The sequence below is a fragment of the Neolamprologus multifasciatus genome, chromosome 18, assembly GCF_963576455.1.
Source record: "Neolamprologus multifasciatus chromosome 18, fNeoMul1.2, whole genome shotgun sequence".
Lineage (NCBI taxonomy): Eukaryota > Metazoa > Chordata > Actinopteri > Cichliformes > Cichlidae > Neolamprologus > Neolamprologus multifasciatus.
In genome coordinates, this window is record NC_140456.1 from 35,388,582 (window position 1) to 35,820,048 (window position 431,467).

General features: G+C 43.1%; 22 protein-coding genes, 4 long non-coding RNA genes and 3 pseudogenes across 91 annotated transcripts; 8 read left to right on the forward strand and 21 right to left on the reverse strand.

Moving 5' to 3' along the window:
* Positions 1-4,058: 4,058 nt before the first annotated feature.
* On the reverse strand, positions 4,059-16,737 carry LOC146498528 (dual specificity protein phosphatase CDC14AB-like; annotated as a pseudogene). Its single transcript, XR_014870551.1, has 12 exons — positions 16,308-16,737; positions 15,149-15,239; positions 11,645-11,720; positions 10,897-10,989; positions 10,729-10,808; positions 8,784-8,952; positions 7,912-8,142; positions 7,682-7,820; positions 6,447-6,663; positions 6,228-6,319; positions 5,016-5,147; positions 4,059-4,932 (listed from the first exon to the last, which is right to left on the reverse strand). The product of XR_014870551.1 is annotated as a dual specificity protein phosphatase CDC14AB-like (transcript).
* A 4,083-nt stretch (positions 16,738-20,820) lies between these two features.
* On the reverse strand, positions 20,821-45,666 carry LOC146498529 (protein NLRC3-like). Of its 5 annotated transcripts, XM_085139995.1 has the most exons (12): positions 43,488-43,761; positions 43,283-43,412; positions 42,971-43,072; positions 42,188-42,266; positions 40,152-40,353; positions 38,194-39,997; positions 36,592-36,765; positions 36,109-36,282; positions 35,702-35,875; positions 28,858-29,031; positions 24,656-24,702; positions 20,821-24,507 (listed from the first exon to the last, which is right to left on the reverse strand). In XM_085139995.1, exons 2-12 carry the CDS (start codon positions 43,399-43,401, stop codon positions 23,957-23,959), a joined length of 3,600 nt encoding a protein of 1,199 aa, XP_084996121.1. In that variant the 5' UTR covers positions 43,402-43,412; positions 43,488-43,761; the 3' UTR covers positions 20,821-23,956. The 5 variants fall into 5 exon arrangements, with proteins under 5 accessions (XP_084996121.1, XP_084996117.1, XP_084996119.1 ...); XM_085139991.1 differs by lacking the exons at positions 20,821-24,507; positions 24,656-24,702; positions 43,488-43,761 and adding an exon at positions 45,454-45,666 and having other exon boundaries at positions 28,643-29,031; XM_085139992.1 differs by lacking the exons at positions 20,821-24,507; positions 24,656-24,702 and having other exon boundaries at positions 28,945-29,532; positions 43,488-43,760.
* Positions 26,115-27,894, forward strand: LOC146498530 (uncharacterized). Its single transcript, XM_085140083.1, has 4 exons — positions 26,115-26,270; positions 26,412-26,662; positions 27,236-27,325; positions 27,496-27,894. Exons 2-4 carry the CDS (start codon positions 26,536-26,538, stop codon positions 27,873-27,875), a joined length of 597 nt encoding a protein of 198 aa, XP_084996209.1. The 5' UTR covers positions 26,115-26,270; positions 26,412-26,535; the 3' UTR covers positions 27,876-27,894.
* Positions 45,667-49,076: 3,410 nt separating the features above from the next.
* On the reverse strand, positions 49,077-53,137 carry LOC146498531 (dual specificity protein phosphatase CDC14AB-like). Its single transcript, XM_085140538.1, has 6 exons — positions 53,128-53,137; positions 52,767-52,905; positions 51,502-51,712; positions 51,282-51,373; positions 50,070-50,201; positions 49,077-49,986 (listed from the first exon to the last, which is right to left on the reverse strand). The coding sequence occupies exons 1-6, from the start codon at positions 53,135-53,137 to the stop codon at positions 49,938-49,940; spliced, it is 633 nt and encodes a 210-aa protein (XP_084996664.1). The 3' UTR covers positions 49,077-49,937.
* LOC146498532 (dual specificity protein phosphatase CDC14AB-like) lies at positions 53,055-63,922 on the reverse strand. Its single transcript, XM_085140093.1, has 4 exons — positions 63,435-63,922; positions 62,286-62,376; positions 56,888-56,954; positions 53,055-53,227 (listed from the first exon to the last, which is right to left on the reverse strand). Exons 1-4 carry the CDS (start codon positions 63,478-63,480, stop codon positions 53,171-53,173), a joined length of 261 nt encoding a protein of 86 aa, XP_084996219.1. The 5' UTR covers positions 63,481-63,922; the 3' UTR covers positions 53,055-53,170.
* A 1,416-nt stretch (positions 63,923-65,338) lies between these two features.
* On the reverse strand, positions 65,339-78,215 carry LOC146498533 (protein FAM151A-like). The gene is made up of 13 exons (XM_085140039.1): positions 78,075-78,215; positions 77,760-77,917; positions 75,766-75,906; positions 75,509-75,658; positions 75,279-75,441; positions 74,917-74,974; positions 73,413-73,502; positions 73,178-73,254; positions 68,241-68,377; positions 67,838-67,984; positions 66,968-67,074; positions 66,715-66,894; positions 65,339-66,267 (listed from the first exon to the last, which is right to left on the reverse strand). Exons 1-13 carry the CDS (start codon positions 78,137-78,139, stop codon positions 65,971-65,973), a joined length of 1,770 nt encoding a protein of 589 aa, XP_084996165.1. The 5' UTR covers positions 78,140-78,215; the 3' UTR covers positions 65,339-65,970.
* An 11-nt stretch (positions 78,216-78,226) lies between these two features.
* On the reverse strand, positions 78,227-143,177 carry LOC146498534 (protein NLRC3-like). Of its 10 annotated transcripts, none has more exons than XM_085139949.1 (11): positions 143,093-143,177; positions 103,788-103,917; positions 103,430-103,531; positions 102,647-102,725; positions 100,609-100,810; positions 98,657-100,454; positions 97,058-97,231; positions 96,651-96,824; positions 89,953-90,126; positions 86,772-86,818; positions 85,749-86,623 (listed from the first exon to the last, which is right to left on the reverse strand). In XM_085139949.1, exons 2-11 carry the CDS (start codon positions 103,904-103,906, stop codon positions 86,058-86,060), a joined length of 3,435 nt encoding a protein of 1,144 aa, XP_084996075.1. In that variant the 5' UTR covers positions 103,907-103,917; positions 143,093-143,177; the 3' UTR covers positions 85,749-86,057. The 10 variants fall into 10 exon arrangements, with proteins under 10 accessions (XP_084996079.1, XP_084996080.1, XP_084996075.1 ...); XM_085139947.1 differs by lacking the exon at positions 143,093-143,177 and adding an exon at positions 110,300-110,391; XM_085139944.1 differs by lacking the exon at positions 143,093-143,177 and adding an exon at positions 105,344-106,890.
* LOC146498535 (dual specificity protein phosphatase CDC14AB-like) lies at positions 108,094-122,116 on the reverse strand. 2 transcript variants are annotated; one of them, XM_085140051.1, is made up of 14 exons: positions 121,709-122,116; positions 120,546-120,636; positions 116,603-116,678; positions 115,912-116,004; positions 115,744-115,823; positions 115,067-115,133; positions 113,364-113,426; positions 112,847-112,934; positions 111,974-112,204; positions 111,744-111,882; positions 110,519-110,735; positions 110,300-110,391; positions 109,088-109,219; positions 108,094-109,004 (listed from the first exon to the last, which is right to left on the reverse strand). In XM_085140051.1, exons 1-14 carry the CDS (start codon positions 121,752-121,754, stop codon positions 108,956-108,958), a joined length of 1,464 nt encoding a protein of 487 aa, XP_084996177.1. In that variant the 5' UTR covers positions 121,755-122,116; the 3' UTR covers positions 108,094-108,955. The 2 variants fall into 2 exon arrangements, with proteins under 2 accessions (XP_084996177.1, XP_084996178.1); XM_085140052.1 differs by having other exon boundaries at positions 112,862-112,934; positions 121,709-122,114.
* LOC146498536 (uncharacterized) lies at positions 123,507-126,858 on the forward strand. Its single transcript, XR_014870562.1, has 2 exons — positions 123,507-125,491; positions 125,542-126,858. It is a non-coding gene; the product is annotated as an uncharacterized LOC146498536 (long non-coding RNA).
* Positions 130,595-210,934, reverse strand: LOC146498537 (protein NLRC3-like). 9 transcript variants are annotated; one of them, XM_085139924.1, is made up of 20 exons: positions 210,464-210,934; positions 210,106-210,207; positions 209,323-209,401; positions 207,285-207,486; positions 205,333-207,130; positions 202,916-203,089; positions 202,508-202,681; positions 192,780-192,953; positions 176,852-177,009; positions 174,860-175,000; positions 174,603-174,752; positions 174,373-174,535; positions 174,011-174,068; positions 172,506-172,595; positions 172,270-172,346; positions 171,975-172,156; positions 171,614-171,760; positions 170,744-170,850; positions 170,491-170,670; positions 168,646-170,043 (listed from the first exon to the last, which is right to left on the reverse strand). In XM_085139924.1, exons 1-20 carry the CDS (start codon positions 210,580-210,582, stop codon positions 169,747-169,749), a joined length of 4,572 nt encoding a protein of 1,523 aa, XP_084996050.1. In that variant the 5' UTR covers positions 210,583-210,934; the 3' UTR covers positions 168,646-169,746. The 9 variants fall into 9 exon arrangements, with proteins under 9 accessions (XP_084996041.1, XP_084996045.1, XP_084996042.1 ...); XM_085139915.1 differs by lacking the exons at positions 168,646-170,043; positions 170,491-170,670; positions 170,744-170,850; ... (8 more) ...; positions 176,852-177,009; positions 192,780-192,953 and adding exons at positions 130,595-131,430; positions 131,579-131,625; positions 136,280-136,453; positions 143,093-143,266 and having other exon boundaries at positions 210,464-210,891; XM_085139919.1 differs by lacking the exons at positions 168,646-170,043; positions 170,491-170,670; positions 170,744-170,850; ... (15 more) ...; positions 210,106-210,207; positions 210,464-210,934 and adding exons at positions 130,595-131,430; positions 131,579-131,625; positions 136,280-136,453; ... (6 more) ...; positions 150,233-150,362; positions 156,894-157,004.
* LOC146498538 (acyl-coenzyme A thioesterase 11-like) lies at positions 163,719-169,276 on the forward strand. The gene is made up of 10 exons (XM_085140058.1): positions 163,719-163,771; positions 163,977-164,096; positions 164,168-164,306; positions 165,053-165,108; positions 165,217-165,283; positions 166,279-166,362; positions 166,437-166,570; positions 168,354-168,521; positions 168,595-168,721; positions 168,793-169,276. The coding sequence occupies exons 1-10, from the start codon at positions 163,734-163,736 to the stop codon at positions 168,919-168,921; spliced, it is 1,062 nt and encodes a 353-aa protein (XP_084996184.1). The 5' UTR covers positions 163,719-163,733; the 3' UTR covers positions 168,922-169,276.
* Positions 210,935-225,328: 14,394 nt separating the features above from the next.
* Positions 225,329-229,167, reverse strand: LOC146498539 (uncharacterized). The gene has a single exon (XM_085140074.1). The coding sequence runs from the start codon at positions 226,608-226,610 to the stop codon at positions 225,915-225,917; it is 696 nt and encodes a 231-aa protein (XP_084996200.1). The 5' UTR covers positions 226,611-229,167; the 3' UTR covers positions 225,329-225,914.
* Positions 229,168-231,376: 2,209 nt separating this feature from the next.
* LOC146498540 (uncharacterized) lies at positions 231,377-233,006 on the reverse strand. Of its 2 annotated transcripts, XR_014870553.1 has the most exons (3): positions 232,530-233,006; positions 232,188-232,319; positions 231,377-232,104 (listed from the first exon to the last, which is right to left on the reverse strand). It is a non-coding gene; the product is annotated as an uncharacterized LOC146498540 (long non-coding RNA). The 2 variants fall into 2 exon arrangements; XR_014870552.1 differs by having other exon boundaries at positions 232,188-233,006.
* A 268-nt stretch (positions 233,007-233,274) lies between these two features.
* On the reverse strand, positions 233,275-243,966 carry LOC146498541 (dual specificity protein phosphatase CDC14AB-like). 8 transcript variants are annotated; one of them, XR_014870547.1, is made up of 9 exons: positions 243,569-243,966; positions 242,420-242,510; positions 238,465-238,540; positions 237,775-237,867; positions 237,607-237,686; positions 236,369-236,435; positions 233,830-233,892; positions 233,527-233,727; positions 233,311-233,400 (listed from the first exon to the last, which is right to left on the reverse strand). XR_014870547.1 is itself a non-coding variant. In XM_085140077.1 (8 exons), exons 1-8 carry the CDS (start codon positions 243,612-243,614, stop codon positions 233,290-233,292), a joined length of 627 nt encoding a protein of 208 aa, XP_084996203.1. In that variant the 5' UTR covers positions 243,615-243,965; the 3' UTR covers positions 233,275-233,289. The 8 variants fall into 8 exon arrangements, 6 of the variants coding, with proteins under 6 accessions (XP_084996203.1, XP_084996207.1, XP_084996201.1 ...); XM_085140077.1 differs by lacking the exon at positions 233,527-233,727 and having other exon boundaries at positions 233,275-233,400; positions 243,569-243,965; XM_085140075.1 differs by having other exon boundaries at positions 233,297-233,727.
* A 2,949-nt stretch (positions 243,967-246,915) lies between these two features.
* LOC146498542 (protein NLRC3-like) lies at positions 246,916-307,258 on the reverse strand. 6 transcript variants are annotated; one of them, XM_085139958.1, is made up of 11 exons: positions 307,104-307,258; positions 305,145-305,274; positions 264,442-264,543; positions 263,371-263,449; positions 263,021-263,207; positions 261,092-262,892; positions 259,490-259,663; positions 259,080-259,253; positions 252,396-252,569; positions 247,929-247,975; positions 246,916-247,781 (listed from the first exon to the last, which is right to left on the reverse strand). In XM_085139958.1, exons 2-11 carry the CDS (start codon positions 305,261-305,263, stop codon positions 247,225-247,227), a joined length of 3,414 nt encoding a protein of 1,137 aa, XP_084996084.1. In that variant the 5' UTR covers positions 305,264-305,274; positions 307,104-307,258; the 3' UTR covers positions 246,916-247,224. The 6 variants fall into 6 exon arrangements, 5 of the variants coding, with proteins under 5 accessions (XP_084996084.1, XP_084996082.1, XP_084996083.1 ...); XM_085139956.1 differs by lacking the exons at positions 305,145-305,274; positions 307,104-307,258 and adding exons at positions 264,800-264,929; positions 266,444-267,215; XM_085139957.1 differs by lacking the exons at positions 305,145-305,274; positions 307,104-307,258 and adding exons at positions 264,800-264,929; positions 265,005-265,263.
* Positions 248,964-338,550, forward strand: LOC146498543 (uncharacterized). The gene is made up of 2 exons (XR_014870563.1): positions 248,964-249,151; positions 337,632-338,550. It is a non-coding gene; the product is annotated as an uncharacterized LOC146498543 (long non-coding RNA).
* Positions 249,950-251,718, forward strand: LOC146498544 (transcription factor Adf-1-like). The gene is made up of 2 exons (XM_085140092.1): positions 249,950-250,094; positions 250,236-251,718. The coding sequence occupies exons 1-2, from the start codon at positions 249,965-249,967 to the stop codon at positions 250,478-250,480; spliced, it is 375 nt and encodes a 124-aa protein (XP_084996218.1). The 5' UTR covers positions 249,950-249,964; the 3' UTR covers positions 250,481-251,718.
* On the reverse strand, positions 272,744-281,437 carry LOC146498545 (dual specificity protein phosphatase CDC14AB-like). Of its 5 annotated transcripts, none has more exons than XR_014870550.1 (7): positions 281,028-281,435; positions 279,851-279,941; positions 275,903-275,978; positions 275,326-275,418; positions 275,158-275,237; positions 273,646-273,784; positions 272,744-273,292 (listed from the first exon to the last, which is right to left on the reverse strand). XR_014870550.1 is itself a non-coding variant. In XM_085140085.1 (7 exons), the coding sequence occupies exons 1-7, from the start codon at positions 281,071-281,073 to the stop codon at positions 273,271-273,273; spliced, it is 471 nt and encodes a 156-aa protein (XP_084996211.1). In that variant the 5' UTR covers positions 281,074-281,437; the 3' UTR covers positions 272,744-273,270. The 5 variants fall into 5 exon arrangements, 3 of the variants coding, with proteins under 3 accessions (XP_084996211.1, XP_084996212.1, XP_084996213.1); XM_085140085.1 differs by having other exon boundaries at positions 273,722-273,784; positions 281,028-281,437; XR_014870549.1 differs by having other exon boundaries at positions 273,195-273,292; positions 273,419-273,784; positions 281,028-281,434.
* Positions 275,976-281,009, forward strand: LOC146498546 (uncharacterized). The gene is made up of 2 exons (XR_014870565.1): positions 275,976-276,666; positions 279,578-281,009. It is a non-coding gene; the product is annotated as an uncharacterized LOC146498546 (long non-coding RNA).
* On the reverse strand, positions 283,914-300,479 carry LOC146498547 (neoverrucotoxin subunit alpha-like). Its single transcript, XM_085140304.1, has 5 exons — positions 300,441-300,479; positions 293,241-293,254; positions 291,311-291,484; positions 288,072-288,118; positions 283,914-287,923 (listed from the first exon to the last, which is right to left on the reverse strand). Exons 1-5 carry the CDS (start codon positions 300,477-300,479, stop codon positions 287,391-287,393), a joined length of 807 nt encoding a protein of 268 aa, XP_084996430.1. The 3' UTR covers positions 283,914-287,390.
* On the reverse strand, positions 300,493-302,996 carry LOC146498548 (protein NLRC3-like). Its single transcript, XM_085140305.1, has 4 exons — positions 302,979-302,996; positions 302,708-302,876; positions 302,599-302,617; positions 300,493-302,506 (listed from the first exon to the last, which is right to left on the reverse strand). The coding sequence occupies exons 1-4, from the start codon at positions 302,994-302,996 to the stop codon at positions 300,748-300,750; spliced, it is 1,965 nt and encodes a 654-aa protein (XP_084996431.1). The 3' UTR covers positions 300,493-300,747.
* Positions 308,797-313,498, reverse strand: LOC146498549 (dual specificity protein phosphatase CDC14AB-like). Its single transcript, XM_085140306.1, has 7 exons — positions 313,494-313,498; positions 313,316-313,449; positions 313,086-313,224; positions 311,827-312,043; positions 311,607-311,698; positions 310,395-310,526; positions 308,797-310,311 (listed from the first exon to the last, which is right to left on the reverse strand). Exons 1-7 carry the CDS (start codon positions 313,496-313,498, stop codon positions 310,263-310,265), a joined length of 768 nt encoding a protein of 255 aa, XP_084996432.1. The 3' UTR covers positions 308,797-310,262.
* LOC146498550 (acyl-coenzyme A thioesterase 11-like) lies at positions 321,963-331,212 on the forward strand. Its single transcript, XM_085140096.1, has 16 exons — positions 321,963-322,293; positions 322,374-322,443; positions 322,519-322,579; positions 322,705-322,809; positions 323,711-323,846; positions 324,541-324,632; positions 325,938-325,999; positions 326,205-326,324; positions 326,396-326,534; positions 327,281-327,336; positions 327,445-327,511; positions 328,507-328,590; positions 328,665-328,798; positions 330,290-330,457; positions 330,531-330,657; positions 330,729-331,212. The coding sequence occupies exons 1-16, from the start codon at positions 322,032-322,034 to the stop codon at positions 330,855-330,857; spliced, it is 1,812 nt and encodes a 603-aa protein (XP_084996222.1). The 5' UTR covers positions 321,963-322,031; the 3' UTR covers positions 330,858-331,212.
* On the reverse strand, positions 330,582-336,564 carry LOC146498551 (protein FAM151A-like; annotated as a pseudogene). The gene is made up of 10 exons (XR_014870579.1): positions 336,530-336,564; positions 336,316-336,442; positions 335,954-336,011; positions 334,450-334,539; positions 334,214-334,290; positions 333,962-334,098; positions 333,548-333,694; positions 332,679-332,785; positions 332,426-332,605; positions 330,582-331,979 (listed from the first exon to the last, which is right to left on the reverse strand). The product of XR_014870579.1 is annotated as a protein FAM151A-like (transcript).
* On the reverse strand, positions 338,302-414,971 carry LOC146498552 (NLR family CARD domain-containing protein 3-like). Of its 11 annotated transcripts, XM_085139971.1 has the most exons (12): positions 371,155-371,669; positions 368,627-368,697; positions 368,422-368,551; positions 368,064-368,165; positions 367,281-367,359; positions 365,264-365,465; positions 363,309-365,109; positions 361,711-361,884; positions 361,303-361,476; positions 353,451-353,624; positions 348,748-348,794; positions 339,526-348,599 (listed from the first exon to the last, which is right to left on the reverse strand). In XM_085139971.1, exons 3-12 carry the CDS (start codon positions 368,538-368,540, stop codon positions 348,064-348,066), a joined length of 3,408 nt encoding a protein of 1,135 aa, XP_084996097.1. In that variant the 5' UTR covers positions 368,541-368,551; positions 368,627-368,697; positions 371,155-371,669; the 3' UTR covers positions 339,526-348,063. The 11 variants fall into 11 exon arrangements, with proteins under 11 accessions (XP_084996104.1, XP_084996097.1, XP_084996100.1 ...); XM_085139974.1 differs by lacking the exons at positions 368,627-368,697; positions 371,155-371,669 and adding an exon at positions 414,349-414,971; XM_085139976.1 differs by lacking the exons at positions 368,627-368,697; positions 371,155-371,669 and adding an exon at positions 405,705-405,809.
* On the reverse strand, positions 375,090-380,335 carry LOC146498553 (dual specificity protein phosphatase CDC14AB-like; annotated as a pseudogene). Its single transcript, XR_014870612.1, has 7 exons — positions 380,204-380,335; positions 379,687-379,774; positions 378,709-379,044; positions 377,475-377,691; positions 377,255-377,346; positions 376,043-376,174; positions 375,090-375,959 (listed from the first exon to the last, which is right to left on the reverse strand). The product of XR_014870612.1 is annotated as a dual specificity protein phosphatase CDC14AB-like (transcript).
* Positions 393,350-412,933, reverse strand: LOC146498554 (protein NLRC3-like). Of its 7 annotated transcripts, XM_085139960.1 has the most exons (10): positions 412,800-412,933; positions 412,488-412,589; positions 411,703-411,781; positions 409,665-409,866; positions 407,713-409,510; positions 406,113-406,286; positions 405,705-405,878; positions 399,142-399,315; positions 394,351-394,397; positions 393,350-394,202 (listed from the first exon to the last, which is right to left on the reverse strand). In XM_085139960.1, the coding sequence occupies exons 1-10, from the start codon at positions 412,916-412,918 to the stop codon at positions 393,661-393,663; spliced, it is 3,411 nt and encodes a 1,136-aa protein (XP_084996086.1). In that variant the 5' UTR covers positions 412,919-412,933; the 3' UTR covers positions 393,350-393,660. The 7 variants fall into 7 exon arrangements, with proteins under 7 accessions (XP_084996086.1, XP_084996089.1, XP_084996088.1 ...); XM_085139963.1 differs by lacking the exon at positions 406,113-406,286; XM_085139962.1 differs by lacking the exon at positions 399,142-399,315.
* On the forward strand, positions 396,123-398,209 carry LOC146498555 (uncharacterized). Its single transcript, XM_085140084.1, has 3 exons — positions 396,123-396,556; positions 396,698-396,949; positions 397,521-398,209. The coding sequence occupies exons 1-3, from the start codon at positions 396,427-396,429 to the stop codon at positions 397,613-397,615; spliced, it is 477 nt and encodes a 158-aa protein (XP_084996210.1). The 5' UTR covers positions 396,123-396,426; the 3' UTR covers positions 397,616-398,209.
* Positions 414,972-415,881: 910 nt separating the features above from the next.
* Positions 415,882-421,444, reverse strand: LOC146498556 (dual specificity protein phosphatase CDC14AB-like). 8 transcript variants are annotated; one of them, XM_085140064.1, is made up of 8 exons: positions 421,121-421,444; positions 420,669-420,756; positions 419,796-420,026; positions 419,566-419,704; positions 418,308-418,524; positions 418,088-418,179; positions 416,876-417,007; positions 415,882-416,792 (listed from the first exon to the last, which is right to left on the reverse strand). In XM_085140064.1, exons 2-8 carry the CDS (start codon positions 420,736-420,738, stop codon positions 416,744-416,746), a joined length of 930 nt encoding a protein of 309 aa, XP_084996190.1. In that variant the 5' UTR covers positions 420,739-420,756; positions 421,121-421,444; the 3' UTR covers positions 415,882-416,743. The 8 variants fall into 8 exon arrangements, with proteins under 8 accessions (XP_084996190.1, XP_084996187.1, XP_084996189.1 ...); XM_085140061.1 differs by having other exon boundaries at positions 420,883-421,444; XM_085140063.1 differs by having other exon boundaries at positions 421,186-421,443.
* Between the last annotated feature and the right edge of the window lie 10,023 nt (positions 421,445-431,467).

Sequence of the window (431,467 nt, forward strand, 5' to 3'; positions counted from 1 at the left end):
ACAGAGCTTCAGCTTTTGTGTGACTGATTTAAATTCAGTGCCACACAGACATTACTTATCCACACAGGGAAAAGCAGGTGGTCACATCTGCACAGGATTATGTTGTAATCACTTCAAATTCATCCACAGAAATTTGTATTTTAAAGCATGAATTCTGGGAACTTTGTCTGAAATACAGCCGGCTGTGTGCTTCAACACAAAGTCGATTTTATCAGTGTTACTGTGTGTTATGTTAGGGCACACCGGTGGTTTTCATCAAAATCCCTTCTCAAAGTATAACACATGCACATTTCTCTGCAGTCAACCTCACCTGATACTTATCACAGCCATATTGTGTTAATCAGTTCTCTTCTTTAATGTGTCATTATCACCTTTGTCCACCATGTTTCTGCAGAGTTAGTCGGTTTCTCCTCCAAGACTCTGACAAAAATGACACATACCGTCAGTAAGCAGTGTTCTTTGGATGAACTTTGTGTTTTAAAACATTTATTCTGCAAAAAGTAAAACAAAAATCTTCATGTTGTGTTGAGCGTCTCAGAAACACACAGACATCCCACTGTCAGGCCAATAAAACAGGTCTAACAGCATCACTTGTTGTTGACGATGTTCACACAGGAGAGATTGTGTCATGTGACGGCTGTGTGCAGGCAGGAAAAGGAACCAAATGCAGACTCAACTGAGGCGGGAGCGAAAGTCAAAAAGCAGCTTTATTGCTGAACAGACAAACCACACAAAACCTAAACTGGGCAAAATCTAACAAAACACACAGGACCAGACACACAGCATGAGGGCATCCCAACACTGACACAGAGAAACACAGGGCTAAAACACACTGGGGAATAACGAGGGGACGCAGCTGGGAGAAATCAGACACGACAAGTCCAAGAGGAGCAAAACTCAGTACACAGACCTTCAAAGTAAAACAGGAAATGTAACACTGAGACATGGACTTGACCAGGGAGACAGCTGACCGGGGAGACAGAGCAAATAAGAAACACAGAGACCAAACATGAGGGAGGCAGAGAGAACACTAAACACTGACCAGGACCGATTTAAAGAAAAGGATTTTTCCACAACAACACCGACAGTAGCAGGTGAGAGTCCCCACACAGCAGTGATGTGTGTGATGGCAGAGAGTCAGCACTAAATACTCATTAGAAGAAACCACACACAAACACACACAGTCATGTTTTTATATATTAGTGAGGACATAATGCTTTTCCGAGCCACTTCCCTTAACCATAACCATCAAACATGAATGCCTACCTCTAACCCTGAGCCCAAACCTGACCATAACCTCACCGTAACCCTGACACCAAAACCAAAACGCCTTCAAACTCCATTTTTATCCCCATGGGGGCTCTTGTTCCCCACAGAGATACGTAAACATGTACACACACAACCCCGTTCAGCTATCTTAGTGAGGACCCTCATTGACATAATGGTTTCCCTAGCCACTTACCCTGACCATTAAAAATGAATGCCTAATCCTGACCTTTACCCTACACCTAACCATAACCTAATTATAACCCTGACACTAAAACCACATTTGAGCCTCAAAAATGTGAAGGGTTGTGTGTCCTCACAAGTGACTGCTGGTTCTCACAAGTATAGCAGAATGTTGATTTCGTTCCTCACAAAGATAGCTAGACAGGAACACACACACACACACACACACACACACACACACACACACACACACACACAGATGAGTAAGAGAACAGCTGTTACAAAGACAAAAGATGCAAAGGGGAGAAACTGAGAGCGAGACAGTAACATGTTGCTAACAGAGCTTCATTATGTTGTCTTGTAACCTTCCAGTCAGATTTCTCCTGTTTTGGCTTCCTGTTAAATCCAGAATTGAATTCAAAATCCTGCTCCTCACATACAAGGTCTTAAATAATCAGGCCCCATCTTATCTTAATGACCTTGTAGTACCATATCACCCTATTAGAGCACTTCGCTCCCGCTCAGCAGGCCTACTTGTTGTTCCTAGAGTATTTAAAAGTAGAATGGGAGGCAGAGCCTTCATCAGACAGTGATGGTCATGTGACTGTCTACCAGCTGAAGAATCTCAGTGTAGGAGAGCAGAGCCAGGTAACATTAAGCTGGTAGAAAGGACGGGCTGATTGTAGTAGTGGGAGTAAGGGAGACGTCTCATTTCAAGTGCTGTCTGCCTGGTGTGTGTTCGATAGCAGAGACAATGACGTGGTTTTAAATTTTGTTCTGGATGTTTTCTTACAGGTGGATGTTCTGGAAGACCTCATCTGCTCTGCAGCATCTAGATCACTTTATGGAACAAACACATGTATGTCCAATCAGCCTGAGGTTGGTGACAGAGTCGTCTGTAGAAATCTACATATGACACAAAGATAGCCAGAGTCCTGTTTGGCTGCTGCTTCATGAGCAGCTGTAGAGGTAGACTAGCTTACAGATACAAACACGTTCGTATGGCTGTTTATAGGTGAGACACCTGACCAGTGTTGGTCAAGTTACTTGAAAAAAGTCATCAGTAACTAATTACTGATTACTTATTTTCAAAAGTAATTAGTTACTTAGTTACTTAGTTACTTCTTAAAAAAAGATTTACAACCTGAATAGGTGATAAAGTGATAGATCTTTCAGCCCAATTCTACTTTTTCTACATAATCATCATACAAAATGTGATCAAATGGAAAAGTCTCTTTTTAAAACTTGTTTTATTAGTTTTAATCTTTTAACTTTATGCATCAAGCAAACATTTAATTATCTGCAACATTCTCTGACTGGAAGAAATTAGTTTAACATTTAAACCTATTTTCTGCACATTCCAGCACATAAAATAAAATATTTTGTGTGTTTACACTCAGTCTTTCAAATAGATGCAAGTAAAACACAGCAGAAAATAAATAAAGTCAAAGACTAGCGGTCCTGTTGCTCTATTTTCACCTGTAAAGCAGGAGTGGGGTAGGCGGAGGGTTACCCTGGTGCAGGTGTGCAGCGGTCAGTGGAAGAATCCGCGAGTTTCTCTGTGAGTTTCCCATTACGTCGTAGCTACTCGCTGCTTGTTTGGAAGTTTAGGGTTTTTTTCGCTGTAAAAAGAAGTTTTCTTCCCACGCACAACGGACACTAATGTTTTTGTCACTTTTTATGGAATCAAACTCAAAGTAAGGTCAGTACTTCCACGCTTTAAACGCTGCACGCTCATACTCTCTCTGCACTCGATATATGATCCATTGTTGATCTGCACACAGCTGTTGTCACGAACGTCGCACTCGCTTACGTCACTGTCATGAGACATTCTCGCAAAAAAATCACGGTTTTAGTAACGCAGTAACGCAGCGTTCCTACGGGAAAGTAACGGTAATCTAATTACCATTTTTGCAATAGTAATCCCTTACTTTACTCGTTACTTGAAAAAAGTAATCAGATTAAAAGTAATCCCATCTCTGCACCTGACAGTACAATAAGTGTCCCAACCAGACAATGATTTGGAGACTATAGAGGACCTATTTAACTTAACTACAGTAAGGATACAGCCAGGATTTTAGTTTAAGAGGCCCTATTATACATATATAGTACAGTACTGTTTCATATACGCAGGTCAGTGTATGTGCAGGTAATCCATGTAACTCAGTTCCTTATACTTTTGACTCAGTACAGTGTCAACAGAGGGGATTCCCTTATAGAGTCGCCTCAGTTATTTCTGATGTTTTGGTCATTAAATTCCCCAAATCATACCAAGCACATGGAATCCACAGTCTCAGCATCCCACAGCATCCCACAGCAGTTTGTGTCAGGTGACTTTCAGTGAAGGTCATGAAACAATGACAGTGTGATGATAACAAAGAGAAGCATGAGTCATTATCTCGTCATTACTTGGACTTTATTGTTGATTTTAGCACTTCACACTACCAGTAGCTGGTTTTCCTCGTTTGGAGTAAACTACCAATCAGACAGCACATCTGAGCTGCTGTCACACAGTCTGAAACACAGTCAGAGGTTTTCAAAGTCCATTATAAGCACGTTGTGGCTTTGTGTACCTCGCTCTGCATCAATAGAACATTAAACAACAAATATAAGTTTGTCATACTTTATCGATGAAATCTTGGAAAATATAAATAACATCTATAGCAGAAGCAGTGTATCACTCTTGGTCTTGCAAGACAATTTTGCGTCCAGTTGTTAATTCTTGAACAATGTGCACCGATCTCTTACAAAAGATGTGGTTTGCTATGGTTCTCTAACCCAACCAGGTTACTAAAGAACTGAAAATGAGGAGACAACATTACAACAACGTACCAAATAAGCTAGGGCCATCATGTGCAGCCAAGAAACCTGTGATCTGCCAAAGTTGGCGTGGATTTTGGTACGACTTCTAAAGGTCTGTGTTTCCGCAACCAAGACGTTGCTTCAGGCCGTCTACATCCTGTGGTTCTGAACTTTGGATGGACAAATGGCAGCAGCCGTTTATCAGAAGCACCCAGACTGCTCTTGGCGATGGTCTGACTCAGTCCTCGGGCCACGACCTTTTATCCCCTGTTAGCGTTGTTTGGTCTTTGCACCTGCACGTGTCTTTTGCTTCCAGCAAAATGATTGTGACAACGGGACATTCAGCATCTAGCAGATGTTATATCTGCAATATGCAGCAGCAGTTTTTTACAGTTACCTGCCTGCTATACCCAAGAGACGTGATGATTTATGGTGTCGGCCCTGTTATCACAGAATGGGCCACGTGACCAGTTAAAGTGGTGACAAACTGTTGGCTCTGTCAAAACCAAAAGTAGTTATTGGGGCTAAAAAAGGATTTACAGCCTATTAAAGGTGCAAGAGAGCTGATCCAGTTTCCAGCGAGTCCATCATCAGCTGGGCTGATTCATGACCAGAACGTCCCAAGTGTGAAGTCAGTGAATCAGTGCTGGCCTGGTGCTGAACACAGTGAGGCTGAAGGGACTGTGGAGACATCAGCACATCACATTTTATATTGGTTTTATTATAATGTGCTTCTAGTAAGGAACAAAAGCACAGACACCAACCTCCTGATCTGCGGAGCAGTGGTGGTAGAGGAACTTCGTCTCAGCTTTTTAGTAGAAGAGGGGGTGAGGTGGACTTTGGAGGGCTTCGGGGGAGGGAGGATGGAGCAGTGTGAAGTCTTGGACAGGTTTAACCTGACACAGAAAACAAGAACACCTCATATTTGTGTGTGTGTGTGATCCAAGAGCAAATACTAAACTTGATCCTTCACAAAAACAAGCACAACGAACAACTTCTCCAAAAATCCTTCTGATGATTTCTACGCTCACTGCAGGAATCAACATCTGCACACACACTCTGTACAAGAGACAAGAGACAAATACGCTTCGACGTGTGGGAGGTACCTCGAGTTAACCTCCGTGGAAGCCCAGTTCCTGGTTGTGTCAGGTTAGCAGTTTAGTGATGTTAGTTTACAGGAGAAGCACGTTGTGAGTTTGGTTCGTGGTCGTCCTTTGGTTTCTTTTTGCCGCAGCTCCCATATCCCCGATTTGTAACTATTTACTTTTTATGAAATGTTTCTTGAACTATGGCAGCATCTTATATATCTGCTATATTTGGGCCGTGGATTCAGGGACCAAAACAAAAACTGTAGTGAGCAGAGGTATTATCTACTGATTGTGTGTCTGGCGGCAGCCACGGGTGGAGAGCAGAGGCAGCGGGCAGGCCAATCGAAACGCAGCTCAGGCTGCGGCTGCAGCAAAAACTTGGGCGTAGGAGGAGCGATTCTGGCAAACCGTCAGGAGGGGGAAGTGGTGCTCTACCAACACGGTGTCCAGTAAAGATGGAGGCCTGCTGACTCCAACTGAGGACACTGTCAGGCAGTAGAAGGAATACTCTGACAACCTCCACAACCTTAATCTCACTCATGATTAACTAAAGTATCCAAAGACAACAACTTCTCTTGTTGCATTTAGGTTTCAGTTTAACCGAAGAACAAAAAAGGATGCATGAGCTCGAGCAGGTTATACACAACATTTACGCTGCACAGATGAGAACACAGCAGGATTTCATGCAGTCCAGTCTGTCTGTTAGACAGCGTGCAAACAAAGCATTCCACAACAGTCACTTATGTACTTTCTGACATCCACAAAAACATGTTGGTGTCTATTATATCTCCTTGTTAATAGAAACTTTGTTTTGAGCTAATTCTCAACGTGTCTCTTGCACTGACCACAATAACCATTTATCATTAATTAAATTACAGATATTGGTACCTTGAGCAGGATGACGCTGATCTCGGTGGGCGTTTTCCCTTCAGTGCTCTCAGTTCGTCTCCCTGTGTCAGACTGACTTCTTTGCAGTTATTCTGCACAGACACAGAAAGAAAGACACAATTAGCAGCATGAAAACACAACATTGTGATCAGAACTCAGTAGCCTGTTTGAATTCTGCAGTAACCATTAAAAAAGGTGCTATGAAGTCACACCGCTGACCTCATCCAAGCTATATGACTTGCAGAGCACGGTGTTGATTGACAGGTCATCCATGCTGGAAAGCAGCGAGGACACTGCCTCCTGTTTGCCTCCCTGCACAGAGTCAGAGCGGTGAAGCTGCTGTTGCTGCAGCTGCTGCTGCCGACTCCGTCTCTGTTGGACCAGCTTCTGTTTAGACCGATGCACGTCACCCTGAACCCACAAACTGTGCTGCTTCCTGCACACAAACATCAAACACACGCCACAAACTAACTGTGATGTCATGTTTAGGAGGTATAACATTCAACATCCTGGTTTAGCGTGTAAGTAGACACACAAAGCTAGTAGCCATTAGCAACAGAGCACTACTGTGGCGTAAGGAGGAAGTGTGCGTCCAGAGCTGAGGAGAGAAACCAGCTGACTGCAGTCTGCAGCAGTAACACAGTTTCAGGCTTTTTTTAATTCGATTTGATTCATCATCCACCAGTTTCCCACTGCTGCAGTCACCACCAGCTGCACATGGGCACCCTGGGGAATGCCCCACCCTGACCTCCACCTTTTGCTTCTCTTCTAACTTTTACTACATTTCCAGCATGCTCCAACCATGACCTCAGCATGGAGAAACATCTTGTGTGGTAACAGCAATAGATGCCACAGCCTAAGCACAGACGGGCCTTGTTTGTCCAGCACATCTCACAGATGCTCGATGAGATTGAGATCTGCCGACGTTGAAGGCCAAGGTGACACCTCAAACCCTTCCTGATCTAGTTCCTGATCTACTTCCTGATCTACTTGTGCTTCGTGTGAAGACTCCAGCGACACTCGAAGTATCAGAGAACAGCTGTACTCAGTGACCAACGCCTTTTGGGTCATTGCAAAATGTCAAACAGCTTGTGTTTAAATAAAAAAGACTGGAAACAGAAAAAGTGGACCAATCACACCTTCACAGATAAACGCAATGACCCTGATGAAGGCCACTAACACGTTATGGTTCCCTAATACTCTGTGACTGGAGTCTTCACCTCGTCAGATCTTTCTCCGTGCACCTTGGAGGTGAAGTTGCCGTCTGCTTGTGTTTGGTGACATTATCCCAATGAAGTGTTGCAGACGTGTCTGTGTGCACATCATCTGGAAAGCATTACTCCTGTACTTTCATGAACGGCACTAAAGCTTAATGATTGTCTCCGACTGATACCTTTGGAGTCACGGAAATTGGAGCGTTTGGTTTGAGCGTCACAGCTGAGGCACAAACTCACTCTTCTAAGAAGTTTTGCTGTGGACCGATGATAGATCCAGGTCTGCAGACTCTGATCCAAGCAATCGCCTCGGCTGCAGTAAACCGGAAGTGCTTCATCAGGTAGCAGCCAATCAGAGTGCCCGTGCGGCCTAATCCAGCTGTAAATGGATGGAGTGTTTAAAGAGACAAAGTTAAGATAAAAGAAATAAATGACATCAATTAAACATACATAAACACTTGCAGTCCTACCTTTACAGTGCACTGCCACTGCCCCGTCTGTGCTTTCACACACATGCAGAAAGCGTCTGACGATGAGGTCAGAGGGCGTGGTCCCATCAAGGAAGAAGAGGTCGTGGTGCTCAAATCCTGCATCCTCAAACCGCCTGCCATCATACAACTTCCTGTTCAGACGAACCACGGTCGTTACGTCATTTTGGCAAAAGTATGAGAAGTATGCCTCGGGTGTGTGGAGGGGATAACCTGGAGACAGAATCAACAACAACTGAGTTACGTCGTACGTTTCAATCAGCGAGGGTCTGTTTTTAATGCAAGTCCTGTCTCTTAATGCAAACGTAAAATAAGATTCAATGACGTAGTGTCAACTGATTTATATTGTAAGGTAAAGACGTTAAATACAGAGAAAACTCAACGATCGAACGGCCCCAAGCACCTGCTGACAGCGGGAAAGAAAAACTCCCTTTAACAAGAACCAGGCTGAGGGAGGGGGAGCAATCTGCCACATGTGGTCGGGGTGAGGGGAGGACAACGGGACAAGAGACGGACTGGAGAGCCAGAGGGGAATAATAACTACGTGCAAAGTGGTGTAAATACACAGGAAGTAAAAAGAGCTGAGTGATGAAGAAGCATGAGTGCATCATGGGAAACCCCGAGCCACTGCAGGGCTCAGGCTCGTCTAATCCAGCCGTAACAACATGACAGCACTAAGCAGGAAACAATACACGCCATCAGAAGACAGCAGGGTAAGGTTAGCTCTTCTCAGCTGTTTCAGGACGTGGAGGCACTGAGGGGCTGCACAGGCCTTCTGTCAGGCCAAGCAACGTGAGCACTGATGTTGGTTTGGAGGCATGCTTTTAGCTTTTAGCTTAGAGATTCTGACTCACCATCTTCTGTCTTACCACGAGAATGAGGGCTACTGAACGCCAGAACCTTTCCCGGAACGATCCAGTTCATATCTCCATTTTCAACTCGCTAAAAGCACAAAAAGAAAGGAAAGAAAGACTGTGATAAGGTGAGATGAGGTTAAAAGAGCACTCTCCAACTGCTGCGTCTCTGTGGCAGACACACACATACACACACACACACACACACACACACACACACAGTGAGAGGAATACAGTAATAGTAGTTATTAGTGATGGGTCCAGCAACACTAACGCACCGACGCATCTATCAAGCTCACAGAGCGAAGCCTGTATCGGTGCGTCGCTTTAAGAAAAAGTCACGTGATCGATACAGCTGCTGTATCGCTCATTGCCAACGCGCCAAACTGTGTTTAAAAGGTACCGCATCTGCCAACGGAACGAGTCGCCACCAAAAAAAAAAAAAAAAACCCCCCCACAAAATTACTCATGCAAAGATAAAAAAAAAAATACATATCTCTCTACAACAAATAATAATACACATCTCTCCATAACAAAATGGAGCCCAAAAGAAAGAGAAATGCTTCTGCTGTGTGGGATCATTTTGATCTTTTAACTGCAAATAAGGGAATAGTTTGTCTGTCTTTGTTTCAGTGTAATCTATCAGAATAGGAAAAACAGCAATGTGACTTGCAGTGTAAATTATTTATTTCATTTTATGCAGGTTGAATGTCGCATCTGTTCTGCGGAGCTTTCTTACACAAACAAAAGCACCTCAGTGTTTAGGCATTACAGAGCCAAACATGAAAATGAGGAGACAAACACACTGAGAATGAACACAGGTTGGCCTATATTGACACTGAACAACTTTATCATCATTTTTTTTAATTAATATGTGTTTTATTATTTTGAAATCAAGCATCTGGGAAGACTGTTCTGGACCAGGCTGTTGTGAATTTTATTATAAAGGAGTGCAAAGCCCTTAGTATTGTGGAGAGTGTCGGAGAGAAACATTCCAAGATCAGAGGATCCTTTAACAAATATATCCTTTTCTGAATAGAAATTTATAATAAACTCTGGGTCAATTACATTTAAATGGGTAATATTACTTTCACAATACTTTCATTTTAATTTTCACTTAATGTCATTCACAATATATATATATTATATATATATTAAAGATGTCTAAAATATTTGCAATGTAAAATATATAAAATTATTCCATGGAAAGTACAATACCTTACAGTGTATACAAGTATGACTAGGTCATTGAATCAGTGTCTGTTGTGAGTCTCAAGTAAGTTGCCTGCAATGATATTTAAGATCCAGCAGGTGTCAGTATGGAGTAAAACAGCAACACTGTGTCGACGCAGTATCGATACAGTTTGGAGAATGAAACGCTTCACGAGGCCTCATCTACCCATCACTAGTAGTTATCAGGGTTCAGATCATATCTGATCACATGTGGTCTCAGGCTTGTTTGCTCTGTAAATAAACACAAAGCATCACTAAGAGTGTAAAAACTAAGCAGCAGCTGTTCAGCTGAGCTCAGGACTGGGACTGGGGGGGACGTTAGCTCAGTCTAGATGAATGAAATCAACCCACTGGCACCGCTAAAGCTCACTAAGAGCTCATAAACTGTTAACAATTCATTCAAATCTCTGAATTCAGTTTTATTTATATAGTGCCAAATCACAACAGCAGTAAAAACCCTACAATAATACGGGAAAATGTTCCCATCCCAAACTTAAAAGTGTGGGTTTGATGAGGTTTCCTGACCTCCTGGAACCTTCATGGTCGCCAAATAATTTCCAGCTAGGTGGAGTTTCTTCTTGTTACCCTGCTTGCAGTCTTTATGCTAAGCTAAGCTAAGCTGGATGTAACAGACAGAAGAATAGTGTCTCAGTAAATGTAATGACAACAGCCCAGCATGCAGTGCTGTCTCATAGAAAGCAGCAGCCTGTACCTAAACGGCATGTAGCCTGTGTTGTTTCCTGCTATCAGAGTCCTGTAGGCATCTTCTGGGCTTCTCTTCAAATACATCACCTACAGGGCAGAGTTAAACTACATCACTAATAATGGACAGACAGACGGGCAATCAGATGATGTGATGGACAAATGAAAGGATATTTACAGCATAGGCACCAATGAGAACAGCAGCATTGGCTCTCTTCTTCTGGTCGTAGCTGGTGTAGTGAACCAGTCTCTTTCTAGACATTGTGAAAGACTATAAACCAATAATGATAATCAATAATCAGTGAAACAGCACATGTGCATTAATACATTTAAAATAAGCGTCTACTGTCAGAGGAGTGCACACACACCATCAGAGCAAAGACCTTTCAAAATAAGAGTCTACTGTCAGAGGAGTGCACACACACCATCAGAGCAAAGACCTTTCAAAATAAGAGTCTACTGTCAGAGGAGTGCACACACACCATCAGAGCAAAGACCTTTCAAAATAAGAGTCTACTGTCAGAGGAGTGCACACACACCATCAGAGCAAAGACCTTTCAAAATAAGAGTCTACTGTCAGAGGAGTGCACACACACCATCAGAGCAAAGACCTTTCAAATTAAGAGTCTACTGTCAGAGGAGTGCACACACACCATCACAGCAAAGACCTTTCAAAATAAGAGTCTACTGTCAGAGGAGTGCACACACACCATCAGAGCAAAGACCTTTCAAAATAAGAGTCTACTGTCAGAGGAGTGCACACACACCATCAGAGCAAAGACCTTTCAAATTAAGAGTCTACTGTCAGAGGAGTGCACACACACCATCAGAGCAAAGACCTTTCAGAATAAGAGCGTAACGCGTTTTCTAAATGATGTCTATACAGCAAACAAAGCCCTGAGTCTGAAGACCTTCATCTGCATTACCTTCAGCTTCGTGTTGAGTTTCCAGCAGTATCTGTACAGCATGGCCAGGTTGAGGGGCCCAAAGTCTGCATAAAAACTGCAACACACAGCGAGAGATGGAGGAGCTTTCAACAATTACAACAACAACACAAATCAGCCACAAAACTAAACCCACTGACAGGTGAAGTCGGTGACATTGTTCATCTGGTTATAATAAAATGCTCCGTTAGAAAACCCACACAATGCAGACATGGAGTCAGAGGAAGCTCACAGCTTTGTTTCACTCAATGAAACCAAACTCAGATCCCGTTTGTCTGCTGCAGAAAAGAAAACTGTTATCAAGGCTGGAACATGACAGACGAGCAGGGGTGCAAGTCAGCACTGTTACAGCAGAACATCAGGTTCTATAAAGTCCTTTCCCTAACACCACAGCATTGGATACCAGGTTACTCATCATCACTGCTATTCAGTAAGTCGGCCAACAGCACGAATGACAGCAAGAGGATCTCAAAGATCGTCAAACAAGCACTGAAAGCTGTCACGTTGGGGTCGACCCAGCATTTTGAGTTCTCTTGCTTTGGTTTATTTTTGAAGGATCGTTTTTGTTCTCTGGTGCTTTGTTGATTATTATTATTATTTATCTGTTGTTTCTGTGATTCTGGTTTTTGCTCTCAGGTTCTGTGTTCCCATGTTTGCTGTGGGTCTTGATCTGTGTCCAGTCTGCGTCTTTGTGATTTCTTGTGTTCCCTCCCTTGTCTCGTCTCGTTAATTACTTCCACCTGTGTGTGATCTCCCTGTGTTTCTCTGAGTGTATTTAAGTCGTGTCTTCTGTCGTTGCCGGTCCGTCTGTGTATCTGCCATGTTTCACCCGTGTGTTCTGCCCACCCTCCTTCATGCTCGTGTTCTGCTTTGTGTTTACTAGTTTAGTTATTCCCAGTATAGTTTAGTTTAATCTTCGTTTGCCATTTTTTCAGACAGACGCCAATTATCAGCGCTGGAGAAGACATCGTGAACGCTTCCTGTCCATCCAGTGAAACTGTTGGGACGACAACGTTGGAGAAACGTGAACATTTTATTTGTACTGTATAATCTACAGATTCTGACAGACATCTGCAACTATCCTTTGAAGCAGCGCTCCTCTAAAACAGCAATAAGGATCATTATTAGGTTATTTACATTATTATGTAAATAACAAAATAACTTAAAGCAAAACTTGGGAAACGTGAAGTCTGAAGTCTTTATATTAACGACCATCAGTCAAACAATATTGTTGGTCTGGGTCTAAACAGAGCGCGTTGTGTGTGACGTCTTCTTTTGCGCATGCGCCGCTTTGAGCGTTCACACTAGAGCGCGTTTGCTGTCACATTTTATTTGTAGTGTGAACGAGCAGACAAAAAAATCAGATTTGATCCAAAAATCTGAATTGAGCATCAAGACCTGCAGAGTGAACGTAGCCTTAGAGTTCCTAAAAAGTCCTGAGAGGTCAGGAAATGCTGGAAACCAGTTTCCACCCAGCCCTGTGTACTGTGGTGGCCTGCAGCTCCACAGCAGAACATCCACAGTATGAAGCTGCAATTTGCAGGGCACATATAAACGCATAGATGGAGCATTTTTCCAAGGCTGCTTCACCTCTGATCTGTCTCTCATCGGTGTATAAAGGGTGTATAATTAAAACTATTTTATATCCTAAAATAAATGCAGATCATTTAAGGAACCATAACTCGTGCGTGCTCAGTCAGGGGTTATGACCACAGAGTAGGCCAGGACCAGATGATTGGTTGATGACATCAGTCACACTGGTGATACATCAACAGACATTTTCATGGGAGAAACAGTGCAAATGTATCAACATGACAACACAGGGTTGGATGAAATTCTCCACAAGTATGTGGACTTCATGTCTTCACTGACGTATGAGCTGTTCCTGTTGGAGGGTTGACGGCGTGTGTCTCATGTCACACTCCTCCACAGTGAGGATGGACTTATTGATACGTGCCTCTGGTGACTGCACTTCAAAACAAGGAGTGATTCAACTGCTCTGCTAGTGAAGCATCAGCTCTGTGACTGCTCCTGTACTCGGTGATGTGCTGCCCTCCTGACACACCTGCCTGCTGTTGTTGCTGTCCAGGTGATCTTCCACCTGTACTGTGATTTGGCCTTTCAGATGCCTCGTTGCACCGTCACTCGCTCTGAAGGCAGCCGGTGGACGTCCCCGGTCATCCAGGGCTTGTGGTTGGGATAGACCAGGTGACACAGTACACCTCCAGGTCTGGATGTTCAGGAATGTCCTGGTGGTGTGGAGACAGTCCTGCAGCTGCTGTAAGGCTTCATCAGGCCAGGTTCTGATAGTCTTCGTGGTGGCCAGAGCAGCTGTCCTGACAGGAAGCAGCTTCCTGCTCACATCCAGGCGGCATGGCGGCACTGTAAGGAAGTTCTTTCAGGGTCTCCCCACCTATTAGAAGTTTTACCGTCCCACTGTTCCCGGCCCTGCTCGTTGGGAATCGTCCAATTAGAGTTTTCTCTCTAAAATTGTAGGTTGTTTACCTACAAAGGGCCTGGATGTAACTGATGTTATACAAATAAAACTGGACTAAACTAAATCACCAGTTAAGCTAACGTGAATGAACATGCATGTCTTTGGACTGTGAACCAGGGAAAACGTGTGAACTCCAACTAGAAAGACCACAGTTTGAACCAGGACACCATCCCTCCGGGTGGAGCAGTGGACTTCCTCTAACAGTATAATGGTAATCAGAGAGCAGTGATGAGAAGTCAAGGAAGGACAGGACCATGACTGTCAAAAGGCGTGTCTCTCTGAAATGAACAGGTGGGATATTAATGAGGTCAAAGGAATTTCTAAAGGACACGAAACAACAAAAACGGAGGCAAACAAAGTTCATCTGTTACAAAAGAGGCATCAGAAAGAAATGATTTGTAGGAGCGTGTGCTGGCAGTGAGCAGGAGCAGACTGTTACCATGGAGACTTTCAGTGGCAATGACATCGCAGCGTTTCTCACTTTTCAGCCATTCGTGTGTTTGTTGAGTGAATCTGCAGGATTCACTGAACCTTCAGCTCCACGTGTCTCTCAGACCAGCTCGGCTGACATAATCAGCTACAGCTGGTTAGCAGAATCATGAGGAAGCTTCACACACTACACGTTTTACTGCACAACAGTACGAGACACCCCGAAGCACTGAAGAAGCTGGAGATCTCCTTCAGGCACTTGTAGCCGTCTCAGCCACAGAGACCAGATCTCTGCAGATCTCTGCAGATCTACTGGACAGATGACATGAAGCGATCAGAGTTTGAGTCACTTTGAATGTTTTATGCTTGTTGCTGTTATAGAAAGTCATGAGTTTACTTTTACATGGTACAGAAAGTATTTTGTTAAATGAACATTCAGCTAAACCAAGAACAACACCAACTATAATATCAGCATGTGAATGATAACATCTGGACTCACTTTAAATGGATGTCAGACGGCGGTACGTCAGAATTGGGGATCAGACTAGATCACAGCTTACCTTTCATATATGAGCTCCTCATCCGTGCTGAAGAAGTGTGTGTTGGCTGTATTCTTAGGTTTGACCCGCAGAGTGGCAAAGTACAGGCGGTCTGTGGTGCACACACACACACACACACACACACACACACACACACACACACACACACAGGTTACATTCAGCCTCACAGACAGTCCTGGCTTCAGATACAGGGCGATAACGCTCTCTTGTCCCGATCACACCGAGCTGCTGACTGTATCCAGGTATTTTTGGTGTCTCGGTTACAGCACAGGATCAGTTCCCCTCATTAACTGCTGCTGAAACCAAGGCAGGACCCAAATCTCCATCCTTACATGACACACTGTTGCTGGTTACTTAACCTGATTTAGCCAAACTTAATCCTCGCACTACTGAAATGCTTCTTTTTACCAGATTAGAGAACGATGGGTCGTGGCTTCATAAACGTAATAAACTTTGTAATTCTTTGCTTTAACTAAACTGTATTATTTGACTCTATGAGTGAATGAGTTGTGGGACACTGGGCGACAACCTGCCAACTGTTAGCCTGTAAGTTTGAAGCTTTCAGCTACATGTAGTTTTACATGTACTCATGAGTGAAGCAGCTTCAGTAAAACTGGAAAGTTCTGCAGTGATAGCTGAAAAGAGAAAAACTTATTCCTGGAAACGAGCTGCTGTGTAAAGGCTGTGAAGCTGACCTGCACCTGCATGGACTCACTTTACCAGGATTCTTTTTACCGTCTTAATGCACAGCTGTTACACTTTATATCATGTTAATTATAGCAGACACAGCTGAAAACGATCCAGCATCCTCCAGGCCAAAGGCCGACCAGCTGCCCCCACAGTCCTGTCAAGAGTTATTGTTCTCCACAACAATGCACAGTGCTGATGAAGAAGCTACAAAATAATCAGAAATGTCCTCGTCTCTTATTTGGTTAGTGTCCCCATGATGGAGACCATCGTGGTCAGTGTAGCTCACACTGAATCATACTGGTTTAGCTTTGTTTGAAAGAACAAATGAGCCAAAATGAACGAGCAGGTCAGTGCTGTGTATTTATGTCCACGCGCGCTCTCAGTCACACACATGGAAATATTGCAGGCTGTAGTTTCTAATAGAAAACCATTATGCAGTATTACATCCCAGCACTGATGTTAAACTTACCCTTAATAAATTCTGATGAGCTGGCCTGCTCATATCCATCTGCCATTTGTTACAGTGGGAATGGTCACAGTGTCCCGGAGTGAGTTTGTCCTCTTCTTATCTGTTGTGAGACCACTCGAGATGTTCCAGAAATATCAAGAGTTCACTACAGAATAGCATTTCACCTGCGTCACTACTGTAAATGAAAAGGGTCCAACTTTAAAGTCTCCCCGCCCGCCGCTGATGAGGAGCATGCGTAAAGTCTCCAAAGTCGCTCCGCTCCACGGACGGCGCCTGAACCGAGAGGTTTCCGCTCCTCCATGCCTGAACTACAACGAATATCCCAGCAAGTAGAAGATTTACAGGACAGCCCAGAGTCGTGGCAGCGATGATCTCTCTGCTGCCTCGCACATGCTCAGTCAATGGTCACATAAACGCGCGCACGCACACATCACCGGCCGTGCTGCCAAAGCCTGCTGGAGCTGGATTTAAACAGAAATCCCCTTTCCCAGTAATATAAACTGTATATATATTTATTTATATTTATATTTATTTATATTCATATATATTTCTATATATTTATATTTATTTTTATATATATTTATATTTATATATTTCAAGGCTGCTACAAAATGCACCGTTTGCTTATTTGTATTTGTGTGAACATTACAAAAGTAACACCACAAAGTCATCTATGCTGATGGCATTTCTCTCCTGTCTGAGTGGCCTCCCTCTTCCACACGTTGTGCTATGATGAGAGCTGGGTTAGGTTGGATGGAGGACTGCACTGTGGTTTGTTCCCATCACCCAAAGCTGTAAAGCCAAAGTCCTGAGTGCCAAATGTCTGAGCTGCCTGACTGAACTGTGACTTTCACAGGCCGCTAGCTAAGTCTGCACTTGCATCACTTAGTTTTCTAATCAAGTGTTTGCTTGTTAAACAGAAATATTTAGAAGGACTACAGATACGGGGGTCGCCTTACAGTTTACATGCATTGATCTCTAAAGGGCTCCATATGCTACACGGTGCTGTCACACTGTGCTGTCAGAGCTGGGCCTGTCACCACTGACTGGAAGATCTCCACACCATTAGACTGCATCACTGTTGGACTAGCCTCACACAAACTCATGTAATGAGATGTCACTTTTCCCACGTGTCTCTGTTTCTGTGCTGGGACAAGGTGAGACTGGGAGAGCAAAGCTTTGAAGACTCTCACATATAAAACATGTTTTCAGACTTTTTTGTTTAACTCCACATTGTGATGTCTTCTACGATGTAAATATGAAAAACCATCAAATGAGAAGGTGTATCCAAACTTTCTGTTCTTTTCTTAAATGTATTTTTGTCTTTATTAGACAGATGCAGTGAAAACTGACAGGAAAGTGAGAGAGGGACACAGGGACTGCTGCTCATCCAGCTGCGCTAAACCGGCGCCGCAGGTGTGTCCAAACTGGTACGAACAAGGTCTTCAAGTCCGTCCCGCACCTTTGCCCAAAAGAAACAAGCATGGGTGTCAATAACAAAAGTGTCCTAATGAAGACACTGAGGACGGGACGTTTCTTTGTTGGACGCGCTTGTTTGCCAGACATCAGGAACAGATTTGTTTCTCCACGTGACTCATTTCATCTCCACAGAAATATTTCCACCACAGTGTTACTTTTTCCAAGAACTTGTAACGTTGGAGTTTAGCTATGGAGCCGGCTGAGGCGCGCCCTTTCACACGCGCCCCTGAACAGAATTAATAACGTGAGGAAGAGGAGAGGAGGGCGTTTCCTTCTTGATGGCTTTATGTTTGTAATGCTACACTGAGCTTACTGTCTAACAGAAAGCCACATGCAGATGTGTGTGTGTGTGTGTGTGTGTGTGTGTGTGTGTGTGTGTGTGTGTGTGTGTGTGTGTGCAGTCCTATTCCTGGTCTTAGCTTAATCTGCTCCAGTCAGCCAATTAGACATCAGATCACCTGGAGGAAGGTTGGAGGGACAGGTGAACGGTAGCCGAGGACGCCTCCATCAAGGTGAAGCACTGACGATAATGCTACTGATGTGGAGACAATAAGCTATGTATGGGATTATTATTATGTGAAAAGACAGATTTTTATCAGCCCTTGGTGATCATAGGTTGGTCTCCAGTGAAAGACTGCCACCTGCTGTCTGTTTACATGCTCTGTCTGCTCGTCATGTTGGCCCTGGGTGAGAAGCGACAGCCTCTGCTGTAGTTACTGATGCACCAACATGGATACGAGCAAACTAACAGCTTCATGTAGATTTGTTTTAAAGGCTGAACGCTGCATTACCAACCAGCCAGGCAACAATGAAGATCATTAAACTGAGAAGGGACTCTGTAGCCGCTAAGACTGGTGGACCTAAATCTGCACCTCCAAGTCCGTTCACATACAAGAGGAAGGGGAGTGAGCGGGTCAGCGCTCAGGGCACAGAAACTAAGCTGGCTTTGAACACACACCATTTATTTCCATAAAACACACAGCCAGAATCACAAATACAAGTTAAAATCCCCCGTATACAATAAAAAGAGTCTCAATGCGCTAAAAACCCTGCCGGCAGAAATAACTATAGACTATTAAAACAAAGCTAAAAAAATGTTTTCCATATGCTAAAATTACCCTCCCACAGTCCCATAATCCCACAGTCCCATAATCCCACAGTACAGCCACACGCGGGAGAATGGTCCTTATCTGAAACAGGAAAGGAATTTCTCTTCCGGGATGGAAACCACGCAGGTGTTGCAGATCTACTGGCGTTTAGATCAACTGGCGTTGGTCGAACAGATGTGTGGCAGTCTTGCGTTTCAGGAGCTGCTACCGACAAACCAGCAAAAACACGCCAAATGTGTCACCTGTGACACTTGTGAGGTTATCTCAAACACACTCCGTCAGTCTTGATCCTGTTGAACAACAAAATGTTTAAAAAAGTTTACCTGGTGATATCCTCATGCGCGACGCGATCGTGAAAACAGCAAACAATTAACACCACGCCGATGTTGTTCACAGGACAGCAAGAGTAAACGATCGGGAGACTCTTGTCGTCGTTATCGTTCCCCTCGCACGTTTTATTTCTCCGGTTTCAGCGTTTTTGCTTCACAACTACAGCGAGCAGTTTACTTTGTGCACTAACATGGACTCGAGTCAACCAGCGCCACCTCTGGCCAAGTGCCACAGCCTACAGCCAGATCAACTTGTGACACACATCTGCAGCACGTTTGAATTCGTTTCATGCACATTTGTACCTTTCAATTGTGTCTGTTTGTGCGTCATGCAAATAAACCTTTGACATGAATGAAATGATATCATGTATGTACCATCAGCCTACATTTGTTCAAAATGCCAAATTATACACACAAAGTCATAATAATCACCACCCTTGTTCACCATGCACCTAAAGGACGCATGGAGACATCAAGTGATACACAGATAAGACTGTTGCACAGAAATATGCAGTATCTGCACACTGTAACATGTTTAGTTGCTTTACTCAAGAGCCTGACTTCAGATGAATGACTCTGACAATCTCATTTTTCTTGCAGATTGAATGCACCTTCTGTGGAAAGTGGTACCACACAGTGTGTGTGGACTTCCCCTGTGCAGAAGGCGACTACAAATGTTGTGGTTGCTAAATAAACAGAGAAAATTGATCCCTGTTGTCTTTGCTTACTGATTGTTTTTAGTGTTGACAATCCACATTGCTGGGATTGCATCTTTCAACATGTTGGTGGATAGATGTGGATGTACCAGGGGTAAGTGCAGCCACTCAGCCTCTACTCAATGTGATCATAGCAGCAGGTGCAGATGTGTCACAAGTTAATCTAGTAGTAGGCTGTGGTATTTGGCCACAGGTGGCAGCAGTGGACTGACCTGCACTGGAGACTGCTCCAGCTGCTGTGTGATAGTGGATCTGCTACAAGTTGAAGATCATATGCAAGTTTTGGAAATTAACCCTTGTATTATGTTGAAAAACAAAAAAGTGACATTGATTTTGTTGCGGGTCATTTTGACCCGTACTGTGTAAATCCACTCAGGATTGTCAAGAAACTGCAATAAAAGAACTTTATTTAACCACACTTATACAGACTGTATATAACTACCAACTCTCCATGTTGATGGATCGCCTATATTGGTTGGAAATATTCATTTCCAGAGAAAAGACACAGACAGACTCTGCTTACAGGATGTGATGTGACAACACTGATGAAATATTGATGTGTCATATTTGTCCAAGACGTATTTCATTGTTATGGAAAAAGAGAATATTAAAACCATAATGAACAGGGGTGGTGATTTCTATGACTTTGTGTATATAATTTGGCATTTTGAACAAATGTGGGTCAATAAGAAATATATGATATCATTTCTTTCTTTTCAAAGGTTTATTTGCATCACGCACAAACAGACACAATTGAAAGGTACAAATGTGCATGAAACGAAAGTGTGTGGATATCAAAGCTAAGTTTCCACCATGTTTGTAGTCTGTACTGGGACTCATGGAGCATCTCTCTATCAGCACTCAGTGCTTTAAACAGTGAGTCCCAGTTTAACCAGCAGCCTTCACACCACACATCACACAGACATGGAAACTTCAAACCCTCAGACTGAAGACACCATCAGAAATAAATAGATTGTGATGAAGATGAAGAACTGGAACAGTTTGCTGTGGTTTCTTCTGTTCCTGTCAGAAATAAGAGTCTGGCAGCACTTTGCTCTCCTTCCACATGTTTAAGGAGGAAGTGAAGAAGAGCGAGTGAGTCGTCTTCCTCTGTGGGCCCAACATCAGGCAGCAGCCACGTATTTTTAAAAACCCAGCACACTGCTTCAGAAACACTGAGTCCAGGTGACCAGAGTCATGTGATCAGTGAGGTCTTCACTCAGGACGTCACAGCTTCAGGACCTGATTCAGAGGTTTATAAGGACGTGGATCATTGGTGCTGATGTTGTGTGAGAGCTGGTGAACCATGGGGAACATAAATAACAACCAGGCCATCAGCAATTCTACCCCCAGCTCTAAAACCTACATAATACACTATACATATAGTTATATAGGTTATAGTATGTTATATATAAACGTAGCTGAAGCAGTTTAATTTGTAGCTTCACGCTGCACTTCATATGTTTGTCCACCAGATGGCAGCACAGAGGCCTGTGTTGGAAAGCTTTGAGTAATGAAGCGTTTTCAATCCAAGCTTCAGAAAGCTTCATGTGGTCATCAAGGAAGCAACCAGGAAATATCTGCTGTGTGTAAAAACAGCAACACAAGAATCCAGAATGAAGACAAGAAACTCAAAGCTCACACACAAAACAGGTGGAGCTAATTTTGTGACGTGTTTCTGTAAAAACACCACAGAAGTGAATCATCAAAGTTTCCATGTGAGCTGATGATGCTGCTGCAGAGTTTCTGTGAACCTCCTGTGACCCCGCCTCCTCATACAGAGACATCTTATTGCTCTTCAAACTGCATCACGTGGACACATGTGATTGTGTATTGTAGTATTGATCCCAATGCTGGTATTAGTACTGGATCAATAACACTGGATGGATGCGTTCAGCATGGAGCCCCTGAGCTGTGTTACAGACAAACATGGAAACTGACAGGTCTGTGTCATTCACAGTCTGTAACACTTCTAAACAACAGAGGCTGACCCAAGTGCCTCAGAGCCAGGCACGCTCACATCACAGCTCTCTAAATAAGCCAGTTTCAAAATAAGAGCTGAAAGCTGTGTTTGGTTGTGTTAGCTTATTATTGTGGAGACTAACATTCAGTGATCATGTGTTCAGACTCATAATGATTACTCTCAGAAATCCTGATCTTTGTATTTACTGTGTGTTGGATCAATAAGTGAGATTCATCGTATCACACAGCTGTGCTGCTGCTGCTGGTGATGTCAGCACATCTGGAACAATACGAGGTATCTGCTACCAGACTGAGCAGGACGTGAGACCTGTGGACTGTTTAAAGCTGTCCCTCCACAGGTCACTCAGACCTGATCCACACCTCAGTGATATTCTCTGACTTCCTCAGTAGAGACAGAAACCATTCAGATCTGGGACGATCAGCTGACTGATGATGTCACACAGACTGTGTTTTTCAGGAACAGTGATTCTGATGTGAGCCTGCTAGCTGCCAGCAGACCTGATGAAACCACATGTTCACATCTGTGAGGACAGACTGGACTCTTTGACTGCACCTTGGTTCTCCTCAGAGGTCTGTACAGGAGCATGTCCACCCCCACTGAAGATCTCAGTCACTGTGAAACATAGAAAGCTGCTTGTGTAGCCTCTGCCTCACATGTAGATACAGCTACAGGTTTCTCTGTCAGTCAGACTGAAACAGTGTCCTGATGCTGCATCATTCAGCTCTGTGCCCCAGTCAGCATCACTGTGAGCTACCAGTGTCAGTGTTTCTGCCCTTTTCCTGTAACACTACACTCAGCACAGGCTCAGCTGCTATCCAGTGTTGGACTTTGGCTTCAGCTGCTGTGATCGATCCTCTAACATAGATCAGCTCTGCTACATGTTGTAAGATAAGTGCAGCTGCCTGTCATGTCCTGATGTTTCTCTGGCTCAGCAGCTTCTCCATCAGAGGTTCACATGGAGCTGATCCAGTATCTCCAGTAACTGTGTTCTGTGCCTCACTGGTTCATCCTTCTGTCTGTGTGACGTCAGTCAGATGTTGAAGTTAAACTCTGTAATCTTCACTGTGTCACAGAGTTCAGTGAGTCCCGTTATTCACAGTATCAATCAGATCATCAGAGAACAGCTGATCAGCAATCCGTGGTGCCAACAGCACCTCCTGTGGTGAGAGGATGCAATAATGCAATGTAGCATTTTTACACTCAACACTTCCAGTCATGGAAACTGTCTGTTGGATCTGTTTGACGTTGCTTTCTTGTGTTGCTTTCTTGGTTAGAGTTCCTCACAAACGTCCAGATTATTCTTCTAATGAGGCGTCGACCATGTTTTCAGTTCTTTGGAAGAAAACATCGCCCTTTGCCATCCTTACTTTTCTTTGACTTCTTCAAATGCAGCTGAACTCCAGCTGGTATTTTATTGGACTTTGCAGCTGTTTCTGGTCATCAGTTCATTCCTGCAAACCTCTGAACCTGAACAACAATGATGCTGCATTGCTGGCTGATCCCAAAAGGTTGATTCTGTTCATCTGGACGTTTTCAGAAACGTTTGCTCACTGATCAGGTGACTTCTTCAGTCTCAGCTGACTGCAGCTTTACAACCTTACAAACAGCACATTTGCACAATGACTGAAACCAGCAGCAGCAGCACCTGATATATATGATACTAATATAATACATATACATATATAATCCATACTAATGATGAAGGAACTGAGCTCACAGTCCATTGTTCATTCAGTGAACTACTCAGTTTATTTTGGGCCTCAGAAATGCTCACTCTGTTTGTACATCACTGTCAGCAATAGACTCATTCTGCTGTGTGGACAGGAACACATGTGACATCACTTCCTGTTTGTTTGTGACTGAAGAGGAAGAAGTTTACAAGGAATCATTTAGAAGAGTTTCAAACATCAACCGATTGAATCCATGAATCTGAAAACGTGTTTGTGAGTGAAAGAGACAGACATGTACAGACTGAACTATCTGTTCAACAGTCAGAGTGTTTCTGTAACAGGAGACACTCTTTACACCCCACTCAGCACAGGGACACTGAGGCACCAGACCACAACCAAAACCCAGGATAAAGAGTTTGAGTGAATGTGGTGTTGAAGGTGTGGAGGTGGATCAGAGTGTCAGAGGAGACTCTGTAGAAGGACAGAGTGCCAGCAGGACAGTCCACATACACTGCTGCTCTGTTAGAGACAGAGGAGGAGGAGGAGGAGGAGGAGGAAGAGGAGGAGGAGATGGATGTTTGTCTCTTATTGTGCCTGACAGAACGAGGACCATCATCATAGCAGAACAGACTCCAGGACTGATCATTTCCTCCAAACAAACAGTCTTCACTGCCTCCTTTCCTTCTGATGCTTCTGTAACTCACTGATATATAAACTCTTCCTCTCCACTCGACCTCCCAGTAACAGCGACCAGTCAGACCATTTCTACACAGCAGCTGATGATAAACATCAAATCTGTCTGGATGATCAGGATATGACTGAACCTCCTCCACACGTGTCACCTTCCTGTTGTTGTCAGACAGTTGGAGCTTTGTGTTCACTGTGTTTGTGTCGATTGTGAGTTGACAGGAATCTGATGGAGAGAACAAACACAATCCAGCTGCAGTTATTGATCCATCATCTGTTCATTGATTGACACTTTGATGATGACTCCTGACATGATGAAGATGGTTGAATGTGTGCTGCTTTGTTTTCATGAATCCCATTAAAAACACACTTACACTTCCTCAGACCTGGTCTCAACCATCGGACTCCAGCAGGCTCCACCCTGAAAGGAGGAGGGGGGTCAGAGCAGCACAGTCAGCATGCACACATGGACATTACATGGCTCTCATACACACACTGTTACACACTGAGCTCAAAGCTCGGCTCCACTGTTTTATTCAAAGAAATCTACATTTATTTATCAGCACATTTAAAAACAGGTTGAGCCAAAGTGCTGCACAGAGTAGAGAGAAAATAGGAAACATACACAGTAATTACTATAAAGACTCGTCAGAATTGAAAGCTACAGAGTACAAATGTGTTTCCAACCGGGTTTTAAAAATGTCGAGTGTTGGTGACGACCTGATGTGAAGGGCGACTGTTCCAGAGTTTGGCTGCAGCGAGCGATAAAGCTCACCTCTGTTTTTACGTCTGGTTCTGGTCAGAAGCTACTTATCTGCAGACCTGAGGGCTCGACTTGGATTATTTTGTTAAAGAGAGATAAGATGGAGCCAATCACTCAGAGATTTAAAGACAAACAACAAGATCTGGAAGTGGATTCTACCACGTACTGGTAACCAGTGGAAAAAGCTGGAAAAAGCTGGTGATGGGTCGTCTAGCACAGACCCACCGCTGGAACCAGACAATTGATGAGGGAGAGAACTGTGACAGCGCCGTTCCTTCACTTGACCTCAGTCGCTCTCGTCTGCTCCCTCGTAACACTGCTCTTTATTGAGGTTACATGAATATGCATAAGTTCATTAACATGTGACGTCTTACACAGGTATGAACAAAGAGTACCAGTCTGTGCATAGTGTAGGTGTGTGTGTGTGTGTGTGTGTGTTCCAGATGTGACCCTGTGAAGACTTACTTTACTCTTTACGGTATTTTTGAAAACGGAGATTTTCTGTTTCAGTTTTCTGCGTTTTTCTCGTCCACACGTAAATGCAAAAACTGAGTTTTCAAAAATATCCACCCTGGCCGGAGTTTTTAAAATACTCCGTTTTCAGTGACCAAAAACGCCGTTTACGTGTGGACGAAAGGTGCAAACGCATAGAAAAATCTGCGTTTTCAAAAATACCCGGGTACGTGTGGACGTAGCCTTACGGTGTGTTCACACCGAACGCGATGGACGCGAATAGAGCGTCAGGTTTACATGTAAAGTCAATGGGGGTGACACACGCGATGACACGCGATTGCAGGTCCCGCGTGAATTCGGAAGCAGATTTGCGTCGCTAAAACGCCAAAACGCGTGAAATGCATGTCAGTGTAGTGCGTCAGTGTAGTGCGTCTGGCGCGTTTGACTAACGAAAAAAACCACGCGCGTGAGTTTTTGTGTTGCATTTTGTGCATACGCGCGTTTCGCGTCTACCGCTCGAGTTGGAAAAATCTGAACTCCAGCGTCAAATCACGCCGCGACAACCAATCAGGAGCCTGGTGACGTGGCTCTGACCTTGGTCAAACGGGCAGATCCAGCCAAAGCCCTTGATTCTTCATTCAGTATGGAGGAAAAGCTCATCAGTGCCGTGGCTAATCACCCAGAGCTATATGATGCTAGCTGCTACTTCTACCGAGACAGGAATAAAAAGGACCTAGCTTGGAGACACATAAGTGAGGAGATCGGGCAACCTGGTAAGTTCATTCCTTCTTCTTTTTAATTTTCAGACTGACCCGATGAACCCGCGCAAAAGCTAGCAAGCCCGCCTACTGTCCAGCTATTTTGCCACTGATGTACAAATACCTTTCCGCTAACAAGATAATGTGTTTATTCAGAGGACATCTGCAGGAGAAAGTGGAAGAGCCTCAGGGACATTATAATAAGGAGAAGAAGACAGAGAAGGAGAAGAGGAGTGGGTCTGCAGCAGGATCGGGGAGAAGATGGAAGTTCTTCGCGGTCATGGGGTTTCTGGACCCCTTCCTCACCCCGCGGGAGACAAGCGGCAATATGGTGCTGACCGTGGAGAACTTCTCCCCCGAGGACCAGGGACAGCCCGGAGAGGCAGCAGGGGAGTGTCAGTCAGAAGGTATGTTTACAATGAGTTAATGTAGGCAGTTCATTTATGCGTGTTGTCATACAGGAATATATTTTGTTTATTAATAAACAGTATACAGTAGTCCCGCTGTTCATCCGTCACTGCTTTGCCTTTTCGCTGATTTTTTTTATTGCACCGTACAGCTTTCAACGATGCGCATTGCATTCTGCAGCCCAAATGACAAATCTCCTCCGTGTCGTGTCTCCTGCGCTTGCCAAACTTATCATGTTTGGTTTTGATAACCATCACGTCCAATAGAAAAAAACAGCACAAAAACACTCATAACTATGACCCTCATTCGGAAATACACACCTGCACCGGGAGCAAAAAGGCGCAAAAAAAGTGGTGCCGCAGACGGAGAAAAAGCGCGGCATAATACTTTTACGTTTTAAAATCGACAAAGGTTTGCACTTTGAGAATCAACTTGTGAGAACTGTGACTACTGTTCATGTGCTGCAATAAATGAGAGACCACTGTATATAATAAGTATATAAGTATATAATAATATAATATTCTCTATGACTATTGTCTTCAACCTGTTAACATTTAATATTGTCTTGATAGAGTCAAGTAATCATGCAGCAGAGTCCTCCCCTGTCTCTTCTCCTGGCTCCCCAGTCCCTGGTCCCTCAGCTCCTGCTGCTGCACCCACAGGTATGAACATCAAGCACTGATAGCTTTTTACTTGCTTGAATTCCCTTGTGATCACCTTTACTAAATATCTACAACCAATCTGTTTATATCCTGTTTTTTTCAATTTTGAAAATGAAAATCTAGTAGCAGCCTTCTCATTACTTTGTGTTGTTTTGTGCTGTGTTTTACAGGCCCACAGAGGAGGACAGCTCGAAGGCGGGCGAGGGACGGGTCCCAGGACGGTCCATCGGCGGTGGAGCTGGCCATCCTGGAGTCCCTAAAGAGGCCACGCCCGTCTCCAACAGAACATTTCCTCCTCGGCCTTGTTCCTGTTCTGGAGAGCATGCTGCCTCAGACACGAGAATTCGTGAAATTTCAAATTTATAAATTAGCTTTTGAAAACAGCACAGCTGTGTTAAATTTGGAAACATTGGACCCTAATGATCAGCAGTTTTCTGATGAGGCAGCAGCTCTCCAGGGCAGAAACAATGTTCTTATTTTTCTCCTCCTTCTCCCTGAGGCTCTTCCACTCCAAGCTGGGTCCTTTTTATTCCTGTCTCTCTGTAAATAGTTACATTTCATATATTTATGTTTAATGTTTTTGTTACTGAATTTATATATTTTTTTCAAATAAACATTTATAATGACAAATGTCTCTGTTCTACTACACAGCAAATATTGGCACCGACTTGACACAAGTAGAATTTATTTCATATTATACTAATGACAAAACATACTAATACAGTGGGATGAAAAGTTTGGGCAACATTGTGAAAAGTCATTATTTTCCTGTACAAATCGTTGGTTGTCACAATAAAAATTGTCAGTTAAATATATCATATAGGAGACACACACAGTGATATTTGAGAAGTGAAATGCAGTTCACTGGATTTACAGAAAGTGTGCAATAACTGTTTAAACAAAATTAAGCAGGTGCATAAATTGGCAACACAAAAAAAGAGAGATTAAATAAATATTTAGTGTATATCAATGTGTGTGTCTCCTATATGATATATGTAAGTGACATTTTTCATTGTAACAGCGATTCATACAGGAAAATGATGGTGATGTTAGCTGCTCCTGTCTGCCTCTTTATCACACACAAAGACTGAAATGATTCACAGCCTTGTTTCATCCTTCTGTCAGTGTCACTGACTGTCACTGTGACTGTGGACATACAGCATGGGAAACATACACATGGCTGACACTTTATTAGGTACACAGTGACCACTATCTCAGGTAAACCGGTGACCTAATAAAGTGTATTTAAAGTTACAAAATGTTGTCTCTGTCCAAATATTTATAGACCTAACTGTAGGTCTACTTTTAATGAAACTCTCAACATGACTTATCAGTTATCATTAATGTTCCTGCAAACAGACTCCTTGGAGACCCCCTACGTACTATCCAGCTAGACTAGTGTGTCTGTCCCTGAAAATATTCCTGCATGTGTGATTGTTCATGTCTCATCTGCAGGAAACAAACAGGAAGTGAGTGAAGGACACAGGAAATGTTTCCAGCTCGTCCTCCTCTATCAGACATTCTCTCCATACCTGAGAGTGTCCAGTCTCCAGCCTGGATCCTTCAGTCCAGAAGACAGGAGCTTCATTCCTGAGTCACCTGGATGATTGTAGCTCAGGTCCAGCTCTCTCAGATGGGAGGGGTTGGAGCTCAGAGCTGAGGCCAGAGAAGTACAGCCTTCCTCTGTGATCAGACAGCCTGACAGACTGCAGACACACAAAACAACAATCAATCTTTTAAAGATCATTTTCTGTTTGTCACAATAACATCTATCCATTTACATCCATTCAATGTAACTTTATTTAAAAGTGACAATTCCCAACAGACAACAACAGTCGTCTGAAGCTGTTTAACAGTGTAAGGTAACAGCCTCCAATATTAGAGAGAAAGCCCCAAAAACCAGACAATCCACTGTGAGCAGCACTTGGTGATGGTGGGAAGGAAGAACTCCCTTTGACACAAAGATTCTCCCAGTGAAAACAGGCTCCCAGAGGAGAATCTATCAATCAATCAATCTTTATTTATAAAGCACTTTTCATACAAAGATGTAGCACAAAGTGCTTTACAGCATCCAGGCTGGGCACACAGCAGGAGGGAGGCAAAGAAGCCCCCCAGCCAGGTTGAGAAGACCCACAGAGCCCCAGCAGCCACGGTCGATCACAACCCCGGTGCAGAGAGCCCCTCCGAGGAAACACTGGAGATATGACCTTTCTGTATATACAGTAAAAAATAAATAAAATAAATAAGAATGGGATACAGTATAAATATAAATAGAGTAAGAAGATAAAAAATGAATAAGAATAAAATCAATGAATATTAGGTAAAACCTAAATTAATAATGCAAATAGAATAACAGGATAGAATAAATAAGCATAAAATAAATAAACATTAAGTAAAAGCTAAATTAAAAAGGTGGTCTTGAGCCTGTTCTTAAAAACATGTACGTTCTCTGCAGCCCTGAGCTCCTCCGGCAGGCTGTTCCACAGACGAGGACCATACCACTGAAACGCTGCCTCTCCGTGAGCATGTGTCCTGACTTTAGGGACAATCAAAAGGCCAGTACCAGAGGACCTCAGGGTCCGCGAGGGTTCATATGGTAAAAGCAGATCTGAGAGATAAGAAGGCCCAAGACCATTAAGACATTTAAAAACCAATAAAAGAACTTTAAAATCGATCCTGAAACACACGGGGAGCCAGTGCAGCGATTCTTAAACCGGTGTAATGTGGGCCCGCCCTCTGGTCTTTGTCAGCACACGAGCTGCAGAGTTTTGTAAAAGTTGTAAAGGTGAAATATTCTTTTTGGGGAGACCAGAGAGCAGGGCAGTAATCAATGTGACTGGTAATAAAAGCAGCATCTGCGTGTTGGCCCGAGAGAGAATAGGGCGGACTCTGGCTATATTCTTTAGATGATAAAATCCAATTTTGGTTACATGTTTAATACGTGGGATAAAACCAAGCTCAGAGTCAAAAATAACACCCAGGTTTTTCACTTGTAGTGAAGGACATAGTGAAAATGCCTGTAATTTAGACAAGAGTTTCTCTCTCTGAGCCTCAGGACCGACGATTAAAACTTCAGTTTTGTCCTGGTTAAGCTGTAAAACGTTTTCTGCCATCCAAGATCTTATATCTAAAATACAGTTAAAAAGGGCATCCATTGGTCTGGTGTCATCAGGAGACACGGAAATGTACAGCTGAGTGTCGTCAGCGTAACTGTGGAAGTTCACTCCATGCCTCCTGATGACACCGCCGAGAGGGAGCATATACAAATTAAAAAGTACAGGGCCTCAAACCGACCCCTGAGGCACACCACATGTCATTCTATGGATCTTAGAGGAGCATGTATCCATACTCACCATAAAAGTTCTGTCTGAGAGACAGGAAGTGAACCAGTTGTGTACAGCACCAGAGAGGCCCACCATGTGTTTCAGTCTGTTTAAAAGAATAGCGTGGTCTACTGTATCAAAGGCTGCGCTTAGATCCAGCAGCACCAGGACTGAGAGCTTTTGGGAGTCCCAGTTACATCTAAGATCATTTAAAACCTTTAGCAGAGCAGTCTCTGTGCTGTGGTTCACCCTAAATCCAGACTGGAATATCTCCAGGATCTGTCTATCATTCAGAAAGTCATTAATCTGAGTAAAAACAAGTTTTTCTAAAATTTTACTTAAAAATGGTGAGTTGGATACAGGTCTGTATTGAAATCATTACAATCCAAATTGCTCTTCTTCAGAAGGGGCCTCACCACCGCCGTTTTAAAGGCAGCAGGGAAGACACCCAACTGAAGAGAGCAATTCATCATGTATGAAAGCTCAGCTTCAAAAAAATCTACCATGACTGGTTACAGGGTGAGGGGAAAGAGAAGAGATGAGCTCAGAGAGACACAAAAGTTAACGACAGTCGTGACATATAAAAGCATCAGGAGTGAAAAGAGGGGAGTGGAGAAGAAAGCAGAGCATCATCAACAGCCTGAGCCTATAGCAGCATCACTAAGGGATGGTTCAGGGTCACCTGATCCAGCTCTAACTATAAGCTTTATCAAAAAGGAAAGTTTGAAGCTGATCTTCAAAGTAGAGAGTGTGTGTCTCCTGAACTCAAACTGGGAGCTGCTTCCACACCAAGTCCAACATAGCCAGGCTGAGTCGTTAGATTAGTCCAAAGTAAAGTCAGAAAGACATTATTTGTGTCACATTTTAGTGGAAATGTACAACAACTGTCCAAAAGTTATTTCTAAATCGGATATTAAACAGTTTAAATGGTGAAAAAAGCTGTAAAGAAAACAGAGTCAATAAAAGCCTCTTTAGAGGGTCACCAGTTTAAAACTCAGACATTTAAACTGGTGATTCTCCTTCTCTGCTCCATTTCCTCTCTAGACTTCCTGTTCCTAGGAGGGATTTGATTGGCTGAACGTCCTTTTAGCCTTTCTTTAGTTCTTTGGGTGCTAATCAAAGAGGTAAACACACGAGTCATGTGACGTGACATAAGTAGCACTCTGATTGGTTGGGATTGACAAACTATGGTGCTGTTTGCAAGCTTAGCTTTGCAGAGGCAAGAAAATCTCTTAGATAGGGATGAGACGCTCCACAGTGACGTTTCCACACTTTGGAGCTTCTGAAGTGCAGATGTGTGGAAATGCTGCTCCAACACGTGGTTCAAACACTCAGATCACGTGACCTCAGCTGCCACAGGTGGCATACCTGCTGCTTCCATGTTAGCATGTTAGCTTCAACAGGTGGTCAGTGTGAGAGCAGAAGATGATATCAGTGACATCCAAACAAGGAAGGAAGAGACTGTTGAAGGCAGCGAGCTGTGACTGCTGTGAACAGTGTTCTCACACTATTTTCTCCCTGTGTCAACATACATGAGGCTGTTTCAGCTGCAACACACCACAAACACCTTTATACAACTAAATATACTGAGAGCACACTGCTGTGGTTGCTGTGGTAACCATTCATATATCCAGCTGTTTGTGGCCGAGTCTGCTTCCTCATCCTTGGGAAAAACCCTCAAAGTTTGATGCGTTTTTGACTTGAAGCTTTTTGTGATTTGGTTTTATTTGTTGTTCTACACACTGTGAAACAAAGCTAGAAGCCCCTGTGGTACAGTGGGGGACTCAAACCCAGGCCCCAACCTGCTCCAACAACAGTCAGAAGGATTTTATTAAGTCTCATTTTCTGTTCATTAGAAAAACATCAATAATGAAGAGCACATGTTTATAGAGGCACATTCAGACCAATGACAACAGTCCATTCACACTGACCTCCACCTTTTTAAATGTGAGTAAACACATCATGGTTCTGGTGCTGATGTGGTATCTGGGACAGGTGATGATTTTGAACTCAGTCTGAGGTTTGATTACATTGAACCTGCACTGCTTTCTCCTGTTTATGACACATTTATACCCAAAGTCTCAGCTGGATAACAAAGAACGAGGAAAAACACATTTGTTGAGAGAATTGTTAACAAATGTGGTGAGAGTGTTGTAATAGTTACAGACAGAACTATGATTTATTTATTTAAATGCATTCCAGGACGTTTTTTTACTCACATTATGTCGCTTCCACGATGTTATTTTTCTCTCCTACAATGTACGTTACAATTACATTAGCATGACCATTTATCCAAATTAGGTGATGACGTCATTTAGCAACTTCCAGCAACTTTTAGGACAGCCAATAGCAATTTTCCTTTCTGAGGAGGTGGCAACACTGCTAGGAGCAGTGGGTGGATGGCAGCATCATCATGAAGGATCAGTGTGAGAATAAATCATTATCCAAAAAGAAAACCAGTCTGAGTGTCTGACGCTCTTGTTAGAAAGACGCAGTCGCAGCTTGTGGGTGCAGTTAGCCGGTTTGCTAGTTAGCTGGTTTGCTAGTTAGCCGCTCTGCTAGTTAGCTGGGAGCTAACTCACTCGAACATTTGATGCTAAACTGTCTAAACTGTGTGAGCAGCATTCATTGCTGCTCTGTGTTACTCTCCAGCCTCTCTTTAACTTAGTCCTCTCAGTTTTTTTCCTCCTTACAAACTAGAAAACCTTTTTCAGCTTCTCCTCCACACCCGAGCTGTGGCTAAGGTGCTAACAGCACGCAGGCTCGGTGTGTCCAAATTCATGGGCTGCATCCTCCTGAGGACACATTTGTAGACCGATAACGTCACAGCGATGCACCACAGGCTGTCCAAATTCGTGGACTCCTCCGAATGCAGCCGACAAACGCGTCCTCCTTTTCCCCAAATTTGAAGGATGTGTCGGGTGTGTCCTTCGTGGCCCACCATATCCCAGAATTCATATTGCGGCCCAGCCAAACTCCAGTTTCTGGTAATGGCGGCCGCTACTAAGATTTAAAATTACTCTTACTAATCTTCCTGGGTCACAAAACTTTTAACATATTTTCAGGCGAGAATGTGAGTGTGTAAACTTCAAATATCTGCTCGGTTTATCAAGATATTGCATATTTGCAAAAGTGCTTCAACGTTTTCGGAGACGTCTGTTACCCACCAGCTCGATAGCTGGCCGAGAGCTTCAGGGTTACTGAAAGCGCCGAGAACGGCACAACTCCCTGCACATCATTTTCAGATCACCGCGGAGTTTCACTAATCAGGTTAAAAGTAATATATAAGTCATTTAGACAACCTAAACATGTTATTGTTTGGCTTTTTTCAGTGTTTTATTTGTTCGTGAGTAAATCGGTTTGGCTGAGATTAAAGTTATTAGATTAGATAAGATAAAATAAAACTTTATTTATTCCCCGGGTGAGTTCCCCCTTTGTTTTTACACAACTGAATAAACGTCAAACAAAAAACTGATTAAACAGAAGTGTGAGATGGTCAACAATTTACGCCAGAGTCCTGTTATATTTTAGATAGCAAGGAGCAGACGGCAGAGTTTATTAAACTCCACCGAGACAGCGGTGACACCAATCAGAAGGCTAGATCGTCCAATTCCATGGCCGTTTACTTCCGGCCTACCCGACCTTCTGAGGACCCGGCCCACGTAGACCGCGAAGGCCAGGTCCTCAGGAGGATGCAGCCCATGAATTTGGACACGACCACAGTCTTTCTCACTCAACAGTTACACTCGTCACCCAGACTAAAACCACTCCACATGTTCACAACTAGGAGGCGCTAAAAGACCACATACAGTGAGATTATCAGTAAATGTCTGCTGTGTCTGACAGTGACTTGAGGTTTTACTAACTGGCTACATGAGCAGGATTAGCTGCAGTTCCATCTTTGTAAAAGAGACTCAGCATTAGAAACAAACAGAAACATTTCTACTTTTTCTGCAGCACCAGCTGAATGCATGGAGCCTAAACTCCAGTGACAATGAGATACATACAGTGTGACTGCTGTGACTTTACAGCTGGGCCTCTTTCACTGACATTAGTCAGATATGACTGAATCTATATCACACTTAAAGCTTTCTGTAAATGAAAGAATCAGTGAAAACGAGGCACTTCAGTTGATTTTAAACAAAAACTCTGAACATAACCTGATCCAGACCAGGTTATAGGTTCAGCATGAGTAACCATGGTGATGTAGCCAGGTAAACACAGAGCTAGACAGAGACAGACAATTTATGCTCACAATCACAAATTTCCAGTTAACCTTGCATGCATGTTCTTGGACTGTGGGAGGAAGAGTACCTGAAGACAACCCACATAGACCACACTATCACCCCTATTTACAAAATTATAATCTAATTAGATGATAAAGTAATAAATTATTTGGTATTTTAATGAAAATACATTTTAGAAATAGTTTATAAGTCAAAAATTATAGTTTAAAAAAAAAAGTGACAAATCAAACAGTCAATAAAATCTTCTACAGCTGAAACTAATGTAGACAATGTCGGGGGAGGAAGTAAAAGTAAAAACCAGAGCCGATAACTACCAAAATAAAACAGGAAGTGAATAACACTCAAGCTCACTTTAAGCTCAACAGTCAAATTCTGTTTTGTATTAATCTATTGTTTTGAATTTTTGTTTACATTTTATGTTTAAGTGAGGCAATAAGTCATATCACTATAACCAAATATATATATTTCATCTTTTCAGTCAGAAATAATCAATTGATCATATTTTTATTACTAAATTTTTCTGATCAAATTCTTATATGTGAACAAACAGCTCTGTAAAAACCTTAAGACTACAGGAATCAAACCAGAAGGTTTGGTGGATGAAGCACTGCTAAAATAAAGAATTTGGACTCAGAGGAGCAGATGGGACATTTCATTGCAAATGAAAGACAGAAAGTGAACAAATATCACTAAAAACCACAGACGCTAATTTCTACATTCAGACTTTTTTAAAATCAATTGACTGTTTATGCAGTAATAGAAATAAGGTTTAACATGATCATCAGTGGAACATTTTAAATCCTGACCTGAGAGTTTCCATTTTACAGCGTGGACTCTTCACTCCAGCAGACAGAAGCTTCACTCCTGAATCCTGCAGGTCAGAGTTACTCAGGTCCAGCTGTCTCAGACTAGAGGACTGGGAGCTGAGAGCTGAGGACAGAGCTTCATAGCCTCTCTCTGAGAGTTTACAGTGACTCAGTCTGAAAAATGACAGATAAACATTAAACAAACACTGTTATTAAATTGCAATGAGGGTGCACAAAAGAGTTTTTAGATTTTGCAATAAATCCTGTTTTTTTACTAAGAGTCAACACTAGGAGATGACACTAACATAAAATTATTACAGAAGTTTAACTGACGTTTTTCCCATTTAGTGGCTTCTTATTGGTTAATTTTGTCAATTGATGAAAAGCACAACATAACTTGATCTCACCTCAGAGTATTCAGTTTACAGTGTGGACTTCTCAGTCCTGCAGAAAGAAACTCCACTGCTGGATCCTCTAGGATGTTGTTACTTAAGTCCAGCTCTCTCAGTGTAGAAGACTGGGAGCTGAGAACTGAGGACAGAGCTTCATAGCCTCTTTCAGAGAGATCAGGGACACTCAGCCTAAAAAACAAAAACAAAATAAAAACATAATTTGAAAAAAATAATTGTAACAAACTGTTATCAAATGACAAGTTAAATGAACTCTCCGACAAGTTACAGAGACTCAGTCTGGGGGAACAGAAATTTTTTAAAAGTCCACGTGGTAAAGAGATTAGAAATGTGGCAGATGATTATAACTTTAGACTAAAAAGGTCTCTCTCGCTCATATATTTAGTAAAAAAAGAATAAACGCTTATCTTGATTTGCTTAGAATTTTAATTGACTTCTTATGCTAATTCATAAAGAAGTCAGAATATGACTTCATCTGACCTGAACTTTTCCAGGGTACACTGTGGACTCTCCACTGTAGCAGACAGAAGCTTCACTGCTGAATCCTGCAGTTTGTTGATACTGAGGTGCAGCTCTCTCAGAATAGAGGACTGGGAGCTGAGAGCAGAGGACAGAGCTTCACAGCCTCTGTCTGAGAGGACAGGGACACTCAGCCTAAAAAAACAAAAACAAAATAAAGACATAATCTTAAAAATTGTTATTTGATAACAAACTGTTTGTGATTAATTTAAATCACTTCTTGTGTTGAACCTTTGAAAGAAAGACAAATGCCAGTGTGCATTACTATTTATGGCTAAAAAAAGTTTTAGTTTAAAAATGTTCCCTGTGTAAATATAAAGACCTGGAACTTGCTCATTAAATGCAAAACAAAAACAAGTGATGACTCATTCTGTGAACAGGTGATAGGCAAGACTGTAAGCATGTAGCAATGAGAGGGAAGGCTGGCTCATATCCTGGTGAGTGAGGGTTAGTTACTCTAGGAAAAGGTCAAGATATGATTGAGAGATTCTGGGAGACTGAACCAGGGAAATTTTCACGGAAATTATTTCAATTAAAGCAGATATAGTGATTAGTCCTTCCATCAGTCGTCCACAAAGCAGTGAGATAAAGTCTCAAGTCTCATTCTGCACAGTGTAAATGTCAGTGTCCTCCGGGTCCTCACTGATCATTGCATTCTGTCACAAATTGTCATGATTCACAGACTGTGTACAGTCGGAAATCAAAGTGCACGACATAGGAGAGATTGAAAAACAATCAAGCATGCAGATCTAACAACAGGAAACCAGAAGAAACACGAGGAATATAATTGATTCAGCAGCTGCAGATCCTTGGAACTGTACTGGTGAGGCAGATTGTAACATATAGAAGTGAACTCATCTTCAGCTGAGCAGTGCACTGATGCAGAGCAATAAGACCAGAGGAGGAATGAGGGAGTTGATCACCTATGGGTCCACCACAGTCTTTGAACGTCTTCAGTCAGTACAGAATCATGCTGCGAGGCTTTTAACCAGCACATGAAATAGACTGGACATTACTCCAGTTTAATCTCTCACACTGGTAACCAGTTCATTTTAGGCGTTATTTAAAGATTTAGTCCTTACTTTTAGTCCCAGTCTATATTTCTGACTTTCTACAATCCTACAGCTCTTCTCACATCTGAGATCTTCCAGTCAAAGGCTTTTACTGGTCCCACTAACTCATTTATTCAGGCTCTAGTATTCAGAGTGGCCTTTAACTAGTTTTAGGCTGTATGATGTTCAGTGTTTGCTGTTTAATGTTTTTATCTTCTGTGTTTTGTATTGCCTGTTTCTATTGTAAAGCACTTTGTGGTTTTTGACCTGTGAAAGCTGCTGTATAAATAAATTTTACTTACAGGATGATTCTGGACATGACTTTGATAAAAGCTGACACCCAGATATGTTTAAGACACTCTGACATTTACTGCTGCGAGCAAACATTAACTATAATATACTGTATTTAGTGCTGATGATCATGTAAAAAAATATGTTTAAGTTTTTAAGGGTCCATCACACATTACACTGTTTATGTTATAAATAAAAGCCTGATCACATGTTTACTCACAGAGCTTTGTTGGAGGCTTTGACCACTGGCAGCAGCCTCAGAAGAGCCTTCTCTGAAGCAGAGTATTTCTGCAGGTCAAACACATCCAGATCTTTTTCTGATGACAGTAAGATGAAGACCAGAGCTGACCACTGAGCAGGAGACAGATTATCTGTGGAGAGACTTCCTGATCTCAGGGACTGTTGGATCTCCTCCACTAGAGAACGATCATTCAGTTCATTCAGACAGTGGAACAGATTGATGCTTTTCTCTGCAGACAGATTCTCACTGAGCTTACTCCTGATGTACTGAACTGTTTCCTGATTGGTCTGTGAGCTACTTCCTGTCTGTGTCAGCAGACCTCGTAGGAGAGTCTGATTGGTCTGCAGTGAAAGACCCAGGAGGAAGCGGAGGAACAAGTCCAGGTGTCCATTTGAACTCTGTAAGGCCTTGTTCACAGCAGTCTGGTGGAGAGATTTTAAACTCTTTTTCTTTTTAAATAATTTAGATTTCTTGGAGGTTGTTTGTCGTTCTTCCAGCAGATTGAGTCCAGAGTTGATGAAGGTCAGATGGACATGAAGAGCAGCCAGAAACTCCTGAACACTCAGATGGATGAAGCAGAACACCTTGTCCTGGTACAGTCCGCTCTCCTCTTTAAAGATCTGTGTGAACACTCCTGAGTACACTGAGGCTGCTCTGATATCGATGCCACACTCTGTCAGGTCTGATTCATAGAAGATCAGGTTTCCTTTCTGCAGCTGATCAAAAGCCAGTTTTCCCAGAGACTCAATCATCTTCCTGCTCTCTGGACTCCAGTGTGGATCTGTCTCAGCTCCTCCATCATACTTGACCTTCTTCACTTTGGCCTGAACCACCAGGAAGTGGATGTACATCTCAGTCAGGGTCTTGGGCAGCTGCCCTCCCTCTCTGGTTTCCAGCACATCCTCCAGAACTGTAGCAGTGATCCAGCAGAAGACTGGGATGTGGCACATGATGTGGAGGCTTCGTGATGTCTTGATGTGGGAGATGATCCTGCTGGCCTGCTTCTTATCTTTGAATCTCTTCATGAAGTACTCCTCCTTCTGTGGGTCAGTGAACCCTCTGACCTCTGTCACCATGCCAAAACAGTCAGGAGGGATCTGATTGGCTGCTGCAGGTCGTGTGGTTATCCAGAGGCGAGCAGAGGGAAGCAGTTCCCCCCTGATAAGGTTTGTCAGCAGCACATCCACTGAGGTGGACTTTCTGGGGTCAGTTAGGATTGTAGTTTTGTGGAAGTCCAGAGGAAGTCGACACTCATCCAGACCATCAAAGATGAACACAACCTGGAAGTCTTCAAAGCTGCAGATTCCTGCTTCTTTGGTTTCAGTAAAGAAGTGATGAACAAGTCCCACCAAGCTGAACTTTTCCTCTTTCAGCACATTCAGCTCTCTGAAAGTGAATGGAAACATGAACTGGATGTCCTGGTTGGCTTTTTCTTCAGCCCAGTCCAGGGTGTATTTCTGTGTTAAGACTGTTTTCCCAATGCCAGCCACTCCCTTTGTCAGCACTGTTCTGATTGGTTCATCTCTTCCAGGTGGGAGTTTAAAGAGGTCTTCTTGTCTGATGGTTGTTTCTGGTCTGTCTGGTTTCCTGGATGCTGTTTCAATCTGTCTGACCTCATGTTCATCATTGACCTCTGCAGTCCCTCCCTCTGTGATGTAGAGCTCTGTGTAGATCTGATTCAGAAGGGTTGGGTTTCCTGCTTTAGCGATGCCCTCAAACACACACTGGAACTTCTTCTTCAGAGCAGATTTAAGGTTACGATGACAAACTGCAGCTGAAAGTTCTGGATAATAATAATAAAAATACAACTTCAACAAATATATTTTACAAAACGCTGATGACATTTTCTGACCCACTGAGAAATGACTTAACACACTGGTGTCATGAGTGTCTCATTTATCTAACAGCTTAAAACCTTAAGTAAGAAATCCTCTTACGTCTCTGCAGACGGTCAGCCAGCTCCTCCTGCTTCATTCTCCTCAGGAAGTCCACTGCGATCTTCACAAATGCCTCTCTGCTGCTCCTCTGCTCATCATCCTTCCTCTGAAACTCCAAGCACTGGGGCTTATTTGGATTCAGAGCCTTCTGGATCTTCTTCAGCTCGTTCTTCACAAAAGTGATGATGTTGTCCTCCAGCAGCTGGAACAGAATACTTTATGAATGAACCACCACTCTGAACTTCAGTCTACACAACATCCACTTCTTTACGATCAAGGGGCATATCATCCACGATCTCTTCACCAATTATAAGTTTGACTTTATCTGATTAACTGAGACATTCTCCACAACTCCACGGTCCCAAAACGTTGATTCTGTTCATATGAATGCAGCGATTTCAGTGGGAGAAACATTTCACTGGTGTTCAGAGCTGAACTATCAACAGGTTGATGATCGAAGCCAGAAACTTGAAGATGTTATAGGTGACAGAGTTGATCATACAGACAACTGGTCTTAAAGGTTCACTCTGTTTACGCATACAGATCAGTATTTAAGGTTTGACTCTCATCATCCACTGGAGCACAAACTGGGCGTCATCAGGACGCTACAACACAGAACAAACGCCATCCCCACAGACACAGCAGCCAGGGAAGCAGAAGAACATCACATCAAGAAGGTCCTGAGGAAATGTGAACCAGCTGACCAAACACATCCTGCTGCAGGATGTTAACATAGCAACATACTGATGATCCCACTCACTGTGAACAACACATTTGGACCTGATTTGTTGCTCTGGTTTACACGTGAACTTTGACTGCTGTCACCAACTTGAGAGGCTCTACAGAAAAACTGGGACTTGTCCACAAACAGATGTATAAAAATCATAAAGTACATTACAAGGACAGCATTGCCCAATCAACTCTAATTACTATGGCCATGTTATCTCTTCTAATTAAGGTACAGACACTCAAACTAGCTGCTTTCAGTGAGAAGTCAAATGTCTGAATATGAGCTGGAAGCTGCTGAGAGTCCTCCCTCCTTCCCATGGGGTTTACTTTTTCTACTACTTTCACTATAAACACGCCCCTTTCATGCACCTGCAGAGGGCCACCAGCAGATGGAGCTGTCTTCAACAAATCCACTTGGATAGTTAGCTGTAGATGATTTTCTCAGTATGATTGTAGGATTTTGAGTTACTCTTTAGATTTATTTAAACTCTTATATTGTGCACAAGTGTTGAATGACCCATAATTTCTCTGTACTTTTCATAAGAGCAGCCAGACTTTCAGCTAGTTTTTCTTTAGCTCTGCAGGCTTTATGAAGGTGTGTCAAAGTTGTTCTTTGGACATTGGCTGCTTTTTAAATCATTTTCAGTCCTCGTACAGGAACATTCTTCAAGCTAAATCCAAGTATATTAGACCACATTAAACTTGATATATATGCGTGTGTGTTTAACTCTTAGAGCTGTTTGGCTGCTTTTTATGGGGGCTGGGTCTTTGGAAAGTGAGCAAACAACAGTTTTAGTAACACACCCTGAACTGCACACTTTAACAAACAACATGAGATTTTAACTGTAATGTAAAAATCCTGTGATTCACTGTTATTAAGCACAAACACATCTATGGCCCGTTTCTATTAGTAGCTGCTCAGATCGACTGGAGCCATTGGTTTCCATTACAGTTGAGGACCACCTAATGTGGTCGTCTCAATACAGCAGAGTGTCGACTCACATCATTAGTAAGTGCTAATGCTCCTAATTTCCATCATATTGGTCATTTATTTCTCAAAGTTATTGAAGAAACAGTTATTCAGCTTCATTCCCACTGATCTCGACTACAAACTGTTTCTCTTTGGTTTTTGTTTAAAGCCTCGATGTTTAAAACGTTTCCCTGTGATCACATTTGCACCGTCTGATTTCAAAGTTTGTTTCTTTTTGTCATTATTCCACAGAATCCTTGGTGTTCTGAAAGGGACCTATAAATAAATGTATTATTATTAATATTAATAATAAAGTAGTTGTTGTACATGTACAGACCATAAACATGGAGTCCAGCTGTGTTTGATGCTGCTGGGCAGACTGACCACTGGGAACCTCTGAGCTCTGCTGGTCCACTCTGTGGAGGAACCATGGACACACACACACACACATGAAGCCACTTTCATTATTAAAATGTGAATTTAGCCTCTAAAAGCTGTGTTCAGCCAGTGTTGCTGCTTCCTGTGTCTAACCTCACATATGTGCTTCTGAAAGAACCGTTAAAAATTCCCGTAAACACTTTTAAACCTGTGAAAAAACCTTTTTAGAACAGTTTAAGCTGTTATATGTTGAACTCTTGGCTGACATCATATTGAATGCTGTGGACTCAGAATATGATGTCACTCAAGTTTACATGTGTGTGAAGGCAGACGAGTCAGTACTTTGGTAATACAGTGTAAAGTTGAATTTATTGATTGATTTCCATGAACACCACTGTGGCTCAGTGTTGTCCTGATGGAGTCTCATTAACAGCAGCCAGTATGATCCAGGCTTTAGCTGCTGGGTCTCTGTGTGACCTCTCAGACTGTTTAACAGATCAGACACAAAGAGAATCAGAGCAGCTCTGTTCTTTAAAGACAAACATGAACCCACTCAGGTCACACTTTCCCCACAGATATGAGCATCACTGTCCTCAAACAGCAAATGACCAAGTCTAACATTTGGATCTTTTCTCTTTCATTGTTTTCTTTTTAATGAATCTTTGTAACAATCTGAGGATGTTTCAGGTCATATTTATCCAGGAAACACAAACATGTAAAGGAGTCATCACAGCTCTCTGACCTCGTTGGTCCAGGTTCAGCACTGAAGTATGGATTTCCACCTTTGGACCAGTCACTCCTCACATACGGACAGCTGGACCCTGCAGACTCTGACCTCTGACCTCTGCAGACACAAACATGATTGAAGCAGCTGTGATCACACAGACTGCAGATAATGCAGCTGTTTCCTGTCAGTAACAGTCCTCTTAGATTAGAGTTCAGCTTTTTACAGGAAAACTGGACAAAACTGGACAAAACTGATTTTTGTTACAAATTCATTTTCATTTCCTCTCAGCTCAAAAACATCATCATCAAGTCATCACAGCTCTCTGACCTCGTGGGTCCAGGTTCAGCACTGAAGAATGGATGGTCATCTTTGGACCGGTCACTTCTCACAGACGGACAGCTGGACCCTGCAGACTCTGCTCTGTCCTCCTCTTCCTCCATCATCATCTTCAGTCAGTCTGAGAGGTAAACCACAAACACTCAGTGAGTTCACATTAACAGGAGTAGCTGAGTTACAGTCGCTGACCTCTGACCTGTCATGTAACCTAGAAACCAGGTCAATATGTCTGTAGGTTCAGTCATCCAGGTCATGTGATCTAAGGAGCTTAGAAAGAAAATAGAGACTTCTTTAAGTTTCTGGAAGACGTTTCATCCGAGAAGCTTCTTCAGTTTTAAAACCAAACGGTGGAGAGTCCCAGATATTTAAACCTGAGACGGAAAGAAAGCATGTCGCTGACCCACCATTGATCATGTGATGAGACACATGATCAATGGTGGGTCAACAATATAACAACAATATAAACACTTATTTCAAGGATGAAACTGCGAGTATGATCACCAGGAGCACAAACATCTGGAGCACAAACATCTGGAGCACAGACATGTGGAGCACAAACATCTGGAGCAAAGACATCTGGAGCACAGACATGTGGAGCACAGACATGTGGAGCACAAACATCTGGAGCACAAACATGTGGAGCAAAGACATCTGGAGCACAAACATCTGGAGCACAAACATGTGGAGCACAGATATGTGGAGCACAAACATCTGGAGCACAAACATGTGGAGCAAAGACATCTGGAGCACAAACATCTGGAGCACAAACATGTGGAGCACAGACATGTGGAGCACAGACATTTGGAGCACAAACATGAGGAGCACAGACATGTGGAGCACAGACATGTGGAGCACAAACATCTGGAGCACAAACATGTGGAGCAAAGACATCTGGAGCACAAACATCTGGAGCACAAACATGTGGAGCACAGACATGTGGAGCACAGACGTCTGGAGCACAGACATGTGGAGCACAGACTTATGGATAACAAACATCTGGAGCACAAACATGTGGAGCACAGACATCTGGAGCACAAACATGTGGAGCACAAACATGTGGAGCACAAACATGTGGAGCACAGACATGTGGAGCACAGACATGTGGAGCACAAACATCTGGAGCACAAACATGTGGAGCAAAGACATGTGGAGCACAAACATCTGGAGCACAAACATGTGGAGCAAAGACAGCTGGAGCACAAACATCTGGAGCACAAACATGTGGAGCACAGACATGTGGAGCACAAACATCTGGAGCAAAGACATCTGGAGCACAAACATCTGGAGCACAAACATCTGAAGCACAAACATCTGGAGCACAAACATCTGGAGCACAAACGTCTGGAGCACAGACATGTGGAGCACAGACATCTGGAGCACAAACATCTGGAGCACAGACATCTGGAGCACAGACATGTGGAGCACAAACATCTGGAGCACAAACATCTGGAGCACAGACATGTGGAGCACAGACATCTGGAGCACAGATGTCTGGAGCACAAACATGTGGAGCACAGACATGTGGAGCACAGACATCTGGAGCACAAACATCTGGAGCACAGACATGTGGAGCACAGACATGTGGAGCACAAACATCTGGAGCACAAACATCTGGAGCACAAACATCTGGAGCACAAACATCTGGAGCACAGACATGTGTGCACAGACATCTGGAGCACAGACATCTGGAGCACAAACATCTGGAGCAAAGACATCTGGAGCAGCATGTTGATGCTGTTGGTTGAGATCCTGAAGACTGAAGTCCAGGCAGCTCCAGCAATGATCCACTGATGTGTTTTTATTCCACGTATGAATGTTGTTATTGACAGAGATGAAGTTACTCAAAAAAGTCATTATTACACATATTACACAGAACACTTTGATTAAAAGTAATGGAGTATGTTACTTCATTACTCCTCATAACAGTACTTTCATGTTACTGTGTAAAATGAGCTGAAACACTGTCTCATAATCACCATAATCTAAAGCTGAGGTACAGCCCCACACACCAACACAGATCCTGATGAGGTCACGTGATCTTTCTCTGAGTGTTTATGAACACAAATCAAAGATGAAACAGCACAAAGACACTTCAAAGTGATTCTACTGTAGAAACATGAACAGGTAGAAACCTGCAGCCTGACTGCTCATCACTTTGTTACCTGTTCAGGTTCAGCAGCAGCAGCTCACTTTATCACGGTGCTGGTCTGGGGTCAGTGTTTACTCAGCTTTAACGTCACTCTGGCTTCTTGGCTAGCTTAGCGTTAGCTTAGCTTTAGCTTAGCGTTAACATGCTGTCAGGTGTCTCGTGTGGTGTGTAAATATTAATCACAGTGACAGTAAAGGAGGTAAAGGGCTGTGACGTCATCACGTACGTTGCGTTCTCTGTGGACTCTGAGTGAACTCACAAAGTACACAAACACGAACGTAGCTCAGAGTGGCGGACACACTCGGCCTCGTTGGTCCAGCTGTGAGTCCGTTACCGTGAACTATGGAGCGGCAGATTTGTGCTGGAACTAAGCTGCACACAGCTGATGTTAGCCAGGAAAACATTACACACTGACTTTAATGGAGAGACCGGAAATACAAACACACACAGTTTGTTGTGTGAAGAAATCGAACATGAGCTGAACAAACAGTAAAGTTCCTAAAGACAAACTGTTAAAGGAGGAAACAAAGCAAACTTACACTTTCTTCACAAACCAACAACAAGCTCCACTCCACACCTGGACACTAAACACGGACACACAGGTGAGCTGCTTCCTGGAAGGAGGCGGGACTCCACCTGAAACTCAGCACAGGTGGGAGGGGCTCAGCTCTGTGTGTGCTGATGTGTTAACTTTAAAAATATGCGGTCTGGCTGCTCAGACTGAGTCAGAGTAAAGTTCACATGCTGACGTGTGGAGACGTGAAACCTTGTTGTAGCTGCAGGTGTGAACACACTGATCCCAGATCAGCTCTGCTGTATTTGTAACATGAACATTTCTGCTGCAAAGCTTCAGATGTTCAGCATGTTTCTCTGTTTCCAGTCTATAGATCCAGTCACACTTTCTACCTTCACCTGTGCAGGAAAGACTGAGAGCAGAGCTGAAATCAACCGTCCAATCAGTGAGCAGCATCAACACCTGAGCTTCATTCAGACTCTGTTATTGAAGATGTTGTTGGTACAAAGTTCATCTGCTGCTCACATGAATCCATGAAAGATTTATTTCACTGAATGTTTCTTCAAAGCTCATTTCAACCTGTTGAAGTCATGAATGAAAGTGCAGACTGAGAGTGGGTCTCATGATGTTTAAGGTGTGTCATGTGACATGTTCAGTATTGTCACACATGTCTAGATTGTCCCTGATATCATAGCTGCTCAAACACTGATGATTATATTTGAAGAATTATTACTGATGGCAGCAAAGTTTGAATGGAGCTCTCTGTCTGTGCTGATTTGTCGCCCTCTGGAGGTCAAAGCACAAACTGCATGATGTCAGTGTAACCACCACAGAGACAGGAAGTGTTTTTATGACTGAAACACTGAAATGATGCTAACTGCTGTCGTTAAGCTCACTGATAGCAGTGCTCACACTGGCATTGGGAATTCCACAGTGTTTCCTTTAATACACCTTCTCTTCGTCAACCATATAAGCCCGGTTGAACGGCTGCAGCTTAACAAACATAGTGTTTACAAACATAGCACAGTGTTCGTACAACCCATAACGTTGCAAAAGGTTATGAAAAAAAAAAGAAAGGTGTCTGGAGAGGTAAAACATAAAATCCGTCCCTCCTCATGCACTAGCGTGCAAGCACATTAGTGATGTGTCGTTCGCGAACGAAATGGCTCTTAGAGCCGGGTCTTTGACGTGAACGACGGGAGCCGGCTCCTTATTGCGAGCCGTGTTTTTTTTTTTTTTTCCTCTCACCCTCTCTCTTGCACTTTTTTCCCGCTTCACTCAGCACGTGAGCCTTGTGCTTTAAGCTGGGAAGAGGGGGGAGGGGCGGTAGTTACAGTCAGTAGCACAGGAACAGAGCGGGAGGGAGAGAGAGAGAAAGCGAGCCAGGGACAACAACGTCACATTAGAAAGGTATAGTAATCATCCACAACTATTTTCAGTTGCAGATGATAAAGGATTCAGAAAGTTTATTCATGCAGGTCCATATAACAGAGAATATGCATCTTCTTTTTGTTTTCATATTTTAATTTATATTTAATTGTGTTGTGGTTTGCAGTGTTTTGTGTTGTTTCACTTTAAATTTGTAAAAGGAAAAAGCTGCAAATTTAAATCGTTAAAAGTTGAAATGTGAATAGTTGATTTTTGTATTATTTGATTTATTTATTACATTTTATGTGGAGTGAATAAATAAAAGTATATTTACGGTGGCCCCTACAGACAAAGCATGTACAAACTCCAAAACACGTAAAAACTCCAAAACACGTAAAAACTCCAAAACACATACAAACACGTAAAAACACGTAAAAACTCCAAAACACGTAAAAACTCCAAAACCCGTAAAAACTCCATCACACCTACAAACACGTAAAAACATGTAAAAACTCAAAAACACGTAAAAACACGTACAAACTCCAAAACACGTAAAAACACGTGCAAACTCCGAAGCACGTACGAAACACAACAGAAGTGCTCCAGGATGCTAGGGGGACGTGTTGAACTTTTGTTACCTAGTGGCTACACAAGCCAGCAAGTGCCAACGACCGGATTTGGTGTGTGGTAATAACAGATAAATGAACATTTATTTATTTCTTTATTATTTGACTATATATGAATTCTTGTGTATAAATACACAAACAATACACACATGCTTTCATGCTTTCAATTGTGTAATTTAAGTGATCTAGTAGCTCTGTTTTGAAGTTCAGTTCATGCTAGAAATGTGTTTTGGAGTTTGTACGTGTTTTGTCTCTAGGGGCCACCGCATATATTTATATATAAACATATATAAATAAAACCACTTTTTTTTTTTACATTAGTAATTCCTTTTGTGCATAATTTTATATTATTGTTAATAATAAATTAATTAAAGCAACAAAACAACCTGAAGAGCCGATTCGGAGCCGAAAGAGCCGGTTCTCTAAAAAGAGCCGGAAATCCCATCACTAAAGCACATGTCCACACATTGGCTGTGTCCCGATTCAGGGTCTGCACGCTTGAAGTACGCATTTTAAGTGCGGTTACGTCACCGCCACGCGACGACGGCTGTCCCAATTCGAAGTGTACTTCAAATGCATAATCCAAATGCACCGTCGATTTCCCCAAATATCCAGCGTGGTCCGGTGCACGCTTCGTGGTCCCATATATCCCACAATTCATAGCGCAGCGGTGGGTGCGGATAATTTTGCCGCAAAATATGGCAGAAGGGAGCGGCCGAAGAGTGAACTGTCAAAAGTAAGTACTGAATATGACGTCATTTATTTATGTGCGAATGTTTAATAACAAAGAACATTAAAACATTGCTGTTGGCCACATGGCGGCAAAGTTTTGTAACATTAGTGATGTTTGTACTTTCAGCGATAACTTGGTTGTAAAGCCTCGTGTGTGTATGTATAGTATAGTTGACCTTAATCTTACAGAGATGTGATGATTTTATGGATAATTAAAGTCAGTCATTTATCCACAAACACAACAAGCTGAAAGTCAGTGATGCTGCTCGGTTTGCAGTCCTGAATATCACGGCACAAGCAGGATTCACTGCACTGTTAATATTAGCTATGTTATATTGCTGCCTCTGTTCTGTGTCTTTCATTGCTAGCATGTGTGCTCAGAGGTTTTCAAAGTGCATTATAAGCATGTCGAACATTAAAAGACCAACAAATATAAGTTTGTCATACTTTATCGATGAAATCTTGGAAAATATAAATAACATCTATAGCAGAAGCAGTGTATCACTCTTGGTCTTGCAAGACAATTTTGCATCCAGTTGTTAATTCTTGAACAATGTGCACCGATCTCTTACAAAAGATGTGGTTTGCTATGGTTCTCTAACCCAACCAGGTTACTAAAGTACTGAAAATGAGGAGACAACATTACAACAATGTGCCAAATAAGCTAGGTCCATCATGTGCAGCCAAGAAACCTGTGATCTGCCAAAGTGGGCGTGGATTTTGGTACGACTTCTAAAGGTCTGTGTTTCCGCAACCAAGACGTTGCTTCAGGCCGTCTACATCCTGTGGTTCTGAACTTTGGATGGACAAATGGCAGCAGCCGTTTATCAGAAGCACCCAGACTGTTCTTGGCGATGGTCTGACTCAGTCCTCGGGCCACGACCTTTTATCCCCTGTTAGCGTTGTTTGGTGTTTGCACCTGCACGTGTCCTTTGCTTCCAGCAAAATGATTGTGACAACGGACATTCAGCATCTAGCAGATGTTATATCTGCAATATGCAGCAGCAGTTTTTTACAGTTACCTGCCTGCTATACCCAAGAGACGTGATGATTTATGGTGTCGGCCCTGTTATCACAGAATGGGCCACGTGACCAGTTAAAGTGGTGACAAACTGTTGGCTCTGTCAAAACCAAAAGTAGTTATTGGGGCTAAAAAAGGATTTACAGCCTATTAAAGGTGCAAGAGAGCTGATCCAGTTTCCAGCGAGTCCATCATCAGCTGGGCTGATTCATGACCAGAACGTCCCAAGTGTGAAGTCAGTGAATCAGTGCTGGCCTGGTGCTGAACACAGTGAGGCTGAAGGGACTGTGGAGACATCAGCACATCACATTTTATATTGGTTTTATTATAATGTGCTTCTAGTAAGGAACAAAAGCACAGACACCAACCTCCTGATCTGCGGAGCAGTGGTGGTAGAGGAACTTCGTCTCAGCTTTTTAGTAGAAGAGGGGGTGAGGTGGACTTTGGAGGGCTTCAGGGGAGGGAGGATGGAGCAGTGTGAAGTCTTGGACAGGTTTAACCTGACACAGAAAACAAGAACACCTCATATTTGTGTGTGTGTGTGATCCAAGAGCAAATACTAAACTTGATCCTTCACAAAAACAAGCACAACGAACAACTTCTCCAAAAATCCTTCTGATGATTTCTACGCTCACTGCAGGAATCAACATCTGCACACACACTCTGTACAAGAGACAAGAGACAAATACGCTTCGACGTGTGGGAGGTACCTCGAGTTAACCTCCGTGGAAGCCCAGTTCTTGGTTGTGTCAGGTTAGCAGTTTAGTGATGTTAGTTTACAGGAGAAGCACGTTGTGAGTTTGGTTCGTGGTCGTCCTTTGGTTTCTTTTTGCCGCAGCTCCCATATCCCCGATTTGTAACTATTTACTTTTTATGAAATGTTTCTTGAACTATGGCAGCATCTTATATATCTGCTATATTTGGGCCGTGGATTCAGGGACCAAAACAAAAACTGTAGTGAGCAGAGGTATTATCTACTGATTGTGTGTCTGGCGGCAGCCACGGGTGGAGAGCAGAGGCAGCGGGCAGGCCAATCGAAACGCAGCTCAGGCCGCGGCTGCAGCAAAAACTTGGGCGTAGGAGGAGCGATTCTGGCAAACCGTCAGGAGGGGGAAGTGGTGCTCTACCAACACGGTGTCCAGTAAAGATGGAGGCCTGCTGACTCCAACTGAGGACACTGTCAGGCAGTAGAAGGAATACTCTGACAACCTCCACAACCTTAATCTCACTCATGATTAACTAAAGTATCCAAAGACAACAACTTCTCTTGTTGCATTTAGGTTTCAGTTTAACCGAAGAACAAAAAAGGATGCATGAGCTCGAGCAGGTTATACACAACATTTACGCTGCACAGATGAGAACACAGCAGGATTTCATGCAGTCCAGTCTGTCTGTTAGACAGCGTGCAAACAAAGCATTCGACAACAGTCACTTATGTACTTTCTGACATCCACAAAAACATGTTGGTGTCTATTATATCTCCTTGTTAATAGAAACTTTGTTTTGAGCTAATTCTCAACGTGTCTCTTGCACTGACCACAATAACCATTTATCATTAATTAAATTACAGATATTGGTACCTTGAGCAGGATGACGCTGATCTCGGTGGGCGTTTTCCCTTCAGTGCTCTCAGTTCGTCTCCCTGTGTCAGACTGACTTCTTTGCAGTTATTCTGCACAGACACAGAAAGAAAGACACAATTAGCAGCATGAAAACACAACATTGTGATCAGAACTCAGTAGCCTGTTTGAATTCTGCAGTAACCATTAAAAAAAGGTGCTATGAAGTCACACCGCTGACCTCATCCAAGCTATATGACTTGCAGAGCACGGTGTTGATTGACAGGTCATCCATGCTGGAAAGCAGCGAGGACACTGCCTCCTGTTTGCCTCCCTGCACAGAGTCAGAGCGGTGAAGCTGCTGCAGCTGCTGCTGCCGACTCCGTCTCTGTTGGACCAGCTTCTGTTTAGACCGATGCACGTCACCCTGAACCCACAAACTGCGCTGCTTCCTGCACACAAACATCAAACACACGCCACAAACTAACTGTGATATCATGTTTAGCAGGTATAACATTCAACATCCTGGTTTAGCGTGTAAGTAGACACACAAAGCTAGTAGCCATTAGCAACAGAGCACTACTGTGGCGTAAGGAGGAAGTGTGCGTCCAGAGCTGAGGAGAGAAACCAGCTGACTGCAGTCTGCAGCAGTAACACAGTTTCAGGCTTTTTTTAATTCGATTTGATTTATCATCCGCCAGTTTCCCACTGCTGCAGTCACCACCAGCTGCACATGGGCACCCTGGGGAATGCCCCACCCTGACCTCCACCTTTTGCTTCTCTTCTAACTTTTACTACATTTCCAGCATGCTCCAACCATGACCTCAGCATGGAGAAACATCTTGTGTGGTAACAGCAATAGATGCCACAGCCTAAGGACAGACGGGCCTTGTTTGTCCAGCACATCTCACAGATGCTCGATGAGATTGAGATCTGCCGACGTTGAAGGCCAAGGTGACACCTCAAACCCTTCCTGATCTACTTCCTGATCTACTTCCTGATCTACTTCCTGATCTACTTCCTGATCTACTTCCTGATCTACTTGTGCTTCGTGTGAAGACTCCAGCGACACTCGAAGTATTAGAGAATAGCTGTACTCAGTGACCAACGCCTTTTGGGTCATTGCAAAATGTCAAACAGCTTGTGTTTAAATAAAAAAGACTGGAAACAGAAAAAGTGGACCAATCACACCTTCACAGATAAACGCAATGACCCTGATGAAGGCCACTAACACGTTATGGTTCCCTAATACTCTGTGACTGGAGTCTTCACCTCGTCAGATCTTTCTCCGTGCACCTTGGAGGTGAAGTTGCCGTCTGCTTGTGTTTTGTGACATTATCCCAATGAAGTGTTGCAGACGTGTCTGTGTGCACATCATCTGGAAAGCATTACTCCTGTACTTTCATGAACGGCACTAAAGCTTAATGATTGTCTCCGACTGATACCTTTGGAGTCACGCAAATTGGAGCGTTTGGTTTGAGCGTCACAGCTGAGGCACAAACTCACTCTTCTAAGAAGTTTTGCTGTGGACCGATGATAGATCCAGGTCTGCAGACTCTGATCCAAGCAATCGCCTCGGCTGCAGTAAACCGGAAGTGCTTCATCAGGTAGCAGCCAATCAGAGTGCCCGTGCGACCTAATCCAGCTGTAAATGGATGGAGTGTTTAAAGAGACAAAGTTAAGATAAAAGAAATAAATGACATCAATTAAACATACATAAACACTTGCAGTCCTACCTTTACAGTGCACTGCCACTGCCCCGTCTGTGCTTTCACACACATGCAGAAAGCGTCTGACGATGAGCTCAGAGGGCGTTTTCCCATCAAGGAAGAAGAGGTCGTGGTGCTCAAATCCTGCATCCTCAAACCGCCTGCCATCATACAACTTCCTGTTCAGACGAACCACGGTCGTTACGTCATTTTGGCAAAAGTATGAGAAGTATGCCTCGGGTGTGTGGAGGGGATAACCTGGAGACAGAATCAACAACAACTGAGTTACGTCGTACGTTTCAATCAGCGAGGGTCTGTTTTTAATGCAAGTCCTGTCTCTTAATGCAAACGTAAAATAAGATTCAATGACGTAGTGTCAACTGATTTATATTGTAAGGTAAACACGTTAAATACAGAGAAAACTCAACGATCGAACGGCCCCAAGCACCTGCTGACAGCGGGAAAGAAAAACTCCCTTTTAACAAGAACCAGGCTGAGGGAGGGGGAGCAATCTGCCACATGTGGTCGGGGTGAGGGGAGGACAACAGGACAAGAGACGGACTGGAGAGCCAGAGGGGAATAATAACTACGTGCAAAGTGGTGTAAATACACAGGAAGTAAAAAGAGCTGAGTGATGAAGAAGCATGAGTGCATCATGGGAAACCCCGAGCCACTGCAGGGCTCAGGCTCGTCTAATCCAGCCGTAACAACATGACAGCACTAAGCAGGAAACAATACACGCCATCAGAAGACAGCAGGGTAAGGTTAGCTCTTCTCAGCTCAGGACGTGCAGGCACTGAGGGGCTGCACAGGCCTTCTGTCAGGCCAAGCAACGTGAGCACTGATGTTGGTTTGGAGGCATGCTTTTAGCTTTTAGCTTAGAGATTCTGACTCACCATCTTCTATCTTACCACGAGAATGAGGGCTACTGAACGCCAGAACCTTTCCCGGAACGATCCAGTTCATTTCTCCATTTTCAACTCGCTAAAAGCACAAAAAGAAAGGAAAGAAAGACTGTGATAGAGGTTAGCGACATATCAGTTAAAAACATGGATCCAGAACACCTTAATTATACCACCACTGCAGTAATGAACACATACGGTCTTTTACCTTTCATTGGAAATCAGTTTTGTTGCAGTGGACACAGGTGAGCTGACCTTTACTTCACTGACTGTCTATCACTTGGACGGGTGAGTTATGGATCAATCTAACTGAGAAACTGAGGAAGTACAGCGTGCACCAAGGCAGGCCTGGACATCGTACGAGCCCTTGGTTGGCCCTGACTGTGTTACTAACAGCACTGCAAATAAACTGGATGAAAACAAAAGTACGTTACTTATTTCTTACTGTATCCTGTTCCTGTTTTCATTGATATCGACCTGTAGCACAGTCAGCACTCTGCAGTCTGTTACCTCATAATGTTCATGTTCTTCTGCACTGAACCTTTCAAAATCCAGGAAATCATGTTGTAATGCCTGCAGAGGAAAAGAGCAGGAACAGATTTTCACAACAAAAGCACAACTCCCCCCAAAGGGCTGAAATGTTTAGTGTTATAGTGATCTGCAGTGGTTTCACAGATTCAGTTCAGTTTTTTTTAGCACCAAATCACAACAAAGGTCACTTCAGGCAGTTAATATTGTACGGTAAAGACCCTACAGTTATACAGAGGAAACACAATCAGACCACCCCTACCAGCAGGCACACTGGTGACAGTGGGGAGGAAAAACTCGTTTTTAACAGAAACACATGTTCACTAGAACCAGGCTCAGGGAGGGGCGGCAATCTGACTGCTGAGGGGCTGAGGGGACGGAGACAGGACCAAAGACACACTGTGAGGACAGCCAGAGATTAATAACAAGGATGATTCAGTGCAGAGAGGTCTGTTAACACATAGTGAGTGAAGAAGAAACACCCAGTGCATCATGGGAATCCCCCGGCAGCCTACGTCTATTGCAGCATAACTAAGGGAGGATTCAGGGTCACCTGGTCCAGCCCTAACTATATGCTTTAGCAAAAAGGAAAGTTTGAAGCCTAATTTTAAAAGTAGAGATAGTGTCTGTCTCCCGAATCCAAACTGAAAGCTGGTTCCACAGAAGAGGGGCCTGAAAACTGAAGGCTCTCCCTCCCATTCTACTTTTAAATACTCTAGGAACAACAAGTAGGCCTGCAGAGCGAGAGCGAAGTGCTCTAATAGGGTGATATGGTGCTACAAGGTCATTAAGATAAGATGGGGCCTGATTATTTAAGACCTTGTATGTGAGGAGCAGGATTTTGAATTCTGGATTTAACAGGAAGCCAAAACAGGAGAAATCTGCTCTCTCTTTCTAGTCCCTGTCAGGACTCTTGCTGCAGCATTTTGGATTAGCTGAAGACTTTTCAGGGAGTTTTTAGGACTTCCTGATAATAATGAATTACAGTCGTCCAGCCTGGAAGTAATAAATGCATGAACTAGTTTTTCAGCGTCACTCTGAGACAGGATATTTCTAACTTTAGAGATGTTGCACAAATGGAAGAACGCAGTCTTACATATTTGTTTAATATGTGTGTTGAAGGACATGTCCTGGTCAAAAATGACTCCAAGGTTCCTCACAGTGTTACTGGAGGCCAAGGTAATGCCATCCAGAGTAAGAATCTGGTTAGACACCATATTTCTAAGCTTTTCAGGGCCGAATACAATAACCTCAGTTTTATCTGAATTAAGAAGCAGAAAGTTAGCGGCCATCCAAGTCTTTATGTCTTTAAGAAATTCCTGCAGTTTAACTCATTGGTGTGTGTTATGTGGCTTCATGGACAGATAGAGCTGGGTGTCATCTGCATAGCAGTGTAAATGTATGCTATGTCTTCTAATGATGCTGTCTAGGGGAAGCATGTATAATGTAAACAGAATTGGTCCTAGCACTGAACCCTGTGGAACTCCAGAGGACTCTCCATTTACATGCACAAATTGGAGTCTATTAGATAGATATGATACAAACCACTGCAGTGCAATACCTGTAATACCTACAGCATGTTCTAATCGCTCTAATAGGATATTATGGTCAACAGTATCGAATGCTGCACTAAGGTCAAGAAGAACAAGCACAGAGATGAGTCCACTGTCAGAGGCCATAAGAAGATCATTTGTAACCTTCACTAAAGCTGTTTCTGTGCTGTGATGAGCTCTGAAACCTGACTGAAACTCTTCAAATAAACCATTCCTCTGCAGATGATCTGTTAGCTGTTTGACAACTACTCTTTCAAGGATGTTTGATATAAAGGAAGGTTGGAGATTGGCCTATAATTAGCTAAGACTGCTGGGTCTAGAGATGCTTTTTGAGTAAAGGTTTAACTACAGCCAGCTTGAAGGCCTGTGGTACATAGCTGATTATTAGAGATAGGTTGATCATATTTAAGATCGAAGAATTCATTAATGGCAGGACTTCTTTGAGCAGTTTTGTAGGAATGGGCTCTAAAAGACACGTTGATGGTCGTTTGTTTTCAATTCCTGTGTGTTTGTACATCACTGAAGTATTTAATCATTAGTAATTATTAAACTCCTTTGTAGTTCTCTCTGCTCTCTTCTCTCACCCCTCACCTGTCACAGTGAATTGCTGCCTCCTTAAACCTGGTTCTGTTGGAGGTTTCGTCCTGTTGGAAGGGAGTTTTTCCTTCCCACTGTTGCCAAGTGTATACTTCTAGTGCAGAGCTGTAGGGTCTTTACCTTATAAGTTAAAGTACCTTGAAGTCACTGTTGCTTAGAATTAGTGCTATGAATAAAACTGAATTCAATTACTGTTGTTACAGAATAAGAGGAGAACAATGTCAAATGTGGCTCAAACTGGGATTTTTAAGTTAAAATGAGGTTAAAAGGACCAAAATGAAGTTAATAAGTGTCATTTTAATTTTACTAAAATCATCTGTGTTAGACGTTGTTGCTACCTTGTGGATTCCTTGTAAGCAGTTTAGGACGGTGAGGTTAAAAGAGCACTCTCCAACTGCTGCGTCTCTGTGGCAGACACACACACACACAAACACACACAGTGTAGTTCTCAGGGTTCAGATCATATCTGTTCTCAGGCTCGTTTGCACTGTAAATAAACAGAAAGCATCACTAAGAGTGTAAAAACTAAGCAGCAGCTGTTTAGCTGAGCTCAGGACTGGGGGGGGGGGGGGGGGGGGGGCGGGAACGTTAGCTCAGTCTAGATGAATGAAATCAACCCACTGGCACCGCTAAAGCTCACTAAGAGCTCATAAACTGTTAACAATTCATTCAAATTTCTGAATTCAGTTTTATAAATATAGTGCCAAATCACAGCAGCAGTAAAAACCCTACAATAATACGGGAAAATGTTCCCATCCCAAACTTAAAAGTGTGGGTTTGATGAGGTTTCCTGACCTCCTGGAACCTTCATGGTCGCCAAATAATTTCCAGCTAGGTGGAGTTTCTTCTTGTTACCCTGCTTGCAGTCTTTATGCTAAGCTAAGCAAAGCTGGATGTAACAGACAGAAGAATAGTGTCTCAGTAAATGTAATGACAACAGCCCAGCATGCAGTGCTGTCTCGTAGAAAGCAGCAGCCTGTACCTAAACGGCATATAGCCTGTGTTGTTTCCTGCTATCAGAGTCCTGTAGGCATCTTCTGGGCTTCTCTTCAAATACATCACCTACAGGGCAGAGTTAAACTACATCACTAATAATGGACAGACAGACGGGCAATCAGATGATGTGATGGACAAATGAAAGGATATTTACAGCATAGGCACCAATGAGAACAGAAGCATTGGCTCTCTTCTTCTGGTCGTAGCTGGTGTAGTGAACCAGTCTCTTTCTAGACATTGTGAAAGACTATAAACCAATAATGATAATCAATAATCAGTGAAACACCACATGTGCATTAATACATTTAAGATAAACGTCTACTGTCAGAGGAGTGCACACACACCATCAGAGCAAAGACCTTTCAAAATAAGAGTCTACTGTCAGAGGAGTGCACACACACCATCAGAGCAAAGACCTTTCAAATAAGAGTCTACTGTCAGAGGAGTGCACACACACCATCAGAGCAAAGACCTTTCAAAATAAGAGTCTACTGTCAGAGGAGTGCACACACACCATCGGAGCAAAGACCTTTCAAAATAAGAGTCTACTGTCAGAGGAGTGCACACACACCATCGGAGCAAAGACCTTTCAAATTAAGAGTCTACTGTCAGAGGAGTGCACACATACCATCAGAGCAAATACCTTTCAAAATAAGAGTCTACTGTCAGAGGAGTGCACACACACCATCACAGCAAAGACCTTTCAAAATAAGAGCGTAACACGTTTTCTAAATGATGTCTATACAGCAAACAAAGCCCTGAGTCTGAAGACCTTCATCTGCATTACCTTCAGCTTCCTCTTGAGTTTCCAGCAGTATCTGTACAGCATGGCCAGGTTGAGGGGCCCAAAGTCTGCATAAAAACTGCAACACACAGCGAGAGATGGAGGAGCTTTCAACAATTACAACAACAACACAAATCAGCCACAAAACTAACCCCACTGACAGGTGAAGTCGGTGACATTGTTCATCTGGTTATAATAAAATGCTCCGTTAGAAAACCCACACAATGCAGACATGGAGTCAGAGGAAGCTCACAGCTTTGTTTCACTCAATGAAACCAAACTCAGATCCCGTTTGTCTGCTGCAGAAAAGAAAACTGTTATCAAGGCTGGAACATGACAGACGAGCAGGGGTGCAAGTCAGCACTGTTACAGCAGAACATCAGGTTCTATAAAGTCCTTTCCCTAACACCACAGCATTGGATACCAGATTACTCATCATCACTGCTGTTCAGTAAGTCGGCCAACAGCACGAATGACAGCAAGAGGATCTCAAAGATCGTCAAACAAGCACTGAAAGCTGTCACGTTGGGGTCGACCCAGCATTTTGAGTTCTCTTGCTTTGGTTTATTTTTGAAGGATCGTTTTTGTTCTCTGGTGCTTTGTTGATTATTATTATTATTTATCTATTGTTTCTGTGATTCTGGTTTTTGCTCTCAGGTTCTGTGTTCCCATGTTTGCTGTGGGTCTTGATCTGTGTCCAGTCTGCGTCTTTGTGATTTCTTGTGTTCCCTCCCTTGTCTCGTCTCGTTAATTACTTCCACCTGTGTGTGATCTCCCTGTGTTTCTCTGAGTGTATTTAAGTCGTGTCTTCTGTCGTTGCCGGTCCGTCTGTGTATCTGCCATGTTTCACCCGTGTGTTCTGCCACCCTCCTTCATGCTCGTGTTCTGCTTTGTGTTTACTAGTTTAGTTATTCCCAGTATAGTTTAGTTTAATCTTCGTTTGCCCTTTTTTCCCTGTGCTCTGTCTTCAATAAACCACCTTCACGACTGCCTGCAATTGGATCCTCCTTTATTTCCTCCACACGGCTCACTCCACTGTGACAAAAGCCATCTCAGGTTTACTCATAGACCACCTCCCCGGTTAATCACAGCTCAAACACCCGCTCTGTGACAGACACACTGAAACTGTGATATATCCCATGATACTGATGCTCAGAGTTGAGCATCAGGAACTCAGGCTACGTTCACACTGCAGGCGAAAGCACATCAAATCTGATTTTTTGACCCTCTGCGACCATCTATCTGATCATGGTGTGACAGTGTGAACGGCACAAATCCGATATTTTCAAATCCGATCTGGGTCACTTTCGTATGTGGTGCTGAATCCGATACATATCTGATGTTTTAGAAAGCTGCTGTTTGATGGTCACGTCGCATTAAATCCGTCTTTTACGTCACTGACACAAGACAGACGCCAATTATCAGCGCCGGAGAAGACATCGCGAACACTTCCTGTCCATCCAGTGAAACTGTTGGGAAGACAACGTTGGAGAAACGTGAACATTTTATTTGTACTGTATAATCTGCAGATTCTGACAGAAATCTGCAACTATCCTTTGAAGCAGCGCTCCTCTAAAACAGCAATAAGGATCATTATTAGGTTATTTACATTATTATGTAAATAACAAAATAACTTAAAGCAAAAAAACGAAACGTGAAGTCTGAAGTCTTTATATTAAGACCATCAGTCAAACAATACTGTTGCTCTGGGTCTAAACAGAGCGAGTTGTGTGTGACGTCTTCTTTTGTGCATGCGGCCGCTTTGAGCGTTCACACTAGAGCGCGTTTGCTGTCACATTTTATTTGTAGTGTGAACAAGCAGAGAGAAAAATCAGATTTGATCCAAAAATCTGAATTGAGCATCAAGACCTGCAGAGTGAACGTAGCCTTAGAGTTCCTAAAAAGTCCTGAGAGGTCAGGAAATGCTGGAAACCAGTTTCCACCCAGCCCTGTGTACTGTGGTGGCCTGCAGCTCCACAGCAGAACATCCACAGTATGAAGCTGCAATTTGCAGGGCACATATAAACGCATAGATGGAGCATTTTTCCAAGGCTGATTCACCTCTGATCTGTCTCTCATCGGTGTATAAAGGGTGTATAATTAAAACTATTTTATATCCTAAAATAAATGCAGATCATTTAAGGAACCATAACTCGTGCGTGCTCAGTCAGGGGTTATGACCACAGAGTAGGCCAGGGCCAGATGATTGGTTTATGACATCAGTCACACTGGTGATACATCAACAGACATTTTCATGGAGAAACAGTGCAAATGTATCAACATGACAACACAGGGTTGGATGAAATTCTCCACAAGTATGTGGACTTCATGTCTTCACTGACGTATGAGCTGTTCCTGTTGGAGGGTTGACGGCGTGTGTCTCATGTCACACTCCTCCACAGTGAGGATGGACTTATTGATACGTGCCTCTGGTGACTGCACTTCAAAACAAGGAGTGATTCAACTGCTCTGCTAGTGAAGCATCAGCTCTGTGACTGCTCCTGTACTCGGTGATGTGCTGCCCTCCTGACACACCTGCCTGCTGTTGTTGCTGTCCAGGTGATCTTCCACCTGTACTGTGATTTGGCCTTTCAGATGCCTCGTTGCACCGTCACTCACTCTGAAGGCAGCCGGTGGACGTCCCCGGTCATCCAGGGCTTGTGGTTGGGATAGACCAGGTGACACAGTACACCTCCAGGTCTGGATGTTCAGGAATGTCCTGGTGGTGTGGAGACAGTCCTGCAGCTGCTGTAAGGCTTCATCAGGCCAGGTTCTGATAGTCTTCGTGGTGGCCAGAGCAGCTGTCCTGACAGGAAGCAGCTTCCTGCTCACATCCAGGCGGCATGGCGGCACTGTAAGGAAGTTCTTTCAGGGTCTCCCCACCTATTAGAAGTTTTACCGTCCCACTGCTCCCGGCCCTGCTCGTTGGGAATCGTCCAATTAGAGTTTTCTCTCTAATATTGTAGGTTGTTTACCTACAAAGGGCCTGGATGTAACTGATGTTATACAAATAAAACTGGACTAAACTAAATCACCAGTTAAGCTAACGTGAATGAACATGCATGTCTTTGGACTGTGAACCAGGGAAAACGTGTGAACTCCAACTAGAAAGACCACAGTTTGAACCAGGACACCATCCCTCCGGGTGGAGCAGTGGACTTCCTCTAACAGTATAATGGTAATCAGAGACCAGTGATGAGAAGTCAAGGAAGGACAGGACCATGACTGTCAAAAGGCGTGTCTCTCTGAAATGAACAGGTGGGATATTGATGAGGTCAAAGGAATTTCTAAAGGACACGAAACAACAAAAACGGAGGCAAACAAAGTTCATCTGTTACAAAAGAGGCATCAGAAAGAAATGATTTGTAGGAGCGTGTGCTGGCAGTGAGCAGGAGCAGACTGTTACCATGGAGACTTTCAGTGGCAATGACATCGCAGCGTTTCTCACTTTTCAGCCATTCGTGTGTTTGTTGAGTGAATCTGCAGGATTCACTGAACCTTCAGCTCCACGTGTCTCTCAGACCAGCTCGGCTGACATAATCAGCTACAGCTGGTTAGCAGAATCATGAGGAAGCTTCACACACTACACGTTTTACTGCACAACAGTACGAGACACCCCGAAGCACTGAAGAAGCTGGAGATCTCCTTCAGGCACTTGTAGCCGTCTCAGCCACAGAGACCAGATCTCTGCAGATCTCTGCAGATCTACTGGACAGATGACATGAAGCCATCAGAGTTTGAGTCACTTTGAATGTTTTATGCTTGTTGCTGTTATAGAAAGTCATGAGTTTACTTTTACATGGTACAGAAAGTATTTTGTTAAATGAACATTCAGCTAAACCAAGAACAACACCAACTATAATATCAGCATGTGAATGATAACATCCGGACTCACTTTAAATGGATGTCAGACGGCGGTACGTCAGAATTGGGGATCAGACTAGATCACAGCTTACCTTTCATATATGACCTCCTCATCCGTGCTGAAGAAGTGTGTGTTGGCTGTATTCTTAGGTTTGACCCGCAGAGTGGCAAAGTACAGGCGGTCTGTGGTGCACACACACACACACACACACACACACACACACACACACACACAGGTTACATTCAGCCTCACAGACAGTCCTGGCTTCAGATACAGGGCGATAACGCTCTCTTGTCCCGATCACACCGAGCTGCTGACTGTATCCAGGTATTTTTGGTGTCTCGGTTACAGCACAGGATCAGTTCCCCTCATTAACTGCTGCTGAAACCAAGGCAGGACCCAAATCTCCGTCCTTACATGACACACTGGTGCTGGTTACTTAACCTGATTTAGCCAAACTTAATCCTCGCACTACTGAAATGCTTCTTTTTACCAGATTAGAGAACGATGGGTCGTGGCTTCATAAACGTAATAAACTTTGTAATTCTTTGCTTTAACTAAACTGTATTATTTGACTCTATGAGTGAATGAGTTGTGGGACACTGGGCTACAACCTGCCAACTGTTAGCCTGTAAGTTTGAACCTTTCAGCTACATGTAGTTTTACATGTACTCATGAGTGAAGCAGCTTCAGTAAAACTGGAAAGTTCTGCAGTGATAGCTGAAAAGAGAAAAACTTATTCCTGGAAACGAGCTGCTGTGTAAAGGCTGTGAAGCTGACCTGCACCTGCATGGACTCACTTTACCAGGATTCTTTTTACCGTCTTAATGCACAGCTGTTACACTTTATATCATGTTAATTATAGCAGACACAGCTGAAAACGATCCAGCATCCTCCAGGCCAAAGGCCGACCAGCTGCCCCCACAGTCCTGTCAAGAGTTATTGTTCTCCACAACAATGCACAGTGCTGATGAAGAAGCTACAAAATAATCAGAAATGTCCTCGTCTCTTATTTGGTTAGTGTCCCCATGATGGAGACCATCGTGGTCAGTGTAGCTCACACTGAATCATACTGGTTTAGCTTTGTTTGAAAGAACAAATGAGCCAAAATGAACGAGCAGGTCAGTGCTGTGTATTTATGTCCACGCTCTCAGTCACACACATGGAAATATTGCAGGCTGTAGTTTCTTATAGAAAACCATTATGCAGTATTACATCCCAGCACTGATGTTAAACTTACCCTTAATAAATTCTGATGAGCTGGCCTGCTCATATCCATCTGCCATTTGTTACAGTGGGAATGGTCACAGTGTCCCGGAGTGAGTTTGTCCTCTTCTTATCTGTTGTGAGACCACTCGAGATGTTCCAGAAATATCAAGAGTTCACTACAGAATAGCATTTCACCTGCGTCACTACTGTAAATGAAAAGGGTCCAACTTTAAAGTCTCCCCGCCCGCCGCTGATGAGGAGCATGCGTAAAGTCTCCAAAGTCGCTCCGCTCCACGGACTGCGCCTGAACCGAGAGGTTTCCGCTCCTCCATGCCTGAACTACAACGAATATCCCAGCAAGTAGAAGATTTACAGGACAGCCCAGAGTCGTGGCAGCGATGATCTCTCTGCTGCCTCGCACATGCTCAGTCAATGGTCACATAAACGCGCGCACGCACACATCACCGGCCGTGCTGCCAAAGCCTGCTGGAGCTGGATTTAAACAGAAATCCCCTTTCCCAGTAATATAAACTGGATTTATATTTATATATATTTATATTTATATATATTTATATTTATATTTTTATATATATATATATTTATATATATTTATATTTATATATATTTATATTTATATTTATTTATATATTTCAAGGCTGCTACAAAATGCACCGTTTGCTTATTTGTATTTGTGTGAACATTACAAAAGTAACAGCACAAAGTCATCTATGCTGATGGCATTTCTCTCCTGTCTGAGTGGCCTCCCTCTTCCACACGTTGTGCTATGATGAGAGCTGGGTTAGGTTGGATGGAGGACTGCACTGTGGTTTGTTCCCATCACCCAAAGCTGTAAAGCCAAAGTCCTGAGTGCCAAATGTCTGAGCTGCCTGACTGAACTGTGACTTTCACAGGCCGCTAGCTAAGTCTGCACTTGCATCACTTAGTTTTCTAATCAAGTGTTTGCTTGTTAAACAGAAATATTTAGAATGACTACAGATACGGGGGTCGCCTTACAGTTTACATGCATTGATCTCTAAAGGGCTCCATATGCTACACGGTGCTGTCACACTGTGCTGTCAGAGCTGGGCCTGTCACCACTGACTGGAAGATCTCCACACCATTAGACTGCATCACTGTTGGACTAGCCTCACACAAACTCATGTAATGAGATGTCACTTTTCCCACGTGTCTCTGTTTCTGTGCTGGGACAAGGTGAGACTGGGAGAGCAAAGCTTTGAAGAATCTCACATATAAAACATGTTTTCAGACTTTTTTGTTTAACTCCACATTGTGATGTCTTCTACGATGTAAATATGAAAAACCATAAAATGAGAAGGTGTATCCAAACTTTCTGTTCTTTTCTTAAATGTATTTTTGTCTTTATTAGACAGATGCAGTGAAAACTGACAGGAAAGTGAGAGAGGGACACAGGGACTGCTGCTCATCCAGCTGCGCTAAACCGGCGCCGCAGGTGTGTCCAAACTGGTACGAACAAGGTCTTCAAGTCCGTCCCGCACCTTTGCCCAAAAGAAACAAGCATGGGTGTCAATAACAAAAGTGTCCTAATGAAGACACTGAGGACGGACGTTTCTTTGTTGGACGCGCTTGTTTGCCAGACATCAGGAACAGATTTGTTTCTCCACGTGACTCATTTCATCTCCACAGATATTGCCGGCCTGTCCTCCTCTTTCTACCACACCTTCTGCTCCTGCAGCCAGTACTTGACCAGGAACAGACTGTGACAGCGGCAGCAGCCTGTCCGAGGCTCTGCTCAGCACCAGACGCTCACTGTAGGGACAGCCTGCTTGGTTTATGTGGTGGGAAGACTTTATGATCATTTCATGGATTGATACAAAGGTCAGCAGTAAAAATCTACTTGTTAAGTGAGTAAAATCAGCCGCTGTCTCAGTTACTGAGTTGTTAAGCTGCTGTTCATGTTTGAGGTCCATGACTGTAACAGCTGTACAGGTGTGGGCTTGTACTTAATGCAGGTTCATTTTAACACTATAACTGTTTGCTGCAGTTCAACATGACGAGCTGGTTTAAAACATGAATATTCACTTTTTCCACTGAACTACAATAAAGTGTTGTGTTGTATTTTTTTCTTGTTTTAATCGAGTGATGGATGATTTTCTTTGTTGTAAAGGTTCAAAAATCAGCATTAAAAGTACCGAGTGAGACTGAGAGCACTGATGTCACCTGTGACACTTTAAAGATTTATGGATGCAAATAAATGCAGTGCTGCAGTCAGTAAGAGAGGCGGGCTGCATGTGAAGTGTTAGCTACAGCAGGAGAGCGTTTCATATGTGTGCGCTGTGGTCAGCTGCTGCTGTAGCCAATCACAAACCTCGGACTGGCTCACACAGGCTCAGAGGCTAATTCTGGTTTTGGACTTGGTTCCTTTAATAGAATTTATTATGAATGTTATAATAATCATTGAATCATATATATACAGTATGATGATGTTAACTTCAGCAACCCAAAGCAGCAGCATTTATCTACACACTGAGACAAACTGAGACTCTGTGGTGACTTTGAATATAAAAGCACATTGAAACCTGCTGTGATCACTGAGGTAGAATATACAGGCTTCTGCTTGCTCTCCCTGCACGCTGTGCACTGAGCTCCTTCACCACAGCGGCAGCTTCACCACCTTTCTTTGTGTCCACCTCAATGATAAAGTCGTATTTGTCCATCATTCCCAGTAAAGCATAAAGCTGCTCCTGCCCCGTGGGCAGCGATGCTGCATTCAGGTGTAGAGCCACCCTCTGCGACACCGCCGCTGGGATCCGAGGAGGCCATTTGTGCTCAGCCAGGACTACAGTGACGTATGGAAACAGGCGCTCGACTGTGGACACAAAGACCTGGAGCAAAGAGGAGGAAGACTATGAAACAGCAAGAACGCTCCAACGCCTAAAAATGACACTTTTCCATCGTCTAACTGGATCGGCACTGGACATTGTTGGATTGGTAGTGAACTTGAGTTTTGCTGACCAAGCCTGAGCAGCTAAAAAGCCTTCATGAAGAACAGAGGATTGCATTTGCTTGGGGACCGTCTGACAAACATGGCAGCTTATACAACTCAAGCTTGCTACAATTCCAACATTAATCTCAAATAACTCTTTCTGTGGGGGTGTGATGAGTTTCCCAGCCAGGGTGGACCCTCAAAAGGAGGCTCCAACATCTACACCTGCTCGATTCTAGTTTGATGGATTTCCAGCCAGGTGTGTTAAACGTTACATGCGTCTGCTCTGTTATTTATTAACGTACTGTCTGCAGACTCTGCTTCAGGTGGGATCAGATGTGCTTACTGCTGTGCTGTCGCTGCTCTGTAAGCCCTCCATGCTGATCCACACGGGCCTGTGGAGCTCGTCGGCCCTGTAGGCTGACTGCAGCAGGTGAAGAGAAGCCTCCAGAAGCTGCTGACTATGGACCCTCAGGTAAATTCCCCAGGAGGCATCAGCAGTCTGCCCGAGGGTCTGAATAACATCCTGAGAACACACACATGATTGGCCTTAATAAAAATGTAACCAAGCTGGTGGTTGGCTGGTGATCTACAGATACCTGCAGTGTGAGGGGCTCTGAGCTCCTTCCAGAACCTTCTACCAGAAGGACTCCAGGTCGACTGCTGTCAGAGGTCACACGAACGACCAGCATCCCGCTGCCCCCACCTGTTAGTGAAACAGACTCAGTGTGACTTTAAGGTGGTGCGACAGCAGCATGTGCAGGTTTACAGTTTGACATCATCAGGATGAACAGCTGATCTGTGACATGCTGCATTATCATGAGGTGATAGGAGATCGTAGCTATGAAGGGACGGACAGGCTGTGACCACGACTGATACTCAAAGGGACAAATGTTTGCCGCACCTCTGCAGCAGTCACTTCCCCGTTGTCCAACACGCCGCCTCTGTCCACTGCGGCTTCAAACACTGATTTCTGATCAAGCAGCTGTGCTCTGTACTCTCTGCTCAGCACAGCTGTGAACACTTCTGTCGCTTTCATTTCTACCAAAACAACAGAAAGTTTTCGTTTTTTCACAATTGTTACTGTAACGGTCAAAATCCCAGGACATCAGCAGGTTCAGAAATGTTCAAACCAGCTTTTCTGCCACCAAGAGTCACTAAGAACATCATCCTGATGACCGATGTGAACACAAAGGTTCAGCTGCCACATGACGTCATACATCAAGTTCACTTTAAAATTACCTTGAGAAAAACCTCATGAGGGATCTCTGAATGCTTCGTGGCACAAATGAGGCAGTTTCTTGGTGTTTCTCGCCACAGTGCCACACTGTCATTCATAATGTTACCACCAGATGTCGCTAGCATATGTAAAGTACAACTTTGAGAGCGTGCTTTGCCCGGGCGTTTCAGTCTGGCACGTTAAAATCAGGTTATAAACCCTGAGGTGTAAAACGTTTGTGTCAACCTGCCTGAAAGCCGATGGAGCAGGGAGGCCCGGCCGGTGACGGGAAGCAAAGCCACAGCCAGGCGGTTCATGAGGTCTGAGCTGTAACCTGGGTGGAGAAACTCCATCAGATCTCCTCCAGGATAGAACCTCATCACGCTGTCCTTCTTACCTGTGAACACACACAATGAACGCATGAAGAACTAAACAGAAGCAAACTCTTCTTCATCTCAGAAGCTTAAACAAATACACACAATGAGCAAAAGGTTTAGTTTTCAATGATTTTTCTAATAATGTTTTTCTTCTTCAACAACAGTCAGAAAGAACTCACTGAAAACAAATCTGTTGATCTGAATAAATCACAAACACAATTATTATTTTACCCAAACATAATCTGTGTAAATCTGCTCCACATAAACGCTCCTCACCTACAGCCTGCTTAAATTCTGACAGCGTGGGTTCATATATGTCATAGTAGACTTGCCACGGGTGGGTGTTGTCACGGACAAACAGCAGGTCGCTAACGCTGGGGTTAACAGAGCCCTGCCACAAAGTCAGGCTGAACCTAGACACAAAACATACCAGTCAGTCTGTGGCGCTCATGGACAGACAGCAGCCCCCAGTTACTGGTTTGATTAGCAGATTTTCAGTCATTGCCATAGTAAACTTGGAAGTTATTCAATTCAATTCAATTCAATTTTATTTATATAGCGCCAAATCACAACAAAAGTCGCCTCAAGGCGCTTCATAGATACAGAGAAAAACCCAACAATCATATGACCCCCTATGAGCAAGCACTTTGGCGACAGTGGGAAGGAAAAACTCCCTTTTAACAGGAAGAAACCTCCGACAGAACCAGGCTCAGGGAGGGGCGGCCATCTGCTGCGACCGGTTGGGGTGAGAGAAGGAAGACAGGATGAAAGACATGCTGTGGAGAGAGACAGAGATTAATAACAGATACGATTCAATACAGAGAGGTCTGTTAACACATAGTGAGTGAGAAAGGTGACTGGAAAGGAAAAACTCAATGCATCATGGGAATCCCCCGGCAGCCTACATCTATTGCAGCATAACTAAGGGAGGATTCAGGGTCACCTGGTCCAGCCCTAACTATATGCCTTAGCAAAAAGGAAAGTTTTAAGCCTAATCTTAAAAGTAGAGATAGTGTCTGTCTCCTGAATCCAAACTGGAAGCTGGTTCCACAGAAGAGGGGCCTGAAAACTGAAGGCTCTCCCTCCCATTCTACTTTTAAATACTCTAGGAACAACAAGTAGGCCTGCAGAGCGAGAGCGAAGTGCTCTAATAGGGTGATATGGTACTACAAGGTCATTAAGATAAGATGGGGCCTGATTATTTAAGACCTTGTATGTGAGGAGCAGGATTTTGAATTCAATTCTGGATTTAACAGGAAGCCAATGAAGGGAAGCCAAAACAGGAGAAATATGCTCTCTCTTTCTAGTCCCTGTCAGTACTCTTGCTGCAGCATTTTGGATTAACTGAAGGCTTTTCAGGGAGTTTTTTGGACATCCTGATAATAATGAATTGCAGTAGTCCAGCCTGGAAGTAATAAATGCATGAACTAGTTTTTCAGCGTCACTCTGAGACAGGATATTTCTAATTTTAGAGATGTTGCGCAAATGGAAGAACGCAGTCTTACATATTTGTTTAATATGTGCGTTGAAGGACATATCCTGGTCAAAAATGACTCCAAGGTTCCTCACAGTGTTACTGGAGGCCAAGGTAATGCCATCCAGAGTAAGAATCTGGTTAGATACCATATTTCTAAGCTTTTCAGCGCCGAGTACAATGACCTCAGTTTTATCTGAGTTAAGAAGCAGAAAGTTAGTGGCCATCCAAGTCTTTATGTCTTTAAGACATTCCTGCAGTTTAACTAATTGGTGTGTGTTATCTGGCTTTATGGACAGATAGAGCTGGGTGTCATCTGCATAGCAGTGAAAATGTATGCTATGTCTTCTAATGATGCTGCCTAGGGGAAGCATGTATAATGTAAACAGAATTGGTCCTAGCACTGAACCCTGTGGAACTCCATAATTAACCTCAGTGTGTGAAGAGGACTCTCCATTTACATGCACAAATTGGAGTCTATTAGATAGATATGATACAAACCACTGCAGCACAGTACCTGTGATACCTACAGCATGTTCTAATCGCTCTAATAGGATATTATGGTCAACAGTATCGAATGCTGCACTAAGGTCAAGAAGGACAAGCACAGAGATGAGTCCACTGTCAGAGGCCATAAGAAGATCATTTGTAACCTTCACTAAAGCTGTTTCTGTGCTGTGATGAACTCTGAAACCTGACTGAAACTCTTCAAATAAACCATTCCTCTGCAGATGATCTGTTAGCTGTTTGACAACTACTCTTTCAAGGATTTTTGATATGAAAGGAAGGTTGGAGATTGGCCTATAATTAGCTAAGACTGCTGGGTCTAGAGATGGCTTTTTGAGTAAAGGTTTAACTGCAGCCACCTTGAAGGCCTGTGGTACATAGCCGATTATTAGAGATAGGTTGATCATATATAAGATCGAAGAATTAATCAATGGCAGGACTTCTTTGAGCAGTTTTGTAGGAATTGGGTCTAAAAGACACGTTGATGGTTTGGAGGAAGTAATTATTGAAGTTAACTCAGAAAGATCGATTGGAAAAAAAGAGTCTAACTTAACATCAATGGAACTAAGAGTAGCTGTAGATAATATTACATCTGTGGGATGATTATTGGTAATTTTTTCTCTAATGATAAAAATTTTATTTGTGAAGAAGTTCATGAAGTCATCACTAGTTAACGTTAAAGGGATGGTTGGCTCAAAAGAGCTCTGACTTTTTGTCAGCCTGGCTACAGTGCTGAAGAGAAACCTGGGGTTGTTCTTATTTTCTTCAATTAGTGATGAGTAGTAAGCTGTTCTGGCTTTGCGGAGGGCTTTCTTATAAAGCAACAAACTATTTCTCCAGGCTAAATGATGATCCTCTAAATTTGTGACACGCCATTTTCTCTCCAGATTACGAGTCATCTGCTTTAGGGTACGTGTTTGAGAATTATACCACGGGGTCAGGTACTTCTGATTAGAGACCTTAGTTTTCACCGGAGCTACAGTATCCAGAGTCGTACGTAGTGAGGAGGTGAAATTATTAACAAGATAATTGACCTCTGTTGGGGTAGCGTTCAGATAGCTGCTCTGCTCTGTGTTGGTACAGGGCATTGACGATGATAACAGAGGCTGGATTATATTCTTAAACTTAGTTACAGCGCTTTCAGAAAGACATCTACTTTGATAAAGTCCACTCTCCACTGCTGCGTAATCAATTATTGTAAATGTAAATGTTATCAAGAAATGATCAGACAGGAGAGGGTTTTCAGGAAACACTGTTAAATGTTCAGTTTCTATGCCATATGTTAAAACCAGATCTAGAGTGTGATTAAAGTGGTGGGTGGGTTCTTTTACATTTTGAGAGAAACCAATTGAGTCTAACAACAGATTAAATGCCATGTTGAGGCTGTCATTTTTAGCATCAACATGGATGTTAAAATCACCCACAATAATTATTTTATCTGAGCTCAGAACTAAATTAGATATAAAGTCTGAGAAATCAGACAGAAACTCTGTGTAAGGCCCAGGTGGACGATAGATGATAACAAGTAAGACTGGTTTCTGAGTTTCACAGCTGGGGTGGACAATGCTAAGCATCAGGCTTTCAAATGAATTAAAAGTCTGTCTTGGTCTTTCATTAATTAATAGACTGGTGTGAAAAATTGCAGCCACACCGCCCCCTCGACCTGTGCTTCGAGATTTCTGGTAGTTAGAATGACTCGGGGGTGTTGATTCATTTAAACTAACATAATCATCCTGCTGCAACCAGGTTTCTGTAAGGCAGAGTAAATCAATTTGTTGATCAATTATTAAGTCATGTACTAACAGAGACTTGGAGGAGAGAGACCTAATATTTAATAATCCACATTTCACTGTTTTACTCTTTGGTTCAGATGTGGATACTGTATTGTTCTTTCTTTGTAAATGTTTAAGTTGTTTGTTGCTGGTTTTTAGTTTGTTTTTTGTCTTTTTGGAAGCAGACACAGTCTCTATGGAGATGGGTTTTTGGGGGGGTAGCAGGAGGAGAGAAGCTGCAGAGAGGCGTGTAAGACTGCAACTCTGCTTCCTGGTCCCAACTCTGGATAGTCATGTTTTGAGGGGTTTAATAAATTTGTCCATATTTCTAGAAATGAGAGCTGCTCCATCCAAAGTGGGATGGATGCCGTCTCTCCTAACAAGACCAGGTTTCCTCCAGAAGGTTTGCCAATTATCTAAGAAGCCCACATCGTTTCTGGGACACCACTCAGACAGCCAGCAATTTAAGGAGAACATGCGGCTAAACATGTCACTCCTGGTCTGATTGGGGAGGGGACCAGAGAAAACTACAGAGTCCGACATTGTTTTGGCAAAGTTACACACCGATTCAATATTGATTTTAGTGACCTCCGATTGGCGTAACCGGGTGTCATTACTGCCGACGTGAATTATGATTTTATTGAATTTACGTTTACCCTTAGCCAGCAGTTTTAAATTTCCTTCAATGTCGCCTGCTCTGGCCCCTGGAAGACAATTGACTATGGTTGCCGGTGTCTCTAGCTTCACATGTCTGAGAACAGAATCACCAATTACCAGAGTTTGACCCCCAGCGGGTGTGTCACCGAGTGGGGAAAAACGGTTAGACACATGAACGGGTTGGTGGTGTACCTGGGGCTTCTGTTTAGGACTACGCTTCCTCCTCACCGTTACCCAGCCGCCCTCTTTCCCCAGCTGCTTGGGATTTGCCGGGGAACAGCTAGCGGGGCCTACGCTATCTTCGGCTGCACCAGCTACAGGGGCCTGGCTAGCTAAGGGTGAGAGCAGGGTGCAAAGCCGAGTCTCCAGATCAGTAATCCTGGCCTCCAGAGCTGCAAATATGCTACATTTGTTACAGATATCATTACTGCTAAAGGAGGCCGAGGAGTAACTAAACATCTGACACAATGAGCAAGAAAGTGCAGAAGGGACAGGTGAAGTAGCCATGGTGCTAACGGGTCGGCTACGAGCTAAGCTAGCAAAACAGTACAGAGACAGTGAGTGAATACTTGAATACTTGAATACTATAAATTAGGTAGTGAGTACACAGAAAGTGTGCTTCGGATGAAGCACGTGAAGATTATTATACTGTGAAAAAAGAATGTATTTAAAAGTTGTTAATTAAACTGCTAAGCAAATAAGCTACTCAGAAACACCACTGTGTTTGAGCAGGAACAGGAAGCGATACTATACCACAGAGAGAGCGAACACCAAGTGACCATGGTAACAGAGTTATCTGTTACCATGGTGACTGGTTGAGGAGCCAGCTCAGGTGCTGCCAGCCGCTGCGAACCAGCATGGCGTGGACTGGGAACGTCACCTAAGAGATGAAACGTTGAACAGTCAGCTCTGCCTTTCTCCGACACCTCAGAGCGTTCTCATCCCAGCACGTAACACACCGACGATTGTCCCAGGCGTGTTGGGATGGGAGCGTGTCGAACACCTACTGGGACCACTGAAACCTGGATTCACACTCACCCTTTGAGGTACGTCTTTGATCATGTTATACATTTCTTCCACCATGGCTCTGGAGTAGGTTTCGTTTGTGAGCTGGTGAATGTAGAGTACCTAAAGAAATAAAGCAGGTACAGCTGTTGTTCAGTCAAAAATATAAACCATGTGTTTACCATCTCCACTGGGTTCAGGCCAGGTGACTGTGGAGGCCAGGCCTCCATCACTCTCCTTCTTGGTCAAACAGCCCTCACACAGCCTGCAGGTGTGTTTGGGGTCATTGTCCTGTTGAACAATACATGATGGGATGTTGCTGCAGGATGCTGTGGTAGCCATGCTGGGTCAGTGTGCCTTCAGTTTAAATAAATCTCCAACAGTGTCACCAGTAAAGCCCCCACACCAGCAAACCATCAACTCCATGCTTCACAGTGGGAACCATGCATGTAGAGACCATCCATACACAAAGTGGAACCAAAGGTCTCAGATTTGGACTCATCAGACCAAAGCACAGATGGTCTAATGTCCACTCCTCGTGTTTCTTGGCCCAAACAAATCTCTGCTTGTTGATTTTCCTTAGTCGCAGTTTCTTAGCAGCTATTTGACCATAAAGGCCTGATTCACACAGTCTGCTCTGAACATGTAGAGATGTGTCTGCTACTGGAGCTCTGTGTGACATTTATCTGGGCTCTAATCTGAGCTGCTGTTAACTTGTGATTTCTGAGGCTGGTGACTCGGATGAATGTATCCTCAGCAGCAGAGGGACTCCTGGTCTTCCTTTCCTGGGGCGTCCTCATGTCAGACAGTTTCATCGTAGTCTTGATGGTTTTTCTGACTGCACTTGGGGACACATTCAAAGTTTCCGACTGACTGACCTTCAGTTCTTACAGTAATGATGGGCTGTTGTTTCTCTTTACTTAGCTCATTGGTTGTTGCCATAATATGAATTTCAACAGTTGTCAAATAGGTTGGTACACAGCTAACAGCCCTGACTTCTGCACAACACGACTGATGGTCCCAACACCACCAATGAACCCTGACAGGCTCACCTGTGAGGTGAAACCATCTCAGGTGACGACATCATGAAGCTGAGAGAAGGCCGCAGCTCTGTCAACAAAACAAAGGGCGCCTACTTACAGGAATCTAAATACATTTAGAGTTATCATTTTTTCCTTTGCTACATAATTCCATATATCTTGCTTTGATGTCTTCAGTATCTGCAGTGTAGAAAGTAGTAGAAATAAAGAAAACCATTAAATGAGAAGGTGTCCAAACTCTTGATGGGTAATGTATGTCAACATTAATCCAACTGTCTTTAATTTTAGGGATCACAAGAACATAAAAGCTGTTTTGTCTACTTTAGCTCAAAGGATTGTTTTGAAGCTCAAAGTTAAAATTCTTCTTTGAATTCTCTCATAAATGTCAGATCAGGATTCCTTGAGTCTCTTCCTGTTTCTGACAGGAACATTCCCAGAGCCTCGTCACATGCCTGCTACAGTGGTTCAATGGGATTCTTACTGTGAGCATGCTATACCTTCCATCCAGGAGACAAAGTCACGTCTGGAAACTTGTCCTGAACGAGCTCCAAAAACCTGAAAAAAGAGGAAGACATGGACTGATTCTTACATAGCGCTTTCCTGCTCTCCCAAGTTCTCCACACCACACTCACCCAATCACTTTCTTCTAAGCTTTTTAGTGCTTCCTAACTACATTCATGCTGAGATCGGAGAGCAACCTGGGGCTAGCATCATGCCCAGGGACACTTGGCATGCAGACTGGAGGAGCCAGGGATCGAACCACCAGCCTTCCGATCAGTCTTTAGATGTTAGACATTTTCCCTTCCTAACTCTGAACTCTGTCCGAGGGTCTGTGTCCGGTCTAGCTAGGATCTCATACCCGCTTCCATTGACTGGAGCTACAAAGCTTGGGACGTTGGGGCCTCTGAGGATGTCTGCATTCAGCCACACAGGTCTGTTTATTCCCTTGTTGCTTTCCTTTTGTTTAAGCAGGTCCAGTGACAAACCCACTGATTCCAGAGCCTTAAAGTCCAACTTGATGCCTGCAAACAAACACGCCTTTAAAAACTGATCTGATGGATGTTCTGTGGAGACAGCTCTGATCTGTACCTTTTCCAGAAGCCAGTACAGCATCTAACCATTCGTCGAGAGTGTTGTCACTATATATGTCGGGAGGGTGTGCCATGATCGGCACTGGCTTTTCATCAGGGGTCCCATAACCCATGAGAGTGACGTCAGCTTCCAAGATCATGGTGTCACCTGAAAAGATGACAGGAGGCGGTGTTTTGTCTGTACCTGACTGTAGGTTCAGGCACCAACACCATCAAATAATGCAGTGTTGTCTGTGTGAGTTTGGGTGTTTTTACCCATGAGCGCTTTGTACATGTCCTCCTTGCTGTTGGCTCGGTGAAACCACGTAGCCAAAAGGCCGTCCGCTTCACTGATGTTCCCCGTCTGCACCAAGTACTCCAGCATGTCTCCACCAGAGAACGAGGCAGAAGAAGGAGCTGAGGGACACGATTGGACAGCAAGACAGTGACAGAGTCATAGGTACGTAGTCCCTGTCACAGCAGAACTGGGAGCTTTCAACTCAAACAGCCGACGGTGTGTTTTTGGGGAGGCTGCTCTTTGTTGGGAGAGCAGTTTGTTTAAAGTTCATTCATTTCTTCAGCTTAAATTTTCTGTTTAAACCCATCCCTGTCATAGTCACACAGTCAACTCCAGGTCTCTGCATATAATTATATCGTTTCTTTTTTGTTTGTTGCCCAATAAAGACGTCGAAATGCTGCTTTGTGGCAAAACTGGTGCCAGACTTGAATTTTGATGGTTTGTGTATGAACTCTTTGTTTGAATGACATCAACCCCAGGCTCAGAAAAAGTGTAAGTGGTCTCAGTGTTTTTGACAGTAACAGCCCTGTGACATCATTTAGCCATCAGCAGGTTATCAGGTTCATATGGATGTAGGTCCAAGTTCAAAACACCCCATGTTTTATTATTTTTACATCAATATATTAATTCTACAAGATAACAGCTACAGTAGCCACCTCTTATTTCTTTATGTTTTCCTAGGAAAATACTAAATGGGAGCAATGTATGAAACATGCAGCCTGTACAGGTCTAACGAGCTTCAAAGATTTGGTCCAAACAGCCTAACCTGTCTCACACGAGCTCTCGTCTCTTTGGGAATATTTAACCTGAAGCTCCAGGTCCAGTGTGGCCAGTCCACAACAATGACCCACTGTGTGTTTTTCTATCATGATATGCTTTTACTGCACTGGCAGTGTGTTTGGGATTGTCAGCATGAAGCCATTGTGAGACAGATGGGATTTGAAAGTCTGCACTGGCTTAACGCTGCAGATACTCATGAATGCTTTTTTCTTAGTGTCTTTTTTAAAGAAGCTACTGTCACATATTACTCAAAGAGACCAAGGTCTAATAGCACAAAACACATTGTGTAACATTATCTTTGTTACATTTCATGTCAATTGATTCAAAAGTCACACAGTTCAAAGCAGCCGTGTACTTTTTGTCCACATGACTATGGTCCTGTCATAAGACCAGAAGCCAAATGATGAGCACTCATGCATCATGGCATTGCAATGAGCTGCAGTATGATATCAAATGAACTTTGATCACTGTAACCACTGATTTTAGCAGCAGCAATATAAAGTTGTGATGCTGACACAGCGAGTATTTAAGTGTCACGTTTGGAGAAGGCCCACTGCTGGAGGCTGCAGCACCCTGTGAAACCCTGCAACACTGTGGGCTGTTTCACCTGTGCAAAGACATCTTACTGTCACTGTACACTCAGGTGAACTCTACATGCAGTAGGTATGTATGTCACAACACTGCCAGTCGTGAACTTTGACCTTCCATTCGACTTTCAGAACCACGGCTAAGCCTACAGTCTGTGTTTGGCCTTATTAGACAGACACGGTGAAGAGGAAGGAGGGGGACACACGCAGCAAAGGGCCGCAGGTCGGACTCAAACCAATGTGGTCGCCTGCTCATCCAACTAAAGCAGGTCTTTGAGATACAGGTAAAAGGTTAGGTAAAAGCAGTAATGTCACAGTTTACTGATGGTATACATGACAGCAGTTAAAAAATCCTGAACTGAAATATTTGGAAGAACTATGGTGCAAATAGAAAACAAGAAACAAAGCTTTGGCACGTCTGCTCAGATTTGACTGTTGTTCAGATCCAATGCAGAGAAAATGCTTTGAAGAAAGGCCACAGGTGGGTAAAGGCTGCTGCATGGTGATGAGTAATAAATACATTTACTCAGGTACTTTTCATCATCTGGATCATAAAGTTGCATCATTGTTTTATCATTTATATCGTACATATTGTAAAAATGTACCTGACGTCTTAGTGAGCAGCACAACAGGCACAACGATGACAGTCAGCAGCACGATGAGCACAACAGCCACAGACGACATTATCAGCAGTCGTTTGGGCAGCACGCCACGCTTCTTTTGACCTCGCTCCACTCGCTGATCGTCAGCCTCGGGCTCCATCCTGTGGGAATACACGATTAATGCTCGTCTGTCTATTCTGTGTTAGAAGCAGCATTTCAGCATGTTGTAGAGGTTTACCTGAGCTTACACGTGCATGTCTCACAAGTGTACATGCTGCTTCATCTATTTTATTAAAGAGCAACTGATTTGTCTCCAACCTGTTTTGCTTTCCTTCTGATCCTCCAGCAGTTCGTTCATCTCTCCTTTTAGCCTCTCCTGCCATTCTCACACGTCTTTCTCCTCCTGTCCAGGTTCAAATGTCTAAGAAGTAGGAGACCTCAGGGAGCGCTCACTCTTCTTTTATACGATCCTTTATCTCAGGTGCAGAGAACAGTTTTCCTTCTGATAAGGCACACACACTCTTCAGTGTCCACTTGCTGCCTGACGAGCTGTGAAGCTCTTCTGTTATGTAATCTTCACTGTTCTGTTGGAAGAATTGTGCATTACTCCACAGTGCCCCACGGAAACATGGGAGGGATTATGGCATGAACATTTTCACATTTCTACAAACATGTTACTTCCCACAGGTTCGTGTGTCAGCCATCTGTCTCATAGTTACAGCACTGGTTCCAAACTTTTTCTGCTGCGCCCTCCTTTGTTTTACAAGAAAAATGTAAGTAATCTGCAATAAATTACAGGTAGTAATAAAATAAACTACTAACTCTTTTACGCTACGTCCACACCTACACGGGTGTTTTTGAACACGCAGCTGTTTCGTCCACGTAAACGGCGTTTCCAATCACAGAAAACTGAGATTTTTTAAACTCCTGTTTGTGTTTACGTGTGGACGAGGAATACAGAGTTCGTCACGCCACGTCAAAGGTATGTGCCTTTATTCACGTCACACTGTGGCCACGTTATTGTTTACATGAGATGAATTGCAGAATGATAGAGACAAATACTGTTAATCTGACTGTCTGCAGGTTTTACACACAGTTACTGTCCCTCCATTTACAAAGGCAGAGGCGTCACGCTGTGATTATTTTACATGTAGTTGTTTTTTCCTGTGTAATAATATTCAACATTGCTGTCAATACATTTTTAAAAAATGCCTCTCTGTGCAAAATGGGTTTAAAAACATAAACAGCTGTGGGATCCTGTTTGTCTGTGATTTAAACAGCCCAGCGCTGCTCCTGATGAAGGGAAACCAATCCTGCAGGGAGACCTACCTCAGCACTTGTGCAGGTGAAGCCAAAGGGAAGATTTGCTTCACCATATTTTCTAGTCTTTGGCTTAAAATGAAGTTGGTTTGGAAACATATTCAGCGATGCTTCATCTCCTGCTTTGCGTTTCTGTGGGCGCCGTGCTAGCAGTGTCCAAGCGTTTTGTTTTTTCCCTTTTCATACCGCCCCCCTGCAATTGCTTTTTGAAAACGGAGATTTTCTGTTTTCGTTTTAAAAAATAATCCTGTCCACATGTAAAGGTAGAAATGAAGGAAAACGCTGCTAGGAACATGCCAAAGCAACAGGTGGCGATATATTCCTAACCGTGCAGAAATGTTGGCCAATCAGAAGTCTAGAAGCCTCGGTGGGAAATAGTAAACAAAGCTGGGGCATAGAAGCAGAACCGAGTCGTATCTGTGGAGGGACAGTAACTGTGTGTGTATATGTAAGCATTTAAACACTGCAGAGACAATTAACAGTAACAGTATTGTAGAAATTCATTTCACCGAAACAATAACGTGGCGCACAGTGTGACGTCAAAAAATGCGCACACCTTTGACGCTGCGTTTTCTGCGTTTTTCTCGTCCACACGTAAACGGAGTTTTCAAAAATATCCACCCTGGCTGGAGTTTTTAAAAATCTCAGTTTTCAGTGACCAAAAACGCCGTTTACGTGTGGACAAAAGTGGCTGTGCACAGACTTCGGTGCTGGCTCCCCACGGCGTCAGGAATCAGTGCTGGATCCTGGAACAGAGTCACAGATAACAGTTCTGATGTTTTCTGATCCGGCTACGAAGGACCAAATAATGTCAAGAGATGTATTCTAAAACACTTCTTCAACTGAGAATCAGAGAAACACACATTTTTCTTGCTAGCAAGGGCAGTCACCAGAGCGCACGCACAAGAGTGAGGCTCAGAGACTCGCGCTGAGAGACTGCCCTGGTCTTTATTTATACATCAGTGGGTGCTTGTTCCTTACATTGGAATGTGGAGGTGTATATGTATGTGTGTGTGTCAGAGTGTGACCCCATAAACGACTTCCCTTAACCTGCTGGTCTGGAAAATCCAACAGTTCATCTATATGTAAAAAAGGCACTTAGACTAAAACTGACATAGCTACGTTAATCCTACCGTAAAACAATAAGACAAGGTACGACCTTTCCCCTGCTCCTAGGATGTGGGGGTGAACGCCAGAGCACTCTGGAATGCACACAAAGCTTTTGCAGACAATTAAGGATCGCACATCCTATCACTACCATATGCAAACTTATATTATTAAAAGATTATACTGACTACTAAGTACAATTTTCCATTGACACCTAGTAAGCTATCGTACTTTTTCCTTTGGGAAGGTACCATCTGTGCAGTCTGCAGTTCTGTTGAAGAAAGATGTTGAATCTATTTAATATTTCTTGAAAAATAATTTATTTATGTGCATTTTTCCCCACACTGCATCAAATTAAGGTTGATTACATCGATTAAGCATCATGAGGTGGGGGGTGGTTCCCTATTTTTTTTTTTTTTTTGTTACTGGGAGTTGGACCCTGTTAGTCAGTTTGCTTAATATTTACGCCAAGTACTCTTTAAAATACCAGAATAGGGAGGATGGAGCAGGTTTAAGTTTATTAGATTGATCAGTGTTGCTGAACTATGAAATATTTTTTTGCATACAGGTCTAACAGAATAGCTTTAGTGTTTTTTTTTAAACTTGAGTATAAACTTAGGCAAAATGCAGCAAGATATTAAAAAAACAGTTTTATTGATTAAAAACACTATATCGGATTCATATCGGTATCGGCAGATATCCAGATTTATGATATCGGTATCGGACATAAAAAAGTGGTATCGTGCCATCGCTAGTTACTATGGCGACTCCAATAGGGTTACCTGTCAACTGTGGTGTATGTATGGTGAAAGTCCCTCTTTTTGCTCCTCCCCTCACCTGTGGATGGATGGTGCTGTTACCGTGGTGACAGCTTGGATGTGTTTCAGTCCTGCCTGGTTATCACTGCAGGAATCTTTACTTTCACATTTATTACAGGTAATAACTCTGATTTTTCTGTGTATTATGAACTAAATGTATCCTGATACACACAGAGATGGATGAGCAGAGGTCACATGATGAAAGACAAAACATGGAGTCTTTGATTTATTTAGATATTTATTGATGAATGCAAACAAACCCTGACACTGAACCATCGTCGAGCTTTCACAGAACAAACCTGATCACATGACCTGCTGACCCAAACAGTGAAAAGCTCCATGGCAACAACAACAAACAGCCTCACATATGTTAACAGAGGCTGTTAGAAGCACAGAGTCTTTACAGTCTTTCTCCTGTTTGTACACAGATCTCTGCACATCTTCATCACAGTTACTCACAGACGTGCAGAGTGTGTGGATATCAAAGCTAAGTTTCCACCATGTTTGTAGTCTGTACTGGGACTCATGGAGCATCTCTCTATGAGCACTCAGTGCTTTAAACAGTGAGTCCCAGTTTAACCAGCAGCCTTCACACCACACATCACACAGACATGGAAACTTCAAACCCTCAGACTGAAGTCACTGGCAGTCTCTGGCACCAGCGACTGCGCTAACAAACACAGCAAACAGTGAAGGTTTGGTAGAGAAAGCCGGTTGGGTAATACCAAGTACGCGGCGGAGGAGGCGCGGTTACATTACTAGATGATTAAACATGAAACTATTTTGCTGATAATAATTGAAGTGATTAAAGAAACTCATGATAATTCATAATTTTATAAACTGGAATGATGAAATTATATTGGCTGGATCTGATTATTGGGGGGTCATGACCCCCGTAACCCCCCTGGAAATTACACACCTGGTCCTGAGGTCAAATCCACCATCTTTGTTTCAGTGCTGAGCTTCATGTTCTCCCGTGTTTGTGTGCGTCCTCTCCGGTACTCCGGCTTCCTCCCACAGTCCCAACACATGCAGTTAGTGGGGTCAGGTTAACTGTGAGTGGTTGTGTCTCTGTGTTATTCCACCTTAATAAATGACTTCCTGTTAGCATTAAGTGCTTCTGTAGGACTTGTGGAGATCAGAGAAATATTTCACTGCTATTGTTCATGGTCATCATTGCTGGGTCTAAAGTCAGACCCCGCTGATCCCAGAACTTATTCCCGTGAAAGAAAAACAAGGCAACAGCGATCGATCTTTTCACTTGCAAGGGAGGCCTTGTCGGTATCTCAGCTCATCACAAATGACCTCCCCGACCGCCCCCTCTTGCCTCCTTTTATTGACAATGTTTACACAATAAACTTCCCCACGTAACCCCCCTTGGTTACAAAGACAAGGCACTGTGTGTGTGTGTGTGTGTGTGTGTGTGTGTGTGTGTGTGTGTGTGTGTGTGTGTGTGTGTGTGTGTGTGTGTGTGTGTGTGTGTTGTGTGTGTGTGTATACTGCTGATCAAAGGGTCATATAACATAAAAGCACAGGAACATCCTTGGTCATAAAGAGGGTAGTCTCCCCCACACCCTAGATAACACAGTGAAGCCATACAAAGGGGAGCAAGTTTACCAACATCAAACAGACCTTCACAAGGATGTTCCTGTGATTAAAAACACTACTGCCCCCCTCCCAGAATCTTAAGGATCTGGGGAGGGGAGGACAGAAAGAATTCCTTAAAACAATGTACAAATGGTAACATAAAAATGACAAACATTTAACAATTCACCTTAACAATCATCATTACCATTGCATTAATACCATTAATAACATAATCTACAGCATTGATATTGTATTCAGATGTTTAAACATATTGGCACCCAATTAACTTTTATTACAGGTGCAGTTATAACCACTTTAAACTGTTGAGTTAAATCTATAATCTTAAATGTTTATGTGCAGATTACATTGCATTATAAAAGAAAGGCTTAACTCTGAGTACACTCTGTGCCAAAGTAGACAGGAAGCGCAGGCTTTTGCAGAGCGTGCTTGTGAAAGTGAAACTAAAGCAGAGTCTAAGTGTGAGTTACTTTGAGGAGCTGTTGGGAGGATGCTATTTGAATAACCAGGTTATTCATTGTTATCTTTTATTCATTTATATCCTTTTTATTAAGCTTTGAGTAGTGGCATTCATTTACAGCATTTACTCAATATATTACATATATATAGTTTTAGTAAACTGCTACACATCTGAGGGTGGCCTCTGTCTGGTTGTGAGTGTTAGTGGGTGAGAGGTGACACAGAGTGAGGTCAGGATACACACACACACACACACACACTGTAGGTAGGCTTATGTTCTAGGTGAGAGTTCAGATATATTTTGTTTGTAACTGCATTTTTGTGCGTGCAGAATTGCTAGTTTGTTGCAGAGCATGGCCCGAGGTTTTGGAGAAGAGAGAGCGAGATGAGCTACCAGAAGCACCTGTCACGGAGGCGAAGAAGATGCTCTTTTAAACTTTGTTAAAGTCGTTAACGGAACATTTGTGGTTTTGAAGCTTATGCATATATTGTATCTGTTTGACGTATGAGGGGGCGTCATGAAAATAAACCTGATGGTATAAAACATCTGCTTGTGTGTTGCTAGGCAGAGATCGATGCTGATTGTGTAACAGTGTTCATCTCTCACCGCGTGTGTGCATTAAAATCGTCGTTTGACCTAACCCTCCTGGATCAGTGTTGTTTGTGTCCCTTCTCAGTATCTGAACAACAGACTGATGTCATTTTCATGGTTGGATCATTTAAATGAAGCTGGACTCAGATGCAGTAAATAAGTTGATTGATCATTAATGAATAAAGCTGGTCAAACACATCACGTGGACACATGTGATTGTGTATTGTAGTATTGATCCCAATGCTGGTATCAGTACTGGATCAATAACACTGGATGGATGCGTTCAGCATGGAGCCCCTGAGCTGTGTTACAGACAAACATGGAAACTGACAGGTCTGTGTCATTCACAGTCTGTAACACTTCTAAACAACAGAGGCTGACCCAAGTGCCTCAGAGCCAGGCACGCTCACATCACAGCTCTCTAAATAAGCCAGTTTCAAAATAAGAGCTGAAAGCTGTGTTTGGTTGTGTTAGCTTATTATTGTGGAGACTAACATTCAGTGATCATGTGTTCAGACTCATAATGATTCCTCTCAGAAATCCTGATCTTTGTATTTACTGTGTGTTGGATCAATAACTGAGATTCATCGTATCACACAGCTGTGCTGCTGCTGTTGGTGATGTCAGCACATCTGGAACAATACGAGGTATCTGCTACCAGACTGAGCAGGACGTGAGACCTGTGGACTGTTTAAAGCTGTCCCTCCACAGCTCACTCAGACCTGATCCACACCTCAGTGATATTCTCTGACTTCCTCAGTAGAGACAGAAACCATTCAGATCTGGGACGATCAGCTGACTGATGATGTCACACAGACTGTGTTTTTCAGGAACAGTGATTCTGATGTGAGCCTGCTAGCTGACAGCAGACCTGATGAAACCACATGTTCACATCTGTGAGGACAGACTGGACTCTTTGACTGCACCTTGGTTCTCCTCAGAGGTCTGTACAGGAGCATGTCCACCCCCACTGAAGATCTCAGTCACTGTGAAACATAGAAAGCTGCTTGTGTAGCCTCTGCCTCACATGTAGATACAGCTACAGGTTTCTCTGTCAGTCAGACTGAAACAGTGTCCTGATGCTGCATCATTCAGCTCTGTGCCCCAGTCAGCATCACTGTGAGCTACCAGTGTCAGTGTTTCTGCCCTTTTCCTGTAACACTACACTCAGCACAGGCTCAGCTGCTATCCAGTGTTGGACTTTGGCTTCAGCTGCTGTGATAGATCCTCTAACATAGATCAGCTCTGCTACATGTTGTTAGATAAGTGCAGCTGCCTGTCATGTCCTGATGTTTCTCTGGCTCAGCAGCTTCTCCATCAGAGGTTCACATGGAGCTGATCCAGTATCTCCAGTAACTGTGTTCTGTGCCTCACTGGTTCATCCTTCTGTCTGTGTGACGTCAGTCAGATGTTGAAGTTAAACTCTGTAATCTTCACTGTGTCACAGAGTTCAGTGAGTCCCGTTATTCACAGTATCAATCAGATCATCAGAGAACAGCTGATCAGCAATCAGTGGTGCCAACAGCACCTCCTGTGGTGAGAGGATGCAATAATGCAATGTAGCATTTTTACACTCAACACTTCCAGTCATGGAAACTGTCTGTTGGATCTGTTTGACGTTGCTTTCTTGTGTTGCTTTCTTGGTTAGAGTTCCTCACAAATGTCCAGATTATTCTTCTAATGAGGCGTCGACCATGTTTTCAGTTCTTTGGAAGAAAACATCGCCCTTTGCCATCCTTACTTTTCTTTGACTTCTTCAAATGCAGCTGAACTCCAGCTGGTATTTTATTGGACTTTGCAGCTGTTTCTGGTCATCAGTTCATTCCTGCAAACCTCTGAACCTGAACAACAATGATGCTGCATTGCTGGCTGATCCCAAAAGGTTGATTCTGTTCATCTGGACGTTTTCAGAAACGTTTGCTCACTGATCAGGTGACTTCTTCAGTCTCAGCTGACTGCAGCTTTACAACCTTACAAACAGCACATTTGCACAATGACTGAAACCAGCAGCACCTGATATATATGATACTAATATAATACATATACATATATAATCCATACTAATGATGAAGGAACTGAGCTCACAGTCCATTGTTCATTCAGTGAACTACTCAGTTTATTTTGGGCCTCAGAAATGCTCACTCTGTTTGTACATCACTGTCAGCAATAGACTCATTCTGCTGTGTGGACAGGAACACATGTGACATCACTTCCTGTTTGTTTGTGACTGAAGAGGAAGAAGTTTACAAGGAATCATTTAGAAGAGTTTCAAACATCAACTGATTGAATCCATGAATCTGAAAACGTGTTTGTGAGTGAAAGAGACAGACATGTACAGACTGAACTATCTGTTCAACAGTCAGAGTGTTTCTGTAACAGGAGACACTCTTTACACCCCACTCAGCACAGGGACACTGAGGCACCAGACCAGACATTAAACCCAGGATAAAGAGTTTGAGTGAATGTGGTGTTGAAGGTGTGGAGGTGGATCAGAGTGTCAGAGGAGACTCTGTAGAAGGACAGAGTGCCAGCAGGACAGTCCACATACACTGCTGCTCTGTTAGAGACAGAGGAGGAGGAGGAGGAGGAGGAGGAGGAGGAGGAGGAGGAGGAAGAGGAGGAGATGGGTGCTTGTCTCTTATTGTGCCAGACAGAACGAGGACCATCATCAGAGCAGTACAGACTCCAGGACTGATCATTGAATCCAAACAAACAGTCAACACTGTTTCCTTTCCTTCTGATGCTTCTGTAACTCACTGATATATAAACGTTTCCTCTCCACTCGACCTCCCAGTAACAGCGACCAGTCAGACCATTTCTACACAGCAGCTGAGGACGAACATCAAATCTGTCTGGATGATCAGGATATGACTGAACCTCCTCCACATGTGTCACCTTCCTGTTGTTGTCAGACAGTTGGAGCTTTGTGTTCACTGTGTTTGTGTCGATTGTGAGTTGACAGGAATCTGATGGAGAGAACAAACACAATCCAGCTGCAGTTATTGATCCATCATCTGTTCATTGATTGACACTTTGATGATGACTCCTGACATGATGAAGATGGTTGAATGTGTGCTGCTTTGTTTTCATGAATCCCATTAAAAACACACTTACACTTCCTCAGACCTGGTCTCAACCATCGGACTCCAGCAGGCTCCACCCTGAAAGGAGGAGGGGGGTCAGAGCAGCACAGTCAGCATGCACACATGGACATTACATGGCTCTCATACACACACTGTTACACACTGAGCTCAAAGCTCGGCTCCACTGTTTTATTCAAAGAAATCTACATTTATTTATCAGCACATTTAAAAACAGCTTGAGCCAAAGTGCTGCACAGAGTAGAGAGAAAATAGGAAACATACACAGTAATTACTATAAAGACTCGTCAGAACTGAAAGCTACAGAGTACAAATGTGTTTCCAACCGGGTTTTAAAAATGTCGAGTGTTGGTGACGACCTGATGTGAAGGGCGACTGTTCCAGAGTTTGGCTGCAGCGATCGATAAAGCTCACCTCTGTTTTTACGTCTAGTTCTGGTCAGAAGCTACTTATCTGCAGACCTGAGGGCTCGACTTGGATTATTTTGTTACAAAGAGATAAGATGGAGCCAATCACTCAGAGATTTAAAGACAAACAACCAGATCTGGAAGTGGATTCTACCACGTACTGGTAACCAGTGTAAAAAGCTGGAAAAAGTATGGAGGAAAAGCTCATCAGTGCCGTGGCTAATCACCCAGAGCTATATGATGCTAGCTACTACTTCTACCGAGACAGGAATAAAAAGGACCTAGCTTGGAGACACATAAGTGAGGAGATCGGGCAACCTGGTAAGTTCATTCCTCCTTCTTTTTAATTTTCAGACTGACCCGATGAACCCGCGCAAAAGCTAGCGAGCCCGCCTACTGTCCCGCTATTTTCCCACTGATGTACAAATACCTTTCCGCTAACAAGATAATGCGTTTATTATGAGGACATCTGCAGGAGAAAGTGGAAGAGCCTCAGGGACACTTATAATAAGGAGAAGAAGACAGAGAAGGAGAAGAGGAGTGGGTCTGCAGCAGGATCGGGGAGAAGATGGAAGTTCTTCACGGTCATGGGGTTTCTGGACCCCTTCCTCACCCCGCGGGAGACAAGAAGCAATATGGTGCTGACCGTGGAGAACTTCTCCCCCGAGGACCAGGGACAGCCCGGAGAGGCAGCAGGGGAGTGTCAGTCAGAAGGTATGTTTACAATGAATTAATGTAGGCAGTTAATTTATGCGTGTTGTCATACAGGAATATATTTTGTTTATTAATAAACAGTATACAGTAGTCCCGCTGTTCATCCGTCACTGCCTCGCCTTTTCACTGATTTTTTTTATTACACCGTACAGCTTTAAACGATGCGCATTGCATTCTGCAGCCCAAATGACAAATCTCCTCCGTGTCGTGTCTCCTGCGCTCGCCAAACTTATCATGTTTGGTTTTGATGACCATCACGTCCAATAGAAAAAAACAGCACAAAAACACTCATAACTATGACCCTCATTCGGAAATAGACACCTGCACGGGGAGCAAAAAAGGCGCACGAAAGTGGCGCCGCAGACGGAGAAAAAGCGCGGCATAATACTTTTACGTTTTAAAATCGACAAAGGTTTTCACTTTGAGAATCAACTTGTGAGAACTGTGACTACTGTTCATGTGCTGCAATAAATGAGAGACCACTGTATATAATAAGTATATAAGTATATAATAATATAATATTCTCTATGACTATTGTCTTCAACCTGTTAACATTTAATATTGTCTTGATAGAGTCAAGTAATCATGCAGCAGAGTCCACCCCTGTCTCTTCTCCTGGCTCCCCAGTCCCTGGTCCCTCAGCTCCTGCTGCTGCACCCACAGGTATGAACATCAAGCACTGACAGCTTTTTACTTGCTTGGATTCCTTGTGATCACCTTTACTAAATATCTACAACCAATCTGTTTATATCCTGTTTTTTTCAGTTTTGAAAATGAAAATCTAGTAGCAGCCTTCTCATTACTTTGTGTTGTTTTGTGCTGTGTTTTACAGGCCCACAGAGGAGGACAGCTCGAAGGCGGGCGAAGGACGGGTCCCAGGACGGTCCATCGGCGGTGGAGCTGGCCATCCTGGAGTCCCTAAAGAGGCCACGCCCGTCTCCAACAGAACATTTCCTCCTTGGCCTTGTTCCTGCTCTGGAGAGCATGCCGCCTCAGACACGAGAACTCGTGAAATTTCAAATTTATAAATTAGCTTTTGAAAACAGCACAGCTGTGTTAAATTTGGAAACATTGGACCCTAATGATCAGTCGTTTTCTGATGAGGCAGCAGCTCTCCAGGGCAGAAACAATGTTCTTATTTTTCTCCTCCTTCTCCCTGAGGCTCTTCCACTCCAAGCTGGGTCCTTTTTATTCCTGTCTCTCTGTAAATAGTTACATTTCATATATTTATGTTTAATGTTTTTGTTACTGAATTTATATATTTTTTTCAAATAAACATTGATAATGACAAATGTCTCTGTTCTACTACACAGCAAATATTGGCACCCGACTTGACACAAGTAGAATTTATTTCATATTATACTAATGACAAAACATACTAATACAGTGGGATGAAAAGTTTGGGCAACATTGTGAAAAGTAATTATTTTCCTGTACAAATCGTTGGTTGTCACAATAAAAATTGGCAACACAAAAAAAGAGAAATGAAATAAATATTTAGTGTATATCAATGTGTGTGTCTCCTATATGATATATGTAAGTGACATTTTTCATTGTAACAGCGATTCATTCAGGAAAATGATGGTGATGTTAGCTGCTCCTGTCTGCCTCTTTATCACACACAAAGACTGAAATGATTCACAGCCTTGTTTCATCCTTCTGTCAGTGTCACTGACTGTCACTGTGACTGTGGACATACAGCATGGGAAACATACACATGGCTGACACTTTATTAGGTACACAGTGACCACTATCTCAGGTAAACCGGTGACCTAATAAAGTGTATTTAAAGTTACAAAATGTTGTCTCTGTCCAAATATTTATGGACCTAACTGTAGGTCTACTTTTAATGAAACTCTCAACATGACTCATCAGTTATCATTAATGTTGCTGCAAACAGACTCCTTGGAGACCCCCTACGTACTATCCAGCTAGACTAGTGTGTCTGTCCCTGAAAATATTTCTGCATGTGTGATTGTTCATGTCTCATCTGCAGGAAACAAACAGGAAGTGAGTGAAGGACACAGGAAATGTTTCCAGCTCCTCCTCCTCTATCAGACATTCTCTCCATACCTGAGAGTGTCCAGTCTCCAGCCTGGATCCTTCAGTCCAGACGACAGGAGCTTAATTCCTGAAGGACCTGGATGATTGTAGCTCAGGTCCAGCTCTCTCAGATGGGAGGGGTTGGAGCTCAGAGCTGAGGACAGAGAAGTACAGCCTTCCTCTGTGATCAGACAGCCTGACAGACTGCAGAGACACAAAACAACAAACAATCTTTTAAAGATCATTTTCTGTTTGTCACAATAACATCTATCCATTTACATCCATTCAATGTAACTTTATTTAAAAGTGACAATTCCCAACAGACAACAACAGTCGTCTGAAGCTGTTTAACAGTGTAAGGTAACAGCCTCCAATATTAGAGAGAAAGCCCCAAAAACCAGACAATCCACTGTGAGCAGCACTTGGTGATGGTGGGAAGGAAGAACTCCCTTTGACACAAAGATCCTCCCAGTGAAAACAGGCTCCCGGAGGAGAATCTATCAATCATACAAAGATGTAGCACAAAGTGCTTTACAGCCTCCAGGCTGGGCACACAGCAGGAGGGAGGCAAAGAAGCCCCCCAGCCAGGTTGAGAAGACCCACAGAGACCCAGCAGCCACGGTCGATCACAACCCCGGTGCAGAGAGCCCCCTCCGAGAAAACACTGGAGAAATGACCTAATAAGAGTATATACAGAATAAAATAAATAAAATAAATAAGAATGGGATACAGTATAAATATAAATAGAGTAAGAAGATAGGTTTAGGTAAAACGTAAATTAATAATATAAATAGAATAACAGGATAGAATAAATAAGCATAAAATAAATAAACGTTAAGTAAAAGCTAAATTAAAAGGTGGTCTTGAGCCTGTTCTTAAAAACATGTACGTTCTCTGCGGCCCTGAGCTCCTCCGGCAGGCTGTTCCACAGACGAGGACCATACCACTGAAAAGCTGCCTCTCCATGAGTATGTGTCCTGACTTTAGTGACAATCAAAGGGCCAGTACAAGAGGACCTCAGGGTCCACGAGGGTTCATATGGTAAAAGCAGATCTGAGAGATAAGAAGGCCCAAGACCATTAAGACATTTAAAAACCAATAAAAGAACTTTAAACTCGATCCTGAAACACACGGGGAGCCAGTGCAGCGATTCTAAAACCGGTGTAATGTGGGCCCGCCCTCTGGTCTTCGTCAGCACACGAGCTGTAGAGTTTTGTAAAAGTTGTAAAGGTGAAATATTCTTTTTGGGGAGACCAGAGAGCAGGGCAGTAATCAATGCGACTGGTAATAAAAGCAGCATCTCCGTGTTGGCCCGAGAGAGAATAGGGCGGACTCTGGCTATATTCTTTAGATGATAAAATCCAATTTTGGTTACATGTTTAATATGTGGGATAAAACCAAGCTCAGAGTCAAAAACAACACCCAGGTTTTTCACTTGTAGTGAAGGACATAGTGAAAATGCCTGTAATTTAGACAAGAGTTTCTCTCTCTGAGCCTCAGGACCGACGATTAAAACTTCAGTTTTGTCCTGGTTAAGCTGTAAAACGTTTTCTGCCATCCAAGATCTTATATCTAAAATACAGTTAAAAAGGGCATCCATTGGTCTGGTGTCATCAGGAGACACGGAGATGTACAGCTGAGTGTCATCAGCGTAACTGTGGAAGTTCACTCCATGCCTCCTGATGACACCGCCGAGAGGGAGCATATACAAATTAAAAAGTACAGGGCCTAAAACCGACCCCTGAGGCACACCACATGTCATTCTATGGATCTTAGAGGAGCATGTATCCATACTCACCATAAAAGTTCTGTCTGAGAGACAGGAAGTGAACCAGTTGTGTACAGCACCAGAGAGGCCCACCATGTGTTTCAGTCTGTTTAAAAGAATAGCGTGGTCTACTGTATCAAAGGCTGCGCTTAGATCCAGCAGCACCAGGACTGAGAGCTTTTGGGAGTCCCAGTTACATCTAAGATCATTTAAAACCTTTAGGAGAGCAGTCTCTGTGCTGTGGTTCACCCTAAATCCAGACTGGAATATCTCCAGGATCTGTCTATCATTCAAAAATCATTAATCTGAGTAAAAACAAGTTTTTCTAAAATTTTACTTAAAAATGGTGAGTTGGATACAGGTCTGTAGTTATTAAAATCATTACAATCCAAATTGCTCTTCTTCAGAAGGGGCCTCACCACCGCCGTTTTAAAGGCAGCAGGGAAGACACCCAACTGAAGAGAGCAATTCATCATGTATGAAAGCTCAGCTTCAAAAAAATCTACCATGACTGGTTGCAGGGTGAGGGGAAAGAGAAGAGATGAGCTCAGAGAGACACAAAAGTTAAGGACAGTCGTGACATATAAAAGCATCAGGAGTGAAAAGAGGGGAGAAGAAAGCAGAGCATCATCAACAGCCTGAGCCTATAGCAGCATCACTAAGGGATGGTTCAGGGTCACCTGATCCAGCTCGAACTATAAGCTTTATCAAAAAGGAAAGTTTGAAGCTGATCTTCAAAGTAGAGAGTGTGTGTCTCCTGAACTCAAACTGGGAGCTGCTTCCACACCAAGTCCAACATAGCCAGGCTGAGTCGTTAGATTAGTCCAAAGTAAAGTCAGAAAGTCATTATTTGTGTCACAATTTAGTGGAAATGTACAACAACTGTCCAAAAGTTATTTCTAAATCTGATATTAAACAGTTTAAATGGTGAAAAACAAAACAGAGTCAATAAAAGCCTCTTTAGAGGGTCACCAGTTTAAAACTCAGACATTTAAACTGGTGATTCTCCTTCTCTGCTCCATTTCCTCTCGAGACTTCCTGTTCCTAGGAGGGATTTGATTGGCTGAACGTCCTTTTAGCCTTTCTTTAGTTCTTTGGGTGCTAATCAAAGAGGTAAACACACGAGTCATGTGACGTGACATAAGTAGCGCTCTGATTGGTTGGGATTGACAAACTATGGTGCTGTTTGCAAGCTTAGCTTTGCAGAGGCAAGAAAATCTCTTAGATAGGGATGAGACGCTCCACAGTGACGTTTCCACACTTTGGAGCTTCTGAAGTGCAGATGTTTGGAAATGCTGCTTCAACACGTGGTTCAAACACTCAGATCACGTGACCTCAGCTGCCACAGGTGGCATACCTGCGGCTTCCATGTTAGCATGTTAGCTTCAACAGGTGGTCAGTGTGAGAGCAGAAGATGATATCAGTGACATCCAAACAAGGAAGGAAGAGACTGTTGAAGGCAGCGAGCTGTGACTGCTGTGAACAGTGTTCTCACACTATTTTCTCCCTGTGTCAACATACATGAGGCTGTTTCAGCTGCAACACACCACAAACACCTTTATACAACTAAATATACTGAGCGCACACTGCTGTGGTTGCTGTGGAAACCATCCATATATCCAGCTGTTTGGGGCCGAGTCTGCTTCCTCATCCTTGGGAAAAACCCTCAAAGTTTGATGCGTTTTTGACTTGAAGCTTTTTGTGATTTGGTTTTATTTGTTGTTCTACACACTGTGAAACAAAGCTAGAAGCCCCTGTGGTGCAGTGGGGGACTCAAACCCAGGACCCAACCTGCTCCAACAACAGTCAGAAGGATTTTATTAAGTCTCATTTTCTGTTCATTAGGAAAACATCACTAATGAAGAGCACATGTTTATAGAGGCACATTCAGACCAATGACAACAGTCCATTCACACTGACCTCCACCTTTTTAAATGTGAGTAAACACATCATGGTTCTGGTGCTGATGTGATATCTGGGACAGGTGATGATTTTGAACTCAGTCTGAGGTTTGATTACATTGAACCTGCACTGCTTTCTCCTGTTTATGACACATTTATACCCAAAGTCTCAGCTGGATAACAAAGAACGAGGAAAAACACATTTGTTGAGAGAATTGTTAACAAATGTGGTGAGAGTGTTGTAATAGTTACAGACAGAACTATGATTTATTTATTTAAATGCATTCCAGGACGTTTTTTACTCACGTTATGTCACTTCCACGATGTTATTTTTCTCTCCTACAATGTACGTTACAATTACATTAGCATGACCATTTATCCAAATTAGGCGATGACGTCATTTCACAACTTCCAGCAACTTTTAGGACAGCCAATAGCAATTTTCCTTACTGAGGAGTTGGCAACACTGCTAGGAGCAGTGGGTGGATGGCAGCATCATCATGAAGGATCAGTGTGAGAATAAATCATCATCCACAAAGAAAACCAGTCTGAGTGTCTGACGCTCTTGTTAGAAAGACGCAGTCGCAGCTTGTGGGTGCAGTTAGCTGGTTTGCTAGTTAGCTGGTTTGCTAGGTAGCTGCTCTGCTAGTTAGCTGGGAGCTAACTCACGCGAACATTTGATGCTAAACTGTCTAAACTGTGTGAGCAGCATTCATTGCTGCTCTGTGTTACTCTCCAGCCTCTCTTTAACTTAGTCCTCTCAGTTTTTTTCCTCCTTACAAACTAGAAAACCTTCTTTTTCAGCTTCTCCTCCACACCCGAGCTGTGGCTAAGGTGCTACCAGCACGCAGGCTCGGTGTGTCCAAATTTATGGTCTGCATCCTCCTGAGGACACATTTGTAGACCGATAACGTCACAGCGATGCACCAAAGGACAAATGCGTCCTCCTTTTCCCCGAATTTGAAGGATGGGTCGGGTGTGTCCTTCATGGACCACCATATCCCAGGATTCATATTGCGGCCCAGCCAAACTCCAGTTTCTGGTAATGGCGGCCGCTACTAAGATTTAAAATTACTCTTATTAATCTTCCTGGGTCACAAAACTTTTAACATATTTCCAGGCGAGAATGTGAGTGTGTAAACTTCAAATATCTGCTCGGTTTATCATGATATTGCATATTTGCAAAAGTGCTTCGACGTTTTCGGAGACGTCTGTTACCCACCAGCTCGATAGCTAGCCGAGAGCTCCAGGGTTACTGGAGCCGCCGAGAACGGCACAACTCCCTGCACGTTATTTTCAGATCACCGTGGAGTTTCGCTAATCAGGTTAAAAGTAATATATAAGTCACTTAGACAACCTAAAAATGCTATTGTTTGGCTTTTTCAGTGTTTTATTTGTTCGCGAGTAAATCGGTTTGGCTGAGATTAAAGTTATTAGATTAGATAAGATAAAATAAAACTTTATGAATCCCCCGGGTGGGTTCCTCCTTGGTTTTTACACAACTGAATAAACGTCAAACAAAAAACTGATTAAACAGAAGTGTGAGATGGTCAACAATTTACGCCAGAGTCCTGTTATATTTTAGATAGCAAGGAGCAGACAGCAGAGTTTATTAAACTCCACCGAGACAGCGGTGACACCAATCAGAAGGCTAGACCGTCCAATTCCATGGCCGTTTACTTCCGGCCTACCTGACCTTCTGAGGACCCGGCCCACGTAGATCGCGAAGGCCGGGTCCTCAGGAGGATGCAGCCCATGAATTTGGACACGACCACAGTCTTTCTCACTCAACAGTTTCACTCGTCACCCAGACTAACAACACTCCACATGTTCACAACTAGGAGGTGCTAAAAGACCACATACAGTGAGATTATCAGTAAATGTCTGCTGTGTCTGACAGTGACTTGAGTTTTTACTAACTGGCTACATGAGCAGGATTAGCTGCAGTTCCATCTTTGTAAAAGAGACTCAGCATTAGAACCAAACAGAAACATTTCTACTTTTTCTGCAGCACCAGCTGAATGCATGGAGCCTAAACTCCAGTGACAATGAGACACATACAGTGTGACTGCTGTGACTTTACAGCTGGGCCTCATTCACTGACATTAGTCAGATATGACTGAATCTATATCACACTTAAAGCTTTCTGTAAATGAAAGAATCAGTGAAAACGAGGCACTTTAGTTGATTTTAAACAAAAACTCTGAACATAACCTGATCCAGACCAGGTTATTGGTTCAGCATCAGTAACCATGGTGATGTAGCCAGGTAAACACAGAGTTAACCTTGCATGCATGTTCTTGGACTGTGGGAGGAAGAGTACCTGAAGACAACCCACATAGACCACACTATCACCCCTATTTACAGAATTATAATCTAATTAGATGATAAAGTAATAAATTATTTGGTATTTTAATGAAAATACATTTTAGCAATGGTTTATAAGTCAACAATTATAGTTTAAAACAAAGTGACAAATCAAACAGTCAATAAAATCTTCTACAGCTGAAACTAATGTAGACAATGTCGGGGGAGGAAGTAAAAGTAAAAACCAGAGACGATAACTACCAAAATAAAACAGGAAGTGAATAACATTCAAGCTCACTTTAAGCTCAACAGTCAAATTCTGTTTTGTATTAATCTATTGTTTTGAATTTTTATTTACATTTTATGTTTAAGTGAGGCAATGAGTCATATCACTATGACCAAATATATATTTCATCTTTTCATTCAGAAAAAATCAATTGATCATATTTTTATTACTAAATTTTTCTGAAAATCAAATTCTGATATCTGAACAAACAGCTCTGTAAAAACCTTCAGAATACAGGAATCGAACGAAGGTTTGGTGGATGAAGCACTGCTAAAATAAAGAATTTGGAGTCAGAGGAGCAGATGGGACATTTCATTGCAAATGAAAGACAGAAAGTGAACAAATATCACTAAAAACCCCAGACGCTAATTTCTACATTCAGACTTTTTTAAAATCAATTTCCTGTATCTGCAATAATAGAAATAAGGTTTAACATGATCATCAGTGGAACATTTTAAATCCTGACCTGAGAGTTTCCATTTTACAGCGTGGACTCTTCACTCCAGCAGACAGAAGCTTCAGTCCTGAATCCTGCAGGTCAGAGTTACTCAGGTCCAGCTGTCTCAGACTAGAGGACTGGGAGCTGAGAGCTGAGGACAGCGCTTCAAAGCCTCTCTCTGAGAGCTTACAGTGACTCAGTCTGAAAAATGACAGATAAATATTAAATAAACACTGTTATTAAATTGCAATGAGGGTGCACAAAAGAGTTTTTAGATTTTGCAATAAATCCTGTTTTTTTACTAAGAGTCAACACTAAGAGATGACACTAACATAAAACTATTACAGAAGTTTAAATGACTTTTTTCCCATTTAGTGGCTTCTTATTGGTTAATTCTGTCAACTGATGAAAAGCACAACATAACTTGATCTCACCTCAGAGTATTCAGTTTACAGTGTGGACTTCTCAGTCCTGCAGAAAGAAACTCCAATGCTGGATCTTGCATGTTGTTGTTAGTTAAGTCCAGCTCTCTCAGTGTAGAAGACTGGGAGCTGAGAACTGAGGACAGAGCTTCATACCCTCTTTCAGAGAGATCAGGGACACTCAGCCTAAAAAACAAAAACAAAATAAAAACATAATCTGAAAAATTGTCATTTGATAACAAACTGTTTGTGATTAATTTAAATCACTTCTTGTGTTGAACCTTTGAAAGAAAGACAAATGCCAGTGTGCATTACTATTTATGGCTAAAAAACGTTTTAGTTTAAAAATGTTCCCTGTGTAAATATAAAGACCTGGAACTTGCTCATTAAATGCTAAACAAAAACAAGTGATGACTCATTCTGTGAACAGGTGATAGGCAAGACTGTAAGCATGTAGCAATGAGAGGGAAGGCTGGCTCATATCCTGGTGAGTGAGGGTTAGTTACTCTAGGAAAAGGTCAAGATATGATTGAGAGATTCTGGGAGACTGAACCAGTGAAATTTTCATGGAAATTATTTCAATTAAAGCAGATATAGTGATTAGTCCTTCCATCAGTCGTCCACAAAGCAGTGAGATAAAGTCTCAAGTCTCATTCTGCACAGTGTAAATGTCAGTGTCCTCCGGGTCCTCACTGATCATTGCATTCTGTCACAAATTGTCATGGTTCACAGACTGTGTACAGTCGGAAATCAAAGTGCACGACATAGGAGAGATTGAAAAACAATCAAGCATGCAGATCTAACAACAGGAAACCAGAAGAAACACGAGGAATATAATTGATTCAGCAGCTGCAGATCCTTGGAACTGTACTGGTGAGGCAGATTGTAACATATAGAAGTGAACTCATCTTCAGCTGAGCAGTGCACTGATGCAGAGCAATAAGACCAGAGGAGGAATGAGGGAGTTGATCAGCTATGGGTCCATCACAGTCTTTGAACGTCTTCAGTCAGTACAGAATCATGCTGCGAGGCTTTTAACCAGCACATGAAATAGACTGGACATTACTCCAGTTTAATCTCTCACACTGGTAACCAGTTCATTTTAGGCTTTATTTAAAGATTTAGTCCTTACTTTTAGTCCCAGTCTATATTTCTGACTTTCTACAATCCTACAGCTCTTCTCACATCTGAGATCTTCCAGTCAAAGGCTTTTACTGGTCCCACTAACTCATTTATTCAGACTCTAGTATTCAGAGTGGCCTTTAACTGGTTTAGGCTGTATGATGTTCAGTGTTTGCTGTTTAATGTTTTTATCTTCTGTGTTTTTTATTGCCTGTTTCTACTGTAAAGCACTTTGTGGTTTTTGACCTGTGAAAGCTGCTGTATAAATAAATTTTACTTACAGGATGATTCTGGACATGACTTTGATAAAAGCTGACACCCAGATATGTTTAAGACACTCTGACATTTACTGCTGCTATCAAACATTAACTATAATATACTGTATTTAGTGCTGATGATCATGTAAAAAATATGTTTAAGTTTTTAAGGGTCCATCACACATTACACTGTTTATGTTATAAATAAAAGCCTGATCACATGTTTACTCACAGAGCTTTGTTGGAGGCTTTGACCACTGGCAGCAGCCTCAGAAGAGCCTCCTCTGAAGCAGAGTATTTCTGCAGGTCAAACACATCCAGATCTTTTTCTGATGACAGTAAGATGAAGACCAGAGCTGACCACTGAGCAGGAGACAGTTCAGTGTAGGAGAGACGTCCTGATCTCAGGGACTGTTGGATCTGCTCCACTAGAGAACGATCATTCAGTTCATTCAGACAGTGGAACAGATTGATGCTTTTCTCTGCAGACAGATTGTCACTGAGCTTCTCCTTGATGTACTGAACTGTTTCCTGATTGGTCTGTGAGCTACTTCCTGTCTGTGTCAGCAGACCTCGTAGGAGAGTCTGATTGGTCTGCAGTGAAAGACCCAGGAGGAAGCGGAGGAACAAGTCCAGGTGTCCATTTGGACTCTGTAAGGCCTTGATCACAGCAGTCTGGTAGAAGTGTTTCTCTGCAGATTCTCTTGTTTCAGACTTCTTGGAGGTTGTTTGTCGTTCTTCCAGCAGATTGAGTCCAGAGTTGATGAAGGTCAGATGGACATGAAGAGCAGCCAGAAACTCCTGAACACTCAGATGGATGAAGCAGAACACCTTGTCCTGGTACAGTCCTCTCTCCTCTTTAAAGATCTGTGTGAACACTCCTGAGTACACTGAGGCTGCTCTGATATCGATGCCACACTCTGTCAGGTCTGATTCATAGAAGATCAGGTTTCCTTTCTGCAGCTGATCAAAAGCCAGTTTTCCCAGAGACTTAATCATGTTCCTGCTCTCTGGACTCCAGTGTGGATCTGTCTCAGCTCCTCCATCATACTTGACCTTCTTCACTTTGGCCTGAACCACCAGGAAGTGGATGTACATCTCAGTCAGGGTCTTGGGCAGCTGTCCTCCCTCTCTGGTTTCCAGCACATCCTCCAGAACTGTAGCAGTGATCCAGCAGAAGACTGGGATGTGGCACATGATGTGGAGGCTTCGTGATGTCTTGATGTGGGAGATGATCCTGCTGGCCTGCTTCTCATCTCTGAATCTCTTCCTGAAGTACTCCTCCTTCTGTGGGTCAGTGAACCCTCTGACCTCTGTCACCATGCCAACACAGTCAGGAGGGATCTGATTGGCTGCTGCAGGTCGTGTGGTTATCCAGAGGCGAGCAGAGGGAAGCAGTTTCCCCCTGATGAGGTTTATCAGCAGCACATCCACTGAGGTGGACTTTCTAGGGTCAGTTAGGATTGTAGTTTTGTGGAAGTCCAGAGGAAGTCGACACTCATCCAGACCATCAAAGATGAACACAACCTGGAAGTCTTCAAAGCTGCAGATTCCTGCTTCTTTGGTTTCAGTAAAGAAGTGATGAACAAGTCCCACCAAGCTGAACTTTTCCTCTTTCAGCACATTCAGCTCTCTGAAAGTGAATGGAAACATGAACTGGATGTCCTGGTTGGCTTTGTCTTCAGCCCAGTCCAGGGTGTATTTCTGTGTTAAGACTGTTTTCCCAATGCCAGCCACTCCCTTTGTCAGCACTGTTCTGATTGGTTCATCTCTTCCAGGTGGGAGTTTAAAGAGGTCTTCTTGTCTGATTGTTGTTTCTGGTCTGTCTGGTTTCCTGGATGCTGTTTCAATCTGTCTGACCTCATGTTCATCATTGACCTCTGCAGTCCCTCCCTCTGTGATGTAGAGCTCTGTGTAGATCTGATTCAGAAGGGTTGGGTTTCCTGCTTTAGCGATGCCCTCAAACACACACTGGAACTTCTTCTTCAGAGCAGATTTAAGGTTACGATGACAAACTGCAGCTTGAACTTCTGAATAATAATAATAAAAATACAACTTCAACAAATATATTTTACAAAACGCTGATGACATTTTCTGACCCACTGAGAAATGACTTAACACACTGGTGTCATGAGTGTCTCGTTTATCTAACAGCTTAAAACCTTAAGTAAGAAATCCTCTTACGTCTCTGCAGACGGTCAGCCAGCTCCTCCTGCTTCATTCTCCTCAGGAAGTCCACTGCGATCTTCACAAATGCCTCTCTGCTGCTCCTCTGCTCATCATCCTCCCTCTGAAACTCCAAGCACTGGGGCTTATTTGGATTCAGAGCCTTCTGGATCTTCTTCAGCTCGTTCTTCACAAAAGTGATGATGTTGTCCTCCAGCAGCTGGAACAGAATACTTTATGAATGAACCACCACTCTGAACTTCAGTCTACACAACATCCACTTCTTTACGATCAAGGGGCATATCATCCACGAGCTCTTCACCAATTATAAGTTTGACTTTATCTGATTAACTGAGACATTCTCCACAACTCCACGGTCCCAAAACGTTGATTCTGTTCATATGAATGCAGCGATTTCAGTGGGAGAAACATTTCACTGGTGTTCAGAGCTGAACTATCAACAGGTTGATGATCGAAGCCAGAAACCTGAAGATGTTATAGGTGACAGAGTTGATCATACAGACAACTGGTCTTAAAGGTTCACTCTGTTTACGCATACAGATCAGTATTTAAGGTTTGACTCTCATCATCCACTGGAGCACAAACTGGGCGTCATCAGGAAGCTACAACACAGAACAAACGCCATCCCCACAGACACAGCAGCCAGGGAAGCAGAAGAACATCACATCAAGAAGGTCCTGAGGAAATGTGAACCAGCTGACCAAACACATCCTGCTGCAGGATGTTAACATAGCAACATACTGATGATCCCACTCACTGTGAACAACACATTTGGACCTGATTTGTTGCTCTGGTTTACACGTGAACTTTGACTGCTGTCACCAACTTGAGAGGCTCTACAGAAAAACTGGGACTTGTCCACAAACAGATGTATAAAAATCATAAAGTACATTACAAGGACAGCATTGCCCAATCAACTCTAATTACTATGGCCATGTTATCTCTTCTAATTAAGGTACAGACACTCAAACTAGCTGCTTTCAGTGAGAAGTCAAATGTCTGAATATGAGCTGGAAGCTGCTGAGAGTCCTCCCTCCTTCCCATGGGGTTTACTTTCTCTACTACTTTCACTATAAACACGCCCCTTTCATGCACCTGCAGAGGGCCACCAGCAGATGGAGCTGTCTTAAACAAATCCACTTGGATAGTTAGCTGTAGATGATTTTCTCAGTATGATTGTAGGATTTTGAGTTACTCTTTAGATTTATTTAAACTCTTATATTGTGCGCAAGTGTTGAACGACCCATAATTTCTCTGTACTTTTCATAAGAGCAGCCAGACTTTCAGCTAGTTTTTCTTTTGCTCTGCAGGCTTTATGAAGGTGTGTCAAAGTTGTTCTTTGGACATTGGCTGCTTTTTAAATCATTTTCAGTCCTCGTACAGGAACATTCTTCAAGCTAAATCCAAGTATATTAGACCAGAGTAAACTTGATAGATATGCGTGTGTGTGTAACTCTTAGAGCTGTTTGGCTGCTTTTTATGGGGGCTGGGTCTTTGGAAAGTGAGCAAACAACAGTTTTAGTAACACACCCTGAACTGCACACTTTAACAAACAACATGAGATTTTAACTGTAATGTAAAAATCCTGTGATTCACTGTTATTAAGCACAAACACATCTATGGCCCCGTTTCTATTAGTAGCTGCTCAGATCGACTGGAGCCATTGGTTTCCATTACAGTTGAGGACCACCTAATGTGGTCGTCTCAATACAGCAGAGTGTCGACTCACATCATTAGTAAGTGCTAATGCTCCTAATTTCCATCATATTGGTCATTTATTTCTCAAAGTTATTGAAGAAACAGTTATTCAGCTTCATTCCCACTGATCTCGACTACAAACTGTTTCACTTTGGTTTTTGTTTAAAGCCTCGATGTTTAAAACGTTTCCCTGTGATCACATTTGCACCGTCTGATTTCAAAGTTTGTTTCTTTTGGTCATTTAGTCCACAGAGTCCTTGGTGTTCTGAAAGGGACCTATAAATAAATGTATTATTATTAATATTAATAATAAAGTAGTTGTTGTACATGTACAGACCATAAACATGGAGTCCAGCTGTGTTTGATGCTGCTGGGCAGACTGACCACTGGGAACCTCTGAGCTCTGCTGGTCCACTCTGTGGAGGAACCATGGACACACACACACACACATGAAGCCACTTTCATTATTAAAATGTGAATTTAGCCTCTAAAAGCTGTGTTCAGTCAGTGTTGCTGCTTCCTGTGTCTAACCTCACGTATGTGCTTCTGAAAGAACCGTTAAAAATTCCCGTAAACACTTTTAAACCTGTGAAAAAACCTTTTTAGAACAGTTTAAGCTGTTATATGTTGAACTCTTGGCTGACATCATATTGAATGCTGTGGACTCAGAATATGATGTCACTCAAGTTTACATGTGTGTGAAGGCAGACGAGTCAGTACTTTGGTAATACAGTGTAAAGTTGAATTTATTGATTGATTTCCATGAACACCACTGTGGCTCAGTGTTGTCCTGATGGAGTCTCATTAACAGCAGCCAGTATGATCCAGGCTTTAGCTGCTGGGTCTCTGTGTGACCTCTCAGACTGTTTAACAGATCAGACACAAAGAGAATCAGAGCAGCTCTGTTCTTTAAAGACAAACATGAACCCACTCAGGTCACACTTTCCCCACAGATATGAGCATCACTGTCCTCAAACAGCAAATGACCAAGTCTAACATTTGGATCTTTTCTCTTTCATTGTTTTCTTTTTAATGAATCTTTGTAACAATCTGAGGATGTTTCAGGTCATATTTATCCAGGAAACACAAACATGTAAAGGAGTCATCACAGCTCTCTGACCTCGTTGGTCCAGGTTCAGCACTGAAGAATGGATTTTCATCTTTGGACACGTCACTCCTCACAGACGGACAGCTGGACCCTGCAGACTGTGACCTCTGACCTCTGCAGACACAAACATGATTGAAGCAGCTGTGATCACACAGACTGCAGATAATGCAGCTGTTTCCTGTCAGTAACAGTCCTCTTAGATTAGAGTTCAGCTTTTTACAGGAAAACTGGACAAAACTGATTTTTGTTACAAATTCATTTTCATTTCCTCTCAGCTCACAAACACAGTCAGACAATCAACCAGAATCAACACTGATTATAATGTCAGTGTAGAATTATTTCTGTAACTCAGTGTGTTCAGCTCTCTGACCTCGTTGGTCCAGGTTCAGCACTGAAGTCTGGATTTTGTTCTTTGGACCGGTCACTCCTCACAGACGGACAGCTGGACCCTGCAGACTCTGCTCTGTCCTCCTCTTCCTCCATCATCATCTTCAGTCAGTCTGAGAGGTAAACCACAAACACTCAGTGAGTTCACATTAACAGGAGTAACTGAGTTACAGTCGCTGACCTCTGACCTGTCATGTAACCTAGAAACCAGGTCAATATGTCTGTAGGTTCAGTCATCCAGGTCATGTGATCTAAGGAGCTTAGAAAGAAAATAGAGACTTCTTTAAGTTTCTGGAAGACGTTTCATCCGAGAAGCTTCTTCAGTTTTAAAACCAAACGGTGGAGAGTCCCAGATATTTAAACCTGAGACGGAAAGAAAGCATGTCGCTGACCCACCATTGATCATGTGATGAGACACATGATCAATGGTGGGTCAACAATATAACAACAATATAAACACTTATTTCAAGAATGAAACTGCGAGTCTGATCAGCAGGAGCACAAACATGTGGAGCACAAACATCTGGAGCACAAACATCTGGAGCACAAACATCTGGAGCAGCATGTTGATCCTGTTGGTTGAGATCCTGAAGACTGAAGTCCAGGCAGCTCCAGCAATGATCCACTGATGTGTTTTTATTCCACGTATGAATGTTGTTATTGACAGAGATGAAGTTACTCAAAAAAGTCATTATTACACATATTACACAGAACACTTTAATTAAAAGTAATGGAGTATGTTACTTCATTACTCCTCATAACAGTACTTTCATGTTACTGTGTAAAATGAGCTGAAACACTGTCTCATAATCACCATAATCTAAAGCTGAGGTACAGCCCCACACACCAACACAGATCCTGATGAGGTCACGTGATCTTTCTCTGAGTGTTTATGAACACAAATCAAAGATGAAACAGCACAAAGACACTTCAAAGTGATTCTACTGTAGAAACATGAACAGGTAGAAACCTGCAGCCTGACTGCTCATCACTTTGTTACCTGTTCAGGTTCAGCAGCAGCAGCTCACTTTATCACGGTGCTGGTCTGGGGTCAGTGTTTACTCAGCTTTAACGTCACTCTGGGATCTTGGCTAACTTAGCGTTAGCTTAGCTTTAGCTTAGCGTTAACATGCTGTCAGGTGTCTCGTGTGGTGTGTAAATATTAATCACAGTGACAGTAAAGGAGGTAAAGGGCTGTGACGTCATCACGTACGCTGCGTCCTCTGTGGGCTCTGAGTGAACTCACAAAGTACAAACTACAAGTACACAAACACGAACGTAGCTCAGAGTGGCGGACACACTCGGCCTCGTTGGTCCAGCTGTGAGTCCGTTACCGTGAACTATGGAGCGGCAGATTTGTGCTGGAACTAAGCTGCACACAGCTGATGTTAGCCAGGAAAACATTACACACTGACTTTAATGGAGAGACCGGAAATACAAACACACACAGTTTGTTGTGTGAAGAAATCGAACATGAGCTGAACAAACAGTAAAGTTCCTAAAGACAAACTGTTAAAGGAGGAAACAAAGCAAACTTACAGTTTCTTCACACACCAACAACAAGCTCCACTCCACACCTAAACACGGACACACAGGTGAGCTGCTTCCTGGAAGGAGGCGGGGCTCCACCTGAAACTCAGCACAGGTGGGAGGGGCTCAGCTCTGTGTGTGCTGATGTGTTAACTTTAAAAATATGCCGTCTGACTGCTCAGACTGAGTCAGAGTAAAGTTCACATGCTGACGTGTGGAGACATGAAACCTTGTTGTAGCTGCAGGTGTGAACACACTGATCCCAGATCAGCTCTGCTGTATTTGTAACATGAACATTTCTGCTGCAAAGCTTCAAATGTTCAGCATGTTTCTCTGTTTCCAGTCTATAGATCCAGTCACACTTTCTACCTTCACCTGTGCAGGAAAGACTGAGAGCAGAGCTGAAACCAACTGTCCAATCAGTGAGCAGCATCAACACCTGAGCTTCATTCAGACTCTGTTATTGAAGATGTTGTTGGTACAAAGTTCATCTGCTGCTCACATGAATCCATGAAAGATTTATTTCACTGAATGTTTCTTCAAAGCTCATTTCAACCTGTTGAAGTCATGAATGAAAGTGCAGACTGAGAGTGGATCACATGATGTTTAAGGTGTGTCATGTGACATGTTCAGTATTGTCACACATGTCTAGATTGTCCCTGATATCATAGCTGCTCAAACACTGATGATTATATTTGAAGAATTATTACTGATGGCAGCAAAGTTTGAATGGAGCTCTCTGTCTGTGCTGATTTGTCGCCCTCTGGAGGTCAAAGCACAAACTGCATGATGTCAGTGTAACCACCACAGAGACAGGAAGTGTTTTTATGACTGAAACACTGAAATGATGCTAACGGCTGTCGTTAAGCTCACTGATAGCAGTGCTCACACTGGCATTGGGAATTCCACAGTGTTTCCTTTAATACACCTTCTCTTCGTCAACCATATAAGCCCGGTTGAACGGCTGCAGCTTAACAAACATAGTGTTTACAAACATAGCACAGTGTTCGTACAACCCATAAAGTTGCAAAAGAAAGGTGTCTGGAGAGGTAAAACATAAAATCCGTCCCTCCTCATGCACTAGCGTGCAAGCACATTAGTGATGTGTCGGTCGCGAACGAAATGGCTCTTAGAGCCGGGTCTTTGACGTGAACGACGGGAGCCGGCTCCTTATTGCGAGCCGTGTTTTTTTTTTTCTCTCACCCTCTCTCTCGCACTTTTTTCCCGCTTCACTCAGCACGTGAGCCTTGTGCTTGAAGCTGGGCAGAGGGGGGAGGGGCGGTAGTTACACTCAGTAGCACAGGAACAGAGCGGGAGGGAGAGAGAGAGAAAGAGAGCCAGGGACAACAACGTCACATTAGAAAGGTATAGTAATCATCCACAACTATTTTCAGTTGCAGATGATAAAGGATTCAGAAAGTTTATTCATGCAGGTCCATATGACAGAGAATATGCATCTTCTTTTTGTTTTCATATTTTAATTTATATTTAATTGTGTTGTGGTTTGCAGTGTTTTGTGTTGTTTCACTTTAAATTTGTAAAAGGAAAAAGCTGAAAATTTAAATAGTTAAAAGTTGAAATGTGAATAGTTGATTTTTGTATTATTTGATTTATTTATTACATTTTATGTGGAGTGAATAAATAAAAGTATATTTACGGTGGCCCCTAGAGACAAAGCACGTACAAACTCCAAAACACGTACAAAAGACAACAGAAGTTCTCCAGGATGCTAGGGGGAAGTGTTGAACTTTTGTTACCTAGTGGCTACACAAGCCAGCAAGTACCAACGACCGGATTTGGTGTGTGGCAATAACAGGTAAATGAACATTTTTTTTTTTTTTTATTATTTGACTATATATGAATGTTTGTGTATGAATACACAAACAATACACATATGCTTTCATGCTTTCAATTGTGTAATTTAAGTGATCTAGGTAGCTGTTTTGAAGTTCAGTTCATGCTAGAAATGTGTTTTGGAGTTTGTACGTGTTTTGTCTCTAGGGGCCACCACATATATTTATATATAAACATATATAAATAAAATCACTTTTTACATTAGTAATTCCTTTTGTGCATAATTTTATATTATTGTTAATAATAAATTGATTAAAGCAACAAAACAACCTGAAGAGCCGGTTCGGAGCCGAAAGAGCCGGTTCTCTAAAAAGAGCCGGAAATCCCATCACTAAAGCACATGTCCACACATTGGCTGTGTCCCAATTCAGGGTCTGCACGATTGAAGTACGCATTTTAAGTGCGATTACGTCACCGCCACGTGACAACGGCTGTCCCAATTCAAAGTGTACTTCAAATGCGCCGTCGATTTCCCCAAATATCAAGCGTGGTCCGGTGCATGCTTCGTGGTCCCCTATATCCCACAATTCATAGCGCGGCGGTGGGTGTGGATAATTTTGCCGCAAAATACGGCAGGAGGGAGCGGCCAAGAGTGACCTGTCACTAATGTTTTGTGACATTAGTGATGTTTGTATATATATATATATATATATATATATATATATATATATATATACAGTTGACCTTAATCTTACAGAGAACGTGATGATTTTATGGATAATTAAAGTCAGTCATATATCCACAAACACAACAAGCTGAAAGTCAGTGATGCTGCTCGGTTTGCAGTCCTGAATATCACGGCACAAGTAGGATTCACTGCACTGTTAATGTTAGCTATGTTATATTGCTGCCTCTGTTCTGTGTCTTTCATTGCCAGCATGTGTGCTCAGAGGTTTTCAAAGTGCATTATAAGCATGTTGAACATTAAAAGACCAACAAATATAAGTTTGTCATACTTTATCGATGAAATCTTGGAAAATATAAATAACATCTATAGCAGAAGCAGTGTATTACTCTTGGTCATGCAAGACAATTTTGCGTCCAGTTGTTAATTCTTGAACAATGTGCACCGAACTCTTACAAAAGATGTGGTTTGCTATGGTTCTCTAACCCAACCAGGTTACTAAAGTACTGAAAATGAGGAGACAACATTGCAACAACGTGCCAAATAAGCTAGGTCCATCATGTGCAGCCAAGAAACCTGTGATCTGCCAAAGTTGGCGTGGATTTTGGTACGACTTCTAAAGGTCTGTGTTTCCACAACCAAGACGTTGCTTCAGGCCGTCTACATCCTGTGGTTCTGAACTTTGGATGGACAAATGGCAGCAGCCGTTTATCAGAAGCACCCAGACTGCTCTTGGCGATGGTCTGACTCAGTCCTCGGGCCACGACCTTTTATCCCCTGTTAGCGTTGTTTGGTCTTTGCACCTGCACGTGTCCTTTGCTTCCAGCAAAATGATTGTGACAACGGGACATTCAGCATCTAGCAGATGTTATATCTGCAATATGCAGCAGCAGTTTTTTACAGTTACCTGCCTGCTATACCCAAGAGACGTGATGATTTATGGTGTCGGCCCTGTTATCACAGAATGGGCCACGTGACCAGTTAAAGTGGTGACAAACTGTTGGCTCTGTCAAAACCAAAAGTAGTTATTGGGGCTAAAAAAGGATTTACAGCCTATTAAAGGTGCAAGAGAGCTGATCCAGTTTCCAGCGAGTCCATCATCAGCTGGGCTGATTCATGACCAGAACGTCCCAAGTGTGAAGTCAGTGAATCAGTGCTGGCCTGGTGCTGAACACAGTGAGGCTGAAGGGACTGTGGAGACATCAGCACATCACATTTTATATTGGTTTTATTATAATGTGCTTCTAGTAAGGAACAAAAGCACAGACACCAACCTCCTGATCTGCGGAGCAGTGGTGGTAGAGGAACTTCGTCTCAGCTTTTTAGTAGAAGAGGGGGTGAGGTGGACTTTGGAGGGCTTCGGGGGAGGGAGGATGGAGCAGTGTGAAGTCTTGGACAGGTTTAACCTGACACAGAAAACAAGAACACCTCATATTTGTGTGTGTGTGTGATCCAAGAGCAAATACTAAACTTGATCCTTCACAAAAACAAGCACAACGAACAACTTCTCCAAAAATCCTTCTGATGATTTCTACGCTCACTGCAGGAATCAACATCTGCACACACACTCTGTACAAGAGACAAGAGACAAATACGCTTCGACGTGTGGGAGGTACCTCGAGTTAACCTCCGTGGAAGCCCAGTTCTTGGTTGTGTCAGGTTAGCAGTTTAGTGATGTTAGTTTACAGGAGAAGCACGTTGTGAGTTTGGTTCGTGGTCGTCCTTTGGTTTCTTCTTGCCGCAGCTCCCATATCCCCGATTTGTAACTATTTACTTTTTATGAAATGTTTCTTGAACTATGGCAGCATCTTATATATCTGCTATATTTGGGCCGTGGATTCAGGGACCAAAACAAAAACTGTAGTGAGCAGAGGTATTATCTACTGATTGTGTGTCTGGCGGCAGCCACGGGTGGAGAGCAGAGGCAGCGGGCAGGCCAATCGAAACGCAGCTCAGGCCGCGGCTGCAGCAAAAACTTGGGCGTAGGAGGAGCGATTCTGGCAAACCGTCAGGAGGGGGAAGTGGTGCTCTACCAACACGGTGTCCAGTAAAGATGGAGGCCTGCTGACTCCAACTGAGGACACTGTCAGGCAGTAGAAGGAATACTCTGACAACCTCCACAACCTTAATCTCACTCATGATTAACTAAAGTATCCAAAGACAACAACTTCTCTTGTTGCATTTAGGTTTCAGTTTAACCGAAGAACAAAAAAGGATGCATGAGCTCGAGCAGGTTATACACAACATTTACGCTGCACAGATGAGAACACAGCAGGATTTCATGCAGTCCAGTCTGTCTGTTAGACAGCGTGCAAACAAAGCATTCGACAACAGTCACTTATGTACTTTCTGACATCCACAAAAACATGTTGGTGTCTATTATATCTCCTTGTTAATAGAAACTTTGTTTTGAGCTAATTCTCAACGTGTCTCTTGCACTGACCACAATAACCATTTATCATTAATTAAATTACAGATATTGGTACCTTGAGCAGGATGACGCTGATCTCGGTGGGCGTTTTCCCTTCAGTGCTCTCAGTTCGTCTCCCTGTGTCAGACTGACTTCTTTGCAGTTATTCTGCACAGACACAGAAAGAAAGACACAATTAGCAGCATGAAAACACAACATTGTGATCAGAACTCAGTAGCCTGTTTGAATTCTGCAGTAACCATTAAAAAAGGTGCTATGAAGTCACACCGCTGACCTCATCCAAGCTATATGACTTGCAGAGCACGGTGTTGATTGACAGGTCATCCATGCTGGAAAGCAGCGAGGACACTGCCTCCTGTTTGCCTCCCTGCACAGAGTCAGAGCGGTGAAGCTGCTGTTGCTGCAGCTGCTGCTGCCGACTCCGTCTCTGTTGGACCAGCTTCTGTTTAGACCGATGCACGTCACCCTGAACCCACAAACTGTGCTGCTTCCTGCACACAAACATCAAACACACGCCACAAACTAACTGTGATATCATGTTTAGCAGGTATAACATTCAACATCCTGGTTTAGCGTGTAAGTAGACACACAAAGCTAGTAGCCATTAGCAACAGAGCACTACTGTGGCGTAAGGAGGAAGTGTGCGTCCAGAGCTGAGGAGAGAAACCAGCTGACTGCAGTCTGCAGCAGTAACACAGTTTCAGGCTTTTTTTTAATTCAATTTGATTCATCATCCACCAGTTTCCCACTGCTGCAGTCACCACCAGCTGCACATGGGCACCCTGGGGAATGCCCCACCCTGACCTCCACCTTTTGCTTCTCTTCTAACTTTTACTACATTTCCAGCATGCTCCAACCATGACCTCAGCATGGAGAAACATCTTGTGTGGTAACAGCAATAGATGCCACAGCCTAAGGACAGACGGGCCTTGTTTGTCCAGCACATCTCACAGATGCTCGATGAGATTGAGATCTGCCGACGTTGAAGGCCAAGGTGACACCTCAAACCCTTCCTGATCTACTTCCTGATCTACTTGTGCTTCGTGTGAAGACTCCAGCAACACTCGAAGTATTAGAGACCAGCTGTACTCAGTGACCAACGCCTTTTGGGTCATTGCAAAATGTCAAACAGCTTGTGTTTAAATAAAAAAGACTGGAAACAGAAAAAGTGGACCAATCACACCTTCACAGATAAACGCAATGACCCTGATGAAGGCCACTAACACGTTATGGTTCCCTAATACTCTGTGACTGGAGTCTTCACCTCGTCAGATCTTTCTCCGTGCACCTTGGAGGTGAAGTTGCCGTCTGCTTGTGTTTTGTGACATTATCCTAATGAAGTGTTGCAGACGTGTCTGTGTGCACATCATCTGGAAAGCATTACTCCTGTACTTTCATGAACGGCACTAAAGCTTAATGATTGTCTCCGACTGATACCTTTGGAGTCACGGAAATTGGAGCGTTTGGTTTGAGCGGTCACAGCTGAGGCACAAACTCACTCTTCTAAGAAGTTTTGCTGTGGACCGATGATAGATCCAGGTCTGCAGACTCTGATCCAAGCAATCGCCTCGGCTGCAGTAAACCGGAAGTGCTTCATCAGGTAGCAGCCAATCAGAGTGCCCGTGCGGCCTAATCCAGCTGTAAATGGATGGAGTGTTTAAAGAGACAAAGTTAAGATAAAAGAAATAAATGACATCAATTAAACATACATAAACACTTGCAGTCCTACCTTTACAGTGCACTGCCACTGCCCCGTCTGTGCTTTCACACACATGCAGAAAGCGTCTGACGATGAGGTCAGAGGGCGTGGTCCCATCAAGGAAGAAGAGGTCGTGGTGCTCAAATCCTGCATCCTCAAACCGCCTGCCATCATACAACTTCCTGTTCAGACGAACCACGGTCGTTACGTCATTTTGGCAAAAGTATGAGAAGTATGCCTCGGGTGTGTGGAGGGGATAACCTGGAGACAGAATCAACAACAACTGAGTTACGTCGTACGTTTCAATCAGCGAGGGTCTGTTTTTAATGCAAGTCCTGTCTCTTAATGCAAACGTAAAATAAGATTCAATGACGTAGTGTCAACTGATTTATATTGTAAGGTAAAGACGTTAAATACAGAGAAAACTCAACGATCGAACGGCCCCAAGCACCTGCTGACAGCGGGAAAGAAAAACTCCCTTTTAACAAGAACCAGGCTGAGGGAGGGGGAGCAATCTGCCACATGTGGTCGGGGTGAGGGGAGGACAACGGGACAAGAGACGGACTGGAGAGCCAGAGGGGAATAATAACTACGTGCAAAGTGGTGTAAATACACAGGAAGTAAAAAGAGCTGAGTGATGAAGAAGCATGAGTGCATCATGGGAAACCCCGAGCCACTGCAGGGCTCAGGCTCGTCTAATCCAGCCGTAACAACATGACAGCACTAAGCAGGAAACAATACATGCCATCAGAAGACAGCAGGGTAAGGTTAGCTCTTCTCAGCTGTTTCAGGACGTGCAGCCACTGAGGGGCTGCACAGGCCTTCTGTCAGGCCAAGCAACGTGAGCACTGATGTTGGTTTGGAGGCATGCTTTTAGCTTTTAGCTTAGAGATTCTGACTCACCATCTTCTATCTTACCACGAGAATGAGGGCTACTGAACGCCAGAACCTTTCCCGGAACGATCCAGTTCATATCTCCATTTTCAACTCGCTAAAAGCACAAAAAGAAAGGAAAGAAAGACTGTGATAGAGGTTAGCGACATATCAGTTAAAAACATGGATCCAGAACACCTTAATTATACCACCACTGCAGTAATGAACACATACGGTCTTTTACCTTTCATTGGAAATCAGTTTTGTTGCAGTGGACACAGGTGAGCTGACCTTTACTTCACTGACTGTCTATCACTTGGACGGGTGAGTTATGGATCAATCTAACTGAGAAACTGAGGAAGTACAGCGTGCACCAAGGCAGGCCTGGACATCGTACGAGCCCTTGGTTGGCCCTGACTGTGTTACTAACAGCACTGCAAATAAACTGGATGAATAACAAGCGTACGTTACTTATTTCTTACTGTATCCTGGTCCTGTTTTCATTGATATCGACCTGTAGCACAGTCAGCACTCTGCAGTCTGTTACCTCATAATGTTCATATTCTTCTGCACTGAACCTTTCAAAGTCCAGGAAACCATGTTGTAATGCCTGCAGAGGAAAAGAGCAGGAACAGATTTTCACAACAAAAGCACAACTCCCCCCAAAGGGCTGAAATGTTTAGTGTTATAGTGATCTGCAGTGGTTTCACAGATTCAGTTCAGTCTTTTTAGCACCAAATCACAACAAAGGTCACCTCAGGCAGTTAATATTGTTTGGTAAAGACCCTACAGTTATACAGAGGAAACACAATCAGACCACCCCTACGAGCAGGCACACTGGTGACAGTGGGGAGGAAAAACTGGTTTTTAACAGAAACACATGTTCACCAGAACCAGGCTCAGGGAGGGGCGGCAATCTGACTGCTGAGGGGCTGAGGGGACGGAGACAGGACCAAAGACACACTGTGAGGACAGCCAGAGATTAATAACAAGGATGACTCAGTGCAGAGAGGTCTGTTAGATGGGGCCTGATTATTTAAGACCTTGTATGTGAGGAGCAGGATTTTGATCTGGCTTCATGGACAGATAGAGCTGGGTGTCATCTGCATAGCAGTGTAAATGTATGCTATGTCTTCTAATGATGCTGCCTAAGGGAAGCATGTATAATGTAAACAGAATTGGTCCTAGCACTGAACCTTGTGGAACTCCATAATTAACCTCAGTGTGTGAAGAGGACTCTCCATTTACATGCACAAATTGGAGTCTATTAGATAGATATGATACAAACCACTGCAGTGCAATACCTGTAATACCTACAGCATGTTCTAATCGCTCTAATAGGATATTATGGTCGACAGTATCGAATGCTGCACTAAGGTCAAGAAGGACAAGCACAGAGATGAGTCCACTGTCAGAGGCCATAAGAAGATCATTTGTAACCTTCACTAAAGCTGTTTCTGTGCTGTGATGAGCTCTGAAACCTGATTGAAACTCTTCAAATAAACCATTCCTCTGCAGATGATCTGTTAGCTGTTTGACAACTACTCTTTCAAGGATGTTTGATATAAAGGAAGGTTGGAGATTGGCCTATAATTAGCTAAGACTGCTGGGTCTAGAGATGCTCTTTGAGTAAAGGTTTAACTACAGCCACCTTGAAGGCCTGTGGTACATAGCTGATTATTAGAGATAGGTTGATCATATTTAAGATCGAAGAATTAATTAATGGCAGGACTTCTTTGAGCAGTTTTGTAGGAATGGGCTCTAAAAGACACGTTGATGCATGACTATTTCTTCTTTAGTCGTTTGTTTTCAATTCCTGCGTGTTTGTACATCACTGAAGTATTTAATCATTAGTAATTATTAAACTCCTTTGTAGTTCTCTCTGCTCTCTTCTCTCACCCCTCACCTGTCACAGTGAATTGCTGCCTCCTTAAACCTGGTTCTGTTGGAGGTTTCGTCCTGTTGGAAGGGAGTTTTTCCTTCCCACAGTTGCCAAGTGTATACTTCTAGTGCAGTGCTGTAGGGTCTTTACCTTATAAGTTAAAGTACCTTGAAGTGACTGTTGTTTAGAATTAGTGCTATGAATAAAACTGAATTCAATTACTGTTGTTACAGAATAAGAGGAGAACAATGTCAAATGTGGCTCAAACTGGGATTTTTAAGTTAAAATGAGGTTAAAATGACCAAAATGAAGTTAATAAGTGTCATTTTAATTTTACTAAAATCATCTGTGTTAGACGTTGTTGCTACCTTGTGGATTCCTTGTAAGCAGTTTAGGACGGTGAGGTTAAAAGAGCACTCTCCAACTGCTGCGTCTCTGTGGCACACACACACACACACACACACACACACACACACACACACACACACACACACACACAGACACACACAGTGTAGTTATCAGGGTTCAGATCATATCTGTTCACATGTGGTCTCAGGCTTGTTTGCACTGCAAATAAACACAAAGCATCACTAAGAGTGTAAAAACTAAGCAGCAGCTGTTCAGCTGAGCTCAGGGCTGGGGGGGGACACGTTAGCTCAGTCTAGATGAATGAAATCAGCCCACTGGCACCACTAAAGCTCACTAAGAGCTCATAAACTGTTAACAATTCATTCAAATTTCTGAATTCAGTTTTATTTATATAGTGCCAAATCACAACAGCAGTAAAAACCCTACAATAATACAGGAAAATGTTCCCATCCCAAACTTAAAAGTGTGGGTTTGATGAGGTTTCCTGACCTCTTAGAACCTTCATGGTCGCCAAATAATTTCCAGCTAGGTGGAGTTTCTTCTTGTTACCCTGCTTGCAGTCTTTATGCTAAGCTAAGCTAAGCTGGATGTAACAGACAGAAGAATAGTGTCTCAGTAAATGTAATGACAACAGCCCAGCATGCAGTGCTGTCTCGTAGAAAGCAGCAGCCTGTACCTAAACGGCATGTAGCCTGTGTTGTTTCCTGCTATCAGAGTCCTGTAGGCATCTTCTGGGCTTCTCTTCAAATACATCACCTACAGGGCAGAGTTAAACTACATCACTAATAATGGACAGACAGACGGGCAATCAGATGATGTGATGGACAAATGAAAGGATATTTACAGCATAGGCACCAATGAGAACAGCAGCATTGGCTCTCTTCTTCTGGTCGTAGCTGGTGTAGTGAACCAGTCTCTTTCTAGACATTGTGAAAGACTATAAACCAATAATGATAATCAATAATCAGTGAAACAGCACATGTGCATTAATACATTTAAAATAAGCGTCTAATGTCAGAGGAGTGCACACACACCATCAGAGCAAAGACCTTTCAAAATAAGAGTCTACTGTCAGAGGAGTGCACACACACCATCAGAGCAAAGACCTTTCAAAATAAGAGTCTACTGTCAGAGGAGTGCACACACACCATCAGAGCAAAGACCTTTCAAAATAAGAGTCTACTGTCAGAGGAGTGAACACAAACCATCAGAGCAAAGACCTTTCAAAATAAGAGTCTACTGTCAGAGGAGTGCACACACACCATCAGAGCAAAGACCTTTCAAAATAAGAGTCTACTGTCAGACGAGTGCACACACACCATCAGAGCAAAGACCTTTCAAAATAAGAGTCTACTGTCAGAGGAGTGAACACAAACCATCAGAGCAAAGACCTTTCAAAATAAGAGTCTACTGTCAGACGAGTGCACACACACCATCAGAGCAAAGACCTTTCAAAATAAGAGCGTAACACGTTTTCTAAATGATGTCTATACAGCAAACAAAGCCCTGAGTCTGAAGACCTTCATCTGCATTACCTTCAGCTTCCTGTTGAGTTTCCAGCAGTATCTGTACAGCATGGCCAGGTTGAGGGGCCCAAAGTCTGCATAAAAACTGCAACACACAGCGAGAGATGGAGGAGCTTTCAACAATTACAACAACAACACAAATCAGCCACAAAACTAACCCCACTGACAGGTGAAGTCGGTGACATTGTTCATCTGGTTATAATAAAATGCTCCGTTAGAAAACCCACACAATGCAGACATGGAGTCAGAGGAAGCTCACAGCTTTGTTTCACTCAATGAAACCAAACTCAGATCCCGTTTGTCTGCTGCAGAAAAGAAAACTGTTATCAAGGCTGGAACATGACAGACGAGCAGGGGTGCAAGTCAGCACTGTTACAGCAGAACATCAGGTTCTATAAAGTCCTTTCCCTAACACCACAGCATTGGATACCAGATTACTCATCATCACTGCTATTCAGTAAGTCGGCCAACAGCACGAATGACAGCAAGAGGATCTCAAAGATGGTCAAACAAGCACTGAAAGCTGTCACGTTGGGGTCGACCCAGCATTTTGAGTTCTCTTGCTTTGGTTTATTTTGAAGGATCGTTTTTGTTCTCTGGTGCTTTGTTGATTATTATTATTATTTATCTATTGTTTCTGTGATTCTGGTTTTTGCTCTCAGGTTCTGTGTTCCCATGTTTGCTGTGGGTCTTGATCTGTGTCCAGTCTGCGTCTTTGTGATTTCTTGTGTTCCCTCCCTTGTCTCGTCTCGTTAATTACTTCCACCTGTGTGTGATCTCCCTGTGTTTCTCTGAGTGTATTTAAGTCGTGTCTTCTGTCGTTGCCGGTCCGTCTGTGTGTCTGCCATGTTTCACCCGTGTGTTCTGCCCACCCTCCTTCATGCTCGTGTTCTGCTTTGTGTTTACTAGTTTAGTTATTCCCAGTATAGTTTAGTTTAATCTTCGTTTGCCATTTTTTCCCTGTGCTCTGTGTTCAATAAACCACCTTCACGACTGCCTGCAATTGGATCCTCCTTTATTTCCTCCACACGGCTCACTCCACTGTGACAAAAGCCATCTCAGGTTTACTCATAGACCACCTCCCCGGTTAATCACAGCTCAAACACCCGCTCTGTGACAGACACACTGAAACTGTGATATATCCCATGATACTGATGCTCAGAGTTGAGCATCAGGAACTCAGGCTACGTTCACACTGCAGGCGAAAGCGCATCAAATCTGATTTTTTGACCCTCTGCGACCATCTATCCGATCATGGTGTGACAGTGTGAACGGCACAAATCCGATATCTTCAAATCCGATCTGGGTCACTTTCGTATGTGGTGCTGAATCTGATACATATCTGATGTTTCAGAAAGCTGCTGTTTGATGGTCATGTCGCATTAAATCCGTCTTTTACGTCACCGACACAAGACAGACGCCAATTATCAGCGCCGGAGAAGACATCGTGAACGCTTCCATCCAGTGAAACTGTTGGGAAGACAACGTTGGAGAAACGTGAACATTTTATTTGTACTGTATAATCTGCAGATTCTGACAGAAATCTGCAACTATCCTTTGAAGCAGCGCTCCTCTAAAACAGCAATAAGGATCATTATTAGGTTATTTACATTATTATGTCAATAACAAAATAACTTAAAGCAAAAATTGGGAAACGTGAAGTCTGAAGTCTTTATATTAAGACCAGCAGTCAAACAATACTGTTGCTCTGGGTCTAAACAGAGCGCATTGTGTGTGACGTCTTCTTTTGCGCATGCGGCCGCTTTGAGCGTTCACACTAGAGCGCGTTTGCTGTCACATTTTATTTGTAGTGTGAACGAGCAGACAAAAAAATCAGATTTGATCCAAAAATCTGAATTGAGCATCAAGACCTGCAGAGTGAACGTAGCCTTAGAGTTCCTAAAAAGTCCTGAGAGGTCAGGAAATGCTGGAAACCAGTTTCCACCCAGCCCTGTGTACTGTGGTGGCCTGCAGCTCCACAGCAGAACATCCACAGTATGAAGGTGCAATTTGCAGGGCACATATAAACGCATAGATGGAGCATTTTTCCAAGGCTGCTTCACCTCTGATCTGTCTCTCATCGGTGTATAAAGGGTGTATAATTAAAACTATTTTATATCCTAAAATAAATGCAGATCATTAAGGAACCGTAACTCGTGCGTGCTCAGTCAGGGGTTATGACCACAGAGTAGGCCGGGACCAGATGATTGGTTTATGACATCAGTCACACTGGTGATACATCAACAGACATTTTCATGGGAGAAACAGTGCAAATGTATCAACATGACAACACAGGGTTGGATGAAATTCTCCACAAGTATGTGGACTTCATGTCTTCACTGACGTATGAGCTGTTCCTGTTGGAGGGTTGACGGCGTGTGTCTCATGTCACACTCCTCCACAGTGAGGATGGACTTATTGATACGTGCCTCTGGTGACTGCACTTCAAAACAAGGAGTGATTCAACTGCTCTGCTAGTGAAGCATCAGCTCTGTGACTGCTCCTGTACTCGGTGATGTGCTGCCCTCCTGACACACCTGCCTGCTGTTGTTGCTGTCCAGGTGATCTTCCACCTGTACTGTGATTTGGCCTTTCAGATGCCTCGTTGCACCGTCACTCACTCTGAAGGCAGCCGGTGGACGTCCCCGGTCATCCAGGGCTTGTGGTTGGGATAGACCAGGTGACACAGTACACCTCCAGGTCTGGATGTTCAGGAATGTCCTGGTGGTGTGGAGACAGTCCTGCAGCTGCTGTAAGGCTTCATCAGGCCAGGTTCTGATAGTCTTCGTGGTGGCCAGAGCAGCTGTCCTGACAGGAAGCAGCTTCCTGCTCACATCCAGGCGGCATGGCGGCACTGTAAGGAAGTTCTTTCAGGGTCTCCCCACCTATTAGAAGTTTTACCGTCCCACTGCTCCCGGCCCTGCTCGTTGGGAATCGTCCAATTAGAGTTTTCTCTCTAATATTGTAGGTTGTTTACCTACAAAGGGCCTGGATGTAACTGATGTTATACAAATAAAACTGGACTAAACTAAATCACCAGTTAAGCTAACGTGAATGAACGTGCATGTCTTTGGACTGTGAACCAGGGAAAACGTGTGAACTCCAACTAGAAAGACCACAGTTTGAACCAGGACACCATCCCTCCGGGTGGAGCAGTGGACTTCCTCTAACAGTATAATGGTAATCAGAGACCAGTGATGAGAAGTCAAGGAAGGACAGGACCATGACTGTCAAAAGGCGTGTCTCTCTGAAATGAACAGGTGGGATATTAATGAGGTCAAAGGAATTTCTAAAGGACACGAAACAACAAAAACAAACAAAGTTCATCTGTTACAAAAGAGGCATCAGAAAGAAATGATTTGTAGGAGCGTGTGCTGGCAGTGAGCAGGAGCAGACTGTTACCATGGAGACTTTCAGTGGCAATGACATCGCAGCGTTTCTCACTTTTCAGCCATTCGTGTGTTTGTTGAGTGAATCTGCAGGATTCACTGAACCTTCAGCTCCACGTGTCTCTCAGACCAGCTCGGCTGACATAATCAGCTACAGCTGGTTAGCAGAATCATGAGGAAGCTTCACACACTACACGTTTTACTGCACAACAGTACGAGACACCCCGAAGCACTGAAGAAGCTGGAGATCTCCTTCAGGCACTTGTAGCCGTCTCAGCCACAGAGACCAGATCTCTGCAGATCTCTGCAGATCTACTGGACAGATGACATGAAGCCATCAGAGTTTGAGTCACTTTGAATGTTTTATGCTTGTTGCTGTTATAGAAAGTCATGAGTTTACTTTTACATGGTACAGAAAGTATTTTGTTAAATGAACATTCAGCTAAACCAAGAACAACACCAACTATAATATTAGCATGTGAATGATAACATCCGGACTCACTTTAAATGGATGTCAGACGGCGGTACGTCAGAATTGGGGATCAGACTAGATCACAGCTTACCTTTCATATATGAGCTCCTCATCCGTGCTGAAGAAGTGTGTGTTGGCTGTATTCTTAGGTTTGACCCGCAGAGTGGCAAAGTACAGGCGGTCTGTGGTGCACACACACACACACACACACACACACACACACACACACACACACACACACACACACAGGTTACATTCAGCCTCACAGACAGTCCTGGCTTCAGATACAGGGCGATAACGCTCTCTTGTCCCGATCACACCGAGCTGCTGACTGTATCCAGGTATTTTTGGTGTCTCGGTTACAGCACAGGATCAGTTCCCCTCATTAACTGCTGCTGAAACCAAGGCAGGACCCAAATCTCCGTCCTTACATGACACACTGGTGCTGGTTACTTAACCTGATTTAGCCAAACTTAATCCTCGCACTACTGAAATGCTTCTTTTTACCAGATTAGAGAACGATGGGTCGTGGCTTCATAAACGTAATAAACTTTGTAATTCTTTGCTTTAACTAAACTGTATTATTTGACTCTATGAGTGAATGAGTTGTGGGACACTGGGCTACAACCTGCCAACTGTTAGCCTGTAAGTTTGAACCTTTCAGCTACATGTAGTTTTACATGTACTCATGAGTGAAGCAGCTTCAGTAAAACTGGAAAGTTCTGCAGTGATAGCTGAAAAGAGAAAAACTTATTCCTGGAAACGAGCTGCTGTGTAAGGGCTGTGAAGCTGACCTGCACCTGCATGGACTCACTTTACCAGGATTCTTTTTACCGTCTTAATGCACAGCTGTTACAGTTTATATCATGTTAATTATAGCAGACACAGCTGAAAACGATCCAGCATCCTCCAGGCCAAAGGCCGACCAGCTGCCCCCACAGTCCTGTCAAGAGTTATTGTTCTCCACAACAATGTACAGTGCTGATGAAGAAGCTACAAAATAATCAGAAATGTCCTCGTCTCTTATTTGGTTAGTGTCCCCATGATGGAGACCATCGTGGTCAGTGTAGCTCACACTGAATCATACTGGTTTAGCTTTGTTTGAAAGAACAAATGAGCCAAAATGAACGAGCAGGTCAGTGCTGTGTATTTATGTCCACGCTCTCAGTCACACACATGGAAATATTGCAGGCTGTAGTTTCTTATAGAAAACCATTATGCAGTATTACATCCCAGCACTGATGTTAAACTTACCCTTAATAAATTCTGATGAGCTGGCCTGCTCATATCCATCTGCCATTTGTTACAGTGGGAATGGTCACAGTGTCCCGGAGTGAGTTTGTCCTCTTCTTATCTGTTGTGAGACCACTCGAGATGTTCCAAAAATATCAAGAGTTCACTACAGAATAGCATTTCACCTGCGTCACTACTGTAAATGAAAAGGGTCCAACTTTAAAGTCTCCCCGCCCGCCGTTGATGAGGAGCATGCGTAAAGTCTCCAAAGTCGCTCCGCTCCACGGACTGCGCCTGAACCCAGAGGTTTCCGCTCCTCCATGCCTGAACTACAACGAATATCCCAGCAAGTAGAAGATTTACAGGACAGCCCAGAGTCGTGGCAGCGATGATCTCTCTGCTGCCTCGCACATGCTCAGTCAATGGTCACATAAACGCGCGCACGCACACATCACCGGCCGTGCTGCCAAAGCCTGCTGTAGCTGGATTTAAACAGAAATCCCCTTTCCCAGTAATATAAACTGTATTTATATTTATATTTATATTTATATTTATATATATTTATATTTATATTTATATTTATATTTATTTATATTTATATATATTATTTATATTTATATATATTTCTATATTTCAAGGCTGCTACAAAATGCACCGTTTGCTTATTTGTATTTGTGTGAACATTACAAAAGTAACACCACAAAGTCATCTATGCTGATGGCATTTCTCTCCTGTCTGAGTGGCCTCCCTCTTCCACACGTTGTGCTATGATGAGAGCTGGGTTAGGTTGGATGGAGGACTGCACTGTGGTTTGTTCCCATCACCCAAAGCTGTAAAGCCAAAGTCCTGAGTGCCAAATGTCTGAGCTGCCTGACTGAACTGTGACTTTCACAGGCCGCTAGCTAAGTCTGCACTTGCATCACTTAGTTTTCTAATCAAGTGTTTGCTTGTTAAACAGAAATATTTAGAATGGCTACAGATACGGGGGTCGCCTTACAGTTTACATGCATTGATCTCTAAAGGGCTCCATATGCTACACGGTGCTGTCACACTGTGCTGTCAGAGCTGGGCCTGTCACCACTGACTGGAAGATCTCCACACCATTAGACTGCATCATTGTTGGACTAGCCTCACACAAACTCATGTAATGAGATGTCACTTTTCCCACGTGTCTCTGTTTCTGTGCTGGGACAAGGTGAGACTGGGAGAGCAAAGCTTTGAAGAATCTCACATATAAAACATGTTTTCAGACTTTTTTGTTTAACTCCACATTGTGATGTCTTCTACGATGTAAATATGAAAAACCATAAAATGAGAAGGTGTGTCCAAACTTTCTGTTCTTTTCTTAAATGTATTTTTGTCTTTATTAGACAGATGCAGTGAAAACTGACAGGAAAGTGAGAGAGGGACACAGGGACTGCTGCTCATCCAGCTGCGCTAAACCGGCGCCGCAGGTGTGTCCAAACTGGTACGAACAAGGTCTTCAAGTCCGTCCCGCACCTTTGCCCAAAAGAAACAAGCATGGGTGTCAATAAGCAAAAGTGTCCTAATGAAGACACTGAGGACGGACGTTTCTTTGTTGGACGCGCTTGTTTGCCAGACATCAGGAACAGATTTGTTTCTCCACGTGACTCATTTCATCTCCACAGAAATATTTCCACCACAGTGTTACTTTTTCCAAGAACTTGTAACGTTGGAGTTTAGCTATGGAGCCGGCTGAGGCGCCCGTTCACACGCGCCCGTTCACACGCGCCCGTTCACACGCCCCCTTTCACACGCCCCCTTTCACACGCGCCCTTTCACGCGCGCCCTGAACAGAATTAATAACGTGAGGAAGATGAGAGGAGAGCGTTTCCTTCTTGATGGCTTTATGTTTGTAATGCTACACTGAGCTTACTGTCTAACAGAAAGCCACATGCAGACGTGTGTGTGTGTGTGTGTGTGTGTGTGTGTGTGTGTGTGTGTGTGTGTGTGTGTGTGTGTGCAGTCCTATTCCTGGTCTTAGCTTAATCTGCTCCAGTCAGCCAATTAGACATCAGATCACCTGGAGGAAGGTTGGAGGGACAGGTGAACGGTAGCCGAGGACGCCTCCATCAAGGTGAAGCACTGACAATAATGCTACTGATGTGGAGACAATAAGCTATGTATGGGATTATTATTATGTGAAAAGACAGATTTTTATCAGCCCTTGGTGATCATAGGTTGGTCTCCAGTGAAAGACTGCCACCTGCTGTCTGTTTACATGCTCTGTCTGCTCGTCATGTTGGCCCTGGGTGAGAAGCGACAGCCTCTGCTGTAGTTACTGATGCACCAACATGGATACGAGCAAACTAACAGCTTCATGTAGATTTGTTTTAAAGGCTGAACGCTGCATTACCAACCAGCCAGGCAACAATGAAGATCATTAAACTGAGAAGGGACTCTGTAGCCGCTAAGACTGGTGGACCTAAATCTGCACCTCCAAGTCCGTTCACATACAAGAGGAAGGGGAGTGAGCGGGTCAGCGCTCAGTGCACAGAAACTAAGCTGGCTTTGAACACACACCATTTATTTCCATAAAAACACACACAGCCAGAATCACAAATACAAGTTAAAATCCCCCGTATACAATAAAAAGAGTCTCAATGCGCTAAAAACCCTGCCGGCAGAAATAACTATACACTATTAAAACAAAGCTAAAAAAATGTTTTCCATATGCTAAAATTACCCTCCCACAGTCCCATAATCCCACAGTCCCATAATCCCACAGTCCCATAATCCCACAGTACAGCCACACGTGGGCGAATGGTCCTTATCTGAAACAGGAGAGGAATTTCTCTTCCGGGATGGAAACCACGCAGGTGTTCCAGATCTACTGGCGTTTAGATCAACTGGCGTTGGTCGAACAGATGTGTGGCAGTCTTGCGTTCCAGGAGCTGCTACCGACAAACCAGCAAAAAAATGCCAAATGTGTCACCTGTGACACTTGTGAGGTTATCTCAAACACACTCCGTCAGTCTTGATGCTGTTGAACAACAAAATGTTTAAAAAAGTTTACCTGGTGATATCCTCATGCGTGACGCGATCGCGAAAACAGCAAACAATTAACACCACGCCGATGTTGTTCACAGGACAGCAAGAGTAAACGATCGGGAGACTCTTGTCGTCGTTATCGTTCCCCTCGCACGGTTTATTTCTCCGGTTTCAGCATTTTTGCTTCACAACTAAAGCGAGCAGTTTACTTTGTGCACTAACATGGACTCGAGTCAACCAGCGCCACCTCTGGCCAAGTGCCACAGCCTAAAGCCAGATCAACATGTGACACACATCTGCAGCACGTTTGAATTCGTTTCATGCACATTTGTACCTTTCAATTGTCTCTGTTTGTGCGTCATGCAAATAAACCTTTGACATGAATGAAATGATATCATATATGTACCATCAGCCTACATTTGTTCAAAATGCCAAATTATACACACAAAGTCATAATAATCACCTCCCTTGTTCACCATGCACCTAAAGGACGCATGGAAACATCAAGTGATACACAGATAAGACTGTTGCACAGAAATATGCAGTATCTGCACACTGTAACATGTTTAGTTGCTTTACTCAAGAGCCTGACTTCAGATGAATGACTCTGACAATCTCATTTTTCCTGCAGATTGAATGGACCTTCTGTGGGAAGTGGTACCACACAGTGTGTGTGGACTTCCCCTGTGCAGAAGGCGACTACAAATGTTGTGGGTGCTAAATAAACAGAAAAAATTGATCCCTGTTGTCTTTGCTTACTGATTGTTTTTAGTGTTGACAATCCACATTGCTGTCATTGCATCTGTCAACATGTGGGTAGATGTGGATGTACCAGGGGTAAGTGCAGCCACTCAGCCTCTACTCAATGTGATCATAGCAGCAGGTGCAGATGTGTCACAAGTTAATCTAGTAGTAGGCTGTGGGATTTGGCCACAGGTGGCAGCAGTGGACTGACCTCCATTGGAGACTGCTCCAGCTGCTGTGTGATAGTGGATCTTCTACAAATTGAAGATCATAAGCAAGTTTTGGAAATTAACGCTTGTATTATGTTGAAAAACAAAAAAGTGACATTGATTTTGTTGCAGGTCATTTTGACCCGTACTGTCTAAATCCACTCAGAATTGTCAAGAAACTGCAATAAAACAACAGCAACTTTATTTTCCATCAGATCAACATGTAGAACACAGACATACAACAGTTAGACTTTCCATAACTATTGTAGGAACATTTTGGTTTTTCGTTCTTACAAACACATTTCTTTTGAACTTGCCCAACGTTCTCAGTTTTTCAATGTTCAACATTTTCATTTTTGTCCACATGATGGACAGAATGTAACTGTGTTCTTTCTGCAGATGTACTTCTTGCATTTCTCACACAAAGTGCTTGTTTTACAACAGGAATCTTTATGACTAAGATTTAAAACAAAAGATTTCTACGTCTCCTCCAGACTCAACAAAAGATGACAAACCAATCGACACACCTGAGTCACTGACTTTCTTAAATCCACTCACTCTCACTGGCTGTTTATTACTAATCACTGTGTAACTGCTGTGAATTCACAGTAACTGCCATCTCCTTACAAATGTTCATTAGATTAACCACACTTATACAGACTGTATATAACTACCAACTCTCCATGTTGATGGATCGCCTATATAGGCTGGAAATATTCATTTCCAGAGAAAAGACACAGACAGACTCTGCTTACAGGATGTGATGTGACAACACTGATGAAATATTGATGTGTCATATTTGTCCAAGACGTATTTTATTGTTATGGAACAACAGAATATTAAAATCATGATGAACAGGGGTGGTGATTTCTATGACTTTGTGTATATAATTTGGCATTTTGAACAAATGTAGGCCAATAAGAAATATATGATATCATTTCATTCTTTTCAAAGGTTTATTTGCATGACGCACAAACAGACACAATTGAAAGGTACAAATGTGCATGAAACGAAAGTGTGTGGATATCAAAGCTAAGTTTCCACCATGTTTGTAGTCTGTACTGGGACTCATGGAGCATCTCTCTATGAGCACTCAGTGCTTTAAACAGTGAGTCCCAGTTTAACCAGCAGCCTTCACACCACACATCACACAGACATGGAAACTTCAAACCCTCAGACTGAAGACACCATCAGAAATAAATAGATTGTGATGAAGATGAAGAACTGGAACAGTTTGCTGTGGTTTCTTCTGTTCCTGTCAGAAATAAGAGTCTGGCAGCACTTTGCTCTCCTTCCACATGTTTAAGGAGGAAGTGAAGAAGAGCGAGTGAGTCGTCTTCCTCTGTGGGCCCAACATCAGGCAGCAGCCACGGATTTTTAAAAACCCAGCACACTGCTTCAGAAACACTGAGTCCAGGTGACCAGAGTCATGTGATCAGTGAGGTCTTCACTCAGGACGTCACAGCTTCAGGACCTGATTCAGAGGTTTATAAGGACGTGGATCATTGGTGCTGATGTTATGTGAGAGCTGGTGAACCATGGGGAACATAAATAACAACCAGGCCATCAGCAATTCTACCCCCAGCTCTAAAACCTACATAATACACTATACATATAGTTATATAGGTTATAGTATGTTATATATAAACGTAGCTGAAGCAGTTTAATTTGTAGCTTCACGCTGCACTTCATATGTTTGTCCACCAGATGGCAGCACAGAGGCCTGTGTTGGAAAGCTTTGAGCAATGAAGCGTTTTCAATCCAAGCTTCAGAAAGCTTCATGTGGTCATCAACGAAGCAACCAGGAAATATCTGCTGTGTGTAAAAACAGCAACACAAGAATCCAGAATGAAGACAAGAAACTCAAAGCTCACACACAAAACAGGTGGAGCTAATTTTGTGACGTGTTTCTGTAAAAACACCACAGAAGTGAATCATCAAAGTTTCCATGTGAGCTGATGATGCTGCTGCAGAGTTTCTGTGAACCTCCTGTGACCCCGCCTCCTCATACAGAGACATCTTATTGCTCTTCAAACTGCATCACGTGGACACATGTGATTGTGTATTGTAGTATTGATCCCAATGCTGGTATCAGTACTGGATCAATAACACTGGATGGATGCGTTCAGCATGGAGCCCCTGAGCTGTGTTACAGACAAACATGAAAACTGACAGGTCTGTGTCATTCACAGTCTGTAACACTTCTAAACAACAGAGGCTGACCCAAGTGCCTCAGAGCCAGGCACGCTCACATCACAGCTCTCTAAATAAGCCAGTTTCAAAATAAGAGCTGAAAGCTGTGTTTGGTTGTGTTAGCTTATTATTGTGGAGACTAACATTCAGTGATCATGTGTTCAGACTCATAATGATTCCTCTCAGAAATCCTGATCTTTGTATTTACTGTGTGTTGGATCAATAACTGAGATCCATGGTATCACACAGCTGTGCTGCTGCTGCTGGTGATGTCAGCACATCTGGAACAATACGAGGTATCTGCTACCAGACTGAGCAGGACGTGAGACCTGTGGACTGTTTAAAGCTGTCCCTCCACAGCTCACTCAGACCTGATCCACACCTCAGTGATATTCTCTGACTTCCTCAGTAGAGACAGAAACCATTCAGATCTGGGACGATCACCTGACTGATGATAGATAGATAAAAACTTTATTAATCCCTCGGGTAGGTTCCTCTGGGAAATTTGTTTTTCCAAAAAAGCACAGCACCGACAGAAGTTACAGAGTTAAGAATATTATATATATATATATATATATATATATATATATATATATATACACACATATATAAATACAAAGACATATATAGATAAAATATACAAAGGGGATAAATAGAATAAATAGGAATAAAAATAAAAATAAAAATAAAAAATACAAGTGAATTGCACATTTCAAGTATGAAGTCTATTGCACTGCTGATTATTAACAAAAAGTATTGCACAAAAGGTAATTGCACAGTGAAGAGAAGAGGCACTACAGCTTAGTTGTTCCCCCCTCCTTTGTCCTCCTGTTTCCCCTCCCTCTCCCCTCCAGAGAGGAGTTAAACAGTTTGATGGCGTGTGGGACAAAGGAGTTTTTAAGTCTGTTGGTTCTTGTCTTTGGGAGAAGCAACCTGTCACTGAACAGACTCCTCTGGTTGTTTATGGCCGTGTGCAGAGGATGCCCAGCATTGTCCATAATGTCCAGCAGTTTCTTTAGTGTCCTTTTCTCTGCCACTGACACCAGAGTGTCCAGCTTCATGCCGACCACAGAGCCAGCCTTCCTGATCAGTTTCTCCAGCCTGGATGAGTCCTTCTTTGCTGTGCTGCTCCCCCAGCACACCACAGCATAGAAAAGTACTCCAGCAACCACCGACTGGTAAAACATCCTCAGGAGCTTCCTGCAGATGTTAAAAGACCTCAGCCTCCTGAGGAAGTACAGTCGGCTTTGGGCTTTTTTGTACAGGTGCTCTGTGTTGCATGACCAGTCCAGTTTATTGTCCACCCATAGCCCGAGGTACTTGTACTTGTTGACCACCTCCACCTCCTCCCCCTCTATCTGAACCGGCAGTGGACCTGCTCTGGACCTCCCAAAGTCCACAACCAGTTCCTTAGTCTTTGAGGTGTTGAGTTGCAGGTGGTTTGTGTGACTCCAATGATGTCACACAGACTGTGTTTTCCAGGATCAGTGATTCTGATGTGAGCCTGCTAGCTGACAGCAGACCTGATGAAACCACATGTTCACATCTGTGAGGACAGACTGGACTCTTTGACTGCACCTTGGTTCTCCTCAGAGGTCTGTACAGGAGCATGTCCACCCCCACTGAAGATCTCAGTCACTGTGAAACATAGAAAGCTGCTTGTGTAGCCTCTGCCTCACATGTAGATACAGCTACAGGTTTCTCTGTCAGTCAGACTGAAACAGTGTCCTGATGCTGCATCATTCAGCTCTGTGCCCCAGTCAGCATCACTGTGAGCTACCAGTGTCAGTGTTTCTGCCCTTTTCCTGTAACACTACACTCAGCACAGGCTCAGCTGCTATCCAGTGTTGGACTTTGGCTTCAGCTGCTGTGATAGATCCTCTAACATAGATCAGCTCTGCTACATGTTGTTAGATAAGTGCAGCTGCCTGTCATGTCCTGATGTTTCTCTGGCTCAGCAGCTTCTCCATCAGAGGTTCACATGGAGCTGATCCAGTATCTCCAGTAACTGTGTTCTGTGCCTCACTGGTTCATCCTTCTGTCTGTGTGACGTCAGTCAGATGTTGAAGTTAAACTCTGTAATCTTCACTGTGTCACAGCGTTCAGTGAGTCCCGTTATTCACAGTATCAATCAGATCATCAGAGAACAGCTGATCAGCAATCAGTGGTGCCAACAGCACCTCCTGTGGTGAGAGGATGCAATAATGCAATGCAGCACTTTTACACTCAACACTTCCAGTCATGGAAACTGTCTGTTGGATCTGTTTGACGTTGCTTTCTTGTGTTGCTTTCTTGGTTAGAGTTCCTCACAAATGTCCAGATTATTCTTCTAATGAGGCGTCGACCATGTTTTCAGTTCTTTGGAAGAAAACATCGCCCTTTGCCATCCTTACTTTTCTTTGACTTCTTCAAATGCAGCTGAACTCCAGCTGGTATTTTATTGGACTTTGCAGCTGTTTCTGGTCATCAGTTCATTCCTGCAAACCTCTGAACCTGAACAACAATGATGCTGCATTGCTGGCTGATCCCAAAAGGTTGATTCTGTTCATCTGGACGTTTTCAGAAACGTTTGCTCACTGATCAGGTGACTTCTTCAGTCTCAGCTGACTGCAGCTTTACAACCTTACAAACAGCACATTTGCACAATGACTGAAACCAGCAGCAGCAGCACCTGATATATATGATACTAATATAATACATATACATATATAATCCATACTAATGATGAAGGAACTGAGCTCACAGTCCATTGTTCATTCAGTGAACTACTCAGTTTATTTTGGGCCTCAGAAATGCTCACTCTGTTTGTACATCACTGTCAGCAATAGACTCATTCTGCTGTGTGGACAGGAACACATGTGACATCACTTCCTGTTTGTTTGTGACTGAAGAGGAAGAAGTTTACAAGGAATCATTTAGAAGAGTTTCAAACATCAACTGATTGAATCCATGAATCTGAAAACGTGTTTGTGAGTGAAAGAGACAGACATGTACAGACTGAACTATCTGTTCAACAGTCAGAGTGTTTCTGTAACAGGAGACACTCTTTACATCCCACTCAGCACAGGGACACTGAGGAACCAGGAGACCAGTCTAACCTAAACCCAGGATAAAGAGTTTGAGTGAATGTGGTGTTGAAGGTGTGGAGGTGGATCAGAGTGTCAGAGGAGACTCTGTAGAAGGACAGAGTGCCAGCAGGACAGTCCACATACACTGCTGCTCTGTTAGAGACAGAGGAGGAGATGAGTGTTTGTCTGTCATTGTGCCAGACAGACTGAGGACCATCATCATAGCAGTACAGACTCCAGGACTGATCATTGAATCCAAACAAACAGTCATAACTGTCTCCTTTCCTTCTGATGCTTCTGTAACTCACTGATATACGAACGTTTCCTCTCCACTCGACCTCCCAGTAACAGCGACCAGTCAGACCATTTCTACACAGCAGCTGTTCCCAGTAATCAAATCTGTCTGGATGATCAGGATATGACTGAACCTCCTTCACAAGTGTCACCTTCCTGTTGTTGTCAGACAGTTGGAGGTTTGTGTGCACTGTGTTTGTGTCGATTGTGAGTTGACAGGAATCTGATGGAGAGAACAAACACAATCCAGCTGCAGTTATTGATCCATCATCTGTTCATTGATTGACACTTTGATGATGACTCCTGACATGATGAAGATGGTTGAATGTGTGCTGCTTTGTTTTCATGAATCCCATTAAAAACACACTTACACTTCCTCAGACCTGGTCTCAACCATCGGACTCCAGCAGGCTCCACCCTGAAAGGAGGAGGGGGGTCAGAGCAGCACAGTCAGCATGCACACATGGACATTACATGGCTCTCATACACACACTGTTACACACTGAGCTCAAAGCTCGGCTCCACTGTTTTATTCAAAGAAATCTACATTTATTTATCTGCACATTTAAAAACAGGTTGAGCCAAAGTGCTGCACAGAGTAGAGAGAAAATAGGAAACATACACAGTAATTACTATAAAGACTCGTCAGAATTGAAAGCTACAGAGTACAAATGTGTTTCCAACCGGGCTTTAAAAATGTCGAGTGTTGGTGACGACCTGATGTGAAGGGCGACTGTTCCAGAGTTTGGCTGCAGCGATCGATAAAGCTCACCTCTGTTTTTACGTCTAGTTCTGGTCAGAAGCTACTTATCTGCAGACCTGAGGGCTCGACTTGGATTATTTTGTTAAAGAGAGATAAGATGGAGCCAATCACTCAGAGATTTAAAGACAAACAACAAGATCTGGAAGTGGATTCTACGACGTACTGGTAACCAGTGGAAAAAGCTGGAAAAAGCTGGTGATGGGTCGTCTAGCACAGACCCACCGCTGGAACCAGACAATTCATGAGGGAGAGAACTGTGACAGCGCCGTTCCTTCACTTGACCTCAGTCGCTCTCGTCTGCTCCCTCGTAACACTGCTCTTTATTGAGGTTACATGAATATGCATAAGTTCATTAACATATGACGTCTTACACAGGTATGAACAAAGAGTACCAGTCTGTGCATAGTGTAGGTATGTGTGTGTGTGTGTGTGTGTGTGTGTGTGTGTGTGTGTGTTCCAGATGTGACCCTGTGACCCCAAAGCTGGTGCTAAGAGTCCAGCGGTCCCCCTAACAAAGGGCTCTTATACTTAACCAGATACAGAGTAGGTGTCCTCCTAAACCATAAATCAGTAAGAGAAGGTACGACCTCTCTCATGACCTTAAGGTGTGTGTGCATGCCGGAGCACTCTGGAAGGCACACAGAGTCTTTACAGACTACTAAGGCTACGTCCACACGTACACGGGTATTTTTGAAAACTGAGATTTTCCGTTTTCATTTTAAAAAATAATCCCGTCCACACGTAAACGTAGAAATGAAGGAAAAAGCTGCTAGGAACATGCCAAAGCAACAGGTGGCGCTATATTCCTAACCGTGTAGAAATGTTGGCCAATCAGAAGTCTAGAAGCCTCGGTGGGAAAAAGTAAACAAGGATGGGGCATAGAAGCAGAACCGAGTCGTATGTGTGTGAGGGACAGTAACTGTGTGTGTATGTAAGCATTTAAACACTGCAGAGACAATTAACAGTAACAGTATTGTAGAAATTCATTTCACCGAAACAATAACGTGGCGCACAGTGTGACGTCATAAATGCGCACACCTTTGATGCTGCGTTTTCTCCGTTTTTCTCGCCCACACGTAAACTGAGTTTTCAAAAATATCCACCCTGGCCGGAGTTTTTAAAAATCTCTGTTTTCAGTGACCAAAAACGCCGTTTACGTGTGGACAAAAGGTGCAAACGCATAGAAACGCGTTTTCAAAAATACCCGGGTACGTGTGGACGTAACCTTACGGTGTGTTCACACCGAACGTGATGGACGCGAGCGTCAGGTTTACATGTAAAGTCAATGGGGGTGACACGCGATGACACGCGATTGCAGGTCCCGCGTGAGTTCGGAAGCAGATTTGCGTTGCGAAAACGCCAAAACGCGTGAAATGCGCGTCAGTGTAGCGCTTCTGGCGCGTTTGACTCGCGAAAAAAACCACGCGCTTGAGTTTTTGTGTTGCATTTTGTGCACACACGCGCTTCGCGTCTACCGCTGAAGTTGGAAAAATCTGAACTCCAGCGTCAAATCGCGGCGCGACAACCAATCAGGAGCCTGGTGACGTGGCTCTGACCTTGGTCAAAGGGGCAGATCCAGCCAAAGCCCTTGATTCTTCATTCAGTATGGAGGAAAAGCTCATCAGTGCCGTGGCTAATCACCCAGAGCTATATGATGCTAGCTGCTACTTCTACCGAGACAGGAATAAAAAGGACCTAGCTTGGAGACACATAAGTGAGGAGATCGGGCAACCTGGTAAGTTCATTCCTCCTTCTTTTTAATTTTCAGACTGACCCGATGAACCCGCGCAAAAGCTAGCAAGCCCGCCTACTGTCCCGCTATTTTCCCACTGATGTACAAATACCTTTCCGCTAACAAGTTAATGCGTTTATTCAGAGGACATCTGCAGGAGAAAGTGGAAGAGCCTCAGGGACACTTATAATAAGGAGAAGAAGACAGAGAAGGAGAAGAGGAGTGGGTGTGCAGCAGGATCGGGGAGAAGATGGAAGTTCTTCGCGGTCATGAGGTTTCTGGACCCCTTCCTCACCCCGCGGGAGACAAGTGGCAATATGGTGGACCGTGGAGAACTTCTCCCCCGAGGACCAGGGACAGCCCGGAGAGGCAGCAGGGGAGTGTCAGTCAGAAGGTATGTTTACAATGAGTTAATGTAGGCAATTAATTTATGTGTGTTGTCATACAGGAATATATTTTGTTTATTAATAAACAGTATACAGTAGTCCCGCTGTTCATCCGTCACTGCCTCGCCTTTTCACTGATTTTTTTTATTGCACCGTACAGCTTTCAATGATGCGCATTGCATTCTGCAGCCCAAATGACAAATCTCCTCCGTGTCGTGTCTCCTGCGCTTGCCAAACTTATCATGTTTGGTTTTGATAACCATCACGTCCAATAGAAAAAAACAGCACAAAAACTCTCATAACTACGACCCTCATTCGGAAAAAGACACCTGCACCGGGAGCAAAAAAGGCGCACAAAAGTGGCGCCGCAGACGGAGAAAAAGCGCGGCATAATACTTTTACGTTTTAAAATCGACAAAGGTTTGCACTTTGAGAATCAACTTGTGAGAACTGTGACTACTGTTCATGTGCTGCAATAAATGAGAGACCACTGTATATAATAAGTATATAAGTATATAATAATATAATATTCTCTATGACTATTGTCTTCAACCTGTTAACATTTAATATTGTCTTGATAGAGTCAAGTAATCATGCAGCAGAGCATCCCCTGTCTCTTCTCCTGGCTCCCCAGTCCCTGGTCGCTCAGCTCCTGCTGCTGCACCCACAGGTATGAACATCAAGCACTGACAGCTTTTTACTTGCTTGGATTCCCTTGTGATCACCTTTACTAAATATCTACAACCAATCTGTTTATATCCTGTTTTTTTCAATTTTGAAAATGAAAATCTAGTAGCAGCCTTCTCATTACTTTGTGTTGTTTTGTGCTGTGTTTTACAGGCCCACAGAGGAGGACAGCTCGAAGGCGGGCGAGGGACGGGTCCCAGGACGGTGGAGCTGGCCATCCTGGAGTCCCTAAAGAGGCCACGCCCGTCTCCAACAGAACATTTCCTCCTCTGCCTTGTTCCTGCTCTGGAGAGCATGCCGCCTCAGACACGAGAATTCGTGAAATTTCAAATTTATAAATTAGCTTTTGAAAACAGCACAGCTGTGTTAAATTTGGAAACATTGGACCCTAATGATCCGCAGTTTTCTGATGAGGCAGCAGCTCTCCAGGGCAGAAACAATGTTCTTATTTTTCTCCTCCTTCTCCCTGAGGCTCTTCCACTCCAAGCTGGGTCCTTTTTATTCCTGTCTCTCTGTAAATAGTTACATTTCATATATTTATGTTTAATGTTTTTGTTACTGAATTTATATATTTTTTCAAATAAACATTTATAATGACAAATGTCTCTGTTCTACTACACAGCAAATATTGGCACCCGACTTGACACAAGTAGAATTTATTTCATATTATACTAATGACAAAACATACTAATACAGTGGGATGAAAATTCTGGGCAACATTGTGAAAAGTAATTATTTTCCTGTACAAATCGTTGGTTGTCACAATAAAAATTGTCAGTTAAATATATCATATAGGAGACACACACAGTGATATTTGAGAAGTGAAATGCAGTTCACTGGATTTACAGAAAGTGTGCAATAACTGTTTAAACTAAATCAAGCAGGTGCATAAATTGGCAACACAAAAAAAGAGAAATTAAATAAATATTTAGTGTATATCAATGTGTGTGTCTCCTATATGATATATGAAAGTGACATTTTTCATTGTAACAGCGATTCATACAGGAAAATGATGGTGATGTTAGCTGATCCTGTCTGCCTCTTTATCACACACAAAGACTGAAATGATTCACAGCCTTGTTTCATCCTTCTGTCAGTGTCACTGACTGTCACTGTGACTGTGGACATACAGCATGGGAAACATACACATGGCTGACAATTTATTAGGTACACAGTGACCACAATCTCAGGTAAACCGGTGACCTAATAAAGTGTATTTAAAGTTACAAAATGTTGTCTCTGTCCAAATATTTATGGACCTAACTGTAGGTCTACTTTTAATGAAACTCTCAACATGACTCATCAGTTATCATTAATGTTCCTGCAAACAGACTCCTTGGAGACCCCCTACGTACTATCCAGCAAGACTAGTGTGTCTGTCCCTGAAAATATTCCTGCATGTGTGATTGTTCATGTCTCATCTGCAGGAAACAAACAGGAAGTGAGTGAAGGACACAAGAAATGTTTCCAGCTCATCCTCCTCTATCAGATATTCTCTCCATACCTGAGAGTGTCCAGTCTCCAGCCTGGATCCTTCAGTCCAGACGACAGGAGCTTCATTCCTGAGTCACCTGGATGATTGTAGCTCAGGTCCAGCTCTCTCAGATGGGAGGGGTTGGAGCTCAGAGCTGAGGCCAGAGAAGTACAGCCTTCCTCTGTGATCAGACAGCCTGACAGACTGCAGACACACAAAACAACAATCAATCTTTTAAAGATCATTTTCTGTTTGTCACAATCACATCTATCCATTTACATCCATTCAATGTAACTTTATTTAAAAGTGACAATTCCCAACAGACAACAACAATCGTCTGAAGCTGTTTAACAGAGTAAGGTAACAGCCTCCAATATTAGAGAGAAAGCCCCAAAAACCAGACAATCCACTGTGAGCAGCACTTGGTGATGGTGGGAAGGAAGAACTCCCTTTGACACAAAGATCCTCCCAGTGAAAACAAGCTCCAGGAGGAGCATTTATCAATCAATCAATCTTTATTTATAAAGCACTTTTCATACAAAGATGTAGCACAAAGTGCTTTACAGCCTCCAGGCTGGGCACACAGCAGGAGGGAGGCAAAGAAGCCCCCCAGCCAGGTTGAGAAGACCCACAGAGCCCCAGCAGCCACGGTCGATCACAACCCCGGTGCAGAGAGCCCCCTCCAAGGAAACACTGGAGATATGACCTAATAAGAGTATATACAGAATAAAATAAATAAAATAAATAAGAATGGGATACAGTATAAATATAAATAGAGTAAGAAGATAAAAAATGAATAAGAATAAAATCAATAAATATTAGGTAAAACCTAAATTAATAATATAAATAGAATAACAGGATAGAATAAATAAGCATAAAATAAATAAACGTTAAGTAAAAGCTAAATTAAAAAGGTGGTCTTGAGCCTGTTCTTAAAAACATGTATGTTCTCTGCGGCCCTGAGCTCCTCCGGCAGGCTGTTCCACAGACGAGGACCATACCACTGAAAAGCTGCCTCTCCGTGAGCATGTGTCCTGACTTTAGGGACAGTCAAAAGGCCAGTACCAGAGGACCTCAGGGTCCACGAGGGTTCATATGGTAAAAGCAGATCTGAGAGATAAGAAGGCCCAAGACCATTAAGACATTTAAAAACCAATAAAAGAACTTTAAAATCGATCCTGAAACACACGGGGAGCCAATGCAGCGATTCTAAAACCGGTGTAATGTGGGCCCGCCCTCTGGTCTTCGTCAGCACACGAGCTGCAGAGTTTTGTAAAAGTTGTAAAGGTGAAATATTCTTTTTGGGGAGACCAGAGAGCAGGGCAGTAATCAATGCGACTGGTAATAAAAGCATGCATCAACATCTGCGTGTTGGCCCGAGAGAGAATAGGGCGGACTCTGGCTATATTCTTTAGATGATAAAATCCAATTTTGGTTACATGTTTAATATGTGGGATAAAACCAAGCTCAGAGTCAAAAACAACACCCAGGTTTTTCACTTGTAGTGAAGGACATAGTGAAGATGCCTGTAATTTAGACAAGAGTTTCTCTCTATGAGCCTCAGGACCGACGATTAAAACTTCAGTTTTGTCCTGGTTAAGCTGTAAAAAGTTTTCTGCCATCCAAGATCTTATATCTAAAATACAGTTAAAAAGGGCATCCATTGGTCTGGTGTCATCAGGAGACACAGAGATGTACAGCTGAGTGTCGCCAGCGTAACAGTGGAAGTTCACTCCATGCCTCCTGATGACACCGCCTAGAGGGAGCATATTCAAATTTAAAAGTACAGGGCCTAAAACCGACCCTTGGGGCACACCACATGTCATTCTATGGATCTTAGAGGAGCATGTATCCATACTCACCATAAAAGTTCTGTCTGAGAGACAGGAAGTGAACCAGTTGTGTACAGCACCAGAGAGGCCCACCATGTGTTTCAGTCTGTTTAAAAGAATAGCGTGGTCTACTGTATCAAAGGCTGCGCTTAGATCCAGCAGCACCAGGACTGAGAGCTTTTGGGAGTCCCAGTTACATCTAAGATCATTTAAAACCTTTAGGAGAGCAGTCTCTGTGCTGTGGTTCACCCTAAATCCAGACTGGAATATCTCCAGGATCTGTCTATCATTCAGAGAGTCATTAATCTGAGTAAAAACAAGTTTTTCTAAAATTTTACTTAAAAATGGTGAGTTGGATACAGGTCTGTATTAAAATCATTACAATCCAAATTGCTCTTCTTCAGAAGGGGCCTCACCACCGCCGTTTTAAAGGCAGCAGGGAAGACAACCAACTGAAGAGAGCAATTCATCATGTATGAAAGCTCAGCTTCAAAAAAATCTACCATGACTGGTTGCAGGGTGAGGGGAAAGAGAAGAGATGAGCTCAGAGAGACACAAAGGTTAACGACAGTCGTGACATATAAAAGCATCAGGAGTGAAAAGAGGGGAGAAGAAAGCAGAGCATCATCAACAGCCTGAGCCTATAGCAGCATCACTAAGGGATGGTTCAGGGTCACCTGATCCAGCTCGAACTATAAGCTTTATCAAAAAGGAAAGTTTGAAGCTGATCTTCAAAGTAGAGAGTGTGTGTCTCCTGAACTCAAACTGGGAGCTGCTTCCACACCAAGTCCAACATAGCCAGGCTGAGTCGTTAGATTAGTCCAAAGTAAAGTCAGAAAGTCATTATTTGTGTCACATTTTAGTGGAAATGTACAACAACTGTCCAAAAGTTATTTCTAAATCTGATATTAAACAGTTTAAATGGTGAAAAAAGCTGTAAAGAAAACAGAGTCAATAAAAGCCTCTTTAGAGGGTCACCAGTTTAAAACTCAGACATTTAAACTGGTGATTCTCCTTCTCTGCTCCATTTCCTCTCTAGACTTCCTGTTCCTAGGAGGGATTTGATTGGCTGAACGTCCTTTTAGCCTTTCTTTAGTTCTTTGGGTGCTAATCAAAGAGGTAAACACACGAGTCATGTGACGTGACATAAGTAGCGCTCTGATTGGTTGGGATTGACAAACTATGGTGCTGTTTGCAAGCTTAGCTTTGCAGAGGCAAGAAAATCTCTTAGATAGGGATGAGACGCTCCACAGTGACGTTTCCACACTTTGGAGCTTCTGAAGTGCAGATGTTTGGAAACGCTGCTCCAACACGTGGTTCAAACACTCAGATCACGTGACCTCAGCTGCCACAGGTGGCATACCTGCGGCTTCCATGTTAGCATGTTAGCTTCAACAGGTGGTCAGTGTGAGAGCAGAAGATGATATCAGTGACATCCAAACAAGGAAGGAAGAGACTGTTGAAGGCAGCGAGCTGTGACTGCTGTGAACAGTGTTCTCACACTATTTTCTCCCTGTGTCAACATACATGAGGCTGTTTCAGCTGCAACACACCACAAACACCTTTATACAACTAAATATACTGAGCGCACACTGCTGTGGTTGCTGTGGTAACCATTCATATATCCAGCTGTTTGTGGCCGAGTCTGCTTCCTCATCCTTGGGAAAAACCCTCAAAGTTTGATGCGTTTTTGACTTGAAGCTTTTTGTGATTTGGTTTTATTTGTTGTTCTACACACTGTGAAACAAAGCTAGAAGCCCCTGTGGTGCAGTGGGGGACTCAAACCCAGGACCCAACCTGCTCCAACAACAGTCAGAAGGATTTTATTAAGTCTCATTTTCTGTTCATTAGAAAAACATCAATAATGAAGAGCACATGTTTATAGAGGCACATTCGGACCAATGACAACAGTCCATTCACACTGACCTCCACATTTTTAAATGTGAGTAAACACATCATGGTTCTGGTGCTGATGTGATATCTGGGACAGGTGATGATTTTGAACTCAGTCTGAGTTTTGATTACATTGAACCTGCACTGCTTTCTCCTGTTTATGACACATTTAAACCCAAAGTCTCAGCTGGATAACAAAGAACGAGGAAAAACACATTTGTTGAGAGAATTGTTAACAAATGTGGTGAGAGTGTTGTAACAGTTACAGACAGAACTTTGATTTCTTTATTTAAATGCATTCAAGGACATTTTTTTACTCACATTATGTCGCTTCCACAATGTTATTTTTCTCTCCTACTATGTACGTTACAATTACATTAGCATGACCATTTATCCAAATTAGGCGATGACGTCTTTTAGCAACTTCCAAAAACTTTTAGGACAGCCAATAGCAATTTTCCTTACTGAGGAGTTGGCAACACTGCTAGGAGCAGTGGGTGGATGGCAGCATCATCATGAAGGATCAGTGTGAGAATAAATCATCATCTACAAAGAAAACCAGTCTGCGTGTCTGACGCTCTTGTTAGAAAGACGCAGTCGCAGCTTGTGGGTGCAGTTAGCTGGTTTGCTAGTTAGCTGCTCTGCTAGTTAGCTGGGAGCTAACTCACTCGAACATTTGATGCTAAACTGTCTAAACTGTGTGAGCAGCATTCATTGCTGCTCTCTGTTACTCTCCAGCCTCTCTTTAACTTAGTCCTCTCATTTTTTTTCCTCCTTACAAACTAGAAAATCTTTTTCAGCTTCTCCTCCACACCCGAGCTGTGGCTAAGGTGCTACCAGCACGCAGGCTCGGTGTGTCCAAATTTATGGGCTGCATCCTCCTGAGGACACATTTGTAGACCGATAATGTCACAGCGATGCACCAAAGGCTGTCCAAATTCGTGGACTCCTCCGAATGCAGCCGACAAACGCGTCCTCCTTTTCCCCGAATTTGAAGGATGGGTCGGGTGTGTCCTTCGTGGCCCACCTTATCCCAGAATTCATATTGCAGCCCAGCCAAACTCCAGTTTCTGGTAATGGCGACCGCTACTAAGATTTAAAATTACAAAATCACAAAACTTTTAACATATTTTCAGGCGAGAATGTGAGTGTGTAAACTTCAAATATCTGCTCAGTTTATCAAGATATCGCATATTTGCAAAAGTGCTTCGACGTTTTCGGAGACGTCTGTTACCCACCAGCTCGATAGCTAGCCAAGAGCTCCAGGGTCACTGAAGCCGCCGAGAACGGCACAACTCCCTGCACATCATTTTCAGATCACCGCGCAGTTTCGCTAATCAGGTTAAAAGTAATATATAAGTCACTTAGACAACCTAAAAATGCTATTGTTTGGCTTTTTCTGTGTTTTATTTGTTCGTGAGTAAATCGGTTTGGCTGAGATTAAAGTTATTAGATTAGATAAGATCAAATAAAACTTTATTTTTCCCCCGGGTTGGTTCCTCCTTGGTTTTTACACAACTGAATAAACATCAAACAAAAAACTGATTAAACAGAAGTGTGAGATGGTCAACGATTTACGCCAGAGTCCTGTTATATTTTAGATAGCAAGGAGCAGACAGCAGAGTTTATTAAACTCCACCGAGACAGCGGTGACACCAATCAGAAGGCTAGACCGTCCAATTCCATGGCCGTTTACTTCCGGCCTACCTGACCTTCTGAGGACCCGGCCCACGGAGACCGCGAAGGCCGGGTCCTCAGGAGGATGCAGCCCATGAATTTGGACACGACCACAGTCTTTCCCACTCAACAGTTACACTCGTCACCCAGACTAACAACACTCCACATGTTCACAACTAGGAGGCGCTAAAAGACCACATACAGTGAGATTATCAGTAAATGTCTGCTGTGTCTGACGGTGACTTGAGTTTTTACTAACTGGCTACATGAGCAGGATTAGCTGCAGTTCCATCTTTGTAAAAGAGACTCAGCATTAGAACCAAACAGAAACATTTCTACTTTTTCTGCAGCACCAGCTGAATGCATGGAGCCTAAACTCCAGTGACAATGAGACATATACAGTGTGACTGCTGTGAATTTACAGCTGGGCCTCATTCACTGACATTAGTCAGATATGACTGAATCTATATCACACTTAAAGCTTTCTGTAAATGAAAGAATCAGTGAAAATGAGGCACTTCAGTTGATTTTAAACAAAAACTCTGAACATAACCTGATCCAGACCAGGTTATTGGTTCAGCATCAGTAACCATGGTGATGTAGCCAGGTAAACACAGAGCTAGACAGAGACAGACAATTTATGCTGACAATCACACATTTCCAGTTAACCTTGCATGCATGTTCTTGGACTGTGGGAGGAAGAGTACCTGAAGACAACCCACATAGACCACACTATCACCCCTATTTACAGAATTATAATCTAATTAGATGATAAAGTAATAAATTATTTGGTATTTTAATAAAAATACATTTTAGCAATAGTTTATAAGTCAACAAATATAGTTTTAAAAAAGTGACAAATCAAACAGTCAAAATCTTCTACAGCTGAAACTGATGTAGACAATGTCGGGGGAGGAAGTAAAAGTAAAAACCAGAGACAATAACTACCAAAATAAAACAGGAAGTGAATAACATTCAAGCTCACTTTAAGCTCAACAGTCAAATTCTGTTTTCTATTAATCTATTGTTTTGAATTTTTGTTTACATTTTGTGTTTAAAAGAGGCAATGAGTCATATCACTATGACCAAATATATATTTCATCTTTTCGGTCAGAAATAATCAATTGATTATATTTTTATTACTAAATTTTTCTGAAAATCAAATTCTGATATCTGAACAAACAGCTCTGTAAAAACCTTCAGAATACAGGAATCGAACTAGAAGGTTTGGTGGATGAAACACTGCTAAAATAAAGAATTTGGACTCAGAGGAGCAGACGGGACATTTCATTGCAAATGAAAGACAGAAAGTGAACAAATGTCACTAAAAACCCCAGAAACTAATTTCTACATTCAGACTTTTTTAAAATCAATTTCCTGTTTATGCAGTAATAGAAATAAGGTTTAACATGATCATCAGTGGAACATTTTAAATCCTGACCTGAGAGTTTCCATTTTACAGCGTGGACTCTTCACTCCAGCAGACAGAAGCTTCACTCCTGAATCCTGCAGGTCAGAGTTACTCAGGTCCAGCTGTCTCAGACTAGAGGACTGGGAGCTGAGAGCTGAGGACAGCGCTTCAAAGCCTCTCTCTGAGAGCTTACAGTGACTCAGTCTGAAAAATGACAGATAAACATTAAACAAACACTGTTATTAAATTGCAATGAGGGTGCACAAAAGAGTTTTTAGATTTTGCAATAAATCCTGTTTTTTTACTAAGAGTCAACACTAGGAGATGACACTAACATAAAACTATTACAGAAGTTTAACTGACTTTTTTCCCAATTAGTGGCTTCTTATTGGTTAATTCTGTCAATTGATGAAAAGCACAACATAACTTGATCTCACCTCAGAGTATTCAGTTTACAGTGTGGACTTCTCAGTCCTGCAGAAAGAAACTCCACTCCTGGATCTTGCAGGTTGTTGATACTCAGGTGCAGCTCTCTCAGAATAGAGGACTGGGAGCTGAGAGCAGAGGACAGAGCTTCACAGCCTCTGTCTGAGAGGTCAGGGACACTCAGCCTAAAAACCAAAAAAAAAAATAAAAACATAATCTGAAAAATTGTCATTTGATAACAAACTGTTTGTGATTAATTTAAATCACTTCTTGTGTTGAACCTTTGAAAGAAAGACAAATGCCAGTGTGCATTACTATTAATGGCTAAAAAACGTTTTAGTTTAAAAATGTTCCCTGTGTAAATATAAAGACCTGGAACTTGCTCATTAAATGCTAAACAAAAGCAAGTGATGACTCATTCTGTGAACAGGTGATAGGCAAGACTGTAAGCATGTAGCAATGAGAGGGAAGGCTGGCTCATATCCTGGTGAGTGAGGGTTAGTTACTCTAGGAAAAGGTCAAGATATGATTGAGAGATTCTGGGAGACTGAACCAGTGAAATTTTCATGGAAAATATTTCAATTAAAGCAGATATAGTTATTAGTCCTTCCATCAGTCGTCCACAAAGCAGTGAGATAAAGTCTCAAGTCTCATTCTGCACAGTGTAAATGTCAGTGTCCTCCGGGTCCTCACAGATCATTGCATTCTGTCACAAATTGTCATGGTTCACAGACTGTGTACAGTCGGAAATCAAAGTGCACGGCATAGGAGAGATTGAAAAACAATCAAGCATGCAGATCTAACAACAGGAAACCAGAAGAAACACGAGGAATATAATTGATTCAGCAGCTGCAGATCCTTGGAACTGTACTGGTGAGGCAGATTGTAACATATAGAAGTGAACTCATCTTCAGCTGAGCAGTGCACTGATGCAGAGCAATAAGACCAGAGGAGGAATGAGGGAGTTGATCACCTATGGGTCCATCACAGTCTTTGAACGTCTTCAGTCAGTACAGAATCATGCTGCGAGGCTTTTAACCAGCACATGAAATAGACTGGACATTACTCCAGTTTAATCTCTCACACTGGTAACCAGTTCATTTTAGGCGTTATTTAAAGATTTAGTCCTTACTTTTAGTCCCAGTCTATATTTCTGACTTTCTACAATCCTACAGCTCTTCTCACATCTGAGATCTTCCAGTCAATGGCTTTTACTGGTCCCACTAACTCATTTATTCAGACTCTAGTATTCAGAGTGGCCTTTAACTAGTTTAGGCTGTATGATGTTCAGTGTTTGCTGTTTAATGTTTTTATCTTCTGTGTTTTTTATTGCCTGTTTCTATTGTAAAGCACTTTGTGGTTTTTGACCTGTGAAAGCTGCTGTATAAATAAATTTTACTTACAGGATGATTCTGGACATGACTTTGATAAAAGCTGACACCCAGATATGTTTAAGACACTCTGACATTTACTGCTGCTATCAAACATTAACTATAATATACTGTATTTAGTGCTGATGATCATGTAAAAAATATGTTTAAGTTTTTAAGGGTCCATCACACATTACACTGTTTATGTTATAAATAAAAGCCTGATCACATGTTTACTCACAGAGCTTTGTTGGAGGCTTTGACCACTGGCAGCAGCCTCAGAAGAGCCTCCTCTGAAGCAGAGTATTTCTGCAGGTCAAACACATCCAGATCTTTTTCTGATGACAGTAAGATGAAGACCAGAGCTGACCACTGAGCAGGAGACAGTTCGTCTGTGGAGAGACTTCCTGATCTCAGGGACTGTTGGATCTCCTCCACTAGAGAACGATCATTCAGTTCATTCAGACAGTGGAACAGATTGATGCTTTTCTCTGCAGACAGATTATCACTGAGATTAATCTTGATGTACTGAACTGTTTGCTGATTGGTCTGTGAGCTACTTCCTGTCTGTGTCAGCAGACCTCGTAGGAGAGTCTGATTGGTCTGCAGTGAAAGACCCAGGAGGAAGCGGAGGAACAAGTCCAGGTGTCCATTTGGACTCTGTAAGGCCTTATTCACAGCAGTCTGGTGAAGTGATTGGAGTTTTAGTTTGTTAAATAATTTAGATTTCTTAGAGGTTGATTGTCGTTCTTCCAGCAGATTGAGTCCAGAGTTGATGAAGGTCAGATGGACATGAAGAGCAGCCAGAAACTCCTGAACACTCAGATGGATGAAGCAGAACACCTTGTCCTGGTACAGTCCTCTCTCCTCTTTAAAGATCTGTGTGAACACTCCTGAGTACCTTGAGGCTGCTCTGATATCGATGCCACACTCTGTCAGGTCTGATTCATAGAAGATCAGGTTTCCTTTCTGCAGCTGATCAAAAGCCAGTTTTCCCAGAGACTTAATCATCTTCCTGCTCTCTGGACTCCAGTGTGGATCTGTCTCAGCTCCTCCATCATACTTGACCTTCTTCACTTTGGCCTGAACCACCAGGAAGTGGATGTACATCTCAGTCAGGGTCTTGGGCAGCTGTCCTCCTTCTCTGGTTTCCAGCACATCCTCCAGAACTGTAGCAGTGATCCAGCAGAAGACTGGGATGTGGCACATGATGTGGAGGCTTCGTGATGTCTTGATGTGGGAGATGATCCTGCTGGCCTGCTCCTCATCTCTGAATCTCTTCATGAAGTACTCCTCCTTCTGTGGGTCAGTGAACCCTCTGACCTCTGTCACCATGCCAACACAGTCAGGAGGGATCTGATTGGCTGCTGCAGGTCGTGTGGTTATCCAGAGGCGAGCAGAGGGAAGCAGTTTCCCCCTGATGAGGTTTGTCAGCAGCACATCCACTGAGGTGGACTTTCTAGTGTCAGTTAGGATTGTAGTTTTGTGGAAGTCCAGAGGAAGTCGACACTCATCCAGACCATCAAAGATGAACACAACCTGGAAGTCTTCAAAGCTGCAGATTCCTGCTTCTTTGGTTTCAGTAAAGAAGTGATGAACAAGTCCCACCAAGCTGAACTTTTCCTCTTTCAGCACATTCAGCTCTCTGAAAGTGAATGGAAACATGAACTGCATGTCCTGGTTGGCTTTGTCTTCAGCCCAGTCCAGGGTGTATTTCTGTGTTAAGACTGTTTTCCCAATGCCAGCCACTCCCTTTGTCAGCACTGTTCTGATTGGTTCATCTCTTCCAGGTGGGAGTTTAAAGATGTCTTCTTGTCTGATGGTTGTTTCTGGTCTGTCTGGTTTCCTGGATGCTGTTTCAATCTGTCTGACCTCATGTTCATCATTGACCTCTGCAGTCCCTCCCTCTGTGATGTAGAGCTCTGTGTAGATCTGATTCAGAAGGGTTGGGTTTCCTGCTTTAGCGATGCCCTCAAACACACACTGGAACTTCTTCTTCAGAGCAGATTTAAGGTTACGATGACAAACTGCAGCTGGAAGTTCTGAATAATAATAATAAAAATACAACTTCAACAAATATATTTTACAAAACGCTGATGACATTTTCTGACCCACTGAGAAATGACTTAACACACTGGTGTCATGAGTGTCTCATTTATCTAACAGCTTAAAACCTTAAGTAAGAAATCCTCTTACGTCTCTGCAGACGGTCAGCCAGCTCCTCCTGCTTCATTCTCCTCAGGAAGTCCACTGCGATCTTCACAAATGCCTCTCTGCTGCTCCTCTGCTCATCATCCTCCCTCTGAAACTCCAAGCACTGGGGCTTATTTGGATTCAGAGCCTTCTGGATCTTCTTCAGCTCGTTCTTCACAAAAGTGATGATGTTGTCCTCCAGCAGCTGGAACAGAATACTTTATGAATGAACCACCACTCTGAACTTCAGTCTACACAACATCCACTTCTTTACGATCAAGGGGCATATCATCCACGATCTCTTCACCAATTATAAGTTTGACTTTATCTGATTAACGGAGACATTCTCCACAACTCCACGGTCCCAAAACGTTGATTCTGTTCATATGAATGCAGCGATTTCAGTGGGAGAAGAATTTCACTGGTGTTCAGAGCTGAACTATCAACAGGTTGATGATCGAAGCCAGAAACTTGAAGATGTTATAGGTGACAGAGTTGATCATACAGACAACTGGTCTTAAAGGTTCACTCTGTTTATGCATACAGATCAGTATTTAAGGTTTGACTCTCATCATCCACTGGAGCACAAACTGGGCGTCATCAGGACGCTACAACACAGAACAAACGCCATCCCCTCAGACACAGCAGCCAGGGACGCAGAAGAACATCACATCAAGAAGGTCCTGAGGAAATGTGAACCAGCTGACCAAACATATCCTGCTGCAGGATGTTAACATAGCAACATACTGATGATCCCACTCACTGTGAACAACACATTTGGACCTGATTTGTTGCTCTGGTTTACACGTGAACTTTGACTGCTGTCACCAACTTGAGAGGCTCTACAGAAAAACTGGGACTTGTCCACAAACAGATGTATAAAAGTCATAAAGTACATTACAAGGACAGCATTGCCCAATCAACTCTAATTACTATGGCCATGTTATCTCTTCTAATTAAGGTACAGACACTCAAACTAGCTGCTTTCAGTGAGAAGTCAAATGTCTGAATATGAGCTGGAAGCTGCTGAGAGTCCTCCCTCCTTCCCATGGGGTTTACTTTCTCTACTACTTTCACTATAAACACGCCCCTTTCATGCACCTGCAGAGGGCCACCAGCAGATGGAGCTGTCTTAAACAAATCCACTTGGATAGTTAGCTGTAGATGATTTTCTCAGTATGATTGTAGGATTTTGAGTTACTCTTTAGATTTATTTAAACTCTTATATTGTGCACAAGTGTTGAACGACCCATAATTTCTCTGTACTTTTCATAAGAGCAGCCAGACTTTCAGCTAGTTTTTCTTTTGCTCTGCAGGCTTTATGAAGGTGTGTCAAAGTTGTTCTTTGGACATTGGCTGCTTTTTAAATCATTTTCAGTCCTCGTACAGGAACATTCTTCAAGCTAAATCCAAGTATATTAGACCAGAGTAAACTTGATAGATATGCGTGTGTGTGTAACTCTTAGAGCTGTTTGGCTGCTTTTTATGGGGGCTGGGTCTTTGGAAAGTGAGCAAACAACAGTTTTAGTAACACACCCTGAACTGCACACTTTAACAAACAACATGAGATTTTATCTGTAATGTAAAAATCCTGTGATTCACTGTTATAAAGCACAAACACATCTATGGCCCCGTTTCTATTAGTAGCTGCTCAGATCGACTGGAGCCATTGGTTTCCATTACAGTTGAGGACCACCTAATGTGGTCGTCTCAATACAGCAGAGTGTCGACTCACATCATTAGTAAGTGCTAATGCTGCTAATTTCCATCATATTTGTCATTTATTTCTCAAAGTTATTGAAGAAACAGTTATTCAGCTTCATTCCCACTGATCTCGACTACAAACTGTTTCTCTTTGGTTTTTGTTTAAAGCCTCGATGTTTAAAACGTTTCCCTGTGATCACATTTGCACCGTCTGATTACAAAGTTTGTTTCTTTTGGTCATTTAGTCCACAGAGTCCTTGGTGTTCTGAAAGCGACCTATAAATAAATGTATTATTATTAATATTAATAATAAAGTAGTTGTTGTACATGTACAGACCATAAACATGGAGTCCAGCTGTGTTTGATGCTGCTGGGCAGACTGACCACTGGGAACCTCTGAGCTCTGCTGGTCCACTCTGTGGAGGAACCATGGACACACACACACACATGAAGCCACTTTCATTATTAAAATGTGAATTTAGCCTCTAAAAGCTGTGTTCAGTCAGTGTTGCTGCTTCCTGTGTCTAACCTCACGTATGTGCTTCTGAAAGAACTGTTAAAAATTCCCGTAAACACTTTTAAACCTGTGAAAAAAACCTTTTTAGAACAGTTTAAGCTGTTATATGTTGAACTCTTGGCTGACATCATATTGAATGCTGTGGACTCAGAATATGATGTCACTCAAGTTTACATGTGTGTGAAGGCAGACGAGTCAGTACTTTGGTAATACAGTGTAAAGTTGAATTTATTGATTGATTTCCATGAACACCACTGTGGCTCAGTGTTGTCCTGATGGAGTCTCATTAACAGCAGCCAGTATGATCCAGGCTTTAGCTGCTGGGTCTCTGTGTGACCTCTCAGACTGTTTAACAGATCAGACACAAAGAGAATCAGAGCAGCTCTGTTCTTTAAAGACAAACATGAACCCACTCAGGTCACACTTTCCCCACAGATATGAGCATCACTGTCCTCAAACAGCAAATGACCAAGTCTAACATTTGGATCTTTTCTCTTTCATTGTTTTCTTTTTAATGAATCTTTGTAACAATCTGAGGATGTTTCAGGTCATATTTATCCAGGAAACACAAACATGTAAAGGAGTCATCACAGCTCTCTGACCTCGTTGGTCCAGGTTCACCACTGAAGAATGGAGGTTCATCTTTGGACACGTCACTCCTCACAGACGGACAGCTGGACCCTGCAGACTGTGACCTCTGACCTCTGCATACACAAACATGATTGAAGCAGCTGTGATCACACAGACTGCAGATAATGCAGCTGTTTCCTGTCAGTAACAGTCCTCTTAGATTAGAGTTCAGCTTTTTACAGGAAAACTGGACAAAACTGATTTTTGTTACAAATTCATTTTCATTTCCTCTCAGCTCACAAACACAGTCAGACAATCAACCAGAATCAACACTGATTATAATGTCAGTGCAGAATTATTTCTGTAACTCAGTGAGTTCAGCTCTCTGACCTCGTTGGTCCAGGTTCAGCACTGAAGTGTGGATTTTGATCTTTGGACCGGTCACTCCTCACAGACGGACAGCTGGACCCTGCAGACTCTGCTCTGTCCTCCTCTTCCTCCATCATCATCTTCAGTCAGTCTGAGAGGTAAACCACAAACACTCAGTGAGTTCACATTAACAGGAGTAACTGAGTTACAGTCGCTGACCTCTGACCTGTCATGTAACCTAGAAACCAGGTCAATATGTCTGTAGGTTCAGTCATCCAGGTCATGTGATCTAAGGAGCTTAGAAAGAAAATAGAGACTTCTTTAAGTTTCTGGAAGACGTTTCATCCGAGAAGCTTCTTCAGTTTTAAAACCAAACGGTGGAGAGTCCCAGATATTTAAACCTGAGACGGAAAGAAAGCATGTCGCTGATCCACTATTGATCATGTGATGAGACACATGATCAATGGTGGGTCAACAATATAACAACAATATAAACACTTATTTCAAGGATGAAACTGCGAGTCTGATCACCAGGAGCACAAACATCTGGATCACAAACATGTGGAGCACAAACATGTGGAGCACAAACATGTGGAGCACAAACATCTGGAGCACAGACATCTGGAGCACAGACATCTGGAGCACAGACATCTGGAGCACAAACATCTGGAGCACAGACATGTGGAGCACAAACATGTGGAGCACAGACATGTGGAGCAGCATGTTGATGCTGTTGGTTGAAATCCTGAAGACTGAAGTCCAGGCAGCTCCAGCAATGATCCACTGATGTGTTTTTATTCCACGTATGAATGTTGTTATTGACAGAGATGAAGTTACTCAAAAAAGTCATTATTACACATATTACACAGAACACTTTAATTAAAAGTAATGGAGTATGTTACTTCATTACTCCTCATAACAGTACTTTCATGTTACTGTGTAAAATGAGCTGAAACACTGTCTCATAATCACCATAATCTAAAGCTGAGGTACAGCCCCACACACCAACACAGATCCTGATGAGGTCACGTGATCTTTCTCTGAGTGTTTATGAACACAAATCAAAGATGAAACAGCACAAAGACACTTCAAAGTGATTCTACTGTAGAAACATGAACAGGTAGAAACCTGCAGCCTGACTGCTCATCACTTTGTTACCTGTTCAGGTTCAGCAGCAGCAGCTGTGCTTTATCACGGTGCTGGTCTGGGGTCAGTGTTTACTCAGCTTTAACGTCACTCTGGCTTCTTGGCTAGCTTAGCGTTAGCTTAGCTTTAGCTTAGCGTTAACATGCTGTCAGGTGTCTCGTGTGGTGTGTAAATAGGGCTTTGGAGCGTGATGTCACGGGGGTGGGCGTGGAAAGGATTTTGGCCTGGAGCGAAGGCACACACAACAGCCACGGTTCGTATTTGCTGTGTGGTCCGCTGCAATGTTCGATCGCACGACCGGTGTTCCAGATCTACTGGCATTTAGATCAACTGGCGTTGGTCGAACAGATGTTTGGCAGTCTTGCGTTCCAGGAGCTGCTACCGACAAATCAGCAAAAACACGCCAAATGTGTCACCTGTGACACTTGTGAGGTTATCTCGAACACACTCCGTCAGTCTTGATGCCGTTGAACAACAAAATGTTTAAAAATGTCGCGAGTTTACCTGGTGATATCCTCATGCGCGACGCGATCGCGAAAACAGCAAACAATTAACACCACGCCGATGTTGTTCACAGGACAGCAAGAGTAAACGATCGGGAGACTCTTGTCGTCGTTATCGTTCCCCTCGCACGTTTTATTTCTCCGGTTTCAGCGTTTTTGCTTCACAACTAAAGCGAGCAGTTTACTTTGTGCACTAACATGGACTCGAGTCAACCAGCGCCACCTCTGGCCAAGTGCCACAGCCTACAGCCAGATCAACCTGTGACACACATCTGCAGCACGTTTGAATTCGTTTCATGCACATTTGTACCTTTCAACTGTGTCCGTTTGTGCGTCATGCAAATAAACCTTTGACATGAATGAAATGACACTAATATGTCACTAGTGTTGTAACATCACATGTCATTAGTGTAGTCTGTCTGTGTGTTTTCTCTGCGAACAAACATTTTAGAGTTGGTAGTTATATACAGTCTGCATAAGTGTGGTCAATCTAATAAACATTTGTAAGGTGATGGCAGTTACTGTGAATGTACAGCAGGTACACAGTGATTAGTAATAAACAGTCAGACAATGACTCTGACAATCTCATTTAATCTTGCAGATTGAATGCACTTTCTGCGGAAAGTGGTACCACACAGTGTGTGTGGACTTCCCCTGTGCAGAAGGCAACTACAAATGTTGTGGGTGCTAAATAAACAGAAAAAAGTGATCTCTGTTGTCTTTGCTTACTGATTGTTTTTAGTGTTGACTATCCACATTGCTGGGATTGCATCTTTCAACATGTTTGTGGGTAGATGTGGATGTACCAGGGGCAAGTGCAGCCACTCAGCCTCTACTCAATGTGATCATAGCAGCAGGTGCAGATGTGTCACAAGTTAATCTAGTAGTAGGCTATGCTACTTGGCCACGGGTGGCAGCAGTGGATTGACCTCCATTGGAGACTGCTCCTGCTGCTGTGTGATAGTGGATCTGCTACAAATTGAAGATCATATGCAAGTGTTGGAAATTAACCCTTGTATTATGTTGAAAAAAAAAATATGAAATTGATTTTGTTGCGGGTCATTTTGACCCGTACTGTGTAAATCCACTCAGAACCGTCAAAAAACTGCAATAAAACAACAGCAACTTTATTTTCCATCAGATCAACATGTAGAACACAGACATGCAACAGTTAGACTTTCCATAACTATTTTCAGGAACAATTTGGTTTTTCGTTCTTACAAACACATTTCTGTTGAACTTGCCCAACGTTCTCAGTTTTTCAATGTTCAACATTTTCATTTTTGTCCACATGATGGACAGAATGTAACTGTGTGCTTTCTGCAGATGTACTTCTTGCATTTCTCACAAAAAGTGCTTGTTTTACAACATGAATCTTCCTAACTTAGATTTAAAAAAAAAAAAAAGATTTCTACGTCTTCTCCAGACTCATAAACAGTTGACAAACCAATCGACACACCTGAGTCACTGACTTTCTTAAATCCACTCACTCTCACTGGCTGTTTATTACTAATCACTGTGTAACTGCTGTGAATTCACAGTAACTGCCATCTCCTTACAAATGTTCATTAGATTAACCACACTTATACAGACTGTATATAACTACCAACTCTCCATGTTGATGGATCGCCTATATTGGCTGGAAATATTCATTTCCAGAGAAAAGACACAGACAGACTCTGCTTACAGGATGTGATGTGACAACACTAATGGAATACTGATGTGTCATATTCCAAGGCGTATTTTATTGTTATGGAAAAAGAGAATATTAAAATCATGATGAACAGGGGTGGTGATTTCTATGACTTTGTGTATATAATTTGGAATTTTGTACAAATGTAGGCCAATAATAAATATATGATATCATTTCATTCTTGTCAAAGGATCAACACCGTCCAAAGACATGCAGCTTGTGGGGACAGGTTAATTGGATAATCCAAATTGTCACTAGGTGTGAATGTGCGAGTGAATGTGAGTGCGAATGGTTGTCTGTCCCTGTGTGTTGGCCCTGCGACAGACTGGCGACCTGTCCAGGGTGTACCCCGCCTCTCGCCCTATGACAGCTGGGATAGGCTCCAGCGCCCCCCGCGACCCTGAAAAGGATAAGCGGAAGCGAATGGATGGATGGATTCTTGTCAAAGGTTTATTTGCATGACGCACAGACAGAGACAATTGAAAGGTACAAATGTGCATGAAACGAATTCAAACGTGCTGCAGATGTGTGTCACAAGTTGATCTGGCTGTAGGCTGTGGCATTTGGCCAGAGGTGGCGCTGGTTGATTCGAGTCCATGTTAGTGCACAAAGTAAACTGCTCGCTTTAGTTGTGAAGCAAAAACGCTGAAACCGGAGAAATAAAACGTGCGAGGGGAACGATAACGACGACAAGAGTCTCCCGATCGTTTACTCTTGCTGTCCGGTGAACAACATCGGCGTGGTGTTAATTGTTTGCTGTTTTCGCGATCGCGTCGCGCATGAGGATATCACCAGGTAAACTCGAAACATTTGTAAACATTTTGTTGTTCAACGGCATCAAGACTGACGGAGTGTGTTTGAGATAACCTCACAAGTGTCACAGGTGACACATTTGGCGTGTTTTTGCTGATTTGTCGGTAGCAGCTCCTGAAACGCAAGACTGCCAAACATCTGTTCGACCAACGCCAGTTGATCTAAACGCCAGTAGATCTGGAACACCGGCAAGAGAATAAGCTTGAAAATGGTTTATCTTTTCATTCTTTCCCAACCTGGAAGCAACATGAGGCAGCTCGTGTATCGATGTTAGCAAACGAAGGCGTGTAGCCTGGATAGCAGGTGTGGGACCAGCTGATATCCAGTTCTCTTCCATCTCCAAATATCTGTTGGTGCTCCAGACATTTTCATTCCGGTAAGTTCTAAATATGTTCATATCACTCTTTATAGCCTATTAGTTTTATTTTCGATGCGCTCTGAGGTCATAGCAAATTAGAACAAACATCCTACTGAGTGATTTTGCAGATATATACGTTCTGTTTATAGAGTTGCTAATTATTTGGCGTTATTGCAGCAAACCAACCTTATGAAATGGATGAAACATCATGACTGAGTTCCAGTGCTACACAAGGGACCTGCTTCAAACAAACCACCATGCCAATCAGATTACTTCTTCCATGTGAGGGTGAAGAGGTGACCCTTCTGGATAAGATGGTGAGGGTTTGCTGCGTTTGGTGAACAGTGTGATAATAAAACCAGGGAAAAATGAAACCTGCTCCTGTTAAACATTCCTAAGTCTTTTGCTGTATAAATAGCGGTATTTTTCAAAAGATACAGTAATTAAAGTAATATTAGTAGTGGGTGATATCATGTAAACATTTTGTCACTTGTAAACTATAAATGATATGGATTCTACATTGTAACGGATGTGATGTTCTATAAAGTGGTTTTAATAATAAAAAAAAAAGGCAAACATTAGTTTGTTTCTTTATTCAATTTTTGAACAGTGGGACTCAGTCAGTACATATTCCCATATTCCCATAACCCAGCATGCAGGTTCATCTGTAACAGTCCTTGTGCCACAGATCAACACTGTTGCTTCTACATTAAACAGAAGAGCAGTGACATGGGTGCAGGTCTCCACGGGTGCAGCGGGCGGCTTCACCCTTCCCTGTGATGCTCACAGTGACCCATGGCTGCAATGCTGGTTCATTCAGTCTTTGAGAGTGCAGTACCTGAAACAGACAAATTTAATTTAAAGACAAGAACTATGAGCCAAGGCCGACATAAATGTGTTTAATCTACTTTATCATAAATGTAAGAAAGTGTTTAGAAAGTTAGTACATACATGTAATTTTTCATTTTTTTATGTGTCCATCTATAGAACGCTGCATGTTAAAGTGTAAATCTGCCTGTTCTCTGTCAGAAACCTGCCTGCAGAAAATGAACCTAAAGTATGTAATGCAAGGATGTCATCACTTTAGAGATGGAGAAAGCATAAAGTGACAATTATGAATCAATTAATATGATAAGGATATTCTGCAGGTCATTAATCAATGTATAAAGTTAAAATAAAATGTATTTTTAGTGACACAGGATACAAATATGGAAGCAAGATGTATAATTAGAATTATTTATAATAAATATGAATAAATCATTGCAATTTCTTTAACCATAGAGAATAACTAAATCCTTCAGGACAATGTCTCATCAATGCACTGAACTCACCATGTTATCCCTCTAACAGCCTCCACATGTTCTCACTGTAGTTTCCCCTCATGAATGAATTTATGCTGCACTAATGTGAATGTTTGCAGGGAAATCAAACGCATTTCACACGCAGTACTCGAGCTGACTTACCTTTGTTTGAATGACGACTTGTACGCGCTGACTCCACAGATAAGGTACGAAAATATGTCAGGCTATGTCAGTAGCGGTTGGTCTTCAGGGTTTCTACTCCACGGCCGTATTTCATACGGGTCCACATTTCCAATGCACGCTATTTTCTGCAAGTACCGCCGCTTCGCCTCTGAGCGCAATCGGTCTCTATACCGTCCGTTTCTTTGGAGCTGCTTTTAAGCATCTTGTAATCGTCGTTCCAACACAGTGTGTTTGTTTTGATTCGTAGACCCCGAACATGGCGCCGCGCTCCCACAATGCATTGCGGCGTGACGTCAACTTCAAAGCCCTATATTAATCACAGTGACAGTAAAGGAGGTAAAGGGCTGACGTCATCACGTACGCTGCGTTCTCTGTGGACTCTGAGTGAACTCAAAGTACAAACTACAAGTACACAAACACGAAGGTAGCTCAGAGTGGCGGACACACTCGGCCTCGTTGGTCCAGCTGTGAGTCCGTTACCGTGAACTATGGAGCGGCAGATTTGTGCTGGAACTAAGCTGCACACAGCTGATGTTAGCCAGGAAAACATTACACACTGACTTTAATGGAGAGACCGGAAATACAAACACACACAGTTTGTTGTGTGAAGAAATCAAACATGAGCTGAACAAACAGTAAAGTTCCTAAAGACAAACTGTTAAAGGAGGAAACAAAGCAAACTTACAGTTTCTTCACACACCAACAACAAGCGCCACTCCACACCTGGACACTAAACACGGACACACAGGTGAGCTGCTTCCTGGAAGGAGGCGGGGCTCCACCTGAAACTCAGCACAGGTGGGAGGGGCTCAGCTCTGTGTGTGCTGATGTGTTAACTTTAAAAATATGCGTCTGACTGCTCAGACTGAGTCAGAGTAAAGTTCACATGCTGACGTGTGGAGACATGAAACCTTGTTGTAGCTGCAGGTGTGAACACACTGATCCCAGATCAGCTCTGCTGTATTTGTAACATGAACATTTCTGCTGCAAAGCTTCAAATGTTCAGCATGTTTCTCTGTTTCCAGTCTATAGATCCAGTCACACTTTCTACCTTCACCTGTGCAGGAAAGACTGAGAGCAGAGCTGAAACCAACCGTCCAATCAGTGAGCAGCATCAACACCTGAGCTTCATTCAGACTCTGTTATTGAAGATGTTGTTGGTACAAAGTTCATCTGCTGCTCACATGAATCCATGAAAGATTTATTTCTCTGAATGTTTCTTCAAAGCTCATTTCAACCTGTTGAAGACATGAATGAAAGTGCAGACTGAGAGTGGATCACATGATGTTTAAGGTGTGTCATGTGACATGTTCAGTATTGTCACACATGTCTCGATTGTCCCTGATATCATAGCTGCTCAAACACTGATGATTATATTCAGGGCTGGACTGGGACAAAAAATGGGCCCAGGCATTTTGACTACCCATATGGAAAAGATATTTATAAATCTTATAAAGTTTGTATCTGTCTCGTGTGAAACTTGTATGAAAAGCATACAAGAGTGAAAACAGATTTAAGATCCCTTGAAAAATTATATAATGAAACTTGTATGTTTTGGATACTTACTAAAACAATATATGAAAGTAATGAGAAAGTGGCCGCTTTAATGAGTAAATCATATAAGACTTACGTGATTTACTCATTTCTTTTCCATATGGGTAGAGACCGGCCCACCAGGTATTACAGGAAAAACCATAAATCCTTTGAATGAAAACAAACGCTGTTGTCACAGTGATGTACACTGTCTTGTTGGTATATATGCATCAATCTAATAAACTTAAACCTACACCATCCTCCCTATTCTGCTGTTCTAAACAGTACCCGAAAGTAGACTGCTTGGTCGAGTTAACCTCCTGAACTATCTACAACACATGGTGAAAACCTGAAATTAAGACAGAGAAGACTAGAGGTGAGACATGATCATTACTGATTACTGATGACAGATTTAGATATATTTTCATAAACCATTCATTTGCCACATTAATAAACAGCATGGCAGGGCAAAATATTTTTTCTAACATGGCAACCTTTAAAAAGTGAGAGGAGACAGAAAGACAGGTGAGAAAGAAGAAAAATTAAACTGACTTTTTGATGGCATTTTACACACAGTACTGGTGCAGTATCTAGAAAATGTGGGAAAATACTGGCAAAATCAGCTGATCATTGATCAGTTTCATGATTGAAGTAGAAACAGGAGAGAATGAGAGAAGAAGAGGCAGCTGTGCAGCAAAGACAGAATAAATCGCGCAATATTTTCTCTGAATACGAGACCATTCCGTTTTTTATGGGACGGTTGGAAACTCTAATAACTAACCTTATACATAAAATTAGATAAAACAAGTTCAACATCAATAACATCATAGCACCCGCCCAGCAGTATATAAACTCCACAAAATATGAATAAAAACAGACAGGAATATTATTACAGATTAAATAAACTTAAAAAATAAACTTTAACTTTAAATATTTTGCTCTTCATAAAAATATATCCTGTCAAAATTATGCAAGTTAGAAATATGAACATGCTGCCAAAACCCCAGAAAAAATAAATGAAAGCAAACACAAGGTTGGAGCCGCATGTAGACGGAGCTGGGCGTTGCTGCAGGGGTGGAGCTAATAAACTGTGCGGGCCGTTCAGTGTCGTACTTTCCCTGAGTGCATCATTACACTGCAGCTCCATCTGAATCTGCACAGGTGCAGCAAAGTCGGCTGACTTGGTTCAACATTACTGCAACAGGGAAAGTGAGGCAGGCTGCACTGGTGCATTAGTGACATGACATCATACATGTCCATGAACTGACAGGTTTCCTTGCTGAGCTCAAAAACTCTAGAACTTTTATCCCAACTCAGCCAGCGGACCTCTGTATGATGAGGAATGTCGGCAAACTCTGAATCTATTTCCCACATAAAAGACTGAAACTGACGGTGATTTAAACTTTTAGCTCAGATCAAATTTACGGTCTGTGTTACGGTGATCAATACATGCTCCATTTTTAGGACTTTACCACACAGCGTTTCCTGGTGTGTGATGCAGTGATCTGCTGTTAACTCACCGGTACAGTTCTCCTGCATCTTTACTCGCATCCTGCTGACTAGTCCACTTTTTTCACCGCACAACACCGGCGCTCCATCTGTTGTAAGTCCAACAAGTTTGTCCCAGGACAGTTTCATGTCGTTACACTTTGACATGCGTTTTAAAAATGTCTTTTCCTGTCGTTGTCCCGTATGGAACGCCAGGACTGCCATAATGAATTAATTAAATACACCATTAAATAATTAATTAAATGTGGCAATAATTAATTAAAATTGGAATTAATTAATTAAATAAATAGTTATGACACACGTCATTAATTAATTATGTATTTCACATTTTAATTAATTATTGAGACATTTAATTAATTATTTAATGATATATTTATTTATTTCATTTTGGCAGTCCTGGCGCCTGGCTCTCATCTTGAATTAATTTTATCTGTCAACCTCACCCATCGAACGCAGGGGGCGGGGTTAACGCTGCCCATGCAGCTTCTCTAACATTTGATTGGTTGCCGTGCAAAGTAAGTCAAAACAGGTCGATCCTAGATAATCAATTGCTTGTGTAGACTTGGGGCAGCCAGGTATCCCAGAATGCATTTCAAATCACAGGCAGCAATGGTGGTGGTGTAGTTTTAAAATAGCCCGTTTTTCTGTCACCAACTACACTTTTAACAGTGTTTTAGCCGCGAATGTCGCGCTGTAATCTTCACGTCTGGTCAGGTTGTCAACATAGAACATGTTTGTGCTCAGATGTTTTCAGAGATTTCAGTAGCTCTGCTAACAGTCAGCATGCAGAGTGCACCGAGGGGGTTACGTTAACCGGTTTGTTTACATATTCCACTCTCCGTGTTCCACATGTTGCATTCGCAGATTCTCATTTTCACCGAACGATCGTCTCTTTCCACCTGCTCTTGTGTCTCTGTGCTTCTGTAACATAAAGAACGAGCTGACATTTTTCTCACGACACCAGCGATCAGCTCAACAGGCCCTCAGTTTACCTGCATGCATCCTCCTCCTCACCTGTCAGCTGTTTAACACCTGCTGCTAATTCAAGAAACACGCCCACGTTACCTGGTGATAGTCACAGTTTAACTGGGCAGCCGGTGCTCGATATTACGCAACGTCAGCACATTTTTCTGCACATGATAAGTAAATATAGTTTTTCCCGAGCGCAGAGTTGCTGGAGCTTGTTTCCCAACAGAGCACTTTATAGGCGAACCCACTTCCAATCACCGGCACAGCTTTGAAACCTCAGCTGAGTTTTAGCTCTCAGTGTTAAACGCTGGACTTAATTCACTCAGGTTTTGTCTGTCGGGTCACGTTTACTTCGCTGTTTTATTTACAACTGAGCAAATCGGTTTGGCTGAGGTTAAAGTTACGTTTCAGAACTGCACAGTTTTACAGACGTTTAATGGTTCACTGGCACATGTGTTAGACTGAACCATTCGCTTTTCTTTATCTGGTGTGTTTTGGATTTAACAGTGAATTTTGAGATTAAACTGACTTTTAAAATGTTTTTATACAAAGAGGAAAGAGAAGGCGCATTTCCACCGAGAGGAGCAGAGTTTCCAACTACATGTTCATAATGCAGACTGCAACCTGGACAGAAATATTATATCATCTGTTTTTTAATAGTTATTCTAAGCACCAGCGATCTGTTAGAATTTTTAGAGTTTACTTAACTAAAAATAAATGAGGTTAACATATAATTTGTGTGATTTTTTCTCTCTCTCTCTTTTTATTCATTTATTTATTTATTTTCTTTTTCGGTCATGTTATGTTTAACTGTCAAGGTTTGTTACAAACTATGAAACACATGGTGCAGACTTCTGGATGTTAGAAGAAAACTAATACTGCTCATGAATGAGACTAAAGGCAGGAAGGTGTCCTTTAAAACTAAACATGTTAGTAGGACCTCCCTATTTATATCATAGTTTATGAAATAGCACGTGTATTTCAGTAATAGCTACTGATTTCAGTGTAGTGGTGAACAGTCACACAGCTCACGTGGGTGTTATCTGTGATACTCCTTAACTATCATTTATCCAGGTTAACTTCAGTTAACTCTGAGCGGCTGGATCGACGGAGGTCAGACAACAATTTTACATGTATGATCTTAAAACAGGACACAGCCATTATCCGTCCTGGCCTCCTATCAAATGTGAACGCAGACTGAGTCTATGTTTGACGTTTGCTTTATATCTAATCTTCCTCTCAAACATTTAAACAGCAGCGAGTCTGCAGCTGAGGGAACACAAACTCAAACTGTCTGAACAGGTTTGCTCGTTTCTTGGATTCATTTGGTGATTTATTAAATGTATAACTGTTATTCTAATCTGCTGCTGAGTCTCTGACGCTGATGAAAATGCAGAAAACACAGATCACACCTGTTCAACCAATCGCTTTCATTCCACTTTGATCTGTGACAAACTGACGGTTCATCTCTGTTACAGTGTTGTTAGACTGCTATATTTGTGTGTTCTTTATGCTGTAGATGTTCACGTCTCTGGAATAGTTGGCAGTATTAAGGATGATTTTCTGTAAAATCATATTGATATGAGCCGTGAATTATTCGTAGATGACAGTTAGATTAGTCAGCTGGGAAACTCTGTGTTATCTCAGAGAGCTGAAGATATCGTGGACATGCTGACCTCGCTCTGTGGTGTACAGGTCCGTTTACCCTCATGATTAATATTCACAATAAAAATATTAGTCGAACATCATGAAGTCTGTATGTGTGTCATAGTGTCGAACAACCTTTGTACAGTTAAAGCAGTTACTACATGAGGAAACACCAACGTTATCTCTTTTATGTGTTTATCAGGTCACGCTGATGACTGAACAAAAACCCAAAGATCAGCTGTTAATCGAATTTATTTGCTCTCTCTCCTCCTTAAACATGTTTTTAATGTTAGTTATAATTCAGAATTGGCGAGTGAAACATGTAGGACACATAAGAACATCAGGAAATAAAACCCTGATAAATATAACCTCAGTAAAATAAGTCAGTGTCAGCGGGGTTATTACAGCTGTGTACCGGGGCCTGCGCTTTGTCGGTGGTAATAACAGCTCGATTGCTTGCGAGCCGAGCGGGTCTATCCACGCTTTGCCGTGAGACTGGGCAGACATCTCCGAAATCATCGAAGCACTTTTACAAAGAGGCTCTATCTTGACAAACCGACCAGACACATGAAGATTAAACCGCTACATTCTCAGCTAAAAAAATATTAAAACTGTATTTGGTGACACACAAACAGGGTTTTTCAAAGTTCAGTTCTGTTAGTTTCCACATGCTGGTTGTTGTGTGCTAAAAACAATGGCCACCAGGCCAAAGCAATGGTTTTGAGTCGATCAGCGTTAGCCCCGCCCCCTGAGTTTGATGGGTGAGGCTGACAGATAAAATTATTTCATGGTGAGAGCCAGGCGCCAGGACTGCCAAAATGAAATAAATAAACATATCATTAAATAATTAATTAAATGTGTCAATAATTAATTAATTAAATGTGTCAATAATTAATTAAAATGTGAAATACATAATTAATTAATTAAATGTGTCAATAATTAATTAAAATGTGAAATACATAAATAATTAATTAAATGTGTCAATAATTAATTAAAATGTGAAATGCATAAATAATTAATTAAATGTGTCATAACTATTTATTTAATTAATTATTTAATGGTGTATTTAATTAATTCATTATGGCAGTCCTGGCGTTCCATAGAGATGCAGTAGTTTTATTTCTTTTACTCCTTTTTTGGTTCAAAACATCAGCTCATGGCCTCCAAACACTGACTACTTCTGAGCGTGAACTGAGGCGCTGACGGCTGCTGTCAGAGCGATTTGGTTTTGGTTTCTTTGCCAGATCTGTTGTCTGAAGACCAACAAGGAGACTCAACGGATTTACTTTACCAAGTGGATCATCACAGCTTTGCCGTATTGGTCCATTTGATCGACCTTTGTTGTTATTATTTATTTTATTTTCAGTTGTTACAGACGGGACAGACATGACTGAGGGATAGGAAAGGGAGAAAGAAAGAGGAAGGAAAAGAAAAACAGAAGGGGAGAGGGACAGTGAGAAAGGAAACATAAAAAGAGAAAGAAGAGAAAACAAGGAAAAACAAACAGAGCAACATACTAAACACAACACCATCACATTAATCTAGCTAAGTGTAAACAGCAGTAAATACTAAATACTGAATGTTGTTGTGCAGCACGCAGGACAGACAGCGCACAATGTGCTTTGAAGTAGCAGCAAGAAAGGTGTAGTTTATGTCTATGAACAGTGAACACCCGTGTGCACACCTGTGTGGATCAGCGCGTATGGATCCTACACACAGGTTTGTAAATGAGGCCCAGCTGTTTTACATGTGCACATATATGTGACTGTTCAGTGCATCAGTGTGTCATCGTACCGCTGAGACATGACTGTCAGATCATGCATGAGGTGTGTTTGAATCCCAGGTAAACACATTTGGAGGGCAGATCATGGCCTGGATGGTGAATGTAGCTACAATCGCTGCCAGGTACAGTCACAAACACTTCTTTCCTTCATATTTTTACCTAAAAATAGGATGCATCATTTTGACCTTTGACCTCCATATTGTGATCAGTGTAGTTCAGTCCTGGTGCAGATTAAAGGATCTGTCCAGCTGTATCTGTATGAGTAACCTGAACACGGCGAGCGCGTGGGAGGTCATGGCCTATTGTCTCTGTGCTCTTTGCTTGCAGTCGTCTGTCTCAGGCTCCTCCCACCCTTCGAGCCATCGACATGTTCACCTTCAGAGGACCTTCTCAGGTTGGAGACAGATTGCTGCTGAAGGCGATCGTGAACAACGCCTTCAGAAACAGGTATCCCAGAACACTGGCTCAGCGCTGCAGCTGTGCAGCAGACAGAGAACTGACACGTGTCCTTACTGCAGCATGGAGGTGGGCGTGCGTGCGGAGGCCTACCACGAGGAGGGGCCTAACCGACACATAAACTCCGCCTTCATGACCTTTGAGGTGCTCGATGATGGCGGGAAGCCACGCACATTACCACGGATACGACCTGAACCCCTGGTGAGTTAAGCTAACGCTCACAAACGGCTCGTTAGCGTGCTGCATCCGTAAAGTGTCTGGATGTGACGCGGCTGTCTGTGATTGGCTAATACTGACTGAAAGACATGAAATCTGCTTCAGAATTTGTGGTATGAAACCGCACTCTGATTGGCTAACAAGGTGTCAGTCACAAGACATCAGCCTGTGAACGTTTGATTTCACAGCCAGACTCCTGATAACAGCTGATCCAAGGTGAGCTCAGAGAAAGCAGCGGGTGACATCAGTGTAGCTGGGTCGGTCTTTTACACCGCCCGTGGTGCTGATGGATGGATGAGCAGGAAACATGGCCTCTGGTGGTGTTGTTAAAAAGGGTGGAGCAGTAGATTGACAGTTGGTGTCAGCTTCATTCACACTGTGGTGAAGCAGTTTGTGGAGATCGTCCTGTAGAATAAAACATGAGTATCATAAACAGAAGGTGCAGAAACACTCGATTAACCATTAAGCCGAAGGCTGAGCAAAGATCAGAGCTGTGAACTTCAAATCATGTTATCAGTCATAAACCCGTCTGATGGAGCGACCATGGTGTCGTTACAGGCTGAAGGGCGCTCGCTGTAGTCGTAGATCGTTATCAGCACGAACAAACACCGAGTAATAACACTCCACTCAGTTTGTAGCACAGATCGGTGTACTGGTCATGAACTGGTGCTGGGAATCTGCCTGCTGTGTTACACACTGGTGCCCTCTGCCTGTGTGTCTCTCATTTACAGGAAGGACAAAGGAGGTTTCAGGAGGCAACAGCCAGGAAAAAGATCAGGCTGGACAGGTACATGTCTCCAAACAGCCCCTAAAGTCTCTGCGTTTACATCAGCTTTTGTTGTGCAGCTGCACAGACCCACAGTGCCATCATCCTGATTCCTGTAACTGTGTTTAGGAAGTACATCATTTCCCGCACGCAGGGGGAGGTGCCTCTGTCTGTTCCCTGGGATCCCACCAACCAGGTGAGGAGAAGCTCCACGCGTCACCTGTACTGCTCACGTTAGTCCAGGACTCACGGGAGAGAAGTCAAACCTTCTTTACATACATGTGTATATTACTGTATTACAAATAACAGACAACTTGGCACTGATTGTGTAGGCACCTTGTTGCTAGCAGCTTGTCACAAAAACATCATTAGTTCTCATTTCTGTAGCTGAATCTATAAAAACCGGACATAAAACAGTATTTTTGATTTCCACAGAGCTGCTCATCAGCTGTCGTTGATGATGTCACAGCCTGTGCTTGAGCTGGACACAGTAAACCTTTAATAGGCTCATTTAGTTTCTTTTCACCCACATCAGCGTCTCAGCTGTGTGTCGGTGGTGCGTCGTCACGACTTTTGGGACATGATTTCTGTTTCTTTCTTAAAGGATGTTCAGTGATTTTATTTGTTTGTTCCACTGCAGTTTATATGTCAGTGTATGATCTGACCGAGCAGACCTCAGCGTGTTTATGTCCCACTTAGCTCCAAAGCTGAGCCACAGTCAGACTCTCACCGCGCCTGCAGACTGATTTAGTCGACAGGCCGACGAGTCGCACCGCTGTGCTTCACCTTCACTGCAGATGAGAAATAGTGCTGCAGCAGTTTGTCTTCATTTTGCACCCTTAATACTTACACTGTTCCTTCTCTCACCAACCAATCACAGCAGATGGCCCCGCCCCTCCCTGAGCCTGGTTCTGCTGGAGGTTTCTTCCTGTTAAAAGGGAGTTTTTCCTTCCCACTGTCACCAAAGTGCTGCTCATAGGGGGTCATATGATTATTGGGTTTTTCTCTTTATCTATGAAGCGCCTTGAGGCGACTTTTGTTGTGATTTGGCGCTATATAAATAAAGTTGAATTGAACTGTTGGACGGCACTGATTCATATATAATAAGTAGTATTTGAATGGCGGGAGGCGGCCTGCTAACGCTGAGCTCTGGAGATGAGTTTGTGGTGTTTCCTGTGTTTGTGCTTCCAGGTGTATCTGAGCTATAACAACGTCTCAGCTCTGAAGATGCTGGCAGCCAGAAGCAACTGGCGCCTGAGCTGTGAGAAGGACCAGGTATGTGCTTCTCACTAATGAGCTGTTTGTTTGTGTGAGTCTGCCCCCATCGGTGCTTTATGTTGTGTTCACAGGTTCAGCTTTACACCCTGGAGCAGAAGTCCATGCTGAGTTTCAAGATTGAATGTGAGGTGGACGTTCCTGCTCACAGAGCCTTTGATTTACTCGCTGAGCTGAGCAACAGGCCGAGCTGGGACTCGCATTATAAGTAAGACTCTGGGACTCGTCTGTTTGACCTTTGCTACGATCAGCGGTTTCTGTGCTTCACAGCAGCAGTCGCTCGGCCCTGTTTCTACTCGCTGCCTCGGTATTGTTCTCCGATTCCAATGATGGACTTTTCTGAGGCTCAGGGTTAAAAATAAGCGATGTGTGGTTTAGGTTCATGCTGCTCACTTTGCACTGAGGCTGACATGTTATCAGTTAAGGTTAAAGTGACATTAGCTGTGAGGGCCTGTCTGTCTCTTTATTCTCACGTTTAAATAAAAGGGGAACGGTGGCTCTCCCCCAGCCGAGCCAGCCTGCAGATGAAACTCATCCTGGCTGCTTAGATTTGCAGCCTTACCCTTTGCATTGATCTCATGACCAGCAGGTGGTGGAAAGAACATGTCTGTGGAGGAGGCGGAGCTTTGTCTCCGATGCTGTCAACACCGTGGGCCTGTGCTGGTGGAGCAGACCACTGTTTAGATCGTTCCTGTCTGCATCGCCTCCAACTGGTGCAGAACGCTGCTGCTCGCATGCTGACCGGTTCCAAAAAGAGAGACCACATCACTCCGGTCCTCTGCTCTCTCCACTGGCTCCCAGTTGCTTTTAGGATTGATTTTAAAATTTTACTGCTGGTTTTTAAGGTTCTTAACGGTACTGCACCTCCTTACCTGGCAGAGCTTCTTAGCATTTACTGCCCCAGGAGATCTTTGAGGTCAGCAGACCTGATGCTTTTAGATGTTCCCAGGTACAGATTAAAGACTAGGTGAGAGAGGGCTTTTGCTGTGGCTGCACCCAGACTGTGGAACAGTTTACCTCCTCACATCAGATTCTCCACAAGCCTAGGAACTTTTAAAACTGCTCTTAAAACTCACCTCTTCTCGTTGGCTTTTAGCAAGGTTAACTTACTGTATTAACTTATTGTTTTATCAGTGAGGTGTTTTATGTACTTGTGTTTTATTGTATTTTATATTTGTATTTTATTGCACAGCACTTTGGTCAGCCTTGGTTGTTTTTAAATGTGCTTTATAAATAAACGTGACTTGACTTGACACTGTGGGAAATCCCAGTTTTAAAACAGTAACTGGAAGTTGTGGATCGGTCACTGAGGTATCACAGTGGCGCAGACTCCTGCCCTCACTTGGGGCAGGAGTCTGCGCCAAGTGAGGGTTTTTAATACGTTGGATTGTAAGGTGGAGTTTAGATTTACAGCTCCATCTAATATGCTATCATTGCATCAAGCGGGGGAGTTTGCATGTTCCCCCCGCGTCCCCTGGGTTCTCCCCGCGTCCCCTGGGTTCCCCCCGCGTCTCCCTGGGTTCTCCCCGCGTCCCCTGGGTTCTCCCCGCGCCCCCCTGAGTTTAGATTTACTCCCTGGTTCTCCCCTGTCCTCCAGCTTCCTCCACAGTCCAAGGACATGCAGTTAGTGGGTTAGGTTAACTGGAAACTCTCACACAGGTGTGAATGGTCGTGTTTAGCCCTGCGACCGACTGGCGACCTGTCCAGTGTGTACCCTGCCTCAAAGACGGCTTTGATAGGCTCCACCCCCTGCGACCCTGAGAAGGATAAGCAGCAGAGATGGGTGGAGATCTGGGTGATGTCATCACCAAGCCCTTTGTTATGTAGTTTCCCCTTCAGTGTCCCTATGCACGAGCTCCACCCTCAGCTGGTGAAGCACAGAAGCAGCTGTTTGCCTCTGCCGTGGATACATGTGGAGTAAACTGCAGCTCAGTCTTTAAACAGTGCTGTCAGTCACCTTTTTCACAGTGTGTATGTGTTTCCTCAAACAGGAAGTGCGAGCTGATTCAGCTGGTCGACAACGATGACTTCATATATCGTGTGGTGACTCCATCGGTGCGTCATGGCGCGATGGGATCTCCCACTGCAGCCAATCAGGCAAAAGGGATTCTCCAGGACTTCATCCTGTTGGCCTCCAAAAGGAAGCCATGTGGCAGCGGGTCAGTAGAACCAGATCCATCCACCTGTGTCCTGCAGGATTTCCTGATGCGTTCCCTTTCTGTTTTCCTTCAGAGACCCATATGTCATCGCCCTACGCTCAGTGTCCCTGCCCACTCAGCCTCCCACTGAAGGCTATAACAGAGGAGAGGTTCTGTGTGCTGGATTCACCATACTGGAGACCAAAGACAACAAGTCACTGGTGAGAACAACAGCATCGTACATATACTCTTATCACAGCTGGCTGTTATTAGTGTGTTATCTTTCTTTCAGATCAGCTACTTTAACCAGGCGTCTCCGGAGGTCCTTCCCTACATCTCCACAGATATTGCCGGCCTGTCCTCCTCTTTCTACCACACCTTCTGCTCCTGCAGCCAGTACTTGACCAGGAACAGACTGTGACAGCGGCAGCAGCCTGTCCGAGGCTCTCCTCAGCACCAGACGCTCACTGTAGGGACAGCCTGCTTGGTTTATGTGGTGGGAAGACTTTATGATCATTTCATGGATTGATACAAAGGTCAGCAGTAAAAATCTACTTGTTAAGTGAGTAAAATCAGCCGCTGTGTCAGTTACTGAGTTGTTAAGCTGCTGTTCATGTTTGAGGTACATGACTGTAACAGCTGTACAGGTGTGGGCTTGTACTTAATGCAGGTTCATTTTAACACTATAACTGTTTTCTGCAGTTCAACATGACGTGCTGGTTTAAAACATGAATATTCACTTTTTCCACTGAACTACAGTAAAGTGTTGTGTTGTATTTTTTTCTTGTTTTAATCGAGTGATGGATGATTTTCTTTGTTGTAAACGTTCAAAAATCAGCATTAAAAGTACCGAGTGAGACTGAGAGCACTGATGTCACCTGTGACACTTTAAAGATTTATGGATGCAAATAAATGCAGTGCTGCAGTCAGTAAGAGAGGCGGGCTGCATGTGAAGTGTTAGCTACAGCAGGAGAGCGTTTCATATGTGTGCGCCGTGGTCAGCTGCTGCTGTAGCCAATCACAAACCTCGGACTGGCTCACACAGGCTCAGAGGCTAATTCTGGTTTTGGACTTGGTTCCTTTAATAGAATTTATTATGAATGTTATAATAATCATTGAATCATATATATACAGTATGATGATGTTAACTTCAGCAACCCAAAGCAGCAGCATTTATCTACACACTGAGACAAACTGAGACTCTGTGGTGACTTTGAATATAAAAGCACATTGAAACCTGCTGTGATCACTGAGGTAGAATATACAGGCTTCTGCTTGCTCTCCCTGCACGCTGTGCACTGAGCTCCTTCACCACAGCGGCAGCTTCACCACCTTTCTTTGTGTCCACCTCAATGATAAAGTCGTATTTGTCCATCATTCCCAGTAAAGCATAAAGCTGCTCCTGCCCCGTGGGCAGCGATGCTGCATTCAGGTGTAGAGCCACCCTCTGCGACACCGCCGCTGGGATCCGAGGAGGCCATTTGTGCTCAGCCAGGACTACAGTGACGTATGGAAACAGGCGCTCGACTGTGGACACAAAAACCTGGAGCAAAGAGGAGGAAGACTATGAAACAGCAAGAACACTCCAACGACTAAAAATGACACTTTTCCATCGTCTAACTGGATCGGCACTGGACATTGTTGGATTGGTAGTGAACTTGAGTTTTGCTCACCAAGCCTGAGCAGCTAAAAAGCCTTCATGAAGAACAGAGGATTGCATTTGCTTGGGGACCGTCTGACAAACATGGCAGCTTATACAACTCAAGCTTGCTACAATTCCAACATTAATCTCAAATAACTCTTTCTGTGGGGGTGTGATGAGTTTCCCAGCCAGGGTGGACCCTCAAAAGGAGGCTCCAACATCTACACCTGCTCGATTCTAGTTTGATGGATTTCCAGCCAGGTGTGTTAAACGTTACATGCGTCTGCTCTGTTATTTATTAACGTATTGTCTGCAGACTCTGCTTCAGGTGGGATCAGATGTGCTTACTGCTGTGCTGTCGCTGCTCTGTAAGCCCTCCATGCTGATCCACACAGGTCTGTGGAGCTCGTCGGCCCTGTAGGCTGACTGCAGCAGGTGAAGAGAAGCCTCCAGAAGCTGCTGACTATGGACCCTCAGGTAAATTCCCCAGGAGGCATCAGCAGTCTGCCCGAGGGTCTGAATAACATCCTGAGAACACACACATGATTGGCCTTAATAAAAATGTAACCAAGCTGGTGGTTGGCTGGTGATCTACAGATACCTGCAGTGTGAGGGGCTCTGAGCTCCTTCCAGAACCTTCTACCAGAAGGACTCCAGGTCGACTGCTGTCAGAGGTCACACGAACGACCAGCATCCCGCTGCCCCCACCTGTTAGTGAAACAGACTCAGTGTGACTTTAAGGTGGTGCGACAGCAGCATGTGCAGGTTTACAGTTTGACATCATCAGGATGAACAGCTGATCTGTGACATGCTGCATTATCATGAGGTGATTAGGAGATCGTAGCTATGAAGGGAGGGACAGGCTGTGACCACGACTGATACTCAAAGGGACAAATGTTTGCCGCACCAATGCAGCAGTCGCTTCCCCGTTGTCCAACACGCCGCCTCTGTCCACTGCGGCTTCAAACACTGATTTCTGATCAAGCAGCTGTGCTCTGTACTCTCTGCTCAGCACAGCTGTGAACACTTCTGTCGCTTTCATTTCTACCAAAACAACAGATAGTTTTTGTTTTTCACAATTGTTACTGTAACGGTCAAAATCCCAGGACATCAGCAGGTTCAGAAATGTTCAAACCAGCTTTTCTGCCACCAAGAGTCACTAAGAACATCATCCTGATGACCGATGTGAACACAAAGGTTCAGCTGCCACATGACGTCATACATCAAGTTCACTTTAAAATTACCTTGAGAAAAAACTCATGAGGGATCTCTGAATGCTTCGTGGCACAAATGAGGCAGTTTCTTGGTGTTTCTCGCCACAGTGCCACACTGTCATTCATAATGTTTCCACCAGATGTCGCTAGCATATGTAAAGTACAACTTTGAGAGCGTGCTTTGCCCGGGCGTTTCAGTCTGGCACGTTAAAATCAGGTTATAAACCCTGAGGTGTAAAACGTTTGTGTCAACCTGCCTGAAAGCAGATGGAGCAGGGAGGCCCGGCCGGTGACGGGAAGCAACGCCACAGCCAGGCGGTTCATGAGGTCTGAGCTGTAACCTGGGTGGAGAAACTCCATCAGATCTCCTCCAGGATAGAACCTCCTCACGCTGTCCTTCTTACCTGTGAACACACACAATGAACCAGGAAGAACTAAACAGAAGCAAACTCTTCTTCATCTCAGAAGCTTAAACAAATACACACAATGAGCAAAAGGTTTAGTTTTCAATGATTTTTCTAATAATCTTTTTCTTTATTCTTCAACAACAGTCAGAAAGAACTCACTGAAAACAAATCTGTTGATTTGAATAAATCACAAACACAATTATTATTTTACCCAAACATAATCTGTGTAAATCTGCTCCACATAAACGCTCCTCACCTACAGCCTGCTTAAATTCTGACAGCGTGGGTTCATATATGTCATAGTAGACTTGCCACGGGTGGGTGTTGTCACGGACAAACAGCAGGTCGCTAACGCTGGGGTTAACAGAGCCCTGCCACAAAGTCAGGCTGAACCTAGACACAAAACATACCAGTCAGTCTGTGGCGCTCATGGACAGACAGCAGCCCCCAGTTACTGGTTTGCAGATTTTCAGTCACTGACATAGTAAACTTGGAAGTTATGTTACCGTGGTGACTGGTTGAGGAGCCAGCTCAGGTGCTGCCAGCCGCTGCGAACCAGTATGGCGTGGACTGGGAACGTCACCTAAGAGATGAAACGTTGAACAGTCAGCTCTGCCTTTCTCCGACACCTCAGAGCGTTCTCATCCCAGCACGTAACACACCGACGATTTGTCCCAGGCGTGTTGGGATGGGAGCGTGTCGAACACCTACTGGGACCACTGAAACCTGGATTCACACTCACCCTTTGAGGTACGTCTTTGATCATGTTATACATTTCTTCCACCATGGCTCTGGAGTAGGTTTCGATTGTGAGCTGGTGAATGTAGAGTACCTAAAGAAATAAAGCAGGTACAGCTGTTGTTCAGCCAAAAATATAAACCATGTGTTTACCATCTCCACTGGGTTCAGGCCAGGTGACTGTGGAGGCCAGGCCTCCATCACTCTCCTTCTTGGTCAAACAGCCCTCACACAGCCTGCAGATGTGTTTGGGGTCATTGTCCTGTTGAACAATACATGATGGGATGTTGCTGCAGGATGCTGTGGTAGCCATGCTGGGTCAGTGTGCCTTCAGTTTAAATAAATCTCCAACAGTGTCACCAGTAAAGCCCCCCCACACCAGCAAACCATCAACTCCATGCTTCATAGTGGGAACCATGCATGTAGAGACCATCCATACACAAAGTGGAACCAAAGGTCTCAGATTTGGACTCATCAGACCAAAGCACAGATGGTCTAATGTCCACTCCTCGTGTTTCTTGGCCCAAACAAATCTCTGCTTGTTGCTTTTCCTTAGTCGTGGTTTCTTAGCAGCTGTTTGACCATAAAGGCCTGATTCCCACAGTCTGCTCTGAACATGTAGAGATGTGTCTGCTACTGGAGCTCTGTGTGATATTTATCTGGGCTCTAATCTGAGCTGCTGTTAACTTGTGATTTCTGAGGCTGGTGACTCGGATGAATGTATCCTCAGCAGCAGAGGGACTCCTGGTCTTCCTTTCCTGGGGCGTCCTCATGTGAGACAGTTTCATCGTAGTCTTGATGGTTTTTCTGACTGCACTTGGGGACACATTCAAAGTTTCCAACTGACTGACCTTCAGTTCTTACAGTAATGATGGGCTGTTGTTTCTCTTTACTTAGCTCATTGGTTCTTGCCATAATATGAATTTCCACAGTTGTCAAATAGGTTGGTACACAGCTAACAGCCCTGACTTCTGCACAACACGACTGATGGTCCCAACACCACCAATGAACCCTGACAGGCTCACCTGTGAGGTGAAACCATCTCAGGTGACGACATCATGAAGCTGAGAGAAGGCCGCAGCTCTGTCAACAAAACAAAGGGCGCCTACTTACAGGAATCTAAATACATTTAGAGTTATCATTTTTCCTTTGCTACATAATTCCATATATCTTGCTTTGATGTCTTCAGTATCTGCAGTGTAGAAAGTAGTAGAAATAAAGAAAACCATTAAATGAGAAGGTGTCCAAACTCTTGATGGGTAATGTATGTCAACATTAATCCAACTCTCTTTAATTTTAGGGATCACAAGAACATAAAAGCTGTTTTGTCTACTTTAGCTCAAAGGATTGTTTTGAAGCTCAAAGTTAAAATTCTTCTTTGAATTCTCTCATAAATGTCAGATCAGGATTCCTTGAGTGTCTTCCTGTTTCTGACAGGAACATTCCCAGAGCCTCGTCACATGCCTGCTACAGTGGTTCAATGGGATTCTTACTGTGAGCATGCTGTACCTTCCATCCAGGAGACAAAGTCACATCTGGAAACTTGTCCTGAACGAGCTCCAAAAACCTGAAAAAAGAGGGAGACATGGACTGATTCTTACATAGCGCTTTCCTGCTCTCCCAAGTTCTCCACACAACACTCACCCAATCACTTTCTTCTAAGCTTTTTAGTGCTTCCTAACTACATTCATGCTGAGATCGGAGAGCAACCTGGGGCTAGTATCATGCCCAGGGACACTTGGCATGCAGACTGGAGGAGCCAGGGATCGAACCACCAACCTTCCGATCAGTCTTTAGATGTTAGACATTTTCCCTTCCTAACTCTGAACTCTGTCCGAGGGTCTGTGTCCGGTCTAGCTAGGATTTCATACCCGCTTCCATTGACTGGAGCTACAAAGCTTGGGACGTTGGGGCCTCTGAGGATGTCTGCATTCAGCCACACAGGTCTGTTTATTCCCTTGTTGCTTTCCTTTTGTTTAAGCAGGTCCAGTGACAAACCCACTGATTCCAGAGCCTTAAAGTCCAACTTGATGCCTGCAAACAAACACGCCTTTAAAAACTGATCTGATGGATGTTCTGTGGAGACAGCTCTGATCTGTACCTTTTCCAGAAGCCAGTACAGCATCTAACCATTCGTCGAGAGTGTTGTCACTATATATGTCGGGAGGGTGTGCCATGATCGGCACTGGCTTTTCATCAGGGGTCCCATAACCCATGAGAGTGACGTCAGCTTCCAAGATCATGGTGTCACCTGAAAAGATGACAGGAGGCGGTGTTTTGTCTATACCTGACTGTAGGTTCAGGCACCAACACCATCAAATAATGCAGTGTTGTCTGTGTGAGTTTGGGTGTTTTTACCCATGAGCGCTTTGTACATGTCCTCCTTGCTGTTGGCTCGGTGAAACCACGTAGCCAAAAGGCCGTCCGCTTCACTGATGTTCCCCGTCTGCACCAAGTACTCCAGCATGTCTCCACCAGAGAACGAGGCAGAAGAAGGAGCTGAGGGACACGATTGGACAGCAAGACAGTGACAGAGTCATAGGTACGTAGTCCCTGTCACAGCAGAACTGGGAGCTTTCAACTCAAACAGCCGACGGTGTGTTTTTGGGGAGGCTGCTCTTTGTTGGGAGAGCAGTTTGTTTAAAGTTCATTCATTTCTTCAGCTTAAAGATTCTGTTTAAACCCATCCCTGTCATAGTCACACAGTCAGCTCCAGGTCTCTGCATATAATTATATCGTTTCTTTTTTGTTTGTTGCCCAATAAAGACGTCGAAATGCTGCTTTGTGGCAAAACTGGTGCCAGACTTGAATTTTGATGGTTTGTGTATGAACTCTTTGTTTGAATGACATCAACCCCAGACTCAGAAAAGGTGTAAGTGGTCTCAGTGTTTTTGACAGTAACAGCCCTGTGACATCATTTAGCCATCAGCAGGTTATCAGGTTCATATGGATGTAGGTCCAAGTGCAAAACACCGCATGTTTTACTATTTTTACATCAATATATTAATTCTACAAGATAACAGCTACAGTAGCCACCTCTTATTTCTTCATGTTTTCCTAGGAAAATACTAAATGGGAGCAATGTATGAAACACTCAGCCTGTACAGGTCTAACGAGCTTCAAAGATTTGGTCCAAACAGCCTAACCTGTCTCACACGAGCTCTCGTCTCTTTGGGAATATTTAACCTGAAGCTCCAGGTCCAGTGTGGCCAGTCCACAACAATGACCCGTGTGTGTTTTTCTATCATGATATGCTTTTACTGCACTGGCAGTGTGTTTGGGATTGTCAGCATGAAGCCATTGTGAGACAGATGGGATTTGAAAGTCTGCACTGGCTTAACGCTGCAGATACTCATGAATGCTTTTTTCTTAGTGTCTTTTTTAAAGAAGCTACTGTCACATATTACTCAAAGAGACCAAGGTCTAATAGCACAAAACACATTGTGTAACATTATCTTTGTTACATTTCATGTCAATTGATTCAAAAGTCACACAGTTCAAAGCAGCCGTGTACTTTTTGTCCACATGACTGTGGTCCTGTCATAAGACCAGAAGCCAAATGATGAGCACTCATGCATCATGGCATTGCAATGAGCTGCAGTATGATATCAAATGAACTTTGATCACTGTAACCACTGATTTTAGCAGCAGCAATATAAAGTTGTGATGCTGACACAGCGAGTATTTAAGTGTCACGTTTGGAGAAGGCCCACTGCTGGAGGCTGCAGCACCCTGTGAAACCCTGCAACACTGTGGGCTGTTTCACCTGTGCAAAGACATCTTACTGTCACTGTACACTCAGGTGAACTCTACATGCAGTAGGTATGTATGTCACAACACTGCCAGTCGTGAACTTTGACCTTCCATTCGACTTTCAGAACCACGGCTAAGCCTACAGTCTGTGTTTGGCCTTATTAGACAGACACGGTGAAGAGGAAGGAGGGGGACACACGCAGCAAAGGGCCGCAGGTCGGACTCAAACCAATGTGGTCGCCTGCTCATCCAACTAAAGCAGGTCTTTGAGATACAGGTAAAAGGTTAGGTAAAAGCAGTAATGTCACAGTTTACTGATGGTATACATGACAGCAGTTAAAAAATCCTGAACTGAAATATTTGGAAGAACTATGGTGCAAATAGAAAACAAGAAACAAAGCTTTGGCACGTCTGCTCAGATTTGACTGTTGTTCAGATCCAATGCAGAGAAATGCTTTGAAGAAAGGCCACAGGTGGGTAAAGGCTGCTGCATGGTGATGAGTAATAAATACATTTACTCAGGTACTTTTCATCATCTGGATCATAAAGTTGCATCATTGTTTTATCATTTATATCGTACATATTGTAAAAATGTACCTGACGTCTTAGTGAGCAGCACAACAGGCACAACGATGACAGTCAGCAGCACGATGAGCACAACAGCCACAGACGACATTATCAGCAGTCGTTTGGGCAGCACGCCACGCTTCTTTTGACCTCGCTCCACTCGCTGATCGTCAGCCTCGGGCTCCATCCTGTGGGAATACACGATTAATGCTGGTCTGTCTATTCTGTGTTAGAAGCAGCATTTCAGCATGTTGTAGAGGTTTACCTGAGCTTACACGTGCATGTCTCACAAGTGTACATGCTGCTTCATCTATTTTATTAAAGAGCAACTGATTTGTCTCCAACCTGTTTTGCTTTCCTTCTGATCCTCCAGCAGTTCGTTCATCTCTCCTTTTAGCCTCTCCTGCCATTCTCACACGTCTTTCTCCTCCTGTCCAGGTTCAAATGTCTAAGAAGTAGGAGACCTCAGGGAGCGCTCACTCTTCTTTTATACGATCCTTTATCTCAGGTGCAGAGAACAGTTTTCCTTCTGATAAGGCACACACACTCTTCAGTGTCCACTTGCTGCCTGACGAGCTGTGAAGCTCTTCTGTTATGTAATCTTCACTGTTCTGTTGGAAGAATTGTGCATTACTCCACAGTGCCCCACGGAAACATGGGAGGGATTATGGCATGAACATTTTCACATTTCTACAAACATGTTACTTCCCACAGGTTCGTGTGTCAGCCATCTGTCTCATAGTTACAGCACTGGTTCCCAAACTTTTTCTGCTGCGCCCCCCTTTGCTTTACAAGAAAAATGTAAGTAATCTGCAATAAATTACAGGTAGTAATAAAATAAACTACTAACTCTTTTACACTACGTCCACACCTACACGGGTGTTTTTGAACACGCAGCTGTTTCGTCCACGTAAACGTTTCCAATCACCGAAAACTGAGATTTTTTAAACTCCTTTTCGCGTTTCCGTGTGGACGAGGAATACAGAGTTCGTCACTCAACATCAAAGGTATGTGCCTTTATTCACGTCACGCTGTGGCCACGTTATTGTTTACATGAGATGAATTGCAGAATGATAGAGACAAAATACTGTTAATCTGACTGTCTGCAGGTTTTACACACAGTTACTGTCCCTCCATTTACAAAGGCAGAGGCATCACGCTGTGATTATTTTACATGTAGTTGTTTTTTCCTGTGTAATAATATTCAACATTGCTGTCAATACATTTTTCAAAAAATGTCTCTCTGTGCAAAATGGGTTTAAAAACATAAACAGCTGTGGGATCCTGTTTGTCTGTGATTTAAACAGCCCAGCGCTGCTCCTGATGAAGGGAAAACCAATCCTGCAGGGAGACCTACCTCTGCACTTGTGCAGGTGAAGCCAAAGGGAAGATTTGCTTCACCATATTTTCTAGTCTTTGGCTTAGAATGAAGTTGGTTTGGAAACATATTCAGCGATGCTTCATCTCCTGCTTTGCGTTTCTGTGGGCGCCGTGCTAGCAGTGTCCAAGCGTTTTGTTTTTTTCCCTTTTCATACCGACCCCCCTGCAATTGCTCTGCGCCCCCCCTAGGGGGGATTTTCATTAAGCTAAACGGGACACCAGAAGAGGCAAAAGTATTGATAGTGAGGAACATGGAGGATCTGGACAAGTATAACTGACACCAATGTATCAATTACACCAGGAAATGACATGGACACGTTGAAATTAATTCTTCAACAGAAAGTAATTGATCTAGATTGTGAATATAAGGAGCATAATATAATAGATCCAGAAATAGATTCTGAAAGTAACTTTCTCTCTTCTTTTGTTAAAAATTTTAATTATTTCACACAGGAACAATATGAAAAAAAAATCAACCTAGACGGGAAGCTCTCATTAATTCACTTTAACAGCAGAAGTATGTACTCTAATTTTGATTTCATTAAGGACTATTTGCAACAATTTTCTCGCCCCTTTAGTCTTATAGCCATCACTGAAACTTGGTTCAATGTCGATAAAGGAATAGATTTCTGTTTGAATGGATATGATTTAAAATACATGAATAGATTAAATAAGGTGGGCGGCGGGGTTGCTATATATGTTCATAACTCTATAAAATATAATGTTGTAACAACGATGTCTATGGCTATTGATGGAATTTTGGAATGTTTGACTATTGAGATCATGAATGAAAAAAAGAGAAATGTTATAATAAGTTGCATATATCGGACACCCAGTTCAAGTATTGACACTTTTAATGAATGGATAGAAAAAACGTTTGCTTCGGTGAACCAAAAATTACTATTCATCTGTGGTGATTTTAATATTGACTTGCTAAACCCAACAAGGTTAAAAGCCATTGATGACTTTACTGACACGATGTACAGCTTATCACTATATCCAACAATAACAAAGCCAAGCAGAATAACATTACATAGCGCCACTATTATTGACAACATTTTTACTAATGTCATGGATTTCCAAATTAATAGTGGCCTGCTTGTCTGTGATATAACTGACCACTTACCAGTTTTTACTTTGTGTGACTGTGATTTAAAAAAAATAGATACCAAGATTACGATAGGAAAGCGAACAATAAATGAAGAAGCAATTCATGCCTTCAATTTTGATTCCGCACAACAAGATTGGAGTTCGGTGTATGAAGAGTCAGATGTGGACAAGGCTTATGATAATTTTCTAGATATTTTTACCATGTTGTACAATAAACATTGTCCTGTAAATGAACACATGACAAAGAAAAAAAAGATAAAAAGTCCTTGGCTCACAAAAGGAATTATCAATGCTTGCAAAAAGAAAAACAATCTGTATAAACAGTTCATCAAAGTAAAAACAAAAGAATTGGAACAAAGATATAAAACATATAGAAATAAATTGACTGATATTATAAGAACGAGCAAACAACTTTATTATAGAAGAAGATTATATGAAAATAAAAACAATATAAAAGGAACTTGGGATGTGTTAAACAACTTAATTAAACAAGGATCTTCTGGAACATCATATCCTGAATGTTTTACTGATGCAAATGGTGAAAATCACAACATGAGTAATATTGTCGATGGGTTCAATAAATTCTTCATAAATGTTGGCCCTGAACTAGCAGCGGACATCCCGTGTCATAAAAATGAAAATATCAGTAATATAAAATCAAATCCCTCTTCACTGTTCCTCTCAGCTACAAATGAGCAAGAAGTAATAAATATCACATTAAAATGTAAAAGTAAGTCTTCAATGGATTATCATGACATAAATATGTCTGTAGTTAAACAGGTTATTCTGAATATTGCTAGTCCCTTAACATATATCTGTAATTTATCATTTCAGTCCAGTTGTTTTCCAAAAAAAATGAAAATTGCGAAAGTAATACCACTATACAAAAGTAATGACAAACACAGTTTTACCAATTATAGGCCTATTTCTCTACTGCCTCAATTCTCAAAAATTCTAGAAAAACTTTTTAATTCAAGATTGGAAAAATTCCTTGAAAAACATCAAATAATTAATGTTGGTCAGTATGGTTTCAGAACGCAAAGAACCACTTCAATGGCTATAATTGAGGCAGTAGAAGAAATTACTGATACACTGGATAAAAATAAATATGCACTTGGTATTTTTGTTGATCTCAAAAAGGCCTTCGACACAATCAATCACTCAATTTTATTGGATAAATTGGAAAGATATGGTATTCGAGGGAAAGCTGGTAACTGGTTAAAAAGTTACCTAACGGGTCGGGAACAATATGTTAGCATAGGGCATTACCATTCAGAGAAACTTGGTATTACATGTGGTGTTCCCCAAGGGTCAGTGTTGGGACCAAAACTTTTCAATATTTACATAAATGATATTTTTGATGATACTCAAGTACTTAAACTCATACTGTTCGCAGATGACACCAACATATTTTTCAGTAGTGATGATTATACTGATTTTGTAATAACCGTAAACAGGGAGCTAAAATTAATAAAAAAAATGGATGGACATAAATAAATTATCATTAAATATAAATAAAACTAAAGCAATGTTTTTTGGTAATTTAAAATATAATATAGAATTACCAATTATCATTGAAGGTGTACCAATTGATAATGTGAGTGAAAACAAATTTTTGGGAGTCGTAATTGATAACAAAATTTCATGGAAACCCCACGTCAGACACATAAAAACCAAAATTTCCAGAAGCCTTGCAGTTTTGAACAAAGTGAAACCATACCTTGATAAAGATGCACTTCGTACTCTGTACTGTACCCTGGTTCTTCCATATCTTACATATTGTGTGGAAGTGTGGGGAAATACATATAAAAATACAACTAATCCATTAGTCACAGTACAAAAACGAGCACTGCGTATTATTCACAAGGCTGGTTATCTAGATCATACTCACAAATTCTTTCTTCAGGCAAAGTTACTTAAATTTCAGGATCTGGTTAATTACAATACATCCATAATTTTGTATAAAGCTTTTACTAAACTTCTACCGGCAAATTTACAAACTAGATTTGAAATTCGAGAAAAGGTTTATAATGTGAGAGGCTCTGGAGAATTCAAATTACCCAGAACTCGAACAATCCGTAAAGGTTTTTGTGTGTCTGTATGTGGTGTGAAAATCTGGAACAGTCTGAGTTTACAATTAAAACAATGCAAAAATATTCATAGATTTAAATTCCTCTACAAACAGTTGGTCTGGTCACAGTATACTCAATGATGGTTTTTTAGTGTGCTCTGTAATGTCTGTTCTCTTACCATTGCTGGTATGGATTCCAAAAAAAAAAAAAAAAAAAGAGTGTGCGTATGTATGTATATATACGTGCATGTGTGTGTAGATATATATGTATGTATGTATCTTTATGTATGTGTGTTTGTTACTTGTAATTATTACTGCCTGTTACCTGTGGTAATGCAATTTATAATTTATATATTCTGTATTCAGTTATGAAGGCTCTAATTGTTTTTTGCGAGCTGCCGTTGAGATGCTTGTATGTGTCCGGGGCTGTTGATGGGTCTGTATGCAATGATGGGCGTAGCTGCGGGAAGTTATTGTTTTTTGTTGATAGTGAGTATAGGGGTGGGATTTAATAAGTTTTCTTCGTCCCACTCCTTTTTCAGGCAATTTTTGTTTTGTGCATTTTATGTTCAATATAGTTATTTGTTGTTCCTGAAAATGAACAAATAAATGAAATGAAAATGAGGATGGGGCATAGAAGCAGAACCGAGTCGTATGTGTGGAGGGACAGTAACTGCGTGTATATGTAAGCATTTAAACACTGCAGAGAGAACAAGTAACAGTAACAGTATTGTAGAAATTCATTTCACCGAAACAATAACGTGGCGCACAGTGTGACGTCAAAAAATGCGCACACCTTTAACGCTGCGTTTTCTGCGTTTTTCTCGTCCACACGTAAACGGAGTTTTCAAAAATATCCACCCTGGCCGGAGTTTTTAAAAATCTCAGTTTTCAGTGACCAAAAACGCCGTTTACGTGTGAACAAAAGGTGCAAACGCATAGAAAAATCTGCGTTTTCAAAAATACCCGGGTACGTGTGGACGTAGCCCCAGTTAGATTTAGGCTATGTCCACACGTTCTCGGTTCTGCTTCTATGCCCCAGCTTTGTTTACTTTTTCCCACCGAGGCTTCTAGACTAGGTGAACTTAAACCTATTTTATCACGTTACTTTAAACCTTTGCGGCCGTTTTATATACCAAAATAGTGTTTCTCACCCTCGGACGTCTCACTGGTGGTTTGGATCATCAGACTGAATCCCACCGCCGTGGACCAGGCCACCGGCCCAGATCCGGATTCACGTCCTGGGGCTCTCTCCTCGTCTAAGAGGGCTGTGCACAGACTTCGGTGCTGGCTCCCCACGGCGTCAGGAATCAGTGCTGGATCCTGGAACAGAGTCACAGATAACAGTTCTGATGTTTTCTGATGAAGGACCAAATAATGTCAAGAGATGTATTCTAAAACACTTCTTCAGCTGAGAATCAGAGAAACACACATTTTTCTTGCTAGCAAGGGCAGTCACCAGAGCGCACGCATAAGAGTGAGGCTCAGAGACTCGCGCTGAGAGACTGCCCTGGTCCTTATTTATACATCAGTGGGTGCTTGTTCCTTACATTGGAATGTGGAGGTGTACATGTATGTGTGTGTGTCAGAGTGTGACCCCATAAACGACTTCCCTTAACCTGCTGGTCTGGAAAATCCAACAGTTCATCTATATGTAAAAAAGGCACTTAGACTAAAACTGACATAGCTACGTTAATCCTACCGTAAAACAATAAGACAAGGTACGACCTTTCCCGTGCTCCTAGGATGTGGGGGTGAACGCCAGAGCACTCTGGAATGCACGCAAAGCTTTTGCAGACAATTAAGGATCGCACATCCTATCACTACCATATGAAAACTTATATTATTAAAAGATTATACTGACTACTAAGTACATTTTTCCATTGACACCTAGTAAGCTATAGTACTTTTTCCTTTGGGAAGGTACCATCTGTGCAGTCTGCAGTTCTGTTGAAGAAAGATGTTGAATCTTTTTAATATTTCTTAAAAAATAATTGATTTCTGTGCATTTTTTCCCCACACTGCATCAAATTAAGGTTGATTACGTCGATTAAGCATCATGAGGTGGGGGGGTGGTTCCCTACTTTTTTTTTTGTTACTGGGAGTTGGAACCCTGTTAGTCAGTTTGCTTAATATTTACGCCAAGTACTCTTTAAAATACCAGAATAGGGAGGATGGAGCAGGTTTAAGTTTATTAGATTGATCAGTTTTGCTGAACTATGAAATATTTTTTTGCATACAGGTCTAACAGAATAGCTTTAGTGTTTTGTTTTTTTTAAACTTGAGTATGAACTTAGGCAAAATGCAGCAAGATATTAAAAAACAGTTTTATTGATTAAAAACACTATATCGGATTCATATCGGTATCGGCAGATATCCAAATTTATGATATCGGTATCGGACATAAAAAAGTGGTATCGTGCCGTCTCTAGTCACTATGGCGACTCCAATAGGGTTTCCTGTCAACTGTGGTGTATGTATGTATGGTGAAAGTCCCTCTTTTTGCTCCTCCCCTCACCTGTGGATGGACGGTGCTGTTACCGTGGTGACAGCTTGGATGTGTTTCAGTCCTGCCTGGTTATCACTGCAGGAATCTTTACTTTCACATTTATTACAGGTAATAACTCTGATTTTTCTGTGTATTATGAACTAAATGTATCCTGATACACACAGAGATGGATGAGCAGAGGTCACATGATGAAAGAAAAAACATGGAGTCTTTGATTTACTTAGATATTTATTGATGAATGCAAACAAACCCTGACACTGAACCATCGTCGAGCTTTCACAGAACAAACCTGATCACATGACCTGCTGACCCAAACAGTGAAAAGCTCCATGGCAACAACAACAAACAGCCTCACATATGTTAACAGAGGCTGTTAGAAGCACAGAGTCTTTACAGTCTTTCTCCTGTTTGTACACAGATCTCTGCACATCTTCATCACAGTTACTCACAGACGTGCAGAGTGTGTGGATATCAAAGCTAAGTTTCCACCATGTTTGTAGTCTGTACTGGGACTCATGGAGCATCTCTCTATGAGCACTCAGTGCTTTAAACAGTGAGTCCCAGTTTAACCAGCAGCCTTCACACCACACATCACACAGACATGGAAACTTCAAACCCTCAGACTGAAGTCACTGGCAGTCTCTGGCACCAGCGACTGCGCTAACAAACACAGCAAACAGTGAAGGTTTGGTAGAGAAAGCCGGTTGGGTAATACCAAGTACGTGGCGGAGGAGGCGGGGTTACATTACTAGATGATTAAACATGAAACTATTTTGCTGATAATAATTGAAATGATTAAAGAAACTCATGATAATTCATAATTTTATAAACTGGAATGATGAAATTATATTGGCTGGATCTGATTATTGGGGGGTCATGACCCCCGTAACCCCCCTGAAAATTACACACCTGGTCCTGAGGTCAAATCCACCATCTTTGTTTCAGTGCTGAGCTTCATGTTCTCCCGTGTTTGTGTGCGTCCTCTCCGGTACTCCGGCTTCCTCCCACAGTCCCAACACATGCAGTTAGTGGGGTCAGGTTAACTGTGAGTGGTTGTGTCTCTGTGTTATTCCACCTTAATAAATGACTTCCTGTTAGCATTAAGTGCTTCTGTAGGACTTGTGGAGATCAGAGAAATATTTTACTGCTATTGTTCATGGTCATCATTGCTGGGTCTAAAGTCAGACCCCGCTGATCCCAGAACTTATTCCCGTGAAAGAAAAACAAGGCAACAGCGATCGATCTTTTCACTTGCAAGGGAGGCCTTGTCGGTATCTCAGCTCATCACAAATGACCTCCCCGACCGCCCCCTCTTGCCTCCTTTTATTGACAATGTTCACACAATAAACTTCCCCACGTAACCCCCCTTGGTTACAAAGACAAGGCACTGTGTGTGTGTGTGTGTGTGTGTGTGTGTGTGTGTGTGTGTGTGTGTGTGTGTGTGTACTGCTGATCAAAGGGTCATATAACATAAAAGCACAGGAACATCCTTGGTCATAAAGAGGGTAGTCTCCCCCACACCCTAGATAACACAGTGAAGCCATACAAAGGGGAGCAAGTTTACCAACATCAAACAGACCTTCACAAGGATGTTCCTGTGATTAAAAACACTACTGCCCCCCTCCCAGAATCTTAAGGATCTGGGGAGGGGAGGACAGAAAGAATTCCTTAAAACAATGTGCAAATGGTAACATAAAAATGACAAACATTTAACAATTCACCTTAACAATCATCATTACCATTGCATTAATAACATTAATAACATAATCTACAGCATTGATATTGTATTCAGATGTTTAAACATATTGGCACCCAATTAACTTTTATTACAGGTGCAGTTATAACCACTTTAAACTGTTGAGTTGAATCTATAATCTTAAATGTTTATATGCAGATTACATTGCATTATAAAAGAAAGGCTTAACTCTGAGTACACTCTGTGCCAAAGTAGACAGGAAGCGCAGGCTTTTGCAGAGCGTGCTTGTGAAAGTGAAACTAAAGCAGAGTCTAAGTGTGAGTTACTTTGAGGAGCTGTTGGGAGGATGCTATTTGAATAACCAGGTTATTCATTGTTTCATCAGCTGACAGCAGACCTGATGAAACCACATGTTCACATCTGTGAGGACAGACTGGACTCTTTGACTGCACCTTGGTTCTCCTCAGAGGTCTTTCTGCCCTTTTCCTGTAACACTACACTCAGCACAGGCTCAGCTGGTATCCAGTGTTGGACTTTGGCTTCAGCTGCTGTGATAGATCCTCTAACATAGATCAGCTCTGCTACATGTTGTTAGATAAGTGCAGCTGCCTGTCATGTCCTGATGTTTCTCTGGCTCAGCAGCTTCTCCATCAGAGGTTCACATGGAGCTGATCCAGTATCTCCAGTAACTGTGTTCTGTGCCTCACTGGTTCATCCTTCTGTCTGTGTGACGTCAGTCAGATGTTGAAGTTAAACTCTGTAATCTTCACTGTGTCACAGAGTTCAGTGAGTCCCGTTATTCACAGTATCAATCAGATCATCAGAGAACAGCTGATCAGCAATCAGTGGTGCCAACAGCACCTCCTGTGGTGAGAGGATGCAATAATGCAATGTAGCATTTTTACACTCAACACTTCCAGTCATGAAACTGTCTGTTGGATCTGTTTGACGTTGCTTTCTTGTGTTGCTTTCTTGGTTAGAGTTCCTCACAAATGTCCAGATTATTCTTCTAATGAGGCGTCGACCATGTTTTCAGTTCTTTGGAAGAAAACATCGCCCTTTGCCATCCTTACTTTTCTTTGACTTCTTCAAATGCAGCTGAACTCCAGCTGGTATTTTATTGGACTTTGCAGCTGTTTCTGGTCATCAGTTCATTCCTGCAAACCTCTGAACCTGAACAACAATGATGCTGCATTGCTGGCTGATCCCAAAAGGTTGATTCTGTTCATCTGGACGTTTTCAGAAACGTTTGCTCACTGATCAGGTGACTTCTTCAGTCTCAGCTGACTGCAGCTTTACAACCTTACAAACAGCACATTTGCACAATGACTGAAACCAGCAGCAGCAGCACCTGATATATATGATACTAATATAATACATATACATATATAATCCATACTAATGATGAAGGAACTGAGCTCACAGTCCATTGTTCATTCAGTGAACTACTCAGTTTATTTTGGGCCTCAGAAATGCTCACTCTGTTTGTACATCACTGTCAGCAATAGACTCATTCTGCTGTGTGGACAGGAACACATGTGACATCACTTCCTGTTTGTTTGTGACTGAAGAGGAAGAAGTTTACAAGGAATCATTTAGAAGAGTTTCAAACATCAACTGATTGAATCCATGAATCTGAAAACGTGTTTGTGAGTGAAAGAGACAGACATGTACAGACTGAACTATCTGTTCAACAGTCAGAGTGTTTCTGTAACAGGAGACACTCTTTACACCCCACTCAGCACAGGGACACTGAGGCACCAGGAGAAAAGACCCTAAACCCAGGATAAAGAGTTTGAGTGAATGTGGTGTTGAAGGTGTGGAGGTGGATCAGAGTGTCAGAGGAGACTCTGTAGAAGGACAGAGTGCCAGCAGGACAGTCCACATACACTGCTGCTCTGTTAGAGACAGAGGAGGAGGAGGAGGAGGAGGAGATGGATGTTTGTCTGTTATTGTGCCAGACAAACTGAGGACCATCATCAGAGCAGCTCAGACTCCAGGACTGATCATTGAATCCAAACACACAGTCATCTCTGTCTCCTTTCCTTCTGATGCTTCTGTAACTCACTGATATATAAACGTCTCCTCTCCACTCGACCTCCCAGTAACAGCGACCAGTCAGACCATCTCTACACAGCAGCTGTTCCCAGTGATCAAATCTGTCTGGATGATCAGGATATGACTGAACCTCCTCCACATGTGTCACCTTCCTGTTGTTGTCAGACAGTTGGAGCTCTGTGTTCACTGTGTTTGTGTCGATTGTGAGTTGACAGGAATCTGATGGAGAGAACAAACACAATCCAGCTGCAGTTATTGATCCATCATCTGTTCATTGATTGACACTTTGATGATGACTCCTGACATGATGAAGATGGTTGAATGTGTGCTGCTTTGTTTTCATGAATCCCATTAAAAACACACTTACACTTCCTCAGACCTGGTCTCAACCATCGGACTCCAGCAGGCTCCACCCTGAAAGGAGGAGGGGGGTCAGAGCAGCACAGTCAGCATGCACACATGGACATTACATGGCTCTCATACACACACTGTTACACACTGAGCTCAAAGCTCGGCTCCACTGTTTTATTCAAAGAAATCTACATTTATTTATCAGCACATTTAAAAACAGGTTGAGCCAAAGTGCTGCACAGAGTAGAGAGAAAATAGGAAACATACACAGTAATTACTATAAAGACTCGTCAGAATTGAAAGCTACAGAGTACAAATGTGTTTCCAACCGGGTTTTAAAAATGTCGAGTGTTGGTGACGACCTGATGTGAAGGGCGACTGTTCCAGAGTTTGGCTGCAGCGATCGATAAAGCTCACCTCTGTTTTTACGTCTAGTTCTGGTCAGAAGCTACTTATCTGCAGACCTGAGGGCTCGACTTGGATTATTTTGTTAAACAGAGATAAGATGGAGCCAATCACTCAGAGATTTAAAGACAAACAACAAGATCTGGAAGTGGATTCTACCACGTACTGGTAACCAGTGGAAAAAGCTGGAAAAAGCTGGTGATGGGTCGTCTAGCACAGACCCACCGCTGGAACCAGACAATTCATGAGGGAGAGAACTGTGACAGCGCCGTTCCTTCACTTGACCTCAGTCGCTCTCGTCTGCTCCCTCGTAACACTGCTCTTTATTGAGGTCACATGAATATGCATAAGTTCATTAACATATGACGTCTTACACAGGTATGAACAAAGAGTACCAGTCTGTGCATAGTGTAGGTATGTGTGTGTGTGTGTGTGTGTGTGTGTGTGTGTGTGTTCCCGATGTGACCCTGTGACCCCAAAGCTGGTGCTAAGAGTCCAGCGGTCCCCCTAACAAAGGGCTCTTATACTTAACCAGATACAGAGTAGGTGTCCTCCTAAACCATAAATCAGTAAGAGAAGGTACGACCTCTCTCATGACCTTAAGGTGTGTGTGCATGCCGGAGCACTCTGGAAGGCACACAGAGTCTTTACAGACTACTGAGGCTACGTCCACACGTACACGGTATTTTTGAAAACGGAGATTTTCCGTTTTCGTTTTAAAAAATAATCCCGTCCACACGTAAACGTAGAAATGAAGGAAAACGCTGCTAGGAACATGCCAAAGCAGCAGGTGGCGCTATATTCCTAACCTGCAGAAATGTTGGCCAATCAGAAGTCTATAAGCCTCGGTGGGAAATAGTAAACAAAGATGGGGCATAGAAGCAGAACCGAGTCGTATGTGTGGAGGGACAGTAACTGTGTGTGTATATGTAAGCATTTAAACACTGCAGAGACAATTAACAGTAACAGTATTGTAGAAATTCATTTCACCGAAACAATAACGTGGCGCACAGTGTGACGTCAAAAAAGGTGCACACCTTTGACGCTGCGTTTTCTGCGTTTTCTCCGTTTTTCTCGTCCACACGTAAACGCAAAACCTGAGTTTTCAAAAATATCCACCCTGGCCGGAGCTTTTAAAAACCTCAGTTTTCAGTGACCAAAAACGCCGTTTACGTGTGGACGAAAGGTGCAAACGCATAGAAAAATCTGCGTTTTCAAAAATACCCGGGTACGTGTGGACGTAGCCTTACGGTGTGTTCACACCAAACGCGATGGACGCGAATAGAGCGTCAGGTTTACATGTAAAGTCAATGGGGGTGACACACACGATGACACGCGATGACACGCGATGACACGCGATTGCAGGTCCCGCGTGAAAAAAAAATTCGGAAGCAGATTTGCGTCGCGAAAACGCCAAAACGTGTGAAATGCGCGTCAGTGTAGCGCGTCTGGCGCGTTTGACTAGCGAAAAAAAACACGCGCGTGAGTTTTTGTGTTGCATTTTGTGCATACGCGCGTTTCGCGTCTACCGCTCGAGTTGGAAAAATCTGAACTCCAGCGTCAAATCGCACCGCAACAACCAATCAGGAGCCTGGTGACGTGGCTCTGACCTAGGTCAAAGGGGCAGATCCAGCCAAAGGCCTTCATTCTTCATTCAGTATGGAGGAAAAGCTCATCAGTGCCGTGGCTAATCACCCGGAGCTATATGATGCTAGCTGCTACTTCTACCGAGACAGGAATAAAAAGGACCTAGCTTGGAGACACATAAGTGAGGAGATCGGGCAACCTGGTAAGTTCATTCCTCCTTCTTTTTAATTTTCAGACTGACCTGATGAACCCGCACAAAAGCTAGCAAGCCCGCCTACTGTCCCGCTATTTTCCCACTGATGTACAAATAGCTTTTCCGCTAACAAGATAATGCATTTATTCAGAGGACAGCTGCAGGAGAACGTGGAAGAGCCTCAGGGACACTTATAATAAGAAGAAGAAGATAGAGAAGGAGAAGAGGAGTGGGTCTGCAGCAGGATCGGGGAGAAGATGGAAGTTCTTCCCGGTCATGGGGTTTCTGGACCCCTTCCTCACCCCGCGGGAGACAAGCGGCAATATGGTGGACCGTGGAGAACTTCTCCCCCGAGGACCAGGGACAGCCCGAAGAGCCAGCAGGGGAGTGTCAGTCAGAAGGTATGTTTACATTGAGTTAATGTAGGCAGTTAATTTATGCGTGTTGTCATACAGGAATATATTTTGTTTATTAATAAACAGTATACAGTAGTCCCGCTGTTCATCCGTCACTGCCTCGCCTTTTCACTGATTTTTTTTATTGCACCGTACAGCTTTCAACGATGCGCATTGCATTCTGCAGCCCAAATGACAAATCTCCTCCGTGTCGTGTCTCCTGCGCTTGCCAAACTTATCATGTTTGGTTTTGATAACCATCACGTCCAATAGAAAAAAACAGCACAAAAACACTCATAACTATGACCCTCATTCGGAAATAGACACCTGCACCGGGAGCAAAAAAGGCGCACGAAAGTGGCGCCGCAGACGGAGAAAAAGCGCGGCATAATACTTTTACGTTTTAAAATCGACAAAGGTTTGCACTTTGAGAATCAACTTGTGAGAACTGTGACTACTGTTCATGTGCTGCAATAAATGAGAGACCACTGTATATAATAATAAGTATATAAGTATATAATAATATAATATTCTCTATGACTATTGTCTTCAACCTGTTAACATTTAATATTGTCTTGATAGAGTCAAGTAATCATGCAGCAGAGCATCCCCTGTCTCTTCTCCTGGCTCCCCAGTCCCTGGTACCTCAGCTCCTGCTGCTGCACCCACAGGTATGAACATCAAGCACTGACAGCAGTTTACTTGCTTGGATTCCCTTGTGATCACCTTTACTAAATATCTACAACCAATCTGTTTATATCCGGGTTTTTTCAATTTTGAAAATGAAAATCTAGTAGCAGCCTTCTCATTACTTTGTGTTGTTTTGTGCTGTGTTTTACAGGCCCACAGAGGAGGACAGCTCGAAGGCGGGCGAGGGACGGGTCCCAGGAAGGTCCATCGGCGGTGGAGCTGGCCATCCTGGAGTCCCTAAAGAGGCCACGCCCGTCTCCAACACAACATTTCCTCCTCGGCCTTGTTCCTGTTCTGGAGAGCATGCCGCCTCAGACACGAGAATTCGTGAAATTTCAAATTTATAAATTAGCTTTTGAAAACAGCACAGCTGTGTTAAATTTGGAAACATTGGACCCTAATGATCAGTAGTTTTCTGATGTGGCAGCAGCTCTCCAGGGCAGAAACAATGTTCTTATTTTTCTCCTCCTTCTCCCTGAGGCTCTTCCACTCCAAGCTGGGTCCTTTTTATTCCTGTCTCTCTGTAAATAGTTAAACTTCATATATTTATGTTTAATGTTTTTGTTACTGAATTTATATATTTTTTCAAATAAACATTTATAATGACAAATGTCTCAGTTCTACTACACAGCAAATATTGGCACCCGACTTGACACAAGTAGAATTTATTTCATATTATACTAATGACAAAACATACTAATACAGTGGGATGAAAAGTTTGGGCAACATTGTGAAAAGTCATTATTTTCCTGTACAAATCATTGGTTGTCATAATAAAAATTGTCAGTTAAATATATCATATAGGAGACACACACAGTGATATTTGAGAAGTGAAATGCAGTTCACTGGATTTACATAAAGTCTGCAATAACTGTTTAAACTAAATCAAGCAGGTGCATAAATTGGCAACACAAAAAAAGAGAAATGAAATAAATATTTAGTGTATATCAATGTGTGTGTCTCCTATATGATATATGTAAGTGACATTTTTCATTGTAACAGCGATTCATACAGGAAAATGATGGTGATGTTAGCTGCTCCTGTCTGCCTCTTTATCACACACAAAGACTGAAATGATTCACAGCCTTGTTTCATCCTTCTGTCAGTGTCACTGACTGTCACTGTGACTGTGGACATACAGCATGGGAAACATACACATGGCTGACACTTTATTATGTACACAGTGACCACTATCTCAGGTAAACCGGTGACCTAATAAAGTGTATTTAAAGTTACAAAATGTTGTCTCTGTCCAAATATTTATGGACCTAACTGTAGGTCTACTTTTAATGAAACTCTCAACATGACTTATCAGTTATCATTAATGTTCCTGCAAACAGACTCCTTGGAGACCCCCTACGTACTATCCAGCTAGACTAGTGTGTCTGTCCCTGAAAATATTCCTGCATGTGTGATTGTTCATGTGTCAACTGCAGGAAACAAACAGGAAGTGAGTGAAGGACACAGGAAATGTTTCCAGCTCGTCCTCCTCTATCAGACATTCTCTCCATACCTGAGAGTCTCCAGTCTCCAGCCTGGATCCTTCAGTCCAGACGACAGGAGCTTAATTCCTGAGTCACCTGGATGATTGTAGCTCAGGTCCAGCTCTCTCAGATGGGAGGGGTTGGAGCTCAGAGCTGAGGCCAGAGAAGTACAGCCTTCCTCTGTGATCAGACAGCCTGACAGACTGCAGACACACAAAACAACAATCAATCTTTTAAAGATCATTTTCTGTTTGTCACAATAACATCTATCCATTTACATCCATTCAATGTAACTTTATTTAAAAGTGACAATTCCCAACAGACAACAACAGTCGTCTGAAGCTGTTTAACAGTGTAAGGTAACAGCCTCCAATATTAGAGAGAAAGGCCCAGAAACCAGACAATCCACTGTGAGCAGCACTTGGTGATGGTGGGAAGGAAGAACTCCATTTGACACAAAGATCCTCCCAGTGAAAACAGGCTCCAGGAGGAGAATCTATCAATCAATCAATCAATCTTTATTGATAAAGCACTTTTCATACAAAGATGTAGCACAAAGTGCTTTACATGGTTAAAAGCGGCCCACCCCACCCCGCCCTCCAACTCACTCCCCACACTCTCATTAACATAAATGATCATGGATAGATATCCACCCCCCACGCACACACACACACACACACACATTCTTAAAGAGTAAAATTGGAGCCGTCTGCACAGGGAGCCGGTCACAGACCGCAGCCTCCAGGCTGGGCACACAGCAGGAGGGAGGCAAAGAAGCCCCCCAGCCAGGTTGAGAAGACCCACAGAGCCCCAGCAGCCACGGTCGATCACAGCCCCGGTGCAGAGAGCCCCCTCCGAAGAAACACTGGTGATATGACCTACTAAAAGTATATACAGAATAAAAAAAATAAAATAAATAAGAATGGGATACAGTATAAATATAAATAGAAGATAATTTAGGTTTTACCTAAACCTAATGTGAGCCCGCCCTCTGGTCTTCGTCAGCACACGAGCTGCAGAGTTTTGTAAAAGTTGTAAAGGTGAAATATTATTTTTGGGGAGACCAGAGAGCAGGGCAGTAATCAATGCGACTGGTAATAAAAGCATCAGCATCTCCGTGTTGGCCCGAGAGAGAATAGGGCGGACTCTGGCTATATTTTTAAAAAGATAAAATCGAATTTTTGTTACATGTTTAATATGTGGGATAAAACCAAGCTCAGAGTCAAAAACAACACCCAGGTTTTTCACTTGTAGTGAAGGACATAGTGAAAATGCCTGTAATTTAGACAAGAGTTTCTCTCTCTGAGCCTCAGGACCGACGATTAAAACTTCAGTTTTGTCCTGGTTAAGCTGTAAAACGTTTTCTGCCATCCAAGATCTTATATCTAAAATACAGTTAAAAAGGGCATCCATTGGTCTGGTGTCATCAGGAGACACAGAGATGTACAGCTGAGTGTCGTCAGCGTAACTGTGGAAGTTCACTCCATGCCTCCTGATGACACCGCCGAGAGGGAGCATATACAAATTAAAAAGTACAGGGCCTAAAACCGACCCTTGAGGCACACCACATGTCATTCTATGGATCTTAGAGGAGCATGTATCCATACTCACCATAAAAGTTCTGTCTGAGAGACAGGAAGTGAACCAGTTGTGTACAGCACCAGAGAGGCCCACCATGTGCTTCAGTCTGTCTAAAAGAATAGCGTGGTCTACTGTATCAAAGGCTGCGCTTAGATCCAGTAGCACCAGGACTGAGAGCTTTTGGGAGTCCCAGTTACATCTAAGATCATTTAAACCTTTAGGAGAGCAGTCTCTGTGCTGTGGTTTACCCTAAATCCAGACTGGAATATCTCCAGGATCTGTCTATCATTCAGAAAATCATTAATCTGAGTAAAAACAAGTTTTTCTAAAGTTTTACTTAAAAATGGTGAGTTGGATACAGGTCTGTATTAAAATCATTACAATCCAAATTGCTCTTCTTCAGAAGGGGCCTCACCACCGTCGTTTTAAAGGCAGCAGGGAAGACACCCAACTGAAGAGAGCAATTCATCATATATGAAAGCTCAGTGTAACACTGGTGGTGCAGTACTAGTAATGGGCATGTAAGACCTGTTAGTGTTACTTCTTGCCTTCTTTGCCTGTAGTACGGGCAGTATAGTTACCTTTAACCACAGTATGAGGACAGAAGGGGAATATGGACCAGATCAGACAGGTTCTAGATTCGTAGGAGCCAAGGGTGTATGACAACAGAGGACTTGTACACAGTAGGTGTAGAAAACACAATTGCATTTATTAGCAATTATTAAAGTTGTGCACATTTAACAAAAGTAGAGCGCGCTTCTTGAAAACAAAATAAAATAAACCCCACAAATAGTCGACCCAAGGATATATTGTCTTTTGTGTCTTTTTCAAAGTCAATTTCAGTCTTTCAATGTTCACTAGTCACTCAGTGTGTTTGTAACCAGTCGGGTTACAATCTACCAGTTCATCCGGCTCTTTGGGCTGGGCTCGCCATCCAGTACTGGAAAAGGGATCCTCGATTCTTCTCAGGTCCTCAAAACCAATCCAATCCAAATAAGCAAAGGGAAAAAACCTGACCTGGGGACCAGGCCAGAACACAGTAGTTCAACATTTAAGCTATCATGTCTGTAACTTATTATTACTACTGGTTGCTTGAAGTGCTTCTAAATTTCTTTCAAAATATTCTATGTTGTACAACAAATTATTCTAATTTCAAAGGGAAAAAGTGCATAGGAAACACACATTTAAAATAATACAAAATAGCTCAGCAGTGCATTAAAAATACACATTGGCTTGAGACTTATCAAGTTTCAGCTAAGTAAAGTGCAGGTGAAGGCACTTAATTTCACGTTGCTAATAGAGATTGAAAATGTGACGTCATTCAAGGGTAAAACCGCAAAGAATTCTGGGAACTCGTGGCAAGAGGTACTAGCACACGCAGGCTTTCAATTGAAATCAGTCACACAGCGATTAAAAGAAACACAATCTGTCAAGAAGCGGTTGTATTATTAACTGCAATAGCCGGTCGCATGACAGCCACGGGAAGCCGACGGGTAAAGAGATCGTTTTTTTATCGGATTACGTCGTTGAAGAGAAATTATTCGAACTGTGTTTCTGAAGTGACAAAGAGCTGACGGATGGCCTGGATTGCAGCCATTCAAAGACCAAATATAATGTCCCAGAACATCCAGCTCACAGGTTAGTCTGCTCCAAACATTCCCACAAAGGTCAGTCTTCTGTTGTAGTTAATACGTCATTTTTCATAACATAATTGGTGATATAGGTTACAAGCAAGTCTGGCGCTGAACAGAAATTGTCGCGCTATGCTCCTTTGTTTATTGTGCATATATATTGTGCAATAGTGAATTGTCCTGACACAATATTGGGTTTCGCTTCTGTTATTACCATGGTACATTGACAAAAACGTATACTTTTATTCACAAGATAAAACAGTTGTTTTGTATCACTAATTGCCCAGTACGATTACAGCATACAATATTATTGTCACTGCTACATTTCTGTAATGAACCAGAAATTATTTCCACTGCTAATTAATTACTGTTGAGCTTAAAGGTCCTATTAATAAACGGTTAACGAATGTGTATTTATGAAGACGATTTGTGAGACTGGTAAACTTATGATACGTATGATGGTCTTTCGTTCTACACGGTGCATTTCAAGGTCCTGTACCCATCCGTCGTTAAACTGTTCCTGGGCTTGTTGCTGTGACCTGAAGTTACTAAACTTCATGAGTGTATGCACTCACTCCAAGAACCGTATAATCATAAATATGAGCGTGGTGAAAGTTGGGCAGCACGCTAACGTATTTTGTCCACTCTGTGTGCTGTAAGGGTATAAACCTTTCACCCCTTTGATTTTTTCCTCGTATCTTTTCTTTGCCTTTTCATCAGGTCTGTCTTTGTACGGACCGGCATTGTTCTCCTTTGTTTTGTACCAATGATTGGTCGCTCAGTGGATCTGACAAACAATCACTAAAGGACTAAGTCCTGCCCCCACACCATTTGTATATTGCATATAACATATGTACATATTAATTAAACTTATGTTTACATGCTTTATCAGTATTTATTATAATTAACTTTGTTTTGATCAATATTTATACTTTTAATGCAGTTTTTAACACTGGGTTACATCAGCTTAAAAAAATCTACCATGACTGGTTGCAGGGTGAGGGGAAAGAGAAGAGATGAGCTCAGAGAGACACAAAAGTTGAGGACAGTCGTGACATATAAAAGCATCAGGAGTGAAAAGAGGGGAGTGGAGAAGAAAGCAGAGCATCATCAACAGCCTGAGCCTATAGCAGCATAACTAAGGGATGGTTCAGGGTCACCTGATCCAGCTCGAATTATAAGCTTTATCAAACAGGAAAGTTTGAAGCTGATCTTCAAAGTAGAGAGTGTGTGTCTCCTGAACTCAAACTGGGAGCTGCTTCCACACCAAGTCCAACATAGCCAGGCTGAGTCGTTAGATTAGTCCAAAGTAAAGTCAGAAAGTCATTATTTTTGTCACATTTTAGTGGAAATGTACAACAACTGTCCAAACGTTATTTCTAAATCTGATATTAAACAGTTTAAATGGTGAAAAAAGCTGTAAAGAAAACAGAGTCAATAAAAGCCTCTTTAGAGGGTCACCAGTTTAAAACTCAGACATTTAAACTGGTGATTCTCCTTCTCTGCTCCATTTCCTCTCTAGACTTCCTGTTCCTAGGAGGGATTTGATTGGCTGAACGTCCTTTCAGCCTTTCTTTAGTTCTTTGGGTGCTAATCAAAGAGGTAAACACACGAGTCATGTGACGTGACATAAGTAGCGCTCTGATTGGTTGGGACTGATAAACTATGGTGCTGTTTGCAAGCTTAGCTTTGCAGAGGCAAGAAAATCTCTTAGATAGGGATGAGACGCTCCACAGTGACGTTTCCACACTTTGGAGCTTCTGAAGTGCAGATGTTTGGAAATGCTGCTCCAACACGTGGTTCAAACACTCAGATTAGGGCTGGGCGATATGTCCCAAAATTCATATCTCGATATTTTTTACCTGGACGGCGATATAAGATATATATCTCGATTTTTTTTTTTTAAAGCCATAAAGTAAGAACAAAAAGAGATTTCTTAGTCAAAGCTGTGTCCCAGATGTCACACAGGCACTTTTATTAACATAGAGCATAGATGTACATAAAATTTACTCAAAAATAAATTATGAGCATTTATTAAATAATCACGCTCCATAAATAAAAGAAAACAATGTTGTTTTTGTGCATAAGAAAAAGCTCACAATTGTGCAGTCAAAATGTAAACTAAAAGACACTGAGCATAGTAACAAAGACAGATTTCATAGCTGCTCTGTTCCCAACTTCTACTGTGTGACTCACAGCATTGAGTTTGAAATCCTCTTCGTAACCACGTCTCTTAACAGGTGACATTTATGGTCCTTATACACAGTAGGGTAATATTACGTTGAAGCACAGTACGTATCACTCCGCGAGGCTCCTCGGTAGCCGTAATGCTCCGACAATCCATCAACCGGTGCAGCACCGTAGCTTACCAAAGTCGTACTAAAACATTTTTTGACAGATTGCTGAGCGCTGTGTACCACATAAAATCTGTTCGCGGCCATCAAGCACAACCAGAATTCATACATAAGGCGCACTGTCAACTTTTGAGAAAATGAAAGGATTTTAGGCTGTGCAGCGCCTCTGGGCTGCATGTCGTTAGCGTGGTTAGCTCGTTAGCGTGGTTAGCTAGCTAACACGTTGACGGCGTCCAGCCCCACGCACGGGGCGATGTGCAGTAACTCGTTAACGGAGATTTGCCGTGTCCATCTTGTCGCTTCCTGCAGGTGAAGCGATGGGGGAGGAGGGGGAGTTGTGTTCAGTGAAGGAGAGGCAAGGCTGAGTAATGTTGCGTAAAGATAAAAGTGGACGAAAGAGAGGCAAACTTGCGGCTCCACAAGTAACATAGACTATATCGATATAAAGGATATTGTCACATCTTATATCTCGTATAAAAATATATCGATATTTTTTAAAAACTCGATATATCGCCCAGCTCTAACTCAGATCACGTGACCTCAGCTGCCACAGGTGGCATACCTGCGGCTTCCATGTTAGCATGTTAGCTTCAACAGGTGGTCAGTGTGAGAGCAGAAGATGATATCAGTGACATCCAAACAAGGAAGGAAGAGACTGTTGAAGGCAGCGAGCTGTGACTGCTGTGAACAGTGTTCTCACACTATTTTCTCCCTGTGTCAACATACATGAGGCTGTTTCAGCTGCAACACACCACAAACACCTTTATACAACTAAATATACTGAGAGCACACTGCTGTGGTTGCTGTGGTAACCATTCATATATCCAGCTGTTTGTGGCCGAGTCTGCTTCCTCATCCTTGGGAAAAACCCTCAAAGTTTGATGCCTTTTTGACTTGAAGCTTTTTGTGATTTGGTTTTATTTGTTGTTCTACACACTGTGAAACAAAGCTAGAAGCCCCTGTGGTACAGTGGGGGACTCAAACCCAGGACCCAACCTGCTCCAACAACAGTCAGAAGGATTTTATTAAGTCTCATTTTCTGTTCATTAGGAAAACATCAATAATGAAGAGCACATGTTTATAGAGGCACATTCGGACCAATGACAACAGTTCATTCACACTGACCTCCACCTTTTTAAATGTGAGTAAACACATCATGGTTCTGGTGCTGATGTGGTATCTGGGACAGGTGATGATTTTGAACTCAGTCTGAGGTTTGATTACATTGAACCTGCACTGCTTTCTCCTGTTTATGACACATTTATACCCAAAGTCTCAGCTGGATAACAAAGAACGAGGAAAAACACATTTGTTGAGAGAATTGTTAACAAATGTGGTGAGAGTGTTGTAATAGTTACAGACAGAACTATGATTTATTTATTTAAATGCATTCCAGGACGTTTTTTACTCACGTTATGTCGCTTCCACGATGTTATTTTTCTCTCCTACAATGTACGTTTCAATTACATTAGCATGACCATTTATCCAAATTAGGCGATGACGTCATTTATCGACTTCCAGCAACTTTTAGGACAGCCAATAGCAATTTTCCTTACTGAGGAGTTGGCAACACTGCTAGGAGCAGTGGGTGGATGGCAGCATCATCATGAAGGATCAGTGTGAGAATACATCATCATCCACAAAGAAAACCAGTCTGAGTGTCTGACACTCTTGTTAGAAAGACGCAGTCGCAGCTTGTGGGTGCAGTTAGCTGGTTTGCTAGTTAGCTGGTTTGCTAGTCAGCTGCTCTGCTAGTTAGCTGGGAGCTAACTCACGTGAACATTTGATGCTAAACTGTCTAAACTGTGTGAGCAGCATTCATTGCTGCTCTGTGTTACTCTCCAGCCTCTCTTTAACTTAGTCCTCTCAGTTTTTTTCCTCCTTACAAACTAGAAAACCTTCTTTTTCAGCTTCTCCTCCACACCCGAGCTGTGGCTAAGGTGCTACCAGCACGCAGGCTCGGTGTGTCCAAATTTATGGGCTGCATCCTCCTGAGGACGCATTTGTAGACCGAATGCAGCCGACAAATACGTCCTCCTTTTCCCCAAATTTGAAGGATGGGTCGGGTGTGTCCTTCATGGACCACCATATCCCAGAATTCATAGCGCGGCCCAGCCAAACTCCAGTTTCTGGTAATGGCGGCCGCTACTAAGATTTAAAATTACTCTTATTAATCTTCCTGGGTCACAAAACTTTTAACATATTTTCAGGCGAGAATGTGAGTGTGTAAACTTCAAATATCTGCTCGGTTTATCATGATATTGCATATTTGCAAAAGTGCTTCAACGTTTTCAGAGACATCTGTTACCCACCAGCTCGATAGCTGGCCGAAAGCTCGAGGGTTACTGAAGCTGCCGAGAACGGCACAACTCCCTGCACATCATTTTCAGATCACTGCGGACTTTCCCTAATCAGTTTAAAAGTAATATATAAGTTACTAAGACAACCTAAAAATGCTATTGTTTGGCTTTTTCCGTGTTTTATTTGTTCGTGAGTAAATCGGTTATGCTGAGATTAAAGTTATTAGATTAGATAAGATAAAATAAAACTTTATTTATCCCCTGGGTGGGTTCCTCCTTGGTTTTTACACAACTGAATAAACGTCAAATAAAAAACTGATTAAACAGAAGTGTGAGATGGTCAACAATTTACGCCAGAGTCCTGTTATATTTTAGATAGCAAGGAGCAGACAGCAGAGTTTTTTTAAACTCCACCGAGACAGCGATGACACCAATCAGAAGGCTAGACCGTCCAATTCCATGGCCGTTTACTTCCGGTCTACCTGACCTTCTGAGGACCCGGCCCACGTAGACCGCGAAGGCCGGGTCCTCAGGAGGATGCAGCCCATGAATTTGGACACGACCACAGTCTTTCTCACTCAACAGTTACACTCGTCACCCAGACTAACACCACTCCACATGTTCACCACTAGGAGGTGCTAAAAGACCACATACAGTGAGATTATCAGTAAATGTCTGCTGTGTCTGACTGTGAGTTTTTACTAACTGGCTACATGAGCAGGATTAGCTGCAGTTCCATCTTTGTAAAAGAGACTCAGCATTAGAACCAAACAGAAACATTTCTACTTTTTCTGCAGCACCAGCTGAATGCATGGAGCCTAAACTCCAGTGACAATGAGACACATACAGTGTGACTGCTGTGACTTTACAGCTGGGCCTCATTCACTGACATTAGTCAGATATGACTGAATCTATATCACACTTAAAGCTTTCTGTAAATGAAAGAATCAGTAAAAACGAGGCACTTTAGTTGATTTTAAACAAAAACTCTGAACATAACCTGATCCAGACAAGGTTATAGGTTCAGCATCAGTAACCACGGTGATGTAGCCAGGTAAACACAGAGCTAGACAGAGACAGACAATTTATGCCCACAATCACACATCTCCAGTTAACCTTGCATGCATGTTCTTGGACTGTGGGAGGAAGAGTACCTGAAGACAACCCACATAGACCACACTATCACCCCTATTTACAGAATTATAATCTAATTAGATGATAAAGTAATAAATTATTTGGTATTTTAATGAAAATACATTTTAGCAATAGTTTATAAGTCAATAATTATAGTTTAAAAAAAGTGACAAATCAAACAGTCAATAAAATCTTCTACAGCTGAAACTAATGTAGACAATGTCGGGGGAGGAAGTAAAAGTAAAAACCAGAGACAATAACTACCAAAATAAAACAGGAAGTGAATAACATTCAAGCTCACTTTAAGCTCAACAGTCAAATTCTGTTTTGTATTAATCTATTGTTTTGAATATTTGTTTACATTTTATGTTTAAGTGAGGCAATGAGCAATATCACTATGACCAAATATATATTTCATCTTTTCAGTCAGAAATAATCAATTGATCATATTTTTATTACTAAATTTTTCTGAAAATCAAATTCTGATATCTGAACAAACAGCTCTGTAAAAACCTTCAGAATACAGGAATCGAACTAGAAGGTTTGGTGGATGAAGCACTGCTAAAATAAAGAATTTGGACTCAGAGGAGCAGACGGGACATTTCATTGCAAATGAAAGACAAAAAGTGAACAAATATCACTAAAAACCCCAGACGCTAATTTCTACATTCAGACTTTTTTAAAATCAATTTTCTGTTCATGCAGTAATAGAAATCAGGTTTAACATGATCATCAGTGGAACATTTTAAATCCTGACCTGAGAGTTTCCATTTTACAGCGTGGACTCTTCACTCCAGCAGACAGAAGCTTCACTCCTGAATCCTGCAGGTCAGAGTTACTCAGGTCCAGCTGTCTCAGACTAGAGGACTGGGAGCTGAGAGCTGAGGACAGCGCTTCAAAGCCTCTCTCTGAGAGCTCACAGTGACTCAGTCTGAAAAATGACAGATAAACATTAAACAAACACTGTTGATAAATTGCAATGAGGGTGCACAAAAGAGTTTTTAGATATTGCAATAAATCCTGTTTTTTTTACTAAGAGTCAACACTAAGAGATGACACTAACATAAAACTATTACAGAAGTTTAACTGACTTTTTTCCCATTTAGTGGCTTCTTATTGATTAATTCTGTCAACTGATGAAAAGCACAACATAACTTGATCTCACCTCAGAGTATTCAGTTTACAGTGTGGACTTCTCAGTCCTGCAGAAAGAAACTCCAATGCTGGACCCTGCAGGTTGTTGATACTCAGGTGCAGCTCTCTCGGAATAGAGGACTGGGAGCTGAGAGCAGAGGACAGAGCTTCACAGCCTCTGTCTGAGAGGTCAGGGACACTCAGCCTAAAAAACAAAAACAAAATAAAAACATAATCTGAAAAATTGTCATTTGATAACAAACTGTTTGTGATTAATTTAAATCACTTCTTGTGTTGAACCTTTGAAAGAAAGACAAATGCCAGTGTGCATTACTATTTATGGCTAAAAAACGACTTAGTTTAAAAATGTTCCCTGTGTTAATATAAAGACCTGGAACTTACTCACTAAATGCTAAACAAAAACAAGTGATGACTCATTCTGATGATGTGGTTCTGTTGGCTTCATCGGGTGAGGGCCTCCAGCTCGCACTGGAGCGGTTCGCAGCCGAGTGTGAAGCAGCAGGAATGAGGATCAGCACCTCCAAATCTGAGGCCATGGTTCTCAGCCGGAAAAGGGTGGAGTGCCCACTCCGGGTCGGGGATGAGGTCCTGCCCCAAGTGGAGGAGTTCAAGTATCTCGGGGTCTTGTTCGCGAGTGATGGGAGAAGGGAGCCGGAGATCGACAGACGGATTGGGGCTGCAGCTGCAGTGATGCAGACGCTGCACCGGTCCGTCGTGGTGAAGAGGGAGCTGAGTGTAAAAGCGAAGCTCTCAATTTACCGGTCGATCTACGTCCCTACCCTCACCTATGGCCACGAACTGTGGGTAGTGACCGAAAGGACGAGATCGCGGATACAAGCGGCGGAAATGAGCTTCCTCCGAAGGGTGGCTGGCATCTCCCTTAGAGATAGGGTGAGAAGTTCGGCCATCCGGGAGGGGCTCAGAGTAGAGCCGCTGCTGCTCCACATCGAAAGGAGCCAGCTGAGGTGGTTTGGGCATCTGGTAAGGATGCCCCCTGGGCGCCTCCTTGGTGAGGTGTTCCAGGCATGTCCCACCGGGAGGAGGTCCCGGGGCAGACCCAGGACACGCTGGAGAGATTATATCTCTCGGCTGGCCTGGGAACGCCTTGGTGTTCCCCCGGATGAGCTGGAGGAGGTGGCTGGGGAGAGGGAGGTCTGGGCCTCTTTGCTTAGGCTGCTGCCCCCGCGACCCGGCCCCGGATAAAGCGGATGAAGATGGATGGATGGACTCATTCTGTGAACAGGTGATAGGCAAGACTGTAAGTATGTAGCAATGAGAGGGAAGGCTGGCTCATATCCTGGTGAGTGAGGGTTAGTTACTCTAGGAAAAGGTCAAGATATGATTGAGAGATTCTGGGAGACTGAACCAGTGAAATTTTCATGGAAATTATTTCAATTAAAGCAGATATAGTGATTAGTCTTTCCATCAGTCGTCCACAAAGCAGTGAGATAAAGTCTCAAGTCTCATTCTGCACAGTGTAAATGTCAGTGTCCTCCGGGTCCTCACTGATCATTGCATTCTGTCACAAATTGTCATGGTTCACAGATTGTGTACAGTCGGAAATCAAAGTGCACGACATAGGAGAGATTGAAAAACAATCAAGCATGCAGATCTAACAAAAGAAAACCAGAAGAAACACGAGGAATATAATTGATTCAGCAGCTGCAGATCCTTGGAACTGTACTGGTGAGGCAGATTGTAACATATAGAAGTGAACTCATCTTCAGCTGAGCAGTGCACTGATGCAGAGCAATAAGACCAGAGGAGGAATGAGGGAGTTGATCACCTATGGGTCCATCACAGTCTTTGAACGTCTTCAGTCAGTACAGAATCATGCTGCGAGGCTTTTAACCAGCACATGAAATAGACTGGACATTACTCCAGTTTAATCTCTTCACACTGGTAACCAGTTCATTTTAGGCATTATTTAAAGATTTAGTCCTTACTTTTAGTCCCAGTCTATATTTCTGACTTTCTACAATCCTACAGCTCTTCTCACATCTGAGATCTTCCAGTCAAAGGCTTTTACTGGTCCCACTAACTCATTTATTCAGACTCTAGTATTCAGAGTGCCCTTTAACTAGTTTTAGGCTGTATGATGTTCAGTGTTTGCTGTTTAATGTTTTTATCTTCTGTGTTTTTTATTGCCTGTTTCTATTGTAACGCACTTTGTGGTTTTTGACCTGTGAAAGCTGCTGTATAAATAAATTTTACTTACAGGATGATTCTGGACATGACTTTGATACAAGCTGACACCCAGATATGTTTAAGACACTCTGACATTTACTGCTGCTATCAAACATTAACTATAATATACTGTATTTAGTGCTGATGATCATGTAAAAAAATATGTTTAAGTTTTTAAGGGTCCATCACACATTACACTGTTTATGTTATAAATAAAAGCCTGATCACATGTTTACTCACAGAGCTTTGTTGGAGGCTTTGACCACTGGCAGCAGCCTCAGAAGAGCCTCCTCTGAAGCAGAGTATTTCTGCAGGTCAAACACATCCAGATCTTTTTCTGATGACAGTAAGATGAAGACCAGAGCTGACCACTGAGCAGGAGACAGATTAGTGTAGGAGAGACGTCCTGATCTCAGGGACTGTTGGATCTCCTCCACTAGAGAATGATCATTCAGTTCATTCAGACAGTGGAACAGATTGATGTTTTTCTCTGCAGACAGATTCTCACTGAGCTTCCTCTTGATGTACTGAACTGTTTCCTGATTGGTCTTTGAGCTACTTCCTGTCTGTGTCAGCAGACCTCGTAGGAGAGTCTGATTGGTCTGCAGTGAAAGACCCAGGAGGAAGCGGAGGAACAAGTCCAGGTGTCCATTTGGACTCTGTAAGGCCTTGTCCACAGCAGTCTGGTAGAAGTGTTTCTCTGCAGATTCTCTTGTTTCAGACTTCTTGGAGGTTGTTTGTCGTTCTTCCAGCAGATTGATTCCAGAGTTGATGAAGGTCAGATGGACATGAAGAGCAGCCAGAAACTCCTGAACACTCAGATGGATGAAGCAGAACACCTTGTCCTGGTACAGTCCTCTCTCCTCTTTAAAGATCTGTGTGAACACTCCTGAGTACATTGAGGCTGCTCTGATATCGATGCCACACTCTGTCAGGTCTGATTCATAGAAGATCAGGTTTCCTTTCTGCAGCTGATCAAAAGCCAGTTTTCCCAGAGACTCCATCATCTTCCTGCTCTCTGGACTCCAGTGTGGATCTGTCTCAGCTCCTCCATCATACTTGACCTTCTTCACTTTGGCCTGAACCACCAGGAAGTGGATGTACATCTCAGTCAGGGTCTTGGGCAGCTGTCCTCCCTCTCTGGTTTCCACCACATCCTCCAGAACTGTAGCAGTGATCCAGCAGAAGACTGGGATGTGGCACATGATGTGGAGGCTTCGTGATGTCTTGATGTGGGAGATGATCCTGCTGCCCTGCTTCTTATCTCTGAATCTCTTCCTGAAGTACTCCTCCTTCTTTGGGTCAGTGAACCCTCTGACCTCTGTCACCATGACAACACAGTCAGGAGGGATCTGACTGGCTGCTGCAGGTCGTGTGGTTATCCAGAGGCGAGCAGAGGGAAGCAGTTTCCCCCTGATGAGGTTTGTCAGCAGCACATCCACTGAGGTGGACTTTCTAGGGTCAGTTAGGATTGTAGTTTTGTGGAAGTCCAGAGGAAGTCGACACTCATCCAGACCATCAAAGATGAACACAACCTGGAAGTCTTCAAAGCTGCAGATTCCTGCTTCTTTGGTTTCAGTAAAGAAGTGATGAACAAGTCCCACCAAGCTGAACTTTTCCTCTTTCAGCACATTCAGCTCTCTGAAAGTGAATGGAAACATGAACTGGATGTCCTGGTTGGCTTTGTCTTCAGCCCAGTCCAGGCTGTATTTCTGTGTTAAGACTGTTTTCCCAATGCCAGCCACTCCCTTTGTCAGCACTGTTCTGATTGGTTCATCTCTTCCAGGTGGGAGTTTAAAGATGTCTTCTTGTCTGATGGTTGTTTCTGGTCTGTCTGGTTTCCTGGATGCTGTTTCAATCTGTCTGACCTCATGTTCATCATTGACCTCTGCAGTCCCTCCCTCTGTGATGTAGAGCTCTGTGTAGATCTGATTCAGAAGGGTTGGGTTTCCTGCTTTAGCGATGCCCTCAAACACACACTGGAACTTCTTCTTCAGTGCAGATTTAAGGTTACAATGACAAACTGCAGCTGAAAGTTCTGAATAATAATAATAAAAATACAACTTCAACAAATATATGTTACAAAACGCTAATGACATTTTCTGACCCACTGAGAAATGACTTAACACACTGGTGTCATGAGTGTCTCATTTATCTAACAGCTTAAAACCTTAAGTAAGAAATCCTCTTACGTCTCTGCAGACGGTCAGCCAGCTCCTCCTGCTTCATTCTCCTCAGGAAGTCCACTGCGATCTTCACAAATGCCTCTCTGCTGCTCCTCTGCTCATCATCCTCCCTCTGAAACTCCAAGCACTGGGGCTTATTTGGATTCAGAGCCTTCTGGATCTTCTTCAGCTCGTTCTTCACAAAAGTGATGATGTTGTCCTCCAGCAGCTGGAACAGAATGCTTTATGAATGAACCACCACTCTGAACTTTAGTCTACACAACATCCACTTCTTTACAATCAAGGGGCATATCATCCACGAGCTCTTCACCAATTATAAGTTTGACTTTATCTGATTAACTGAGACATTCTCCACAACTCCACGGTCCCAAAACGTTGATTCTGTTCATATGAATGCAGCGATTTCAGTGGGAGAAACATTTCACTGGTGTTCAGAGCTGAACTATCAACAGGTTGATGATCAAAGCCAGAAACCTGAAGATGTTATAGGTGACAGAGTTGATCATACAGACAACTGGTCTTAAAGGTTCACTCTGTTTACGCATACAGATCAGTATTTAAGGTTTGACTCTCATCATCCACTGGAGCACAAACTGGGCGTCATCAGGACGCTACAACACAGAACAAACGCCATCCCCACAGACACAGCAGCCAGGGAAGCAGAAGAACATCACATCAAGAAGGTCCTGAGGAAATGTGAACCAGCTGACCAAACACATCCTGCTGCAGGATGTTAACATAGCAACATACTGATGATCCCACTCACTGTGAACAACACATTTGGACCTGATTTGTTGCTCTGGTTTACACGTGAACTTTGACTGCTGTCACCAACTTGAGAGGCTCTACAGAAAAACTGGGACTTGTCCACAAACAGATGTATAAAAATCATAAAGTACATTACAAGGACAGCATTGCCCAATCAACTCTAATTACTATGGCCATGTTATCTCTTCTAATTAAGGTACAGACACTCAAACTAGCTGCTTTCAGTGAGAAGTCAAATGTCTGAATATGAGCTGGAAGCTGCTGAGAGTCCTCCCTCCTTCCCATGGGGTTTACTTTCTCTACTACTTTCACTATAAACACGCCCCTTTCATGCACCTGCAGAGGGCCACCAGCAGATGGAGCTGTCTTAAACAAATCCACTTGGATAGTTAGCTGTAGATGATTTTCTCAGTATGATTGTAGGATTTTGAGTTACTCTTTAGATTTATTTAAACTCTTATATTGTGCACAAGTGTTGAACGACCCATAATTTCTCTGTACTTTTCATAAGAGCAGCCAGACTTTCAGCTAGTTTTTCTTTTGCTCTGCAGGCTTTATGAAGGTGTGTCAAAGTTGTTCTTTGGACATTGGCTGCTTTTTAAATCATTTTCAGTCCTCGTACAGGAACATTCTTCAAGCTAAATCCAAGTATATTAGACCAGAGTAAACTTGATAGATATGCGTGTGTGTGTAACTCTTAGAGTTGTTTGGCTGCTTTTTATGGGGGCTGGGTCTTTGGAAAGTGAGCAAACAACAGTTTTAGTAACACACCCTGAACTGCACACTTTAACAAACAACATGAGATTTTAACTGTAATGTAAAAATCCTGTGATTCACTGTTATTAAGCATAAACACATCTATGGCCCCGTTTCTATTAGTAGCTGCTCAGATCGACTGGAGCCATTGGTTTCCATTACAGTTGAGGACCACCTAATGTGGTCGTCTCAATACAGCAGAGTGTCGACTCACATCATTAGTAAGTGCTAATGCTCCTAATTTCCATCATATTGGTCATTTATTTCTCAAAGTTATTGAAGAAACAGTTATTCAGCTTCATTCCCACTGATCTCGACTACAAACTGTTTCACTTTGGTTTTTGTTTAAAGCCTCGATGTTTAAAACGTTTCCCTGTGATCACATTTGCACCGTCTGATTTCAAAGTTTGTTTCTTTTGGTCATTTAGTCCACAGAGTCCTTGGTGTTCTGAAAGGGACCTATAAATAAATGTATTATTATTAATATTAATAATAAAGTAGTTGTTGTACATGTACAGACCATAAACATGGAGTCCAGCTGTGTTTGATGCTGCTGGGCAGACTGACCACTGGGAACCTCTGAGCTCTGCTGGTCCACTCTGTGGAGGAACCATGGACACACACACACACACATGAAGCCACTTTCATTATTAAAATGTGAATTTAGCCTCTAAAAGCTGTGTTCAGTCAGTGTTGCTGCTTCCTGTGTCTAACCTCACGTATGTGCTTCTGAAAGAACCGTTAAAAATTCCCGTAAACACTTTTAAACCTGTGAAAAAACCTTTTTAGAACAGTTTAAGCTGTTATATGTTGAACTCTTGGCTGACATCATATTGAATGCTGTGGACTCAGAATATGATGTCACTCAAGTTTACATGTGTGTGAAGGCAGACGAGTCAGTACTTTGGTAATACAGTGTAAAGTTGAATTTATTGATTGATTTCCATGAACACCACTGTGGCTCAGTGTTGTCCTGATGGAGTCTCATTAACAGCAGCCAGTATGATCCAGGCTTTAGCTGCTGGGTCTCTGTGTGACCTCTCAGACTGTTTAACAGATCAGACACAAAGAGAATCAGAGCAGCTCTGTTCTTTAAAGACAAACATGAACCCACTCAGGTCACACTTTCCCCACAGATATGAGCATCACTGTCCTCAAACAGCAAATGACCAAGTCTAACATTTGGATCTTTTCTCTTTCATTGTTTTCTTTTTAATGAATCTTTGTAACAATCTGAGGATGTTTCAGGTCATATTTATCCAGGAAACACAAACATGTAAAGGAGTCATCACAGCTCTCTGACCTCGTTGGTCCAGGTTCAGCACTGAAGCCTGGATTTTCATCTTTGGACCGGTCACTCCTCACAGACGGACAGCTGGACCCTGCAGACTGTGACCTCTGACCTCTGCAGACACAAACATGATTGAAGCAGCTGTGATCACACAGACTGCAGATAATGCAGCTGTTTCCTGTCAGTAACAGTCCTCTTAGATTAGAGTTCAGCTTTTTACAGGAAAACTGGACAAAACTGATTTTTGTTACAAATTCATTTTCATTTCCTCTCAGCTCACAAACACAGTCAGACAATCAACCAGAATCAACACTGATTATAATGTCAGTGCAGAATTATTTCTGTAACTCAGTGTGTTCAGCTCTCTGACCTCGTTGGTCCAGGTTCAGCACTGAAGGCTGGAGGGTCATCTTTGGACACGTCACTCCTCACAGACGGACAGCTGGACCCTGCAGACTCTGCTCTGTCCTCCTCTTCCTCCATCATCATCTTCAGTCAGTCTGAGAGGTAAACCACAAACACTCAGTGAGTTCACATTAACAGGAGTAACTGAGTTACAGTCGCTGACCTCTGACCTGTCATGTAACCTAGAAACCAGGTCAATATGTCTGTAGGTTCAGTCATCCAGGTCATGTGATCTAAGGAGCTTAGAAAGAAAATAGAGACTTCTTTAAGTTTCTGGAAGACGTTTCATCCGAGAAGCTTCTTCAGTTTTAAAACCAAACGGTGGAGAGTCCCAGATATTTAAACCTGAGACGGAAAGAAAGCATGTCGCTGACCCACCATTGATCATGTGATGAGACACATGATCAATGGTGGGTCAACATATAACAACAATATAAACACTTATTTCAAGGATGAAAGTGCGAGTCTGATCACCAGGAGCACAAACATCTGGAGCACAGACATGTGGAGCACAAACATGTGGAGCACAGACATCTGGAGCACAAACATGTGGAGCACAGACATGTGGAGCACAGACATCTGGAGCAGAAACATGTGGAGCACAAACATCTGGAGCACAAACATGTGGAGCACAGACATGTGGAGCACAGACATCTGGAGCACAGACATGTGGAGCACAGACATCTGGAGCACAAACATCTAGAGCACAGACATGTGGAGCACAGACATGTGGAGCACAAACATCTAGAGCACAAACATGTGGAGCACAAACATGTGGAGCACAGACATGTGGAGCACAAACATGTGGAGCACAAACATGTGGAGCACAGACATGTGGAGCACAGACATCTGGAGCACAAACATCTAGAGCACAAACATGTGGAGCACAAACATGTGGAGCACAGACATGTGGAGCACAAACATGTGGAGCACAGACATGTGGAGCACAGACATGTGGAGCACAAACATGTGGAGCACAGACATCTGGAGCACAAACATCTAGAGCACAAACATCTAGAGCACAAACATGTGGAGCACAAACATGTGGAGCACAGACATGTGGAGCAGAAACATGTGGAGCACAAACATGTGGAGCACAGACATGTGGAGCACAAACATGTGGAGCACAGACATGTGGAGCACAGACATGTGGAGCACAGACATGTGGAGCACAAACATGTGGAGCACAGACATCTGGAGCACAAACATCTAGAGCACAAACATCTAGAGCACAAACATGTGGAGCACAAACATGTGGAGCACAAACATGTGGAGCACAGACATGTGGAGCACAAACATGTGGAGCACAGACATGTGGAGCACAAACATGTGGAGCACAGACATGTGGAGCACAGACATGTGGAGCACAGACATGTGGAGCACAGACATGTGGAGCACAGACATGTGGAACACAGACATCTGGAGCACAAACATCTAGAGCACAGACATGTGGAGCACAAACATCTAGAGCACAGACATGTGGAGCACAGACATGTGGAGCACAGACATGTGGAGCACAAACATGTGGAGCACAGACATGTGGAGCACAAACATGTGGAGCACAGACATGTGGAGCACAGACATGTGGAGCACAAACATGTGGAGCACAGACATGTGGAGCACAGACATGTGGAGCACAGACATGTGGAGCACAGACATGTGGAGCACAGACATGTGGAGCACAGACATGTGGAGCACAGACATGTGGAGCACAAACATCTGGAGCACAAACATGTGGAGCACAGACATGTGGAGCACAAACATGTGGAGCACAGACATGTGGAGCACAAACATGTGGAGCACAGACATGTGGAGCACAGACATGTGGAGCACAGACATGTGGAGCACAAACATGTGGAGCACAAACATGTGGAGCACAGACATGTGGAGCACAAACATGTGGAGCACAAACATGTGGAGCACAGACATGTGGAGCACAAACATGTGGAGCACAGACATGTGGAGCACAAACATCTGGAGAACAAACATGTGGAGCACAACCATGTGGAGCACAAACATGTGGAGCACAGACATGTGGAGCACAAACATGTGGAGCACAGACATGTGGAGCACAGACATGTGGAGCACAAACATGTGGAGCACAGACATGTGGAGCACAGACATGTGGAGCACAGACATGTGGAGCACAAACATGTGGAGCACAGACATGTGGAGCACAAACATGTGGAGCACAACCATGTGGAGCACAGACATGTGGAGCACAGACATGTGGAGCACAGACATGTGGAGCACAGACATGTGGAGCACAGACATGTGGAGCACAAACATCTGGAGCACAAACATGTGGAGCACAGACATGTGGAGCACAGACATGTGGAGCACAAACATCTGGAGCACAAACATGTGGAGCACAGACATGTGGAGCACAGACATGTGGAGCACAAACATGTGGAGCACAGACATGTGGAGCACAGACATGTGGAGCACAGACATCTGGAGCACAGACATCTAGAGCACAAACATGTGGAGCACAGACATGTGGAGCACAGACATGTGGAGCACAGACATGTGGAGCACAAACATGTGGAGCACAGACATGTGGAGCACAAACATGTGGGGCACAGACATGTGGAGCACAGACATGTGGAGCACAGACATGTGGAGCACAGCCATCTGGAGCACAAACATCTGGAGCACAAACATCTGGAGCACAGACATGTGGAGCACAAACATGTGGAGCACAAACATCTGGAGCACAGACATGTGGAGCACAAACATCTGGAGCACAGACATCTGGAGCACAGACATGTGGAGCACAAACATCTGGAGCACAAACATGTGGAGCACAGACATGTGGAGCACAAACATCTTGAGCACAAACATCTGGAGCACAGACATGTGGAGCACAGACATGTGGAGCACAGACATCTGGAGCACAAACGTCTGGAGCACAAACATCTGGAGCACAGACATGTGGAGCACAGACATGTGGAGCACAAACATCTGGAGCACAGACATGTGGAGCACAGACATCTGGAGCACAAATGTCTGGAGCACAAACATCTGGAGCACAGACATCTGGAGCACAGACATCTGGAGCACAAACATCTGGAGCACAAACATGTGGAGCACAGACATCTGGAGCACAAACGTCTGGAGCACAAACATCTGGAGCACAGACATGTGGAGCACAGACATGTGGAGCACAGACATGTGGAGCACAAACATCTGGAGCACAAACATGTGGAGCACAGACATGTGGAGCACAGACATGTGGAGCACAAACATGTGGAGCACAGACATCTGGAGCACAAACATGTGGAGCACAGACATGTGGAGCACAGACATGTGGAGCACAGACATGTGGAGCACAGACATGTGGAGCACAAACATGTGGAGCACAAACATGTGGAGCACAGACATCTGGAGCACAAACATGTGGAGCACAGACATGTGGAGCACAAACATGTGGAGCACAGACATGTGGAGCACAGACATCTGGAGCACAAATGTCTGGAGCACAAACATCTGGAGCACAGACATCTGGAGCACAGACATCTGGAGCACAAACATCTGGAGCACAAACATGTGGAGCACAGACATCTGGAGCACAAACGTCTGGAGCACAAACATCTGGAGCACAGACATGTGGAGCACAGACATGTGGAGCACAGACATGTGGAGCACAAACATCTGGAGCACAAACATGTGGAGCACAGACATGTGGAGCACAGACATGTGGAGCACAAACATGTGGAGCACAAACATGTGGAGCACAGACATCTGGAGCACAAACATGTGGAGCACAAACATGTGGAGCACAAACATGTGGAGCACAAACATGTGGAGCACAGACATCTGGAGCACAAACTCCTGGAGCACAGACATGTGGAGCACAAACATGTGGAGCACAAACATGTGGAGCACAGACATCTGGAGCACAAACATGTGGAGCACAGACATGTCGAGCACAGACATGTGGAGCACAGACATCTGGAGCACAAACATCTGGAGCACAAACTCCTGGAGCACAAACATGTGGAGCACAGACATGTGGAGCACAGACATCTGGAGCACAGACATGTGGAGCACAGACATGTGGAGCACAAACATGTGGAGCACAAACATGTGGAGCACAGACATCTGGAGCACAAACATGTGGAGCACAGACATGTCGAGCACAGACATGTGGAGCACAGACATCTGGAGCACAAACATCTAGAGCACAAACATGTGGAGCACAGACATGTGGAGCACAAACATGTGGAGCACAGACATGTGGAGCACAAACATGTGGAGCACAGACATGTGGAGCACAAACATGTGGAGCACAGACATGTCGAGCACAGACATGTGGAGCACAGACATCTGGAGCACAGACATCTGGAGCACAAACATCTAGAGCGCAAACATGTGGAGCACAGACATGTGGAGCACAAACATCTAGAGCACAAACATGTGGAGCACAGACATGTGCAGCACAGACATGTGGAGCACAGACATCTGGAGCAGCATGTTGATGCTGCTGGTTGAGATCCTGAAGACTGAAGTCCAGGCAGCTCCAGCAATGATCCACTGATGTGTTTTTATTCCACGTATGAATGTTGTTATTGACAGAGATGAAGTTACTCAAAAAAGTCATTATTACACATATTACACAGAACACTTTAATTAAAAGTAATGGAGTATGTTACTTCATTACTCCTCATAACAGTACTTTCATGTTACTGTGTAAAATGAGCTGAAACACTGTCTCATAATCACCATAATCTAAAGCTGAGGTACAGCCCCACACACCAACACAGATCCTGATGAGGTCACGTGATCTTTCTCTGAGTGTTTATGAACACAAATCAAAGATGAAACAGCACAAAGACACTTCAAAGTGATTCTACTGTAGAAACATGAACAGGTAGAAACCTGCAGCCTGACTGCTCATCACTTTGTTACCTGTTCAGGTTCAGCAGCAGCAGCTGTGCTTTATCACGGTGCTGGTCTGGGGTCAGTGTTTACTCAGCTTTAACGTCACTCTGGGTTCTTGGCTAGCTTAGCGTTAGCTTAGCGTTAGCTTAGCGTTAGCTTAGCGTTAGCTTAGCGTTAGCTTAGCTTTAGCTTAGCGTTAACATGCTGTCAGGTGTCTCGTGTGGTGTGTAAATATTAATCACAGTGACAGTAAAGGAGGTAAAGGGCTGACGTCATCACGTACGCTGCGTCCTCTGTGGGCTCTGAGTGAACTCACCAAGTACAAACTACAAGTACACAAACACGAACGTAGCTCAGAGTGGCGGACACACTCAGCCTCGTTGGTCCAGCTGTGAGTCCGTTACCGTGAACTATGGAGCGGCAGATTTGTGCTGAACTAAGCTGCACACAGCTGATGTTAGCCAGGAAAACATTACACACTGACTTTAATGGAGAGACCGGAAATACAAACACACACAGTTTGTTGTGTGAAGAAATCGAACATGAGCTGAACAAACAGTAAAGTTCCTAAAGACAAACTGTTAAAGGAGGAAACAAAGCAAACTTACAGTTTCTTCACACACCAACAACAAGCGCCACTCCACGAAGTTCAGGAAGTGAAAGTAAACTTTGAGCCTAATGCGGCGTTTGAGGACAATCAGTGGCTTTGAAACACTGTGCTGCGTTCCAGTTCCCCTCAGAAACTCCTAAACCTCTGGCAGGCTGTGATTTATTTCTGCTGGTTTTCCAGTTTGAAGCACAAACATCTGTCATCACTTTGTTGTTCTGCTATATCAAATAGATGCAAGTAAAACAGCAGAAAATAAATAAAGTCACAGACTAGCGGTCCTGTTGCTCTATTTTCACCTATAAAGCAGGTCGTAACGTAAACATATATAATATATATAAATATATAAATATATATATATAATTTATATAAATATATAAACATCGTAGCTACTCGGTGCTTGCTCGGAAATTTAGGGTTTTTTTCACTGTAAAAAGAAGTTTTCTTCCCACGCACAACGGACACTAATGTTTTTGTCACTTTTTATGGAATCAAACTCAAAGTAAGGTCAGTACTTCCACGCTTTAAACGCTGCACGCTCATACTCTCTCCTGCACTCGATATATTGTCTATATAGATCTTATTCTGAGTATAGAGATTGACAGACCACGTGACTTTCACGCATTGCATGCCGGGAACTCGTGGCAAAACAATCAAAGCAATGAAAAACGTTCATTCTCCGGTTCCAATACCTTCTTTGCCTTTTTCTTTGCCCCCCAAAAAATGTACCCTTCTGACTTTGTTTCCTCTGACACAGAAGAGCTAAATTCCTGGTTTTATTCTTGCTGTCAAACAATCATGGACTCTGTGGCTCCTTTAAAAACCAGGCAGCCTAAGGCTAAACCTGAGCCTTGGTTTAATGAGAGCAGTAGTGCTGTTAAGAGGGAATGTCGTCAAGCAGAACGGAGGTGGAAAAAGGATAAACTGCAGGTATCATTTCAAATTCTCAAAGACTGCTGGCATCGCTACCAGAACACTGTTAAAGAGGCAAAAAGGGAATATTTTGCAAATATTATTTCTTCCAACTGTCATAACCCACGTGTGTTATTTCGGACCATTGAAACTGTTCTTAATAATCCATTGAATGTTTGGAAGTTTCTCCTGAGATTTGCAATGATTTTCTGAACTTTTTTATTGAAAAGGTTGTTAATGCTCAATCAGCAATCTCTTTATTCCACACAACACTGAGCATTACAAACGCCTGGATGGGAGATGTGCACAGGAGGGTGTCTGAGCGTTTCTCACATTCTTATAGCTTCGCCCCCTTTCAAAGTCATAAAACCTAAACATTCACATTCTCTCTCTCTCACTGAGTCTAAGTTATGACCTTGGTTTCCTGTTCGGTATGTTCTTCCTAATCAGAGAAATAAGGCCATGATTCTACACAAACAACATTTCTTATAAATCAGCAGTATAATGCATCATAAAACAGTGTAATATCCCATTCATGAATTCAGTGAGGGTCAGAGGTCACTGAACAAACTGCTCTCAATGGTAGACAATCTGTCACACCTGCTCTACTCCACAATCCTGAGGCACCAGAGCTCCTCAGACTGATCCAACCATAAAGAACGCTTCATTAATTCAAGGTACAACAAGGGTAATAAAGTTTCTCCTGAAATAAGGACAGCTAAAGACAAATTGAGAAGTCAGGACTCCACCTGAAGCAGGAGAGGTGAGAGGGGCTCAACTCTGCATGTGTTTTGATATGCTTGTTTAAAAATCTGCCATCTGACTGCTCAGACTGAGTCAGAGTAAAGTTCACATGCTGACGTGTGAAGAGATGAAACCTTGTTGTAGCTGCAGTGTGAACACACTGATAACGGCTCAGCTCTGAAAGACCGTTTGTGTCACGGTCCAGCAGATCTGCCTGAGAAATATTCTGCTACATGTGGGTAATGTGTTTCCCCTCTTTTCTCTCTCTCCTCTGTCGCCTGGGCGGAGTTCATTGTGGGCTCCCATCCTTGGCCTACTTACCTGGGAGATGAGTAACACCTGTGTCTCATTAACTGGCCTCTAGTGAAGGGAAGAAGTGAAATTTCTCTTTGCTGGATCTTTGCTTGACTTGTATCAATCCTGGCTAGGACACAACTAATCTAGTGGCCCTTGGTCATCATTTCCCTGTGTACAGACACTCTGGATCTGCCCTTGTTCTCTACAGAGATTCTGGTGCAAGAGAGGTGTGGGAGACTGGTGAGATGCAGAGAGAGAGAAGAGGCCCCTGCTTGTCCCTGCACCCGTGTGTATATAGCACTTTATCACCGTCGAACATTTCACCTCATGAATAAACCCTCTGTTCTTCTTCCTTTGAGCAAAACAGTCCTGCGTTTGAGTCCCTCCAGTTGCTGTAACAGTTTGCTTTATTTTAAACATGAACATTTCTGCTGCAAAGCTTCAAATGTTCAGCATGTTTCTCTGTTTCCAGTCTATAGATCCAGTCACACTTTCTACCTTCACCTGTGCAGGAAAGACTGAGAGCAGAGCTGAAACCAACCGTCCAATCAGTGAGCAGCATCAACACCTGAGCTTCATTCAGACTCTGTTATGTTATCATTGAAGATGTTGTGTGAATGAAATGATGTAAATATCCAAACATGGATTTGCTAGTCCCAGGGTTTAATTAAAACTTCTTGTATGAAGCAGTCACTGATACACTACTGTGTAGCTGACACACACTGTGCGAGGTCACTTCCTGTGTTTGCTCTTAGAAACATCGCTGTACAGTGTTGTGAACAGCACACAGCCATAAGTCAGCACATCTTCTACATTTACACAGTCAGGCTGTATTAGCAGAACAAAGAAAAGCTGTGGATGCTCCTCATTTGAACAAATGTAACTCTGACCCTAAAACAGAATTTTGAGTCTCAAAAATGTCCCCATAAGGGCTGTTGGTCCCCACAGAGACATGTAAACATGTACAAACACACACACACAGAAGCAGGGGGGAGGCAGATGAGTAAGAGAACAGCTGCTATAAATGAGAAATGTTAGAGAGAGGCGTTCATCACACCATAAAACTCTAGATCTGCTGTTCAGAAGGTCTTTCAGTGTCTTATGCTTGTTCACAGCACGAGGTGCTAACAGAGCTTCAGCTTTTGGTTGACTGTGTGACTGATTTAAATTCAGTGCCACACAGACATTACTTATCCACACAGGGAAAAGCAGGTGGTCACATCTGCACAGCATTATGTTGTAATCACTTCAAATTCATCCACAGAAATTTGTATTTTAAAGCATGAATTCTGGGAACTTTGTCTGAAATACAGCCGGCTGTGTGCTTCAACACAAAGTCGATTTTATCAGTGTTACTGCGGGTTATGTTAGGGCACACCAGTGGTTTTCATCAAAATCCCTTCTCAAAGTATAACACATGCATATTTTTCTGCAGTAGTAGTAGTAGTAGTAGTAGTATCTTTATTTCAGACATATACAAAAAAAACCAATATATACACAAGTACACATACTTGCATTTACTCTGTGTACATACACACACGTATGTGCTCAGATAAAACAAAGAAAATAAAATAAAAAAATAAATAAAAAATATAAATAAATAAATAAATCAAACAGTCTCAATTACATGAAATGACAATTATTAGGTCTGAAATGGAGTAGGAAGAAGTATAACATACTTTTTAATCCCTACCCCATGCTTAACATTCTATTGAATCCCACTATTCACCTAATTCCCATCATCACTTACCCCACACAATAAACAAGGAGAACATGTATAAACATAGCTACAGTGATAGATATAATTTAGATACAATTTAGCATAGTTATATATACAATGGGTGATCAACTTTATCAGTTTCATATTCTTCCAAAATCAGTTTTCGAAACATCTTTATAAACTGACTAATGCTTGAACATTGCTGTAGGTCCACAGTAAAACTGTTCCACAGTTTTACCCCATAAATAGTAACACAAAAGGTTTTAACCTGTGTCCATGCTTTAAGAGTCTTCAGATTTAATTTTCCCCTCAATGCATAGTCCCCGTCTCTGTCAAAAAACATTCTCTGTACATTTCCTGGTAACATATTGTATCTGGCTTTGTACATAATTTTTGCAGTTTTATATTTTATAAGATCCATAAACTTCAGAATTTTTAATTTCAAGAACATGATGTTAGTGTGGTCTCTAAATCCTGCTTTAGTAATAATCCTGATTGCTTTTTTCTGAGTTTTACATAGTGGTTGAAGTGAAGTTTTGTATGTATTTCCCCAGATTTCCACACAGTATTCTAAATATGGCAATATAAGTGAACAGTAAAGTACCCGGAGTGATTTGGAAGACAAAAAATGTTTAACTTTACTCAGTACAGAGCTGCTTCTTGACAGTTTAGCTTGTATATGCTTTATGTGAGGTTTCCAGCAGATTTTGTTATCTATTATCACACCCAGAAATTTTGTTTCAGAAACTTGCTCTACTTCAACATTGTTTATTAACAATTTTGCTCCGGCATCTTTTTTACAATTTCCAAATAACATAAATGTAGTTTTTTTTCAAATTTAGTGATAACTTGTTTCTGTCAAACCATGTTTTCAGTTTAATCATTTCTTGTGTGACAATTTCCAAAAGCTGCTGTGAATTCTCTCCAGCACAAAAAATATTTGTATCATCTGCAAATAAAATAAACTGCAATATATCAGATGTTTTACATATATCATTGATATAGAGGATAAACAGCTTTGGTCCCAATACTGACCCCTGTGGAACTCCGCAAACAATGTCCAGGCACTCTGATTGATATTCACCAATCTTCACAAATTGCTGCCTGTCTCTCAAATAACTTCTGACCCACTCTAGCACCACTCCTCTAATACCATAGTACTCCAGTTTATCAAGTAATATTTCATGGTTAATTGTGTCAAAAGCTTTTTTTTAGATCAATGAAAACACTAACTGTGCATTGTCTTTGATCTATATTGTTGGTGATATTTTCAATTAGTTCCATTAATGCCATAGATGTTGATCTATTTGGTCTGAAACCATACTGACTGTCCATTATTATTTTGTGTTTATCTATAAATTTTTCAAGTCTATTAATGAAAACTTTTTCCAGTATTTTTGAAAATTGTGAAAGTAGAGAAACAGGCCTGTAATTTGTGAATTGGTGTCTATCTCCATTTTTAAACAGTGGTATTACTTTAGCTGTTTTCATTTGTGTTGGGATTGCACGAGTTTGTAGAGACAAATTGCAAATGTGTGTTAAGGGTTTGGAGATGCCACTGATCACTTTCTTAACGATTTCCATGTCAATGTCATCAGAGTCTGTAGAATTTTTTGTTTGTGATTTCCCATCAATATCAATGATTTCCTTTCTTCTACCACCGTTAAAAACATTGAATGAGGATTACAGTCAATGAGTTTAGTTTCTTTCTCTGCAGAATCTGTTATATCAGGAATTGTATCAGCCAAATCTGGCCCAACACTTACAAAGAATTTATTGAACTCATTAACCACATCACTCATGTTACTAATATTTCTATCATTGTTAACGAAATACGAAGGATAATTTGACTGCCTAGAACCATTTTTAATGATGGTATTTAATGTTTTCCAAATCCCTTTAATATTATTTTTATTCATATTTAATAATTTCTCATAATATTCCTTTTTACATGACCTCAAAATACTAGTTAATTTATTTCTATATTTCATGTATTTATTTTCAGCTTCTGTACTTCTGATTGTTATAAATTCTCTACATAAGGTATTTTTCTTTTTACATGCATTTTGTAATCCTTTTGTGATCCATGGGCACGCTACATATTTTTGATTTTTACTATATTTCTTTACTGGGAAACAGCTATCATATAACAGTTTAAATTTTCCTAAAAACTCATAAGCTTTATCAATATTTTTTTCCTTATACAGCATCTCCCATTCTTGCTTAAGTAAATCACTTTTAAATGCATTTATGGACTCCTCTGTTCTCACTCGTTTGTATTTTGTTGTATTTTCCTGTTTGGCCTTCCTGTAATTGCTGTTATACACTACAAAAACAGGTAGATGATCACTGATGTCATTAATTAGGAGACCACTTATAGATTTGTTTTCTATTTCATTAGTAAATATATTGTCTATTAAGGTTGCCGACTGTGCTGTAATCCTGCTGGGTTTAGTAATCACTGGACAGAGTCCCATGCTATACATTGTATTAATAAACTCATCTGTCATACTATGTTTGTTTGGATTTAATAGGTCTATGTTGGAGTCCCCACAAATGAACATAACTTTTTGATTTGTCCTAATAAATGTTTTATCTACCCACTCCTTAAATATTTCAATATTAGAACCTGGTGTTCTATATATACACAACTTACAATGACATTTTTCTTTTTTTCCATACTAATTCTATTGTTACTGTCAGGGGTCGCGGAGTGGAGGCGAGGAAGAAGGAACCCAAACGCAGGACTCGCAGGTAGGTGAAGCCGGGTGATTTATTGTCGAAGGAGTGAACACACAGAACAGAGGTAGGAAATGGTTGGCTGGACGACTGACTGAATGAAGGACGGACTGAATGGCTGACTGAACACTGGCGGAAACAACAACATAACATCAATGACACGACAAAGAACGAGTAGAAACAGAAGACCTAAATACACAGACTGATGAGGATGATAATGAGAGACCGGTGAGTACACAGCTGAATATAATCTGGCTAATGGCACGAGACGAGCTGACACAGGAACAAACAGGAAGTGAAACAGGCAGTGGCAAAATAAACTGAACATGAACAAAACTGAAAGCACTGGGTCGATGACCCAGGAACCCTGACAGTACCCCCCCCCCTCCAAAGGACGGCACCCGACGGCCAAAAGAGAAAGAAAAACCAGAACAGGGCGGGCGGAGGGGGCCCAGGACGGAGGGACGGAGTCCACAGAGAGACAGTTCAGGTGGGCGGCCGCGTGGCCGGCGGCCGAGGCGAGACAGTTCAGGTGGCCAGCCGCGTGGCCGGCGGCCGAGGCGAGACAGTTCAGGTGGGCGGCCGCGAGGAAGACGGCGGCGGCCGCTGAGCTGGTCCGGTGGACGGCCGCGAGGAAGGCGGCGGTGGCTGCGAGGAAGGTGGCGGCGGCCGCTGAGCAGGTCCGGTGGGCGGCCGCGAGGAAGGCGGCGGTGGCGGCCGCTGAGCAGGTCTGGTGGGCGGCCACTGAGCAGGTCCGGTGGGCGGCCGCGAAGAAGGCGGCGGCGGCGGCCGCTGAGCAGGTCCGGTTGGCGGCCGCGCCGGCGATGACGTCCAGAACGTGGCTGGGGCGACGGCGCGGCAGCCGCAGGACCAGGCGAAGCAGAGGCTGACGCTGAAGCAGAGGCTGAGTCTGGACCAGGCGAAGCTGAAGCTGAGTCTGACCCAGGCGACGGCACGGGAGCCGGGGGTGACGGAGCCACCGCTTTAGGGCCAGCGGGCGCGGAGGCCCCTGGCTGGAGACAGGCCGGGCCAGCGGGCGCGGAGGCCCCTGGCTGAGGAGCGGCCGGGCCAGCGGGCGCGGAAACCCCTGGCTGAGGAGCGGCCGGGCCAGCGGGCGCGGAAGCCCCTGGCTGGAGAGCACGGGGGCTCACAGCTGGCTCTGGGTGCTGTGGCTGCAGGTCGGGGAACTGAACAGGGTGGTGGATGAGTGACTGGACGGGAGGCGACTGGAGAACAGGACACTGAGCTACAGGGGACGACGGGAGGAGGAGACCGGACGACGGGAGGAGGAGACCGGACGACAGGGGACTGGAGTGAAGGCTGATGAGCAGGTGAGTGAACTGACTGGAGTGGGGAAGCTAATGGCTGAGCTAATGACTGGGCTACTGAAGGGGACAAAACTGCAGCCTGGGCTAATAAGGCTGGTGCCTGAGCAGGGGACACCTCAGCTAGCCTAACCAGGGACAGTGCGAGGGCGTGAAAGGCTGGATCAGGAGGTGGATGAAGAGGTGAAGTAGTAGGTGACCCGGTTAGCTCTTCCAAGCCTCTAGGGAGGTCAGGCTGGATTGAGGCTGCCCTCAGCCTGGGCGCTGGGACAGGCACGGGAGGTGGCTGGACACCAGTCACCCCCACCCGGGAAACAAGAGCGGATGTGGAGGTAGAATGCGTCGCAGCTGCCTTCCTCCTGGGAGCTGGCACTGGTGTGGGTGTAGGCTGGGCCCTAGACATCTGAGGAGGTGAAATGGCTGAAGAGGAAGGCCAGATCTGGGCTGCCGTGCTGGTGGGAAATGGCTGAGTGATGGGTGTGGAAATAGTGACCGGGTGTGTGCTACTGGCAGGTTTATCAGGGATAGGTCTTTTTTTTCTGCCGCCACGATTTACAGTCTTTGCGGGAGCAGAGCAGAAAAAATCTTCCCAGTCGACATCCTCCAGGAGGGAAACTCCCCATGAATCGGTGGTGGATCTGTTATGTGTTTTATGTGAATAATCAGATGAAGGATGTGGAAGACAGTTAGTGGAACTCACCACCGGGAGCTGTTGAAAATAGTCCATATTATGGCGGCGTGTGCGCCGCTTTCTCCGGGAAGAGGAAGCGGGCGGGGTAAACCACTGAGCCTCTGGCACGGTAGCCTCCATTGAGCCGAGGTGAGAGGCGTAGCCGCGGTGCCATGGCGAAGGTGGAGGTCCGGTGAATGAGGCGGCGGGTGTGTGAACGAGGAGCGGAGCGGCGAGAGAGGGAGCGGCCGAAACGCGGCATGAAACGTCCGCTCTCCGCGGCAAATGCTCCGGGGCAGGTGAGGCAGCAGGTGGGGGAACGCGGCGTCTCCGAGGCCCGCCCAGAGCCAGGCGAGTCCCCTCGAAGACGTGCTCTCTCTCCGCGAAGAGCCGCTGTTTTCCCCTGACCACCTCTGCCCAACGGGAAAGCGCTGCCACCTGCCGCTCGTAGAGGTCCGAGTCCGCTGGGTCCCAATCGTGTCTTCGTGGCACGGGTCGTGTCATTCTGTCAGGGGTCGCGGAGTGGAGGCGAGGAAGAAGGAACCCAAACGCAGGACTCGCAGGTAGGTGAAGCCGGGTGATTTATTGTCGATGGGGTGAACACACAGAACAGAGGCAGAAAATGGCTGGCTGGCTGGACGACTGACTGAATGGCTGACTGAACACTGGCGGAAACAACAACATAACATCAACATCAATGACACGACAAAGAACGAGTAGAAACAGAAGACTTAAATACACAGACGGATGAGGATGATAATGAGAGACCGGTGAGTACACAGCTGAACATAATCTGGCTAATGGCACGAGACGAGCTGACGCAGGAACAAACAGGAAGTGAAACAGGCAGTGGCAAAATAAACTGAACATGAACAAAACTGAAAGCACTGGGTCGATGACCCAGGAACCCTGACAGTTACACACTCTAATATGTTATCCACCACCACCGTCATTTTTTCCACCACCCTGTATTTTAATTTTGTATCCACAAACAAAGTCACACCTCCACCATTCTTATTCTTTCTGTTCATAACATTTAATTCATATCCGTCTATTTCAAAGTCCACTCCTTTCTCCATATTAATCCACGTCTCAGATACTGCAATCACACTGAATGGATGTGCAAATTTGCTTAAGTATTCTCTTATTTTGTGAAAATTGGCATATAAACTTCTACTATTAAAGTGGATTATGGACATTTTGCAGTCAGCCTTGACAGTTTTATTGAATTGATCTTCAGTATAATAGCAGCTGATGTTTCTGATGTTAAAAAAGTTCAATTCCGGATCAATGTCCTGCTCTGTGAAGTGTGTATTGTATTCCATGTTTTGTGGTGAATTTAACTCCAGATTCTCATAATTAGCAATCCTCTGTGATAGCAGTGTATAATTCCCAGATGTTAAATTAGTTGATTGTTCCAGGATTTAATATGTTGTGCTTTAGCTTCCGTTGTTATCTTCTGTTACCTGCTTTGATGAATGTTGATTGTTTGTTCAGCTCCTTGCATTTGTAGTCATGTTAATATTTTTCCAGATCCTGGATGCGTTTGATGACCAGCACTTTGGCTTCCTCCGGTGTACCGTTGAGTTTAATAAATATTTTAAAGTTTGCAGTCCATGTATTTTGAATTTTACCCAGTTTCTTTAGGTGTCGTGCTTTCTTAGCCATGTCAGCGTTGTATTTAGTTAGATGGTCATTCATGTAGACGTTCGATCCCTTTAGTTTTCTCCCCTGCTTCAGCAGTGCATTCTTGTTTTTCCTGTTTACAAATCTTATGATGACAGCTGGTTTATCACTAGCGTTTCTCCTTGGTAAAGGGTGGCATGCCTCGATGTTATTACACTCCAGGTCGATCCCTTTTGACTGCAAGAAACCAGCTACCTGTTGCTCTGCAGAGCTAACATCCAGTTCTCCATGGTCCTCTTTGCTGTCAGCAGTCACAGCCCGAGCATATGACCGGGGTTTTATGTTTAGCCCTGTGATGATCACATCGTTCATTCTGGTGTATTGCTCCAGGTCCGCGACCCTGCTTTCCAGATAGACAATCTGTTTCTCCTTCTCTGCATTCTGATTGCGAAGCGACTTTATCTCCTCGACAATGTCCAGGATATATTTCTGCTGTAGCTTGATAGCTGATGTTTCTTCAGTTAAAAAGTCCAGTGACTTTTTGATGTCCTCAATTTCCTCAGCGGTCGGCGTTCTCTTAGGCCCCATTTAGTTTGTTGTCTCGCTCGCTCCGTTTCCGTGTATGATTACAAGTGAATAGTCCCGACTACAGTGGGACACTCTGCCTGTGCTGCGTCCTGTGCAGTCAACCTCACCTGATACTTATCACAGCCATATTGTGTTAATCAGTTCTCTTCTTTAATGTGTCATTATCACCTTTGTCCACCATGTTTCTGCAGAGTTAGTCGGTTTCTCCTCCAAGACTCTGACAAAAATGACTCATACTGTCAGTAAGCAGTGTTCTTTGGATGAACTTTGTGTTTTAAAACATTTATTCTGCAAAAAGTAAAACAAAAATCTTCATGTTGTGTTCAGCGTCTCAGAAACACACAGACATCCCACTGTCAGGCCAATAAAACAGGTCTAACAGCATCACTTGTTGTTGACGATGTTCACACAGGAGAGATTGCGTCATGTGACGGCTGTGTGCAGGCAGGAAAAGGACGCAAATGCAGACTCAACTGAGGCGGGAGCGAAAGTCAAAAAGCAGCTTTATTGCTGAACAGAAAAACCACACAAAACCTAAACTGGGCAAAATCTAACAAAACACACAGGACCAGACACACAGCATGAGGGCATCCCAACACTGACACAGAGAAACACAGGGCTAAAACACACTGGGGAATAACGAGGGGACGCAGCTGGGAGAAATCAGACACGACAAGACCAAGAGGAGCAAAACTCAGTACACAGACCTTCAAAGTAAAACAGGAAATGTAACACTGAGACATGGACTTGACAGGGGACACAGCTGACCGGGGAGACAGAGCAAATAAGAAACACAGAGAACAAACATGAGGGAGGCAGAGAGAACACTAAACAGTGACCAGGACTGATTTAAAGAAAAGGATTTTTCCACAACAACACCGACAGTAGCAGGTGAGAGTCCCCACACAGCAGTGATGTGTGTGATGGCAGAGAGTCTGCACTAAATAGTCATTAGAAGAAACCACACACAAACACACACAGTCATGTTTGTATATTTTAGTGAGGACATAATGCTTTCCCGAGCCACTTCCCTTAACCATAACCATCAAACATGAATGCCTAACTCGAACCCTGAGCCCAAACCTGACCATAACCTCACCGTAACCCTGACACCAAAACCAAAATGCCTTCAAACTCCATTTTTATCCCCATGAGGGCTCTTGTTCCCCACAGAGATACGTAAACATGTACACACACAACCCCGTTCAGCTATCTTAGTGAGGACCCTCATTGACACAATGGTTTCCCTAGCCCCTTACCCTGACCATTAAAAATGAATGCCTAATCCTGACCTTTACCCTACACCTAACCATAACCTAATTGTAACCCTGACACTAAAACCACATTTTGAGCCTCAAAAATGTGAAGGGTTGTGTGTCCTCACAAGTGACTGCTGGTTCTCACAAGTATAGTAGAATGTTGATTTCGTTCCTCACAAAGAGCTAGACAGGAACACACACACACACACACACAGAGAGATGAGTAAGAGAACAGCTGTTACAAAGACAAAAGATGCAAAGGGGAGAAACTGAGAGCGAGACAGTAACATGTTGCTAACAGAGCTTCATTATGTTGTCTTGTAACCTTCCAGTGAGATTTCTCCTGTTTTGGCTTCCTGTTAAACCCAGAATCCAAAATCCTGCTCCTCACATACAAGGTCTTAAATAATCAGGCCCCATCTTATCTTAATGACCTTGTAGTACCATATCACCCTATCAGAGCACTTCGCTCCCGCTCTGCAGGCCTACTTGTTGTTCCTAGAGTATTTAAAAGTAGAATGGGAGGCAGAGCCTTCAGTTTTGCAGGCCCCTCTTCTGTGGAACCAGCTTCCAGTTTGGATTCAGGAGACAGACACTATCTCTACTTTTAAGATTAGGCTTCAAACTTTCCTTTTTGCTAAAGCATATAGTTAGGGCTGGACCAGGTGACCCTGAATCCTCCCTTAGTTATGCTGCAATAGGTTTAGGCTGCCGGAGATTCCCATGATGCACTGGGTGTTTCTGCTTCTCTCACTATGTGTTAACAGACCTCTCTGCACTGAATCACACGTGTTATTGATCTCTGTCTCTCTCCCACAGCATGTCTTTATCCTGCCTTCCTTCTCTTTACAGTATAAAGCACTTTGAGGCTGTATAAATAAGATTGAAGTGAATGTGAGTCAGACTCAGAAGGAGACTGCACCTGTGCTGCTCTCTGTATCACCTGTGTCTTGTCCATATATGCACCTCTTTCCTCCAGTCTGGACCCTGTCATTGTGCAGCCTGCAGCCCCTGGTGTGAGGATGATGTCCTGGCTGTTTTCCTCTCAGGCTGACTGTGTTGTGGTAGGAGTCAGTGATGGTCATGTGACTGTCTACCAGCTGAAGAATCTCAGTGTAGGAGAGCAGAGCCAGGTAACATTAAGCTGGTAGAAAGGACGGGCTGATTGTAGTAGTGGGAAAGAAGCAGTAAGGGAGACGTCTCATTTCAAGTGCTGTCTGCCTGGTGTGTGTTCGATAGCAGAGACAATGACGTGGTTTTAAATTTTGTTCTGGATGTTTTCTTGCAGGTGGATGTTCTGGAAGACCTCATCTGCTCTGCAGCATCTAGATCACTTTATGGAACAAACACATGTATGTCCAATCAGCCTGAGGTTGGTGACAGAGTCGTCTGTAGAAATCTACATATGACACAAAGATAGCCAGAGTCCTGTTTGGCTGCTGCTTCATGAGCAGCTGTAGAGGTAGACTAGCTTACAGATACAAACACGTTCGTATGGCTGTTTATAGGTAGGACACCTGACCAGTGTTGGTCAAGTTACTTGAAAAAAGTAATCAGTAACTAATTACTGATTACTTATTTTCAAAAGTAACTAGTTACTTTACTCATTACTTATTTTCAAAAGTAATTAATTACTTAGTTACTTTTTAAAAACACGATTTACAACCTGAATAGGTGATAAAGTGATAGATCTTTCAGCCCAATTCTACTTTTTCTACATAATCATCATACAAAATGTAATCAAATGGAAAAGTCTCTTTTTAAAACTTGTTTTATTAGTTTTAATCTTTTAACTTTATGCATCAAGCAAAAATTTAATTATCTGCAACATTCTCTGACTGGAAGAAATTAGTTTAATATTTAAACCTATTTTCTGCACATTCCAGCTCATAAAATAATTTTGTGTGTTTACACTCAGTCTTTCAAATAGATGCAAGTAAAACACAGCAGAAAATAAATAAAGTCAAAGACTAGCGGTCCTGTTGCTTTATTTTCACCTGTAAAGCAGGAGTGGGGTAGGCGGAGGTTTACCCTGGTGCAGGTGTGCCGCGGTCAGTGGAAGAATCCGTGAGTTTCTGTGAGTTTCCCATTACGTCGTAGCTACTCGGTGCTTGCTCGGAAGTTTAGGGTTTTTTTCGCTGTAAAAAGAAGTTTTCTTCCCACGCACAACGGACACTAATGTTTTTGTCACTTTTTATGGAATCAAACTCAAAGTAAGGTCAGTACTTCCACGCTTTAAACGCTGCACGCTCATACTCTCTCTGCACTCGATATATGATCCATTGTTGATCTGCACACAGCTGTTGTCACGAACGTCGCACTCGCTTACGTAACTGTCATGAGACATTCTCGCAAAAAAAATCACGGTTTTAGTAACGCAGTAACGCAGCGTTCCTACGGGAAAGTAACGGTAATCTAATTACCGTTTTTGCAATAGTAATCCCTTACTTTACTCGTTACTTGAAAAAAGTAATCAGATTAAAAGTAATCCCATCTCTGCACCTGACAGTACAATAAGTGTCCCAACCAGACAATGATTTGGAGACTATAGAGGACCTATTTAACTTAACTACAGTAAGGATACAGCCAGGATTTTAGTTTAAGAGGCCCTATTATACATATATAGTACAGTACTGTTTCATATACGCAGGTCAGTGTATGTGCAGGTAATCCATGTAACTCAGTTCCTTATACTTTTGACTCAGTACAGTGTCAACAGAGGGGATTCCCTTATAGAGTCGCCTCAGTTATTTCTGATGTTTTGTTCATTAAATTCCCCAAATCATACCAAGCACATGGAATCCACAGTCTCAGCATCCCACAGCATCCCACAGCAGTGTCAGGTGACTTTCAGTGAAGGTCATGAAACAATGACAGTGTGATGATAACAAAGAGAAGCATGAGTCATTATCTCGTCATTACTTGGACTTTATTGTTGATTTTAGCACTTCACACTACCAGTAGCTGGTTTTCCTCCTTTGGAGTAAACTACCAATCAGACAGCACATCTGAGCTGCTGTCACACAGTCTGAAACACAGTCAGATACAGGAAAGTATGACAGCAACAACACGCTCAAAGCTGAACATAGTGAGTTTGCTTTATGTATGATAAAGCAAAGTACTGTTGACAAATTCAGTGCATGAATATGACCTGTGAAATAAAGTGTGTGCCATGTTCAGTCTGATACGTTTGACATGAAACTTCAGAATCTCTGTCTTCATTTAACTGACTTCCTCTAATGACTCTTTGTGTCTTTCATTGCCAGCATGTGTGCTCAGAGGCTTTCAAAGTGCATTATAAGCACGTTGTGGCTTTGTGTCCCTCGCTCTGCATCAATAGAACATTAAACAACAAGTATAAGTTTGTCATACTTTATCGATGAAATCTTGGAAAATATAAATAACATCTATAGCAGAAGCAGTGTATCACTCTTGGTCTTGCAAGACAATTTTGCATCCAGTTGTTAATTCTTGAACAATGTGCACCGATCTCTTACAAAAGATGTGGTTTGCTATGGTTCTCTAACCCAACCAGGTTACTAAAGTACTGAAAATGAGGAGACAACATTACAACAACGTGCCAAATAAGCTAGGTCCATCATGTGCAGCCAAGAAACCTGTGATCTGCCAAAGTTTAAGGCGTGGATTTTGGTACGACTTCTAAAGGTCTGTGTTTCTGCAACCAAGACGTTGCTTCAGGCCGTCTACATCCTGTGGTTCTGAACTTTGGATGGACAAATGGCAGCAGCCGTTTATCAGAAGCACCCAGACTGCTCTTGGCGATGGTCTGACTCAGTCCTCGGGCCACGACCTTTTATCCCCTGTTAGCGTTGTTTGGTCTTTGCACCTGCACGTGTCCTTTGCTTCCAGCAAAATGATTGTGACAACGGGACATTCAGCATCTAGCAGATGTTATATCTGCAATATGCAGCAGCAGTTTTTTAAAGTTACCTGCCTGCTATACCCAAGAGACGTGATGATTTATGGTGTCGGCCCTGTTATCACAGAATGGGCCACGTGACCAGTTAAAGTGGTGACAAACTGTTGGCTCTGTCAAAACCAAAAGTAGTTATTGGGGCTAAAAAAGGATTTACAGCCTATTAAAGGTGCAAGAGAGCTGATCCAGTTTCCAGCGAGTCCATCATCAGCTGGGCTGATTCATGACCAGAACGTCCCAAGTGTGAAGTCAGTGAATCAGTGCTGGCCTGGTGCTGAACACAGTGAGGCTGAAGGGACTGTGGAGACATCAGCACATCACATTTTATATTGGTTTTATTATAATGTGCTTCTAGTAAGGAACAAAAGCACAGACACCAACCTCCTGATCTGCGGAGCAGTGGTGGTAGAGGAACTTCGTCTCAGCTTTTTAGTAGAAGAGGGGGTGAGGTGGACTTTGGAGGGCTTCGGGGGAGGGAGGATGGAGCAGTGTGAAGTCTTGGACAGGTTTAACCTGACACAGAAAACAAGAACACCTCATATTTGTGTGTGTGTGTGATCCAAGAGCAAATACTAAACTTGATCCTTCACAAAAACAAGCACAACGAACAACTTCTCCAAAAATCCTTCTGATGATTTCTACGCTCACTGCAGGAATCAACATCTGCACACACACTCTGTACAAGAGACAAGAGACAAATACGCTTCGACGTGTGGGAGGTACCTCGAGTTAACCTCCGTGGAAGCCCAGTTCTTGGTTGTGTCAGGTTAGCAGTTTAGTGATGTTAGTTTACAGGAGAAGCACGTTGTGAGTTTGGTTCGTGGTCGTCCTTTGGTTTCTTTTTGCCGCAGCTCCCATATCCCCGATTTGTAACTATTTACTTTTTATGAAATGTTTCTTGAACTATGGCAGCATCTTATATATCTGCTATATTTGGGCCGTGGATTCAGGGACCAAAACAAAAACTGTAGTGAGCAGAGGTATTATCTACTGATTGTGTGTCTGGCGGCAGCCACGGGTGGAGAGCAGAGGCAGCGGGCAGGCCAATCGAAACGCAGCTCAGGCCGCGGCTGCAGCAAAAACTTGGGCGTAGGAGGAGCGATTCTGGCAAACCGTCAGGAGGGGGAAGTGGTGCTCTACCAACACGGTGTCCAGTAAAGATGGAGGCCTGCTGACTCCAACTGAGGACACTGTCAGGCAATAGAAGGAATACTCTGACAACCTCCACAACCTTAATCTCACTCATGATTCACTAAAGTATCCAAAGACAACAACTTCTCTTGTTGCATTTAGGTTTCAGTTTAACCGAAGAACAAAAAAGGATGCATGAGCTCGAGCAGGTAATACACAACATTTACGCTGCACAGATGAGAACACAGCAGGATTTCATGCAGTCCAGTCTGTCTGTTAGACAGCGTGCAAACAAAGCATTCGACAACAGTCACTTATGTACTTTCTGACATCCACAAAAACATATTGGTGTTTAGCTTAGAGATTCTGACTCACCATCTTCTATCTTACCACGAGAATGAGGGCTACTGAACGCCAGAACCTTTCCCGGAACGATCCAGTTCATATCTCCATTTTCAACTCGCTAAAAGCACAAAAAGAAAGGAAAGAAAGACTGTGATAGAGGTTAGCGACATATCAGTTAAAAACATGGATCCAGAACACCTTAATTATACCACCACTGCAGTAATGAACACATACGGTCTTTTACCTTTCATTGGAAATCAGTTTTGTTGCAGTGGACACAGGTGAGCTGACCTTTACTTCACTGACTGTCTATCACTTGGACGGGTGAGTTATGGATCAATCTAACTGAGAAACTGAGGAAGTACAGCGTGCACCAAGGCAGGCCTGGACATCGTACGAGCCCTTGTTTGGCCCTGACTGTGTTACTAACAGCACTGCAAATAAACTGGATGCATAACAAGCGTACGTTACTTATTTCTTACTGTATCCTGGTCCTGTTTTCATTGATATCGACCTGTAGCACAGTCAGCACTCTGCAGTCTGTTACCTCATAATGTTCATATTCTTCTGCACTGAACCTTTCAAAATCCAGGAAACCATGTTGTAATGCCTGCAGAGGAAAAGAGCAGGAACAGATTTTCACAACAAAAGCACAACTCCCCCCAAAGGGCTGAAATGTTTAGTGTTATAGTGATCTGCAGTGGTTTCACAGATTCAGTTCAGTTTTTTTTAGCACCAAATCACAACAAAGGTCACCTCAGGCAGTTAATATTGTACGGTAAAGACCCTACAGTTATACAGAGGAAACACAATCAGACCACCCCTACGAGCAGGCACACTGGTGACAGTGGGGAGGAAAAACTCGTTTTTAACAGAAACACATGTTCACCAGAACCAGGCTCAGGGAGGGGCGGCAATCTGACTGCTGAGGGGCTGAGGGGACGGAGACAGGACCAAAGACACACTGTGAGGACAGCCAGAGATTAATAACAAGGATGATTCAGTGCAGAGAGGTCTGTAAACACATAGTGAGTGAAGAAGAAACACCCAGTGCATCATGGGAATCCCCGGCAGCCTACATCTATTGCAGCATAACTAAGGGAGGATTCAGGGTCACCTGGTCCAGCCCTAACTATATGCTTTAGCAAAAAGGAAAGTTTGAAGCCTAATCTTGAAAGTAGAGATAGTGTCTGTCTCCTGAATCCAAACTGGAAGCTGGTTCCACAGAAGAGGGGCCTGAAAACTGAAGGCTCTGCCTCCCATTCTACTTTTAAATACTCTAGGAACAACAAGTAGGCCTGCAGAGCGGGAGCGAAGTGCTCTAATAGGGTGATATGGTACTACAAGGTCATTAAGATAAGATGGGGCCTGATTATTTAAGACCTTGTATGTGAGGAGCAGGATTTTGAATTCTGGATTTAACAGGAAGCCAAAACAGGAGAAATATGCTCTCTCTTTCTAGTCCCAGTAAGGACTCTTGCTGCAGCATTTTGGATTAGCTGAAGGCTTTTCAGTGAGATTTTAAGACTTCCTGATAATAATGAATTGCAGTCGTCCAGCCTGGAAGTAATAAATGCATGAACTAGTTTTTCAGCGTCACTCTGAGACAGGATATTTCTAACTTTAGAGATGTTGCACAAATGGAAGAAAGCAGTCTTACATATTTGTTTAATATGTGCGTTGAAGGACATGTCCTGGTCAAAAATGACTCCAAGGTTCCTCACAGTGTTACTGGAGGCCAAGGTAATGCCATCCAGAGTAAGAATCTGCTTAGATACCATATTTCTAAGATTTTCAGGGCCGAGTACAATAACCTCAGTTTGATCTGAATTAAGAAGCAGAAAGTTAGCGGCCATCCAGGTCTTTATGTCTTTAAGATATTCCTGCAGTTTAACTCATTGGTGTGTGTTATCTGGCTTTATGGACAGATAGAGCTGGGTGTCATCTGCATAGCAGTGTAAATGTATGCTATGTCTTCTAATGATGCTGCCTAGGGGAAGCATGTATAATGTAAACAGAATTGGTCCTAGCACTGAACCCTGTGGAACTCCATAATTAACCTCAGTGTGTGAAGAGGACTCTCCATTTACATGCACAAACTGGAGTCTATTAGATAGATATGATACAAACCACTGCAGTGCAATACCTGTAATACCTACAGCATGTTCTAATCGCTCTAATAGGATATTATGGTCGACAGTATCGAACGCTGCACTAAGGTCTAGCAGGACAAGCACAGAGATGAGTCCACTGTCAGAGGCCATAAGAAGATCATTTGTAACCTTCACTAAAGCTGTTTCTGTGCTGTGATGAACTCTGAAACCTGACTGAAACTCTTCAAATAAACCATTCCTCTGCAGATGATCTGTTAGTGTTTGACAACTACTCTTTCAAGGATGTTTGATATGAAAGGAAGGTTGGAGATTGGCCTATAATTAGCTAAGACTGCTGGGTTTAGAGATGCTTTTTGAGTAAAGGTTTAACTACAGCCAGCTTGAAGGCCTGTGGTACATAGCTGATTATTAGAGATAGGTTGATCATATTTAAGATCGAAGCATTAATTAATGGCAGGACTTCTTTGAGCAGTTTTGTAGGAATGGGGTATAAAAGACACGTTGATGCACTGACTATTTCTTCTTTAGTCGTTTGTTTTCAATTCCTGTGTGTTTGTACATCACTGAAGTATTTAATCATTAGTAATTATTAAACTCCTTTGTAGTTCTCTCTGCTCTCTTCTCTCACCTGTCACAGTGAATTGCTGCCTCCTTAAACCTGGTTCTGTTGGAGGTTTCGTCCTGTTGGAAGGGAGTTTTTCCTTCCCACTGTTGCCAAGTGTATACTTCTAGTGCAGTGCTGTAGGGTCTTTACCTTATAAGTTAAAGTACCTTGAACTAACTGTTGCTTAGAATTAGTGCTATGAATAAAACTGAATTCAATTACTGTTGTTACAGAATAAGAGGAGAACAATGTCAAATGTGGCTCAAACTGGGATTTTTAAGTTAAAAAGAGGTTAAAATGACCAAAATGAAGTTAATAAGTGTCATATTAATTTTACTAAAATCATCTGTGTTAGACGTTGTTGCTACCTTGTGGATTCCTTGTAAGCAGTTTAGGACGGTGAGGTTAAAAGAGCACTCTCCAACTGCTGCGTCTCTGTGGCACACACACACACACACACACAGACACACACACACACACACACACACACACACACAGAAACACACACACACACACACACAGTGAGAGGAATACAGTAATAGTAGTTATTAGTGATGGGTCCAGCAACACTAACGCACCGACGCATCTATCAAGCTCACAGAGCGAAGCCTGTATCGGTGCGTCGCTTTAAGAAAAAGTCACGTGATCGATACAGCTGCTGTATCGATCATTGCCAACGCGCCAAACTGTGTTTAAAAGGTACCGCATCTGCCAACGGAACGAGTCGCCACCAAAAAGAAAAACAAAAAACCCCACAAAATTACTCTTGCAAAGATAAAAAATATATATATATATCTCTCTACAACAAATAATAATACACATCTCTCCAAAACAAAATGGAGCCCAAAAGAAAAAGAAATGCTTCTTCTGTGTGGGATCATTTTGATCTTTTAACTGCAAATAAGGGAATAGTTTGTCTGTCTTTGTTTCAGTGTAATCTATCAGAATAGGAAAAACAGCAATGTGACTTGCAGTGTAAATTATTTATTTCATTTTATGCAGGTTGAATGTCGCATCTGTTCTGCGGAGCTTTCTTACACAAACAAAAGCACCTCCTCAGTGTTTAGGCATTACAGAGCCAAACATGAAAATGAGGAGACAAACACACTGAGAATGAACACAGGTCGGCCTATATTGACACTGAACAACTTTATCATCATTTTTTTTACATTAATATGTGTTTTATTATTTTGAAATCAAGCATCTGGGAAGACTGTTCTGGACCAGGCTGTTGTGCAAAGCCACTGGCACTGCTAAAGCTCACTAAGAGCTCATAAACTGTTAACAATTGATTCAAATTTCTGAATTCAGTTTTATTTATATAGTGCCAAATCACAACAGCAGTAAAAACCCTACAATAATACGGGAAAATGTTCCCATCCCAAACTTAAAAGTGTGGGTTTGATGAGGTTTCCTGACCTCCTGGAACCTTCATGGTCGCCAAATAATTTCCAGCTAGGTGGAGTTTCTTCTTGTTACCCTGCTTGCAGTCTTTATGCTAAGCTAAGCTAAGCTGGATTTAACAGACAGAAGAATAGTGTCTCAGTAAATGTAATGACAACAGCCCAGCATGCAGTGCTGTCTCGTAGAAAGCAGCAGCCTGTACCTAAACGGCATGTAGCCTGTGTTGTTTCCTGCTATCAGAGTCCTGTAGGCATCTTCTGGGCTTCTCTTCAAATACATCACCTACAGGGCAGAGTTAAACTACATCACTAACAATGGACAGACAGACCGGCAATCAGATGATGTGATGGACAAATGAAAGGATATTTACAGCATAGGCACCAATGAGAACAGCAGCATTGGCTCTCTTCTTCTGGTCGTAGCTGGTGTAGTGAACCAGTCTCTTTCTAGACATTGTGAAAGACTATAAACCAATAATGATAATCAATAATCAGTGAAACAGCACATGTGCATTAATACATTTAAAATAAGAGTCTACTGTCAGAGGAGTGCACACACACCATCAGAGCAAAGACCTTTCAACATAAGAGTCTACTGTCAGAGGAGTGCACACACACCATCAGAGCAAAGACCTTTCAAAATAAGAGTCTACTGTCAGAGGAGTGCACACACACCATCAGAGCAAAGACCTTTCAAAATAAGAGTCTACTGTCGGAGGAGTGCACACACACCATCAGAGCAAAGACCTTTCAAAATAAGAGTCTACTGTCAGAGGAGTGCACACACACCATCAGAGCAAAGACCTTTCAAAATGAGAGTCTACTGTCAGAGGAGTGCACACACACCATCAGAGCAAAAACCTTTCAAAATAAGAGTCTACTGTCAGAGGAGTGCACACACACATCAGAGCAAAGACCTTTCAAAATAAGAGTCTACTGTCAGAGGAGTGCACACACACCATCAGAACAAAGACCTTTCAAAATAAGAGTGTAACACGTTTTCTAAATGATGTCTATACAGCAAACAAAGCCCTGAGTCTGAAAACCTTCATCTGCATTACCTTCAGCTTCCTGTTGAGTTTCCAGCAGTATCTGTACAGCATGGCCAGGTTGAGGGGCCCAAAGTCTGCATAAAAACTGCAACACACAGCGAGAGATGGAGGAGCTTTCAACAATTACAACAACAACACAAATCAGCCACAAAACTAACCCCACTGACAGGTGAAGTCGGTGACATTGTTCATCTGGTTATAATAAAATGCTCCGTTAGAAAACCCACACAATGCAGACATGGAGTCAGAGGAAGCTCACAGCTTTGTTTCACTCAATGAAACCAAACTCAGATCCCGTTTGTCTGCTGCAGAAAAGAAAACTGTTATCAAGGCTGGAACATGACAGACGAGCAGGGGTGCAAGTCAGCACTGTTACAGCAGAACATCAGGTTCTATAAAGTCCTTTCCCTAACACCACAGCATTGGATACCAGGTTACTCATCATCACTGCTATTCAGTAAGTCGGCCAACAGCACGAATGACAGCAAGAGGATCTCAAAGATCGTCAAACAAGCACTGAAAGCTGTCACGTTGGGGTCGACCCAGCATTTTGAGTTCTCTTGCTTTGGTTTATTTTTGAAGGATCGTTTTTGTTCTCTGGTGCTTTGTTGATTATTATTATTATTTATCTATTGTTTCTGTGATTCTGGTTTTTGCTCTCAGGTTCTGTGTTCCCATGTTTGCTGTGGGTCTTGATCTGTGTCCAGTCTGCGTCTTTGTGATTTCTTGTGTTCCCTCCCTTGTCTCGTCTCGTTAATTACTTCCACCTGTGTGTGATCTCCCTGTGTTTCTCTGAGTGTATTTAAGTCGTGTCTTCTGTCGTTGCCGGTCCGTCTGTGTATCTGCCATGTTTCACCCGTGTGTTCTGCCCACCCTCCTTCATGCTCGTCTTCTGCTTTGTGTTTACTAGTTTAGTTATTCCCAGTATAGTTTAGTTTAATCTTCGTTTGCCATTTTTTCCCTGTGCTCTGTGTTCAATAAACCACCTTCACGACTGCCTGCAATTGGATCCTCCTTTATTTCCTCCACACGGCTCACTCCACTGTGACAAAAGCCATCTCAGGTTTACTCATCGACCACCTCCCCGGTTAATCACAGCTCAAACACCCGCTCTGTGACAGACACACTGAAACTGTGATATATCCCATGATACTGATGCTCAGAGTTGAGCATCAGGAACTCAGGCTACGTTCACACTGCAGGCGAAAGCGCATCAAATCTGATTTTTTGACCCTCTGTGACCCATCTATCCGATCATGGTTACAGTGTGAACGGCACAAATCCGATATTTTCAAATCCGATCTGGGTCACTTTCGTATGTGGTGCTGAATCCGATACATATCTGATGTTTTAGAAAGCTGCTGTTTGATGGTCATGTCGCATTAAATCCGTCTTTTACGTCACTGACACAAGACAGACGCCAATTATCAGCGCCGGAGAAGACATCGTGAACGCTTCCTGTCCATCCAGTGAAACTGTTGGGAAGACAACGTTGGAGAAACGTGAACATTTTATTTGTACTGTATAATCTGCAGATTCTGACAGAAATCTGCAACTATCCTTTGAAGCAGCGCTCCTCTAAAACAGCAATAAGGATCATTATTAGGTTATTTACATTATTATGTAAATAACAAAATAACTTAAAGCAAAAATTGGGAAACGTGAAGTCTGAAGTCTTTATATTAAGGCCATCAGTCAAACGATACTGTTGGTCTGGGTCTAAACAGAGCGCGTTGTGTGTGACGTCTTCTTTTGTGCATGCGGCCGCTTTGAGCGTTCACACTAGAGCGCGTTTGCTGTCACATTTTATTTGTAGTGTGAACGAGCAGACAAAAAAATCAGATTTGATCCAAAAATCTGAATTGAGCATCAAGACCTGCAGAGTGAACGTAGCCTTAGAGTTCCTAAAAAGTCCTGAGAGGTCAGGAAATGCTGGAAACCAGTTTCCACCCAGCCCTGTGTACTGTGGTGGCCTGCAGCTCCACAGCAGAACATCCACAGTATGAAGCTGCAATTTGCAGGGCACATATAAACGCATAGATGGAGCATTTTTCCAAGGCTGTTTCACCTCTGATCTGTCTCTCATCGGTGTACAAAGGGTGTATAATTAAAACTATTTTATATCCTAAAATAAATGCAGATCATTTAAGGAACCATAACTCGTGCGTGCTCAGTCAGGGGTTATGACCACAGAGTAGGCCAGGACCAGATGATTGGTTTATGACATCAGTCACACTGGTGATACATCAACAGACATTTTCATGGGAGAAACAGTGCAAATGTATCAACATGACAACACAGGGTTGGATGAAATTCTCCACAAGTATGTGGACTTCATGTCTTCACTGACGTATGAGCTGTTCCTGTTGGAGGGTTGACGGCGTGTGTCTTATGTCACACTCCTCCACAGTGAGGATGGACTTATTGATACGTGCCTCTGGTGACTGCACTTCAAAACAAGGAGTGATTCAACTGCTCTGCTAGTGAAGCATCAGCTCTGTGACTGCTCCTGTACTCGGTGATGTGCTGCCCTCCTGACACACCTGCCTGCTGTTGTTGCTGTCCAGGTGATCTTCCACCTGTACTGTGATTTGGCCTTTCAGATGCCTCGTTGCACCGTCACTCACTCTGAAGGCAGCCGGTGGACGTCCCCGGTCATCCAGGGCTTGTGGTTGGGATAGACCAGGTGACACAGTACACCTCCAGGTCTGGATGTTCAGGAATGTCCTGGTGGTGTGGAGACAGTCCTGCAGCTGCTGTAAGGCTTCATCAGGCCAGGTTCTGATAGTCTTCGTGGTGGCCAGAGCAGCTGTCCTGACAGGAAGCAGCTTCCTGCTCACATCCAGGCGGCATGGCGGCACTGTAAGGAAGTTCTTTCAGGGTCTCCCCACCTATTAGAAGTTTTACCGTCCCACTGCTCCCGGCCCTGCTCGTTGGGAATCGTCCAATTAGAGTTTTCTCTCTAATATTGTAGGTTGTTTACCTACAAAGGGCCTGGATGTAACTGATGTTATACAAATAAAACTGGACTAAACTAAATCACCAGTTAAGCTAACGTGAATGAACATGCATGTCTTTGGACTGTGAACCAGGGAAAACGTGTGAACTCCAACTAGAAAGACCACAGTTTGAACCAGGACACCATCCCTCCGGGTGGAGCAGTGGACTTCCTCTAACAGTATAATGGTAATCAGAGACCAGTGATGAGAAGTCAAGGAAGGACAGGACCATGACTGTCAAAAGGCGTGTCTCTCTGAAATGAACAGGTGGGATATTAATGAGGTCAAAGGAATTTCTAAAGGACACGAAACAACAAAAACGGAGGCAAACAAAGTTCATCTGTTACAAAAGAGGCATCAGAAAGAAATGATTTGTAGGAGCGTGTGCTGGCAGTGAGCAGGAGCAGACTGTTACCATGGAGACTTTCAGTGGCAATGACATCGCAGCGTTTCTCACTTTTCAGCCATTCGTGTGTTTGTTGAGTGAATCTGCAGGATTCACTGAACCTTCAGCTCCACGTGTCTCTCAGACCAGCTCGGCTGACATAATCAGCTACAGCTGGTTAGCAGAATCATGAGGAAGCTTCACACACTACACGTTTTACTGCACAACAGTACGAGACACCCCGAAGCACTGAAGAAGCTGGAGATCTCCTTCAGGCACTTGTAGCCGTCTCAGCCACAGAGACCAGATCTCTGCAGATCTCTGCAGATCTACTGGACAGATGACATGAAGCCATCAGAGTTTGAGTCACTTTGAATGTTTTATGCTTGTTGCTGTTATAGAAAGTCATGAGTTTACTTTTACATGGTACAGAAAGTATTTTGTTAAATGAACATTCAGCTAAACCAAGAACAACACCAACTATAATATCAGCATGTGAATGATAACATCCGGACTCACTTTAAATGGATGTCAGACGGCGGTACGTCAGAATTGGGGATCAGACTAGATCACAGCTTACCTTTCATATATGAGCTCCTCATCCGTGCTGAAGAAGTGTGTGTTGGCTGTATTCTTAGGTTTGACCCGCAGAGTGGCAAAGTACAGGCGGTCTGTGGTGCACACACACACACACACACACACACACACACACACACACACACAGGTTACATTCAGCCTCACAGACAGTCCTGGCTTCAGATACAGGGCGATAACGCTCTCTTGTCCCGATCACACCGAGCTGCTGACTGTATCCAGGTATTTTTGGTGTCTCGGTTACAGCACAGGATCAGTTCCCCTCATTAACTGCTGCTGAAACCAAGGCAGGACCCAAATCTCCATCCTTACATGACACACTGCTGCTGGTTACTTAACCTGATTTAGCCAAACTTAATCCTCGCACTACTGAAATGCTTCTTTTTACCAGATTAGAGAACGATGGGTCGTGGCTTCATAAACGTAATAAACTTTGTAATTCTTTGCTTTAACTAAACTGTATTATTTGACTCTATGAGTGAATGAGTTGTGGGACACTGGGCTACAACCTGCCAACTGTTAGCCTGTAAGTTTGAACCTTTCAGCTACATGTAGTTTTACATGTACTCATGAGTGAAGCAGCTTCAGTAAAACTGGAAAGTTCTGCAGTGATAGCTGAAAAGAGAAAAACTTATTCCTGGAAACGAGCTGCTGTGTAAAGGCTGTGAAGCTGACCTGCACCTGCATGGACTCACTTTACCAGGATTCTTTTTACCGTCTTAATGCACAGCTGTTACACTTTATATCATGTTAATTATAGCAGACACAGCTGAAAACGATCCAGCATCCTCCAGGCCAAAGGCCGACCAGCTGCCCCCACAGTCCTGTCAAGAGTTATTGTTCTCCACAACAATGCACAGTGCTGATGAAGAAGCTACAAAATAATCAGAAATGTCCTCGTCTCTTATTTGGTTAGTGTCCCCATGATGGAGACCATCGTGGTCAGTGTAGCTCACACTGAATCATACTGGTTTAGCTTTGTTTGAAAGAACAAATGAACCAAAATGAACGAGCAGGTCAGTGCTGTGTATTTATGTCCACGCTCTCAGTCACACACATGGAAATATTGCAGGCTGTAGTTTCTTATAGAAAACCATTATGCAGTATTACATCCCAGCACTGATGTTAAACTTACCCTTAATAAATTCTGATGAGCTGGCCTGCTCATCTCCATCTGCCATTTGTTACAGTGGGAATGGTCACAGTGTCCCGGAGTGAGTTTGTCCTCTTCTTATCTGTTGTGAGACCACTCGAGATGTTCCAAAAATATCAAGAGTTCACTACAGAATAGCATTTCACCTGCGTCACTACTGTAAATGAAAAGGGTCCAACTTTAAAGTCTCCCTGCCCGCCGCTGATGAGGAGCATGCGTAAAGTCTCCAAAGTCGCTCCGCTCCACGGACGGCGCCTGAACCGAGAGGTTTCCGCTCCTCCATGCCTGAACTACAACGAATATCCCAGCAAGTAGAAGATTTACAGGACAGCCCAGAGTCGTGGCAGCGATGATCTCTCTGCTGCCTCGCACATGCTCAGTCAATGGTCACATAAACGCGCACGCACACATCACCGGCCGTGCTGCCAAAGCCTGCTGGAGCTGGATTTAAACAGAAATCCCCTTTTAATATTTATTTATATTTATATTTATATTTATATTTATATTTATATTTATATTTATATTTATTTATATATATTTATATTTATTTATATATTTATATATTTCAAGGCTGCTACAAAATGCACCGTTTGCTTATTTGTATTTGTGTGAACATTACAAAAGTAACACCACAAAGTCATCTATGCTGATGGCATTTCTCTCCTGTCTGAGTGGCCTCCCTCTTCCACACGTTGTGCTATGATGAGAGCTGGGTTAGGTTGGATGGAGGACTGCACTGTGGTTTGTTCCCATCACCCAAAGCTGTAAAGCCAAAGTCCTGAGTGCCAAATGTCTGAGCTGCCTGACTGAACTGTGACTTTCACAGGCCGCTAGCTAAGTCTGCACTTGCATCACTTAGTTTTCTAATCAAGTGTTTGCTTGTTAAACAGAAATATTTAGAAGGACTACAGATACGGGGGTCGCCTTACAGTTGACATGCATTGATCTCTAAAGGGCTCCATATGCTACACGGTGCTGTCACACTGTGCTGTCAGAGCTGGGCCTGTCACCACTGACTGGAAGATCTCCACACCATTAGACTGCATCACTGTTGGACTAGCCTCACACAAACTCATGTAATGAGATGTCACTTTTCCCACGTGTCTCTGTTTCTGTGCTGGGACAAGGTGAGACTGGGAGAGCAAAGCTTTGAAGAATCTCACATATAAAACATGTTTTCAGACTTTTTTGTTTAACTCCACATTGTGATGTCTTCTACGATGTAAATATGAAAAACCATAAAATGAGAAGGTGTATCCAAACTTTCTGTTCTTTTCTTAAATGTATTTTTGTCTTTATTAGACAGATGCAGTGAAAACTGACAGGAAAGTGAGAGAGGGACACAGGGACTGCTGCTCATCCAGCTGCGCTAAACCGGCGCCGCAGGTGTGTCCAAACTGGTACGAACAAGGTCTTCAAGTCCGTCCCGCACCTTTGCCCAAAAGAAACAAGCATGGGTGTCAATAACAAAAGTGTCCTAATGAAGACACTGAGGACGGGACGTTTCTTTGTTGGACGCGCTTGTTTGCCAGACATCAGGAACAGATTTGTTTCTCCACGTGACTCATTTCATCTCCACAGAAATATTTCCACCACAGTGTTACTTTTTCCAAGAACTTGTAACGTTGGAGTTTAGCTATGGAGCCGGCTGAGGCGCGCCCTTTCACACGCGCCCTTTCACACGCGCCCTTTCACACTCGCCCTTTCACACGCGCCCTTTCACACGCCCCCTTTCACACGCGCCCTTTCACACGCGCCCTTTCACACGCCCCCTTTCACACGCGCCCCTGAACAGAATTAATAACGTGAGGAAGATGAGAGGAGAGCGTTTCCTTCTTGATGGCTTTATGTTTGTAATGCTACACTGAGCTTACTGTCTAACGGAAAGCCACATGGAGACGTGTGTGTGTGTGTGTGTGTGTGTGTGTGTGTGTGTGTGTGTAAAGTCCTATTCCTGGTTTTAGCTTAATCTGCTCCAGTCAGCCAATTAGACATCAGATCACCTGGATGAAGGTTGGAGGGACAGGTGAAGGGTAGCCGAGGACGCCTCCATCAAGGTGAAGCACTGACGATAATGCTACTGATGTGGAGACAATAATCTATGTATGGGATTATTATTATGTGAAAAGACAGATTTTTATCAGCCCTTGGTGATCATAGGTTGGTCTCCAGTGAAAGACTGCCACCTGCTGTCTGTTTACATGCTCTGTCTGCTCGTCATGTTGGCCCTGGGTGAGAAGCGACAGCCTCTGCTGTAGTTACTGATGCACCAACATGGATACGAGCAAACTAACAGCTTCATGTAGATTTGTTTTAAAGGCTGAACGCTGCATTACCAACCAGCCAGGCAACAATGAAGATCATTAAACTGAGAAGGGACTCTGTAGCCGCTAAGACTGGTGGACCTAAATCTTCACCTCCAAGTCCGTTCACATACAAGAGGAAGGGGAGTGAGCGGGTCAGCGCTCAGGGCACAGAAACTAAGCTGGCTTTGAACACACACCATTTATTTCCATAAAAAACACACAGCCAGAGTCACAAATACAAGTTAAAATCCCCCGTATACAATAAAAAGAGTCTCAATGCGCTAAAAACCCTGCCGGCAGAAATAACTATACACTATTAAAACAAAGCTAAAAAAATGTTTTCCATATGCTAAAATTACCCTCCCACAGTCCCATAATCCCACAGTCCCATAATCCCACAGTCCCATAATCCCACAGTACAGCCACACGCGGGCGAATGGTCCTTATCTGAAACAGGAGAGGAATTTCTCTTCTGGGATGGAAACCACGGATTTTTACACTGAACACTTCCAGTCATGGAAACTGTCTGTTGGATCTGTTTGACGTTGCTTTCTTGTGTTGCTTTCTTGGTTAGAGTTCCTCACAAATGTCCAGATTATTCTTCTAATGAGGCGTCGACCATGTTTTCAGTTCTTTGGAAGAAAACATCGCCCTTTGCCATCCTTACTTTTCTTTGACTTCTTCAAATGCAGCTGAACTCCAGCTGGTATTTTATTGGACTTTGCAGCTGTTTCTGGTCATCAGTTCATTCCTGCAAACCTCTGAACCTGAACAACAATGATGCTGCATTGCTGGCTGATCCCAAAAGGTTGATTCTGTTCATCTGGACGTTTTCAGAAACGTTTGCTCACTGATCAGGTGACTTCTTCAGTCTCAGCTGACTGCAGCTTTACAACCTTACAAACAGCACATTTGCACAATGACTGAAACCAGCAGCAGCAGCACCTGATATATATGATACTAATATAATACATATACATATATAATCCATACTAATGATGAAGGAACTGAGCTCACAGTCCATTGTTCATTCAGTGAACTACTCAGTTTATTTTGGGCCTCAGAAATGCTCACTCTGTTTGTACATCACTGTCAGCAATAGACTCATTCTGCTGTGTGGACAGGAACACATGTGACATCACTTCCTGTTTGTTTGTGACTGAAGAGGAAGAAGTTTACAAGGAATCATTTAGAAGAGTTTCAAACATCAACTGATTGAATCCATGAATCTGAAAACGTGTTTGTGAGTGAAAGAGACAGACATGTACAGACTGAACTATCTGTTCAACAGTCAGAGTGTTTCTGTAACAGGAGACACTCTTTACACCCCACTCAGCACAGGGACACTGAGGCACCAGACCAGAACCAAAACCCAGGATAAAGAGTTTGAGTGAATGTGGTGTTGAAGGTGTGGAGGTGGATCAGAGTGTCAGAGGAGACTCTGTAGAAGGACAGAGTGCCAGCAGGACAGTCCACATACACTGCTGCTCTGTTAGAGACAGAGGAGGAGGAGGAGGAGGAGGAGGAGGAGGAGGAGGAGGAGGAGATGGATGTTAGTCTTTTATTGTGCCTGACATAACGAGGACTATTATAATAGCAGCTCAGACTCCAGGACTGATCATTGTATCCAAACACACAGTCATCACTGCCTCCTTTCCTTCTGATGCTTCTGTAACTCACTGATATATCAACTCTTCCTCTCCACTCGACCTCCCAGTAACAGCGACCAGTCAGACCATTTCTACACAAAAGCTGTTCATAAACATCAAATCTGTCTGGATGATCAGGATATGACTGAACCTTCCTCACATATGTCACCTTCCTGTTGTTGTCAGACAGTTGGAGCTTTGTGTTCACTGTGTTTGTGTCGATTGTGAGTTGACAGGAATCTGATGGAGAGAACAAACACAATCCAGCTGCAGTTATTGATCCATCATCTGTTCATTGATTGACACTTTGATGATGACTCCTGACATGATGAAATGGTTGAATGTGTGCTGCTTTGTTTTCATGAATCCCATTAAAAACACACTTACACTTCCTCAGACCTGGTCTCAACCATTGGACTCCAGCAGGCTCCACCCTGAAAGGAGGAGGGGGTCAGAGCAGCACAGTCAGCATGCACACATGGACATTACATGGCTCTCATACACACACTGTTACACACTGAGCTCAAAGCTCGGCTCCACTGTTTTATTCAAAGAAATCTACATTTATTTATCAGCACATTTAAAAACAGCTTGAGCCAAAGTGCTGCACAGAGTAGAGAGAAAATAGGAAACATACACAGTAATTACTATAAAGACTCGTCAGAATTGAAAGCTACAGAGTACAAATGTGTTTCCAACCGGGTTTTAAAAATGTCGAGTGTTGGTGACGACCTGATGTGAAGGACGACTGTTCCAGAGTTTGGCTGCAGCGATCGATAAAGCTCACCTCTGTTTTTACGTCTAGTTCTGGTCAGAAGCTACTTATCTGCAGACCTGAGGGCTCGACTTGGATTATTTTGTTAAAGAGAGATAAGATGGAGCCAATCCATTCAGAGATTTAAAGACAAACAACCAGATCTGGAAGTGGATTCTACCACGTACTGGTAACCAGTGGAAAAAGCTGGAAAAAGCTGGTGATGGGTCGTCTAGCACAGACCCACCGCTGGAACCAGACAATTCATGAGGGAGAGAACTGTGACAGCGCCGTTCCTTCACTTGACCTCAGTCGCTCTCGTCTGCTCCCTCGTAACACTGCTCTTTATTGAGGTTACATGAATATGCATAAGTTCATTAACATGTGACGTCTTACACAGGTATGAACAAAGAGTACCAGTCTGTGCATAGTGTAGGTATGTGTGTGTGTGTGTGTGTGTTCCAGATGTGACCCTGTGACCCCAAAGTTGGTGCTAAGAGTCCAGCGGTCCCCCTAACAAAGGGCTCTTATACTTAACCAGATACAGAGTAGGTGTCCTCCTAAACCATAAATCAGTAAGAGAAGGTACGACCTCTCTCATGACCTTAAGGTGTGTGTGCATGCCGGAGCACTCTGGAAGGCACACAGAGTCTTTAGAGACTACTAAGGCTACGTCCACACGTACACGGGTATTTTTGAAAACAGAGGTTTTCCGTTTTTGTTTTAAAAATTAATCCCGTCCACACGTAAACGTAGAAATGAAGGAAAACGCTGCTAGGAACATGCCAAAGCAACAGGTGGCGCTATATTCCTAACCGTGTAGAAATGTTGGCCAATCAGAGGTCTAGAAGCCTCGGTGGGAAATAGTAAACAAAGCTGGGGCATAGAAGCAGAACCGAGTCGTATGTGTGGAGGGACAGTAACTGTGTGTGTATATGTAAGCATTTAAACACTGCAGAGAGAACAATTAACAGTAACAGTATTGTAGAAATTCATTTCACTGAAACAATAACGTGGTGCACAGTGTGACGTCAAAAAAGGCGCACACCTTTGACGCTGCGTTTTCTGCGTTTTCTCCGTTTTTCTCGTCCACACGTAAATGCAAAAACTGAGTTTTCAAAGATATCCACCCTGGCCGGAGTTTTTAAAAATCTCAGTTTTCAGTGACCAAAAACGCCGTTTACGTGTGGACAAAAGGTGCAAACACATAGAAAAATCTACGTTTTCAAAAATACCCGGGTACGTGTGGACGTAGCCTTACGGTGTGTTCACACCGAACGCGATGGACGCGAATAGAGCGTCAGGTTTACATGTAAAGTCAATGGAGGTGACACACGCGATGACACGCGATTGCAGGTCCCGCGTGAATTCGGAAGCAGATTTGCATCGCGAAAACGCCAAAATGCGTGAAATGCACGTCAGTGTAGCGCGTCAGTGTAGCGCGTCAGTGTAGCGCGGCTGGCGCGTTTGACTAGCGAAAAAAATCACGCGCGTGAGTTTTTGTGTTGCATTTTGTGCATACGCGCGTTTCGCGTCTACCGCTCGAGTTGGAAAAATCTGAACTCCAGCGTCAAATCGTGCCGCGACAACCAATCAGGAGCCTGGTGACGTGGCTCTGACCTAGGTCAAAGGGGCAGATCCAGCAAAAGCCCTTGATTCTTCATTCAGTATGGAGGAAAAGCTCATCAGTGCCGTGGCTAATCACCCGGAGCTGTATGATGCTAGCTACTACTTCTACCGAGACAGGAATAAAAAGGACCTAGCTTGGAGACACATAAGTGAGGAGATCGGGCAACCTGGTAAGTTCATTCCTCCTTCTTTTTAATTTTCAGACTGACCCGATGAACCCACGCAAAAGCTAGCAAGCCCGCCTTCTGTCCAGCTATTTTCCCACTGATGTACAAATACCTTTCCACTAACAAGATAATGCGTTTATTCAGAGGACATCTGCAGGAGAAAGTGGAAGAGCCTCAGGGACACTTATAATAAGGAGAAGAAGACAGAGAAGGAGAAGAGGAGTGGGTCTGCAGCAGGATCGGGGAGAAGATGGAAGTTCTTCGCGGTCATGGGGTTTCTGGACCCCTTCCTCACCCCGCGGGAGACAAGCGGCAATATGGTGCGGACCGTGGAGAACTTCTCCCGCGAGGAGATCATGTTTGGTTTTGATGACCATCACGTCCAATAGAAAAAAACAGCACAAAAACACTCATAACTATGACCCTCATTCGGAAATAGACACCTGCACCGGGAGCAAAAAAGGTGCACAAAAGTGGCGCCGCAGACAGAGAAAAAGCGCGGCATAATACTTTTACGTTTTAAAATTGACAAAGGTTTGCACTTTGAGAATCAACTTGTGAGAACTGTGACTACTGTTCATGTGCTGCAATAAATGAGAGACCACTGTATATAATAAGTATATAAGTATATAATAATATAATATTCTCTATGACTATTGTCTTCAACCTGTTAACATTTAATATTGTCTTGATAGAGTCAAGTAATCATGCAGCAGAGCATCCCCTGTCTCTTCTCCTGGCTCCCCAGTCCCTGGTCCCTCAGCTCCTGCTGCTGCACCCACAGGTATGAACATCAAGCACTGACAGCTTTTTACTTGCTTGGATTCCCTTGTGATCACCTTTACTAAATATCTACAACCAATCTGTTTATATCCTGTTTTTTTCAATTTTGAAAATGAAAATCTAGTAGCAGCCTTCTCATTACTTTGTGTTGTTTTGTGCTGTGTTTTACAGGCCCACAGAGGAGGACAGCTCGAAGGCGGGCGAGGGACGGGTCCCAGGACGGTGGAGCTGGCCATCCTGGAGTCCCTAAAGAGGCCACGCCCATCTCCAACAGAACATTTTCTCCTCGGCCTTGTTCCTGTTCTGGAGAGCATGCCGCCTCAGACACGAGAATTCGTGAAATTTCAAATTTATAAATTAGCTTTTGAAAACAGCACAGCTGTGTTAAATTTGGAAACATTGGACCCTAATGATCAGCAGTTTTCTGATGAGGCAGCAGCTCTCCAGGGCAGCAACAATGTTCTTATTTTTCTCCTCCTTCTCCCTGAGGCTCTTCCACTCCAAGCTGGGTCCTTTTTATTCCTGTCTCACTGTAAATAGTTAAATTTCATATATTTATGTTTAATGTTTTTGTTACTGAATTTATATATTTTTCCAATAAACATTTATAATGACAAATGTCTCTGTTCTACTACACAGCAAATATTGGCACCCGACTTGACACAAGTAGAATTTATTTCATATTATACTAATGACAAAACATACTAATACAGTGGGATGAAAAGTTTGGGCAACATTGTGAAAAGTAATTATTTTCCTGTACAAATCGTTGGTTTTCACAATAAAAATTGTCAGTTAAATATATCATATAGGAGACACACACAGTGATATTTGAGAAGTGAAATGCAGTTCACTGGATTTACAGAAAGTGTGCAATAACTGTTTAAACTAAATCAAGCAGGTGTATAAATTGGCAACACAAAAAAAGAGAAATGAAATAAATATTTAGTGTATATCAATGTGTGTGTCTCCTATATGATATATGTAAGTGACATTTTTCATTGTAACAGTGATTCATACAGGAAAATGATGGTGATGTTAGCTGCTCCTGTCTGCCTCTTTATCACACACAAAGACTGAAATGATTCACAGCCTTGTTTCATCCTTCTGTCAGTGTCACTGACTGTCACTGTGACTGTGGACATACAGCATGGGAAACATACACATGGCTGACACTTTATTAGGTACACAGTGACCACTATCTCAGGTAAACCGGTGACATAATAAAGTGTATTTAAAGTTACAAAATGTTGTCTCTGTCCAAATATTTATGGACCTAACTGTAGGTCTACTTTTAATGAAACTCTCAACATGACTCATCAGTTATCATTAATGTTCCTGCAAACAGACTCCTTGGAGACCCCCTACGCACTATCCAGCTAGACTAGTGTGTCTGTCCCTGAAAATATTCCTGCATGTGTGATTGTTCATGTGTCATCTGCAGGAAACAAACAGGAAGTGAGTGAAGGACACAGGAAATGTTTCCAGCTCGTCCTCCTCTATCAGACATTCTCTCCATACCTGAGAGTGTCCAGTCTCCAGCCTGGATCCTTCAGTCCAGACGACAGGAGCTTAATTCCTGAGTCACCTGGATGATTGTGGCTCAGGTCCAGCTCTCTCAGATGGGAGGGATTGGAGCTCAGAGCTGAGGCCAGAGAAGTACAGCCTTCCTCTGTGATCAGACAGCCTGACAGACTGCAGACATACAAAACAACAATCAATCTTTTAAAGATCATTTTCTGTTTGTTACAATAACATCTATTCATTTACATCCATTCAATGTAACTTTATTTAAAAGTGACAATTCCCAACAGACAACAACAGTCGTCTGAAGCTGTTTAACAGTGTAAGGTAACAGCCTCCAATATTAGAGAGAAAGCCCCAAAAACCAGACAATCCACTGTGAGCAGCACTTGGTGATGGTGGGAAGGAAGAACTCCCTTTGACACAAAGATCCTCCCAGTGAAAACAGGCTCCCGGAGGAGAATCAATCAACCAATCAATCAATCTTTATTTATAAAGCACTTTTCATACAAAGATGTAGCACAAAGTGCTTTACAGCCTCTAGGCTGGGCACACAGCAGGAGGGAGGCAAAGAAGCCCCCCAGCTGGGCTGAGAAGACCCACAGAGCCCCAGCAGCCACGGTCGATCACAACCCCGGTGCAGAGAGCCCCCTCCGAGGAAACACTGGAGATATGACCTAATAAGAGTATATACAGAATAAAATAAATAAAATAAATAAGAATGGGATACAGTATAAATATAAATAGAGTAAGAAGACAAAAAATGAATAAGAATAAAATCAATAAATATTAGGTAAAACCTAAATTAATAATATAAATAGAAAAACAGGATAGAATAAATAAGCATAAAATAAATTAACGATAAGTAAAAGTTAAATTAAAAAGGTGGTCTTGAGCCTGATCTTAAAAACATGTACGTTCTCTGCGGCCCTGAGCTCCTCCGGCAGGCTGTTCCACAGACGAGGACCATACCACTGAAAAGCTGCCTCTCCGTGAGTATGTGTCCTGACTTTAGGGACAATCAAAAGGCCAGTACCAGAGGACCTCAGGGTCCACAAGGGTTCATATGGTGAAAGCAGATCTGAGAGATAAGAAGGCCCAAGACCATTAAGACATTTAAAAACCAATAAAAGAACTTTAAACTTGATCCTGAAACACACGGGGAGCCAGTGCAGCGACTCTAAACCGGTGTAATGTGGGCCCGCCCTCTGGTCTTCGTCAGCACACGAGCTGCAGAGTTTTGTAAAAGTTGTAAAGGTGAAATATTCTTTTTGGGGAGACCAGAGAGCAGGGCAGTAATCAATGCGACTGGTAATAAAAGCATGCATCAGCATCTCCGTGTTGGCCCGAGAGAGAATAGGCTATATTTTTTAGATGATAAAATCCAATTTTGATTACATGTTTAATATGTGGGATAAAACCAAGCTCAGAGTCAAAAACAACACCCAGGTTTTTCACTTGTAGTGAAGGACATAGTGAAAATGCCTGTAATTTAGACAAGAGTTTCTCTCTCTGAGCCTCAGGACCGACGATTAAAACTTCAGTTTTGTCCTGGTTAAGCTGTAAAAAGTTTTCTGCCATTCAAGATCTTATATCTAAAATACAGTTAAAAAGGGCAAATTAAAAAGTACAGGGCCTAAAACCGACCCCTGAGGCACACCACGTGTCATTTTATGGATCTTAGAGGAGCATGTATCCATACTCACCATAAAAGTTCTGTATGAGAGAAAGGAAGTGAACCAGTTGTGTACAGCACCAGAGAGCCCACCATGTGTTTCAGTCTGTTTAAAAGAATGGCGTGGTCTACTGTATCAAAGGCTGCGCTTAGATCCAGCTGCACCAGGACTGAGAGCTTTTGGGAGTCCCAGTTACATCTAAGATCATTTAAAACCTTTAGGAGAGCAGTCTCTGTGCTGTGGTTCACCCTAAATCCAGACTGGAATATCTCCAGGATCTGTCTATCATTCAAAAAAATCATTAATCTGAGTAAAAACACGTTTTTCTAAAGTTTTACTTAAAAATGGTGAGTTGGACACAGGTCTGTATTAAAATCATTACAATCCAAATTGCTCTTCTTCAGAAGGGGCCTCACCACCGCCGTTTTAAAGGCAGCAGGGAAGACACCCAACTGAAGAGAGCAATTCATGTATGAAAGCTCAGCTTCAAAAAAATCTACCACGACTGGTTGCAGGGTGAGGGGAAAGAGAAGAGATGAGCTCAGAGAGACACAAAAGTTAAGGACAGTCGTGACATATAAAAGCATCCGGAGTGAAAAGAGGGGAGTGGAGAAGAAAGAAGAGCATCATCAACAGCCTGAGCCTATAGCAGCATAACTAAGGGATGGTTCAGGGTCACCTGATCCAGCTCGAACTATAAGCTTCATCAAAAAGGAAAGTTTGAAGCTGATCTTCAAAGTAGAGAGTGTGCATCTCCTGAACTCAAACTGGGAGCTGCTTCCACACCAAGTCCAACATAGCCAGGCTGAGTCGTTAGATTAGTCCAAAGTAAAGTCAGAAAGTAATTATTTGTGTCACATTTTAGTGGAAATGTACAACAACTGTCCAAAAGTTATTTCTAAATCTGATATTAAACAGTTTAAATGGTGAAAAAGAAAACAGAGTCAATAAAAGCCTCTTTAGAGGGTCACCAGTTTAAAACTCAGACATTTAAACTGGTGATTCTCCTTCTCTGCTCCATTTCCTCTCTAGACTTCCTGTTCCTAGGAGGGATTTGATTGGCTGAACGTCCTTTTAGCCTTTCTTTAGTTCTTTGGGTGCTAATCAAAGAGGTAAACACACGAGTCATGTGACGTGACATAAGTAGCGCTCTGATTGGTTGGGATTGACAAACTATGGTGCTGTTTGCAAGCTTAGCTTTGCAGAGGCAAGAAAATCTCTTAGATAGGGATGAGACGCTCCACAGTGACGTTTCCACACTTTGGAGCTTCTGAAGTGCAGATGTTTGGAAATGCTGCTCCAACACGTGGTTCAAACACTCAGATCACGTGACCTCAGCTGCCACAGGTGGCATACCTGCGGCTTCCATGTTAGCATGTTAGCTTCAACAGGTGGTCAGTGTGAGAGCAGAAGATGATATCAGTGACATCCAAACAAGGAAGGAAGAGACTGTTGAAGGCAGCGAGCTGTGACTGCTGTGAACAGTGTTCTCACACTATTTTCTCCCTGTGTCAACATACATGAGGCTGTTTCAGCTGCAACACACCACAAACACCTTTATACAACTAAATATACTGAGAGCACACTGCTGTGGTTGCTGTGGTAACCATTCATATATCCAGCTGTTTGTGGCCGAGTCTGCTTCCTCATCCTTGGGAAAAACCCTCAAAGTTTGATGCGTTTTTGACTTGAAGCTTTTTGTGATTTGGTTTTATTTGTTGTTCTACACACTGTGAAACAAAGCTAGAAGCCCCTGTGGTACAGTGGGGGACTCAAACCCAGGACCCAACCTGCTCCAACAACAGTCAGAAGGATTTTATTAAGTCTCATTTTCTGTTCATTAGGAAAACATCAATAATGAAGAGCACATGTTTATAGAGGCACATTCAGACCAATGACAACAGTCCATTCACACTGACCTCCACCTTTTTAAATGTGAGTAAACACATCATGGTTCTGGTGCTGATGTGATATCTGGGACAGGTGATGATTTTGAACTCAGTCTGAGGTTTGATTACATTGAACCTGCACTGCTTTCTCCTGTTTATGACACATTTATACCCAAAGTCTCAGCTGGATAACAAAGGAGGAAAAACACATTTGTTGAGAGAATTGTTAACAAATGTGGTGAGAGTGTTGTAATAGTTACAGACAGAACTATGATTTATTTATTTAAATGCATTCCAGGACGTTTTTTACTCACGTTATGTCGCTTCCACGATGTTATTTTTCTCTCCTACAATGTACGTTACAATTACATTAGCATGACCATTTATCCAAATTAGGCGATGACGTCATTTAGCAACTTCCAGCAACTTTTAGGACAGCCAATAGCAATTTTCCTTACTGAAGAGTTGGCAACACTGCTAGGAGCAGTGGGTGGATGGCAGCATCATCATGAAGGATCAGTGTGAGAATACATCATCATCCACAAAGAAAACCAGTCTGAGTGTCTGACGCTGTTGTCAGAAAGACGCAGTCGCAGCTTGTGGGTGCAGTTAGCTGGTTTGCTAGTTAGCTGCTCTGCTAGTTAGCTGGGAGCTAACTCACTCGAACATTTGATGCTAAACTGTCTAAACTGTGTGAGCAGCATTCATTGCTGCTCTGTGTTACTCTCCAGCCTCTCTTTAACTTAGTCCTCTCAGTTTTTTTCCTCCTTACAAACTAGAAAACCTTCCTTTTCAGCTTCTCCTCCACACCCGAGCTGTGGCTAAGGTGCTACCAGCACGCAGGCTCGGTGTGTCCAAATTTATGGGCTGCATCCTCCTGAGGACACATTTGTAGACCGATAACATCACAGCGATGCACCAAAGGCTGTCCAAATTCGTGGACTCCTCCAAATGCAGCCGACAAATGCGTCGTCCTTTTCCCCGAATTTGAAGGATGGGTCGGGTGTGTCCTTTGTGGCCCACCATATCCCAGAATTCATATTGCGGCTCAGCCAAACTCCAGTTTCTGGTAATGGCGACCGCTACTAAGATTTAAAATTACTCTTATTAATCTTCCTGGGTCACAAAACTTTTAACATATTTTCAGGCGAGAAAGTAGCTGTGTAAACTTAAAATATCTGCTCGGTTTATCAAGATATCGCATATTTGCAAAAGTGCTTCGACGTTTTTGGAGACGTCTGTTACCCACCAGCTCGATAGCAAGCCGAGAGCTCCAGGGTTACTGAAGCAGCCAAGAACGGCACAACTCCCTGCACATTATTTTCAGATCACCGCGGACTTTCGCTAATCAGGTTAAAAGTAATATATAAGTCACTTAGACAACCTAAAAATGCTATTGTTTGGCTTTTTTCAGTGTTTTATTTGTTTGTGAGTAAATCGGTTTGGCTGAGATTAAAGTTATTAGATTAGATAAGATAAAATAAAACTTTATTTATCCCCCGGGTGGGTTCCTCCTTGGTTTTTACACAGCTGAATAAACGTCAAACAAAAAACTGATTAAACAGAAGTGTGAGATGGTCAACAATTTACGCCAGAGTCCTGTTATATTTTAGATAGCAAGGAGCAGACGGCAGAGTTTATTAAACCCCACCGAGACAGCGGTGACACCAATCAGAAGGCTAGACCGTCCAATTCCATGGCCGTTTACTTCCGGCCTACCTGACCTTCTGAGGACCCGGCCCACATAGACCGCGAAGGCCGGGTCCTCAGGAGGATGCAGCCCATGAATTTGGACACGACCACAGTCTTTCTCACTCAACAGTTACACTCGTCACCCAGACTAACACCACTCCAGATGTTCACAAGTAGGAGGTGCTAAAAGACCACATACAGTGAGATTGTCTGCTGTGTCTGACAGTGACTTGAGTTTTTACTAACTGGCTACATGAGCAGGATTTGCTGCAGTTCCATCTTTGTAAAAGAGACTCAGCATTAGAACCAAACAGAAACATTTCTACTTTTTCTGCAGCACCAACTGAATGCATGGAGCCTAAACGTCAGTGACAATGAGACACATACAGTGTGACTGCTGTGACTTTACAGCTGGGCCTCATTCACTGACATTAGTCAGATATGACTGAATCTATATCACACTTTCTGTAAATGAAAGAATCAGTGAAAATGAGGCACTTCAGTTGATTTTAAACAAAAACTCTGAACATAACCTGATCCAGACCAGGTTATAGGTTCAGCATCAGTAACCATGGTGATGTAGCCAGGTAAACACAGAGCTAGACAGAGACAGACAATTTATGCTGACAATCACACATTTCCAGTTGACCTTGCATGCATGTTCTTGGACTGTGGGAGGAAGAGTACCTGAAGACAACCCACAGAGACCACACTATCACCCCTATTTACAGAATTATAATCTAATTAGATGATAAAGGAATAAATTATTTGGTATTTTAATGAAGATACATTTTAGCAATGGTTTATAAGTCAACAATTATAGTTTAAAAAAAGTGACAAATCAAACAGTCAATAAAATCTTCTACAGCTGAAACTAATGTAGACAATGTCGGGGGAGGAAGTAAAAGTAAAAACCAGAGATGATAACTACCAAAATAAAACGGGAAGTGAATAACATTCAAGCTCACTTTAAGCTCAACAGTCAAATTCTGTTTTGTATTAATCTATTGTTTTGAATTTTTGTTTACATTTTATGTTTAAGTGATGCAATGAGTCATATCACTATGACCAAATATATATTTCATCTTTTCAGTCAGAAATAATCAATTGATCATATTTTTATTACTAAATTTTTCTGAAAATCAAATTCTGATATCTGAATAAACAGCTCTGTAAAAACCTTCAGAATACAGGAATCGAACTAGAAGGTTTGGTGGATGAAGCACTGCTAAAATAAAGAATTTGGACTCAGAGGAGCAGATGGGACATTTCATTGCAAATGAAAGACAGAAGGTGAACAAATATCACTAAAAACCCCAGACGCTAATTTCTACATTCAGACTTTTTTAAAATCAATTGACTGTTTCTGCAATAATAGAAATAAGGTTTAACATGATCATCAGTGGAACATTTTAAATCCTGACCTGAGAGTTTCCATTTTACAGCGTGGACTCTTCACTCCGGCAGACAAAAGCTTCACTCCTGAATCCTGCAGGTCAGAGTTACTCAGGTCCAGCTGTCTCAGACTAGAGGACTGGGAGCTGAGAGCTGAGGACAGCGCTTCAAAGCCTCTCTCTGAGAGCTCACAGTGACTGAGTCTGAAAAATGACAGATAAACATTAAACAAACACTATTATTTAATTGCAATGAGGGTGCACAAAAGAGTTTTTTGATTTTGCAATAAATCCAGTTTTTTTTTTACTAAGAGTCAACACTAGGAGATGACACTAACATAAAACTATTACAGAAGTTTAACTGACTTTTTTCCCATTTAGTGGCTTCTTATTGGTTAATTCTGTCAATTGATGAAAAGCACAACATAACTTGATCTCACCTCAGAGTATTCAGTTTACAGTGTGGACTTCTCAGTCCTGCAGAAAGAAACTCCAATGCTGGATCTTGCAGGTTGTTGATACTCAGGTGCAGCTCTCTCAGAATAGAGGACTGGGAGCTGAGAGCAGAGGACAGAGCTTCACAGCCTCTGTCTGAGAGGTCAGGGAAACTCAGCCTAAAAAACAAAAACAAAATAAAGACATAATCTGAAAAATTGTCATTTGATAACAAACTGTTTGTGATTAATTTAAATCACTTCTTGTGTTGAACCTTTGAAAGAAAGACAAATGCCAGTGTGCATTACTATTTATGGCTAAAAAACGTTTTAGTTTAAAAATGTTCCCTGTGTAAATATAAAGACCTGGAACTTGCTCATTAAATGCTAAACAAAAACAAGTGATGACTCATTCTGTGAACAGGTGATAGGCAAGACTGTAAGCATGTAGCAATGAGAGGGAAGGCTGGCTCATATCCTGGTGAGTGAGGGTTAGTTACTCTAGGAAAAGGTCAAGATATGATTGAGAGATTCTGGGAGACTGAACCAGTGAAATTTTCATGGAAATTATTTCAATTAAAGCAGATATAGTGATTAGTCCTTCCATCAGTCGTCCACAAAGCAGTGAGATAAAATCTCAAGTCTCATTCTGCACAGTGTAAATGTCAGTGTCCTCCGGGTCCTCACTGATCATTGCATTCTGTCACAAATTGTCATGGTTCACAGACTGTGTACAGTCGGAAATCAAAGTGCACGACATAGGAGAGATTGAAAAACAATCAAGCATGCAGATCTAACAACAGGAAACCAGAAGAAACACGAGGAATATAATTGATTCAGCAGCTGCAGATCCTTGGAACTGTACTGGTGAGGCAGATTGTAACATATAGAAGTGAACTCATCTTCAGCTGAGCAGTGCACTGATGCAGAGCAATAAGACCAGAGGAGGAATGAGGGAGTTGATCACCTATGGGTCCATCACAGTCTTTGAACGTCTTCAGTCAGTACAGAATCATGCTGCGAGGCTTTTAACCAGCACATGAAATAGACTGGACATTACTCCGGTTTAATCTCTTCACACTGGTAACCAGTTCATTTTAGGCGTTATTTAAAGATTTAGTCCTTTCTTTTAGTCCCAGTCTATATTTCTGACTTTCTACAATCCTACAGCTCTTCTCACATCTGAGATCTTCCAGTCAAAGGCTTTTACTGGTCCCACTAACTCATTTATTCAGACTCTAGTATTCAGAGTGGCCTTTAACTAGTTTTAGGCTGTATGATGTTCAGTGTTTGCTGTTTAATGTTTTTATCTTCTGTGTTTTTTATTGCCTGTTTCTATTGTAAAGCACTTTGTGGTTTTTGACCTGTGAAAGCTGCTGTATAAATAAATTTTACTTACAGGATGATTCTGGACATGACTTTGATAAAAGCTGACACCCAGATATGTTTAAGACACTCTGACATTTACTGCTGCAATCAAACATTAACTATAATATACTGTATTTAGTGCTGATGATCATGTAAAAAAATATGTTTAAGTTTTTAAGGGTCCATCACACATTACACTGTTTATGTTATAAATAAAAGCCTGATCACATGTTTACTCACAGAGCTTTGTTGGAGGCTTTGACCACTGGCAGCAGCCTCAGAAGAGCCTCCTCTGAAGCAGAGTATTTCTGCAGGTCAAACACATCCAGATCTTTTTCTGATGACAGTAAGATGAAGACCAGAGCTGACCACTGAGCAGGAGACAGTTTATCTGTGGAGAGACGTCCTGATCTCAGGGACTGTTGGATCTGCTCCACTAGAGAACGATCATTCAGTTCATTCAGACAGTGGAACAGATTGATGCTTTTCTCTGCAGACAGATTCTCACTGAGCTTCTCCTTGATGTACTGAACTGTTTCCTGATTGGTCTGTGAGCTACTTCCTGTCTGTGTCAGCAGACCTCGTAGGAGAGTCTGATTGGTCTGCAGTGAAAGACCCAGGAGGAAGCGGAGGAACAAGTCCAGGTGTCCATTTGGACTCTGTAAGGCCTTGTTCACAGCAGTCTGGTGAAGTGATTGGAGTTTTAGTTTGTTAAATAATTTAGACCATGTGGAGGTTGTTTGTTGTTCTTCCAGCAGATTGAGTCCAGAGTTGATGAAGGTCAGATGGACATGAAGAGCAGCCAGAAACTCCTGAACACTCAGATGGATGAAGCAGAACACCTTGTCCTGGTACAGTCCTCTCTCCTCTTTAAAGATCTGTGTGAACACTCCTGAGTACACTGAGGCTGCTCTGATATCGATGCCACACTCTGTCAGGTCTGATTCATAGAAGATCAGGTTTCCTTTCTGCAGCTGATCAAAAGCCAGTTTTCCCAGAGACTCCATCATCTTCCTGCTCTCTGGACTCCAGTGTGGATCTGTCTCAGCTCCTCTATCATACTTGACCTTCTTCACTTTGGCCTGAACCACCAGGAAGTGGATGTACATCTCAGTCAGGGTCTTGGGCAGCTGTCCTCCCTCTCTGGTTTCCAGCACATCCTCCAGAACTGTAGCAGTGATCCAGCAGAAGACTGGGATGTGGCACATGATGTGGAGGCTTCGTGATGTCTTGATGTGGGAGATGATCCTGCTGGCCTGCTCCTCATCTCTGAATCTCTTCATGAAGTACTCCTCCTTCTGTGGGTCAGTGAACCCTCTGACCTCTGTCACCATGCCAACACAGTCAGGAGGTATCTGATTGGCTGCTGCAGGTCGTGTGGTTATCCAGAGGCGAGCAGAGGGAAGCAGTTTCCCCCTGATGAGGTTTGTCAGCAGCACATCCACTGAGGTGGACTTTCTAGGGTCAGTTAGGATTGTAGTTTTGTGGAAGTCCAGAGGAAGTCGACACTCATCCAGACCATCAAAGATGAACACAACCTGGAAGTCTTCAAAGCTGCAGATTCCTGCTTCTTTGGTTTCAGTAAAGAAGTGATGAACAAGTCCCACCAAGCTGAACTTTTCCTCTTTCAGCACATTCAGCTCTCTGAAAGTGAATGGAAATATGAACTGGATGTCCTGGTTGGCTTTGTCTTCAGCCCAGTCCAGGGTGTATTTCTGTGTTAAGACTGTTTTCCCAATGCCAGCCACTCCCTTTGTCAGCACTGTTCTGATTGGTTCATCTCTTCCAGGTGGGAGTTTAAAGATGTCTTCTTGTCTGATTGTTGTTTCTGGTCTGTGTGGTTTCCTGGATGCTGTTTCAATCTGTCTGACCTCATGTTCATCATTGACCTCTGCAGTCCCTCCCTCTGTGATGTAGAGCTCTGTGTAGATCTGATTCAGAAGGGTTGGGTTTCCTGCTTTAGCGATGCCCTCAAACACACACTGGAACTTCTTCTTCAGAGCAGATTTAAGGTTACGGGGACAAACTGCAGCTTGAAGTTCTGAATGAGAAGAAAAATAAACACTCAATTCCAAAAAGAACTAATCTTTAAAACATGTTGCTCCATCTTCCATCTCTGGAAAATGTTCATTTATCCAAAACTTTAAATCTTTACAGAAATCCTCTTACGTCTCTGCAGACGGTCAGCCAGCTCCTCCTGCTTCATTCTCCTCAGGAAGTCCACTGTGATCTTCACAAATGCCTCTCTGCTGCTGCTCGTCTGACTCTCTAAGCATTCTGGGTAATCTGGACTCAGAACCTTCTGGATCTTTTTCAGCTCGTTCTTCACAAAAGTGATGATGTTGTCCTCCAGCAGCTGGAACAGAATATTTATGAATGAGCCAATCAGACTGAAATCATGGAGCCAAACATCAGATCCATGTTGGACACACAGACAATCCATGCTGGTCTACAAAGAGCAGCATGGAGATGACTGTGGAGAGAATAGATGTAACAGTAGTTGTTGTACATGTACAGACCATAAATATGGAGTCCAGCTGTGTTTGATGCTGCTGGGCAGACTGACCACTGGGACCCTCTGAGCTCTGCTGCTCCACTCTGTGGAGGAACCATGAAGGATTAGATCAACACAGGATAAAGATCCATTAGTGTCTGCTCAAATAACTTCATTTGAATCAACTTTGTCAAGTTTTAAACTCTCAGATTGTGAAAATATGGGCCATTTTTACTAAGTTTATGAACGTCCTTTCAGTGGTGATGTCAGGGATGATTTTGAAGAAGCTCATTAAACTGAACCATCAGCAGATCACTGCTCCAAAACCAGAACATGATCCGAGGTCTCTCCACCACCAGAACACCAGCTTTACTAACGTGGTAGATCAGTGTAGTACAGATCAATAACTGATGAGTCATTTGATCAAAATCACTGAGTGCTTCACATCTGACCCTCTGATGTTTCTGTAGACATTTTGCATATTTAATGAATGTCTGACAGTTTTACATTCATTCTATGAATACAGTGGAAATGTTGTGTTATAGTCTCCATGTTTTTACCACCATCATAAATTCTTAAGTTCACAAAATTAGATTCTTTCTTCACAGCTGAAAAACAACATTTATTCTCTATTGAAATCTGCATCGTCCACTCCAAAGGTCACAATCTGAAGGTAACATCTGGTTTTGTTCCCTGTGATTAAATCTGAGCATCAGTATGGTGGGATTTATCCACTACATCCACACCACTGTGGCTCAGTGTTGTCCTGATGGAGTCTCATTAACAGCAGCCAGTATGATCCAGGCTTTAGCTGCTGGGTCTCTGTGTGACCTCTCAGACTGTTTAACAGATCAGACACAAAGAGAATCAGAGCAGCTCTGTTCTTTAAAGACAAACATGAACCCACTCAGGTCACACTTTCCCCACAGATATGAGCATCACTGTCCTCAAACAGCAAATGACCAAGTCTAACATTTGGATCTTTTCTCTTTCATTGTTTTCTTTTTAATGAATCTTTGTAACAATCTGAGGATGTTTCAGGTCATATTTATCCAGGAAACACAAACATGTAAAGGAGTCATCACAGCTCTCTGACCTCGTTGGTCCAGGTTCACCACTGAAGTTTGGAGGGAAACCTTTGGACCGGTCACTCCTCACAGACAGACAGCTGGACCCTGCAGACTGTGACCTCTGACCTCTGCAGACACAAACATGATTGAAGCAGCTGTGATCACACAGACTGCAGATAATGCAGCTGTTTCCTGTCAGTAACAGTCCTCTTAGATTAGAGTTCAGCTTTTTACAGGAAAACTGGACAAAACTGATTTTTGTTACAAATTCATTTTCATTTCCTCTCAGCTCACAAACACAGTCAGACAATCAACCAGAATCAACACTGATTATAATGTCAGTGCAGAATTATTTCTGTAACTCAGTGTGTTCAGCTCTCTGACCTCGTTGGTCCAGGTTCAGCACTGAAGACTGGATTTTGTTCTTTGGACCGGTCACTCCTCACAGACGGACAGCTGGACCCTGCAGACTCTGCTCTGTCCTCCTCTTCCTCCATCATCATCTTCAGTCAGTCTGAGAGGTAAACCACAAACACTCAGTGAGTTCACATTAACAGGAGTAACTGAGTTACAGTCGCTGACCTCTGACCTGTCATGTAACCTAGAAACCAGGTCAATATGTCTGTAGGTTCAGTCATCCAGGTCATGTGATCTAAGGAGCTTAGAAAGAAAATAGAGACTTCTTTAAGTTTCTGGAAGACGTTTCATCCGAGAAGCTTCTTCAGTTTTAAAACCAAACGGTGGAGAGTCCCAGATATTTAAACCTGAGACGGAAAGAAAGCATGTCGCTGACCCACCATTGATCATGTGATGAGACACATGATCAATGGTGGGTCAGCAATATAACAACAATATAAACACTTATTTCAAGGATGAAACTGTGAGTCTGATCACCAGGAGCACAAACATCTGGAGCACAAACATCTGGAGCACAGACATGTGGAGCACAAACATCTGGAGCACAGACATGTGGAGCACAAACATGTGGAGCACAAACATGTGGAGCACAGACATGTGGAGCACAAACATCTGGAGCACAAACATCTGGAGCAGCATGTTGATGCTGTTGGTTGAGATCCTGAAGACTGAAGTCCAGGCAGCTCCAGCAATGATCCACTGATGTGTTTTTATTCCACGTATGAATGTTGTTATTGACAGAGATGAAGTTACTCAAAAAAGTCATTATTACACATATTACACAGAACACTTTAATTAAAAGTAATGGAGTATGTTACTTCATTACTCCTCATAACAGTACTTTCATGTTACTGTGTAAAATGAGCTGAAACACTGTCTCATAATCACCATAATCTAAAGCTGAGGTACAGCCCCACACACCAACACAGATCCTGATGAGGTCACGTGATCTTTCTCTGAGTGTTTATGAACACAAATCAAAGATGAAACAGCACAAAGACACTTCAAAGTGATTCTACTGTAGAAACATGAACAGGTAGAAACCTGCAGCCTGACTGCTCATCACTTTGTTACCTGTTCAGGTTCAGCAGCAGCAGCTCACTTTATCACGGTGCTGGTCTGGGGTCAGTGTTTACTCAGCTTTAACGTCACTCTGGGTTCTTGGCTAGCTCAGCGTTAGCTTAGCTTTAGCTTAGCGTTAACATGCTGTCAGGTGTGTCGTGTGGTGTGTAAATATTAATCACAGTGACAGTAAAGGAGGTAAAGGGCTGACGTCATCACGTACGCTGCGTCCTCTGTGGGCTCTGAGTGAACTCACAAAGTACAAACTACAAGTACACAAACACGAACGTAGCTCAGAGTGGCGGACACACTCGGCCTCGTTGGTCCAGCTGTGAGTCCGTTACCGTGAACTATGGAGCGGCAGATTTGTGCTGGAACTAAGCTGCACACAGCTGATGTTAGCCAGGAAAACATTACACACTGACTTTAATGGAGAGACCGGAAATACAAACACACACAGTTTGTTGTGCGAAGAAATCAAACATGAGCTGAACAAACAGTAAAGTTCCTAAAGACAAACTGTTAAAGGAGGAAACAAAGCAAACTTACAGTTTCTTCACACACCAACAACAAGCTCCACTCCACGAAGTTCAGGAAGTGAAAGTAAACTTTCAGCCTAATGCGGCGTTTGAGGACAATCAGGGGCTTTGAAACACTGTGCTGCGTTCCAGTTCCCCTCAGAAACTCCTAAACCTCTGGCAGGCTGTGATTTATTTCTGCTGGTTTTCCAGTTTGAAGCACAAACATCTGTCATCACATTGTTGTTCTTCTTCCTGCAGCGTTTGAATATTTCACCACTGAACTGATGTTTCTTCAAAGCTCATTTCAACCTGTTGAAGTCATGAATGAAAGTGCAGACTGAGAGTGGATCACATGATGTTTAAGGTGTGTCATGTGACATGTTCTGTATTGTCACACATGTCTAGATTGTCCCTGATATCATAGCTGCTCAAACACTGATGATTATATTTGAAGAATTATTACTGATGGCAGCAAAGTTTGAATGGAGCTCTCTGTCTGTGCTGATTTGTCGCCCTCTGGAGGTCAAAGCACAAACTGCATGATGTCAGTGTAACCACCACAGAGACAGGAAGTGTTTTTATGACTGAAACACTGAAATGATGCTAACGGCTGTCGTTAAGCTCACTGATAGCAGTGCTCACACTGGCATTGGGAATTCCACAGTGTTTCCTTTAATACACCTTCTCTTCGTCAACCATATAAGCCCGGTTGAACGGCTGCAGCTTAACAAACATAGTGTTTACAAACATATCACAGTGTTCGTACAACCCATAACGTTGCAAAAGAAAGGTGTCTGGAGAGGTAAAACATAAAATCCGTAGTAACAGGTAGTAACAGGTAAATGAACATTTATTTATTTTTTTATTATTTGACTTTATATGAATGTATGTGTATATATATATATATATATATATATATATATATATATATATATATATATACGCATTTATATATATATACGCATATATATATATATATATATATATATATATATATATATATATATATATCCGTATGCGTATATATATATATATATATGCATATATATATATATATATATATATATATATGCATTATACGCATGTCGTGGCTTTCAAGAGTGATACACTGCAGAAGCAGTGTATTACTCTTGGTCTTGCAAGACAATTTTGCGTCCAGTTGTTAATTCTTGAACAATGTGCACCGATCTCTTACAAAAGATTTGGTTTGCTATGGTTCTCTAACCCAACCAGGTTACTAAAGTACTGAAAATGAGGAGACAACATTACAACAACGTGCCAAATAAGCTAGGTCCATCATGTGCAGCCAAGAAACCTGTGATCTGCCAAAGTTGGCGTGGATTTTGGTACAACTTCTAAAGGTCTGTGTTTCCACAACCAAGACGTTGCTTCAGGCCGTCTACATCCTGTGGTTCTGAACTTTGGATGGACAAATGGCAGCAGCCGTTTATCAGAAGCACCCAGACTGCTCTTGGCGATGGTCTGACTCAGTCCTCGGGCCACGACCTTTTATCCCCTGTTAGCGTTGTTTGGTCTTTGCACGTGTCCTTTGCTTCCAGCAAAATGATTGTGACAACGGGACATTCAGCATCTAGCAGATGTTATATCTGCAATATGCAGCAGCAGTTTTTTACAGTTACCTGCTTGCTATACCCAAGAGACGTGATGATTTATGGTGTCGGCCCTGTTATCACAGAATGGGCCACGTGACCAGTTAAAGTGGTGACAAACTGTTGGCTCTGTCAAAACGAAAAGTAGTTATTGGGGCTAAAAAAGGATTTACAGCCTATTAAAGGTGCAAGAGAGCTGATCCAGTTTCCAGCGAGTCCATCATCAGCTGGGCTGATTCATGACCAGAACGTCCCAAGTGTGAAGTCAGTGAATCAGTGCTGGCCTGGTGCTGAACACAGTGAGGCTGAAGGGACTGTGGAGACATCAGCACATCACATTTTATATTGGTTTTATTATAATGTGCTTCTAGTAAGGAACAAAAGCACAGACACCAACCTCCTGATCTGCGGAGCAGTGGTGGTAGAGGAACTTCGTCTCAGCTTTTTAGTAGAAGAGGGGGTGAGGTGGACTTTGGAGGGCTTCGGGGGAGGGAGGATGGAGCAGTGTGAAGTCTTGGACAGGTTTAACCTGACACAGAAAACAAGAACACCTCATATTTGTGTGTGTGTGTGATCCAAGAGCAAATACTGAACTTGATCCTTCACAAAAACAAGCACAACGAACAACTTCTCCAAAAATCCTTCTGATGATTTCTACGCTCACTGCAGGAATCAACATCTGCACACACACTCTGTACAAGAGACAAGAGACAAATACGCTTCGACGTGTGGGAGGTACCTCGAGTTAACCTCCGTGGAAGCCCAGTTCTTGGTTGTGTCAGGTTAGCAGTTTAGTGGTGTTAGTTTACAGGAGAAGCACGTTGTGAGTTTGGTTCGTGGTCGTCCTTTGGTTTCTTTTTGCCGCAGCTCCCATATCCCCGATTTGTAACTATTTACTTTTTATGAAATGTTTCTTGAACTATGGCAGCATCTTATATATCTGCTATATTTGGGCCGTGGATTCAGGGACCAAAACAAAAACTGTAGTGAGCAGAGGTATTATCTACTGATTGTGTGTCTGGCGGCAGCCACGGGTGGAGAGCAGAGGCAGCGGGCAGGCCAATCGAAACGCAGCTCAGGCCGCGGCTGCAGCAAAAACTTGGGCGTAGGAGGAGCGATTCTGGCAAACCGTCAGGAGGGGGAAGTGGTGCTCTACCAACACGGTGTCCAGTAAAGATGGAGGCCTGCTGACTCCAACTGAGGACACTGTCAGGCAGTAGAAGGAATACTCTGACAACCTCCACAACCTTAATCTCACTCATGATTAACTAAAGTATCCAAAGACAACAACTTCTCTTGTTGCATTTAGGTTTCAGTTTAACCGAAGAACAAAAAAGGATGCATGAGCTCGAGCAGGTTATACACAACATTTACGCTGCACAGATGAGAACACAGCAGGATTTCATGCAGTCCAGTCTGTCTGTTAGACAGCGTGCAAACAAAGCATTCGACAACAGTCACTTATGTACTTTCTGACATCCACAAAAACATGTTGGTGTCTATTATATCTCCTTGTTAATAGAAACTTTGTTTTGAGCTAATTCTCAACGTGTCTCTTGCACTGACCACAATAACCATTTATCATTAATTAAATTACAGATATTGGTACCTTGAGCAGGATGACGCTGATCTCGGTGGGCGTTTTCCCTTCAGTGCTCTCAGTTCGTCTCCCTGTGTCAGACTGACTTCTTTGCAGTTATTCTGCACAGACACAGAAAGAAAGACACAATTAGCAGCATGAAAACACAACATTGTGATCAGAACTCAGTAGCCTGTTTGAATTCTGCAGTAACCATTAAAAAAAGGTGCTATGAAGTCACACCGCTGACCTCATCCAAGCTACAGTGGGGCAAAAAAGTATTTAGTCAGCCACCGATTGTGCAAGTTCCCCCACTTAAAATGATGACAGAGGTCAGTAATTTGCACCAGAGGTACACTTCAACTGTGAGAGACAGAATGTGAAAAAAAATCCATTAATTCACATGGTAGGATTTGTAAAGAATTTATTCGTAAATCAGGGTGGAAAATAAGTATTTGGTCACCTCAAACAAGGAAAATCCCTGGCTCTCACAGACCTGTAACGTCTTCTGTAAGAAGCTTTTCTGTCCCCCACTCGTTACCTGTATGAATGGCACCTGTTTGACCTCATCATCTGTATAAAAGACACCTGTCCACAGCCTCAACCAGTCAGACTCCAAACTCCGCCATGGCCAAGACCAAAGAGCTTTCGAAGGACACCAGGAAAAGAATTGTAGACCTGCACCAGACTGGGAAGAGTGAATCTACAATAGGCAAGCAGCTTGGTGTGAAAAAATCAACTGTGGGAGCAATCATCAGAAAATGGAAGACATACAAGACCACTGATAATCTCCCTCGATCTGGGGCTCCACGCAAGATCTCATCCCGTGGGGTCAAAATGATCATGAGAACGGTGAGCAAAGATCCCAGAACCACACGGGGGGACCTGGTGAATGACCTGCAGAGAGCTGGGACCAAAGTAACAAAGGTCACCATCAGTAACACACTACAACGGCAGGGAATCAAATCCCGCAGTGCCAGACGTGTTCCGCTGCTGAAGCCAGTGCATGTCCAGGCCCGTCTGAAGTTTGCCAGAGAGCACATGGATGATACAGCAGAGGATTGGGAGAATGTCATGTGGTCAGATGAAACCAAAGTAGAACTTTTTGGTATAAACTCAACTCGTCGTGTTTGGAGGAAGAAGAATACTGAGTTGCATCCCAAGAACACCATACCTACTGTGAAGCATGGGGGTGGAAACATCATGCTATGGGGCTGTTTTTCTGCCAAGGGGACAGGACGACTGATCCGTGTTAAGGACAGAATGAATTGGGCCAAGTATCGTGAGATTTTGAGCCAAAACCTCCTTCCATCAGTGAGAACTTTGAAGATGAAACGAGGCTGGGTCTTCCAACATGACAATGATCCAAAACACACCGCCCGGGCAACAAAGGAGTGGCTCCGTAAGAAGCATTTGAAAGTCCTGGAGTGGCCTAGCCAGTCTCCAGACCTCAACCCCATAGAAAATCTGTGGCGGGAGTTGAAAGTCCGTGTTGCTCGGCGACAGCCCCAAAACATCTCTGCTCTTGAGAAGATCTGCATGGAGGAATGGGCCAAAATACCAGCTACTGTGTGTGCAAACCTGGTAAAGACCTATAGTAAACGTTTGACCTCTGTTATTGCCAACAAAGGTTATGTTACAAAGTATTGAGTTGTATTTTTGTTATTGACCAAATACTTATTTTCCACCCTGATTGACGAATAAATTCTTTACAAATCCTACCATGTGAATTCATGGATTTTTTTTTCACATTCTGTCTCTCACAGTTGAAGTGTACCTCTGGTGCAAATTACTGACCTCTGTCATCATTTTAAGTGGGGGAACTTGCACAATCGGTGGCTGACTAAATACTTTTTTGCCCCACTGTATATGACTTGCAGAGCACGGTGTTGATTGACAGGTCATCCATGCTGGAAAGCAGCGAGGACACTGCCTCCTGTTTGCCTCCCTGCACAGAGTCAGAGCGGTGAAGCTGCTGTTGCTGCAGCTGCTGCTGCCGACTCCGTCTCTGTTGGACCAGCTTCTGTTTAGACCGATGCACGTCACCCTGAACCCACAAACTGTGCTGCTTCCTGCACACAAACATCAAACACACGCCACAAACTAACTGTGATATCATGTTTAGCAGGTATAACATTCAACATCCTGGTTTAGCGTGTAAGTAGACACACAAAGCTAGTAGCCATTAGCAACAGAGCACTACTGTGGCGTAAGGAGGAAGTGTGCGTCCAGAGCTGAGGAGAGAAACCAGCTGACTGCAGTCTGCAGCAGTAACACAGTTTCAGGCTTTTTTTAATTCGATTTGATTCATCATCCACCAGTTTCCCACTGCTGCAGTCACCACCAGCTGCACATGAGCACCCTGGGGAATGCCCCACCCTGACCTCCACCTTTTGCTTCTCTTCTAACTTTTACTACATTTCCAGCATGCTCCAACCATGACCTCAGCATGGAGAAACATCTTGTGTGGTAACAGCAATAGATGCCACAGCCTAAGGACAGACGGGCCTTGTTTGTCCAGCACATCTCACAGATGCTCAATGAGATTGAGATCTGCCGACATTGAAGGCCAAGGTGACACCTCAAACCCTTCCTGATCTACTTCCTGATCTACTTCCTAATCTACTTCCTGATCTACTTCCTGATCTACTTGTGCTTCGTGTGAAGACTCCAGCGACACTCGAAGTATTAGAGAACAGCTGTACTCAGTGACCAACGCCTTTTGGGTCATTGCAAAATGTCAAACAGCTTGTGTTTAAATAAAAAAGACTGGAAACAGAAAAAGTGGACCAATCACACCTTCACAGATAAACGCAATGACCCTGATGAAGGCCACTAACACGTTATGGTTCCCTAATACTCTGTGACTGGAGTCTTCACCTCGTCAGATCTTTCTCCGTGCACCTTGGAGGTGAAGTTGCCGTCTGCTTGTGTTTTGTGACATTATCCCAATGAAGTGTTGCAGACGTGTCTGTGTGCACATCATCTGGAAAGCATTACTCCTGTACTTTCATGAACGGCACTAAAGCTTAATGATTGTCTCCGACTGATACCTTTGGAGTCACGGAAATTGGAGCGTTTGATTTGAGCGTCACAGCTGAGGCACAAACTCACTCTTCTAAGAAGTTTTGCTGAACGGCCCCAAGCACCTGCTGACAGCGGGAAAGAAAAACTCCCTTTTAACAAGAACCAGGCTGAGGGAGGGGGAGCAATCTGCCACATGTGGTCGGGGTGAGGGGAGGACAACGGGACAAGAGACGGACTGGAGAGCCAGAGGGGAATAATAACTACGTGCAAAGTGGTGTAAATACACAGGAAGTAAAAAGAGCTGAGTGATGAAGAAGCATGAGTGCATCATGGGAAACCCCGAGCCACTGCAGGGCTCAGGCTCGTCTAATCCAGCCGTAACAACATGACAGCACTAAGCAGGAAACAATACACGCCATCAGAAGACAGCAGGGTAAGGTTAGCTCTTCTCAGCTGTTTCAGGACGTGCAGGCACTGAGGGGCTGCACAGGCCTTCTGTCAGGCCAAGCAACGTGAGCACTGATGTTGGTTTGGAGGCATGCTTTAGCTTTTAGCTTAGAGATTCTGACTCACCATCTTCTATCTTACCACGAGAATGAGGGCTACTGAACGCCAGAACCTTTCCCGGAACGATCCAGTTCATATCTCCATTTTCAACTCGCTAAAAGCACAAAAAGAAAGGAAAGAAAGACTGTGATAGAGGTTAGCGACATATCAGTTAAAAACATGGATCCAGAACACCTTAATTATACCACCACTGCAGTAATGAACACATACGGGCTTTTACCTTTCATTGGAAATCAGTTTTGTTGCAGTGGACACAGGTGAGCTGACCTTTACTTCACTGACTGTCTATCACTTGGACGGGTGAGTTATGGATCAATCTAACTGAGAAACTGAGGAAGTACAGCGTGCACCAAGGCAGGCCTGGACATCGTACGAGCCCTTGGTTGGCCCTGACTGTGTTACTAACAGCACTGCAAATAAACTGGATGAATAACAAGCGTACGTTACTTATTTCTTACTGTATCCTGGTCCTGTTTTCATTGATATCGACCTGTAGCACAGTCAGCACTCTGCAGTCTGTTACCTCATAATGTTCATATTCTTCTGCACTGAACCTTTCAAAATCCAGGAAACCATGTTGTAATGCCTGCAGAGGAAGAGAGCAGGAACAGATTTCCACAACAAAAGCACAACTCCCCCCAAAGGGCTGAAATGTTTAGTGTTATAGTGATCTGCAGTGGTTTCACAAACTCAGTTCAGTTTTTTTTAGCACCAAATCACAACAAAGGTCACCTCAGGCAGTTAATATTGTACGGTAAAGACCCTACAGTTATACAGAGGAAACACAATCAGACCACCCCTACGAGCAGGCACACTGGTGACAGTGGGGAGGAAAAACTCGTTTTTAACAGAAACACATGTTCACCAGAACCAGGCTCAGGGAGGGGCGGCAATCTGACTGCTGAGGGGCTGAGGGGATGGAGACAGGACCAAAGACAAACTGTGAAGACAGCCAGAGGTTAATAACAAGGATGACTCAGTGCAGAGAGGTCTGTTAACACATAGTGAGTGAAGAAGAAACACCCAGTGCATCATGGGAATCCCCCGGCAGCCTACATCTATTGCAGCATAACTAAGGGAGGATTCAGGGTCACCTGCTCCAGCCCTAACTATATGCTTTAGGAAAAAGGAAAGTTTGAAGCCTAATCTTGAAAGTAGAGATAGTGTCTGTCTCCTGAATCCAAACTGGAAGCTGGTTCCACAGAAGAGGGGCCTGAAAACTGAAGGCTCTCCCTCCCATTCTACTTTTAAATACTCTAGGAACAACAAGTAGGCCTGCAGAGCGAGAGCGAAGTGCTCTGATAGGGTGATATGGTACTACAAGGTCATTAAGATAAGATGGGGCCTGATTATTTAAGACCTTGTATGTGAGGAGCAGGATTTTGAATTCTGGATTTAAGAGGAAGCCAAAACAGGAGAAATATGCTCTCTCTTTTTAGTCCCTGTCAGGACTCTTGCTGCAGCATTTTGGATTAACTGAAGGCTTTTCAGTGAGTTTTTTGGACATCCTGATAATAATGAATTGCAGTAGTCCAGCCTGGAAGTAATAAATGCATGAACTAGTTTTTCAGCGTCACTCTGAGACAGGATATTTCTAACTTTAGAGATGTTGCACAAATGGAAGAAAGCAGTCTGAATCTCAAATTTCAAATCTCTGAATTCAGTTTTATTTATATAGTGCCAAATCACAACAGCAGTAAAAACCCTACAATAATACGGGAAAATGTTCCCATCCCAAACTTAAAAGTGTGGGTTTGATGAGGTTTCCTGACCTCCTGGAACCTTCATGGTCGCCAAATAATTTCCAGCTAGGTGGAGTTTCTTCTTGTTACCCTGCTTGCAGTCTTTATGCTAAGCTAAGCTAAGCTGGATTTAACAGACAGAAGGATAGTGTCTCAGTAAATGTAATGACAACAGTCCAGCATGCAGTGCTGTCTCGTAGAAAGCAGCAGCCTGTACCTAAACGGCATGTAGCCTGTGTTGTTTCCTGCTATCAGAGTCCTGTAGGCATCTTCTGGGCTTCTCTTCAAATACATCACCTACAGGGCAGAGTTAAACTACATCACTAATAATGGACAGACAGACGGGCAATCAGATGATGTGATGGACAAATGAAAGGATATTTACAGCATAGGCACCAATGAGAACAGCAGCATTGGCTCTCTTCTTCTGGTCGTAGCTGGTGTAGTGAACCAGTCTCTTTCTAGACATTGTGAAAGACTATAAACCAATAATGATAATCAATAATCAGTGAAACAGCACATGTGCATTAATACATTTAAAATAAGAGTCTACTGTCAGAGGAGTGCACACACACCATCAGAGCAAAGACCTTTCAAAATAAGAGTCTACTGTCAGAGGAGTGCACACACACCATCAGAGCAAAGACCTTTCAAAATAAGAGTCTGCTGTCAGAGGAGTGCACACACACCATCAGAGCAAAGACCTTTCAAAATAAGAGTCTACTGTCAGAGGAGTGCACACACACCATCAGAGCAAAGACCTTTCAAAATAAGAGTCTACTGTCAGAGGAGTGCACACACACCATCAGAGCAAAGACCTTTCAAAATAAGAGTCTACTGTCAGAGGAGTGCACACACACCATCACAGCAAAGACCTTTCAAAATAAGAGCGTAACGCGTTTTCTAAATGATGTCTATACATCAAACAAAGCCCTGAGTCTGAAGACCTTCATCTGCATTACCTTCAGCTTCCTGTTGAGTTTCCAGCAGTATCTGTACAGCATGGCCAGGTTGAGGGGCCCAAAGTCTGCATAAAAACTGCAACACACAGCGAGAGATGGAGGAGCTTTCAACAATTACAACAACAACACAAATCAGCCACAAAACTAACCCCACTGACAGGTGAAGTCGGTGACATTGTTCATCTGGTTATAATAAAATGCTCCGTTAGAAAACCCACACAATGCAGACATGGAGTCAGAGGAAGCTCACAGCTTTGTTTCACTCAATGAAACCAAACTCAGATCCCGTTTGTCTGCTGCAGAAAAGAAAACTGTTATCAAGGCTGGAACATGACAGACGAGCAGGGGTGCAAGTCAGCACTGTTACAGCAGAACATCAGGTTCTATAAAGTCCTTTCCCTAACACCACAGCATTGGATACCAGATTACTCATCATCACTGCTATTCAGTAAGTCGGCCAACAGCACGAATGACAGCAAGAGGATCTCAAAGATCGTCAAACAAGCACTGAAAGCTGTCACGTTGGGGTCGACCCAGCATTTTGAGTTCTCTTGCTTTGGTTTATTTTTGAAGGATCGTTTTTGTTCTCTGGTGCTTTGTTGATTATTATTATTATTTATCTATTGTTTCTGTGATTCTGGTTTTTGCTCTCAGGTTCTGTGTTCCCATGTTTGCTGTGGGTCTTGATCTGTGTCCAGTCTGCGTCTTTGTGATTTCTTGTGTTCCCTCCCTTGTCTCGTCTCGTTAATTACTTCCACCTGTGTGTGATCTCCCTGTGTTTCTCTGAGTGTATTTAAGTCGTGTCTTCTGTCGTTGCCGGTCCGTCTGTGTATCTGCCATGTTTCACCCGTGTGTTCTGCCCACCCTCCTTCATGCTCGTGTTCTGCTTTGTGTTTACTAGTTTAGTTATTCCCAGTATAGTTTAGTTTAATCTTCGTTTGCCATTTTTTCCCTGTGCTCTGTGTTCAATAAACCACCTTCACGACTGCCTGCAATTGGATCCTCCTTTATTTCCTCCACACGGCTCACTCCACTGTGACAAAAGCCATCTCAGGTTTACTCATAGACCACCTCCCCGGTTAATCACAGCTCAAACACCCGCTCTGTGACAGACACACTGAAACTGGGATATATCCCATGATACTGATGCTCAGAGTTGAGCATCAGGAACTCAGGCTACGTTCACACTGCAGGCGAAAGTGCATCAAATCAGATTTTTTGACCCTCTGTGACCATCTATCCGATCATGGTGTGACAGTGTGAACGGCACAAATCCGATATTTTCAAATCCGATCTGGGTCACTTTCGTATGTGGTGCTGAATCCGATACATAGCTGATGTTTTAGAAAGCTGCTGTTTGATGGTCATGTCACATTAAATCCGTCTTTTACGTCACCGACACAAGACAGACGCCAATTATCAGCGCCGGAGAAGACATCGTGAACGCTTCCTGTCCATCCGGTGAAACTGTTGGGAAGACAACGTTGGAGAAACATGAACATTTTATTTGTACTGTATAATCTGCAGATTCTGACAGAAATCTGCAACTATCCTTTGAAGCAGCGCTCCTCTAAAACAGCAATAAGGATCATTATTAGGTTATTTACTTTATTATGAAAATAACAAAATAATTTAAAGCAAAAATTGGGAAACGTAAAGTCTGAAGTCTTTATATTAAGGCCATCAGTCAAACAATACTGTTGCTCTGGGTCTAAACAGAGCGCGTTGTGTGTGACGTCTTCTTTTGTGCATGCGGCCGCTTTGAGCGTTCACACTAGAGCGCGTTTGCTGTCACATTTTATTTGTAGTGTGAACGAGCAGACAAAAAAATCAGATTTGATCAAAAAATCAGAATTGAGCATCAAGACCTGCAGAGTGAACGTAGCCTTAGAGTTCCTAAAAAGTCCTGAGAGGTCAGGAAATGCTGGAAACCAGTTTCCACCCAGCCCTGTGTACTGTGGTGGCCTGCAGCTCCACAGCAGAACATCCACAGTATGAAGGTGCAATTTGCAGGCACATATAAAAGCATAGATGGAACATTTTTCCAAGGCTGTTTCACCTCTGATCTGTCTCTCATCGGTGTATAAAGGCTGTATGATTAAAACTATTTTATATCCTAAAATAAATGCAGATCATTTAAGGAACCATAACTCGTGCGTGCTCAGTCAGGGGTTATGACCACAGAGTAGGCCAGGACCAGATGATTGGTTTATGACATCAGTCACACTGGTGATACATCAACAGACATTTTCATGGAGAAACAGTGCAAATGTATCAACATGACAACACAGGGTTGGATGAAATTCTCCACAAGTATGTGGACTTCATGTCTTCACTGACGTATGAGCTGTTCCTGTTGGAGGGTTGACGGCGTGTGTCTCATGTCACACTCCTCCACAGTGAGGATGGACTTATTGATACGTGCCTCTGGTGACTGCACTTCAAAACAAGGAGTGATTCAACTGCTCTGCTAGTGAAGCATCAGCTCTGTGACTGCTCCTGTACTCGGTGATGTGCTGCCCTCCTGACACACCTGCCTGCTGTTGTTGCTGTCCAGGTGATCTTCCACCTGTACTGTGATTTGGCCTTTCAGATGCCTCGTTGCACCGTCACTCACTCTGAAGGCAGCCGGTGGACGTCCCCGGTCATCCAGGGCTTGTGGTTGGGATAGACCAGGTGACACAGTACACCTCCAGGTCTGGATGTTCAGGAATGTCCTGGTGGTGTGGAGACAGTCCTGCAGCTGCTGTAAGGCTTCATCAGGCCAGGTTCTGATAGTCTTCGTGGTGGCCAGAGCAGCTGTCCTGACAGGAAGCAGCTTCCTGCTCACATCCAGGCGGCATGGCGGCACTGTAAGGAAGTTCTTTCAGGGTCTCCCCACCTATTAGAAGTTTTACCGTCCCACTGCTCCCGGCCCTGCTCGTTGGGAATCGTCCAATTAGAGTTTTCTCTCTAATATTGTAGGTTGTTTACCTACAAAGGGCCTGGATGTAACTGATGTTATACAAATAAAACTGGACTAAACTAAATCACCAGTTAAGCTAACGTGAATGAACGTGCATGTCTTTGGACTGTGAACCAGGGAAAACGTGTGAACTCCAACTAGAAAGACCACAGTTTGAACCAGGACACCATCCCTCCGGGTGGAGCAGTGGACTTCCTCTAACAGTATAATGGTAATCAGAGACCAGTGATGAGAAGTCAAGGAAGGACAGGACCATGACTGTCAAAAGGCGTGTCTCTCTGAAATGAACAGGTGGGATATTAATGAGGTCAAAGGAATTTCTAAAGGACACGAAACAACAAAAACAAACAAAGTTCATCTGTTACAAAAGAGGCATCAGAAAGAAATGATTTGTAGGAGCGTGTGCTGGCAGTGAGCAGGAGCAGACTGTTACCATGGAGACTTTCAGTGGCAATGACATCGCAGCGTTTCTCACTTTTCAGCCATTCGTGTGTTTGTTGAGTGAATCTGCAGGATTCACTGAAGCTTCAGCTCCACGTGTCTCTCAGACCAGCTCGGCTGACATAATCAGCTACAGCTGGTTAGCAGAATCATGAGGAAGCTTCACACACTACACGTTTTACTGCACAACAGTACGAGACACCCCGAAGCACTGAAGAAGCTGGAGATCTCCTTCAGGCACTTGTAGCCGTCTCAGCCACAGAGACCAGATCTCTGCAGATCTCTGCAGATCTACTGGACAGATGACATGAAGCCATCAGAGTTTGAGTCACTTTGAATGTTTTATGCTTGTTGCTGTTATAGAAAGTCATGAGTTTACTTTTACATGGTACAGAAAGTATTTTGTTAAATGAACATTCAGCTAAACCAAGAACAACACCAACTATAATATCAGCATGTGAATGATAACATCCGGACTCACTTTAAATGGATGTCAGACGGCGGTACGTCAGAATTGGGGATCAGACTAGATCACAGCTTACCTTTCATATATGAGCTCCTCATCCGTGCTGAAGAAGTGTGTGTTGGCTGTATTCTTAGGTTTGACCCGCAGAGTGGCAAAGTACAGGCGGTCTGTGGTGCGCACACACACACACACACACACACACACACACACACACACACACACACACACACACACACACACACACACAGGTTACATTCAGCCTCACAGACAGTCCTGGCTTCAGATACAGGGCGATAACGCTCTCTTGTCCCGATCACACCGAGCTGCTGACTGTATCCAGGTATTTTTGGTGTCTCGGTTACAGCACAGGATCAGTTCCCCTCATTAACTGCTGCTGAAACCAAGGCAGGACCCAAATCTCCGTCCTTACATGACACACTGGTGCTGGTTACTTAACCTGATTTAGCCAAACTTAATCCTCGCACTACTGAAATGCTTCTTTTTACCAGATTAGAGAACGATGGGTCGTGGCTTCATAAACGTAATAAACTTTGTAATTCTTTGCTTTAACTAAACTGTATTATTTGACTCTATGAGTGAATGAGTTGTGGGACACTGGGCTACAACCTGCCAACTGTTAGCCTGTAAGTTTGAACCTTTCAGCTACATGTAGTTTTACATGTACTCATGAGTGAAGCAGCTTCAGTAAAACTGGAAAGTTCTGCAGTGATAGCTGAAAAGAGAAAAACTTATTCCTGGAAACGAGCTGCTGTGTAAAGGCTGTGAAGCTGACCTGCACCTGCATGGACTCACTTTACCAGGATTCTTTTTACCGTCTTAATGCACAGCTGTTACACTTTATATCATGTTAATTATAGCAGACACAGCTGAGAACGATCCAGCATCCTCCAGGCCAAAGGCCGACCAGCTGCCCCCACAGTCCTGTCAAGAGTTATTGTTCTCCACAACAATGCACAGTGCTGATGAAGAAGCTACAAAATAATCAGAAATGTCCTCGTCTCTTATTTGGTTAGTGTCCCCATGATGGAGACCATCGTGGTCAGTGTAGCTCACACTGAATCATACTGGTTTAGCTTTGTTTGAAAGAACAAATGAGCCAAAATGAACGAGCAGGTCAGTGCTGTGTATTTATGTCCACGCTCTCAGTCACACACATGGAAATATTGCAGGCTGTAGTTTCTTATAGAAAACCATTATGCAGTATTACATCCCAGCACTGATGTTAAACTTACCCTTAATAAATTCTGATGAGCTGGCCTGCTCATATCCATCTGCCATTTGTTACAGTGGGAATGGTCACAGTGTCCCGGAGTGAGTTTGTCCTCTTCTTATCTGTTGTGAGACCACTCGAGATGTTCCAAAAATATCAAGAGTTCACTACAGAATAGCATTTCACCTGCATCACTACTGTAAATGAAAAGGGTCCAACTTTAAAGTCTCCCCGCCCGCCGCTGATGAGGAGCATGCGTAAAGTCTCCAAAGTCGCTCCGCTCCACTGACTGCGCCTGAACCGAGAGGTTTCCGCTCCTCCATGCCTGAACTACAACGAATATCCCAGCAAGTAGAAGATTTACAGGACAGCCCAGAGTCGTGGCAGCGATGATCTCTCTGCTGCCTCGCACATGCTCAGTCAATGGTCACATAAACGCGCGCACACATCACCGGCCGTGCTGCCAAAGACTGCTGGAGCTGGATTTAAACAGAAATCCCCTTTCCCAGTAATAGAAACTGTATTTATATTTATATATATTTATATATATTTATTTATATTTATTTATATATATTTATATTTATATTTATTTATATTTATTTATATTTATATTTATATTTATTTATATATATTTATATTTATATTTATATTTATATTTATTTATATTTATATTTATATTTATTTATATATATTTATATTTATTTATATATATTTATATTTATATATTTCAAGGCTGCTACAAAATGCACCGTTTGCTTATTTGTATTTGTGTGAACATTACAAAAGTAACAGCACAAAGTCATCTATGCTGATGGCATTTCTCTCCTGTCTGAGTGGCCTCCCTCTCCCACACGTTGTGCTATGATGAGAGCTGGGTTAGGTTGGATGGAGGACTGCACTGTGGTTTGTTCCCATCACCCAAAGCTGTAAAGCCAAAGTCCTGAGTGCCAAATGTCTGAGCTGCCTGACTGAACTGTGACTTTCACAGGCCGCTAGCTAAGTCTGCTCTTGCATCACTTAGTTTTCTAATCAAGTGTTTGCTTGTTAAACAGAAATATTTAGAATGACTACAGATACGGGGGTCGCCTTACAGTTTACATGCATTGATCTCTAAAGGGCTCCATATGCTACACGGTGCTGTCACACTGTGCTGTCAGAGCTGGGCCTGTCACCACTGACTGGAAGATCTCCACACCATTAGACTGCATCACTGTTGGACTAGCCTCACACAAACTCATTTAATGAGATGTCACTTTTCCCACGTGTCTCTGTTTCTGTGCTGGGACAAGGTGAGACTGGGAGAGCAAAGCTTTGAAGAATCTCACATATAAAACATGTTTTCAGACTTTTTTGTTTAACTCCACATTGTGATGTCTTCTACGATGTAAATATGAAAAACCATAAAATGAGAAGGTGTATCCAAACTTTCTGTTCTTTTCTTAAATGTATTTTTGTCTTTATTAGACAGATGCAGCGAAAACTGACAGGAAAGTGAGAGAGGGACACAGGGACTGCTGCTCATCCAGCTGCGCTAAACCGGCGCCGCAGGTGTGTCCAAACTGGTACGAACAAGGTCTTCAAGTCCGTCCCGCACCTTTGCCCAAAAGAAACAAGCATGGGTGTCAATAACAAAAGTGTCCTAATGAAGACACTGAGGACGGGACGTTTCTTTGTTGGACGCGCTTGTTTGCCAGACATCAGGAACAGATTTGTTTCTCCACGTGACTCATTTCATCTCCACAGAAATATTTCCACCACAGTGTTACTTTTTCCAAGAACTTGTAACGTTGGAGTTTAGCTATGGAGCCGGCTGAGGCGCGCCCTTTAACACGCGCCCGTTCACGCGCGCCCCTGAACAGAATAATTACTGATGCACCAACATGGATACGAGCAAACTAACAGCTTCATGTAGATTTGTTTTAAAGGCTGAACGCTGCATTACCAACCAGCCAGGCAACAATGAAGATCATTAAACTGAGAAGGGACTCTGTAGCCGCTAAGACTGGTGGACCTAAATCTGCACCTCCAAGTCCGTTCACATACAAGAGGAAGGGGAGTGAGCGGGTCAGCGCTCAGGGCACAGAAACTAAGCTGGCTTTGAACACACACCATTTATTTCCATAAAAACACAGCCAGAATCACAAATACACGTTAAAATCCCCCGTATACAATAAAAAGAGTCTCAATGCGCTAAAAACCCTGCCGGCAGAAATAACTATACACTATTAAAACAAAGCTAAAAAAATGTTTTCCATATGATAAAATTACCCTCCCACAGTCCCATAATCCCACAGTCACATAATCCCACAGTCACATAATCCCACAGTCCCATAATCCCACAGTCACATAATCCCACAGTCCCATAATCCCACAGTCCCATAATCCCACAGTCCAGCCACACGCAGGCGAATGGTCCTTATCTGAAACAGGAGAGGAATTTCTCTTCCGGGATGGAAACCACGCCGCCAGAAGAACAAGGGGGGCGGGGCTCCTGTTGCAGACCTGTCTCCTCCTGACAGCGCGTCGCCGCACAGTCCCGCCCCACTCCACACCTGAACACGGCCTCCCTCTGTAGGAATGTGCTCTGTCTCCTCTACTATCAGAAAAAGCAAGGTCCTGACTCTCTGAAAACAGTATTTCTAATAACTCAGCAGTATAATGCATCATAAACAATATCATTCATTCACAATAAATCAGCAGTCTAATGTAATACAAGTCAGTTTAACAAATGTAATAGTTATCACCTTCTTCTAATTCAGGAGAATAATGCAAACTAAAACTACATAATAATTTCATTAATCATTAATCAGGGGCATGACGTGGCATAAGATAATATAATAATCTCACACCTGATACACACAGAGATGGATGAGCAGAGGTCACATGATGAAAGAACAAACATGGAGTCTTTGATTTATTTAGATATTTATTGATGAATGCAAACAAACCCTGACACTGAACCATCGTCCAGCTTTCACAGAACAAACCTGATCACATGACCTGCTGACCCAAACAGTGAAAAGCTCCATGGCAACAACAACAAACAGCCTCACATATGTTAACAGAGGCTGTTAGAAGCACAGAGTCTTTACAGTCTTTCTCCTGTTTGTACACAGATCTCTGCACATCTTCATCACAGTTACTCACAGACGTGCAGAGTGTGTGGATATCAAAGCTAAGTTTCCACCATGTTTGTAGTCTGTACTGGGACTCATGGAGCATCTCTCTATGAGCACTCAGTGCTTTAACCAGTGAGTCCCAGTTTAACCAGCAGCCTTCACACCACACATCACACAGACATGGAAACTTCAAACCCTCAGACTGAAGACACCATCAGAAATAAATAGATTGTGATGAAGATGAAGAACTGGAACAGTTTGCTGTGGTTTCTTCTGTTCCTGTCAGAAATAAGAGTCTGGCAGCACTTTGCTCTCCTTCCACATGTTTAAGGAGGAAGTGAAGAAGAGCGAGTGAGTCGTCTTCCTCTGTGGGCCCAACATCAGGCAGCAGCCACGTATTTTTAAAAACCCAGCACACAGCTTCAGAAACACTGAGTCCAGGTGACCAGAGTCATGTGATCAGTGAGGTCTTCACTCAGGACGTCACAGCTTCAGGACCTGATTCAGAGGTTTATAAGGACGTGGATCATTGGTGCTGATGTTGTGTGAGAGCTGGTGAACCATGGGGAACATAAATAACAACCAGGCCATCAGCAATTCTACCCCCAGCTCTAAAACCTACATAATACACTATACATATAGTTATATAGGTTATAGTATGTTATATATAAACGTAGCTGAAGCAGTTTAATTTGTAGCTTCACGCTGCACTTCATATGTTTGTCCACCAGATGGCAGCACAGAGGCCTGTGTTGGAAAGCTTTGAGTAATGAAGCGTTTTCAATCCAAGCTTCAGAAAGCTTCATGTGGTCATCAAGGAACCAACCAGGAAATATCTGCTGTGTGTAAAAACAGCAACACAAGAATCCAGAATGAAGACAAGAAACTCAAAGCTCACACACAGAACAGGTGGAGCTAATTTTGTGACGTGTTTCTGTAAAAACACCACAGAAGTGAATCATCAAAGTTTCCATGTGAGCTGATGATGCTGCTGCAGAGTTTCTGTGAACCTCCTGTGACCCCGCCTCCTCATACAGAGACATCTTATTGCTCTTCAAACTGCATCACGTGGGCACATGTGATTGTGTATTGTAGTATTGATCCCAATGCTGGTATCAGTATTGGATCAATAACACTGGATGGATGCGTTCAGCATGGAGCCCCTGAGCTGTGTTACAGACAAACATGAAAACTGACAGGTCTGTGTCATTCACAGTCTGTAACACTTCTAAACAACAGAGGCTGACCCAAGTGCCTCAGAGCCAGGCACGCTCACATCACAGCTCTCTAAATAAGCCAGTTTCAAAATAAGAGCTGAAAGCTGTGTTTGGTTGTGTTAGCTTATTATTGTGGAGACTAACATTCAGTGATCATGTGTTCAGACTCATAATGATTACTCTCAGAAATCCTGATCTTTGTATTTACTGTGTGTTGGATCAATAACTGAGATTCATCGTATCACACAGCTGTGCTGCTGCTGCTGGTGATGTCAGCACATCTGGAACAATACGAGATATCTGCTACCAGACTGAGCAGGACGTGAGACCTGTGGACTGTTTAAAGCTGTCCCTCCACAGCTCACTCAGACCTGATCCACACCTCAGTGATATTCTCTGACTTCCTCAGTAGAGACAGAAACCATTCAGATCTGGGACGATCAGCTGACTGATGATGTCACACAGACTGTGTTTTTCAGGAACAGTGATTCTGATGTGAGCCTGCTAGCTGACAGCAGACCTGATGAAACCACATGTTCACATCTGTGAGGACAGACTGGACTCTTTGACTGCACCTTGGTTCTCCTCAGAGGTCTGTACAGGAGCATGTCCACCCCCACTGAAGATCTCAGTCACTGTGAAACATAGAAAGCTGCTTGTGTAGCCTCTGCCTCACATGTAGATACAGCTACAGGTTTCTCTGTCAGTCAGACTGAAACAGTGTCCTGATGCTGCATCATTCAGCTCTGTGCCCCAGTCAGCATCACTGTGAGCTACCAGTGTCAGTGTTTCTGCCCTTTTCCTGTAACACTACACTCAGCACAGGCTCAGCTGCTATCCAGTGTTGGACTTTGGCTTCAGCTGCTGTGATAGATCCTCTAACATAGATCAGCTCTGCTACATGTTGTTAGATAAGTGCAGCTGCCTGTCATGTCCTGATGTTTCTCTGGCTCAGCAGCTTCTCCATCAGAGGTTCACATGGAGCTGATCCAGTATCTCCAGTAACTGTGTTCTGTGCCTCACTGGTTCATCCTTCTGTCTGTGTGACGTCAGTCAGATGTTGAAGTTAAACTCTGTAATCTTCACTGTGTCACAGAGTTCAGTGAGTCCCGTTATTCACAGTATCAATCAGATCATCAGAGAACAGCTGATCAGCAATCAGTGGTGCCAACAGCACCTCCTGTGGTGAGAGGATGCAATAATGCAATGTAGCATTTTTACACTCAACACTTGCAGTCATGGAAACTGTCTGTTGGATCTGTTTGACGTTGCTTTCTTGTGTTGCTTTCTTGGTTAGAGTTCCTCACAAATGTCCAGATTCTTCTTCTAATGAGGCGTCGACCATGTTTTCAGTTCTTTGGAAGAAAACATCGCCCTTTGCCATCCTTACTTTTCTTTGACTTCTTCAAATGCAGCTGAACTCCAGCTGGTATTTTATTGGACTTTGCAGCTGTTTCTGGTCATCAGTTCATTCCTGCAAACCTCTGAACCTGAACAACAATGATGCTGCATTGCTGGCTGATCCCAAAAGGTTGATTCTGTTCATCTGGACGTTTTCAGAAACGTTTGCTCACTGATCAGGTGACTTCTTCAGTCTCAGCTGACTGCAGCTTTACAACCTTACAAACAGCACATTTGCACAATGACTGAAACCAGCAGCACCTGATATATATGATACTAATATAATACATATACATATATAATCCATACTAATGATGAAAGAACTGAGCTCACAGTCCATTGTTCATTCAGTGAACTACTCAGTTTATTTTGGGCCTCAGAAATGCTCACTCTGTTTGTACATCACTGTCAGCAATAGACTCATTCTGCTGTGTGGACAGGAACACATGTGACATCACTTCCTGTTTGTTTGTGACTGAAGAGGAAGAAGTTTACAAGGAATCATTTAGAAGAGTTTCAAACATCAACTGATTGAATCCATGAATCTGAAAACGTGTTTGTGAGTGAAAGAGACAGACATGTACAGACTGAACTATCTGTTCAACAGTCAGAGTGTTTCTGTAACAGGAGACACTCTTTACACCCCACTCAGCACAGGGACACTGAGGAACCAGGAGACCAGACCAAAAACCCAGGATAAAGAGTTTGAGTGAATGTGGTGTTGAAGGTGTGGAGGTGGATCAGAGTGTCAGAGGAGACTCTGTAGAAGGACAGAGTGCCAGCAGGACAGTCCACATACACTGCTGCTCTGTTAGAGACAGAGGAGGAGGAGGAGGAGGAGATGTATGTTTGTCTGTTATTGTGCCAGACATAACGAGGACCATCATCAGAGCAGTACAGACTCCAGGACTGATCATTGTATCCAAACAAACAGTCCCTACTGTCTCCTTTCCTTTTGATGCTTCTGTAACTCACTGATATATCAACTCTTCCTCTCCACTCGACCTCCCAGTAACAGCGACCAGTCAGACCATTTCTACACAGCAGCTGATGAACATCAAATCTGTCTGGATGATCAGGATATGACTGAACCTCCTCCACATGTGTCACCTTCCTGTTGTTGTCAGACAGTTGGAGCTTTGTGTTCACTGTGTTTGTGTCGATTGTGAGTTGACAGGAATCTGATGGAGAGAACAAACACAATCCAGCTGCAGTTATTGATCCATCATCTGTTCATTGATTGACACTTTGATGATGACTCCTGACATGATGAAGATGGTTGAATGTGTGCTGCTTTGTTTTCATGAATCCCATTAAAAACACACTTACACTTCCTCAGACCTGGTGTCAACCATCGGACTCCAGCAGGCTCCACCCTGAAAGGAGGAGGGGGGTCAGAGCAGCACAGTCAGCATGCACACATGGACATTACATGGCTCTCATACACACACTGTTACACACTGAGCTCAAAGCTCGGCTCCACTGTTTTATTCAAAGAAATCTACATTTATTTATCAGCACATTTAAAAACAGGTTGAGCCAAAGTGCTGCACAGAGTAGAGATAAAATAGGAAACATACACAGTAATTACTATAAAGACTCGTCAGAATTGAAAGCTACAGAGTACAAATGTGTTTCCAACCGGGTTTTAAAAATGTCGAGTGTTGGTGACGACCTGATGTGAAGGGCGACTGTTCCAGAGTTTGGCTGCAGCGATCGATAAAGCTCACCTCTGTTTTTACGTCTAGTTCTGGTCAGAAGCTACTTATCTGCAGACCTGAGGGCTCGACTTGGATTATTTTGTTAAAGAGAGATAAGATGGAGCCAATCACTCAGAGATTTAAAGACAAACAACAAGATCTGGAAGTGGATTCTACCACGTACTGGTAACCAGTGGAAAAAGCTGGAAAAAGCTGGTGATGGGTCGTCTAGCACAGACCCACCGCTGGAACCAGACAATTCATGAGGGAGAGAACTGTGACAGCGCCGTTCCTTCACTTGACCTCAGTCGCTCTCGTCTGCTCCCTCGTAACACTGCTCTTTATTGAGGTTACATGAATATGCATAAGTTCATTAACATATGACGTCTTACACAGGTATGAAGAAAGAGTACCAGTCTGTGCATAGTGTAGGTGTGTGTGTGTGTGTGTGTGTGTATGTGTGTGTGTGTGTGTGTGTGTGTGTGTGTGTTCCAGATGTGATCCTGTGACCCCAAAGCTGGTGCTAAGAGTCCAGTGGTCCCCCTAACAAAGGGCTCTTATACTTAACCAGATACAGAGTAGGTGTCCTCCTAAACCATAAATCAGTAAGAGAAGGTACGACCTCTCTCATGACCTTAAGGTGTGTGTGCATGCCGGAGCACTCTGGAAGGCACACAGAGTCTTTACAGACTACTGAGGCTACGTCCACACGTACACGGGTATTTTTGAAAACGGAGATTTTCCGTTTTCGTTTTAAAAAATAATCCCGTCCACACGTAAACGTAGAAATGAAGGAAAACGCTGCTAGGAACATGCCAAAGCAACAGGTGGCGATATATTCCTAACCGTGCAGAAATGTTGGCCAATCAGAAGTCTAGAAGCCTCGGTGGGAAATAGTAAACAAGGATGGGACATAGAAGCAGAACCGAGTCGTATGTGTGGAGGGACAGTAACTGTGTGTGTATATGTAAGCATTTAAACACTGCAGAGAGAACAATTAACAGTAACAGTATTGTAGAAATTCATTTCACTGAAACAATAATGTGGCGCACAGTGTCACATCAAAAAAGGCGCACACCTTTGACGCTGCGTTTTCTCAGTTTTTCTCGTCCACACGTAAATGCAAAAACAGAGTTTTCAAAAATATCCACCCTGGCCGGAGTTTTTAAAAATCTCAGTTTTCAGTGACCAAAAACTCAGTTTACGTGTGGACGAAAGGTGCAAACGCATAGAAAAATCTGCGTTTTCAAAAATACCCGGGTACGTGTGGACGTAGCCTAAGGATCAAACCTCTATCATTATGCAATCGATTATAGAACTCTAAGCATATATGAGTAAATATTTCTAAGCATAAATGACAATCAACAATATAAACCTTACAGCTGGTTTTAATAACAGAATTTATTTGTTTCTCAAATGAGAAAGAGCTATCGAGAAACACTCCTAAATCTTTAGTTCTTAACTTTTCCAGTGGGCCAAGGTCATGTGTCCTGACTTTAGGGACAATCAAAAGGCCAAGGTCAACATTATCTGCTAATGCTAAATAGGCTGCCGTTATTAACTAATGTTAATTTGATGTGAATTAGCATTATGCACTAATGCTAACACTCTTTACTCTTTTCCCTTACATTACAACAATGTGAGCAGCTAATGCTAAGAAGGCTGCCATTAATAGGTCATGCTAATTTGATGTGTGTTAGCATTATCCGCTACTGCAAGCAATGTTTTATCTTACTTTTTATTACTTTTTAACAATATCAGCAGCTAATGCTAACGCTACATGCTAATTTGATGTAAATTAGCATTATATTAGTGAGGAGTTAATACTAAGTAGGCTGCCATTAGCAGCTAAAGGTAATTTGAGGTGAATAAGCACTAGTAGCTAATGCTAATACCCTTTTCTCTTGTGTTATAATGATGTGATGTTAATGCTAAATAGGCTGCTATGAGTGACTCTTTTCCCTTGCATTATAACGATGTGAAGGGTTTATGCTAAGTAGGCTCCCATTAGCAGCTAAAGCTAATTTGAGGTGAATAAGCATTAGTAGCTAACGCTAATAGCCTTTTCTCTTGTGTTATAATGATGTGAGACGTTAATATTGTTCTCAAACAACAAAATGAGAATGAAATATTTATTCTAACAGGGCCCATAAACAGCATTAGCTTAGCGGCATTAGCTTATCAGAGTTTCCATCATGCTCACACAAATCCTTAGCAGAGCAAAGTGGCCTACTTAGCAATAGCTGCTCAAGTTGTAGAAAGCAAGGGAAAACAGTATTAGCATTAGCTGCTAAATGTGCACTTGAGAACAAATTTATTGTGAATTCAGCTATAAATGTAGAGTTTCCAGTATTTAAGCTTCCATTTCCAAATGTTAGCTGCTCCAGTCTGCCTCTTTATCACACACAAAGACTGAAATGATTCACAGCCTTGTTTCATCCTTCTGTCAGTGTCACTGACTGTCACTGCGACTGTGGACATACAGCATGGGAAACATACACATGGCTGACACTTTATTAGGTACACAGTGACCACTATCTCAGGTAAACCGGTGACCTAATAAAGTGTATTTAAAGTTACAAAATGTTGTCTCTGTCCAAATATTTATGGACCTAACTGTAGGTCTACTTTTAATGAAACTCTCAACATGACTTATCAGTTATCATTAATGTTCCTGCAAAAAGACTCCTTGGAGACCCCTACATAAATATCCATGTACTATCCAGCTAGACTAGCATGTCTGTCCCTGAAAATATTCCTGCATGTGTGATTGTTCATGTCTCATCTGCAGGAAACAAACAGGAAGTGAGTGAAGGACACAGGAAATGTTTCCAGCTCTTCCTCCTCTATCAGACATTCTCTCCATACCTGAGAGTGTCCAGTCTCCAGCCTGGGTCCTTCAGTCCAGCCGACAGTAGCTTCAGGCCTGAAACACCTGGATGATTGTAGCTCACGTCTAGCTTTCTCAGATGGGAGGGGTTGGAGCTCAGAGCTGAGGCCAGAGAAGTACAGCCTTCCTCTGTGATAAGACAGCCTGACAGACTTCAGACACACAAAACAACAATCAATCTTTTAAAGATCATTTTCTGTTTGTCACAATAACATCTATCCATTTACATCCATTCAATGTAACTTTATTTAAAAGTGACAATTCCCAAAAGACAACAACAGTCGTCTGAAGCTGTTTAACAGTGTAAGGTAACAGCCTCCAATATTAGAGAGAAAGCCCCAAAAACCAGACAATCCACTGTGAGCAGCACTTGGTGATGGTGGGAAGGAAGAACTCCCTTTGACACAAAGATCCTCCCAGTGAAAACAGGCTCCCGGAGGAGAGTCAATCAATCAATCAATCAATCTTTATCTGTTTAATCCACACACACACACACACACACACACACACACACACACACACACACTTAAAGAGTAAAATTGGGCTGGGCACACATGAGCCAGGTGAGGAAACACTATCACGGGGAGCCGTCTGCACAGGAAGCCGGTCACAGACCGCAGCCTCCAGGCCGAGCACACAGCAGGAGGGAGGCAAAGAAGCCCCCCAGCCAGGTTGAGAAGACCCACAGAGCCCCAGCAGCCACGGTCGATCACAACCGCGGTGCAGAGAGCCCCCTCCGAGGAAACACTGGAGATATGACCTAATAAGAGTATATACAGAATAAAATAAATAAAATAAATAAGAATGGGATACAGTATAAATATAAATAGAGTAAGAAGACAAAAAATGAATAAGAATAAAATCAATAAATATTAGGTAAAACCTAAATTAATAATATAAATAGAATAACAGGATAGAATAAATAAGCATAAAATAAATAAACATTAAGTAAAAGCTAAATTAAAAAGGTGGTCTTGAGCCTGTTCTTAAAAACATGTACGTTCTCTGCGGCCCTGAGCTCCTCCGGCAGGCTGTTCCACAGACGAGGACCATACCACTGAAAAGCTGCCTCTCCGTGAGTATGTGTCCTGACTTTAGGGACAATCAAAAGGCCAGTACCAGAGGACCTCAGGGTCCGCGAGGGTTCATATGGTGAAAGCAGATCTGAGAGATAAGAAGGCCCAAGACCATTAAGACATTTAAAAACCAATAAAAGAACTTTAAACTCGATCCTGAAACACACGGGGAGCCAGTGCAGCGATTCTAAAACCGGTGTAATGTGGGCCCGCCCTCTGGTCTTCGTCAGCACACGAGCTGCAGAGTTTTGTAAAAGTTGTAAAGGTGAAATATTCTTTTTGGGGAGACCAGAGAGCAGGGCAGTAATCAATGCGACTGGTAATAAAAGCATGCATCAGCATCTCCGTGTTGGCCCGAGAGAGAATAGGGCGGACTCTGGCTATATTCTTTAGATGATAAAATCCAATTTTGTTTAATATGTGGGATAAAACCAAGCTCAGAGTCAAAAACAACACCCAGGTTTTTCACTTGTAGTGAAGGACATAGTGAAGATGCCTGTAATTTTGACAAGAGCTTCTCTCTCTGAGCCTCAGGACCGACGATTAAAACTTCAGTTTTGTCCTGATTAAGCTGTAAAATGTTTTCTGCCATCCAAGATCTTATATCTAACATACAGTCAAAAAGGGCATCCATTGGTCTGGTGTCATCAGGAGACACGGAGATGTACAGCTGAGTGTCATCAGCGTAACTGTGGAAGTTCACTCCATGCCTCCTGATGACACCGCAGAGAGGGAGCATATACAAATTAAAAAGTACAGGGCCTAAAACCGACCCCTGAGGCACACCACATGTCATTCTATGGATCTTAGAGGAGCATGTATCCATACTCACCATAAAAGTTCTGTCTGAGAGACAGGAAGTGAACCAGTTGTGTACAGCACCAGAGAGGCCCACCATGTGTTTCAGTCTGTTTAAAAGAATAGCGTGGTCTACTGTATCAAAGGCTGCGCTTAGATCCAGCAGCACCAGGACTGAGAGCTTTTGGGAGTCCCAGTTACATCTAAGATCATTTAAAACCTTTAGGAGAGCAGTCTCTGTGCTGTGGTTCACCCTAAATCCAGACTGGAATATCTCCAGGATCTGTCTATCATTCAGAAAATCATTAATCTGAGTAAAAACAAGTTTTTCTAAAGTTTTACTTAAAAATGGTGAGTTGGATACAGGTCTGTATTAAAATCATTACAATCCAAATTGCTCTTCTTCAGAAGGGGCCTCACCACCGCCGTTTTAAAGGCAGCAGGGAAGACACCCAACTGAAGAGAGCAATTCATCATATATGAAAGCTCAGCTTCAACAAAATCTACCATGACTGGTTGCAGGGTGAGGGGAAAGAGAAGAGATGAGCTCAGAGAGACACAAAAGTTAAGGACAGTCGTGACATATAAAAGCATCAGGAGTGAAAAGAGGGGAGTGGAGAAGAAAGCAGAGCATCATCAACAGCCTGAGCCTATAGCAGCATCACTAAGGGATGGTTCAGGGTCACCTGATCCAGCTCGAACTATAAGCTTTATCAAAAAGGAAAGTTTGAAGCTGATCTTCAAAGTAGAGAGTGTGTGTCTCCTGAACTCAAACTGGGAGCTGCTTCCACACCAAGTCCAACATAGCCAGGCTGAGTCGTTAGATTAGTCCAAAGTAATGTCAGAAAGTCATTATTTGTGTCAATTTTTAGTGGAAATGTACAACAACTGTCCAAAAGTTATTTCTAAATCTGATATTAAACAGTTTAAATGGTGAAAAAAGCTGTAAAGAAAACAGAGTCAATAAAAGCCTCTTTAGAGGGTCACCAGTTTAAAACTGATTCTCCTTCTCTGTTCCATTTCCTCTCTAGACTTCCTGTTCCTAGGAGGGATTTGACTGGCTGAACGGCCTTTTAGCCTTTCTTTAGTTCTTTCGGTGCTAATCAAAGAGGTAAACACACGAGTCATGTGACGTGACATAAGTAGCGTTCTGATTGGTTGGGACTGACAAACTATGGTGCTGTTTGCAAGCTTAGCTTTGCAGAGGCAAGAAAATCTCTTAGATAGGGATGAGACGCTCCACAGTGACGTTTCCACACTTTGGAGCTTCTGAAGTGCAGATGTTTGGAAACGCTGCTCCAACACGTGGTTCAAACACTCAGATCATGTGACCTCAGCTGCGGCTTCCATGTTAGCATGTTAGCTTCAACAGGTGGTCAGTGTGAGAGCAGAAGATGATATCAGTGACATCCAAACAAGGAAGGAAGAGACTGTTGAAGGCAGCGAGCTGTGACTGCTGTGAACAGTGTTCTCACACTATTTTCTCCCTGTGTCAACATACATGAGGCTGTTTCAGCTGCAACACACCACAAACACCTTTATACAACTAAATATACTGAGAGCACACTGCTGTGGTTGCTGTGGTAACCATCCATATATCCAGCTGTTGTGGCCGAGTCTGCTTCCTCATCCTTGGGAAAAACCCTCAAAGTTTGATGCGTTTTTGACTTGAAGCTTTTTGTGATTTGGTTTTATTTGTTGTTCTACACACTGTGAAACAAAGCTAGAAGCCCCTGTGGTACAGTGGGGGACTCAAACCCAGGACCCAACCTGCTCCAACAACAGTCAGAAGGATTTTATTAAGTCTCATTTTCTGTTCATTAGGAAAACATCAATAATGAAGAGCACATGTTTATAGAGGCACATTCAGACCAATGACAACAGTCCATTCACACTGACCTCCACCTTTTTAAATGTGAGTAAACACATCATGGTTCTGGTGCTGATGTGGTATCTGGGACAGGTGATGATTTTGAACTCAGTCTGAGGTTTGATTACATTGAACCTGCACTGCTTTCTCCTGTTTATGACACATTTATACCCAAAGTCTCAGCTGGATAACAAAGAACGAGGAAAAACACATTTGTTGAGAGAATTGTTAACAAATGTGGTGAGAGTGTTGTAATAGTTACAGACAGAACTATGAGTTATTTATTTAAATGCATTCCAGGACGTTTTTTACTCACATTATGTCGCTTCCACGATGTTATTTTTCTCTCCTACAATGTACGTTACAATTACATTAGCATGACCATTTATCCAAATTAGGCGATGACGTCATTTAGCGACTTCCAGCAACTTTTAGGACAGCCAATAGCAATTTTCCTTACTGAGGAGTTGGCAACACTGCTAGGAACAGTGGGTGGATGGCAGCATCATCATGAAGGATCAGTGTGAGAATAAATCATCATCCACAAAGAAAACCAGTCTGAGTGTCTGACGCTCTTGTCAGAAAGACGCAGTCGCAGCTTGTGGGTGCAGTTAGCCGGTTTGCTAGTTAGCTGCTCTGCTAGTTAGCTGGTTTGCTAGCTAGCTGCTCTGCTAGTTAGCTGGGAGCTAACTCACTCGAACATTTGATGCTAAACTGTCTAAACTGTGTGAGCAGCATTCATTGCTGCTCTCTGTTACTCTCCAGCCTCTCTTTAACTTAGTCCTCTCAGTTTTTTTCCTCCTTACAAACTAGAAAACCTTCTTTTTCAGCTTCTCCTCCACAACCGAGCTGTGGCTAAGGTGCTACCAGCACGCAGGCTCGGTGTGTCCAAATTCATGGCCTGCATCCTCCTGTGGACGCATTTGTACACCAATAACGTCACAACGATGCACCAAAGGCTGTCCAAATTCGTGGACTCCTCCGAATGCAGCCGACAAATGCGTCCTCCTTTTCCCCGAATTTGAAGGATGTGTCGGGTGTGTCCTTTGTGGCCCACCATATCCCAGAATTCATAGCGCAGCCCAGCCAAACTCCAGTTTCTGGTAATGGCGGCCGCTACTAAGATTTAAAATTACTCTTACAAATCTTCCTGGGTCACAAAACTTTTAACATATTTTCAGGCGAGAATATCTGCTCGGTTTATCAAGACATTGCATATTTGCAAAAGTGCTTCGACGTTTTCGGAGACGTCTGTTACCCACCAGCTCGATAGCTAGCCGAGAGCTTCAGGGTTACTGAAAGCGCCGAGAACGGCACAACTCCCTGTACATCATTTTCAGATCACCGCGGACTTTCACTAATCATGTTAAAAGTAATATATAAGTCACTTAGACAACCTAAAAATGTTATTGTTTGGCTTTTTTCAGTGTTTTATTTGTTTGTGAGTAAATCGGTTTGGTTGAGATTAAAGTTATTAGATTAGATTAGATAAAATAAAACTTTATTTATTCCCCGGGTGGGTTCCTCCTTGGTTTTTACACAACTGAATAAACGTCAAACAAAAAACTGATTAAACAGAAGTGTGAGATGGACAACAATTTACGCCAGAGTCCTGTTATATTTTAGATAGCAAGGAGAAGACGGCAGAGTTTATTAAACTCCACCAAGACACGGTGACACTAATCAGAAGGCTAGACCGTCCAATTCCATGGCCGTTTACTTGCGGCCTACCTGACCTTCTGAGGACCCGGCCCACGTAGACCGCGAAGGCCGGGTCCTCAGGAGGATGCAGCCATGAATTTGGACACGACCACAGTCTTTCTCACTCAACAGTTACACTCGTCACCCAGACTAACAACACTCCACATGTTCACCACTAGGAGGTGCTAAAAGACCACATACAGTGAGATTATCAGTAAATGTCTGCTGTGTCTGACAGTGACTTGAGTTTTTACTAACTGGCTACATGAGCAGGATTAGCTGCAGTTCCATCTTTGTAAAAGAGACTCAGCATTAGAACCAAACAGAAACATTTCTACTTTTTCTGCAGCACCAACTGAATGTATGGAGCCTAAACTCCAGTGACAATGAGACACATACAGTGTGACTGCTGTGACTTTACAGCTGGGCCTCATTCACTGACATTAGTCAGATATGACTGAATCTATATCACACTTAAAGCTTTCTGTAAATGAAAGAATCAGTGAAAATGAGGCACTTCAGTCGATTTTAAACAAAAACTCTGAACATAACCTGATCCAGACCAGGTTATTGGTTCAGCATCAGTAACCATGGTGATGTAGCCAGGTAAACACAGAGCTAGACAGAGACAGACAATTTATGCTCACAATCACACATCTCCAGTTAACCTTGCATGCATGTTCTTGGACTGTGGGAGGAAGAGTACCTGAAGACAACCCACATAGACCACACTATCACCCCTATTTACAGAATTATAATTTAATTAGATGATAAAGTAATAAATTATTTGGTATTTTAATGAAAATACATTTTAGCAATAGTTTATAAGTCAACAATTATAGTTTTAAAAAAAGTGACAAATCAAACAGTCAATAAAATCTTCTACAGCTGAAACTAATGTAGACAATGTCGGGGGAGGAAGTAAAAGTAAAAACCAGAGACAATAACTACCAAAATAAAACAGGAAGTGAATAACATTCAAGCTCACTTTAAGCTCAACAGTCAAATTCTGTTTTCCATTAATGTATTGTTTTGAATTTTTGTTTACATTTTATGTTTAAAAGAGGCAATGAGTCATATCACTATGATCAAATATATATTTCATCTTTTCAGTCAGAAATAATCAATTGATCATATTTTTATTACTAAATTTTTCTGAAAATCTAATTCTGATATCTGAACAAACAGCTCTGTAAAAACCTTCAGAATACAGGAATCGAACTAGAAGGTTTGGTGGATGAAGCACTGCCAAAATAAAGAATTTGGACTCAGAGGAGCAGATACCACGATACCACTTTTTTATGTCCAAAACCGATACCGATATCATAAATTTGGATATCTACCGATACCGATATGAATTCAATATAGTGTGTTTTTTAACCAATAAAACGTTTTTTTAATATCTTGCTGCATTTTGTATAAGTTTATACTCAAGTTTAAATAAATAACAACACTAAAGCTATTCTGTTATACCTGTATGTAAAAAATACAACAAAAAAATTCATAGTTCAGCAACACTGATCAATCTAATAAACGTAAACCTGCTCCATCCTCCCTATTCTGGTATTTTAAAGAGTACTTAGAAGAAATATCAAGCAACCTAACTAATAGGGTTGCAAACTCCCAGCAAAAAAAAAAAAAATAGGGAACCACCCCCCACCCTCCAGCTCATGATGCTCGATGTAATCAACTTTAATTTGATGAAAGGTGAAAAAAAAAATGCACAGAAAGAAATTATTTTTCAAGAATAATTAAATAGATTCAACATCTTTCTTCAACAGAACTGCAGACTGCACAGATGGTTCCCAAAGGAAAAAGTACTATAGCTTACTAGGGTATATTAGACTTAACAGTTACTATATACAGTAATGGACTTCTATATATTTTACAGCTGCAGATCCTTGGAACTGTACTGGTGAGGCAGATTGTAACATATAGAAGTGAACTCATCTTCAGCTGAGCAGTGCACTGATGCAGAGCAATAAGACCAGAGGAGGAATGAGGGAGTTGATCACCTATGGGTCCATCACAGTCTTTGAACGTCTTCAGTCAGTACAGAATCATGCTGCGAGGCTTTTAACCAGCACATGAAATAGACTGGACATTACTCCAGTTTAATCTCTTCACACTGGTAACCAGTTCATTTTAGGCGTTATTTAAAGATTTAGTCCTTACTTTTAGTCCCAGTCTATATTTCTGACTTTCTACAATCCTACAGCTCTTTTCACATCTGAGATCTTCCAGTCAAAGGCTTTTACTGGTCCCACTAACTCATTTATTCAGACTCTAGTATTCAGAGTGGCCTTTAACTAGTTTTAGGCTGTATGATGTTCAGTGTTTGCTGTTTAATGTTTTTATCTTCTGTGTTTTTTATTGCCTGTTTCTATTGTAAAGCACTTTGTGGTTTTTGACCTGTGAAAGCTGCTGTATAAATAAATTTTACTTACAGGATGATTCTGGACATGACTTTGATAAAAGCTGACACCCAGATATGTTTAAGACACTCTGACATTTACTGCTGCTATCAAACATTAACTATAATATACTGTATTTAGTGCTGATGATCATGTAAAAAAATATGTTTAAGTTTTTAAGGGTCCATCACACATTACACTGTTTATGTTATAAATAAAAGCCTGCAAGCCTCGCAAAATTTCAAAATCTCTGGTAGCCCTTTGGGCAGGCATTCTTCAGTTTTTGGTAGCCCGAAATAAATTTTAGTAGCCCGAATAAAAAAGAAAGCTATTTTTTTTCTGTTTTGTTTCCTTTACAATATTATACATTAAAGTATAATATTGTAACGGAAACAAAAATTAATTAAAAAAATTGTTAAAATACAAATCACAGCAACTGTATAAAAATTACAAACATCAACTCAAATACTTGGTTCAAATTGAACAGAAATTTCTATGAACTCGTAAGAACTGTGTAGAACATGAATCAGTCTGTATCAGATCCTGAATCTGAAATTTCCACTGAAGTCATGGGTAAGAGGCAAGTGGAACCAAGATCGAGGCCATTTGCTTTTTGAAGTTTGCAAAGACTGCTAAATTTTGCCAATATAGTTCACTCTTTGCAACATAGCACGCTGTTCTAAACAGCTTTTTCAGGAGTTCTTGTTGTGCTTGGTTTATTTGTAGTATGTTTTTTTGCAATTGCTGTTTGTTCTGGGAAAGATACTGCAGACTGGGCAATAATGCATTTCTGATGGGGTCTTTCTGAAAATGACTGGTCCCAGTAACAAAGGCGCTTGTCGACTCAGAAATCAAATGAAACTCACAACACACCCGGCAGACATTATGTTATTTAGCTTGTCATATTCCAGCCACAGAAATTCTTTTGTCCATGAAACCAAAAAACCTGCACTTTCTTTTTGCCTCATAGTCTGATTTGTCATAACTTTTCCGTTTTGTGGTAAGCTTTTCTTTGGCTGCCCCTTCTTAACCCTGACCTGTCTTATTTGGCTGAGCAGAACTAAAATACCAGCGTAAATCCTGCTGCTTTAACACAGGCACTTACAGAACGGTCAGCGATTCTTTGCGCACTCAACCTCTCACATGTCTAAGCTTGCAGCGAGAGATTTCACTTGTCACGTTTGAATAGTAAGCCAATGAGTGATAAGACGATGTCAGAGGAATTGGTGCGCAATTAATTGTCACTTACCAATCGGTACTGCTGCTCTCTACACAGCGTTCGCGCCATCGCAAAATGAAAGTGAAAGCAAAAAGCAAGCGCAAATTCAAACGCGATTTCAATATGTCACATATTGACAGTGGCTCATCGATGCCAATGACATAATTACTCAGCTACATTGGCGAAAGAATGCAAAAGCATAGACATATATTTTCCTTCCTACGATAGCCCGACGGGCAGGGCTGAGTTAGATTTTGGTAGCCCGACTGGAAAAATCGCTAGCCCCGGGACGTCGGGCTAGCGATTTTGCGAGCCCTGAGCCTGATCACATGTTTACTCACAGAGCTTTGTTGGAGGCTTTGACCACTGGCAGCAGCCTCAGAAGAGCCTCCTCTGAAGCAGAGTATTTCTGCAGGTCAAACACATCCAGATCTTTTTCTGATGACAGTAAGATGAAGACCAGAGCTGACCACTGAGCAGGAGAAAGTTCAGTGTAGGAGAGACGTCCTGATCTCAGGGACTGTTGGATCTGCTCCACTAGAGAACGATCATTCAGTTCATTCAGACAGTGGAACAGATTGATGCTTTTCTCTGCAGACAGATTCTCACCGAGCTTCTCCTTGATGTACTGAACTGTTTCCTGATTGGTCTGTGAGCTACTTCCTGTCTGTGTCAGCAGACCTCGTAGGAGAGTCTGATTAGTCTGCAGTGAAAGACCCAGGAGGAAGCGGAGGAACAAGTCCAGGTGTCCATTTGGACTCTGTAAGGCCTTGTTCACAGCAGTCTGGTGGAGAGATTGGAGATTTAGTTTGTTAAATAATTTAGATTTCTTGGAGGTTGATTGTTGTTCTTCCAGCAGATTGAGTCCAAAGTTGATGAAGGTCAGATGGACATGAAGAGCAGCCAGAAACTCCTGAACACTCAGATGGATGAAGCAGAACACCTTGTCCTGGTACAGTCCTCTCTCCTCTTTAAAGATCTGTGTGAACACTCCTGAGTACACTGAGGCTGCTCTGATATCGATGCCACACTCTGTCAGGTCTGATTCATAGAAGATCAGGTTTCCTTTCTGCAGCTGATCAAAAGCCAGTTTTCCCAGAGACTCCATCATCTTCCTGCTCTCTGGACTCCAGTGTGGATCTGTCTCAGCTCCTCCATCATACTTGACCTTCTTCACTTTGGCCTGAACCACCAGGAAGTGGATGTACATCTCAGTCAGGGTCTTGGGCAGCTGTCCTCCCTCTCTGGTTTCCAGCACATCCTCCAGAACTGTAGCAGTGATCCAGCAGAAGACTGGGATGTGACACATGATGTGGAGGCTTCGTGATGTCTTGATGTGGGAGATGATCCTGCTGCACTGCTTCTTATCTCTGAATCTCTTCATGAAGTACTCCTCCTTCTGTGGGTCAGTGAACCCTCTGACTTCTGTCACCATGCCAACACAGACAGGAGGGATCTGATTGGCTGCTGCAGGTCGTGTGGTTATCCAGAGGCGAGCAGAGGGAAGCAGTTTCCCCCTGATGAGGTTTATCAGCAGCACATCCACTGAGGTGGACTTTCTAGGGTCAGTTAGGATTGTAGTTTTGTGGAAGTCCAGAGGAAGTCGACACTCATCCAGACCATCAAAGATGAACACAACCTGGAAGTCTTCAAAGCTGCAGATTCCTGCTTCGTTGGTTTCAGTAAAGAAGTGATGAACAAGTCCCACCAAGCTGAACTTTTCCTCTTTCAGCACATTCAGCTCTCTGAAAGTGAATGGAAACATGAACTGGATGTCCTGGTTGGCTTTGTCTTCAGCCCAGTCCAGGGTGTATTTCTGTGTTAAGACTGTTTTCCCAATGCCAGCCACTCCCTTTGTCAGCACTGTTCTGATTGGTTCATCTCTTCCAGGTGGGAGTTTAAAGATGTCTTCTTGTCTGATGGTTGTTTCTGGTCTGTCTGGTTTCCTGGATGCTGTTTCAATCTGTCTGACCTCATGTTCATCATTGACCTCTGCAGTTCCTCCCTCTGTGATGTAGAGCTCTGTGTAGATCTGATTCAGAAGGGTTGGGTTTCCTGCTTTAGCGATGCCCTCAAAACACACACTGGAACTTCTTCTTCAGAGCAGATTTAAGGTTACGATGACAAACTGCAGCTGGAAGTTCTGAATAATAATAATAAAAATACAACTTCAACAAATATATTTTACAAAACGCTGATGACATTTTCTGACCCACTGAGAAATGACTTAACACACTGGTGTCATGAGTGTCTCATTTATCTAACAGCTTAAAACCTTAACTAAGAAATCCTCTTACGTCTCTGCAGACGGTCAGCCAGCTCCTCCTGCTTCATTCTCCTCAGGAAGTCCACTGCGATCTTCACAAATGCCTCTCTGCTGCTCCTCTGCTCATCATCCTCCCTCTGAAACTCCAAGCACTGGGGCTTATTTGGATTCAGAGCCTTCTGGATCTTCTTCAGCTCGTTCTTCACAAAAGTGATGATGTTGTCCTCCAGCAGCTGGAACAGAATACTTTATGAATGAACCACCACTCTGAACTTATGTCTACACAACATCCACTTCTTTACGATCAAGGGGCATATCATCCACGATCTCTTCACCAATTATAAGTTTGACTTTATCTGATTAACTGAGACATTCTCCACAACTCCACGGTCCCAAAACGTTGATTCTGTTCATATGAATGCAGCGATTTCAGTGGGAGAAACATTTCACTGGTGTTCAGAGCTGCTGTCACCAACTTGAGAGGCTCTACAGAAAAACTGGGACTTGTCCACAAACAGATGTATAAAAATCATAAAGTACATTACAAGGACAGCATTGCCCAATCAACTCTAATTACTATGGCCATGTTATCTCTTCTAATTAAGGTACAGACACTCAAACTAGCTGCTTTCAGTGAGAAGTCAAATGTCTGAATATGAGCTGGAAGCTGCTGAGAGTCCTCCCTCCTTCCCATGGGGTTTACTTTCTCTACTACTTTCACTATAAACACGCCCCTTTCATGCACCTGCAGAGGGCCACCAGCAGATGGAGCTGTCTTAAACAAATCCACTTGGATAGTTAGCTGTAGATGATTTTCTCAGTATGATTGTAGGATTTTGAGTTACTCTTTAGATTTATTTAAACTCTTATATTGTGCACAAGTGTTGAACGACCCATAATTTCTCTGTACTTTTCATAAGAGCAGCCAGACTTTCAGCTAGTTTTTCTTTTGCTCTGCAGGCTTTATGAAGGTGTGTCAAAGTTGTTCTTTGGACATTGGCTGCTTTTTAAATCATTTTCAGTCCTCGTACAGGAACATTCTTCAAGCTAAATCCAAGTATATTAGACCAGAGTAAACTTGATAGATATGCGTGTGTGTGTAACTCTTAGAGCTGTTTGGCTGCTTTTTATGGGGGCTGGGTCTTTGGAAAGTGAGCAAACAACAGTTTTAGTAACACACCCTGAACTGCACACTTTAACAAACAACATGAGATTTTAACTGTAATGTAAAAATCCTGTGATTCACTGTTATTAAGCACAAACACATCTATGGCCCCGTTTCTATTAGTAGCTGCTCAGATCGACTGGAGCCATTGGTTTCCATTACAGTTGAGGACCACCTAATGTGGTCGTCTCAATACAGCAGAGTGTCGACTCACATCATTAGTAAGTGCTAATGCTGCTAATTTCCATCATATTTGTCATTTATTTCTCAAAGTTATTGAAGAAACAGTTATTCAGCTTCATTCCCACTGATCTCGACTACAAACTGTTTCACTTTGGTTTTTGTTTAAAGCCTCGATGTTTAAAACGTTTCCCTGTGATCACATTTGCACCGTCTGATTTCAAAGTTTGTTTCTTTTGGTCATTTAGTCCACAGAGTCCTTGGTGTTCTGAAAGGGACCTATAAATAAATGTATTATTATTAATATTAATAACAAAGTAGTTGTTGTACATGTACAGACCATAAACATGGAGTCCAGCTGTGTTTGATGCTGCTGGGCAGACTGACCACTGGGAACCTCTGAGCTCTGCTGGTCCACTCTGTGGAGGAACCATGGACACACACACACACACATGAAGCCACTTTCATTATTAAAATGTGAATTTAGCCTCTAAAAGCTGTGTTCAGTCAGTGTTGCTGCTTCCTGTGTCTAACCTCACGTATGTGCTTCTGAAAGAACCGTTAAAATTTCCCGTAAACACTTTTAAACCTGTGAAAAAACCTTTTTAGAACAGTTTAAGCTGTTATATGTTGAACTCTTGGCTGACATCATATTGAATGCTGTGGACTCAGAATATGATGTCACTCAAGTTTACATGTGTGTGAAGGCAGACGAGTCAGTACTTTGGTAATACAGTGTAAAGTTGAATTTATTGATTGATTTCCATGAACACCACTGTGGCTCAGTGTTGTCCTGATGGAGTCTCATTAACAGCAGCCAGTATGATCCAGGCTTTAGCTGCTGGGTCTCTGTGTGACCTCTCAGACTGTTTAACAGATCAGACACAAAGAGAATCAGAGCAGCTCTGTTCTTTAAAGACAAACATGAACCCACTCAGGTCACACTTTCCCCACAGATATGAGCATCACTGTCCTCAAACAGCAAATGACCAAGTCTAACATTTGGATCTTTTCTCTTTCATTGTTTTCTTTTTAATGAATCTTTGTAACAATCTGAGGATGTTTCAGGTCATATTTATCCAGGAAACACAAACATGTAAAGGAGTCATCACAGCTCTCTGACCTCGTTGGTCCAGGTTCAGCACTGAAGCCTGGATTATAATCTTTGGACCGGTCACTCCTCACAGACGGACAGCTGGACCCTGCAGACTCTGCTCTGTCCTCCTCTTCCTCCATCATCATCTTCAGTCAGTCTGAGAGGTAAACCGCAAACACTCAGTGAGTTCACATTAACAGGAGTAACTGAGTTACAGTCGCTGACCTCTGACCTGTCATGTAACCTAGAAACCAGGTCAATATGTCTGTAGGTTCAGTCATCCAGGTCATGTGATCTAAGGAGCTTAGAAAGAAAATAGAGACTTCTTTAAGTTTCTGGAAGACGTTTCATCCGAGAAGCTTCTTCAGTTTTAAAACCAAACGGTGGAGAGTCCCAGATATTTAAACCTGAGACGGAAAGAAAGCATGTCGCTGACCCACCATTGATCATGTGATGAGACACATGATCAATGGTGGGTCAACAATATAACAACAATATAAACACTTATTTCAAGGATGAAACTGCGAGTCTGATCACCAGGGGCACAAACATCTGGAGCACCGACATCTGGAGCACAGACATGTGGAGCACAAACATCTGGAGCACAGACATGTGGAGCACAGACATCTGGAGCACAAACATCTGGAGCACAGACATGTGGAGCACAAACATCTGGAGCACAGACATGTGGAGCACAGACATCTGGAGCACAAACATCTGGAGGACAGACATGTGGAGCACAAACATCTGGAGCACAAACATGTGGAGCACAGACATGTGGAGCACAGACATGTGGAGCACAGACATCTGGAGCACAAACATCTGGAGCACAGACATGTGGAGCACAAACATCTGGAGCACAGACATGTGGAGCACAGACATGTGGAGCACAAACATCTGGAGCACAAACATGTGGAGCACAGACATGTGGAGCACAGACATGTGGAGCACAGACATCTGGAGCACAGACATCTGGAGCACAGACATCTGGAGCACAAACATCTGGAGCAGCATGTTGATGCTGTTGGTTGAGATCCTGAAGACTGAAGTCCAGGCAGCTCCAGCAATGATCCACTGATGTGTTTTTATTCCACGTATGAATGTTGTTATTGACAGAGATGAAGTTACTCAAAAAAGTCATTATTACACATATTACACAGAACACTTTAATTAAAAGTAATGGAGTATGTTACTTCATTACTCCTCATAACAGTACTTTCATGTTACTGTGTAAAATGAGCTGAAACACTGTCTCATAATCACCATAATCTAAAGCTGAGGTACAGCCCCACACACCAACACAGATCCTGATGAGGTCACGTGATCTTTCTCTGAGTGTTTATGAACACAAATCAAAGATGAAACAGCACAAAGACACTTCAAAGTGATTCTACTGTAGAAACATGAACAGGTAGAAACCTGCAGCCTGACTGCTCATCACTTTGTTACCTGTTCAGGTTCAGCAGCAGCAGCTCACTTTATCACGGTGCTGGTCTGGGGTCAGTGTTTACTCAGCTTTAACGTCACTCTGGGTTCTTGGCTAGCTTAGCGTTAGCTTAGCTTTAGCTTAGCGTTAACATGCTGTCAGGTGTCTCGTGTGGTGTGTAAATATTAATCACAGTGACAGTAAAGGAGGTAAAGGGCTGTGACGTCATCACGTACGCTGCGTCCTCTGTGGACTGAGTGAACTCACAAAGTACAAACTACAAGTACACAAACATGAACGTAGCTCAGAGTGGCGGACACACTCGGCCTCGTTGGTCCAGCTGTGAGTCCGTTACCGTGAACTATGGAGCGGCAGATTTGTGCTGGAACTAAGCTGCACACAGCTGATGTTAGCCAGGAAAACATTACACACTGACTTTAATGGAGAGACCGGAAATACAAACACACACAGTTTGTTGTGTGAAGAAATCGAACATGAGCTGAACAAACAGTAAAGTTCCTAAAGACAAACTGTTAAAGGAGGAAACAAAGCAAACTTACAGTTTCTTCACACACCAACAACAAGCGCCACTCCACGAAGTTCAAGAAGTGAAAGTAAACTTTCAGCCTAATGCGGCGTTTGAGGACAATCAGGGACTTTGAAACACTGTGCTGCGTTCCAGTTCCCCTCAGAAACTCCTAAACTTCTGGCAGGCTGTGATTTATTTCTGCTGGTTTTCCAGTTAGAAGCAGAAACATCTGTCATCACTTTGTTGTTCTGCTATATCAAATAGATGCAAGTAAAACACAGCAGAAAATAAATAAAGTCACAGACTAGCGGTCCTCTTGCTCTATTTTCACCTATAAAGCAGGTCGTAACGTAAACATATATAATATATATAAATATATATATATATGATTTATATAAATATATAAACGTCGTAGCTACTCGGTGCTTGCTTGGAGGTTTAGGGTTTTTTTCACTGTAAAAAGAAGTTTTCTTCCCACGCACAACGGACACTAATGTTTTTGTCACTTTTTATGGAATCAAACTCAAAGTAAGGTCAGTACTTCCACGCTTTAAACGCTGCACGCTCATACTCTCTCCTGCATTCGATATATTGTCTATATAGATCTTATTCTGAGTATAGAGATTGACAAACCACGTGACTTTCGCGCATTGCATGCCGGGAACTCGTGGCAAAACAATCAAAGCAATGAAAAACGTTCATTCTCCGGTTCCAATACCTTCTTGCTTTTTCTTTGCCCCCCAAAAAAGTTATGTACACTCTCGCAAAAAAATCACGGTTCGAAAGTAACAGTAATCTAATTACCTTTTTTGCAATAGTAATCCCTTACTTTACTCGTTACTTGAAAAAAGTAATCAGATTAAAAGTAATCCCATCTCTGCACCTGACAGTACAATAAGTGTCCCAACCAGACAATGATTTGGAGACTATAGAGGACCTATTTAACTTAACTACAGTAAGGATAGCCAGGATTTTAGTTTAAGAGGCCCTATTATACATATATAGTACAGTATTGTTTCATATACGCAGGTCAGTGTATGTGCAGGTAATCCATGTAACTCAGTTCCTTATACTTTTGACTCAGTACAGTGTCAACAGAGGGGATTCCCTTATAGCAGGGGTGTCAAACTGAAATACACAATGGGCAGAAAATTCAAAACTGGATCAAAGTCGCGGGCTAACATTAAATATTCATTGAAAAAAAATCTTCCTCCAAATATAATAAGGAATCTTTTCTTATGGACTCAAACAAGTTTTGCTGAAAAACTGAATATGGAACAAGCAAAGCTTAATACTAAACAATATATAACTTATATAAACGTATATATAACTTAATATTGCACACATGCAAAATCGAAATTCCAATTAAATAACACATCAGTGGAATTCATTTCTTAAATAAAAATTGTATTTGCAGCCCTCTGAATTAAATTTTATCATTTATCAAATTTTCATCATCTTCTCCCACCTGTCCAGAAAGCTCCTGTTTTCTGCCTTTCTTTTTGCCATTTTGGGATAGGTAGCATGGCAGTATTTGCATGGTTGCTATGACTATGGTCAACAGAGGAGAGGGTGCTAATGGGTCTTGTCGTGACTGACGCTCCAAAACACCAACAGAGCATTCTGGGAATTGTAGTATTAGCAGTACATGAACTGTATAATACCAGTAGGCCAGCTCTAATAGTAATTTTGAATGGCTTCGCGGGCCAGAGTTTGACACCTATGCCTTATAGTGTCGCCTCAGTTATTTCTGATGTTTTGGTCATTAAATTCCCAAAATCATACCAAGCACATGGAATCCACAGTCTCAGCATCCCACAGCATCCCACAGCAGTTTGTGTCAGGTGACTTTCAGTGAAGGTCATGAAACAATGACAGTGTGATGATAACAAAGAGAAGCATGAGTCATTATCTCGTCATTACTTGGACTTTATTGTTGATTTTAGCACTTCACACTACCGTTAGCTGGTTTTCCTCGTTTGGAGTAAACTACCAATCAGACAGCACATCTGAGCTGCTGTCACACAGTCTGAGACACAGTCAGATACAGGAAAGTATGACAGCAACAACACGCTCAAAGCTGAACATAGTGAGTTTGCTTTAAGTATGATAAAGCAAAGTACTGTTGACAAATTCAGTGCATGAATGTGAATGACCTGTGAAATAAAGTGTGTGTGCCATGTTCAGTCTGATACGTTTGAAATGAAACATCAGAATCTCTGTCTTCATTTAATTGACTTCCTCTAATGACTCTTTGTGTCTTTCATTGCATGCATGTGAGCTCAGAGGTTTTCAAAGTGCATTATAAGCACGTTGTGGCTTTGTGTACCTCGCTCTGCATCATTAGAACATTAAACAACAAATATAAGTTTGTCATACTTTATCAATGAAATCTTGGAAAATATAAATAACATCTATAGCAGAAGCAGTGTATCACTCTTGGTCTTGCAAGACGATTTTGCGTCCAGTTGTTAATTCTTGAACAATGTGCACCGATCTCTTACAAAAGATTTGGTTTGCTATGGTTCTCTAACCCAACCAGGTTACTAAAGTACTGAAAATGAGGAGACAACATTACAACAACGTGCCAAATAAGCTAGGTCCATCATGTGCAGCCAAGAAACCTGTGATCTGCCAAAGTTGGCGTGGATTTTGGTACGACTTCTAAAGGTCTGTGTTTCCGCAACCAAGACGTTGCTTCAGGCCGTCTACATCCTGTGGTTCTGAACTTTGGATGGACAAATGGCAGCAGCCGTTTATCAGAAGCACCCAGACTGCTCTTGGCGATGGTCTGACTCAGTCCTCGGGCCACGACCTTTTATCCCCTGTTAGCGTTGTTTGGTCTTTGCACCTGCACGTGTCCTTTGCTTCCAGCAAAATGATTGTGACAACGGGACATTCAGCATCTAGCAGATGTTATATCTGCAATATGCAGCAGCAGGTTTTTACAGTTACCTGCCTGCTATACCCAAGAGACGTGATGATTTATGGTGTCGGCCCTGTTATCACAGAATGGACCACGTGACCAGTTAAAGTGGTGACAAACTGTTGGCTCTGTCAAAACCAAAAGTAGTTATTGGGGCTAAAAAAGGATTTACAGCCTATTAAAGGTGCAAGAGAGCTGATCCAGTTTCCAGCGAGTCCATCATCAGCTGGGCTGATTCATGACCAGAACGTCCCAAGTGTGAAGTCAGTGAATCAGTGCTGGCCTGGTGCTGAACACAGTGAGGCTGAAGGGACTGTGGAGACATCAGCGCATCACATTTTATATTGGTTTTATTATAATGTGCTTCTAGTAAGGAACAAAAGCACAGACACCAACCTCCTGATCTGCGGAGCAGTGGTGGTAGAGGAACTTCGTCTCAGCTTTTTAGTAGAAGAGGGGGTGAGGTGGACTTTGGAGGGCTTCGGGGGAGGGAGGATGGAGCAGTGTGAAGTCTTGGACAGGTTTAACCTGACACAGAAAACAAGAACACCTCATATTTGTGTGTGTGTGTGATCCAAGAGCAAATACTAAACTTGATCCTTCACAAAAACAAGCACAACGAACAACTTCTCCAAAAATCCTTCTGATGATTTCTACGCTCACTGCAGGAATCAACATCTGCACACACACTCTGTACAAGAGACAAGAGACAAATACGCTTCGACGTGTGGGAGGTACCTCGAGTTAACCTCCGTGGAAGCTCAGTTCTTGGTTGTGTCAGGTTAGCAGTTTAATGATGTTAGTTTACAGGAGAAGCACGTTGTGAGTTTGGTTCGTGGTCGTCCTTTGGTTTCTTTTTGCCGCAGCTCCCATATCCCCGATTTGTAACTATTTACTTTTTATGAAATGTTTCTTGAACTATGGCAGCATCTTATATATCTGCTATATTTGGGCCGTGGATTCAGGGACCAAAACAAAAACTGTAGTGAGCAGAGGTATTATCTACTGATTGTGTGTCTGGCGGCAGCCACGGGTGGAGAGCAGAGGCAGCGGGCAGGCCAATCGAAACGCAGCTCAGGCCTCGGCTGCAGCAAAAACTTGGGCGTAGGAGGAGCGATTCTGGCAAACCGTCAGGAGGGGGAAGTGGTGCTCTACCAACACGGTGTCCAGTAAAGATGGAGGCCTGCTGACTCCAACTGAGGACACTGTCAGGCAGTAGAAGGAATACTCTGACAACCTCCACAACCTTAATCTCACTCATGATTAACTAAAGTATCCAAAGACAACAACTTCTCTTGTTGCATTTAGGTTTCAGTTTAACCGAAGAACAAAAAAGGATGCATGAGCTCGAGCAGGTTATACACAACATTTACGCTGCACAGATGAGAACACAGCAGGATTTCATGCAGTCCAGTCTGTCTGTTAGACAGCGTGCAAACAAAGCATTCGACAACAGTCACTTATGTACTTTCTGACATCCACAAAAACATGTTGGTGTCTATTATATCTCCTTGTTAATAGAAACTTTGTTTTGAGCTAATTCTCAACGTGTCTCTTGCACTGACCACAATAACCATTTATCATTAATTAAATTACAGATATTGGTACCTTGAGCAGGATGACGCTGATCTCGGTGGGCGTTTTCCCTTCAGTGCTCTCAGTTCGTCTCCCTGTGTCAGACTGACTTCTTTGCAGTTATTCTGCACAGACACAGAAAGAAAGACACAATTAGCAGCATGAAAACACAACATTGTGATCAGAACTCAGTAGCCTGTTTGAATTCTGCAGTAACCATTAAAACAAGGTGCTATGAAGTCACACCGCTGACCTCATCCAAGCTATATGACTTGCAGAGCACGGTGTTGATTGACAGGTCATCCATGCTGGAAAGCAGCGAGGACACTGCCTCCTGTTTGCCTCCCTGCACAGAGTCAGAGCGGTGAAGCTGCTGTTGCTGCAGCTGCTGCTGCCGACTCCGTCTCTGTTGGACCAGCTTCTGTTTAGACCGATGCACGTCACCCTGAACCCACAAACTGTGCTGCTTCCTGCACACAAACATCAAACACACGCCACAAACTAACTGTGATATCATGTTTAGCAGGTATAACATTCAACATCCTGGTTTAGCGTGTAAGTAGACACACAAAGCTAGTAGCCATTAGCAACAGAGCACTACTGTGGCGTAAGGAGGAAGTGTGCGTCCAGAGCTGAGGAGAGAAACCAGCTGACTGCAGTCTGCAGCAGTAACACAGTTTCAGGCTTTTTTTAATTCGATTTGATTCATCATCCACCAGTTTCCCACTGCTGCAGTCACCACCAGCTGCACATGGGCACCCTGGGGAATGCCCCACCCTGACCTCCACCTTTTGCTTCTCTTCTAACTTTTACTACATTTCCAGCATGCTCCAACCATGACCTCAGCATGGAGAAACATCTTGTGTGGTAACAGCAATAGATGCCACAGCCTAAGCACAGACGGGCCTTGTTTGTCCAGCACATCTCACAGATGCTCGATGAGATTGAGATCTGCCGACGTTGAAGGCCAAGGTGACACCTCAAACCCTTCCTGATCTACTTCCTGATCTACTTCCTGATCTACTTCCTGATCTACTTCCTGATCTACTTGTGCTTCGTGTGAAGACTCCAGCGACACTCGAAGTATTAGAGAACAGCTGTACTCAGTGACCAACGCCTTTTGGGTCATTGCAAAATGTCAAACAGCTTGTGTTTAAATAAAAAAGACTGGAAACAGAAAAAGTGGACCAATCACACCTTCACAGATAAACGCAATGACCCTGATGAAGGCCACTAACACGTTATGGTTCCCTAATACTCTGTGACTGGAGTCTTCACCTCGTCAGATCTTTCTCCGTGCACCTTGGAGGTGAAGTTGCCGTCTGCTTGTGTTTTGTGACATTATCCTAATGAAGTGTTGCAGACGTGTCTGTGTGCACATCATCTGGAAAGCATTACTCCTGTACTTTCATGAACGGCACTAAAGCTTAATGATTGTCTCCGACTGATACCTTTGGAGTCACGGAAATTGGAGCGTTTGGTTTGAGCGTCACAGCTGAGGCACAAACTCACTCTTCTAAGAAGTTTTGCTGTGGACCGATGATAGATCCAGGTCTGCAGACTCTGATCCAAGCAATCGCCTCGGCTGCAGTAAACCGGAAGTGCTTCATCAGGTAGCAGCCAATCAGAGTGCCCGTGCGGCCTAATCCAGCTGTAAATGGATGGAGTGTTTAAAGAGACAAAGTTAAGATAAAAGAAATAAATGACATCAATTAAACATACATAAACACTTGCAGTCCTACCTTTACAGTGCACTGCCACTGCCCCGTCTGTGCTTTCACACACATGCAGAAAGCGTCTGACGATGAGGTCAGAGGGCGTGGTCCCATCAAGGAAGAAGAGGTCGTGGTGCTCAAATCCTACATCCTCAAACCGCCTGCCATCATACAACTTCCTGTTCAGACGAACCACGGTCGTTACGTCATTTTGGCAAAAGTATGAGAAGTATGCCTCGGGTGTGTCGAGGGGATAACCTGGAGACAGAATCAACAACAACTGAGTTACGTCGTACGTTTCAATCAGCGAGGGTCTGTTTTTAATGCAAGTCCTGTCTCTTAATGCAAACGTAAAATAAGATTCAATGACGTAGTGTCAACTGATTTATATTGTAAGGTAAAGACGTTAAATACAGAGAAAACTCAACGATCGAACGGCCCCAAGCACCTGCTGACAGCGGGAAAGAAAAACTCCCTTTTAACAAGAACCAGGCTGAGGGAGGGGGAGCAATCTGCCACATGTGGTCGGGGTGAGGGGAGGACAACAGGACAAGAGACGGACTGGAGAGCCAGAGGGGAATAATAACTACGTGCAAAGTGGTGTAACTACACAGGAAGTAAAAAGAGCTGAGTGATGAAGAAGCATGAGTGCATCATGGGAAACCCCGAGCCACTGCAGGGCTCAGGCTCGTCTAATCCAGCCGTAACAACATGACAGCACTAAGCAGGAAACAATACACGCCATCAGAAGACAGCAGGGTAAGGTTAGCTCTTCTCAGCTGTTTCAGGACGTGCAGGCACTGAGGGGCTGCACAGGCCTTCTGTCAGGCCAAGCAACGTGAGCACTGATGTTGGTTTGGAGGCATGCTTTTAGCTTTTAGCTTAGAGATTCTGACTCACCATCTTCTATCTTACCACGAGAATGAGGGCTACTGAACGCCAGAACCTTTCCCGGAACGATCCAGTTCATATCTCCATTTTCAACTCGCTAAAAGCACAAAAAGAAAGGAAAGAAAGACTGTGATAGAGGTTAGCGACATATCAGTTAAAAACATGGATCCAGAACACCTTAATTATACCACCACTGCAGTAATGAACACATACGGTCTTTTACCTTTCATTGGAAATCAGTTTTGTTGCAGTGGACACAGGTGAGCTGACCTTTACTTCACTGACTGTCTATCACTTGGACGGGTGAGTTATGGATCAATCTAACTGAGAAACTGAGGAAGTACAGCGTGCACCAAGGCAGGCCTGGACATCGTACGAGCCCTTGGTTGGCCCTGACTGTGTTACTAACAGCACTGCAAATAAACTGGATGAATAACAAGCGTACGTTACTTATTTCTTACTGTATCCTGGTCCTGTTTTCATTGATATCGACCTGTAGCACAGTCAGCACTCTGCAGTCTGTTACCTCATAATGTTCATATTCTTCTGCACTGAACCTTTCAAAATCCAGGAAACCATGTTGTAATGCCTGCAGAGGAAAAGAGCAGGAACAGATTTTCACAACAAAAGCACAACTCCCCCCAAAGGGCTGAAATGTTTAGTGCAGAGCTGTAGGGTCTTTACCTTATGAGTTAAAGTACCTTGAAGTAACTGTTGCTTAGAATTAGTGCTATGAATAAAACTGAATTCAATTACTGTTGTTACAGAATAAGAGGAGAACAATGTCAAATGTGGCTCAAACTGGGATTTTTAAGTTAAAATGAGGTTAAAATGACCAAAATGAAGTTAATAAGTGTCATTTTAATTTTACTAAAATCATCTGTGTTAGACGTTGTTGCTACCTTGTGGATTCCTTGTAAGCAGTTTAGGACGGTGAGGTTAAAAGAGCACTCTCCAACTGCTGCGTCTCTGTGGCACACACACACACACACACACACACACACACACACACACAGACACACACACACACACACACACACACACACACAGACACACAGACACACACACAGTGAAAGGAATACAGTAATTGTAGTTATCAGGGTTCAGATCATATCTGTTCACAGGTCAGCCTTTAACACATCACTAAGCATCACTAAGAGTGTAAAAACTAAGCAGCTGTTTAGCTGAGCTCAGGACTGGGACTGGGGGGGGAAGAGAGACGTTAGCTCACTCTAGATCAGGGGTCAGCAACCTTTAACACCCAAAGAGCCATTTGGACGTGATTTCCAAGCAAAAGAAAACTCTGGGAGCCGCAAATACTTTTTGAAAAATACTAAATCTAAAATGAAGATAACACTGTATATTGTTTTTTACCTTTATGCTTTGTGTGAACAACTAAGGTGTGTTGCTTATGAAATCCATGAAGTTACAGAGAAAATTACATTTTATTTATGTAATCAACACATTTTGAAGGAAAGCTGAACTAACATGATCCAGCAAACAAAAACTGTTGTGAGCCGCCACCCTTATATCTCCTTTGGGCTTTTGGAGCCTTGACCTGACTATTAAAAAATAATTGAAAAAAGCTCGATGCTGCTGAAAGATGAAAAATAGATATTTGCTAAATTCTGCCTAAATATGTATTTTGCCTGGTTAATGTGTGTGGCGGGGCGTGGTCTTCAGCGCCACTTCAGGGGAGGCGGACGCACCTGAGCCCGCAATCACGCCTCACCGCCTTAACGTCTGTGCTGTTGTGTTGGTGTGTGTCGGGCTGTGAGCTGCAAAGCTACAGCCGGCTGTGTGCGTACAGCAACCGTGTGTAAAAAGTGGTCAATAAAGAGATGCTGAAAAGCGTGTTCATGCAAACATCGTCGGGTCTGTCATGATATGTTTACAATAAGACTTCTGCTCCTGAACCTCTGCGCACAGCGTCTGCAAATCAGGCTGTACGAAGTCACTTTCATCTTTACAGGACTGTAAGCTGTCGTCTGTGAGGCGTGAGCGTGTTTGTTTTTAACATAGTTCACGGTGGAGCTGCTGACATAATGTGGATCAGAAGATCCATAACTGGCCTACATGGGATCGAAAGTCTTGATAAATGCACGGCGTTTCGGCTTCTGTGAGTGTGACGCTTATTTTGAGCGATGAACAATAATAAAATATAATTTTATTTTTATATTTCAATATCACAATAATCTAACAATTTAGAACTACAAGTTAAAAAAGAATAATAACAATAATAGAATATAAATAAAATACACTTCAGCTAAATACTTGTAATTTATTTTCCCAAACCACGCGGAGCCGCAGTATAAGGACTAAGGAGCCGCAGGTTGCCGACCCCTGGTCTAGATGAATGAAATCAACCCACTGGCACCGCTAACGCTCACTAAGAGCTCATAAACTGTTAACAATTCATTCAAATTTCTGAATTCAGTTTTATTTATATAGTGCCAAATCACAACAGCAGTAAAAACCCTACAATAATACGGGGAAATGTTCCCATCCCAAACTTAAAAGTGTGGGTTTGATGAGGTTTCCTGACCTCCTGGAACCTTCATGGTCACCAAATAATTTCCAGCTAGGTGGAGTTTCTTCTTGTTACCCTGCTTGCAGTCTTTATGCTAAGCTAAGCTAAGCTGGATGTAACAGACAGAAGAATAGTGTCTCAGTAAATGTAATGACAACAGCCCAGCATGCAGTGCTGTCTCGTAGAAAGCAGCAGCCTGTACCTAAACGACATGTAGCCTGTGTTGTTTCCTGCTATCAGAGTCCTGTAGGCATCTTCTGGGCTTCTCTTCAAATACATCACCTACAGGGCAGAGTTAAACTACATCACTAATAATGGACAGACAGACGGGCAATCAGATGATGTGATGGACAAATGAAAGGATATTTACAGCATAGGCACCAATGAGAACAGCAGCATTGGCTCTCTTCTTCTGGTCGTAGCTGGTGTAGTGAACCAGTCTCTTTCTAGACATTGTGAAAGACTATAAACCAATAATGATAATCAATAATCAGTGAAACAGCACATGTGCATTAATACATTTAAAATAAGCGTCATGGAGTCAGAGGAAGCTCACAGCTTTGTTTCACTCAATGAAACCAAACTCAGATCCCGTTTGTCTGCTGCAGAAAAGAAAACTGTTATCAAGGCTGGAACATGACAGACGAGCAGGGGTGCAAGTCAGCACTGTTACAGCAGAACATCAGGTTCTATAAAGTCCTTTCCCTAACACCACAGCATTGGATACCAGATTACTCATCATCACTGCTATTCAGTAAGTCGGCCAACAGCACGAATGACAGCAAGAGGATCTCAAAGATCGTCAAACAAACACTGAAAGCTGTCACGTTGGGGTCGACCCAGCATTTTGAGTTTTCTTGCTTTGGTTTATTTTTGAAGGATCGTTTTTGTTCTCTGGTGCTTTGTTGATTATTATTATTATTTATCTATTGTTTCTGTGATTCTGGTTTTTGCTCTCAGGTTTTGTGTTCCCATGTTTGCTGTGGGTCTTGATCTGTGTCCAGTCTGCGTCTTTGTGATTTCTTGTGTTCCCTCCCTTGTCTCGTCTCGTTAATTACTTCCACCTGTGTGTGATCTCCCTGTGTTTCTCTGAGTGTATTTAAGTCGTGTCTTCTGTCGTTGCCGGTCCGTCTGTGTATCTGCCATGTTTCACCCGTGTGTTCTGCCCACCCTCCTTCATGCTCGTGTTCTGCTTTGTGTTTACTAGTTTAGTTATTCCCAGTATAGTTTAGTTTAATCTTCGTTTGCCATTTTTTCCCTGTGCTCTGTGTTCAATAAACCACCTTCACGACTGCCTGCAATTGGATCCTCCTTTATTTCCTCCACACGGCTCACTCCACTGTGACAAAAGCCATCTCAGGTTTACTCATAGACCACCTCCCCGGTTAATCACAGCTCAAACACCCGCTCTGTGACAGACACACTGAAACTGTGATATATCCCATGATACTGATGTTCAGAGTTGAGCATCAGTATCATGGGATATATGGTACAAATGTGCATGAAACAAATTCAAACGTGCTGCAGATGTCTGTCACAGGTTGATCTGGCTGTAGGCTGTGGCACTTGGCCAGAGGTGGCGCTGGTTGACTCGAGTCCATGTTAGTGCACAAAGTAAACTGCTCGCTTTAGTTGTGAAGCAAAAACGCTGAAACCGGAGAAATAAAACGTGCGAGGGGAACGATAACGACGACAAGAGTCTCCCGATCGTTGACTCTTGCTGTCCTGTGAACAACATCGGCGTGGTGTTAATTGTTTGCTGTTTTCACGATCGCGTCGCGCATGAGGATATCACCAGGTAATATTTTTTAAACATTTTGTTGTTCAACAGCATCAAGACTGACGGAGTGTGTTTGAGATAACCTCACAAGTGTCACAGGTGACACATTTGGCGTTTTTTTTGCTGGTTTGTCGGTAGCAGCTCCTGAAACGCAAGACTGCAACACATCTGTTCGACCAACGCCAGGTGATCTAAACGCCAGTAGATCTGGAACACCGGTCACTGAGCAGGAAGCTTGAGCCAGCTGATTCCAACAGTGCTGACAAACAGACTGTGGTTTGTGTTGTGAAAGCGGTGAGTGATGGTTTGTTAGAGGCTCATTAACTTTCTGATACGTGGAGTGACTTTGTTTTGAATGCAGTGTTGCTCATTGACTGAGGTTACAAACGTTTTCACTGCGCTGAAGGCACAAAGCTGTTGTTCCGTAGACTTGTATGCGAAAGCGTTTCTGCAGCCAAAGACATCGCCCCCTGGTGGCATCCAGGAGAAAGGCTTTTTACTTATCAGGCCGGTGCATGCTGTGGAGGCCCTGAAATGTCTCAGTGTTATATTCATCCAGTCTTCATGTAGTAAATGCTTTTACTCTAGTCGAGCCCTCAAAGTGCTTTAACAGCATATCTCATCCAGCTGCGTGTACAGCCTGAGTGCTTTGCTTTGTATCCACTTTGAGTTTTATTGAATTTTCTGTTTGGTTTTTGTTGTTGTTGTTCTCGTTACCATGGTGACACCTCCTCTATCCTATTCCACTTTAAGCAACGATACAAAAGATCAGTTGTAACAAGTGAGAACAAGTCTGGCTCTGCATGTTTCACACGCTGTCTTTACAGTCAGTAACCTGTGGTTACCTCACTTCCTGTTAGGTTATTCTAAATGCTCATTCTGTGTTAGCCTTTGACACGAGTGCTGTTAAGTACACACAACATACTGTTTTTGGCTCCATCCCATTTGTAACAGTAACTGCAGGTTAATATTTATAATAATATGATAATAAAATTATAATAATGTGTTTGTATCCAAAACAACATTGCAAACTGCTGGACACCTAACCTGTGTGTAGCACAACAACAGAGCATCTGTGTATTTATACACATGTGCAGCACATAAATGAATACAATGAAAACAAAGAACAATCAACAACATATCAAACTATGTATTAGAACCTGAACTATAGGATACAATAAAAAGAAAATCTGATGCATTAAGAACAAAACCCTCAAAAACCAACCTACTGTGTTCTGGAGCATGCAGCGTAGACAATGCTGTGCAGGCTTACAGTGACCAGCAGAACCAAGCAATCAGCCACCACAGCTGTCACATCTACAGTCTGATATGCAGCTCCACCATAGATCCCACAGCTTTAGCTGTCAGATGGCCTCACAGCTGACTCTGGACTCCTTTGGTGTACAGAGGAGTTCATGGTGTGCCCGGATCCTGTGGCTGCAAAGCAAATGTAAAGAATCCCCATCATTGAGCGTTCATATGAGGAGGTCTGGTGTGGCGTTGTGCATTATGGCTGAACTTGTGTTCACTTTGTTCCAGGACTCTCTATGTGCACTCAGGTGCATCTTTACAAACCTCAGCTGTGCTGCACCTTCTTTTCCACTGATAACGGGCTGACGTGGATCCATCGACTGACGCTTACAGTCAGTTACCTGATGAATGTTTGGGTGGGAAGCAGACTGGGAGTGCTGAGCAGCAGCTCCTCAACCAGTTTACAGTTGGTTCTAGGGCTGTTCGATATAACGATATATATCTGATGATGATATAAAAACATTTATTGTTTCATTTTACGCTGTCGTTTGTTTCATGGTGTCACAAAATAAACTGTTTACAGCAATATTTTTCATGTTTTGATGTCACTGTAGTTATTATTAATTTCTTAAAGTTCTCTCTTTCTCTTATATGTAATATAACCACACTACGGACGGACAAGCGCCTGTTTTTATGCGCTGTCATTAGCAACAACGACGGTAAAACCACCGCGTGTCCGCTTGTTCCACATAAACCTTTCACAATAAAGCTCAAGATCCTGTTGAGACTTTTCAAAATAAACTGAATCACGTGAAAGAGCAGATTATTTACGGATGAGAAGTAAAAAAAGACGCCAGGTGCTAAAAAATAAACCTTAGACTCAAACGTTAGAACAGGCTTTTCCCCGCAGCACGCCGTGTAATAAATACAAAGAAAACGGCGCCGTTACAACTTATGTCTAAAAATGTATCGTTTCATGCATCTGTTAAAACACTCGACTCCAGCTACATGACGCACAGCAGGAAACACTTCATGCAAGTCGAGCTGCCCGAGATTCACAGACTTTACAGAAAATGTTACATTTTTGTGATTTATATCGTTATCAGACGATAGATGTCTTATATCAGGATATGAGATTTTGGTCATATCGCACAGCCCTAGTTGGTTCTTTGCTAAATTGTCTGTTGTGTGTAGACGCACTGGTTCACCTCCTGGGTTAGGTGCCTTTTTCACCCCAACCAATCACAGCAGATGGCCCCGCCCCTCCCTGAGCCTGGTTCTGTTGGAGGTTTCTTCCTGTTAAAAGGGAGTTTTTCCTTCCCACTGTCACCAAGTGCTGCTCATAGTTCAATTCAATTCATTTCAATTTTATTTATAGCACCAAATCACAACAAAAGTCGCCTCAAGGCGCTTCATAGATACAGAGAAAAGCCCAACAATCATATGACCCCCTATGAGCAGCACTTTGGCGACAGTGGGAAGGAAAAACTCCCTTTTAACAGGAAGAAACCTCCAACAGAACCAGGCTCAGGGAGGGGCGGGGCCATCTGCTGTGATTGGTTGGGGTGAGAGAAGGAAGACAGGATAAAGACATGCTGTGGAAGAGAGACAGAGATTAATAACAGATATGATTTAATACAGAGAGGTCTGTTAATACATAGTGAGTGAGAAAGGTGACTGGAAAGGAAAAACTCAATGCATCATGGGAATCCCCCGGCAGCCTACATCTATTGCAGCATAACTAAGGGAGGATTCAGGGTCACCTGGTCCAGCCCTAACTATATGCTTTAGCAAAAAGGAAAGTTTTAAGCCTAATCTTAAAAGTAGAGATAGTGTCTGTCTCCTGAATCCAAACTGGAAGCTGGTTCCACAGAAGAGGGGCCTGAAAACTGAAGGCTCTCCCTCCCATTCTACTTTTAAATACTCTAGGAACAACAAGTAGGCCTGCAGAGCGAGAGCGAAGTGCTCTAATAGGGTGATATGGTACTACAAGGTCATTAAGATAAGATGGGGCCTGATTAGGAGGTCATATGATTGTTGGGTTCTTCTCTGCATGTATCACTGTAGGCTCTACTGTACAGATTAAAGCACCTTGAGGCGACTGTTGTTGTGATTTGGTGTTTTATAAATAAAGCTGAATTGAATGCTTCAAAAAGAGTCATGGGTCAGTTTTAAGTGACTGAACAGACAAAAAGACATTCATCTGAAATTGGACTAGAGCGAAACTCTTGTTCAGTATCAGGTTTCAAAATGATCACAAAGTCTGGCTCTTTGGGGCAAAACAAAAGAAAATGAGGTGTGACTCAAGACTTTTGCACAGTACTGTAGCTTCAGTGTCTTTCCTTTACTTTGTTTCCCCAGCTTTCCAAATGAGTTCCAGGACATCAGATTGTTTGGAGGAAGAGGATGGAGAAGAGGAGGAAGAAGAAGAAAACTACAACCTGACAGAGGTGAAAATGAGTCAGATCGTGATGCCCTGTCACAGCAACCATCGGCAGGAGCTCGGCGTGGGTCAGCTGCTCAAATGGATCGACTCCGCCGCCTGCCTCTCCGGTGAGCTTTGTGTGTCTCAGGTGTGTGTTGGAAGCTGTGAGCGTGTAGTGTTGTAATGACCCAACTGTTCGACCGTGCAGCTGAGAGGCACGCTGGGAGTCCCTGCGTCACCGCTTCCATGGATGACATCCACTTTGAGCACACCATCAGGTGAGAGGAGGCGTGTGTGAGTGTGTGGAAGGGTTGGGCTGAAGGTAGTAACTCCGCCTTTCCATCTTTCTTCAGTGTGGGTCAGGTGGTGAATATCAGGGCAAAGGTCAACAGAGCCTTTAACACCAGCATGGAGGTCAGTGAACTTCTGCTGTTCTTTGTGCCTTTCGTTGTTTTTGACATCAGTTAGCTGCGTGTGCTTTTCTCACGGGTACAACCATGTGTGTTTACCTTAACGTACTGTCCCGTACTTCCCCTCAGGTGGGCATACAGGTGAACTGTGAGGACCTGTTCTCTGATCGTCACTGGAGGGTTTGTCATGCCTACGCCACCTTTGTTACCCAGCGCACAAGCACAGGACAAAAGGTGCATGATCACGACACTCTGGAGAGTGTGTGGACGTTTGCCACATTACTGATAACTAGATGAAGATCGTTGTTTAAAAGCATGTTGTTCATGTGTTGTTGCATCTCAAAGGAAGTTTAGTACGTAACCTAGTAACCGTTCAAGATAAACATCACAAAATGCTTCACAACATAAAAACAAAGGTTGACCAAAAGTCTGAAAAGAGTTTTTAGTTGTTTTTCAATCCAGTTTCATTTACACAGCATCAAATCACAACAACAGTCACACCAAGGTGCTTTATCCTGTACAGTAGAGCCTACAGTGATACATGCAGAGAAGAACAATCACATGACCCCCTGTGAGCAGCACTTTGGTGACAGTGGGAAGGAAAAACTCCCTTTTAACAGGAAGAACCAGGCTCAGTGAGGGGCGGGGCCATCTGCTGTGATTGGTGGGGGGGGGGGAGCTCAGAGTCTGGGGGCTGCTGTTCATGTGTCTGCTTTAGTTTTCAGCATCGTATGATGCACAGCGAGCACACGCTGGTCACGTGACCTCGGGGACACACAGCTGACGTTTGTCCACGTAGAGCTCAGAGGTCAAAGTCCTAAAGTGGACTCTGAGTTTGATGTGATAGTTTCCTTGACCTTAGTCAGGACTTATGTTTCTCTTTATTAAATCAGAGGAAGCTGTGACACAACGTCAGAGTCTCAGCACTGATACAGGAGCTTTGTGACAGCGAGACGAACTGCAGCAGCACCACAGACACCATCATACCACCAGCTGTCATTGTGAAACAGAGTCTGTGTGTGTGTGTGTGTGTGTGTGTGTGTGTGTGTGTGTGTGTGTGTGTGTGTGTGTGTGTGTGTCTGTCTGTGTGTGTGTGTGTGTCTGTGTGTGTGTGTGTGTGTGTGGTACCTCACAGGTGACCTTGAAGCCCATTGTTCCTGTCACGCAGAAGGAGCAGGTTGAACACAGCGTGGCCGCTGAAAGGCGGAGGGTCCGAATGGTGCACGATGACATCATCAAGGATTTGCTTTCCAATGAGTCTGTGCAGCAGGGTGAGTGATGCACCCGGCCACGTCCCAGCAGACAGTCTTTGCACTTCACTGCGTCTTTGTGCGTGTAGAAAGCACAGGACAGACGAGAGGAGCTGAGGGTTTACATGAGAACGTCAGAAGTGCTGGAGAAGCATGTGAGGCTGGTGCATGACATGGGGAGGGTCTGCTCTCAGCCCCTTCTGTGAACGTGAGGTTTGCAGATGATGTGACCTGTAGGGAGAGCAGGTAACAGGAAGGAGTTTAAATACCTGGGCTCAACCATCCAGAGCAACAGACAGGTTTCAGGGTTGATATGTGACGGAGGATTGAAACGATGGTAGTGAGAGCTGCTATGATCTGGAGGCAGTGGCACTAACAAAAACAAGAGGCCGAGCTGGAGGAGTGAAGATGTCGGGGTTTCCACTGGGAGCGACCACTATGGACAGGAAATGAGGATATGAGAGGAACGACTCAGGTTAAGCTTAGGGAGGCAAGGCTGCGATGGTCCGGGCGCTCACGAGGACAAAGGAAGCTCAGGCAGGAGGAGAAGCGGCGAAGCTGAGAGAAGAACATTTGAACTGACCTGATACTTTAGCCTGTGGCTTCCATGGCGTCTGCTGTGGTCGCTAACAAAGACAACAGTCTGGCAGTAAATGACGATCAAACTTTAATTAGTACTTTCTTCACATAACGACTTGACTTGTTTCTGTATCAGGTGACAGCTCAGTGGGAGCCGATGCAGTGGCAGCTGAGAGGACTCGGGTGGAGAGTGTGGAGCTGGTTCTGCCTCCACATGCAAACCATCAGGTCAGTTCATTTCATGTGTTTCCCATCTGAACTAGAGCGGGCGCAGCGGTTTCTAGCTGGTCGGTGTCTCGCTGGTCGGTTTCTCGCTGGTCGGCGTCTCGCTGGTCGGTTTCTCGCTGGTCGGTGTCTCGCTGGTCGGTTTCTCGCTGGTCGGTGTCTCGCTGGTCGGTGTCTCGCTGGTCGGTTTCTCGCTGGTCGGTGTCTCGCTGGTCGGTTTCTCGCTGGTCGGTTTCTCGCTGGTCGGTGTCTCGCTGGTCGGTGTCTCGCTGGTCGGTTTCTCGCTGGTCGGTGTCTCGCTGGTCGGTTTCTCGCTGGTCGGTGTCTCGCCGGTCGGTTTCTCGCTGGTCGGTGTCTCGCCGGTCGGTGTCTCGCCGGTCGGTGTCTCGCCGGTCGGTGTCTCGCTGGTCGGTGTCTCGCTGGTCGGTGTCTCGCTGGTTGGTGTCTCGTGCCGTTACAACGTGGAATATTTGAAGCAGACTGAATTTGAACCTGTTGTTACCAGAAACACCTGCGTGGCCTCGTCTCTTCCTGTTGGGTACGAACAAAACATTTGGCTTTTATTTAATACGATGAAGTGGAGATGCAGTAGTTTTATTTCTTTTACTCCTTTTTTGGTTCAAAACATCAGCTCATGGCCTCCAAACACTGACTACATCTGAGCGTGAACTGAGGCGCTGACGGCTGCTGTCAGAGCGATTTGGTTTTGGTTTCTTTGCCAGATCTGTTGTCTGAAGACCAACAAGGAGACCCAATGGATTTACTTTACCAAGTGGATCATCACAGCTTTGCCGTATTGGTCCATTTGATCGACCTTTGTTGTTATTGTTTATTTTATTTTCAGTTGTTACAGACGGGACAGACATGACTGAGGGATAGGAAAGGGAGAAAGAAAGAAAAACAAAAGGGGAGAGGGACAGTGAGAAAGGAAACATAAAAAGAGAAAGAAGAGAAAACAAGCAAAAAAAAAACAGAGCAACATACTAAACACAACACCATCACGTTAATCTAGCTAAGTGTAAACAGCAGTAAATACTAAATACTGAATGTTGTTGTGCAGCACGCAGGACAGACAGCGCACAATGTGCTTTGAAGTAGCAGCAAGAAAGGTGTAGTTTGTCTATGAACAGTGAACACCCGTGTGCACACCTGTGTGGATCAGCGCGTATGGATCCTACACACAGGTTTGTAAATGAGGCCCAGCTGTTTTACATGTGCACATATATGTGACTGTTCAGTGCATCAGTGTGTCATCGTACCGCTGAGACATGACTGTCAGATCATGCATGAGGTGTGTTTGAATCCCAGGTAAACACATTTGGAGGGCAGATCATGGCCTGGATGGTGAATGTAGCTACAATCGCTGCCAGGTACAGTCACACACACTTCTTTCCTTCATATTTTTACCTAAAAATAGGATGCATCACTGTGACCTTTGACCTCCATATTGTGATCAGTGTAGTTCAGTCCTGGTGCAGATTAAAGGATCTGTCCAGCTGTATCTGTATGAGTAACCTGAACACGGCGAGCACGTGGGAGGTCGTTGCCTATTGTCTCTGTGCTCTTTGCTTGCAGTCGTCTGTCTCAGGCTCATCCCACCCTTCGAGCCATCGACATGTTCACCTTCAGAGGACCTTCTCAGGTTGGAGACAGATTGCTGCTGAAGGCGATTGTGAACAACGCCTTCAGAAACAGGTATCCCAGAACACTGGCTCAGCGCTGCAGCTGTGCAGCAGACAGAGAACTGACACGTGTCCTTACTGCAGCATGGAGGTGGGCGTGCGTGCGGAGGCCTACCACGAGGAGGGGCCTAACCGACACATAAACTCCGCCTTCATGACCTTTGAGGTGCTCGATGATGGCGGGAAGCCACGCACATTACCACGGATACGACCTGAACCCCTGGTGAGTTAAGCTAACGCTCACAAACGGCTCGTTAGCGTGCTGCATCCGTAAAGTGTCTGGATGTGACGCGGCTGTCTGTGATTGGCTAATACTGACTGAAAGACATGAAATCTGCTTCAGAATTTGTGGTATGAAACCGCACTCTGATTGGCTAACAAGGTGTCAGTCACAAGACATCAGCCTGTGAACGTTTGATTTCACAGCCAGACTCCTGATAACAGCTGATCCAAGGTGAGCTCAGAGAAAGCAGCGGGTGACATCAGTGTAGCTGGGTCGGTCTTTTACACCGCCCGTGGTGCTGATGGATGGATGAGCAGGAAACATGGCCTCTGGTGGTGTTGTTAAAAAGGGTGGAGCAGTAGATTGACAGTTGGTGTCAGCTTCATTCACACTGTGGTGAAGCAGTTTGTGGAGATCGTCCTGTAGAATAAAACATGAGTATCATAAACAGAAGGTGCAGAAACACTCGATTAACCATTAAGCCGAAGGCTGAGCAAAGATCAGAGCTGTGAACTTCAAATCATGTTATCAGTCATAAACCCGTCTGATGGAGCGACCATGGTGTCGTTACAGGCTGAAGGGCGCTCGCTGTAGTCGTAGATCGTTATCAGCACCAACAAACACCGAGTAATAACACTCCACTCAGTTTGTAGCACAGATCGGTGTACTGGTCATGAACTGGTGCTGGGAATCTGCCTGCTGTGTTACACACTGGTGCCCTCTGCCTGTGTGTCTCTCATTTACAGGAAGGACAAAGGAGGTTTCAGGAGGCAACAGCCAGGAAAAAGATCAGGCTGGACAGGTACATGTCTCCAAACAGCCCCTAAAGTCTCTGCGTTTACATCAGCTTTTGTTGTGCAGCTGCACAGACCCACAGTGCCATCATCCTGATTCCTGTAACTGTGTTTAGGAAGTACATCATTTCCCGCACGCAGGGGGAGGTGCCTCTGTCTGTTCCCTGGGATCCCACCAACCAGGTGAGGAGAAGCTCCACGCGTCACCTGTACTGCTCACGTTAGTCCACGACTCACGGGAGAGAAGTCAAACCTTCTTTACATACATGTGTATATTACTGTATTACAAATAACAGACAACTTGGCACTGATTGTGTAGGCACCTTGTTACTAGCAGCTTGTCACAAAAACATCATTAGTTCTCATTTCTGTAGCTGAATCTATAAAAACCGGACATAAAACAGTATTTTTGATTTCCACAGAGCTGCTCATCAGCTGTCGTTGATGATGTCACAGCCTGTGCTTGAGCTGGACACAGTAAACCTTTAATAGGCTCATTTAGTTTCTTTTCACCCACATCAGCGTCTCAGCTGTGTGTCGGTGCTGCGTCGTCACGACTTTTGGGACATGATTTCTGTTTCTTTCTTAAAGGATGTTCAGTGATTTTATTTGTTTGTTCCACTGCAGTTTATATGTCAGTGTATGATCTGAGCGAGCAGACCTCAGCGTGTTTATGTCCCACTTAGCTCCAAAGCTGAGCCACAGTCAGACTCTCACCGCGCCTGCAGACTGATTTAGTCGACAGGCCGACGAGTCGCACCGCTGTGCTTCACCTTAACTGCAGATGAGAAATAGTGCTGCAGCAGTTTGTCTTCATTTTGCACCCTTAATACTTACACTGTTCCTTCTCTCACCAACCAATCACAGCAGATGGCCCCGCCCCTCCCTGAGCCTGGTTCTGCTGGAGGTTTCTTCCTGTTAAAAGGGAGTTTTTCCTTCCCACTGTCACCAAAGTGCTGCTCATAGGGGGTCATATGATTGTTGGGTTTTTCTCTGTATCTATGAAGCGCCTTGAGGCGACTTTTGTTGTGATTTGGCGCTATATAAATAAAGTTGAATTGAACTGTTGGACGGCACTGATTCATATATAATAAGTAGTATTTGAATGGCGGGAGGCGGCCTGCTAACGCTGAGCTCTGGAGATGAGTTTGTGGTGTTTCCTGTGTTTGTGCTTCCAGGTGTATCTGAGCTATAACAACGTCTCAGCTCTGAAGATGCTGGCAGCCAGAAGCAACTGGCGCCTGAGCTGTGAGAAGGACCAGGTATGTGCTTCTCACTAATGAGCTGTTTGTTTGTGTGAGTCTGCCCCCATCGGTGCTTTATGTTGTGTTCACAGGTTCAGCTTTACACCCTGGAGCAGAAGTCCATGCTGAGTTTCAAGATTGAATGTGAGGTGGACGTTCCTGCTCACAGAGCCTTTGATTTACTCGCTGAGCTGAGCAACAGGCCGAGCTGGGACTCGCATTATAAGTAAGACTCTGGGACTCGTCTGTTTGACCTTTGCTACGATCAGCGGTTTCTGTGCTTCACAGCAGCAGTCGCTCGGCCCTGTTTCTACTCGCTGCCTCGGTATTGTTCTCCGATTCCAATGATGGACTTTTCTGAGGCTCAGGGTTAAAAATAAGCGATGTGTGGTTTAGGTTCATGCTGCTCACTTTGCACTGAGGCTGACATGTTATCAGTTAAGGTTAAAGTGACATTAGCTGTGAGGGCCTGTCTGTCTCTTTATTCTCACGTTTAAATAAAAGGGGAACGGTGGCTCTCCCCCAGCCGAGCCAGCCTGCAGATGAAACTCATCCTGGCTGCTTAGATTTGCAGCCTTACCCTTTGCATTGATCTCATGACCAGCAGGTGGTGGAAAGAACATGTCTGTGGAGGAGGCGGAGCTTTGTCTCCGATGCTGTCAACACCGTGGGCCTGTGCTGGTGGAGCAGACCACTGTGGGAAATCCCAGTTTTAAAACAATAACTGGATGTTGTGGATCGGTCACTGAGGTGTCACAGTGGGGCAGGAGTCTGAGTTTTGATTTACAGCTCCATCTAATATGCTATCATTGCATCAGGCCGGGGAGTTTGCATGTTCTCCCCGCGCCACCCTGGGTTCCCCCGCGTCTCCCTGGTTCTCCCCGCGTCCCCCTGGGTACCCCCGTGTCTCCCTAGGTATCCCCGCGTCTCCCCGCATCTCCCCGCGTCCCCCTCGGTACCCCCGTGTCTCCCTGGGTTCCCCCCGCGTCTCCCTGGGTTCTCCCCGCGTCCCCCTGGGTTCCCCCCGCGTCTCCCTGGGTTCTCCCCGCGTCTCCCCGGGTTCCCCCCGCGTCCACCTGGGTTCTCCCCGCGTCTCCCTGGGTTCCCCCCTCGTCTCCCTGGTTCTCGCCGCGTCTCCCCGCGTCCCCCTGGGTTCTCCCCGCGTCCCCCTGGGTTCCCCCCGCGTCCACCTGGGTTCTCCCCGCGTCTCCCTGGTTCTCCCCGCGTCTCCCCGCGTCTCCCTGGTTCTCCCCGCGTCTCCCTGATTCTCCCCGCGTCTCCCTGGGTTCTCCCCGCGTCCCCTGGTTCTTCCCTGTCCTCCAGCTTCCTCCACAGTCCAAGGACATGCAGTTAGTGGGTTAGGTTAACTGGAAACTCTCACACAGGTGTGAATGGTCGTGTTTAGCCCTGCGACCGACTGGCGACCTGTCCAGTGTGTACCCTGCCTCTAAGACGGCTGGGATAGGCTCCACCCCCTTCGACCCTGAGAAGGATAAGCAGCAGAGATGGGTGGAGATCTGGGTGATGTCATCACCAAGCCCTTTGTTATGTAGTTTCCCCTTCAGTGTCCCTATGCACGAGCTCCACCCTCAGCTGGTGAAGCACAGAAGCAGCTGTTTGCCTCTGCCGTGGATACATGTGGAGTAAACTGCAGCTCAGTCTTTAAACAGTGCTGTCAGTCACCTTTTTCACAGTGTGTATGTGTTTCCTCAAACAGAAAGTGCGAGCTGATTCAGCTGGTCGACAACGATGACTTCATATATCGTGTGGTGACTCCATCGGTGCGTCATGGCGCGATGGGATCTCCCACTGCAGCCAATCAGGCAAAAGGGATTCTCCAGGACTTCATCCTGTTGGCCTCCAAAAGGAAGCCATGTGGCAGCGGGTCAGTAGAACCAGATCCATCCACCTGTGTCCTGCAGGATTTCCTGATGCGTTCCCTTTCTGTTTTCCTTCAGAGACCCATATGTCATCGCCCTACGCTCAGTGTCCCTGCCCACTCAGCCTCCCACTGAAGGCTATAACAGAGGAGAGGTTCTGTGTGCTGGATTCACCATACTGGAGACCAAAGACAACAAGTCACTGGTGAGAACAACAGCATCGTACATATACTCTTATCACAGCTGGCTGTTATTAGTGTGTTATCTTTCTTTCAGATCAGCTACTTTAACCAGGCGTCTCCGGAGGTCCTTCCCTACATCTCCACAGATATTGCCGGCCTGTCCTCCTCTTTCTACCACACCTTCTGCTCCTGCAGCCAGTACTTGACCAGGAACAGACTGTGACAGCGGCAGCAGCCTGTCCGAGGCTCTCCTCAGCACCAGACGCTCACTGTAGGGACAGCCTGCTTGGTTTATGTGGTGGGAAGACTTTATGATCATTTCATGGATTGATACAAAGGTCAGCAGTAAAAATCTACTTGTTAAGTGAGTAAAATCAGCCGCTGTGTCAGTTACTGAGTTGTTAAGCTGCTGTTCATGTTTGAGGTACATGACTGTAACAGCTGTACAGGTGTGGGCTTGTACTTAATGCAGGTTCATTTTAACACTATAACTGTTTGCTGCAGTTCAACATGACGAGCTGGTTTAAAACATGAATATTCACTTTTTCCACTGAACTACAATAAAGTGTTGTGTTGTATTTTTTTTTTGTTTTAATCGAGTGATGGATGATTTTCTTTGTTGTAAACATTCAAAAATCAGCATTAAAAGTACCGAGTGAGACTGAGAGCACTGATGTCACCTGTGACACTTTAAAGATTTATGGATGCAAATAAATGCAGTGCTGCAGTCAGTAAGAGAGGCGGGCTGCATGTGAAGTGTTAGCTACAGCAGGAGAGCGTTTCATATGTGTGCGCTGTGTTCAGCTGCTGCTGTAGCCAATCACAAACCTCGGACTGGCTCACACAGGCTCAGAGGCTAATTCTGGTTTTGGACTTGGTTCCTTTAATAGAATTTATTATGAATGTTATAATAATCATTGAATCATATATATACAGTATGATGATGTTAACTTCAGCGACCCAAAGCAGCAGCATTTATCTACACACTGAGACAAACTGAGACTCTGTGGTGACTTTGAATATAAAAGCACATTGAAACCTGCTGTGATCACTGAGGTAGAATATACAGGCTTCTGCTTGCTCTCCCTGCACGCTGTGCACTGAGCTGCTTCACCACAGCGGCAGCTTCACCACCTTTCTTTGTGTCCACCTCAATGATAAAGTCATATTTGTCCATCATTCCCAGTAAAGCATAAAGCTGCTCCTGCCCCGTGGGCAGCGATGCTGCATTCAGGTGTAGAGCCACCCTCTGCGACACCGCCGCTGGGATCCGAGGAGGCCATTTGTGCTCAGCCAGGACTACAGTGACGTATGGAAACAGGCGCTCGACTGTGGACACAAAGACCTGGAGCAAAGAGGAGGAAGACTATGAAACAGCAAGAACGCTCCAACGCCTAAAAATGACACTTTTCCATCGTCTAACTGGATCGGCACTGGACATTGTTGGATTGGTAGTGAACTTGAGTTTTGCTGACCAAGCCTGAGCAGCTAAAAAGCCTTCATGAAGAACAGAGGATGCATTTGCTTGGGGACCGTCTGACAAACATGGCAGCTTATACAACTCAAGCTTGCTACAATTCCAACATTAATCTCAAATAACTCTTTCTGTGGGGGTGTGATGAGTTTCCCAGCCAGGGTGGACCCTCAAAAGGAGGCTCCAACATCTACAGCTGCTCGATTCTAGTTTGATGGATTTCCAGCCAGGTGTGTTAAACGTTACATGCGTCTGCTCTGTTATTTATTAACGTACTGTCTGCAGACTCTGCTTCAGGTGGGATCAGATGTGCTTACTGCTGTGCTGTCGCTGCTCTGTAAGCCCTCCATGCTGATCCACACGGGCCTGTGGAGCTCGTCGGCCCTGTAGGCTGACTGCAGCAGGTGAAGAGAAGCCTCCAGAAGCTGCTGACTATGGACCCTCAGGTAAATTCCCCAGGAGGCATCAGCAGTCTGCCCGAGGGTCTGAATAACATCCTGAGAACACACACATGATTGGCCTTAATACAAATGTAACCAAGCTGGTGGTTGGCTGGTGATCTACAGATACCTGCAGTGTGAGGGGCTCTGAGCTCCTTCCAGAACCTTCTACCAGAAGGACTCCAGGTCGACTGCTGTCAGAGGTCACACGAACGACCAGCATCCCGCTGCCCCCACCTGTTAGTGAAACAGACTCAGTGTGACTTTAAGGTGGTGCGACAGCAGCATGTGCAGGTTTACAGTTTGACATCATCAGGATGAACAGCTGATCTGTGACATGCTGCATTATCATGAGGTGATAGGAGATCGTAGCTATGAAGGGACGGACAGGCTGTGACCACGACTGATACTCAAAGGGCCAAATGTTTGCCGCACCTCTGCAGCAGTCACTTCCCCGTTGTCCAACACGCCGCCTCTGTCCACTGCGGCTTCAAACACTGATTTCTGATCAAGCAGCTGTGCTCTGTACTCTCTGCTCAGCACAGCTGTGAACACTTCTGTCGCTTTCATTTCTACCAAAACAACAGATAGTTTTCGTTTTTCACAATTGTTACTGTAACGGTCAAAATCCCAGGACATCAGCAGGTTCAGAAATGTTCAAACCAGCTTTTCTGCCACCAAGAGTCACTAAGAACATCATCCTGATGACCGATGTGAACACAAAGGTTCAGCTGCCACATGACGTCATACATCAAGTTCACTTTAAAATTACCTTGAGAAAAACCTCATGAGGGATCTCTGAATGCTTCGTGGCACAAATGAGGCAGTTTCTTGGTGTTTCTCGCCACAGTGCCACACTGTCATTCATAATGTTACCACCAGATGTCGCTAGCATATGTAAAGTACAACTTTGAGAGCGTGCTTTGCCCGGGCGTTTCAGTCTGGCACGTTAAAATCAGGTTATAAACCCTGAGGTGTAAAACGTTTGTGTCAACCTGCCTGAAAGCCGATGGAGCAGGGAGGCCCGGCCGGTGACGGGAAGCAAAGCCACAGCCAGGCGGTTCATGAGGTCTGAGCTGTAACCTGGGTGGAGAAACTCCATCAGATCTCCTCCAGGATAGAACCTCCTCACGCTGTCCTTCTTACCTGTGAACACACACAATGAACGCAGGAAGAACTAAACAGAAGCAAACTCTTCTTCATCTCAGAAGCTTAAACAAATACACACAATGAGCAGAAGGTTTAGTTTTCACTGATTTTTCATGTAGTTTTCTAATAATGTTTTTCTTCTTCAGCAACAGTCAGAAAGAACTCACTGAAAACAAATCTGTTGATCTGAATAAATCACAAACACAATTATTATTTTACCCAAACATAATCTGTGTAAATCTGCTCCACATAAACGCTCCTCACCTACAGCCTGCTTAAATTCTGACAGCGTGGGTTCATATATGTCATAGTAGACTTGCCACGGGTGGGTGTTGTCACGGACAAACAGCAGGTCGCTAACGCTGGGGTTAACAGAGCCCTGCCACAAAGTCAGGCTGAACCTAGACACAAAACATACCAGTCAGTCTGTGGCGCTCATGGACAGAGAGCAGCCCCCAGTTACTGGTTTGCAGATTTTCAGTCATTGCCATAGTAAACTTGGAAGTTATCTGTTACCGTGGTGACTGGTTGAGGAGCCAGCTCAGGTGCTGCCAGCCGCTGCGAACCAGCATGGCGTGGACTGGGAACGTCACCTAAGAGATGAAACGTTGAACAGTCAGCTCTGCCTTTCTCCGACACCTCAGAGCGTTCTCATCCCAGCACGTAACACACCGACGATTTGTCCCAGGCGTGTTGGGATGGGAGCGTGTCGAACACCTACTGGGACCACTGAAACCTGGATTCACACTCACCCTTTGAGGTACGTCTTTGATCATGTTATACATTTCTTCCACCATGGCTCTGGAGTAGGTTTCGTTTGTGAGCTGGTGAATGTAGAGTACCTAAAGAAATAAAGCAGGTACAGCTGTTGTTCAGTCAAAAATATAAACCATGTGTTTACCATCTCCACTGGGTTCAGGCCAGGTGACTGTGGAGGCCAGGCCTCCATCACTCTCCTTCTTGGTCAAACTGCCCTCACACAGCCTGCAGGTGTGTTTGGGGTCATTGTCCTGTTGAACAATACATGATGGGATGTTGCTGCAGGATGCTGTGGTAGCCATGCTGGGTCAGTGTGCCTTCAGTTTAAATAAATCTCCAACAGTGTCACCAGTAAAGCCCCCCACACCAGCAAACCATCAACTCCATGCTTCACAGTGGGAACCATGCATGTAGAGACCATCCATACACAAAGTGGAACCAAAGGTCTCAGATTTGGACTCATCAGACCAAAGCACAGATGGTCTAATGTCCACTCCTCGTGTTTCTTGGCCCAAACAAATCTCTGCTTGTTGCTTTTCCTTAGTCGTGGTTTCTCAGCAGCTGTTAGACCATAAAGGCCTGATTCACACAGTCTGCTCTGAACATGTAGAGATGTGTCTGCTACTGGAGCTCTGTGTGGCATTTATCTGGGCTCTAATCTGAGCTGCTGTTAACTTGTGATTTCTGAGGCTGGTGACTCGGATGAATGTATCCTCAGCAGCAGAGGGACTCCTGGTCTTCCTTTCCTGGGGCGTCCTCATGTCAGACAGTTTCATCGTAGTCTTGATGGTTTTTCTGACTGCACTTGGGGACACATTCAAAGTTTCCGACTGACTGACCTTCAGTTCTTACAGTAATGATGGGCTGTTGTTTCTCTTTACTTAGCTCATTGGTTCTTGCCATAATATGAATTTCAACAGTTGTCAAATAGGTTGGTACACAGCTAACAGCCCTGACTTCTGCACAACACGACTGATGGTTCCAACACCACCAATGAACCCTGACAGGCTCACCTGTGAGGTGAAACCATCTCAGGTGACGACATCATGAAGCTGAGAGAAGGCCGCAGCTCTGTCAACAAAACAAAGGGCGCCTACTTACAGGAATCTAAATACATTTAGAGTTATCATTTTTCCTTTGCTACATAATTCCATATATCTTGCTTTGATGTCTTCAGTATCTGCAGTGTAGAAAGTAGTAGAAATAAAGAAAACCATTAAATGAGAAGGTGTCCAAACTCTTGATGGGTAATGTATGTCAACATTAATCCAACTGTCTTTAATTTTAGGGATCACAAGAACATAAAAGCTGTTTTGTCTACTTTAGCTCAAAGGATTGTTTTGAAGCTCAAAGTTAAAATTCTTCTTTGAATTCTCTCATAAATGTCAGTTCAGGATTCCTTGAGTCTCTTCCTGTTTCTGACAGGAACATTCCCAGAGCCTCGTCACATGCCTGCTACAGTGGTTCAATGGGATTCTTACTGTGAGCATGCTATACCTTCCATCCAGGAGACAAAGTCACATCTGGAAACTTGTCCTGAACGAGCTCCAAAAACCTGAAAAAAGAGGGAGACATGGACTGATTCTTACATAGCGCTTTCCTGCTCTCCCAAGTTCTCCACACCACACTCACCCAATCACTTTCTTCTAAGCTTTTTAGTGCCTCCTAACTACATTCATGCTGAGATCGGAGAGCAACCTGGGGCTAGCATCATGCCCAGGGACACTTGGCACGCAGACTGGAGGAGCCAGGGATCGAACCACCAACCTTCCGATCAGTCTTTAGATGTTAGACATTTTCCCTTCCTAACTCTGAACTCTGTCCGAGGGTCTGTGTCCGGTCTAGCTAGGATTTTATACCCGCTTCCATTGACTGGAGCTACAAAGCTTGGGACGTTGGGGCCTCGGAGGATGTCTGCATTCAGCCACACAGGTCTGTTTATTCCCTTGTTGCTTTTCCTTTTGTTTAAGCAGGTCCAGTGACAATCTATGAAGTGCCTTGAGGCGACATTTGTTGTGATTTTATATAAATAAAATTGAATTGAATTGAATTGAATTTCTACAAACATGTTACTTCCCACAGGTTCGTGTGTCAGCCATCTGTCTCATAGTTACAGCACTGGTTCCCAAACTTTTTCTGCTGCGCCCCCTTTGTTTTACAAGAAAAATGTAAGTAATCTGCAATAAATTACAGGTAGTAAGAAAATAAACTACTAACTCTTTTACGCTACGTCCACACCTACACGGGTGTTTTTGAACACGCAGCTGTTTCGTCCACGTAAACGGCGTTTCCAATCACCGAAAACTGAGATTTTTTAAACTCCTTTTTGCGTTTCCGTGTGGACGAGGAATACAGAGTTCGTCACGCCACGTCAAATGTATGTGCCTTTATTCACGTCACGCTGTGGCCACGTTATTGTTTACATGAGATGAATTGCAGAATGATAGAGACAAAATACTCTTAATCTGATTGTCTGCAGGTTTTACACACAGTTACTGTCCCTCCATTTACAAAGGCAGAGGCGTCACGCTGTGATTATTTTACATGTAGTTGTTTTTTCCTGTGTAATAATATTCAACATTGCTGTCAATACATTTTTCAAAAAATGCCTCTCTGTGCAAAATGGGTTTAAAAACATAAACAGCTGTGGGATCCTGTTTGTCTGTGATTTAAACAGCCCAGCGCTGCTCCTGATGAAGGGAAAACCAATCCTGCAGGGAGACCTACCTCAGCACCTGTGCAGGTGAAGCCAAAGGGAAGATTTGCTTCACCATATTTTTTAGTCTTTGGCTTAAAATGAAGTTGGTTTGGAAACATATTCAGCGATGCTTCATCTCCTGCTTTGCGTTTCTGTGGGCGCCGTGCTAGCAGTGTCCAAGAGTTTTGTTTTTTTCCCTTTTCATACCGCCCCCCCTGCAATTGCTCTGCACCCCCCCTAGGGGGCGGGCCCCACACTGGGAAGGTCTGAGGCTACGTCCACACGTACACGGGTATTTTTGAAAATGGAGATTTTCCGTTTTCATTTTAAAAAATAATCCCGTCCACACGTAAAGGCAGAAATGAAAGAAAACGCTGCTAGGAACATGCCAAGCAGCAGGTGGCGCTATATTCCTAGCCGTGCAGAAATGTTGGCCAATCAGAAGTCTAGAAGCCTCGGTGGGAAATAGTAAACAAGGATGGGGCATAGAAGCAGAACCGAGTCGTATGTGTGGAGGGACAGTAACTGTGTGTATATGTAAGCATTTAAACACTGCAGAGAGAACAAGTAACAGTAACAGTATTGTAGAAATTCATTTCACCGAAACAATAACGTGGCGCACAGTGTGACGTCAAAAAATGCGCACACCTTTGACGCTGCGTTTTCTGCCTTTTTCTCGTCCACACGTAAACGGAGTTTTCAAAAATATCCACCTTGGCCGGAGTTTTCAAAAATCTCAGTTTTCAGTGACTAAAAACGCCGTTTACGTGTGGACGAAAGGTGCAAACGCATAGAAAAATCTGCGTTTTCAAAAATACCCGGGTACGTGTGGACATAGCCCCAGTTAGATTTAGGCTATGTCCACACGTTCTCGGTTCTGCTTCTATGCCCCAGCTTTGTTTACTTTTTCCCACCGAGGCTTCTAGACTAGGCGAACTTAAACCTATTTTATCACGTTACTTTAAACCTTTGCGGCCGTTTTATATACCAAAATAGTGTTTCTCACCCTCGGACGTCTCACTGGTGGTTCGGATCATCAGACTGAATCCCACCGCCGTGGACCAGGCCACCGGCCCAGATACGAATTCACGTCCTGGGGCTCTCTCCTCGTCTAAGAGGGCTGTCGACAGACTTCGGTGCTGGCTCCCCACGGCGTCAGGAATCAGTGCTGGATCCTGGAACAGAGTCACAGATAACAGTTCTGATGTTTTCTGATCCGGCTACGAAGGACCAAATAATGTCAAGAGATGTATTCTAAAACACTTCTTCAGCTGAGAATCAGAGAAACACACATTTTTCTTGCTAGCAAGGGCAGTCACCAGAGCGCACGCACAAGAGTGAGGCTCAGAGACTCGCGCTGAGAGACTGCCCTGGTCTTTATTTATACATCAGTGGGTGCTTGTTCCTTACATTGGAATGTGGAGGTGTATATGTATGTGTGTGTGTCAGAGTGTGACCCCATAAACGACTTCCCTTAACCTGCTGGTCTGGAAAATCCAACAGTTCATCTATATGTAAAAAAGGCACTTAGACTAAAACTGACATAGCTACGTAAAACAATAAGAGAAGGTACGACCTTTCCCGTGCTCCTAGGATGTGGGGGTGAACGCCAGAGCACTCTGGAATGCACACAAAGCTTTTGCAGACTATTAAGGATCGCACATCCTATCACTACCATATGCAAACTTATATTATTAAAAGATTATACTGACTACTAAGTACAATTTTCCATTGACACCTAGTAAGCTATCGTACTTTTTCCTTTGGGAAGGTACCATCTGTGCAGTCTGCAGTTCTGTTGAAGAAAGATGTTGAATCTTTTTAATATTTCTTGTAAAATAATTTATTTATGTGCATTTTTCCCCACTGCATCAAATTAAGGTTGATTACGTCGATTAAGCATCATGAGGTGGGGGGTGGTTCCCTATTTTTTTTTTTTGTTACTGGGAGTTGGACCCTGTTAGTCAGTTTGCTTAATATTTACGCTAAGTGCTCTTTAAAATACCAGAATAGGGAGGATGGAGCAGGTTTAAGTTTATTAGATTGATCAGTTTTGCTGAACTATGAAATATTTTTTTGCATACAGGTCTAACAGAATAGCTTTAGTGTTTTTTTTTTTTTTAAACTTGAGTATAAACTTAGGCAAAATGCAGCAAGATATTAAAAAAACAGTTTTATTGATTAAAAACACTATATCGGATTCATATCGGTATCGGCAGATATCCAGATTTATGATATCGGTATCGGACATAAAAAAGTGGTATCGTGCCATCTCTAGTCACTATGGCGACTCCAATAGGGTTACCTGTCAACTGTGGTGTATGTATGTATGGTGAAAGTCCCTCTTTTTGCTCCTCCCCTCACCTGTGGATGGACGGTGCTGTTACCGTGGTGACAGCTTGGATGTGTTTCAGTCCTGCCTGGTTATCACTGCAGGAATCTTTACTTTCACATTTATTACAGGTAATAACTCTGATTTTTCTGTGTATTATGAACTAAATGTATCCTGATACACACAGAGATGGATGAGCAGAGGTCACATGATGAAAGAACAAACATGGAGTCTTTGATTTATTTAGATATTTATTGATGAATGCAAACAAACCCTGACACTGAACCATCGTCGAGCTTTCACAGAACAAACCTGATCACATGACCTGCTGAGCCAAACAGTGAAAAGCTCCATGGCAACAACAACAAACAGCCTCACATATGTTAACAGAGGCTGTTAGAAGCACAGAGTCTTTACAGTCTTTCTCCTGTTTGTACACAGATCTCTGCACATCTTCATCACAGTTACTCACAGACGTGCAGAGTGTGTGGATATCAAAGCTAAGTTTCCACCATGTTTGTAGTCTGTACTGGGACTCATGGAGCATCTCTCTATGAGCACTCAGTGCTTTAAACAGTGAGTCCCAGTTTAACCAGCAGCCTTCACACCACACATCACACAGACATGGAAACTTCAAACCCTCAGACTGAAGTCACTGACAGTCTCTGGCACCAGCGACTGCGCTAACAAACACAGCAAACAGTGAAGGTTTGGTAGAGAAAGCCGGTTGGGTAATACCAAGTACGTGGCGGAGGAGGCGGGGTTACATTACTAGATGATTAAACTATTTTGCTGATAATAATTGAAATGATTAAAGAAACTCAAGATAATTCATAATTTTATAAACTGGAATGATGAAATTATATTGGCTGGATCTGATTATTGGGGGGTCATGACCCCCGTAACCCCCCGGGAAATTACGCACCTGGTCCTGAGGTCAAATCCACCATCTTTGTTTCAGTGCTGAGCTTCATGTTCTCCCGTGTTTGTGTGCGTCCTCTCCGGCACTCCGGCTTCCTCCCACAGTCCCAACACATGCAGTTAGTGGGGTCAGGTTAACTGTGAGTGGTTGTGTCTCTGTGTTATTCCACCTTAATAAATGACTTCCTGTTAGCATTAAGTGCTTCTGTAGGACTTGTGGAGATCAGAGAAATATTTTACTGCTATTGTTCATGGTCATCATTGCTGGGTCTAAAGTCAGACCCCGCTGATCCCAGAACTTATTCCCGTGAAAGAAAAACAAGGCAACAGCGATCGATCTTTTCACTTGCAAGGGAGGCCTTGTCGGTATCTCAGCTCATCACAAATGACCTCCCCGACCGCCCCCTCTTGCCTCCTTTTATTGACAATGTTCACACAATAAACTTCCCCACGTAACCCCCCTTGGTTACAAAGACAAGGCACTGTGTGTGTGTGTGTGTGTGTGTGTGTGTGTGTGTGTGTGTGTGTGTGTGTGTGTGTATACTGCTGATCAAAGGGTCATATAACATAAAAGCACAGGAACATCCTTGGTCATAAAGAGGGTAGTCTCCCCCACACCCTAGATAACACAGTGAAGCCATACAAAGGGGAGCAAGTTTACCAACATCAAACAGACCTTCACAAGGATGTTCCTGTGATTAAAAACACTACTGCCCCCCTCCCAGAATCTTAAGGATCTGGGGAGGGGAGGACAGAAAGAATTCCTTAAAACAATGTACAAATGGTAACATAAAAATGACAAACATTTAACAATTCACCTTAACAATCAACATTACCATTGCATTAATACCATTAATAACATAATCTACAGCATTGATATTGTATTCAGATGTTTAAACATATTGGTACCCAATTAACTTTTATTACAGGTGCAGTTATAACCACTTTAAACTGTTGAGTTAAATCTATAATCTTAAATGTTTATATGCAGATTACATTGCATTATAAAAGAAAGGCTTAACTCTGAGTACACTCTGTGCCAAAGTAGACAGGAAGCGCAGGCTTTTGCAGAGCGTGCTTGTGAAAGTGAAACTAAAGCAGAGTCTAAGTGTGAGTTACTTTGAGGAGCTGTTGGGAGGATGCTATTTGAATAACCAGGTTATTCATTGTTATCTTTTATTCATTTATATCCTTTTTATTAAGCTTTGAGTAGTGGCATTCATTTACAGCATTTATTCAATATATTACATATATATAGTTTTAGTAAACTGCTACACATCTGAGGGTGGCCTCTGTCTGGTTGTGAGCGTTAGTGGGTGAGAGGTGACACAGAGTGAGGTCAGGACACACACACACACACACACACACACACACACACACACACACACACAAACACACACACACACACACTGTAGGTAGGCTTATGTTCTAGGTGAGAGTTCAGATATATTTTGCTTGTAACTGCATTTTTGTGCGTGCAGAATTGCTAGTTTGTTGCAGAGCATGGCCCGAGGTTTTGGAGAAGCGAGAGCGAGATGAGCTACCAGAAGCACCTGTCACGGAGACGAAGAAGATGCTCTTTTAAACTTTGTTAAAGTCGTTAACGGAACGTTTGTGGTTTTGAAACTTATGCATATATTGTATCTGTGTATGAGGGGGCGTCATGAAAATAAACCTGATGGTATAAAACATCTGCTTGTGTATTGCTAGGCAGAGATCGATGCTGATTGTGTAACAGTGTTCATCTCTCACCGCGTGTGTGCATTAAAATCGTCGTTTGACCTAACCCTCCTGGATCAGTGTTGTTTGTGTCCCTTCTCAGTATCTGAACAACAGACTGATGTCATTTTCATGGTTGGATCATTTAAATGAAGCTGGACTCAGATGCAGTAAATAAGTTGATTGATCATTAATGAATAAAGCTGGTCAAACACATCACGTGGACACATGTGATTGTGTATTGTAGTATTGATCCCAATGCTGGTATTAGTCCTGGATCAATAACACTGGATGGATGCGTTCAGCATGGAGCCCCTGAGCTGTGTTACAGACAAACATGAAAACTGACAGGTCTGTGTCATTCACAGTCTGTAACACTTCTAAACAACAGAGGCTGACCCAAGTGCCTCAGAGCCAGGCACGCTCACATCACAGCTCTCTAAATAAGCCAGTTTCAAAATAAGAGCTGAAAGCTGTGTTTGGTTGTGTTAGCTTATTATTGTGGAGACTAACATTCAGTGATCATGTGTTCAGACTCATAATGATTCCTCTCAGAAATCCTGATCTTTGTATTTACTGTGTGTTGGATCAATAACTGAGATCCATCGTATCACACAGCTGTGCTGCTGCTGCTGGTGATGTCAGCACATCTGGAACAATACGAGGTATCTGCTACCAGACTGAGCAGGACGTGAGACCTGTGGACTGTTTAAAGCTGTCCCTCCACAGCTCACTCAGACCTGATCCACACCTCAGTGATATTCTCTGACTTCCTCAGTAGAGACAGAAACCATTCAGATCTGGGACGATCAGCTGACTGATGATGTCACACAGACTGTGTTTTTCAGGAACAGTGATTCTGATGTGAGCCTGCTAGCTGACAGCAGACCTGATGAAACCACATGTTCACATCTGTGAGGACAGACTGGACTCTTTGACTGCACCTTGGTTCTCCTCAGAGGTCTGTACAGGAGCATGTCCACCCCCACTGAAGATCTCAGTCACTGTGAAACATAGAAAGCTGCTTGTGTAGCCTCTGCCTCACATGTAGATACAGCTACAGGTTTCTCTGTCAGTCAGACTGAAACAGTGTCCTGATGCTGCATCATTCAGCTCTGTGCCCCAGTCAGCATCACTGTGAGCTACCAGTGTCAGTGTTTCTGCCCTTTTCCTGTAACACTACACTCAGCACAGGCTCAGCTGCTATCCAGTGTTGGACTTTGGCTTCAGCTGCTGTGATAGATCCTCTAACATAGATCAGCTCTGCTACATGTTGTTAGATAAGTGCAGCTGCTGTCATGTCCTGATGTTTCTCTGGCTCAGCAGCTTCTCCATCAGAGGTTCACATGGAGCTGATCCAGTATCTCCAGTAACTGTGTTCTGTGCCTCACTGGTTCATCCTTCTGTCTGTGTGACGTCAGTCAGATGTTGAAGTTAAGCTCTGTAATCTTCACTGTGTCACAGAGTTCAGTGAGTCCCGTTATTCACAGTATCAATCAGATCATCAGAGAACAGCTGATCAGCAATCAGTGGTGCCAACAGCACCTCCTGTGGTGAGAGGATGCAATAATGCAATGTAGCATTTTTACACTCAACACTTCCAGTCATGAAGCTGTCTGTTGGATCTGTTTGACGTTGCTTTCTTGTGTTGCTTTCTTGGTTAGAGTTCCTCACAAATGTCCAGATTATTCTTCTAATGAGGCGTCGACCATGTTTTCAGTTCTTTGGAAGAAAACATCGCCCTTTGCCATCCTTACTTTTCTTTGACTTCTTCAAATGCAGCTGAACTCCAGCTGGTATTTTATTGGACTTTGCAGCTGTTTCTGGTCATCAGTTCATTCCTGCAAACCTCTGAACCTGAACAACAATGATGCTGCATTGCTGGCTGATCCCAAAAGGTTGATTCTGTTCATCTGGATGTTTTCAGAAACGTTTGCTCACTGATCAGGTGACTTCTTCAGTCTCAGCTGACTTCAGCTTTACAACCTTACAAACAGCACATTTGCACAATGACTGAAACCAGCAGCAGCAGCACCTGATATATATGATACTAATATAATACATATACATATATAATCCATACTAATGATGAAGGAACTGAGCTCACAGTCCATTGTTCATTCAGTGAACTACTCAGTTTATTTTGGGCCTCAGGAATGCTCACTCTGTTTGTACATCACTGTCAGCAATAGACTCATTCTGCTGTGTGGACCGGAACACATGTGACATCACTTCCTGTTTGTTTGTGACTGAAGAGGAAGAAGTTTACAAGGAATCATTTAGAAGAGTTTCAATTCAATTTTCAATTCAATTCAATTCAATTCAATTCAATTCAATTCAATTCAATTCAATTCAATTCAATTTTATTTATATAGCGCCAAATCACAACAAATGTCGCCTCAAGGCGCTTCATAGATACAGAGAAAAGCCCAACAATCATATGACCCCCTATGAGCAAGCACTTTGGCAACAGTGGGAAGGAAAAACTCCCTTTTAACAGGAAGAAACCTCCGGCAGAACCAGGCTCAGGGAGGGGCGGGGCCATCTGCTGCGACCGGTTGGGGTGAGAGAAGGAAGACAGGATAAAAGACATGCTGTGGAAGAGAGACAGAGATTAATAACATATATGATTCAATACAGAGAGGTCTATTAACACATAGTGAGTGAGAAAGGTGACTGGAAAGGAAAAACTCAATGCATCATGGGTATCCCCCGGCAGCCTACATCTATTGCAGCATAACTAAGGGAGGATTCAGGGTCACCTGGTCCAGCCTTAACTATATGCTTTAGCAAAAAGGAAAGTTTTAAGCCTAATCTTAAAAGTAGAGATAGTGTCTGTCTCCCGAATCCAAACTGGAAGCTGGTTCCACAGAAGAGGGGCCTGAAAACTGAAGGCTCTCCCTCCCATTCTACTTTTAAATACTCTAGGAACAACAAGTAGGCCTGCAGAGCGGGAGCGAAGTGCTCTAATAGGGTAATATGGTACTACAAGGTCATTAAGATAAGATGGGGCCTGATTATTTAAGACCTTGTATGTGAGGAGCAGGATTTTGAATTCAATTCTGGATTTAACAGGAAGCCAATGAAGGGAAGCCAAAACAGGAGAAATATGCTCTCTCTTTCTAGTCCCTGTCAGCACTCTTGCTGCAGCATTTTGGATTAACTGAAGGCTTTTCAGTGAGTTTTTTGGACATCCTGATAATAATGAATTGCAGTAGTCCAGCCTGGAAGTAATAAATGCATGAACTAGTTTTTCAGCGTCACTCTGAGACAGGATATTTCTAATTTTAGAGATGTTGCGCAAATGGAAGAACGCAGTCTTACATATTTGTTTAATATGTGCGTTGAAGGACATATCCTGGTCAAAAATGACTCCAAGGTTCCTCACAGTGTTACTGGAGGCCAAGGTAATGCCATCCAGAGTAAGAATCTGCTTAGATACCATATTTCTAAGCTTTTCAGCGCCGAGTACAATGACCTCAGTTTTATCTGAGTTAAGAAGCAGAAAGTTAGTGGCCATCCAAGTCTTTATGTCTTTAAGACATTCCTGCAGTTTAACTAATTGGTGTGTGTTATCTGGCTTCATGGACAGATAGAGCTGGGTGTCATCTGCATAGCAGTGAAAATGTATGTTATGTCTTCTAATGATGCTGCCTAGGGGAAGCATGTATAATGTAAACAGAATTGGTCCTAGCACTGAACCCTGTGGAACTCCATAATTAACCTCAGTGTGTGAAGAGGACTCTCCATTTACATGAACAAACTGGAGTCTATTAGATAGATATGATACAAACCACTGCAGTGCAGTACCTGTAATACCTACAGCATGTTCTAATCGCTCTAATAGGATATTATGGTCAACAGTATCGAATGCTGCACTAAGGTCAAGAAGGACAAGCACAGAGATGAGTCCACTGTCAGAGGCCATAAGAAGATCATTTGTAACCTTCACTAAAGCTGTTTCTGTGCTGTGATGAACTCTGAAACCTGACTGAAACTCTTCAAATAAACCATTCCTCTGCAGATGATCTGTTAGCTGTTTGACAACTACTCTTTCAAGGATTTTTGATATGAAAGGAAGGTTGGAGATTGGCCTATAATTAGCTAAGACTGCTGGGTCTAGAGATGGCTTTTTGAGTAAAGGTTTAACTGCAGCCACCTTGAAGGCCTGTGGTACATAGCCGATTATTAGAGATAGGTTGATCATATATAAGATCGAAGAATTAATCAATGGCAGGACTTCTTTGAGCAGTTTTGTAGGAATGGGGTCTAAAAGACACGTTGATGGTTTGGCGGAAGTAATTATTGAAGTTAACTCAGAAAGATCGATTGGAGAAAAAGAGTCTAACTTATCATCAATGGAACTAAGAGTAGCTGTAGATAATATTACATCTGTGGGATGATTATTGGTAATTTTTTCTCTAATGATAAAAATTTTATTTGTGAAGAAGTTCATGAAGTCATCACTAGTTAACGTTAAAGGGATGGTTGGCTCAAAAGAGCTCTGACTTTTTGTCAGCCTGGCTACAGTGCTGAAGAGAAACCTGGGGTTGTTCTTATTTTCTTCAATCAGTGATGAGTAGTAAGCTGTTCTAGCTTTGCAGAGGGCTTTCTTATAAAGCAACAAACTATTTCTCCAGGCTAAATGATGATCCTCTAAATTTGTGACACGCCATTTCCTCTCCAGATTACGAGTCATCTGCTTTAGGGTACGTGTTTGAGAATTATACCACGGGGTCAGGTACTTCTGATTAGAGACCTTAGTTTTCACTGGAGCTACAGTATCCAGAGTCATACGTAGTGAGGAGGTGAAATTATTAACAAGATAATCGACCTCTGTTGGGGTAGCGTTCAGATAGCTGCTCTGCTCTGTGTTGGTACAGGGCATTGACGATGATAACAGTGGCTGGATTATATTCTTAAACTTAGTTACAGCGCTTTCAGAAAGACATCTACTTTGATAAAGTCCACTCTCCACTGCTGCGTAATCAATTGTTGTAAATGTTAATGTTATCAAGAAATGATCAGACAGGAGAGGGTTTTCAGGAAACACTGTTAAATGTTCAGTTTCTATGCCATATGTTAAAACAAGATCTAGAGTGTGATTAAAGTGGTGGGTGGGTTCTTTTACATTTTGAGAGAAACCAATTGAGTCTAACAACAGATTAAATGCCATGTTGAGGCTGTCATTTTTAGCATCAACATGGATGTTAAAATCACCCACAATAATTATTTTATCTGAGCTCAGAACTAAATCAGATATAAAGTCTGAGAAATCAGACAGAAACTCTGTGTAAGGCCCAGGTGGACGATAGATGATAACAAGTAAGACTGGTTTCTGAGTTTCACAGCTGGGGTGGACAATGTTAAGCATCAGGCTTTCAAATGAATTAAAAGTCTGTCTTGGTCTTTCATTAATTAATAGACTCGTGTGAAAAACTGCTGCCACACCTCCCCCTCGACCTGTGCTTCGAGGTTTCTGGTAGTTAGAATGACTCGGGGGTGTTGATTCATTTAAACTAACATAATCATCCTGCTGCAACCAGGTTTCTGTAAGGCAGAGTAAATCAATTTGTTGATCAATTATTAAGTCATGTACTAACAGAGACTTGGAGGAGAGAGACCTAATATTTAATAATCCACATTTCACTGTTTTACTCTTTGGTTCAGATGTGGATACTGTATTGTTCTTTCTTTGTAAATGTTTAAGTTGTTTGTTGCTGGTTTTTAGTTTGTTTTTTGTCTGTTTGGAAGCAGACACAGTCTCTATGGAGATGGGTTTTTGGGCGGGTAGCAGGAGGAGTTTCAAACATCAACTGATTGAATCCATGAATGTGAAAACGTGTTTGTGAGTGAAAGAGACAGACATGTACAGACTGAACTATCTGTTCAACAGTCAGAGTGTTTCTGTAACAGGAGACACTCTTTACACCCCACTCAGCACAGGGACACTGAGGCACCAGGAGACAAGACATAAAACCCAGGATAAAGAGTTTGAGTGAATGTGGTGTTGAAGGTGTGGATGTGGATCAGAGTGTCAGAGGAGACTCTGTAGAAGGACAGAGTGCCAGCAGGACAGTCCACATACACTGCTGCTCTGTTAGAGACAGAGGAGGAGGAGGAGGAGAGGATGGATGTTTCTCTGTTATTGTGCCTGACAGAACGAGGACCATCATCATAGCAGACCAGACTCCAGGACTGATCATTTCCTCCAAACACACAATCAACACTGACTCCTTTCCTTCTGATGCTTCTGTAACTCACTGATATATAAACTCTTCCTCTCCACTCGACCTCCCAGTAACAGCGACCAGTCAGACCATCTCCACACAGCAGCTGATAAAAATCATCAAATCTGTCTGGATGATCAGGATATGACTGAACCTCCTCCACACGTGTCACCTTCCTGTTGTTGTCAGACAGTTGGAGCTTTGTGTTCACTGTGTTTGTGTCGATTGTGAGTTGACAGGAATCTGATGGAGAGAACAAACACAATCCAGCTGCAGTTATTGATCCATCATCTGTTCATTGATTGACACTTTGATGATGACTCCTGACATGATGAAGATGGTTGAATGTGTGCTGCTTTGTTTTCATGAATCCCATTAAAAACACACTTACACTTCCTCAGACCTGGTCTCAACCATCGGACTCCAGCAGGCTCCACCCTGAAAGGAGGAGGGGGGTCAGAGCAGCACAGTCAGCATGCACACATGGACATTACATGGCTCTCATACACACACTGTTACACACTGAGCTCAAAGCTCGGCTCCACTGTTTTATTCAAAGAAATCTACATTTATTTATCAGCACATTTAAAAACAGGTTGAGCCAAAGTGCTGCACAGAATAGAGAGAAAATAGGAAACATACACAGTAATTACTATAAAGACTCGTCAGAATTGAAAGCTACAGAGTACAAATGTGTTTCCAACCGGGTTTTAAAAATGTCGAGTGTTGGTGACGACCTGATGTGAAGGGCGACTGTTCCAGAGTTTGGCTGCAGCGATCGATAAAGCTCACCTCTGTTTTTACGTCTAGTTCTGGTCAGAAGCTACTTATCTGCAGACCTGAGGGCTCGACTTGGATTATTTTGTTAAAGAGAGATAAGATGGAGCCAATCACTCAGAGATTTAACGACAAACAACAAGATCTGGAAGTGGATTCTACGACGTACTGGTAACCAGTGGAAAAAGCTGGAAAAAGCTGGTGATGGGTCGTCTAGCACAGACCCACCGCTGGAACCAGACAATTCATGAGGGAGAGAACTGTGACAGCGCCGTTCCTTCACTTGACCTCAGTCGCTCTCGTCTGCTCCCTCGTAACACTGCTCTTTATTGAGGTTACATGAATATGCATAAGTTCATTAACATATGACGTCTTACACAGGTATGAACAAAGAGTACCAGTCTGTGCATAGTGTAGGTAGGTATGTGTGTGTGTGTGTGTGTGTGTGTGTGTGTTCCAGATGTGACCCTGTGACCCCAAAGCTGGTGCTAAGAGTCCAGCGGTCCCCCTAACAAAGGGCTCTTATACTTAACCAGATACAGAGTAGGTGTCCTCCTAAACCATAAATCAGTAAGAGAAGGTACGACCTCTCTCATGACCTTAAGGTGTGTGTGCATGCCGGAGCACTCTGGAAGGCACACAGAGTCTTTAAAGACTACTAAGGCTACGTCCACACGTACACGGTATTTTTGAAAACGGAGATTTTCCGTTTTCGTTTTAAAAAATAATCCCGTCCACACGTAAACGTAGAAATGAAGGAAAGCGCTGCTAGGAACATGCCAAAGCAGCAGGTGGCGCTATATTCCTAACCGTGTAGAAATGTTGGCCAATCAGAAGTCTAGAAGCCTCGGTGGGAAATAGTAAACAAGGATGGGGCATAGAAGCAGAACCGAGTCGCATGTGTGGAGGGACAGTAACTGTGTGTGTATATGTAAGCATTTAAACACTGCAGAGAGAACAATTCACAGTAACAGTATTGTAGAAATTAATTTCACCGAAACAATAACGTGGTGCACAGTGTGACGTCAAAAAAGGCGCACACCTTTGATGCTTCATTTTCTGCGTTTTCTCCGTTTTTCTCGTCCACACGTAAATGCAAAAACTGAGTTTTCAAAAATATCCACCCTGGCCGGAGTTTTTAAAAACCTCCGTTTTCAGTGACCAAAAACGCCGTTTATGTGTGGACGAAAGGTGCAAACGCATAGAAAAATCTGCGTTTTCAAAAATACCCGGGTACGTGTGGACGTAGCCTTACGGTGTGTTCACATCGAACGCGATGGACACGAATAGAGCGTCAGGTTTACATGTAAAGTCAATGGGGGTGACACACGCGATGACACGCGATTGCAGATCCCGCGTGAATTCGGAAGCAGATTTGCGTCGCGAAAATGCGAAAACGCGTGAAATGCGCGACAGTGTAACGCGTCTGGCGTGTTTGACTCGCGAATAAAACTACGCGCGTGAGTTTTTGTGTTGCATTTTGTGCATACGCGCGTTTCGCATCTACCGCTCGAGTTGGAAAAATCTGAACTCCAGCGTCAAATCGCGCCGCGACAACCAATCAGGAGCCTGGTGACGTGGCTCTGACCTAGGTCAAAGGGGCAGATCCAGCCAAAGCCCTTGATTCTTCATTCAGTATGGAGGAAAAGCTCATCAGTGCCGTGGCTAATCACCCAGAGCTATATGATGCTAGCTACTACTTCTACCGAGACAGGAATAAAAAGGACCTAGCTTGGAGACACATAAGTGAGGAGATCGGGCAACCTGGTAAGTTCATTCCTTCTTCTTTTTAATTTTCAGACTGACCCGATGAACCCGCGCAAAAGCTAGCGAGCCCGCCTACTGTCCCGCTATTTTCCCACTGATGTACAAATACCTTTCCGCTAACAAGATAATGCATTTATTCAGAGGACATCTGCAGGAGAAAGTGGAAGAGCCTCAGGGACACTTATAATAAGGAGAAGAAGACAGAGAAGGAGAAGATGAGTGGGTCTGCAGCAGGATCGGGGAGAAGATGGAAGTTCTTCGCGGTCATGGGGTTTCTTTTTTTTTTTTTTTTTTTTTTTTTTTTTTTTTTTTTTTTTTTTTTTTTTTTGCCTGTCCCGTTTGGCTCTTTTGCCATCAGAATTATTGTCTAAAGGCGAAGAAAGATGCCCAACGGATTTTCTTTACCAAATTGACCATCCCAGCTTTGCCGTAATGGTCCATTTGATTCACCTTTTATTCTTTATTTTATTTTCACTTGCTGAATACGGGACAGATTTGACTGGGGGAAAGAAAAGGGAGAAAGAAAGAGGGAAAGAAAAACAGTTGAGAAGAGGGACGGGGGAGAAGGGCAAAAAACAAAAACCAACAGAATAAGCAGAAGAAAAAAAAATAAATAAATAAAAAAATAAATACATATATCGATCACCTGGATCACCTGTTGAGAAAGAAAAAAGAAAACAAGCAGAAGAAAACGAGAGTAATACAATAAACCACATCACAATGATATATGGGAATATGACAGTAAATACTAAATATTAAACATTATTGTGCAGCACGTAAGATCGACAGCACAGTGTGCATTGAGGTAGGAGCCAAAAAGGGTGTAGTTTGTGTGTGTGATCACCCGTGTGTACACCTGTGAGCATGGACGCGCTTGTTTTCTTAAAAGGTTCCCTCATGTAATGATCTGCTAGAGGGTGTGGGGGGCCACTGCCCCGTCCTCCAGGGCATGAAGCAGGTATGGAGGAGATCAAAACCCCAGACATCCAGAGGCCCCCAGAACACAAGAGACCAAGGAAGACCAACAGAGGGGCAGCCGTGCCACTGTCCCAGAAAGAGCTGAGGAGAGTCCCAGATGAGGGGTCACCCAGCAGCCACGGAGCAGAAGCCAGGGGGGGCTGCAGTGACGTGCCCGTGAGCCCCGCCGGCAGCCAGCTGTGCCTGAGTGACCGAGCCCCAGGCCGAGAGGCCGGGGGCACCCCACCTCCGAGGTGGCCCAAGCGAGCCCCAGGCTCCAGGCCCCGATAAGCAGCCGCCAAGGAGTGAGCCGGTGTGTACCCGGACGCCCACCCCCGGACACAAAGAACCACCAACGCACCGATGTCTGAGGGAGTCCGCCCCCGGCAGGGGAAGTGGTGGGGGGAGATAGGCCTCCAAACCTTGGAGGGCCTGAGCTGTCCTCAGAGAGGTGGCATCTGATACCCAACCTGACATATAGACACAGACATACAGGCACACACAGATACAAACATCCATTCCCACCCTCATGCTCTCTGGTCATGGGGTTTCTGGACCCCTTCCTCACCCCGCGGGAGACAAGCGGCAATATGGTGCTGACCGTGGAGAACTTCCCCCGCCGAGGACCAGGGACAGCCCGGAGAGGCAGCAGGGGAGTGTCAGTCAGAAGGTATGTTTACAATGAGTTAATGTAGGCAGTTAATTTATGCGTGTTGTCATACAGGGATATATTTTGTTTATTAATAAACAGTATACAGTAGTCCCGCTGTTCATCAGTCACTGCCTCGCCTTTTCGCTGATTTTTTTTATTGCACCGTACAGCTTTTGCATCCTTTCAACGATGCGATCCTTTCAACGATGCGCATTGCATTCTGCAGCCCAAATGACAAATCTCCTCCGTGTCGTGTCTCCTGCGCTTGCCAAACTTATGTTTGGTTTTGATAACCATCACGTCCAATAGAAAAAAACAGCACAAAAACACTCATAACTATGACCCTCATTCGGAAATAGACACCTGCACCGGGAGCAAAAAAGGCGCACAAAAGTGGCGCCGCAGACGGAGAAAAAGCGCGGCTTGGTGATGTTATGATGATGATGGTGATGGTGATGTTAGCTGCTCCTGTCTGCCTCTTTATCACACACAAAGACTGAAATGATTCACAGCCTTGTTTCATCCTTCTGTCAGTGTCACTGACTGTCACTGTGACTGTGGACATACAGCATGGGAAACATACACATGGTTGACACTTTATTAGGTACACAGTGACCACTATCTCAGGTAAACCGGTGACCTAATAAAGTGTATTTAAAGATACAAAATGTTGTTTCTTTCCAAATATTTATGGACCTAACTGTAGGTCTACTTTTAATGAAACTCTCAACATGACTTATCAGTTATCATTAATGTTCCTGCAAACAGACTCCTTGGAGACCCCCTACGTACTATCCAGCTAGACTAGTGTGTCTGTCCCTGAAAATATTCCTGCTTGTGTGATTGTTCATGTCTCATCTGCAGGAAACAAACAGGAAGTGAGTGAAGGACACAGGAAATGTTTCCAGCTCGTCCTCCTCTATCAGACATTCTCTCCATACCTGAGAGTGTCCAGTCTCCAGCCTGGATCCTTCAGTCCAGACGACAGGAGCTTAATTCCTGTGTCACCTGGATGATTGTAGCTCAGGTCCAGCTCTCTCAGATGGGAGGGGTTGGAGCTCAGAACTGAGGCCAGAGAAGTACAGCCTTCCTCTGTGATCAGACAGCCTGACAGACTGCAGACACATAAAACAACAATCAATCTTTTAAAGAGCATTTTCTGTTTGTCACAATAACATCTATCCATTTACATCCATTCAATGTAACTTTATTTAAAAGTGACAATTCCCAACAGACAACAACAGTCGTCTGAAGCTGTTTAACAGAGTAAGGTAACAGCCTCCAATATTAGAGAGAAAGCCCCAAAAACCAGACAATCCACTGTGAGCAGCACCTGGTGATGGTGGGAAGGAAGAACTCCCTTTGACACAAAGATCCTCCCAGTGAAAACAGGCTCCCGGAGGAGAATCTATCAATCAATCAATCAATCTTTATTTATAAAGCACTTTTCATACAAAGATGTAGCACAAAGTGCTTTACAGCCTCCAGGCTGGGCACACAGCAGGACGGAGGCAAAGAAGCCCCCCAGCCAGGTTGAGAAGACCCACAGAGCCCCAGCAGCCACGGTCGATCACAGCCCCGGTGCAGAGAGCCCCCTCCGAGGAAACACTGGAGATATGACCTAATAAGAGTATATACAGAATAAAATAAATAAAATAAATAAGAATCGGATACAGTATAAATATAAATAGAGTAAGAAGATGGGTTTAGGTAAAACCTAAATGAATAATATAAATAGAATAACAGGATAGAATAAATAAGCATAAAATAAATAAACGTTAAGTAAAAGCTAAATTAAAAAGGTGGTTCTTGAGCCTGTTCTTAAAAACATGTACGTTCTCTGCGGCCCTGAGCTCCTCTGGCAGGCTGTTCCACAGACGAGGACCATACCACTGAAAAGCTGCCTCTCCGTGAGTATGTGTCCTGACTTTAGGGACAATTAAAAGGCCAGTACCAGAGGACCTCAAGGTCCACGAGGGTTCATATGGTAAAAGCAGATCTGAGAGATAAGAAGGCCCGAGACCATTAAGACATTTAAAAACCAATAAAAGAACTTTAAACTTGATCCTGAAACACACGGGGAGCCAATGCAGCGATTCTAAAACCGGTGTAATGTGGGCCCGCCCTCTGGTCTTTGTCAGCACACGAGCTGCAGAGTTTTGTAAAAGTTGTAAAGGTGAAATATTCTCTTTGGGGAGACCAGAGAGCAGGGCAGTAATCAATGTGACTGGTAATAAAAGCATGCATCAACATCTCCGTGTTGGCCCGAGAGAGAATAGGGCGGACTCTGGCTATATTCTTTAGATGATAAAATCCAATTTTGGTTACATGTTTAATATGTGGGATAAAACCAAGCTCAGAGTCAAAAATAACACCCAGGTTTTTCACTTGTAGTGAAGGACATAGTGAAAATGCCTGTAATTTAGACAAGAGTTTCTCTCTCTGAGCCTCAGGACCGACGATTAAACTTCAGTTTTGTCCTGGTTAAGCTGTAAAAAGTTTTCTGCCATCCAAGATCTTATATCTAAACTAGAGATGGCACGATACCACTTTTTTATGTCCGATACCGATACCGATATCATAAATTTGGATATCTGCCGATACCGATATGAATCCGATATAGTGTGTTTTTTAATCAACAAAACGTTTTTTTAATATCTTGCTGCATTTTGTATAAGTTTATACTCAAGTTTAAGTAAATAACAACACTAAAGCTATTCTGTTATACCTGTATGTAAAAAATACACTGCGTCCAAAATATTTCATAGTTCAGCAATACTGATCAATCTAATAAAGTTAAACCTGCACCATCCTCCCTATTCTGGTATTTTAAAGAGTACTTAGAAGAAATTTTAAGCAACCTAACTAATAGGGTTGCAAACTCCCAGCAAAAAAAATAAAAAATAGGGAACCACCCTCCACCTCATGATGCTTAATCGATGTAATCAAATTTAATTTGATGCAGGGGGAAAATGCACAAAAATAAATTATTTTTCAAGAATAATTAAATAGATTCAACATCTTTCTTCAACAGAATTGCAGACTGCACAGATGGTATCTTCCCAAAGGAAAAAGTAGTATAGCTTACTAGGGTATATTAGACTTGACAGTTACTATATACAGTAATGGACTTCTATATATTTTACACAAGATTAAAACTTTGGGTGTAAGAGTCAGATAATTATTTATTAAAAACTAGACATTTTAAATGAGAATAAGAAAGAAAAGTATGTCTTTGTGCCCCCTTTTCCCTGTTCATGCCCTATCGGCCCCCCTGGCTAAACTTTGCTAGATCCGCCCCTGCACAATTACCAGCCGTCAGCTACGTAGAAAAAGATCCTGGTGTAGAAAGTAATTTTAAATAAATTCTAACAACAGCTTATCAAGCTTAAACGTGCTGCTGTTGTTCAGCCGCTGGTTTCCGCTTTCTGGTGAGAAGTGGGCCAAAAACTAAGACGAGAGACGGACTCGCGACAGAAAAGCCGATCAGCTGATCATTAAGCTGTTTCACGATTGAAGCAGCAGCAGCAGGAGAGAGAGAGAGAGAGAGAGGCAGTCGCTCCAGGTATGGTTGTTAAGCTTAACGTGGGAATACTTTATGCTTTACAGACATTCAGAGATGAACTTACACACTTGCTTTACTTCTCTCTGGGAAAACTTCCTCGGAGATGAAATGCTGGTTTGCTAGCTAGGCTACAAATACACACAGCCGCTCTATCACGTGATGCACACTGCTGCTACGTGCTACGGTTATGAGCCGAGTTACTCCGTGTAGCAAGTTTTGTGAGGTGCTTTTTTGATATTTAATGGATCGGATTACATTTTTTATTTCTCACCGATATCCGATCCAGTAATTTGGGTCAGTATCGGACCGATACCGATACGTAATATCGGATCGGTCCATCTCTAATCTAAACTACAGTTAAAAAGGGCATCCATTGGTCTGGTGTCATCAGGAGACACGGAGATGTACAGCTGAGTGTCGTCAGCGTAACTGTGGAAGTTCACTCCATGCCTCCTGATGACACCGCCAAGAGGGAGCATATACCAATTAAACAGTACAGGGCCTAAAACCGACCCTTGAGGCACACCACATGTCATTCTATGGATCTTAGAGGAGCATGTATCCATACTCACCATAAAAGTTCTGTCTGAGAGACAGGAAGTGAACCAGATGTGTACAGCACCAGAGAGGCCCACCATGTGTTTCAGTCTGTTTAAAAGAATAGCGTGGTCTACTGTATCAAAGGCTGCGCTTAGATCCAGTAGCACCAGGACTGAGAGCTTTTGGGAGTCCCAGTTACATCTAAGATCATTTAAAACCTTTAGGAGAGCAGTCTCTGTGCTGTGGTTCACCCTAAATCCAGACTGGAATATCTCCAGGATCTGTCTATCATTCAGAAAATCATTAATCGGAGTAAAAACAAGTTTTTCTAAAATTTTACTTAAAAATGGTAAGTTGGATACAGATCTGTATTAAAATCATTACAATCCAAATTGCTCTTCTTCAGAAGGGGCCTCACCACCGCCGTTTTAAAGGCAGCAGGGAAGACACCCAACTGAAGAGAGCAATTCATCATGTATGAAAGCTCAGCTTCAAAAAAATTCTACCATGACTGGTTGCAGGGTGAGGGGAAAGAGAAGAGATGAGCTCAGAGAGACACAAAAGTTAACGACAGTCGTGACATATAAAAGCATCAGGAGTGAAAAGAGGGGAGTAGAGAAGAAAGCAGAGCATCATCAACAGCCTGAGCCTATAGCAGCATAACTAAGGGATGGTTCAGGGTCACCTGATCCAGCTCGAACTATAAGCTTTATCAAAAAGGAAAGTTTGAAGCTGATCTTCAAAGTAGAGAGTGTGTGTCTCCTGAACTCAAACTGGGAGCTGCTTCCACACCAAGTCCAACATAGCCAGGCTGAGTCGTTAGATTAGTCCAAAGTAAAGTCAGAAAGTCACTATTTGTGTCACATTTTAGTGGAAATGTACAACAACTGTCCAAAAGTTATTTCTAAATCTGATATTAAACAGTTTAAATGGTGAAAAAAGCTGTAAAGAAAACAGAGTCAATAAAAGCCTCTTTAGAGGGTCACCAGTTTAAAACTCAGACATTTAAACTGGTGATTCTCCTTCTCTGCTCCATTTCCTCTCTAGACTTCCTGTTCCTAGGAGGGATTTGATTGGCTGAACGTCCTTTCAGCCTTTCTTTAGTTCTTTGGGTGCTAATCAAAGAGGTAAACACACGAGTCATGTGACGTGACATAATTAGCGCTCTGATTGGTTGGGACTGACAAACTATGGTGCTGTTTGCAAGCTTAGCTTTGCAGAGGCAAGAAAATCTCTTAGATAGGGATGAGACGCTCCACAGTGACGTTTCCACACTTTGGAGCTTCTGAAGTGCAGATGTTTGGAAATGCTGCTCCAACACGTGGTTCAAACACTCAGATCACGTGACCTCAGCTGCCACAGGTGGCATACCTGCGGCTTCCATGTTAGCATGTTAGCTTCAACAGGTGGTCAGTGTGAGAGCAGAAGATGATATCAGTGACATCCAAACAAGGAAGGAAGAGACTGTTGAAGGCAGCGAGCTGTGACTGCTGTGAACAGTGTTCTCACACTATTTTCTCCCTGTGTCAACATACATGAGGCTGTTTCAGCTGCAACACACCACAAACACCTTTATACAACTAAATATACTGAGAGCACACTGCTGTGGTTGCTGTGGTAACCATTCATATATCCAGCTGTTTGTGGCCGAGTCTGCTTCCTCATCCTTGGGAAAAACACTCAAAGTTTGATGCACTGCTTTCTCCTGTTTATGACACATTTATACCCAAAGTCTCAGCTGGATAACAAAGAACGAGGAAAAAGACATTTGTTGAGAGAATTGTTAACAAATGTGGTGAGAGTGTTGTAATAGTTACAGACAGAACTATGATTTATTTATTTAAATGCATTCCAGGACATTTTTACTCACGTTATGTTGCTTCCACGATGTTATTTTTCTCTCCTACAATGTACGTTACAATTACATTAGCATGACCATTTATCCAAATTAGGCGATGACGTCATTTAGCGAATTCCAGCAACTTTTAGGACAGCCAATAGCAAGTTCACTTACTGAGGAGTTGGCAACACTGCTAGGAGCAGTGGGTGGATGGCAGCATCATCATGAAGGATCAGTGTGAGAATAAATCATCATCCACAAAGAAAACCAGTCTGAGTGTCTGACGCTCTTGTTAGAAAGACGCAGTCGCAGCTTGTGGGTGCAGTTAGCTGGTTTGCTAGTTAGCTGGTTTGCTAGTTAGCTGCTCTGCTAGTTAGCTGGGAGCTAACTCACGCGAACATTTGATGCTAAACTGTCTAAACTGTGTGAGCAGCATTCATTGCTGCTCTGTGTTACTCTCCAGCCTCTCTTTAACTTAGTCCTTTCAGTTTTTTTCCTCCTTACAAACTAGAAAACCTTCTTTTTCAGCTTCTCCTCCACACCCGAGGTGTGGCTAAGGTGCTACCAGCACGCAGGGTCGGTGTGTCCACATTTATGGGCCGCATCCTCCTGAGGACACATTTGTAGACCGATAACGTCACAGCGATGCACCAAAGGCTGTCCAAATTCGTGGACTCCTCCGAATGCAGCCGACAAATGCGTCGTCCTTTTCCCCAAATTTGAAGGATGTGTCGGGTGTGTCCTTCGTGGCCCACCATATCCCAGAATTCATATTGCGGCCCAGCCAAACTCCAGTTTCTGGTAATGGCGGCCGCTACTAAGATTTAAAATTACTCTTATTAATCTTCCTGGGTCACAAAACTTTTAACATATTTTCAGGCGAGAATGTGAGTGTGTAAACTTGTGCTATCTGCTCGGTTTATCAAGACATTGCATATTTGCAAAAGTGCTTCGACGTTTTCGGAGACGTCTGTTACCCCCCAGCTCGATAGCAAGCCGAGAGCTCCAGGATTACTGAAGCCGCAGAGAATGGCACAACTCCCTGCACATCATTTTAAGATCACCGCGGACTTTGGCTAATCAGGTTAAAAGTAATATATAAGTCACTTAGACAACCTAAAAATGCTATTGTTTGGCTTTTTTCAGTGTTTTATTTGTTCGTGAGTAAATTGGTTTGGCTGAGATTAAAGTTATTAGATTAGATAAGATAAAATAAAACTTTATTTATCCCCCGGGTGGGTTCCTCCTTGGTTTTTACACAACTGAATAAACCTCAAAAAAAAACTGATTAAACAGAAGTGTGAGATGGTCAACAATTTACGCCAGAGTCCTGTTATATTTTAGATAGCAAGGAGCAGACGGCAGAGTTTATTAAACTCCACCGAGACAGCGGTGACACCAATCAGAAGGCTAGACCGTCCAATTCCATGGCCGTTTACTTCCGGCCTACCTGACCTTCTGAGGACCCGGCCCACGTAGACCGCGAAGGCCGGGTCCTCAGGAGGATGCAGCCCATGAATTTGGACACGACCACAGTCTTTCTCACTCAACAGTTACACTCGTCACCCAGACTAACAACACTCCACATGTTCACAACTAGGAGGCGCTAAAAGACCACATACAGTGAGATTATCAGTAAATGTCTGCTGTGTCTGATGGTGACTTGAGTTTTTACTAACTGGCTACATGAGCAGGATTAGCTGCAGTTCCATCTTTGTAAAATAGACTCAGCATTAGAACCAAACAGAAACATTTCTACTTTTTCTGCAGCACCAGCTGAATGCATGGAGCCTAAACTCCAGTGACAATGAGACACATACAGTGTGACTGCTGTGACTTTACAGCTGGGCCTCATTCACTGACATTAGTCAGATATGACTGAATCTATATCACACTTAAAGCTTTCTGTAAATGAAAGAATCAGTGAAAATGAGGCACTTCAGTTGATTTTAAACAAAAACTCTGAACATAACCTGATCCAGACCAGGTTATAGGTTCAGCATCAGTAACCATGGTGATGTAGCCAGGTAAACACAGAGCTAGACAGAGACAGACAATTTATGCTCACAATCACACATCTCCAGTTAACCTTGCATGCATGTTCTTGGACTGTGGGAGGAAGAGTACCTGAAGACAACCCACATAGACCACACTATCATGCCTATTTACAGAATTATAATCTAATTAGATGATAAAGTAATAAATTATTTGGTATTTTAATGAAAATACATTTTAGCAATAGTTTAAGTCAACAATTATAGTTTAAAAAAAGTGACAAATCAAACAGTCAATAAAATCTTCTACAGCTGAAACTAATGTAGACAATGTCGGGGGAGGAAGTAAAAGTAAAAACCAGAGACGATAACTACCAAAATAAAACAGGAAGTGAATAACATTCAAGCTCACTTTAAGCTCAACAGTCAAATTCTGTTTTGTATTAATTTTTGTTTACATTTTATGTTTAAGTGAGGCAATGAGTCATATCACTATGACCAAATATATATTTCATCTTTTCAGTCAGAAATAATCAATTGATCATATTTTTATTACTAAATTTTTCTGAAAATCAAATTCTGATATCTGAACAAACAGCTCTGTAAAAACCTTCAGAATACAGGAATCGAACTAGAAGGTTTGGTGGATGAAGCACTGCTAAAATAAAGAATCTGGACTCAGAGGAGCAGACGGGACATTTCATTGCAAATGAAAGACAGAAAGTGAACAAATATCACTAAAAACCCCAGACGCTAATTTCTACATTCAGACTTTTTTAAAATCAATTGACTGTTTCTGCAGTAATAGAAATCAGGTTTAACATGATCGTCAGTGGAACATTTTAAATCCTGACCTGAGAGTTTCCATTTTACAGCGTGGACTCTTCACTCCAGCAGACAGAAGCGTCACTCCTGAATCCTGCAGGTCAGAGTTACTCAGGTCCAGCTGTCTCAGACTAGAGGACTGGGAGCTGAGAGCTGAGGACAGCGCTTCATAGCCTCTCTCTGAGAGCTTACAGTGACTCAGTCTGAAAAATGACAGATAAACATTAAACAAACACTGTTATTAAATTGCAATGAGGGTGTACAAAAGAGTTTTTAGATTTTGCAATAAATCCTGTTTTTTTTACTAAGAGTCAACACTAAGAGATGACACTAACATAAAACTATTACAGAAGTTTAACTGACTTTTTTCCCATTTAGTGGCTTCTTATAGGTTAATTCTGTCAATTAATGAAAAGCACAACATAACTTGATCTCACCTCAGAGTATTCAGTTTACAGTGTGGACTTCTCAGTCCTGCAGAAAGAAACTCCACTGCTGGATCCTGCAGGTTGTTGTTTCTTAAGTTCAGCTCTCTGAGTGTAGAAGACTGGGAGCTGAGAACTGAGGACAGAGCTTCACAGCCTCTGTCTGAGAGGTCAGGGACACTCAGCCTAAAAAACAAAAACGAAATAAAAACATAATCTGAAAAACTGTCATTTGATAACAAACTGTGATTAGTTTAAATCACTTCTTGTGTTGAACCTTTGAAAGAAAGACAAATGCCAGTGTGCATTACTATTTATGGCTAAAAAACGTTTTAGTTTAAAAATGTTCCCTGTGTAAATATAAAGACCTGGAACTTGCTCATTAAATGCTAAACAAAAACATGTGATGACTCATTCTGTGAACAGGTGATAGGCAAGACTGTAAGTATGTAGCAATGAGAGGGAAGGCTGGCTCATATCCTGGTGAGTGAGGGTTAGTTACTCTAGGAAAAGGTCAAGATATGATTGAGAGATTCTGGGAGACTGAACCAGTGAAATTTTCATGGAAATTATTTCAATTAAAGCAGATATAGTGATTAGTCCTTCCATCAGTCATCCACAAAGCAGTGAGATAAAGTCTCAAGTCTCATTCTGCACAGTGTAAATGTCAGTGTCCTCCGGGTCCTCACTGATCATTGCATTCTGTCACAAATTGTCATGGTTCACAGACTGTGTACAGTCGGAAATCAAAGTGCACGACATAGGAGAGATTGAAAAACAATCAAGCATGCAGATCTAACAACAGGAAACCAGAAGAAACACGAGGAATATAATTGATTCAGCAGCTGCAGATCTTTGGAACTGTACTGGTGAGGCAGATTGTAACATATAGAAGTGAACTCATCTTCAGCTGAGCAGTGCACTGATGCAGAGCAATAAGACCAGAGGAGGAATGAGGGAGTTGATCACCTATGGGTCCATCACAGTCTTTGAACGTCTTCAGTCAGTACAGAATCATGCTGCGAGGCTTTTAACCAGCACATGAAATAGACTGGACATTACTCCAGTTTAATCTCTTCACACTGGTAACCAGTTCATTTTAGGCGTTATTTAAAGATTTAGTCCTTACTTTTAGTCCCAGTCTATATTTCTGACTTTCTACAATCCTACAGCTCTTCTCACATCTGAGATCTTCCAGTCAAAGGCTTTTACTGGTCCCACTAACTCATTTATTCAGACTCTAGTATTCAGAGTGGCCTTTAACTAGTTTTAGGCTGTATGATGTTCAGTGTTTGCTGTTTAATGTTTTTATCTTCTGTGTTTTTTATTGCCTGTTTCTATTGTAAAGCACTTTGTGGTTTTTGACCTGTGAAAGCTGCTGTATAAATAAATTTTACTTACAGGATGATTCTGGACATGACTTTGATAAAAGCTGACACCCAGATATGTTTAAGACACTCTGACATTTACTGCTGCTATCAAACATTAACTATAATATACTGTATTTAGTGCTGATGATCATGTAAAAAAATATGTTTAAGTTTTTAAGGGTCCATCACACATTACACTGTTTATGTTATAATTAAAAGCCTGATCACATGTTTACTCACAGAGCTTTGTTGGAGGCTTTGACCACTGGCAGCAGCCTCAGAAGAGCCTCCTCTGAAGCAGAGTATTTCTGCAGGTCAAACACATCCAGATCTTTTTCTGATGACAGTAAGATGAAGACCAGAGCTGACCACTGAGCAGGAGACAGTTCATCTGTGGAGAGACTTCCTGAACTCATGTACCATTGGATCTGCTCCACTAGAGAACGATCATTCAGTTCATTCAGACAGTGAAACAGATTGATGCTTTTCTCTGCAGACAGATTATCACTGAGCTTCTCCTTGATGTACTGAACTGTTTCCTGATTGGTCTGTGAGCTACTTCCTGTCTGTGTCAGCAGACCTCGTAGGAGAGTCTGATTGGTCTGCAGTGAAAGACCCAGGAGGAAGCGGAGGAACAAGTCCAGGTGTCCATTTGGACTCTGTAAGGCCTTCTTCACAGCACTCTGGTGAAGTGATTGGAGTTTTAGTTTGTTAAATAATTTAGATTTCTTGGAGGTTGATTGTTGTTCTTCCAGCAGATTGAGTCCAGAGTTGATGAAGGTCAGATGGACATGAAGAGCAGCCAGAAACTCCTGAACACTCAGATGGATGAAGCAGAACACCTTGTCCTGGTACAGTCCTCTCTCCTCTTTAAAGATCTGTGTGAACACTCCTGAGTACACTGAGGCTGCTCTGATATCAATGCCACACTCTGTCAGGTCTGATTCATAGAAGATCAGGTTTCCTTTCTGCAGCTGATCAAAAGCCAGTTTTCCCAGAGACTCCATCATCTTCCTGCTCTCTGGACTCCAGTGTGCATCTGTCTCAGCTCCTCTATCATACTTGACCTTCTTCACTTTGGCCTGAACCACCAGGAAGTGGATGTACATCTCAGTCAGGGTCTTGGGCAGCTGTCCTCCCTCTCTGGTTTTCAGCACATCCTCCAGAACTGTAGCAGTGATCCAGCAGAAGACTGGGATGTGGCACATGATGTGGAGGCTTCGTGATGTCTTGATGTGGGAGATGATCCTGCTGGCCTGCTCCTTATCTCTGAATCTCTTCATGAAGTACTCCTCCTTCTGTGGGTCAGTGAACCCTCTGACCTCTGTCACCATGCCAACACAGTCAGGAGGGATCTGATTGGCTGCTGCAGGTCGTGTGGTTATCCAGAGACGAGCAGAGGGAAGCAGTTTCCCCCTGATGAGGTTTGTCAGCAGCACATCCACTGAGGTGGACTTTCTAGGGTCAGTTAGGATTGTAGTTTTGTGGAAGTCCAGAGGAAGTCGACACTCATCCAGACCATCAAAGATGAACACAACCTGGAAGTCTTCAAAGCTGCAGATTCCTGCTTCTTTGGTTTCAGTAAAGAAGTAATGAACAAGTCCCACCAAGCTGAACTTTTCCTTTTTCAGCACATTCAGCTCTCTGAAAGTGAATGGAAACATGAACTGGATGTCCTGGTTGGCTTTGTCTTCAGCCCAGTCCAGGGTGTATTTCTGTGTTAAGACTGTTTTCCCAATGCCAGCCACTCCCTTTGTCAGCACTGTTCTGATTGGTTCATCTCTTCCAGGTGGGAGTTTAAAGATGTCTTCTTGTCTGATTGTTGTTTCTGGTCTGTCTGGTTTCCTGGATGCTGTTTCAATCTGTCTGACCTCATGTTCATCATTGACCTCTGCAGTCCCTCCCTCTGTGATGTAGAGCTCTGTGTAGATCTGATTCAGAAGGGTTGGGTTTCCTGCTTTAGCGATGCCCTCAAACACACACTGGAACTTCGTCTTCAGAGCAGATTTAAGGTTACGATGACAAACTGCAGCTGGAAGTTCTGAATAATAATAATAAAAATACAACTTCAACAAATATATTTTACAAAACGCTGATGACATTTTCTGACCTACTGAGATATGACTTAACACACTGGTGTCATGAGTGTCTCATTTATCTAACAGCTTAAAACCTTAAGTAAGAAATCCTCTTACGTCTCTGCAGACGGTCAGCCAGCTCCTCCTGCTTCATTCTCCTCAGGAAGTCCACTGCGATCTTCACAAATGCCTCTCTGCTGCTCCTCTGCTCATCATCCTCCCTCTGAAACTCCAAGAACTGGGGCTTATTTGGATTCAGAGCCTTCTGGATCTTCTGCAGCTCGTTCTTCACAAAAGTGATGATGTTGTCCTCCAGCAGCTGGAACAGAATACTTTATGAATGAACCACCACTCTGAACTTCTAGTCTACACAACATCCACTTCTTTACGATCAAGGGGCATATCATCCACGATCTCTTCACCAATTATAAGTTTGACTTTATCTGATTAACTGAGACATTCTCCACAACTCCACGGTCCCAAAATGTTGATTCTGTTCATATGAATGCAGCGATTTCAGTGGGAGAAACATTTCACTGGTGTTCAGAGCTGAACTATCAACAGGTTGATGATCGAAGCCAGAAACTTGAAGATGTTATAGGTGACAGAGTTGATCATACAGACAACTGGTCTTAAAGGTTCACTCTGTTTACGCATACAGATCAGTATTTAAGGTTTGACTCTCATCATCCACTGGAGCACAAACTGGGCGTCATCAGGACGCTACAACACAGAACAAACGCCATCCCCACAGACACAGCAGCCAGGGAAGCAGAAGAACATCACACCAAGAAGGTCCTGAGGAAATGTGAACCAGCTGACCAAACACATCCTGCTGCAGGATGTTAACATAGCAACATACTGATGATCCCACTCACTGTGAACAACACATTTGGACCTGATTTGTTGCTCTGGTTTACACGTGAACTTTGACTGCTGTCACCAACTTGAGAGGCTCTACAGAAAAACTGGGACTTGTCCACAAACAGATGTATAAATTAATTACTACTACTATAAACTAATTACTATGGCCATGTTATCTCTTCTAATTAAGGTACAGACACTCAAACTAGCTGCTTTCAGTGAGAAGTCAAATGTCTGAATATGAGCTGGAAGCTGCTGAGAGTCCTCCCTCCTTCCCATGGGGTTTACTTTCTCTACTACTTTCACTATAAACACGCCCCTTTCATGCACCTGCAGAGGGCCACCAGCAGATGGAGCTGTCTTAAACAAATCCACTTGGATAGTTAGCTGTAGATGATTTTCTCAATATGATTGTAGGATTTTGAGTTACTCTTTAGATTTATTTAAACTCTTACATTGTGCACAAGTGTTGAACGACCCATAATTTCTCTGTACTTTTCATAAGAGCAGCCAGACTTTCAGCTAGTTTTTCTTTTGCTCTGCAGGCTTTATGAAGGTGTGTCAAAGTTGTTCTTTGGACATTGGCTGCTTTTTAAATCATTTTCAGTCCTCGTACAGGAACATTCTTCAAGCTAAATCCAAGTATATTAGACCAGAGTAAACTTGATAGATATGCGTGTGTGTGTAACTCTTAGAGCTGTTTGGCTGCTTTTTATGGGGGCTGGGTCTTTGGAAAGTGAGCAAACAACAGTTTTAGTAACACACCCTGAACTGCACACTTTAACAAACAACATGAGATTTTAACTGTAATGTAAAAATCCTGTGATTCACTGTTATTAAGCACAAACACATCTATGGCCCCGTTTCTATTAGTAGCTGCTCAGATCGACTGGAGCCATTGGTTTCCATTACAGTTGAGGACCACCTAATGTGGTCGTCTCAATACAGCAGAGTGTCGACTCACATCATTAGTAAGTGCTAATGCTCCTAATTTCTATCATATTTGTCATTTATTTCTCAAAGTTATTGAAGAAACAGTTATTCAGCTTCATTCCCACTGATCTCGACTACAAACTGTTTCACTTTGGTTTTTGTTTAAAGCCTCGATGTTTAAAACGTTTCCCTGTGATCACATTTGCACCGTCTGATTTCAAAGTTTGTTTCTTTTGGTCATTTAGTCCACAGAGTCCTTGGTGTTCTGAAAGGGACCTATAAATAAATGTATTATTATTAATATTAATAATAAAGTAGTTGTTGTACATGTACAGACCATAAACATGGAGTCCAGCTGTGTTTGATGCTGCTGGGCAGACTGACCACTGGGAACCTCTGAGCTCTGCTGGTCCACTCTGTGGAGGAACCATGGACACACACACACACACATGAAGCCACTTTCATTATTAAAATGTGAATTTAGCCTCTAAAAGCTGTGTTCAGTCAGTGTTGCTGCTTCCTGTGTCTAACCTCACGTATGTGCTTCTGAAAGAACCGTTAAAAATTCCCGTAAACACTTTTAAACCTGTGAAAAAACCTTTTTAGAACAGTTTAAGCTGTTATATGTTGAACTCTTGGCTGACATCATATTGAATGCTGTGGACTCAGAATATGATGTCACTCAAGTTTACATGTGTGTGAAGGCAGACGAGTCAGTACTTTGGTAATACAGTGTAAAGTTGAATTTATTGATTGATTTCCATGAACAGCACTGTGGCTCAGTGTTGTCCTGATGGAGTCTCATTAACAGCAGCCAGTATGATCCAGGCTTTAGCTGCTGGGTCTCTGTGTGACCTCTCAGACTGTTTAACAGATCAGACACAAAGAGAATCAGAGCAGCTCTGTTCTTTAAAGACAAACATGAACCCACTCAGGTCACACTTTCCCCACAGATATGAGCATCACTGTCCTCAAACAGCAAATGACCAAGTCTAACATTTGGATCTTTTCTCTTTCATTGTTTTCTTTTTAATGAATCTTTGTAACAATCTGAGGATGTTTCAGGTCATATTTATCCAGGAAACACAAACATGTAAAGGAGTCATCACAGCTCTCTGACCTCGTTGGTCCAGGTTCAGCACTGAAGAATGGATTTGAACGTTTGGACCGGTCACTCCTCACAGACGGACAGCTGGACCCTGCAGACTGTGACCTCTGACCTCTGCAGACACAAACATGATTGAAGCAGCTGTGATCACACAGACTGCAGATAATGCAGCTGTTTCCTGTCAGTAACAGTCCTCTTAGATTAGATTTCAGCTTTTTACAGGAAAACTGGACAAAACTGATTTTTGTTACAAATTCATTTTCATTTCCTCTCAGCTCACAAACACAGTCAGACAATCAACCAGAATCAACAGAGATTATAATGTCAGTGCAGAATTATTTCTGTAACTCAGTGTGTTCAGCTCTCTGACCTCGTTGGTCCAGGTTCAGCACTGAAGTCTGGATTATAATCTTTGGACCGGTCACTCCTCACAGACGGACAGCTGGACCCTGCAGACTCTGCTCTGTCCTCCTCTTCCTCCATCATCATCTTCAGTCAGTCTGAGAGGTAAACCACAAACACTCAGTGAGTTCACATTAACAGGAGTAACTGAGTTACAGTCGCTGACCTCTGACCTGTCATGTAACCTAGAAACCAGGTCAATATGTCTGTAGGTTCAGTCATCCAGGTCATGTGATCTAAGGAGCTTAGAAAGAAAATAGAGACTTCTTTAAGTTTCTGGAAGACGTTTCATCCGAGAAGCTTCTTCAGTTTTAAAACCAAACGGTGGAGAGTCCCAGATATTTAAACCTGAGACGGAAAGAAAGCATGTCGCTGACCCACCATTGATCATGTGATGAGTCACATGATCAATGGTGGGTCAACAATATAACAACAATATAAACACTTATTTCAAGGATGAAACTGCGAGTCTGATCACCAGGAGCACAAACATCTGGAGCACAAACATCTGGAGCACAGACATCTGGAGCACAGACATCTGGAGCACAAACATCTGGAGCACAAACATCTGGAGCACAAACATCTGGAGCACAGACATGTGGAGCACAGACATCTGGAGCACAGACATCTGGAGCACAAACATCTGGAGCACAAACATCTGGAGCACAAACATCTGGAGCAGCATGTTGATGCTGTTGGTTGAGATCCTGAAGACTGAAGTCCAGGCAGCTCCAGCAATGATCCACTGATGTGTTTTTATTCCACGTATGAATGTTGTTATTGACAGAGATGAAGTTACTCAAAAAAGTCATTATTACACATATTACACAGAACACTTTAATTAAAAGTAATGGAGTATGTTACTTCACTACTCCTCATAACAGTACTTTCATGTTACTGTGTAAAATGAGCTGAAACACTGTCTCATAATCACCATCATCTAAAGCTGAGGTACAGCCCCACACACCAACACAGATCCTGATGAGGTCACGTGATCTTTCTCTGAGTGTTTATGAACACAAATCAAAGATGAAACAGCACAAAGACACTTCAAAGTGATTCTACTGTAGAAACATGAACAGGTAGAAACCTGCAGCCTGACTGCTCATCACTTTGTTACCTGTTCAGGTTCAGCAGCAGCAGCTCACTTTATCACGGTGCTGGTCTGGGGTCAGTGTTTACTCAGCTTTAACGTCACTCTGGGTTCTTGGCTAGCTTAGCGTTAGCTTAGCTTTAGCTTAGTGTTAACATGCTGTCAGGTGTCTCGTGTGGTGTGTAAATATTAATCACAGTGACAGTAAAGGATAGTGATGGGTCGTTCGCGAACGAAATGGCTCTTAGAGCCGACTCTTTGAAGTGAACGACGGGAGCCGGCTCCTTATCGCGAGCCGTCACGTGGGTTTTTTTTCTCTCTCTCTCTCGCACTTTTTTCCCGCTTCACTCAGCACGCGAGCCTTGTGCTTTACGCTGGGCAGAGGGGGGAGGGGCGGTAGTTACTCAGTAGCACAGGAACAGAGCGGGAGGGAGAGAGAGAGAAAGAGAGCCAGGGACAACAACTTCACATTAGAAAGGTAAAGTAATCATCCACAACTATTTTCGGTTGCAGATGATAAAGGATGTAGAAAGTTTATTCATGCGGGCCCATATGACAGAGAATATGCATCTTCTTTTTGTTTTCATATTTTAATTTATATTTAATTGTGTTGTGGTTTGCAGTGTTTTGTGTTGTTTCATTTTAAATTTGTTTAAAAGGAAAAAGCTGAAAATTTAAATAGTTAAAAGTTGAAATGTGAATAGTTGGTTTTTGTATTATATGATTTATTTATTACATTTTATGTGGAGTGAATAAATAAAAGTATATTTACGGTGGCCCCTACAGACAAAGCACATACAAACTCCGAAGCACGTACAAACTCCAAAGCACATAAAAACTCCAAAGCACGTACAAAAGACAACAGAAGTGCTCCAGGATACTAGGGCGCAGTGTTGAGCTTTTGTTACCTAGTGGCTACACAAGCCAGCAAGTACCAACGACCGGATTTGGTGTGTGGTAATAACAGGTAAATGAACATTTGTTTTAAATTATTTGAATATATATGAGTGCCTGTGTATAAATACACAAACAATACACACATGTTTTCAATTGTGTAATTTAAATAAACCCACTTTGTTTTACGTTAGTAATTCCTTTTGTGCATAATTTTATATTATTGTTAATAATAAATTAATTAAAGCAACAAAACAACCTGAAGAGCCGGTTCGGAGCCGAAAGAGCCGGCTCTTTTTAGTGAGCCGAACCGAAAGAGCCGGATCTCTAAAAAGAGCCGGAAATCCCATCACTAGTAAAGGAGGTAAAGGGCTGACGTCATCACGTACGCTGCGTCCTCTGTGGGCTCTGAGTGAACTCACAAAGTACAAACTACAAGTACACAAACACGAACGTAGCTCAGAGTGGCGGACACACTCGGCCTCGTTGGTCCAGCTGTGAGTCCGTTACCGTGAACTATGGAGCGGCAGATTTGTGCTGAACTAAGCTGCACACAGCTGATGTTAGCCAGGAAAACATTACACACTGACTTTAATGGAGAGACCGGAAATACAAACACACACAGTTTGTTGTGTGAAGAAATCGAACATGAGCTGAACAAACAGTAAAGTTCCTGAAGACAAACTGTTAAAGGAGGAAACAAAGCAAACTTACAGTTTCTTCACACACCAACAACAAGCTCCACTCCACACCTGGACACTAAACACGGACACACAGGTGAGCTGCTTCCTGGAAGGAGGCGGGGCTCCACCTGAAACTCAGCACAGGTGGGAGGGGCTCAGCTCTGTGTGTGCTGATGTGTTAACTTTAAAAATATGCCGTCTGACTGCTCAGACTGAGTCAGAGTAAAGTTCACATGCTGACGTGTGGAGACATGAAACCTTGTTGTAGCTGCAGGTGTGAACACACTGATCCCAGATCAGCTCTGCTGTATTTGTAACATGAACATTTCTGCTGCAAAGCTTCAAATGTTCAGCATGTTTCTCTGTTTCCAGTCTATAGATCCAGTCACACTTTCTACCTTCACCTGTGCAGGAAAGACTGAGAGCAGAGCTGAAACCAACCGTCCAATCAGTGAGCAGCATCAACACCTGAGCTTCATTCAGACTCTGTTATTGAAGATGTTGTTGGTACAAAGTTCATCTGCTGATCACATGAATTCATGAAAGATTTATTTCACTGAATGTTTCTTCAAAGCTCATTTCAACCTGTTGAAGTCATGAATGAAAGTGCAGACTGAGAGTGGATCACATGATGTTTAAGGTGTGTCATGTGACATGTTGAGTATTGTCACACATGTCTCGGTTGTCCCTGATATCATAGCTGTTGTTACGGACTCAAATATTGGGGATGGATACAAGAGGAAAACCAAAATAACAACACTGGTCTGGCCGGGTTGATGATTTAATGAATACACGCGTGGGAGATGGACACCATACAGCAGACAGCATCAGATCTCAAAATGGTGGAGCCTTGATCAAACTCTTATAGCCTCTAGTGGCCCCCACCTCATCATAAAAGCCTAAACATTCACATTCTTTCTCACACAGCGCCCAAGCTATGACCTTGGCTCCCTGTTTATCTGCTCCTGCTGAGATGGGGCAGGATGCTCTGTTCTCTTCCAATCAGACAAATAAGGCGATGACTTTCTGGAACAGTATTTCTTATAACTCAGCAGTATAATGCATCATAAAACAATATCATTCATTCACAATAAATCAGCAGTCTAATGTAATACAAATCAGTTTACCAAATGTAATAGTTATCACCTTCTTCTAATTCAGGAGCATAATGCAAACCAAAACTACATAATAATTCACAATCTTTAATTAGGGGTCTAACATGGCATAAAATAATATTATAATCCAACACTGCTCAAACACTGATGATTATATTCAGGGTTGGACTGGGACAAAAAATCGGCCCAGGCATTTTGACTACCCATATGAAAAAGATATTTATAAATCTTATAAAGTTTGTATTTGTCTCGTGTGAAACTTGTATGAAAAGCATACAAGAGTGAAAACAGATTTAAGATCCCTTGAAAAATTATATAATGAAACTTGTATGTTTTGGATACTGTTGTGTGCCCACCTTATTACTAAATTAGGCAGAGCACTCTGAATTGAATCAGGACATAAAGCACGGTCTTTATCTTGCTTTATTGAATACTGTCCATCTGACAACTACCCACTTAACGGGGCCTCCTTCGGACAACAACATCCGGTTCAAAAGTCATCACATTAAGACATAGCCATATATCAATACATGACATCCCCCTTTTCCTTAGATTCAAACTTTAGTTGTAATAACTTTGATATCTTTTTTTTTCCAACATTGAACATTCTTTCTTGTCTTACTTTCTAACAATTATATTTTCTAACTGTCTCACCACACGTACCCCCTTTTCCCCCCCAATATATACATGTCGACACATATGAACTTGCAACTTGAAACTTGCCCATTTTCAGTTACCTCTTCACCTTGACATATTATAGTTCATTTCACCACAAAATTACGAAACCTCTCAGGTATCTTTTTAGCCCTTTGTGATCTACTTGATCTCTCTGGCCCCTGGGAGCCCTCTTGTGGTGTTGGAGTGAAGGTGTCAGTCTTTGTGGGTGTTTCACCTTCCTCCCTTTCAGGTATTGTGTCGTAGTGTCCTTCTCTGGTCTCATTTGTCTCGTATTTCTTCACGTGTGGTATTCCGGTGATAGCGAGCTCCTGTTGGTGATTCAATGATGACTTGGTTTCCAGTTCTGCTTACAACTTTGTGTGGTGTTGCGTTGAATGGTGTTGTAAACTTGTCCACTTTGTCTTGTTGAACCAGCACTGTGTCTCCCGTGCCAACTTTTGAATGCTCAGCTCCCCTTCGTTCATCAGCATAAATCTTTGATTTTCCTTTCTGTTCAGCATCTCTGTCACGCATGTCCAACTCCGTTGTTTTTGCGGTTGAACAGGAGTTCTGCTGGACTTTTACCCGTGGTTGGATGTTCAATGCTGCGATAAACTGTTACATATTTTCTTAGCTCTCGCTTCCAATCAATTACATATTTATATATACATACATATTACATGTTACATATTTTCTTAGCCTCATATGTGTGTGTATATATATGTGTGTGTATATATATATATATACATACATACATATATATATATACACACACACACACACACATATATACATATATATATATACACACACACACACACACATATATACATATATATATACACACACACACACACACACATATATATATATATATATATATATACACACACACACATATATATATATATATATATATGTGTGTGTGTGTATATATATATATATATATATATATATATATATATATGTGTGTGTGTGTATATATATATATATATATATATATATATACACACACACACATATATATATATATATATATACACACACACACATATATATATATATACACACACATATATATATATACACACACATATATATATATACACACACATATATATATACACACACATATATATATATACACACACATATATATATATACACACACATATATATACATACACACACACACACATACACATATGAGGCTTTAAAACCAAGTTAACGCTGAAAGTACAAACATCACTAATGTCACAAAACTTTGCCGTCATGTGGCCAACAGCAATGTTTTAATGTTCTTCGTTATTAAACATTCGCACATAAACAAGTGACATAATATTCAGTATATATATATATTAGGGGTGCAACGATACACAAAATTCACGGTTCGGTTCGGTTCGATACTTTGGTGTCACGGTTCGATATTTTTTCGATACAAAAAAAAAATGTTCATGCCTTTTTAATTTGTCATTTATCAAATTTTCACGGCACTTTCTGCACCACATCTCTGTGCGTTCATCATTTGTTTGAAGCCAGCTCACCTCCTGCAACCACTTTTCCGAGAATACGCGCTTCTTTTGTGGTTCGGACTCCTTCTGACATTTCTTTGGAGGTGGAGGAACATCACAGTAATTGCTTAAAGGAGCTTCTTCGACATCTTTAAGAGTTCTAAACAAATGTCTGTCCTCCTCCTGAAAATCTTATGTACACAAACACGCGTTGCAACTTCTTATCTTGTTTATGTGCGAATGTTTAATAACGAAGAACAATAAAACAATACTGTTGGCCACATGGCGGCAAAGTTTTGTAACATTACTGATGTTTGTACTTTCAGCGTTAACTTAGTTTTAAAGCCTCATATATATATATATATATATATATATATATATATATATATATATATATATATATATATATATATATAGTTGACCTTAATCTTACACAGATGTGATGATTTGATGGATAATTAAAGTCAGTCATATATCCACAAACACAACAAGCTGAAAGTCAGTGATGCTGCTGGGTTTGCAGTCCTGAATATCACGGCACAAGCAGGATTCACTGCACTGTTAATATTAGCTATGTTATATTGCTGCCTCTGTTCTGTTTCTTTTATTGCTAGCATGTGTGCTCAGAGGTTTTCAAAGTGCATTATAAGCATGTCGAACGTTAAAAGACCAACAAATATAAGTTTGTCATACTTTATCGATGAAATCTTGGAAAATATAAATAACATCTATAGCAGAAGCAGTGTATCACTCTTGGTCTTGCAAGACAATTTTGCGTCCAGTTGTTAATTCTTGAACAATGTGCACCGATCTCTTACAAAAGAAGTGGTTTGCTATGGTTCTCTAACCCAACCAGGTTACTAAAGTACTGAAAATGAGGAGACAACATTACAACAACGTGCCAAATAAGCTAGGTCCATCATGTGCAGCCAAGAAACCTGTGATCTGCCAAAGTTGGCGTGGATTTTGGTACGACTTCTAAAGGTCTGTGTTTCCGCAACCAAGACGTTGCTTCAGGCCGTCTACATCCTGTGGTTCTGAACTTTGGATGGACAAATGGCAGCAGCCGTTTATCAGAAGCACCCAGACTGCTCTTGGCGATGGTCTGACTCAGTCCTCGGGCCACGACCTTTTATCCCCTGTTAGCGTTGTTTGGTCTTTGCACCTGCACGTGTCCTTTGCTTCCAGCAAAATGGTTGTGACAACGGGACATTCAGCATCTAGCAGATGTTATATCTGCAATATGCAGCAGCAGTTTTTTACAGTTACCTGCCTGCTATACCCAAGAGACGTGATGATTTATGGTGTCGGCCCTGTTATCACAGAATGGGCCACGTGACCAGTTAAAGTGGTGACAAACTGTTGGCTCTGTCAAAACCAAAAGTAGTTATTGGGGCTAAAAAAGGATTTACAGCCTATTAAAGGTGCAAGAGAGCTGATCCAGTTTCCAGCGAGTCCATCATCAGCTGGGCTGATTCATGACCAGAACGTCCCAAGTGTGAAGTCAGTGAATCAGTGCTGGCCTGGTGCTGAACACAGTGAGGCTGAAGGGACTGTGGAGACATCAGCACATCACATTTTATATTGGTTTTATTATAATGTGCTTCTAGTAAGGAACAAAAGCACAGACACCAACCTCCTGATCTGCGGAGCAGTGGTGGTAGAGGAACTTCGTCTCAGCTTTTTAGTAGAAGAGGGGGTGAGGTGGACTTTGGAGGGCTTCGGGGGAGGGAGGATGGAGCAGTGTGAAGTCTTGGACAGGTTTAACCTGACACAGAAAACAAGAACACCTCATATTTGTGTGTGTGTGTGATCCAAGAGCAAATACTAAACTTGATCCTTCACAAAAACAAGCACAACGAACAACTTCTCCAAAAATCCTTCTGATGATTTCTACGCTCACTGCAGGAATCAACATCTGCACACACACTCTGTACAAGAGACAAGAGACAAATACGCTTCGACGTGTGGGAGGTACCTCGAGTTAACCTCCGTGGAAGCCCAGTTCTTGGTTGTGTCAGGTTAGCAGTTTAGTGATGTTAGTTTACAGGAGAAGCACGTTGTGAGTTTGGTTCGTGGTCGTCCTTTGGTTTCTTTTTGCCGCAGCTCCCATATCCCCGATTTGTAACTATTTACTTTTTATGAAATGTTTCTTGAACTATGGCAGCATCTTATATATCTGCTATATTTGGGCCGTGGATTCAGGGACCAAAACAAAAACTGTAGTGAGCAGAGGTATTATCTACTGATTGTGTGTCTGGCGGCAGCCACGGGTGGAGAGCAGAGGCAGCGGGCAGGCCAATCGAAACGCAGCTCAGGCCGCGGCTGCAGCAAAAACTTGGGCGTAGGAGGAGCGATTCTGGCAAACCGTCAGGAGGGGGAAGTGGTGCTCTACCAACACGGTGTCCAGTAAAGATGGAGGCCTGCTGACTCCAACTGAGGACACTGTCAGGCAGTAGAAGGAATACTCTGACAACCTCCACAACCTTAATCTCACTCATGATTAACTAAAGTATCCAAAGACAACAACTTCTCTTGTTGCATTTAGGTTTCAGTTTAACCGAAGAACAAAAAAGGATGCATGAGCTCGAGCAGGTTATACACAACATTTACGCTGCACAGATGAGAACACAGCAGGATTTCATGCAGTCCAGTCTGTCTGTTAGACAGCGTGCAAACAAAGCATTCGACAACAGTCACTTATGTACTTTCTGACATCCACAAAAACATGTTGGTGTCTATTATATCTCCTTGTTAATAGAAACTTTGTTTTGAGCTAATTCTCAACGTGTCTCTTGCACTGACCACAATAACCATTTCTCATTAATTAAATTACAGATATTGGTACCTTGAGCAGGATGACGCTGATCTCGGTGGGCGTTTTCCCTTCAGTGCTCTCAGTTCGTCTCCCTGTGTCAGACTGACTTCTTTGCAGTTATTCTGCACAGACACAGAAAGAAAGACACAATTAGCAGCATGAAAACACAACATTGTGATCAGAACTCAGTAGCCTGTTTGAATTCTGCAGTAACCATTAAAAAAAGGTGCTATGAAGTCACACCGCTGACCTCATCCAAGCTATATGACTTGCAGAGCACGGTGTTGATTGACAGGTCATCCATGCTGGAAAGCAGCGAGGACACTGCCTCCTGTTTGCCTCCCTGCACAGAGTCAGAGCGGTGAAGCTGCTGTTGCTGCAGCTGCTGCTGCCGACTCCGTCTCTGTTGGACCAGCTTCTGTTTAGACCGATGCACGTCACCCTGAACCCACAAACTGTGCTGCTTCCTGCACACAAACATCAAACACACGCCACAAACTAACTGTGATATCATGTTTAGCAGGTATAACATTCAACATCCTGGTTTAGCGTGTAAGTAGACACACAAAGCTAGTAGCCATTAGCAACAGAGCACTACTGTGGCGTAAGGAGGAAGTGTGCGTCCAGAGCTGAGGAGAGAAACCAGCTGACTGCAGTCTGCAGCAGTAACACAGTTTCAGGCTTTTTTAATTCGATTTGATTCATCATCCACCAGTTTCCCACTGCTGCAGTCACCACCAGCTGCACATGGGAACCCTGGAGAATGCCCCACCCTGACCTCCACCCTTTGCTTCTCTTCTAACTTTTACTACATTTCCAGCATGCTCCAACTATGACCTCAGCATGGAGAAACATCTTGTGTGGTAACAGCAATAGATGCCACAGCCTAAGCACAGACGGGCCTTGTTTGTCCAGCACATCTCACAGATGCTTGATGAGATTGAGATCTGCCGACGTTGAAGGCCAAGGTGACACCTCAAACCCTTCCTGATCTACTTCCTGATCTACTTCCTGATCTACTTGTGCTTCGTGTGAAGACTCCAGCGACACTCGAAGTATCAGAGAACAGCTGTACTCAGTGACCAACGCCTTTTGGGTCATTGCAAAATGTCAAACAGCTTGTGTTTAAATAAAAAAGACTGGAAACAGAAAAAGTGGACCAATCACACCTTCACAGATAAACGCAATGACCCTGATGAAGGCCACTAACACGTTATGGTTCCCTAATACTCTGTGACTGGAGTCTTCACCTCGTCAGATCTTTCTCCGTGCACCTTGGAGGTGAAGTTGCCGTCTGCTTGTGTTTTGTGACATTATCCTAATGAAGTGTTGCAGACGTGTCTGTGTGCACATCATCTGGAAAGCATTACTCCTGTACTTTCATGAACGGCACTAAAGCTTAATGATTGTCTCCGACTGATACCTTTGGAGTCACGGAAATTGGAGCGTTTGGTTTGAGCGTCACAGCTGAGGCACAAACTCACTCTTCTAAGAAGTTTTGCTGTGGACCGATGATAGATCCAGGTCTGCAGACTCTGATCCAAGCAATCGCCTCGGCTGCAGTAAACCGGAAGTGCTTCATCAGGTAGCAGCCAATCAGAGTGCCCGTGCGGCCTAATCCAGCTGTAAATGGATGGAGTGTTTAAAGACGATGAGGTCAGAGGGCGTGGTCCCATCAAGGAAGAAGAGGTCGTGGTGCTCAAATCCTGCATCCTCAAACCGCCTGCCATCATACAACTTCCTGTTCAGATGAACCACGGTCGTTACGTCATTTTGGCAAAAGTATGAGAAGTATGCCTCGGGTGTGTGGAGGGGATAACCTGGAGACAGAATCAACAACAACTGAGTTACGTCGTACGTTTCAATCAGCGAGGGTCTGTTTTTAATGCAAGTCCTGTCTCTTAATGCAAACGTAAAATAAGATTCAATGACGTAGTGTCCACTGATTTATATTGTAAGGTAAAGACGTTAAATACAGAGAAAACTCAACGATCGAACGGCCCCAAGCACCTGCTGACAGCGGGAAAGAAAAACTCCCTTTTAACAAGAACCAGGCTGAGGGAGGGGGAGCAATCTGCCACATGTGGTCGGGGTGAGGGGAGGACAACGGGACAAGAGACGGACTGGAGAGCCAGAGGGGAATAATAACTACGTGCAAAGTGGTGTAAATACACAGGAAGTAAAAAGAGCTGAGTGATGAAGAAGCATGAGTGCATCATGGGAAACCCCGAGCCACTGCAGGGCTCAGGCTCGTCTAATCCAGCCGTAACAACATGACAGCACAAAGCAGGAAACAATACACGCCATCAGAAGACAGCAGGGTAAGGTTAGCTCTTCTCAGCTGTTTCAGGACGTGCAGGCACTGAGGGGCTGCACAGGCCTTCTGTCAGGCCAAGCAACGTGAGCACTGATGTTGGTTTGGAGGCATGCTTTTAGCTTTTAGCTTAGAGATTCTGACTCACCATCTTCTATCTTACCACGAGAATGAGGGCTACTGAACGCCAGAACCTTTCCCAGAACGATCCAGTTCATATCTCCATTTTCAACTCGCTAAAAGCACAAAAAGAAAGGAAAGAAAGACTGTGATAGAGGTTAGCGACATATCAGTTAAAAACATGGATCCAGAACACCTTAATTATACCACCACTGCAGTAATGAACACATACGGTCTTTTACCTTTCATTGGAAATCAGTTTTGTTGCAGTGGACACAGGTGAGCTGACCTTTACTTCACTGACTGTCTATCACTTGGACGGGTGAGTTATGGATCAATCTAACTGAGAAACTGAGGAAGTACAGCGTGCACCAAGGCAGGCCTGGACATCGTACGAGCCCTTGGTTGGCCCTGACTGTGTTACTAACAGCACTGCAAATAAACTGGATGAATAACAAGCGTACGTTACTTATTTCTTACTGTATCCTGGTCCTGTTTTCATTGATATCGACCTGTAGCACAGTCAGCACTCTGCAGTCTGTTACCTCATAATGTTCATATTCTTCTGCACTGAACCTTTCAAAATCCAGGAAACCATGTTGTAATGCCTGCAGAGGAAAAGAGCAGGAACAGATTTTCACAACAAAAGCACAACTCCCCCCAAAGGGCTGAAATGTTTAGTGTTATAGTGATGTGCAGTGGTTTCACAGATTCAGTTCAGTTTTTTTTAGCACCAAATCACAACAAAGGTCACCTCAGGCAGTTAATATTGTACGGTAAAGACCCTACAGTTATACAGAGGAAACACAATCAGACCACCCCTACGAGCAGGCACACTGGTGACAGTGGGGAGGAAAAACTCGTTTTTAACAGAAACACATGTTCACCAGAACCAGGCTCAGGGAGGGGCGGCAATCTGACTGCTGAGGGGCTGAGGGGACGGAGACAGGACCAAAGACACACTGTGAAGACAGCCAGAGATTAATAACAAGGATGACTCAGTGCAGAGAGGTCTGTTAGATGGGATTATTTAAGACCTTGTATGTGAGGAGCAGGATTTTGATCTGGCTTCATGCACAGATAGAGCTGGGTGTCATCTGCATAGCAGTGAAAATGTATGCTATGTCTTCTAATGATGCTGCCTAGGGGAAGCATGTATAATGTAAACAGAATTGGTCCTAGCACTGAACCCTGTGGAACTCCATAATTAACCTCAGTGTGTGAAGAGGACTCTCCATTTACATGCACAAACTGGAGTCTATTAGATAGATATGATACAAACCACTGCAGCACAGTACCTGTAACACCTACAGCATGTTCTAATCGCTCTAATAGGATATTATGGTCGACAGTATCGAACGCTGCACTGAGGTCTAGCAGGACAAGCACAGAGATGAGTCCACTGTCAGAGGCCATAAGAAGATCATTTGTAACCTTCACTAAAGCTGTTTCTGTGCTGTGATGAGCTCTGAAACCTGACTGAAACTCTTCAAATAAACCATTCCTCTGCAGATGATCTGTTAGCTGTTTGACAACTACTCTTTCAAGGATTTTTGATATGAAAGGAAGGTTGGAGATTGGCCTATAATTAGCTAAGACTGCTGGGTCTAGAGATGCTTTTTGAGTAAAGGTTTAACTACAGCCAGCTTGAAGGCCTGTGGTACATAGCCGATTATTAGAGATAGGTTGATCATATTTAAGATCGAAGCATTAATTAATGGCAGGACTTCTTTGAGCAGTTTTGTAGGAATGGGGTCTAAAAGACACGTTGATGGTTTGGAGGAAGTAATTATTGAAGTTAACTCAGAAAGATCGATTGGAAAAAAAGAGTCTAACTTAACATCAATGGAACTAAGAGTAGCTGTAGATAATATTACATCTGTGGGATGATTATTGGTAATTTTTTCTCTAATGATAAAAATTTTATTTGTGAAGAAGTTCATGAAGTCATCACTAGTTAACGTTAAAGGGATGGTTGGCTCAACAGAGCTCTGACTTTTTGTCAGCCTGGCTACAGTGAAGAGAAACCTGGGGTTGTTCTTATTTGTCCCCGGTCATCCAGGGCTCGTGGTTGGGATAGACCAGGTGACACAGTACACCTCCAGGTCTGGATGTTCAGGAATGTCCTGGTGGTGTGGAGACAGTCCTGCAGCTGCTGTAAGGCTTCATCAGGCCAGGTTCTGATAGTCTTCGTGGTGGCCAGAGCAGCTGTCCTGACAGGAAGCAGCTTCCTGCTCACATCCAGGCGGCATGGCGGCACTGTAAGGAAGTTCTTTCAGGGTCTCCCCACCTATTAGAAGTTTTACCGTCCCACTGCTCCCGGCCCTGCTCGTTGGGAATCGTCCAATTAGAGTTTTCTCTCTAATATTGTAGGTTGTTTACCTACAAAGGGCCTGGATGTAACTGATGTTATACAAATAAAACTGGACTAAACTAAATCACCAGTTAAGCTAACGTGAATGAACGTGCATGTCTTTGGACTGTGAACCAGGGAAAACGTGTGAACTCCAACTAGAAAGACCACAGTTTGAACCAGGACACCATCCCTCCGGGTGGAGCAGTGGACTTCCTCTAACAGTATAATGGTAATCAGAGACCAGTGATGAGAAGTCAAGGAAGGACAGGACCATGACTGTCAAAAGGCGTGTCTCTCTGAAATGAACAGGTGGGATATTAATGAGGTCAAAGGAATTTCTAAAGGACACGAAACAACAAAAACAAACAAAGTTCATCTGTTACAAAAGAGGCATCAGAAAGAAATGATTTGTAGGAGCGTGTGCTGGCAGTGAGCAGGAGCAGACTGTTACCATGGAGACTTTCAGTGGCAATGACATCGCAGCGTTTCTCACTTTTCAGCCATTCGTGTGTTTGTTGAGTGAATCTGCAGGATTAATCTGCAGGATTCACTGAACCTTCAGCTCCACGTGTCTCTCAGACCAGCTCGGCTGACATAATCAGCTACAGCTGGTTAGCAGAATCATGAGGAAGCTTCACACACTACACGTTTTACTGCACAACAGTACGAGACATCCCGAAGCACTGAAGAAGCTGGAGATCTCCTTCAGGCACTTGTAGCCGTCTCAGCCACAGAGACCAGATCTCTGCAGATCTCTGCAGATCTACTGGACAGATGACATGAAGCCATCAGAGTTTGAGTCACTTTGAATGTTTTATGCTTGTTGCTGTTATAGAAAGCCATGAGTTTACTTTTACATGGTACAGAAAGTATTTTGTTAAATGAACATTCAGCTAAACCAAGAACAACACCAACTATAATATCAGCATGTGAATGATAACATCCGGACTCACTTTAAATGGATGTCAGACGGCGGTACGTCAGAATTGGGGATCAGACTAGATCACAGCTTACCTTTCATATATGAGCTCCTCATCCGTGCTGAAGAAGTGTGTGTTGGCTGTATTCTTAGGTTTGACCCGCAGAGTGGCAAAGTACAGGCGGTCTGTGGTGCACACACACACACACACACACACACACACACACACACACACACACACAGGTTACATTCAGCCTCACAGACAGTCCTGGCTTCAGATACAGGGCGATAACGCTCTCTTGTCCCGATCACACCGAGCTGCTGACTGTATCCAGGTATTTTTGGTGTCTCGGTTACAGCACAGGATCAGTTCCCCTCATTAACTGCTGCTGAAACCAAGGCAGGACCCAAATCTCCGTCCTTACATGACACACTGGTGCTGGTTACTTAACCTGATTTAGCCAAACTTAATCCTCGCACTACTGAAATGCTTCTTTTTACCAGATTAGAGAACGATGGGTCGTGGCTTTATAAACTTCATAAACTTTGTAATTCTTTGCTTTAACTAAACTGTATTATTTGACTCTATGAGTGAATGAGTTGTGGGACACTGGGCTACAACCTGCCAACTGTTAGCCTGTAAGTTTGAACCTTTCAGCTACATGTAGTTTTACATGTACTCATGAGTGAAGCAGCTTCAGTAAAACTGGAAAGTTCTGCAGTGATAGCTGAAAAGAGAAAAACTTATTCCTGGAAACGAGCTGCTGTGTAAAGGCTGTGAAGCTGACCTGCACCTGCATGGACTCACTTTACCAGGATTCTTTTTACCGTCTTAATGCACAGCTGTTACAGTTTATATCATGTTAATTATAGCAGACACAGCTGAAAACGATCCAGCATCCTCCAGGCCAAAGGCCGACCAGCTGCCCCCACAGTCCTGTCAAGAGTTATTGTTCTCCACAACAATGCACAGTGCTGATGAAGAAGCTACAAAATAATCAGAAATGTTCTCGTCTCTTATTTGGTTAGTGTCCCCATGATGGAGACCATCGTGGTCAGTGTAGCTCACACTGAATCATACTGGTTTAGCTTTGTTTGAAAGAACAAATGAGCCAAAATGAACGAGCAGGTCAGTGCTGTGTATTTATGTCCACGCTCTCAGTCACACACATGGAAATATTGGAGGCTGTAGTTTCTTATAGAAAACCATTATGCAGTATTACATCCCAGCACTGATGTTAAACTTACCCTTAATAAATTCTGATGAGCTGGCCTGCTCATCTCCATCTGCCATTTGTCACAGTGGGAATGGTCACAGTGTCCCGGAGTGAGTTTGTCCTCTTCTTATCTGTTGTGAGACCACTCGAGATGTTCCAAAAATATCAAGAGTTCACTACAGAATAGCATTTCAACTGCGTCACTACTGTAAATGAAAAGGGTCCAACTTTAAAGTCTCCCCGCCCGCCGCTGATGAGGAGCATGTGTAAAGTCTCCAAAGTCGCTCCGCTCCACGGACTGCGTCTGAACCGAGAGGTTTCCGCTCCTCCGTGCCTGAACTACAACGAATATCCCAGCAAGTAGAAGATTTACAGGACAGCCCAGAGTCGTGGCAGCGATGATCTCTCTGCTGCCTCGCACATGCTCAGTCAATGGTCACATAAACGCGTGCACGCACACATCACCGGCCGTGCTGCCAAAGCCTGCTGGAGCTGGATTTAAACAGAAATCCCCTTTTAATATTTATATATATTTATACATGTTTATATTTATTTATATTTATATATATATATTTATATTTATATATTTCAAGGCTGCTACAAAATGCACCGTTTGCTTATTTGTATTTGTGTGAACATTACAAAAGTAACACCAAAAAGTCATCTATGCTGATGGCATTTCTCTCCTGTCTGAGTGGCCTCCCTCTCCCACACGTTGTGCTATGATGAGAGCTGGGTTAGGTTGGATGGAGGACTGCACTGTGGTTTGTTCCCATCACCCAAAGCTGTAAAGCCAAAGTCCTGAGTGCCAAATGTCTGAGCTGCCTGACTGAACTGTGACTTTCACAGGCCGCTAGCTAAGTCTGCACTTGCATCACTTAGTTTTCTAATCAAGTGTTTGCTTGTTAAACAGAAATATTTAGAATGACTACAGATACGGGGGTCGCCTTACAGTTTACATGCATTGATCTCTAAAGGGCTCCATATGCTACATGGTGCTGTCACACTGTGCTGTCAGAGCTGGGCCTGTCACCACTGACTGGAAGATCTCCACACCATTAGACTGCATTACTGTTGGACTAGCCTCACACAAACTCATGTAATGAGATGTCACTTTTCCCACGTGTCTCTGTTTCTGTGCTGGGACAAGGTGAGACTGGGAGAGCAAAGCTTTGAAGAATCTCACATATAAAACATGTTTTCAGACTTTTTTGTTTAACTCCACATTGTGATGTCTTCTACGATGTAAATATGAAAAACCATAAAATGAGAAGGTGTATCCAAACTTTCTGTTCTTTTCTTAAATGTATTTTTGTCTTTATTAGACAGATGCAGTGAAAACTGACAGGAAAGTGAGAGAGGGACACAGGGACTGCTGCTCATCCAGCTGCGCTAAACCGGCGCCGCAGGTGTGTCCAAACTGGTACGAACAAGGTCTTCAAGTCCGTCCCGCACCTTTGCCCAAAAGAAACAAGCATGGGTGTCAATAAGCAAAAGTGTCCTGATGAAGACACTGAGGACGGGACGTTTCTTTGTTGGACGCGCTTGTTTGCCAGACATCAGGAACAGATTTGTTTCTCCACGTGACTCATTTCATCTCCAAAGAAATATTTCCACCACAGTGTTACTTTTTCCAAGAACTTGTAACGTTGGAGTTTAGCTATAGAGCCAGCTGAGGCGCACCCTTTAACACGCGCCCTTTCACGCGCGCCCTTTCACGCGCGCCCTTTCACACGCGCCCGTTCACGCGCGCCCTTTCACACGCGCCCCTGAACAGAATTAATAACGTGAGGAAGATGAGAGGAGAGCGTTTCCTTCTTGATGGCTTTATGTTTGTAATGCTACACTGAGCTTACTGTCTAACGGAAAGCCACATGCAGACGTGTGTGTGTGTGTGTGTGTGTGTGTGTGTGTGTGCAGTCCTATTCCTGGTTTTAGCTTAATCTGCTCCAGTCAGCCAATTAGACATCAGATCACCTGGAGGAAGGTTGGAGGGACAGGTGAACGGTAGCCGAGGACGCCTCCATCAAGGTGAAGCACTGACGATAATGCTACTGATGTGGAGACAATAAGCTATGTATGGGATTATTATTATGTGAAAAGACAGATTTTTATCAGCCCTTGGTGATCATAGGTTGGTCTCCAGTGAAAGACTGCCACCTGCTGTCTGTTTACATGCTCTGTCTGCTCGTCATGTTGGCCCTGGGTGAGAAGCGACAGCCTCTGCTGTAGTTACTGATGCACCAACATGGATACGAGCAAACTAACAGCTTCATGTAGATTTGTTTTAAAGGCTGAACGCTGCATTACCAACCAGCCAGGCAACAATGAAGATCATTAAACTGAGAAGGGACTCTGTAGCCGCTAAGACTGGTGGACCTAAATCTTCACCTCCAAGTCCGTTCACATACAAGAGGAAGGGGAGTGAGCGGGTCAGCGCTCAGGGCACAGAAACTAAGCTGGCTTTGAACACACACCATTTATTTCCATAAAAAACACACAGCCAGAATCACAAATACAAGTTAAAATCCCCTGTATACAATAAAAAGAGTCTCAATGCGCTAAAAACCCTGCCAGCAGAAATAACTATACACTATTAAAACAAAGCTAAAAAAATGTTTTCCATATGCTAACATTACCCTCCCACAGTCCCATAATCCCACAGTCCCATAATCCCACAGTACAGCCACACGCGGGCGAATGGTCCTTATCTGAAACAGGAGAGGAATTTCTCTTCCGGGATGGAAACCACGCAGGTGTTCCAGATCTACTGGCGTTTAGATCACCTGGCATTGGTCGAACAGATGTGTCACAAGTTAATCTAGTAGTAGGTTGTGGTATTTGGCCACAGGTGGCAGCAGTGGACTGACCTCCATTGGAGACTGCTCCAATGGATAAACATGTAGAACACAGACATACAACAGTTAGACTTTCCATAACTATTTTAGGAACAATTTGGTTTTTCGTTCTTACAAACACATTTCTTTTGAACTTGCCCAACGTTCTCAGTTTTTCAATGCTCAACATTTTCAGTTTTGTCCACATGATGGACAGAATGTAACTGTGTGCTTTCTGCAGATGTACTTCTTGCATTTCTCACAAAAAGTGCTTGTTTTAAAACATGAATCTTCCTAACTAAGATTTAAAACAAAAGATTTCTACGTCTCCTCCAGACTCAACAACAGATGACAAACCAATCGACACACCTGAGTCACTGACTTTCTTCAATCCACTCACTCTCACTGGCTGTTTATTACTAATCACTGTGTAACTGCTGTGAATTCACAGTAACTGCCATCTCCTTACAAATGTTCATTAGATTAACCACACTTATACAGACTGTATAACTACCAACTCTCCATGTTGATGGATCGCCTATATTGGCTGGAAATATTCATTTCCAGAGAAAAGACACAGACAGACTCTGCTTACAGGATGTGATGTGACAACACTGATGAAATATTAATGTGTCATATTTGTCCAAGGCGTATTTTATTGTTATGGAAAAAGAGAATATTGAAATCATGATGAACAGGGGTGGTGATTTCTATGACTTTGTATATATAATTTGGCATTTTGAACAAATGTAGGCCAATAATAAATATATGATATCATTTCATTCTTTTCAAAGGTTTATTTGCATGACGCACAAACAGACACAATTGAAAGGTACAAATGTGCATGAAACGAAAGTGTGTGGATATCAAAGCTAAGTTTCCACCATGTTTGTAGTCTGTACTGGGACTCATGGAGCATCTCTCTATGAGCACTCAGTGCTGTAAACAGTGAGTCCCAGTTTAACCAGCAGCCTTCACACCACACATCACACAGACATGGAAACTTCAAACCCTCAGACTGAAGACACCATCAGAAATAAATAGATTGTGATGAAGATGAAGACCTGGAACAGTTTGCTGTGGTTTCTTCTGTTCCTGTCAGAAATAAGAGTCTGGCAGCACTTTGCTCTCCTTCCACATGTTTAAGGAGGAAGTGAAGAAGAGTGAGTGAGTCGTCTTCCTCTGTGGGCCCAACATCAGGCAGCAGCCACGTATTTTTAAAAACCCAGCACACTGCTTCAGAAACACTGAGTCCAGGTGACCAGAGTCATGTGATCAGTGAGGTCTTCACTCAGGACGTCACAGCTTCAGGACCTGATTCAGAGGTTTATAAGGACGTGGATCATTGGTGCTGATGTTGTGTGAGAGCTGGTGAACCATGGGGAACATAAATAACAACCAGGCCATCAGCAATTCTACCCCCAGCTCTAAAACCTACATAATACACTATACATATAGTTATATAGGTTATAGTATGTTATATATAAACGTAGCTGAAGCAGTTTAATTTGTAGCTTCACGCTGCACTTCATATGTTTGTCCACCAGATGGCAGCACAGAGGCCTGTGTTGGAAAGCTTTGAGTAATGAAGCGTTTTCAATCCAAGCTTCAGAAAGCTTCATGTGGTCATCAAGGAAGCAACCAGGAAATATCTGCTGTGTGTAAAAACAGCAACACAAGAGTCCAGAATGAAGACAAGAAACTCAAAGCTCACACACAAAACAGGTGGAGCTAATTTTGTGACGTGTTTCTGTAAAAACACCACAGAAGTGAATCATCAAAGTTTCCATGTGAGCTGATGATGGTGCTGCAGAGTTTCTGTGAACCTCCTGTGACCCCGCCTCCTCATACAGAGACATCTTTTTTCTTCCCTACAGCATTACAGTTCTTCATGTGGTTTGATCATGTGATTTACCACTGGACAATTGATTGACGTTTGGTTTTCTACTACAGGATTCCTGGGCTTATGTGTGAAGAAACTGTGTTCATAGGTTATGACGCCTGATCACCGGGATGGTCAATGTGTGTTGCTAATGTTTGTTTTGCTTTTGTTAAGGGTGCATGTGGAGGATTCGGTAGAAAACAGACAAGTGACATGAGGAAACAAATAAGAGATGCAGTGGTTATGGAATAGTTCAACATGGAGCTCACTAGCTGGCCACTTTTTGAGCTCCTAGTGATAAATGGGTGGAGTGACATTGCTTAAGGAAAGTCACTGAGTAAATTGTGGAGTAAATTGGGATGATTCATGATTGGAGACAAATTATGGTAATAATAGTGAGTTAATGATTGGAGAAAACTTGAACATGATACTTGTCTGTTGTGCTGAATACTTTGTTGCTCTCATGATCTATAGTTGGTTGTAAATAAGAAGTTTGATTTAACAGATTTGTTTGTTTGCAGATTTGTTTTGCAGGATACAGGCTCCAGGTGGAGCGGGGAGTTAAATAGGCTTAACATGTAACTGCTGACTCAGGTTTTACACAAGGTTACAGGTTGGCAGGAGATTGCTTTAGAGAGAAGGTGCAACATTCTTGTACATGTCTCATTGGGGAGTTGAAACATGGAGGAAGCCGTGTGCAAGAGGAGGTGAGTATCATAAAGTGTAAAGGTCACTCCTCGGGGACTGACATGGTGGCCAGAGGAAATCAGGAAGCCGATTGAGCTGCGAAAGAGGCAGCAGGCTATAAAGCACTACGGCAGATCGTGCAAATAAGTGTGGAGGAAGAAGTAGGAGTCAACATGTTGGAGGAGGCCAGGAAGGCCCAAGAGGAGGCGGCCCCGGAAGAGAAGGGGGTCTGGAAGAGTCGAGGAGCATGGGAAGAAGGAGGTCTCTGGCGAGGACCTGACGGACGACCGGTGTTGACCGCCAACCTAGCGGAACAGAAGATTGCAGAAGCACATGGGCTTGGCCATGTGGGTGTGGCCCAGATGGAGAGACATCTGTGCCATTGGTGGCATCCCTTTTTGAGGGATATGATTAAGGAAAAAGCCAGGACGTGCCTGATCTGTGGGAGGCACAATCCAAAGCCAGTGATTAAACCAGAGGCAGGTAAGTTCCCCATTCCAGAAAGACCAGGGGAAGAGATTGTCATTGATTTCACTGACATGACTGATGTGGGACCGGGAGGAGTCCGGTATTTGCTGGTGAGTGTGGATGCTCTGACGGGGTGGCCCGAAGCGTGGCCAACAAAAAGGGAGGATGCAAAAAGTGTGATTAAGTGTTTAATCAATCATTACATCCCCCGGCATGGTTTTCCTAAAAGAATTCGCTCAGACAATGGAACTCATTTTAAAAATAAAGATTTGGCAGAAGTAGAACAGAAGCTGGAGTTGCAGCACCGATTTGGGACGGTGTATCATCCTCAGTCCCAGGGGAAGGTGGAAAGAATGAATCTAAACCTGAAAAATAAAATAGCTAAAATTTCTGCTCAGACGGGGCTAAATTGGTTTGCAGCCCTGCCAATTGCATTGATGATAATAAGATGTTGTGTTAATCAATCGACGGGTTTCACACCATATGAGCTGTTGACAGGACGACGGTTTCCAGGTCCTTGGACAACAGTCCCGGCGGAAGAAAGTATAAAAAGTAATAGAAAACATGCTGAATGTTGGAAAGAATTAAAAGCTCTTGTGTCTAGTTTCACACAACAGGTTGGAGTGGGGTTGAATGCGGTGGACAGGTCCATCCCCGACGCCAAGGCGGTGTGGCTGAAGGTCATTAAGCGCAAGTGGAGAGATCCGAGGTGGACGGGGCCATTCGAGGTGACTGCTCGTACCACCAGTGCGGTTCGGTTGAAGGGAAAGGGTGAGACCTGGTTTCATTGGTCTCAATGCGCAGTGGCGGACGAGAGCTTACTCGAGATAAGCTCCACCCAAAGTAACACGGGGGGGGGGGAACATAGAGGCAGAATAATCCTCTCCGCCTGTGCAGCGGTTCTCCCCAGCAGTCTACCTAGGGAGACGAAGAAAGAAGAGGAGCGTCACGCGCCAAGCATCAATTCATTCCAGGCTCATGATAGGCTAGGGCTCTAGTCTAAACTAATTGATAGTTTAAAGGAGTCGTAATAGTCTTGTACGTTAATCGCATATTTTTATACTCATAATATTATACTCTTATCACGAAGTTTAAAGTAAAAGTAAAAGAGCCTGGGAACAGTGATCATGAAACTGTGGGAAAATTGGAAAATAACGGGAATGTTGGGGTTGATAAGTGTTGTAACGTGTTTGTTTGTTTATTGGCGGACAGGTGAATTGCCCAGACGCAGAGGTCTATCCGCTCCAGAGTCCAAACCGATCAAGTCGGCGAGAAAATTCAAGCGCGAGGTTGGCTCAGGTGGGAACGATGGGTGTCTCAAAGCCAGTGGGGGAGTCGAGTTAGGGTATGTTAATGGGTCCACGACAGCATTCACATTCGATTTGTGTGAGGTAATTAGATGCCCAGGAGACGGTGGCAGCTGGAGAACATATGATGTGTGGATTTGTTATCACCCTATGGTATGCTACCCTAAGTCAGTGATAGGAATCTTTGGTCAGATTGGGTGGCTCAAAATGCTAAAGAGCAGGAAGTGGTTGATTGTGTTGCTTGTGCTACAGCTAGACCTCGTCTGTTCACTGAACCCGCTCCTCTGTATCCAGAGGATGAGTGGGGTTATGATTGTATGCTGAGATTAACTAGAGAGGCGGTGAACACAGGTAACTGCACCACTTTGTCAGGATTATATCCGCCAATTGATAAACGTACACAACCAGGTTCATTCACACCTAAAAGGGATAATTATACCTGTTTTGAGTTCTCTACAGACAGCGTGAGATATACGTTAGGAAGAATTGATCCAAGCTGGTGTCAGAGGACAATCCCAGGCAGGACTACCAATAATGTAAGTGACCCAAATACTATTATAGGCACCTGGGCAAGGGGTGGGCTATATTATTATTGTGGGCAGTACACCCCTTTGGTACAGGTTCCACTGGGAAGTGTGGGAACAGGTGCTCTGGTGCGACTAGGTGCACCTTTGATGCTGATAGGAAATAGAGTAGAGACAGTTCCACAGCAGGACACTGGTGTGTTGACAGCCAGACGTAGGAGAAGTGTAAGGGGTGTGCACAAATATGACCCAAGATGGGACTCGCCAACCTGGATTGACTCAATAGGAGTTCCCAGGGGAGTTCCAGATGAGTATAAGTTAGTCAATCAGATAGCGGCCGGCTTTGAAAGTGTGTTTCTGTGGATAACTCCAAATAAAAATGTTGATCGCATTAACTATGTTCATTATAATGTGTTGAGACTCTCTAATCTCACCAGGGACGCGGTAGAAGGCCTTGCAGAACAATTGGGACCGACGTCGTTAATGGGAATCCAAAATCGAATGGCCCTTGCCATGTTGTTGGCTGAGAAGGGTGGTGTGTGTGCCATGTTTGGGGACACATGCTGTACTTTTATACCCAACAATACGGCCCCAGACGGTACGGTTACTAGAGCGCTTGAGAGTCTGAAAATGTTATCCAAAACCATGCATGAGCAATCAGTTGTGAACACTGGACTGGGAGACTGGTTTACGTCTGTCTTTGGGCAATGGAAGAGTGTTGTTATGTCTGCCATGTTTTCTTTTGTTGTTTTTCTTGCTATATTAATGATCAGATGTTGTCTCATCCCTCTGGTCCGGCGAGTTTTGGTAAAGATGCTGGAGAGAGCCCTGAGCTCTGGCTCGGAGGGTTCAGCGGCGCCAGAGTCGATGATGCCCTTGAAGGAGATTGTAAGCTGGAAGGAGGAGTGAGACAAATCCTGGTGTAAGTTGGTCTCGCAAGCGAGCCCAAGAGGAGGAGTTGTCACGTAAAGGAATGTTATTTTTCTGTCACTGTGTTATTATTCACATGCACAATCATTATTTCATCATTACTTCATTAGTCTGCATCACTTATCATTATCAGTATTCGGTTATCATCCTTATTATCATGTATCATTTACCACATTCTAGATGCAATGCTTCATCATGCATAGCACTAGCATAGTGGTGGGTCCACAGTAGGTCAGATGAGGACGCTGAACTTTCGGTGGCTGGGACCGACAATCTTACACAACAGCACACTCGTCTTACACAGTTGTTATGTTACCAGACTATATATGGGAAACATCTGGTTTCAAGTCCGGGAAAGGGTTGTTGTTGTTCTGAAGAAGATAATGTCCAGGAATTGTTCTGACGTCATAAAGGGTATAAAACTTTCTGTGTTGAGCCGAACGGGGAGTCCGGCCTCCCGCACTGTGTAATACGTGTGTGTTTAATAAATCACTTTTTGGACACTCCCTAGGACTCTGTCTGCGCTTACTTTTCCTTCCAAATCAAAAAGAACTTTACACAGTCCATTGTTCATTCAGTGAACTACTCAGTTTATTTTGGGCCTCAGAAATGCTCACTCTGTTTGTACATCACTGTCAGCAATAGACTCATTCTGCTGTGTGGACAGGAACACATGTGACATCACTTCCTGTTTGTTTGTGACTGAAGAGGAAGAAGTTTACAAGGAATCATTTAGAAGAGTTTCAAACATCAACTGATTGAATCCATGGATCTGAAAACGTGTTTGTGAGTGAAAGAGACAGACATGTACAGACTGAACTATCTGTTCAACAGTCAGAGTGTTTCTGTAACAGGAGACACTCTTTACACCCCACTCAGCACAGGGACACTGAGGCACCAGACCAGACTGTAAAGCCAGGATAAAGAGTTTGAGTGAATGTGGTGTTGAAGGTGTGGAGGTGGATCAGAGTGTCAGAGGAGACTCTGTAGAAGGACAGAGTGCCAGCAGGACAGTCCACATACACTGCTGCTCTGTTAGAGACAGAGGAGGAGGAGGAGGAGGAGGAGGAGGAGATGGATGTGTCTCTCTTATTGTGCCTGACATAACAAGGACCATCATCAGAGCAGATCAGACTCCAGGACTGATCATTGTGTCCAAACAAACAGTCAACACTCCTTCCTTTCCTTCTGATGCTTCTGTAACTCACTGATATATAAACGTTTCCTCTCCACTCAACCTCCCAGTAACAGCGACCAGTCAGACCATTTCTACACAGCAGCTGAGGATAAAATTCAAATCTTTCTGGATGATCAGGATATGACTGAACCTCCTCCACATGTGTCACCTTCCTGTTGTTGTCAGACAGTTGGAGCTTTGTGTTCACTGTGTTTGTGTCGATTGTGAGTTGACAGGAATCTGATGGAGAGAACAAACACAATCCAGCTGCAGTTATTGATCCATCATCTGTTCATTGATTGACACTTTGATGATGACTCCTGACATGATGAAGATGGTTGAATGTGTGCTGCTTTGTTTTCATGAATCCCATTAAAAACACACTTACACTTCCTCAGACCTGGTCTCAACCATCGGACTCCAGCAGGCTCCACCCTGAAAGGAGGAGGGGGGTCAGAGCAGCACAGTCAGCATGCACACATGGACATTACATGGCTCTCATACACACACTGTTACACACTGAGCTCAAAGCTCGGCTCCACTGTTTTATTCAAAGAAATCTACATTTATTTATCAGCACATTTAAAAACAGGTTGAGCCAAAGTGCTGCACAGAGTAGAGAGAAAATAGGAAACATACACAGTAATTACTATAAAGACTCGTCAGAATTGAAAGCTACAGAGTACAAAATGTGTTTCCAAAAGGGTTTTAAAAATGTCGAGTGTTGGTGACGACCTGATGTGAAGGGCGACTGTTCCAGAGTTTGGCTGCAGCGATCGATAAAGCTCACCTCTGTTTTTACGTCTAGTTCTGGTCAGAAGCTACTTATCTGCAGACCTGAGGGCTCAACTTGGATTATTTTATTAAAGAGAGATAAGATGGAGCCAATCCATTCAGAGATTTAAAGACAAACAACAAGATCTGGAAGTGGATTCTACCACGTACTGGTAACCAGTGGAAAAAGCTGGAAAAAGCTGGTGACGGGTCGTCTAGCACAGACCCACCGCTGGAACCAGACAATTGATGAGGGAGAGAACTGTGACAGCGCCGTTCCTTCACTTGACCTCAGTCGCTCTCGTCTGCTCCCTCGTAACACTGCTCTTTATTGAGGTTACATGAATATCCATAAGTTCATTAACATGTGACGTCTTACACAGGTATGAACAAAGAGTACCAGTCTGCGCATAGTGTAGGTATGTGTGTGTGTGTGTGTGTGTGTGTGTGTGTGTGTGTGTGTGTGTGTGTGTGTGTGTGTGTGTGTGTGTGTGTTCCAGATGTGACCCTGTGACCCCAAAGCTGGTGCTAAGAGTCCAGTGGTCCCCCTAACAAAGGGCTCTTATACTTAACCAGATACAGAGTAGGTGTCCTCCTAAACCATAAATCAGTAAGAGAAGGTACGACCTCTCTCATGACCTTAAGGTGTGTGTGCATGCCGGAGCACTCTGGAAGGCACACAGAGTCTTTACAGACTACTGAGGCTACGTCCACACGTACACGGTATTTTTGAAAACTGAGATTTTCCGTTTTCATTTTAAAAAAAAATCCCGTCCACACGTAAACGTAGAAATGAAGGAAAACGCTGCTAGGAACATGCCAAAGCAACAGGTGGCGCTATATTCCAAACCGTGTAGAAATGTTGGCCAATCAGAAGTCTAGAAGCCTCGGTGGGAAATAGTAAACAAAGATGGGGCATAGAAGCAGAACCGAGTCGTATGTGTGGAGGGACAGTAACTGTGTGTGTATATGTAAGCATTTAAACACTGCAGAGACAATTAACAGCAACAGTATTGTAGAAATTCATTTCACCGAAACAATAACGTGGCGCACAGTGTGACGTCAAAAAAGGCGCACATCTTTGATGCTGCGTTTTCTGCGTTTTCTCCGTTTTCTGCGTTTTTCTCGTCCACACATAAGCAATGTATGCAAAAACTGAGTTTTCAAAAATATCCACCCTGGCCGGAGTTTTTAAAAATCTCAGTTTTCAGTGACCAAAAACGCAGTTTACATGTGGACGAAGGGTGCAAACGCATAGAAAAATCTGCGTTTTCAAAAATACCCGGGTACGTGTGGACGCAGCCTTACGGTGTGTTCACACCGAACGCGATGGACGCGAATAGAGCGTCAGGTTTATATGTAAAGTCAATGGGGGTGACACACGCTATGACACGCGATTGCAGGTCCCGCGTGAATTCGGAAGCAGATTTGCGTCGCGAAAATGCGAAAACGTGTGAAATGCGCGTCAGTGTAGCGCGTCTGGCGCGTTTGACTCGCGAATAAAACCACGTGCGTGAGTTTTTGTGTTGAATTTTGTGCATATGCGCGTTTCGCGTCTACCGCTCGAGTTGGAAAAATCTGAACTCCAGCGTCAAATCGCGCCGCGACAACCAATCAGGAGCCTGGTGACGTGGCTCTGACCCAGGTCAAAGGGGCAGATCCAGCCAAAGCCCTTGATTCTTCATTCAGTATGGAGGAAAAGCTCATCAGTGCCGTGGCTAATCATCCAGAGCTATATGATGCTAGCTGCTACTTCTACCGAGACAGGAATAAAAAGGACCTAGCTTGGAGACACATAAGTGAGGAGATCGGGCAACCTGGTAAGTTCATTCCTTCTTCTTTTTAATTTTCAGACTGACCCGATGAACCTGCGCAAAAGCTAGCAAGCCCGCCTACTGTCCCGCTATTTTCCCACTGATGTACAAATACCTTTCCGCTAACAAGATAATGCGTTTATTCAGAGGACATCTGCAGGAGAAAGTGGAAGAGCCTCAGGGACACTTATAATAAGGAGAAGAAGACAGAGAAGGAGAAGAGGAGTGGGTCTGCAGCAGGATCGGGGAGGAGATGGAAGTTCTTCGCGGTCATGGGGTTTCTGGACCCCTTCCTCACCCCGCGGGAGACAAGCGGCAATATGGTGCGGACCGTGGAGAACTTCTCCCCCGAGGACCAGGGACAGCCCGGAGAGGCAGCAGGGGAGTGTCAGTCAGAAGGTATGTTTACAATGAGTTAATGTAGGCAGTTAATTTATGCGTGTTGTCATACAGGAATATATTTTGTTTATTAATAAACAGTATACAGTAGTCCCGCTGTTCATCCGTCACTGCTTCGCCTTTTCGCTGATTTTTTTATTGCACCGTACAGCTTTCAACGATGCGCATTGCATTCTGCAGCCCAAATGACAAATCTCCTCCGTGTCGTGTCTCCTGCGCTTGCCAAACTTATCATGTTTGGTTTTGATAACCATCACGTCCAATAGAAAAAACAGCACAAAAACACTCATAACTATGACCCTCATTCGGAAATAGACACCTGCACCGGGAGCAAAAAAGGCGCACAAAAGTGGCGCCGCAGACGGAGAAAAAGCGCGGCATAATACTTTTACGTTTTAAAATCGACAAAGGTTTGCATTTTGAGAATCAACTTGTGAGAACTGTGACTACTGTTCATGTGCTGCAATAAATGAGAGACCACTGTATATAATAAGTATATAAGTATATAATAATATAATATTCTCTATGACTATTGTCTTCAACCTGTTAACATTTAATATTGTCTTGATAGAGTCAAGTAATCATGCAGCAGAGCATCCCCTGTCTCTTCTCCTGGCTCCCCAGTCCCTGGTCCCTCAGCTCCTGCTGCTGCACCCACAGGTATGAACATCAAGCACTGACAGCTTTTTACTTGCTTGGATTCCCTTGTGATCACCTTTACTAAATATCTACAACCAATCTGTTTATATCCTGTTTTTTTCAATTTTGAAAATGAAAATCTAGTAGCAGCCTTCTCATTACTTTGTGTTGTTTTGTGCTGTGTTTTACAGGCCCACAGAGGAGGACAGCTCGAAGGCGGGCGAGGGACGGGTCCCAGGACGGTCCATCGGCGGTGGAGCTGGCCATCCTGGAGTCCCTAAAGAGGCCACGCCCGTCTCCAACAGAACATTTCATCCTCGGCCTTGTTCCTGTTCTGGAGAGCATGCCGCCTCAGACACGAGAATTCGTGAAATTTCAAATTTATAAATTAGCTTTTGAAAACAGCACAGCTGTGTTAAATTTGGAAACATTGGACCCTAATGATCAGTAGTTTTCTGATGAGGCAGCAGCTCTCCAGGGCAGAAACAATGTTCTTATTTTTCTCTTCCTTCTCCCTGAGGCTCTTCCACTCCAAGCTGGGTCCTTTTTATTCCTGTCTCTCTGTAAATAGTTACATTTCATATATTTATGTTTAATGTTTTTGTTACTGAATTTAAATATTTGTTCAAATAAACATTTATAATGACAAATGTCTCTGTTCTACTACACAGCAAATATTGGCACCCGACTGGACACAAGTAGAATTTATTTCATATTATACTAATGACAAAACATACTAATACAGTGGGATGAAAAGTTTGGGCAACATTGTGAAAAGTAATTATTTTCCTGTACAAATCGTTGGTTTTCACAATATTAATTGTCAGTTAAATATATCATATAGGAGACACACACAGTGATATTTGAGAAGTGAAATGCAGTTCACTGGATTTACAGAAAGTGTGCAATAACTGTTTAAACTAAATCAAGCAGGTGCATAAATTGGCAACACAAAAAAGGAGAAATGAAATAAATATTTAGTGTATATCAATGTGTGTGTCTCCTATATGATATATGTAATTGACATTTTTCATTGTAACAGCGATTTATACAGGAAAATGATGGTGATGTTAGCTGCTCCTGTCTGCCTCTTTATCACACACAAAGACTGAAATGATTCACAGCCTTGTTTCATCCTTCTGTCAGTGTCACTGACTGTCACTGTGACTGTGGACATACAGCATGGGAAACATACACATGGCTGACACTTTATTAGGTATACAGTGGCCACTATCTCAGGTAAACCGGTGACCTAATAAAGTGTAATTAAAGTTACAAAATGTTGTCTCTGTCCAAATATTTATGGACCTAACTGTAGGTCTACTTTTAATGAAACTCTCAACATGACTCATCAGTTATCATTAATGATCCTGCAAACAGACTCCTTGGAGACCCCCTACGTACTATCCAGCTAGACTAGTGTGTCTGTCCCTGAAAATATTCCTGCATGTGTGATTGTTCATGTCTCATCTGCAGGAAACAAACAGGAAGTGATTGAAGGACACAGGAAATGTTTCCAGCTCGTCCTCCTCTATCAGACATTCTCTCCATACCTGAGAGTGTCCAGTCTCCAGCCTGGATCCTTCAGTCCAGACGACAGGAGCTTAATTCCTGAGTCACCTGGATGATTGTAGCTCAGGTCCAGCTCTCTCATATGGGAGGGGTTGGAGCTCAGAGCTGAGGCCAGAGAAGTACAGCCTTCCTCTGTGATCAGACAGCCTGACAGACTGCAGACACACAAAACAACAATCAATCTTTTAAAGATCATTTTCTGTTTGTCACAATAACATCTATCCAATTACATCCATTCAATGTAACTTTATTTAAAAGTGACAATTCCCAACAGACAACAACAGTCGTCTGAAGCTGTTTAACAGAGTAAGGTAACAGCCTCCAATATTAGAGAGAAAGCCCCAAAAACCAGACAATCCACTGTGAGCAGTACTTGGTGATGGTGGGAAGGAAGAACTCCCTTTGACACAAAGATCCTCCCAGTGAAAACAGGCTCCAGGAGGAGAATCTATCAATCAATCAATCTTTATTTATAAAGCACTTTTCATACAAAGATGTAGCACAAAGTGCTTTACAGCCTCCAGGCTGGGCACACAGCAGGAGGGAGGCAAAGAAGCCCCCAGCCAGGTTGAGAAGACCCACAGAGCCCCAGCAGCCACGGTCGATCACAACCCCGGTGCAGAGAGCCCCCTCCGAGGAAACACTGGAGATATGACCTAATAAGAGTATATACAGAATAAAATAAATAAAATAAATAAGAATGGGATACAGTATAAATATAGAGTAAGAAGATAAAAAATGAATAAGAATAAAATCAATAAATATTAGGTAAAACCTAAATTAATAATATAAATAGAATAACAGGATAGAATCAATAAGCATAAAATAAATAAACGTTAAGTAAAAGCTAAATTAAAAAGGTGGGTCTTGAGCCTGTTCTTAAAAACATGTACGTTCTCTGCGGCCCTGAGCTCCTCCGGCAGGCTGTTCCACAGACGAGGACCATACCACTGAAAAGCTGCCTCTCCGTGAGTATGTGTCCTGACTTTAGGGACAATCAAAAGGCCAGTACCAGAGGACCTCAGGGTCTGCGAGGGTTCATATGGTAAAAGCAGATCTGAGAGATAAGAAGGCCCAAGACCATTAAGACATTTAAAAACCAATAAAAGAACTTTAACATCGATCCTGAAACACACGAGGAGCCAATGCAGCGATTCTAAAACCGGTGTAATGTGGGCCCGCCCTCTGGTCTTCGTCAGCACACGAGCTGCAGAGTTTTGTAAAAGTTGTAAAGGTGAAATATTCTTTTTGGGGAGACCAGAGAGCAGGGCAGTAATCAATGCGACTGGTAATAAAAGCATCAGCATCTCCGTGTTGGCCCGAGAGAGAATAGGGCGGACTCTGGCTATATTTTTAGATGATAAAATCCAATTTTGGTTACATGTTTAATATGTGGGATAAAACCAAGCTCAGAGTCAAAAAGAACACCCAGGTTTTTCACTTGTAGTGAAGGACATAGTGAAAATGCCTGTAATTTAGACAAGAGTTTCTCTCTCTGAGCCTCAGGACCGACGATTAAAACTTCAGTTTTGTCCTGGTTAAGCTGTAAAACGTTTTCTGCCATCCAAGATCTTATATCTAAAATACAGTTAAAAAGGGCATCCATTGGTCTGGTGTCATCAGGAGACACGGAGATGTACAGCTGAGTGTTGTCAGCGTAACTGTGGAAGTTCACTCCATGCCTCCTGATGACACCGCCAAGAGGGAGCATATACAAATTAAAAAGTACAGGGCCTAAAACCGACCCCTGAGGCACACCACATGTCATTCTATGGATCTTAGAGGAGCATGTATCCATACTCACCATAAAAGTTCTGTCTGAGAGACAGGAAGTGAACCAGTTGTGTACAGCACCAGAGAGGCCCACCATGTGTTTCAGTCTGTTTAAAAGAATAGCGTGGTCTACTGTATCAAAGGCTGCGCTTAGATCCAGCAGCACCAGGACTGAGGTCTCTATTAAAATCATTACAATCCAAATTGCTCTTCTTCAGAAGGGGCCTCACCACCGCCGTTTTAAAGGCAGCAGGGAAGACACCCAACTGAAGAGAGCAATTCATCATATATGAAAGCTCAGCTTCAAAAAAATCTACCATGACTGGTTGCAGGGTGAGGGGAAAGAGAAGAGATGGGCTCAGAGAGACACAAAAGTTAACGACAGTCGTGACATATAAAAGCATCAGGAGTGAAAAGAGGGGAGTGGAGAAGAAAGCAGAGCATCATCAACAGCCTGAGCCTATAGCAGCATCACTAAGGGATGGTTCAGGGTCACCTGATCCAGCTCTAACTATAAGCTTTATCAAAAAGGAAAGTTTTACAGCTGATCTCCAAAGTAGAGAGTGTGTGTCTCCTGAACTCAAACTGGGAGCTGCTTCCACACCAAGTCCAACATAGCCAGGCTGAGTCGTTAGATTAGTCCAAAGTAAAGTCAGAAAGTCATTATTTCTGTCACATTTTAGTGGAAATGTACAACAACTGTCCAAAAGTTATTTCTAAATATGATATTAAACAGTTTAAATGGTGAAAAAAGCTGTAAAGAAAACAGAGTCAATAAAAGCCTCTTTAGAGGGTCACCAGTTTGAAACTCAGACATTTAAACTGGTGATTCTCCTTCTCTGCTCCATTTCCTCTCTAGACTTCCTGTTCCTAGGAGGGATTTGATTGGCTGAACGTCCTTTTAGCCTTTCTTTAGTTCTTTGGGTGCTAATCAAAGAGGTAAACACACGAGTCATGTGATATGACATAAGTAGCGCTCTGATTGGTTGGGATTGACAAACTATGGTGCTGTTTGCAAGCTTAGCTTTGCAGAGGCAAGAAAATCTCTTAGATAGGGATGACACGCTCCACAGTGACGTTTCCACACTTTGGAACTTCTGAAGTGCAGATGTTTGGAAATGCTGCTCCAACACGTGGTTCAAACACTCAGATCACGTGACCTCAGCTGCCACAGGTGGCATACCTGCTGCTTCTATATCAGCAAGTTAGCTTCAACAGGTGGTCAGTGTGAGAGCAGAAGATGATATCAGTGACATCCAAACAAGGAAGGAAGAGACTGTTGAAGGCAGCGAGTTGTGACTGCTGTGAACAGTGTTCTCACACTATTTTCTCCCTGTGTCAACATACATGAGGCTGTTTCAGCTGCAACACACCACAAACACCTTTATACAACTAAATATACTGAGAGCACACTGCTGTGGTTGCTGTGGTAACCATTCATATATCCAGCTGTTTGTGGCCGAGTCTGCTTCCTCATCCTTGGGAAAAACCCTCAAAGTTTGATGCGTTTTTGACTTGAAGCTTTTTGTGATTTGGTTTTATTTGTTGTTCTACACACTGTGAAACAAAGCTAGAAGCCCCTGTGGTACAGTGGGGGACTCAAACCCAGGACCTAACCTGATCCAACAACAGTCAGAAGGATTTTATTAAGTCTCATTTTCTGTTCATTAGGAAAACATCAATAATGAAGAGCACATGTTTATAGAGGCACATTCAGACCAATGACAACAGTCCATTCACACTGACCTCCACCTTTTTAAATGTGTGTAAACACATCATGGTTCTGGTGCTGATGTGATATCTGGGACAGGTGATGATTTTGAACTCAGTCTGAGGTTTGATTACATTGAACCTGCACTGCTTTCTCCTGTTTATGACACATTTATACCCAAAGTCTCAGCTGGATATCAAAGAACGAGGAAAAACACATTTGTTGAGAGAATTGTTAACAAATGTGGTGAGAGTGTTGTAATAGTTAGAGACAGAACTATGATTTATTTATTTAAATGCATTCCAGGATGTTTTTTACTCATGTTATGTCGCTTCCACGATGTTATTTTTCTCTCCTACCATGTACGTTACAATTACATTAGCATGACCATTTATCCAAATTAGGCGATGATGTCATTTAGCGACTTCCAGCAACTTTTAGGACAGCCAATAGCAATTTTCCTTACTGAAGAGTTGGCAACACTGCTAGGAGCAGTGGGTGGATGGCAGCATCATCATGAAGGATCAGTGTGAGAATAAATCATCATCCACAAAGAAAACCAGTCTGAGTGTCTGACGCTTTTGTTAGAAAGACGCAGTCGCAGCTTGTGGGTGCAGTTAGCTGGTTTGCTAGTTAGCTGCTCTGCTAGTTAGCTGCTCTGCTAGTTAGCTGGTTTGCTAGCTAGCTGCTCTGCTAGTTAGCTGGGAGCTAACTCACGCGAACATTTGATGCTAAACTGTCTAAACTGTGTGAGCAGCATTCATTGCTGCTCTCTGTTACTCTCCAGCCTCTCTTTAACTTAGTCCTCTCAGTTTTTTTCCTCCTTACAAACTAGAAAACCTTCTTTTTCAGCTTCTCCTCCACACTCGAGCTATGGCTAAGGTGCTACCAGCACGCAGGCTCGGTGTGTCCAAATTTATGGGCTGCATCCTCCTGAGGACGCATTTGTAGACCGATAACGTCACAGCGATGCACCAAAGGCTGTCCAAATTCGTGGACTCCTCCGAATGCAGCCGACAAATGCGTCGTCCTTTTCCCCAAATTTGAAGGATGGATCGGGTGTGTCCTTCGTGGCCCACCATATCCCAGAATTCATAGCGCGGCCCAGCCAAACTCCAGTTTCTGGTAATGGCGACCGCTACTAAGATTTAAAATTACTCTTATTAATCTTCATGGGTCACAAAACTTTTAACATATTTTCAGGCGAGAAAGTAGCTGTGTAAACTTCAAATACATGTTCGGTTTATCAAGATATTGCATATTTGCAAAAGTGCTTCGACGTTTTAGGAGACGTCTGTTACCCACCAGCTCGATAGCAAGCCGAGAGCTCCAGGGTCACTGAAGCTGCAGAGAACGACACAACTCCCTGCACATCATTTTCAGATCACCGCGGAGTTTCGCTAATCAGGTTAAAAGTAATATATAAGTCACTTAGACAACCTAAAAATGCTATTGTTTGGCTTTTTCCGTGTTTTATTTGTTCATGAGTAAATCAGTTTGGCTGAGATTAAAGTTATTAGATTAGATTAGATAAAATAAAACTTTATTTATCCCCCGGGTGGGTTCCTCCTTGGTTTTTACACAACTGAATAAACGTCAAACAAAAAACTGATTAAACAGAAGTGTGAGATGGTCAACGATTTACGCCAGAGTCCTATTATATTTTAGATAGCAAGGAGCAGACGGCAGAGTTTATTAAACTCCACCGAGACAGCGGTGACACCAATCAGAAGGCTAGACCGTCCAATTCCATGGCCGTTTACTTCCGGCATACCTGACCTTCTGAGGACCCGGCCCACGTAGACCGCGAAGGCCGGGTCCTCAGGAGGATGCAGCCCATGAATTTGGACACGACCACAGTCTTTCTCACTCAACAGTTACACTCATCACCCAGACTAACAACACTCCACATGTTCACAACTAGGAGGCGCTAAAAGACCACATACAGTGAGATTATCAGTAAATGTCTGCTGTGTCTGACAGTAACTTGAGTTTTTACTAACTGGCTACATGAGCAGGATTAGCTGCAGTTCCATCTTTGTAAAAGAGACTCAGCAGCAGAACCAAACAGGAACATTTCTACTTTTTCTGCAGCACCAGCTGAATGCAAGGAGCCTAAACTCCAGTGACAATGAGACACATACAGTGTGACTGCTGTGACTTTACAGCTGGGCCTCTTTCACTGACATTAGTAAGATATGACTGAATCTATATCACACTTAAAGCTTTCTGTAAATGAAAGAATCAGACAATTTATGCTCACAATTACACATCTCCAGTTAAGCTTGCATGCATGTTCTTGGACTGTGGGAGGAAGAGTACCTGAAGACAACCCACATAGACCACACTATCACCCCTATTTACAGAATTATAATCTAATTAGATGATAAAGTAATAAATTATTTGGTATTTTAATGAAAATACATTTTAGCAATAGTTTATAAGTCAACAATTATAGTTAAAAAAAAAGGGACAAATCAAACAGTCAATAAAATCTTCTACAGCTGAAACTAATGTAGACAATGTCGGGGGAGGAAGTAAAAGTAAAAACCAGAGACAATAACTACCAAAATAAAACAGGAAGTGAATAACATTCAAGCTCACTTTAAGCTCAACAGTCAAATTCTGTTTTGTATTAATCTATTGTTTTGAATTTTTGTTTACATGTTATGTTTAAGTGAGGCAATGAGTCATATCACTATGACCAAATATATATTTCATCTTTTCAGTCAGAAATAATCAATTGATCATATTTTTATTACTAAATTGATCTGAAAATCAAATTCTGATTTCTGAACAAACAACTCTGTAAAAACCTTCAGAATACAGGAATTGAACCAGAAGGTTTGGTGGATGAAGCACTGCTAAAATAAAGAATTTGGACTCAGAGGAGCAGATGGGACATTTCATTGCAAATGAAAGACAGAAAGTCAACAAATATCACTAAAAACCCCAGACGCTAATTTCTACATTCAGACTTTTTTAAAATCAATTTCCTGTTTTTGCAGTAATAGAAATCAGGTTTAACATGATCATCAGTGGAACATTTTAAATCCTGACCTGAGAGTTTCCATTTTACAGCGTGGACTCTTCACTCCAGCAGACAGAAGCTTCACTCCTGAATCCTGCAGGTCAGAGTTACTCAGGTCCAGCTGTCTCAGACTAGAGGACTGGGAGCTGAGAGCTGAGGACAGCGCTTCAAAGCCTCTCTCTGAGAGCTTACAGTGACTCAGTCTGAAAAATGACAGATAAACATTAAACAAACACTGTTATTAAATTGCAATGAGGGTGCACAAAAGAGTTTTTAGATTTTGCAATAAATCCTGTTTTTTTTACTAAGAGTCAACACTAAGAGATGACACTAACATAAAACTATTACAGAAGTTTAACTGACTTTTTTCCCATTTAGTGGCTTCTTATTGGTTAATTCTGTCAACTGATGAAAAGCACAACATAACTTGATCTCACCTCAGAGTATTCAGTTTACAGTGTGGACTTCTCAGTCCTGCAGACAGAAACTCCACTGCTGGATCTTGCAGGTTGTTGTTACTTAAGTCCAGCTCTCTGAGTGTAGAAGACTGGGAGCTGAGAACTGAGGACAGAGCTTCATACCCTCTTTCAGAGAGATCAGGGACACTCAGCCTAAAAAACAAAAACAAAATAAAAACATAATTTGAAAAATTGTCATTTGATACCAAACTGTTTGTGATTAATTTAAATCACTTCTTGTGTTGAACCTTTGAAAGAAAGACAAATGCCAGTGTGCATTACTATTTATGGCTAAAAAACGTTTTAGTTTAAAAATGTTCCCAGTGTAAATATAAAGACCTGGAACTTGCTCATTAAATGCTAAACAAAAACAAGTGATGACTCATTCTGTGAACAGGCGATAGGCAAGACTGTAAGCATGTAGCAATGAGAGGGAAGGCTGGCTCATATCCTGGTGAGTGAGGGTTAGTTACTCTAGGAAAAGGTCAAGATATGATTGAGAGATTCTGGGAGACTGAACCAGTGAAATTTTCATGGAAATTACTTCAATTAAAGCAGATATAGTGATTAGTCCTTCCATCAGTCGTCCACAAAGCAGTGAGATAAAGTCTCAAGTCTCATTCTGCACAGTGTAAATGTCAGTGTCCTCCGGGTCCTCACTGATCATTGCATTCTGTCACAAATTGTCATGGTTCACAGACTGTGTACAGTCGGAAATCAAAGTGCACGACATAGGAGAGATTGAAAAACAATCAAGCATGCAGATCTAACAACAGGAAACCAGAAGAAACACGAGGAATATAATTGATTCAGCAGCTGCAGATCCTTTGAACTGTACTGGTGAGGCAGATTGTAACATATAGAAGTGAACTCATCTTCAGCTGAGCAGTGCACTGATGCAGAGCAATAAGACCAGAGGAGGAATGAGGGAGTTGATCACCTATGGGTCCATCACAGTCTTTGAACGTCTTCAGTCAGTACAGAATCATGCTGCGAGGCTTTTAACCAGCACATGAAATAGACTGGACATTACTCCAGTTTAATCTCTCACACTGGTAACCAGTTCATTTTAGGCGTTATTTAAAGATTTAGTCCTTACTTTTAGTCCCAGTCTATATTTCTGACTTTCTACAATCCTACAGCTCTTCTCACATCTGAGATCTTCCAGTCAAAGGCTTTTACTGGTCCCACTAACTCATTTATTCAGACTCTAGTATTCAGAGTGGCCTTTAACTAGTTTAGGCTGTATGATGTTCAGTGTTTGCTGTTTAATGTTTTTATCTTCTGTGTTTTTTATTGCCTGTTTCTATTGTAAAGCACTTTGTGGTTTTTGACCTGTGAAAGCTGCTGTATAAATAAATTTTACTTACACGATGATTCTGGACATGACTTTGATAAAAGCTGACACCCAGATATGTTTAAGACACTCTGACATTTACTGCTGCTATCAAACATTAACTATAATATACTGTATTTAGTGCTGATGATCATGTAAAAAAATATGTTTAAGTTTTTAAGGGTCCATCACACATTACACTGTTTATGTAATAAATAAAAGCCTGATCACATGTTTACTCACAGAGCTTTGTTGGAGGCTTTGACCACTGGCAGCAGCCTCAGAAGAGCCTCCTCTGAAGCAGAGTATTTCTGCAGGTCAAACACATCCAGATCTTTTTCTGATGACAGTAAGATGAAGACCAGAGCTGACCACTGAGCAGGAGACAGTTTATCTGTGGAGAGACGTCCTGATCTCAGGGACTGTTGGATCTGCTCCACTAGAGAACGATCATTCAGTTCATTCAGACAGTGAAACAGATTGATGCTTTTCTCTGCAGACAGATTATCACTGAGCTTCTTCTTGATATACTTGACTGTTTTCTTATTGGTCTGCCAGCTACTTCCTGTCTGTGTCAGCAGACCTCGTAGGAGAGTCTGATTGGTCTGCAGTGAAAGACCCAGGAGGAAGCGGAGGAACAAGTCCAGTTGTCCATTTGGACTCTGTAAGGCTTTGTTCACAGCAGTCTGGTAGAGGAGTTTCTCTGCAGATTCTCTTGTTTCAGAGTTCTTGGAGGTTGTTTGTTGTTCTTCCAGCAGATTGAGTCCAGAGTTGATGAAGGTCAGATGGACATGAAGAGCAGCCAGAAACTCCTGAACACTCAGATGGATGAAGCAGAACACCTTGTCCTGGTACAGTCCTCTCTCCTCTTTAAAGATCTGTGTGAACACTCCTGAGTACACTGAGGCTGCTCTGATATCGATGCCACACTCTGTCAGGTCTGATTCATAGAAGATCAGGTTTCCTTTCTGCAGCTGATCAAAAGCCAGTTTTCCCAGAGACTCCATCATCTTCCTGCTCTCTGGACTCCAGTGTGGATCTGTCTCAGCTCCTCCATCATACTTGACCTTCTTCACTTTGGCCTGAACCACCAGGAAGTGGATGTACATCTCAGTCAGGGTCTTGGGCAGCTGTCCTCCCTCTCTGGTTTTCAGCACATCCTCCAGAACTGTAGCGGTGATCCAGCAGAAGACTGGGATGTGGCACATGATGTGGAGGCTTCGTGATGTCTTGATGTGGGAGATGATCCTGCTGATCTGCTTCTTATCTCTGAATCTCTTCATGAAGTACTCCTCCTTCTGTGGGTCTGTGAACCCTCTGACCTCTGTCACCATGCCAACACAGTCAGAAGGGATCTGATTGGCTGCTGCAGGTCGTGTGGTTATCCAGAGGCGAGCAGAGGGAAGCAGTTTCCCCCTGATGAGGTTTATCAGCAGCACATCCACTGAGGTGGACTTTCTAGGGTCAGTTAGGATTGTAGTTTTGTGGAAGTCCAGAGGAAGTCGACACTCATCCAGACCATCAAAGATGAACACAACCTGGAAGTCTTCAAAGCTGCACATTCCTGCTTCTTTGGTTTCAGTAAATAAGTGATGAACAAGTCCCACCAAGCTGAACTTTTCCTCTTTCAGCACATTCAACTCTCTGAAAGTGAATGGAAACATGAACTGGATGTCCTGGTTGGCTTTGTCTTCAGCCCAGTCCAGGGTGTATTTCTGTGTTAAGACTGTTTTCCCAATGCCAGCCACTCCCTTTGTCAGCACTGTTCTGATTGGTTCATCTCTTCCAGGTGGGAGTTTAAAGATGTCTTCTTGTCTGATGGTTGTTTCTGGTCTGTCTGGTTTCCTGGATGCTGTTTCAATCTGTCTGACCTCATGTTCATCATTGACCTCTGCAGTCCCTCCCTCTGTGATGTAGAGCTCTGTGTAGATCTGATTCAGAAGGGTTGGGTTTCCTGCTTTAGCGATGCCCTCAAACACACACTGGAACTTCTTCTTCAGAGCAGATTTAAGGTTATGATGACAAACTGCAGCTGGAAGTTCTGAATAATAATAATAAAAATACAACTTCAACAAATATATTTTACAAAACGCTGATGACATTTTCTGACCCACTGAGAAATGACTTAACACACTGGTGTCATGAGTGTCTCATTTATCTAACAGCTTAAAACCTTAAGTAAGAAATCCTCCTACGTCTCTGCAGACGGTCAGCCAGCTCCTCCTGCTTCATTCTCCTCAAGAAGTCCACTGTGATCTTCACAAATGCCTCTCTGCTGCTCCTCTGCTCATCATCCTCCCTCTGAAACTCCAAGCACTGGGGCTTATTTGGATTCAGAGCCTTCTGGATCTTCTTCAGCTCGTTCTTCACAAAAGTGATGATGTTGTCCTCCAGCAGCTGGAACAGAATACTTTATGAATGAACCACCACTCTGAACTTCAGTCTACACAACATCCACTTCTTTACGATCAAGGGGCATATCATCCACGATCTCTTCACCAATTATAAGTTTGACTTTATCTGATTAACTGAGACATTCTCCACAACTCCACGGTCCCAAAACGTTGATTCTGTTCATATGAATGCAGCGATTTCAGTGGGAGAAACATTTCACTGGTGTTCAGAGCTGAACTATCAACAGGTTGATGATCGAAGCCAGAAACTTGAAGATGTTATAGGTGACAGAGTTGATCATACAGACAACTGGTCTTAAAGGTTCACTCTGTTTACGCATACAGATCAGTATTTAAGGTTTGACTCTCATCATCCACTGGAGCACAAACTGGGCGTCATCAGGACGCTACAACACAGAACAAACGCCATCCCCACAGACACAGCAGCCAGGGAAGCAGAAGAACATCACATCAAGAAGGTCCTGAGGAAATGTGAACCAGCTGACCAAACACATCCTGCTGCAGGATGTTAACATAGCAACATACTGATGATCCCACTCACTGTGAACAACACATTTGGACCTGATTTGTTGCTCTGGTTTACACGTGAACTTTGACTGCTGTCACCAACTTGAGAGGCTCTACAGAAAAACTGGGACTTGTCCACAAACAGATGTATAAAAATCATAAAGTACATTACAAGGACAGCATTGCCCAATCAACTCTAATTACTATGGCCATGTTATCTCTTCTAATTAAGGTACAGACACTCAAACTAGCTGCTTTCAGTGAGAAGTCAAATGTCTGAATATGAGCTGGAAGCTGCTGAGAGTCCTCCCTCCTTCCCATGGGGTTTACTTTCTCTACTACTTTCACTATAAACACGCCCCTTTCATGCACCTGCAGAGGGCCACCAGCAGATGGAGCTGTCTTAAACAAATCCACTTGGATAGTTAGCTGTAGATGATTTTCTCAGTATGATTGTAGGATTTTGAGTTACTCTTTAGATTTATTTAAACTCTTATATTGTGCACAAGTGTTGAACGACCCATAATTTCTCTGTACTTTTCATAAGAGCAGCCAGACTTTCAGCTAGTTTTTCTTTTGCTCTGCAGGCTTTATGAAGGTGTGTCAAAGTTGTTCTTTGGACATAGGCTGCTTTTTAAATCATTTTCAGTCCTCGTACAGGAACATTCTTCAAGCTAAATCCAAGTATATTAGACCAGAGTAAACTTGATAGATATGCGTGTGTGTGTAACTCTTAGAGCTGTTTGGCTGCTTTTTATGGGGGCTGGGTCTTTGGAAAGTGAGCAAACAACAGTTTTAGTAACACACCCTGAACTGCACACTTTAACAAACAACATGAGATTTTAACTGTAATGTAAAAATCCTGTGATTCACTGTTATTAAGCACAAACACATCTATGGCCCCGTTTCTATTAGTAGCTGCTCAGATCGACTGGAGCCATTGGTTTCCATTACAGTTGAGGACCACCTAATGTGGTCGTCTCAATACAGCAGAGTGTCGACTCACATCATTAGTAAGTGCTAATGCTGCTAATTTCCATCATATTTGTCATTTATTTCTCAAAGTTATTGAAGAAACAGTTATTCAGCTTCATTCCCACTGATCTCGACTACAAACTGTTTCACTTTGGTTTTTGTTTAAAGCCTCGATGTTTAAAACGTTTCCCTGTGATCACATTTGCACCGTCTGATTTCAAAGTTTGTTTCTTTTGGTCATTTAGTCCACAGAGTCGTTGGTGTTCTGAAAGGGACCTATAAATAAATGTATTATTATTAATATTAATAATAAAGTAGTTGTTGTACATGTACAGACCATAAACATGGAGTCCAGCTGTGTTTGATGCTGCTGGGCAGACTGACCACTGGGAACCTCTGAGCTCTGCTGGTCCACTCTGTGGAGGAACCATGGACACACACACACACACACATGAAGCCACTTTCATTATTAAAATGTGAATTTAGCCTCTAAAAGCTGTGTTCAGTCAGTGTTGCTGCTTCCTGTGTCTAACCTCACGTATGTGCTTCTGAAAGAACCGTTAAAAATTCCCATAAACACTTTTAAACCTGTGAAAAAACCTTTTTAGAACAGTTTAAGCTGTTATATGTTGAACTCTTGGCTGACATCATATTGAATGCTGTGGACTCAGAATATGATGTCACTCAAGTTTACATGTGTGTGAAGGCAGACGAGTCAGTACTTTGGTAATACAGTGTAAAGTTGAATTTATTGATTGATTTCCATGAACACCACTGTGGCTCAGTGTTGTCCTGATGGAGTCTCATTAACAGCAGCCAGTATGATCCAGGCTTTAGCTGCTGGGTCTCTGTGTGACCTCTCAGACTGTTTAACAGATCAGACACAAAGAGAATCAGAGCAGCTCTGTTCTTTAAAGACAAACATGAACCCACTCAGGTCACACTTTCCCCACAGATATGAGCATCACTGTCCTCAAACAGCAAATGACCAAGTCTAACATTTGGATCTTTTCTCTTTCATTGTTTTCTTTTTAATGAATCTTTGTAACAATCTGAGGATGTTTCAGGTCATATTTATCCAGGAAACACAAACATGTAAAGGAGTCATCACAGCTCTCTGACCTCGTTGGTCCAGGTTCAGCACTGAAGTCTGGATTTGGATCTTTGGACCAGTCACTCCTCACAGACGGACAGCTGGACCCTGCAGACTGTGACCTCTGACCTCTGCAGACACAAACATGATTGAAGCAGCTGTGATCACACAGACTGCAGATAATGCAGCTGTTTCCTGTCAGTAACAGTCCTCTTAGATTAGAGTTCAGCTTTTTACAGGAAAACTGGACAAAACTGGACAAAACTGATTTTTGTTACAAACTCATTTTCATTTCCTCTCAGCTCACAAACATCATCATCAAGTCATCACAGCTCTCTGACCTCGGTGGTCCAGGTTCAGCACTGAAGCCTGGATTTTGTTCTTTGGACACGTCACTCCTCACAGACGGACAGCTGGACCCTGCAGACTCTGCTCTGTCCTCCTCTTCCTCCATCATCATCACCTAGAAACCAGGTCAATATGTCTGTAGGTTCAGTCATCCAGGTCATGTGATCTAAGGAGCTTAGAAAGAAAATAGAGACGTCTTTAAGTTTCTGGAAAACGTTTCATCCAAGAAGCTTCTTCAGTTTTAAAACCAAACGGTGGAGAGTCCCAGATATTTAAACCTGAGACGGAAAGAAAGCATGTCGCTGACCCACCATTGATCATGTGATGAGACACATGATCAATGGTGGGTCAACAATATAACAACAATATAAACACTTATTTCAAGGATGAAACTGCGAGTCTGATCACCAGGAGCACAAATATCTGGAGCACAGACATCTGGACCACAAACATCTGGAGCACAGACATCTGGAGCACAAACATCTGGAGCACAAACATCTGGAGCACAAACATCTGGAGCACAAACATCTGGAGCACAGACATGTGGAGCACAAACATCTGGAGCAGCATGTTGATGCTGTTGGTTGAGATCCTGAAGACTGAAGTCCAGGCAGCTCCAGCAATGATCCACTGATGTGTTTTTATTCCACGTATGAATGTTGTTATTGACAGAGATGAAGTTACTCAAAAAAGTCATTATTACACATATTACACAGAACACTTTAATTAAAAGTAATGGAGTATGTTACTTCATTACTCCTCATAACAGTACTTTCATGTTACTGTGTAAAATGAGCTGAAACACTGTCTCATAATCACCATAATCTAAAGCTGAGGCACAGCCCCACACACCAACACAGATCCTGATGAGGTCACGTGATCTTTCTCTGAGTGTTTATGAACACAAATCAAAGATGAAACAGCACAAAGACACTTCAAAGTGATTCTACTGTAGAAACATGAACAGGTAGAAACCTGCAGCCTGACTGCTCATCACTTTGTTACCTGTTCAGGTTCAGCAGCAGCAGCTCACTTTATCACGGTGCTGGTCTGGGGTCAGTGTTTACTCAGCTTTAACCTCACTCTGGGTTCTTGGCTAGCTTAGCGTTAGCTTAGCTTTAGCTTAGCGTTAACATGCTGTCAGGTGTCTCGTGTGGTGTGTAAATATTAATCACAGTGACAGTAAAGGAGGTAAAGGGCTGACGTCATCACGTACGCTGCGTTCTCTGTGGGCTCTGAGTGAACTCACAAAGTACAAACTACAAGTACACAAACACAAACGTAGCTCAGAGTGGCGGACACACTCGGCCTCGTTGGTCCAGCTGTGAGTCCGTTACCGTGAACTATGGAGCGGCAGATTTGTGCTGGAACTAAGCTGCACACAGCTGATGTTAGCCAGGAAAACATTACACACTGACTTTAATGGAGAGACCGGAAATACAAACACACACAGTTTGTTGTGTGAAGAAATCGAACATGAGCTGAACAAACAGTAAAGTTCCTAAAGACAAACTGTTAAAGGAGGAAACAAAGCAAACTTACAGTTTCTTCACACACCAACAACAAGCGCCACTCCACGAAGTTCCACACCTGGACACTAAACACTCGACGAAAAAGAAGTGAAAGTAAACTTTCAGCCTAATGCGGCGTTTGAGGACAATCAGTGGCTTTGAAACACTGTGCTGCGTTCCAGTTCCCCTCAGAAACTCCTAAACCTCTGGCAGGCTGTGATTTATTTCTGCTGGTTTTCCAGTTTGAAGCACAAACATCTGTCATCACTTTGTTGTTCTTCTTCCTGCAGCGTTTGAATATTTCACCACTGAACTGATGTTTCTTCAAAGCTCATTTCAACCTGTTGAAGTCATGAATGAAAGTGCGGACTGAGAGTGGATCACATGATGTTTAAGGTGTGTCATGTGACATGTTCAGTATTGTCACACATGTCACACAGGTACAAACTCCAAAACACGTGCAAACTCTAAAGCACGTACAAAAGACAACAGAAGTGCTCCAGGATGCTAGGGGGAAGTGTTGAACTTTTGTTACCTCGTGGCTACACAAGCCAGCAAGTACCAACGACCGGATTTGCTGTGTGGTAACAACAGGTAAATGAACATTTATTTATTTTTTATTATTTGACTATATATGAATGCTTGTGTATAAATACACAAACAATACACATATGCTTTCATGCTTTCAATTGTGTAATTTATATATATTTATATATAAACATATATAAATAAAACCACTTTTTTTACATTAGTAATTCCTTTTGTGCATAATTTTATATTATTGTTAATAATAAATTAATTAAAGCAACAAAACAACCTGAAGAGCCGGTTCGGAGCCGAAAGAGCCGGTTCTCTAAAAAGAGCCGGAAATCCCATCACTAAAGAACATGTCCACACATTGGCTGTGTCCCAATTCAGGGTCTGCACGCTTGAAGTACGCATTTTAAGTGTGATTATGTCACCGCCACGCGACGAGGGCTATCCCAATTCGAAGTGTACTTCAAATGCATACTCCAAATGCGCCGTCGATTTCCCCAAATATCAAGCGTGGTCCGGTGCACGCTTCGTGGTCCCATATATCCCACAAATCATAGCGTGGCGGTGGGTGTGGATAATTTTGCCGCAAAATATGGCAGAAGGGAGCTGCCGAAGGGTGAACTGTCAAAAGTAAGTACTGAATATGACGTCACTTATTTATGTGCGAATGTTTAATAACGAAGAACAATAAAACAATACTGTTGGCCACATGGTGGCAAAGTTTTGTAACATTAGTGATGTTTGTACTTTCAGCATTAACTTGGTTTTAAAGCCTCATATGTGTGTATATATATATATATAGTCGACCTTAATCTTACAGAGATGTGATGATTTGATGGATAATTAAAGTCAGTCATATATCCACAAACACAACAAGCTGAAAGTCAGTGATGCTGCTCGGTTTGCAGTCCTGAATATCACGGCACAAGCAGGATTCACTGCACTGTTAATATTAGCTATGTTATATTGCTGCCTCTGTTCTGTTTCTTTTATTGCTAGCATGTGTGCTCAGAGGTTTTCAAAGTGCATTATAAGCATGTCGAACATTAAAAGACCAACAAATATAAGTTTGTCATACTTTATCGATGAAATCTTGGAAAATATAAATAACATCTATAGCAGAAGCAGTGTATCACTCTTGGTCTTGCAAGACAATTTTGCGTCCAGTTGTTAATTCTTGAACAATGTGCACCGATCTCTTACAAAAGATGTGGTTTGCTATGGTTCTCTAACCCAACCAGGTTACTAAAGTACTGAAAATGAGGAGACAACATTACAACAACGTGCCAAATAAGCTAGGTCCATCATGTGCAGCCAAGAAACCTGTGATCTGCCAAAGTTGGCGTGGATTTTGGTACGACTTCTAAAGGTCTGTGTTTCCGCAACCATGATGTTGCTTCAGGCCGTCTACATCCTGTGGTTCTGAACTTTGGATGGACAAATGGCAGCAGCCGTTTATCAGAAGCACCCAGACTGTTCTTGGCGATGGTCTGACTCAGTCCTCGGGCCACGACCTTTTATCCCCTGTTAGCGTTGTTTGGTCTTTGCACCTGCACGTGTCCTTTGCTTCCAGCAAAATGATTGTGACAACGGGACATTCAGCATCTAGCAGATGTTATATCTGCAATATGCAGCAGCAGTTTTTTACAGTTACCTGCCTGCTATACCCAAGAGACGTGATGATTTATGGTGTCGGCCCTGTTATCACAGAATGGGCCACGTGACCAGTTAAAGTGGTGACAAACTGTTGGCTCTGTCAAAACCAAAAGTAGTTATTGGGGCTAAAAAAGGATTTACAGCCTATTAAAGGTGCAAGAGAGCTGATCCAGTTTCCAGCGAGTCCATCATCAGCTGGGCTGATTCATGACCAGAACGTCCCAAGTGTGAAGTCAGTGAATCAGTGCTGGCCTGGTGCTGAACACAGTGAGGCTGAAGGGACTGTGGAGACATCAGCACATCACATTTTATATTGGTTTTATTATAATGTGCTTCTAGTAAGGAACAAAAGCACAGACACCAACCTCCTGATCTGCGGAGCAGTGGTGGTAGAGGAACTTCGTCTCAGCTTTTTAGTAGAAGAGGGGGTGAGGTGGACTTTGGAGGGCTTCGGGGGAGGGAGGATGGAGCAGTGTGAAGTCTTGGACAGGTTTAACCTGACACAGAAAACAAGAACACCTCATATTTGTGTGTGTGTGTGATCCAAGAGCAAATACTAAACTTGATCCTTCACAAAAACAAGCACAACGAACAACTTCTCCAAAAATCCTTCTGATGATTTCTACGCTCACTGCAGGAATCAACATCTGCACACACACTCTGTACAAGAGACAAGAGACAAATACGCTTCGACGTGTGGGAGGTACCTCGAGTTAACCTCCGTGGAAGCCCAGTTCTTGGTTGTGTCAGGTTAGCAGTTTAGTGATGTTAGTTTACAGGAGAAGCACGTTGTGAGTTTGGTTCGTGGTCGTCCTTTGGTTTCTTTTTGCCGCAGCTCCCATATCCCCGATTTGTAACTATTTACTTTTTATGAAATGTTTCTTGAACTATGGCAGCATCTTATATATCTGCTATATTTGGGCCGTGGATTCAGGGACCAAAACAAAAACTGTAGTGAGCAGAGGTATTATCTACTGATTGTGTGTCTGGCGGCAGCCACGGGTGGAGAGCAGAGGCAGCGGGCAGGCCAATCGAAACGCAGCTCAGGCCGCGGCTGCAGCAAAAACTTGGGCGTAGGAGGAGCGATTCTGGCAAACCGTCAGGAGGGGGAAGTGGTGCTCTACCAACACGGTGTCCAGTAAAGATGGAGGCCTGCTGACTCCAACTGAGGACACTGTCAGGCAGTAGAAGGAATACTCTGACAACCTCCACAACCTTAATCTCACTCATGATTAACTAAAGTATCCAAAGACAACAACTTCTCTTGTTGCATTTAGGTTTCAGTTTAACCGAAGAACAAAAAAGGATGCATGAGCTCGAGCAGGTTATACACAACATTTACGCTGCACAGATGAGAACACAGCAGGATTTCATGCAGTCCAGTCTGTCTGTTAGACAGCGTGCAAACAAAGCATTCGACAACAGTCACTTATGTACTTTCTGACATCCACAAAAACATGTTGGTGTCTATTATATCTCCTTGTTAATAGAAACTCTGTTTTGAGCTAATTCTCAACGTGTCTCTTGCACTGACCACAATAACCATTTATCATTAATTAAATTACAGATATTGGTACCTTGAGCAGGATGACGCTGATCTCGGTGGGCGTTTTCCCTTCAGTGCTCTCAGTTCGTCTCCCTGTGTCAGACTGACTTCTTTGCAGTTATTCTGCACAGACACAGAAAGAAAGACACAATTAGCAGCATGAAAACACAACATTGTGATCAGAACTCAGTAGCCTGTTTGAATTCTGCAGTAACCATTAAAACAAGGTGCTATGAAGTCACACCGCTGACCTCATCCAAGCTATATGACTTGCAGAGCACGGTGTTGATTGACAGGTCATCCATGCTGGAAAGCAGCGAGGACACTGCCTCCTGTTTGCCTCCCTGCACAGAGTCAGAGCGGTGAAGCTGCTGCTGCTGCAGCTGCTGCTGCCGACTCCGTCTCTGTTGGACCAGCTTCTGTTTAGACCGATGCACGTCACCCTGAACCCACAAACTGTGCTGCTTCCTGCACACAAACATCAAACACACGCCACAAACTAACTGTGATATCATGTTTAGCAGGTATAACATTCAACATCCTGGTTTAGCGTGTAAGTAGACACACAAAGCTAGTAGCCATTAGCAACAGAGCACTACTGTGGCGTAAGGAGGAAGTGTGCGTCCAGAGCTGAGGAGAGAAACCAGCTGACTGCAGTCTGCAGCAGTAACACAGTTTCAGGCTTTTTTAATTCGATTTGATTCATCATCCACCAGTTTCCCACTGCTGCAGTCACCACCAGCTGCACATGGGCACCCTGGGGAATGCCCCACCCTGACCTCCACCTTTTGCTTCTCTTCTAACTTTTACTACATTTCCAGCATGCTCCAACCATGACCTCAGCATGGAGAAACATCTTGTGTGGTAACAGCAATAGATGCCACAGCCTAAGGACAGACGGGCCTTGTTTGTCCAGCACATCTCACAGATGCTCGATGAGATTGAGATCTGCCGACGTTGAAGGCCAAGGTGACACCTCAAACCCTTCCTGATCTACTTCCTGATCTACTTCCTGATCTACTTCCTGATCTACTTCCTGATCTACTTGTGCTTCGTGTGAAGACTCCAGCGACACTCGAAGTATTAGAGAACAGCTGTACTCAGTGACCAACGCCTTTTGGGTCACTGCAAAATGTCAAACAGCTTGTGTTTAAATAAAAAAGACTGGAAACAGAAAAAGTGGACCAATCACACCTTCACAGATAAACGCAATGACCCTGATGAAGGCCACTAACGCGTTATGGTTCCCTAATACTCTGTGACTGGAGTCTTCACCTCGTCAGATCTTTCTCCGTGCACCTTGGAGGTGAAGTTGCCGTCTGCTTGTGTTTTGTGACATTATCCTAATGAAGTGTTGCAGACGTGTCTGTGTGCACATCATCTGGAAAGCATTACTCCTGTACTTTCATGAACGGCACTAAAGCTTAATGATTGTCTCCGACTGATACCTTTGGAGTCACGGAAACTGGAGCGTTTGGTTTGAGCGTCACAGCTGAGGCACAAACTCACTCTTCTAAGAAGTTTTGCTGTGGACCGATGATAGATCCAGGTCTGCAGACTCTGATCCAAGCAATCGTCTCGGCTGCAGTAAACCGGAAGTGCTTCATCAGGTAGCAGCCAATCAGAGTGCCCGTGCGGCCTAATCCAGCTGTAAATGGATGGAGTGTTTAAAGAGACAAAGTTAAGATAAAAGAAATAAATGACATCAATTAAACATACATAAACACTTGCAGTCCTACCTTTACAGTGCACTGCCACTGCCCCGTCTGTGCTTTCACACACATGCAGAAAGCGTCTGACGATGAGGTCAGAGGGCGTGGTCCCATCAAGGAAGAAGAGGTCGTGGTGCTCAAATCCTGCATCCTCAAACCGCCTGCCATCATACAACTTCCTGTTCAGACGAACCACGGTCGTTACGTCATTTTGGCAAAAGTATGAGAAGTATGCCTCGGGTGTGTGGAGGGGATAACCTGGAGACAGAATCAACAACAACTGAGTTACGTCGTACGTTTCAATCAGCGAGGGTCTGTTTTTAATGCAAGTCCTGTCTCTTAATGCAAACGTAAAATAAGATTCAATGACGTAGTGTCAACTGATTTATATTGTAAGGTAAAGACGTTAAATACAGAGAAAACTCAACGATCGAACGGCCCCAAGCACCTGCTGACAGCGCGAAAGAAAAACTCCCTTTTAACAAGAACCAGGCTGAGGGAGGGGGAGCAATCTTGCACATGTGGTCGGGGTGAGGGGAGGACAACGGGACAAGAGACGGACTGGAGAGCCAGAGGGGAATAATAACTACGTGCAAAGTGGTGTAAATACACAGGAAGTAAAAAGAGCTGAGTGATGAAGAAGCATGAGTGCATCATGGGAAACCCCGAGCCACTGCAGGGCTCAGGCTCGTCTAATCCAGCCGTAACAACATGACAGCACTAAGCAGGAAACAATACACGCCATCAGAAGACAGCAGGGTAAGGTTAGCTCTTCTCAGCTGTTTCAGGACGTGCAGGCACTGAGGGGCTGCACAGGCCTTCTGTCAGGCCAAGCAACGTGAGCACTGATGTTGGTTTGGAGGCATGCTTTTAGCTTTTAGCTTAGAGATTCTGACTCACCATCTTCTATCTTACCACGAGAATGAGGGCTACTGAACGCCAGAACCTTTCCCGGAACGATCCAGTTCATATCTCCATTTTCAACTCGCTAAAAGCACAAAAAGAAAGGAAAGAAAGACTGTGATAGAGGTTAGCGACATATCAGTTAAAAACATGGATCCAGAACACCTTAATTATACCACCACTGCAGTAATGAACACATACGGGCTTTTACCTTTCATTGGAAATCAGTTTTGTTGCAGTGGACACAGGTGAGCTGACCTTTACTTCACTGACTGTCTATCACTTGGACGGGTGAGTTATGGATCAATCTAACTGAGAAACTGAGGAAGTACAGCGTGCACCAAGGCAGGCCTGGACATCGTACGAGCCCTTGGTTGGCCCTGACTGTGTTACTAACAGCACTGCAAATAAACTGGATGAATAACAAGCGTACGTTACTTATTTCTTACTGTATCCTGGTCCTGTTTTCATTGATATCGACCTGTAGCACAGTCAGCACTCTGCAGTCTGTTACCTCATAATGTTCATATTCTTCTGCACTGAACCTTTCAAAATCCAGGAAACCATGTTGTAATGCCTGCAGAGGAAAAGAGCAGGAACAGATTTTCACAACAAAAGCACAACTCCCCCCAAAGGGCTGAAATGTTTAGTGTTATAGTGATCTGCAGTGGTTTCACAGATTCAGTTCAGTTTTTTTAGCACCAAATCACAACAAAGGTCACCTCAGGCAGTTAATATTGTACGGTAAAGACCCTACAGTTATACAGAGGAAACACAATCAGACCACCATTCAATGCAGAGAGTGAAGAAGAAACACCCAGTGCATCATGGGAATCCCCCGGCAGCCTACGTCTATTGCAGCATAACTAAGGGAGGATTCAGGGTCACCTGGTCCAGCCCTAACTATATGCTTTAGCAAAAAGGAAAGTTTGAAGCCTAATCTTGAAAGTAGAGATAGTGTCTGTTTGCTGAATCTACACACTGAGACAAACTGAGACTCTGTGGTGACTTTGAATATAAAAGCACATTGAAACCTGCTGTGATCACTGAGGTAGAATATACAGGCTTCTGCTTGCTCTCCCTGCACGCTGTGCACTGAGCTCCTTCACCACAGCGGCAGCTTCACCACCTTTCTTTGTGTCCACCTCAATGATAAAGTCGTATTTGTCCATCATTCCCAGTAAAGCATAAAGCTGCTCCTGCCCCGTGGGCAGCGATGCTGCATTCAGGTGTAGAGCCACCCTCTGCGACACCGCCGCTGGGATCCGAGGAGGCCATTTGTGCTCAGCCAGGACTACAGTGACGTATGGAAACAGGCGCTCGACTGTGGACACAAAGACCTGGAGCAAAGAGGAGGAAGACTATGAAACAGCAAGAACGCTCCAACGCCTAAAAAACGCATAGAAAAATCTGCGTTTTCAAAAATACCCGGGTACGTGTGGACATAGCCCAGTTAGATTTAGGCTATGTCCACACGTTCTCGGTTCTGCTTCTATGCCCCAGCTTTGTTTACTTTTTCCCACCGAGGCTTCTAGACTAGGCGAACTTAAACCTATTTTATCACGTTACTTTAAACCTTTTCGGCCGTTTTATATACCAAAATAGTGTTTCTCACCCTCGGACGTCTCACTGGGGGTTCGGATCATCAGACTGAATCCCACCGCCGTGGACCAGGCCACCGGCCCAGACCCGAATTCACATCCTGGGGCTCTCTCCTCGTCTAAGAGGGCTGTCGACAGACTTCGGTGCTGGCTCCCCACGGCGTCAGGAATCAGTGCTGGATCCTGGAAGAGAGTCACAGATAACAGTTCTGATGTTTTCTGATCTGGCTATGAAGGACCAAATAATTCATTCATTTTTCATTTCATTCATTTATTTGTTCATTTTCAGGCACAACAAATACCTATATTGAACATAAAATGCACAAACAAAAAACAAAAATTGCCTGAAAAAGGAGTGGGACGAAGAAAACTTATTAAATCCCACCCATATACTCACTCATCATCAAAAAACAATAAACTTCCCGCAGCTACGCCCATCATTACATACAGACCCATCAACAGCCCCGGACACATACAAGCATCTCAATGGCAGCTCGCAAACAACAATTAGAGCCTTCATAACTGAATACAGAATATATAAATTATAAATTGTATTACCACAGGTAACAGGCAGTAATAATTACAAGTAAAAAACACACATACATATACATACGTACATACATACATATATATCTACACACACATGCACGTATATATACATACATACACACACTCTTCTTTTTTTTTTTTTTTTTTTTTTTTCTCTTGGAATCCATACCAGCAATGGTAAGAGAACAGACATTACAGAGCACACTAAAAACCATCATTGAGTATACTGTAACCAGACCAACTGTTTGTAGAGGAATTTAAATCTATGAATATTTTTGCATTGTTTCAATTGTAAACTCAGACTGTTCCAGATTTTCACACCACGTACAGACACACAAAAACCTTTACGGGTTGTTCGAGTTCTGGGTAATTTGAATTCTCCAGAGCCTCTCACATTATAAACCTTTTCTCGAATTTCAAATCTAGTTTGTAAATTTGCCGGTAGAAATTTAGTTAAAGCTTTATACAAAATTATGGATGTATTGTAATTAACCAGATCCTGGAATTTAAGTAACTTTGCCTGAAGAAAGAATTTGTGAGTATGATCTAGATAACCAGCCTTGTGAATAATACGCAGTGCTCGTTTCTGTACTGTGACTAATGGATTAGTTGTATTTTTATATGTGTTTCCCCACACTTCCACACAATATGTAAGATATGGAAGAACCAGGGTACAGTACAGAGTACGAAGTGCATCTTTATCAAGGTATGGTTTCACTTTGTTCAAAACTGCGAGGCTTCTGGAAATTTTGGTTTTTATGTGTCTGACGTGGGGTTTCCATGAAATTTTGTTATCAATTATGACTCCCAAAAATTTGTTTTCACTCACATTATCAATTGGTACACCTTCAATGATAATTGGTAATTCTATATTATATTTTAAATTACCAAAAAACATTGCTTTAGTTTTATTTATATTTAATGATAATTTATTTATGTCCATCCATTTTTTTATTAATTTTAGCTCCCTGTTTACGGTCATTACAAGATCAGTATAATCATCGCTACTGAAAAATATGTTGGTGTCATCTGCGAACAGTATGAGTTTAAGTACTTGAGAAACATCAAAAATATCATTTATGTATACATTGAAAAGTTTTGGTCCCAACACTGACCCTTGGGGAACACCACATGTAATACCAAGTTTCTCTGAATGGTAATGCCCTATGCTAACATATTGTTCCCGACCCGTTAGGTAACTTTTTAACCAGTTACCAGCTTTCCCTCAAATACCATATCTTTCCAATTTATCCAATAAAATTGAGTGATTGATTGTGTCGAAGGCCTTTTTGAGATCAACAAAAATACCAACTGCATATTTATTTTTATCCAGTGTATCAGTAATTTCTTCTACTGCCTCAATTATCGCCATTGAAGTGGTTCTTTGCGTTCTGAAACCATACTGACCAACATTAATTATTTGATGTTTTTCAAGGAATTTTTCTAGTCTTGAATTAAAAAGTTTTTCTAGAATTTTTGAGAATTGAGGCAGTAGAGAAATAGGCCTATAATTGGTAAAACTGTGTTTGTCATTACTTTTATATAGTGGTATTACTTTCGCAATTTTCATTTTTTTTGGAAAACAACCGGACTGAAATGATAAATTACAGATATATGTTAAGGGACTAGCAATATTCAGAATAACCTGTTTAACTACAGACATATTTATGTCATGATAATCCATTGAAGACTTACTTTTACATTTTAATGTGATATTTATTACTTCTTGCTCATTTGTAGCTGAGAGGAACAGTGAAGAGGGATTTGATTTTATATTACTGATATTTTCATTTTTATGACACGGGATGTCCGCTGCTAGTTCAGGGCCAACATTTATGAAGAATTTATTAAACCCATCGACAATATTACTCATGTTGTGATTTTCACCATTTGCATCAGTAAAATATTCAGGATATGATGTTCCAGAAGATCCTTGTTTAATTAAGTTGTTTAACACATCCCAAGTTCCTTTTATATTGTTTTTATTTTCATATAATCTTCTTCTATAATAAAGTTGTTTGCTCGTTCTTATAATATCAGTCAATTTATTTCTATATGCTTTATATCTTTGTTCCACTTCTTTTGTTTTTACTTTGATGAACTGTTTATACAGATTGTTTTTCTTTTTGCAAGCATTAATAATTCCTTTTGTGAGCCAAGGACTTTTTATCTTTTTTTTCTTTGTCATGTGTTCGTTTACAGGACAATGTTCATTGTACAACATGGTAAAAATATCTAGAAAATTATCATAAGCCTTGTCCACATCTGACTCTTCATACACCGAACTCCAATCTTGTTGTGCGGCATCAAAATTGAAAGCATGAATTGCTTCTTCATTTATTATTCGCTTTGCTATCATGATCTTGGAATCTATTTTTTTTAAAATCACAGTCACACAAAGTAAAAACTGGTAAGTGGTCAGTTATATCACAGACAAGCAGGCCACTATTAATTTGGAAATCCATGACATTAGTAAAAATGTTGTCAATAATAGTGGCGCTATGTAATGTTATTCTGCTTGGCTTTGTTATTGTTGGATATAGTGATAAGCTGTACATCGTGTCAGTAAAGTCATCAATGGCTTTTAACCTTGTTGGATTTAGCAAGTCAATATTAAAATCACCACAGATGAATAGTAATTTTTGGTTCACCGAAGCAAACGTTTTTTCTATCCATTCATTAAAAGTGTCAATACTTGAACTGGGTGTCCGATATATGCAACTTATTATAACATTTCTCTTTTTTTCATTCATGATCTCAATAGTCAAACATTCCAAAATTCCATCAATAGCCATAGACATAGTTGTTACAACATTATATTTTATAGAGTTATGAACATATATAGCAACCCCACCGCCCGCCTTATTTAATCTATTCATGTATTATAAATCATATCCATTCAAACAGAAATCTATTCCTTTATCGACATTGAACCAAGTTTCAGTGATGGCTATAACACTAAAGGGGCGAGAAAATTGTTGCAAGTAGTCCTTAATGAAATCAAAATTAGAGTACATACTTCTGCTGTTAAAGTGAATTAATGAGAGCTTCCCGTCTAGGTTGATTTTTTTTACATATTGTTCCTGAGTGAAATAATTACAATTTTTAACAAAAGAAGAGAGAAAGATACTTTCAGAATCTATTTCTGGATCTATTATATTATGCTCCTTATATTCACAATCTAGATCAATTACTTTCTGTTGAAGAATTAATTTCAACGTGTCCATGTCATTTCCTGGTGTAATTGATACATTGGTGTCAGTTATACTTGTCCAGATCCTCCATGTTCCTCACTATCAGTACTTTTGCCTCTTCTGGTGTCCCGTTTAGCTTAATGAAAATCTTACAGTTTGTTACCCATGTATGTTGTATTTTACCGTTCTTCTTCAGTTGCCTTGCCTCCCTCGCGATGTCTGCGTTTTTTCGTGTCAGATGTTCATTAATGAAAACATCCGTGCCTTTCAGTTTGCGTCCTTGTTTCAGCAGTGCGACCTTGTTCTTCCGATTGACAAATCTCATAATGACGGCCGGCGGTCTGTCACTCCTCCTGGGCAGTGAGTGACATGCTTCTATGTGCTCCAGGTCCAGCTCTATCCCCTTGCTTTGGAGGAAGGACGCCACCTGTTGCTCCACCGAGCGGGTCTCCTCGTCGCTGGGCTCCCCGACGTTCCCGGCCACCGCGCGCGCGTACGAACGCGGCTTGATTTTAATACCGCTGATGACCACGTCGTTCGTACGGGTGTACTGCTCCAGCTCATCCACCCGCCGCTCGAGATCCATGATCCGTCTGTCCTTCTCGGCATTTTGGAGGCGTAGCTGTTTTACCTCCTCCAAAAGCCCCAGAAGCAGCTCCTGCTGCGCCCTGACTGTGGCCACGTCTCCGCACAATGCTCCGAGGGAGGTTTTAATGTCCTCAACCTCCTCTGGTGTTGGGCCTTTCTTGGGTGGCATACAGTTACTTGATGAGCAATATGAAGGAAAAAAATATCCAGAAGTAATCAGCTGCTCTTTCCACTTAGCCCCTTCAAACCGGATGCTGCGCTGCTGAGGAGCCCGTCTTTCCTGTGACTCCCGTTCTCCACTGGACTCCCGTTCTCGGAGTCAAGAGATGTATTCTAAAACACTTCTTCAGCTGAGAATCAGAGAAACACACATTTTTCTTGCTAGCAAGGGCAGTCACCAGAGCGCACGCACAAGAGTGAGGCTCAGAGACTCGCACTGAGAGACTGCCCTGGTCTTTATTTATACATCAGTGGGTGCTTGTTCCTTACATTGGAATGTGGAGGTGTATATGTATGTGTGTGTGTCAGAGTGTGACCCCATAAACGACTTCCCTTAACCTGCTGGTCTGGAAAATCCAACAGTTCATCTATATGTAAAAAAAGGCACTTAGACTAAAACTGACATAGCTACGTTAATCCTACCGTAAAACAATAAGACAAGGTACGACCTTTCCCGTGCTCCTAGGATGTGGGGGTGAACGCCAGAACACTCTGGAATGCACACAAAGCTTTTGCAGACAATTAAGGATCGCACATCCTATCACTACCATATGCAAACTTATATTATTAAAAGATTATTACTGACTACTAAGTACAATTTTCCATTGACACCTAGTAAGCTATCGTACTTTTTCCTTTGGGAAGGTACCATCTGTGCAGTCTGCAGTTCTGTTGAAGAAAGATGTTGAATCTTTTTAATATTTCTTGAAAAATAATTAATTTATGTGCATTTTTTCCCCACACTGCATCAAATTAAGGTTGATTACGTCGATTAAGCATCATGAGGTGGGGGGTGGTTCCCTATTTTTTTTTTTTTTTTGTTACTGGGAGTTGGACCCTGTTAGTCAGTTTGCTTAATATTTACGCTAAGTACTCTTTAAAATACCAGAATAGGGAGGATGGAGCAGGTTTAAGTTTATTAGATTGATCAGTTTTGCTGAACTATGAAATATTTTTTTGCATACAGGTCTAACAGAATAGCTTTAGTGTTTTTTTTTTAAACTTGAGTATGAACTTGGGCAAAATGCAGCAAGATATTAAAAAAACAGTTTTCTTGATTAAAAACACTATATCAGATTCATATCGGTATCGGCAGATATCCAGATTTATGATATCGGTATCGGACATAAAAAAGTCGTATCGTGCCGTCTCTAGTCACTATGGCGACTCCAATAGGGTTACCTGTCAACTGTGGTGTATGTATGTATGGTGAAAGTCCCTCTTTTTGCTCCTCCCCTCACCTGTGGATGGACGGTGCTGTTACCGTGGTGACAGCTTGGATGTGTTTCAGTCCTGCCTGGTTATCACTGCAGGAATCTTTACTTTCACATTTATTACAGGTAATAACTCTGATTTTTCTGTGTATTATGAACTAAATGTATCCTGATACACACAGAGATGGATGAGCAGAGGTCACATGATGAAAGAAAAAACATGGAGTCTTTGATTTATTTAGATATTTATTGATGAATGCAAACAAACCCTGACACTGAACCATCGTCCAGCTTTCACAGAACAAACCTGATCACATGACCTGCTGACCCAAACAGTGAAAAGCTCCATGGCAACAACAACAAACAGCCTCACATATGTTAACAGAGGCTGTTAGAAGCACTTTACAGTCTTTGCAGTCTTTCTCCTGTTTGTACACAGATCTCTGCACATCTTCATCACAGTTACTCACAGACGTGCAGAGTGTGTGGATATCAAAGCTAAGTTTCCACCATGTTTGTAGTCTGTACTGGGACTCATGGAGCATCTCTCTATGAGCACTCAGTGCTTTAACCAGTGAGTCCCAGTTTAACCAGCAGCCTTCACACCACACATCACACAGACATGGAAACTTCAAACCCTCAGACTGAAGTCACTGGCAGTCTCTGGCACCAGCGACTGCGCTAACAAACACAGCAAACAGTGAAGGTTTGGTAGAGAAAGCCGGTTGGGTAATACCAAGTACGCGGCGGAGGAGGCGGGGTTACATTACTAGATGATTAAACATGAAACTATTTTGCTGATAATAATTGAAATGATTAAAGAAACTCATGAAAATTCATAATTTTATAAACTGGAATGATGAAATTATATTGGCTGGATCTGATTATTGGGGGGTCATGACCCCCGTAACCCCCCGGGAAATTACGCACCTGGTCCTGAGGTCAAATCCACCATCTTTGTTTCAGTGCTGAGCTTCATGTTCTCCCGTGTTTGTGTGCGTCCTCTCCGGTACTCCGGCTTCCTCCCACAGTCCCAACACATGCAGTTAGTGGGGTCAGGTTAACTGTGAGTGGTTGTGTCTCTGTGTTATTCCACCTTAATAAATGACTTCCTGTTAGCATTAAGTGCTTCTGTAGGACTTGTGGAGATCAGAGAAATATTTTACTGCTATTGTTCATGGTCATCATTGCTGGGTCTAAAGTCAGACCCCGCTGATCCCAGAACTTATTCCCGTGAAAGAAAAACAAGGCGACAGCGATCGATCTTTTCACTTGCAAGGGAGGCCTTGTCGGTATCTCAGCTCATCACAAATGACCTCCCCGACCGCCCCCTCTTGCCTCCTTTTATTGACAATGTTCACACAATAAACTTCCCCACGTAACCCCCCTTGGTTACAAAGACAAGGCACTGTGTGTGTGTGTGTGTGTGTGTGTGTGTGTGTGTGTGTGTGTGTGTATACTGCTGATCAAAGGGTCATATAACATAAAAGCACAGGAACATCCTTGGTCATAAAGAGGGTAGTCTCCCCCACACCCTAGATAACACAGTGAAGCCATACAAAGGGGAGCAAGTTTACCAACATCAAACAGACCTTCACAAGGATGTTCCTGTGATTAAAAACACTACTGCCCCCCTCCCAGAATCTTAAGGATCTGGGGAGGGGAGGACAGAAAGAATTCCTTAAAACAATGTACAAATGGTAACATAAAAATGACAAACATTTAACAATTCACCTTAACAATCATCATTACCATTGCATTAATACCATTAATAACATAATCTACAGCATTGATATTGTATTCAGATGTTTAAACATATTGGCACCCAATTAACTTTTATTACAGGTGCAGTTATAACCACTTTAAACTGTTGAGTTAAATCTATAATCTTAAATGTTTATATGCAGATTACATTGCATTATAAAAGAAAGGCTTAACTCTGAGTACACTCTGTGCCAAAGTAGACAGGAAGTGCAGGCTTTTGCAGAGCGTGCTTGTGAAAGTGAAACTAAAGCAGAGTCTAAGTGTGAGTTACTTTGAGGAGCTGTTGGGAGGATGCTATTTGAATAACCAGGTTATTCATTGTTATCTTTTATTCATTTATATCCTTTTTATTAAGCTTTATTAAGCCAATAACTGAGATCCATCGTATCACACAGCTGTGCTGCTGCTGCTGGTGATGTCAGCACATCTGGAACAATACGAGGTATCTGCTACCAGACTGAGCAGGACGTGAGACCTGTGGACTGTTTAAAGCTGTCCCTCCACAGCTCACTCAGACCTGATCCACACCTCAGTGATATTCTCTGACTTCCTCAGTAGAGACAGAAACCATTCAGATCTGGGACGATCAGCTGACTGATGATGTCACACAGACTGTGTTTTTCAGGAACAGTGATTCTGATGTGAGCCTGCTAGCTGACAGCAGACCTGATGAAACCACATGTTCACATCTGTGAGGACAGACTGGACTCTTTGACTGCACCTTGGTTCTCCTCAGAGGTCTGTACAGGAGCATGTCCACCCCCACTGAAGATCTCAGTCACTGTGAAACATAGAAAGCTGCTTGTGTAGCCTCTGCCTCACATGTAGATACAGCTACAGGTTTCTCTGTCAGTCAGACTGAAACAGTGTCCTGATGCTGCATCATTCAGCTCTGTGCCCCAGTCAGCATCACTGTGAGCTACCAGTGTCAGTGTTTCTGCCCTTTTCCTGTAACACTACACTCAGCACAGGCTCAGCTGCTATCCAGTGTTGGACTTTGGCTTCAGCTGCTGTGATAGATCCTCTAACATAGATCAGCTCTGCTACATGTTGTTAGATAAGTGCAGCTGCCTGTCATGTCCTGATGTTTCTCTGGCTCAGCAGCTTCTCCATCAGAGGTTCACATGGAGCTGATCCAGTATCTCCAGTAACTGTGTTCTGTGCCTCACTGGTTCATCCTTCTGTCTGTGTGACGTCAGTCAGATGTTGAAGTTAAACTCTGTAATCTTCACTGTGTCACAGAGTTCAGTGAGTCCCGTTATTCACAGTATCAATCAGATCATCAGAGAACAGCTGATCAGCAATCAGTGGTGCCAACAGCACCTCCTGTGGTGAGAGGATGCAATAATGCAATGTAGCATTTTTACACTCAACACTTCCAGTCATGGAAACTGTCTGTTGGATCTGTTTGACGTTGCTTTCTTGTGTTGCTTTCTTGGTTAGAGTTCCTCACAAATGTCCAGATTATTCTTCTAATGAGGCGTCGACCATGTTTTCAGTTCTTTGGAAGAAAACATCGCCCTTTGCCATCCTTACTTTTCTTTGACTTCTTCAAATGCAGCTGAACTCCAGCTGGTATTTTATTGGACTTTGCAGCTGTTTCTGGTCATCAGTTCATTCCTGCAAACCTCTGAACCTGAACAACAATGATGCTGCATTGCTGGCTG

What these genes read in the sequence shown, in the direction of transcription:
- LOC146498530 (XM_085140083.1), top strand. Translation starts at nt 26,536, where the DNA reads ATGGGGTTTCTGGACCCCTTCCTCACCCCGCGGGAGACAAGCGGCAAT. An exon ending in AGGGGAGTGTCAGTCAGAAG is followed by an intron (nt 26,663 to 27,235) that starts GTATGTTTACAA and finishes TTGTCTTGATAG; the next exon opens with AGTCAAGTAATCATGCAGCA. An exon ending in TCCTGCTGCTGCACCCACAG is followed by an intron (nt 27,326 to 27,495) that starts GTATGAACATCA and finishes TGTGTTTTACAG; the next exon opens with GCCCACAGAGGAGGACAGCT.
- LOC146498529 (XM_085139995.1), bottom strand. Translation starts at nt 43,401, where the DNA reads ATGATGATGGAGGAAGAGGAGGACAGAGCAGAGTCTGCAGGGTCCAGC. An exon ending in GGCTGACCGTCTGCAGAGAC is followed by an intron (nt 39,998 to 40,151) that starts GTAAGAGGATTT and finishes ATTATTATCCAG; the next exon opens with AACTTTCAGCTGCAGTTTGT. An exon ending in TGTAAACTGAATACTCTGAG is followed by an intron (nt 35,876 to 36,108) that starts GTGAGATCAAGT and finishes GTCATTTTTCAG; the next exon opens with ACTGAGTCACTGTAAACTCT.
- LOC146498531 (XM_085140538.1), bottom strand. An exon ending in TCAGCGTCATCCTGCTCAAG is followed by an intron (nt 50,202 to 51,281) that starts GTACCAATATCT and finishes TTTCTGTGTCAG; the next exon opens with GTTAAACCTGTCCAAGACTT. An exon ending in ACTGCTCCGCAGATCAGGAG is followed by an intron (nt 49,987 to 50,069) that starts GTTGGTGTCTGT and finishes ATGTCTCCACAG; the next exon opens with TCCCTTCAGCCTCACTGTGT.
- LOC146498532 (XM_085140093.1), bottom strand. Translation starts at nt 63,480, where the DNA reads ATGGCAGATGGATATGAGCAGGCCAGCTCATCAGAATTTATTAAGG. An exon ending in GAGGAGGTCATATATGAAAG is followed by an intron (nt 56,955 to 62,285) that starts GTAAGCTGTGAT and finishes TGTCTGCCACAG; the next exon opens with AGACGCAGCAGTTGGAGAGT. An exon ending in GCTTACAAGGAATCCACAAG is followed by an intron (nt 53,228 to 56,887) that starts GTAGCAACAACG and finishes TTCTGTCTCCAG; the next exon opens with GTTATCCCCTCCACACACCC.
- LOC146498533 (XM_085140039.1), bottom strand. Translation starts at nt 78,139, where the DNA reads ATGGCAGGAGAGGCTAAAAGGAGAGATGAACGAACTGCTGGAGGATCA. An exon ending in GCTGCTCACTAAGACGTCAG is followed by an intron (nt 75,907 to 77,759) that starts GTACATTTTTAC and finishes CGTGTCCCTCAG; the next exon opens with CTCCTTCTTCTGCCTCGTTC. An exon ending in AGAGCAGCGACAGCACAGCA is followed by an intron (nt 66,268 to 66,714) that starts GTAAGCACATCT and finishes TCTTTGCTCCAG; the next exon opens with GTCTTTGTGTCCACAGTCGA.
- LOC146498534 (XM_085139949.1), bottom strand. Translation starts at nt 103,906, where the DNA reads ATGATGATGGAGGAAGAGGAGGACAGAGCAGAGTCTGCAGGGTCCAGC. An exon ending in AGCTGGACTCCATGTTTATG is followed by an intron (nt 100,811 to 102,646) that starts GTCTGTACATGT and finishes ATTCTGTTCCAG; the next exon opens with CTGCTGGAGGACAACATCAT. An exon ending in TGGAGACTGGACACTCTCAG is followed by an intron (nt 86,819 to 89,952) that starts GTATGGAGAGAA and finishes TCCTCCTTTCAG; the next exon opens with GGTGGAGCCTGCTGGAGTCC.
- LOC146498535 (XM_085140051.1), bottom strand. Translation starts at nt 121,754, where the DNA reads ATGGCAGATGGATATGAGCAGGCCAGCTCATCAGAATTTATTAAGG. An exon ending in TTCTCATTGGTGCCTATGCT is followed by an intron (nt 115,824 to 115,911) that starts GTAAATATCCTT and finishes TCTGCCCTGTAG; the next exon opens with GTGATGTATTTGAAGAGAAG. An exon ending in GCTTACAAGGAATCCACAAG is followed by an intron (nt 113,427 to 115,066) that starts GTAGCAACAACG and finishes TTTCCTCTGCAG; the next exon opens with GCATTACAACATGGTTTCCT.
- LOC146498538 (XM_085140058.1), top strand. Translation starts at nt 163,734, where the DNA reads ATGGCCTGGATGGTGAATGTAGCTACAATCGCTGCCAG. An exon ending in TGAGCTGTGAGAAGGACCAG is followed by an intron (nt 166,363 to 166,436) that starts GTATGTGCTTCT and finishes TTGTGTTCACAG; the next exon opens with GTTCAGCTTTACACCCTGGA. An exon ending in AGGAAGCCATGTGGCAGCGG is followed by an intron (nt 168,522 to 168,594) that starts GTCAGTAGAACC and finishes GTTTTCCTTCAG; the next exon opens with AGACCCATATGTCATCGCCC.
- LOC146498537 (XM_085139924.1), bottom strand. Translation starts at nt 210,582, where the DNA reads ATGATGATGGAGGAAGAGGAGGACAGAGCAGAGTCTGCAGGGTCCAGC. An exon ending in GCTGAACCTGGACCAACGAG is followed by an intron (nt 209,402 to 210,105) that starts GTCAGAGAGCTG and finishes GTTCCTCCACAG; the next exon opens with AGTGGACCAGCAGAGCTCAG. An exon ending in GCTCCAGTCAATGGAAGCGG is followed by an intron (nt 174,069 to 174,372) that starts GTATGAAATCCT and finishes CTCTTTTTTCAG; the next exon opens with GTTTTTGGAGCTCGTTCAGG.
- LOC146498539 (XM_085140074.1), bottom strand. Translation starts at nt 226,610, where the DNA reads ATGGGGCCTAAGAGAACGCCGACCGCTGAGGAAATTGAGGACATCAAA.
- LOC146498541 (XM_085140075.1), bottom strand. Translation starts at nt 243,614, where the DNA reads ATGGCAGATGGAGATGAGCAGGCCAGCTCATCAGAATTTATTAAGG. An exon ending in GAGGAGCTCATATATGAAAG is followed by an intron (nt 238,541 to 242,419) that starts GTAAGCTGTGAT and finishes TGTGTGTTGCAG; the next exon opens with TTTTTATGCAGACTTTGGGC. An exon ending in ACAGGCTACATGCCGTTTAG is followed by an intron (nt 236,436 to 237,606) that starts GTACAGGCTGCT and finishes TGTGTGCCACAG; the next exon opens with AGACGCAGCAGTTGGAGAGT.
- LOC146498544 (XM_085140092.1), top strand. Translation starts at nt 249,965, where the DNA reads ATGGAGGAAAAGCTCATCAGTGCCGTGGCTAATCACCCGGAGCTGTAT. An exon ending in TGAGGAGATCGGGCAACCTG is followed by an intron (nt 250,095 to 250,235) that starts GTAAGTTCATTC and finishes GCGTTTATTCAG; the next exon opens with AGGACATCTGCAGGAGAAAG.
- LOC146498545 (XM_085140085.1), bottom strand. Translation starts at nt 281,073, where the DNA reads ATGGCAGATGGATATGAGCAGGCCAGCTCATCAGAATTTATTAAGG. An exon ending in CTCATCAGAATTTATTAAGG is followed by an intron (nt 279,942 to 281,027) that starts GTAAGTTTAACA and finishes TGCGCACCACAG; the next exon opens with ACCGCCTGTACTTTGCCACT. An exon ending in AAGAATATGAACATTATGAG is followed by an intron (nt 273,293 to 273,721) that starts GTAACAGACTGC and finishes TTGTGCTTTTAG; the next exon opens with CGAGTTGAAAATGGAGATAT.
- LOC146498547 (XM_085140304.1), bottom strand. Translation starts at nt 300,479, where the DNA reads ATGGCGCGAACGCTGTGTAGAGAGCAGCAGTACCGATTG. An exon ending in TGGAGACTGGACACTCTCAG is followed by an intron (nt 288,119 to 291,310) that starts GTATGGAGAGAA and finishes TCCTCCTTTCAG; the next exon opens with GGTGGAGCCTGCTGGAGTCC. An exon ending in GACACCAGGTCTGAGGAAGT is followed by an intron (nt 287,924 to 288,071) that starts GTAAGTGTGTTT and finishes TCTCTCCATCAG; the next exon opens with ATTCCTGTCAACTCACAATC.
- LOC146498542 (XM_085139958.1), bottom strand. Translation starts at nt 305,263, where the DNA reads ATGATGATGGAGGAAGAGGAGGACAGAGCAGAGTCTGCAGGGTCCAGC. An exon ending in AAAGCCTCCAACAAAGCTCT is followed by an intron (nt 259,664 to 261,091) that starts GTGAGTAAACAT and finishes TTTGTTTTTTAG; the next exon opens with GCTGAGTTTCCCTGACCTCT. An exon ending in TGTAAACTGAATACTCTGAG is followed by an intron (nt 259,254 to 259,489) that starts GTGAGATCAAGT and finishes GTCATTTTTCAG; the next exon opens with ACTCAGTCACTGTGAGCTCT.
- LOC146498549 (XM_085140306.1), bottom strand. An exon ending in CAGCAAAACTTCTTAGAAGA is followed by an intron (nt 312,044 to 313,085) that starts GTGAGTTTGTGC and finishes GTTTGTGTGCAG; the next exon opens with GAAGCAGCACAGTTTGTGGG. An exon ending in TCAGCGTCATCCTGCTCAAG is followed by an intron (nt 310,527 to 311,606) that starts GTACCAATATCT and finishes TTTCTGTGTCAG; the next exon opens with GTTAAACCTGTCCAAGACTT.
- LOC146498550 (XM_085140096.1), top strand. Translation starts at nt 322,032, where the DNA reads ATGAGGTGTGACTCAAGACTTTTGCACAGTACTGTAGCTTCAGTGTCT. An exon ending in CTCCGCCGCCTGCCTCTCCG is followed by an intron (nt 322,294 to 322,373) that starts GTGAGCTTTGTG and finishes TCGACCGTGCAG; the next exon opens with CTGAGAGGCACGCTGGGAGT. An exon ending in CACTTTGAGCACACCATCAG is followed by an intron (nt 322,444 to 322,518) that starts GTGAGAGGAGGC and finishes ATCTTTCTTCAG; the next exon opens with TGTGGGTCAGGTGGTGAATA.
- LOC146498552 (XM_085139974.1), bottom strand. Translation starts at nt 368,540, where the DNA reads ATGATGATGGAGGAAGAGGAGGACAGAGCAGAGTCTGCAGGGTCCAGC. An exon ending in GCTGAACCTGGACCAACGAG is followed by an intron (nt 367,360 to 368,063) that starts GTCAGAGAGCTG and finishes GTTCCTCCACAG; the next exon opens with AGTGGACCAGCAGAGCTCAG. An exon ending in GGCTGACCGTCTGCAGAGAC is followed by an intron (nt 365,110 to 365,263) that starts GTAAGAGGATTT and finishes ATTATTATTCAG; the next exon opens with AACTTCCAGCTGCAGTTTGT.
- LOC146498555 (XM_085140084.1), top strand. Translation starts at nt 396,427, where the DNA reads ATGGAGGAAAAGCTCATCAGTGCCGTGGCTAATCATCCAGAGCTATAT. An exon ending in TGAGGAGATCGGGCAACCTG is followed by an intron (nt 396,557 to 396,697) that starts GTAAGTTCATTC and finishes GCGTTTATTCAG; the next exon opens with AGGACATCTGCAGGAGAAAG. An exon ending in AGGGGAGTGTCAGTCAGAAG is followed by an intron (nt 396,950 to 397,520) that starts GTATGTTTACAA and finishes TTGTCTTGATAG; the next exon opens with AGTCAAGTAATCATGCAGCA.
- LOC146498554 (XM_085139960.1), bottom strand. Translation starts at nt 412,918, where the DNA reads ATGATGATGGAGGAAGAGGAGGACAGAGCAGAGTCTGCAGGGTCCAGC. An exon ending in GCTGAACCTGGACCACCGAG is followed by an intron (nt 412,590 to 412,799) that starts GTCAGAGAGCTG and finishes TTGTGTCTGCAG; the next exon opens with AGGTCAGAGGTCACAGTCTG. An exon ending in AAAGCCTCCAACAAAGCTCT is followed by an intron (nt 406,287 to 407,712) that starts GTGAGTAAACAT and finishes TTTGTTTTTTAG; the next exon opens with GCTGAGTGTCCCTGATCTCT.
- LOC146498556 (XM_085140064.1), bottom strand. Translation starts at nt 420,738, where the DNA reads ATGAACTGGATCGTTCCGGGAAAGGTTCTGGCGTTCAGTAGCCCTCAT. An exon ending in AGTGGCAGTGCACTGTAAAG is followed by an intron (nt 419,705 to 419,795) that starts GTAGGACTGCAA and finishes ATCCATTTACAG; the next exon opens with CTGGATTAGGCCGCACGGGC. An exon ending in CAGCAAAACTTCTTAGAAGA is followed by an intron (nt 418,525 to 419,565) that starts GTGAGTTTGTGC and finishes GTTTGTGTGCAG; the next exon opens with GAAGCAGCACAGTTTGTGGG.